This window comes from Podarcis liolepis, assembly GCF_965112155.1.
Source record: "Podarcis liolepis genome assembly, chromosome: 2".
Classification (NCBI taxonomy): Eukaryota; Metazoa; Chordata; class Lepidosauria; order Squamata; family Lacertidae; genus Podarcis; species Podarcis liolepis.
The window spans coordinates 116,459,160-116,973,270 of record NC_139555.1 but is presented as its reverse complement, the minus strand read 5'-3'; the positions used below and the strand labels follow the sequence as shown (position 1 = coordinate 116,973,270).

Here is a 514,111-nt window from a genome sequence, read left to right as displayed (position 1 = left end):
AGAGTCTCTGGGGGTGGGGCTGCGGGGAGGCAATCCTGGACTGACCAGGTCTGCTAATGTTGCAAAACGTTATGAAATGACTTTACTTTAATAATAATAATAAAAAGTGGACCAGCATCATAAACACACTTTAATATGTCACCACTTCCTTTTTCTCCAAGGCTATAATGAATCATTTTTGCTGGTTTTAGATGTTTTGCCTCCACAGGTTTTCAACTTTTGATATTATTGAAGCCTACTGTTATCATCATCATCATCACCACTGAGCTGTCTTGGAATGCAGGAGATAAATAACCATATTTATCAGATACATATAAATAAATAAAGGACACAAGAAAGTGAGATGGCACGGCAGTCCCCAAAAACACAGGTAAGAATTCGGGGGGTGGGATATGTGTCCAGAGCGCTGCTGGATCCAACCCAAAACCTCTTGATTCCTGCACCCTGCTTCTCACCACAGCCAACCAGACTCCTCCTCAAAGTCCTCTGCATTCAACTGTCAGAGGCACTAATTCTTCTGAATGCAAAGTGCTGGAAACTGCAGGAGAGAAGGCCCTTGTGCTCAGGCAGGTCCAGCTTGCTGGTTTCCCACAGTCATACTGTTGGCCACCATGAGAACAGGAAGCCCACCTGGCTGGGCTTCCCCAGCCATTCTGGGCGGCTTCCAACAAAATATTAAAATACAGTAATCCATCAAACATTAAAAGCTTCCCTACACAGGGCTGCCTTCAGATGTCTTCTAAAAGTCTGGTAGCAGTTCTCTTTGACATCTGGTGGGAGGGCGTTCCACAGGGTGGGTGCCACTACCGAGAAGGCCCTCTGTCTGGTTCCCTGTAACTTGGCTTCTCACAATGAGGGAACCACCAGAAGGCCCTCGGTGCTGGACCTCAGTGTCCGGGTAGAATGATGGGGGTGGAGATGCTCCTTCAGGTATACTGGACCGAGGCCATTTAGGGCTTTAAAAATCAGCACCAACACTTTAAATTGTGCTCGGAAATGTACTGGGAGCCAATGTATGTCTTTCAGGAGCGGTGTTATATGGTCTTGACGGCCACTGCCAGTCACCAGTCTAGTTGCCGCATTCTGGATTAGTTGTAGTGAGGCATCTAATCATAGCCTGCATTTTTATCAAGGCTTATAGTTTGATTAGGGTCTGTATTTTAAAATGAGCTTAAAGATTCTCAAATGTTTTATGCCAGGCAGAAGACCAGCTGCCTAAGTACTTTGGCAAGATGTTTATCCTCCTGGACAAGGGGGCCCCCTGATTTATAGCAGAAAACAATTCTCAAAGTCGTAAAAAGGGAATTACATGCTGAGAGCAAGGTTACACAGACCCTACATAATTAAGAGTTTGGTAAATAGTAAAATAAAACCATGTGCCTCCATTAAACTTGAAGCATATCTTCCTGAGGTTAAAAGGCCAAGAGCAAATGGAAAAGAAAGCAACTGGCTGGAGAAGGGCTTTTTTCCCATTTTATTTTGAGGCTGTAAACTCTTCCTTCCTATTACTTTGAGAAGGCTTATTCTTCTAAAAAGCTATCTATGATAATGTATGAAATATACTGCCTTAAATGTAATTATGCAAAGGATCTAGAAAGAAAGAAATGTTAAATTCTTATTTCATAGAGTCATATTGCTGTAGGAGACCAGAGGGACAAAAGAGCCCAGCCCCCTGCCAGACAGGAGACGCCATCCAAGCAGTCCTGATATATGGTTGTCAGGCCATTGTTTAAAGACCTCCAAAAAGGAGATCTTTCATGATGATGCATGAGAATGTGAACCCAAGATCCCTGACATCTGTCTAAGATAAAAATTTAAAACTATTAACCATCTGTTTTGAAGGGCAATAGGGCAAGGAGGGCAAGAGGTGAGCTGGTAATTAAGGTTCCTTGTTGAGACAAATGTAAGATATATGACTACTTATTTGTCATTTATAGATAGAAGAATATATAGCTTTTTGTATCCCATAAAAGGCAATAGGAAATGGGTGTATCTTTTAGGATTGGTTATAGCAATCAGCCAATAGGAAATTCAACCAGGCTGATTGGACAGAGGCAGCCAAAGGAGGAGCAAGGGGCCTGGGCTGAGGGAATATAAGTGCTGGCCATAATGACAGGAGACCAGGCCAGAGCTTGGTAACCATATACCACTGTGCCTCTCATTTATTTGTCTGACAAATAAATAATTATTTTAATTTCTCTATTGCTGCGTTGAATATTTCATTCCAGCTAAGCGTTAACCACAAGCAGGGTGCTACAGTAGTTTCTGGGTCACCTTCAAAGGTAGCCCTACATAGAGTACATTGCAGTAGTCCAAGCGAGAGATAACCAGAGCATGCGCCACTCTGATGAGACAGTCCGCAGGCAGATAGGGTCTTAGTCTGCATATCAGATGGAGCTGGTACACAGCTGCCCTGGACACGGATTTAACCTGTGCCTCCATGGACAGCTGTGAGTCCAGAATGACTCCCAGGCTGCGCACCTGGTCCTTCATAAACAATATGAACAATAATAAACTGTAAAAAAATAATTCTGAAATGAAACAAAGCCTACAGTAAGATGGAGGATAATGTTTATTTTTGCATACTTCCGCTTTATATTTATTTTTTATTATTGTATATATAATATGATTTTTTTTCCATTTGTTGCAAGAGCCTTCTTTGTGGAACCTGGTTCAGCAGCATCATATGGCCCATGGTAAATCCAGCAATGGAAAATTTCTGTAATGCCTCTCTAACCTTGATGCCCCAAGCATGGCCTTATTTTGCTTAATGGTTAATCCAGCCCTGGCTGGGGCGAGGACCAGCCCTAACTTCCCCTCAGCGGGCTTGGCACTTCCTTTTTCTCCTTGCCCTCTTCTTTCTGGGAGGAGCCCTTTTTCTTTATAAATGTTTGTTCATGTATTTCCTTACCATCTCTTTACACCAGCCTTGGACACTCAAAATGTGTTTTTCCCTACTCCTGTGATTGCAATCTGTTTTGACTGTTTTTCAGAATTTTAAATTGTTGTAACCTACCCTTGGTCCTGCTGGTGAAGAGCAAGTAATAAATGACCGGTAATAATAGTATTACGATACAGATAGGTAGCCGTGTTGGTCTGCCATAGTCAAAATAAAAAAAATTCCTTCCAGTAGCACCTTAAAGACCAACTAAGTTAGCTCTTGGTATGAGCTTTCGTGTGCATGCACGTATCTGAAGAAGTGTGCATGCACACGAAAGCTCATACCAAGAACTAACTTAGTTGGTCTTTAAGGTGCTACTGGAAGGAATTTTTTTATTTTGAGTATTACGATATTCACTAACTTTCCAGACCAGTCAGAATCGATGGTGCCAATTTCGCCTTCCATGCTTTAGCAATTATTCTTTTTGCTGCTTTCAGCAAATATGAAACCAGAGCCAGATCCATCTCCACTACTAACCCTTGTAAATAGATCAATAATAATATTTTTGGATCATTTGGTAATAAATACCCGGTCATTCTAAGATAACATTTTGGACAGTAAAGCAATAAGTTTGAATTACCAATGTGTGTGTCTGAGAAAGTCAATAAAGAATCAGATACTGTTGATATTGCATACTGTATTGATATATATGTATATTCCTTCCAATCTACAGATATAATTTGTGGTGGTCTCCTAGCCCAGATCCATTTGTAGCCTTCCAAAGCTAGTCCCTGCTGAATATCTCTCATTTTCACACAAATATTTCAGTTTTAAGGTCTATAATTTCATCATTATAGAACATACAGTTGTACCTTGGATCCCAAATGCCTTGGTACTCGGACGTTTTGGCTCCCGAATGCCACAAACCCGGAAGTGAGTCTTCCGGTTTGCGAACATTCTTTGGAACCCGAACATCCAACGGGGCTTTCGATTGGCTGCAGGAAGTTCCTGCAGCCAATCAGAAGCCGTGCTTTGGTTTCCAAACGATTTGGAAGTCGAACGGTCTTCTGGAATGGATTCCGTTCAACTTCCAAATACGACTGTATTTTATTATGATTATGCTCTGTATTTCAATTACCTCCCTTTTGAGTACACAATTCCTTAATTGACCCTTGCTTATTAAGTGCTTCCTGAATGATCTTATTGCTCTTAGAAAATTAACTGTGCCATATAAGCTACTTTGAGGCTGATGAGAGATTGAAACTTTTTTCCCATTAGGAAAATGAATACGAATTGCTTTGCTCTGTGTGCATTCACTTGTGAGGAATACAACTATAGCAATCATGGACTAACCCAACGCCTGCTCCAGGGGATTTCTATTTTTTTAAAATAAAATATTTATTAAAGTTTCAAAAAAAGGAATTACATAAAAACAAGAAATACAAAGGTAAAAGACAAAAATAAAAATACAAGAAAAATACAGAATAAAAAAGTAAGTACACTTACAGAAAAAAGGAAAAAAGGAAAAATAAAAAAATCAATCTTTCCATATCTTACATTCATATCCTTGTTTCCCTGACCTCCTCATACCTCCCTTTTTTGTGTTCCAATTCAATTAATTAATACGAATTGCTTTGCTCTGTGTGCATTCACTTGTGAGGAATACAACTATAGCAATCATGGACTAACCCAACGCCTGCTCCAGGGGATTTCTACGGCTTCTTCACTGAATGGGCTGCCATATGTTTGAAAAGGTTCGTTTTACGAGTGAAACACTGACCGCAGTCCAGGCACTTGTATGGTTTTTCTCCTGTGTGAGTCAACTGGTGCCGAGCAAGTTTTGAGCGTATACCAAAACATTTCCCACATTCAGAACACAGAAATGGTTTCTCCCCTGTGTGCATTTGCTGGTGGCGGATCACAAGGTAACTAAGGCTAAAACATTTGCCGCAGTCGGTACATTTATATGGTTTCTCCCCTGTGTGGATCCTCACATGGACAATGAGGTCTCCTTTCTGGCTAAAGCTTTTCCCGCACTCAGAGCACTTGTACGGCTTCTCTCCTGTGTGCATTCTCCGATGTTTAGTAAGCTCGGAGTTTGTATTAAAGGCCTTATCGCAGTCTGAACACCGATAGGGCTTTTCTCCGCTGTGATTTCTCATATGGATAATGAGATTTTGCTTGTAATTGTAGCTTCTGCCACAGTGCAAGCATCCATAGGGTTTCTCATACGTCTGCGATTGCTCCCCTGAATGGATGATTATATGTTTGAGAAGGCCATCTTTCCGGCTAAAGCTTTTCTTACAGTCTGAGCATTCATATGGTTTCTCGCCCGTGTGGGTTCTCTGATGTCTAAGGAGATCGGAGTTCATAACAAAGGATTTGCCACAATCCAAACATTCATATGGTTTCTTCTCTGAGTGGAACTGTAGGTGTGCTGTGAGTCTCCCTTTTCGGATGAAGCTTCTGCCGCAGTCCGGACATTCATATGGAGCCTCTCCTGCATGGAGTCTCTGATGTGCAGCAAGTTTGTAGTTTGCTTGGAACGATTTGCCACATTCCAAGCATTTATATGGTTTCTCTTCCGTGTGGATTCTCTCGTGAAGAGCGAGGTTTCCTTTCCGAGTAAATTTCTGCCCACAGCCCGAGCATTCGTACGGCTTCTCCCCAGTGTGGATTCTCCTATGTGCGGCTAAATGCGATTCCTGCCTGAACCTCTTGCCGCAGTTCCAGCAGTCGTAAGGTTTGTTTTCTGAGTGGGTTCTGTAATGTTTAAAGACTTCCGAGTTTGTAGAGAAAGATTTCTCGCACTCTGAGCATTTGTAGGGTTTCTCCCCGGTATGGGTCCTGGCATGTGCAACCAGGTTACATTTCTTATTGAAGCTTTTGCCGCACTCTGAGCATTCATGTTGCTTCTCTCCCGTGTGGGTTCTGAAATGTATAATAAAGTCAGAATTCATGCTGAAGCTTCTCCCGCACACGGAGCACTGATACGGTTTCTCCCCTGTATGGTTGCGCTGGTGTCGAAGGAGGTCGGCGTTCTTACAGAAGGATTTCCCACAATGCAAACACTTGAACGGCTTCTCTTCTGCATGGATTCTCTCATGCATAGCAAGATTTCCTTTCTGAGAGAAGCTTTTCCCGCATACGGTGCATCCATAGGGTTTCTCCCCTGTGTGGGTTCTATAATGTCTAATAAGGTTAGCATTCCTACAGAAGGTTTTCCCACAGTCTGAGCACTTATAAGGCCTCTCTTCTGCAACGGAGGAGCTGTTCTCACATTCTGTTGAGGTTACTTGTCCCTCATCCTTCCCTTTTGCCTCCTCGGCTGAGATTTCATCCAGGTCTTTGCTGCTTTCTGAACATCTAATCGTCTTATTTAATATCCCGCCTGGATTTCCCACCCGTTGTCTCAAAACAGCTTCCACCTTCACAACGCACGGGGTATCTTGCTCTTTGGCTGTCTGCGCTGCTGCCTGGAGTGGCTCCCTCGGCTCAGAGCTCTTCAGCTCTGGGATCTTGTTCGCTTCCTCATTCATAGACTCCATATCTGAAGGAAAGAGAGATTCACCTGTGAGTCGACACCCTACATCCAGAGGTCATGAAACAATTGCCAAAGAGAGACAGAGACTGAATACGCACCATACATTTAAAGCACATTTTCCTCTCCAAAAAATCCCGGGAACTTCAGTTTGCCTCTCACAGAGCTACAATTCCTATCAGCCTGGGATTCTTTGGGGTGTGTAGGACCCTGTGCTTTAAATGATGTGCCCGCAGCCTTGGCCTAGCGACCATGAAGCCTGAGGCAAAGTGAGACAGTCAAGCTACTCTGAAGGGACTATTGCTGAGTGGTATTTATTATTTATTTGTTTTTAAGAACTTTTTATACCAGCTTTCAGGGATAAAACACCACTGTCATGGAGATTCACAATACTATTAAGTATTATTATAGATATTATATCCACACTAAGGGAGCTGCAGTGACTGTCCATCAGCTACCAGGCCACATTCAAGGTCTTTTGTGACACACACATAAAAGCCCTGAATAATTTGGAGGCCGGGTTACCTGAAAGACTGCCTACCCCTGAAGAGACACTGTAATAAGACATCAACAATCAGAGGAAATTTTAACTCGTGACACTGCACTCTACAGAGTATCACACGGCAGTGATCCAAAAACGTACATTTTCTAACTTTGCCCCTGCACTGTGGAAGACCCTTCCCCCCCCACACACACATAATTCTGACATTTTATTACCGTATTTTTCGCTCTATAACACGCACCCGACCATAACATGCACATAGTTTTTAGAGGAGGAAAATCCATAGGCATGCCACCCGTAGGCATTTCCTCCATAACACGCACAGACATTTCCCCTTACTTTCTAGGAGGAAAAAAGTGAGTGTTATGGTGCAAAAAATACGGTATTTTTTATATTTTGCTGGAAGCCACCTAGTGTGCCTGGGGAAACCAAGAAAGATGTGGTAACAACAACAACAACAACAACAACAACAACTATGAGTAACTTCTGCCACTTTGTTTATTGAGACAATTTATATAAGACTTCATTATCTCTAAGCAGCTGCAATCTTGCAAATATGTATCTTTTCGCCCAGACTTTCCTTGACCCATAAGATCAGTCCCTACCATTCCTCTTTCAGTATTGTTGATTTGCTGTTCTCATAAAGCTATTTTATTGTTTTTGTGTTATTTTATTATGCCAGTTAGGGACTTACTTATTTTTAAAGTTAAGTGATCCATCTAGTCTAGCACCCTGTTCTCACAGTGATCACCAGATGTGATTCCCAACAAGTGGTGTTCAAAGGCAGAAGTGGTGCTTCCTACTGTGGCTAGATGGGACGTGTTTGCAGAGCTATTTCTATATCTATTTGATAGATTGTGTGTCTGTGTGTGTGAGACAGAAAGAGAGAGAGAAGGAGCAAGGGAGGTTTCTAGCTGGAAGTAACTGAAAGTGAGATTGCAGCCTTGGAGCATGATTCTGCCACAGCTGTTTCTTTTGGAAGTTCCTTATAGGCATAACCCTTTAGTAGGATTCTGCTTTAAATAAAGCCAATGGTACGAAGATGCCTAAAGGCTACAGACACACCATACATTTACCGTAAATCACATGGTTTCCCCCCAAGAATCGCAGAAACTGTAATTTCCCCATCACAGAGCTACAATTCCCAGCACCCTTCACAAACTACAATTCCCAGACTTCTTTGGAGGGAGTCATGTGCCTTAAAGGTGCTTTAAATGTATGGTGTGTATGTAGCCTGTCTTCAGGGCTCTCTAACGGGCATTTATTGCATATGGCTGTGTATACACTAAACAGGAGAGACATGTTCTTTCCTTCCCAAGAATTTTTTTTTAATAAATTTTTATTGAAGGTTTCAAAAGTTTTTTTTTATCACAACAAAAAGAAAACAAAACTATACAATAAACAAAACAAACATAAAAACATAAAAACACATATAATTTCGACCCTTAATTTCTTGTATCTTACTTTCTCGACTTCCTCATACCTCCCCTTTCTGTATTCCAATTTCTAATTAATTGTTCAGCAAATCCTTACTTATTTTTGACTTAATTTCAATCTTACTATTTCTCTTTAACATATCCATTACCGCTTATAACCATATATTTTCAAATCCAGCGTCATTTTAACATTCATTGATTTTGCAATATTTCTTTAAATAGTCCTTAAATTTTTTCCCAATCTTCTTCCGCTGTTTCTCTTCCCTGGTTTTGGATTCTGCTCATCATCTCTGCCAAGCCCATATAGTCTACCACCTTCATCTGCCATTCTTTCAAGGTGGGTAATTCTTGAGTCTTCCAGTACTTTGCGATGAGTATTCTTGCCGCTGTTGTCGCATACATAAAAAACGTTCTGTCCTTCTTTAACACCCCTTGGCCAACAGTACCCAAGAGAAAGGCCTCTGGTTTCTCCTTCCCAAGAATTCTGGGCATTGCAGTTTCCCACCCCACAGTTACAATTATCAGCAACCCTTAACAAACTACAGTGCCCAGAATTCATTGAGGGAAAGACTGTGCTTTAAAGGTGTAGCATTCACACAGCCCTAGTCTCTTGAACAGCATCTCTTAACAGCTATAAATATTGTGGCATCAAAAAATGTTTGAGAAATAGCTGTGGGTTCTCCCTGTTCCCTTACCTGCACAGACTGGGGGTCAGGGGACATGAGATCGTCCTCACAGCAAGAGTCTGTCCACCCTCACAGCCTCAGACCTCAAGGAAACCTGGCTCCTTTTTCATGGTTCTCCATTTTGACCTCTTTCATGTTGGGTCTTAACCTGCTGAGTTGAAGAATTTATTTATTTTATTTTTTTGCTTTATTAAATTTATACCCCTATCCCTCTTCCCAAAGGAGCCCAGGGCAGCAAACAACAAGTCCAGCAAAATCCAATCCAGTGGCAGACTGGGAAAGATATTCAGCAGATGCCGAAAAGACAACAGAAGCAACACCTTTATAATAATCAAGAAGAAGGCATTCCAAACAGCAGGTGCCACAACACTAAAGGCCCAATTCCTTCATTATTCCTCCTCTTTTACTGCTGCATTTTAATCCCACCTTTCCCCAAGAAGTTCAAGGGGATGTGACCTGTGAGATAATTTAGGCTGAGAGATTGTGACTGAGCCCAAGCTCACCCAGTGAGTATCATGGCTGAGTGGTCTCCAAGGTCTTAGTCCAGCTCTCCATCAACTGCATCACCACCACAGGAGTGGACTTCCAGATAAGACGGCATCTGGAGAAGGCCGTTCCTTGGGAATAAGTGTTTCTCGTTAAACCACCCTGAGAATTTTAGCTCTGTGGGGAGAATAGGAGGTACTCTAACAACCCTTGGCACCTTTAACAAAATGCAGTTCCAATTATCTTTTGAGGGACGCCATGACTGTTTAAAGTGGTATCCTACTGATATAAATGTATAGTGCAGATGGGGCTTGAGTGACCTTCATTCGGTCACGGTCTCTCATTCTGGCCTTCCTCTAGCAGCTTTTCTCAACCTGTGGGTCCCCAGATGTTGTTGAACTACAACTCCCATCACCCCTAGCTAGCAAGGACAGAGCTCAGAGATGATGGGAGTTGTAGTGCAACATCTGGGGACTCACAGGTTGAGTACCGCTGCAAGGGTTGTTGTGAAGATAAAACAGAGGGGGTGGCTATTGGGTTGTTGTTTTCATTTTTATTATGTATTTTGTGGTTTTATATCTTGATTTCATTCTGTGAACCGCCCTGAGACCCCCGGGGAAAGGTTGGTATATCAATTCAATTAAATAAATAAAAATAAATGAACACTCCACCACTAGTTCCTTGGAGGAAAAGGCCAAATATAAATGAGGAAAACAATCCAATCCAAAATATGCCCCCTACCTCTAACTGTAAGCATCTTAACAGGGCAATCCTAGATAACGGTAAACAGAGAAAGTTTTTGTAATAGATATATACCGTATTTTTCGCCCTATAGGACACACTTTTTCCCCTCCAAAAATGAAGGGGAAATGTGTGTGCGTCCTATGGGGCGAATGCAGGCTTTCGCTGAAGCCTGGAGAGCGAGAGTCGTCGGTGCGCAGCGACCCCTCTCGCTCTCCAGGCTTCAGGAAGCTATCCACAAGCCTTGCGCGCCCGGTGGGAGTTCCCCCCGGGCGCGCAAGGCTTGCGGGCGGCAGCCTGCAGGGCGGAGCACGGGGCGCCCTCCGGAGGACGCCCCGTGCTTCGCGCAGGTGTCCTCAAGGCTTGCGGGCGGCAGCCTGCAGTGCGGAGCACGGGGCGCCCTCTGGAGGTTGCCCCGTGCTTCGTGCAGGTGTCCGCAAGCCTGCAGCGCCCGGGGGAACTCCCCCCGGGCGCTCAAGGCTTGCAGGCGGCAGCCTGCAGCGCGGAGCACGGGGCGCCCTCCGGAGGACGCCCCGTACTTTGCGCAGGTGTCCGCAAGCCTTGCATGCCCGGCGGGAGTTGCCGCCGGGCTCACAAGGCTTGCAGCAGCCTGTTCTGGGGGCTGGGGTCGGGAAAATAATTTTTTGTTATTCATTTCCCCCCCAAAAAATGAGGTGCGTCCTATGGGCCAGTGCGCCCTATAGGGCGAAAAATACGGTAATGCTGTGAAAAGGTATGAGTAAAAACAAACACTGTGGAAGTGGGGGTGGGAAGTCAATTTATGAAATAATATAATTATTGATATGAAGACAATTGTGAAACTGTTTGAAATTTTTTATATACAGTATTGCAAAAAAAACCCCAAAACAAAACAGGACAGACCTATACGTGTCCATGCAGAAGGAAGCCCCACTGAGTTCAGCAGCATTTACTTCTGGACTTTCAAACAATGGATATCAAGACCCTGGATTTCTTTTCTTTTCTTTTTAAGCTGCCTGGGAACCAAAGTAAATATAATGTACTCACTCAGCAGGACTTGGAATGCAAAAGAATAGGAAGGAGGAAAACCCACTGCCAGCACCTGTGTTCCAGAAGATCACCCACCTTCACTCCCTTTCTAAGTTTGTCCCCTCTGGGCACCCTTCCCCCTTCCGTTCCCTTCCCTTCCCCTCTTGCTCTGCTTTCCCTAAATAGACTCCTGCTGTGCAACTCACCTCCTCCAGCAGCTGTTCAAAATTTGCCTGGACCAAGGAGGCGGGGCCAGGAAGAGGCTCTTTTCCCATTCCGCATTCCAAAGCCTCTCTAGGAACAAGCCTCTGTCACTTTAACTCTTTTCAGGGTCTCAAAGGCCCCCATCTGCACTATACATTTAAAGCAGAATTATTACACTTTTAATCAGTCATGGCTTCCCCCAAACAATCCAAGTTTTTGTTAAGGGTGCTGAGGGACCCCATACCTCTCACCGAGCTATCACAGTGGGATTTGGTTTAGGAGTCTTTGTTGGAAGTCAAGATTTAATTTAGGAGATGATTTATTTTTGATGTGCTTGGTATTTTTATTGCTTTGTATTTTTATTGTTACACCTAATTTGGAATTACACAAGGATTCATTTTACTGTACATTTATTGATACATTTTCATTTATTACGCACGGCTTCTTAAATTTTGTTACGTTTTTGTGAGTGTGAATTGTGTTATTTTTTCCCTGACGCTGCAAGCTATCGAGCGAAAAATTGAGCATTTTGTTGATGTTGCAAGAAAGGTGGCAGACAAATAAAGAATTAAGTATGACAAATGGCAACTGCTGATATTATTCCGCATCATAGTCTTCTTCTTCACCCCACTCCCATAAGGCAGGAATATGCACAGGAGGCATTCCGGAGAAGGTGACTCAAGACAAATGAAGATGATGAAATGGAAATTAGGATAGCTCAATGAAAATGTCAACCCAGTGTATGGCTGATTTCCATGTTAGGGATCATTAGGAAAGATTTTGAAAATAAAACTGCTAGCATCACAACGCCATCATACAAATAATAATAATAATAATAATAATAATAATAATAATAATAATAATAATTTATTATTTATACCCCGCCCATCTGGCTGGGTTTCCCCAGCCACTCTGGGCGGCTTCCAAAAGAATATTAAAATACTATGATACATCAAACATTAAAAGCTTCCCTAAACAGGGCTGCCTTCAGATGTCTTCTAAAAGTCTGGTAGTTGTTGTTCTCTTTGACATCTGGTGGGAGGGCGTTCCACAGGGAGGGCGCCACTACCAAGAAGGCCCTCTGCCTGGTTCCCTGTAACTTGGCTTCTCGCAGTGAGGGAACCGCCAGAAGGCCCTCGGTGCTGGACTTCAGTGTCCGGGTAGAACGATGGAGGTGGAGACTTTCCTTCAGGTATACTGGACCGAGGCCGTTTAGGGCTTTAAAGGTGAGCAACAACACTTTGAATTGTGCTCGGAAACGTACTGGGAGCCAATGTAGGTCTTTCAAGACCGGTGTTATATGGTCTCGGCGGCCGTTCCCAGTCACCAGTCTGGCTGCTGAATTCTGGATTAGTTGTAGTTTCCGGGTCACCTTCAAAGGTAGCCCCACGTAGAGCGCATTGCAGTAGTCCAAGCGGGAGATAACCAGAGCATGCACCACTCTGGCGAGGCAGTCCGCGGGCAGATAGGGTCTCAGCCTACGTACCAGATGGAGCTGGTACACAGCTGCCCTGGACACGGATTTAACCTGTGCCTCCATGGACAGCTGTGAGTCCAAAATGACTCCCAGGCTGCGCACCTGGTCCTTCAGGGGCACGGTTACCCCATTCAGGACCAGGGAATCCCCCACACCTGCCCGCCTCCTGTCCCCCAGAAACAGTACTTCTGTCTTGTCAGGATTCAATCTCAATCTGTTTGCCGCCATCCATCCTCCAACCGCCTCCAGACACTCACACAGGACTGTCACCGCCTTCACTGGTTCTGATTTGAAAGAAAGGTAGAGCTGGGTATCATCTGCATACTGATGAACACCCAGCCCAAACCCCCTGATGATCTCTCCCAGCGGCTGCATGTAGATGTTGAAAAGCATGGGGGAGAGGACAGAACCCTGAGGCACCCCACAAGTGAGAGCCCAGGGGTCTGAACACTCATCCCCCACCACCACTTTCTGAACACGGCCCAGGAGGAAGGAGCGGAACCACTGTATGACAGTGCCCCCAGCTCCCAGCCCCTGTGGTGTGACTGCATTTGGAGTACTGCATACAGTTCTGGTTGCCTCACCGGAAAAAAAGCTATAGCAGAGGTGGAAGAGGTTTAGAAAATGACAATCAAAAGGGTCAAGAGGCCAGAGCAAAAGGTGCAAGGATTTCTGCTTCATTTAGAAAAAAAGGCATGGTGTGGAGAAATTTGGCTAGGGATAATTTTTTCTCCCTCTCTCATCACACTGAAAACTGGGGGCATCCAATAAAGCAGAAGGGAAGGAGATTCCAGACAGACAAAGGGAATCATATCTTCACAAAGAGCATAGTTAAACTATGGAACTCACTGCCACAGGAGGCAGTGATGGAGGCCAAGCCCTTTTCCTAGACAGGTGGCGCATCATAGGTCCCCTCAACCTTCCCCACTCCGTCAATTTCTGATGGAACCAGCCCTGATTCTGCTGTTAAAACATTTCAAGACGAGGGATGACAATACAGGATAGATCCACTCACAAAAACATCTGGCACATTATTACAGAAATGTGTTCTACATAAGCCATAAAGCAGCTTACTTTAAAAAAAAAGGAAAAAAAGATTAAAGCATGTCTGCATTTACTTTATTAAAGGGTTTTGGCTGTTTGGCTGCAATCCTCTACCCACTTCCTTGAGAGTAAGCCCCATTGTGCCCAGCAGGGCTCATTTCTCAGTAGACATGCCTAGGACAGCAGTTTCAATGTGTATTATTTGCTTTATCAAGGATCAAGAACCCACCAGATATTGATAGACATCTACAGTTCCCATCATCTCTGGTTAATGGATGAGACAGATGGGAGTTGGAGGCCAACCATATCTGGAGGGCTATCAGTTTCCAATCCCTGCACCATATAAACCACCGGTAGAACTCCATTAGGACTCAAAGGTGGGAGGCAAATTATATTACTTGATTTTATCATTAACCAAGGAAATATATGCATACACATGTTTATACGACTGTGTTCATGGAGCACTAACAACAACAACAACAATAATAATAATTTTATTATTTGTACATTGCCCATCTGACTGGGTTCCCCATCCACTCTGGGCAGTTTCCAACAGAATATAAAAACACAGTTAAACATCAAACAGTAAAGGCATCCCCTATATAAGGCTGCCTTCAGGTGCCTTCTGAATGTCATATAGCTGTGTATTTCATTGACATCTGATGGGAGGGCGGTCCAATCACTACAAAAAAAGGCCCTTTGCCTGGTTCCCTGTAACTTTACTTCTCACAGAGAGGGAACCACCAGAAGACCCTCCGTGCTGGACCTCAGTTTACAGGCTGGATAATGGGGATGGAATATTCCTTCAGGTATACAGGGCAGAAGCTGCTTAGGACTTGGAAGGTCAACACCAACACTTTAAACTGTGCTCAGAAACATACTGGGAGACCACGTAGAGCCAGTGTGGTGTAGTGGTTAAGAGCGGTAGTCTCGTAATCTGGGGAACCGGGTTCGATTCCCTGCTCCTCCACATGCAGCTGCTGGGTGACCTTGGGCTAGTCACACTTCTCTGAAGTCTCTCAGCCCCACTCACCTCACAGAGTGTTTGTTGTGGGGGAGGAAGGGAAAGGAGACTGTTAGCCGCTTTGAGACTCCTTCCGGTAGTGATAAAGCGGGATATCAAGTCCAAACTCTAATTCTTCTTTAGAACCAGTGCTATATGTTCCCAGTGGCTGCTCCCAGACACCAGTCCACATTCTGGATTACCTGTAGTTTCTGAGTCACCTTCAAAAGTAGCCCCACGTACAGTACATTGCAGTAGTCCAAGTGGAAGATAATCAAAGCACATACCACTTTGGCAAGACAGTTGGCGAGCAGCCAGGGTACCAGATGGAGCTGGTAGACAGCTGCCCTGAACACAGACTTTACCTGTGCCTCCATGAGCAGTTTTGAGACCAAATGACCCCCAGGCTGCGCACCTGGTCCTTTAGGGGCAGAGTTACCCCATTCAGGACCAGGGTGTCTGTCACATCTGCCTGCTCCCTGGCCCCCAGAAACAGTACTTCTATCTCGCTGGGATTCAGCCTCAACCCATCAACCACCATCCCTCCTCCAGACACTCACGCAGGACATTCACCACCCTCACTGGTTCCGATTTCACACTTCCTAACGGCCTTCTTGAGTCTAAGCATCTCCTACAGTATAATTTCTCTAATATGCAGTAAAAGATCATGCACGTTTCAACAGAGTATCTTCTCCCAATAGGAAGATTCCTCCAAGGTTGTCTCTGTGTGGATTCTTCTGTGCTTAATAAGAACAAGGAGATCAGTGAAACTTTCCCCACATTCTGGGCACTCCTGCGGTTTCTCCCCTGCATGCATTCCCATATGCTCGACAAGATTATTTTTGTGAGGGAAACTTTTCCCACAGCCTGGGCATTTGTGGAGCTTCTCTGACGTGTGGCTTCTCAAATGTACCACAAGGTTTCTCTTGCGAGTGAAACTCTGCCCACATTCCAAGCATTTATACGGTTTCTCTCCTGAGTGGATTTGCTGGTGCTGAATGAGGTGATAACTTACCCCAAAACTTTTCCCACATTCTGAGCAGTTATATGGTTTTTCTTCTTGGTGGCTGGCAGCGTGTTTGACAAGGTTCCTTTTGTGAGTAAAGCACTGTCCGCAGTCTGGGCACTGATAGGGTTTCTCCCCTGTGTGGATTTGCTGGTGTCTAATCAGGCAAGAGCTCAGACTAAAACATTTCCCACAAACGGCGCATTTGTACGGCTTCTCTCCCGTGTGGGTCCTCTTGTGGGCAACCAGGCCTCCCCTCTGGGCGAAGCTTTTCCCACAATCGGAGCACTTGTACGGCTTCTCCCCCGTGTGCATTCTCCGATGTTTGGTAAGTTCAGAGTTGGTGTTGAAGGTTTTACCGCAGTCTGTGCATTTAAATCTCTTTTCTCCAGTGTGAGTTCTCCTGTGCACAATGAGGTTCTGTTTGTAATTGTAACTCCTGCCGCAGTGCAAGCATTCGTATGGCTTTTCCTGAATGTGCAATTCTGTCCCAGAATGGATCACCAGGTGCTTGAGCAGGCCGTCTTTCCGACTAAAGCTTTTCTCACAATCTGAGCACTTGTACGGTTTCTCTCCTGTGTGAGTTCTCTGGTGTCTAAGGAGATCAGAGTTCATAATGAAGGATTTCCCACAAATGGAGCATTCATACGGCTTCTTCCCGGAATGGAAGTGCATGTGGGCAAGGAGGCTCCCTTTCCGGCTGAAGCTTTTACCGCAGTCTGAGCAATCATAGGGCGTCTCCCCGGTGTGAAGCCTCTGATGCTCTGTGAGCTTAGATTTTGCACGGAAGGATTTCTCACAGTCCAAGCATTTATACGGCTTCTCTTCCATGTGGGTCCTCTGATGAAGAATGAGGTTCCCTTTCTGGGCAAAGCTTTGCCGACAGTCTGGGCATTTGTAGGGCTTCTCCCCAGTGTGGATTCTCAGGTGTGCCACGAGGTGGGCTTCCTGACTAAAGGTTTTGCCACAGTCCCAGCAGTCGTATGGTTTGTTTCCTGGGTGAGTTCTCTGATGTCTGAACATTTCAGAGTGTGTCCTGAAGAATTTCCCACACTCTGGGCATTTGAATGGCTTTTCCCCTGTGTGTATTCTGTGATGTCTAATAAGGTCTGCATTCACACTGAAGGACTTCTCGCAATCCAAGCACTTGTATGGTTTCTCCCCAGTATGGCTTCTCTCATGAACCACAAGGTTCCCCTTCTGAGCAAAGCTTTTCCCACAGTCCAAACACTTAAAAGGTTTCTCCCCAGTATGGATTCTCACATGCGTCACTAGCTTAAATTTCTTATCAAAAGTCTTGCCACAGTCTGGGCATTTATGTGGTTTCCCTCCCGTGTGGGTTCTGTGATGTTTACGAAAGTCAGAGTTCAGAGTGAAGGATCTTCCACAGTCCAAACATTTATATGGTTCCTCCCCTTTCTGGGGTTGGGGACGTCCAAATTCAGTGTTGTTGGGGCAGGATTTACTGCATTCTGAGCACATAAACATTTTGTCTTCTGTGTGGATTCTCTCATTAGTAGAGAGGTCTCTGTTCTGAGAGAAGCTCTTCCCACAGATGGTGCATCTAAGTGGGTTTCCCCCTGTGTGCATCTTCATATGCGCAAGCAACTGGCTTTTTGTTTCACAGCTCTTCCCACAGTCCGAGCACTGAAACGTTTTGTCTCCTGTGTGGGTTCCACAATGCTTGATAAAGCCAGCATCCATGCCAAAGGAGTCCCCAAAGTCCAAAGATGTGTATATTTCCTCCCTTGCAGTATGATCCCATTGATTTTCAGAGGTCATACAGGAGGAGTTTCCACCGTCTGAGCATCCATACAATTTCACTGCCGTAAGGTTCCTCCCACAAGTAATGAGGTTTGCATTCTTCTCTTCTTCTAAAATTACTAGTCCCTTGTCTTTTTCCATCTCTCCCTGGGCCGAGATTTCGCTTTGGTCCTTGAAGCTTTCCTCACCCAGGGTGGACTCATCCACTCCCAACCCCATGGGCTTCCCCTGTTGGCTTGACAATCCATGTTGGTGTTCAGCAGCTTCTGCCTTGACATGGCACTGAGACACGTTCTCGTCCGGTGGTTTCACCAATATCTCAATCTGTTTCTGTTGTTCAGACATTTCTGCCTTGAGATTATTCTTCACATCTCCATTATCTGATGGAAGGAAGAGAGGAGACAGTGTGAATCATGCCTGAAACATGATGCTTGATGATAATGTTAACTGAGCTACAAAATGAAGCATGTAATGAAGCAAATATGAGACTCTGTTCCCTGCTCACTTAACTTGTCCGCCAACCATCCTCACCAAAGCCACTCTCTTCTTTCACTCCTCACCAAAGCAACAAATTAATACAATACAATACAAATAGCATACTATATTGTACAAAATATATAAAGTAAGCACAAGATTCACAATCATAATAAAAAAGAAAGGAAATCCTATCATTATAGCTCTTTGGTTACTACGATGCACAATCCTGATTATAAGGTTAGTAATTAGACTCCTATTTTGCTCTTCTCTCTCAGCTGTGCCAAGGGAGCTAGTTATGGGAGCCCTGAAGCTGGATTTTATAAGTTCCAAGTTTTAAAAGCTGCCAGATATGGGGAGATTACTGCACATTTGTCTGGTTTGTGTGTGAAATAAAAAAATTCTGTAAACCACTTATTTAGCTCTCTCTAATATCCTCTTGTTCAATGGGATTCACATCTGAAGAGACATGCATAGGATTGTGGCACATACTCCCAAGTTAGTCTGTACATAATGGCAGTCATAGCCAGGCCTATGTCAAAACATACTGGGAAGAGAAATTGTTCACATTTAATCCTCCTCATTATCAGCGATATATAATGTCAAGCCATTAAAATCAACGCCCTAAATAAATCAATTGTTTTCAACTCTAACTAACATTACCTATCACCCATATATAAATATTCTGGATTGCAATGTTTTGATGCTGTTTTTCAGTGCTGTGCAAAAAAACAACAACAAATGATCTTAAATAGTTCAAACCCACAATTGTTCAATAGGGGGAGCCTCCCTTCTCTGACTTCCTACCCCACTGCACCCCCCCCCGAAAAAAGCCCAAGACACTTCACATGCTGAAATTCCTTCTGTACAACTATTAAAGAAGCCAGAAGCCTGTTCTCCTTAGCATTTGGTCACCCTGATTATAATTGTTGTTGTTGTTTAGTCGTTTAGTCATGTCCGACTCTTCGTGACCCCCTGGACCAGAGCACGCCAGGCACTCCTGTCTTCCACTGCCTCCCGCAGTTTGGTCAAACTCATGTTCGCAGCTTTGAGAACACTGTCCAACCATCTTGTCCTCTGCCGTCCCCTTCTCCTTGTGCCCTCAATCTTTCCCAATTGTAATAAAGTGTGCCAATAAACTGTACAGTGGTACCTCACAAGACGAATGCCTCGCAAGACAAAAAAACTCGCTAGACGAAAGGGTTTTTTGTTTTTTGAGCTGCTTCGCAAGACGATTTTCCCTATGGGCTTGCTTCGCAAGACGGAAACGTCTTGCAAGTTTGTTTCCTTTTTCTTAACACCGTTAATACAGTTGCGACTTGACTTCGAGGAGCAACTCATAGAACGCGATGTGGTAGCCTTTTTAAAGGTTTTTAAAGACTTTGGTGTTTTTTGAAGCTTTTCCAAAAATTCCGGACACCGTGCTTTGCAAGACGAAAAAAATCACAAGGCGACAAAACTCGCGGAACGAATTAATTTCGTCTTGCGAGGCACCACTGTACTGATCTCATTCACCAGAGAGCTCAGTTGGTTACAGCGTGGTGCTGATGACACGGAGGTTGCAGGCTCGATCCCCACAAGGGACAGCTGTATATTCCTGCACTGCAGGGGGCTGGACTAGATGATCCTCAAAGGTCCCTTCCAACTCTACTAATTCTATGGTTCTATCTGTGTTTACTTGGAAGTCAAGCCCCCACCGAGTTGTGGGACTGATCCTGAATAAATACGCGAGACTGCAAGATTATACACCTTCACATGGAAATGCACCCTACTTAATTAAGTGGGCTTACTTCTCAGTAAAATGCACAGGGGGTTGTTCCCTCCCACCGAAAACCACAGGCATACCTGCTTTGAAATGAAGCCCGCTGGGTTCAAGTGGGATTACTCTTCGGTAAAATGCGCAGGGACTTGCTCTGCCTGACACTCCCAACCCCTGCACACGTGCCCAGTCGCGTGTGCAAGCGGCATTATCCAGCCGTGTACATAAAGGGGACGCTGCTCTGCTACGGGAGATCCGCAGGCACCTTTGGGCTCCTCGGACTTACCTCTCCCGCAGCCACGGGGTGGGAAAGGGTCGGGCGCAGACAAAAGGAGCTTCCCCTTTAAACAGCAGAGGAGGACGAGAAAGAGACCAGGCCGCTCTAGGAACAGGTGCTCGGTCGATTTAACTCGTAGGAGGCGGGCTCAGTTCAGTTCTGCGCGCGGCTCCTTGGCTGCCTGAGCTGAGCTGAATTTTAAAGCTGGGGTTTCTCGTTTGCTCGTCTGTTTATTAATCTGTGACTGTAGCTGCCCTTTAATTTTTGTATGGCTTCTAAGCTGGGTCACAGATGCGTGCATTATTAATTTAAAAAGTAAATAAAAACATAAGAGTCATAGAATTGTACAGTCGGGAGGGATCCCGAGGCCATCTAGTCCAACCCCCTGCAATGCAGGAATCTCAACTGAAGCATCCATGGCAGATGGACAGCCAAAAAACCCCTCTTCCCAGCAGAACTAGAAGAAAATCCTCCTTCAGATTTCCCACCATTCCGTGTTTATTTACAAGCCAGATGGACAATAAAGACTTGTTTGTTTCAAGCTGCGTTTCCTGATAACTGCCGTATTTTTATTATATTTAGTAAATATTATATTTATTATATTTAATAAATAAATGCATTTCTAAATACAACTAGCATTAGTGTCCATTCTACCTTTTTCTGTGTTTATGGTGTGCCCCTTCGCCCTGGAATCAGTTCACACAAAGGGTGAGCTATAAATATTTTTAATAATAAAAAAATGACTACTGAGGTGCCCTCACAATTGTGAAGACCGAATGTTGGGTGGTTTCTTTCATTTGAAGGATTTTTATCCAGACTCTCAACCGCTACCAAGACATTTGAAAGGGACTACAGGACTCAGACATAGCCTGGTTGAGTTGGTATCAAGCAGGTTTCTTTATTAGACAGGAGCATATTAAGCAGCAAGCTCTGCAAGATCTCACACCACTTGAGCTGTTGTTTCTTATCTCTGAGGGCAAGTAGGGGGCTTGGTGTCTTGTATTTATATTTTACTTCCTTGTGTTGACATGGGCTCTGCAGAGGGCCTGAAATGAATGTGGAAGTTAGATCGGAATATTTTGATTGAAGAAAAATTGCTGGAATCCTACATGGTTAAAGTTGCAATTTAAATCAGTATCATCTACTATGAGAGAACAAGCATTAAAAATAGCAATGATATTATATAAGACCCCTATAAGATTGTTTCAAATGAAGATATTTGAGACTATGTTAGAGATGTAAGGAATCAGGTTCATTCCAATTTATGTGGTGGATAGTGGAAAAGTGTCCCAGTTTTGGACTCTGGTCTTTGCAGGAATTACTAAAATGACTGGACAGCAATTACTGAAACCTCCAGAATTAGCCCTGCAAAACCTTTTTGGAAACAACGGGTTGTCATTTCAAACCTCTAATTTGTTATCTTCTTGCAGCTAGTTGTTGGTCAATATTGGAAGGACCTCTGAGGCTGTCTGGGGCAAGCCACTGTCCACCTACCCTACAGCTGATGTCATACAGGTAAGGGTGGGTCTTGACCCAAACCTGCCTGGTGCAGCGCTCAAAGCACCTGAGGACCAGCTGGTGGAGCCTTTGAAGCATTGTGCAGAGCAGAAACCCAGCACTATGCAGGATGGCTTTCCCCTCTTATCAGCTGATGCAAAGGGAGAAGGATGTTGCTCAATGCTGGGCTCGGGTGCATGAGAGAGCTTTCTGCAGGGAGAATCTATATACACTGGTAGAATACCTAATATTTGATTTGCAGTATCTCATTCACATGGTTGCCCTCGGATGTTGCAGTCAACAAGGGACTCCATGTGCCCATGTGAATATATGAGCATACAAGCAACTTTTTATTGTGTTAGTATTTGGAAGATCTGGCGGGCTTCATTAGGCATTAATCTAACCAGGGTTTACTTTCTGCTACACTGTAGTCTATGTATTAAGTCCGGGTTCTCCAGGGGAAGATGATCTAAGTCTTCGCGGGGCTTTTCGGCTTGCCGGACTATAGTGGTGCAGTCATGATGCGGGGTGCCATCGTCGGGAAGGGGTAGTAGGGTAGCGGGGTTTAGCGAGTTAACACGTTTAATGGTGACATTGGTTGGGGTTAGTAGGAGGGCTTCATACCGGTTGAGGCGGGAGTTCGAGAAATGGTGACATCCTTTTAAGGTTAGGAGGGTTGAGACTGAGTGGGGAACGTGAAGGGTGATTTCGTGGCCCAGGACCGTCTCTTGGGCTTTCTCGAGGAGGACGGCAGCGGCTGCGATGGCTCTGAGGCAACTGACAGCCCCTTTAGCAGTGTTGTCAAGTTGTAGACTATAATATGCTACTGGCCTCTCTTGATCGCGGAAGGGTTGGGTTAGGACACCGGAGGCTACCCCCATTTGCTCGTGGATGAACAGGTTGAAAGGGATTCGGTAGTCGGGTAGCCCCAGGGCAGGAGCGGATCTGAGTTCCCGTTTTAGTCGTTGAAAAGAGCTGTAAGCTTTTTCTTCCCAGACCAATGTGTCTGGGTGGTCCTGACGCGTCATGATAGTTAAGGGCTTCGTTATTTCACTGTAACCAGCGATCCATGCCCGGCAGAAGCCGGCCATGCCAAGGAAGCCGCGCAGCTGTCGCTTTGTTTTTGGGAGAGGGATTTTAGTGACTGCCTCAATCCTGTCAGTGGCCAGACTTCTGGTCCCTACTCCCAGGATGTGTCCCAGATACTTAACTTCTTGTTTACAATACTGGAGTTTCTTTGGAGATACCTTATGTCCTTTCCTTGCTAGTTCTGATAGGAGGTGTTTGGTATCTATCTTACACGCTTCCTCGCTGGTAGAACATAATAAAATATCATCCACGTAAAGAAGTAAGGTGGAGCTAGCTGGTAGGTGGATGTCCTCTAAGTCCTGGTGCAATACGGCCGAAAAAATTGCGGGTGACTCTACGTAGCCTTGGGGCAGTCTGGTCCACGTTAGTTGGCCAGGCCCCCAGGTAAATGCAAAAAGGAACTGACTAGCCGGATCCAGGGGTATACTGAAGAAGGCAGAGCACAGATCCGCAGCGGAGTACCAGGTCGTCCCTGCTGGAATGGCGTTTAGGAGGGAGTTCGGGTTGCCAACTACCGGGTGTCGGGGTATCACGAATTGGTTCACTAATCTCAAGTCCTGCACAAAACGGTACCGTACAGGTGTCCCCTCCTTAGCGGGCTTCTTGACCGGGAGAACTGGGGTATTACAGGGTGAAGCGCATGAGACTAGGATCCCCTTTTCGAGGAAGTCCTCAATCATGGGTGTTAGACCGTCTATGGCTTCTTTGGGCAGAGGGTATTGCTTGGTGCACGGGAAGGGTAGGTCACTTCGGTAAGTGATCTTGACCGGAGTAGCGGAGAGTAAGAGCCCGACTGAGGTTGATTCAGTGCCCCATAGGGAGGGGGGCAATTCCTTTTCCAGGTCTAGAGGGAGCTCGGGAAACTGTCGATCCGCTTTAGATTCCTGAACGATACCTTGGAACATGGGGATAGAGTTCCCTGGCATATGTAGGTAAATGCCATCCGGGGAGCATTTTATAGTGGCGTTAAGTTTGCAGAGTAGGTCTCTGCCGAGGAGATTGACAGGGCTGCTTGTTAAAAGGAAAGTGTGTTCCGCTAGTAATGGTCCGAGGGTGACCTTGGCCGGTCGCGAGAGTGGGCAAGTGCGGGGTATCCCATCCAGTCCCATCACTTTCTTGGTCACTGTCCCTGGTTCCAGATGACTGTCGGTTAGGGTGGAATAGGTAGCCCCTGTGTCCAGTAGGCATTGATAGGGGTGGCCGTCTATTTCGATAGTACAGACCGGGTCCTCAGGTGACAATGTAAGGACAGGGCAGATGGTTTGGGTCTGACTGGGATCCCCTTCTAATTGTCAATAGGTGTCCTGATCATCGGGAGGTGGTTGGTTTGGAGGGTGCAAGGGGGGAGCAGTAGCATTCGCCCAAGGGTGGGCGGGCTGGTCTATGGCCGGCATTTGGGTCCGGGGTCCCGGTTGTGGTCGGGTTTGAGGTATCGGGTTTGAGGCCGTCTGCGGGGTATAAGCCGCTGGGTTGTGGTTGCTGTAGCCTGGAGTTACGTTGGCTTGCGGGGAGAAAGGGGGGTGGGGATTCCGACCAGGGAAAGGCTTTGCCTCTGGTCCCCCGTAGGGTGTCGCATTTAGGTAGGGGCAGAATCTTTTTATGTGTCCCTCTTCTTGGCAGTAGTAGCATCCTCCCGTCCCCGGTCCCCATTGCCTATAGGGATTTGGGGGTCCTCCTCCACGGATCCCTTTTCCTCGGGGGAGTCCCCTGCCTCGATTAGGACCATAGGCAGTGTCCATGCTTAAGGCTAGTATTTGTTCAACTTCGGGTTTTGTTTCCTTCTTCTTTCTTTCATCCCGAGAGTTGTAGACAGATTTTGCGATGGACAAGATTTCACTTACGCTCTTTCCATCGTATCCAATTTGGAGATTCAGAGCTTTTCTGATATCTGGGCATGCCTGATCTTTGAAGAACCCTTTAACGATTACTTCATGCTGTGGGTTTTCGGGGTCTATCCCCCCCCATGTTTTAATGGCAGAGACCAATCTAGTGTAGTAATCGGACGGGTGTTCGTTTGGTCCCTGCATGACCGACTGGACTTTGGTCCAATTAACGGTGCGTCGTCCGGCGGCCTTTACACCGTCTAAAATGGCCTTTTTAAATAGGTTTAAGCACCAAATACCCTCGGTGGTGTTATAGTCCCATTCCGGTTCCACTCTAAGACATTGTGCTGTGAGCGCTTGCAATCCCTGAGGCCGTCCCCTTTGGTAGTCGGGTAGTTCTATGGCTTCCCCGGCTTTAGTTAGGATGTCCGCTTTCTCCGCCTCGTTGAAGAGGGCATTCAGAAGGACGTGGACATCTGGCCAGGTGGGATTGTGTGTGGAGAAGATAGCGCTGACCTGGCGGTGGCATTTGTCCGGGTCGTCCCTCAGTGAGGGCATCTGATTTGACCAGGTTACCAGGTCTGAGGTATAGAAGGGTTGATGCGTGTAAACCATCCGTGGGGGCCCATCAGGTTGGAGAGGAGGGATGGGCAGGGCCCTTAAGGGCATCTGGACAGCAGTAGAAGTCACGGTGGAGCTTACTTGGTCAGAAGTCCCCGGAGTCTCTTTATCACAGCCCAGGGTCCCCGTTGCAGAGCCATGAGGTTCCGTGGGAGTAGGCTTATTCACGACTTGGGTAGAGTTCTCAATGGTGTTGTGGGGAGTAGAAGAGGGGGTTTTAGTCCTAGCTTGTCCGGGGTTTTTAACTTGTTTGACGCCCCCTTTGTCCTTTCTCGCTTGTAGTCGTGTGACCCTCCTATTGTCAGTGTCTTGTGTCTCATCCTCCCCCGTTTCCTCCCCACTACTAGAGCTGCTGTCACTGGATGTTGGGGCTCGCGGTGGTGGTCCTTGATAGTAGAAGGGGACCAGGGTCTGTCGTATATCGTCATCCTCGTAAGGGGGGGGCATTGGCTGTCGCCCGGGATTTAATATAGGCAGTTGGTAGGAGGTCGTTCCCTTTGGGGCTTGGAGCATTCTCCTTACTGTCTCAAAGGTGGCCAGATATTCTAACTGGCGGGGTTTTTCTTCTATCAGGGCTTTCCTTAGGTGGTTCAAGCGTTCTTCATTAAATGAACCCCCCGGTGGCCACCGCAATTCGGGTTTGGCGGAGGCGGTACTGGCGGGCCATGTTTCGGAGCAGAGGTCTTCTAATTTTTCTTTAGATAACAATTTGTGGCCAGGAATCGACTTCCAACACGCAATGACGAATTGGAGAGGAGAGTCGGGATCTCTCTGGGAACGGGATGGCTTCCGGGAAGCCTTCCTCCCAGAGTGAGTCCGCTCATGTTTGGAAGCCTGGGTACCCATAGTATATTTCACGCGTGTCTAGATAGGAAAGAGGAGAGAGGAGAGGGCCGATAAGGATTTGTGGGTCTAGGGCTGTCCGACAAAGGACTTGAAACAAAGAAAGGGAAAGGTCTTTAGTCGCTTGGCAACTTCCTAGGGAGGTTTTAAAGAGCTCTAGCTATCCGGTATTCCTTTCTTCCCTTTTCCTTAACCATTTACCTGGGGTCCCTTTTTCCACTCTGCCGATCCCGCCCAATTCCTCATGGGCTATTCCCTCCTGGCAACCTCCTACCTATCGTCAAACTTCTCAGGAAAAGGGGCCCTACTGAACGCCCGCGCCGTGCGGTGCCAGATCGGGTGATCCCTGGACAGAATTTCGGGTCGAAAATCCCCCTTGCTTTCGGAAGCGGGCTTACGATACACGTGGCACGTAGCCCGACCGGTGCGGCTGGGATTGGGATAGAAAGCAAGACCACTTCCTGCCCCCTAGAAAGGACGCTCGGGAAGATCGGAAAGAGAGCTCCAACCCCTTGCTTTCAACTGGGATACCCGTTTGCGGAGAGTCGGCTATCTTTCAAGTCGGATCTCTCCGTCTTACCCTTCGGGCTCCCAATTGGTGCGGCTGGCTAGAGAGTTTAGATAAAGAGATAGAGCTCAGAACCCCCCTTTCGGGTCGAGCAGCGGTCCACGATCTCTCTCACCGACTGGACCAAGAGAAAGACAAGAAGGCACGATAGAGAGGAGGGCAGAGAATTCGGTTGCCAGGAGACTTCCACCCCTTCCCACCAGTGCACTGGATTTTCCTATACTCACGCGTCTTCTACGTCGATCCGATCCCGGGATCGATGAATAAGCCGGCTGGATCCCTTTTGCTCCCCGGCTGAACTCCTGGGGCTGTTGATTACCGCCCGGGAGATGGTCGGAGGTCCAAAAGGGTCTTCTCGGGCAAATTGGCCCGCAGCCGGCTGAAGAATTCGGGGCCCCCGGTCAGCAACCCGGGAGAACCGCTCAGCCCCACGTTGGGCGCCAAGCTGTTACGGAAAATCTGGGTGCGTATTTACCCTGCCACCCAGCCAATCGGACCAAGTCCGTGGATTCTAGCGGAAGAAAAGGAAGCTCAGCCGGACGCAGGAGCAAAATGCGAAGATCCGAGTTTATTGCGCAACAGGTTCAAAGTGGAATTGAACCCCGAGCATGGGGCGACATAAACTTTTAAAAGTTCCCTCCAAGTCCCAGAATACAGTGCAACAAAACGTCATGAATACATTAAAAGAAGGCTGGGTTTTCCAGGTTACATCATGAATACATTACAGGAAGGTGGGATTACATGGATTAACATTTCAGGAAGGGAGGGGGAAATATGCAGAGTAAGAGATATGCACAGATAAACACAGATAAGCGTTTCCTGAGTACAGGTGATGGGAAGACAATGGCGGAGATATGCATCGTCTGCCACCTGGCATCGCCCGGAGGAAGGGTATGGCAGAACGATCTGACAGGATTAAGGTCTTCCTGAGTACGTGACCTGTCGCTCAGGGGATCATGGAGGTAGGGGCAGCATCATGGAGTCCATAGGGAGCCGAGTTGAATGACACCAAAAGGAAAGAAATCGGAGTTACGGTTGATTTTATATCAATTTCTAAAGGTTTCCTAAGGTTTCCTATGCTGTCTGACCTATTCCGTATCGGTGATTGAAAGTGGAAACAAAATGGATACATTGTAGCAAGAATGGATACATTTTGACAGCTTTATGAGGCCCTTGGTTTCGGATCCATTGTTCTCGCCGTGGGGGGCCGTCAGCAGCTTGTCAGTAGGCTCAACGAGGCGTGCAAGGGCTCCGTGAGCTAGCTCGTGCAGGATAAATGCATGGCTGTGATTGGCTAAGGCGCAGCCATAGGAATTAGCGGAGAAGCTGGAACGCCAGGTCTACCCGTTCTAAGAATGGAGCGCGAATAGCCATAGGAAGAAATAGGAGGACATGTTCATATATTTGAGCTTATTTCGCTCCAGAAAGAAAGAAGGAAAAGGGGGGTGACGGGAGACGTGTGGTGCTTGTGTAACGGTGAGGGGGCTGAGGGTGGGTGTATTGTGGGCACCCTCGAGGTCATCGCCTCGGTTGTTCAAAGGAGAAGGGGGAAGGAGGTACCCCCCCCCCTTTCCCGGTCCGTATCATCTATAGAGTCACATTTCCTGCTCTGACCTCACTCTTGCGCTACAGCTACTAGCTGCAGTTGGACAAACATTTATCAGTACTGTATGTGCTTTCTAAAACTGGCTGGAGCGTCTGGGGAAATTGACTGTTTGTAAAATTGACTGGGCCATTTTGGCCAAACAATTTAACATCCTTTGCATCCTGTGGGAGGTGCAGAGAGCGGCTGCATTTAGGATGAGAGCAAACAGCAGTTGGGGGTGGGCTAAAACATTTAACCTGTTCATTGTTTCAGGGCTGGAACACAAATAATTTTCTGCAGCAAGGCTCCATCCTCTAATCTGCATAGTTATGGCACTGCTGGTGAAATAGGGATAATACCATGGCAGCAATAAGGCAAAGAATCAAAAGAACTCATGAATCACCCATTAAATATTCACATGAATTTATTATAATTCATATATCACTACCAATTTATTATAATTCATATATCACTACCAATGGAAAAAAGGAAGCTGCCTTGTACTGAGTCAGACCAGGCATCCATTTAGCTCAGTATTGTCAACACTGACTGATTCAGACATATTCCCAACCCTACCTAGAGATGCCAGGGTGTCATGAACCATTTGGATACAGAGGAATGGTGGGAAGAACCAGCTGGGGACCCTCCAAGGAAAAAAAGCTCAGAGGGAGTAGTAATGGGACAACAATGCGTGGTCAGAGAGAGAAGACTGGGTAGGTGTTGGGAGCCAAAGGGGTAACAGGGCTTAGTGAGCTGGTGGAGTTTGTGGCAGAGAGAAGTCCAGAATCAGAAGCAGAAGTTGAAGCAAGAGAGGAGGGAGACCAAGAGGCAGAGATGAGTCAGGCTGGGGAAGAGTCAGGGGTGCCTCTGTTAGGATGTGTCTGTTATGTACTGAAGTTCTCACCCTGGACCAGCAGGGGGATACTGTAAATAGTTATGCAAATGAAGGATCAAAAGTGACGTTCAGTGATTGGATAGTTTTAGAAAGTTGTTACAGTAACGTGGTACTGGAGCTCTATATAAGCAGGCTGACTGAGCCCTTCAGTTCAGTTCTGTTCCAGCTTACAAATAAAGAGCTGCTTTGGAAGAATCGCTGTGTCGTCTGATATGTTCACCCACAACTTAACAGCGTCCAAGGGAACGGGGGCAATTGGCAGGCCCCCAGCTGGCTCCAGCCCACCGGCCGGCAGCTGGGCAAACTCCGGTCCTTGGAACAGCATGTAACTGCGACTCAAGCTTCAGAAACCCTCAGAAGCTGAGCACGCAAGCCAGCAGATAAGAACTCTTCGCAACAGAAGGGCAGATTAGAGGCTGTGTAAAGCATATTTACAGGCATTTTATTCAGCATCAGGACAAAGGAAAAACATGTCTGCTCCCCTTCGTGTCCAAGCAAACAGCATAAGCAAAAGCTATACACATAACAGAAGTCCCAGCAAGCTGTGCTGTGCTGGAGTGTAAACAGACATGTGATACACAACAGCCTGTTCCTCTTAAGGTGGAACGGAATATCTTAACAGCCTCACACCCCCCCAGGGGGTCTCCTGCCCTGACCCCCTTGTCTCCCAGAACCAGAAGAGGCATGAAAAGGTTGGTAACATGCAGACTCCGTCTCCAATTGCTTGGATAAAAACCCTAGAGAGGAGGGAACTTAGGCAGCTGTCGGGGACTGGGCAGAGGAGGAGTGGTGGAGACCGCGTCCCCATCCTGACCCTTCCAGGGAGGAGGAAGAGGAAGACAGTACAGATTTACAACGGGGGGTTTGAGGGAGGTAGCAGCTCAGAGGCAGATGAGGGGGAAAGCGGGGAAATCATGGGATAGCTGGAACAACACCCAGCCAACATGTCATTAGAAAGCATTCCAGACCCGCCATCTCCCAGAACCCGGCGAGCCTTAAAAGTAGGAGAGCAAAGAACTCAAAGGCAGAGGGTACTTAGTGGCACCTGTAGAGGAGACAATGAGAATGACAAATGAGAACATGGGAGAGACTGGGGGGCAGATTTGCTCAGGACAACGCCATTATCACAGAGGCTGGGTTCTATAGCCTCTCTCTGTAAGGATTGAAATAAAAAAGGATGTTGAGAAACTTTCCCTTGTCTTTATACTTTCCTGGGCAACAGGCCAGGAGCCGCTGACAGCATCCTGACAGCAGCTGTGGGGAGGTGGGGACCTTCAATCTCAGCAAGTACTTCATGGAGGCTAGACCAACCAGAGATGAATTAATGTGCCCATTGGGCCTGACACTCCTGTGCAGATCGTGTTTTTGCCAATAAAGAGTTAACTCCAACTTGCACAGTGTGATTTACTGCTGGCTCACGTCTGACACAGGGACTGAACCTGGAACCTTCTGTGTGCAAAAGAGATGCTCTGCCACTGAGCTGTGCCCCTTCTATGCAAAGCAAATTACAGAGCAATGTAAGCAGGGTATATGCATATGTGTCATGGGCAGGGCAGGGGGGAGGAGGAAAGATCTGTGCCCTGAGGAGCTTACAAACTAAACACTGAGAATGTAGGACAGAAGAGAAGAAAGGGGATCAGGAAAGCAGGAAAAGAGTAGCAAGGGATACATGAAGGAAAGTTGCTGCACTTTCATTTCAGTGGCAAATGAAAAACACACAGTAGTATCACAACAAAGGGAGAATAATTTCTCTCCATCTACTTTCTTCACATCATGCACAAGTTTATAAACCTTTACCATATTCCCCACTTATTGGACTCCCCCCACCCACCGTGTCCTAAACTGCCACCTTGCTATGGGGGAAAAGCAGTCTATAAATGTAAGAAGATGAATAAATAAAGAAGAATGAAAAGGCCTCAGTAAAAGGCAATTTCCTATCCTCAAAGTTCATTTCACTGACTTTACACATTAGCCTAGGTCCAGGCCACAGCGATTTCCATCAATACATTAGAATACTTTTCGAGTTTACTTAATACACAATATGGATAACCCTTTTTTTTAAAAATAAAGGATCCAAGTACATCCCAAAGGATGAATACTGTTCAAAGAGCCAAACAAAAAACCTTAAAATAATTAAAATATCTTCATGCACCACAGAATTAAAGGCTTGCCCCAGCCTACCTTTGCCTATCTGACCAATTTATTAAGAGCATAAGAAGTGTCATCCGAGTACAGTGGTGCCTCGCAAGATGAAATTAATTCGTTCCGCAAGTTTTTTCTTCTTGCGAGTTTTTCGTCTTGCGAAGCATGGTTTCCCATAGGAATGCATTGAAAATCAATCAATGCGTTCCTATGGAGACCGTCCGGGGACAGAGGGGAAGCGCCGCACGCCTTCCCCTCTGTCCCCGGACCTGTTTAAAGCAAGGGGCGGCGGGGAGAAGATTGCTTCTCCCCGTTGCCTGCCCCGCAATCTCTGGGGACCGCAATCTCTGCCCCTGGACCTGTTTTAAAGCAAGGGAAGGGGCAGTGGGGAGAAGATCGCTTCTCCCCGTTGCCGCCCCTTGCTTCAAAAGAGGTCCGGGAACAGCGGGGAAGACGCGCTGCGCTTCCCCGCTATCCCCGGAGCTTGCGGGGCAAGCTTCGTTTTGCAAAGCAAGCCCATAGGGAAATGCGTCTTGCGAAGCGGCTAAGAAAACAAAAAACTCCTTCGTCTAGCGAGTTTTTCGTCTTCCGAGGCGTTCGTCTTGCGGGGCACCACTGTAAATGCCTTTCTGGTCCAGTCCTTTGACCAGAGTGCGATGTTGCCATACAGGTTGAACATTCCCAACCTGATCCCCCTCAGGCCCACTTTCAAGGCCTGCTGTGAATGGGATTTCTGACACCTTAATGGATTCTCAACTGTTTAGTAGGCTCAAAGCCCACCTTACGTATTTTTTAATTGTGTCCCTTCCATGTGGATTCTTTGATGTTTAATAAGGGTCGATCTGAGGCTGAATTCTTTCCCACAACCTGGGCATTTACCGTATACGGTTTCTCTCCTGAGTGATTTCTCTGGTGTCTCACAAGGTGGTGGTTGTAAATAAAGCCTTTCCCACACAGTGAACACCGGTATGGTTTCTCTCCAGTGTGGATTCTCTCATGTCCCTTAAGTTGCGAAGGTCTGTTGAAGCTTTTCCCACACTCTAAACATTTATATGGTTCCTCCCCTTTGTGGGTTCTCTCGTGATTATGAAGACTTGACGTCTGGTTGAAGCTCTTCCCACACTCAGAGCATTTATATGGCTTCTCACCGGTGTGGATTCTCAAGTGGACAACAAGATTCGATTTCAGGCAGAAGCTTTTCCCACAGTCCGAGCATTCAAAGGGCTTCTCTCCAGTGTGGATTCTCTGGTGTCTGCTGAGGCTCGCTTTCTCACCAAAACCTTTCCCACAATCAGAGCATTTATATGGTTTCTCTTCCACACGCATCCCTTCATCTGCAAGGTGGGTTTGATGGTGCTTAATAAAGTAAGATATTTGCCTGAAGCTTTTCCCACAGTTTGGGCATTTATATGGCTTCTCTCCAGTGTGGGTTCTCTCGTGTTCTTTAAGGTTCCCAGCCTGGCTGAACCTTTTCCCGCAATCTGAGCATTTATAAGGTTTCTCTCCTGTGTGGGTCCTCTGATGGGCAATGAGATTGGAGCTTGTGCTGAAGGATCTCTCACAGCCCAAGCATTTGTACGGCTTCTCTCCTGTATGGAACCTGCGGTGGGTTGTGAGCTCAGATATTTTTCTGAAGCTCCTCCCACAGTCTAAGCAGGCATATGGTCTTTCTCCTGTGTGAGTCTTCTTGTGCTCTTTCAGGGACCCTAAACGGCTGAAGCATTTCCCGCAATCAGGGCATTTGTAGGGTTTCTCCCCAGTGTGGATTCTCACATGCAAAACAAGACTGCCTTTGTGGCTGAAGCTTTTCCCACAATCGGAGCATACATACGGCTTTTCTCCTGTGTGGATCCTCGCGTGAGCAATAAGGTTTCCTTTCTGATCAAAACTCTTGCCGCAATCCAAGCACTTGTATGGTTTCTCTCCCGTGTGGATTCTGTGATGTCTAACAAGTTTGAAGTGTGCGTTGAAGGATTTCCCACAGTATAAGCACCGGTATATCTTCTCTTCTTGGGTTCTGCCTGAGCTGTTCCCCAATTCAGTCAGTGTCTCTTGACCCTGACCTTCACAGCTTCCCTCGTGGTCTCCGATCCCATTTTGCCAAGATTTACCTCTGCTCTTCTCCAAACAGTTTTCCTGTTGCCTCCACGGTCCTTGGGGACTTTCAACAGCTTCTGGAGTTTCGGAAACATTCCCTTCAGGGATTTTCTCGGCTGCACAGAGTTCCCCTTGTTCAGAGGCTTGCCGTGGATGATCTATACTCTCAGTTGTGCTCCCCTCACCTGATGGGAGAAGAAAGAGACTACAAAGTGAACACACTTTGTATACAGTCTAGCCACTGGTCTAGGTTAGATTACTCCAATGTGTTCTATGTGGGGCTGCTTTTAAAGACAGTTTGTGAGTTATTTGTGGTCGTAGCCAGTACGTTAGTTGGTGATCAGCAGAAGGAATGGAATGTGACCTGGTAATATCCAGACAAGCACTGCAAAGACTGAACAATGGAAGATAGTAAATGAACTCTCCCAGCACACTGGGTCTGAAACAACAATGCGTATGAAGGACTACACACGTGAAATGGATTTTATAATTATACGATGTAACAGAGGTGCTGTTTTTTAAGGGGGGGAGTCATCAGCTGCAAGAATGAACTAGCAATGTGAAGTGAAGGATCAATTGGACACTAAATAAAAGATGATGCGGATACAGGAGGAAATGATTGACATATGTTTGCAAAGGAGCGGGAAACCTGATAGTTTAAGAAATTGTATTAAATTAAAGAAATTTGATTTGTAATACTCTGGAAAATGAATAAAAAATAAAAAAATAATTTGAAAAATAAAGACAGTTTGGAAACTACAGCTAGTGCAGCCAGATTAATGACAGGGACCTGAAGGACTGAACGTATTGCACAGATTCTGGCCCGACTGGCTTTCCAATAGTTTCTGGGTTCAATTCAAAGTGCTGGTTTTGAACTATAAAGCCATAAACCCCTCCCAATATGAACCAGCCTGTATCAGAGACCCTTCTCTGTGAGCTCTAGCCATGGAGCTACCAATTGCCACCATGAGACCATCAGAAGGCTGGGAAGCAGCAGGTCTGAAGAGCCTGTGTGGTGTTAGTGGTTATAGTGTTAGACTAGGACCTTGGAGACCAGGGTTTAAATCCTTACTTGGCCGTGAAACTCACTGGGTGACCCTGGCTCAGACTCTCTCAGCCTAAGCTCTACCTCATGGGGATTAACTGAAGAAAGGGAGAACCACCTTAAACTTGGAGGGAAAGGTGGGATATGCAATAAATAAATAATGCCTGGTTCATGTCCTGTTAAGAACCCACTCTGAACAGCATATTTTCTTTCCACACTATTATAATTGCTATTTGCAATGGGTTTCAATGCTGTTAGATTTCTGGCTGAAAAGAAGAAGATGCAATAAATACTTCCTGAAGGGCCAAAGGTTTGAAAACCATCGGTTCCCTAAATTTAAGTGGCAACTGTGGGATTTCTCTTACCTTGCTCCTCTTGCGTTTGGCCAAAGTTCGAGAGCTTGCCCTCGTTTTTAAGCGCTGCAGGGTCAAAGAGACCATCCACTTCTCCAGCGTGGGTTTTCCGTGTATGTTCCTGTAGACTCATCCCTGAGGTCTGCCCGTTCCCACAGGTTGTAGGCCTCAAGGAAACTTTGCCCTGGACCCTTTGGGGAAAGCACACAAGCTCACAATCTCCTTCATCAGGGTGGGGGAAAGGAGCAGGGCAGGGATGTCGCCTCTATGATCTTATACGCAGTGCTGTCACCTTGTGAGTGGCAAGACAGAAGACGGCATTACTAATGAGATAATATGGCACTATCTGTGCTATCAATGTCTACCAGGGCCAGGTGATACAGTTGTACCTTGGAACACAAATGATTTGGCTCCCAAACACTGCAAACCTGGAAATGAGTTTGGTTTGCAAATGTTCTTTGGAACCTGAAAGTTCAACACTGCTTATGCATATTCCAATTGAGTGCAGGAAGCACTTGCAGCCAATCAGAAGCCATGCTTTGGTTTTCGAACATTTTCAGAAGTCAAATAGACTTCCGGAATGGATTCTATTCGAGAACCAAGGTACGACTGTATATTGATATATTGTCTAAAACCAGTTTGAAGTCCATATTGTGGTTTTGGTTTCATAATTTTTGACCTGGCAATATATTGTGAATCACAATATGTGTGCTCGTGTGCTATGCAAAGATCACAACATGGGGAAACCGTGAAGCCAGCCAATGCCTCTACATATCTCCATCCTTATTTCAGACATTGCAATATCACAATGTTTAGCCAGTGAAGATCATGGCCACTGGTTCCATCACCTCCTGGCAAAGAGAAGGGGAAGAAATGGAGGCAGTGAGAGATTTTACTTTCTTGGGCTCCATGATCTTCATCTCCATGTCACTGCAGATGGTGACAGCAGCCACGAAATTAAAAGACGCCTGCTTCTTGGGAGGAAAGCAATGACAAACCTAGACAGCATCTTAAAAAGCAGAGACATCACCTTGCCAACAAAGGTCCGTATAGTTAAAGCTATGGTTTTCCCAGTAGTGATGTATGGAAGTGAGACCATAAAGAAGGCTGATCGGACACGACTAAACAACAACATATCACAATATTGAAAGCCAGTTATCACCCAGCACTAATACCTACTAGCCTCTTTTCTGCCTCCACCGTTGAGGGCTGCAAATGCTTCTGAATACTGTTAGAAGTGGGTCTTGAGACCCTCAAATTAATATCTGAACAAAATTGGTGAAGCAGCGAAGATTTATTGATTACAAAACGTTCTTGCAAGGGCGGGGGTCCAAAGTAGGCACACCTGGTTTTGGCAAATCATTAGCTTATATTCCCTATACCCAAAGCGCAGGTTCCCTCCCTTGTCTCCCCACTGGCTGGGTACTACAAGTTTTACAGCCTATCACGACTGCCTAATGACCCTACCAACATTCCCACCCATGTTTAAATCTCCCATTACTATTGATCTCGACGCCCACCCCCCATATTTAACCTGATTCCTATGCATTTACCTATTGATGCAAGCGACAGAGCCACATCCTGACCACTAGTTGTCCCAGTTACAGGTGTGAGCGAGTTCTATACTGTACCTGCTGAAGCCTACAAATAAACCATATTCCAGCCGCAAGCTGCCTTATTTACAAGCATCCTAACCAGCGGCAGAGCTAGCCGCTTGGACACCTGGGGGTGGGGCGATCCAGCTGGGGGGCCGAATGGCGTGGCGGCGATCTGCCCGGGGGGATTTTGTTACAGTCAAAACATATACCATCATGTGAAAGACAATAATCCCCTGACTGCAATCATGGAGCAGGAATTCTAAGAGTCTCCCCATTGGCTGGGTACTGTTGGTTTCTGCTTCCTCACTGAGCAGCGAATGCATGTCACAAGACATTGTTTTGCATTCCACAGTCAGAGTTACTGTTGGGTTCCCACGGGATGGGAGACTGGATGTGATGTACACTGGTTTCCTGTTTTTCAGTGTTCTCTCGATTTCTTTGTTGGAGACGGGAGTTGCTTCTCTGCCCTCACAGAGGCAGGATGTATGTTTGTATGCTCTCAGCATAGCCTGTAAATAAACTTCATCATGTAGCACATTACCTCCTTATCCTTTTGCTGCGTGACTACGCTCTGCTTGGGCTCAAGATAAGACGAGCCTGTATCAACTCCAGATGGGCAGGAGCTGATCAAAATCTCACAGGTACTACAAGGTTTACAGTCTATCCCGACTGCCTAATTACCCTACTAACATTCCCACCCATGTTTAAAGCTCCCATTACAGTGGTACCTCAGGTTACAGACTCCGCTAACCCAGACATAGTACCTCGGGTTAAGAACTTTGCTTCAGGATGAGAACAAACATCGCACGGCACAGTGCGGTGGCAGCGGCAGGCCCCATTAGCTAAAGTGGTACCTCAGGTTAAGAACAGTTTCAGGTTAAGAACAGGCCTCCAGAACGAATTAAGTTCTTAACCCGAGGTACCACTGTACTCTTGATCTCGACACCCACCCCCCATATTTACCTGATTCCTATGCGTTTACCCATTGACACAAGCAACAGAGCCACATCCTGACCACTAGTTGTCCCAGTTACAGGTGTGAGCGAGTTCTATACCTGCTGAAGCCTACGAATAAACCATATTCCAGCCGCAAGCTGCCTTATTTACAAGCATCCTAACCAGCGGCGGAGCTAGCCGTTCGGGCACCCAGAGCGGCACACATGCCGTGCACCCAGGGGTGGGGCGATCTGCCTGGGGGGCCGATTGGCGCAGCGGTGATCTGCCCAGGGGGGATTTTGTCACCCCCCCGGATGACACCCGGGGCGGACCACCACCACCGCCCCCTCTTCCTACGCCCCTAATCCTAACCATAAGCTGTTCTAATGATGAGTGTGAGCAAGTCTGGGCTATCTGTAGTTGCAGCATTGTGGCTTCTGTGAAAAAGCAACATTATCATTTCTCACCAATTCCAGTTGCTGGAAGCCACAGGACGGAAGCATAGGCTTGCTCTCGGCTCCTACTTGCCAGTTTCCCCACAAATGCATCAGGTCACCCAATGTGAGAACAGGATTCAGGCCTCATCCAGGAAGCTCTTCTTATTTTCTTAATGGGACACGGAAGGAAAAAGTGACCCTCTGGCTATTCTTATACTCCAAATGCCTACCAGCCACGCCTGACACCGTCTCCTGTGCTGGCTAGGGATGAAAGGAGCCCCGGAAAAACTCTGGACAGCCGCAGGTTTCCCACAGCCGCCTTAAAAGACTTGCCCTCCTGCCGCTGCTTGCAATTCAGATTGTAAACACAGCTTGGCCAGCTTCTGGACCAGTCTGCCTAGCTGCCCCTTTAACCAATCGCTTGCATTATACAGGACAAGGCAATCACGTTTAATCTTCAAACGCCAAACAGTAACAGGGACAGGTGGTTATAAAATTTAACAATGGTTTTATATAAATATAGCCACAGGGACAGGTGGTTGGTTCTTGCTAGCTGGCAATGCGGAGGAGGAATGATAAAAGACACTGGTGCCTTGCGCTTAAGTAATTTTTGCTTTTTGGGGGGTGGGGGGAGAGAAAGACCTTGAGTTACACTCCCCCCCCCTCACTTTTTCTACCGTGGGCTCCCTTCCAGTCAGCAACTTCCAGCATTCCTGTGGACTCCATTTTCCCATTGTTCAAAGACTCCTTGGCAACTCACCTATTTTTTCTCCCTGCAGGAATGCAAGAGCCAGCTCTCCTCCGTCTCTCTAACAGAGAGAGAGAGACACAGAGAGTAAGAAAGGTCAGGAAGATACAGGAACGACACTCTTTCCTTCCCCCCCTTTCTCACATTCTTTTGTCTCTCTAGGAGAAAGTACTTTATCTATTTAACTCTTAGGTATTTGGACTGATTTTGTTTCTAACGAAAGGCACAATTGCACATGCTCTCCAGCTTTTAATACAGTGGTGCCTCGCAAGACGAAATTAATTCGTTCCGCAATTCTCTTCGTCTTGCGGTTTTTTCGTCTTGCGATGCACGGTTTCCCATAGGAATGCATTGAAAATCAATTAATGCGTTCCTAGGGAAACCACCTTCAGGCCAGGTCCGGGGACAGTCTGTCCCCGGACCTCTTCTGAAGGCTGGGGGGACGGGACAAGGGCTTTTCTTCCCACCCCCAGCATTTTAAAAAACCCTGGGACAGCGGAGGACTTCTCCGCTGTGCGGGGCTATCTTAAAATGCTGGCGGGCGGCATTTTAAAATCGCTCCGGACAGCGGAGGACTTCTCCGCTGTCCGGGGTGATTTAAAAGCCCCTGGGAAGGCAGGCAGGGGGGGACAAAGACTTTCGCCCCCTGCCCGCCTTCAGAAGGTGTTCCCGCCCCCCGCCCCACTTCGGAACAGCTTTCCGAAGTGGGGCGGCGGGGCCAGGTGTCCCCGCCCCCCCCGCCCCACTTCGGAACAGCTTTCCGAAGTGGGGCGGCGGGGCCAGGTGTCCCCGCCCCCCGCCCCACTTCGGAACAGCTTTCCGAAGTGGGGCGGCGGGGCCAGGTGTCCCCGCCCCCCCCGCCCCACTTCGGAACAGCTTTCCGAAGTGGGGCGGCGGGGCCAGGTGTCCCCGCCCCCCGCCCCACTTCGGAACAGCTTTCTGAAGTGGGGCGGCGGGGCCAGGTGTTCCCGCCCCCCCGCCCCACTTCGGAACAGCTTTCCGAAGTGGGGCGGCGGGGCCAGGTGTTCCCCTGAGCGCTTCTAAAGGCGGGCGGCTGGGAGGGAATCCCTTGGCCCCCCGCTGGACTTCCCGAAGCTCTTTTGAAGTCCAGCGGGGGGCCAAGGGATTCCTTCCCAGCCGCCCGCATTTAGAAGCGCTCGGGGAAAGCAGCGCACTTCGCAGCTTTCCCCGAGTGCTTTTAAATGCGGGCGGCTGGGAGGGAATCCCTTGGCCCCCCGCTGGACTTCAAAAGAGCTTCGGGAAGTCCAGCGGGGGGCCAAGGGATTCCCTCCCAGCCGCCCGCATTTAAAAGCACTCCGGGCAAAGCAGCGCACTTCGCTGCTTTCCCCGGAGTGCTTTTAAACGTGGGCGGCTGGGAAGGAATCCCTTGCCCCCCCGCTGGACTTCAAAAGAGCTTCGGGAAGTCCAGCGGGGGGCCAAGGGATTCCCTCCCAGCCGCCCGCCTTTAGAAGCGCTCGGGGCAAAGCAGCGAAGTGCGCTGCTTTCCCCGGAGTGCCTTTAAACGTGGGCGGCTGGGAAGGAATCCCTTGGACCCCCGCCGGACTTCAAAAGAGCTTCGGGAAGTCCAGCGGGGGGCCAAGGGATTCCCTCCCAGCCGCCCGCATTTAAAAGCACTCTGGGCAAAGCAGCGAAGTGCGCTGCTTTCCCGAGCGCTTCTAAATGCGCTGCGCTTCCCCGCTGTCCTGGAGATTTCCCTATGGGCTTTCGTCTTGCGAAGCAAGCCCATAGGGAAATTCGTTTTGCGAAGCGCCTCCAAAGCGGAAAACCCTTTCGTCTAGCGGGTTTTCCGTCTTGCGAGGCGTTCGTCTTGCGGGGTACCACTGTATATGAAAGTTAAATTTAAATAAGAGCATCCTATAGAAGCATCCCCTCCAACATTTTTCCGATGAAAAGTTTATTTTTATTGTTGCTTTTTTTCTAAAAAAAAATGTTTAGGGGTACAGTGGTACCTCGGGTTAAGAACTTAATTCGTTCTGGAGGGCCGTTCTTAACCTGAAATTGTTCTTAACCTGAAGCACCACTTTAGCTAATGGGGCCTCCCGCTGCCGCCGTGCAATTTCTGTTCTCATCCTGAAGCAAAGTTCTTAACCCGAGGTACTATTTCTGGGTTAGCGGAGTCTGTAACCTGAAGCATCTGTAACCTGAAGCGTCTGTAACCCGAGGTACCACTGTACTAACATTTTGACTCAAGAAAATCACCATTTCAAATGAGGGTAAATAAATACAGTAGAAGAACAAAAGTACAAAGATTCACAAAATGTTTAGGGGTATGTGTATCCCTGCGTCCCCCTAGAAAAAAGCACTGATGATGATGATTAACACTATGCCCATCTGAATGGGTTGCCGCAGCCACTTCTGGGCAGCTTCCAACCAATAAAAACATAATAAATCATTAAGCATTAAACAGATTCCCCATACAAGGCTGCCTTCAGATGTCTTTTAAAGGGTGGCTATTTACTGTATTTTTCCATCTATAAAACACCCCCATGTATAAGATGCCCCCTATTTTGGGGGACTCCGGTTTAAGAAAATGGGGGGAGATTGTATCTGTGTATAAGATGATCCATAATTTTGAACATAATTTTTAAATAAAAAACATAGCCTTATACATGGAAAAGTACAGTACTTATCTCCTTGACTTGGGAGTGACATAACACCATACCCTTTTAACATTTCTCCAATGAAAATAGGGACGTCCTAGGGAAAAGTGGGACATTCTGTGATCAAATCAGAAACCAGGATGGCTTCTGTAAATCCAGGACTGTCCCTGGAAAATAGGGGCACTTGGAGGGTCTGTAGAACTAGGGCCACCCTTACAATATCCCCTCTTTCTCCATGAGCATTACTATTTGACACCCCCTCTCTTTAGACTGTAGCAGGAACCCCCCCCATCATTCAGTTTGTACAAACTTCACACACACTCACACACTACATACGCTACGCTTCTGTTATAAATTCATAGAAAATCAACCATACATCGGATTTGCACTGTTCCACTTTTATTTTACTCCATGAAGGAAGGACTACAGAATGGGGAAGGTTTGATACAGGCCAGCCATAATCCATTGAGCATCCCAGCACATCCACAGGAGCCCTGCCCAGTTGCTATGCCAACCCTGATGGTCCCAGACAGAAGACAATCAAGATCACAAAGAACTTGCATATGGGAGTGGATTCTGCATGGACTGGAACAAAGGACAATGATCAGATCTTCCCTCAGGGGGCAGGAAACTGCGACTACCTTTTGTCTTCAGAAAATGACTCATGGGGAGGGGTAGAGGGGAACCAGCCAGGTGACAGGACACTCAGGTTACCACCACAACTCCTCCCTCAACCCCTCCTTTCTGTAATGTATGCATGATGTTTCTGGGGGTGGGCTTGATCTACAGGGTGGGAATTTCAAAAGTTTTTATAAGGTCTTGCACACCATTTTCTGTGTCTTTTCCTCTCTCCTGCAAGTGAGGGGAACACCCTGTTGCAACAGTTCAATAAAGGCCAAGCCTACAGGCTGCTGATTTGCTCCAATTTACTCTGGTTGGTGTCTTTACTTTTTGTCCAAGGGAGCCCTCGGATTTTTCCGGTAACAAGACTACATCTGCACTACACATTTACACATCTTATTCATTAATTGCATTTATATCCCACCTTTTTTCTTCAAGTAAGAACCCCCGCCTCCACAACAACCCTGCGAAGTAGTCAAAATAAAAAAATTCCTTCCAGTAGCACCTTAAAGACCAACTAAGTTAGTTCTTGGTATGAGCTTTCGTGTATCTGAAGAAGTGTGCATGCACACGAAAGCTCATACCAAGAACTAACTTAGTTGGTCTTTAAGGTGCTACTGGAATGAATTTTTTTATTTTGACTATGGCAGACCAACACGGCTACCTATCTACCCCTGCGAAGTAGGTTAGGCCAAGAGGCAGTGACTGGCCCAACTCATGGTTGAGTGAGAATTTGAACCCTGATCTCCCAGGTCTGACCCCAACACTACACTCCAGCCACCACACATTTAAAGCACTACTGCACTACTTTCAACAATGATGGCTTCCCTAGAGAATCCTGGGAGCAGTAGTTTGTTGAGTGTGCAGATGGGAGAAAGCTCCACTTGAGGTCTGGTGCACAGCCAAGTCTCTTTATCACCCACCGGCCGCAGCGAGTGACACCTGAGAATTCTCTAACAAGCAATTGCTCGAGCCAGAAAGGTTGTACGGGAATCTTAGGTTCCCTCACCCCCTCCAACATTCCTGATGAAAATAGGGATATTTCTCTCCCCCCTGCAACTGACCCTACTCAACCCCCCAAATTTATCTAATCTTATTCTTTGGTAGATTTACAAAAAGAAAAACACACACCAAGAAATAGTTTTTTGAAAGGGGCAAGATTAGATGCGGGTGCACATAGCATTTTGGTTAAAAATCAAGACTCCTTGCATTCCACTCTGCTCCCCCTTTCTTCCTGCCCTCGGTGTCGCTGCCCTATGCCTGCACCTCGGAGCCCTTTTTATAGGGTTTACACACAAAGAAATCCTATAAATTCTAGTCAGAGGCTCCTAAGCATCTGCAGAGTGTAGCTGGCAGAAACCCATTGGATACAACTCTTTGTGATGCCCAGCCTGCACCTTGATGTGTCAAGCCCCCTCGCTTCTTACTCAAGTTCTGAAGCCTACATAGATTAAAAAACTGAAAACCTACATATCAGGGGGGAGTAGTAGCCTGATTTACGCTTACATAGACAAGGGGCGAGTTGCTCTTGACTCAGCTGGACTTCTAAAGGCTTACTCTCAAATACGCCCTTATCTCCCATGCCTCCAGCGACTATGGCAACTATGGCGTTGTGGCACTCATCTTGCTTTCAGGCCGAGGGAGACGGCGTTTGTCCACAGACAGCTTTCTGGGTCATGTGGCCAGCATCATTAAACGGCTTCTGGCATAACAGAACACCGTGAAGGAAACCAGAGCACACACATTTACATATGGCTTCATAAGATCATTAAACCCACTCCTTCATTATGCTAGTCATAAAGCATCATTTGAGGGACAGGAACTAATTAGCAGTTCACATCTTTTGACATGTGCATTTCATTCCCTTTGCTGCAACCCTATTTTACACCGTCAGCTACGCCAAAGTGCTTAATCTGCAATTCCCCTTGAAGCTTTTACAGCATGATTTGTAGGCATTCCCCATCACTTCTGATCTGTAACACAGCTTGCTTCTTACCTTCATGTATGGCCTCCTTTTCTTTCCGTCTAGCAGTATCTCTTCAAGACAACTTAACTAAAAGGTTTTAACCACTTCAATCCCTGCACTTACCCTTCTGGTACTCAACTGAGCATCATATGATGCTAACTTCACCCCTAACTCTTTACCTCTCCTTTTCTCTTACCCCCACACTTCCATTTTCAACTATCTTAACCATTCAAAAAGCAGCCAATTCATGGGACTTGGGGAAATCCACTTTCTTTTGCAGAATTTAATTAAGCAAAAATGAACGGAAATATTAAAAACAAAAGCACTACAAGACCTTTCAACCACTTCTGCCAATCTGGGAAGAGAGTGGCATCACCCATTCCCACCACATTGGGGGTTATGAGCCCAGAGACTCCTCAAACTCTTTTAGGACTTGAAATATGAGATCAATATGCTCATCTATTCCTTGCTGTTATCAAGAAACACTGCTTCCAGCCCCAGACTGTGAGTGCCCAGTGTGCTGCACCATGACTTCATGATGTTGTTACGTGACGTCAAATCAACCTTATGATGTCATGGTGGCGATGCGGCAGCAACTGGGTCCAGGCTTGCGCCTCTGTCACGGGACCTGTTTTATTCTTTGTAAAATACACAATTTAATACATATACCAACAGGCAGAGGGCCTTCTCCGTAGTGGCGACCACCCTGTGGCACACCCTTGCATCAGATGTCAAGGAAATAAACAACTATCTAACTTTTAGAAGACATCTGAAGGCAGCCCTGTTTAGGGAAGTTTTTAATATTCTGTTGGGAGCCGCCCAGAGTGGCTGGGGAAACCCAAGCAGATGGGCAGGGTATAAATATAAATTATTGTTGCTGTTGTTGTTGTTGTTGTTGTTGTTGTTGTTGTTGTCCCCCTGTTTTTGGCATCTGCCTCAAGAGACAATGCAGTGAACCACTGGAGAATCACAGTACCTGCTTTGGCTGCAGAGACTGGTACTGCTGCCTCCTGTGTTGTTTTTGCTGCGTTAGCAGAACCAAAGTGACCTCTCTGTGGGCAAGCCTGGGCAGTGTGTATGGAGGTCCTAGGCTGCCCAGGTGACAAGACCCCTGTCTCAGCCTCACTGATATGGTCCAAAGGAAAGCAGAGCAATACATCTGGCACCAGCTTGGTTGCCGGAGTTGCCGGGAGGAGGCGTACATGATGCCATCCAACTGTCTAAGCATAGGTAATTAAAAGGAGGATTTATTGCAAAAACAAACAAATACCGTATTTTTTGCTCTATAGGGTGCACCAGACCATAAGGCGCACCTAGTTTTTAGAGGAGGAAAACACGAAAAAAAATATTCTGAATCAAATGTTGTACTAAACTATTTAAAGCAGCAAAGTGGGCAGCTCCTGTCTGCTTTGCTGCTTTAAAGCGAGCCTCAGAGGAGGGTAGGAAGGGGAACCATGGCTTATCTAAGTCCAGTTAATAATGCTGAACCTGACTTTATATGCATCTCAAAGCCCTTGACATATATACATTATACAGTGGTACCCCGCAAGACGAACGCCTCGCAAGACGAAAAACTCGCAAAACGAAAGGTTTTTTCGTTTTCGAGTTGCCTTGCAAGACGAATTTCCCTATGGGCTTGCTTCGCAAAACGAAGCTTGCCCCGGGGACAGCGGGTCTTCTCTTTTGAAGCAAGGGGCGGCGGGGAGAAGCGATCTTCTCCCCGCAGCCCCAGGTCCGGGGACAGCGGGAAGCGCTTCCCGCTGTCCCCGGACCTCTTTTGAAGCAAGGGGCTGCGGGGAGATCGCTTCTCCCGGTGCTCCGAAGCCGGGCGGGGGGGGGGGAGGGAACACCTGCCCCCGGGGCCCCGCTTCGGAACGCTGCTCCGAAGCGGGGCGGGGGGGCGGGAACACCTGCCCCCGGGGCCCCGCTTCGGAACGCTGCTCCGAAGCGGGGCGGGGGGCGGGAACACCTTCTGAAGGCGGGCAGGGGGCAAAAGTCTTTGTCCCCCCTGCCTGCCTTCCCAGGGGCTTTTAAATCACCCTGGACAGCGGAGAAGTCCTCCGCTGTCCTGGGGCGATTTTAAAATGCCGCCCGCCAGCATTTTAAGATCGCCCGGACAGCGGAGAAGTCCTCTGCTGTCCCGGGGTTTTTTAAAATGCTGGGGGTGGGAAGAAAAGCCCTTGCCCCCCCCCAGCCTTCAGAAGAGGTCCGGGGCAGACTGTCCCCGGACCTGGTCTGAAGGCGGTTTCCCTAGGAACGCATTAATTGATTTTCAATGCATTCCTATGGGAAACCGTGCATCGCAAGACGAAAAAACCGCAAGATGAAGAGACTTGCGGAACGAATTAATTTCGTCTTGCGAGGCACCACTGTAATGACAAGCCGAGATAGGCCTCCTGCAGAGGAGGAGGGGAGGAGAAGGGATGGAGCCATTATAGCTCAATGGGGAGAGCATGGAGAAGATCCCAAGTTCAGTCCTTGAAAGCTTCTCCGGGTAGGGCTGAGGGTGTGTCTCCTGAAACCCTGGTGAACCTCTGCCTATCAATGAAGACAAAACTGAGCTCAATGAGCTCAGGAGTCCTGACGTGGTACAGGGAAGGTCCCTCTGTTCCTGTTTAAATTAGCCCTTTCTTCAGAACCATGAGGACTACAATCTTTGTTTTTAAAGGGAACAGCTATAACCTCAGTGGCTTTGCATGCAGAACACCACACATTCAATCCCCGGCTTCTCCAGGCCTGAAACTCTGGCAAACTGCTGCCAGTCAGTGTTGACATTACTAAGCTAGATGGAGTAGTAGGTCTGACTCCTTATAAGGCAGCTGCCTAGGTTCCCATTTATGCTTCAGATCTGAGTGTGAGGCTTGCTGTCACGTTTAGTGTCAAGCGGGTGATTCTTTGCACATCTGGAAGATGACTGTGTCACCTCCCATCACCCTCTTGAAGGTGCTTTTACAGCTCAGGGGAAAGGGCAGGCAGCCACAGAATCTGTAGACTGTAGCATCCTGAATTAAGGGAGGGAGGGATTCCCGTTGCAGCCAAAGGATTGTTTGAGGCCACCACAAAAGAGCTGATCTTAAGCTTGAAACCAGGACTTGCTCATTCACCATGCGGCTCCTCCAGTTGCCAATGCCATCCATGTAACCTGTGTGAATATCAAGCGTGGGTTGTGTCCAGGAACCTGGGAGGATTTCTTTCACATGTGTGCATGTTTTCGTCTTTAAATAAATAGCCCATGCAAGTTTCCAGCTCTTATGGCCATCAAGATTAGCCTGGCCGTCTCAGTGGAAATCTGGGGAGGCTGAGGTGGACTTTCCAGTGGTCAAAGTGTGGCTGTGTCTTCCTGCCCGGCATCTATTTCCTCCCCTCTTTCCTCCCTGCACCCCCGCACCCTGCTTCGAGGGAAGGAAGCGGAGCCATGGATCCTCTGCTCGCAACTGCAGCAGAGTCCTTCCACTTTGAAGCAGGAAAGTGGGAGAGGAGCTGCTTGCACGCGTGTAAGCTGCTCCCCTCCCACTTTGCTGCTTCAAAGGGAGCCCGGGAGGAGAGAATCCGCTGCAGCCCCAAGCAGTGGAGGATCCATGGTCCCCTTCCTTCCCTCCTCCGTGGTTGCTTTGAAGCAGGAAAGTGGGAGAGGAGCTGCTTACACGTCTCCAACATATTGGGGGAGAAATTCCCCAAGAAGGAAGGACAACCTGGAATAGTTTTGGAATTAATATTTAGTGCTTACTGAAGACCAGGGGACCTACGCAATTTTACTCGCCAATAAATAACCTTAATATTCTTCGACATTTTGGATGTACATATCTGAAGCCTAAAGACTGGAAGATTTGGATTACAACATAGTGAAGAACAGTCCATTTGGATTTATATTTTGGATTTATACTTTGGATTACAAATATAAAGTTGGACTAACTCTCATTTGTCACCACCTTTTATAAAAACTATTGAAGAGAAGTATACTTCTTTTATATTAACTTTATATTAACAGTTTGTGCCGGTTCGTCTTGGGGAACTGTCCTGTTTGATATATGACATGTAATTTGGATCTAGTTGGGAGGTAAGGGGCCTGGGAGTGAAAATAGTCATCTTTTGTTTTTTACAGGTTTTATTGGGTTTTTTATGCTTTTTCCTTTGTCTGTTCTCTTTTGGCTCTGTTTTGCAAGGATTTTACAGTTTTACTAACTTAAGTTCCATCGGTAGGAGGGGAGGGAACGATTAAATGGTAAAGGGAAAATTTACGGTTCAGCTTGGGAGTGGGAAAATACTTTCACTTCTGGGATGAACTAAGAAACGCAGGTGTGACCTTGAACAGATCAAAATAAAATCATTTAGTGGCTGGAAAACTTTCTGGGTCAGAAATGGCAGGTAAACAGGATGCAGGAGCCATAACAAGGAAATCTGCAATGGACAGGAGACGGGCAAGCATACAAGAAGAGATGGAAAGAGCAGGGAAAACAGAATACCACTGATTTTCCCACACAGCAACTTATGGAATTTAGACAGGAGATGGTGTAGTCAGTGAAAAGTTTTGCTGAACAAGTGCATTTGGATACGGAAAAATCGAATAAATTATTGACAGAACAATTTGGAAAATTAGGTGCGAAGGTTAACAAATTAGAAACTAAAGTTGATAAGCTAGAAAAAACTAGTGAGGGAGCTGAGGGGAAATGCGGCGCGGCGAGAGGCCGGCATGAGGATTTTCAGGCGATTAAACAGCTTGCCTGCTAGCCTCCTGAAAGTGAAATATTTTGGAACAACTGCCTCAAATACATCATTTCCAGCAGTCTGGACGTTTTGCGGTCAGCCTCTTAATCGGCTGCCTGGACATCTTGCAGCCGCTCGTAGAAATAGTTTGTGCACTATGCCGGAGGTACCTGAACAAAAATTTGACCGTGACCTGCATTTGCCACATCCCAGGGTCCGTGGAATGACCACCCTTGACCGAGCTGCTTTCAAAAGGAATGTTGTCATCCCAGCTCTGAAAGTTAACAAAGACCTGAGCAAGCTGGAGAAGCCTCTCAAACGAGTGCTGTTGAAGCGCCCAGGTCTCAAAAGAGTTGTTGAAGACCCAGAAGATGAAAGCAGAAAGTTTCTTTTGTTAGATCCTCATGCCATATCCGACAGCTGTTCCCTGGGCGAATCTGAGCAACAGATCCTGAAGAGCTTTAACATTAGCCCTGAGATTGTCAAGTATAACCAGGAACTGACATACGACCATTTCAAGGTGGACGAAATTCTGCAAGCAGTGCTTCCTGAAGGTCAGGAAGTGACCACTGCATTCAGCAGAATTGGCCCCATCATTCACTTGAATCTGAGGGACCATCAGCTGCCCTACAAACACATAATTGGTCAAGTTATCCTTGACAAGAATCCAGGAATCACCTGCGCTGTAAATAAAACCAATACCATAGATAATGCTTATAGGAATTTTCAAATGGAGGTATTAGCTGGAGAGGAGGCCAATATGATCACAAAGGTTAAGGAGCACCATATCATGTACGAATTTGATTTCCCCAAAGTCTACTGGAACCCCCGCCTCTGCACAGAACACATGCGCATCGTCAGCCTCCTCAAGCCAGGCAACCTTCTCTTTGATGTCTTCGCCGGGGTGGGGCCTTTTGCAATTCCTGCAGCGAAGAAGGGCTGCATTGTGTTTGCAAACGACCTCAACCCTGACTCGTACAAGTGGCTGCAGCACAACTGTAAGCTAAACAAAGTGGACAGAAAAGTCAAGGTCTTCAACATGGATGGCAGGCAGTTCCTGGAGGAGCCGGTGAAGGAAGAACTGACCAGACAGCTTTCTTTGAAGGAGCGGAACAGCTGCCTGCACATCGTCATGAACTTGCCAGCCATGGCAGTTGAATTCTTGGATGTCTTCAGGCACCTCTTGGATGGAGAGCCGGGCAGCACCAGTCTTCCCACCGTGCACTGCTACTGCTTTTCCAAGCACGACAACCCTGCGCAAGGTGTTCAGGAGAGAGTCGAAGCCTGCTTGGGAATCTCCTTAGAGGGCCTTTGCTCTGTGGAGCTGGTGAGGAACGTAGCGCCCAATAAGGACATGATGTGCATCAGCTTCAGCCTCCCATCCAAGGTGTTGTACAAGCCGCTGTCTTCTCTGAAAGGTGCAGATAATCCCCAGGAACCAGCATCTAAACGCCTGCGTCCAAATGAAGAGCCCCTTGAAGAAAAAAATAACCTGATGGTCTAGGAGACTTCGTGGGTACCATTCCAGAAATGATGTCTATGCAGAACTTTTAACTCCCATCTTTCAAGGGAGGCAAGCATATTGCATTTGTTCATCAGAACTTGTAAGGACAGCCTCTGAAAAATGGTATTAACAGTTGCTGTGCTGATTATGCCCTGAAATTTTTTATAAATTAAAAAAAAAAAACTAGTGAGGAGTTAGGACATTTGAAGGAAGAACAGAAAGCTGTTATAGGGATGGTGGGAGGTCTACAAGAGAAACAAAATTATTTGGAAGATAAAATCCTCCTCTTTCAGTTGAGAAGGGGAAAAACAGTGAGAATAAGAGGCCTACCAGAATCAGAACAGAACTTAGAAACATATGTTACAAAGACAATTGCAGAATGGATGGGGGAGAGGCAAGAGTGGGTGACAGAAATGACGGAGAGCTGTTTTCGGATACGCACGATAGAAAGTCGGCAGAGAAAGCAGCCAGGAGATGTCATATTAACATTTGTAACAAAAAAAAATGAAGGATGCAAAACTTCAGAAAAGTTTTGTGGACAATCTTGTGGTTGCTGGACAGAAGGTCAATATTTTTCGGGAGATTCCATTTAAATTGAGACTCAGAAGACAAAAATACCGGTTCCTGACAACAGCGCTAAGAAAAGCAGACATTAAATATAAATGGGAATACCCAGAGGGGATCTTATTTACATTTATGAAAAAGAGATATAGGTTGACAACAGCGAATCATTTGAAAATCACCTATTGTCATGTCATACCAAATGCCCTAACTCGTATTCCTTAATTGGGGGAGATTTTAATGCTCGTATTGCCACTAATTGGGACCTACTAACCAAGTCCAAATGGTGGACTCCCCCATGTTTGGACAACTTTGACTTGGAACATACCAGAATTAGAACTTCAAAGGACAACAGAGTAAACAAAGCAGGAGTGACCCTTTACCAAATGGCCATTCGCTTGAATCTAGTATTCTTGAACGGCACCTTCCCCCCCGATATACCGGGGGAGTTCACTCACCTGGGACCAACATCTAACAGTGTTATCGATTACTGCTTGATCTCCGCAAATTTGGCCGTTAATGTACTTTCCTTCCAAGTTGAAAATCAACATTTCAGTGATCACCTTCCAGTAGTGACCACTTTGTCATTGTTCCGGCGCCAGAAGGACTATAAACACTCAGTCCTTCTGGAAACCTCATCATCGGTCCAAATAAGAGGGATCAAATGGTCGGAGGCTGTGGCCCAAAAATACCAGGATTTTTTCCATAGGGAAATCACTGCCTATCTACCTCAAATAACTACTGATTTACAAGATTCCAATTCGGTTTTGAAACTTTTTAACCTTCTTACAACAAACCTTACCACTTTTTTTACATCACCTCCTCAAAAGGCGAAAGTGGCGCATTGCAGTGCTGGGGCCCCTTGGTTTAACACCTCTTGCAAACAAGCAAGATCCCTTCTTCGCTCCATCTATAATGAATACAAAAACTCTAATGCCCAGGCTCTACCATCCTCCTATTTACAAGCCAAAAGAGCATACAAACAGACTTTAAAGCTCGCCAAACGCGAGTGGCATCAAAAGCGTTGGCGAGCCTTGATAGCGGCCTCTAGATCCCGCAGACCACAGGAATTTTGGGCTCTGATAAACATAAGAGGAAGGAAGTACCCACTGACGATTATCCCTGCGCCCACATGGGAAAAATTCTTGAGTAAATATTTCTCCTTGGCAGAGGAATCCAACTCATCCACGGAATTCCGAGCCGACCACCTACCTTTGTGGCCCTCTACCGACCCAGACCTGATAATGGACTTGATATTAGATCTGAAAACGGGCAAAGCCCCCGGGCTGGATCTAGTCCCTGCTGAGGCTATTGTTGCGCAACCGAGGTGGTGGGCTGAAATTCTGGCCAAAGTCTTTGACGCAATTAATTCTACGGGGCTTATCCCTAGGTCATGGAAGGAGGCCGTGATCGTGCCAGTCCATAAAAAGGGTCCCCCTGCTGACCCGGAGAACTATCGGAACATCAGCCTTTTGTCTATCATCGGGAAAATCTATGCAAAATTTTTGCTGTCTAAGCTGTCTCATTGGGCAAACGACTCAAATCTGATTGGCCATGAGCAAGCGGGCTTTAGGAACAATTACTCGACCTCTGACCATATGGTAATTATGTATCATCTTGCCAGAAAATATTCTGCCCCGAGGCGGGGGCGCCTATGCGTCGCTTTCATAGACCTAAAGGCCGCCTTCGACAGTATCCCAAGAAACTGTCTATGGAAGAAACTAGAGAGATGGGGCATAGATAGAAGACTGTTATGGCTTATAACCCAATTACACCACGGGTCGTCGGCTAGAGTGAGACTCACACCTGCGGGAAACCTATCCAACGAGGTCCCAATAAATAGAGGTGTGCGCCAAGGCTGCATTTTGGCTCCACTCCTCTTCAACCTGTTTATTAGTGATATGAAGCTCTTTCTGAATGAGTCTCAAGCCAACATTCATGCCCCCCGCCTAGCCGATTTTCGCTGCCCTTTGCTCCTATACGCCGATGATGCAGCGATCCTTTCCTACTCTAGAGTCGGTTTATGCAGAGCTCTAAAGATTTTTGCGGCTTATTGCAAACTCAACCATCTGACAATTAATCATGGGAAATCTAAAGTCCTGGTCTTTACCAGGTCTCGGAAAACTTACAGCTGGAAATTAGATGGAGTCCAATTAGAACAGGTTTTCAAATTTAAATACCTGGGAGTCTTTTTTCACTACAACCTAAGCTGGAAGCCACAGATACAGTATTTACTAAACAAAGGGAAAACAATACTTTATGCTCTACTCCAATTTTTTGCGGCTGACGGAGCCTCCCACATCCCCTCTGCATTGAAGGTATACCACGCAAAAGTGGTTTCCACCCTCTGCTATGCTGCCCCCGCTCTGGGCCCCTGGGTCCAATTTAACATCGCTGGAGACATTGCAGAATCAGTTTCTCCGTCGCCTCCTGAAACTCCCCATGTGTGTGAGCAACGCAGCCATACGTCTGGAGTTAAGGATTGCAACATTGGAGACTGTCATCTGGAAGCGAGTCTTTGGCTATTGGCTGTCCAGCTGGCATAGGCTTCCCGACCATTACCTTTTTCAGTGCCTCTGGCGGGACGAATTTGTTAATCCGTGGGTAGGAAAAATCCATGCCAAACTTCTGAGCATCGGAATTTCCCCAGCGGACTCCCTAAAGATGAACTTACGCTCAGCTAAAAGCCTCATTGAGCAAAGATTAGCAGACATTGAAAATCAACACAACCTTGCCAGAGGTGGGGGTGTCTGCTCCCCCAGGTATCACGGAATAACCCCACCACTTGACCTTCCATCATACATGTCATCTCTTTCATCAGTACCACACCGACTTGCATTTATTCGTGCAAGGTTCAATGTCCTTCCATCGAACCTGCTGAGCCACAGATTTTCCAAGGGTTTGGTGTCTCCGCTATGCGTGTGTGATGGGAAAACTGTTGAATCTCTTCCACATATAATGTTCAACTGTCCCCTACATACCATAGCCAGGACTAAATTCCTGGGCCCTGCTTTACTGCGCTTGGTTAGCAGGCCTGTTGAGTCACACGCCGCACTGCTTTTGCAGGATACAGATCCTTCTGTTACTCTGCAGGTGGCGAGATTCCTGAATGTGGTTATCTCACACGCAAAAACCACCAAAAAACAACAACAACATCAAAATCTAATCGGACAGTTATGATGAGAGTGCATGTCGGATCTCGTCTTCAGTTTTCCTTTTCTGTGAACCGTCCCTTGGAGCTCTCCGGGCCACATCCTGTTACTTGGCTCTGCCCAATGACCCACCCTTGCATCGCAGTGCTCACCTTCTGTTGTCAGATATTTTGGTTCTTAAGCCTTTGTGCTTTTTTATGTTTGTACATATTTTATGGGCTAATAGCCGTAAATAAATAAATGAAAAATGACAACAGAATACCAGGCCAAATAATTTTTTGAAAAACATAGGAGAGACCTAAACTCTGGACATGAAGACCCAGTAGCAGAACAAAGAGCTGCTTTGGAGCGGCTATCACTGGAAGGAGCAACAGGTGGAAAAACAGATATTGTAAGTGACTCTGACAATGGCCAATCTTAAAATATTAAGTTGGAATGTTAATGGTTTGAATAACAAAGCTAAACGTAACAGGATTCAACATGTAATTTTAAAACAAAAGTTGGATATAATTTGTTTTCAGGAAGCACATATTGCAAGATAGCATAAAAGAGTATTAATTAATAAAAAATTAGGATGGGATTTCATCTCAGCAGATAATGCAAAAAAGAGAGGAGTAGTTTGTTATATTAATCCTGCACTAGAACCCAAATTGATTCAAAAAGATGAGAAAGGCAGAATCTTAATAATACAAATAAAAAATCCAAGGAGAGAAGGTGATGTTGGTGGGAATTTATGCCCCCAATGAGAAAAAAATCATATATTTTTTAAAATTGGAAACAGAATTACTTGAATTTGCAGACCAAAAAATGATTCTAATGAGGGTGTGGGAGAGATACAAAGACTTAATAGAACAAAAAACACCCCAGTGGGGATCACCAATTGAAGCTTTGTTACTCAAACCGCTTGGCAAAAAAAGGAAGTGGCCTACATATAGAGAATTGTTGAAGGATCAAGAAGGGAAATGGAAGCTAAAAGACTATGAGGAAATTAAAGACCATTTTCAGAGTTGGTTACACTACAGACAATTACATGAGATGTACAAGGAAGATAATAAGAAGGGGTTTCGTTATACAATTTATATATTTCAATAGGAAGTTATAGAAGAAGGGAAGCTGCTGAAGAAAGCATATAGTATTTTGCTAGCATGGGAAACAAAAGATGAGGAAGTCAAATCAGTTATGTTCAAATGGGCACAGGATATAGGACATAATATACAATAATATACAATTTGAGGAAAAACTTGGGAAAAACTGTGGAAAGTAAACTTGAAATTTACAGATTGTTCTCTCTTGAAATAAAATTATATGAAAATGATGTATATATGGTATATTATACCAGTACAGATTACAAAAATGTATAAAACCGACTCAAATATATGTTAGAAATGTAAAGAAAAAGAAGGGACTTTTTATCATATATGTGGTGGGAATGTAGAGAAATTTAAAAAATTTGGGAAATGATATATAATCAATTGAAAAAAATGTTTAAAATGACATTTGTAAAAAAAAAACCAGAAGCATTTTTGTTAGGGATTGCAGGACAAGACCTGCCAAGAAAAACAAAGAATTCATTTATGTATGCTACAAAAGCGGCAAAAGTCTTGATAGCAGAAGGATGGAAGAATGAGGAAATCCCAACGAAAGAACAGAGGCAAGAAAAACTGATGAGCTATGCAGAGCTGGCTAAATTGACATACAAATTGTAGGACAAGGACAACTATGACTTTAAGGAAGAACGGAAGCTTTTTACAAATTATCTAAAAAGACAACAAAATGAACTGGACTCCTTGGCAGGTTTTGAATAAACATACACAAATTTATTGGTTGATAACATGTTAGATAGATAATGTAAGGGTATGTACAACTTTATAACATGCAGAGAATAATATGTGCTGAGAAATCAGAGAGAGGAGCTGAGGGAAGTCCTTGGTGGGGGGGGGGGGAAGGATGGAAGGGAGGGAGGGAGGGAGGGGGGAAAGGGGGAAAATTAATGTCAGCGACTATATGGTTTGATAATTTGTTATGTTGAAACTGCTAATAAAAATATTTTTTAAAAAAGGAAGAGCCAAAGTCTGCAGCTGCCGGTTCTCCCCTGTATGACTAGCATCTAAGCCTCTCAGTTCCTGGCTGCTTTCTGCAGTTGGCTGCAAATCTTCGCTTGGAGCTGGCTTATTACTAACACCACCCCGCCCCAAAAGAACGCTTCCTATTACTGGCTGGGCTAGTGGAGGGTGGCTGCACTGTGTACCTCTTGCCAGTGCTGTTTCTCCTCTGGGTGGCAGCCAGGCTAAAGAAAGCAGTTCTGAAGTGGGCCAGTGACGTCTGTGTTGTCTGCTCAGCATCGTCCAAACCAGCCAAATACAGGCCCAATTAACACTCAAATTGGAGGGACGAGAAGCACATGCGGGGTGCATGTGTGGAAGGAGGTGGACAACTGGACGCGGGAAGGGGAGTTTAAGGGGGGGGGGACAGAGGCAAAAGTTCTTTTTCTGAGGAGCCAGTCATAGCACGCTGGGCTTCTCCCTCCCTCTCTCTCCCTAAACTAGCTCCTCTCTCTGAGGAGCCAGTCAGCGCAAGCTGCCTGGGCTCTTTTGTCTCTTGAGACAGACGGGTGCCCACAACAAAATCAACATTTCCGTGGGGAACATTTGTTTTACAGTAACTGACGGCAGGTGTAAAGCAAACTGAGTTTTAATGTGCTTGGTAGAAATTGCCATTGTGATACACTCTGCTACTCTCTTCCAAACTTCTCTCCAACATTGGTTTATAAGTCCTAGGCTGTGCCTAGATTATTGAGAAAAACCTTTTCGCCTTTTGAGATTTGAGTCGTTTGTTTTTGAAGCTAGCTAGCTTGTTGGGGGCTCTTGGGTGAGATACCCATGCAGTGAAAGTTGCTTGAGGTACCAGTCACCACACAGAAGCTGAAAAACATTCTGATGGTTTACTGCTGCAGAAGATAAAGATGAGTAAAACAGTTCTGGACATAGGGTTTATGTGGTGATACATACCAGTACAGAGTACCGTATTTTTCGCCCTATAGGACGCACTATTTCCCCTCCAAAAATGAAAGGGAAATGTGGGTGCGTCCTATGGGGCGAATGCAGGCTTTCACTGAAGCCTGGAGAGCGAGAGGGGGTTGGTGCACACCGACCCCTCTCGCTCTCCAGGCTTCAGGAGAGCCCCAGCGCCAGCCCCACAGGGTCGGGGGACAGAGGGAGGCGGAACGCCGCCATCCCGCTGTCTCCCGAAGTGGTTTGGAAGCTGGCGGCGGGGAGAAGAGCGCTTCTCCCCGCTGCCTGCCCCACTACTACGGGGACAACAGGGAGACGCAGCGCGTCTCCAGGCTGCCCCCGGACCTGATCTCAAGGTGGGCAGCGGGGAGAAGAGCGCTTCTCCCCGCTGCCAGCCCCACCATTCCGGGGATAGCAGGGAGACGCAGCATGTCTCCAGGCTGTCCCCAGACCTGATCTGAAGGTGGGAGACGGGGAGAAGAGCGCTTCTCCCCGCTGCCTGCCCCACAAGCGCTTGGGGGGGAAATAATTTTTTTTTCTTTATTTCCCCCCCAAAAAACTTGATGCGTCCTATGGGCCGGTGCGTCCTATGGGGCGAAAAATACGGTATCTCCGTTGCTCTTACGTTCAGCAATTCAAGATGAAACAGCAGACACTACTGAGCTGACATACATTAATCACTTTATACAGCCAGGGCCCTGGCCTGTTACCATAGCAACTGACTTGACTGTTCTTGTGCCTCTGATTCTTATCCACGGAGTGATTTATGCCCATGAAGGAAATTAACCCCTTCCCATGTCCAGTTACTCCAACATAGCTCAGGTTTGAAAACACCAATCTTTTGTGGTTTGGGAAACAGTTGGATCATACCACTGAGTTCCTCGCATGCCTGACCTGTATATAATCTGGGTAAACAAAGATCAAACTTCAACCTCTGACCAGTTTCCTTGATTTCTTGCAGTACGTTTTCCTGATTGAGCAAGAAATAAAACATTGATTGTTAGAGAATTTTCAGGTGTAGAGATGAAAAATTTCCGGGAATTTTGATGCCATGAGAAACAAACACCCCCCCCCCTGCATTTTTCCGGAAAAAATGGAAATTTTGGAAAAATTGAAAAAAAGTTTAGTGTAGAGTAGTTTTACAAACTGCGTGAAACACAGTGTAGATAAAAGTACAGTGGTACCTCTGGTTGCAAACAGGATCTGTTCCGTAGGCCCGTTCACAACATGAAAAGAACGCAACCCGCAGCGCCACGTCTGTGCATGTGCAGGTTGCGACTCGTCGCTTCTGCGCATGCGTGTGATGTCATTTTGCGTGCATGCGCGAGCAGCGAAACCCGGAAGTAACACTTTCCGGTACCTCCGGGTTGCTGTGGAATGTAACCTGAAAGAACATAACATGAAGTGGACGTAACATGAGGTATGACTGTATTATGCTTGCAATAAAACAGGTAACCACCCCCTTTCCCTGAAAAGCAACAACAAAAAAAGCAAGAAACCATCAACATAAAAAATAATCAGATTTGCCCCTTAGCACCAACAGCAAATAAAGTTAAGGTCCATCTCAATATTTAAGCTCCATAGAAGGTCTACCCTTTGAGTAGTGTTTTTTTAAACAACAACAACAACAAACCCAGAAGACACAACATATACATGCAGTTTATTCTATCTCATTTTCTGAACTATTGCTATCATTTTCAATTTCTTCTTGCTCTTCCTCTTTGTCATTTTTCCTCAAGAACTTGTAAAAAATGGCTTTGGGGGGAAAGGGGGCGAGGGGGGACCTGTTTTCCCCCCACTCCCCCCCCCAGGCCTTTCCATCTCTACTTGAGGACAGCCAGGGCAAAGCATAAGACAATTTTTTTGCATGCCAGGCTCAGAAGTAACCAACATCCAGTTATAGTAATACCTCAGGTTACAGACACCTCAGGTTGCGTTTTTTCAGGTTACGGACCTGCCAAAACCAGGAAGTACTGGAAGAGGTTACTTCTGGGTTTTGGGGGTTGCGCATGCGCAGAAGAGCCAAATTGCAACCCGTGCGTGTGCAGATGTGCCGTTGCGGGTTGCGAATGTGCATCCCACACGGATCCCGTTTGCATCCTGAGCATCCACTGTACTGAATAGTATGTTGCACTAAGACTCAAAGTCTGAAAGGAAAATGTCAGGGAACTGACATTGGAGCCAGAGGCGGAGGCTAGGCTCTCAAGCGATGCTGGAGAAGGGCCCAGCAGGGGGAGAAGCGGCTCACCGGCTGGGGAAGGAAATCAACGTAACACCAGGGACAAAGGGGGACAGATGGGGAAATCGGCGAGGGGGCTCCAGGACTCCTCGCCGGAGATCAGCGAGGAGAGCACGGGTCCTCCGCTACCCACGCCCTCCCTGCGCAGAAGACTTCCGCGCAGGGAGAGTAGGAGGAGACTTGGAGTCAAACAACTTTTATGCTGGAAAAGATTTAAGAAACGCCCACTGACGGATTCTGCTAGCGACTGAACAGCCACGAAGTGTAGGGCTGTCCAGACAGAAAAGGTTTAACAAGGCAACCTAGCCAGGAGTGGCACCAACTTGCGCACGAGCAACCCCTACATTTATGACAGCAATCCGTCAGTCCTTGACGTTGCTTGTGCGCAGCGACAGGCAGGCAGCAGAATGAGCCAAACCGGAGAAGCCGGCGCCACGGAGGAAGCAGTTGGAGTGCAAAATCTGGTGGAGAGGAACCGAGATTTGGAACAGCATGTGGCTCTTCTCACGGCGCGGTTGGAAGAAAGGTGGGCTCATGGTGAACAGGTCAGACCCACCCCCGTAGCAAGGAAGGTACCGGGACTGGTACACAAGTTTGGGGGGAAGCCCCAGGACTACAACGTGTTCCGAATGGAAATAGAATACGCTTTGGAACTGCAGCATAAGGATTTTGCGGACGATGGGGAGAGGGTGGCCTACATTGTTGGGCATCTGCAGGATGGGGCCAGGGAATGGATCAGGCCCCTAATGGCAACGCAAAATGCCGCCTTGAAAGACCTGAGGAAATTCTTCCAGGCGATGGATGCGATGTATTCCAGTAATGTGCAGCAAAGTGTGACTCGGCAGGAACTGATGGGTTGTAAACAGGGGAACCAGTCAGTTAGAGACTACTGGTTGCGCTTTGCCATGTTAGTCCACCGGCTCGGGTGGGAATTGGACTCGGAACCCATTCAGATGTTGTTTGAGGAGGGGTTGTCCCCAACGGTGAAGGATGAGCTTTCCCGCACGCCCCGCCCGCAGTCGATGGATCAGCTGACCAAGGCTGTGCTTGCGATTGGCGTAAGACAGGAAGCGCGGGCTCAGGAGAAGCGCGAAGGGAGAGGGGAACGTTGCCATGACTACCGCATTCCTGAAATACCGAGGCAGCCTTCCCCGCCGGCGGAACCAATGGAAATTGATGGCGTGCGCGCGCGGGAGGTTTCAAACTCCAGTGAAAGTCGCAAAAGGGAGGGAAAGGATTGGAAAACTAATAAGAAGTGTTTCCTCTGCCAGCGGCCAGGACATTTTGCCAGGGTCTGCCCTCAAAGAAAGGCCTGGCAAGGAATGGTGGGAGCTGCTGGAGGTGAGGAGGAGGGGGGAAAGGGGCAGGAGCAGGGAAACGCCAACGCTTGGCTGCCACTCAGCGGGTACAGCAGCCAGGCCAGCAACCAATAGAAGTGCCCCAGCCAGACCCCCCCAGAGCGGCCATAGCCATAGAAGTGATGCTAGAAATCCCGAATGGGCACCCAGTCAAGGTGAAGGGGTTGTTGGATTCAGGCAGTTCCTGCAATTTCTTCAGCAAGGACTTCGCCCTAGAGCACCAGCTCCACCTGCTGCCCCTGGATTTTCCCTTGCAAGTGACCACCATTGATGGCAGGGAGCTTCTGGGAGGGGAAGTGACGCACCAGACCCCACCAATGAGAATGAGGGTTTCCAGGCACACGGAGACCATTGCCTTTCACGCAGCCACACTGGCAGGACCCCCAATAATATTAGGGATGAGCTGGCTGGCACTACATGATCCAGTAGTGGCATGGCATCAGCGGACGGTCACCTTTGGGTCAGCCTACTGCTTGGAACACTGTCTAAGGGGGGAAACCCCAAGGATGACCGTGGCCAGGGTGGCTGGGATAGCTGTGGAGCCGAAAGGGGAGGTGCCACCACAATATGCTGACCTGCAAGAGGTCTTCAGCGAGATGGAGGCAGATAGACTACCCCCCCATAGGCCCTTTGACTGCCAAATCAACTTGCTCCCAGAGGCGCAGCTGCCGGTGGGTAAACTGTATGCCATGTCGGACAGGGAGATGAAGGAGTTGCAGGAATTTATTGACAAGAACCTGAAAAGAGGTTTCATAAGAGAATCAAAGGCAGTGGGGGGCAGTCCGGTGTTCTTTGTGGACAAAAAAAAGTACTAATCAACCCAAGCTTGTTGTGGACTTCAGGGCCGTCAATTTGGTGTCAGAACCCGTGACCTTCCCAATGCCCAGGATTGACGACATTTTAACACGGGTGAGGCAGGGAAAAATGTTTACTAAGCTAGACCTCAGGGGAGCATACAACTTGATTAGGATGAGGGAGGGGGACGAATGGAAGACCACAATGTTCACACCCCTGGGGGCCTTTGAGTACTTAGTTATGCCTTTTGGATTACAGTCGGGCTCCGCCTGTTTTCAAGCTTTCATGCATCACGTGTTGGGGTCCCTGCTGTACAAGAACTGCGTAGCCTTCTTGGACGACGTCTTAATCTATTCGGACAATGAGAAGCAACATGTCAGCGACGTCCGGGAAGTGCTAAAGAGACTGCAGAAGCACCAGTTGTGGGTCAAGCTAGAAAAATGTCAGTTTCACGCCAGAGAAGTCGAGTTCCTGGGGTACAAGTTGTCAGACAAAGGCCTAGCAATGGACCCAAGCAAGGTGCAAGCGGTGCTGGAATGGAAGGCCCCCAAAACCCGGAAGGACGTGCAGAGGTTCCTAGGGTTCAGTAACTTCTACAGGAAGTTCATCAAGAACTTCGCCAACTTGACAGCGCCCATCACAGATTGTCTGAGTAGCAAAAAGAAGTTTGTCTGGACAGAAAGTGCCCAGCAATCCTTTGAAAGACTAAAGAAGGCGTTCGCTTCAGAAGAGCAGCTCCTGCACGTTGATCTGGAGAAACCCATGAGGCTAGAGACCGACGTGTCCGACAGAGCCATTGGGGCGGTTCATTTTGCAGCCAGGGAGGAGCAAGCAGGAATGGAAGCCGTGTGCCTTTTTCTCGAGGAAGCTGAGCAAGTCGGAGCAAAACTATACGGTATACGACCGCGAACTGCTTGCGATCTATGCGGCGTTTCACCGATGGAGACATCTGCTGATAGGGGCACGGCACAAGATCCAGGTTTGTACTGATCACCAGAACTTGGAGTACTGGAGGACCACACGAGTACTCAACCAGAGACAGATTCGATGGGCACAGGAGTTCTCCAAGTTTTCCTTCAAAATCCGATACGTGCCAGGAGAGGAAAACGTAAGAGCAGATGCTCTCTCCCAGAAGCCGGAGTACATGGAAGGAGAGGGACCACTGGAGATACGACACGTGATCCCCGAGGACCGATGGGTGTGTGTGGGAGCCTTGGTTGGGAAACGAGAACTGGCCGGGCTTACTAGAAATGACGTATTCGCTCAAACCAAAATCCGGGAACTCCGAGATGGCAGAGAAAACCAAGGGGGTTTTGAGGAAAAGGAAGGGGTGCTGTACTATAAGGGGGCGCTGTATGTACCAGGGGAGACCCTGAGAGGAAAGGTACTCAAACAACTCCACGACAACCCCACAGCTGGACACTTTGGACAGCACAAAACCATGATGCTCGTCACCAGGCAGTTCTGGTGGCCAAGGGTGAGGGAGGATGTACGGGAATATGTACGGGGGTGCGACTGCTGCCAAAGGGCAAAGGGGGAGAGGGCTGCCCCCGCAGGGTTACTGGAACCCGTACCCACGCCGGGAAGACCCTGGGAGGTGGTGTCCATTGATTTTATGACCGATTTGCCCAAGTCCCTGGGGAAGACAGCAGTCATGGTAGTAGTCGATCTATTGACAAAGATGTGCCATTTCATAGCTTGTTCACATGCGGTGACCGCAGAGGAGACAGCCAAGTTGTTTGTGGATCACATCTTCAGGTTGCATGGGGCTCCCTCGAGGGTAATTTCGGATCGCGGGAAACAATTTACTTCCCGGTTCTGGAGGAAGCTCATGAGCTTGCTGCAGGTAGAGGTGAGCTTCTCGACGGCGAGACATCCGGAAACCAACGGGCAAGCAGAAAGAGCGAACAGTGTACTCCAGCAATACCTACGCTGCTACGTCAGCGAGAGGCAGAACGATTGGGTAGAGAAACTAGCGCTGGCTGAATTTGCGTACAATAATGCTGAACATGTGTCCACGGGAATGAGCCCGTTCATGGCCAATTATGGGTGTCACCCCAGGGCCTTTCCGGGGAGTGGGGAGGAAGGGTGGAGCGTACCTGCGGCAGAGCAGTTTGTGGAAGAAATGGAGGCCCTGCACCAGCAACTTAAGATGAAATTAGAACGAGCCAAGGAAATTTACAAGAGGCAGGCAGACAAGCACCGTAGGGAAGGGGAGACCATACGGGTGGGGGACCGGGTGTGGTTGTCAACCCAAGGGTTACCCTTTAAGAGGGGGTGCAAGAAGTTGCAGCCAAGGCGGGGCCGTTTGAGGTAACACAGCAGGTGAACCCCGTGGCATTCAAGCTCAAGTTGCCTGACAGCATGAAGATACACCCGGTGTTCCATACGTCACTACTCTCACCGTACAGGGAGGGGCGGGGAGTCCCGGGGCAGGAAGGGGAAGTCACCACACACCTGCAGATAGAGGAGAGGGAACACCACAACCGGGCCACGGAAATACTCGATTCAAGGTGGCGAGGGCGCCAGGTGGAGTACCTGGTAGCTTGGGAGGGAGAACCCGGTTGGGAAAACACGTGGGTTCCTGTGGAGGCAATCAGTGACGGGTATCTTGTGGAGGAATTCCACAGCCTGTTCCCGGACAAGCCCAAACCACTAGCGAGATTCTGGGAGGAGCAATTTGGAACCACAGACGATGAGGAGGATTTTGTGGGTTTTTCTGCCTCCGAGGTGGAGGAAGGAGAGGCTTCGGAGGAAGAAGAATCAGACTGGGAGGCCCACCCCGCGGGGAGAGATCGGAGCAGGTGGGAAGCGGGTTTTGAATCCTCAGAGGATGGCGACAGCTCCGTCCGGGGATTCCCCGCATCGTCGGCCGAGGAAAGGGACGAAGTTGGATCAAAAGGTCGGGCCGGGGGTGAAGGGGGTCCTGGGGGAGAGGTGGATGTCAGGGAACTGACATCGGAGCCAGAGGTGGAGGCTAGGCTCTCAAGCGATGCTGGAGAAGGGCCCAGCAGGGGGAGAGACGGCTCACCAGCTGGGGAAGGAAATCAGCGTAACACCAGGGATAAAGGGGGGCAGATGGGGGAATCGGCAAGGGGGCTCCAGGACTCCTCGCCAGAGATCAGCGAGGAGAGCACGGGTCCTCCGCTACCCATGCCCTCCCTGCGCAGAAGACTTCTGCGCAGGGAGAGTAGGAGGAGACTTGGAGTCAAACAACTTTTATGCTGGAAAAGGTTTAAGAAACGCCCACTGACGGATTCTGCTAGCGACTGAACAGCCACGAAGTGTAGGGCTGTCCAGACAGAAAAGGTTTAACAAGGCAACCTAGCCAGGAGTGGGACCAACTTGCGCACGAGCAACCCCTACATTTATGACAGAAAAGGAGTGTGTGTTTTTTTTAATTGAATTTGTTATTATATATTATAAACTGCATGATGGTAAGAGAGCTTTCTCAACAGTTTACAAAAATATACAACAGAATATTAAAATGATTGATGAAACACAGTTAAAAGCAGGTATTTAAAAGTCAGCAGTGGTTAAAAAGATGTAAATCGCATGCAGCTTCTACATGTTCAGATGGGCTGGCCCTAACAAAAATGTTTCGAGCAGTTGCCAGAAAGAGTACACTGAGAGCACCTGCCTGGTGTCAGTCTGCAAGGAGCTCCAAAGTGTGTGTGTGCAAAAAATGGAAAAATGGGGGGGCGCGCGCGGACGTTTCCCCCCAGTTTTTTTCTAAAGCCATGTTTTTAAGGAAAAATTGAGGGGGGAAATAGTGTGTGGAACGTTCAAACTATATCAAACTATATCAAACTATTCCCCCCCCCCATTTTTCAGGAAAATCAGCTTTGGGGGGAAAATGGAAATAGCCTGGTTCCCCCCCCCCAATTTCTCCGGGGTTTTTTCCAGGCCTTGCCATCTCTAGCTGGGTGTCGTAAAGGGACTTGTTGCTGGTGCGTAAAGGGACTTGGCTATGAATGGACCCCAATCTCTGAGTGGTTATAGATCCTAGGGTTTCCAGGAACATACCTAGCCAGGGGGCAGTGAACACTGTGGTTTCTTTGTGATCTATGGTTTTTGGTGGAGGAGCTCATAGTATGAACACCCCAGAAGGTCTTGCTTCTCCTATAATCAAAGCCTTGGCATCAAACACATTATTATTATTATTTATATATTGCCCTATACCTGGAGGTCTCAGGGCGGCTCTCAGAACAAAATCAAAACTTCAGAATATATACCGTATTTTTCGCTCTATAGGACGCACTTTTTCCCTCCTAAAAAGCAAGGGAAAATGTGTGTGCGTCCTATGGAGTGAATGCAGGGGGGAGGCAGGCGGGAAAAGCCCCCAAGAGCCTTTTCCCCGGGAGGGAGAAGGCACTGACTGGCTGCATCAGTCCTTTCCCCCACCTCCTAGAAAAGCCAGCAGAAGCCGCGCAGCTCCTTTAAAGAGCGCGCGACTTCTGCAGGCTTCTGTGGGAGGTGGGGGAATTCCCCCACCTCATAGAAAAGTCTGCAGGAGCCGCGCACCCTTTAAAGAGCGCACCGCTCTTGGGGGCTTTTCCCCAAGGAGGGACAAGGGACTGACTGGCCGTGTCAGTCCCTTCTCCCTCCTCGCAGAAAAGCCCGCAGGAGCCGTGCGCTCCTTAAAGGGTGCGTGGCTCCTGTGGGCTTTTTGCAGGAGATGGGGAAATTCCCCCACCTCCCGCAAAAGCAGGGAGAAGGTCTGGGAGAAGCGCACAGGCTGTCTGCAGTCTGTCCGCTGCTCCCAGAGCTGGGGGGGGGGGGGGGAATCATATTTTTTTCCTTGATTTCCCCCTCTGAAAACTAGATGCGCCCTGTGGTCAGGTGCACCCTATGGAGTGAAAAATACAGTAATCAAAATAAAAACAAAAACCCAATACCCCCCAAACCCCACATTTTAGAATGTTATGGGATGAAGCATAGATCTCAATATCAGGCTTCTGCCTGCTTCTAGCCCAGCTGTCGCACTCAGCTCTGGCCTTTGTCTTTTGCACCATCAACCAGGTAAGGGAGCAGACCACACCCGTTTGCAATCTAGCACAGAGCCATTTCCTTTGTTACCTTAAAGGCCCATGTTTAGAGGGCCATTACCTCACCGGGAAACTAGCCTGGCTATTCCAGGAATTGAATCCATGGTGGACCCAGGATTTAAAAGGGGCCTCAGGCGTGCAGCCCACCCCTAAAAAATGCGTAATGTTACTGTTAAATTTTATGGGAAGCAATGCATAGGTAAATCAATCACTTTTTGTTGTTGTTGTTTAGTCGTTTAGTTGTGTCCGACTCTTTGTGACCCCATGGACCAGAGCACTCCAGGCACTCCTGTCTTCCACTGCCTCCCGCAGTTTGGTCAGACTCATGCTGGTAGCTTCGAGAACACTATCCAACCATCTCGTCCTCTGTTGTCCCCTTCTCCTTGTGCCCTCCATCTTTCCCAACATCAGGGTCTTTTCCAGGGAGTCTTCTCTTCTCATGTGAAGACTTTTATTTTTACTACAATCACTTTTACAGTCATACCTCAGGTTGAATTTGCTTTGAGATGAGCGCGTTCGAGTTGCACTCCGTGGCAACCCGGAAGTAACGGAGCACGTTACTTCCTGGTTTCGCCGTTTGCGCATGCACAGACACTCAAAATGACATCACACACATGCGCAGAAGCGCCGAAATGTGACCCGTGCACGCACAGACGCATGGACACAGGTTATGTTTGCTTTTAGATGCAAACGGGGCTCCAGAATGGATCCCATTCGCATCTAGAGGTACCACTGTACTACGTTATAAAATCCTCAAGGGCTTACGATCACAGATCCTCTGAAGAGCCCTCTCCCTTCCTGCTGTTTCCAGCTGGTATAATAATAATAATAATATTCAGAAGCATCACTGCCTCCAACAGCAGAGGCGGAGCATAGCCACCATGGCTGGTAGCCACTGATAGCCTTTTACCTCAGTGAATTTGTCTAAGCTTTTAAAGCTGTCCAAGTTGGGGGGCTTCCCTCAATGCGCTGTGGCGAAGAAGTAATGTAACATTAATGTTAAAAATCACCAACAAAAATGAAAAGATGCAGATAATAACCCAGAGTTCAGATCATAACCATCTCCAGCAACACCAGCAAAGGCACTGCATAATTAATATGTTCGAATAGATGTTGAAATGTCATCCCTGTTGAAGTCTGCCTGAGCTCAGAGGGAATTCTATAAGAAGAAGACCACCACCACCACCATAAAGTGGGAAGAGAGGAATTGCTGGCAAATCTGACAAACCTTGCCTTCTTTTGCAACATTCCTATCTTTTCTATGGAGCTCCCGATATTATCACCATACTCCCAATTTTATAACACTTCTCATCATTTTCTATCAAGAATCTTCCCAGCCTAAAAGTGTGTCTTTGGGATATTGCGGTGGGTGGGTGGCTTTCCGTTTATTGCTGAGTCAGTCCACCCTAGCCCAATATGAACCATTACCCCACACAGTTACTTCCACCAACGGCTTTCTATTATACTGGAAGCACTTGTGTTCTGCTTTGAAATAAATCTGGAATATGGCTTAATTCATATTTGCCAAATGCTGTTTTATTTAAACAAACACAAACAGCCATGTGTTTGTGTACTTGCGCATAAATAAAATATTAAAAGAGCATGGTTTCCACATGGTTTCGATTTCTGTACCTGTTCAGCAGATGTCACTAGATTGCGGTCCCTTTCAGCACTCCAATTCTATGATTCTGTCACCTCCTTGTCCTTGGGCTCCGGAAGTTTGGCCCCTTCGCCGTCCCGTAGTTGGCTCTGGACGGCACTACAATTCCCAACATGCTCCGGGCGAAGCAAGACCGGCGTGCCTGGGAACGTCGCCAAGTCCTTTGCATATTATGTATTTCGAGATCCAAGATGGGAGGGTCTTTTTAATTCCTGCTAGCTAGACGAGAAGTCGGTTTTTTTCCCCTCTATAAAGACGCGAGTTTGCAAGACGCCGTTGGGCTAGAAACCTGGTGAAATCGCGAGCCTGGGAATCTCCTCCGGAGGCGACCAAGTAAGACTTTTTATGGGTCTTTTTTTTAGGCGGGCTGCGGGGAAACGGCTGGGGAGACTAAACAATGCAAGACTCGAGCGGCTTCAGCCTGGTTTCATGGAGCATTTGCCCCTCTTTATTTTGCGCGGCCTTTATTTAAAATAAAATAAAATACTATTTTAAAAAAATAAAAATAGATTTAACAGGGCGCTACCCCTCCCGGAAAAATGCAAGATCGCCAGTAGTTTTGAGATGCGAGGAAGGAGGGAGGGAGGTTGGGCCAAACGGGCTTTAGCATCCCATCGATTTTAACGCGAAAACGATTTGAAGGCGCTCAGATCTTTGCCGCTGAAACCGACAGGCCTTTTTCCTTTTTATGTGGCTGAATCGGTCCCCTTGTTTCTTTGTGTGTCTCTCGGAGAAGGCGCGAGCAGCGCGGGAGGGCGGGTAAAAATAGGACTTTATTTTGCTTTGGTTTTTTTCCTTTGCGGAAAAACCCCAGAGGATTTTCCTTTGCGGAAAGAAAGGCGCTCACTTGCCATACTAATTTGTTTCTCGCGATTTCCCTTTTAGAAACGGCTGCGCTAAAGGAGTAGAAAGCTTTGGGAGCACATAAAATGGCGCGCGCGGGGTAGGAAAGAAGGAAGGAAGGCGAAGGCTGACCTAATTCTCTGGAACCTTCCCTATGCTGTAATTCATATTTGCTGTAAGCCGCCCTGGGACTATCTGGCGAAGAGCAGGTAATAAACATCATTATTACTACTACAACTTGTATTAGTAGCGAACATCATATTATACACTTGAATAGGAACTTGAAGGCTGTTCTTTGCAAGCTTGCATCTGAGGGGCTCGGTTATGTGAGGGATCAAACTTGCAAATGGCGTCATCAACATCATGCTCTAACCAACCGAGGTTCCTCCTAAATATCAGGAGCTTGAGAACCAAGTTGCTGGACTAGGTGAGCCAGGGCTCTTAAGACTTACTTCTGAGTAAACAAGTAAAAGATGGCAATTCATATCCATAGCTAAGTTTGCAATCCTAAGCATACCCACAGGAGAATGTTCAACATACTGTATTTATATCCCGCTTTTACCCGCACCCCGGGACTCGAGGAGACATAACATGAATTAAAACGGCACAGATAAAATACAGAAAGCTAAAAACTCGTAAAAGATCATCGGTATACAATAAATATGGGACGCAGGTGGCGCTGTGGGTAAAAGCCTCAGCGCCTAGGGCTTGCCGATCGAAAGGTCGGCGGTTCGAATCCCTGCGGCGGGGTGCGCTCCCGTCGTTCGGTCCCAGCGCCTGCCAACCTAGCAGTTCGAAAGCACCTCCGGGTGCAAGTAGATAAATAGGGACCGCTTACCAGCGGGAAGGTAAACGGCGTTTCCGTGTGCGGCTCTGGTTCGCCAGAGCAGCGATGTCACGCTGGCCACGTGACCCGGAAGTGTCTTCGGACAGCGCTGGCCCACGGCCTCTTGAGTGAGATGGGCGCACAACCCTAGAGTCCGGCAAGACTGGCCCGTACGGGCAGGGGTACCTTTACCTTTTATACAATAATTGCACAGATAAAAGGAAAAAGCTAAAAACTCGTAAAAGATCATCGCAATTATAATACGATGATAGTAGTAATAATAATACCTTTAGTGTCAGTGTACAACCAGTGTACAGTGGTACCTCTGGATATGAACGGGATCCATTCCGGAGCCCCGTTCACATCCAGAAGCAAACACAACCCGTGTCTGCGGGTCGTGATTTGCTGCTTCTGCACATGCGTGTGACGTCATTTTGGCGTTCTGTGCATGTGTGAGCGGCAAAACCCAGAAGTAACACGTTCTGTTACTTTCGGGTCGCCGCAGAGCGCAACCCGAAGCACATTTAACCCGAGGTATGACTGTACAATGGGACGTGGGTTAAACCACAGAGTCTCAGACTTGCCGATCAGAAGGTCGGCGGTTCGAATCCCCGCAATGGGGTGAGCTCCCATGGCTCTGTCCCAGCTCCTGCCCACCTAGCAGTTCGAAAGCACGTCAGAGTGCAAGTAGATAAATAGGTACCGCTCCGGCGGGAAGGTACGGTGTTTCCATGCGCTGCTCTGGTTCGCCAGAAGTGACTTAGTCATGTTGGCCACATGACCTGGAAGCTGTACGCTGGCTCCCTCAGCCAATAAAGCGAGATGAGCGCCACAACTCCAGAGTCAGTCACGACTGAACCTAATAGTCAGGGGTCCCTTTACCTTATACAATACTTGCACAGATTTTTAAAAAAGCTAAAAACTCGTAAAAGATCATAGGTAAAAAGTAACTACAGTCATGGGTAAAGGGGACCCCTGACCATTAGGTGCAGCCGTGACTGACTCTGGAGTTGCAGCGCTCATCTCGCTTTATTGGCCGAGGGAGCTGGCGTACAGCTTCCGAGTCATGTGGCCTACAGTCATACCTCGGGATAAATACACTTCAGGACAAGTATTTACGGGTTGCGCTCCGCAGCGACCCGGAAGTAACGGAGCGCGTTACTTCCGGGTTTCGCTGCTCGCGCATGCACAGACGGTCAAAATGATGTCATGCGCGGAAGCGGGCGAAATGCGCCGTCGCGTCTTCCGTTCAGTATGCGAACGGGGCTCCAGAACGGATCCCGTTCGCATCCCAAGGTACCACTGTAAATCATGATCTTTTACGAGTTTTAGCTTTTTGTCTTTTATCTGTGCCGTTTTAATTTGGGCTAAGTCTCTTATGGAATCAAAAGAGTACAGTAGACAATCGGGTTGCGAACGTGATCCGTACGGGATGCACGCTCGCAACCCGTGTCCGCGCATACGCGGGTTGCGGTTCTGCGCTTCTGCGCATGTGCAAAGCGCGATTTTGCGATTCAGCGTATGCGTGACTGCCGAAACCCAGAAGTAACTCGTTCCGGTACTTCCGGGTTTCGGCAGTCCGCACCCCAAAAAAACGCAACCTGAAGCGGACGCAACATGAGGTATGGCTTTATTAAAAACGAATCTAGCAACATAAAGATACTAAAAACAGCACAGCACTATTAAAAGCCCTTTCCTTAAAAAAACAGTTCATTCCTAACGGCTTGTTGGAATAAAACAGTCCTCGCTTGCGGGCAGAAGGACAAAAAGGAGGGAGCCAGTCTACCTTCTCCAAAGTCTGAAAGCATCCTGTGTCCCCACAAAATGTGCCGTTGAGCAGAGCTCACCCGTTCATGAGACGAGGTCAAGTGCCCACCCCAGGCAGCACATGGGCTGCCGAGAGGGAGGTGTTCCAGCGCGCAGCGTTGCTCCCCACCCCCCGGCGGAGAAGCTGAGCGACACAGATGAGTGCTCTGGCTCCTGCCAAGTTCAGTGAGAGCTGGGGTGCAGCGGTGGGGCAAGCGAAGGAGATGGCAATTCCCGTTTCACCACAAGTGGCAAAATGGATCTGGCCGCCCCTGTCTGTAAGGGTGGTGGAACTGGGAGAAGGGCGTCCTGAGTTTCCACAGGTTTATAAGGGAGAATACGGTCTTTCAGATAGCACTGCCCAGCTGAGGATGGGGGTGGAAGTAGTACCGTGATTCTCCTCCTTTCCGCCTCTCGGGTCAGATCTGGATCTGACCCAGGACCGGAGCTGCTGCGGGTGGGTGCGAGTTGCGCGCTGGAACCAGGCCCAGTGAAGGAGCCTGGGGTGCGTGCCTGGATTTGCCCCCTCTAAAAAATGTGCCCAGGGCTGCGCAGCCCCCCCCATGCTATGCCGCTGTTTTGTTTTTTAGGGAATATAGCTAAGCATGTGCTATAAAAGGCAAGTTTAGTCCTTTTGAATTAACTGGTTGTTGTTTAAGCAATGTGGTTAGCATTGAACTGCCTGCAAAATTGAAGGTTTTTCTAAATCAAAGGCCATTCAGTGGTAGAGTAGACACTTTGCATGTAGAAACTCCAAAATTCAATCCCTATCAAACTCTATATAATATTTTTTTTCTCCTGATGTTTCACTGGAGCATTTGTTTTCAGTGTTATATTTACTTAAAATGTTTATTCTAAAACATTTGTAGCTTGCAGTTCAAACCCCTGAGGATTTGGTAGCTTTGATGAAAGCTTGTTGCGTTCTGTATGCAGATAGCTAGAGGCTCATAAGGCTTCAGAACATAATTGTGCCTTGATTAGTGAGCGGCCATTTTGCAACTGACTTAGTGAGCGGCCATTTTGTGACTGGCTGACTCAGAGCAAGTTGCTTTCTGGCAAGCTCCTGCCTTTCGGCTCTTGGCAAGGAATACAAGAGATAACTCTGATTAAGGAAAAAGAAAACTAGGTGGGGAATAACGTTGCTGCCTTTTGTGGACTTTTGTAATCCCTCTTATCTCAAGTATTCAGCTGTACGCCAGGCTGATTAATAGGCAGAGCACACTGGAATTTAATTTGTTTTTCCTATCCACTTACAAATCAGGTTTAAGATCATTTTGTTTTTTCAGTGTTTGGCACAATCTTGGCTCTTGTTTCAGGGATAGCAGATCCTTTCTTCAAAGATTTTGGGTTCTGGACGGTTAATACATATCTTGAAAAGCTGCTTGCTTTTATAGAGTAAGCATTTCCTGGCTGGCCTTTGAAGCTGATCTTCATTCCTCATGTACTGCTGTAGCATCTCCAGAAGTTGTTTCAAGCTTGTGGTTCAAAGCACTCAGCTACAACAGGGATGGGCAGGCTCTAGACCCATTGATGTGGGCTCCCCCCCTCCCCCCTGCATACACATAATTGCCTAAAATGGGGAGTTGCCTGTATTGGCTCATCTGATGGAAGGGGAATCTTCCTTGTGTGAGACAGTCCCAGAGGGTCTCCTTGCTGTATTGATTGGTGGCTTTCTCAGAGCATTTGGATCAGGCAAATATCATTGTCATGTTTGGGCTGTGATTCCTAGACATCTTGATTACTGGTGTTGGTTTTGTGTACAGTGGTTCCCCCGGTTACGAACGGAATCTGTAACCGAGGTGCCTGTTCTGCGCATGTGCAAGTGGCAAACACATCCGGTTTTGCCGCATTCACAACCCAAAGTTTATGTTACCCGAAGGTAACGTAACCCGAGGGTCCACTATAGTTTTTTCTCTGTGCGTCTATATGCTGCTCTTACTTCGCTTGGGTGGCTTTTTCCAGGAGTAGACTGGTTGGTTTGTGGACTTCGCCTGTGGCGCAGTGGCTGCATCACGTATGGTAGTCAAGTGAGAGACAGGCAAACAAACATACCAACCGACAAGCAAGACACATAAAGGAATCAACAGGTAATCATACATGACACAGACGGGGTGGGACCAGAGAGGGTGGCGGGAGCAAATTACACACGCACAAAATAACATCAATAACAATAATTTATACCCTGGTCATCTGGCTGGGTTTCCCTAGCCACTCTGGGCGGCTCCCAGCAGAATACCGTCATACCTTGGGTTACAGGCACTTCAGGTTGCGTTTTTTTTGGGGTTATGGACCCGCCGAAACCCGAAAGTACCAGAACGGGTTACTTCTGGGTTTCGGCGGTTGCACGTGCGCAGAAACACAAAAATGCCGAATCGCAACCCGTGCGTGCACAGACGCGGTGCTGCGGGTTGCGAACGTGCATCCCGCACGGATCACGTTTGCAACCTGAGCGTCCACTGTATTAATAATAATTAAAAAATGATAAAACACTATATAGATATATGGGGGAAAGGGGGGTGCACGTATGCATGTGTAAAAAAGTTAAAATATTTTTTTGAAAAATATTTTTTTTTAGAGGACCTGGACCTCTATTGGGGCTGGGCAGTGGGGCCAAGGACATGATTTTCACCCAAATCAGCTGTCGCCTCAGCTGGTCTGGGGGCCAAGGAGCCTGTCAGTGGTGGTTGCTACTCTTGCACTTCATTGAGGGGAGAGATGGCAAGTGGGCTGATTAGCTGGTCACAGCATTTCTTGACCTGCGAACCCAGCCCTCTTGGGTTTAGAAAAAAGAAATGGGAAACGGGGAAAGGAAATTGGGGTGGGGGAGAGGAAAACCAAAGAAAGCAATAGACTGAGGGGAATAAGACTCACGCGAACAGCATGTGGCTCATCCCTGCCTATAGATCCAGCCTTCCTGGCGGGGCAGCCGCCACCAACCTCTCTGGCGCTCTCCCCCCCCCGCAGGTTGGGGGAGGGAAAGAAGGGAAGAAAGAAAAGGATGTATAAAACTGGTCCATTGGCACACGGTCCTCCGCCGCTCTGGCTCCTCTGGCGGGGCGACTGCCACAGACCATTCCACACACACCCTTCTGCAAGGCATACCAGGCCAGAGGGCAGTGTGTTTCGGGGTCAAAGAGAATATGGGTGTGGGACAGAGGTCGTTCCCAATGTCCAGCCTCATGGGAGTCGGAACCCCAAGCTGTTGTGTGACTTCACTCCCCTAGCGTTTGTGGGTGCTCGTAAGTCCCATTTGTACCAAGGGATGGATTGGGTTTCACCCCTTTTACCTCTCGTTTGATTTGTGGTTTTGGGCGCGGTTTTACACCTGGGATGTTGGGTGGTGCAGGAAAATCTGGCAACTTCTCTTCAGTCTTTCCCAAGGTAAAAAGAATAAGTTCCAGTTTTCAGGCTAGTTCAGACACAAATACATTGGGATACATAGAGACGTGGGTGGTGCTGTGTTCTAAAGCACTGAATCTCTGGGGCTTGCCAATCAGAAGGTTAGTGGTTCAAATCCCCGCGATGGGGTGAGCTCCCGTTCTATCCCAGTTCCTGCCAACCTAGCAGTTTGAAAATACTCCAGTGCAAGTACATAAATAGGTACCGCTGTGGTGGGAAGGTAAACGACGTTTCCATGAGCTCTGGCTTCCGTCATGGTGTTCCATTGCGCCAGAAGCGGTTTAGTCATGCTGGCCATATGACCCGGAAATCTGTCTACAGACCAATGCTGGCTCCCTTGACCCGAAAACGAGATGAGTGCTGGAACCCCATAGTTGGATTTGACTGCACTTAACCATCCAGGGGTCCTTTGCTGTTATCTTTTTACAGAGGGATCAGCGATGACTCACACCCCGGCCATCACCTCTTTAATCTTATACCCTCAAGCAGGAGATATAGAAGTATAATCAGCTGTACCAACAAGCTAAAAAATGGCTCCTATTGGGCTGTTAGGCTGTTGAATGGAAAATAACATAGCGCAACTGACTTCTGAGGTGGTGTGTTGTGCAACAAGCACCCAGAGTGCAATGAGATGGAGTGTTTGTGGGAGGGGGAAGGCTCGTTTAATTTCATTGTACAGTCGTAAAGGTAAAGGGACCCCTGACCATTAGGTCCAGTCGTTACCGACTCTGGGGTTGCGGTGCTCATCTCGCTTTATTGGCCGAGGGAGCCAGCGTACAGCTTCTGGGTATTGTGGTCAGCATGACTAAACCGCTTTTGGCGAACCAGAGCAATGCACGGAAATGCCGTTTACCTTCCCACCAAAGCGGTGCCTATTTATCTACTTGCACTTTGACGTGCTTTCAAACCGCCGACCTTCTGATCAGCAAATCCTAGGCTCTGTGGTTTAACCCACAGTGCCACCCGCATCCCATTGTACATTCATACCTTGGGTTAAATGTGCTTCAGGTTGAGTGCTTTCGGGTTGCGCTTGGCGACGACCCGGAAGTAACGGAATGTGTTCCGTTACTTCCGGGTTTTGCCACTTGCACATGCACAAAATGATGTCACACGCGGAAGCGGCGAATCATGACCCACAGAGGCGGGTTGCGTTTGCTTCTGGATGTGAAGCTGTCAGCTTCTTTGGTGATTACTCATAGCCGAGTAAGATTGTCTTCCATGAACACGGTCCGTAAGTGACTGTGGAGGCCAGTTCTGGATTCACACATCCTTCCACAGTGGGGACATGAGTTTCTGGGCTGGAGTTGGTCTTTTTTTTAAAAAAAAAAAAATTATTGAATTTCCAGTTAACAAACCAATCATATCACATTAATTCCAAATTACACCAATACATAATAAACTCCAAATATTTAACCAAATTTTAAATTTTTGTTTGGGGTTCCCATGCTTCGAGTTCAGAAAGGATCCAATCATCTCATATTTCTGCTGCTTTGATGTTCACAAGTCCCATCTTTCTATCTCTTTATTGTTATCCTTTACAAATCCCGTCATCCAATCCTCTTGTTATCATTTCTTCTTAGTAATCTCTGAGTTATCTCCACAAGCGAGTTGAAGCAAACATTATTATAGTCCTGTGTGGGTTTTCACGCTGATCCAAAAGTCCTATTTAAACAGCATGCGGCACCATTTCAACAGTTCCCATAAATTACAGTCTAAGCATCTGCTCATTAACTTTCCCAGACCAGTTGCTCCATAAATCAGCCTTTCCAGGGGAGTTGTAGCCAATTCAGCCGTGGAATTCAGATATGATAACAAAAACCGTAGCATTTCTCCCCCTTTGACTGTAAATCTTGCAACCAAGTCTGTCTCATAATGGCGGTTCCCAATTAGAACTGCGTTACACCAAAAGCCTTTCATCTCCTTTCCAGATCTTCTGCAAAACAAAGCCTTTGGTTAATAATTTTGTTTCCACACAGTTTATTTCCCCATCTCACTTGCTATCAATCATGTGGTGGTTCTTCTTGGGGGGGGGGGATTGTTAGGTAAATCATATTGAAAAAAAGAAAAGTCCCCCCCTTTCCGATCTGTTTCAACGTACCGACATAGCTGTGCTTCTTTGATGTAGGCTTCTGTTCGGTCCAACCCGTCACTCAGCTTCTCAGTGGTCGATTTAATTAGCAATCAGTACAGCCTTTCCTTCACTCGAAACATGTGCATTTACTCTTCTCCAATTATTTATCTTGAGCAATGCAACTAGGATCGCACTTAGAAGTAGTGTCCGGGAGATCCAAAAACTCGAGGGCTTTCCGTCCAGTGCCCCCCTCCTTATTTCGAACTCGGGGGTGATTTATTGGCAACCGCGGACGAGGCAGCATTTTCCCATCCCCTGGGAAAATTCGGGAGGCTAATTTACTCCCATCATTAGCTTCTTAATTACCTCGTGTGAGCCGGAGAGATGGTATTGTCAGCTGTCTTCCAAAGTGCCCCTAGCAGCCCCCCCTTCCGGGCTGGAGTTGGTCATGGTGAGGGTTTGCTAAGTGTGCCTTTCTCTTAGCATGTTTCTCCCTTTTGTCCTGAATTCAAGTAACTGACACCTTTGCTAAAAGGCTCTTCTACAATTGAAGCGCTCGCAGGCCAGTGTTTCCAAGTTGTTGGTCTTTATACTGCATTTTTAAAGATTGGCCTTGAAATAGTCTTTAAACCTCTTGTTTTTACCACCAGCATTTCGCTTTCCATTTTTGAGTTGGGAATAGAGTAGTTTTGGAAGACGATAATCAGGCATCCACACAACATGACCAGTCCAACAAAGGTGATGTGGAAGAATCATTGCTTCGACACTGGTGATCTTTGCTTCTTCCAATACAGTGGTACCTCTGGATGCAAACGGGATCCGTTCCGGAGCCCCGTTCGCATCCTGAAGCGAACACAACCCGTGTCTGCGGGTTGCGATTCACCGCTTCCGCATGCGCGTGACGTTATTTTGAGTGGATGCACGAGCGCCACAACCTGGAAGTAACGCGCTCCGTTACTTCCAGGTTGCCTGGGAGTGCAACCTGAAAATGCTTAACCTGAAGCTACTTCAACCTGAGGTATGACTGTACACTGGCATTAGTTCGCTTGTCTTTCAAAGTGATGTGTAAAATTTTTCGGCGACACCACTGATGGAATCTTTTCAGGAGTTGGAGATGGTGTTTATAACTGGTCCATGTTTCACAAGCATACAGTACGGTTGGTACAGTGGTACCTTGGTTCTTAAACAAAATCCATTCCGGAAGCCCGTTCGGCTTCCGAAAAGTTTGAAAACTGAGGTGCGGCTTCCCATTTGGGAACCAAAATTTACAACAATGGAGCCGTTCGGGAACCAAGGTTCTGCTGTAGTACAGTGGTACCCTGGCTCTCAAACTTAATCTGTTCTGGAAGTCTGTTCCAAAACCAAAGCGTTCCAAAACCAAGGCGCACTTTGCCATATAAAGTAACGCAAAATGGATTAATCCGTTATAGGCAATTAAAAACAACCCCTAAAATAGCAATTTAACATGAATCTTGCTATCTAATGAGACCATTGATCCATAAAATGAAAGCAGTAGACCAGACTTCAATCTGCTACTCAATATAAAAAAATGGGAGTGATTTCCCTATTGCCATTGGAGGGATGAGTGAGCGGGGTGTGTGAAGGGGGAGTTCAAATGGGAAAGGAAAGGGAGACAAGTTCTCTGAGGAGCCAGTTGGTTTCTCTCCCCGCCCCCCAGACCAGCCTTTCTGGATCCCTCCCCCCCCAGCCCCTTCTTCAGGGCTGGCCGTCCCGCGCCCTGTGAGGGGATACTGTGGTATTCACTTCTGGGGCCGAGTTGCTTGGCGTTGCTCTGGGGCCTGGAGTGGCGGCTGCGGGCGACACCTGGTACCAGAGGAGGGGGTGGTTGCTGCAGTGGCAAGGCCTTCCCTCGCTCAGCGCCGGCCACTGATGACACCTAGAAGCAAAGAAAGGGGTTCTGGATGCTGCAGCCACGGTGCGGCAGAGGGACCCAGTGCCAGGGAGTGGCAGCTTGGCACAGCCTTTCTTCGCTAAGCTCCAGCCACGGCAGCGGAATCTGTCAGCGGAGAAGGGGGTCTTGGATGCTGCAGTCACGGCGGCAGCAGAGGGACCCAGCACCAGGGTGTGGCAACTTGGCACAGCCTTCCCTCGCTTAGAGCCAGCCACGGCAGCGGAGAAAGGGGATTTTCTGCTGTGGCTGGCGCTGAGCGAGGGAAGGCTGTGCTGAGCAGACAAGGGATGTCACTGCTGCTCCCCGGCGCTGGGTCCCTCTGCTGCCACCGTGGCTGTAGCATCCACAAACCCTTTCTCTGCTGACAGATTTCACTGCTACGGCTGGCGCTGAGCGAAGAAAGGCCGTGCCGAGATGCAGCATCCACGACCCCCTTCTCTGCTTCCGGGTGTTGCCAGTGGCCAGCGCTGAGTAAGACAAGTAGTTCGTGAACTAAGCTGTTCAAAAACTGAGGTACCACTGTACAATAGCTTTGTAAAAGGCATTTTGGTTTCCCTGTGAATGTCCTGGTTCTAAAACACTCTGCACTTCAGTTGGGAGAAAGCTGCACTCACAGAGCTCGAGCTGGTTTTCTGCTGTCGAGCACTTAAAATCATGTCCACTGTCCCCCTAGAACGGGTCAGCAAACCTTTTCAGGAGGGGCGTCCTGAAAGCATCCCCCCTCCTGAAAGCCTCCCCGCCTATGCCACTCACGCCGCTGATGCTGCCTCGTCTTTGGCAGCGTTGGCATCCTCTGTCTTGGCGGGGCACAGAGCCCATGCCGCTGGCCTGGGTAGTGTAGGCAGCCTCCACACTGCAGCGGCTTCCTTCCCGCTTGGCCGCTTCCTCCTGCTTGGCCACCTTAGCGGGAAGGAAGGGGTCGTACCCAGATGCCACTGGTCTGGGTGGCGGAAGCAGCCTCCGCGCCGCTGCCGCTTCCTTCCTGCTCGGCCACCTCAGCGGGAAGGAAGGGGTGGCACCCAGGTGCCGCTGGCCTGGGCAGCCTCCACACTGCCACCGCTTTCTTCTGCTCGGCTTCTTCAGTGGGAAGGAAGGAGTGGCGCCCAGAGGCACCCATGGCTTCTGATTGGCTGCAGGAGCTTCCTGCAGCCAATCAGAAGCCGTGCCAGTGGCGCTGCCCGCCCAGAGGCATCCGTGGCTTTTGACTGGCTGCAAGAGCTTCCTGCAGCCAATCAGAAGTTGTGCCGTGCTGCGTCACGGAAGTCAGTCTCAATGTGGCAAGGCCTCTGCGCTGTGCCTGTTTAGCGCAGGGACTGACTGAGCGGGCGGCAGGGTCCGCAAGGTTCGCGAGCTGAATGAATGAGCCCGATGGGCCATATCCAGCTCGCGGGCCTTAGTTTGACGACCTCTGCCTTAGAAGGTCAAAAAGCATTTTGGAAGTTAGGAAGGGTCACCTCGGATATTGTTAAGCTCCCCAGCTGAGAGTAATTTTTTTCTGTAATGTCTTTTATCAGTATCCAGTGTTGGTGCATAAGCTCTTAGAATAGTAGCCTGTTGGTTTTCAGCGAGTTTTATTCGAAGGGTTAAAACTCGCTCAGGTTACAGACTCTGCTAACCCAGAAATAGTACCTCGGGTTAAGAACTTTGCTTCAGGATGAGAACAGAAATTGTGCTCTGGCGGCGCGGCAGCAGCAGGAGGCCCCATTAGCTAAAGTGATACTTCAGGTTAAGAACAGTTTCAGGTTAAGAATGGATGTGCGGAACGAATTAAGTACTTAACCTGAGGTACCACTATATAGAGATCCTTGTAAATACCGTATTTTTTGCTCTATAACACGCACCTGATCATAACACACACATCGTTTTTAGAGGAGGAAAACAAGGGAAAAAACATTCTGAATGAAACAGTGGATGTATCATTTTTGTGCTTCATGCTGTGGCCACAGACATGTGATCTGATGGTGAATTTGGGGTGACCCAATGCAAAAATCCTGAGGATCCATGTGGATCCATGCTTTTTAACCACATTTTTGCACCATTGCAGCCCCAGGCAACAGTGGTTGTGTGATTTTTGGGGGGCAGGCTGTAGCCATGGACATGCTATGTGCTCTGATGGTGAATTTGGGGTGACCCAATGCAAAGATCCTGAGGATCCATGTGGATCCGTGCTTTGTAACCACATTTTAAGTGGGGAGGGAAGGAAAAACACAGAAGGGACAAGGAGCCCGAGAGGGGTGTGCAGAGAAGCAGCTGGCTAAGAATGCAGGAGAGGGCTATAACGGGAGGGAGGAAAGGAAGACAAAAGTTTCGCCCCACCCAAGCACCCAAGCCAGCCAGCTCTCTCTCTCTCTCTCTCCCACCTGCATGTTTTCAGCAGCACCGGAGCACAGAGAGGAACGACACTCTGCTTTCCCCTCTGCTTGCCTGGAGGGGAGGGGCTTTCCCTGCTCTTTGTTCTGTTTGAGCAAACACAGCAACGAAACAGAAAAGGGTGGGCAGTAAGACCCTGAGGCAGAATGCAGGAAAGCAGCAGTTTCCTCTTTTCAGGTTTCCCTTCTCCGTGACTGCGCGATTTGATTTTTGCCTGATTTTTCGGCTCCAGGGACCACACATTCGCTCAATAACACGCACAGACATTTCCCCTTCCTTTTTAGGAGAAAAAATCTGCGTGTTATAGAGAGAAAAATACGGTAACTCAGTTTTTGAAGACCATTCCAATCTTTTGACCTACAACTAACCTCTGGGCCCATAACCTGTTGGGAATCTGGTATCCCACACACAGAGCGAGAGCGCAGTAGTGTGGATCTTGGTCTTGCTCTTGCATGCAGCAAAAAACTACACAGAAAGCAGGGTCAGTAAGGTCCATATGCTTTTACAGCTGATGAAGTAACAGATACAGTGGTACCTTGGGATGCGAACGGGATCCATTCTGGAGCCCCGTTTGTATCTGGAATGGAACGCAGGATGCGTCTGTTCGTGCGCGGGTCGCGTTTCTCCACTACAGTGTGTGCGTGTGATGTCATTTTGAGCGTCTGCGCATGCACGAGCGGCGGAACCCAGAAGTAATGTGCTCCTCGAACGCGCAACTCGAACGTGCTCAACCCGAAGCGCATTCAGCTCGAGGTATGACTGTACAGCAAACAACTCTGGACAAAGTTGTACAATGTAAAAACAATAAGTTCCAGCTTTCAGTCTAGTTCAGACACATCTACATAGAGAGTTTCCCCATTGCTCTAATTCCAAGACTCCAAAAGCACAACTGACACACATTAATCACACAAATGTAGCTTGAGTTCTGTGACATTACCACAGAAACCGGCTCATTTGTCCTTGCACTGGTGATTTCCTCGCTCATTGGGAAATTAGCTCCTTTTCATGCTCATCTATTCCAATATGTTGGGTGTTGGGTGTGAGCACCACAAAAGCTCAGTGGTTAAATTCTCCACAGGAAACAGCTGTTTAGCAGAGTTGCTTTTATTAGGCCAAGACCAACACACTATAGATCTTGCAAGTCATATTCTTTCTCTGAGCCCAGAGCAGGTTCCTTGCTTCAAAGTCCTTGCCCTGACAGAGTCCACAAGTCCTGAGATCAGCTGCTTTCAAAGCTGCTTTCCTGCAACTCTTTACAAAGTCTTCAGTTTTCCACACTACTCCATACTCTGTGCTATCCCATACGGAATGCTGTAACTTGAGCTCCTTATCTACATGCCAGTTCTTCCCGGCAATACTGATAAGGCAGTCACAAGAAGCCTGCAGCGACATTGTTGGGAATGATTCATCTGATTACTTTTTTTAAAAAATCCCATGACATTTCCCCCCATTACATTTTTTCTTTTTTCTTTACTTCCCCCCTTTTATGCCCACTTGTGCTCTAAACATCTTGGAACCTTAAAGCAAGTGTTCCATGAGGAAACACTTCGGATTTTCCTGACAGATTTTTTCTGGAAAGTACAGATAGCGATAGCGAGTGCGTGTCTCATCTTGACAGGAATCCTGTTCCACAGAACAGGCCTCCCTTTCCCAGACTTTGACTGTGAAATAGATTTACCTCACACAATTCACAAACACCGCTTCATTTTTTTAATTAAAAGGGGGGTTGTGGGCTTGTTTTTAAGAAAGGAACTAGGACTGTTTCCAAGTGTTTTGTTGTTGTTGTTGTTTTTTTTTTTTGCTGATAACTGACAGGAAAATGTGGAATAAACAGATTTCCAAATGTTTCCTGTTGTGTTCATATGTGTCACTTAAAATTGTTACCTGGGAGCATTTGGATTTCAAACCTTTTCAGGCTATGGTGTATTAACAGGCTTGGAAATACAGTGGTGCCCCGCAAGACGAATGCCTCGCAAGACGGAAAACCCGCTAGACGAAAGGGTTTTCTGTTTTTGAGCTGCTTCGCAAGACGATTTTCCCTATGGGCTTGCTTCGCAAGACGAAAACGTCTTGCGAGTGTTCCGATTTTCCCCGCTTCCCCCCTTTTTCTAAGCCGCTAATAGCCTTTTAGCCGCTAATCCGCTAAGCCTTTAATAGCCGCTAAACCGCTAATAGCCGCTAAGCCTTTAATAGCCGCTAAACCGCTAATAGCGCTAATCCACTAAGCCGCTAATAGGGTTGCTTCGCAAGACGAAAAAACCGCTAGATGAAGAGACTCGCGGAACGGATTAATTTCGTCTTGCGAGGCACCACTGTAAATAGTTGTTGGAGATCTTGAAGTTGCAATAACTTCCATCTCAAAATGGAAATGGTGGCATTGAGGCCTGTTTTCCTAACTGACTTGTTTTCCTCAGCTCTGGTTCTCCATGACCCTCTTTCATTCTTGGCCAACAGCTGGCCCAACAGGAATAGTGTTTTGGGTAAAGCTTTTAATAGGATAGAGGTAAATTAGTGGAGGTGTACTACAAAAGGCATTGTGGTTTGGTGAGGGGGATAGCACCCTTCGTTGTTAGTGCAGAAGGAAACCTCGTGGCTAAGGTGGAATATTTTTGAAGAACCGGCTAAACTCCAAAGCAATACATCAACAAACGTGGAGTCCCTGCAGTGGCAAAACAAGCCTCCCTCAGATTCTCCCCATCTCACAGCACTGAGGCTGTTTTTTTTAATCAGTGACCCATTTCTTTGCCTTTTCCCTGGCAATGCAGAATGCCCTTAACTTTGCTGTATGTGAAACAGCAACTATCGGTTGCTTCAGATTACAGTGGTACCTCCGGTTTCGAACGGGATCCGTTCTGGAGGCCTGGCTGCATCCTGAAAACTTTGTAACTGGAGGTGCCCTTCTGTGCGCACGCACGACACGATTGAGTGCTTCTGCGCACGCATGTGTGGTGAAACCCGGAAATATACACTTCTGGGGTTGCTGCGTTCACAACCCGAGGATTATGAGGGTCCCCTGTACTTGCAAAGACATATCTTTTTGCTTAGGCTTTCCCTGACATATTACTGTATTTCTCTCTTCATCCTGCGTTTATTTGTTTCTAGAATGCTGTTTTTATGATTCTGGCTTTTTTGTACTTGGGTTTTAGGATTCTTTTTAATAAAAAAAAATACTAAGTGGCTTATAAATGTGTTTTAGATAAATAAGGTGAATTATTGAATCTGCTTTCAAAGCCGCTGAGGGTGCAAACATTCAGCAGCTGTGAAGGTTTCAGCCACTGGACGAAAAAGAAATGTGCAAAAAGCATCAGAGCAGAGCCAGTGAAAAAGAGAAAACAAAATGGCTGCTCTTGTCTTCCTACAATTGCCAGGGAAAGCCAAGAGCAAACAAAGAGGAATTGTGCAAGGGAAGCTTTTTCCTGGTGTGACGAATTGTTCTGTGCCTGTTTAAAAGGCAATAAATCTTCTCAGCCAAACAGACAGAAGGTTTTAAACTATTGACTGATTATCGCCTCCTACACATTACAGGAAGTCATCCATATTGCACATATAAGACAAAATGCAATCTATAAGTTCGCTAAATACCATTATATGTTAAATTTAACCTTATTCCAGCAGAGTCCTAATTTCTGTGAAAGCTTTGTACAAACTTCTATTTTTAGCGGTTTTGTCCATATGACTGCAGACACTTAATTCAGTAGCACAGTACACCAGTTCAATTTCACTTTGCTGAATCATATACACGTTTAAACTTAATGTCAATATGTTTTGTTCTCTTGTGCATCTCTGCAAAGCTAATACATGCCTAATTGTACACTTTTATAGCATTTTGCACTTGCATGCCTATGCCACGTAACAAGCTTTTAAAGCAAGTTACCACATGACACGCAGGGGACAGACTTATGCACTTGAGTGCTACAGATTTCTGCCAGATTCTGCTTCTTGCTAAACCAATCTATGATTGATTACACATGATCACTATGCCTGATGTGGACTTTTTGTCACTAAGATCAGACCCCCAATCTGCATCAGTGAAAACTTCCAGCTCATCAGAACCTTGTGTTGAGACTTTTAAATTGTGGTCGACTGTGCTGCTTGTGTATCTGATTTTTTTTTTTTTGACTGCACACCAGTCTTTTTCAGTAGGGCAATCTTTCTTCTAAATATTCCTACTGCACTGCTTATATCAGTTCTTGAAATATTACTCAAAGTGCACAGTGAACTAATTGTGCATCTGTACCTTTCAGGCTGTTGAAAAGCTTTGCTTTCAACATTTTTCTGAAAATCAGTTACCATAGGAGTTTTAACAATTTACAATATGCCACGTTCAGTGCTTCTAACGATTGGATCTTGCCTTTTAATTCAGACAAAAGCTTTCATTGCTTTCATCTTTACTTTTTCAGATTCAGCATTCTGATCGGCTTGTGAATAAAAACACAATGTCATCTACATAAAACAAAACCAGATGCCTGCAGCTGTACTATGGGAGGGGGAAACTATTTCTGCCAACTTGGGGAGAATTAATCCTTTTTTCACATTCCTTAGCAGGGAGAAGTACTTCAACAACATCCAGACAACACCATAACATGTGCTGCTGAAATAAATAATAAAAATAAAAAATTCTTTTTCTTTCATGCAGGTAGGAATTCCACTTCCAGAAACACTTCCTCCTCCCCTCTGGCCTCTTCTTTAGATGATGGTTTTGAAGAACAGACCAATTGTTGAGTACCCTGGAAGTTGCTATTGAAATATTGGCAGGACCAACCTTTTAATATCGTTTGCCAGGTGGGGCAGGCAGCCCAAGACCAGGACAATATCTCAAGCTGTCAGCAGGCACATAGCTGTGAGATTTGGGTTTCCTAAAAGTGAAGAGCAGATATGGAGAAAGCTTCGGACGGCTCGGGCAAAGTCCCCCAAATTGTACAGGTTATGTACTTTAAAGGGCCCCAAAGGCCTGCTTCTCAGCCGCCTGAAACTGGGCTGCCCCAGCAACAGGAAGCTCAGTGGCAAGAATTCCTGAATGCACTGCAGCCGCCTCATGCGGGAAGGGCAAATTCATTGCCCACAGAGCAGGTGCCATGGGACGACGCCAGGACATTCCTCTCCGCCTTTGAGCAAGTTGCCGAAGCCTGCCGGTGGCCGCGAGAAGAGTGGGTGGGCCGCCTCCTTCCGGCGCTGAGAGGTGGCGTGGAGCAGTTCTTTTGCCAGCTGGATCCCAGGGACAGGACTGACTTCCTGAAGGTGAAGATCGCCCTCCTTCGAGCAGACGCCATCCGCAGGGAGTCTAAGCGCCAGCACTTCCGACAGTGCCGCTACCAGGAGCTGGAAGGGCCGCGAAGAATTTACAACCAGCTGAAAGAACTCTGTCGCCAATGGTTGAAGCCGGACAAGTACACGAAGGATCAGATCCTGGAGCTGATAATCCAGGAACAGCTCCTGGCCATGTTGCCACCTGAAGTCCAGAGCTGGGTGAAGGAGTGTGGGCCAGAAGACTGTATTGAGATGGTGGCTTTGGCAGAGGATTTCCTGATGGGGCGCCGCTCTGCCAGGGCATGGGTCAGGCAGGTGAGAGATGAGTATTTAATATTCCTTGAGTGCCCAGCGGGTGGGGAGTGTCCAGAAGAACATGGCCTGTGCTGTGCTACTACACATTTGCCACTTGTTAACCCCCTGCCTGTCAATTTGCATATTATTTCAAGGTGACTTACAGGCAACACCAGAAGCCTCCCAATATGGCTGTTTGTGGTAGATGGTTGTGTGGGAGTGAGGAGACAGGCCAGCTGAAGCAGGCTTGGTGCTCCGGTACTTACATATATGTTTCAGACAGATTTTTAAACCTGCAATCAGAGCTTGCATAAAGAAATACTTGGTTTGATTTTGATTTGTATTAAGCAACTTGGAGGGAAATGGCTTCTTCTAGATCACTGGTCTTTGGCTTGCCCCTCTCTCACTCTCCTTGCACCTACCTTAAACGGCAGTGGGAAGTAGATACCACTGTTTTTGGGGGAGGGGCAGTAGCCAATGTGGCCGATGGCCAGGGGTGATAGGAGTGTAGCATCAGGAGGGTTCCCATGACATTCAGGCTGTGATACTCGTTTCAGGCTTTTTGAGCTGTCAATACATTGCGACTCCTCGGCCGCCACCAGCACAGCACACCTCGCCCTAGGGAATCACAATGCATTGCCAGCTCAAAATGGCCTTGATCAGCTGAGAGACAGGTTGTTTAAGGAAGCCTGCTTCACAGCTGATCAAGCCCCCTGTCTCCGCGAGCCGAAGGCAAGGGGCAGCTTGTTTAAACTACTCTGCTGAGGGGCACATGCGCAGCTGTCCGCACCTCAGCAGAACAGGTTAACGCGCCCCCCCCCCGGGCTTGATCAGCTATGGGGTGGGCAGGTGGCTACCCACCCCTCAGTTTTTCAAGCCCCTGTACCGCTCTAGCTCCCACAAGCAGAGCGCTATAGGGTAGGACTAGGCAGTTTCAGACATCGTGATATATCAGTACCTCACAATATTTAGCTGCTGATATATCACAATGTTGAAAACCACCTATTGCTCAGCCCTAATGGACAACCTGTAACCCACCAGATGTTGGGACTTCATCTCCCATCAGCCAGCACGGTAATGGGCTGGGGATGATGGGAGTTTGAGTCCAGCAACATTCAGAGACCCTCACAGGTTTCGCCATCCCCGTGGCAACACTTGTCTGGAGGACTAAGAAAGTAGAACCAGTGAAGTCAGTTGGCTCTACTGATACTATCCTCCTAAATTAAGTGGCAGAAGAACAAGGTCTTGCCTATGAGACTTATCCAGATCTTACTGCTGTTGGCCAACAATGTCCAAATTAAAAAAATAATGGAGGTGGAGGGAGGTGGCAGCTGAAAAGCTTAAGAAGGTGCTCCCTGGATAATTAGGCTTAGTGGGATACAGTGCTACATTTTAATATTGATACTGACAGAAACTTGATGGTGAGGATCCTCTTGTGGGGGCATGCTCCCTTTTCTCCCTTGCAGGAGGGAGAACCTGTTCTTATTTATTATTTAGTTCATGAAATTTATATTCTGCTCAGTTTTAAAGAAAAAGGACAGCCTCAAAGCTGTTTACAAACAGATCATCGTTAAGAAAAAAAAATAATTTATCTCATCAACTTTCTAAGTACCGTATTTTTTGTCCTATAGGACGCTCCGTCCCATAGGATGCACCTAGTTTTTTGGGGGGGAAATAAAGGGGGGGAAATTCCCTTTATTTCCCCCCCAAAAGCAGGTTGGGGAAACCGAACCAGGTCGAGGAACAGCGGGATGGCGGCGCTGCGCCTCCCTGCTGTCCCCCGAGCTTGTGGGGCTGGCCCGTGTCTGCCCGGTGCGAGGGGTGCTCTGCTTCAGGGCACCCCGCCCGCCGGGCAGCAGGCTGCTATCCGCAGCGTGGGGAGCCCTGCGGGGAACTCCTGCAGGGCTGCCCACGCTGCGGATGTCTGTCCGGTGTGTGGGGTGCTCTGCTTCAGGGTGCCCCGCCTGCCGGGCAGCAGGCTGCGATCCGCAGCGTGGGGAGCCCTCCGGGGAACTCCTGCAGGGCTCCCCACGCTGCAGATGTTTGCCCGGCACGCGGGGCGCTCTGCTTCAGGGCGCCCCGCTCGCCGGGCAGCAGGCTGCTATCCGCAGCGTGGGGGGCCCTGCGGGGGCCTCCCGCAGGACTGCCTAGGCTGCGGATGTGTTCCTGAAGCGCCGGGCACTCTGCTTTCAGGGCGCTCCAGGAAGCAGGCTACTATCTGCAGCCTAGACATCCCTGCGGGACCTCCCACAGGGCTGCCTAGGCTGCGGATATGTTCCCGAAGTGCTGGGCGCTCTGCTTTCAGGGCGCCCAGCGCTCCGGGAAGCAGGCTGCTATCCGCAGCCTAGACAGCCCTGCGGGAACTCCCGCAGGGTTGCCTAGGCTGCGGATGTGTTCCCGAAGCCTGGAGAGCGAGAGGGGTCGGTGCGCACCGACCCCTCTCGCTCTCCAAGCTTCAGCAAAAGCCTGCATTCGCCTCATAGGACGCACCCAGATTTCCCCTTCATTTTTGGAGGGGAAAAAGTGCGTCCTATAGGGTGAAAAATACGGTATATCCTGTCATCTGTGCACCGGTGATGCCCCAGACTTGACTTGCCGTAGTCAGTGTTTAGTAAACAAAAGCTACCTTTCTTTTGGAAAGAATCAAGACCGTGTTTAATATTTCCTGTTCATTCCTTTTTGAAGTAATAAGAGTAAGCCAAAATAGCCTGGTGGTGGTGGTGGTGGTAAAACAGCCCCACTAATTAAAACCAGGTGTTTATTAGTCTTTGGTGCACTAGTTAATAATTTGCAGATTTAAAATGTACAGTCCAGGTTAACTGAATTCAGGTTGAATCCAGACTCGAGTCATACTTGAAGAAGACCCACTGACTGCAGTAGTCACCTTCCCCGTTAATTTCAGTGGGTCTACTTGTGAGGATGAGCGACAAGGAGTAGACAAGGCAGCCACATAAATTAAAACGTTTTCCGTTTTGACGGGGGGGGGGATGCAAGAGGGCACCACCGTGGTGCCATTTATCTGTAGGCTTCCAATGACTCATCTTTGTTGCTTTGATCAGGTGCCAGGCACAAACTCCCTGGAGGCAGAGGTGGCTCTGCCAGATGCCGCTCAAAGACAGCTCTACGCGGGGGTCAGCCCGAATGTCATGTCTGCAATGGGTAAGGAGTTGGAGATGCTCTTCCTTTTCTGGCAGTATGGTATAGAATGTTCTGAATAATCCACCCCAACATGTTTCAGTTTGGAATAAATGGCAGTCCTTGAAACTATAGCAACTGGATTGTGCTTCAGGGGCCACGGGGACATGATAGAGGGGGAGGGGCCAAAAGGTTCTCCCCTCTATGTGTGAGGGTAACCACACCTGAAAAAGACAGGTGAATGAAGGGATAGAGGAAACCATTCCACCTGAAGGCCAGGTTTATCAAATGCATTAGAATAGGATGAGATTTGTTTAGAAATTTGTCCACACTACCCAGATGGCAGGAAGAAAATACGAGTTGATCTAACAATATTAATGCATTCTTTTTGTTGTGAAATGGGTGAGGGCAGTGAGAATACTGGGAAAACCATCGTTCTTCTTTCCATTACTATACCAGTTGGTTGTATTGATCATGTCTTGTTTGGGTGATTCCCATTGAGGCACCTGGTTGGCCACTGTGAGAGACGGGAGACTGTTCCGGATGGGCCTTGGATTTGATTCAGCCAAGCTGTTCTTAATTCTTCTTTGTTTTTGATGTCTTCCCCCGCTCCTGTGTTTTGCAGCCAATGAAATGGCATCCATGAGGAACTCTGCTATGGTAGCACCTCCTGTATTAACTCCTGACGGGCAGGGAATGACTGGTGTTAGGCCAACGGAGGTATGTGAAAGTTTGATAATGGTTTCATTCAAGGCCTCTTTTTTTTTTGGCAGGAACTCTCAGGAGCAGAGTTCTGGAACCTTTCCCCCCCTCAAAAAAATCCATTTTATTACAGTCGTACCTTTGTTTTCAAACAGAATGCATTATGGGAGTCCGTTCAACTCCTGGAACCATTCAAAAACCAAAGCATGGCTTCTGATTGGCTGCAGGAGCGTCCTGCAGCTAATCGGCAGCCATGCCGGACGTTCGGCTTCTGAAAATCATTCAAAAAACGGAACACTCCCTAGTTTTGATCATTCGGGAGCTGAGGCACAACTGTATTATTATTATTATTTAATCCTGATTGGCTGGCTCTCCACTCGGCCAATTGCAAGCGGGCAAGGGGGCGGCCCACTAGGGCCTAGCAGTCCTCATTTTCAACACGTGCATTTTCCTGAAGCAGTCCTAGTTTGTTTCCGCTGCCAGCTGACAATTGCTAAGGCTCCCATTTTGCACAGTAGAGCCTGCGATCCCAGATCAGGTGAGTGCGGTGATGAAAGAGTCTGAAACAGATCAGCCGCGTTGCATCAGCTGGACTTCTCGACCTGGAATGAAAAACAAGTTAGACATCACAACATTACAGCTTTTCATTTCCACAGTCCAGGTGCTATGCGCCTTCAAGGAATCTCCACTTGACTGGTGGATCAAATCCTTCTGTGGTGTACATGTGGTGAACCAGTTCCATCTTCCACAAAGGTGTGCCTCCACCTCAGAATCTAGCACAAAAGATTCTTGCACCTCTGCTCTGGAACACCTGGTCACCACCTCTGCGCTGAAGCTCTGCATCTCTGGCCTTGCTTCATGTTGCAAATGCTGCAAACTTTCCGGGCTTTTGGAATCTCGTCCAAACTTCTCACAGTACAAACTTTCCACTGCTTCGACCACAGCAGCGCCACCTGCTGGTTGCAGTGATGGTTCAGATGACGTCACAGTCAGTTCCCCTTCCATTCTGGAGAGTCCTCCCCCCCGAACAGGAAACAATGCAACTTCCCTCCAAAACGCCTCCAAACACGACTGGAGGAAAAACGCCCACCCGGGAGGGTTGCCAGCTTCCCAGGCACTCTGGGGCCATTCTCCAGTGGTCAGTCTCTGGCTGGAATTCTCCCTAGGTCCAGAGAGACTGTTAATAAGCGACTCCTCCCTTGTGAGAGAAGCACACTCACTTTCTCCTGGCACCGCATCACAGAAGAAAGAGAACAGTCCGTAGTCGACTGCTACTTTATTAAGACTGTACAAATCATGTCTGCTCGCCTGAGCAGTACAGCATAAGACTCTGCTGCTGCTTCTTTTTTTAAAAAATAATATTACAGAAAAAAAGAAAAAATAGGAAACAACACTACAATACATAAAAAAGAAGAAGAAAAGGGAACAAAGCATAAAAACCAATACAGCAATACAGCAAAAAAATTAAAAAAGAACAAAAAAAGACACAAATCCCATGTTACATATCTTTAACTTCCATTTGCTTGTTTCATTGACCTCCTCACACCTCCCCTTTTGTATTCTTGTTTAATTAGTTATTTAAGCAAATTCTTTCCATCTTTCTCAATTTTTATTGAATAATTTATCTTAACAATTTAACCTATTAATTAATTCAACAAATCCTTTCCATCTTTCCCCATATTCTGTTATTCAAATTACCTTAATTTATTTAACCTTATCTTACCGTAAAATACCTTAGAGCTTGAAACTTAATACTCAATTATACATAACTCCTTATATCATTTCTACTAAAGCCATATAGTTTCATTCCAACATTTCCCCTAATATTCATTAATTTTAGGCTAATTCCCTAAATAAAAAATTTTCTTTATAAATTTTCTTCCAATCTTCATCCAGCGTCTCTTCTTCCTGGTCTCGGGTCATGTCAGTCCTTACTGTCCATTCCATCTAGTCCATCAACCCGGTAATCTTGTATCCGAGGCTCTTAAGTCTCTTCCATGTCCCTTCTGCAGATCTTCTTGTTTATACCTGCACTTTTCCTTGTCATTTGTTGGTCTCTTTCTTAATTTCTTTCCTTTCTCATTGAGGAGTAGGTCTCTGGGAAGTTCCAGCCTAAGATTATCTCCATCTCCCTTCATCAAACCCGCCCATTCCCCACAGCCCCACTCCCCACAGTCATCAATGTAATCCAAAAAATATTTAAGAGCATATTTCAAAGTCCCTCCGAAGTTAAGAACCTCCTCAGCTCCAGACTCCCCCTGGCCCACTCCAACTTCAATCTTCAAAAACAGCGGCTTATGCTCCTGCGGGGCCTCGGATCTCTCCATTTGTATTATTTGAGGTGCAACCGCAACTTCCTCCATTATCTTCTGCACTTGCCCCATCAATACAGGTTCCTGAGTTGGTCCCTGAATGGTTTCTGTAGCAATATTCCCTGTTTGTCCACAGTTATTGACCACAACAGTCATCAAATCCGTTTTCTTATTCATCAGATCCATCTTCTCATGCATCTGTTCCAACAAAGCACTTGTCTTGCATAAAGCAAGCACCAAAACTTCCTCCCAGCTCATTTTTTCGAGGTCAAAAGGACTGGTCCCACGATCTTAATCTCACAGCTGTAGAGTCCTCAAGTAGACTGCAGCAACAATTTAACAAGCTCCCTCTAGAGGAGACAATTTCTATTTGTATCCATCTTTTTAAGGCAAGTCCAACAAAGGAAAATTACTTTCATTTTTCAGATATTTTGTTTCTTTAGAATGCAAAAGGCAACATTGGAATCAGTTTATTTCTCTTCTTTTGCTATCTGTCAAAGTATTCCATTCACAGTCAGTGAACCTCTCCAACAATTTCTGTCTCTGACCCCCCATTCCCAGGTTTGAGATGGTGGAAGCTTATCTTTCTTCGCTTCCTCTCCTGCAGGCTTAAACAAAGATTCCCCCCCCCCTTTTCTCCTGCTTCCAAGGGGGTTTTAGTAGTTATAAATGAAGGAAATTTAGACTTTTTTAACGACTTTCCAGACTTTAGCTTACAAGGTTTTTGCTTCAGTCTATGTACAAAAAGCGGAAGGCGGACTTCCTGTTTGAACCTTCCCGCTTCAGTGCCAAATTAGGGTATTTCTTGATCCAATTTTCCGTTTCTACTCACGGGTACTTGTTTTAAATCCAATTGTCCACAGGAAAAAGTCGGCGCTCTCCGGCAATGGCTGTGCGGCTTCACTCCGTGAAAGTAGCAATCAGTTCGCAGCACCGCGCCGCTTACCCCACTTCACTCCGGAACCCCGAAATGGGGTTTCCCGTGAGTAGGGGAGGCGCTCCTGGTGCCCTGCCGAACCCCACGTTCCCAGGCTTCCTCCGCCTGGGATTTCTAGCGGGTCCCGCCATTCGCCGCCATTCGCCGATGGCGCTAACCCGGAAGTCCGACTCTGCTTCTATCCAGAAGCGGAAGACCAACTCCCAGTAACTCCACCCGGTTACACAGAGAACACTGAGAACTGGCTGAGACTTCCTGTCTCACACTCAGGGACATCACATGATGTCAACAATGTAGCTGCTTGCTCGCAGCTGGTGGGAACTGAAATCCCAACACTTTGGGCCTCAGGAAACAATGCCTCCCAGATCATGTGGGCATCTGAGACAGCAAAGTCCAGCCGGCATCTTCGATAGTCCGTCGCCATCTTGGAACGTCCAAGTGTTTCGCAGATGAAATTCCTGCCGAGCACACACTCTAGCTGTTGGCATCAGACACAGCATCAAACTGCTTTTGCAGCTTCGGGAACAAAACCACTGCTCCTCCACATTCCCAAACAACACAGGGAATGCATCAGAAGATTCTATCTTCTCAAAGTTCATGCCTGCTACTTCAACGCAGCACCGGGGAAATTTCCCGCTCCCCCATAGCTGATGCTTCACATCCAGCTATTGTTTTGACAAAGCTTGCCGCTGCGCAAATCTGCTTCATAAGCATCGGGGTATTTCCTCCCTTCGTAGCACATAAATCAGGGCTACATTCTCGGCAAAGACCTGTCACGTCAGGCATGTAACTCAGGGACTTGGGATTCTACCCTTCCAAAAGGTCCATTTCGCAGCTTAGTCCAAGCTGAAACAACCTTTACTGTCCTTATCAGACGACTATAAATCAAGCCTTCTTCGTGCACGAGCTACTTTGGCAGCTGCACCAAACATTCCAGCCTGCCTACGTTACTTTAGTTTTCAGGCATAGGCTTTTTTACTCACTGTCTGTCTCCGAAGAGGCTTGCTTCATGCTGCCGGTTCCATAAACAGCCCCCGTTCTTCCTCTGCTGGCATTGAGTCTGTGGCCCCGATCCCTGGGCCCGTAACCGTTGTCAGGAGTTCAGCCTACACTTGAGTAGGACCCTGGCAGAGACACATGCCCTACTGGCATGTTCCCTCCCTCCTGGTCTTTTGGGAGCTTCAAAAGTTTTCTTCAGCCTGAACATCAGAGTACCCGATGCCAACCAACACTTAGGGATCTGCAGAGTTTGCGCATCTTGCGTGACAGACCCCAGCAACTCAGCATTTTGGCTAATCTACTTTATTTACACACACAGAGCACTGCAACATGGCTCCCCCTCTCTCTAGCATCAGACAGCAAAGAGAAAAAGAACAAAGGACAATAGTCCCACTTCACGGAACACAGGAACACAAACATCCTGTCTCCGTCACTTCCCACTCTGGAGTAAAAACACATACCATCATGTAAAAGACAGTAATCCTATGACTGCAAGCATGGAGCAGGAATTCTAACACCCCCCCCCCGAGAAAACCACTGGTTTCATTGGCTAGAGGCAGAGCTGTAGTCTTAATTTGAGGCTGGGGGCTTTTTTACTTGGTGACTTCTGAGATACAGACTCTACTCCCAGGAAAGTTTTTCTGGCACCTGCATTGTTAATGTTTTTTAAGGCGCCAGATTAAGACGCTTTTATTTTCTCAGGCATTTTAAAACAAACTTACTTTGTAGATCTAGTGGGAAAGGAACCAACATTTTCTAACACGGCAGCTGTCCTGTTCATTCTTCTGTCTGGTAAATAGCCAAACTCCCAAGTATATGTGGCAATACACTTCCCTTTGATAATTGGTGTTTTCTGTTAGTATTGCGGGAGTTTGGAAGAGAAGTTTTTTCATGCTTTCAGTGCCTTCGGGTTTTGTGTGCAACTGATGGCCCATCGCCAACTAATAAATATGTACTACTTGAGACCGGGCCTGAGGCCTGCGGGAGATCTGAGAAAAGTTTGCTTTCCTGTTTCAGGAGCCTGAGGATGTGAAGAATGTGCTACCTCTCCAGAATCCTCTGCACTTAGCAGCAATGCAAGCGAATGGCAATAACGCCAGTGTTTCTGGTGAGTCTCTACTCCAGGGGTCCTCAAACTTTTTTAACTGAGCCCGTTCACTGTCCCTTATACACTGTTGGGGGCCGGACTATAGTTTGGAAAAAATATGAATGAATTCCTATGCATACCACAAATTTTTTTGTAGTCCAAAAAAACACCAGGAAAAACAATACAATTTTAAAAATGAAGAATGATTTTAATCAACATCTCTTGCCCACCTCTCCGCCCTTCTGCTCGGGCCAGCTAGGCACTTCCGCACCGGCGGTCGGGGCACGAGAAAGAGGCGAAACACCACCAGGAACCCGAAGTTTAAGGTGTTTTCTCGCAGGAAAGATAACGGCGGGGCAGCGGCACGTGTGTTAGGAATAAGTTGTTGGAACCAAGGGATGGGAAGCCAACTGGACAGGCCCCAGCTGGAGCGTCTCCCTTCTCAGCCTTGCCGCTGCAGAGATCAATCAGTCATCCTCAGACATGTGCCTGCGACTCAAGCTGCTGGGTCTGAGCACACGTTACTCAGCAGAGTAAACGCACAACAGATCTGGCTCGAGGCGTGGATACTAGGCTACGTTTATCATACATAAATCAGGACATGGTTCTGGTTCACTAATTGGGGTTAGGGGCACGGAGAGGCTGTTCTTCTCGGAACAATCCCGCCATCCTGCATGGAAGAGTGAAAGGACCAGCTCTGCCCCCGCTCTGGGCCCGTCTACCCCACGGCCCCGGCTGCCTCCCAAAAAGGGTGCTGAAAACTCTCAGCACCAGGCTCAATATTGCCCAGGCACCTCCCCCCCAGATGGAGACGGCCGTGCATATCCTCGTTCCTCCTTCCTCCGAGCGGGGAAGAAACCCCCTCCGGCCACCGGTCTCTCTTCCCCTCAGACTCCACCTCTGCCTTCTTCTCCCTCTCCCTCTGTGATGCCTGCCAACCTTTACCTGGTTCCCGGCCCTGCTGCCCGGGTCCAAGTGGCTCTTCTGCTTCTAAGGCAGCGGTGACAGCAGCAGCAGCAGCAGCGCCACTGCCCCGGAGTCAGCCAGGAGAGAAGCAGCAGCAGCAGCAGCGGAGGAGGATGGGCAGAGGGGTGAGAATGCTCTCCCTCAGCCCGTCCTTCCTTCTTCCTCCCCTCTTCACACTCAGCCCATGTCCTCCCTTTCCTTCTCTTTCCCATGCCCACCTGCTGGCCTGCCTTTCTTTCTCCCCCCCCCCCCAGCAGAACTTGTGAGGCCTCCCCCCAGGCAGACATTTTTGGGCTTTGGGGACCTCAGCTCCGCCATGATCAAGTTTCCTGCTCTGTATCTCCGCGCGCAGCGGCGGCAGTGGCAACAGCAACCTCAGCAGCAGTGCTGCAAAGAGAGCAGTGGTGATTAGCCCTTCTCTGCCTGACGAGTACTGCCACCGCTGTCACTGCCGCCTTATTGAGGCCAGCGGCCCTCACTTTATCTCTGTGAGGTAAAGACCTGGAGCAGGGAGAAAGCGGGCGCTTCTCCAGTGGTCGGCCTCGTCTCCCTGCCAGGTCCTGCCCGCCTCTTCTCCCCTCAGCGAGCAAGGAAGCCAGAGCCAGGAAGCCCAGGTCGGCAGGCAGCCCTGGCTCTACTTCTTCCCATAGGCGTGCTTAAGGATCTGGTCTCAAGCCAGCTTCCTTGGGAGTAAGCACCACTCTGAGCAAAAAGGCAGGCCGAGTTTAGGAACCTCGTGGGCCGGATCCGGCCCTTGGGCTGTAGTTTGAGGACCCCCCTTCTACTCTTTTGGGGTATGGGGTGATCTGCAGAGTGGGTTAAGGCTCTGGTTAAGGGTTATAGGCCTTCAGGCCTTCATGAATTAACTAGGGCTCTATCCTCAGGACTGAAATTTGCACTCCACCCCAGCCCAAAGAGGTGAAAGTGGCAGAGTCGTCAATTATACTGCTTTATTACAAGAAAGTGTAGGCTTACAGTACAGCATGCAGAGTCTTGTTGCCTTTACAGACTTGTGATCAACACCAGAAAAGCAAGCATACGCCATGGCATGTCTACGAAACTTGGCATTCAAATACTCTTGCACAACACAATAAAAAATGTTATTCAATGAACGGAATACTGGAATACCTCCATGTCCGTGCACTGACAAAGTCAGTGTTTGATGCGAAATGAAGGGTCCAATATAGGTACAAATTTTCACTGTCCCCAGTGGGAACTGACGACAATTTAAGCCCCAAGTTCATGTGAGGTGTACAAACATATAGGCACAGGTATAGGTACAGCGAGAAAAGGAGCTTCAGGACCACCATTTGAAATTAGCCGGGTGCCAGGCATGTTTTGCAACAGGCAACCAGCCTTTTGCGAGGAAGTGAAGATGTCTGGTTGCCAGGCTGACAATTTACATCTCCATCTGGCTGGCTGGCTCTGCTGCGATGCCACAATGGTCAGCTGGTCTATGGGGCAGCGCTGCACCAAGTGAATGCCTCTTTTGGTGCTGTGCGAGCCAACTGATTCATGCAGCAGCGCAGCAGCAGAAAGATGCAGTGTGAGTCCCTGGGCTGGCTCTGAGGGTGTGGGAGGAGAAATGCCCAGCACCCAAGTTTGATTGCTGCGGGTCAGGGGAAGTGCTACTTCCCCCACTGCAGCATGAATCACCTGTGAAAAGGACAAAATGGCAAATAGATTTTCTGTTTTTGTACCCGTAACCCAAGTTCCAGCAGCCATGTGGCGAATAGCTTTTCTATCCTAGTTTCTAACACTGCCAAGGACCATCCGCAGTACAGTCATACCTTGGGTTAAATGTGCTTCAGGTTGAGCGTTTTCAGGTTACGCTCCGCGGCAACCCGGAAGTAACAAAGCACATTACTTCTGGGTTTCGCCGCATGCACAGACGCTCAAAATGACGTCACGTGCATGCGCGGAAGTGGCAAAATGCGACATTCTCTGTCGCGTGTTACATTCTACTCAGGATGTGACCGGGGCTTCGGAACGGATCCCGTTTGCATCCAGAGGTACCACTATATAGTTGTACCTTGGAAGTTGAAAGGAATCCGTTCCGAAAGTCCATTCAAGTTACAAAACGTTCGGAAAGCAAAGGGCGGCTTCCGAAAATAGTTTGGAAACCGGAACACTCACTTCTGGTTTTCTGGAAATGTATGATTTCCAAGGCGTTCGGCAACCAAGGTCCGACTGTATTTTTTAAAATTTAATTTTTATTAAGTTTCCAAATTTTAACAAATTGATCCAAATTATTAAATTTTATACAATTATATTTTATACAATTTTATACAATACAAACTCCTGCTGGCCTTAATCCCAGCGGGGGTTGCTCTCTTTTCCACTCCTGGTGCGGACCAGAAGAATGAGAGTGTGTGTGTGTGTGTGTGTGTGTGTGTGTGTGTGTGTGTGTGTATCAATTTGTTTGAGAGGGGAGGTGTAAAAAAGCATTGTAAAAACCCTTTACAGAGCATAAATAATTGACTCCCCTCTCTTCTCTCAATATCAGATAACATCATAATGCCTGCACATGGTTCTTTCATTTTGCAGGAGAGGTCAAGAAGAGAAAAGGCCATTTAAGAACCAAACAAACATTGGCTTGTCCCCCCCCCCCTTCCTTTCCAGCTGCTGTAGGGTTTTTCACACTTGTTAAAAATCATTCAATCATTTGGATACCTTCTTGGCTCAAATCCAGTCCTTTCGGCAGCTGATTAGTTGCAGCCCTTTATCATATGCTGTTTCAGGAACACCCCATAATTAATGCCAATATTCCAAATTCTTGATGAGCCCTGCACAAATCATGTTGCTGACAGAGGCTCATCCATGGTGGAGACACAAATTCCCAGGTTGCGCCTGCTCTGCCTTTCAGTTTGGCAGACGTGGGCATAAGCAGCACAGCGGGATGCCGTGAACTCCCCAGAGCCCCCTGAGGGTGGAGTATTGCCAGGAGTTTTACCTCATAAGTCCTGGCTTTCCCCTGCTTGAACCTCTCCTTTGCCCCGGAGGGCAGAGGAGAGCTAGCGCCATAAATCATGGGTGTGGTCGGAAACCCTACATTTTCTTCTAATAAAGCACGAGAACTGATCACACTGGCATTTTTGGCATCCTTTGGTATCAAACGTGCATCAGACCATTTCCACAGGCCCTCCTTTTTAGCCTGCGGATCAGGACAATGCACAAAATCCCTTTTATCTCCATATTGAGTAAACCACAAACTCATCACTGCTGTGTCACAGAAAAACCCAGAGGGTCAGTTTGGGGGCGTGGTCTTGTTATCCGCTTCTTGAATTCTCAAGTTCTGAAACCAGAAGTCAGCGAATGCCATGCAGATGAGTTAGAAAAAACCCAAGCGCTCCTGATTCCATATGCTTATTTTCTTTACGTGTTCTCTCTCTCTCTCTCTCCCTCTCCTTATCCAAGAGCGCCTGTTTCCCACACCTGAGATGAACCCTCTACCTCAACATCAGGAATCCATTTTCCCCCAGCAAATGGACTATGGAGACTCTATTCTGGAAAGTCTCTTGAGTAAGTGAGAGAGAACTATAGAATGGGAAGATAAGTCAGTGCAACAGGGCTAATGGGCACTGTAGTCCCATGATAGATTTCCCCTTCCTGAGGAATCATTCAGTTCTGCCTTAGCTGTGCTTGACTATTCCCAGCAAAGCAACCAAGACAGCAGGATTTAATCCTCCCTCATGCATCACCTCAAAGGAGTGAATCAAACAGTACTTGCAAGACTGCATGTTCGCCACGTCTGTTCTAAAAGGCTATAGGGCGGCAGGCTAGGAACACCTCCCTAGATTCTGGAAGGTCAGCACGTGTCTGAGTAGACATTATCCTGTTGGATGTGCCAGTGTTGTGCGAATTCTGGGGAAAAACTTTCAGTTGGAAAATTTCCCACTCCACTAAACCAACGCACATCTGATTTAGCAAGTTTATTTGACTATTTAAAGGGGGGAGCTGTGTTAATTGACATGTTAATTTTACATGTTGTATACACCTGAAACATTTTCCCAATAGCTAAAAATAGCTGAAATATTTGGAGGGTGCAGATTCAGATAACCTGCAGGTACAGTGGTTTAAATGTTCAAGCAGATTCAGACATAACCTGAGGACATAGATTCCCCTTTTAATTATTTTAAGGTTGGTGGGGGAGGCGAGACACTGAAAACAACTGTTAATATACACTATTTTTTGGTGTTGTTTGAAGAACTCTGCTACCGTACCTAGTTTGCTACCTCGTTGATGGTCACCTGAATTGCAGGAAATTAGAACCAGATCTAATTATAGCTTAGATTTGGCTCACTTGGAATCCACTGCAGTTGCTGACCTTGAAGTCTTCAGGACTTTTATGCCAACAGGCTTGCTCAGTTGGTTAAAATGTTCTTGAGTAGCCAGTCATTTTATCAATTGCTTTATGCTGCTTTAATCTGTTTAAAAGTAAAACCATTGCACGCTACCCTGATATTTTGTGAGAGGGTGGGTGTATAAGTACTTTTATAAACAATTTTTAAAAAGCTTCATTTATATCACATTAATTCATAACGTTCCCTGGTTGAAGTATGTTTGAAGGAGGCCCCCCATTCTTCCCGTTGTACAGATTGGGGTAATAAGGATAACAATAACAATAATTTTACTATTTATACTCCACCCATTTGGCTTGGTTTTATCAGACACTCCGGGTGCCATCAGTTTGCTTGGGGCCATCAAATTAGGTTGCTTCCCAGATCTAATTCAATTTCTTGTTCAAACTGAACTGAACTCCTACACTGTCTCATACCATAAAGTGAACCTTTGTATAGTCATACCTTGGTTTTCGAACAGAATGTTCAACTTTCGAAATGTTTGGAAACCAAGGCACGACGTCCAATTGGCTTCCAGTTGCAGAGGCACGCTGGAAACAATAACAGAAGCCGCATCAAATGTTCGGATTCCAAAGAAACATTCGAAAGCCAGAACACTCACTTCCAGGTTTCAGTCGTTTGGGAGCCAAAATGTACGAGTGCCCAAGGTGTTTGACAACCAAGGTGTGACTATATTTTCTCATCTTCTGTCCAGGCGATAGACTTCGGAACCAGATCAAAATGGAGAATCATTCTGATGATGATTTGGAGACGGAATTCAGCTTTGAGGGCTTACCAGACGAACCTGCAGAGGGTGATTCGAATACCGAGGTTTCTGACCCGAGTCCTGAGGGGAAACAAGATGAGCAGACGGGGAAAGGCGGTAAACGGAAGAGGAAATGTGTGAGGAGGAAAGGTAGATATTACCCCAGGGAGAAAAAGCACATTTGTCCTGAGTGTGGGCACATGGCCTATTACCTTTCGGATATGGTTAGACACATAAAAACCCACTTGATGAAAGGGGCCTACAAGTGCCTACAGTGTGGGATGACCTACAAAGAGAAGTCATCTCTGGAAGCTCACCAGCAAGTCCACATGGCCCAAGGTGATGCCAGCAGCAGCCAAAGTTATGGGGCAGCGACCTCAAGTGCCCCGATGCATAAAGAGCACATGTGCCCCACGTGTGGACAGGTCGAAGCTACACCAGAGTGTCTCTTTGAGCATATGATAGCCCACCTGGAGGCAAGGCCTTTCAAGTGTCCAGAATGTGAAAAAACCTTCCGGTATAAGTCGCACCTTGCTCTTCACCAGGAGACGCTACACTCGCAGCAAAAAAATATTACGGATTATCGCAGGATGCCCAGAGGTAGGTCAGTTATTTCAATCTGAGGCTTCCTGTGCCTGTTTTGATGTTGCTTGATCCTGTAAGTATTCTGCTGTTTTTCCTCTGCATTTTCATTGCTTTACAGCAGAGCTTTCCAAACTGTTGTGACACATTTGTTGGCTACAGTGTGTAGGTATGTCATGTGAATGCGCCCTGCGCTCCTCCCAGGGCTGGAAACGGTTTAGTTGAACCTCTAGTTTGCTAGTAAAACAAAATTACCGTATTTTTCGCTCTATAACACGCACCTGACCATAACACGCACATCGTTTTTAGAGGAGGAAAACAAGGGAAAAAATATTCTGAATGAAACAGTGGACGTATCATTTTTGTGCTTCATGCTGTGGCCACAGACATGTGATCTGATGGTGAATTTGGGGTGACCCAATGCAGAAATCCTGAGAATCCCTGTGGATCCATGCTTTGTAACCACGTTTTTGCACCATTGCAGCCCCAGGCAACAGTGGGTGCGTGATTTTTTTGGGGGGGGGGGACAGGCTGTAGCCATGGACATGCTATGTGCTCTGATGGTGAATTTTGGCTGACCCAATGCAAAGATCCTGAGGATCCATGTGGATCCATGCTTTGTAACCACGTTTTTGCACCATTGCAGCCCCAGGCAACAATGGGTGTGTGATTTTGGGGGGGCAGGCTGTAGCCATGGACATGCTGTGTGCTCTGCTGGTGAATTTGGGGTGACCCAATGCAAAGATCCTGAGGATCCATGTGGATCCATGCTTTGTAACCACATTTTAAGTGGGGAGGGAAGGAAAAACACAGAAGGCTAAGAATGCAGGAGAGGGCTATAACGTGAGGAAAGGAAGGCAAAAGTTTCCCCCCACCCACCCACCCAAGCCAGCCAGCGTGCGCTCTCTCTCTCCCTCCCACCAGCATGACAGAAGAAAGCATTTTATCTGCATTAAGAACTATTTAGCAGCGAAACCTAAGCTTTGCCATCCCTTAAGAGGTACAGACACTGTAATCTTCCAGATCGCATGAATTTACAGGCAAAACACTGTTTAAGGATTTCATCCTTTTAAATGGAAGAAAGCATATTTGAATGCTGTGTGTCTCCAAAAACAAAAAGTAGGAAGTCAAATCAGAATTTTAAGCCGAACCTGTAATCTCTCTTCCCTTTACAAACATTGTTCCCTCCGGAGCAGGGACAGGATAGAGCGACGCTCTGCTCTCCTCTCTACTTGCCTGGAGGGGAGGGGCTTTCCCTGCTCTTTGTTCGGACGCTCTGCTCTCCTCTCTACTTGCCTGGAGGGGAGGGGCTTTCCCTGCTCTTTGTTCCGTTTGAGCAAACACAGCAACGAAACAGAGCAGGGTGGGCAGTAAGACCCTGAGGCAGAATGAAGGAAAACTGCCACTTCCTGTCTCACGGAGCTCCCTTCTCCCTGAAGCGCGGTTTGATTTTTGCCTCATTTTTCGGCTCCAGGGAGCACACGTTCGCTCCATAACACGCACAGACATTTCCCCTTCCTTTTTAGGAGCAAAAATCTGCGTGTTATAGAGCGAAAAATACGGTACCTTATTTTTTGCTCTATAAGACTCACTTTTTCCCTCCTAAAAAGTAAGGGGAAATGTGTGTGCATCTTACGGAGCGAATGCAGGCTGCGCTCTATAACACGCACCCGACCATAACACGCACATAGTTTTTAGAGGAGGAAAACAAGGGAAAAAAATATTCTAAACGAAACAGTGGGTGTATGATTTTTGTGGTTCATGCTGTGGCCACCGACATGTGATCTGACAGTGAGTTTGGGGTAGCCCAATGCAAAAATCCTGAGGATCCACGTGGATCCATGTAAGCGGCTCCTCTCCTCTCCCGCTTTGCTCCTTTAAAGCAAGCAGGCTCTCTGTCCCTTTCTCCGCCCCACTCAGCGGCTCTTCTCCCGCTTTGCTGTTTCAAAGCGAGCCACGGAGGAGGGAAGGAAGGGGAACCATGGATCCTCTGCTCACGATTGCAGCAGATCCCCCCGCCATCCGTAGGCATTCGCTCCATAACACGCACAGACATTTCCCCTTACTTTCTAGGAGGAAAAAAGTGAGTGTTATGGTGCAAAAAATACGGTAGGTGCGTCTTGTGGTTTGGTGCATCTTATAGAGCGAAAAATACGGTGCTGTGCATGCTAAAACTGTTGGGATTTGAGTACCAACCAGCTGCGTGGTAGCAGCGTATTGTTTACATCATGTGATGTTTCTGATGTTTCTGAGCGTGAGACAGGATTTCCTACGCTGTTCCCAGGGTTGTGTTCTCAGTGTAACTTGAGACCTTCCTGTTGTTGCTGCAAAGGGGGAAGCAGTGAGTTGTACGGAGGCTGCTGAGAGAGCAGACATGTTTGTACTAGCTCCATGTACAGTCTTTACAGACTACTTTCAGACTGTTTCTTTCTTCTGCTGAGATGCAAGGGGAAAGTGAGTGTGCATCTCTCAAAAGGGAGGTGTCGCTTATCACCGGTCTCTCTGGCCTGAGGGAAGTTCAGCCAGAGGGTGACCACCGGAGAGAAGCCCCGGTGCCCGGGAAAAGGAGTCGGCCTTTCCTGGGGGGGGGGGGGCGATTTCCAACAAAAACTGTGTCACTGGCATGAAAAGTTTGGAAAGCTCTGTTCCACAGCAAAAGCGAGGAAGCTTTGTGACAGGGGCTGAAGTATCTCTGAGGGAAGCCTGTCAGACGGAGCGTGCCAGCACCCCTTTTCTGCCACCCTTTTCCCTCTCTCTTCCTCCTTGCCCAGCAGATTCCCAGGGTGGGGACAGATTGTGCTTTCCAGAGACACGAGCGGATTGCCTGCAAAAGGGCTTTTGAAACAGCTGTGAGGGCCTAAGCTTCTCACCCTGTGATACAGAAAGTTGGGCTACTAGCGGGGCCGACTTTCTAGTGTAGTTCATCCTTTGGCCTTGTGTGTGCGGTGCTCCCTGTGGTTATACAGTCTTCCGTGTTGTGATACCGTTTGTCTCCTCTCGCCGCCGCCTCCGTTCACATCTTCCAGGGGTAAGAGGTCCCCTCTCTTTCTTTTTGCAGTCGCCCCTGGGCCGAGCACGGCTGAAAACTCTCCTCTGCTGCTGCAGCCCCTGTCTACTGCTTTGACGAGTGCTGGCTCCCCTTCAAAGCTGCTCTTGAGCCAATCCGAAGGAGAGGGAGTGCCTCTTTCTCGCTATGGGACAAAAACAGTGAAGGTGGTGCTGACCAAGTTTGCCAAGCTCTGCAATGGGAGGAAGCACACCTGCCCTGAGTGTGGGTTTGTCTCTGAAAGCTTAGCGGGCATCATTCAACACAGGAGAGTCCACACGGGGGAGGTGCTCTACAAATGCAACAAATGTGGGAAATGCTTCGAGTCATCGTCACACCTCGAAAAACACTACAGCAGAAATACATGCCAGCAAAACAGCCTTACTCCGGGTGCCCCTCTTGAAGAAGGCCAGGTGTCATACGAAGGTGAGCATAATAATTTGGTTGATCCCCAATAATTTGCAAAATACAGGCATCCCCCCACTTGCTGTTATGTCCCCTGGCTCCACACATGTATGTGAAATTGCATAAAGTGGGGAGGGCGCTGTTGAGAGAGGGTGGCCATCCATCCATCCCACCTGCCTGCCTTCCTGCCTCCAGGGATTGGCAAGTTGAGCTTGGGGGTTCGTGGCAGGGTGGGTAGCTATTCTGCTGTGGGGCTACTTGGTGCTCTCTCTGTTAGTCTCGGATGTTTCTGGAGACAGTTTTCTTTTTATCTAGTCTCCCCTCCCCACCCCCTTTGCCTACTTGTGGGGCAATGAGGGAGAGCAGAGGGACTCAGATCCTGCCTAAGGAATAAAATTGGCACATGCAAGCGAGGAAGGGGTGAGCCAAGGCATGAAGCACCCCCAAACTGACAGCTCTACTGGCCAGGAAAAAAAAAATCAAGGACGGTTTGTGAGTGGGGGGAGGCAAGACACTCTGAACAGCTGTGCAAGCTGTCCCCACCCTCTCCAGCGTTCTCCTCTTTTCGTGCTGTTTTGGTGCCTTTTCCTGGTTTAAAACCTCTGTTTATGATATGTGTCTAGGTAAGTGGAATATGTTTAGGTGGTGTGGTGTAAGATCAGTTTCACAATAGCAGACAGAACTGCGAGCCTTCATGGAAGCATCGTTGCATGTGCACTTTCCTTTCTGTTTTTGTACACTTGTGAGCAAGATATCCGTTGTGTGGAGAGAGGCCCCATATACAGTGGTACCTTGGCTCTCAAACTTACTGTATTTTTTGCTCTGTAAGACTCACTTTTTCCCTCCTAAAAAGTAAGGGGAAATGTGTGTGCGTCTTATGGAGCGAATGCAGGCTGCGCAGCTATCACAGAAGCCAGAACGGCAAGAGGGATTGCTGCTTTCACTGTGCAGCGATCCCTCTTGTTGTTCTGGCTTCTGAGATTCAGAATATTTTTTTTCTTGTTTTCCTCCTCCAAAAACTAGGTGCTTCTTGTAGTCTGGCGCGTCTTATAGAGCGAAAAATATGGGTAATCTGTTCTTGAAGTCTGTTCAATTCCTAAAACGTTCGAAAACCAAGGTGAGGCTTCTGATTGACTGCAGTCAAGCAGAAGTCGTGTCGGACATTCGGCTTCCAAAAAGCGGCCGAAAACCAGAACAAGTTTTATCAGTATGTTGTAACAATGTGCGCCAAGCTGGCAGGGGCTTTCCTTCCCCAGCCAACCAGGCAGTCTGTTTCTATACAAAAAGTAAAAAAAGAAAATATAAGCAATCTGTGCGTGCCCCCCCCCCATTATATCAGGGATGGGTGGAATTAACTTACAAAAGGTCCACTTAGCAGGGAAGGTTTGAAAGCAACTTTAGGACTTATAGAAAAGCACCATGCAAGTTGCGTCTCACCACAGCTGGGAGGGGCTTCCTTTTTTATCCCGTCTCACACCAAATGGTTTCCAAATCAGTCCAAATTGTTCCAAATTTAAATCTTCTGATTAAATTTCGGCTTTTTATGTCCTGAAGAGTCTGCCGCTCAATCCACTCGGAGCCAGAAGCTTCACATAGCGGAGATAGTGGTGGATCCCAGCATTCGCACCTCAATCCCGTCTTTTCTTCTCCACTCCTTACAGAGCAATCCGGGAGATGGGAGAGATCACCCAGAGTGCAGCCAGATCACATGCACCCAAAATAAATCCTTTTGGGTTTTTTGAGATCCACAGCGCCTTTGTGTGGCCTCATATCCCCCTGCAAGGCTCAGATCTTCCCCGGAAGGCTAGATCTGTGCTCCATGGTGATCCATGACAAACCGGAAGTCCTTTTCCTTGTCTGTCTCTTGCCCGCCCCCCGGGTTTTTGCTGAAAGTTGTCATGCCTTGAGCAGAGCTGATATCCCAATGTTGTTCCAACAATTTCTCCCTCAGTCCCGTACAGTGGTATCTTGGTTCTTGAACAGCTTAGTTGTTGAATAAATCTGCTACTGAACGGCGAAAACCCAGGAGTAGCTGTTCCAGTTTTTGAATGTTTTTCAGAAGCCGAACATCTGGTGCGGCTTCCACACTTGAGTGCAGGAAGCTCCCTGCACCTTGGTTTTCAAATGGTTTTGGGAGTCAAACAGACTTCTGGAATAGATTAAGTTCAAGAACCAAGATAACCACTGCACTCTGTTTTTACCATTTTATCATTACTGGGCTACAAAATTCACTCTATCTGTGTAGCTGGATTTTAGCCGGTTTTTCCCCAGCCCCGGGAGGAGAGTGATCTGGCATTTTGCCAGTGTACTTGGCAAGCTTCCAGATTCTGTTCATCCCCCCTTTACACCAAAAATAAACTAGCCTTCCAGGTTACATACTCACGGTGTGATAAATTGCATAGTCCAATTAAGTCAAATTCCACATGCCTTCCAAATACCATTCTCACAAAGTGGTATTCAATGCAATCCAATTAGATTTCTCCCATGCTTAGTCCTGTGCTTCTTTGTTATGCATCTTTAACAATAGCTACATAAGTCACTCGATCTCCATCAATATCCTTTTCCACCATCTTTCCTCCCAACATAAGAAAAGTGGTCTATTATCCTGCCAGTGCATTTGGCAAGCTTCCAGGCTCTGTTCATTCCTCTATTTCACAGAAGATAAGAAGGCTTCTCTGTTCCATACTCCACTATGATAATTAGCAGTCACCCCTTTTTTTTGTTCACACAGTTCTATTTTATATTGTATTCCAGATCTGCATCTCTGCAATCCAGTTCCTTATTCTTCACTTCCTCATTAAAAATTGCTTTATCTTTCTAGAGAAGGTTGCCAAATCATAAATATAAAAGGAAAAAACTTTATTTCAAGAAACCGAAGGCTCCCCCACACCATCTTTTACACCGAATAAAGTCTTCTTTCAAGTTCAAACCTTAGCAACCTTGCAGCTGCTTCCGTTATGCAGTTTATTATCTCAACATTTCCAGCATGTGCCTGTACATTAGTCCCAATTAAACTCTAATTAACAGGAGAACCTCTGCTTCTTAATGGCGACGTAGGAGGGTTATCGGCAGATGAAGCACTTTTACGCTCAGTGTCTCTGCCTCTTGCATTCCATGTTGAAGTAAGAGCCAGATACCAAGACACCTGCGACTGAAGCTCCTCCCCCCGTCCCTGAAGGGAACTTGCAAGGATAATTACCCTCGATCATCCTTGGTTTTTCCTTTGTCGACAATCTCCCGCTGTCCTGGGAGCTGTCTCCATTAAGGCACTGGAACCAGAAGCCGTGTGACCTTGATCTCTGGTTGTGCAGGAGAGCTGAGGGCATTCCCTTTCTGCCTGCTCCCCTGGTAGCCTTTTGAAGTGCTAAACGAACTGCAAAGATGCTCATTCACCCTTGATCATTCTTGGTTTTTCCTTTGTCTACAATCTGCCGCTGTCATGGGAGCTGTCTCCATTAAGGCAATGGAACCAGAAGCCATGTGACCTTGATCTCTGGTTGTGCAGGAGAGCTGAGGGCATTCACTTTCTGCCTGCTCCCCGGTAGCCTTTTGAAGTGCTAAATGAACTGCAAAGATGCTCGTGCACACATTTAAATACCGTATTTTGCGCCCCATAGGACACTCCGGCCCATAGGACGCACCTAGTTTTTTGGGGGGGGAATAAAGAAAAAAAAATTTATTTCCCCCCCAGGTGTGGGGCTGGAAGAACCAGGTCGGGGAACAGTGGGAAGGCACGCTCTGCCTCCCCGCTGTCCCCCGAGCTTGTGGGGCTGGCGATGGGGAGAAGTGCGCTGATCCCGGGACTGCAGGCAGCTCTGCACTGCCATCGGGAGCGGGGCGGGACTTAGCGCCCCGCTCGGGATGGTGGCGCAGATCTGCCTGCAGTCCCGGCACAGCAAGCAGCTCTGCGCCGCCATCCGGAGCGGGGCGGGACTTAGCGCCCCGCTCGGGATGGCGGCGCAGATCTGCCTGCAGTCCCGGCACGGCAGGCAGCTCTGCGCCGCCATCCGGAGCGGGGCGACCTATCAACGTTTTATAATTCAAACTACAATTGGGTCGGAGGGGGGACTTTTATATTTCTACAGCATACTTGCCTTTATATACACCTATACCATGTCGTCTCTGATGGGTTGTTGTAACCCATCCTTGTAGGGTCACATTTCTCTAACGCCTTAATCAGACCCATATGCCCTGTCTTGTATTTATTTGCCTTCCCTGCAGGTGTTGAGGACCCTCTGCCCACAATTAAAACAGAGGAAGAAGAGTTTGAGATATCCCCAGAAGGTCTTACATTGAGTCACGAACCTGCTTCGAGTGAACACCCGGGAGGGGACAGTTTGTCCGCGTTAGCTGCCATGGCAAGTTCAGCTAACTTTCGGAAAAAGCAACACACTTGCCCACAATGTGGATACAAGGCTAGGAGTTTAACAGACCTTGTTTCCCATATGAGGAAACATACTGGAGAAAAGCCCTACATGTGCCCTCGGTGTGGAAAAACCTTTGCATGGAAAACGAGCCTTAGGAAACACATGGCATATATTTCCTGCTCAGCAAAGAAGCCTGTTCCTGGCACCTCTGTTTCCAATACCCCTTTGGTTCCCCAGATTCCTGTGGCGGAATGTGATGTAACACTTAGTGGTGAGTGCTCGTCTACGGTGAATTATTAAAATTCAAACCCATATTTATTTTTTAAAAAAACAGCAGAGTGGCCCAATGGTCACAGAAAATCATAAAAATGCAGAAAAAAACCACACAAGCTTCCAGATTCTTGCAAACCCCTCCCCAACTGTTCCCCCAGCCACCCACCACACAGAAATTCAAACCCAGATTTTTTTATTTAAACTGGATGAGGAGGTGAACTAGACCCTGTGATTAAAAAAAAAACCATGGGGTGGACTGGAGTGAAGCCTGTCAGCTCAGTCCAATCCGCCCCACAGGCAGAGTTGGCACTGCAGCCCATCTGCCATTGGACAAATAAGCAGCCAAGCCGCGATCCACTTTCTGGGCCTTCTTTGTTTCCACTGCCACCTTGTTTTTATCCAACAGCCCCAACTGTACCCAAGCCTACTCCCTTCCCCCACCCTGGATGATTCCAGAGTCCCCCAGGGTGTGGTGTTGCCCACTTTGGGAAACACTGATTTACACCCTTCTTTACAAATGGATTTTTAAAAGCAGATTAATATTTTAGGTGCAATCGAAAGTGCTATTACGTTGAAAACTTTTGATTGATTGGTGTCTGCATGCACTCCAGAACTTAAATGGGATTAAGCTCTCTAGTTTACTTCCATGGGGCAGGGAGAAAAGGACCCATACAGTCAAACCTTGGTTTTTGAACAGAATGTGTTCCGGAAGTCTGTTCGACTTCCAAAACGTTCAGAAACCAAGGCATGGCTTCCGGTTGCGCAGGCACAACGATAGCAATATTGGAAGCCGCATCGGATGTTCAGCCAAACAACCAGAGTATGAAACCATGTTTTCGAAGCTGGAGTTCTAAACTCTGCTTACACTGACAGTGGTCTTAATGTTGCACCCCAAAGCCACAACCCTAGCTCGTTCCTGGTTTGTTTTCATGCCTCACCCCAGAGGCCTGCCTGGCTACAGAAGTGCAAGGCAAGAGCAGGTGGAAAACAAGAGCAGCCGTTTGCCGAAAGATGCTCCGGTTACTGTGCTTGTCCATGGGACTGTCCTTCACAAAAACCAGGGAGAGTGTAGCATGTTTGTAGCTCTTGGCTTTTAAAATAAGGGGGCCAGGGGTTATATAGCCTCTCCCCCGACCCTTGGGGCAACAGCCCTATATCTCAATTATCTCTGTTTCCTGACAGATGAGGAGGAGTTAATTAACATCCTGGCGAAGAAAGCTCAGAAAAAAGGAGTGAAAGTGCAGGAACTCCCCAGAAAACCTTCAGGTGGCGGTTCTCTGGCTCAAGGTCAGCAAGAATCGACTCGCGACCAAGGGACCAGGGCTGCCAAGAGGAGCAGGTATCTAGGGATGGAAAAGAACTTCCAGTGTCCTGAATGTGGGCACAAATACTACTATATCTCCGACCTGATGAGACACCAGAAAAGCCACGGAGGCGAGAAGCCCTACAAGTGCCCTGAATGCTGGAGAGCTTTCTCTGACCCTTCTGCCTGCAGCAAACACTACAAGACAGTCCACCAGCCAGACAGTCGTTCTGGCGGCAGGAAGAAGCCCGCCAACAGAGCACGGAGCCTTCAGAAGGAGAAGAAGCACACGTGCGGCAAATGTGGGCACGAAACCTACAAATTGTCAACCCATCTTATCCATATGAAAAGCCACGTGGGTGACGGACCTTTTCCCTGTGACAAGTGCGGGCTAAACTTCACTTACAAATCGAATCTTTCCCGGCACAAAAAGTCCCACGAGGAAGATCTCTCCAATGTCAGAAAGAGCTCTCTCTCTGTACGCCAGCAAGTTGCTACAGGTGAGTGCCATATGATTTGAATCAGGAAGGGTTTTTAAAAATTAATTTAAAAAACACAAACTGCTAATTATCTCTGTTTATGTTTTAGTGGACTTAACAGAAGAAAGTACCCTAAGAAAAAGGAATCTCATAAAATCTGTTCCCATCCCATCCCCTGCCCAACCTTATCACCTTTACTCTTCAGTCTCAAAACCAGAGTATGGGGATATTACCAACTAAGTTCTTATCAGATTAAACTGATTAAAATTAACGAACCTCAACATATTAATGTCTGTTGACTTCAGTGGGTCTTCTCTGAGTAGGACTAACATTGTGTACAATGCACGATTCATGTGGCTAGTTTGGTTAATGGTAGCCTAACAAAATTCAACAAGTTCTGCCATGTATGGGTACCAATATGTTGTTTCATAGTAAAATGGAAATTTGATGGGAGTTGTCAAATGATGCTTTTCTCAGGAGGACCAGCGTATGAGTAGTCCCTTTGTCAGTAGTTCTGTTGCAAGCTGCCCAGAGAACCAGTGTTTCTGTGTGGCATGCTAGTTTTTGCAAATATGGCAATGTCTGTAAAAGCATCCTGGAGATAGTGTTACCTTGGTTCTCGAACTTAATCCATTCCAGAAGTCCATTCGACTCTTGAAACTGTTTGAAAACCAAGGTGTGGCTTCTGATTGGCTGCAGGACCTTCCTGCAGTCAAATGGAAGCCGTGTTGGATGTTCGGCTTCCGAAAAACATTCGCAAATGGGAACACTTAATTCTGGGTTTGCTGTGTTCAGGAGCCAAGCCGTTCGGGAACCAAGGTACCATTGTAATGGGATTCAAGTAATGTGCCCTGCTAAGTTAAGATCGCAAAAGCGTTCCTACTAGCGCAACAGGGCCTTTCCCCTTTGCTCCCAAAACTGGCTCAGTGGAAAATTCAACGACAGGATACCAGGGGATGAGAGGGCAAATGGTTCCATCTGCCCAATAATGTTTGCACTCACAGAACACCTGCTTCAGTGCTACGTTAAATTATTCCCTTTTTTGGGGAGGGGGGTAAATGCTTTTTATTAAGTTACTATCACAGCACATACAAACACGACATTTAGAAAACAAACTACAAAAGACTTATGTTATCCAATCTTTAGTTCTTATTCTATTCTAATTGACTCCCTTCCTTCTCACCGTGGGTCTTTTTTTAAACTTGATAAACTGTTTCCTTTTCATTTTGACATTTCTACCGTTCTCCATATGTTCTGTTTGTACAGTGGTGGCTCTAGTTGCGGACACAATCCATTCCGGGGTGCCATTCGCACCCCGAAAAGTATGCAACTAGAGCGGCGCTTCTTCACATGTGTGGAGCGCGCAGAGCGCCTCTGTACATGCATGCAGAACAAAACCCGGAAGTATTTACTTCCAGGTTTACCACGTTCGCAACCCGAAAAGCCGCAATGTGAAGCAAACGCAACAAGAGGTATGACTGTATTTTGTTTTGCAAAAATTATTTGAAGCAAGTTCAGATTTTAATTTGAGGGCACTGTTTTTTTTTTAAATCATCTCTGTACTTCCCCCACCCTTTTTGAAATTTTTGTTTAGACTGTCCCCTAATTGCACCCATCATTTTTGCCAACTCAGTGTAATCAAATAATATTTCTTGCTACTCTTTTTTGGTTGGTACTGTTTCACTTTTCCAGTTTTTTGCAATTAGTATTCTTGTTGCGGATCTTGCGTAAAGGCACATTATCTTATTTTCATTTGCGATTTCTGAATCTACTATGCCCAATAGAAATGCTGCTTCTTTTTTTTACAAAAGTTTGTTTAAATATTTTTTTCAACTCCTCATATGCCGTGTCCCAGAAGCTCTTAATTTTATTACAGTTCCACCACATATGAAGTAGCGTCCACTCTGATTGATTACACCTCCAGCACATTTTGTTTTATACATTTTGGTTATTTTAGGTGTTATATACAACGTATAAAAACATCTTGAGAAAATTTTCCTTTATCGAGTTGCAAATAATTGAATATTTTTGCCCTAGGTCCATTGCCCAAATTATTCCCTCCTTTCTTTCCTCTGCACTTCATTATTATCCCACCTTTTACATTTGCTCATGGCAAAGGCTGTAACAACACTCATGACTCCATAGTGGTATCTTCACCCCTGCAGTTGCCTTGGAGCGGCCCTGATGTGCCCAGACCATCTGACCATTTTAGGTCTCAAATGTCCAAAGTTACCCTGGCAACCTACAGTGAGGGAAGAGCATCATAAAATCCTCTTCCTCGGTCTCAAGATCGCTTTGAGGATAGTTGTTTACACTCTGGTGGTAAAACATCTTGCTGTGTTTGTACCACTTTCAAGTTGGGGCAGGCGGCTTTTGTTTTTATTTTTATTATATATTTTGATTTTGTCCTGTGAACTGCCCTGAGACCTCTGGGTATAGGGTGGCATAAAATTCAATAAATAAAATAAAATAGATAAGGAGAGATGGAATGCAGCGTAGGAGGGAGAGTTCCACAAAGGCAGAACACACGAAAATCACGCCTAATACATTCTAAAAGGTTAAATGCAATTAAACTGAAGCATTGAAACATTATTAAAATAATGAAAATATACACCTGGGGTCTCTTAATTCTTATATCAAAAGGATGCAGGGACCGCTGTCATCAAGGCCATGCTCTTCCTTATACGTCCCCATTTGCTGAAGCTCAGTGCAGCAGGGCTATAATTGAAAAGCATTGATGCCTGGGAGAGCTCTTTCCTCCTCTTCCACCGCTACCCTTCTTCCCTTGAAATGGGCTGGTCTCATGCCTGGATTGTTTCTCCCTCTGTCCCTGCAGGCAACATGGTGACAGTGGAACTGAAACCTCTGAAAGTGCCGGTACTGAGCCACATGAACGATGCCAAGCTGGCTGAGCTCCGGGGACGATGGGGCCGTTGTAAACAGGAAAAGGAAGAAAAAGCAGAAGAGCCTGTTGCCTCCGCCGAGGGTGCTTCCACTGCCGAGGGTGATTCCGCTGAGGGTGCTTCCACTGCCGAGGGTGATTCCGCTGAGGGTGCCTCCACTGAGGATGCAAAGAGTGACCCGGCCAAGGACGCTGAGGCTGAGGCTGCGGAACTTGAGCTAGCAGAGATTAAAGCGAAAGTCCGTGCGAGGCTGGAAAGGTTTGCGTATTCCAAAGGCGGGGAGACAAATCCCTGCCCGCCAGAGCCAGACACCAGCCAGACTGCCCCGGTGGAAGAGAAGCCACCACCTCCCGAAAGTTCTGCAAGCGAGAAATCCTCTGAGGGTGAGCCTGCCGCCTTAGCTGACCAACAGAGTACTGACACAGGGGATGGGCCCCACGAGGGCGAGGATTGTGGGGAGGCCAAGCTGCTCTGCGACCAGGCCACGCACACAGAGGCAAAACCGTACCTCTGCTCGGTGTGCGGGCAGGATTTCATGCGGAAAGATTCCTTGGAAGCCCACGAGAAGACTCACGGCTTTGAGTGCAGCAAGCGCTTTGAGGAAGCCTCATAGGGCAGGATTGGTAATCAAGGATGGTGCTGAATTGTTAGCTGAGGAGAGGAGATGGGAAATAGCGGCACAGCCGCAAAGACTTAGGACCCATCTCCGGCCCAGTTCAGTTATATAGACTTGCCCTGAGTTGTCCCACTGACTGTTGCAGCAAGTTTGGGGCAGTGGCCTTCCAGATGTTGAGGGACTTCCCAAACCCCTTGCCATTGACCATGTCAGCTGCATGGACTGATGAGAAATGGAGTTCAGCGACACCTGGAGGGCCACAGTTCCCCCACTTGTGAACTATCCTGTCTTAAAGAAGACTTAACTCGGAAGCAAGTTCCGCTGGGAGTTGGTCTCCTCCGTTGGTAAGTGTGTACTTAGGGTGCAGCCCTGTGCATGGTTCACGTTGTACTGCACTGGGCTTATCTCTTGGTCCGGAAGTCTTGGTCACACCGTCGCAAGCATTGAAGTCTGTTTTGCAGTTGTTACTCTTTCAAAGTCTGAAAAGGCAACGACACAGGAAACGGAAGGTGTCAACAACTTTATACAGCAACCCCACCCCTTTGCGGAACAGGCGTGGTGGTGATTGAGGCCAAAGGAGGCCACTAACTTTTTTTACTGGCCCCTGCTCCTCTGCCTTCAATGTCTGTTGATATTCTCAGGTTACAGATCTGACCTCTTCCATGCTGCTGGGTTGTTGTTGTTTTTTGGCACATGGTGGTGGCTTAACGGCCCAAGATCAAGCCAGGCTGTGTATGTTTTGACCAGTTTGCAACCTGAACTCAGACTTCTGCCCTTGTAATGAAATATACCTCCATCTCTTCCTACCGCTTTCAGAGTTTCCGAATCTTGCCTCATGATTTTTTATTATCATCTTTTAATTAATTTAAAAAAAAACAATTTAGGCAAGAGCCCTGGCTAGTTTGGATACTATAATTCAGTAGACTTTAGACATGAAAACATGAGCGTCCTTTTAACTTGGCATTCTGTTTCATGCACCAACCCACTGTTTTTAGAAAGCCCTTAAGCAGGGTGATTTCCCTCCGAGCATCTGTTATCCGGAGGTTTCCTGAGGTTCTATTTCACTTGCCTTGCTGACAAGTCCTGAATAAGGGTGTCTTAGAAATATTGAGTGGTGGTTGGGAAATAAGTGATGATTGGGAAGGGGAAGTTTTGTATAATTTTGTTTGTCTTGGTGCTGTTGGGAAGCAAAAGTGCACTGGAGATGAGAAAGTAACAACCTTAGAAGTATAACTTACCTGAGAAAAGTAATCTTTGTTCTAGAATGCAAAGTAAAAGTTGTAAAAATTTTTAGAGCTGTGGCATCACGTTGTTTGTATAAATTTGTGGCAGCTGCAGAGGAGTTTGTGGATATGAATTCTCATAATCAATAAAGAATTTTTCAATTTTAAATCCTTACAGAATCTTCCCCCTACTGTCAATGTTGGAATATTTTGGGAGCTTACCTTTATAAAGGCTTACGGCTACAATGCTATGATGAATTTTAAAAGTGTTAGATTAACACACACACTCATCAAAGTGGAGTCATAAAAATGGGGGAGGGGAAACTAATCCACAAAAACTGCAAGAGAGTTAAAGCCAGGTACTTTATGGTTATCATTGATTCATTTTCCAGATATATTTGTGTGTTCAATCTCAAGCAGAAATCAGAAGCGTTTCCTAGGTTCAAGGAATTCTGTGCTTGGTTGCAAAATGTGCATGATAAACAGGTGAAATGTTTGTTTACAGATCGAGGGGGAGAATTCACTTCTCAGCAGTTTAAAGCTTTCCTAAGGAATTCAACATGACCTTTCAAGTCCACGGTCTCCTTGGATGAATGGACTTAGTGAAAGGGCAAATCAAATATTGCTTCAAGGCTTGAAAACCTTGCTGCATGATGCCAATCTTCCAGAGAGTCATTGGGCAGAAGTGCTCAGCTGTTTTGTTTATACTTATAATCGCAGATTGTCATCACTGATTGGTTGTACCCCCTATGAAAAGATGTTTGGCAAGAAACCATACATCAAGCACATGAAAAATTTTGGTTCTGACGTGGATTCACACACCACAAAGCTCCAAGTTAGGCAAACGTTTGCATGGTATCTTTCTAGGATATCAGAAAGGTTCTTACAGAGTAATGATGACAGACACTAACACAGTTAGACTTACTAGACGTGTTGAGTACAATGCCAAGTGGGAGAATGTAGGAATTTTCCAATGTTATTCTGATGACAGTGAAGAGTCTGAGGATAAACAGCAGCAAAACCCCACACCCACTGATGAAGGTTCTGAATCTGAAACTGACTCAGATGGTTCAGAGGATTTAAAGAGTGCTAAGGTCTCTCTGCGACCCTCTGAAGGCTCTGATCGAGAATTGGAGGAACCACTGTTCACTATAGGCCACTTTTCTCTTAAGAAAGAAGAGGAAAGCGTTGAAGACTTATGTCTGATTCACAGGTTTGAAAGAGCCACAAGAGGTAAACCTCCAGAGAGATTTGCTGATGAATTTGCTAAAGTAGCTAAAGCTGTAACTGCTGTTAATAGCTCCAAGAAGGTATTTGAACCTTCAAACTTCCAAGAGATCCAGGCTTTGGACTCGAAAGATGCTGAGCCATGGTTAACCTGCCATGAAGGCTGAGCTTGACTACTTAGAGAGGAACAAAATATGGGAGCTTGTTCCAACAGTTTCCTGTTTACTGGTTTCCTGTTTCTTTGTACCGGTTGCCTCTCTGCTTTCACAGAAAGAGGATGTATATTTTCTTTTCTGTCTGCGTAGTTAGAAATAAAACGCTTAGCGCGTAGCTCATATTTCTCATCTCCTGCTGCTGCTTGGATACTCTGCGTAATGGGAACGTGCCTGGAGTCTCATCAAAGGCTCAGGTCGTTAATTACCGTCGGAGGACTCGACCGGAGGAGTAGCTCGGTTGAAAGCAAGTTCCGACAGTTTGACGGTTGCAGCTATTTACAGTTTACTTCCACCAGAGCCCAGGTGAAGTTTTCTCTTAAGGGTTTCCAGGCCTTGCTCTCTGCAAAGCCGCCTCTCCCCGCTCTATCTTCTTAGCATGGGAGATGGACACAGACTAAACACAATTTACAGTCACTGTAGGAACTGAGGAGGAGTAAAGAACAGTTCCCACAGAAATGTCCTCAAGTAGGAATAAACATCCAGCACTTAGCTGCTTCTGGAGTCTTCATGAACTTCTGGAAACAAGTGAGCACACTCACCCCAACACAGTAGGTGGGAGCAGTTGCAGCTGTAGATCAGCAACAGTTGGGATCCCACATGTTTCCTATCTCCTAGGAGGTGAAAGCATCCAAATTAATTATATCAATGCAGATATTGCATGAGAGAAGATGGTCTTTCAGATAGATGAAGCTGAATTTTTGAAAGTGTCACAATGTGTGCCTACCTAGCCTTTGGAGGAATGAGTTAATTTCTTTCATGGGGACAAATCACCCTATGTATGAGATAAGCAAACAGGTGCAAGATCAGCCAAGCCAGTTGCTATGGCAACAGCCCAGTGTCATTTATAGAATAAGGTTACCAGATTTTCTTCAGTGAATCCAGGGACACTTTTCAACTTCCTACTAAATAGATGGATTTTGTCGGGGGACTGATTTGTAAATCCGGGAAACGGGGACGTCTGGTAACCTTATTATAGAAGTGATTAGGTTATGACAGTTCATCAGTAGTTGAAAGTGCAGTCCATGTTACATCTTGAATTGCTGGAATAACAAATTATTTCTACTTGTATGTGTCTGTATCTGCAAAACCTACAAGCTTTATTTCTATATCAACATCTGGAAGAGTATTACTGAAGCCTGACCTTCTGCAGCAGTAAACTATTTTGGACCTTAAGCTGCTTCTGTTGGTGACTGGAACTGGGGGCAACTTCTGTTATGTGGGCATCTCACCTCAGATTCCCAACAGGTTATGGGTCCAGTTCTTCAGCTACCAGAGCCCAGTTATCAGCTACCAGATGTCAGAAGGCAGTAAATCTGGATAATACAAGCGGAGGAGGAGACAAGTTGAAGCAATAAATTTTCCTTGACATATTTCAGGGAGGCGGATGATGGTGCAGTGTCTCACAACCAGGCTGCTGTTGGAATAGTTGTTGGAAGGAATTATTCCTGTTGGAGCTTCATGGTGTAGATGCATAACTTTCTATTTGTATCTGTATCTACAAAGCTGACAAGCTGTGTGTATATATAAACATCTGGAGCTTTATTACTGAAGCCTAATCTACAGGAGTAAACCATTTTGGATCTCAACTGGAGCTGGGGGCAACTTCTGCTGTGTGGGTATCTCACCAAATATTCCCAACAGGTGGCCCCTGGATGTTATCCTGAGAGAAATGTAACCCTTGAGCTGCAAAGCTTCCCCACGCCTGTACCTACCTGTCGCTGCAGGTGCCAGAGATTGAAAATGGGACCTTATGCATGCAAGGCATATATCCTGTCACATAGGTGTGCTTCATCTCTGACCCACAGCTGAAATTAGACTCACAAGGCCTCCCCCCCAAGCCATGCACATATGTCCCATGGCTGATGGCTGCCAGTAGTTTCTGAGCTCAATTTAAAGTGCTCACAGTAGTCTCTAAAGACATCAGAAAGTCCGCTGCCTCCTGGGTTTTAAGATCAGCAGTGGAGCCACTCTTGGTGGTTCTGCATCCCTCAGAAGTTAAGGAAGGGTGGGGTGACAGTCTGGGAGAGGGTAATCTCTAAGTAGTGGAATTCCGGGGGGCCACTAGGGGGCGCATCGGAAGATGGCTGACAATAACATCTCTCCGACCCACACGAGGTGATTTGGAGGCTATGATGGGGGTAATTAGCCTCCTTAACCCCAAGATTGTGGGGGGCGGCCCTTGCCTGCTGTGCCCTATACCACCCCTGAATTTGTGGGGGTGGGGGCACTAGGCACAAAGCCCTCCTGTGGGATTTCAGCACTCCTCGACGCCGTCCCTGATTCGTGCCACTAGATGCAAGAACTTCAAAAGAAACAATTTGGATGAAAGGAATGCACATATTTCAAGAGAGAAGGGGGAGTAAAGACTGCTAACAGAAGAGATCTCTGGTAAAACAAGATAAGAATAAAACATGAGAAGATACGCCAAGACAAGGTACGGCAAATAACTGAGGGGGGAGGGGGGAAAACTCTCCCTACTTTTCTTATGTGATTAAACAAGAATCCCCTCCCCTCACGAGTCAGAAACGTCGTGTTAAGGACTTAAGCTGTGGATTTAAGGCTGTGTGGAGATAAACTTTCGAACCAAAGCACGTTTTAAGAAGAGCATGGAAAGTGTAAGAGCTTTGAAATGACGCAGTTAAAAATGCCGTCGCCATATTGGGAAGTTCTGTTGGAGGTCTTGAGTCTGGGAGGAGAGAGAAATAGAGTTGTTTATATATTGTGGGTTAAACTCCTCAGTGGGACTCAAGCGACAGTTTTACGAGACTATGGTGGATAGAGCGATGTTATCTATGAAGGAGATGATATATGGAAACCATCTCGATTTGAGGATTGGAAGAACGGAAAATTCACCCAGGACTATTATTACTATTGGTGTTTACCGGCTTAAGGAGACTATCAGAAAAGATCATAAAGAAAAAAGAGAAAATATATGAACAAGATGTGATGTGGAAACAGCAAGATAAGATGGGATAGAATTATGAACTCTGTTTGAACTGATTTGGACTGATTGGGACATTAACGCAGCAGCAAGAAGATGATCAGAATTCCCCTTCGGATCTTGAAATATGGGTCCCCCCAACAAAATTAAAAAATTGGCTTTGTAATTCGGAATTTATGTGATATGATTTAATTTGATGTGATTGGCCAGTTAATAAAAAATATTATTTTTTAAAAAAGTAGTGGAATTCCTTGCCAGTAGAGACAAGTCAAGACACCTTCACTATACAGCTGTTGGTAAGTGCTGAGATGTGCCTCTACCTGCCGTGGACTTGTTGGACGCAGAGGAATGGTGGGAGGAACCAGCTGGGTGGTGGGACGATGATGAGAGGTCAGAGGGAGAAGACTGGGAGGAGAAGGGGTCGGAAGCTGAAGAGGTAACAGGACTTCGTGAGCTGGGAGGGTGTGACAGAGAGGAGTCCAGAATTGAACAGAAGCTGAAGTGGAGGAGGAGGCAGGGAGGAGTCCGGCTGGTGTCTCCCCGTCTGGCTTGGACAAGCTGCCCTGCTACCTTTGTCTCTCCGAACCAGAAGGGGCAGGAAAAGGCTGGAGGAGAGACTGGCCGCACAACCTCTTCACTTGATTGGTAAAAGCCCTGGAAAGGAGGGGAGCTAGATGGCTGTGCAGAGGTGAGGATTTTCAGTCTCGGCAACTGATTTTTATGGAGTAACACCACTGGGAATATGCTACTCTGTTCATTAGGCCTAACACTCAACCAAGGTCATTATGTTTTTGCTAATAAAGACTTCAACTTTGAACTGTGTGGTTACTGACCAGCACATTCCTGAGATGTGGGTTTTAAGGACCCACCCTAATTACATGGAGGGATGGTGGTGTAATTTAAATATTCCTGATGTTCTGCTGTGTTGTTCTGTGTTACATTGTTGGTTATACCAGTAGGGGTGTCAAGAGTTTTTTCATCCAGAACTAAGTTCTGGCACCTCTCAGATGGACACCATTGTCATTATAAGAGAACAAGGGACGTGTTCATGTTGAGTTCTGGCATCTCTTTTTCTATAAAAATAGCACTAACGTGTGTGATCTTAAAATGCTATGGAGTTTCAACATAATGCTGAAATTTGCAGAGGTAATTTTTTAAATAAAAGGTACACACACACCCCAACCCAATCCAGTAAGGACTCCGTGGTCGCAGCATTTTGACCGAGAGAGAAAACCTTGCCAACTGCCTGGGAGCAGCTGGAGAAGCAAAGCAGAGGAAGATACAGCTATAAAAATGTGTCGGTATAAAAACCATGTCCTCTGCTGGATGGATCAACTCGAGTTTCACACTGCAAAGCCATTATGAAACGTTCCTGTGGACAGATCTGTGAGCTGTTCATAGAATTTTAGCTAGCTAGACCACAATCTGGAGGAGTGATGGGAAAGTGTGTGTCTGGATCGCCAGAGAAGCACCCCTCATCGCAACATTTTGTTGCAGGGCCCACTCACTAGCTGTAACGATGTGTTTCAACATTTAAAACCCAGCTGCTGCCCAGAGGGATTTAAAGACCAGGGTGAAGATGTATTGCATGATCAGTGACCACAGTTGCAAGTGAGGACCAGGAATCGGGCAGTCTGGATGACCTGGTGAGGAAAAGCGAGGTCCCCTGGCAATGGGGAAAGCCAGTGAGATTACCTCTCATGTAGCCTCTGAGCAAAACCGCATCAGCAACATCTAAAAGCAAGTTGGGAAACCTGTTTCTCTCAGATAAGGATCTGGCCATTTCCCTACCCATGCTCTTGACTCATGTCACAACAAATAACCAACCATTCTATCAACCAGCACCACCTGTTGAGAAGGGCGGGTGAACTTTTGCAAAAACTGCTGAAGTATACCAATGCTCCATAACAATAGCAGCCGCCCCCACGTCAGACATCTGAAGGCAGCCCTGTTTAGGGAAGTTTTTAGTGTTTTGTTGTGTTTTTAATATTCTGTTGGGAGCCACCCAGAGTGGCTGGGGAAACCTAGCCTGATGGGCAGGGTATAAATTATTATTATTTTATTATTTATTAATTAAGTTGACAGCTTGTTAGGTTGGGGCTAATGGGATTTGGCTTCTGGTAACATCACAGACTAATACTCTTCCTCTTTTAATATGTAACCAATTTCATTATTGTCATGATACTTTTGCAAATGCGAGGCCCGATGGTCCTCTGAATGTCAGAGTGGTGCCAGCACAATCAAAGGCACCCTAATCAATCCTAGAAAGGGTTAGAAGCCAGGCCAGTAACGTTTATTTATTTATTTATATTTTATATATACATATATAAATCTTAGGCAGCTCTTGTTTTATTTCGTTTTCAAAACCGCTCCAAGTTGCGTAGAAAATACTGTAAAAACCAGGAACAATTTAAAAACCTTTAAGTGAAAAGCCATAGAAGAAGGAAAACATACACATGCACTCTCGCACGATAATATTAGTAAATTGCCAAAAACAGGGAAGAAGAAAGAGGTAGGAGAAACCGATCAATCGTGAAGCAGCCTTTAGAATGTTTTCCTATGAAATGAAAAAATTCCTTCCAGTAGCACCTTAAAGACCAACTAGGTTAGTTCTTGGTATGAGCTTTCGTGTGCATGCACACTTCTTCAGATACACACATGCATGCACACGAAAGCTCATACCAAGAACTAACCTAGTTGGTCTTTAAGGTGCTACTGGAAGGAATTTTTTTATTTTGACTATGGCAGACCAACACGGCTACCTATCTGTAACTGTTCCTATGAAACGGTGTGGCATTGCTGTTGAAGTGAGTGACTTCAGGATTTCAACAGTGTTGTTGTGTGTGAGAGAGAGAGGTGGGGGGGGGGGAGAGAGAGAGAGACTGCAGCCTTCATGAATTAAAAGTTGTCATCTGCTGGAGAAAAAGATATAGCAATGAGCAGTGTTTGTGAAAACAGGTGTTTACTAGACCCCCCCCCCCAGTAATAATAATAATTGATCTTCCTAGAACTGTAGACTTGGAAGGGATACAAAGGGTCATTTAGTCCAACCCCCAGCAATGCAGGAATCGCAACTAAAGCATCCATGGCAGGTGGCCCTGCAACGTCTTCTTATAAACCTCCAAGCAAGGAGAGTCCACCACCTTCCGAAGAAAATAGTTCCACTGTCAAGCAGCTCTTTCTGCCACAAAGTTCTTCCTGGTGTTTAGTCACAATCTCCTTTCTTGTGAAGCCATTGGTTCTGGTCCTTCCCCCATGCAGAGCAGGAAAAAGCAAAGGGCTGCCATGCGGGAGATGGAGCAAGCTTGCTTTCTCCTGCTTCAGAGGGTAAGACCCAAACAAATGGCTTCAAGTTACAAGAAAGGAGAATCAAATGAAACATCTGGAAGAACTTTCTGGCAGTAAGAGCTGTTAGACAGTGGAAAGGCCTCCCTCGGGAGCTGGCGGACTCTCCTTCCTTGGAGGTTTTTAAGCAGAGGTTGGAGCCATCTGTCATGGATGCCGGCATTGCGGGAAGTTGGACTAAGTGACCCTTTGTATTACTTCCAAGTCTACAATTTTAAGATTCTATCATTAATGGCTTCTCCCAAAAGGGGCGTGGCCAGCAAGAGAATTCCCAGTTGGCCCTGCCCACGTCTTCTAGTACCCAATGAGGCGGCTCTTCTCTGAGGACATCCAGAATTCAGGAACTAGTGCCAGGCTCACAGCTATTGAGCTATTGCTCCGAATAGCTCTGAAAACATAGGCATTATCCGCAGCTTACAAAAAGGTCTGTGTCTGTCAAAACACACACACACACAAAATACACAAACGGCCAGCGCATCTTTGAGAGCCATATTAATTCTCAGAGTATTAACAAGGCCTTTTCCCCCAGATGGGTTTTCTCGTGTCTGTTCAGTATGGCTCTCTGGGTGAAGCTTTCCCCGCAGGCCTGGCACCCGTACGGCTTCTCTCCCGTGTGGATCCTCTGGTGCCTGAGCAGCACCTCTTTCTGGTTGAAGCTCTTCCCGCACTCGGGACACTCGTACGGCTTCTCCCCTGTGTGGATCTTCTGGTGCCTTACCAGCGAGTCCCTCCGGCAGAACTTCTTCTCGCACTCAGGACACTCGTACGGCTTCTTCCCCGTGTGGATCTTCTCGTGCCGGATCAGGCTCTCTCTCTGGCTGAAGCACTTCCCGCACTGAGGGCACTCGTGAGGCTTCTCCCCTGTGTGCGTCCCTCGGTGCCGGACGAATCCTTCTCGCCCGTTGAAGCTCTGCCCGCACTCGGAGCACTGGTACACCTTGGGCCTCGCGTGGATCCTCTGGTGTTTCGCCAGGTAATTCTTCTTCTGGAAACGCTTCCCGCACACGAGGCACTCGTAAGGCATGGCGGCGGAGTGGACACTCTGGTTTGCAACTGATTTGCATCGGTACCATTTCCCGCACTTCGAGTACAGAAATTTATTCACCCGTGCATGTCTCGAGGTTTCCTTCACTGCCCCGTGACTTTCTGCCACCTCGTTTAATTCACCCCATCCCTCCGCCGGCTTTCTCCCCCATCGCTCGTCAGATTTGCATCCTTGTTCGTGAATCTCGGCCACCAGAGAAGCCTTCCCTTGGGATATTTCCAGTGACATGCTGTATATTTCATCCGGCTCTCTGCCTCCTTGCGCAGGACTCTCCTTCTTGATTTGAAGTTCTTCATCATCTGCAAAGAGAGATAAAGCAGACAATAATTCTGTTCAAACTGACAGTCCTTAAAAAAACCCCAAAGCCTTTTTGCTAGGAATAATTTGGATGGAGATCCTGAGAAAGCTGACTAATTTATTTATGTACGTGACAACAGCAGCTAGAACTTCATATGCACAGGGGTGAAAAGAGGAAGGATTACCAACGAAGAAGGAATGGCTTACGAAACTGATGGGCTATGCTGAAATGGCAAAATTAACAGCCAGATTAGAAGGACATAATGATGAAGTGTTTAAGGAGGATAGGATTATCTATCAGAGTGTCACCCATACATAATCTCTGGCAGGATTTGAAATATAAGCAGTGGATTAATGAAAGAACTAGAATTGAGATAGTAAAAACACGTGTGTTGTAAACTGCTCAGAAAATGGAGTCAAAAACAAGCTTCAGGAAAGGGTGGGTGGGAAGTCAATTGGAAACTTTATGGGGGGGTTTGTACAATATTTTTGAATATTTTTGGAGATTTGATAAAAATTATATATAAAAAAGACTCAAGAATTCCTGTCATTAGCAACGTTCAGAGTGTAAGTACCATTCGTTATGCAGCTAAAATGCCACCATCCACACACAAGGGAGCAGAGACAGTATGATGTCACAGCTAACCTGTTTTTCCAAGCATGGTGTGCAGAAATCCCAATGATCAGCTCACTGTCTCCGCTTGCAAACTGTTATGAACAGGGCTTTTCAGATGTCCCCAATCAGCTTATTGGCAACGGATGCAACTCCTCTTTCCCCCCAGTTTGCATCATGAGCCAGTATGGCATAATGCTGGACTAGGACTTGGGAGATCAGGGTTTGAATCCCTACTCAGCCACGAAGCTCTCTGGGTGACCTTGGGCCAGCCAACATCTCTTAGCCTAAGCTACCTCACAGGGTTGTCGTAAGAATTAAATGAGGAAGCGGGAGGAAGCTGCTCAGAGGGGGGGGGAAGTTTGCCTATACATATAGTAAATGTAGTAAGTTTCGGATCCTTGCAAATACAGTGGTGCCCTGCAAGACGAATGCCTCACAAGACGGAAAACTTGCTAGACAAAAGAGTTTTCCATTTTGGAGGTGCTTCGCAAAACGAATTTCCTATGGGCTTGCTTCGCAAGACGACAATGTCTTGCGAGTTCCTGCTGGTTTGTTCCCCTTCCCCCCCTTTTTCTAAACCGCTAAGCCGCTTATCAGCTGATCCGATCAGCAGATAAGCCGCTAAAAGCCGCTAATAGCGCTAATCCGCTAATCCGTCAATGGGCTTGCTTCGCAGATTCTTTTCGTCTTGCGAGGCACCACTGTAGTAAACCAGCACAGCAGGCAAAGGAGGTATTTTTCCTCTTTGATGTGTTAGATTTCTTCCTGTAGGGAGGTGCTGGCTCACTCATTTTATACAGGGAAGTTTTTCGTGGTTTGATGTTTTATCGTGCTTTTACTATTCTGCTAGAAGCCAGCTAGAATGGCTGGGGAAACACAGCCAGATGTGTGGGGTATTATTCATAATAATAATAATAATAATAATAATAATTAATTACTACTACTACTACATGGGACCTTTAAAAAATCCCCATGCAGTCTGAAGTCTGTTCAACCACCTCAGAATTCTCCCACCTCATTCTGACATGTGGATTGGCTGAAGAAGCCATGTGGGTGTGGTCAACCGTGTGGAACTTTCCCAGCCAATCAGCACCCAGGACAAGAAAATCAGGAAGTGGCACATGGAAAAACAGGCACAATGAAAGCAATCCCAGGGTGTGCGATGCACCCCTCTGTAACCACCCCCTCCCAACTAAGCCCCGCCCTGCCTTTAATACCCCTCCCCTTTACCTGAGATGTTTTCTGCAAATACCTCGCCATCCTCAGAGTCCTCGATGAAACCCATGTCTCCTTTATCCATTTGGGATACAGCCTCTGGTTTGGGAATCACAAAGCCTCCTTAGAATAGGGAGAGAAACAGAGATAAAAGGAACATTGAGAGAAATAGTCATTGACTGAACGTTTGGCGGGGCAAAGAATATTTGTGGATTCAACCTAAAAAGTTTCAAAATAAGCTGGTTTATGAAACTGATGGACTCTGATGAAATGGTGAAATTAACTGCTGGGCTAAGAGGACATAATGACGAAGTGTTTAAAGAAGAATGGAGGCCATTGATGGATTATCTATCAAAATATCACCTATACGTGAAGTCGCAGGCAGGCTTTGAAATGTAAGCAGTGGGTTACTGAAATAACTAATGGTAGTGAAGTTTACATAGTAAAAGCAGATGTATTGCAAAACAGCTAATGAAAAGAAGCAAAAAACAAACATCAGGAAAGGAGCAGTGGGAACTCAAGAAGAAATTTACGTTGAAAAATTTTTTTTTGTATATGATGATAAATGGTTTGGAATATTGTTGGAGATTCAATAAAATACAGTTTTAAAATAAGCACAGAACACTTTCTACTTAGCCTGCTGGTTGGGCATTAAGCAGAAGCAGCCACAGAATGAGATCCTCAGTCAGCCAAACCCTGTTCTCCATTTCATTCATCCTCCAGTTTTCCTCCCTCACAAACAGCCACCCAGCATTCCATGACCAATGAACATGGTCAGTCTTCATTAGATTGGCTTTTTGGGGGGGCAGTCTCTTCCGAGGGGCTCCCCCACCCACAAAGAAGTTTCGTGCATTGCAAATCTTGGGGCATTACCCCAAGTTTACCGATGCTTCTCTCTTCTTTATGGATGGGGCTGTTTCAGTTGAATTAGGATCCCAACTCAAACAACGAGCTTGCCTTTAGGATATAGGATGAGGGCAGGGAGGAGGGTGCATCAGAGTCATAGCTGTCAACTTTCAGATTTGAAAATAAGAGATCAGCAGCCTCAAAAATAAGGGATCCGCAGCCTCACCTGTCCCGGGGACAGTCTACAGGATATCTAACAATCCGGGATAGCAGCAGGAAGCAGCGGGAAATGGTACTAGAATAAGGGAATTTCCCGCAAGAAAAGGGAAGGTTGACAGCTATGGTCAGAGTCTGCCAACCCAAGCCCAGTTCCAACAGCCTTGCGGGGCTCAAAACAACACCCTGTTCTTTGCATGGAGGGATCGTTTTATTGATTGTTGTGGAAACTGCTTTGTGACCATCTATAGTGAAAATTAGGGACGCGGGTGGCGCTGTGGGTTAAACCACAGAGCCTAGGACTTGCCGGTCAGAAGGCAGCGGTTTGAATCCCCGCGAAGGGGTGAGCTCCCATTGCTTGGTCCCTGCTCCTGCCAACCTAGCAGTTCGAAAGCATGCCAAAGTGCAAGTAGATAAATAGGTACCGCTCCGGCGGGAAGGTAAACGGCGTTTCCATGCGCTGCTCTGGTTTATCAGAAGCGGCTTAGTCAGGCTGGCCACATGACCCGGAAGCTAGACGCCAGCTCCCTCGGCCAATAAAGCAAGATGAGCAGGGGTCCCTTTACCTTTACCGTGAAAATCGGTCCGTAAAGAATTGGAAATAAATAAAACGTGTTTGTTCTCTCCCCCCCCCCACCTTTTTCATTATTATATTTTGATGCATTAAAAAAATAAATAACCTCAGATTTTCTCTTCTGCCACGTTCCATTAATACAGGGCGAGGACTTCCTTACCTAGAGAGCTGATGTCCTCAGAGTCCTCCTGCATGACTTCCCAATGCATGGTTCCTTGACTGGTGTTCAGCACTGCCCACTCAGCACTGCCCAATGCCACAGTCACCTCGTTCAAATTCACACTTCCCTGGAACGATAAAAGTATCCCCTCCATTCCTGCATTGTCTTGGGTTCGACCAGATGATGCTTAGTGTCCCTTCCAACTCTACCACTCTATGATTCTAATAGCTGTATAATTTTGGAGTCTGGCCCTTTCCTCCTCTCCATTATCTCTCCCCACTGTCAACACTGTAGGCTCATTGAGGTAACGGCCCACCTGGTTTGCCTTGTTCTGCCTCAAATTAGATCATGGCTGCAAAACAACAAGCTCAGGGGCCAAATGCACCTCCCAGGACATTATCTGGCCCTTGGATGTTTCCCCTCACCAGCCCTGCTTCATGCCTTCCTCAAGTGTTTTTGGTTTCTTGGAATGTGCCCTTGAACTCTTGCTTGCCTGGATGAAAAACGGTGTGTGTGCGCACGCAGGCACATAAGCATGTGTGAACATACAGATATAGTCCTACTCTCCAAATGGTAAAATTCACACTTGTTACTCCATTCACTTTTGCCTCTGGCCCTACTGCTGTGTGGCTCCTGGAAAGTTGCCCAGAAGGAAATGTCGCCCTCTGGTCAAAACTTATTTCCCACCCCAGAACCTCACATACCTCAGAAAGCTCAGTGTTGACTATTTCTTGTTCTTCGGGAGGAAGCACCGGACTGGGATGACTTGGCGACATTATTCCGCTGGCTGTAAACGAGGGGAATGTTTCAGATACCAATAATAGTGATCGAGTCAATTTCTTATCCGCCCTTCCCGATAAGGTCTTGGGCAGGTTGCAGCGATTAAAAACCCACTAGGAAAATAAATTTCAACAGGGCTTTTTTCAGCTGAAACTCACTGGAACGTTAATTGCCATTATAAGAGAACAAGGGAGGCGTTCATTGTGAGTTCCAGCACCGATTTTTCTTGAAAATCAGCACTGAGTTTAAAACAAATTACAGTCAGAAGCTATATAATAAAGGAGCCAGAAACAGCTCTGAGAGTAAGGAGTTCCACAATCTTGGGGATGCTAGAGAAGGCTCTCTCTTGGGCTACCCCACCCTGAACTTCTGGGATGAGCAGAACTACCAAGAAGCCCCCCTCTGCTTATCTTAACACCCGGGAGGGTCTGTAGGGAAAGAGGTCATCTCAGATATTTGAGGCCTAAGTCAAGTAGATATTTGAGGCCTAAGCTCCCTGAAACAAACTGGCAACCGGTGGATCTGCTTTACAAGGCAGACATTTTGTTCCTTAGAGTGGAGGCCACATGGTAGCTAGCCCCTCTTTGCTGCACTCTGAGCCCAGAAATAACCAGCACAGATGTCACAGGAGTGCCAAATGGAACCCCAGCCATCTTTGTTTGTCCCCTAAAATAGCCTTCTCCAACCTAGTGGGCCTCCAGAAGTTGCTGGACTCTAACTCCCATCATCCACAGCCAGCATGGCCAGCAGTGAGGGCTAATGGGACTCGTAGTCCTTCAATATTTGGGGGAAGCCACGACTGTCTTTCAGCCGTTGCTAGTTTTCTCATCGCGAGACCCTCTGAAAAGCCGCGGAGGGATCCCAGGAATCCAGTTTGAATAAATGCTGCGCTAGCCCAATGAATCCTCACCCAGCAAACAGAGGTCTTTTTCTGCTTTCTCATCGGCCTCTATGTAGATTTGCCTCTGAGGTGCCCCCTTGGCTCCTGAGGGGCTCGTGGGCACTTCCTCCGCCGGCATCTGAAAAACAACAACACAGATCCCACTCACGATGGGGAAGATGCAGGAGGGCTTGAGAGGAGGGCAGGAGGTGGACAAAGCGAATAACTGAAGGGGGCAGGGGAGCTTCTTACAAAAGGGGGGGGGGAATAAAGTAGGAAAAGCGCCTGGGCATTTTGTGTCACCTCTATCATCTGCTTGGCGCATATTGAAGGCCTTCCTTGTTCAACCATCCTTTCAAGTGCAGGTTTCTACCCCAGCCTATTGAGGATATTTCACCCCTCTCATTGCAAGAATCTGCTGACAATGTTTCAGAAAGGAGGGGGCGGATTTTGCTCATCACTTCTTCTGCTCCAGCCTGTGGGAGTCTGAGTGTTATCTGTATATAGATAAGGTCGCTGCTCAAGCAGCTGTAACACTCAATCAGTCCAGCGTCTCCAAGATTAGTCATTAGTTTATGCAGTAGCTGTAGAGAATAAAAGAAGTTATACTTCAGAGCTGTCGTTCGTGTGGTTCATGCTCTGCTGTGCTCCGCTGACTACTGGAAGTGAGTTTGGTGCTCACAGCTCTGAATTGTGAGTCCACAGCACTTAGACCTGCTCCCTGCAGTGGAAGTTCTCTGGAAGTGCTTTCCCAGCTCGCCTGGCCCAAATCCATATTGGATTTGAAATAGTTTTTTTATTCCTGCTGCTGGAAGACGATGGAAGAGTGTGCCTTGGTAGGTGAAGTCAAACTGATGGAGAGTTACAGCACCTACTGCAGTGTGGAATTGTGCTTAATTGCCTTCACACGTGGAATTGTTTTAAAATTATTTTTACCGTTGAGGTATTTTTTGGGAAAGCAATTCATAAATGGCATTAAAAAAGGAGCAAAAGATGAGCTTGCCAAAGCCTCTATGACACACTGGGTAATAGATATACTGTAGGACATAATATAGATTTTACTCTCTGGGAAAACCTTTGGAAAAGCGATTTGAAGTTCACAGCATGTTATTCTTTGAAGGAGAACTACTCGAAAATGATTTACAGATGGCGTTTAACTCTGAGTAGGCTAGTTAAGATGTATAAGACTGAATCAGATAAGTGCTGGAGATGCAAAGAGGTTGAGAGAATGTTCTTTCATATGTGGTGGACTTGTAAAAGGGTAAAAGAGCACTGGGAAATAATCCAAAATGAACTGAAAAAAATGTTTAAAAGTACTTTCCCCAAAAAACAGCAACAGAGTCCTTTTCGTTGGAGATAATTCAGACAGAAATCCCCAGGTGTCAAAAAAGATTATTTATGTATGCCACTACTGTGGCCTGTGTTTTGTTAGCCCAAAAATTGAAAACGAGCTAGGTCCCAACCAAAGAAGAATGGCAGCTTAAGTTGACAGATTATGTGCAGCTTGCAGACTTAGCATATAGAATAAAAGAACAAGACGAGAAGATTGGAAAAGGTTTACTGAACATATGGGGGGAAATTGTGTTCACTTGAAAATGTTGGCAGCATTAAGATATATTCAACAGTGTAAATAAGCTCTGATGGATGTAATAATGGAGTACTGAATGGTTTAATTTATATAAAATATTCAGGGATTTAGGGTATGCAAAATGAACCATGGAAAGAGAAGAAGAGAAGTCGTTGATAATTTAAGGATGTTTAAATGAGTATTCAAAACTGTGAAACAGAAAATTTAATAAAAAAAAATTATAGATAGATGGTTGAAAGCTGGGAATTATGGTTTGTTTTGGGGGCTGGAAGTGGCTGTTCTCCTCCCTGCTACTTCCCCCTCTCCTGTCATGGATGCCCCATGTGCCGGCTCAAGGTATTTTGCTGCCTGAGGTGAAAGACTAAAAGAGACTTCTGTATGCAAACCCGACTAGCCATTGAATTTTAGCTGAACACTAGCAATTGAATGTTACTGAAGCAGGAAAAGTTGTGAGAAGACCCCGCTATTCCCCTCACGCAGCTACAATTTCCAGGTGACTTTAACAGTCAGGCTCTCTTCCCATGGAATGCTGGGAAATGTGGCTCCGTGAGGGGAATAGAGTCAGCACCCTCAGCAAACAGTTCCCAAGGCTCACTGGGGGAAGAAGCCATGACGGCTTAAAATGATACAAAACTGCTTTAAAACTACAGGGCAGATGGGGCCTCATTCAATTACTTTAAAACCAAGTAGCACAGGGCTGGGGAGCCTGCGGTCCTTCAGCTGCCATTGGACTCCAACTCCCATCATGGCCAATGGCTGGGGACAATGGGAGTTGCACTTCGGACGCATCTAGAAGGCTGTTTCCCTACACCTGAATTAAACAGCGACATGCATTAAAACCTCACCTGCCATTTCCAAGCCTTGGCCTCTTGGGGACTCGTCAGGAACTCCTCTGCCGCCATCTGGGTGCTGGTCTCCGGGTCCCAGGCCCTGATCCTGCTCTGCATTTCCTGGGGCAAGATGGCCAGGAACTGCTCCAGGATCAGCAGCTCCAGGATCTGCTCCTTGCTGCGCCTCTCCGGCTTCAGCCACTGATGGCAGAGCTCCTGGAGCTGCCCATAGACCCTTCGTGGGTCCTCGACTTCTCGGTAGCGGAACTGCCGGAAGTGCTGCCGCAGCGCCTCCATTCTGCTGGCTTCCCCTCGCAAGATGGCCGCCTTCACCTTCCGGTAGTCCTCCCTCTCGGCAGCTTCTAGGCCGCTAAAGGCCTGCTGGGCTTCTCCGCTGAGAGCCGGCAGGAGACGCGCCGCCCACTCTTCTCGAGGCCATTGGCAGGCTTCAGCCACTTGCTCAAAGGAAGCCAGAAAGGCCTTGGCATCGTCCCAGGGCCCAAGCTTTGACCGTGGTGGGCTTCCCCATCCTAGGCGATGGGAGTCCAGGGCCTTCAGGAACTCCTGGCACTGGGTTGCCCATTCCTGGGGCAGCCCATCCTCAAGCTGCTGCTTGCCATTTTGCAGCGCTGCCTGGCCCGGCAACTCCTTCAGGCATGCCATCGTGACGCCATGCGGTGGTGCTTGGACTGCGGGTTCTAACCTCTCCTCCATCTTGGATCCTTGGTGTCCTCTCTCTGCTTCAGGGTGGGGGGGATTGGGACAAATATCCCACACTCGTAATGTCAAATTTTTGTTTTGGGTCTGTGGCTATACAGAACAGGTTCAGTTCAAGGAGGAGACCCTACAGCATTTTGCCGAGACTTTCTCTGACAGTATCCCCTGGGTGTCTTTCTGAACGGAAAGTGGGACCGGTCCCTGCAGAGAAGAAAAAGAACAAAACACCAAAGGGCATAATGAAAGAGCAAACTGTGGCCCTATAAGATTTAAAAAACCACAATTGTCATAGTGATTGAACTATCAATCCCTCTTTCCAGGGAACTCTAAGAATTGTAGGTCTGTGAGGGGAATTGGGGTCTCTCTGAACCGCTCCCAGCACCTTCAACGAACTACAGCTCCCATGATTCCCTGGGAGGGAAGCCATGACAGTTTAAAGTGATTATCATACTGCTTTGAATGTATAGTGCCATTTACAACATATGCTCAAGTCCCAGATGCTGGGGAAACAGAAGCCTGCTCAGTCTCAGACTCAAATTCCCCCTCCCTGATGTTGATGGACTATAACTCCCATCAATTTACACTGGTTATTCCAAGCACTTTTTCCCACAAACAGTGCCTGTTTTTGCCTTGCTCCCATCTCCTACAACCGGCATATGGCCCTCCGAAGGCTGCCTGGAAGGGAATGTGGCCCTCGGGCTGGGAAAAGGTTCCCCACTCCTGCTGTACACTCTTCCCCTGGGAGTAGCAGCGGTTAGAGTGTCGGACTAGGCAGATCAGGGTTCGAATCCCCACTCAGTCATGAAGCTCACTGGGCCAATCTCTCTTCCTAACCTACCTCACAACGTTGCTGTGGGCATGAAATGAAGAGGGAAGAACCATGTGCAGCACCTTGCACTCCTTGAAGGAAAAGGTGGGGCAGAAATGCTGGTGTGGCCTTTTGAACCCCAGAGAGAAGAGCCCCCACTTCAAGGATGATTTGGGGGTAACAGCTTCTAGATCAGAACACGGGGTTCCCACAGCAGACCTGGCCAGCCACTCTGCGCATGTTGTTGTTTCCAAACCTGCAAATCGACAAGCTCAAAAGGTGCGGGGTTGCAGCGTGGGCTTCCTACCCACCCACCCTCGAACCTAGTTGGAAGCCCAACTTTCCCAGTCGCTCCGCACGCAGCCCGGACAAGGAACACGTTTTTGCAACTCTTCCTTCCTCTGATCTGCACCAGCTCCCACCACATTTCGGCCAAATCTGCCCCTTTAAAACTCACCCTTCTCTCGCAGCCATTCAAAAGCAGGCATCCGACCCTCTCAACAAAGCAGGAAAGAGAAGGGGAGGGAGCAGGAGAGAAAGAGAGAGAGAATTATTACACCACTTCCAGTTCCACCCCCCTTCTCAAATTTCCCAGTTCCTCCAGGAATCTGAGTTTAACCCTTTCCAGCAATACTTTCTCTCTCTCTCCCTCCATCACTCTGAGACAGAAGGAGGTTGCAATCCGGATCAGGCCAAACCTTAGCGGGGGTGGTTGGCGTTTGCAAGCTTTACTTTCCCGGGAAAGCTGCATTTAAGGCCGGATCGGGCTGCCACGCTTTTTAAGGAGGAAGGAGGCAAGAGGCAGGGAGGCGGCTGCAACACACACGCGCTTCTTACTCTATTTCCGGTCCCCTTGTGAACGGAGGGAGAGGGGGAAATCGCGTTCCCTCCGCCGTTTCAGATGAAGCTGATCAAATGTCTGTGTCTTTTTGATTAAATTGCAAGATGGGAAGGTGACTTCATCCATTGGGCCCATGCAGCCCACTATTGCATGCACTGATTGGCAGCAGAGGTTCTCCAGAATTTTAGGCGAGAGTCTCCTTGACCTCCCTCTCCTGGAGATGCTAGGAACAGAAACAGAGACCTTCTGCATGCAAAACAGATGCTCTGACCACTGAACAACACAGCCCCATCCCAAATAGCAACTTGCATTTGATGATGTGGTCTACAGAAACTTCTGCTCTTAAAAATGAATTATTATTATTATTATTATTATTATTAAGCTGTTACGCCCTAAAGGCGCCACAAGACCCTTTGCTGTCTGCTCTTGCTTCATCAGAGACTGGTAAGGTCTGGAATACCCCTCTGATTTTTTTGCAATTTTAGGCTTGCAGGCAAGGGAAGTACTGTAAAGAGTTCCCCGCAGTTCCACCAGTAGTTTCTTATTTCGTAAAATTCATACACTGCTTGATTGTAAAACAAACAAGCAAACCTCTAAGCGGTTTGCAAAAAATATAAAATAATAAAACTCCCAATAAGAACAACAGTAATTTAAGACTTTGAGTAAGTTAAAATAACAATACACTAAAAACGGATTAAAGGTTTTCTAAATATTTTGGTAGGCTTGCCTAACAAATCTGTTTTTTATTAGGCACCGAAAGGAGCACAGCCTACTTGGTCTCAGCAGGCAGGGAATTCCAAAGTGTAGATGGAACAGGTCTTTTGTAGCACCTGGAAGTGCCCGTTCTGCTGATTGAAGTGGTAAGAGTGGGTGTATATTGGGTAAGGCGATCTTGTAGGTTAACCAGTCCCAAGGTAAGGGCTTTATATATTAACAGTGACACATTCAACTAGGCCCAGTAGCAAATTCCCAATCAGTGCAGATCTCTAAGTGCAGGTGCTTTATGCTGACAAGGCCTCGTTTCTGTCAGCAATTGTGCACTAAGTGCAGCTTCTGGATCGAGTGCAGCATAAGCCCTGCATGGAGTAATCCAGTCTTAAATTGCTTGTAGATAGCTCCCACTGCATAGGTGGAATCTTAGTCTCAGTGGCAAAATGCATCTCTCAAACCCTCTCTGTGTGGCCCCTCCCTGGTCTTACTGCCCCTCACAAGTGTCCTTGAACTCTGATAATGCCTCTAGAATCATAGAATCCTAGAGTTGGAAGAGACCACAAGGGCCATCGAGTCCAACCCCCTGCCAAGCAGGAAACACCATCAGAGCACTCCTGACATATGGTTGTCAAGCCTCTGCTTAAAGACCTCCAAAGTAGGAGACTCCACCACACTCCTTGGCAGCAAATTCCACTGTCGAACAGCTCTTACTGTCAGGAAGTTCTTCCTAATGTTTAGGTGGAATCTTCTTTCTTGTAGTTTGGATCCATTGCTCCGTGTCCGCTTCTCTGGAGCAGCAGAAAACAACCTTTCTCCCTCCTCTATGTGACATCCTTTTATATATTTGAACATGGCTATCATATCACCCCTTAACGTCCTCTTCTCCAGGCTAAACATGCCCAGCTCCCTTAGCCGTTCCTCATAAGGCATCGTTTCCAGGCCTTTGACCATTTTGGTTGCCCTCCTCTGGACACGTTCCAGTTTGTCAGTGTCCTTCTTGAATTGTGGTGCCCAGAACTGGACACAGTACTCCAGGTGAGGTCTGACCAGAGCAGAATACAGTGGCACTATTACTTCCCTTGATCTAGATGCTATACTCCTATTGATGCAGCCCAGAATTGCATTGGCTTTTTTAGCTGCCGCGTCACACTGTTGGCTCATGTCAAGTTTGTGGTCAACCAAGACTCCTAGATCCTTTTCACATGTACTGCTCTCAAGCCAGGTGTCCCCCATATTGTATTTGTGCCTCTCATTTTTTTTGCCCAAGTGCAATACTTTACATTTCTCCCTGTTAAAATTCATCTTGTTTGTTTATGCCCAGTTCTCTAATCTGTCAAGGTCGTTTTGAAGTGTGATCCTGTCCTCTAGCTTGTCTTAGAATGATAGAATTGTAGAGTTTGAAGGGGACCTGAGGGTCATCTAGTCCAACCCCCTGCAATGCAGGAGGGGATCTTACCTACCTTACAGAGGTAAAATTTACTTTTGTTGCTCTGCCCAGTTCAGCTCCTGGCTCCCTGCCCCCCACTAGCAGAGCTAATCCAAGATATTTTGCTGCCTAAGGTGGAGCAGCAATGGCATCCCGTTCCCCAAGTCCCAGGACTGCTTCATGCCAGGGTTGTTGTGTGAGACAAGAGGACAGGAGGGTCGCTCCCTCTGTTCTAAGACTCTTCTGAGGCTCCCATGTTCTCTTTGTAATAATTTTTAATTGAGTATTTATCAAAGTGATACAGAACAGTGCCAAAAACAAAAATTAAATAATGAAGAACAGTCCAACCAGATTGGATCAGCATGGGAACCAAGCTAGACCATATATTATATAAATTAATCACAACTTCTTTTCGGAGGGAAGGAAGCTGCATTGGGGAAAACCCCCAGTCAAGTCAATAAGGAAAGGCATTGCGATTCAAAAACTATATTTCAAATGACCAGCAGAACGGATGGAAGAGATTGCTGCAATTGTTCATTACTGACATGTGAGATGAAGTCCCAAAACAGAGCGGCAAAATGGTCTGGGTTTAGCTTTTCCAACCTAACGTGCCAAGTGATTTTTTTCCTCTCCCCTGAAGCACAATTTTACACACATTTTGCCACCAAATTGAGATAGTAATATTGGCTAATGTTTTCCCAGCCCAGCATTGGCATGTGGCCCACAAAACGTTGCCCAGGAGGTAATGCAGCCCTCAGGCTCAACAGCTTTCCCCACCCCTGGATTAAATAAACACCACAGCCAGGAACTGCTTTGGCCACTTGCTCGAATGAGGTCGGGAAGGCCTTGGCATCATCCCATAGCCTGGGTTCTTCCAGCAACTATGGTTGCCTGGTGTGACAGAGGCGATTCCACCGTCCTCAGGAACTCCTACCACTGCGTTTCCCAGTGCTGAAGCAGACCCTCGCATGGCTCCTTTTTGACCAGCTGCATTCTTGGAAGCACTTCTCCAATGCTCCCAGCCTGGAGGACATGAGTCTCTTGTCTATGGCCCAAGCATCCATCCCCTCGAAGCTTTCACACCTCCATTTTCATCCTCGCCAGATCCTGCAGTAATAATGTCTTGCGCCTTCAGATAAACAAGAAAAAACAAACAGGTGTTTGTGACTCCTTTTTTATTCTATGCATTTGCATAATTTCTTTTCTCTTCAGGTGGTCCTGGTAAGAGTTCTGTAACTGAGGCCCCATCTGTGCTGTACATCAAAAGCAGAATCGTACCACTTTAAACAGTCACGGCTTCCCCCAAAGGATCCTGGGAACTGTAGCTCAAGTGCTGAGAATTGTTAGCAGAGCCTTCCCCATTCCCTGCTAGAGCTACAGTTCCCAGAGTTCCCCAGGAAGAAAGACGGACTGTTAAGCCACTCTGGAAACTGTAGCCCTGTGAGGGGGGTAGGGGTCTCCTAACAACCCTCAGCAGCCTTACAAAACGACAGTTCCCAAAAATTTGTGGGGTTTAAAGAGGCACATTCTGCTTTAAATGCATAGCGTATAAAACCGTAGATGGGGCCTGAGAAGCAGTGCCTATGCTTACCGTATTTTTTGCATCATAACACTCACTTTTTTCCTCCTAGAAAGTAAGGGGAAATGTCTGAGCGTGTTATGGAGGAAATGCCTACGGGTGGCATGCCTACGGATTTTCCTCCTCTAAAAACTATGTGCGTGTTATGGTCGGGTGTGTGTTATAGAGCGAAAAATATGGTACTTACCCCCTCCCAATAAATTTTCCTTTTGTGTCATGTCTCTTCATTTATATTTGTAAGCTGTTGAGGAAACCTTTCTCTTCCCCCCTTTTTATTCTTGTTTAAAGTTTATTGCTTTATCAGCCTGTAGTTCAAGTTATTTTATGTATTCTAGCCAATTAGATATTTTCAATAAAAAAGTCACAAAATTAAGTTGAATGGTTTAATATAGCCGAGTTTCCATCCAATACAAACTAAATATTACATCAAATAATCAGGTATCTGACAAGCTAAGGTCACTGTTTTTCACTTGATTCAAATTTAGTTTCCAGAAATTAAGTGTATCATACATCTGTTGCCACTGCTGTTTTCCAAAGGTTCGATGTGTGCTGTAACTGACCACTACTTTTCTCTCTTTGATCAATTTTGCAATGCACCATCTTTGTCTTTACAGCATCAATAACAAATGCTTCAACATTATCAGCTCCAACCTGAAGTTCCTGCTGCACAGTGTCAAATGATATTTCCTTGTTTTCCACAGCCATTCCCATAAAGGTGAGCAGTCGCATTTTTGCCATGTTCTGTTCCTGCAATAAACCAAGAGATTTTACCTCTTTGCTCCACTCCAGATTGTTTTCTTATCCCTCTGCTCCTAATGCAAGGAATTTCACAGAGGAAGAGAAAAAGGTACACAGCCTCTACAGCCGGTATTCATCTGAAAGCAACAAAGACTTTTCTGTGGGCGCAATGTGGCATCGATTTGTTTCTTGGCAAGTCTGTGGTGACAACTTTGCATCTCACACAGGCGTTTTGTGAAAGTAACAGTATGTTTTTTTCCTGTCTCTGCATTATATACCCCTTGCATTGAAAGTTAGGGTGGAAATCCATTGAGTTGACTACCGGAAATATTGTAAGGACTGCATAGTAGCTCTAGTCCCTTTGGGGAACATCCCCGGCATAACAGGAAAGGAGGCTTCACTGTTTTGCATGCTTCCTCTCTGCAATCCTTGGTGGGCCTCTCTAGGAAACAACCTTCTCTGGGTTTAACTCTTTGAAGCTTTGCATAAAAACAAACAAACCACAACACCTTTTTGTTGTATAGTGGGAAAGATGGGCAACGGACACAGCTCTTTTAAGCAACAGCCCTTTATTATAGCAGTTAGCACTGCTCTAAGTCTCTCTGAACAACAGTGAAGCTGGCTGCCTTATATAATGCTCAATAACTTGTAACAGTAACAAATTCCAACTAACTACCCAATTGGTGAAAGCAACTCTCAATCCTTCATTTGCATACTGGTGGCCCAGAGTGAGAACTGCAGCCAGTCTGAATACATAACAAACCCTCCTGGTGAAAGCAATGAAGAGACATCATAGCATCATAGAGTGGGAAGGGAACCCCAAGGGTCATCTAGTCCAACCCCCTGCAATGCAGGAATCTGGTGAAAGCATCCATGACAGAGGGTCATCCAATCTCTGCTTAAAAACCTTCAAGGAAGGAAAGTCCACAACTTACCGTCAGAAAGTTCTTCCTGATGTTTACTCGGAATCTCCTTCCTTGTAACTTGAAGCCATTGGTTTGAGCTTTCCCTCCGCAGCAGGAGAAAACAAGTTCGCTCCATCTTCCATGTGACAGAACGCAGGGCTTAAGTGCCAGCCAACTCTTATTTCTAAATAAAGGTCTTTCAAAATACATCGAAATACATTCGGAGTTTCATTTGACAAGTATTTTTTTTAAAGAAACAGATCACTGTTGAGCTGCCCCTGCAGTTGTCAGGCCTTGGGAGGCTGCACTGTTGCACTTAAATACAGATAACTTGTGATGTCCAAAAGGACATGGTGGCTGAGGGAGGAGAGGCAGCCATAAGTAAGAGAAAGGAGGGGGAAAGCCCCTAAGACAAGGAGGCTGAGGAGAAGGTGGATCAGGGCCAGCTGGAGAAACTGCATCTGGCTTCAGGGTTGTTCTCTACTATTTTAGACACATAGTTTATATATTTAGATATGTGTGTGATATAAGTAAAAAACCCTGCTCCTTTTCCCTTATGGGGTACCCAAGAGACCATATAGAGTCCTTTTGTAGGTTCTCTATCGGTCGGAGAAAATAACAGAGGCCAACCAGAGAATATTGAGAAGCAAAGCGGCTAGTAAGCCTGTTCTTTATTAACTGTTGCAGCAGAGTGCTCCCTGCACACGTAGGAGAGAGGAGGAGAACCCCAGCCATTTTAAATTGCCCGCCCCTGGAGTCCAAGAGCACCCCCAGAAACATCATACATACATCACAGAAGGCGGCAACAGAAATCTGAGTGCATTGTTTTCACCCTGTCTGCCAAGTTACATGTTAATGGTCACCTGACTGGATTACCTGGGGAGCCTTGCTATTCTTTTGTAATGATAATACTTAATTCCTGAGCCAGGTCACAGGCTCACCCTATTCACACCTTAAATGTGCCCTTAAGGCACATTTGTGAGGACAGAGACAATGGGGAGGTATCTGCATTTCCTTCAACCTTGTTGAGAAATATTTGAGGTGACTGAAAGAGTCAAAATGGCTTTCGGACTTTTCCTGGGGGTTTTAGACATGTGGTTTATATATTTATATATGTGTTTGCTTGGTACACTTATGAACATTTATTATATATATAAGACCTAAACATTCTTATAACATGTGCATTTATGAATATTTATTCTATATTTGAGACCTTAGAATTCTTATAACAATAGTGCTTTATAGAAGGTGGTTGTTTTACTGGTTTGATAATTATTCTATAATTGTGATGTTCTATTATGTTATTTGCACTGGATTATGGAGAAAGCTAGAGAGTTCCAGAAAGACATCTACTTCTGCTTCATTGACTATGCAAAAGCCTTTGACTGTGTCGACCACAGCAAACTATGGCAAGTTCTTAAAGAAATGGGAGTGCCTGATCACCTCATCTGTGTCCTGAGAAATCTCTATGTGGGACAAGAGGCTACAGTTAGAGCTGGATATGGAACAACTGATTGGTTCAAAATTGGGAAAGGAGTATGACAAGGCTGCATATTGTCTCCCTGCTTATTTAACTTATATGCAGAATTCATCATGCGAAAGGCTGGGCTGGATGAATCCCTAGCCGGAATTAAGATTGCCGGAAGAAATATCAACAACCTCAGATATGCAGATGACACAACATTGATGGCAGAAACTGAGGAGGAATTAAAGAACCTTTTAATGAGGGTGAAAGAGGAGAGTGCAAAATATAGTTTGAAGCTCAACATCAAAAAAACGAAGATCATGGCCACTGGTCCCATCACCTCCTGGCAAATAGAAGGGGAAGAAATGGAGGCAGTGACAGATTTTACTTTCTTGGGCTCCATGATCACTGCAGATGGTGAGAGCAGCCACGAAATTAAAAGACGCCTGCTTCTTGGGAGAAAAGCAATGACAAACCTAGACAGCATCTTAAAAAGCAGAGACATCACCTTGCCAACAAAGGTCCGTATAGTTAAAGCTATGGTTTTCCCAGTAGTGATGTATGAAAGTGAGAGCTGGACCATAAAGAAGGCTGATTGCCGAAGAATGGATGCTTTTGAATTATGGTGCTGGAGGAGACTCTTGAGAGTCCCATGGACTGCAAGAAGATCAAACCTATCCATTCTGAAGGAAATCAGCCCTGAGTGCTCACTGGAAGGACAGATCCTGAAGCTGAGACTCCAATACTTTGGCCATCTCATGAGAAGAGAAGACTCCCAGGAAAAGACCCTGATGTATGGAGGGCACAAGGAGAAGGGGACAACAGAGGATGAGATGGTTGGACAGTGTTCTCGAAGCTACTAGCATAAGTTTGTCTAAACTGCTGGAGGCAGTGGAAGACAAAAGTGCCTGGCATGCTCTGGTCCATGGGGTCACGAAGAGTCGGACATGTCTAAACGACTAAACAACAACAACAAATTATGTTATTGCTTGTGAGTCACTTTGTGACTCGTGTGAGTGAAAAGTGGCCTAGGTATACAAAACATGAAATGAATGAAAATGGCTGAGGGGAAAGAGGCAGTTATTAATGGGAAGAATCCCAAAAGGCGGCAGCTCAGGAGAAGCAGAGGCATGGCTAACCAGAGACACAAAAGGGAAAACAGGGTTGGCTTCTTCCTGTCTACCTGAGTTGCCAACTTCTACTTCTCTCCAGGCTCCCAGGCTCTGACGTATATATGTAGCTGTCAAAAAAGTCACTACTGATTCTGTCACTGAGAATCCCAGCTCCTCCAATAAACAACTAAGGATCCCCAGAATTTGGAAAGCTGGGCAAGGTGCTTGCTTCATTGATAATATTTGGAAGAAAGACTCTCAGGGAAATGTGACTTGTGACCCTCAGTAATTTTCAGCCATCTCAAAAGGGGCCTGTGGGTTTAAAATCTGATAACCCCAGCTTTAAAACTATATCAGCAGCAACAGAAAGGCAGTGCAGCAGGGTTGGCGCGCGTGTGTGTGTGAGTCAATTTGCCAAAATCTTTCAGGAATAAACAGAACGACTTTCAAAGAGCACCACAGATCCCGGGGGCCAAAACAGAAAAGTTCCTGCTTGTTGCTGAGACCAGTCTGACTTATAGAAGTTGAAAAGGTCTCACTTGTTGTTTTGTAGAGATTGATTTGGCAGAGTTTCATATGGGCATCCTAACTAAGAGCTAGAACATTTTAAGGCTTAACTAGTAAAAACCGGCACCTGGGATTGCAAACCTAAGCATGTGTTTACTGAAAAATAAGTCACATTAAGATCAGTGGGGCTTAAGAATTAGCTTGTAAGTACTAGAGGTTAAGTAAAAGAAGTCACTCCACTGATTTTGAAACTTCAAAGCCATTTTTAATAGACAAAAAGTAATTCAACAATTCCTCCTTGCTCCCCAGCTGCCACATTTTAACAGGGCACACATAACTTTGCATATCTATCTGCACATGTATCAGAACAGGGTATATAGGGTCTCTCTATTGACTCTTCTGGGTGTGTAACAAGGTCTAATTTCCTACTTGGTTAGAGCAGGGGTAGCCAAAGTGGTGCCTTCCACTTTTTGCTGAACTGCAACTTTAATTATCCCTGCCCACTGGGCCATATTGGTTGGCTGTGGCTGATGACAGTTGCGGAGTCCCACACTATTTGAATTATGCCAGATTGACTATGCATAGATTCAAATGTCAATTACAGTACCATATGCATCTTGCTCACAATTAAATTGGAGGATTTCAGCCTTGTGCAGTTGAAATCCATCCAGTTGAAATTGAACAAATTAATTGCATGTGAAGAGAAGAGCTTAAAAGCTCATTTTGTGCTGGGCTTTCCTGGCATGAAGAAACTTTTAAGCGTTGTCTTGCTTACCAGGCTCTGGGAGGCTCTTGCAGGAACTCAGACAGACCCATGGGATCCCCAAGCTTACTCGCTGGGCTGGTAAGCAAGCTGGAGAGCTTAAAAGCTCTCTGCCCTACCTTGGAAGGTAAGGATGGTCTCACGGGGGCAGTTTCAAGAGGGTGGTTTGCATATGCGTGTTTTTGTATACATGCACCATCCCCAGAATGTAGCCCTTGTACAAGATGCAATCATACAGCATTAAGCTTTTTTTTACATCAGAACAATCAGCATTCTCCCTTGCTCTCTGGTGATTCACATGACTGTTCCTCTGGATTTCTGCATCAACAGTTCCAGGAAAGTTCTACAAAGCATTCTTCAAGGAAACAACCAGGAAGAAAGAAAATGGGCGAAAAGCAATATGTCTTCATATAGAAGTACAGATCGGGCTTTACAGATTACAAGCCTCCACACCCAAGCAACCCATCACTCTCACCATTGCAACAAGTGAAGTCAGATTCAGGTAGGGGGGAAATGACAGAGTGGTGTTGGGGAATCAAGTGGTGTTCTCTATCTCTCCTGCGCCCATCAAATTTTACAGTCAGAGGGTTAATATCTACAACTTCTCACTATAAGCTTTTTCCTCACTCAAAGCATCCATAGGCTTTCTTTCCTGGGTGGATTCTCTGATGGCCAATGAAAGACTCTCTAAAGCAGGAGTAGGGAGCCACCAGGCCACGGGCCAATTTAGGCCCATCAGACCTCCCTAATTTGGCTCACAGGGCCATTTTGGCACAGCCATGCCCATAGGCCCTTCACCCGATACCATGCATGATATCAGGTCAGACACTGGGGCAGGAAAAATGTGGCCAGGCCGAAAAGGGGTCACAGGCATCACCAAAGATAGTCAGTGCTTGCAGTGTCCTGTACCTTTGCCTGCATGGTCCAATTTCAAACTAAATCAAGCTTAGTTTAGAACAATTCCTTGTATGAGTCTCCCGGTGTGTTCTCAACCCGGTTTTCCAACGAAAGCTTCTACCACACTCCGTACATGTGAACGTTTTCTCCCCACTATGGATCCACAAATGTTTGAACACACAGTTTCTCCAGTGAAACTTTCCCCCACACTGTGGGCATCCATAAGGCATCTCCTATATGGAGCCTATGATGATCTTCAAGACAAACATTGTTCATTAAGGCTTTGCCACACGAGGGACATTGATAGAGTGCCTTCTCTGTAGGAGGAGTTTCCTGGATTACAAATCCTGGTGTGCACACATTCCCAGGCTGGGAGGAGTACGACAATTTTTTCACCCACACGTGTGCCACAGTTTCCTTTTGGGACTTGCGGCCTTCTAAGAGCTTGATGGGCTCCTTTTGTGTCTTCACCGTCTTCTTTCTCTGCTGCCCTTCAGGTTCCCATTCTGGTTCTTGAGCCAGTGTCATCTTACTTTGAGGAAATTCTGCTATCCTTCCATTAGATACACCCTCTCTCTCATTCCTTTCCTGCTGAGGAGTCTCCACCCTGAATTTACTTAGCCCCTCATTTCCTACAGGGATAGAGAGAAAGTTGAATTAACCCACACAATGTTTAATCAACCAATCAGTTTGATTAATTCTTTAACACAGAGAATGAAACTTACATAGAGATGTTGTGCTGGGTGGGGCAAATCCATTATTATAACTTCCTAGCAGGTGGATTGCTGTTGCTTACCAGGAGGGAGAGGGAAAAGGTCAGTGTGGTGCAAAGGCACTGGCAGGAGCACTGGTCTGGCTCTCTCTGCTGGTGTGTTTGCACCATGCCAACCTCCTCATCCATCTATCGCCTGGTAAGCAGCAGTAACCCACCTGCTGGGAAGCTGGCATAGCAACTCTGCCCCACCTACTGAGCCACTTCTGAAAGGGCATAATATGGGAAACATTTTACTGTTCCGTGTACTGTTTCATAAAATTAAAGAGTAACTTAACGAATGTATATAATACAAGGAAAACTGGGCAACTGGATTGGCCTCAGTGGTGGTCAAATCTGAAATCAAAGTTGCAATTAAGTCCCCAGCAGCTGTTATGAGGAAGCACTGTTTTGCCCTCGGCTCCTGTTGCTGGACTCCCCCCCCCCGCAAACCCCCCCCCCCAACAAAGCAGGTTTCCACAAGTCTATTTGTCTGATCATATCTGCAGCCTCAAAGTAATCTCTGACCTTTGGTGAGAGATGCCCTGGCAAGCAGTTGCTTCTTGCCTCTGGGCTCCATCTTGGTCTTGTGGATTCTCTGGTGGCCAGCAAGGGCGTGTATCCCACAGAAGGTTTTCTCGCACTCAAAGCACTGGTAAAGTCCTTCCCGCGTGTGAATCTGCCTGTGCTGAGCGAGGTTTGAGGAGCAAGTTCTGGACCCGCGACGGAGTTTTTTCTCTTGTGGTGGATCTGCGATTCCTTCTGCAAACTCCTGGCTCATACCATGCAGAGTCGGCTCTCCCTGCTTCATCCCTCGGTCACTCATTTGAGGCCACATCACTCCAGGACTCAGGGAAACACCAGGACTCAAGGGAACAGTGTCCTGGGGTTCTCCTGATCGTTTCACAGATGGGCCTTGTCGCTCAGGGCTTCCTTGCTGAGAATTTTCAGTTTCATTCCTGTTCATGCTCCTGCCTGTCGTGAAGGTGAGAAAACACAAGGGGGATCATTGCTATTTTATACAAGAGCCAATTCTGCATTGTAAAGAGAACTGAGGTTTGAGCAAACCCTGAACACCCGGCCTCAATATCTGCTGTCCAAAGAAAATAAGCCAGCGATAATCAGTTGCTCAGGTCCTGCTCATGGGATTCCCAGGGGCATCTGCTTGGCTGCTGCCAGAAAAATATACTGGACTAGATGGTTCTTAGGCCTAATCTAGCAGAACTGGTCATGATGGTAATGTCAATATCAGCCGCAGTCTTGCATCTGGGTATCAGTTGCTGGGAATCATATGAGCTGGTTTGCTCTTCTCGTGGTCCTGCTTGTAGTTTTCCAAGGGACATAGTAGGGGCAATAAGGTGCTGGGCTAGGGTGCAGGATTTGATCATGGAAGGCTCTCTTTCTTACATTCTTCTCCTGTAATATGGGAATAATAGGGACCACTATCCCCCTAACAAGATTACTGGAAGTACAAACACAGCCAATATCTCCATCTCAGTCTCTGCTCTCTCTAACCAATAAAGGATCTTGAGAAGCAGGGGGATGGGAAAGGACCTTCTCTGTGTTTTAGACGCTGAATTGCTGCTGCAAGTCAGAGCAGGTAGTATTGGATTAGATGGGGCAAGACGCTGATGTGGTTTCAGGCTGTTGCCTATGTACTCATCGCCACCAGGATGTAGCCATGGAGTCTCTGTGATAACCCTTACCTGAGAGAGTCTTACCTGGGAATGTATCTTTATGCTCAGAGTTTGGGACAAATACTAATTTTTCTTGTCCAACCAGGCTGGGGAAGACCACTGGTCCTCCTACAGGTTGGAGACACAATTGATGAATGGGGAGAAAAGAGGTGTTTGTCTCACAACTGGGAGAAATATGGATGCCAGACATATCCAATGCTTTTGGGGTGTGACAGCAGTGTACATATGCTTGAGACATTACCTGAGAAAGCAACGGTCTCATCCTCCTCCACCAAAACTTTCCAGTACACAGGGCTCTGAATGGGATTGAGCACAGCCTTCTCTGTTGTATCCGACAAGACAGTCGCACCCTTCAAATCAACTGTCCCCTGAAACGACAAGAGGGTTTCCTGCTCTGAATACAGAACTGTAGACAGGTCACATTCATGCCATACATTTAAAGCTAGTTTCTTCCCTCCAAAGAAACCTGGGTGCACTGTTGTTTGTTATGGGTGCTGGGAATTGTAACTGTATGAGGAATAAGCAGCAGTTCCAAGGATTCCTTGGCAGGTGCTTTTAAATGCATGATGTCAGGAAAGTGTCCCCCGCCCCGAGCACAGCAGAAGAGTCAGCCTCAGAAACTGAGCTAAAGGAACAAGGGGCCGACTTCAGATGAGAGCTGTTTGTCAGAGTTTAGAGAGGACAGCCCAGCCCCTCTCCTTCCCAAGGAAGAAGCTGTTAGCTCCCAAGGAGAGGAAGAGTTGGAAGTCAGCCAGAGCGTTGCCAGGCAACCATCAGATAAGCCAAAGTCTAAGTCTGTGTCTTCTGGGAGTGGGGAGGAGGCAGGCCAGCTGTTCAGTCCCCGTACTAGAAGATGGGAGAAGCTCAGAGAACAACGGAAGGGAAGGAGAATAATGGCTTGATTTTGGCATTTTTCCTGTTGGGGAAGGGACAGTGAGACAGGCTGAGCAACTACTGTTAATGAGAGCAGGCGGGAAGACTGGGCTCTGGATATGTTTCTTCATGTAAAGAAACTTACATAAAACTGACGGGGAGTCGTTGCTGCTTATTAGGCTGCTTGATTGCCAGAGATCGTTATATATGGCATGGATGTGACCTGGAAAATACCTTCTTAGCCAACCAGTCTAATTTCCTGCTCGATGCAGGAGATTCAGAGCTAGAGTTCTCCAGATTCAGATTGAAGATCTCCAGCAATTCTTACCATCAGAATGTTTCTCCTCATGTCCAACCAGAATCTCCCTTCCTGCCACTTAAATCTCTTAAATCTAGCCCCTTAGGTCCTTCACTATCACATATGCATCTGCTTCCTATAGAAACTAAGGTTTTTAGTGAAGTAGCACCAGTACTTTAAAACACAGTTTAGAGAAACAAACTGTTGCTTGTCCGGTTGTTTGCAGGACAACCGATGGTTTGTTGAACAACCCAGTGGTGGAGCTTCATGCTCCAGCACCAGGGGGCGGAGAGCAGGCAGGGGCGTGGCTGGTGCGCATCCCGGGGGCGTGGTGGGTGGTACACTCCCCCCGCCCCCCTCTACCTCCGCTAGTGGAACAACCTATGGGTTAGTGCAGCATTGGCAGACCTCAGCCCATGGGCTTCATTAGGCTGGACAGGCCTCCATGGTCATTTTGGGCAAATCAGTCAGGAATAGGAAAAACTAAAATGAAAAAGATGGCACCTTCTGAATTTGGCAGCAAGGTGACAGAAAAAAGCTGCCCAATTCAAAAAAACACAGACTTTTTGATGCAAAGAAAGATTCAGGAGCCCGCAGGAGGAGGGGAGACACCAGGACAGCTAACGCATGAACCCACCTCATCCAAGACACCTTCTGCCAGCTCTGATCCACCAGGGCAATGCAAGGGAGCAGAGACACTTGGGGATGGTGTTATGCTGGCTGTAAGAGACAAGAACAGGTTATGTTTTCAGAAGCAACATTTGTATTGTCATTTATTTCAGTCGTTTCCATGATCCATCCCTTCTCAAAACATAATCAAAGCGGCTTACAAGTATCAGAGAGTTTGGACACACACAGGAGGAGATCCACTTGTGGTAGCCACAGATCACAACAGCCATTCCACTTGTGGACACCCTGTTCTTAGCGGAACACAACAGCCAAATCCAATGGGCTGCTTGGACCGGGAGAGTTATTGTGTTAGCACTACCTATTTTGCCCTCCTCTGCACAACAAAAAGAGCTTGCTCAGCAACATCAAAAATTCCAGACCACCTGCCAACTCCCTGCCCCATTACCAATCTCCATCCCCTCACATTTCACCCCAAACTCCTCCCTCCCCTCCCAGTTTGCCCAGTCCCAAGATTCCCCCAATTGCTGCTCATGTTTCTCCCCTTCATCCCCCCTCCCTTTCTGTCCGCACACTTCCTTCTATCAGCAGTGGCAGCTGTCGGGGTCAAAGGGGGGGATGAGGGGTGGGCATAGAAAGGCCTGCCTCGGCCACCTGCCTGCCCCACTTGCTCGGCCGGCCTATGGCGAGTCACTTAACCCTTACATAGAAGCGTGGCACCACCTTCACCCTGCTGCTTTGCTTCCTTGCAGATCTCTCTCTCGGTGGAGTGGGCCGCCATCTCCTCTGCTCTCAAGAAACTCTGGGTCATCTTCTGCAACGGCTCCTGAAACAGCAAGGAAAATTCCACCCCATAAAGTGGATTGAAACAGAAACATTAGGGATGGAGGCCATACTCAATTTCTGAACTCCTGTTTCCTTGGGGACACCGCTCTGGAAGTGGCTTAATGTTATGGGGAGTGCAGTTCAGTGGGAGGACAGGTGTTCTGCATGCAGAAGATCCCAAGCTAAGTCCCCGTTTTAGTTTTGTTCTTTAAAAGGATCAGGTAGCGGGAAACGGCTGCTGATGGCCAGAGCAGGAGACAATAGCCTGACTCACTTGAAGTGAGCTGTACAGTGGTACCCCGCAAGACGAATGCCTCGCAAGACGGAAAACCCGCAAGACGAAAGGGTTTTCTGTTTTGGAGGCGCTTCGCAAGACGAATTTCCCCATGGGCTTGCTTCGCAAGACGAAACCCCATAGGGAAATCTCCGGGGACCTCTTTTAAATGCTGGTGGTGGGGAGCAAAGCCTTTCCCCCCCTCCGGCCTTCAGAAGAGGTCCAGGAAGGCCGGCGGGGGCCGAAAGGCTTTGCTCCCCACCGCCAGCATTTTAAAAGCAGTCCGGGATAGCAGGGAAGAGCTTCCCGCTATCGCGGACGGCTTTTGAAGGCAGGCGGGGGGGGGGAGCAAAGACTTTCGCCCCCCGCCCACCTTCAGAAGAGGTCCAGGACCTCTTCTGAAGGCGGGCGGGGGGCAAAAGTCTTTGTCCCCCCTGCCTGCCTTCCCAGGGGCTTTTACATCGCCCCGGACAGCGGAGAAGTCCTCCGCTGTCCCGGGCGATTTTAAAATGCCGCCCGCCAGCATTTTAAGATCGCCCCGGACAGCGGAGAAGTCCTCTGCTGTCCCGGGGTTTTTTAAAATGCTGGGGGTGGGAAGAAAAGCCCTTGTCCCCCCCCCCCAGCCTTCAGAAGAGGTCGGGGGACAGACTGTCCCCGGACCTGGTCTGAAGGCGGTTTCCCTAGGAACGCATTAATTGATTTTCAATGCATTCCTATGGGAAACCGTGCATCGCAAGACGAAAAACTCGCAAGAAGAAAAAACTTGCGGAACGAATTAATTTCGTCTTGCGAGGTACCACTGTATTTCACTTTTGAAACTTTATTTACTTTATTGTTTCCTTCAATTTAAATCCTGCCCTTCCTCCGAAAGGAGCCCAAAGGGGGAAACATATCAAGAGAAAACTATTTCAAAACCATCCTAAAAACAGTCAAAACATTTGTGGCACAATGGGTCAGTGTACCTGGCTGTTAACCAGAAGGCTGGTGGTTCAAGCCCACCCAGGGACAGCTTTGGGCAGGATTCCTGCTTTGCAGGGGGTTAGACTAGATGACCCTTGGGGTCCCTTCTACAACTCTACAATTCTATGAATCTACTATTTTAAAACAGTGATCTCAGGTGTGCCAGGAACAGTGGTTTTCACTCACCAAATACCTGGGTAAACAGACATACTTCGCAAGAAGGGAGGGCATTCCACAAACAGGAGACCCTATCATAGGCTTTCTCTGCACCAATTTAACAGCACCAACTTTACAGCCCCCAGTGGTGGTTCCACCAAAATGGCCTTGATCCACACCTTTTACTTATTTTGTTTAATTTCCAGCCTCCCCCGCCCCACAAAAGAAGTCAGCATTGGGCTATTTTGATATTTTTTCCCCTCCCTACCCCCCCCATTTCTTAAGATGTGGTTCCCTTCTACGATTGGATTAAAGACTTATACAAACTCGCAACATGTGAACAATCTGTATATAAAAGCAGACTTGCCATGGACAAATTCAATGATGTTTGGAATTCATTCTTACAGCTACTGTAATAGGTTAAGAATTTGTGAGGTGCAATAACCTTGCAAAATATACAATTTTGGGTTTCCCCCCCTCCCCACTTTTATTTTCCCTTCTACACAGGTTCTGTTTCTCTTTTTTGCTTTCTCTCTTTTATTTACATCTCACCATGTTTAGTGCACATATAATTATGTACTTTTTGAACTTTCAATAAAAATGTTTAATTGTTATTATTTTTAAAAACGTTTTGCATTCCCATGAGGTTTCTCCATTCCTATTGTGCCTGAACGAAGCTTGTGGAGACTGGTGGTCCATGGACCAGTTTGGGAACCTCTGCTGTAGATCAAGCCTATATTAATGGCACAAGAGCAAGGCGGGCCTCTTTTCTCAGCAGCTGGCAACCCATATCACCCCTCTGCGCTGGCTTCAAACAGACAGGCCATTAAGTTTTCACATCATGCAAATCTCACCTCCAGTCTCCACATCTTGGCCTCTTGATGGTTCCTCAGGAGGTCTTCTGCCAGGGCCACTGCCTGGGCGCAGGCTTTTGGGCTACATTTCTCCATCCTCTTCTGGGTTTCCTGGGGCAGGATGGCCAGGAACTGCTCCAGGACCACCAGATCCAGGATCTGCTCCTTGGTGTGTTTCTCTGGCTTCAACCACTGACGACAAAGCTCACGGAGCTGGCCATATGCCCTCTGCGGGTCTTCCACCTCCTGGAAGCGGAACTGCCTGAAGCACTGGCGCTGGACCTCCATTTTGATTGCATCCCCTTGCAAGATGGCAGCCTTCACTTTCCCATAGTCCTCTCTGTCGCCAGCAGCCAGCTTTCTAAAGGCTCTTGCTGCTTCTCCGCCAAGGGCCGGCACAAGTCGGGCTGCCCACTCTTCTCTCGGCCATTGACAAGCTTCGGCAACTTTCTCAAAGGAGACCAGGAACCTTTCAGGATCATCTTCCGACAGTATGAGCTGTGTCAATCCTGGATTCTCCAGAGTCAGCTTTGGAGGCTGGAGGTCCTTCAGGGATTCTTCAGGTTGGCTCACCCTCTGCTGTGGCGGCCGCTCCTGGGTTTGCTGGTTAACATTTTGTGGTGCTGCCCCTCTTGGAAACTCTTCAAAGTGGGCAATGCCTGGACCTTTTCCCAGGTCTTCACAGCTTATCTCCATTTTTGACCTTCAGTTTCCCTCCCCCCCTTATTCTCTTGGCAAAATCCTGTCAGTTACAACAAGTAGTTCTATGCGCATTTCTGAGGCCTTGAGCCTTTTCTTGAGAAAATTCCCCAAGAGGGTAGTCTTGGGTGGCGGGGATACTCCCTACAGGAAAGAGATAAGAGTAGAAAATAAGTACAGTGGTAGAAGAGTTTGGATTTGATATCCCGCCTTTCACTCCCCTTCAGGAGTCTCAAAGCGGCTCACATTCTCCTTTCCCTTCCTCCCCCACAACCAGGGGTCTGCAACCTTCAAGACAAAAAGAGCCACTTGGACCCGTTTCCGAAGAAAAAAAACTGGGAGCCGCAAAACCATTGCGACATTTAAAACAAATATAACACTGCATATATTGTTTCTTACCTTAATGTCCGATCTGACAGCGGGCGGGAAGGTAACGTCGGGACGGTGCGTGACTAACGCACACACCGCCCCCATGCGACGTCACAGCCAGTACAGCGCCCGCCACAGTGGGGAGTGTTGGGGCGCACAATGCGCCTCCTCCCCTCACTAGTATCTGCCCCGGAGCCGCAGCAAAGGTGTAAAAGAGCCACATGTGGCTCCGGAGCCGCGGGTTGCAGACCCCTGCCCACAACAAACACTCTGTGAGGTGAGTGGGGCTGAGAGACTTCAAAGAAGTGTGACTGGCCCAAGGTCACCCAGCAGCTGCATGCGGAGGAGCGGAGACGCAAACCCGGTTACCCAGATTACGAGACTACCGCTCTTAACCACTACACCACACTGGCTCTCACTGGTACCTCGGGTTAAGAACTTAATTCGTTCCGGAGGTCCGTTAACATACTACAGTTCCCAGAATTCTTTGGGAGAACCCATGACTGATTAAAGCAGTGTCACACCACTTTAATGTACAGTGGTACCTCAGGTTAAGTACTTAATTCATTCTGGAGGTCTGTTCTTAACCTGAAACTGTTCTTAACCTGAGGTGCCACTTTAGCTAATGGGGCCTCCTGCTGCTGCCGTGCCACCAGAGCACAATTTGTGTTCTCATCCTGAAGCAAAGTTCGTAACCCGAGGTACTATTATATCTGGGTTAGCGGAGTCTGTAACCTGGAAGCTTCTGTAACCCGAGGTACCACTGTACAGTATCTGTTTAGTTACATGATATATACTTGGGGGAGAAGCCAACTTTTGTTGTTCTTTATTTCTAGCAACTCCCCCCCCCCAATTGCCAAAAACAAGGGGCTTCTTTCTCTGGGATACAGAAACAATACAAAAGTGATGATAACGCTAAGGTTGCAGTTTCAATCCCTGTATGGGACAGCTGCATATTCCTGCATTGCAGGGGGTCGGACTATACTATAATAATAATAATAATAAATTTTTGTTTATACCCCGCCCTTCCCCTGTTCAGAAAACCGGGCTCAGGGCAGCTAACAACAAATTTAAAACACTTACTTGTAAAAGCAGCATAAGATACAGTATAAAAAAAATGAATAACAATAAAATTCAAAGTTCAGAAATCAATTTGGGGGGAAATCCATCTAATAAGCATTAGATAGTCACCAGATGATCGTCAGGATCCCTTCCAACTCTACAGTTCTAAGAAGTCTCAAGATTAATTAAACAGCAGGCAGATCATAAATAAGAATATACCATACCAAGCAAGCAATGTCTCCTTTCAGCTGCTGGGAGCCCCCACCGTAGCCTTGAATCCCAGGGGCCTTATAGGTTTCTTGAGGCTTGTTTGCTGAATGACTCCCCCGCCCCCCCCCTCCGAGAGAGCGAGAGAGCGCTAAATTGCTCACACCTGGGGTGGACCACATAATCTGGGCTGCAGCTGCCAAGAAAAAGCCTAACACCACTCCAAGGTCATTAATCATGGGATGGGATACTCCCAACGTAATATCTCTTGCAGGTATTAAACTGGCAGGTGGACAAATTACACAATCGAGCAAAATCATGCTAACTGCCAACCTAGGAGAGCGGTGAAGGACCATATAAATGTTTCCCATGCAGATGGATTTTTTTTAATAAAACACAACTTTCCTCCCAAGGCACTTTGAGATAACCTGTTTATTGCAGGTTGATTAGATGGCATCAGCTATTTAATGAACACACATTCATTGTTTGCATTGAGGAGAGATGCTGCTGCATCAGAACAAGTGCATTTTCCTGTCACTTTCCTTATTGAAAAAAGCCTGGTCTTTTAGAAAATCAGGTTTGTTGTTAAAGACACACACCCCTCAAAAAAACCTAGACTGACTACCCTCAGTCAACAGAGCATAGGGCAAATCCACAACATACATTTAAAGCAAATTCAATGCTTTATGGTAGTGGCGCCCACCCTGTGGAACACCCTCCCATCAGATGTCAAGGAGATAAATAGCTTAACAGATCTGTATAGGGAGGTCTTTAATGTTTGATGCTAAGCTTTTATATTTGTTGGAAGCTGCCCAGAGTGGCTGGGACAACCCAGTCAGATGGGTGGAGTACAAACAAAACAACAACAGGTACTACTATTGCACAGGGCTTGCCTCAAAGATTCCTAGAAATGGGAGCTTCACCCTCACAGAGCTACAATTCCCAGCGCCCTTAAACAACTTGTCCCATAATTCATGGGGGTAAGTCATGTGCTTTGAAAGTATAATGTGCATCTGCCATCAGTATTATTTTTTTCAGGTGTGAGGAAAGACTGACTCATTTTGTTGATGGGGACAATATATTCCACATAGAAAATAAGGATTCAGATGGAGATTGTTCTTCAGTCTTGGGTCCTTAGATGTCCAGGGACTTTCCCCCCCAAGGAGCTCAAAATCTGCCATACATAGTTCTCTTCTTTCTCATTTAATCTCCATAACAACCCTGTGAGGTAGGTTAAGCTGAGAGAAACAGGGACTGGCTCATGGCAGTTGATCCCAGCCAAACTGATGGGAGGGGTTGCTGGTGGAGATTGTTCTGGGAGGGGAGGAGCCAAAACACCAGATGGGGGATAGATGGGAGAGGCCTCACTGCCTCCGTCCCTCAAAGATTCCTGGGAACTCTGGTTTGTTAAGAGCGCTGCGCATTTTTAGGGGACTCCCTATTCCCTTCACAGGGACTCTGGTGGGGCTGTGGGTTAAACCACTGAGCCTAGGACTTGCTGATCAGAAGGTCGGCAGTTCGAATCCCTGCGACGGGGTAAGCTCCCGTTGCTCCCTGCTCCTGCCCACCTAGCAGTTCGAAAGCACATCAAAGTGCAAGTAGATAAATAGGTACCACTCTGGCGGGAAGGTAAACAGCGTTTCCATGCACTGCTCTGGTTCGCCAGAAGCGGCTTAGTCATGCTGGCCACATGACCCAGAAGCTGTACGCCCGGCTCCCTCGGCCAATAAAGCGAGATGAGCGCCGCAACCCCAGAGTCAGCCACAACTGGACCTAACGGTCAGGGGTCCCTTTACTTTTACCCCCTTCACAGAACCACAATATGCAGAGTGGTTTTTTAACCATTAGTCTGTCTTCCAAGGGAACTCTGGGAACTATAGTTCTCTGAAGGAAATAGGGAGTCTCCTATTAACTCTGAGCACTCATAACAAACTACAGTTCCCAGTACTCTCTTTTTGTGGCCATTCATTTTTCTCTTTGATGGAACAGGCACCTGTTTCAGAGGACTGGGTTCAGACCAAATGAATACAAAGGAGGATCTTCATCCGGCTTTCCTTGTGTGGACAGTGTCAGTCAGGCTCTCCAGGTACTTGACCACTGGCCATGCTGCCTGGCACTGATGGGAGTTGTAGTCCAAAAGTACACCAAGGGCACTACGTTAGGGAAAGCTGCTCACCACCTTAATGGAACTACACCAGGTGCAGGCAACTTTCAGCCCTCCGGACGCGCCAGGTTCTGCCCAATTTCGGTGGGGCAGGGGCAGCGTGCGTGCATGACGTTATGTGCATGGTGCGTGTGGGTTCGCTGCGGCCACAGGTAGGCCCTGAAAGGCCAGTTGCAGCTGCAGGAGAGCCCCTACTTGAACATTTTGGCGGGCCTTGCCCCCCCAATGGCACACCTGCTGAACTACAACTCCCATCAGCTCCACTTGGCATGGTTAGGGATCAGGGGTGGTGGGAGATGTAGTCCAACAATATGTAGGGGGGACAGGTACTCCACTTTTTATTTTCAAATATATATATATTTTTAAAAATTCTTGGCTAAAACTAAAATGGTATGGCCATTTGTTAGCAAAATAGATTTAAAGCAATGCAGCCCAATTTGCTGGGCGTAATCTAAGCCAGTCATAGTTCTTATTGCCCACGTTTTTCTCTCTCACTCTGATGTTGGACTCAGGCAGGGAATTTGTTGATGAATTACCTCTGAGCACGTGCAGAATGCTAGGTCCAGAGCCGCCTCAGTAAATCAGCCGCTTTCCATGAGTAAAGGATAAGGAGCAAAGCTCATGGCTGGTTGCCAGGCAGTCTGTTGCTAAGCGCCCAGAGGGAGAAGGCCTAAGCCAGCTATCTGAAATGTCTTCCTTCCCCATATTGGATCATTTCTAATATCTGTTTGCCTGTTGCAATTGTAAGGGCATGTAGTAAATTCATGTTTAAGTTTTTTTAAATGGTGAGGTGCAAAGTAATTGAATAAGTATTGCTGGGTGTAGGGGAACTTTATAACCTAATATTCTTTCCCAATAGGTTTTTATTCTTTCTCAATATCGCATTGTCTTTTTTTAAAAATAATAATAATATTTATTACTTTTAAACCTTACAAAAAGGAGAAAAGCAAAAACAAGAAAAAGAAGAAGAAGAAACAACATACAGTACAATATATATATCACATTGTCAACTTACCAGTACATTTCCACCACATGTGTAAAAAGTACCCCCCCCCCCAGTCATTTGGCTGAGGCGAGAGAATAATTTTAATTTTTATCAGGGTTATATATAACCATTATTACATAACAATTTTCTCTGATACCTGAGTCCAAAAGAGAACCTATTGTGCTGATGTTTAAAAATTCTCCTAGATCTCTATTGGAATATTTCCCCTCATATTTTATGCCCATTTTACCATGAAGTCTTGAACATAAGGAAGTAATAAATTTTACATGTTTGCCAGCCAGTGTTTATTTGTTTATTTTAAAAAAATATTTTATTTTTTACCAACCACCAAAACACAAACAGTGTTTATTTGTTTAATGTACTATCTCCCCCACCAAAAAAAAACAACATTCAGCCAATTCGCTAATTAGACCAGGGATTTGTAGAATATTCTTGTACATGGGATATCCATTTGAAAACATTGAAACTACAGTTATCAAATTGCCAGTATCATATTGCCATTGTACAGATCTGTGGCACAACCCACACTCTAGGTAATACCTTGACTCAAAAAGGATATTGTAGAGCAGGAAAAGGGCAACTAAAATGATCGAGGGGGTTGGAGCGACTCCGCTATGCAGAAGAGTTCCAAAGTTTGGGGCTTTTTAGTTTAGAGATAAGGCAAGTAAAAGGAGACATGCTAAGATGTACATAAGCAGGGCTATTTTTCTAGAAAAAGAGGTGATGGATCTCACGTTGAACACCTCCATTGTCCTCTTACATTGGCAATGGCGCCCACCTGATAGGTGCCGGAACAGAGTCCTGGCGAGTCCTGGCTGAAAAAAGCCCTGGATGGAATAATAGCCAACTCAGATGCCTTTAAAAGGGAATTAGACAAATTTATGGATAATAGGGCAATTAATGGCTACTAGGCATGAGAGCTGGACGCAGGTGGCGCTGTGGGTTAAACCACAGAGCCTAGGGCTTGCCAATCAGAAGGTCGGCGGTTCGAATCCCCGCAACAGGGTGAGCTCCCGTTGCTCGGTCCCTGCTCCTGCCAACCTAGCAGTTCAAAAGCACGTCAAAGTGCAAATAGATAAGTAGGTACCACTCTGGTGGGAAGGCAAACGGTGTTTCTGTGCCCTGCTCTGGTTCGCCAGAAGCGGCTTAGTCATGCAGGCCACATGACCCGGAAGCTGTACGCCGGCTCCCTCAGCCAATAAAGCGAGATGAGTGCCGCAACCCCAGAGTCGTCCGCGACTGGACCTAGTGGTCAGGGGTCCCTTTACCTTTACCTAGGCGTGAGAGCTGCTTGCTGCCCTCCAATGTCAGAGGCAGCATGCTCCTGTTTTTGGGTTTGCAAGCAGATGTTATGCTGCAGTGCTGCCCTCCAAGGTTGGCGTCTCAATCCCAGGAAGTAAAAGCTTTTTAGCAAAACACTTTTTCCCCCTTCAAATGCTTTTTATTGATTTTTTCACAAACATATATAAAACTTAATCTTTTACAATTATCATTTTGTGTCATCTTATTTACACTGCGTAAGTTCACGCCCAGACTTCCTTCCTTCCCTGCTTCGGTTTTTTAAATTTATATCTTCTCTTGCAGATTCTTATTCACCCTCTATACACAACACATGTTAACCCTGCTATAGTTTTTAGACTTCTACAGTTAATTCTTACGTATGCAACAAATTTACTCCACTCTTCTTCAAACTTTGTCCCTTTTTGGTCTTGAATTTTATAAGTCATTTTAGCCAGTTCTGTATACTCAAAAACTTTGGTCTGCCACTCCATTACCGTTAGCAAAACACTTAACCAAGACAGCAGGGTTCTAGGGACACCATACTCCCCACAAACGAAGCACGGGGAATCTGGAGAGCTGTGTTGTTTCCAGAAGGCGCAAGAGGGGTACCCTATATCCTGCTACCTCCCAGACCCCACCATGTACATCTGCAAGGCTTCATGTGACAACAGCTCCCCAGCACCAATCCACCCAAACACACCAGAAAAACAACTGAAATAAAAGCAATTTTTAAAAACCAACAACCAAATTTTATACACCATTTTTTAAAATAAAAAGACCCCTTTAAAACACTTAAAAGCAACCATCTAAACACTCTTTTCCTCTCGTCTCTCCCTCCCATGGATAACTTGTTAGGGGAAAGGATGAATTAGTATTTAATCATAGAATGCGTTAGTTTAAGCACAAGGGCACTGTTTGTGTAGCAATCCAGAGAGCACTTGTTTGTAACTCTCTGTTGACTCTACCCTTAAAAGCTAAACCATTTTTGTGTGTGTTATTCTTTCTCAACTTGTTGAATCAACATGTCTGATACTTCTACTCATCCTTTAAATAGTTCCTGCCTGAATAAACTCCAGAAACTGCAAATGATTATTCCAATCTATTTCATCCAAGCTGCAGGGTCTGCTAACGTAGCCCCTAGACCATAATGCTCTTAGGAGGCATGGGCCTGCTTTGGGTTTTTGTTCAAAAAGCACAATGGTACTGTTATAAGAATTTTAAGGTCTTATATATATATATAAAGTAGATGTTCATAAATGTACGAAGCATACAAATATGTAAACCACATGTCTGAAACCAACACAAAAGCCCTGAAACCATTTTCTCTCTCTCCCAAAATGACCTCAAATATTTCTCTGCAAGGTTGAAGGAAATGGGAAATTTCCCCATGTTCTCTTTCACAAATCCTGTCCTAAGGGCACATTTAAGATATGTATAGGGTGTGAGCCTGTGACCTGGATTCAGGAATTGAGTAACAAAAGAGTGGCCAGGATGCCCAGGTAATCCAATCAAGCAACCTAGCAGACAAGAGAAAAAAACAAGGCACTCAGATTTGTATTGTAGTCTGGGGCAGGTGGTCCTGGGATACACCCCTTCTGCGATGTATGTATGATGTTTCTGGGGGTGGTCTGGAATTTGAGGGTGGGCAATTTAAAAAGTCTATATATTCCACAGTTGGTATTTAACACCAGCTAAGTTGGCAAAGATATATAAATTGAAATCCAACATTTGTTGGAGATGTGGTAAAGAAATAGGAACAATAATACATATGTGGTGGAGGTGTGAGGAAATTAAGAAATTCTGGACAGTAATACATGAAGAATTAAAGAAGATGTTGAAAATATCAATAATAAAAAACCAGAGATACATCTCCTTGGATTGATAGGGGAAGAGATGGCGGGGGTGGGGGTCAATCTTCTTATATGCAAGTACAACAGCTAGAATAGTGATTACTGCTAAATGGAAATCACAAACTCTGCCCTCAAGGGAGGAATGGAATTGTAAATTAAATGAATACTTAACTTTGGCAAAAATAACAGCTATTATAAGAAATCAATCGAATCAAAAATTTAAAAAGTAGTGGAAAAATATTGCTCAAAAAAAGATATGCTAATATGCCTGGATTAAAATGTAAAGTATCTGAGGTAAATTAGTAAGGAAGGATAATAAGAATACATAGAAGGATTGAGAAGATTGTAGAATGCAAAGATAAATGTAATCTCAGAATGTAGAGGAAATTGAGTGGGGGGCGGAGGGAAGCGGGGGGAGGGACAAAATACTGCATTTGATTGATGATTTAAATGATAAATATATGTTGGGATGGCTTTGGTATATTTGCATTGTGATGTAATATAGAAAAAACCAATAAAAAATGGGGGGATAAAAAAAATAAAAAGTCTATATAAGGGCAGGCACACCTTTGTTCTGAGTCCCTCCCCCCCTCCTGCGTGTGGGGGGAGCACCCTGTTGCAACAGCTTTAATAAAGATCAGGTTTCCTGGCTGCTTTGCTTCTCAATATTCTCTGGTTGGTCTCTGTTATTTTCTCTTACCAATAGAGAACCTCTTGGGTCCCCCATAAGGAAAAAGGAGCAGTTTTTTCTCATAAAAGTACACAATAGCCAAAAGGGAAAAGATAATTGACAAAACCACATTCCCTCTCACTATTGATCAAGGAGTTGAAAAATTATTTCCTTGGGATGGAAGCATTTTCTGTTTTGTAAATATGAGTGGAATATGTTCGCTCTGTATAGGATTGGGAACAAGATTAATTAAAAAAAATTATTTGAGCATTAACTCTGGTCAATATCCAAGATGAATTGTCTGGTGTCTACGTAAATGCTCCTTAACCCCAAAGCTTTTGCCACACTCCGGACATTCATATGGTTTCTCCCCAGTATGAATTCTCTCGTGCCGAATCAACTTATCTTTCCGATAGAACTTTTTCCCACACTTGGGGCATTCGTGCACTTTCTCGCCTGTATGGATCTTCTGGTGTCTCAAAAGGCTTGTTCTCAGATTAAAGCTTTTCCCACACCTGAGGCATTCAAAGGGATTTATGAGAAATGTAGATCTTGTAGGGAAGCTTTTCCCACATTCAGAGCAGTTGTACAATTTTTCCCCAGGTTGGATTCCCTGGTGTGCCAGAAGGCATGATTTTTGCTGGGTGCTTTCCCCTGATGTGGGAGAGTGATAGTGTTTCTCTCCAGCATGTTTCATGACGCGTCCTAATCGGTAGTTGCGCTTTTGGCCGTACTTGGAGACTGAGAGCTTCTTAGGCGTCAAGTGCACCATGGAGGTTTCATTACCAGCAGCTGTAAGACCTTCTGGGAACTTGCTAACTTCATCCTCCTGCTCTGCTGGCTTCCTCCCCTGGTCCCTGTTGGACTCACATCTTTCCTCATCAATAGTTGCTGTCACCGGCATGTTCCATTGAGAAATTTCTGTTAATGTGTTATGCACCTCGTCCTGCTGAGAGTTCTCCATCTTGATCACGCTCCTCTTGACACCTGAAGGGACAGAGAGAGGAATTTTTCCAGGATCCAGTAACCTCTTATTTACAGTCCTGCAACTGCCTTCTTGTTGGCCTGCCCCAACTCAACCCATCCCATCCCATCCCATCCCTCCTCTTCCAGTTGATTCAGGATAACTCTGCTACATTCATCTCTCTCCTGTCTAATTATAGTTTCACCATCATCCTTAAGAAGACCCCTGAAGTTGGACCAGGCCCAAGGCAGCTACTAAGAGTGGCTGCAGAGACCACATACAGTAACACCAGTCCTGAAAGACCTAATTGACTCCCAGTACATTTCCGAGCACAATTCGAAGTGTTGGCGCTGACCTTTAAAGCCTTAAACGGCCTCAGCCCAGTATACCTGAAGGAGCGTCTCCATCCTCATCGTTAAGCCCAGACACTCAGGTCCAGCTCCGAGGGCCTTCTGGTGGTTCCCTGCGAGAAGCGAGGTTACAGAGAACCAGACAGAGGGCTTTCTCGATAGTGGCACCCTCCCTGTGGAACGCCCTCCCATCAGATGTCAAGGAAATAAACAACTATCTGACTTTTAGAATACATCTGAAGGCAGCCCTGTTTAGGGAAGTTTTTAATGACTGATGTTTTATTGTATTTTTCATAGAATCATAGAATCATAGAGTTGGAAGAGACCACAAGGGCCATCGAGTCCAACCCCCTGCCAAGCAGGAAACACCATCAGAGCACTCCTGACATATGGTTGTCAAGCCTCTGCTTAAAGACCTCCAAAGTAGGAGACTCCACCACACTCCTTGGCAGCAAATTCCACTGTCAAACAGCTCTTACTGTCAGGAAGTTCTTCCTAATGTTTAGGTGGAATCTTCTTTCTTGTAGTTTGGCTCCATTGCTCCGTGCCCGCTTCTCTGGAGCAGCAGAAAACAACCTTTCTCCCTCCTCTATGTGACATCCTTTTATATATTTGAACATGGCTATCATATTCAGAACATGGCTATCATATCATATTTTTAATATCCTGTTGGGAGCCGCCCAGAGTGGCTGGAAAAACCCAGCCAGATGGGCAGGGTATAAATAATTTATCATCATCATCTTTTCACAATGACTAATCAGATGCCTGTTATGAGTGGTGGTTGAGCTACAAAGTGGAAAACTGAATTCTGCAGAAACACAGCTGCTACTGTCCTTTCTTTGAGTCTTCTCCGTTCCCCTGCTCCCTGTTGAGAGTTTTCCATCTTGAGCTGATGTCTCTTCTTATCACCTGATGAGGTAGAGAAGGGAACCTGGTCCACACTCTGATCATATTTTCTCCATTTACTAGATTTCTTTTTTTTTTTTTAATAAAATTTTTATTGGTTTTACAAAGTTTTTTAAGAAAAACAAACAAACACTTTAAAAAAAAAAACATACACGTATAGTTTCAAGCATATTTTCATAAACCTCTTTTCTTTGACTTCCCCATACCCCCCCTCTCTGCATCCCTATGTCCATAATTCTACAAACAACTCCCAATTATTACTTTCCAATATCTGTCATCTTAGTCCTTTTTTGTATTCTAACCTTATATCCCTGTACCCCTTTGTTTCTGAAAACCACAACATTTTAACATTCATTAAGTTTATAGTAGTCCTTAAGATAACTTTTAAATTTTCTCCATTCTTCTTCCACCGTCTCTTTTCGTTGGTCACGGATTCTGCCTGTCATCTCGGCCAATGTCATATAGTCCATCACTTTCATCTGCCATTCTTCCAGAGTGGGTAAATCTTGTGTCTTCCAATACTTTGCGATAAGTATTCTTGCTGCTGTTGTAGCATACATGAAAAAAGTTCTATCCTTCTTTGTCACCAATTGGCCGACAATGCCCAAGAGGAAGGCCTCTGGTTTTTTAGGAAAGGTACATTTAAGTACCTTTTTCATTTCATTATAGATCGTTTCCCAGAAGGCCTTAATCTTCGGGCATGTCCACCAAAGGTGGTAGAAGGTACCTTCAGTCTCTTTACACTTCCAACATTTGTTATCGGGCAAATGATAAATTTTTGCCAGCTTGACTGGGGTCATGTACCACCTATAAACCATTTTCATAATGTTTTCCTTTAAGGCATTACATGCCGTAAACTTAATGCCGGTGTTCCATAACCATTCCCAGTCAGCTGACATAATGTTGTGTCCAACATCCTGTGCCCACTTAATCATAGCCGATTTAACTGTTTCATCCTGTGTATTCCATTTCAGCAACAAGTTATACATTCTAGATAAATTCTTAGTATTGGGTTCTAACAGTTCGGTTTCTAATTTTGATTTTTCCACCTGGAAACCAATTTTCCTGTCCTGTTTGAAAAATTCCACTATTTGACGATATTGAAACCAGTTTTGTACTTTATGTTTCAATTTCTCATGACTTTGTAGTTTGAACTTATCTCCATCCTGTTCTAAAATTTCCCAATACTTCGGCCATCCGACCTCCATATTGAGTTTCTTCACTGCTTTAGCCTCCACTGGTGACACCCATCTAGGGGTTTTATTTTCCAATAGATCTTTATATCTTATCCAAACGTTAAACAATGCTTTTCTGACAATGTGATTTTTAAAGGCACTGTTAACTTTGTCATACCAAAGATATGCATGCCAACCAAAAGCATTGTTAAAACCTTCCAGATCCAAAATGTCCGTGTTCTCGAGGAGCATCCATTCTTTCAGCCAGCAAAAAGCTGCTGCCTCATAGTACAATTTTAAGTCCGGCAGGGCAAAACCCCCTCTTTCTTTAGCATCTGTCAATACTTTAAATTTAATTCTGGGCTTTTTGCCCTGCCAGACAAATTTCGAGATATCCTTCTGCCACCTCTTAAAACATTCCATCTTATCAAGAATCTGCAAGGTCTGAAACAGAAATAACATTCTAGGCAATACATTCATTTTGATCACTGCGATTCGGCCTAACATTGACAATTTCAAATTTGACCATATTTCTAGATCTTTTTTAATTTCTGACCAGCATTTTTCATAGTTGTCCTTATACAAATTCACATTTTTAGATGTTAAGTAAACCCCTAGGTATTTCACCTTCTTGACCACTGTCAAACCTGCCTCCTCTTGAAATTTCTCCTTTTCCATATCTGTTAAGTTTTTCCCTAAAACTTTAGTTTTTTGTTTATTCAACTTAAATCCAGCTACCTGGCCAAACTGTTGTATTATTTCTAAAACCTTTTTCGTACTAGTGTTTGGCTCTTGCAAAGTCAATACTATATCATCTGCAAACGCTCTTAACTTATAATGTTTAGCTCCGACCTGCACACCTTTAACCTGCTGGTCATTTCTTATCATGTTCAGCAGCACCTCCAGAACTGAAATAAAAAGTAATGGGGAAATTGGGCACCCCTGTCGTGTTCCTTTTTCTATCTTAAGTTCCTCAGTCACAACATTGTTTACAATAAGTTTAGCTTTTTGTTCAGAATATATTGCAGCCATACCATTCTCAAAACCCTGGCCTACCCCCATCCCATGAAGATTCTTCCTCATAAAACTCCAAGAAATATTATCAAAGGCTTTCTCCGCATCCACAAAGATCAGTACTGCTTTAGTGTTTATATTCACCTCTAGCTTTTCCAGAATGTCTATTACATTCCTTACATTATCTGCTAGGTGTCTTTTAGGGAGAAAGCCTGCTTGGTCCTTATGAATCTTCTCCATCAACACTCTTTTAAATCTTTTTGCCAAAATGTCTGCAAAAATTTTGTAATCCACATTGAGCAATGATATTGGGCGGTAGTTCTTAAGTTGGGTCTTTTCAGTCTCTGACTTTGGTATGAGTGAAATATATGCTTCTTTCCACGATTCAGGTGCCCTTTTTCCCTCAAGAATCTCGTTACAAACTTCTCTTAATGGTTGAGTCAGCCATTCCTTCAGCGATTTGTAGTATCTGGAAGTCAGTCCATCTGGTCCTGGAGATTTGCCCAATTGCATATTCTGAATGGCAGCCTCTATCTCTTGTTCTGAGATTCTCTGGTTCAGATCCATCTTGCTTTGATGAGAGATATTTTGTAGTCCATATTTTCCAAGGAATTTGTCTATATCTTTTTCATTTTGCGGGCCTTGAGTGTAAAGTTTTTTAAAGTAGCTCAGAAAGCAGTTTCTAATTTCATTGGGTTTAGATATATTTTTTCCATCCACCTCTAGGCTTGTAACTGTATTTAATTTCTGCCTTTTCTTCAGTTGCCATGCCAAAAGTTTGCCACATTTATTTGCTGATTCAAAAGTCTTTTGCTTCATTTGCTTTATCTTCCATTCAATCTCTTGGTTCATCAATTCCATATATTGTGTTTGATATAACTTGATCTCTCTTAAAATGTCCTGAGACTTTGGTTTTGTTCTTAATTTTCTCTCTCCTTCCTTTATCATTTCCAAAATCTTTTCTTTTTTCTCATTTTGTTTTTTCCTCTTTATTGAATTTTGTTGAATCAAAAATCCTCTCATCACCGCTTTACTTGCATCCCAGATCACTCTTTTCTCCACATCAGTCCTCAGATTTATTTCAAAATAGCCTTTTAGAGTCTTTTGGGCCTTCGTGAGGATCTCCTTATCTCGAAAGAGGGTGTCATTCATTCTCCATCTAAATTGACCAGTTATTGTAAGTTTCATCTCCATCTTCACGGCGTTATGGTCGGAGCAAGTTTTTGGGCAGATTTCCACTTTCCTGATCTTTGGGGCCATACCACTAGTAATCCAAATTTGGTCGATTCTGGTCCAGGTCATCATTGCTTGGGAGAAAAAAGTTCCCTCTCTCTCCAGAGGGTTCCTTGTTCTCCATATGTCTATCAAGTCCATATTTTCTGTCATTTCAAAAAAAGTCTTAGGAAGTCTCCCTTCCTTACTAACTGTTAGTCTTTGTGCCTTGTCCATATTAGTGGAGACCACGCCATTCATGTCTCCCATGATTATCATATTGTAATCCAAATAGTCAGTCAGGGTTTCATGAAGTCTCTTAAAGAAGTCAGATTTGCCTTCATTTGGTGCATAAATTCCAACCACTAAAAATTTTTCTCCTTGTATTTGTATCTCCACTGCCAGGTATCTCCCTTGTTCGTCCTTAAATATCATTTTTGGGGCCCATTTCTCTTTCACATATATTACAACTCCTCTTTTCTTAACTTTATCTGATGAAATAAATTCTTGTCCTAGCCTTTTATTTATAAGTAGTCTCCTGTGGGCTCTAGTTATGTGAGTTTCTTGCAGGCATATCAGGTCCAATTGTTCTCTGTTCAATATATGAAATACTTGTCTTCTCTTCAAAGGCCCATTGAGTCCATTACAATTCCAGCTAAGGAATTGCAGAGCCATCTTATTATTTTTCTAGAACTCCTCCAACAGCTCCAAGTTGTTGCTCTTCTTCTGATGGTGGTGGTTTTTGTCCAGTCAAGAGATTCAAAATCTCTAGTGCTCTCCTCTGTTCTGCAAGTACATCCACAGTCCCCTTCTGCAGGTCCTCCTGATTTCTTGCCAAAAATTTGTCCTTATCTTGAATTGTCTTTATTTTCACCTTCTTTGCCTTATAGTCAAATGACAGTCCTTGTGGGAACTCCCACCTGAAGCGGATGGAATTTTTCTTTAACAAAAGGGCCAAATCCTTGTAGAAGTTTCTTAAATCCAAAATATATTTTGGAATGTCTTTAAAGATCTGTACAGCTGAATTTCCAATTTGCAAGGCCTTTTCAAAGTGTAGTCCTAATATTTTGTCTCTTTCTTCCTTGGATCTGAGTGTGATCAAGCAGTCTCTCGGGGTCTTTCTGTCTTGCTTTTTACCCAATCTAAAAGCTGTCGTGATTTTAAATTCCTCTTCCTCAAGGTCCCAACAATCCACAAACTCCCGTGTCAGATATTCCACAAGATTGTCTCTTTCATTCTCCGGAATCAGTCTTAATTTCAAATTTCTCTCTTTTCTCTGTAGGTCCCACAAGGCCAAAGTTGCATCATGCTCATAAACCTTCTTAGCAATCGGCTCCAATTTCTCTTGTGTCTCACCAGCAATAGCTTTAGCATCCTCAGCAATTTGACGTGTAGTAGCGTTTTCCTCCACCAATTTGTTTATAGACTCTGTGTTCTGGTTTAGTCTTGCTGATATTTCTGTTAATTTTTGTGTATTCTCCGAAGTCTGTTTTGTCAAAGACTCCAAAGTTTGGTTTATCTTGAGCAGAGCATCTGTCACAGCTTCCATAGAGGCAGCTGTTCCTTTTTCTTGTCCTGTTGTTCCTGCTGACCCGGCTGTTACGCCTGAAATTGAGCCTCTTTTCTTTGTCTGTTGCTGCTGCAGCTGTTGTTGTTGTTGTTGCTTGGTCTTGGCCCTTGTGACTATCTCTTCTTGTGAGCCACTCATGTCAAGGTCAGTTCCCACGGGATCTGTTCCCCGTTGGAAAATTCCACCGTCTTAGGCCGTGCCGGACTTTACTTTATCCTCTAGGGGGAGCAAATCAAAATGGCCATAGAACAGAATATCCAAATACGAAAACAAAGGAGAATGCCCAAAGATGTAAAAAAGGAGATTAGCACAGTCAAAGTCAATGTTGGTAGAAACTTATAACTTCAAATTGCCACAGTTGCCCAATTTATACTGTTTCTTCTTATAATGTACTGTAGCCAGGCACTGTGAAAACTTTGTATCACAGTATCACTTTGCAGGAAAAAGTCAGTTCAGTGTCTTAAAAAGAGGCAAGCCGTTTCATGCTTTCAATAGGTGAGACAGCAGAGGATTTTTACTTCAGTTCAATCGTGCAATTATTAATCTCATTCACCTCCCCTCTGCCTTGCTAGCTAGAGGGGAGATCAAAGGTCTAAATGTCCGGTTTAGCTGATCAAAGAGCGAGTTTCAACGGATGCAAGTTTAGAGTTCCATTGCTTTCACTTTCATGCAGTCGGGGGGAGGCAGACTTCCTTGATTTAAATCTCCCCGTTTTTAGCCCAATTTTCAAAATTTAAAAGGTCCCGATTATTTTCCAGCTCTTACTCACGGGAATTCAGTCCGAATTTTCTTTTCAGGAAGGAATCGGCGCTCTCCGCTTATGGCGACGCGGCTTCACTTCGCAGGCTGGGTAGCGACTCTCAGCACCGCGCTCACTCCCGATGTCGATCCGTAGCCTTTAAAAAGGCTCTTTCACGGTACCGGGGGGCGCAAAGGTGCCCACCGAGTCTCCTTGTTCTCAGGCTTCAGCGCCTGGGATTTTAGGGGTCCCCCGCTCGCCGTAGCGGGTAAGACCCGAACTTGCGAAGCAGTCCTTCTCCGGAGCTCGGAGGTAGGACCGCCATTAAGCGCTGGCACCGACCGGAAGTCTCTCCCATTTACTAGATTTCTATAGCCTTCATCTCACTGGCTTTCCCTTATTTCCTCAAGCTGATTCAGATTGTTTCTGCTAAACTCCATATTTATTTATTGTCCCCATTATCTTAGTACCCCTCTCCATACAGCCAGGGCCCGAGGTACCGTATTTTTCGCACCATAACACTCACTTTTTTCCTCCTAAAAAGTAAGGGGAAATGTCTGTGCGTGTTATGGAGGGAATGCCTACGGGTGGCATGCCTATGGATTTTCCTCCTCTAAAAACTACGTGCGTGTTATGGTCGGGTGCGTGTTATAGAGCGAAAAATACGGTATATGTCAAACTGAAGCGTGAAAAGCAAAATTCTGTAGCAAGGACAGTAACTAAAATTGCCTTAAATTTTGGAGGGACCTGGACAGAGAAGGAAAAACCAAGGCAATGTACCTATTTTTGCTTGTGGCACAGAACCACTGGCCTGCCACCTCCCCCCTCCATGTGGGAGCCTGCAAGGTGGTTCAAATTTTAATTTTGAGGATGTTTATGGTTCTTTGTTAAGCGCTGAATGGCTTGGGACCAGTTTACTTGCCTTATCCCTTATATATGTAAGGAATTCAGTCCTTATATATCCCATTGAGCGCTTTGATCAGTGGAACTGGCCCTGCTAACAGGTGTCACATAATACTCATTCCGCATTTGTACAAAGTCATTTTTTTATTGTAGCAGCACCTACATTTTGGAGCTCCCTGCCTACTGACATCAGGCAGGTGCTGTCGCCGTACTTTTTTCAGTGCCTGCTGGAATGCCACACATGGCTTCTCTGATGGTTGACCAGTGACCCGAGAGCCTCCTGCAACCTCCTTTCCAGCCACTCTCCACACAATGCATTAATTGATGCTTCACGTATAGACAGCAACTTAAAAAGCAGAGACATCACCTTGCCAACAAAGGTCCGTATAGTTAAAGCTATGGTTTTCGCAGTAGTGATGTATGGAAGTGAGAGCTGGACCATAAAGAAGGCTGATCGATGAAGAATTGATGCTTTTGAATTATGGTGCTGGAGGAGACTCTTGAGAGTCCCATGGACTGCAAGTAGATCAAACCTCTCCATTCTTCAGGAAATCAGCCCTGAGTGCTCACTGGAAGGACAGATCGTGAAGCTGAGGCTCCAATACTTTGGCCACCTCATGAGGAGAGAAGACTCCCTGGAAAAGACCCTGATGTTGGGAAAGATGGAGGGAACAAGGAGAAGGGGACGACAGAGGACAAGATGGTTGGATAGTGTTCTCGAAGCTACCAACATGAGTTTGACCAAACTGTGGGAGGCAGTGGAGGACAGGAGTGCCTGGCGTGCTCTGGTCCATGGGGTCACGAAGAGTCGGACACGACTAAACAACAAAACAACAACAACACTCAAGGATTACTGAAAAGTATGTGCTTTGAAGCGTCAAAGTATATGTTAAGGATAGACAATAAGTTAAGGAGTTTAACAATAAAGAGTACAGTGTTTTGAAAACTGAAGTATGGTATCAATATTTTTATTGTAAATGCCAAATTAAACACGTATTAACAATTTTTGTACAAGTAGTAGATAGGTAGCCGTGTTGGTCTGCCATAGTCAAAATAAAAAATTCCTTCCAGTAGCACCTTAAAGACCAACTAAGTTAGTTCTTGGTATGAGCTTTCGTGTGCATGCACACTTCTTCAGATACACTGAAATAGAAGTTGCCAGATCCTTCTATATAGTGAGAAGGTGGGGAGGGGTGTTACTCAGAAGGATGGTGGGAATGGGAGATAGGCAGATAGCTGGGAGAGCCTGTTGACGACTCTTAACGACTGTAATAGGTCTTACAGGAAAAGGCAAGGGGTGGTTGTTTCTGAGATTATTTATGGCTCTCCTTTCAGCATGGTTTAGATTTTGTTGTAAGTGATGGTGTTTTCTGGTCACATCTGTTTGGATTCTGTGGCGGAAGCAGTCAATGTACAAGTCCAGTGTGGTATTGCGTCCCTCAGGAGGGGTCCATGTGGAGTCCCTTTTTGTGTAACACTTTTTCGGTGGTAGTTGGTGGTCCGTGTTCTGTTGGGAGGGTGGTTGTTGTTCTCCAGTGGGTTGAGAGGCGTTGTGTTGTGAAGTTGAAAACCCCTTGCCTTTTCCTGTAAGACCTATTACAGTCGTTAAGAGTCGTCAACAGGCTCTCCCAGCTATCTGCCTATCTCCCATTCCCACCATCCTTCTGAGTAACACCCCTCCCCACCTTCTCACTATATAGAAGGATCTGGCAACTTCTATTTCAGTGTATCTGAAGAAGTGTGCATGCACACGAAAGCTCATACCAAGAACTAACTTACTTGGTCTTTAAGGTGCTACTGGAAGGAATTTTTGTACAAAAATGTGATATTAACAATGTGTCACTTATGCTTATCAAAAGAAGAAATAAAAAGTGTTGCCAACCCCCCAAATGGCGACTAGACATTTTGTTTTTGCACCCACAACCCAGGTCCCAGGATCCAGTTTGGCTCCTAGCTTTTGTATCCCAGTTTCTAACACTGTTCACGTGGTATGTAGCCAATGTGACTTCTCCCAGGATCAGTTAAACACTATCCAAGAGTGGTTTTTCACACACTAGGGGATTCTGTGAGGTTTCACTTCAGAATTAATTCTCTATCATCTTCAGGTTTTGGGGGGGAGAGGTGTGAGCTGTTGCTGGAAGTTCTCCCCCACATCACATGGTGTAAACTCGCCTTCTTTCATAGGTATTTATGATCACAGTTCCTGACATGTCATGGAATTTCCCGCCAGAAAACAAGTCTCTAAGAGCTGGAGCATATTTTGAGGGCATGTGGGGACAGAAGTCACATTGTCTGAGTGAAACTCCCCAGAATCGTGTTGGGATACTGCCTGGGAGACAAAGTCCATCATGGCCCCAAGCCGTCTGCCGGACGATCCATCATCTCCCGTAGGCACGCAGTATCAGCAATTAGTGACATGAGTTTCCTGAAATAGCTTGCCACATTCCAGAGCTCATGCACACTCTGTCAGCAGATAATTCACAGCAAAAGTCGCACTCAGGAGAGCATTATTTACAAGTTTTATTCAGTGTTGATCAGAACAAAGAAAGACATGACTGCCTGCGTCGGTGTCTCCAGACACAGAGAGAAAACGAAAGCAACAGAAAACCTAAACATCCTGTGAACAGGAAATACGCAGACTCTGTGACTCTCAAAGCCTGCTCCCTTTTAAGGTGGAACACATAATGTCTGTGTAATATTTCTTTAGCACAGAGCACAGGTGGGCCTGCCAACCAATTCCTAATATGACAAAGTTTGCTCCTGGAACTTTTTCCAACCCAACACTGAGTTCTCAGAGTACAGCCTCGGTTATGTGGGTCCTCTGATGCTTAACGAGAGTGCATCTTTGGTTAAAGCTTTTCTCACACTTGGCACATTTGAAAGGTTTCTCGCAGAGATGTTTCCTTTGGTGGTCTACCAAACTGTCACTCCGGGAAAAGCTCCTCCCACACTGGGGACACATGTGTGGCTTCTCTCCTGTGTGGATCCTCGGATGCCTCATCAAATGGGCTCTCTGACTGAAGAACTGGCCACACTGAGGGCATTCAAACGGTCGCTCCCCAGTATGGACCCTCTCATGCCTGATCAGTGTCCCTCTATTAGGGAAACATTTCCCACACTCGGGACATTCATAGCATCTCTTTCCTGCACGAACAAGTCTCTGTAAATTCTCTCTTGGGCGGAAAGCGAGCCCACCTTCAGAGCATTCATTCGATTTCTCTCCAGTGTGCAGTCTCTGGTGTATCTTCAGATTTTTTCCCTGCCTGAAGCACTTCCCACAATCAGGACACCTAAAAGGTTTCTCTCCTGTCTGGATTTTCTGGTGTTGGGAACAGAAAGCTTTTTGGTAGGTGTTTCCCTCCCACTTCAGATCGTCAGAGTGGTCTTCTCCATTATAAGCCGTAAGTCCTATGTTGTGGTGGTGGTACCTTCTCTGGTATTTGGAAACGAAGGAATTTTGTGCTCTGGAGTGTCGAACGGAGGGTTTGTTATGCGCATCTTCTAAAAGCTCCCTGGAGCCATTTTCTCCCCTCACTGGTTCCTCCCCCTCGCATCTCTGCTCATGAATTGCTCCAGCTCCAGGAATGGTCCATAGAGATAACTTCATTATCGTCCCTGTCTCTCCCTGCTGTGAGGGGTTCACCTTGATCAGACATCTCTTTTCATCACCTGAAGAGACAGAGAGAATTGTTTTTTTTTTGTTTTTTTTTTTAAATCTAGGTTCTTGACACTTTTCCTAGACTTCATGCCAACCTTCCCTCCTGTGCTCTCTCTCTCTCTCTCTTTCTCTTTCCTTCTCCAAAGTAGGGTGTCGTTGCTAAAACTCCTCTTTATTTCCTGTATCTATGATCATATCCCACAACAATCATGCCTTTACATTTAGAAGTCAATGGGCTTTAGGTGACCAGGATTTCTAGCGGTTGAGGTGAGGCTTCAAGGCCCGGCATAATTCCTCGCAGACCAAAACTTGAATAGATTTTACGGTAAATACTAAAAACAGCAGAACTAATTGTGCAAAAAAGCAACATTTCACAATGCTGTAGCACTGAACTTCAGGAGCTTCTTTCAGCACAGATTACAACAGTCCTTCTGTCGAGGGCCAGTAGCAATGGGATTAATAACTGAATATTTTAATGTCGAATGCTGTGTTCTCAAATGATGTTAATGCCTCCGTTGCAACAGTTAAGGATTTCTTAACCAGGAACAATGGTTCTCAGAGGCTTGATTTCTTTAACACTAATTTCTTTTATTTGAACTGACAAACCTTGCTAACAACAAAAAGAACCCTGCTTCTACAAAATGTAAAGGAAAGGAAGAAAAGAACAGGAAAGTGCACTTCTTTTTGCTTTTCATAAGACACAGTGGGAATGAAGGAAAAAACGAAAATACCTTTGTGTCACTCCCAAACCATTGCCCTTAAACGAACGCCACACTTTCTCAACATCTTCTATGGTCACATGACACACTTCTCTTTACTTCTCAGTGAAATAATGAAAACCAAACTTCTGCAGCAAGGTAGCAGCAAATTCCCCCGAATTGCAAATAACACGTGGCTCAGACAATTGGCAAGGGATGCGGGTGGCGCTGTGGGTTAAACTACAGAGCCTAGGGCTTGCTGATCAGAAGGTCGGTGGTTCGAATCCCCGCAACGGGGTGAGCTCCCATTGCTCGGTCCCTGCTCTTGCCAACCTAGCAGTTCGAAAGCACGCCAGCGCAAGTAGATAAATAGGTACCGCTCTGGCAGGAAGGTAAGCAGCGTTTCTGTGTGCTGCTCTGGTTCGCCAGAAGTGGCTTAGTCATGCTGGCCACATGACCCGGAAGCTGTACGCCGGCTCCCTCGGCCAATAAAGCGAGATGAGCGCCGCAACCCCAAAGTCGTCCGCGTCCAGGGGTCCCTTTACCTTTCACAAGCAATTGGCAGCATTCTCACAATAAAGCATTTTGGGCACCACAGAGGAATGCAGGAAGCTGCCTTATGCTTGATCAGACCACTGTCCCATCTTTCTCAGTATTTAGGGTTGCCATATTTCAAAGAGTGAAAATCCAGACACAAAAGTTGTTGAGGTTGTTGTTGTTGTTTGCAAAATCTCAAAAAAAGAAGTTTTTGAGCTGTTTTTCAAGAAATTCGCCAAAATCTACACTTCATGGGTTGCCATACATCCGGATTTTTATAGACATTTCAGCAATATTATCTACACTGATTTGCAGCGGCTCTCCAGGGTTTCAGGCAGGAATCCTTTCCCCAGCCCAGCCTGGGGAATGAAAACCTGGGACCCTCTATATGAAAAACAGGTGCTCTGGCTCTGAGCCACAGCCCTTCCCAAAGGCCTGATCCCTCCTCCTTCATGCCTTTCTTTGTGTGAGGGGGTAAGTGTTAGGGATTGATTAGCTGCTTGTGCGTAAAAACGTGCTCCCTCCGAGTTTGTGCGACCCCACAAACCTCCGTGTGTGACGGAGCTCCTCAGACATGTCTGCTCTAGTCACTAGTAGAGTCCGACAGTGGCTGTCTGCGGAAGCGTTTCCAGCAAAGGAGCTCCTTAACGGAAACGCGTCTCCTGGACTCACGGCGTGACAGTTTCCGGCGAGGTGTGGGTCTCCCTATGGGAGACTCAGATACCTCCCCACTGTTCTCGCTGGAAGCTTCCCTGAGCCCTCCCTCCTGCTCGCATTCCCTCAGAGACCCACTCCTCCCCCTGCTGGTCCCTGCTTCAGCTGTTGAGTCTCTTTCTTCCTCCCTGAGTCCCTCCACCACCTGATGCTCCGATGGCAGTTCCCTGACATCCACCTCCCCTCCAGGGCCCCCCTCACCCCCTCCCATTTCCTCTCCCCTGGGAGGTGAAGGGCTAAAACCCCGAAACGAATCTTCCTCATCTTCCGACGTCTCGAACAATTCCCTCCATCGATCGTCGTCCTGGCTCGCTGAATCCTCTTCCTCTTCAGAATCTGGGAACCCCTCCAACTCCTCTTCCTCGTCGGTGGTGGCAAAGTATTCCCTTCGGAACCTCGCTACAGGCTGAGGTTTACGTGGGAACCTCTGATGAAAAGTCTCTATTAAAACTTCGTCATTGACATCCTCTGCCCTAACCCAGGTGTTTTCCGACTCCGGTTCCCCTTCCCACATTACCAAATACTCTACTTGATCTCCCTTCCACCTGGAATCGAGGATCTCCGCTACATGGTAGCTGTGTTCCTTCTCCTCCATTGCTGGTCCCCTAGTGACCCTCCCTTCACTGTCTCCTCTATACGGTGACAGCAACGACCTGTGAAAAACTGGGTGCAGCTTCATGTGGTTCGGTAACCGGAGCCTGAAAGCCACTGGATTGACCTGCTGCATGACTTCAAACGGACCCAGCCTTTTGGGTCTTAATTTCTTACAACCTCCTTTGAACGGCAACCCTTGGGTTGACAGCCACACCTGGTCCCCCACCCTGATGCTTTCACCTTCCCTTCGGTTTTTGTCTGCCTGCCTCTTATATTCCTCCTTAGCCCTGTTTAAGTTGAGTTGGAGCTGGCGATGGATCGCTTCCATTTCTTCAACGAACTGTTCTGCAGCTGGAACGCTCCAGTTCTCCCCCTCCCCCCCTGGGAAGGCTCTGGGATGGCACCCGTGATTAGCCAAAAAGGGGCTCATCCCCGTGGACACGTTCTCTGCATTGTTGTAGGCAAATTCTGCCAACGCCAGCTTCTCCACCCAATCATTCTCTCTGTCATTAACATAACACCTCAAATATTGTTGGAGAACCCCATTTGCTCTTTCCGCCTGCCCGTTGGTTTCTGGATGACGGGCCGTTGAAAAATTAACCTCTACATGCAGTAAGCTCATGAGCTTCCTCCAGAACCTGGAAGTAAATTGTTTCCCTCGGTCTGAAACCACCCTCAAGGGGGCGCCATGCAACCGAAACACATTGTCTACAAACAATTTGGCTGTTTCTTCTGCTGTGACCGCATGTGAGCAGGCTATAAAGTGGGCCATTTTAGTTAACAGGTCTACTACAACCATGATGGCTGTTTTCCCTCTAGACCTTGGCAGATCAGTCATGAAATCTATTGCCACTGCTTCCCACGGTCTTTCAGGTGTGGGCAGTGGTTCTAATAAACCAGCCGGCGCCCGCCTCTCCCCCTTGGCTCTTTGGCATTGTTCACACCCTCTCACATACTCCCGCACATCTTCCCTGACCTTGGGCCACCAAAATTCCCTGGTAACCAGCCACATGGTCTTGTGTTGCCCAAAATGCCCTGCTGTGGGGCTATCGTGCAGCTGCTTGAGTACCTTCTCCCTCAATTCCCCTTCAGGTATATATAACGCTCCCTTATAATACAATGCCCCGTTTCTCTCCTCAAAACCACCGGATTTGTCTTCCTCCCTCCTGAGACCCCTGAGTTTGTCCTGGGCGTATGCATCCTGCACCGTACCCTCTACCAATTCCCTTTGCCCCACCAAAGTCGCCCCACACACCCAGCGGTCCTCTGGAATGATATGGGTTTCTTCGGGTGCTCCCTCCCCCTCCAAATATTCAGGTTTGCGTGAGAGAGCGTCCGCCCTAACATTCTCTGGGCCTGGCACGTAACAAATCTCAAAGTTAAATTTGGAGAACTCCTGGGCCCATCTCAACTGCCTTTGGTTGAGCACTCGCGCAGTTCTCCAATACTCTAGATTTTTATGGTCCGTGCACACTTGCACCTTATGTTGTGCACCAACTAGCAGATGCCTCCATCTCCGGAACGCCTCATGAATAGCAAGAAGTTCTCGGTCGTACACCGTGTAGTTCCTCTCGGATTTGTTCAGCTTTCGCGAAAAGAAGGCACACGGTCGCCACTCTGACTCCTCCTTCCCCGGCTGCAGAAGAAGCACCGCCCCTATGGCTCTGTCAGATGCGTCTGTTTCAACCCTTAGCTTCTTTCGTAAATCCACATGCAGAAGTTGTTCTTCAGAGGCGAAGGCCCTTTTCAGCTCCTCAAACGCTCGCTCCGCCTCCGCCGTCCATACAAACTTCTTTTTACTGCTGAGACAGTCAGTGATGGGCGCCGTCAGATGGGCGAAGTTGCGGATGAACTTACGATAAAAGTTTCCAAACCCTAGGAACCTCTGCACATCCTTCTTGGTTTTGGGTGTTTTCCATTCCAGCACTGCCTGTACCTTGCCGGGATCCATGGCCAATCCCTTGTCTGACAGGCGGTACCCCAGGAATTCCACCTCCTTGGTATGGAACCGACACTTCTCCAGTTTGACCCACAGCCTGTTGGCTTGCAGTCTGCTCAACACTTCTCTGACGTCTCTCACATGTTGCTCCTCATTCTCCGAATACACCAACACATCATCTAGGAAAGCAACGCAATTCTTGTAGAGCAAAGGGCCCAGTACGTGGTTCATAAAAGATTGAAAACACGCTGAGCCTGCTTGTAATCCAAATGGCATAACGAGGTATTCAAATGCCCCCAAAGGGGTAAACATGGTGGTTTTCCATTCATCCCCTTTCCTTATGCGTATCAGGTTGTACGCCCCCCTTAGATCCAGCTTTGTAAAAATCTTTCCCTTCCTCACCCTGGTCAAAATATCATCAATTCTGGGCATAGGGAAAGCCACCGGTTCAGTCACTGCATTTAACCTCCTAAAATCGCATACAAGTCTCGGCTTGTCCGCGTTTTTTTTGTCCACAAAGAACACTGGGCTACCCCCTGCTGCTTTGGACTCTCTGATGAAGCCTCTCTTCAGGTTCTTGTCAATAAACCCTCGCAACTCCTGCATTTCTCTGTCTGACATGGCATACAACTTGCCCACGGGAAGCTGTGCTCCAGGGAGTAAATTGATCTGGCAATCAAAGGGTCTATGAGGTGGTAGTTGGTCAGCTTCCTTCTCGCTGAACACGTCGCTGAGATCTGCATACTGTGGTGGTACCTTCACCTTCTCCATTACTTCAGTCCCTGCTAGGGTGGCTTGGGCCCCTGCTGAACCCTTTTCCCCTTTGCAGTGTTCTAAGCAATGTGCTGAACCAAAGGACACCACTCTTTGATGCCAGCCAACCAGCGGATCATGTAGAGCTAGCCAGCTCATTCCCAAAATAATGGGAGCGCTTCCCAGGGTGGCCACATTAAACGCTATCAGTTCTGTGTGCCTTGCCACCCTCATTATCATTGGGACAGTCTGCAAGCTGACTCCTCCTCCCAACAACTCCCTGCCATCAATCGTGGTCACCTGCAGGGGGTTGCTTAAAGGGATAGTCTGTATCTGGTGTTCAGCAGCAAACTCCTTGCTCATAAAATTGCAGGAGCTGCCTGAGTCCAATAGCGCCTTTATTTTTAGGGGGTGCCCATTTTGCAGCTCTAGCGACACTTCAATCACTAGAGCAGGTCGAGGAGCTTCTGGCACGGGCACTTTCACTGCTCTTTGGCCTGGCTGCAGTGCCCCGATTGTGGCAACCAGGCGTTGGCTTTTACCTGCTCCGTTCCCCCCTGTTCTCCCCCCTCAACAGCTCCCACCATCCCTTGCCATTCCTTCCTCTGGGGGCAGACTCTGGCAAAGTGGCCTGGCTGTTGGCAGAGATAGCATTTCCGGGGGCCCTTTCCCTCCTTCTTAGCCCCCACGCTGGTTTTTGAAAATGCGCGCGCGCGCGCTGTTCCGATTTCCATCGGCTCTGCCGGCGGGAAAGCTGGCTCAGGAATGTCTGGAATGCGGAACTCCTTCCAACGTTCCCCTCTCCCTTCCCGCCTCTCCAAGGCTCTTGCCTCCTGCCGCGCTCCTATGGTCAGCGCAGATTTGGTCAGCTGATCCATAGACTCCGCCCTGGGGCTCCGTGACAGCTCGTCTTTCACCGCCGAAGAAAGACCTTCTTCAAATAGCATTTGAATGGGTGCCGCCGATAAATCCCAACTCAGTCTGTGAATCAGCATGGTAAACTCAGTCCAGTACTCACGGACAGATCGACTTCCCTGCTTACAAGCCATTAGCTGTCTGCGCACCGCCCCTTCCTCAATATCGCTGGAAAACATGATATCCATTGCACGAAAGAACTTCCTCGTGTCCTTTAGTATGTCATTGTGCGTTGCCATTAGGGGTCGAACCCAGTCTCTCGCCCCTTTCTCAAGATGCCCAATTACGAAAGCAACTCGCGATTCCTCATCAGGGAACTCATCGAACTGCACATTAATGGCATATTGCATCTCTGTCCTAAAGGCATGGTAATCCTTGGGGTCCCCCCCAAATTTTTGCACCAATCCTGGTACCTTTCTGGGGAATTGAGTGGCTCTCCCCTTCTTGTCTGCATCCTGAGCCCTTCTCTCCTCCAGCCTCGCCGTCTGCAGCGCCAGTTGGACCTCCAACGCTCGGTATCTATCTTCCAAGCTTGGACCAGCTCCAGCCCCCGCTCCTCCGGTTCCGGTTGGTTCGCTCATGATGCTTTCTCTTGCACAGGCAGCGTACAGAGACTGTCGGACTGCTGTTAGGGATTGATTAGCTGCTTGTGCGTAAAAACGTGCTCCCTCCGAGTTTGTGCGACCCCACAAACCTCCGTGTGTGACGGAGCTCCTCAGACATGTCTGCTCTAGTCACTAGTAGAGTCCGACAGTGGCTGTCTGCGGAAGCGTTTCCAGCAAAGGAGCTCCTTAACGGAAACGCGTCTCCTGGACTCACGGCGTGACAGTTTCCGGCGAGGTGTGGGTCTCCCTATGGGAGACTCAGATACCTCCCCACTGTTCTCGCTGGAAGCTTCCCTGAGCCCTCCCTCCTGCTCGCATTCCCTCAGAGACCCACTCCTCCCCCTGCTGGTCCCTGCTTCAGCTGTTGAGTCTCTTTCTTCCTCCCTGAGTCCCTCCACCACCTGATGCTCCGATGGCAGTTCCCTGACAGTAAGTAAACAAGGAAGGGGGATATCTTAGCATTGTTCCAAACCCGAGATAATAGTTCATTTCTCCCCAACAAGCCAGTTTCGGTAAACAAGGCGGAATGTTTTGATAATCTTGCAAATCCTGGTTTGTTAGGGAGAATGCACCAGCATGCAAGTTGGGCACAGCATGGTTCTTTCAACCAAGGTTCTTTAGTTATCATTATGGGGTTCAACATCTGTATTTTAATTCGGGGAAAAGCAGCTTTGTAAAACAGGACGGCAGGTTGGTCCTCTTAGTTTTCCATGCAAATTCCAAAAGGAGTGGCTGTATCAGTCAGTCACAGCAAAGTCATAAAAAAGAAAGACTAGGCAGAAGGTAAACTGGGACCTGCTGGTTTGTCTATGGGCTTGCAATAGATTTAACTCCCAGTTGTTTCAGAGCAACAGCCACACAATGGTCAACTGCTGGAATGTAATGGAAGCTAGTCTGCTGACTTGCTCTTAAAATTAATTCGCTAATGAAGCAGTGTGTGTTTGTGAGATCACTGGCTGGGGTTGATGGGATTTGGGGGAGCAACATCTCAAATGTCATAGGTTCTTCCACTCCCAGTGCCACTACAGGTGCCATAAGGGATCAAATCTGGCCTCAAGTGGGGAAAAAAACAGTTGAGATCCAACCATAAAAGTGGGGGCAGTACCAGGGCTTTTTTTTCAGCCTTCTAGCAGGCAAAAAACAACATAAAATTAAAAAATGACAAAATGCTACAAAATGGTATTTATTGTGAACCGAACGCATTTTGGAAAAGGCTATTTCTCAAGCGCACTGAAATATAGAAAGCAGCTGAGACCAGCTGAGACTCTGCCAATGACCACCCACAAGACCAGCTTTCACAGCAGACAGCTTTCAACATGCTAAGCCAAACCATGGCTTGACTCGGCAAGGCAACAGGACCTCCCTGGGAACCAGCACACTCATTCATTCGTGCAAACCACAGATTGGCTTAGCATGACGTGTGACCCCAGGTCTATATGCTATTTATTCAGCACAGAGTACACGCGGGTTTGCCTAACAGTTATTAACATGGCATTTCCTATTTCTGTGCTGCTTGTTTTTCTACAGGTCACCAAGTACTCAACCATTTCTTATCAGTTTTTCTGGTGGCCTTTGTGGTGGAAAAAGCTGTCCTTCTGCTTAGGGAATCCAGAAGGTTTCTCATGGAAAAGGTTTCCTCTGATACTGATCAAAACCAGCAAGGGAAACTTCTCCTGCACTCAGGGCAATTGGTGGAGTCTCCCTCCTGTACAGGCTGCCTGACAGTTTCCTCAAATGGCAGTTCCCCAGTCTTAAAGCACTTTATACGAAGTGCTTTCTCATATGTATCGCCTGATGCCTCAACAGATGCCCACTCTGCCTGAAGCATTTCCTGCAATCGGGACATTTGTATGGTTTCTCTCCAGTATGTATCCTCTGATGCCTCCTCAAATTTCCTCTGCGAGTGAAGCTTTTCCCACACTCAGGACATTCATATCATTTCTCTCCTGTCTGGGTTCTCCGATATTTATCAAGACGGGACTTTTGCAGGAAGTTTCCCCTCCCCGTAGTACTCTCACGAGGGTCTTCCCTGGTAGGTTTCAAGAGACGTCCTGATCTGCAGAGGTGCTTTTTAGCATACTTGGATGACAAGGGTGCTCCTCTCCTTGTTTTCACTACAGAGGTTTGGTTAACAGCAGCTCTAAGACCTTCCACAGGTTCACAGCATTCGTTTTGGTCCTTCACAAATTTCGACTTGCATCTTTGCCCACAAACTGCAGTTCTCAGAGTGAGGTTCTTCTGGGATACTTCTGCAGGTGTCCGACGTGTTCTCTTTAAGCCCATTTCTGTCTGTTGAGAATCCTCATAGAATCATAGAGTTGGAAGAGACCACAAGGGCCATCGAGTCCAACCCCCTGCCAAGCAGGAAACACCATCAGAGCACTCCTGACATATGGTTGTCAAGCCTCTGCTTAAAGACCTCCAAAGTAGGAGACTCCACCACACTCCTTGGCAGCAAATTCCACTGTCAAACAGCTCTTACTGTCAGGAAGTTCTTCCTAATGTTTAGGTGGAATCTTCTTTCTTGTAGTTTGGATCCATTGCTCCGTGTCCGCTTCTCCGGAGCAGCAGAAAACAACCTTTCTCCCTCCTCTATGTGACATCCTTTTATATATTTGAACATGGCTATCATATCACCTCTTAACCTCCTCTTCTCCAGGCTAAACATGCCCAGCTCCCTTAGCCGTTCCTCATAAGGCATCGTTTCCAGGCCTTTGACCATTTTGGTTGCCCTCCTCTGGACACGTTCCAGTTTGTCAGTGTCCTTCTTGAATTGTGGTGCCCAGAACTGGACACAGTACTCCAGGTGTGGTCTGACCAGAGCAGAATACAGTGGCACTATTACTTCCCTTGATCTAGATGCTATACTCCTATTGATGCAGCCCAGAATTGCATTGGCTTTTTTAGCTGCCGCGTCACACTGTTGGCTCATGTCAAGTTTGTGGTCAACCAAGACTCCTAGATCCTTTTCACATGTACTGCTCTCAAGCCAGGTGTCACCCATCTTGTATTTGTGCCTCTCATTTTTTTTGCCCAAGTGCAATACTTTACATTTCTCCCTGTTAAAATTCATCTTGTTTATTTTTGCCCAGTTCTCTAATCTGTCAAGGTCGTTTTGAAGTGTGATCCTGTCCTCTGGGGTGTTAGCCACCCCTCCCAGTTTGGTGTCATCTGCAAATTTGATCAGGATGCCCTTGAGTCCATCATCCAAGTCGTTGATAAAGATGTTGAATAAGACCAGGCCCAAGACAGAACCCTGTGGCACCCCACTAGTCACTCTTCTCCAGGATGAAGAGGAACCATTGATGAGCACCCTTTGGGTTCGGTCAGTCAGCCAGTTACAAATCCACTGAGTGGTAGCATAGTCAAGACCGCATTTTACCAGCTTCTTTACAAGAATATCATGGGGCACCTTGTCAAATGCCTTGCTGAAATCAAGGTAGGCTACATCCACTGCGTTCCCTTCATCTACCAGGCTTGTAATTCTGTCAAAAAACGAGATCAGGTTAGTCTGACATGACTTATTTTTCAGAAATCCATGCTGACTATTGGTGATCACAGCATTCCTTTCTAGGTGCTCACAGACTGTTTGCTTAATGATCTGCTCCAGAATCTTCCCTGCTATTGATGTCAGACTGACTGGGCGGTAATTATTTGGGTCCTCTCTTTTCCCCTTTTTGAAAATAGGGACAACATTTGCCCTCCTCCAGTCTGCCGGGACTTCGCCTGTTCTCCAGGAATTCTCAAAGATGACTGCCAGTGGTTCTGAGATCACATCTGCCAGTTCTTTTAATACTCTTGGATGCAGGTCATCTGGCCCTGGAGACTTGAATACATCTAAACTAGCCAAATATTCTTGTACTATCTCCTTAGTTATTCTGGGCTGTGTTTCCTTTGCTGAATCATTTGCTCCAAATTCTTCAGGTCGGGCATTGTTTTCTTTATCGGAGAAGACTGAGGCAAAGAAGGCATTGAGTAGTTCAGCCCTTTCTGTGTCCCCTGTTTGCATTTCACCATCTTCTCCTCTGAGTGACCCCATTGTTTCTTTGTTCTTCCTTTTGCTACGAACATACCCATAGAAGCCTTTTTTGTTGCTTTTAACCTCTCTAGCAAGCCTGAGTTCATTCTGTGCTTTAGCTTTTCTGACTTTGTGTCTACACGTGCTGGCAATTTGATTGAATTCCTCTTTGGTGGTTTCCCCCCTTTTCCATTTTTTGTACACATCCTTTTTTAATCTTAATTCAGTTAAAAGTTCTTTAGATAGCCACCCTGGCTTCTTTAGGCACCTTCCATGTTTCCGTCTCATTGGTATTGCCTGACGTTGTGCTTTTAGTATCTCCTTCTTAACAAACTCCCAGCCATCATGAACTCCCTTTCCTTTTAGTATTGTTGTCCATGGGATCTCACCCAGCACTTCCCTAAGTTTTATGAAGTCGGCTTTCTTAAAGTCAAGAAATTGAGTCCTAGTATGCTTGGCTGCTCCTTTCCGCTGTATAGTAAACTTCAGAAGAGCATGATCACTCGCGCCTAATGATCCTTCCACTTCTACCCCACTAACCAGGTCATCAACATTGGTTAGGACCAGATCTAAAATGGCTGTTCCTCTTGTTGCTTCTCCCACTTTCTGGACAATGAAGTTGTCTGCAAGGCCAGTGAGGAATCTGTTTGACCTTATGCTCTTGGCTGAGTTTGACGTCCAACAAATATCCGGGTAATTGAAGTCCCCCATTACTACTATCTCCCTTCCTTTTGCATGCTTGGCCATCTGTTCCAGGAAGGCAACATCTATGTCCTCCGTTTGGCTTGGGGATCTATAGTAAACTCCCACAATGAGGTCTCTGTTATTCTTCTCTCCCTTAATTTTGACCCAAATGCTCTCACTTTGGCTTTGAGGATCTAAATCTTGGATCTCTTCACAGGTATACACATCCCTGACATATAACGCCACTCCTCCTCCTTTCTTGTCTGGTCTGTTTCTCTGAAATAGATTGTATCCCCCCATTATTACATTCCAATCGTGGGACTTATCCCACCAGGTTTCAGTGATGCCTATTATGTCATATTTAGTTTGCTGTACCAAGAGCTCAAGCTCATCTTGTTTATTTCCCATGCTTTGCGCATTAGTGTACAGACATTGAAGTCCATTAATCATTCCCCCGTGTCTCTTATTTAAGGATTTTTTCCTCCCACCACTAGGTCCGCGTGCTGTTTGCTCCATTTGGTCTATGACATTTGGATGATCATCTTCATTAATTGATAGACTCCTACCTTCAGGAGCACTGTCTCCCTCCCCCACATTAGTCAGTTTAAAGCCCTCCTGATGAGGTTTCTGAGATTTTTGGCAAAAACATTTCTCCCAACCGTTGTGAGGTGCAGCCCATCACTTGCCAGAAGTCCATCTTCAAGAAACTGCAGTCCGTGATCTAAGAATCCAAACCGTTCCTGTTTACACCATTTGCGAAGCCAGCTGTTCACTTCCACTATTTTTCCCTCTCTCCCTGGGCCACGTCGTTCAACTGGGAGGACAGATGTTTCTTGATGTTTCTTCCCTTCCTGTCTCCTGGAGAGAATAGAGAGAATTCTGTCCCTGTTCTAGTTCCCCTCAACAACAACAAAAAAAGGCACCTCAAGTCACACAACAAGGCCAATCGATGCCAAAGAAACCTGCCCACACTCCTCATCACAACACAAGGCAACCAGGCAAAATAATATGAAGCAAAGGTTTTGATTTATTATTTATTAAACCTTTTTAAAAAGGCTTTCCCACTTTTTCTATTGGAGGGTTTGGTATAAAGGTCAAGGTAAAGGGACCCCTGACCATTAGGTCCAGTCGTGACCGACTCTGGGTTTGCACCGCTCATCTCGCTTTATTGGCTGAGGGGGCCGGCATACAGCTTCCGGGTCATGTGGCCAGCATGACTAAGCCGCTTCTGGCGAACCAGAGCAGTGCACAGAAACACCGTTTACCTTCCCGCCGGAGTGGTACCTATTTATCTGCTTGCACTTTGACGTGCTTTCAAACTGCTAGGTTGGTAGGAGCAGGGACCAAGCAACGGGAGCTCACCCCATCGCAGGGATTCGAACCGCCAACCTTCTGATGGGCAAGCCCAAGAGGCTCAGTGGTTTAACCCACAGCGCCACCCGCGTCCCTTGGTATAAAGGTACACAGCAACAAATTCCAAAAATTGCAAGGAAATCTATTTCTATGTTAAAAAAAAGAAAAAGTGAAATGCAACAAAACTGAAGGGAATATTATATAAACAACCCAGCTCGTGGTACAAAAAAAGGAATATTAGAACTGTGCTGGCAAAGTGTGTAAGGTCCACCTTTGTCCTTGGATGGCTCCACAGAGGCCCTGTGAAACCTCCGATCCCATAGTTAGATGGCACCCTGTGAGCGTGGACATACAATTTGCAGGGTTGGGACTATTGAGTAAATAGGTTTTTGTGGAAGAAGGTTCAACATCCAAGCCTGGAGAAAAAGAAAGAGGGCAGAGTGAAGCAAGTCAGATTGCGCTAAAGGACACGAGTGGAACAGGTCTGTTAAAACAGGAGGATAAACTGTGCTGTTGTTGGGAGAGAACCACAACAGCCCCTCACCCTGTCCCACCTGGAGGGAAAGGTAGGGCCAAACATCTGAATGTGCGGAGACCAACTTTGTGGCATTTTTGTATGGGTTCTGTATGAATCAAAAATCAAACTAAAGAAATGTGAATGCTTAACTGGGATGAGCTGGGCGAGACGCTGATCCGACACAAACCTGAAAGTGCCGTTCCACTGGAGAAAGGAAGAACTTCACCCTCAGGTGCTCTTGAAGCTGACGGCCCCAAATTGTTCAGCTGAACCTGGGAAGGATTTGGTTGCCTGACTGGTGGCAGTGTTCCTCATCCTTTTCTGCCAGTGGTCAATGATGTCGGTAACGTGGCACTGCCAGGTCCTGCTTGACGTGTGGGAACTGGCTCAGCCATTTGAAAAAGAGTTGCATCTGCTACTCCCTGGTGGCTGTTCCCTTCCAGGAAGGCCTAGTCGCCCTTCCACAGGTGCCCTGCCTCTCGCCAGCACCGTAGCCAATTCCTCTCGTAGTCACGGGTCCTTGTCTCATCCGAGATCCATAGCAACTGGGAGACAGTCCAGTTGTTTGAAAAAAGTCACCCCCAGTTCTCAATAAAGGCACGGATTTCCCCATCTATCCCTAAGTTGGGGAAACGGTGAACACGAACAACAACAACAGGTAAAGGTAAAGGACCCCCGAATGGTTAAGTCCAGTCAAAGGCAACTATGGTGTTATAGTGCTCATCTCGCTTTCAGGCCGAGGGAGCCGGCATTTGTCCACAACAGACAACTTTCCGGGTCATGTAGCCAGCATGACTAAGCCGCTTCTGGCACAACAGAACACAGTGATGGAAGCCAGAGTGCATGGAAACACTGTTTACCTTCCCACCGCAGCAGTACCTATTTATCTACTTGCACCAGTGTGCTTTCGAAATGCTAGGTTGACAGGAGCTGGACAGAGGAATGGGAGCTCACCCAGTTGTGGGGATTTGAACCGCCAACCTTCCAATCGGCAAGGCCAAGAGGGTCATTGGTTTAGACCACAGTGCCACCCACCATATTTCAGTACGGCGCAATTATGTAGAAACCAGGATTTATGAGAGCGACGCAGGACGGGAGGGGAGGTGTGGTGCAGGGAAGCACAGTGGGATAAACTGTGACGCCAAAACAATACAGGTGCCAGAGGCATAAAACGGGACTCAGAGACAGTGGCAGAGCATAAACAGGAGCGAGCCGTAGAACAAATGTTAAGGGGAAATACAGGCATAGTAAGAACACGTATGAAGAAAACATTTATACCCGTGTTTGGCAAAAGACACACAGCTCTTTAATGTAAAACAGGGGTGGGAAATCTTTTTTCAGCTACAGGGCCACACTCCCTTCTGGGCAACTTTCCAGGGACTGCATGCCAGCGGTGGGAAGGGCAAGAAGCAAATGTTCAAGGTCACATTCCAGCTCAGACAAACGCCACTTGCGAAGGGCATCAACCAGAGCCATTAGAATGTATGGCTTGGGGAAAGCTGGACAGAAAGGCATGACTGAGGGGCTCCCCACCCCTGCCATAGGCACTAAGGAATACCACACAGGCCACACAAACACTTGCGTGCACACACACTCTCCATCCTCTGGCCAAGAAAGCAATAATGCATTTCAGCTCCGCAAAAATTCTCAAGAAGGGTGTGAAGCAAGGTATGGCCTGGGAAGAGTCTTGAGGGCCGCAGTGAAAGGTCCCAAGGGCCATTTTCCACCCCCAGGCCTGAACTTCCCCACTCCTACTGTAAAATGAAGTTTAGACCTCAGCAATGGAGCATGTGCCTTGTGGTCAGAGGACCCCATGTTCATTTTCAGAGAGCAGATCCAGGAGAGGCCTGCTGCCCATTAAGAACCATGTGGCTCTTATAAAGGCAGACAACGTCCTACGTTCTGAGATTTCATCAAGCATCATCCATACACATTCCAGCTTATTTTTGCATTCACAAATAAGAGACTTCTATTTAAAAATAAAATAAAACTACACCACTTTTTGCAAAACTGCATGGAAACAAAAAACAAAAAAGACCTCTTCAGATTTTTAGCCAAATACTTTCTGCTGCTTCTGCTAAGCCTGAGAACATTAGAAAAATCTCTGGGGAAACCATCCTGGGAGAGAGAAGACAGAGGCAAGGATGTTCTCCAGTCCTCTAAGGGAAACCCCAGAGTTCTTCAGAGGCAGTGTGGTGTAGCAGTTAGAGCATCTGACTAAGACGGAGGAAGACCCAAGTTCAAATCCAATTCAGCCATGAGACTTGCAAGGGCGATCTTGTCCCAAACAGCATCCCTCATCCCTAACCTACCTTGTGGATTAAGAAAGGAGTGGGCGACAAGCCATTTACACCACCAAGAGCACTTTGGCAGAAAGGCAACATTAAAACACAGGAATTTTTGTGTGTTGCAAGAGTTGCCATTTTGGGTTCTCTATCCCCTTACCTGAATCTTGACTTGGGAATCCTTCATTTTCCACAGGAAACTGGACAAAGATCTCTTCTTTTTCATGGTGAGAGGCAGGGTCAGGTTTAGGAATCAAGAGTCCCTCTTAAGTTTGAGAGAGAGAGACAGAAAAATAATAATTATTATTATTATTTCTGTCACAAAGAACATGCATTGATTCTTCCTGGCCGTTTTTGGCTTTAAAAAAAACAACAATTGACAATAAAAATGAACTATTGATAAGAAAAGCAATTTGAACTCAAAACAGTCTAACAAAAGCGCTGCCCGAGTCTTTTTAGAAACCAACAAATATTGTGGTTTGTATTGAATTGTATGTTTGGACCCGTCATGCAAAAAATCGATATATCAGGGCTTTAATGGAGCAGAGACTTACCCAAAGATTCTGTATCTCTATCGTCTTCCTGCTTGACTTGCCAAAACATGGTCCTCTGGCCTTGCTGGGCTGGGGTGGTCTGGTCCATGTGTGAAGTTTCCTCAAGATTCATTGGCCCCTGAGAATGAGAGATGGGCAAGATTGCTTATAGGGCGACATCAATATGCACGGACCTGGCAAGGGCTCCCTATCCAGAGGTGCGTCACAATTTAGGATTTGACAGAGAGGGAAAACATAATGATGTCTGGCTCTATTCTTAGGGATGGTTTTACATTAATAAATCACTTAGAAGTCATTCTGGCAAGTAACCTGCGTATACATAAATTAAATAGTTTAAATGACTGAGAAATAGACAACCTAGGTCTTGCTCCTTAAAAGTGAACATACCTTAGCCTGACCCGACATGGCCATTTCTGGTTTTTCAGGAGGAAGCAAGTTGCTGTGATCCCCTGGACCTTGGCTTCCACTGCCTGCGAAGGACAGAAGGGAGATTATTTCATCATCATCATCATCATTTTATTGCCTTTCATTTATGTTTCAATGGGATTTACAAATACACCAGAAGGACAGCCCAAAAAATAGAACAGAAAACAAACTGAAGACGGGTTTAAGAACAATGCAAAATGGACGCTAATAGCAGAGGGAAATTTACCCATCTGGGGCAGCTTGTTGGAACAAAAACACCTCCTGCTGCTTCCAAGTAGTGCAGACAGCGACAGGAATGCTATTCCATAGAACAGCAGCAGCCACACTGCAAGCTCTGCTCTGAGCAGATTTCTGACATTTTGGGGGACTGAAGGGGAAACCCTCCTGCAGAAGGCAGTTATCAGGTGCTGGCGTTGCTTCTTTCAAACACAGGGCCTTCAAAACTTTAATCTTCCTTCTGTCATCTCTCAGGTGGCACATCCCACTTTTCTGAATTTGCAGCTCCTTCTGCATATGCTTCTGTAGGGCAAACTCTGAAGAAGCATGTGTAAGGGGATCATAGCCATAGCTGTCAACTTTTCCCTTTTCATGCGAGGAATCCTATTCGGAATAAGGGAATTTCCCTTAAAAAAAGGGAAACGTTGACAGCTATGATCATAGCCTTAATGCCAAAGTGGAAGCCTTACCCAGCAAACAGAGACCGTTGCTACTGCTTTGCTCCTCTGTTTCCTCAGCCTCCAGGGAACCCTCCTGCAGTGGCTTCTGAGGAAAAAAGACAATCCAATTGGTGAAGAATTTAAAGACACCCTTATCCATAGGATTTGAAGATGCTCGTAAATGTAGAACATGGGTAGGCAAACTAAGACCTGGGGGCTGGATCCGGCCCAATCGTCTTCTAAATCCAGCCCACAGACGGTCCAGGAATCAGCTTGTTTTTACATGAGTAGAATGTGTCCTTTTCTTTCAAATGCATCTCTGGGTTATTTGTGGGGCCTGTCTGGTGTTTTTATATGAGTAGAATGTCTGCTTTTATTTAAAATGCATCTCTGGGTTATTTATGGGACATAGGGATTTGTTCATTTCCCCCCAAAAAAGATATAGTCCGGCCGCCACACAAGGTCTGAGCGACAGAGGACCAGCCCCCTGCTGAAAAGGTTTGCTGACCCCTGACGTAGAAGCTGCCCTTCTTGCATTTAAACTTATCTCTTATAATCATCAACTTTGTTTGAGTATCTCTTTCGGCATATGGACTGCTTATATTAATTCATGTGTCTAAGTCAGGACTGGTGGATTACTTTAACCCTTAACATGGGCAGATTGTGTTTCTCTTTTTTTCCCTTTTTGTTACATTTGCAAAACAAAAAGGCATCTAAAAAAGAAGATGACATTGGGCATTTGCAGTCATTTCAGCCTCTGAAAAGCAGGGCTGCCAGCTTTTCCATCAGCCTCATTCCTGGGCTTAGCAGCAGTTTGATTTCACTGACACTGGCAGGTAATTGCTGCTTTTCTCCCTCGGTGCTGTGCAGTGAAGGGTTACACCTATCCCTGCATTCAAGCAGCTGCTTAAAAGCACAAGAGCAGGGCAGAGCTGGTTAGCTGACAACCCTCTGTGTGTGTGTTCCCAATAGGGCTACTAATATATTACTAAGAGTTATCTCCTTGAATTGGACAACAGCTCTACGGCCACATTCACACTAAACAGTGGTACCTCGGGTTACATATGCTTCAGGTTACAGACTCCGCTAACCCAGAAATATTACCTTGGGTTAAGAACTTTGCTTCATGATGAGAACAGAAATCGTGCAGCGGCGGCACAGCAGAAGCAGGAGGCTAATTAGCTAAAGTGGCGCTTCAGGTTAAGAACAGTTTCAGGTTAAGAGCAACCCTCCAGAACAAATTAAGTACTTAACCTGAGGTACCACTGTACCTTAAAGTGGTGTGACACTGCTTTAATAAGTCATGGCTTCTCCCAAAAAATTCTGGGAACTGTAGTATGTTAAGCCCCAGGGAGCATGGCCAATGCTCAGGGATCATGTGAGTTGTAGTTTGAAACATCTGGAAGGAAACTACTTGGGAAAGGTAGCGCTATCCTCTTCAAGATTCTGGAAATTAAACCTCAAACCCTCACCTGCCACTCTGCAGCCTCGGCCAAGTCTTGCTGGCTGGCCATCAAGAACTCCTCTGCCAGGGCCACCGCCTGCGAACACGACTCCGGTCCTCCTGCTCGGATCCAGCTCTGCAGCTCTGGCGGGAGGCTGGCCAGGAACTGCTCCAGGACCAGCAGCTCCAGGATCTGCTCCTTGCTGCGTCTCTCTGGCTTCAGCCACCGGTGGCAGAGATCCTGCAGCTGCAGGTGGATCCTCCGGGGGTCTTCCACCTGCTGGCAGCAGAACTGCCGGAAGTGTTGGCGCTGCACCTCTATCTTGATAGCGTCGCCTCGCAAGATGGCCGCCTTCACCTTCCCATAGTCCTTCCTGTCTCTGGCTTCCAGGGAGACGAAGGCCTGTTTGGCTTCACCGCTCAGCGCAGGCAGGAGCCGGGCTGCCCATTCTTCCCTAGGCCACTGGCAAGCTCCGGCCACTTGCTCGAAGGAGGCCAGAAAGGCCTTGGCATCGTCCCATGGGGTGGCCTCCAGTGACAATGGGTTCTCTGTTGTGTGAGGAGACTGCAATGTTGTCAGGAACTCCTGCCACTGGGCCTCCCAGCGCTGTTGCATCCCGTTGCAGGGCTCCTGCTTGGTCTCTAGAGATGCTTTCCATCCTGGCTGCTCCCTCACACAGTCCGATTGAGCCACGCTGGAGGGCTTGTTATCCCCTCCCAGCCCTCCTTCTTGTTCTGGGCTCACAATTTGAGGCTCCATTTTCCCACCCAGTCTGCGAAGCCCTGAATCTGGAGTCAGGAGATGGAGGAGTGGGCTTGTTGGCAGACTAATCCCAGTAGAAGCCTCTTTCCGCACCACACTCAAATTTCTCTTCTCACAAGAGACTTCCTGAACTTTTGGCGGGTGTTATTGCTTGAGGCTGACCTTACAGTGTATAACAAAAGACCCGATGTAAAAAAATGAATTTGCGGCAAAAATTGACACACCAAGAGAGACCAATAAGGGTCGCAGGCAGATTGCTGGCGCCTTTTCACACTGTCTGGCAAAATTTTATTTCGTTTTGAAATCGACCTGACATAGATTATCCTCCATAAGCAGCAGTAAAAATAGGGATTTCTTAAGAAAGGTCTGTTGGTGGTTGTTTTCTTTAATTATGCCTTGTTGATGGCTTGTTGGTCTCTGACCCCACGTGGCACCTGAAAGATGAAAGTATTTTGATTGAAGAATGGAGAATGAAGTTAATAGACTATGCAGAATTAGACAAATTAACAGGAAGGATCCGAAACCGGTAGGACCAGAAATTTACCGAAGACTGGAGTAAATTTACGATCTATTTGAAAAGTATTTGTGATGACCAGACGATGTTTGTAGGTTTGCAAGAAGTTCTGTGAGGAGTATTATTGGAAGTATTGTAAAAATGGAGAAGGGGTGATGATACGTTAAGAGATGTAAAGACAATATAAAGTTAAGAAATGCATAAGAAGTGGTTAAGACGGAGGATCATCAGAGGTGCTGATGGAAGTCCAATAAGATTGTATTTGTAATAAACTGTGCGGTATGATTTATAATTTATATGTTAAAATTAATAAAATATATTTATAAAAAAAGGAAGAAATGTGAAAATATTTACCATTGACAACTGATGGCTGTTACAAACATCCAAGGTGATGATACTATTGGATTCATGAAATGGGTCCAAGGACCGCAGGGTTCAAACCTCTCCCCATTTGTTTATTAAAAAAACCCCACACATACATTGATTTGAGTGTTGCATCACCTTTGAATATAAATAAAACTTTTACAAGAAGATGAGAAAGAGCAGAATTCTGGTCAAGAGGCTTCTGCTCGGGGGAACAGCCGTCGCTCAGTGTTAGAGGAATCGCTTTGCAAGCAGAAATCACAGAAATCATAGAGTTGGATCATCATCCAACCTCCTGCGATGCAGGAATATGCAGCTGTCCCACACAAGGATCGAACCTGTGACCTTGGCATTATCAGCACCACGCTCTAACTGAGCTACCCAGGATGATCCCAGGTTTAATCCCTCAGCATCCACAGGTAGTAGGCCTTGGAGGCAAAGACCAGGATGCCTATGCTCTTTTGTTGGAGGCTTCACTCCAGGTTTTCGAACAAGTGCTTCCCACCAACAAGTGCATATCCTTGCCCTTAAAAAGGTAAAGGTACCCCTGCCCATACGGGCCAGTCTTGACAGACTCTAGGGTTGTGCGCCCATCTCACTCAAGAGGCCGGGGGCCAGCGCTGTCCGGAGACACTTCCGGGTCACGTGGCCAGCGTGACAAGCTGCATCTGGCGAGTCAGCGCAGCACACGGAAACGCCGTTTACCGTCCCGCTAGTAAGCGGTCCCTATTTATCTACTTGCACCCGGGGGTGCTTTCGAACTGCTAGGTTGGCAGGCGCTGGGACCGAGCAACGGGAGCTCACCCTGTCGCGGGGATTTGAACCGCCGACCATCTGATAGGCAAGCCCTAGGTGCTGAGGCTTCTACCCACAGCGCCACCCGTGTCCCTTCCTTGTCCTTAGGTACTGGCTAAAATTATAAAGGGGGTTAGGGCCCGTTTTAATACTTTCAGATTTCAAGGACGTGCTGAATCTTAACACCGGAGCAACGCCATCTTGGAATCAGGAAACGCTACAAGTTACTGAGAATTAATTACGGCCTTTCTTTGGACAATTCTGAGTTCCTTAGACTTTGAGGTGGGATCTTGCCTCATGAAATCTGCCATTTTGAAGCATTATTTTTGTGCTGGCCGCACGTCTAAGCTTGTCTGTCCAAAATTTGCCCCTTGGTATGCCAAGTTACCCATTCAGACGCCTCGCCCTCACTTATGTGATCAGCACCACCAGCAGCAAATGGAGAATTGCTTTTATGGCTCTGTGGCTCCAGTCTGTGCACCTGGCCACAGTTGAAGGATGCTATCGCCAGATCCCTTATACATGGGATCCACTTGCCCATGTGGAGGCAAGTATTATGATGATGATGATGATGATGATGATGATGATGATGCCCCACTGCTTCCTGGTTTGTCCAATCTACACAGACATTAAGAGAAGCTTTGTTCAAAGATTTAAATCTCCCAGTTGGGAGATCAATTGGGTATTTTATTAACTTTTTATAAGGTGGCAGGTCCCCCTACACTTCTGGAAAAAGTGGCCGGTTTTGCCTTTTGAGTGGCAATTTTGAGAAGAAAAGTTTATGGGGATGATGTAAAGTTCTTCAGGGGAGCAAACTGTCATCTCACAGAGTGTCTGCTTTTAATAATCATTTTAACCACGTAATAGATTTTATTCCATTTCTATTCTGTATTCTGTGTTCTATCTTTTGTAATGGCTTTGGCCAAACAAACAAACAAACAAACAAACAAACACCTCCCTCCTGGCTCTTAGCCCCCGATAGCCCTTATCCTCCAGGCACTTCGTATTTTAAAGCCATTTAATACCCAGGAAAGGAGTGAGCAGACCTCCCTCTTAAAAGCACAAGAGATACTACCCCTCCAAGCTTCCTTACCTACAACCAAAAATACCTTTTAACTCCAGCTGCACCTTCAGGGAAACAGGGGGAGCCTTTTCACAGCACGGAATTGTCGCTTTTTAAAAGAGCATCATTTTGAAGCACCCGCAGGCGACGAGGTTGAGCACTGGCAAGCGCAGCAGTTGTTGTTTTTTTATAACGATATATTCAAATATTGTACATTAAAACCAAGCCCCCTTGTCCTCATTTGAACCCACGGCTTCCCCAGTTTCTGTTTGTTCCCTGTGTGCAAAAGAGGGATCGAAGTTGGTCTGCAGTTGATGATGGAATGCAATTAAATGATGATGATCAAATGCAATAAAAGGGAAGGAGGCGGAGGGGACTTCGCACAGCAAGTGAGACTCACCTTTTTAGGGGGGAGGGAAGCGCGGCTCCCCGGGATTTTCCGGCGGGGAAAGGGGAGAGGAGGGCGGCTGCGAGGTTTCTGGAGCGATGGAGGCTGCTCTCGTTGCCGGTCTCGTTTCTTCCTCCTCCTCCTCGTCTAATGGCGACAGAGAGGGAGCCGAGGTTCCTGCACGCGAGCAATGCTGCCCCCGACTGGAAGGAGCTGCTCATGGCTCCTCCACCCACCCAAAATAATTTGAGTAATTAGTTCTTGTTTAATTATGATTACATTGCCCCTCGCCCCGAACTCAAAACGGCTTGCAAAAGCAAAGATTTGAGAAATAGATATTAAACACGAATGAAAGCAACCTACAACATGCACACCAATATGTAAAAGTTGTTTTGCTTAGTAGTTGTAACCCGCTCTGGGACCTTAGGTAATGCAAAGGTTGGATAGCCATTTTGCTTTTCATTGAGTTTCCTGCATTGCAGGGGGTTGGACTAGATGACCCTTGGGGTCCCTTCCTACTTGTTTGTATTTGTAGAGCGCCCTTCATCTAAGGTTCACAGGTGGTTTACTTTGCAGTATTTTATAGTCTGCAAGAAAAGGGACCCAACAACTCGCAGGGTCATCTAGCCCAACCCCCCGCATTGCAGGAATCTTAGCTAAAGCATCCGTGACAGATGGCCCTCCAACCTCTGCTTATAAACCTACAAGGAAGGAGAGTCCGCCACCTCCCGAGGGAGACCGTTCCACTGTCCAACAGCTCTTACCATCAGAAAGTTCTTCCTGATGTTTAGCTGGAATCACCTTTCTTGCAACTTGAAGCCCTTGGTTCACATGCTAAACTCCAGAGCTGTAGAAACAAGCTTGTTCCATCAACCAAGCACCAGCCCTTGAGATGTTTGAAAATGGCTTTTCCTTTCAGTCTCCTTTTCTGTGCTAAACATCCCCAGCTCCCTCAACCGCTCCTCATAAGGGTTGGTTTCCAGACCCTTGATCATCTTGGTTGCCCTCCTCTGCACACATTCCAGCTTGTCAACATCCTTCTTAAATTTTGGTACCCAGAACTGGACATAGTACCCCAGAACAGAGTGGGACTATGAATTCTGATCCGAACACTGTACAGTGGTACCTCGGGTTAAGAACTTAATTCGTTCTGGAGGTCCGTTCTTAACCTGAAACTGTTCTTAACCTGAGGTACCACTTTAGCTAATGGGGCCTCCCACTGCCACCCCACGATTTCTGTTCTCATCCTGAAGCAAAGTTCTTAACCCGAGGTACTATTTCTGGGTTAGCGGAGTCTGTAACCTGAAGTGTCTGTAACCTGAAGTGTCTGTAACCCGAGGTACCACTCTATCTCTGTTGATGTAGCTCAGAATAGCATTAGCTTTTTTCGCTGCTGCGTCACACTGTTGACTCATGTTAAGCTTGTGGTCTTCCCAGACCCCTAGATTCTTTTCACATGTACTGCTAGTAAGCCAGGTGTCTCCTTGCTTATATTTGTGCCCAGTTCAACTTAGTCAGAAAGCCCAAAAGGACAACTCTCCCTTATGTTTTGGAATGTCAAGACTTCTCATTGATTAAAAAAAAAAAGTATTGTCATCTTTTTAAAGATGTAGCTGTTGGCTTCTTAAACACTCTGCCATTTTATGCAAGAGACACTTCCTGTCATGGCCACCCCAGCCCTCCTCTCTAGAAAGGAAAAAGGAACAGGGGCACCATCTATGCAGGGCCGTGAGGGCCACCTCAAAAAAATAAAAGGGGCTGCCCCCCCCCAAGTTCTGTGGCGGCCACATGCATGCCGTGAAGTGAACTGATGCACACTTGGGAACAAACAAGTCCCCCACATTCAACTGGTCCAGCCTCCAGAAAATGTAAGACAATATGCCCCTGCCTCCATTTCAGAACTGGAGTCTTATTTTTCTGTAATCTCACAGTGAGCCTTTAACAAAACGACAGTGCCACACTCAGAGATTATTAATGAATTAATTTTTATTCATTTTCAAAACCTTAACGAATGCAACAAAACGTAACTTGGGAGTGTTTCCCTCCAAGAAAATAGGAGTCTTGTCAAAGGAGAAATAAAGGTCACAAAAGTGCAAACCAGAACAAGTCAAAATGGTTTTAACGCCGTAAACAACTCCATGCCTTTGAGGTGGCCTTCTCATAAGATCTTCTAGAGGCATCTATAGGACGAATGGGTGTCAAATATGCACAGGAGGATAATGGATCCAAGAATTTTTGGACCACAATGTTCCCCTGCTGTTCATTTGAGCACACAATCCCTAAACCAGTGGTCTTCAACCAGCGTGCCATGGCACCCTGGGGTGCCTTGATGATCAGGGGTGCCATGGGCAACACTGGCCTCTGTCCCTCTTTCTTTCCTTCCCTCCCTCCTCGGATGCCCTCTCATGTCTCTGCTTCCCAGGCCCCTGTGGGGCAGCGTGAGGAGGCACCTCTCCTTGGGGCTGAGCAGCTGCCCGGAGGACTCCCAAGGAGAGGGGAGAGAGAAGGCCAAGTCTCCCCATCACCTGTAGGGCAGCTGAGGGGGAGGGGGGGCGGACACAAGTCCCCCACTGCCATTTTGGGCAGCGCAGAGCCTGCAGGTGCCCAAGCCACTATGCCACTCCCAGGAGAGTTGCGGGGCTCAGGCGCACTACAGGTCCCGCAGTTAAGTGTGGCGGCCAGTGCGCACACACACACCCCCAGCTATGCCTCTGGAAACACTCCACAAGTGAGCAGAATTAAGCATTCAATGGCAAACCTTCCGAGGCCATAAGCTTTCTGTTCACCTGTGACACAATGTCTGGCTTTAAGAGGATGTGCGTAAGCTGGTTAAAGTGAAGCCATGACCGTGGGCTGATGAAAACTGGTGACAGAGGGAGGATCCTTGACCCATGCTGCGGGGCCTACAGTGTCGGCAGAGTTCTTATTGCCTCCCTGCTGCTAGATGTTCTGCTTTCAACAGCAGCTGCAGATATTCCTGCAGTGGGATATTACATGTTCTCAGTCCTGCTAAGCATTTTCTTTCCCTCTGGATTCTCTGATGTGCAACAAGCCAATGTGCCAAATCGGTGTGTTTTAGGTAGGCACAGAAAAATAAAATGAAGTCGGGATGAAATGCCTCCACGGAGAGGGTATTCCATAATGACTAGAACAGTGTGTTCCTAACAACGTCAGTCTTGCTGAATTCAACGGGGTTTATGTCCAGGATAAAGTGGGGTGGGTTAGCAGCCCAAGTTATGCGATTATAGCCACAACTACAGTATTCGGCTTACGCATGCTTCCTCACCACTGCATTTTCATGGGTAAGCTTTTAGTTTCAGCATGCATTATGTATATTGATGGGCGGGGTATAAATAATAAAATTGTTGATATTATTATACGTTTATGAGTAACTGGTGCCTTGTGACTAACATATTTGAGACTTGGAGTCTAACTGAAAGTGGACATAGTTATTCTACGGGCTTTCCGAGAGCTTTTTGAGCTCAATCCCATTTTGAGGCCTAATGCTGGCTACTCCCAATGGGAATATGGCCACTGGTACAGGTATGGCAGGGGCCTGCACAGCGAACATGCTGCCCCGATTTGAACTCTCCCCACCCTCAGAGGACGCAGGCCTCGGGAGCGTCCTGTGAGTTCTCTGGTGTCTTTTCAACGTATCTCTCTGGGAAAAGCCCTTTCCACATTCGGGGCATTGGAACAGTTCCCCAGTATGGATGCCCTGGTGCCTAACTAAGTGCGTTCTCTGCCGGAAGCTTCTCCCACACTGTGAACATCCGTATGGTTTCTCTCCCGTATGGATTCTATGATGTCTTGCTAACTCTGCTCTGAAGGTGAAGTTTTTCCCGCACACAGAACATTCGTGGGGTTTCCTTCCTGAATTCTTGTTCCGATGTCTATGTCTGAAGCGTTTCTCATCTTTGGGGCATTTGTGGGAGCTCTCTTCTGCGCGGCTCTCCTGGTGTCCAACGAATTCCTCTCTCCCACATAAATTTTCACCACATGCGGGCAAGGCATTTTGTTCCTTCCCCCTAAGTATTCCCTGTAGTTTCTCAAGGCAACATACCGACTGGCTGTCTCTCGCTGATGCGGGGCACTCAAAAGGGTTCTCTGACTTATATTTTCTCCTGCAGGGCTTTCCGCTGTCTGTGGCTTTGCTAACAGAGACTGCAATAACTCCTGAGAGGCATTGTGTTTCTCTCTTCACCGGCTGCTTCTCCTGTTGCCCTTTGGAATTATTTTTCTCCTCAGGATTTCCAGGTGTCACAGCTGAAATATCCCGACGGAATTCTCCCACTAACGCCCTGTGCATTTCTTTCGGCAAATTCTCTCCCAGCCGGGATTTCTCCATCTTCGTCCAGCACCTGTCTTGTTCACCTGAAGAGAAAGAGAGAGGAATTTTGTCCAAGCTCTGGTCACCTCTTTTCTAGACTCTTGCAACCTCCTCCCTCCTGGCTTTCTCTGTCCTGCCAGAGCTCCCTTTCTAGGCAATTCTGAATCTTCGCTACACTCAGCTTTTTCTCTCAACTTCTAGCCATGCATCACCACTCTCTCCACAAGTGAGGTTCTCCTCTTCACTCGGTTCTGCTCCTGGGAGAGGTGCCTTTTGTGACATCTCTAAATTAAGATGTTAAAGCCAAGTGCGCCTATTTGGGTCTGCTTGCACTAAATCAGTTTGTTGCAGAGGAAAGTCATCTTCCACGCTGTAAATGAGACTGTCCTCAACCATTCTGTCAGCCATTATCTCTCATCACGGCTTTAAAGGTAAAGGTACCCCTGACCATTAGGTCCAATCGCGGACGACTCTGGGGTTATGCACTCATCTCGCTTTATTGGCCGAGGGAGCCGGCGTACAGCTTCCGGGTCATGTGGCCAGCATGACTAAGCCACTTCTGGCGAAGCAGAGCAGCGCACAGAAATGCCATTTACCTTCCCGCCAGAGTGGTACCAACTTATCTACTTGCACTTGACGTGCTTTCGAGCTGCTAGGTTGGCAGGAGCTGGGACTGAGCAACGGAAGCTCACCCCGTCGCGGGGATTCGAACCGCCGACCTTCTGATTGGCAGGCCCTAGGCTCTGTGGTTTAGACCACAGCGCCACCCATGTCCCCATCACGGCTTTATGAAGGGGCAAAAACATAAATTCCAGGAGTTTTGCTTTCTGAAGGAAATAAGATACCTCTGGTTCCTCAGTAGGTTTCAGCGCCCTCAGAAAAAGCAATTCCTGGGGTACATTGGGGGTAAATGAGGAAAACAACAATGTATTATAGTTTGTTCTAAAGGCTGGTATCAAAAGCCTGTAATTTTAATTAAGTCCACAATGCCAGGTAGCAGACTTTTTTTTAGGATTGCAGTCTAAACCTGTCTACTTCTCCCTAATAGCTAAAGTACTTTATGGATAAATGGTTATGTTCATAGGGGCCAGCAACAGCAGTTTCATTGGCTAAATCAGCCGTGGGGAACATTTGACCCTCCAGATGTTGCTGAACTCCAACTCCCATCATCCCTGGCTATGTTCAGCAACATCTGGAGGGTCAAATGTTCCCCACACTTGGACTAACCCCCACTCCCAAGTGTTCCGTCTAATACAAAACCAGTTTCAACTAATCACAAAGAAGATATATTTGGGGCACTGAAGACCCTGATCACCTGCCCCCTTTCCATACTATCAGCCATGTCTCCATATTATGGCTTCCCTGTTGAAGTGAGAAGGGGACAACTCAGAGTCAGACTCTGGGAATTGTACATCAAGAGGTCAGTACAGGCCTCTGGGCTACCAAACTCCAGTTCCCAATGCTCCTTGAGGAAAAGCAATGGCAAATAGAATGGTTTAATCCCAAGCAGTTTGACACATGAGATATTCCACTAACTATGTCCCAGTATGCAGTTTTTAAGACTGCAGCCACTAAAGGTAAAGGTAAAGGGACCCCTGACCATTAGGTCCAGTCGTGACCGACTCTGGGGTTGTGGTGCTCATCTTGCTTTATTGGCTGAGGGAGCTGGTGTACAACTTCCAGGTCATGTGGCCAGCATGACTAAGCCGCTTCTGGCGAACCAGAGCAGCGCACGGAAACGCCGTTTACTTTCCCGCTGGAGTGGTACCTATTTATCTACTTGCACTATGACCTGCTTTCGAACTGCTAGGTTGGCAGGAGCAGGGACTGAGCAACAGGAGCTCACCCCGTCACGGGGATTCAACTCGCCGACCTTCTGATCGGCAAGCCCTAGGCTCAGTGGTTTAACCCACAGTGCCACCTGCGTCCCATACTGCAGCCACTATTGGCAAGATAAAAAATGGTTTCTGGAACTTCCTTCACTAGGAGAGCATGCCCCTGAGGAGCTGTGGGCAAAAGTAGTTCATAGCGGCCACCCACTTGCTATCGAGAGTATAGAGAAAGTGGAATCTGTGGTGATAGGATCTGATGGCAGACAATATTAAAGGTGCTCTGGTGCTTAAGCAATCTTTCCTGGCTTTTCCTTGTGGCATTTGTAAGGTCTCTTGTGAGTGCTCTGATGAACCTGAAGCAGTTACTCTCTGCTATGGGTCCTCTGATGGCCCATCAGGTGCTGTCGCCGCCTGAAGCGCTTATCGCACTCGGGACATTGGTACGGTTTCTCTCCGGTATGGATCCTCTGATGAACCTTCAAGTCCCCTCTCTGACCGAAGCATTTCCTGCAGTGAGAGCATTTGTACGGTTTCTCTCTAGTGTGGACCCTCCGGTGTCTGCACAGGTGTTCTCCCCGGCTGAAGCTTTTCCCACACTCAGGGCACCTGTAGGGTTTCTCTCCAGTATGAATCCTCTGGTGCCTTGTTAAACCTGCTCTGGAAGTGAAGCTTTTCCTGCATGTGGAACATTCATGCTTCTTCCTTCCTGAAGGAACGTCCTGATGATTCTGCAGCCTGCATCTGAAACTTTGGCCACCCTCAAGACTTTCCTTGGGTTCCTCTTCTGTGCAAATATTCTGGTGGCCAACAAAAGAGTTTCTTCCACACTCGGCAGGTGCATGTTGTTTCCCTCCTGTAAGCATCCCCTGAGGTTTACAGAAGCAACGCTTTGTCTGGCTTTCTTTGCCCCACGGAGGACGTTCACTGGGGTCCTCCCCAGGGTGACTCACAACAAGCCCTGACTTGTCATTGTGTTTCCTCCCGTACCCAGAAAATGGAAGCTTCTCCCCCTCTATGGGCCCTGAGGAGGTCAGGATAACAACACCTGGAATAACTTCTGTGCGCTCGCTGCGTTCTCCCTCTCTCTCCACTGGCTTCTTCTGTCGCCCTTTCCCCTCACATGGCTGCTCGTGAGTTTCAGACGTCAGAGGAAAATCCCACTGAGGTACTTCTGCGCATGCCCTGTGTATGTCCTCTGGCAAAGTCTCTCCCCGCTGAGATGTTTCCCTCTTGATGCAGCATCTCTTCTGTTCACCTGAAGAGACAGAGAGAGGAGTTTTGTCCATGCTCTGGTCTTTCCTAGAAGCCTGCAGCCTCCTTCCTCTCCTCACTGTTTGCCCTTCCGCATCATCAAAATATATCTGCTAGGCTCAAGCTTTATTTCTCTCTCTCCCTACCTCCAGCCAGATATCAACCCCTCTCCAGACATCCCAGGGTGTGCGGATTGTTCGCTTAACCCAGGCTGGTTTGTGGCCTCTCTAAATAAAGGGAATAAATACGGCTATTTTATTCTATGTGTGCAGAAACTGCGTCAGCTAATCCTGCACGGAAGGAATTTGGGGCACTGAATGCTATTGGGCATATCTCACACGTTGGCTCCTGCTTTGAAGGGGCAAAAGGGACATCTCACACTCAGGTCCCGGGAATTGTGCTATCTGAAGCAAACCAAGGCCTCTGGTTTCCCAAGAGTTTTCAACACCCACAGAAAAAGCAATTCTTAGTCATCCAAGGAAAGACCTACATTGGCTCCCAGTACGTTTCCGACCACAATTCAAAGTGTTGGTGCTGACCTTTAAAGCCCTAAATGGCGTTGGCCCAGTATACCTGAAGGAGCGTCTCCACCCCCATCGTTCTGCCCGGACACTGAGGTCCAGTGCTGAGGGCCTTCTGGCGGTTCCCTCATTGTGAGAAGCAAAGCTACAGGGAACCAAGCAGAGGGCTTTCTCGGTAGTGGTGCCCGCCCTGTGGAAGCCCTCCCATCAGATGTCAAGGAGATAAACAACTACCTGACATTTAGAAGATATCTGAAGGCAGCCCTGTTCAGGGAAGTTTTTAATGTGTGACATTTTAATGTATTTTTAATCTTTGTTGGAAGCCGCCCAGAGTGGCTGGAGAAACCCAGGCAGATGGGTGGGGTAAAAATAAAAAATTATTATTATTATTATTATTATTATTATTATTATTATCCAGCCTCTGCTAAAAAAAGCTCCAAGGAAGGAGAGTCCACCACCTCCCAAGAGAGACTGTTCCACTGTCAAACAGCTCTTACTGTTATTCCTAATGTTTTTGTATTTATGACTTGTACTGCAGTACACAGAATTGGGGAAAAGGCTCTTTCTTCCTCTTTCGAATTCCAAAAACAGCAAGTTGTTTACTGGACTTCAGCGACCCTTACCAAAAGACAGGACATTTCCATTGTCCTCTGGTAGGACTTGCCAGAATATAGTCTGTTGGCCTGACTGCGTTGGAGTCCTTTCAAACATGTGCAAAGGCACGCCGGTCTCCTTGGAATTTGGCAGTCCCTGGAAACATAAAACACCCAAACACCACCATCAGATGCTGTTGCATAAGAAACAATGCAAATGCACAGAATGATGCTAATGTCCTTTCCCCCCACAAACAAACAAACAAACCCCAGACCCGTTAAATAAGAGTTTCAGCTCTCAATCCAGTTGTAAAAATACAAAATTAAATACTGAGGAAAAGCTACACTCTGCAATGTGACTTAGAACACAGAAAAGGATGATGAATACATACTGGGAACATAAATAGCCATGGAGAACAAACACCATCCGCAGGTGGACAAGGCAAGGCAATGTCAAAAACTGGGAGTTTATTCTTTGCTTCTTAAAATGAAACCAGCATGCTATAAACAACTTACAACAGACAGGTTACTCTTTTTTGTGTGTGGACAGTTTGCTCAGTTGCTGCTGCTTCTTTAACTGGGCTCTAAAATTAGCTCTACTACGGCGGAAATAACCTGAGCCAGAACAAGAGAAAAAGCAGCAAACTGGGGTAAAAGCGAGACTTTTACCTCCTCTACTAGCACACTGAGACTCCGGCCCCGGGAAGCAATGCTGTGGTCTCCAAAGGTCACCTCGCTCAGGACTACTTCAGCCATCTCCTGTCCTTCAGGAGGAAGCAACAAACCGGAATTACTTGAGCTTTTGATGTCGCCACCTGCAAAGGATGGAAAGGACAATTTCAGAAGGGAAACCTGGCCACCCCTTCCCTTGGAGGTTTTTAGGCAGAGGTTGGCTGGCCACCCGTCATGGATGTTTTAGTTGAGATTCCTGCATTGCAGGGGGTTGGACTAGATGACCCCTGGGTCCCTTCCAACTGTACAACTCTATAACCGGATGCCAGCAGTTCACATCATGCCTAGCTAGAGCATCCTACAGAGGATCTGTCCTCCAAATTCTAGTACTAGATCAAGTCACAATCAAAGGAAAATTGACTAGAAAATCTGGAAAACCTGGGCCAGACTTGAATATGCAGTTATTTGGTACTTTGTGGTTGCTTCGCCTGAGCATACAACAAATTATTTTGGCGAGAGGCTAGTTTTGGCACCTCTGAAGCGACCTTGTGCTGTTGTGTAGACTAGGGAAATTCAACGGGTGCAGTGCTTCATCATCCCCTGCGTGACAAATCTCACTTGCCAAAATCTCATCACCAGACAGCTTAAAGGCACAAGAGACTTCCGTTACACCTAGTTGTCCAAATTACACCACTCATACAAAAGGTGCAAAACTCTTAGGTCCCCATCTCTTCCTTGGAGTAACCCCTGACTTACTTCTGAGCAGACACGGTTAGGACTGCGATGTTAGTCGCTCTTGTGTATCCTTACCTAGCAAACTGATCTCCCCATCTCTGTCTTTGTAGATCCGTCCTTGAGCAACGTCCGATGGCACCTCCTCTGCATCCACGGAATCCACGCACGCATCCTGCAACGGTTCCTGAATCAGTGAGGGTGGTCATACTCGGAACAGAGCGAAACAACTACAAAGAGCAAGTGGCAGGCAAAAGAGACACACTCTGCACCCCTTACTCCTATTCCATTCCAGGTTTAATTCAGCTAGCAGTGGTTTGGGGGGAGCAAATAAAGCTCATTGGCTCTCATGAGATTGTTCCAAGGCTAAGCAAGCAATATAATTGTGAATACTGCATAGGGTTGGCAAAACTGCACACACACACACACACACACACACACACACACACACACATCATGGCTTCTGGACCTTTAACAGCCACATGACAGGAAGAAGAAGAATCTTGAAGCGGCCCTGGAAAGGGGCTGGGATTAGCTTTGGATGCAACCCACAGATCACCTACAGGTGCGGGGTCACATCCAGCGCTAGTCCTACTCAGAGGAGACACCTTGAACTTAATGAGCATAGCTGACTTCATTGGGTGGAATTCAATCACATTCAACCTGGAGAAGATCTACTCAAATTCATGAACATGACTAAGGTCCACTTATTTCAGAGGCTCTGCTCTGAGTAAACCCGAGTTTATCGCCCCACATGAGAGATCTGCCTGCGCAAGGACTTCTGCTTGGGCAGCGGGGCTTCCCCGGCCCTCTCTGTGCCCCTCCACAATTGGTTCTGGAGCGGGGAACCCAGAACAGCACATGTGGGGTGGGAGACATGGGGCAGATCCTTCCGCCTGGCAAGCTGAAATGCTTGAGCCGATGGAAAGATCAGAAGGGGACGACAATGAAGACCTCCATGCTGTGATGCCATGCTGGGAAAAGCGACAAATGTGGCCTTTCTGTCCTGCGCTGCAACTGCTAAAGGCACAGTTGCCCGGCCAGAAAGAAAATGTGGCAACCTTGCATTTACGTTCCAGGGTTAATGTAAGGCTAACACTGCAATTCTAAACTAGAACTCTGTGGGGTTTACTTGGGCTTACAGCCCAAACCAAAATAAAAAAGTTCCTTCCAGTAGCACCAGGTGCTACTGGAAGGAACTTTTTTATTTTGACTATGGCAGACCAACACGGCTACCTATCTACTACTGGAGCCCAAACCAACACTTTTAAAAATTACAAAACAAAGGTTCAGGACCTGCTCTCAGACAGGAATGATCAATTTACTTTAATAGTGGCTGAATTTTTGAGTGCTGTCCATGTAGAAAGACTGGGCCATTATAAAGAGATTTAATGGTTCTTAATTGATCAGGGATTCAGTAGTGCTGTACTGTATTATTTATGCAAATTGATTTTCTCTGGAGTTAAAGATCTGACTAGGAAAACCTTGTTGTGTTGAGCTCTCATTTTATACAAATTGTAAACGGTGTCTGTTTGATAATGTGTGGTTTGCTATGCCTAATAAAGGTTATTATTATTGTTATTGTTATTAATTACAAAACAAAAATGCTGTTCTTTTTTTCTCTGCCTGTCTTGGCAAAACCCCACAGGAATGTTCCCCAAATTTCTTGGTTGGAGTCATGAAAATTTAAGGCTCTCTTTCAGAGGGGATACATGTAAACACTTAGCACATGCCTAAGACACATTCCATGTCTAGTTAAATGCATTATTCTCTCACCTGCCACTCTGCAGCCTCGGCCAAGTCTTGCTGGCTGGCCATCAGGAACTCCTCTGCCAGGGCCACCGCCTGCGAACACGACTCCGGTCCTCCTGCTCGGATCCAGCTCTGCAGCTCTGGCGGGAGGCTGGCCAGGAACTGCTCCAGGACCAGCAGCTCCAGGATCTGCTCCTTGCTGCGTCTCTCCGGCTTCAGCCACCGGTGGCAGAGATCCTGCAGCTGCAGGTGGATCCTCCGGGGGTCTTCCACCTGCTGGCAGCAGAACTGCCGGAAGTGTTGGCGCTCGGCCTCCGTCCTCAGGGCGGCCCCTCGCAAGATGGCCGCCTTCACCTTCCCATAATCCTCTCTGTCTCTGGCTTCCAGGCTCTGGAAGGCCTCGTCTGCTTCTCCGCTCAGCGCAGGCAGGAGCCGGGCCGCCCACTCTCCTCTGGGCCAGCGGCAGGCTTTGGCCACTTGCTCAAAGGAGGCCAGGAAGGCCTGGGCGTCTTCCCAGGGGGCAGACTCGGGCGTCTCTGGGGGGCTTCCCCCTTCTGGGTGAAGGGGCTGCAGGGTCTTCAGGAACTGCTGCCACTGGGCTTCCCATCGCTCTTGCCTCCCCTTGCCAGGTCCCCCTTTGCCGTCTTCAGACGCTCCACATCCTGACTGCTTGGTCGTATATTCAGAATAAACTGCTCTGATAGGCTTTGTTGCTCCTTCTGATCCCCCTTTAGGTTCAGTGCCTGCATATTTTTGCTCTATCATCTTCATTCCAACTCTTGAGCTAAAAAGCTAGCGATAAACCTTTTTGCTGGTTGGTTCTAGGGGGAAGGAAGACCCTTACCAGTTCTTGATATTGATGGAAACAGAGAGATGTTCAGTCCAAGGAGATCTCAGATAAAAAGGTTCAGGTCTGATGAAATTTGCTTGGTGGCAAAAGAGCTGCAATTGGCCGAGGACCCCAGTAGTCTGAAGACCCTGGGGTCTTCCTGAGTTGAAAGGGGCGTTTCTACCTGAGCTAAAGAAACACACAAACACACACACAATGGAGTCAAGGAAAACAAAAGCCAAAAAGTGGTTAGCAATCAGGGTGGTGGGGCACATTCAGTGTTAGAAACTGAGATATGAAAGCTAGGAGCTAAATGGCAGCTTAAACCTAGGTTATGGGCGCAACAAGGGAATGTCTAGGCACTTCTTTTTAATAACAAGAATACAAAGCTGAAAATGAATGAACTGCAGCAAAATATTATGTTCATTTTCCACCTTGTCCAGTCCTTCCCCTGTCGTCGTCTCCACCGTAATATTCTTAAGAGTGTCTCTTCAGGGAGTAGATGGAAGTGGCGAGGCAGAAAAATGTCCTCCTTTCCTTCCACTCTGCAGTTTTAATCTGAAATCCTAGGCACAGTACTGCGCCCAGAGCTCAGAAACTGCTCACGCTAATGAAATTCTGTGTTGTATAATGCACCTATGGGAGTTTCGAGCACGGGGCACATTCTCTAGTAAAAGTGGACTATCAACCCCCATATCAATAGAGAATCATAGACCAATGGTCAGGGGTGATGGGAACTGTGGTCCAAAAACAGCTGGAGGCCCAATTTTGGGAAACGCTGCCTTAAGGGAAGTGGTTGGCCACTGTGAGAACAGGATGCTGGATTGTACGGGTTGCTGGCCTGATCCTGCAAGCTCTTCTTAAGTTCTTTCTTAGTGGGAGTATTAACAGCCAGTGTGGCTAACACACTAGATCTATGAGGAAGGTTATGCCCACTTTTCAGACCAAAATGAAGACTAGCAGCTTAAGCAGGCTTTTAATGTATTTGGGGGATTTCATCGACATATTGCAATTTGAGGCGGCTGAGGAACAACCCTGCTATGTAATGCAGCAATATTATTCCCACATCTGGTTGGGTTTCCCTAGCCACCCTGGGCAGCTCACAGCAAATATCAGAACATAAAACATCAAACATTAAAAACGTCCCAATACATGGCTGCCTTCAGATGTCTTCTAATAGTCAGATACAGTGGTACCTTGGTTGTTGAACGGAATCCGTGCCGGAAGTCCATTCGACTTCTGAAAATGTTCGACAACCAAGGTGCAGCTTCCGATTGGCTGCAGGAGCTTCCTGCACTCAATCAGAAGCCGCGTTGGACATTTGGGTTCCAAAGAACATTCTCAAACCGGAACACTCACTTCTGGGTTTGCAGCATTCGGGAGCCAAAACGTTTGGGTCAGCAAGGCGTTTGAGATCCAAGGTACAACTGTAGTTGTTTATTTCTTTAACATCTGATGGGAGGGCATTCCTCAGGGAGGGCGCCACTACAGAGAAGGCCCTCTGCCCGGTTCCCTATAACTTTGATTCTCGCAGTGAGGGAACCGCCAGAAGACCCTTGGAAGAGAACCTCAGTGTCCAGGCTGAACAATGGGGGCAGAGATGCTCCTTCAGTTATACAGGGTCTAAGCCATTTAGGTCAGCACCAACACTCTGAATTGTGTTTAGAAACGTAGTGGGAGCCAATGTAGGCCTTTCAGGACCAGTGTTATATGGTCCCAGCGGCCACTCCCAGTCACCAGTCTAGCTGTCGCATTCTGGATTAGTTGTAGTTTCCAGGTCACCTTCAAAGGAAGACCCACATAGAGGGCATTGCATTTTGAGAGGAGCAGCAGCAGCAGCAGCAGAAGAGAGCAGTTTGCAGGAACATGATAATAAAAATCTGGTGTTAATATCCCACCATTGCTTATGTGGGGGGGGGGGCTAATCTGAACAACAGCAGCTTTAAATTATAGGCTTCTCCCATAATCTCGGGTCAAGGGCAGGCTGAGAGTAACTGGCAACAACATGGGGGACCTGTGTTCAAATCCCTCCACTTGGCCAGGAAGCTCACCAATCACTGCCTGCGCTCAACCTAATCTGTGTTTTTATATGGTAAACCGCCCTGTGATCCTCGGATAGAGGGAGGCATACTAATAATGCTAATAATGACCTACCTCTTGGGGTTGTTGTTGTTGTTGTGGGGGCCAAACGAGGAGGTGGGTGGGGGACGTGCGCGCCACCTTGAGCTTCTGGGAGAGAAGAGGCGGGGCGGGACTGCAGCAAAGAAACCCTGCGACCTATTTGTTATTATTGCTTCCCATACTACATACGCGGAGAACTGAGGCGGGGCGACTTAAAAGGGGCAGCCGGCGGCCACGTGGCACGTGGGGCTTCTGCGATTAACCGCGGGGCTTCGCACGCGCACCTTTGCACCGTCCCGGAAGCGACAAGGAGACACGTGTGTATGTGTGAGAGCGCGCGCGCGCGCCTGGTGCAACTCACTTCTCCAATCGATCCGCTTTGCTGCTGCTGTTGCGCCTATGACGCTTCCCCGGACCCCAAAATCTTCCTTCCCCGCTGCCAGCCCCCCTTTTCCTCCACCCCCACCCCTACCTAAAATGCTCCCTTCGCCTCTTCTTCCTCCTCCTCGGTGTTTTAATGGCGGAGCTGCAGAGGCAGAAAGACGCTCCTCCGACCGCCCCCTGTTGAAGGACTGGGTGGCTACCGGAGAAATATTTCTTTAAAAAACGAAAAAACAGTCCCTATGCATATTTGCCCCTATGCCCTATGCATATTTGCTTATTCCCTGCATCTAAATATGCACATTTGCTTATTCGTTGCATTGCTGCGTTTTATACTGTAAAGCGCCCTGTTCTCCTCGGGTGAAGGGCTGCGTTAGGGATTTAATAAACAACAACAATAATAATAATTGCCCAGCTTTTTCAGGAGCTGAAGGTGGCACTCGTGGTTCTCTTACCCGGCTTCGTTTAATCCCCAACAACAACCCTGTGAGGCAGGTTAGACACGCGAGTAGTTGACCCAATGCCACCCAATGAGCTTCATGGTCACGTTGGGATTTGAATCCGGGTCTCCCAGGTCTGACTGAAGGAAGGTGAGGACAGGTGACCTCACCTAGGCCCGAAGTCACCCCCAACCAAAGCAGGCTCAAAGCTTTTCAAAATCATTTTCTCAGCAGTTAAGCATCAGAAACATTACGCTTGCTGTAACTAAAAAGATTGCAACAAGGTAGAGAACAGAGCCCATTGTCTTCTCAGGCCTTTCTCAGAACCACATTGCAACTTGCTTTCTCTCCGGGAACTGAAAACCCCCTCACCCCCTTTCCTGCCAAGAGTCCACAATAGTCCCAAGACAGCTTTCTGTACATGCTCAGGAACCTCAACATGGGGCAGGACTCCTGAGGGAGGAGAAAGGAGGAGGGAACTGCTTGTGCACATGACTGTGAACTTCGTGCATGCTTTTTGTGACTTATCACACTTGCTCCTTCTACCAGTTCATGGATGGTAGAAATAAAAGCCTTTTCTCCGAAACTATTCCTTGAGTGTCTGTTGACTCCCACTTCCCTTTCCCAGGCGCAATATTTTTCCCACCCGAGGGCAAAGCCTCGTAAGGCTACATGACCACTCTACCACCTTGGACTAGGAGGCAAGTATTGTTGAATCCAGGGTTGTAGTGAGTGAACCTGAGCGGGATCTGGCAGTCCAGGAGTAAAGACACATTAACCTTTAGAGGACCTAAGCACTGAAAATATTGATATGGGGGGTTGGACTAGATGCCCCTTGGGAATCCCTTCTATGATAGGAGAATGTCCCCCCTTCCCCAGTTTAGGTGGGGATTCATTCACTCATTCATAATTTTATTTGTATGCCGCCTTTCCATCGTTAAAACTATGCGCAAGGCGGCTTGCAATACGAAAAAAACGTACGTAATTACAAACGTAACAGGAAAAGTCGTAAAATTTCCCACAAAAATCCAAAAATATGCCAAACATAAAGGTACAAAAAAATATTATTAATAGAATATTATCGACAGAAACAACTCATTTCCCAACGAAACCTCAGAAAGTAATAAAAAGAAGTGTGCATGCACACGAAAGCTCATACCAAGAACTAACTTAGTTGGTCTTTAAGGTGCTACTGGAAGGAACTTTTTTTATTTTTAATAAAAAGAAGAAGAAGAAGAGGAGTTTGGATTTGATATCCCGCCTTTCACTACCTTTAAGGAGTCTCAAAGCGGCTAACATTCTCCTTTCCCTTCCTCCCCCACAACAAACACTCTGTGAGGTGAGTGGGGCTGAGAGACTTCAAAGAAGTGTGACTGGCCCAAGGTCACCCAGCAGCTGCATGTGGAGGAGCGGAGACGCGAACCCAGTTCACCAGATTACGAGACTACCACTCTTAACCACTACACCACACTGTCTCTCAGGACCTCATGGTCACAACACCAGACTCCATAAACATAGCAACATCCCTAATCAGAGAACTCAGCACATTTGCAATGGTGTCGGGCCTCCATCTTTGCAAAGTCTGAGGCTATGTGCTTCAGCATGCCCCCTCACACCCAATATCATAATGAAAACTTCACAGAAATGCAGAAATGTAAATCAGGCAAAGTTCAGAACTCAGGTTTCTGTAGACAAGCCTATCACTCAGATTTTAACAATGCAAGCTAATTGTTTTCCTGGGCTTGCCAGAGCATCTTATTGAAATGCTGAATAGACAGGTACTGAATCAATTGACTAAGGATTGGTCCCATTCCAACCAAAGATGTTTATGTATTAGCAGGGCTTGAGACATTTGCAAATGTAAAGACTGCTGGCTGTGAAGGGTTGATTTTAGCAAGAACTTCCTTCTGAATGTTTGGAAGGGGCTCTTCAACTGGAGGCTAAAGTTGGTCTTGCTTTTGCTCTGTGAACTGTCTGATAGACTCAAAAGATGCTTGTGGTTTTGTGGGTTGGTGGCCGGCTGGGAAATTGCCCGTTTCTGTGTCGCCATTTCCTCATGAAAATCAATACAATACATTTTTTTAAAAAGGAAAGCTTGGGGTGAACAAAAGGCTAACGGGGAGACGTAAAGGAACTGGCAGTGTTACAGGTTCCACGTTAATACTTGTTCGCCATTTGTAAGAAATCAGTCTTTCAGAGCGGCAGAAACTCCCTGCCTGTTGTTGACATCATGCAGGTGCCTTCACTACTCTTTTTGGCTCCTGCTAAAAATATTTAGGCCTTAAATGGCTCAGGACCACAATACCTCAAGGACCGCCCTTTTCCATATGAACCTACCTGGAGCCTGCAATCATCATCCGAGGCCCTCCTTCATGTGCCTCCTCCATGAAAGCTCTGGAGGGTGGCAATACAAGAATGGGTCTTTTCTGTGGTGGCTCCCCGTTTGTGGAATGTTCTCCCCAGGGAGCTTCAGCTGGCACCTTCATTATACACCTTTAGAGCCAGGTAAAAACATTCCTCTTTAACCAGGCCTTTGGCTGATTGACATCCAATGCCCTTTTAAAATGGGGGGATGAGATGGGGGTTAATTAGGTAGTTTTTGTTTTGTATTTTGTGATTTTATATTGTGATTTTATGTTGTAACTGTCCTGAGACCTGTGGGTATAGGGCGGTATAAAAATTTAATAAAAGCCTGCAAGCTTTTAGATTGTTGTGAGTGTGTGCGCGCGCGCTAGGCTCTTTGCCTGAGTCCTTTTCTAATTCAGCAAGGATTCAATTGATTGAAAAGTCCTCCAGCTTCTTGGTGAGATAATGGCCCCCTAAGTACAGTGGTGCCCCGCAAGACGAAATTAATTTGTTCCGCAAGTTTTGTCGTCTAGCGAATTTTTCGTCTTGCGAATCACGAAATCCCATAGGAATGCATTGAAAATCAATTAATGCGTTCCTATGGTCAAAAAAAGTCCAAACAAAGCCAAATTTGGTACAACAACAGTTTATTAACTGCTCTTTAAAGTCACACATACTGTAAAGAGCAGTTCAAAAATTGAAGGGAAAATAAATTAACTTTATAAACAAAACATGTCTTTGTTTTTAGACAAAGGAAACAAAGTCGTGAGACGTTTTCGTCTTGCGAAGCAAGCCCATAGGGAAATTCGTCTTGCGAGGCAAATCGAAAACGGAAAAACCTTTCGTCTAGCGAGTTTTTTGTCTTGCGAGGCATTCGTCTTGCAAGGTACCACTGTATGGGACATTAAGGTAACAACAACAACACTTTTATTGTCAATAAAGAGCCAGTGTGGTGTAGTGGTTAAGAGCGGTAGTCTTGTAATCTGGGGAACCGTGTTCTCGTCTCCGCTCCTCCACATGCAGCTGCTGGGTGACCTTGGGCCAGTCACACTTCTTTGAAGTCTCTCAGCCCCACTCACCTCACAGAGTGTTTGTTGTGGAGGAGGAAGGGAAAGGAGATTGTTAGCCGCTTTGAGACTCCTGAAGGGGAGTGAAAGGCGGGATATCAAATCCAAACTCTTCTTCTTCTTCTTCAATGTACAACCTGTGTACAATGAAATTAACAAAGGAAGTGGCTTTGTGCCAGGGGGCAATTGGGTGTGTCCATCAGCTGGTAGTTAGGACAAAATCCAGGGCTGAGTCAGTGGCGTAGCGTGGGGGGTGCCAGGGGTGCCAGCCGCACCGGGCGCAACATTTTGGGGGGCGCGTTTGGCCGGCCCCCCTCAAGGAAGCGGGAACCTCTCCAAGGCACAGCGTGCCGTCGGTAGAGGAAAAAAGCCGAGCAGCAGCAGCAGCAAAGTCGGGAGGAGGAGGAGGTGGAGCGAGCCTGCTAATTCCTTGCAAAGTCGGGAGGAGGAGGAGGTGGAGCGAGCCTGCTAAGAATTCCTCGCAGCTGGCCATCCAACCTCCAGCGAAGGAGGGCCCCGCTCCACCTTCCGAGGGAGCCTGCTAGGACCCCCGGCTCCCTGCAGGTGGCTCACAACCCCCGCTAGCCCGGCCGGGGCTCGGGGAGGATGGGAGCCGCCTGCTGGGCTGGCACAGCTGCGTGTGAAGGCGCGGAGGGAGGCGCTCCCAGGGCTGCCGGCGGCCTTTCCCCGCACGCGAAGGAGCAAGGGCGGCGGCGGCGGCGAGGCTGCGCAACAGCCGCTGCGTGAGAACGAGCCCTTGCCCAGCCCGGGGGACGATCCGGAGGCCCTCTCCGAGCGCGTCGCGTGTAGCCAGCCTGCCAGCCTGCCTGCCAGGGTGGAGCAAAGCGGCGGAGTGGGGAGAGGTTGCCCTTCTTCGCACGCAACCCCCCCCGCGTCACGCCTTAAATCCACCCTCCCACAAACTAGGAGCGAGCAGCTGAGAGGGAACAGCTGAGAGCCACGAGCAGCTTTTTCTGAAAATGCCCTTTTAAAAAAAAAAATCCTAAAATTTATAAACCGCTTGACAGCTACAAAAGCGGTTTGCCAAGAGAATAAAACTGCCAGGAAGCAGTGGCGTAGCGTGGGGGGTGCAGGGGGGCCGGCCGCACCGGGCGCAACATCTGGGGGTTAGGGTTAGGGGGCGCAAATTACTTGCCTTGCCCCGGGTGCTGACAAGCCACGCTACGCCACTGGGCTGAGTCCTGTGTGTCTGTGTGTGTGAGAGAGGGAGAACACTCTAGAAGCAGGCTGAAAGTAGAAGGGGGAGAGAGGGCCATGCCTGACTTCTGCTGGAATTCAAGGCTATGGGGGAAGCAAGACTTTCTTGAGAGCGTTAGTGCTGTAAGACCCTCCATCATGGGCTCAGGTTGTCTATACAGTGGTACCTCGGGTTAAGTACTTAATTCATTCCGGAGGTCCGTACTTAACCTGAAACTGTTCTTAACCTGAAGCACCACTTTAGCTAATGGGGCCTCCTGCTGCCACCGTGCTGCCGGAGCCCGGTTTCTGTTTTTATCCTGAAGCAAAGTTCTTAACCTGAAACACTATATCTAGGTTAGCGGAGTGTGTAACCTGAAGCGTATGTAACCTGAGGTACCACTGTATGTGTAAATAAACCATCTATCCTAAAGACACCAGTCTCTGCTGTGTCTTATCCAGAGGTTTGAGGCTAGAAAGGCCACTGTACAAAATTTACATTAATTGCTCCACCCATGCTTACCTCTGGCCCCGCCCACCACAGCATCTCCTAAGGTCTTTTTCTTTAGGACGGGTGCATAACTTTCACTTCAATTATGTATTAAATTATTTTCACATGTATTACTTCTTTTAGCTAGGCCCCGTAAGCACTGAGTACTTAAAGCAGTCTTGCACCACTTTAAGCAATCATGGTTTCCCCCAAAGGAACCTGGGAGCTGTAGGCTCCGGCCGGGTATAAATAAAATTTATAATTATTACTACAGTATTATATTTTGTTAAAGATGCTGAGAGTTGCTAGAAAACCCCTATTGCCCTCATGAAGCTATGATTCACAAGAGTTCCTTGGGACAAGGGATTCTTAAACCAGTCTGGGAACTGTAGCACTATGAGGGGAATAAGGTAAAGGGACCCCTGACCGTTAGGTCCAATCGTGACCGACTCTGGGGTTGCAGCGCTCATCTTGCTTTATTGGCCGAGGGAGCCGGCATACAGCTTCCGGGTCATGTGGCCAGCAGGACTAAGCTACCTCTGGTGAACCAGAGCAGCGCACGGAAACGCCGTTTACCTTTCCGCTGGAAGGTAAATAGGTACCCGCTGGTACCTATTTATCTACTTGCACTTTGACATGTTTTCAAACTGCTAGGTTGGCAGGAGCAGGGACTGAGCACCTTCTGATCGGCTGCCCTAGGCTCTGTGGTTTAACCCACAGCACCACCCGCGTCCCATGAGGGGAATAGGGGCCTCCTAAAAACTCTCAGCACCTGTAACAGACTACAGTTCCCGTAATCCTTTGGGTGAAGCTGTGACTGTTTAAAGCGACTTAAACAGATGGAACCCCTGTCTCTCATTGTCACTCTTCTGCATTGTTATAACTTATAATCATTTAATGCAAGCGAGTAACAACCAGCATACATGTAAAGCACTCTAAGAATAATAATTTATATTCCACCCAAATGGCTGGGTTTCCCCAGCCACTCTGGGCGGCTCCCAACAGAATATTAAAAACATGATAAAACATCAAACATTAAAAACTTCCCTAAACAGGGCTGCCTTCAGATGTCTTCTAAAGGTTAGATAGTTGCTTATTTCCTTGACATCTGATGGGATGCCCTCTGCCTGGTTTCTTACGCCACTTTAAGCCATCATGGCTTCCCACATGAGTTTTAATCCTTAATGTTCATAGCACTGAGGCAAGCAAGACTCAGCCAAGATTAATGGAGACAGTAAACACCCAGCCGGAATTCCTTTTATTATTGTACTCCTTCAGAGCTTTGCAAACACGGATTCTGAAGAAACAGGCCTGCTCACGAAACACCACGAGATGCATGTGCTTTCTTGTACTGCACAGGCCACAGAGGAAATTTCCACCTGGAGGCTTGGCCTCTCCTTTTATTTACAGTGGTACCTCGGTTTTTGAATGTCTCCGTTGAGAAACATTTCAGTTTTTGAACGCCGTAAACCTGGAAATAAATGCTTCGGTTTTTGAACACACCTCAGAAGTCAAACATGCCACGCAGCTTCCACATTGAGTTTTAGGTTTTCAAACGTTTGGAACTCGAACAGTCTTCCGGAACGGATTATGTTCAAAAACTGAGGTACCACCGTATTTATTTCTCTGTGGCAATGCAACCTGCTTAAAACCTGCTTTCAGGGATGGGAGCTCGAGCCCCTGCTTCCCTCCTGACTGTGGAAAATGTGTTGCCGTCTACTGAGCGGAAGAGTCTCTCAGCACCCTTCTTGGAGGCCCTGGTGTTTCACCAGCGCTGCTCTCTGATCGAAACTCTTCCCGCCCTCCAGGTGCGAATAAGGCCTTTGCCCTCTGTGGATTCTCTGGTGCCTGATCAGCTTATCCCTCCGAGAGAAGTTCCTCCCGCACTCGGGGCATTTGAACGGCTTCTCTCCCGTGTGGGTTTTCTGGTGGCACATCAGGTGCACCCTCTGCCTGAAACACTTTCCACACTGAGGGCATTCGTACGGCTTCTCTCCCGTGTGGATCCTCTGATGTCTCAGTAACGGCTCCCGAGAGGTGAACCCTTTCCCACACGCGGGGCACTCGTGCAGTTTCTCTCCCGTGTGAATTTTCTGGTGCTTAGTCAGCGTCTGCCTGTGCCTGAAGAACTTCCCGCACTGCGTACATTGGTATCGCCTCCCCTCTGTCTGAATCCCTTGGTCCCGCTTTAACGCCTTTCTGTTCCCAAAGCTTTTCCGATCCTCGGGACATTCGTAGGGATCCGCTTGCGTGCGACTGTTCTGGTACCCGGTCAAACCGTCCCCACGGCGGACGTTTTTTCTGCCCTCAGATTGCACATGTTGCCTCTCACCTGCAGAGATTCCTGGATGGTTATCCAAGAAACATTTCAGCTGGACATTTTCTTCCAGCGTGGGACTTTTATAGGCGTTCTCCCTATTAGGGATCATAAGAAGTCCCGATTTGTAGCGGGATTTTCTGACCTGCTTGGAGAAGAGCTTTCCCCCCTGTGTCTGCACAGTGCTAACAGCAGGTGGGAGAATTTGCACGACCTCCGTGTATTCATTCTTTTTCTCCATCAGCAGCTGCTTCTCCTGATGGTCTTTGGATTCCCATCGGTCCTCATAAATTTCAGATGCCCCAGGGAAATCCCATCGGGACGTTTCTGCTAACGTCCTATGTGCTTCTGCCAGCAAAGTTTCTCCTAGCTGAGATTTCTCCATCTTGATCCAATGTCTTTTCCCATCACCTAAAGAGAGAAGAAGAGAGGGTTTTTGTCTATGTTCTGGTCACCTCTTGTCAAGAGAATCCTTCTCGCTGCTCTCCCTGCCTGTTGCATATTCTAATTCAGTGGTTCCCAAAACTCTCCTCCCCTCACCCCACGGACCACTTGAAAAAGGCCAGACTTGTCAAACCACTTAATGTCGCCCCTGCAATGTGCTAGATGCTGTATGATTTTTAATTGTATTTCTACTGCTCCTCCTTTTCTTGTGCTTCGCAGCATGACAATTTACGTTCCGTAGAATTCAAATTGCAGCACAACAGAGGAAATAAAAAAAGCAATAGAAATACAATTAAAAATCAATTTGGACATTTAATGCAGACATGCCATGAACCGCTTGAAGGAAGCTTGGCCACATTTTTGGAACACCTGTTCTAATTCATCACATCATTGCTAAGCTCATGCCCCCCACCCCAGTCTCAAAGATCACCCTCTCCGTAAAATAATAAATGTCAACGTTCCCAGATTCTGCTCTTGGGAAAGATGGATGTTGTCGCTTGTGTTGTTGTTATTTTATACCCCGCCCATCTGGCTGGGTTTCCCCAGCCACTCTGGGCGGCTCCCAATAAAATATTAAAAATACGATAAATACATCAAACATTTAAAACTTCCCTAAACAGTTAAATTAGTTAAGCCAGTCAAGGCAAATGGGTTTATTTCCCCCTCATTTTGCAAAATAAGCTATTATGTATTTTACATGTTTTCTCTGTTGAAGCGGAAAGGGGACAACACAGAGACTCAAACCCAAATTATGGGTTGCATCCAACTTTAGCCATACTCATAATAGACCCATTGAAAATAATGAATGTGCCCATAAATTCCAACAGGTGTACTCTGAGCAGAACTCATTTTCTGAGGTAGGTCAATGAGCATCCAAAAGATTCCAGTAACCTCCCAAAAATGTGTTCCTGAGGTGTCACAACAACAGCCACATTTCTGTGTTCAGGATCCCAGCCTATTTCCCTCTCCCAAGCTGACACTTGACAGGGGAATTTTGTGTGGAATAGGACTCTTGCAGAATATGCTAGGGGTCAGCAATAAATGGACCCACCTCAGATATACCCTCAAACAGACACAGCTCCTGATCAGGGGATTTCAGCCCTGTCACTGCCCTACATGGAGGTTCTAACATAGTCGTTCCCAAACATCCTCAGGGACTTGAAAATGGACCTTGCTTAATGTTGTTTCTGCCTCTCATAGCAATTGGAATGTGTGGTGTTAGATGCTGTAGGGCAGGGGTGCCCAAACTTTTTTCAAAGAGAGCCAGATTTGAGGAAGTGAACATGCGTGAGGGCCAACCAAAGTTGCTGAGCTTTTTTTAGGATTGAAGTTGTTGAGCTTTTTTTACAATTTTACCCCAGCACATATACTGCCACGGGGGCCGGATGAAATCAACCGGCGGCGCCTGAAACAGACTTTGGGCATGCCTGCAGTGTAAGGTTTTTAGTTGTGCTTCTATTGCTCCTTTTATTACTTACACATTTTATTTCATCGCACAAGTTAATTCACATTCCACAGAATTCAAACGGGAACATTGCAAGATACAACATAAGAAATAAAAGTCTGAATAAAAATACAGCCGAAAATATGAACACTGACTGCAGACATGCTGCAGACCACCTGAATGAAGCTAGTAGCAGATTCTTGGTAGCCCACGAGTCAGAGAGTCTGGGATCTTCTTTAGCTCTCCAACCGAAACTTGGGGTTAACTGCTGGCAATCTGGTACACAGTAGTGGACCAGACAACCAATGGCCTCACTCTGTACAACTCAGTCCCGTATCTCGAATTCCCTCTGACCCCTTGGAGAAAACCTATGATAAGGCCAAAGGTTTATTTTTTCTGTTTCTCACAAAAGGTCTCTCTCAGATCATCAATTCTTGTTTATGTCACAAAATGACAGAATCATCAAGTTGGAAGGGTCTCCAAGGGTCCTCTAGGGGCAATGCGGGAACCTCAACTAAAGCATCCATCCAACCTCTGCTTAAAAACCTCCCGTGAAAGAGAGTCTATGGATTCTTTGATGGAGGAGCTCTGAGCGTCTGGACCCAAAGTTCTCCCCTTCTTGGGACCTGCTACGCTTCTCTGTTTGTGAGTTCTTCAATGTCTGATCAGCTCGGATTTCCGGGAAACTATTCTCCCACACTGAAGTCATTTGTGATGATTCCCTCCCGTGTGGATTCTCAAATGTCTCCTCAGATGTTCCTTCCGTACAAAGCTTTTCCCACACACGAGGCAACTGTGAGGTTTCTCTCCTGTATGAGTCTTTCGGTGCCTTGTCAAATCCGATCGCCAAAAGAATTTTCTCCCACATTCCTGACAAACGCAAAGTTTCCTCGCTGTGTGGCACTGCTGATGTTTAAGGAACTTAGTTCTCTCATGGAAGATTTCCCCGCATCTGGGACACTTGTAAAATATTTCGCTGGTACGTTGCCTTCTCTGATCGCCTAGATGCTGCCGGACGATTCCCACCGGCACAAGACAGTCAGATGAATCTTCCCCAGCTTGTTTCATAACAAGTCCTGGTTTGTGCCGGGAGCTTTTATCACACTTGGAGAGCAAAGGCCTTTCTTCCCTGGTGCACACTGTGTGTTTTTCACTCCAAGACTCCTCAAAACCTTCTGAGAGGCTACCGGATTCATTCTGAGCTGTCAGTGGCTTCTTCTCCAGTCCACTGTTGAACTCAGATCTTTCCTCGTGGATCTTGGCTGCCACTGACACATTTCTTGGGTCTATCTGTGGAAGAGACCTAGGTGATTCCTCCAGTTCATTTCCTCCATAGTGAGAACACCCCATCTTGATCCAGTTTCTCTTGCTGTCACCTGAAGAGACAAGAGAGAGGAATTTTGCTGGTCTTCCTTCCATTGTACGGCATAACAGGCTCCGTTAAACATCTCTTCTCCCGCAACCCCTTGTATCTAGAATGTAAGAATAACCTGCTAGATCCAGCCACCGGCCCATCTAGTCCAGCACCCTGTTCTCACAGTGGCCACCAGATGCCCCACTGAGAAGTCCACAAGCAGGATCTGAGCACAACAGCACAGGACTCTCCCAACTTGCGATTTGCAGCAGCAGCAGGCATCGGGAGGAATGCAGCCTCAGGCAGTGGTGGCAGAACATAGCACAACGTAGCACTCGAACCCACAACCCTGAGATAATAATAATAATAATAATAAATTTATTATTTATACCCTGCCCATCTGGCTGGGTTTCCCCAGCCACTCTGGGCAAAAGCTTCCCTAAACAGGGCTGCCTTCAGATGTCTTCTAAAAGTTTGGTAGTTGTTTTTCTCTTTGACATCTGGTGGGAGGGCGTTTCACAGGGCGGGTGCCACTACCGAGAAGGCCCTCTGTCTGGTTCCCTGTAACTTGGCTTCTCGCAGTTAGGGAACCGCCAGAAGGCCCTTGGCGCTGGACCTCAGTGTCCAGGCAGAACGATGGGGGTGGAGATGCTGCTTCAGATATACCGTATTTTTCGCTCTATAACACGCACCTGACCATAACATGCACGTAGTTTTTAGAGGAGGAAAACAAGAAAAAAATATTCTAAATGAAACAGTGGATGTATGATTTTTGTGGTTCATGCTGTGGCCACAGATGTGATCTGACGGTGAGTTTGGGGTAGCCCAATGCAAAAATCCTGAGGATCCATCTGGATCCATGCTTTGTAACCATGTTTTTGCGTCATTGCAGCCCCATGAAACAGTGGGTACGTGTGTGTTTTTTGGTGCAGGCTGTAGCCATGGATATGCTATGCGATCTGATGGTGAACTTGGGGTGACCCAGTGCAAAAATCCTGAGGATCCATCTGGATCCATGTTTTGTAACCATGTTTTAAGTGGGGAGGGAAGGAAAAGCATTCAAGGGACAAGGAGCACGCATGGGGTGTGTGGAGAAGGATGCTGCTAATAATGCAGGCGAGGGGTTTAAGGGGAGAAGGAGCTCGCGTGGGGTGTGTGGAAAAGGAGCTTTTCGGCGAGCTGAGCGGGGAGGGGGGAGGGAAAGAGTACTGTTGCTTTAAAGGAGCCAACCGGACAGCAGCCACTTACAGCAGTGTAAGCAGCTCCTTTCCTCTCCCGCTTTGCTCCTTCTCTCCCTCTTTGCTGCTTTACACAGCTAATGGCCCAAGTCCTGCTCAGCGGATCAGCTGAGACGCTGGAGAATCATAATTTCCCCCTCTCCCTCATCCCGTGCCCTCCTGTCCCCAGCAGCCTTTTTAAAAACTTTTTTACTGGTTTTCACTGCGCTCGTAGCTCAGAGCCCTCCTGTGCCCTGCCGTCCCTCTGCAGCCTCATTGCTCCGTATAGAGAGCGTACGGACCTTTGCTAGCTGAGGCTGCAGCAGCTGTTGCTGGCTACGCGGCGCTTTTTCCAGCTCGCTATGGCTCCCGTCTGTCCCTCCTCGTGTGTAAGCGGCTGCTGGCCGCTTTGCTGCCATGGCTCTCCTTCCCTCCCTCCTCCTCAGCTCCTCCCCCTCCTCCTGGCTGTAAAGCAAGCAAAGCTAGAGCCGTGCAAAGCCCTGCAAGCGGCCCCCGCTTTGCTTGACTGGCAGCCATGGCTCTGGTCGCGTGCATTCGCTCCGTAACACGCACAGGCATTTCCCCTTACTTTCTAGGAGCAAAAAAGTGCGTGTTTTGGAGCGAAAATTACAGTACTGGACCGAGATTAAGGGTCTCACGCTCTATCAACTGAGCTATCCCTGTCAGCAGCCTTAGGGAAGGCCTGAAATCTGAAGAAGCATGAGACAAACCTTTAGAAGAAACGTAAAAGAGGAAAGGGGAACAGCTCAATGAGGACTGCCCCAGTGTACACACCACACATTTAATTTTTTAAATATATATATATATATTTATAAATTTTCACAAATAAAATACAATTAATCAAACATTTTCCAGTATACGTTCACTTTAAAAGTCGACTTCCCTCTGACCCCTCCATGTCTTTCTCATTATTATCTTTTGATGCTGCACATTGCATCTAATCTATATCTTCTTTTCTCAGCTTTTTTCTCAAAATAACTTTTACTGCTGAACTTACTTCACACCTGCTAGCGTGCTGGCATATTTACAACATTTAAAAAATAATAATCTGCAAACGTTTTCCATTCCTCCTTGAAAACTGTTCCACTTTGTTCTCGGATTTTACCAGTTCAACTTGCTAATTCTGCACATTCCATCAAATTCAACTGCCACCCCCCTTTCATGGGTACTGCCTCCTCATGCCATTTTTGGCCACATAAAACTTTCACAGCAGGAGCTGCGTACATAAACTAATTCCTTTGGCTCTTTGGTGCTTTAACTGTGCAGACATTGGCAGAGGGTTGGACTAGATGACCCTTGTGGTCCCTTCAAGTTCTATGATTCTACGACAGCACCATCGACACAGTGGTACCTCAGGTTACAGGCGCTTCAGGTTACAGACTCTGCTAACCCAGAAATATTACCTCAGGTTAAGAACTTTGCTTCAGGATGAGAACAGAAATTGTGCTCTGACAGCGCAGCAGAAGCGGGAGGCCCCATTAGCTAAAGTGGTACCTCAGGTTAAGAACAGTTTCAGGTTAAGAACGGACCTCCAGAATGAATTAAGTTCTTACCCTGAGGTACCACTGTATTTTGGCAACGTCACCCGGTGCGAAGACCAGAGAGGGAATGGTTGCTTAAAACCTGTTCAGAGAAACTTAAAAGGCGAGTAAGAAGTCTATAAAACGGCATGGAGAAAGGGAACGCAGGAAAATTTTCCTTCGTCTCTCAGAACACCAGACCTTGTAGACACCCAAGGTAGCTGAATGCTGGGAGATTCGGGACGGATTTAAGGAAGTAGTTCTTCACGCAGTTAAACTACGGAACTCCCTCCCACAAGAGGCAGTGATGGCCACCAACCTGGATGGCTTTAAACTATGTTCAGACAAATTCATAGTGGATTAAGCTTTGAACGGCTGCCTGCCACAATGGCTGTGCTTTGCCTCCACAGTTGCTGGAAACCATGGAAGGGGAGAGGACTCTTGTTCTCAAATCCTGCCTTCAGGTTTCCCACTAGAGCATCTGGTTGGCCACTGTGATAACAGAATACTGGACTGGATGGGCCACTGGCCTGATCCAGACAGCTCTTCCTTTGCAGTTTCTGCAGGCCCACTAGAAACACGTTCACTCATAACTCCGGCTAGAATTAGCTCCGCTGGTGCCCTTCACGGGTTCTCGGCTGGCCGGTCAGTGCCCCTTGGGACTCACAGGCCTCCCTGCACTCAGGGCGCACTGTCAAGCGCTCTGACACTTGAGAGTCCTCTGATGCCGGAGCAGCTGATCCTTCCGAGCAAAGCTACTTTTGCAACGGGGGCACCTGTGCGGTCTTTCTCCGGTGTGGACTTTCCGATGTCTCGTCAGGTTTATCCCCTGAGGAAAGCAGATCCCGCACTCGGGGCATTTGTGAGGCTTCTCTCCGGTATGAGTTCGCAGGTGGTGCTTCAGATGCGACCCCCGAGAGAACTTCCTCCCGCACTCGGGGCAGCTGAGGGATTTCCCCCTCGCTCGGCTGCTCTGTTGTCCAAGAAGGTCCTTTCTCGGATGAGAGCGTTGCCTGCTTTCCGAGCAATGGTATAATTTGCCCCCCGCATGCCTTCGCTGATGGTCTGGATTCTGCAGGGAGCGATCCACCGCCGCGGGACGTTCGGAACGGTCCTCTCTGGCACATTTCGCAACATGTTTTGGTTTAGAGTGGTTCAGTCTACCATACATTGAGAACGAGAGCGTCTCCTCCCTTGTATCTACAGAGCCATTTCCTCTACCTACAAGACCTTCTGAGAACTTGTTGGATTCAGTCTCAGTTTCTAGAGCCTTCTTCCCCTGCTCCCTGTCGGACTCACATCTTTCCTCACACAGCTCAGCTGCCACTGGTCCATTCCCTTGGCCCATATCTGGTTGTGGCTCAGGCTCATTTCCTCCATACTGCGAATCCTCCACCTTGAGCTCACTTCGCTTCCCATCACCTACAGAGACAAAAAGAGAACATTTGGGACTTTTTTTCCAGATTCCTGCCCCCTCATTGCTTCTGCCTCATATCACCACCCTCAGAAATTTATATCCTGCCGGGTCATTCCACACCAAATCACCTGGTTTTAATACTCAACCGTGCGCTCACGTCTCAGATTTTGTTCAATTTTTGTGTGTGTACATACCTATGAGACACCCTCAAATTATTTTTTTCAGATTTTTTGGTCCAAAGTTGGACTCAAGAGATTTTTTTTTTTAAATTTCAATTTTTGTGCGATTTAGGTTAATGCAATTTCTGTGTCAGTTTAGAAAAAACCTGTTCCACTTATTTTTCAACATATTGGGCTTATTTTGGTATCAAAATAAAGCTAATTTTTGCCTCTTTCAAAATAAGGTATAAAAGTGGTATTAAGTGCCAAAAATTCGGAACAAAATCTGAGACGTGAGAGCACATAGCACCAGGTGATTTGGTGTGCAATGATCCTGCCCTGTTTCCCAAACCCACAAATGATAAAGCACTGAAAGCACCCGAAAACATATTTAAAACAATTCCAACACAGAAATAAGACTGGGAAATTATCTCAGCTTAAAAGGTTTGTGGGAAGAAAAAGGTACCAAAAATACCACAGAGTTAGTGCCTGTCTAAGGGCCCACTAAATATTTCCTAGGCGTTCCCTTTACCCTGTGGGGCATTTTTGGGGGGGAGGGTGGGCATGGGCAAGAGGACAGAGAAAAGGGAGGTTCTGTTGCAAAAGTGCAAGACCTTGTAGGCTTCTTTGGACACAATGCATCGTAGTTAAACTTGATTTAAATCTTAAGTGGAAAGGAGCTCACTGACATTTCCAGAAGTTTTCTGCACTTTCAGGAAAATAGAGAATGCATGAGGAGTCAGTCCTGTTCTGCATAATTTTTTTGGTTCATCCACTAGTCATCAGGAATGCTGATGAACCTGTGTAGAATGACCGTTGGGGAGAGGGAAAAAAGAAAGAAAAAAGAGTGGCCTTCAGCTCTGCATGGCAACCCCAGTGTCCTTCTCCAAGGGCAAACACTGCCAACCCCTTACCCATAGCTTGGTCCGAGGGTCGTTCACATTGCACCGAGAACTGGTGGAACATCTCATCCTCCTTTTTGGGGTGGGAGGGGAAATCAGGTTTGGGCGCCAAAAATCCCTCTTGAGTGGAAAAGAGGAACAGAGAGAGAATGATGTCTAGCTCAGTTCAAAACCCAATAACCATGCTTTTCAAAGCTCCCGCAGCCAATCAGAAGCCGTGCCTTGGTTTTTGAACAGTTTCGGGAGTCGAACCGACTCCTGGAACGGATTAAGTTCGGGAACCAAGGTACCACTGTATATATAAAAAATTCACACCAACTTTTTATTACAGAAGAATATGTGTTATATGCTTTGAATCAAATAATAATAGTGGGGAAATGCTCTTTTTTGGAAAGGTATGTATCAGACAAAATTAAGTTTCTTCAGAAGCTTCACCTTTTGCTATGTGCTATCAATTCTATCCATTTTAAGCTGAACAAAGCCACGTTTTGGTTTCCGAAAGTTTTAGAAGTTGAATGGACTTCCGGAACGGATTCCGTTCGACTTCCAAGGTATGACTATTCAATAAAAGGAGCCAACTAATCTAGAAAAGAAAGAAACTAAAGAAAGAAGGAAAAGAAACAGAAACTACAAGATCCTCCCTCATCAATATAGCTTAACAGAGAAAGGTGTGCCCTCTCAGCTGTCACCTGGGCTCATGTTTTACTTCTCAAAGCTGGTTATATCTCCCCTTGCCCATCTCTCACACGGGGTCCTCAAACTGTCATTCCCCTTCATGTGTGTACAGTTCTTGCTGGCCACATGACCCAGAAGGTTTACGCCAGCTCCCTCGGCCAATAAAGCGAGATGAGCGCTGCAACCCCAGAGTTGGTCACGACTGGACCTAATGGTCAGGGGTCCCTTTACCTTTACTTTATGAAATAAAATCTTGACTCAGAAGACCTGGGCAGCCATTCTGATTCCCCAAAACAAAAGATGAACACACCATAGTCCCTTCCTTCTACCTTAATAATAAACTACCAAGGGAGATAATAGTTAAGAGAGAGAAAATGGAAAGAAATGGAACTCCATCTGTCAGTTGTGTATGCAGTATTTATTCAAAGGAGTCAAATACTCAATCTAGTTATTCCGCCCTCCTTCTATAGATTCCAAAGAGGGCAATTGGTTATGCCGGCATCTACAGCAGCTCCCGGGGCCTGAGAATGACAAAGCCTTACCCAAGGATTCGGTGCTCCCATCTTCCTCCTGCAAGACTTGCCAGAACATCGTCTGTTGGCCTGGTTGGATCAGAGTCGGCTCCACTAGGTGCAAGGAGACACCTGCCTCCTTGAGACTCACCAGCCCCTGGAAAAAAGTGAAAGGAACCACCACTGATTTCCCAGTCAGGTCTCGTTGCACAATAAATAGCATTTAGAGCCATTCATTACACATGGAATAACTTCCATGAGCACAACAAAACATCCCCTCCTACTCCTCCAAATCGGCTCCAGAGGCCTGGAGGAAATTGGGGGAGGCATGCAGGGGGAGGACATCTTGTTGCGCTCATGAAAGTTGATCCCTGCACGCATTTATTTTGTTGGATTCCACCATCTTTGATCCACTTGTAAAGCATAAGGGAGGGGGGGAACCACTTTTCTTGCTCTCTTTACAGTGCTATTCAAGCCCCACTGCCCAATATGCAGGTAAATGTGTGCAGGGTTCCAGCCTCACAGGTCAATCTACTACAGTGCAACCTCGGAAGCCAAATGCCTTTGAACTCGAAAGTTTCGGCTCCCAAACGATCAAAACCTGAATGCCTCGTGCGGCTTCCGATTGGCTGCAGGAGCCACACCTTGGTTTCCGAACTGTTCCGGGAGTCAAACGGACTTCCGGAATGTATTAAATTTGAAAACCAAGGTACGACTGTATAAACAATGAGGACTAGGAACTCAGGTAACTCCAGTGCACATGTGCACTAGAAAAATGATTTCGCTTTTTGGCCAACTTGTTTTTAACTTCTGACCTTCATCAAAGACTTTAACGTACATTTTACACTTTATGTGAACTGCTTACAGGTTTTTAATGATTTGTTAGTACCCAAAGTCTGTTAAATAAAGACTCCTTCCCTCTAAATGAGCCAAAAAAAACCAAAAAACCCCCCAAACCCAACAGTTTACCAGGACAGGTATTAGAAAACCAGGAAAGAGGACTCATCGCAGCATCCATTGTTAGCCTGGCTCCTCTATAGTCTTAACACACCACACTAGAAAAGCTGGCCCACCCAGACTTCTCGTACCTCATTCAGACCTGAGTCGGCCATCCTCTGTCCTTCCGCAGGAGACAAGGAATTAGAGTGACCTGAGCACTTGATTCCGCCGCCTGCAAAGGGCAAGGGGAAATTTAGAAATGGGGAGTAAGTTAATCCCATCACCTTTAGGGTGTCTGGGTACAGCAGAGTAAGTTTCCTGTTCTGTTAAGAGTTGCATAAAGGAGAGAAGGGGCAGGTTTTCATGCAGTGACGGGGAAAGAGACCCATGTCACCAATTCCCTTTTGGTACAGCTGCTAAAAAATTGCACAGACAGCGTCTTGCTTTTGCTCAGCTTTCTCCTGCAGCAAGACTTCTGCTGTTAAGAGATGAAGAAGAAGAAGAAGAAGAAGAAGAAGAAGAAGAAGAAGAAGAAGAAGAAGAAGCAGCCAGATTTCACAATACTGCACAAAAATATAGATATATTGTGCTTGGGCTATCGCTCTCTCATGCACACGTATTTATAAGGTTAAAACGATTGCTGCCTATGAACAATTGCATATCCAAAAAATTAAAAACCCTTACATATATAAAAGTGGATTTCAAATCCAACACAGGCATAGACTGGGATAATGATGATGATTTTGACAATGATAATGATAATAATAACTTCACTGTTTATACCTGGCCCATCTGGCTGGGTTGCCCCAGCCACTCTGGGTGGCTTCCAACACATAAAAAACATAATAAAACATCAAACGTTAAAAATTTCTGATTGCAAGTATTCAGCAAGAAATTGAAAAGGGGAGGGGGGGAGAAGAAAGAATCAGGTTTCTAAACCCCTCACATGTGGGTGGGATTTATTCATTTCTATGAAATAAAATGGGACGCAGGTGGCGCTGTGGGTTAAACCACAGATCCTAGGACTTGCCGATCAGAAGGTCGACGGTTCGAATCCCCGTGATGGGGTGAGCTCCCGTGGCTCGGTTCCTGCTCCTGCCATCTAGCAGTTCGAAAGCACGTCAAAGTGCAAGTAGATAAATAGGTACCGCTCCGGCGGGAAGGTAAACGGCGTTTCCGTGCGCTGCTCTGGTTCGCCAGAAGCGGATTACTCATGCTGGCCACGTGAAGCTGCCTGCAGACAAACGCCGGCTCCTCGGCCTATAGAGCGAGATGAGCGCCACAACCCCAGAGTTGGTCACGACTGGACCTAATGGTCAGGGGTCCCTTTACCTTTACTTTATGAAATAAAATCTTGACTTAGAAGACCTGGGCAGCCATTCTGATTCCCCAAAACAAAAGATGAACACACCGTAGTCCCTTCCTTCTACAAGACTAAGGCAGCCCAAATTTCATCCCTTTCATAATCCCTGAAACTAGAACGACATGAAACACTAATTCGGTGACTTCTTACCCAGCAACCTGATCTCCCCATCGCTTTCCTGCTTCCCTTCGTAGCAGACCTGCCCCTCGGCGGCATCTGAGGGCTCCTCAACTGCATCCAGAGAACCCAGTGGCCCCTGAAACAGGCACAGAAAACCCCTCTCAGAACAGAGGCACAGGAATGATAAGGGCTTTCCGCTCCTAAACCTCCTTCCCCTTCGAGTATTAACTCAAGGAGCTATTCGGACCAAATAAAGCTTGCCTATCAAAAGTCCTGCTGGATCAAACCAAAGCCCCGTCTTCTCCAGCATTCTGTTCCCACAGTGGCCAACCAGAAGCCTTTAGGAATTGGGCAAGCACGATCCAAGAGCAAAATTTGTCCTGGTGGCTGCCAATTCAAGGTTAGACCAGAATTCTACTTGAAATTTGGATTTCTTAGCAGTAATTGGTGTTTTATAATTTCACCTGAGTGACATATGGTGGGAGGGTGTTCCACAGGGCGGGGGCCACTACCGAGAAGGCCCTCTGCCTGGTTCCCTGTAACTTGGCTTCTCGCAGCAAGGGAACTGCCAGAAGGCCCTCGCCGCTGGACCTCAGTGTCCAGGCAGAATGATTGGGGGTGAAGACGCTCCTTCAGGTATACAGGACCGAGTCCTCAGGGTCCCTTCCAACTCTACAATTCTATGATACTACAATTCTGTGCTGCTGCGCTCTAAGGAATAGCACAATGAAAGTTATTCTATTCTACTGACAAAACTTCTTACACTTTGTAAGAAATTAATCCACCTTTTCATTTAGTTTGACATTCATTTCAACCATCCCCTGTGCCAGTAGCAATAATACCAGTCATAAAATGTCAACAAAAACAAAAATGTCAACTGACTTTCTAAACACAATGCTTTTTTGTTTAATAGGAATATTTTATAATGGTAATGGAGAAGTTGTGAACATTTCATATGGCTGCATGTATGAAACTTCTTGCCAACTGAAGAACAATGCAAACATCTTACAAAAAGCTTTCAGAGATGCCCTAATGATTTTCAGCGGATTGTATTAAGCTAAGAGTGTTCTCAGCTTTGGCTATGTTGTGGGGAAACATCCAAATGTATACATTTAAGATGTAAGTGCAGAAAAATAATGCATCAAAATGCTATTGGGGTTGGAGGGATTTTGTAAAAATAAGCCAAGAGGCCTTTTGAATTATGAGGCCTTCTTCCACCTGCCTTGCCCCACCCTCCAGTCTCTGCTTTTCAATTTGTATTGTATTCTTTTATGCACTGTGACTTGCCAAAGTAGTTTTTATTGATGATAGTTTAGAAAATATTTATTATACTTGTTAATAATAATATAATAATAATTTATTATTTATACCCCGCCCATCTGGCTGGGTTTCCCCAGCCACTGTTAAGAGTGGATTTCTGTTTAATTTTTATATGCTGATATTTAATATTTTTCTTTACTGTTCTAATGGACTGTTGAATATTACTTTATTTGATATAAGTTGCTTATTTTAAAGTTATGTTTTATTATCACATTTTTGTATTGGAGTAGATGCTTATAAGGGCTACATTCTTTGTTTCTCCAGCTTGTAAACCGCCATGGGTATTGTAAAATAGAAAAAATAAAAAAATTCCTTCCAGTAGCACCTTAAAGACCAACTAAGTTAGTTCTTGGTACGTATGAGCTTTCGTGTGCATGCACACTTCTTCAGATACACACTGAAGAAGTGTATCTGAAGAAGTGTGCATGCACACGAAAGCTCATACCAAGAACTAACTTAGTTGGTCTTTAAGGTGCTACTGGAAGGATTTTTTTTATTTTGACTATGGCAGACCAACACGGCTACCTATCTGTAAAATAGAAAGACGGTATACAAATTAAAAGTGAAATGAAATGCAGAAAAGAGAGAAGGAATTTGTTGACGAGGCCTGTATGACCCCACTGAAGCCAGAAAGGTCACTTTCCTGTGTCTGGTAAAAAGTGTTGCACGGGAAACCAAAAGCTTCCATTTTTACGGCTGCATATGACCTAGAGATGCATGCCTTCTGCTGAGATACATAACTGGGTAACTTCTAAAAGTTAACCTGATGCTTTGGAATTCTTAATTCCCTCAGTGCTAATAACCAATAAAGGCTATTGATTAGCTCAACAGCCATAGTGTGGTTAATTGAAGAAAATTCGCCGCAGCTCCCTGCTAAAAATCCCACCCATTGCTAACTGAACAACTGCAGATAACGCCAATAATCCAGGCCACCGCCTGTTGCTTGAGAGGGACTCCAGGGATGAAAACCGCACCTGCCATTTGTCTGTTTTGCCCACCTGCTGGTTGGCCATCAGGAACTCCTCTGCCAGGGCCACCGCCTGCGAACACGACTCCGGTCCTCCTGCTCGGATCCAGCTGTGCAGCTCTGGCGGGAGGCTGGCCAGGAACTGCTCCAGGACCAGCAGCTCCAGGATCTGCTCCTTGCTGCGTCTCTCCGGCTTCAACCACCGGTGGCAGAGATCCTGCAGCTGCAGGTGGATCCTCCGGGGGTCTTCCACCTGCTGGCAGCAGAACTGCCGGAAGTGTTGGCGCTCGGCCTCCGTCCTGAGGGCGAATCCTCGCAAGATGGCCGCCTTCACCTTCCCATAATCCTCTCTGTCTCCGGCTTCCATGCTCTGGAAGGCCTCGTCTGCTTCTCCGCTCAGCGCAGGGAGGAGCCGGGCCGCCCACTCTCCTCTGGGCCAGCGGCAGGCTTTGGCCACTTGCTCAAAGGAGGCCAGGAAGGCCTGGGCGTCTTCCCAGGGGGCAGACTCGGGCGTCTCTGGGGGGCTTCCCCCTTCTGGGTGAAGGGGCTGCAGGGTCTTCAGGAACTGCTGCCACTGGGCTTCCCATCGCTCTTGCCTCCCCTTGCCAGGTCCCCCTTTGCCGTCTTCAGACGCTCCATATCCTGGTCGCTCGATCGTAATTCCAGGCAGGAGTACCCTGCTTGCTTTTCCTGCTGGGTCTGGTCTGAGTTCCGGTTCCGGACCTGTAGATTTTTGCTTCTTCATCGCTTCCAAAGTTCACTGGGGCAATCTAGAAGCCGGTTGATTGACAGGAAACTATCTTGGCTCTCAATCCCTGAAAGTCTGGCCAGGAACACGAAAGAAGGAACAGCTAATTTCTTGGTTGATCTTCTAGTCCTTTAAAGGATTGGATTGTGGTCGATGGGGTTCAACCGTCATATACACCACCTGCCCTTGACCATTCCCTGGCAGTGATGCTCAGTGGTTAGGCGATAGTCTTCCTGAGTGAGAAACAATGGAATTAGTTTATTAACGAACAACAGCCCCAAGGACAAAAGGAATATATTTTTTATATAACCGCAGCCGCAAAAATACTTATGGCAAAATATTGGAAAACAGAAAAAGTACCACAAATGACAGAATGGCAAGTTAAGATTTGTTATTATTATTTCTTATTGGTAGAAGGCAATGTTAATTTACGCTTCTTCGTTTTGCTGTCTGTATAATTTTCTTAAGTCAATAAAATAAAAATAATAGTTCAGCATCTTTAAGGATTTCATTAATTTCCTTGATTGCATTATTTTCTTTATTGAATTTATACACTGCCTTTCATCAAACAATCTCAGGGTGGTTACACAAGATACACACCAGGTAAAATTGCAAATAAATACTTAAAACAGAAACAACAAAGCCATAATACACGCACAAACACATTTAAAAGGCTGTAGAGTATTAATCAGCCAAAGGCCTGGTTGAAAAAGAATGTTTTTGCCTGGCACCTAAAGATATACAAGGCAGGTGCCAGGCTAATCTCCCTGAGGAGAGCATTCCACAAATGGGGAGCCACCACAGAAAAGGCCCTGTTCTCGTGTTGCCACCCTCACATGGAAGAGGCACACATTTATAGCCCACTTTCATTTCCAAGGAACTGAAGCCCATGGCTCTCCACTTCATTTAATCGCCACAACAGCCTTGCAAGGTAGGTTAGGTGGAGAGGCAGTGACTGGCACGAGGCCACCCAGTGAAAGCTTCGCAGCCAAGTGGGGACATGAACCCTGTCCTCCCATGTAATGTAAGTACGATATGAATAAACAGTGTTTCGTATGCTCAAGTCCCCAGGGTGTGAAGCCGGGCATCTCCAGGTGAGGCTGGGGCTGCCGGCCAGTGCAGACAGTCTTGGGCTGCATGAACCACTGGTCTGGCTTGGAATAAGCTTCCTATGTCAGTAGGATATAAATAAACAAGATTTTGCATGCAGGTACGATCCAGGTGAGGCTGGGACCGTCCGTCCCCCCGCCTGAAACCCTGGCGAGCCGCTGCCAGCCTGTGCAAGACAGTATTGGGCTGCAGGCAGGCGCTAATGCAGGCGGCTCCTCCAGCTCCCGACGGGACTTCCCTCTCGCAGGGTTGCGAGAGAAGCTGCCACAGCGACAAAGCCGGAGCGAACCCGGTTCCTACCGCGATCGGTGGCGATCCCGGTTCCTACCGGCGCTACTCCCCGCTCGCTCCGCTCCGTTTCGGCGCCCGCGAACTACAGTTCCCTGGCGCCGTCCCCGGCTGGAAGTGGGGCGTCGGAGGCTGCAGGCGGTCTCTGCAACGGCCCCGATCTCTCGCTTTAAGGCTGCAGCTGTCGCCTCCTCCGCTTGCTCGGTGGTTTAATGGCGGAATCGCAAGAGGCAAAACCCGGAAGATTCACACGATCGCCCCCTTCTGAACGCCGGGATGCGTGCAACTCTCCCACGCCAGCTCCGCCCCGAAGCACGCGAGGAAGAGGAGCGCGCCTTAAGAGGGACAGAGAGGAGGCGAGGCTGGGATCCGCCGGTGCGGCATCGTTCTCCGCAGGGATCGGGGTCCCCTCGCCCGCCAGCCTCCCGGACGGAGCCTTTTTTTGCAGCCATTCGGAGGGAGCCGAGCAGCCGAGAGAGTTGCAGCAGCCTCTTCGCCGTTTCAGGTATGGCTCTATGGGAAACGTCTAGTTGGAGGGGGATCCAAGGGTCGTCTAGTCTAACCCCACGCAATTCTGGAATCTCAACGAAAGCAAGGCCATGCAACCACCCGAGGGAGCTCGTTCCACTGCTGGACAGCTCTGTATTTTATTTGTTTTATGATTTTCAGTTAAATACATTTCAGTAGTTTTACAACAACAATTAATATGGGCGGCTTCTAACAAAATATTAAAATACAATACTCTGTTAAACATTAAAAGCTTCCCGGTTTTGTGTGTGTGTGTGTGTGTGTTTTGCTGTTTTAATTTAACTCATTCCTTTATCCAGCTACTTTAAATACAGGTAAAAGGTAAAGGTACTTTAAATATATACTCCTATGAAACTGCAGGTTATTGCAATAATCCTGCTCATTTCCTTATCTGTTTACAGTTTATTTGTAAATATTCAATTTCCATTCTTTTATAAAAAGTTTGTTATCTTGATTACTTTCCCCCCCACCATTTCTGCATACTCCACCAGTTTTTGTATCCATACTTATAGATGACCCTACAATTCTATGAGTCTGTGACCTGCCCACTTCATCCTAAGGTCCACAATTTTGGGGCTGCTACAAAAAATGCCCAGGAGGTCAGCTCCTCCTGCCAGGGAGAAGGTGGAGGAACTACCAAGAGGGCATTCTCTGCCAATCTCAGCACCTGAGGGCCCTGTTTAAATGAGATGCTTATCTGGTGCTTTCTGAATTCTGCAGAAATAAAGAGGATAAGGATGATAGTCTTAAGCACATATCCTCTTAAAATCCTTGGTGCATGTGTTGACTCCTCCCTTCCTTTCCTCTGTTTCATCACCATCCCAATATATGCCACTTTTAAATAAATTTATCCTTCCCAGCTTCTACAATAGCAGGCTGATCTCTCCTCTTTTTTTCTTCCCTCGTGGTATTTTACACTTCCATTCTCTCTCTTTCATTCAGGTAGAAACTTCTCTTGGGCTGCTATGGTTCTCTAGAAAATTACAGCTCTGTTGTTGCCTCTCAAATTTCATCAAGCCTGAGTCATCTGCTGTTGGAGTGCCAGCAAGATTTCAAAAGTTTGAGTGACAGCAAATTTTGGGGGTTTTCATTTTTGGCCAGAAATCAACTTCCTGGAAGGGTCGTCACTTGCTCTCTAGATTTGAGTAGAGATAAAAGAGAAAGGCATGAAGGAGCCAAAATCTGCAGGTCCAGAACTGGAACTCAGACCAAACAAAGCAAATGGCAGCCACAAGGTTGACTATGCCACCGAGCGACCAGAATGTGGAGCGTCTCTCTAATGGGGGCCCCCCAGCAAAAGATATTCAGTGCCCATTCTGCTTCTCATCACCTGATTTTCACATAACCTTCATGTTTCATTGGCATCATGCACAGAGAGAGAAATAACTGGAAAAGCCTGGCAAAAGGATGTTTCAGGCATCCTGAAAAGAGGTCTCTAGAAGCAGTGTTTCCCAACCTTTTTTGGGCAAAGGCACACTTGTTTCATGAAAAAAATCTCGAGGCACACCACCATTACAGCCCCGTGATGTCAGCGCGCAGCGTCACGCCGGGAGGGACATGAATTGCTAGCAAATTACATAATCACCTCCTTGAGGGCTGGCTCATCTTCTCCGAAGGCAGAACCCCATTAATGAACAGGACAGACTCACACCATAGCCAAGACGAGGGGGGGAAACCACAGTCATGCACTTGTGGGGGCTAAATGAGGACGAAGACCGGGCAGAGAGCAGGGTTCAAATCACCCCACCTGGCCAGGAGAATCCCTGGGTGCTCCCTTGGGCCACTCGCCTGACCCACCTCGCAGGGCTGTTGTTGCGAGGATAACACGGGGAGAACCACACGCGCCCCCGGGAGCTCCTTGGAGGAGAAAGCGGGCGATGAATGCAATGCACAAAATATATGAGAGGCGACCAGGTTTTGCAGGTGAGGGGCCCCCGCCAGCCTCCGCTTCCAATACCCGGCGCAACGACGCCAAAGTTTCCCCCCGGGCTCGGCTCGGGGAGCAGCGCTGCTCCCCCCCGGCTCCCCTTCGCCCTCCCGGCTCTCTCTGCCGCCCACTGGGGACCCCCCTCACCTGCCAAGTCCGGAGCGCCGGTGGAAGTTGCATGCATGCATGCAGGGCGCCGCGTTGCCATTGCATTGCACTGCACTCCATGCAACGCCTGCACGCATGCATTGCCTTGCACGCCCGCCAAGGGGTCTCCCCGCGGTCTGATGCATCCCCTCCGGCGCGGATGCAGCATTGCAAAAATAAACCCCCCCCCCGACGCAGCCCTACCTGGGGGGCAGCCTCCGCCACTCCGCCTCCGCAGGGATCCCCGGGCTCCATCCTGCCGCCCGATCTCCGCGGGGGCGCAGGCAGGCTGCGCGGGGTCTGCGCGGAAGAGCCCCTGCCCGCCCGGCCGCCGCCGCTGCGCTCATTCCATGGCCGGGAGAAGAGCGCTTCAAACAAAACGCCCGGCCCGCCAGGCCACGCTGGGAAACATAGTTTGCGTACCCCGCGCGGGCGCGGAGCCCAAGGGCGAGGGGACTACGGATCCCGGCAGCCCCCGCGCCGGGGACGGAGGGGGAGAGGCCGGGTGCAGGGATGAAGGGACGGGTGGGCGAGCGAGTGAGTGGCAGCCGCCAAGCCTTGGCCGAGAGCCAGGAAGGGCCTCCCCGGAGGAGGAGGGAGGCGCAGAGCGGGAGGGAGGGAGGGAACCCCAGGGGTCATCTAGTGACGGCGCCCCAATCGAAAATTTGACTTTAAAAAAAAATCTTTCGAATTTTTTAATTTTTCCCGCGGCACACCAGGAAACATCTCGCGGCACACTAGTGTGCCGCGGAACAGTGGTTGGGAAACACTGGTTTAGTCGTTTAGTCATGTCCGACTCTTCGTGACCCCATGGACCAGAGCACGCCAGGCATTCCTATCTTCCACTGCCTCCCACAGTTTAGTCAAACTCATGCTGGTAGCCTCAAGAACACTATCCAACCATCTCGTCCTCTGTTGTCCCCTTCTCCTTGTGTCCTCCATCTTTCCCAACATCAGGGTCTTTTCCAGGGAGTCTTCTCTTCTCATGAGGTGGCCAAAGTCTTGGAGCCTCAGCTTCAGGATCTGTCTTTCCAGTGAGCACTCAGGGCTGATTTCCTTAAGAATGGAGAGGTTTGAACTTCTTGCAGTCCATGGGACTCTCAAGAGTCTCCTCCAGCACCAGAATTCCAAAGCATCAATTCTTCAGCGATCAGCCTTCTTTATGGTCCAGCTCTCACTTCCATACATCACAACTGGGAAAACCATAGCTTTAACTATATGGACCTTTGTTGGCAAGGTGATGTCTCTGCTTTTTAAGATGCTGTCTAGGTTTGTCACTGCTTTTCTCCCAAGAAGCAGTCGTCTTTTAATTTTGTGGCTGCTCTCACCATCTGCAGTGATCATGCAGCCCAAGAAAGTAAAATCTCTCACTGCCTCCATTTCCCCCCCTTCTATTTGCCAGGAGGTGATGGGACCAGTGGCCATGATCTTCGTTTTTTTGATGTTGAGCTTCAGACCATATTTTGCACTCTCCTCTTTCACCCTCATTAAAAGGTTCTTTAATTCCGCCACACTTTCTGCCATCAATGTTTTGTCATCTGCATTGTGTCATCTGCATGGGAGTTGTAGTCTTAGGCAAACAGAGGACACCAGGTTGGCAATGCTGAAAGCGTCTGTTTCAGTCTGAAGTTCTTTGCCAGCATGCTAAAAACAGATTAAGTTAAAATTAACAACCAGACTTTTCTTCATGGAATCAAATCCCGCTTGCTAAATCAAAACTCCCATCAATTTATGGCAGCAGCAGATTTTCTCCAATTCAAAAATTACAAGAAAGCCTACAAATGAAAATGTTAGTATGAATATCCCAAATTACTAGGTACGTGTGTGTTTGTGTGTAATCAAAAGCATGGGAAGCAATCCAGAAGCATTCGCTGCTCCTTGAGGAAACATTCAGCAGCTGCAAAGACCTGGGGACATTTAAAAAGAAAAAAAGGTCACGTGGTCACTGAGTCATTTCCAGGAAAGGAAGCTCCTGGTGACTAAAAACGGAGAAAGTGAAACTTAACTCAAGTCTTTGGCGTGAGGGAGCCATGGCTGCTGCTGGGCAACAGAATCTGGTCCAGAATCTTTGTGATGTAGCCACTTGCTGCATCTGCCTGGAATATTTTAAGGATCCAGTGATCATCCCAGAGTGTGGGCACAACTTCTGCCGGTCTTGCTTGATTCAGCGCTGGGAGGAATCGGAGGCAGAGGCTTCCTGCCCTCAGTGCAGAGAAACAGTCCAGCAAAATAATCTCATCCCCAACGGGCAACTGGCAAACTTCTTGCAATTAATCAAGAATCTCAGCGTTTTAGGAAGGAAAGAAGAAGAAAGAAAAGGAGGCGTCTGCGAGGAGCATCAGGAGCCCCTCAAGCTCTTCTGCAAAGTCCATGAAGCCCCCATCTGTGTGGTGTGTGACAGATCCAGGATACATGAAAATCACAAGGTGATTCCTCTGAAGGAGGCTTTGGAGGAATACAAGGTAGGAGATCCCTGGATCTTGAGGGGGAGAAATAGCTTTGGACTCTTCTTTTTAATTCTCAAATCCAAATTAGGCATGGCATTAATTAGTCATTGTTTATTGAGTTAGAAGCAGCCAAGGAGAAGAGTTTTTGGGTTTGATATCCCGCTTTATCACTACCCGAAGGAGTCTCAAAGCGGCTAACATTCTCCTTTCCCTTCTTCCTCCCCCACAACAAACACTCTATGAGGTGAGTGGGGCTGAGAGACTTCAGAGAAGTGTGACTGGCCCAAGGTCACCCAGTAGCTGCATGTGGAGGAGCGGGGAATCGAACCCGGTTCACCAGATTAAAAGTCCACCGCTCTTAACCACTACACCACACTGGCTGAGGGCTGAGGGCTCCTGGGATGGCTGGGAGGAGGAGGTTGAAGTCTTTCTGCTGGGTGTGACAAAGGGATCTTTCCTTGAAATAATCACAGCATCTTCAAAGATTTGAACTGGGACCATGGTGGGGAGAGAAAGGGTTAACCTCATCCACATCCCCCAGCGAGGTTGCTTTGTACTTATTAAGAACACTACAAGTGTAAATTGCACATACACAACTAAGTACATGTATCCTTTGGCTAGCAGGATCCATCCTCAGTGCTAGAGAGCAGCAAGGGATCAGCTGGGGGGGAGGGGGGGCTGAGGGCCAGGAATTGACCAGATAGTGCAGGATCCCCTCCCCAAGTATCTGTTGGAAGCAGATTTAGGAAGGGGGGTGGAAGCACCTACTGGTGGGGAGCATGCTTATTCTGGGGGTGCTGTGGGGCCTGTGCAATGAGGTTTCAGCCGGGGGGGGGGGTCTGGTGAGGATCTCCTCCCATCCCAAATGGCAAAGGACTCAATGGTTTAGAGTAGCATCTGCAAACACAAATATATATAATGCCTTTTAATCCCTTTTTAAAAATCACTTGTTCTACTACAGTGGTTCAAAAATGCTCCTGTGCCATGCAATGCAAATAATGTCAACTCTGCAAGCAACGGGTGACCTAACTGGGTCACTGAGCCCCACAGGGGTGCCGCAGAAAAGAAGGTCGTTGGTCCAGAAAGGTTGAAAACCTATGGGCCTTTATTTCCTTCAGTATACTACTTCGCAAGGCCACTGGGCGCAAGAGGCCAGTGTAACATTCATCAACTCTCTGTCTCAATCAAACCTGAGTTTTTCATTTTCTCTTTAGGGAGAGATGTGTAGCCGCCTGGAAATTCTGAGGAAAGAGAGAGAGGAAATTCTGGCCTATCAAGCAGCTCTGGACAAGGAAAGCAAAGACCTCCTTGTAAGTGTCTTTATTGTTACTAGACAGCAAACAAGCTTTTGAAAAATCAAGTCAGGACTGAGGAGTGATGGGGAAATTTGCCCATTTCAGCTTCTCTGCATTTCTCATTTTTCCATTTTGTCTGCTTATTCATTATTCTGAAAACGAATCAGATGTTAGGGTAGCTACCTCCTTGTATAAATATTTTAATACGTACTTTACCCTAATAAAGACATTTTTTGGTGAACATTACTTGGCTGGGACAACCTTGAAAAATTCAGAGGTGTGAATTTCAAAGGATTGCTCTGTTTCGGTCTCCATATTTTTCCAGCAATCACAAATTAGGTAAGTTCACCTTTTAATGCAGCTTGTTTAGTCGTTTAGTCATGTCTGACTCTTCATGACCCCATGGACCAGAGCACACCAGGCACTCCTGTCTTCCACTGCCTCCGGCACTTTGGTCAAACTCATGCTGGTAGCTTCGAGAACACTGTCCAACCATCTCTTCCTCTTTCGTCCCCCTCTCCTTGTGCCCTCAATCTTACCCAACATCAGGGTCTTTTCTAGGGAGTCTTCTCTTCTCTTCTCTTCAAAGTATTGGAGCCTCAGCTTCAGGATCTGTCCTTCCAGTGAGCACTCAGGGCTGATTTCCTTAAGAATGGATAGGTTTGATCTTCTTGCAGTCCATGGGACTCTCAAGAGTCTCCTCCAGCACCATAATTCAAAAGCATAAATTTTTCGGCGATCAGCCTTCTTTATGGTCCAGCTCTCACTTCCATACATCACGACTGGGAAAACCGGCAAGGTGATGTCTCTGCTTTTTAAGATGCTGTCTAGGTTTGTCATTGCTTTTCTCCCAAGAAGCAGACGTCTTTTAATTTCGTGACTGCTGTCACCATCTGCAGTTATCTCTCACTGCCTCCATTTCTTCTCCTTCTATTTGCCAGGAGGTGATGGGACCAGTGGCCATGATGTTAGTTTTTTTGACATTGAGCTTCAGACCATATTTTGCGCTCTCCTCTTTCACCCTCATTAAGAGGTTATTTAATTCCTCCTCACTTTCTGCCATCAAAGTTGTGTCATCTGCATATCTGAGATTGTTGATCTTAATTCCGTTTTGGGATTCATCCAGTCCAGCCTTTCGCATGATGAATTCTGCATATAAGTTAAATAAGCAGGGAGACAATATACAGTCTTGCCGTACTCCTTTCCCAATTTTGAACCAACCAATTGTTCATATCCAGTTCTAACTGTAGCTTCTTGTCCCACATGGAGATTTCTCAGGAGACAGATGAGGTGATCAGGCACTCCCATTTCTTTAAGAACTTGCCATAGTTTGCTGTGGTCGACACAGTCAAAGGCTTTTGCACAGTTTTCCAAACTTGCTGGCATATTGAATTAATGCAGCTAGATTGAGTTTATTCCCCATTTTCATTTATTATGTGAATAGCAGTCAAGGAGGAGCCTGAGAACTTGTGAGATGAGAGTGTGGAAGCAGTTCAATCCAAATCCTGATTTACCATAAATATTACTAAGGAATTGTCTTTCTAAATGTGTGCTCTCCTTCATCTTTAGGAAACTCAGGCCATTTTGAACCTTTACAGAAAAGTGGAGAGCTATGGGGATGAATTCTGCACTTTGTCCTCCTCCTCCTCCTCCTCCTCCGTTTCTGTTGCCTTCCTACACCTAAATAGCACCAGACTAAACTGAGTTTTATGTCCAAGGATGTTCTCTGAACATTTTAAAACTCTGGTTATGCCATGCCCCAAAACATGCAGGGAACATCCGTGGCTAAAAAAAATGCTCCTTTCTTTAGGCTGTAGCCCTCTGCAAAACAGAAGTCAATAGAAATAGCAATGGAGAGGGCCTCCCCTCAAAATAAACATTTACTTCTTTAGCCACTGGAGGTTGTTTTCATGTCTCTGAAAAATCAGAAGTGCCCTTCCTGTGGAATTCTCATAATTCTCTTTCTGCTGTTTTGAAAACTGACCATCTTCCACACCCAGACCTCCTCTTTTCTTGCAGAAATTAACAGAAACGGAGAGTCTGAAGATTGTGGAGAAGTTCAGACAACTGCACCGGTTTCTGGAAGAACACGAAAAACATCTGCTGACTCATGTGGAAGAGGTGGAGAAGGAGATTGCAGGGAGAAGGGATGAGCAGCTGGCCAGACTCTCCAGGAAACTCTCCTCTCTTGAGAGGATCATCCAGGAGATGGAGGAGAAGCGTCAGCAGCCAGCGAGTGAACTCCTGCAGGTAAGACGGTGGCAGGAGCAGCCCAAGGTTGGGCTCCAGGAAAAGGCTGCCCCTTTCATGTATGCAAGGAATGCAGGGGCTCAGATGATGGAGCCTCTAGTCAGGTTTGTAATGGACAGGAAGACCCAAGAGAACTGGGATGCTTAACTAACCTGAATGCAGACTAGAGATTTTTCTGTGTTCTTGATGGAACGGGAGCTGCTCTTCCGCTCTTTGCTGGTTATTTGTCTCTGAATACCTTTCAGCTTTCAATCTGGGACGCGGGTGGCGCTGTGGGTAAAACCTCAGTGCCTAGGGCTTGCCGATCGCATGGTCGGCGGTTCGAATCCCCGCGGCGGGGTGAGCTCCCGTCTTTCGGTCCCAGCTCCTGCCAACCTAGCGGTTCGAAAGCACTCTTAAGTGCAAGTAGATAAATAGGTACCGCTTTATAGCGGGAAGGTAAACAGCGTTTCCGTGTGCTGTGCTGGTGCTGGCTCGCCAGAGCAGCTTCATCACGCTGGCCACGTGACCCGGAAGTGTCTCCGGACAGCGCTGGCCCCAGGCCTCTTAAGTGAGATGGGTGCACAACCCTAGAGTCGGACACGACTGGCACGTACGGGCAGGGGTACCTTTACCTTTACCTTTCAGCTGGGGGGGGGGGTTCGTGTAGGATGCGTTCAGGCCTCCTTCCGACATGAGCCAGTCTCTTGACCAAGTTTCTCTTCCCGTTCCCTCCATGATTTCTGGGTTGATCCCCTTCCCCGTGGATACAGATGGGCCCAAAATGGTGCTCAGTCAGTGTGACCAAAGAGCAAGACAGAGGGACTCATCCAGACTGCTGCTTGTCCCAACCCTTTCCTCCAGGAAAACCCACTGTTTACTGCTGAATTAGAGCATACCTCAGCAAGGTTTTCTCTGGATTGACGTTTGCTTTGATGTTGCACTAAGGAGCAGGTTTTTCCTGAGGGAAAGCGGCAGGGCAAAGACAAAACCACTTGGACTTGTGTTTTCTGGGCACAGGAAAAGCAGAAGAGTCGATGAGCCCAAAGAAACACTGAGTTGTTTTATTACCCCTTTGGAGACATTTTATGCTGCAGGTGCTTTTTTAGTTTCCAGGTGGAAAACAGAATTTGAAATTTGGGGACTGGGACAGTGCCCTGGCAGGATTATCCTGTAGGCTTACGTATGTCTGAATAGCACAATGCAAACAGGATCAAAGTTATTAAAATATGGAAATGTGGAGAACTTGAAATCGGAACAATTAATAATTTCAGATTGGAAAAATAAAAGCTGTGAGAAACCAAAACTGGCTGATTCCGCCATCCCTACCCAAAACCTTGGCATGTGCCCAGCAGACTGACATCCGAGGGGCAGGGTCTGAGGGGGTCTTCCTAGTGTGGCCTGTGGTGTGCAGTGAATTCCCTTCTCTTTTCCCCTCTAGGATGTGAGAAGGACCTTGCAGAGGTAAGTGGATCTGGCTCATTTCCATTAGCATCACTCTTTGAAGCTGAGATGCAAGAACCTCAGACATGGCCCTCCAGGGGCTGCAGGGGGGAGACTGGAGGACTCACTCCCTGAGGCATCTCACAGGTAAAAGTAGAGCCCCCTCTTCTGAACTTGTAGCCCCCCAACTCTCCCTCCAAGGATCAAGGTCAACTGCCTCCTCCCTCCCTCCCCACATCACTTCACAAAGGGATGGGGGCTCTTTTCTTTCTCTTGCACTTTCTGTTCATGGACTTTGTGGTAATTTCAAACATCTAGAAGAGAAAGTGCCAAAGATGCTTGGGAAGAGCTTAGGATGTACCAACAGATTTCATTGTCCAAGTAGCAGCCACCCAACTCTGGGCAGCTTTGGACATCTATCCTCTGGAGAAGCTCAGGGAGGGAGGGATTGCAGGCATTCCACCTCAGGGGTTTGGTTCTTAAGTCCTGGGACCTTCCCAGAAAGTTGTTAGGGGGCAGCACTGTTTGAAGCCATGGGAGCCCTCCGGTGGTGTCGCTTGGGGTTACATCTTGTCCCTTGTGCTGTTTAGCATCCTTATGAGGCCACTGACCAGGGCTTGGAGGTGGGTGTCAAGAGATGAAGCTGAATCCTGAAAATTACCTGTTGGGAAATGAACTTCAACTTTGTTCACGTTACTGAGATGTCCTGCAATAATCAGGGAGATGGGGCCACAATGGGGCCATTCATTGTTTTTCTTTTCACCAGGTATGAGGAAAGAGAGAGTCCAGAGAAGCCACTGGCTTTCCCTCCAGAGCTGAGGAACAGGATCTTGGAATCCTGTGATCTAAATCACCTTGTGGAGGATACAGTGAGACAATGGGAAGGTAATGAAAAATGGCTGCCAGGATTTCACACTGGGAATTCTGTTACTTCTTCAGAACTGGACATGCCAGGCTCTTATTGCATGGAATTGAGTAACCCCAGGATACCTTCCTTCTTGGTGCTCCAGCCGTCATTTCCTGTCCCCCAGAATGGCCCATGTATATTGTGACGCTGGATCCTGTAAAGAAAGCCTGAACCAGAGTGTAGAGCAAAGTCAGGATTTTTTCCTCCCATGTGCATCTGTTTACAGTTATACAGAACCTCCTTTTCCTTGTGGTTCCCTGTCTGCACAATCTGGGGTTGTCCTTTTGGAGGTTCTCCTGCTCTGAATGGGGTCAAAGGGCATTAAGAAGCCCCCCGTTCCCCCTCTGCCTCCTGCTCAGGCTTCTTTCTCAGCCGTGGAGCCAAGGCCTGAGCCGTCTCCTCCTCAGACGTCCCCCTGCAGCTGCCATATCTAGGGCTTCAGCCTTCAAGATCTCCTGAGAGTTCCCCCATTGAGAGTGGAAGCAAGAGCACATGAGCCCCAAAGGGCACAATTATGCTTGTGAAGAACCTTAAAGATTTGTAGAAGGTTTGTGAGGAAGGGTTTCCTTTTGCCTGAGAGCTCTGCCAGTCCTTCTACAGCAACCTTTGCTTCTACTTTATGGTTCACAATTTTGCCCCCCCCCCCACTTTACTTGGGGAAGATGTGAAGGCTGCCTCCATCTCCCCTCTGCATCCTTTTACGGGATTCCTATTGCTCTGCCTCTCCTCCAGTCCTCCAATGTAGAGCCCAATTTCAGGGACAAAGTTCAGAGACCAGCAGGATTCATGCTGAATATTTTTATTCTCTTATTTGTAAGCTTGCTTTATGATTGCTGAGTTTTAAAGCTTTGGTTATTTTCGTAGATTCTTCCTATGATTTTCTTGTTTTTAATTATTTTTTGTACAATTTAATTAATATTTAATAATTGTACTTGAATTTAAGAATGTCAAGGAGTTGGGAAATAGAGAATTGCAGCTGTAATTAATAAGTTAAAGAAGAATCTAAAAGAAATTGAATTGAATAATTAGTTAACTGAGGAGTTGCTGAAGAAATATAAAATAAGGATGCAGAAAAGGGGAGGTATGGGGAAGTCCGGGAAGTAAGGTGTATGAAAGTATGGTTATGAAATTATATATGTTTATATGTGTGTATGTCTATGTATTGTGTATTGTTTGTGTTTACTTTGTGTTTGGAAAACCAATAAAAATTTATTTTAAAAAAATGAATTTAAGGATGCCACGTTATGAAGTGTTACTTTTGTATGGAGATTTATTTCTGGTGGAAGAGTGTTGCCCTTACACTTTATATCTTTTTTCTTCCTCAGATGCTCTGCTATTCAGTGAACAGATTCAGAAAGGTAAATTTACAGGGGAGGAACAATTTCCCCCTGGGGGGGGATAGGGACTGATATTTCATGGGTGTTGAACCATCTGTTCTGCAGACTTTGGGACCCCCATCAATGGTGTTACTCTGGGAAACAGTCCTCTAGTGGTGTTTGGGTTCTTTGTCTGTCCCGTGAATGAACTGGGAGGGAGTTTGAAGGCTTGGACTGGGGGCAGAGCTTGTCCCTGAGAAGAACCTGCACACCAGTCTGGGTTCCTTTCTTGCCTATAGACTATTATTCTGGTTTCCTGGTTAATTTTATAGATTTTGCTTTCTTTCATAAAATTTATATACTGCTTGATTGTGGGGGAAAGCCTCAGAGCCTTACAATATCTTACAAAAGCCCTTAAGGAAGATCCTACAGGGTCAGTCCAATGTCCATTTTGTGAAGTTCTCATGTATAAGGAATCTCCCTTGCATTTTGTTTTCCCTCCACACAATCTGGAGTGGTTCTTTTGGGGCTTCTTGAGATTTGCTTGGATTTCCCCCTCGTGAAGTGTGTTAAAAGGGGCACCCGCAAGCACCCAGTCCCTCCTCCACCTCCTGCCAGGCTGGTCTCCCAGCAGCAGAGCAAGGCCTGAGCCGCCTCTTCGTCAGAGTTTTAACCTCACCAGCCATTTCTCGTGCTTCAGCCATCCCCATCTCCTCAGAGTTCCCACACTTCTTATGAGATCAGCCCCATTCCATGTGGGAGGATTTCCCATTGCACGAGACCCTTAGAATTACATGACAAAGCTCTGCAGCTTCTTCCACTGCAATTTGGTTTGTCAGCGTACTTGGAAATTCCAGTTTCAACAGCTTTTCCCCACCAGTTTATTTGGGGCAGATGTTAAACCTTTCTTCATCCATCCAGTTCAGATCCCCATTTCATTTGTGGATTTTGAATGATTGTATTCTGCCATTTTCTACTATGGTTTACTATTTCTGATTTTCCCATGAAATCATGGAATAGCAGAGTTTGAAAGGATCATCTAGTCCAGCCCCCTGCAATGCAGGAATTACAACTAAACACATTAATTGTTTTAATTCCTTAGGCTTAGTGATATTATATTCTCAAGAATAATCTTTTGGAGAATATTTAACATCACTACTTAGACCTACAGCTGTCGTCTTTGCAATTATTTGTTCTAAGATTTAATCTTTTGCTTGAAATAAGGAAACAACAGATGCTATGTTATGGTGATGTTTTGTAAAAAAAGATTTAATTTATTTAGCTATTGCATTGTAGCCTGTTAAGCCTGTTTTTTTGCTTCACCAGATGTTCAGTCATTCAGAAATCTTCAGAGAGGTAAATTTCACATGGAGACCCCAATTCACAGGGGGAGGGAACTAGTATTTCATGGGGGTCAAGAGTCTCTTCTGTACAGCTTGACTCTAGCCCTGCTGTTTGTACCACAAAGGCAGAGAGGGTGGACTTGAAGGTGCAGAAGGGGGAGAGAGAAACTGCCCAGAAGGATCATATAAAAGAGGGAAGAGTTTCATTCCTGCCTACAGAGAGTTGGGTTGCTTTTCCATGTGACCTTTTTCAGGACTGGTTGCCACATGTCCTCTTTTTCTCAGACATGTCATCTACTTTCATGATTAAAATTCTCCCCTGGGTGGATTTAAAAAAATTTTATATTTGGCAAAATGTTTCAGGTTGTTTGGTTTGGTTTACAGTAACCCATTAAAAAAATTCTAGTGCATTAGACTCAGATCTAAGGTACCCAGCTATGCTAGCCTAGAGCAAAGAATCGCAACAGAGCAGCATCTTAAGCTAGCCCCATCCTGTATAAAAGCCTTCTCTTGTGGCTGAACTAAAAGGACACTGGCTCAGCTACAAGATCTTGAGGAAGGAGTCTGGGAGGGCAAGAGTTAACACCCCCCTGCCCTTAAGGAGAGTCCATAAGTACATGTTTAACAGTTTAATAAATTGTTCTGTGCACACTTGCGTTCACAAAGATGTGAACATGAGCCCAAATACTTTCATGTGGCAAGCGAGGGAGCAATATGTATTATTATTATTATTATTGTTGTTGTTGTTGTTGTTGTTGTTGAAAGTTAAGAACATTGCTACTAGCAGTATATCACAGCTTCAAAAGCCTACATAGAGTAGGGGTATTTAAAATGAATGTCGTCTTAGCGATCCATGGTTAAGAGTAGAAGTTGGCAAATGTGTCCTCTTTTTTGCTCTTCAAAATATGACAACTCTACACTTGCCTATCATGACTGTCTCAGCCCCTGATTGGTAACCTTTTGAGTTATTCTCCCTTCCCCCAGGGAACTAGTCTTATGGTATATATTAATTCCAAAAGAAAAGCATGGATTAATAAGTCCTTTTTAAAATTGCCCTGCCACCTGACTCCTCTTCCCTGGCGGCAAGCCCCAAACTTCCAAGATGGTGGGGAGGAAGGCAAGGAGAGACCAAGTGGGTGAGAGAGATGGAGAGCAGGAATAAACAGGCTCCCCACGTAACACAATTTTCACTTGTGGGGGGCACGAGGGCCCAGAACGTGGCCCCCGCAAATGTGAGGGGAGGCCCATATGTGGTTTTATGTTGTATTTTTATGCTGTGAACCACCCTGAGACCTATGGATGAAGGGCAGTATGCCATTATTATTATTATTATTATTATTATTATTATTATTATTATTTTATTACAGGGGGGTCCTCATCTCCCAGCCCAGCCCAGAGGTCCCCAAAGGCCATTTCCCACAGAGATTGTCAGAGGAAAGCAGCTTCTCTCCTCTCCTGCCTCCTCCAGTTCTCCTCTCTTTCCCCTTAGATAACACAGAAGAGCTGAGTAAAAGGTTTCCTGGGTGGTTTTTCCTTTTAGAAAATGTCTGGGTTTAGACAAGGGCAGGAACAATATACATTGAATATAAGAAAGTGAAGGAAACCGATTTAAAAGCCAACAAGGAAGATATTTATTCTGATGAAAGGCTGCAAGGAGGAGTCTCAGTCTTGCATGTGATCCAAATAAATCCCATTCATCTGAAATGGAATCTGGGTTTTTTGGGGTTTATTATTATTATCAAGATGTCCATTTCTGTCTCTCCGCTGACTCTGCCTAATCTTCTCTCTCCCTCATCTTCTCCCCAACAGCAAATGTCACTCTGGATCCAGAAACAGCCCATCCCCAACTCATCCTGTCCAAGGATCAGAAAAGCGTGAGAAGGGGAGACAAACCTCAAGCCCTGCCTGATAATCCTGAGAGATTCAGTGACCGGCCTTGTGTGTTGGGACGTGAGGGATTCACAGCAGGCAGACATTTCTGGGAAGTCACTGTGGAAAGTGGGGAATGGTGGGCTTTGGGGGTTGCCAGGAAGTCTGTGGAGAGAAAGGGCAGCTTCTTCTTATTCCCTGAGAGAGGGATCTGGGCTGTGGGGGATCTGGGAGGGAAGTACTGGGCCTTCTCATCCCCTGGTTGCTTTCCTCTGTCCCTGAGTGAGGAGCCCAGGAGGATCCGGGTGATTCTGGACTATGAAGGGGGACGTGTGTCTCTTTCTGACGCTGACTCAGGAGCCGAACTCTACACGTTCTCAGGAGCCTGGTTCTCTGGAGAGACCCTCCTCCCTTTCTTTCGCCTGTGGGGAAATGAAACCCACCTGAAGATCTCCTGAGGAGACTAAATCTGCCTCTCAGGCCCAGCAGGAGTTTCTCTCCAGACCAGAGTGACTGACATAAAAACCATTTACCCGCCAAGAGCAGGTTGGGCAGTTTTCCAAGGGCCCTTTGAGAGGATTCATTCCAGTCAAAATCATCAGAAATAACCAAACAAAAATGGGTTGCTCTTGCTTTGCATTTTCCTTCCTTTTCCCAGAATTCCCTTTGCAGCTTACTTCTTAGAGAGACAGTCACACTTTAAGGAGTCCTAATAAATTTTCTCACCTTCAATCTTGTTTTCTATTTGAGATGTCTGATTTGGCAGAGGACGAGACTCTTAATCCCAGGGTTGTGGGTCTGAGCCCCACGTTGGACAAATGTTTCCTGCACTGCAGGGGGTGGGACTAGATGACCCTCAGGACCCCTTGCAACTCCGTAATTCTAGGAAACCTTCCTCTCCCCACAAGACCTTATGCAGCTGTGAAAATGCATGCATCATTGGATTAATAGATGACTAAAAAATGAACCCCTTCACCCACATCAGGCAGGATAGCTCCTTGCGCTGGAGACCTCAGACGGGATGAGAAAGAAATTGAACAGGGCATCATCTTCAAATGCCCTCTGTAGAAACAGCCTTGCCATCTCCACACGTTGTCAGAAATATTGAGTGGGGCTTCTGCTCAGTTAAATGTGTTTGAGTGGATGCATTAACATTCCTTATTTACAGGCTGGATTCTGTACATTGGGGGCATCAAATGGGGTGTCCTCTTTATAATGCTTTATAATGCTGGACTCCAACTCCCCTCCAACCCATCCAGCATGGCCAGGGGACAGAGAGCTTCCGGAAGGGGCCCCATGGCCTGTACTGCCCTATACATTACGCAGGGCACCTTCTCTGTGTTCGTCAGCTCCACCCCAAATAAACAGTGCTCCCCCAAGGAGTGTCATTTCAGCACCAGCTACATCTGATTTCTCTCCTTTGATTCTAAAAGCTGGAACAACACATGCCTGTGGAATTGACAACTCACAAATATCAGGGACGACTCACTCTGACTCCACTATCAGGGCCACTGACTACTGACCAGTGCAGCCTGCTCTCCTTTCCCTGCGTTTTCCACGGGGTGGTGGCACATGATGGAATAAAGACACTTCCCTCCCCCACCTGCCTGAGCACCACCTCCCCTTCCACCATCCCCTACATGATGTTGGCCTCGTTTGTTTCTCATCGTATGTTTCCCTGTGAGCCTCCACTCACCTGTGGAAAGACACAAAAGTGGCCCATTTCGTCCAGAGCCCAAGAGGGGCCACCCAGACCCCTGTGGAAAACCTGCAAGGAGGACCAGAGAGCAAAAGCAGCCTTGCCCACCCCCCTCCTGCAGCCGCCAGCAAACAAACTTTACAAGCATGGGCGCCAACTTGAATAAAAATATTATTGGCGGGGGGAGCAGATAAGCCCTAATCCCCTCCACCTTCTCCTTGGTTTTATCCCTCGGTCACCTCCTGCACCTTCCCCTGCTCCTTGGCGGTGGCACGCACCCCTTGCTCCGGGCACCCTGAGCTAGGGGTCTGGCCCAATGCCCACCCCCACTGCTGACAGGCAACACCACGCAGCCCCTTCCACACCATCCTTGGTCAAAAAAGCAGTCCTCGTTACAAATGGGAGGGGCCAAAGGCCACATTGGGAACCCCAGGGAGAAGCTGACTGGAGTGGCCATTTTGACTAGAATGGACAAATATTGGCTGTGTCCCTAACACATTTCGCTTGCATTGGCAGTCAGAATGCAGAAAAACAATGGGAGCAATAAGCATCTTCAAGAATGCTGTTTGAAGGCGCACAACACAGTGTGACTATAAATGACACAATGGATGAAACATCAGGGCTTAGACTGAACCATTTTTAAAGTAGGCCATGCTGGAAATAGGCATACATAGAACTGAGCAAATGCCAATATTGCATGAGGTTGCAGAGCAGAGAGAGAAAGAAAGAGAGAAACCAATAAGGGTTATTCCACTGCTACCGCTACTGTCACCTAGTAACAGTCACTCATAGAATCATAGAGTTGGAAGAGACCACAAGGGCCATCGAGTCCAACCCCCTGCCAAGCAGGAAACACCATCAGAGCACTCCTGACATATGGTTGTCAAGCCTCTGCTTAAAGACCTCCAAAGTAGGAGACTCCACCACACTCCTTGGCAGCAAATTCCACTGTCGAACAGCTCTTACTGTCAGGAAGTTCTTCCTAATGTTTAGGTGGAATCTTCTTTCTTGTAGTTTGGATCCATTGCTCCGTGTCCGCTTCTCTGGAGCAGCAGAAAACAACCTTTCTCCCTCCTCTATGTGACATCCTTTTATATATTTGAACATGGCTATCATATCACCCCTTAACCTCCTCTTCTCCAGGCTAAACATGCCCAGCTCCCTTAGCCGTTCCTCATAAGGCATCGTTTCCAGGCCTTTGACCATTTTGGTTGCCCTCCTCTGGACACGTTCCAGTTTGTCCATCACTGTTTCTACCCCAACTGGTCATTATAACTTTAAGAACTAGTACCTGAGCTTGTTCCTTTCCTCCTCCTTCCCCATTCCCCTTTCCCTTTATGTCACTTTTAGCTTCTTTTTCATTGATTTGTGAAACTGCATTCTTATTGCACCGCAAACACATGCTTATGTTCAAAGAAAGTGGTTTGAGAAGCACAAATCAAGCATTGCTGCAACCAGCAAGTTTTCAAACCATAGTGATGGGTGGAGCAGAGAAACAAACTGCTAGGACTGTCGGAAACGCAGCTGAAATTATGGCAAGGTGTTGTGAGCAGGTGCTAGCAACATGGGGACCTAGTGCTGGTTAAATCATTTATTCCCCCCTCACACTGCTTTTTATCCCCAAAACAGCTCTGTGAGGCTGACTGGTATCAGGAACAGCAACTGGTCCAGGGGATTCTGAATTCCTAAAGCTAAAAAGGGACTTGAACCCAACTCTCCCCAAGCCCAAGTTTCTAGGCATCTGGTTGTCTCCACCATCTCTGCTGCCCAAAGTCAACAAGGACAGGCTGAAAAGTTACGCATTTACCTGCTGGGGAATATGGTTAGGTAAAGGTAAAGGGACCCCTGACTCTTAAGTCCAGTCGTGGCTGACTTTGGGGTTCTGGCGCTCATCTTGCTTTATTGGCTGAGGGAGCTGGCATACAGCTTCCAGGTCATGTGGCCAGCATGACTAAGCCGCTTCTGGCGAACCAGAGCAGCACACGGAAACGCCGTTTACCTTTCTGCCGGAGCGGTACCTATTTTATCTACTTGTACTTTGACGTGCTTTTGAACAGCTAGATTGGCAGGAGCAGGGACAGAGCAACGGGAGCTCACCCTGTCACGGGGATTTGAACTGCTGACCTTCTGATCAGCAAGTCCTAGGCTGTGTAGTTTAACCCACAGCACCACCCGCGTCCGCTATGCAAGACCTTAGCCAGGGCCATTAATCTCTTAGCAGGCAGGCAGAGCAGTAAATTCACAGGCAGCACTTAACTGGATTACAAGCAGTTTACATTCCTTTACATGATATAAGGCAGGTACTACAATATTCTTAATACACAGCTATTTCAGAAACATTTCGCAAGCATTAATGAAGAAGAAAATATAGCATTATAAAGAAAATTAAAAAGACACTTTTGCATTACTTTTTGAAACCTCACAGTATTGTAGATGATAAAAATTAAAATTATTGTTTTCCTTACCTGCACTAATGATAGTCATTGTTTGGATGGGGGGCTTTTATCCATTTCCGCAGTCACACAATCAATCAATCATAAAACGAAAAACAAGCCACAGTCACAAAAATGAAGCAACACAAACAAAAATGCGAAAAAATAGCAAAAGCACCAAATACCACCTCAGAACACTGCAATCAGAAACGGAAGACTTTGATTACGATGGGGGGCGGGGGACGACTTAAATTAGCTGTGCAAGGGTCAAAACGGGAGGAAAAAAGGCTTAATTACGATGGGGGGAACTTAAATTAGCTGCACAAGGGTGAAATGGAAACTCAGGAGCACATTTGGCTTCTGAGGCAAAGTTCGAAAACCGGAACACCTACTTCCAGATTTGCAGTGTTCGAGTTCTGAGTTGTTTGGGAACTAAGCTATTCGAAAATCAAGGTACCACTTTATAACCATCCAAAGTCTCCGTGAATTTTATCCTCTGTTAAAGCCCTCCAGGTTTTTCAGCCATTGCAAGGGACCACACTTTATTAGGAATATAAGGAGACTTCACACTATGTAGTAATATGGATTAATAATAATAGCCAAGTCATAACAGGCATTCATATCTAGAGAAGGAGCTCCATAACTGGGGGGCCACCATGCAGATGGTACCTTCTGAAAGGCCAGCCCATTGCTCCATGGAGGTCAGTACTGCCTCCACTGACTGGCAGCAGCTCTGCAGGGTCTTCAGTCAGGGGGGCTTCCCAACCATACCTGGAGATGTCCTGGCCAGGGATGATGGGAGTTGTAGTCTTCAGCAAAGAGAGGGCACCAGGTTGGCAATGCTGAAAGCGTCTGTTTCAATCTGAAGATTTTTGCCAGCTTGCTATGAACGGATTAAGTTAAAATTAGCAACCAGACTTTTAGGAGTTCTCATCACGGAATCAAGTCCCACTTGCTAAATCAGAACTCCCGTCCATTTAGGGCAGCAGCAAAATTTATCCAATTCAAAAATGACAAGGAAGCCTACCAATGAAAATGTTACAGTGTGAATACCCCAACTTAGTAGGTACCTGTGTGTTTGTGTGTAATCAAAAGCATGGGAAGCGATCCAGAAGCATTCGCTGCTCCTTGAGAAAACATTCAGCAGCTGCAAAGGTCTGGGGACATTTAAAAAAGAAAAAAAAGATCACGTGGTCACTGAGTTTCTGAGTTATTTCCAGGAAGGGAAACTCCTGGTGACTAAAAACGGAGAAAGTGAAACTTAACTCGGGTCTTTGGCGCGAGGGAGCCATGGCTGCTGCTGGGCAGCAGAATCTGGTCCAGAATCTTTGGGATGTAGCCACTTGCTCCATCTGCCTGGAATATTTTAAGGATCCAGTGATCATCCCAGAGTGTGGGCACAACTTCTGCCGGTCTTGCTTGATCCAGCGCTGGGAGGAATCGGAGGCAGATGCTTCCTGCCCTCAGTGCAGAAAAACAGTCCAGCAAAATAATCTCATCCCCAACCGGCAACTGGCAAACTTCTTACAATTAATCAAGAATCTCAGCGTTTTAGGAAGGGAAGAAGAAGAAAGAAAAGGAGGCGTCTGCGAGGAGCATCAGGAGCCCCTCAAGCTCTTCTGCAAAGTCCATGAAGCCCCCATCTGTGTGGTGTGTGACAGATCCAGGATACATGAAAATCACAAGGTGATTCCTCTGAAGGAGGCTTTGGAGGAATACAAGGTAGGAGATCCCTGGATCTTGAGGGGGAGAAATAGCTTTGGACTCTTCTTTTTAATTCTCAGATCCAAATTAGGCATGGCATTAATTGTTTGTTGTGTAAAAAGCAGCCAAGGGGAAGCCTGAGGGCTCCTGGGATGGCTGGGAGGAGGGAGTTGAAGTCTTTCTCTCTGCTGGGTGTGACAAAGGGATCTTTCCTTGAAATAATCACAGCAACTTCAAAGATTTGAACTGGGACCATGGTGGGGAGAGAAAGGGTTAACCTCGTCCACATCCCCCAGCAAGGTTGCTTTGTACTTATTAAGAACACTACAAGTGTAAATTGCACATACACAACTAAGTACATGTATCCTTTGGCTAGCAGGATCCATCCTCAGTGCTAGAGAGCAGCAAGGGATCAGCTGGGGGGGAGGGGGGGCTGAGGGCCAGGAATTGACCAGATAGTGCAGGATCCCCTCCCCAAGTATCTGTTGGAAGCAGATTTAGGAAGGGGGGTGGAAGCACCTACTGGTGGGGAGCACGCTTATTCTGGGGGTGCTGTGGGGCCTGTGCAATGAGGTTTCAGCGGGGGGGGGGTGTCTGCTGAGGATCTCCTCCCATCCCAAATGGCAAAGGACTCAATGGTTTAGAGTAGCATCTGCAAACACAAATATATATAATGCCTTTTAATCCCTTTTTAAAAATCACTTGTTCTACTACAGTGGTTCAAAAATGCTCCTGTGCCATGCAACGCAAATAATGTCAACTCTGCAAGCAAGGGGTGACCTAACTGGGTCCCTGAGCCCCACAGGGGTGCTGCAGAAAAGAAGGTCGTTGGTCCAGAAAGGTTGAAAACCTATGGACTTTTATTTCCTTCAGTATACTACTTCGCAAGGCCACTGGGCGCAAGAGGCCAGTGTAACATTCATCAACTATCTGTCTGTCTCAATCAAACCTGAGTTTTTCATTTTCTCTTTAGGGAGAGATCTGTAGCAGCCTGGAAATTCTGAGGAAAGAGAGAGGGGAAATTCTGGCCTATCAAGCAGCCCTGGACAAGGAAAGCAAAGACCTCCTTGTAAGTGTCTTTATTGTTACTAGACAGCAAACAAGCTTTTGAAAAATCAAGTCAGGACTGAGGAGGGATGGGGAAATTTGCCCATTTCAGCTTCTCTGCATTTCTCATTTTTCCATTTTGTCTGCTTATTCATTTATTATTCTGAAAACGAATCAGATGTTAGGGTAGCTACCTCCTTGTATAAATATTTTAATACGTACTTTACCCTAATAAAGACATTTTTTGGTGAACATTACTTGGCTGGGACAACCTTGAAAAATTCAGAGGTGTGAATTTCAAAGGATTGCTCTGTTTCGGTCTCCATATTTTTCCAGCAATCACAAATTAGGTAAGTTCACCTTTTAATGCAGCTTGTTTAGTCGTTTAGTCATGTCTGACTCTTCATGACCCCATGGACCAGAGCACACCAGGCACTCCTGTCTTCCACTGCCTCCGGCACTTTGGTCAAACTCATGCTGGTAGCTTCGAGAACACTGTCCAACCATCTCTTCCTCTTTCGTCCCCCTCTCCTTGTGCCCTCAATCTTACCCAACATCAGGGTCTTTTCTAGGGAGTCTTCTCTTCTCTTCTCTTCAAAGTATTGGAGCCTCAGCTTCAGGATCTGTCCTTCCAGTGAGCACTCAGGGCTGATTTCCTTAAGAATGGATAGGTTTGATCTTCTTGCAGTCCATGGGACTCTCAAGAGTCTCCTCCAGCACCATAATTCAAAAGCATAAATTTTTCGGCGATCAGCCTTCTTTATGGTCCAGCTCTCACTTCCATACATCACGACTGGGAAAACCGGCAAGGTGATGTCTCTGCTTTTTAAGATGCTGTCTAGGTTTGTCATTGCTTTTCTCCCAAGAAGCAGACGTCTTTTAATTTCGTGACTGCTGTCACCATCTGCAGTTATCTCTCACTGCCTCCATTTCTTCTCCTTCTATTTGCCAGGAGGTGATGGGACCAGTGGCCATGATGTTAGTTTTTTTGACATTGAGCTTCAGACCATATTTTGCGCTCTCCTCTTTCACCCTCATTAAGAGGTTATTTAATTCCTCCTCACTTTCTGCCATCAAAGTTGTGTCATCTGCATATCTGAGGTTGTTGATATTTCTTCTGGCAATCTTAATTCTGGCTTGGGATTCATCCAGTCCAGCCTTTCGCATGATGAATTCTGCATATAAGTTAAATAAGCAGGGAGACAATATACAGCCTTGCCGTACTCCTTTCCCAATTTTGAACCAATCAATTGTTCATATGCAGTTCTAACTGTAGCTTCTTGTCCCACATAGAGATTTCTCAGGAGACAGATGAGGTGATCAGGCACTCCCATTTCTTTAAGAACTTGCCATAGTTTGCTGTGGTCGACACAGTCAAAGGCTTTTGCACAGTCAATGAAGCAGAAGTTTTCCAAACTTGCTGGCATATTGAATTAATGCAGCTAGATTGAGTTTATTCCCCATTTTCATTTATTATGTGAATAGCAGTCAAGGAGGAGCCTGAGGACTTGTGAGCTGAGAGGGTGGAAGCAGTTCAATCCAAATCCTGATTTACCATAAATATTACTAAGGAATTGTCTTTCTAAATGTGTGCTCTCCTTCATCTTTAGGAAACTCAGGCCATTTTGAACCTTTACAGAAAAGTGGGGAGCTATGGGGATGAATTCTGCACTTTGTCCTCCTCCTCCTCCCCTGTTTCTGTTGCCTTCCTACACCTAAACAGCACCAGACTAAACTGAGGTGTTTTATGTCCAAGGATGTTCTCTGAACATTTTAAAACTCTGGTTATGCCATGCCCCAAAACATGCAGGGAACATCCGTGGCTAAAAAAAATGCTCCTTTCTTTAGGCTGTAGCCCTCTGCAAAACAGAAGTCAATAGAAATAGCAATGGAGAGGGCCTCCCCTCAAAATAAACATTTACTTCTTTAGCCACTGGAGGTTGTTTTCATGTCTCTGAAAAATCAGAAGTGACCTCCCTGTGGAATTCTCATAATTCTCTTTCTGCTGTTTTGAAAACTGACCATCTTCCACAGCCAGACCTCCTCTTTTCTTGCAGAAATTAACAGAAACGGAGCGGCTGAAGATTGTGGAGAAGTTCAGACAACTGCACCGGTTTCTGGAAGAACACGAAAAACATCTGCTGACTCATGTGGAAGAGGTGGAGAAGGAGATTGCAGGGAGAAGGGATGAGCAGCTGGCCAAACTCTCCAGGAAACTCTCCTCTCTTGAGAGGATCATCCAGGAGATGGAGGAGAAGCGTCAGCAGCCAGTGAGTGAACTCCTGCAGGTAAGACGGTGGCAGGAACAGTCCAGGGCTCTGCTCCAGGAAAAGGCTGCCCCTTTCATGTATGCAAGGAGTGCAGGGGCTCAGATGATGGAGCCTCTAGTCAGGTTTGTAATGGACAGGAAGACCCAAGAGAACTGGGATGCTTAACTAACCTGAATGCAGACTAGAGATTTTTCTGTGTTCTTGATGGAACGGGAGCTGATCTTCCGCTCTTTGCTGGTTATTTGTCTCTGAATACCTTTCAGCTGGGGGGGGGGGGTTTCGTGTAGGATGCGTTCAGGCCTCCTTACGACATGAGCCAGTCTCTTGACCAAGTTTCTCTTCCCGTTCCCTCCATGATTTCTGGGTTGATCCCCTTCCCCATGGATACAGATGGGCCCAAAATGGTGCTCAGTCACAGTGACCAAAGAGCAAGACAGAGGGACTCATCCAGACTGCTGCTTGTCCCACCTCTTTCCTCCAGGAAAACCCACTGTTTACTGCTGAATTAGAGCAAACCTCAGCCAGGTTTTCTCCAGACTGACGTTTGCTTTGATGTTGCACCAAGGAGCAGGTTTTTCCTGAGGGAAAGCGGCAGGGCAAAGACAAAACCACTTGGACTCATGTTTTCTGGGCACAGGAAAAGCAGAAGAGTCGATGAGCCCAAAGAAACACTGAGTTGTTTTATTACCCCTTTGGAGACATTTTATGCTGCAGGTGCTTTTTTAGTTTCCAGGTGGAAAACAGAATTTGAAATTTGGGGACTGGGACAGTGCCCTGGCAGGATTATCCTGTAGGCTTACGTATGTCTGAATAGCACAATGCAAACAGGATTAAAGTTATTAAAATATGGAAATGTGGAGAACTTGAAATCAGAACAATTAATAATTTCAGATTTGAAAAATAAAAGCTATGAGAAACCAAAACTGGCTGATTCCGCCATCCCTACCCAAAACCTTGGCATGTGCCAGGCAGACTGACATCCGAGGGCCAGGGTCTGAGGGGTCTTCCTAGTGTGGCCTGTGGTGTGCAGTGAATTCCCTTCTCTTTTCCCCTCTAGGATGTGAGGAGGACCTTGCAAAGGTAAGTGGATCTGGCTCATTTCCATTAGCATCACTCCATGAGGCCGGGATGCAAGAACCTCAGACATGGCCCTCCAGGGGCTGCAGGGGGGAAACTGTAGGAGTCACTCCCTGCAGCACCTCACAGGTAAAAGTAGAGCCCCCTCTTCTGAACTTGTAGCCCCCGATTCTCCCTCCAAGGTTCAAGGTCAGCTGCCTCCTCCCTCCCTCCCCACATCACTTCACACAGGGATGGGGGCTCTTTTCTTTCTCTTGCACTTTCTGTCCATGGACTTTTTGGTAATTTCAAACATCTAGAAGAGAAAGTGCCAAAGATGCTTGGGAAGAGCTTAGGATGTACCAACAGATTTCAATGTCCAAGTAGCATCTTGTCCAAGTAGCAGCCACCCAACTCTGGGCAGCTTTGGACATCACTCCCATCCTCTGGAGAAGCTCAGGGAGGGAGGGGTTGCAGGCATTCCCCTCAGGGGTTTGGTTCTTAAGTCCTGGGACCTTCCCAGAAAGTTGTTAGGGGGCAGCACTGTTTGAAGCCATGGGAGCCCTCCGGTGGTGTCGCTTGGGGTTACATCTTGTCCCTTGTGCTGTTTAGCATCCTTATGAGGCCACTGACCAGGGCTTGGAGGTGGGTGTCAACAGATGAAGCTGAATCCTGAAAATTACCTGTTGGGAAATGAACTTCAACTTTGTTCATGTTATTAAGATCTCCTGCAATAATTAGGGAGAAGGGGCCACAATAGGGCCATTCGTTGTTTTTCTTTTCACCAGGTATGAGGAAAGAGAGAGTCCAGAGAAGCCACTGGCTTTCCCTCCAGAGCTGAGGAACAGGATCTTGGAATCCTGTGATCTAAATCACCTTGTGGAGGATACAATGAGACAATGGGAAGGTAATGAAAAATGGCTGCCAGGATTTCACACTGGGAATTCTGTTACTTCTTCAGAACTGGACATGCCAGGCTCTTATTGCATGGAATTGAGTAACCCCAGGATACCTTCCTTCTTGGTGCTCCAGCCTTCATTTCCTGTCCCCCAGAATGGCCCATGTATATTGTGACGCTGGATCCTGTAAAGAAAGCCTGAACCAGAGTGTAGAGCAAAGTCAGGATTTTTTCCTTCCATGTGCATCTGTTTACAGTTATACGAAACCTCCTTTGCCATGTGGTTCCCTATCTGCACAATCTGGGGTTGTCCTTTTGGAGGTTCTCCTGCTCTGAATGGAGTCAAAGGGCATTAAGAAGCCCCCAGTTCCCCCTCTGCCTCCTGCTCAGGCTTGTTTCTCAACCGTGGAGCCAGGGCCTGAGCCGTCTCCTCCTCAGACGTCCCCCTGCAGCTGCCATATCTAGGGCTTCAGCCTTCAAGATCTCCTGAGAGTTCCCCCATTGAGAGTGGAAGCAAGAGCACATGAGCCCCAAAGGGCACAATTATGCTTGTGAAGAACCTTAAAGATTTGTAGAAGGTTTGTGAGGAAGGGTTTCCTTTTGCCTGAGAGCTCTGCCAATCCTTCTACAGCAACCTTTGCTTCTACTTTATGGTTCACAATTTTGCCCCCCCCCCACTTTACTTGGGGAAGATGTGAAGGCTGCCTCCATCTCCCCTCTGCATCCTTTTACGGGATTCCTATTGCTCTGCCTCTCCTCCAGTCCTCCAGTGTAGAGCCCAATTTCAGGGACAAAGTTCAGAGACCAGCAGGATTCATGCTGAATATTTTTATTCTCTTATTTGTAAGCTTGCTTTATGATTGCTGAGTTTTAAAGCTTTGGTTATTTTCGTAGATTCTTCCTATGATTTTCTTGTTTTTAATTATTTTTTGTACAATTTAATTAATATTTAATAATTGTACTTGAATTTAAGAATGTCAAGGAGTTGGGAAATAGAGAATTGCAGCTGTAATTAATAAGTTAAAGAAGAATCTAAAAGAAATTGAATTGAATAATTAGTTAACTGAGGAGTTGCTGAAGAAATATAAAATAAGGATGCAGAAAAGGGGAGGTATGGGGAAGTCCGGGAAGTAAGGTGTATGAAAGTATGGTTATGAAATTATATATGTTTATATGTGTGTATGTCTATGTATTGTGTATTGTTTGTGTTTACTTTGTGTTTGGAAAACCAATAAAAATTTATTTTTAAAAAAATGAATTTAAGGATGCCACGTTATGAAGTGTTACTTTTGTATGGAGATTTATTTCTGGTGGAAGAGTGTTGCCCTTACACTTTATATCTTTTTTCTTCCTCAGATGCTCTGCTATTCAGTGAACAGATTCAGAAAGGTAAATTTACAGGGGAGGAACAATTCCCCCTCCCGGGGGGGGATAGGGACTGATATTTCATGGGTGTTGAACCATCTGTTCTGCAGACTTTGGGACCCCCATCAATGGTGTTACTCTGGGAAACAGTCCTCTACTGGCGTTTGGGTTCTTTGTCTGTCCCATGAATGAACTGGGAGGGAGTTTGAAGGCTTGGACTGGGGGCAGAGCTTGTCCCTGAGAAGAACCTGCACACCAGTCTGGGTTCCTTTCTTGCCTATAGACTATTATTCTGGTTCCCTGGTTAATTTTATAGATTTTGCTTTCTTTCATAAAATTTATATACTGCTTGATTGTGGGGAAAAGCCTCAGAGCCTTACAATATCTTACAAAAGCCCTTAAGGAAGATCCTACAGGGTCAGTCCAATGTCCATTTTGTGAAGTTCTCATGTATAAGGAATCTCCCTTGCATTTTGTTTTCCCTCCACACAATCTGGAGTGGTTCTTTTGGGGCTTCTTGAGATTTGCTTGGATTTCCCCCTTGTGAAGTGTGTTAAAAAGGGGCACCCGCAAGCACCCAGTCCCTTCTCCACCTCCTGCCAGGCTGGTCTCCCAGTAGCAGAGCAAGGCCTGAGCCGCCTCTTCGTCAGAGTTTCAACCTCACCAGCCATTTCTCGTGCTTCAGCCATCCCCATCTCCTCAGAGTTCCCACAATTCTTATGAGATCAGCCCCATTCCATGAGGGAGGACTTCCCATTGCACGGGACTCTTGGAAGTACAGTGCAAAGCTCTGCCAATTTTCTCTCTGCAATTTGGTTTGTCAGCATACTTGGAAATTCCAGTTTCAACAGCTTTTCCCCACCAGTTTATTTGGGGCAGATGTTAAACCTTTCTTCATCCATCCAGTTCAGATCCCCATTTCATTTGTGGATTTTGAATGATTGTATTCTGCCATTTTCTACTATGGTTTACTATTTCTGATTTTCCCATGAAATCATGGAATAGCAGAGTTTGAAAGGATCATCTAGTTCAGCCCCCTGCAATGCAGGAATTACAACTAAACACATTAATTGTGTTAATTCCTTAGGCTTAGTGATATTATATTCTCAAGAATAATCTTTTGGAGAATATTTAACATCACTACTTAGACCTACAGCTGTCGTCTTTGCAATTATTTGTTCTAAGATTTAATCTTTTGCTGGAAATAAGGAAACAACAGATGCTATGTTATGGTGATGTTTTGTAAAAAAAGATTTAATTTATTTAGCTGTTGCATTGTAGCCTGTTAAGCCTGTTTTTTTGCTTCACCAGATGTTCAGTCATTCAGAAATCTTCAGAGAGGTAAATTTCACATGGAGACCCCAATTCACAGGAGGGGGGGGACTAGTATTTCATGGGGGTCAAGAGTCTCTTCTGTACAGCTTGACTCTGGCCCTGCTGTTTGTACCACAAAGGAAGAGAGGGTGGACTTGAAGGTGCAGAGGGGGGGGGAGAGAAACTGCCCAGAAGGATCATATAAAAGAGGGAAGAGTTTCATTCCTGCCTAGAGAGAGTTGGGTTGCTTTTCCATGTGACCTTTTTCAGGACTGGTTGCCACATGTCCTCTTTTTCTCAGACAGGTCATCTACTTTCATGATTAAAATTCTCCCCTGGGTGGATTAAAAATTTTTTTATATTTGGCAAAATGTTTCAGTTTGTTTGGTTTGGTTTACAGTAACCCATTAAAAAAATTCTAGTGCATTAGACTCAGATCTAAGGTACCCAGCTATGCTAGCCTAGAGCAGAGAATCGCAACAGAGCAGCATCTTCAGCTAGCCACATCCTGCATAAAACCCTTCTCTTGTGGCTGAACTAAAAGGACACTGGCTCAGCTACAAGATCTTGAGGAAGGAGTCTGGGAGGGCAAGAGTTAACACCCCCCTGCCCTTAAGGAGAGTCCATATGTACATGTTTAACAGTTTAATAAAGTGTTCTGTGCACACTTGCGTTCACAAAGATGTGAACATGAGCCCAAATACTTTCATGTGGCAAGTGAGGGAGCAATATGTATTATTGTTGTTGTTGTTGTTGTTGTTGTTGTTGTTGAAAGTTAAGAACATTGCTACTAGCAGTATATCACAGCTTCAAAAGCCTACATAGAGTAGGGGTATTTAAAATGAATGTCGTCTTAGCGATCCATGGTTAAGAGTAGAAGTTGGCAAATGTGTCCTCTTTTTTGCTCTTCAAAATATGACAACTCTACACTTGCCTATCATGACTGTCTCAGCCCCTGATTGGTAACCTTTTGAGTTATTCTCCCTTCCCCCAGGGAACTAGTCTTATGGTATATATTAATTCCAAAAGAAAAGCATGGATTAATAAGTCCTTTTTAAAATTGCCCTGCCACCTGACTCCTCTTCCCTGGCGGGAAGCCCCAAACTTCCAAGATGTTGGGGAGGAAGGCAAGGAGAGACCAAGTGGGTGAGAGAGATGGAGAGCAGGAATAAATAGGCTCCCCACGTAACACAATTTTCACTTGTGGGGGGCACGAGGGCCCAGAACGTGACCCCCGCAAATGTGAGGGGAGGCCCATATGTGGTTTTATGTTGTATTTTTATGCTGTGAACCACCCTGAGACCTATGGATGAAGGGCAGTATGCCATTATTATTATTATTATTATTATTATTATTATTATTATTATTATTATTATTATTTTATTACAGGGGGGTCCTCATCTCCCAGCCCAGCCCAGAGGTCCCCAAAGGCCATTTCCCACAGAGATTGTCAGAGGAAAGCAGCTTCTCTCCTCTCCTGCCTCCTCCAGTTCTCCTCTCTTTCCCCTTAGATAACACAGAAGAGCTGAGTAAAAGGTTTCCTGGGTGGTTTTTCCTTTTAGAAAATGCCTGGGTTGAGAGGAGGGCAGGCACAATACCCATTGAATATAAGAAAGTGAAGGAAACCGATTTAAAAACCAACAAGGAAGATATTTATTCTGATGAAAGGCTGCAAGGAGGAGTCTCAGTCTTGCATGTGATCCAAATAAATCCCATTCATCTGAAATGGAATCTGGGTTTTTCGGGGTTTATTATTATTATCAAGATGTCCGTTTCTGTCTCTCTGCCTAATCTTCTCTTTCCCTCATCTTTTCACCAACAGCAAATGTCACTCTGGATCCAGACACAGCCCATCCCAAACTCATCCTGTCCGAGGATCAGAAAAGCCTGAGATGGGGAGACAAACCTCAAGCCCTGCCTGATAATCCTGAGAGATTCAGTGACCGGCTTTATGTGTTGGGACGTGAGGGATTCACAGCAGGCAGACATTTCTGGGAAGTCACTGTGGGAAGTGGGGAATGGTGGGCTTTGGGGGTTGCCAGGAAGTCTGTGGAGAGAAATGGAAGCTTCTCCTTAAAGCCTGAGAGAGGGATCTGGGCTGTGGGGAAGTGGGGACACCACTACTTTGCCTGGACATCCCCTGATCTCTCTCTTCTGTCCCTGAGGGAGAAGCCCAGGAGGATCCGGGTGACTCTGGACTATGAAGGGGGATGTGTGTCTCTTTCTGACGCTGACTCAGGAGCCGAACTCTACACGTTCTCAGGAGCCTTGTTCTCTGGAGAGACCCTCCTCCCTTTTTTTCATCTGTGGGGAAATGAAGCCCACCTCAAGATCTCCTGAGGAGACTAAATCTGCCTCTCAGGCCCAGCAGGAGTTTCTCTCCAGACCAGAGTGACTGACATAAAAAAACATTTACCCGCCAAGAGCAGGTTGGGCAGTTTTCCAAGGGCCCTTTGAGAGGATTCATTCCAGTCAAAATCAGCAGAAATAACCAAACAAAAATGGATTGCTCTTGCTTTGCATTTTCCTTCCTTTTCCCAGAATTCCCTCTGCAGCTTACTTCTTAGAGAGACAGTCACACTTTAAGGAGTCCTAATAAATTTTCTCACCTTCAATCTTGTTTTCTATTTGAGATGTCTGATTTGGCAGAGGACGAGACTCTTAATCCCAGGGTTGTGGGTCTGAGCCCCACGTTGGACAAATGTTTCCTGCACTGCATGGGGTGAGACTAGATGACCCTCAGGGCCCCTCGCAACTTTGCAATTCTAGGAAACCTTCCTCTCCCCACAAGACCTTATGCAGCTGTGAAAATGCATGCATCATTGGATTAATAGATGACTAAAAAACGAACCCCTTCACCCACATCAGGCAGGATAGCTCCTTGCGCTGGAGACCTCAGACGGGATGAGAAAGAAATTGAACAGGGCATCATCTTCAAATGCCCTCTGTAGAAACAGCCTTGCCATCTCCCCACGTTGTCAGAAGTATTGAGTGGGGCTTCTGCTCAGTTAAATGTGTTTGAGTGGATGCATTAACATTCCTTATTTACAGGCTGGATTCTGTACATTGGGGGCATCAAATGGGGTGTCCTCTTTATAATGCTGGACTCCAACTCCCCTCTGACCCATCCAGCATGGCCAGGGGTCAGAGAGGGTGGGAGCTGCAGTCTGGCAGCTTCCGGAAGGGGCCCCATGGCCTGTACTGCCCTATACATTTCGCAAGGCACCTTCCCTGTGTTTCTCAGCCCCACCCCAAATAAACAGTGCTCCCCCAAGGAGTGTCATTTCAGCACCAGCTACATCTGATTTCTCTCCTTTGATTCTAAAAGCTGGAACAACACATGCCTGTGGAATTGACAACTCACAAATATCAGGCACGACTCACTCTGGCTCCACTATCAGGGCCACTGACTACTGACCAGTGCAGCCTGCTCTCCTTTCCCTGCGTTTTCCACGGGGTGGTGACACATGATGGAATAAAGACACTTCCCTCCCCCACCTGCCTGAGCGCCACCTCCCCTTCCACCATCCCCTATATGATGTTGGCCTCATTTGTGTGTCATCATACGTTTCCCTGTGAGCCTCCACTCACCCTGTGGAAGGAAGGACACAAAAGTGTGCCATTTGGTCCAGACGCCTGTGCAAAACCTGCAAGGAGGACCAGAGAGCAAAAGCAGCCTTGCCCCCCCCCCCCGCAGCCTCCAGCAACCGATCTTTACAAGCATGGGCGCCAACTTGAATAAAAATATTATATTATTGGGGGGGGGCAGATAAGCCCTAATCCCCTCCACCTTCGCCTTGGTTTTATCCCTCGGTCACCTCCTGCACCTTCCCCTGCTCCTTGGCAGTGGCACGCACCCCTTGCCCCGGGCACCCTGAGCTGGGGGTCTGGCCCGATGCCCACCCCCACTGCTGACAGGCAACACCACGCAGCCCCTTCCACACCATCCTTGGTCCAAAAAGCAGCCCTCATTACAAATGGGAGGGGCCAAAGGCCACATTGGGAACGCCAGGTAGAAACTGACTGGAGTGGACACTTTGCCTAGAATGGACAATGCCCCCCCAAAACACACTCGCACACACACAAATGTTGGCTGTGTCACTAACACATTTCTCTTGCATTGGCAGGCAGAATGCAGAAAAACAATGGGAGCAATAAGCATGTTCAAGAATGATGTTTGAAGGTGCACAACACAGTGTGACTATAAATGACACAATGGATGAAACATCAGGGCTTAGACTGAACCATTTTTAAAGTAGGCCATGCTGGAAATAGACATACATAGAACTGAGCAAATGCCAATATTGCATGAGGTTGCAGAGCAGAGAGAGAAAGAGAGAAACCAATAAGGGTTATTCCACTGCTATGGCTCAGAGCTGCATTGGGCTCTTCCACAACTGTCCCCTACTAACAGTCACTCCATCACTGTTTCTACCCCAACTGGTCATTATAACTTGAAGAACTAGTACCTGAGCTTGTTCCTTTCCTCCTCCTTCCCCATTCCCCTTTCCTTTTATGTCACTTTTAGCTTCTTTTTCATTGATTTGTGAAACTGCATTCTTATTGCACCGCAAACACATGCTTATGTTCAAAGAAAGTGGTTTGAGAAGCACAAATCAAGCATTGCTGCAACCAGCAAGTTTTCAAACCATAGTGATGGGTGGAGCAGAGAAACAAACTGCTAGGACTGTCGGAAACGCAGCTGAAATTATGGCAAGGTGTTGTGAGCAGGTGCTAGCAACATGGGGACCTAGTGCTAGTTAAATCATTTATTCCCCCCTCACACTGCTTTTTATCCCCAAAACAGCTCTGTGAGGCTGACTGGTATCAGGAACAGCAACGGGTCCAGGGGATTCTGAATTCCTAAAGCTAAAAAGGGACTTGAACCCAACTCTCCCCAAGCCCAAGTTTCTAGGCATCTGGTTGTCTCCCCCGTCTCTGCCGCCCAAAGTCAACAAGGGCAGGCTGAAAAGTTACGCATTTACCTGCTGGGGAATATGGTTAGGTAAAGGTAAAGGGACCCCTGACTATTAAGTCCAGTCGTGGCTGACTTTGGGGTTGCGGCGCTCATCTTGCTTTATTGGCTGAGGGAGCTGGCATACAGCTTCCAGGTCATGTGGCCAGCATGACTAAGCCGCTTCTGCAAACCAGAGCAGCGCACGGAAACGCCGTTTACCTTCCCGCCGGAGTGGTACCTATTTATCTACTTGCACTTTGATGTGCTTTTGAACTGCTAGGTTGGCAGGAGCAGGGGGAGCTCACCCTGTCACGGGGATTTGAACTGCCAACCTTTTGATCGGCAAGTCCTAGGCTGTGTAGTTTAACCCACAGCGCCACCCGCGTCCGCTATGCAAGACCTTAGCCAGGGCCATTAATCTCTTAGCAGGCAGGCAGAGCAGTAAATTCACAGGCAGCACTTAACTGGATTACAAGCAGTTTACATTCCTTTACATGATATAAGGCAGGTACTACAATATTCTTAATACACAGCTATTTCAGAAACATTTCGCAAGCATTAATTAAGAAGAAAATATAGCATTATAAAGAAAATTTAAAAGACACTTTTGCATTACTTTTTGAAACCTCACAGTATTGTAGATGATAAAAATTAAAATTATTGTTTTCCTTACCTGCACTAATGATAGTCATTGTTTGGATGGGGGGCTTTTATCCATTTCTGCAGTCACACAATCAATCAATCATAAAACGAAAAACAAGCCACAGTCACAAACAACACAAAGCAACACAAACAAAAATGCAAAAAAATAGCAAAAGCACCAAATACCACCTCAGAACACTGCAATCAGAAACGGAAGACTTTGATTACGATGGGGGGCGGGGGACGACTTAAATTAGCTGTGCAAGGGTCAAAACGGGAGGAAAAAAGGCTTAATTACGATGGGGGGAACTTAAATTAGCTGCACAAGGGTGAAATGGAAACTCAGGAGCACATTTGGCTTCTGAGGCAAAGTTCGAAAACCGGAACACCTACTTCCAGATTTGCAGTGTTCGAGTTCTGAGTTGTTTGGGAACTAAGCTATTCGAAAATCAAGGTACCACTTTATAACCATCCAAAGTCTCCGTGAATTTTATCCTCTGTTAAAGCCCTCCAGGTTTTTCAGCCATTGCAAGGGACCACACTTTATTAGGAATATAAGGAGACTTCACACTATGTAGTAATATGGATTAATAATAATAGCCAAGTCATAACAGGCATTCATATCTAGAGAAGGAGCTCCATAACTGGGGGGCCACCATGCAGATGGTACCTTCTGAAAGGCCAGCCCATTGCTCCATTGAGGTCAGTACTGCCTCCACTGACTGGCAGCAGCTCTGCAGGGGCTTCAGTCAGGGGGGCTTCCCAACCATACCTGGAGATGTCCTGGCCAGGGATGATGGGAGTTGTAGTCTTCAGCAAAGAGAGGGCACTAGGTTGGCAATGCTGAAAGCGTCTGTTTCAATCTGAAGATTTTTGCCAGCTTGCTATGAACGGATTAAGTTAAAATTAGCAACCAGACTTTTAGGAGTTTTCATCACGGAATCAAGTCCCACTTGCTAAATCAGAACTCCCGTCCATTTAGGGCAGCAGCAAAATTTATCCAATTCAAAAATGACAAGGAAGCCTACCAATGGAAATGTTATAGTGTGAATACTACAACTTACTAAGTATGTGTGTGTTTGTGTGTAATCAAAAGCATGGGAAGCGATCCAGAAGCATTCGCTGCTCCTTGAGGAAACATTTCACAGCTGCAAAGACCTGGGAACATTTAAAGAAAAAGAAAAGTTCACGTGGTCACTGAGTCATTTCCAGGAAAGGAAGCTCCCGGGGGCTGAAAACAGAGAAAGTGAAACTTAACTCGGGTCTTTGGCGTGAGGGAGCCATGGCTGCTGCTGGGTATTCCGACCGGAATCTTTGTGATGTAGCCACTTGCTCCATCTGCCTGGAATATTTTAAGGATCCAGTGATCATCCCAGAGTGTGGGCACAACTTCTGCCGGTCTTGCTTGATCCAGCGCTGGGGGGAATCGGAGGCAGAGGCTTCCTGCCCTCAGTGCAGAGAAACAGTCCAGCAAAATAATCTCATCCCCAACGGGCAACTGGCAAACTTCTTGCAATTAATCAAGAATCTCAGCGTTTTAGGAAGGGAAGAAGAAGAAAGAAAAGGAGGCGTCTGCGAGGAGCACCAGGAGCCCCTGAAGCTCTTCTGCAAAGTCCATGAAGCCCCCATCTGTGTGGTGTGTGACAGATCCAGGATACATGAAAATCACAAGGTGATTCCTCTGAAGGAGGCTTTGGAGGAATACAAGGTAGGAGATCCCTGGATCTTGAGGGGGAGAAATAGCTGTGGATTCTTCTTTTTAATTCTCAGATCCAAATTAGGCATGGCATTAATTAGTCATTGTTTATTGTGTTAGAAGCAGCCAAGGGGAAGCCTGAGGGCTCCTGGGATGGCTGGGAGGAGGAGGTTGAAGTCTTTCTCTCTGCTGGGTGTGACAAAGGGATCTTTCCTTGAAATAATCACAGCATCTTCAAAGATTTGAACTGGGACCATGGTGGGGAGAGAAAGGGTTAACCTCGTCCACATCCCCCAGCAAGGTTGCTTTGTACTTATTAAGAACACTACAAGTGTAAATTGCACATACACAACTAAGTACATGTATCCTTTGGCTAGCAGGATCCATCCTCAGTGCTAGAGAGCAGCAAGGGATCAGCTGGGGGGGAGGGGGGGCTGAGGGCCAGGAATTGACCAGATAGTGCAGGATCCCCTCCCCAAGTATCTGTTGGAAGCAGATTTAGGAAGGGGGGTGGAAGCACCTACTGGTGGGGAGCACGCTTATTCTGGGGGTGCTGTGGGGCCTGTGCAATGAGGTTTCAGCGGGGGGGGGGTGTGTCTGCTGAGGATCTCCTCCCATCCCAAATGGCAAAGGACTCAATGGTTTAGAGTAGCATCTGCAAACACAAATATATATAATGCCTTTTAATCCCTTTTTAAAAATCACTTGTTCTACTACAGTGGTTCAAAAATGCTCCTGTGCCATGCAATGCAAATAATGTCAACTCTGCAAGCAACGGGTGACCTAACTGGGTCCCTGAGCCCCACAGGGGTGCTGCAGAAAAGAAGGTCGTTGGTCCAGAAAGGTTGAAAACCTATGGGCCTTTATTTCCTTCAGTATACTACTTCGGAAGGCCACTGGGCGCAAGAGGCCAGTGTAACATTCATCAACTCTCTGTTTGTCTCAATCAAACCTGAGTTTTTCATTTTCTCTTTAGGGAGAGATCTGTAGCAGCCTGGAAATTCTGAGGAAAGAGAGAGGGGAAATTCTGGCCTATCAAGCAGCCCTGGACAAGGAAAGCAAAGACCTCCTTGTAAGTGTCTTTATTGTTACTAGACAGCAAACAAGCTTTTGAAAAATCAAGTCAGGACTGAGGAGGGATGGGGAAATTTGCCCATTTCAGCTTCTCTGCATTTCTCATTTTTCCATTTTGTCTGCTTATTCATTTATTATTCTGAAAACGAATCAGATGTTAGGGTAGCTACCTCCTTGTATAAATATTTTAATACGTACTTTACCCTAATAAAGACATTTTTTGGTGAACATTACTTGGCTGGGACAACCTTGAAAAATTCAGAGGTGTGAATTTCAAAGGATTGCTCTGTTTCGGTCTCCATATTTTTCCAGCAATCACAAATTAGGTAAGTTCACCTTTTAATGCAGCTTGTTTAGTCGTTTAGTCATGTCTGACTCTTCATGACCCCATGGACCAGAGCACACCAGGCACTCCTGTCTTCCACTGCCTCCGGCACTTTGGTCAAACTCATGCTGGTAGCTTCGAGAACACTGTCCAACCATCTCTTCCTCTTTCGTCCCCCTCTCCTTGTGCCCTCAATCTTACCCAACATCAGGGTCTTTTCTAGGGAGTCTTCTCTTCTCTTCTCTTCAAAGTATTGGAGCCTCAGCTTCAGGATCTGTCCTTCCAGTGAGCACTCAGGGCTGATTTCCTTAATGGATAGGTTTGTTCTTCTTGCAGTCCATGGGACTCTCAAGAGTCTCCTCCAGCACCATAATTCAAAAGCATCAATTTTTCGGCGATCAGCCTTCTTTATGGTCCAGCTCTCACTTCCATACATCACGACTGGGAAAACCGGCAAGGTGATGTCTCTGCTTTTTAAGATGCTGTCTAGGTTTGTCATTGCTTTTCTCCCAAGAAGCAGACGTCTTTTAATTTCGTGACTGCTGTCACCATCTGCAGTTATCTCTCACTGCCTCCATTTCTTCTCCTTCTATTTGCCAGGAGGTGATGGGACCAGTGGCCATGATGTTAGTTTTTTTGACATTGAGCTTCAGACCATATTTTGCGCTCTCCTCTTTCACCCTCATTAAAAGGTTCTTTAATTCCTCCTCACATTCTGCCATCAAAGTTGTGTCATCTGCAAATCTGAGGTTGTTGATATTTCTTCTGGCGATCTTAATTCTGGCTTGGGATTCATTCAGTCCAGCCTTTCGCATGATGAATTCTGCATATAAGTTAAATAAGCAGGGAGACAATATACAGCCTTGCCGTACTCCTTTCCCAATTTTGAACCAACCAATTGTTCATATCCAGTTCTAACTGTAGCTTCTTGTCCCACATAGAGATTTCTCAGGAGACAGATGAGGTGATCAGGCACTCCCATTTCTTTAAGAACTTGCCATAGTTTGCTGTGGTCGACACAGTCAAAGGCTTTTGCACAGTCAATGAAGCAGAAGTTTTCCAAACTTGCTGGCATATTGAATTAATGCAGCTAGATTGAGTTTATTCCCCATTTTCATTTATTATGTGAATAGCAGTCAAGGTGGAGCCTGAGAACTTGTGAGATGAGAGGGTGGAAGCAGTTCAATCCAAATCCTGATTTACCATAAATATTACTAAGGAATTGTTTTTCTAAATGTGTGCTCTCCTTCATCTATAGGAAACTCAGGCCATTTTGAACCTTTACAGAAAAGTGGAGAGCTATGGGGATGAATTCTGCACTTTGTCCTCCTCCTCCTCCTCCTCCTCCGTTTCTGTTGCCTTCCTACACCTAAATAGCACCAGACTAAACTGAGAGGTGTTTTATGTCCAAGGATGTTCTCTGAACAATTTAAAACTCTGGTTATGCCATGCCCCAAAACATGCAGGGAACATCCGTGTCTAAAAAAAATGCTCCTTTCTTTAGGCTGTAGCCCTCTGCAAAACAGAAGTCAATAGAAATAACAATGGAGAGGGCCTCCCCTCAAAATAAACATTTACTTCTTTAGCCACTGGAGGTTGTTTTCATGTCTCTGAAAAATCAGAAGTGCCCTCCCTGTGGAATTCTCATAATTCTCCTTCTGATGTTTTGAAAACTGACCATCTTCCACACCCAGACCTCCTCTTTTCTTGCAGAAATTAACAGAAACGGAGAGGCTGAAGACTGTGGAGAAGTTCAGAGAACTGCACCAGTTCCTGGAAGCACAAGAAAAACGTCTGCTGACTCACGTGGAAGAGGTGGAGAAGGAGATTGCAGGGAGAAGGGATGAGCAGCTGGCCAGACTCTCCAGGAAACTCTCCTCTCTTGAGAGGATCATCCAGGAGGTGGAGGAGAAGAGTCAGCAGCCAGCGAGTGAACTCCTGCAGGTAAGATGGTGGCAGGAACAGCCCAAGGCTGGGCTCCAGGAAAAGGCTGCTTCCCATCATTTATGTGCCCCTTTCATGTATACAAGGAGTGCAGGGGATCAGATGATGGAGCATCAGGTTTGTAATGGACAGGAAGACCCAAGAGACCTGGGATGGTTAACTCACCTGAATGCAGACTAGAGATTCTTTTGTGCTCTTGATGGAACGGGAGGTGCTTTTCTGCCCTTTGCTGATGATTTGTCTCTGAATGCCTTCCAGCTTGGCAATGCTACCTTCCTGCCCTGTGCTGCGCTTCATCTAGGATGCGTTCAGGCCTCCTTCCGACATGAGTCGGTCTCTTGACCAAGCTTCTCTTCCCATTCCCTCCACAACTTCTGGGTTGATCCCCTTCCCCATGGATACAGATCGGCCCAAAATGGTGCTCAGTCACAGTGACCAAAGAGCAAGACAGAGGGACTCATCCAGACTGCTGCTTGTCCCACCCCTTTCCTCCAGGAAAACCGAATGTTTACTGCTGAATTAGAGCAAACATCAGCCAGGTTTTCTCCGGATTGACGTTTGCTTAGATGTTGAACTAAGGATAAGGTTTTTCCTGAGGGAAAGCGGCAGGGCAAAGAGAAAACCACTTGGACTCGTGTTTTCTGGGCACAGGAAAAGCAGAAGTGTGGGTGAGCCCAAAGAAACACTGAACTGTTTTATTACCCCTTTGGAGGCATCTTATACTGCAGGTGCTTTTTTAAATTTTCAGATGGAAAATAGAATTTGAAATTTGGAGACTTCTATGGAAGACAATTTGGGACAATGTCCTGGTAGGATTATCCTTTGGGCTTACTTATGTCTGAATTGCACAATGCAAACTGGATTAAATTAATAAATTATAATCTAAGACAAGAGATGGGGTATAATATAACCCACAAACGTGAAATTTCCCTAAAATGCTGGTGGATTTTCAAAAGGATTCAAAAAATTAATTGCAAACTGATGTAGAAATGTGGAGAACTTGATATCGGCAAAATTCATAATTTCAGATTGGAACAATAAAAACTGAGAGAAACAAAAACTGGCTGATTCTGCCATCCTTACCCAAAAGCTTGCCATGTGCCAGGCAGACTGACATCTGAGGGCCAGAGTGTTCAGGGTCTGAGGAGGTCTTCCTAGTGTGACCTGTGGTGTGCAGTGAATTCCCTTCTCTTTTCCCCTCCAGGATATGAGAAGCACCTTGGAGAGGTAAGTGGATCTGGCTCATTTCCATTAGCATCACTCCATGAGGCTGGGATGCGAGAACCTTAAACATGGCCCTCCAGGGGCTGCGGGGGGAGATTGTAGGCCTCACTGCCTGCAGCACCTCGCAGGTAAAAGCAGGGGACCCTATTTTGGACTTGTAGCCCCCCAGTTCTCCCACCAAGGATCAAGGCCAGAGCACTGCCTCCTCCCTCCCCACATCACTTCACAAAGGGATGGGGGCTCTTTTATTTCTCTTGCACTTTCTATTCATGGAGTTTGTGGTAATTTCAATCATCTGAGGAGTCCGTAGTGAGGAAGAATCTCCCCACTCACTGCCTGCCTGTCCCTCTGGGCTTCCTCCAGTCGGCTTCCTCCTCTCAATTCCTTTCTTTTTCTTTACCAGAAATTGTGGATTTGAATGGACTGATATTGTTTTTCTTTTCACCAGATATGAGAAAAGAGAGAACAGAGGAGAGCCACTGGCTTTCCCTCCAGAACTGAGGAACAGGATCTTGGAATCCTGTGATGTAAATCACTTTGTGGAAGATGCAATGAAACAATGGAAAGGTAATGAAAAGTGGCTGCAGGGATTTCACACTGGGAATTGTATCAATGTCCTGATTCACATGGAACCTCACTTGTTTCCCTCCACACAATCTGGAGAGGTTGTTTGGGGCTTCTTCAGAGTTGCTTAGATTTCCCCCTCGTGAAGTGTTTTAAAAAGGGCACCCGCAAGCGCCCAGTCCCTCCTCCACCTCCTGCCAGGCTGGTCTCCCAGCAGCAGAGCCAAGGCCTGAACTGCCTCTTCCTCAGAGTTTCAACCTCACCAGCCATTTCTCGTGCTTCAGCCATCCCAATCTCCTCAGAGTTTCCACACTTCTTATTAGATCAGCCCCATTCCAGGAGGGAAGACTTCCCATTGCACGAGACCCTTGGAATTACAGGGTAAAGCTCTGCTGATTCTTCCTCTGCAATTTGGTTTGTCACCATGCTTGGAAATGCCAGTTTCAACAGCTTTGCGCCCCCAGTTTACTTGGGGCAGATGTTAACCTTCCTCCAGCCCTCCAGTACAGATCCTCGTTTTATTTGTAGATTTTGAATGATTGTATTCTGCCATTTTCTAGTATGGTTTAGCATTTCAGATTTTCCCATGGAATCATGGAATAGTACAGTTTGAAAGGATCCCAAGGATCATCTACTCCAACCCCCTGCAATGCAGGAATCACAGCTAAACATGCTAGTTGTTTTAATTCCTTAGGCCTACAGTTGTTGTCTTTGCAATTCTTTGTTCTGTCATTTAATCTTTTGTGTGAAATAAGGAAGCAACAGATGCTATGTTATGGTGATGTTTTGTAAAAAGATTTTTTTGGGAGCTGTTGCGGTGTAGCCCATTAAGCCTGTCTTTTTGCTTCCTCAGATGTTCAGTCATTCAGAAATCTTCAGAGAGGTAAATTTCACATGCAGACCCCAAATCACAGGAGGGGGGACTAGTGTTTCATGGGGGTCAAGAGTCTCTTCTGTACAGCCTGACTCTAGCCCTGATGTTTGTACCACAAAGGCAGAGAGGGTGGACTTGAAGGTGCAGAAGGGGGGGGAGAGAAACTGCCCAGAAGGATCAGATAAAAGAGGGAAGAGTTTCATTCCTGCCTAGAGGGAGTTGGGTTGCTTTTCCATGTGACCTTTTTCAGGACTGGTTGCCACATGTCCTCTTTTTCTCAGACAGGTCGTCTATTTCATGATAAAAATTTCTCCCCTGGCAGATCTTTAAAATTTGGCAAAATGTCTCAAGTTTTTTTGTTTGGTTTTTTGGTTTACAGTAACCCATGAAATTTTTTCTCATGCATTAAACTCACATCTAAGGCACCCGGCTAAGCTAGTTTGCGATTTTCACTTGTGGGCACGAGGGCCCAGAACGTGACCCCCGCGAAAGTGAGGGGACGCCTGTATATGTTTTTATGTTGTATTTTTATGCTGTGAACCACCCTGTGACCTATGGGTGACAGGCAGTAGGCAAATGTAATATATGATGATGATGATGATGATGATGATGATGGAGGAGCCCTCATCTCCCATCCCAACCCAAAGGCCAATTCCCACAGAGATGGTCAGAGGAAAGCAGCTTCTCTACTCTCCTGCCTCCTCCAATTCTCCTCTCTTTCCCCTTCACTAGCACAGATGAGTTGGTTTTACTAGTTGGTTTTTCTCTTAGAAAATGCCTGGGTTGAGAGGAGGGCAGGCACAATACACATTGAATATAAGAAAGTGGAGAAGACTGATTTAAAAACCAAAAAGTAAGATATTCTGATGAGAGTCTGCAAGGAGGAGTCTTAGTCATGCATGCGATGGAAAGAAATCCCATTGACCTGAAAGGGAATATGGTTTTTGGGGGGGTTTCTTCTTCTTCTTATTATTATCAGGATGTCCATTTCTGTTTCTCAGCTGACTCTGCCTATTCTTCTCTTTCTGTCATTTCTCCTCAACAGCAAATGTCACTCTGGATCCAGACACAGCCCATCCCAGCCTCATCCTGTCTGAAGATCAGAAAAGCGTAAGATGGGGAGACAAAGAGCAAGACCTGCCTGACAATCCTGAGAGATTCAGCAGCTGGCCTTGTGTGTTGGGACGTGAAGGTTTCACAGCAGGCAGACATTGCTGGGAAGTCAATGTGGGAAGTGAGGAAGAGTGGGCTTTGGGGGTCACTAGAAAGTCTGTGAGGAGAAAGGGCCTATTCTCCTTCAGTCCTGGGGGAGGGATCTGGGCTTTGGAGAATTGGGAAAGCGAGTACTGGGCCTTCACCTCTCCTGATTACTCTCCTCTGTCCCTGAGGGAGAAGCCCAGGAGGATCCGAGTGACTCTGGACTATGAAGGGGGACGTGTGTCTTTTTCTGACGCTGACTCAGGAGCCGAACTCTACACATTCTCAGGAGCCTCGTTCTCTGGAGAGACCCTCCTCCCTATCTTTTTTCTGTGGGGATACGAAACGTACCTCAGTATCTCCTGAGGAGACTAAAACTGCCTCTCAGGCCCAGCAGGAGTTTCTCTCCAGACCAAAATGACTGATATAAAAACATTTACCTGCCAAGAGCACTTTCGGCAGTTTTTCCAGTCAAAATCAGCAGAAATAACGGGGGGGGAGGGGGGTTGTTGTTGCTTTGCATTTTCCTTCCTTTTTCCAGAATTCCATCTGCAGTTTCTTCAAGAGATAGTCACACATTTAACAGTCCCAATAAACAATATTTTCCTCAAATGAGCTCCCTCACCTTCAATCTTGTTTTCCATTTGAGGTGTCTGATTTGGCAGAGGACGAGACTCTTAATCCCAGGGTTGTGGGTTTGAGCCCCACATGGGGGAAATGTTTCCTGCACTGCAGGGGGTGGGACTAGATGACCCTCAGGGCCTCTCGCAACTTCGCAATTCTAGGAAACCTTCCTCTCCCCACAAGACATTATACAGCTGTGAAAATGCCTACATTATTGGATTAATAGATGATGAAAAAAATGAACCCCTTCACCTACATCAGGCAGGATAGCTGCTTTTTGGAGACCTCAGAAGGGAAGAAATTGAAATTGAACAGGGCGTCAGCTTCAAATACTGTCTGCAAATACAGCCTCACTGTTAAGTTGTGGGCGAACATATCAGACGACACAGCGATTCTTCCAAAGCAGCTCTTTATTTGTAAGCTGGAAACAGAACTGAACAGCAAACAGCTCAGCCGGCCTGCTTTTATAGGTAGCCGGCTGTCAACATAGTAGCAACAACAACCCAGGGTTTCCCGCCTAAAATAACTGACGTGGACCTGAGTGAAGACTACATACACAATACTCCTGGTGGCCAGGGTGAGAACTTCAATACATAACACCCCTCCCCACCAAGATAAGGCGTTAGTTACAATTGTAATGGTTTCCTTATATACAGCACTACGCGTAATGGTTCAATTAGGCACAAAGCATATCAGTTACATTTCACATACTTCCATTAGACCAACACTGTTACATGTCCAACAACATAGTCCTTTAAATACGGTCTACTGGCCTTGTGGATTTCCTGGGCGGAGAGTTCAACAGCTTCTGAGGCCACGGCCTCCTCAGTGGCTTTCTGCAGCGTGAGGTCTGGCTTGGTGAGGAGATGCCATTGCAGACGGATGTCCCGGACCCCGCAGACGATTTGATCCATCAGGGCATCGTCTTAAGTATCGGAACTCGCAGTGCATTGCAGCCTGTCGGAGGGCGGTGGTGTAGTTGTTGATTGACTCCCCCTCTGCCTGGTTCCGGTGGTAGAACGTATGGCGGGCAGCAATCTTGGACGGCTTTGGGGCGTAGTGGTTGCGGAGCTTCTCTTGAATCGTGTCCCAAGGTGCTGCCTGGACTGCTAGAGGCACAACCAATGCTCGGGCCGTCGCCAACACTTCGGGGCCACAAAGGCTGAGGAAGAGGCCCCGCTTCTGCTCTACAGACCCTTTTGTCAGCTCATTTGCTTGGAGGTAGCAGTCAAACCGAGCGAGGTAGGAGTCCCATGATTCAGAGGCTGGGGCAAACGGCGGTAGAGGCACGAGTGAAGCCATGGTTCCGATGCCGACGTGGAGGCGATGGATGGGACACTCTGCTCTAGCCAGAACGGTCAGCTCTGAATTGGTTTTGCTCCGTGATTTCACTCAGTGTTTCAGCTCCGTGATTCAGCTCATCTCAGAGGGTGGCTGCATCTGGCTGTGCTCTGTTGTCCATCGATCCCATCCTCGTCGCCAGTGTTAAGTTGTGGGCGAACATATCAGACGACACAGCGATTCTTCCAAAGCAGCTCTTTATTTGTAAGCTGGAAACAGAACTGAACAGCAAACAGCTCAGCCGGCCTGCTTTTATAGGTAGCCGGCTGTCAACATTGTAGCAACAACAACCCAGGGTTTCCCGCCTAAAATAACTGACGTGGACCTGAGTGAAAACTACATACACAATACTCCTGGTGGCCAGGGTGAGAACTTCAATACATAACACTCACCATCTTCACACTGTGTCAGAAATAAACCTTAATGCATTGAATGGGGCTTCTGCTCAGTTATATGTGTTTAGGGTTGATGCATTAACATTCCTTATTTACAGGCTAGATTCTGTATATTGGGGGCATCAGATGGGGTGTCCTCTGGATAGTGCTGGACTCCAACACCCCTCTGACCCATCCAGCATGGCCAGGGGTCAGAGAGGATGGGAATTGCAGTCCAGCAGCTTCCGGAAGGGGCCCCATGGGCTGTGCTGCCCCATACATTTCACAGGGCACCTTCCCTGCGTTCCTCAGCCCCACCCCAATTACACAGTGCTCCCCCAAGGAGCGTCTTTTCAGCACCAGCTGCATCTGATTTTTCTCCTGGGATACTAATAACTAGAACAACAAATGCCTATCGAATTGACCACTCTCAAATATCAGGCAGGACTCACTCTGGCTCCACTATCAGCATCGCTGACTACTGACCACTGCAGCCTGCTCTCTTCCTGAAATACACCTTTCCCCACCTCCCTGAGGGCCACTTCCCCTTTCTCCCTCTCCTATATGATGTTGGCTATGTTTGTGTGTGATCATAAGTTTCCCTGTGAGCCTCCACTCACCTTGTTGAAGGACACAAAAGTGGCCCACTTGGTCCAGCGACCAAGAGGGGCCACCCAGACGCTTGTGGAAAACCTGCAAGGAGGACCAGAGAGCAAAACCAGCCTCCCCCCCCCCCCCATTGCAGCTTCCAGCCACTGAGATTTAGAAGCCTGCTGCCTCTGGACCGGGGAGGCAGAGCAGAGCCATTGTGCTTAAGAGCCATTAACAGCCTAGTGCTCCGTGAATTTGTCCCCTTGTCTTCTCCCCAGCTCGGTGGGTGGAGCACAGTCGTCTTAATCTAAGGGTCACCGGCTTGAGCACCACGTTGGGCAAAAGATTCCTCCATTGCAGAGATCTGGACTAGGTGACCCTTGTGGTCCCTTCCAACTTTGCAATTTCGTGATTTTACGTTGGTTGCCATCTCTGCCTCCAGTGGCAGAGAGTTCCATAGTTTAATTATGTGCTGCACAATGCAATGCTTTGATCTGTCCTGGATCTCCCAACATTCAGCTTTGTTTGGGGGCTACGAGTTCTAGTGCTATGAGAATTATCTGTGGAGATAATGTGCCTCTGCCCGCCTGCCTCCATCATGGGCACCAGAGCAGGGGGTGGGCAGATTGTTTGTCCCCTCCTGGGACAGGAAGCCCCAACAGAGAACTTTCTTGAATTAACAACAATAACTGGTTTCTTGAGGCAGCAGGAAAACAATTTGGGAAGCGGCAGGCCTCTCAAACACAACACAACATCTCTCAGCTCCAGCCTCCCTGAACTGGGGGAACAGAAAGTCAGTTTTGGAGATGCCATGCACTGGTCTGTGTGTGTGTGTGTGTGTGTGTGTGTAATCGTGCTGGCTTGGTGCTTTAGATGCAGGGACATCTTGCTCTGCAGTGTCTACACTGCGTGGCTGTGCCTCTCCTGGATTTCAGACTGACACCTTTCCCAGTCCGAAATGGGAGATGCAAGGGATTGAACCTGGAAACTTTTCCATGCCAAGCAGACGCTGTTCCCCTGAGCTGCAGCTCTTCTGCATTTTTGAAGTAATGCTCATGACCTTCTTGATACTATTCATTTAACTTCATCAAATCTGGCCCTCTTCAACCACCTGCAATGTGGGAACACACAACTGTCCCATATACAGGGGAATCGAACCTGCAACCTTGGCGTAATCAGCACCACAGTCTAGCCAACTGATATGTCCAGGCTGTCCTTGATTTACTTATTTTATTTAACAACATTTGTGTACTGCTTGACTGATGGTAATAAAATCTCTAAGCATTTTACCCAAAACAAATTTAATTCACCTCTAGTTCCACCAACGTTTATGGGAGGTACTTTCTGGTGCAGTTCACAGACGGTGTTGGAAATATTTCAAGGAACTTTGTTCACCCAAACTAGTTGATTCCAAGCAGGGGAGAAAGGGCAGCCCCGCCCCTGAAAAATCTCTGCCCAACCCCACCAGATCCCAGGGGATCAAGATGTCCAATCCAGGAGGTGGGGGAGGGATCTCGGACTGCTACAAAGCCCCGCCCTCCGGATGGTGGATTTTCTTGAAGCGGAGGCTGCTGTTGCTGCACGATGCCAAGGATTTCCTTTATTTCCTTTATTTATAAAAGTACGCACACAATGCCTTCTCAGGACAATGCACCGCCGTGCATATACTGCATAAGAAATGCAAAGCGAGGAGGAAACGAGCAAGAATAAATCACGTGGGCAATAAACTCCGGAGTCATTTGCAGAAAAACCCAGGAAGTGAGATCGGAGGAAGTGGCATTGAACTCTTACATTGGCGCGAGGGAGCCATGGCTGCTGCTGCTGCTGCTGGGAGTCCCGTCCAGGATCTCCGTGATGAAGCCACTTGCTCCATCTGCCGGGATTACTTCAAGGATCCAGTGACCATCCCAGAGTGCGGGCACAACTTTTGCCGGTCTTGCTTGGTCCAGTGCTGGGGGGAATCGGAGGCAGAGGCTTCCTGCCCTCAGTGCAGAAAAACAGTCCCGCGAAATAATCTCATCCCCAACCGGCAGCTGGTAAACTTTGTGGAATTAATCAAGAAGCTCAGCCTCCAAGAGGGAAAGGAGGAAGGAGGGAAAGGGAAAGTCTGCAAGGAGCACCGGAAGCCTCTGAAGCTCTTCTGCAAGGAGGACGAAGCCCCCATCTGTGTGGTGTGTGGCAAGTCCAAGGCACATGGAAACCACAAGGTGATTCCTCTGGAGGAGGCTTACGAAGAGTGCAAGGTAGGAAACCACGCGGGATCTTGAGCGGGGGAGGGAATAGCTGTGGATACTTCTATGTGGTTTTCTGTGGCTCACACGTCTGAACAAGGCATGACATGAATTGTCTGGATGCAGCTTGCATGCTGGTTGTTCAGTGGAGCTTGCTCCTGAGTAAGGATGGAATAGTACCCTTAAACACATAAATTGATTCCCTTCTTTTTAAGGGTTTGAAAATTTTATCAACACACATTGCAGCACCTATAGTAAGCTTTTGAAGTCCTGGGACTTTCTCATTGTTGTTTTCTGCCTAATAATAATAATAATAATTTATAATTTATTCCCTGGCCACTCTGGGCGGCTTCCAACAGAACACTAAAACACAATAACCTATTAAACATTAAAACTAGTGCAACACTGCTACCCCTTTGGGATAATAAAATGATAGCAACGATGATGCTGATAAGACTTATCTACGAGGATGGTTGCATCACATAGTAGCCAAAAATTGCATGCTGCGGTAAATCTACAAATCTTACCTGCGCTTCTTGCATTGCAGGGTAGGACTAGATGACCCTTGGGGTCCTTTCCAACTCCCAGGGCTGCATCTCCACTGTGGGGTGGGGGGAGCTGGCAGATGGTGACAGGTTTGCACCAAGGTGGAACACTTTTGATGTCTGGTCACCCAGCCCCCCCCCCCCCATTATTGTTTTTTTGTAAGGAGGGGGACAACGCAGCTCCCCTCGCTCAGACACCCTGGGAAGTTGGAGGAGAGCCATAAAGTAGCCACATTTGGGGATGGCACTCAGCATCACTGTCTGCCAAAATCTCCGAGGCTTCAAAGGGCTCAAAAAGGGCCTCTCTACATCCCAGCTAGGCAAATACAGTACTTGCTTTTTGTATGAGTGAAACATGGTGAGGGGTACTATTTTTAATGGTTACCCTCAGGCAATGAAATGTATTGGGCCAGCCCTGGCAGCTTTCATTTTTCTACATAGTCTATTGTTTATGCGGAAGATATAACCACTATGTTTTGTGACTTTGAATATTTTTGGTCGTTTGTATTTTTTATTTTACACTAATATAAATTAACAAAATAGTAATAATTTATTATTCTTATTTCCCTAGCCACTCTGGGTGACTCCCAACAGTCTTCAGACAAAAACATCTTGGAGGTCCTGGGCCACAGGGAGGTTAGGCTGGCCTTGACCAGAGCCAGGGCATTTCCAGCTGTGCCTCCGCTCTGGTGGAACACTCTGTCACAAGAGACTAGGGCCCTGCAGGACTTGACATCTTTCCGCAGGGCCTGCAAGATACAGCTCTTCCACCAGGCCTTTGGCCAAGGCACAGCCTGACCCCCTCCTTTGGTAATCCTCATAGAACTCTAGCCCAATGGTTGCCATTAATTTGATTTGAACTGATTTTATAATGAATTGATTTTAGAATGCTGTATTATTTTACTGTTGTTAGCCGCTCTGAGCCTGGCTTCGGCTGGGGAGGGCAGGATATAAATTATTATTATTATTATTATTATTATTATTATTATTATTAGCACATTAAAACATTGAACATTTAAAAGTTCCCTAAACAAAACTTCTGGAGGGTAGCAAGATTGGCAAAGCCTGCTAAAAATATCCCCACCTCAGTAAATCTTTTATGGTTTTTCTCCAAACTTTTGCAGTTTATCTATAATCATTTAATTAAAACATAAAAAATACAAGCATTAACTGATGCATATTAAATCTGCTCAATTAAAAGTATTAATGAAACGGAAGAGGGAGAGAAACTATTAAGAGCAGGGCCACTGCATAGTAGATGTCAGGGTAATAGTCAATTTATCGCTCCACCTCTCTCTGTCTATCCCAAGTTTTTTCTTTCCTCTTTAGGGACTGATCAACAGCCGCCTGCAGATCCTGAGGAAAGAGAGAGAGAAAATTCTGGCCTATCAAGCAGCCCTGGACAAGGAATGCAAAGACCTCCTTGTAAGTATCACTGTGATTATTAGGGAGGGAACAACTACTTGAAGAATCAAGTCAGGACTGAGGAGGGATGGGAAATCTGCCCATTTCATCCTCTCCCTGTTTCTCATTTTTCCACATCATGACAAGGCTCTTGCTTTATGCTGTGGCCATAAACAAAATGGAAGGCAATAGAAATGGCAGTGGAGAGGGTAGAGAGCGTGTGTTCATCCCTTCAACCTCCTGCCACCCTCCAATTTTTACTTTAATGTCTGAAGAAGAGGCCTTCTTTAGCTGCTAGGGGTTGGTTTTATGTCTATGAAAAATCAAACATGGCCTCCCTGTGGAATTCTCTCGTCTCTCCTTCTGATGTTGTAAATACACATTCCAGACTCCTCTTTTCCTATTTCTTCCTGCTTCTTGCAGAAATTGACAGAAACGGAGAGACAGAAAACAGTGGAGAAGCTCAGGCAACTGCGCCAGTTCCTGGAGGAACAAGAAAAGCACCTGTTGAATGAGATAGAAGACGTAGAGGAGCAGATTGCAAGGGAAAGGGATGAGCAGCTGGCCAGGTTCTCCAGCGAACTCTCCTCTCTTGAAAGGAGCATCCAGGAGTTGGAGGAGAAGCGCCAGAAGCCAGCGAGTGAACTCCTGCAGGTAAGATGGTGGCAGGAGCAGCACAAGGCTTCACGCCTGGAAAAGGGTGCTGGCAAACTTTTATGTGCCTCATTCATCTATACAAATAGTATGGGGCTCAGTATATGGAGGCTCTAGTCAGGAGAGCTGGGATGATTTTCTCACCTGAATGCAGACTAGAGATTCTTCTGTGGTGGATGGAACTGGATGCGGTTTTCTGCTCTTTCCAGAAAATACTGGTCTCCTAATGGCTTCTAGCATGGCCATGTTGCCTTCATGGCCTCTGTTGGGCTTCCCAAAGGCTGCTTTGGCTGCCTTGGATCAAAGGGAAAAATAAAATTGAGCAAAAGAGAAGTGAGCTTTAGCATTAAGCGCAGTTTCTTTATTTGACCCCCCCAGGTTTTAGGCCTTGAGATTGTGCCTTTCCTCTCACCCCACCCTCTCTCACCCAGAGGCAGACAAGCGACAACGGCCATTGTTTTAGGGACTCATGTGAGATGCCTAGAGTAGAGAGATGCTCACAAAGGCCACTCAGCACTACTGCAGTGGTACCTTGGGTTACAGACGCTTCAGGTTACAGATTCCGCTAACCCAGAGATAGTACCTCGGGTTAAGAACTTTGCTTCAGGAGGAGAACAGAAATTGAGCAGCAGCAGCAAGAGGCCCCATTGGCTAAAGTGGTACCTCAGGTTAAGAACAGTTTCAGGTTAAGAACGGACCTCCGGAACGAATTAAGTTCTTAACCCAAGGTACCACTGTACTCATATGAAGTAACAAATCTTGCAGCGCCTTCATGCTGGTATGTTGTCTTGACTCAACTAAGGCCTTGTCATCATGTCTATTTATCTCACCTCCGGGAGGAAAAAAACCCCATTTCTGTCCTCAAGAACTTAAGACTGGGTAACTTAAGAACTTAACATTGGAAAAATGAAAACTGAGAAAAGGAAAATTGGCTGATCCCTACTCAAAATTTTGTCATGTGCCAGGCAGACTGACATCTGAGGGCCAGGCTGTTCCTCCACTCCAGGGTCTGAGGGGGTCTTCCTAGTGTGGCCTGTGGTGTTCAGTGAATTCCTTTCTCTTTCCCCCTCTAGGATATGAGAACCACCTTGGAGAGGTAAGTGGATCTGACTCATTTCCATTAGTATCACTCCATGAGGCCGGGATGCAAGAACCTCAGACATGGCCCTCCAGGGGCTGCAGGGGGGAGACTGTAGGACTCACTCCCTGTAGCATCTCACAGGTAAAAGCAGGGCCCCCTCTTTTGAACTTGTAGCCCCCAATTCTCATTGCAAGAATCAGGGCCAGAGCTCTGCCTTCTCCTCCCCCCCATTACCTCACGCAGGTCTGGAGGCTCTTCTCTGCCTCCTGCACATTATATTCATTCATTGTTCTTTGAATAGACATCAGTGGGGAGACTCAGAGGCCTGGGGTGCTGTTCTGGCCTTATGATGTCTGGCTGTGGAGTTTATAGCGAGGAATAATCTTTCCCCTCTGTGCCTTCCTGTCCCTCTGAGCTTTCTGCAATTCTCTTCCTCGATTCCATCTTTTTCATGTACTAGGAATTGTGGATTTGAACAGGCTAACAGTGTTTTTCTTTTCACCAGGTATGGGAAAAGGGAGAGTCAAGAGAATCCACTGGCTTTCTTTCCAGAGCTAAAGAAGAGGATCTCGGAATTTTGTGATATAAATATCCTTGTGGAGGATGTCATGGAACAATTTGAAGGTAATGAAAACTGCCTGCAAGGATTTTATACCGGGCGTTATATTAGTTCAGAACTAATGCCAGGCTCTTGTTGTGTTGAATTTCATTCCTGCTGCAGACAGGGTACCACCAGGATAGTTTCCTTCTTGGTGCTCCAGCCATCATTTCCTTTCCCTCATGTATATTTCCTGTAAGGAAAGCCTGAAAAATAGCAAAGTCATGATTTTTTCCTCCAATGTGCATCTGTTTACAATTATACGGAACCTCCTTTTCCTTTTGGTTACCCGTCTACACAATCTGGGGTTGTCCTTTTGGAGATTCTCCTGCTCTGAATGGAGTCAAAGGGCATTAAGAAGCCCCCAGTTCCCCCTCTGCCTCCTGCTCAGGCTTCTTTCTCAGCCGTGGAGCCAAGGCCTGAGCTGTCTCCTCCTCAGACGTCCCCCTGCAGCTGCCATATCTAGGGCTTCAGCCTTCAAGATCTCCTGAGAGTTCCCCCATTGAGAGTGGAAGCAAGAGCACATGAGCCCCAAAGGGAACAATTATGCTTGTGAAGAACCTTAAAGATTTGTAGAAGGTTTGTGAGGAAGGGCTTCCTTTTGCCTGAGAGCTCTGCCAATCCTTCCTCATCAAACTTCGCTTCTCCTTATGTTTCAGAATTTTAGTTTTAATGATTCCCCCCACCACTTTACTTGGGGAAGATGTTAAGGCTGCCTCCATCTCCCCTCTGCCTCCTTTTACGGGATTCCTATTGTCCTGCCTCCTCTCTAGCCCTCCACTGTAGACACCAATTTTAGTGACAAAACTCAGAGAATATCAGGATTTATGCTGAATATTTTTATTCTGATATTTGTAAGCTTGCTTTGCGATTATGGAGTTTTAAAGCTTTCGTGGTTTTCATAGATTCTTCCTATGATTTTCTTGTTTATAATTATTTTTTCTACTTCTTAATCTTTTTCTTGAATTTGAAGATGCTACGTTATGAAGCGTTACTTTTGTATGGAGATTTATTTCAGGTGGAAGAGTGTTGCCCTTACACTTTATATCTTTGTTTCCTCAGATGCTCTGTTACTCAAAGAACAGCTTCAGGAAGGTAAATTTCATGGGGAGAACAGTTTCACAGGAGGGATGGGAACTGATATTTTATGGCTGTTGAACTGTCTGTTCTGCAGACTTTGGGACCCCCATCAATGGCGTCACTCTGGGTAACAGTCCTCTAGTGGTGTTTGGGTTCTTTTTATGTCTCGTGAATGAGGTTGAAGGCTTGGATTGGGGGCAGAGCTTGTCCCTGTGAAGAATCTGCACATCAGTCTGGGACTATAACGGAAGAGTTCTATTCCTGCCTGTCATTTCACTGGTTTTCTTTTCTAATTGATTTTTTACTTTTATTTTTATCTATTTCATAAAATTTATATATCACTTGATTGTGGGGGGTGGGACTTCAAAGACTTACAGTACCTTTCAAGAGTCTTAAAGGACTCACACTTCTTATGAGATCGACCCCATTCTATGAAGGAGGACTTCCCATTGCATGAAACCCCTGGAATTACATTTTAAAGCTCTGCCAATTCTTCCTCTGGAATTTGGTTTGTCATCATGCTTGAAAATTCGGGCTTCAGTAGCTGTTTCCCTCCTGTTTATACTTGGGGCAGATCTTAACCTTACTTTGGCTTTTTGGGGGGATCTTTTTAAAAGATGGAAATGGCACTTCTGGCCTTCCAGTCTTCCAGTATAGATCTCTATTTCATTCATGAATTCAAATTGATTTTATTTTGTGATTTTTCTAGTATGGAGTACCATTTCTGGTTTTCACATAGAAGCATAGAGTATTAGAGTTTTAAAGGTTTCCAAGGGTCATCTAGTTCATCATGTTAGTGTCTTTAATTTCTTTAGTCATACCGTTTCTTGTTTGCAGTTATTTGTTCTCTGATTTAATCTTCTGCTTGAAATAAGGAAACAACAGGTGCTAGGATATGATGTAATCCTTTCGTAACAAGATTAAACATCATACCTTTTTGCTTCCTCAGATGATCCATTACTCAGAAACCTTCAGAGAGGTAAGTTTCACATGGAGGCCTAAATTCACAGAAGGGGTTAGGGCTGGTCTTTCATGGGGTCTGTGCTGCAGAGTTAAGAACCATCCATAGTTTGACTCTGGCCCTGCTGTTTGGGTTTACCCTATGTACAACAAAGGCAGAGAGGCTGGGATTGAAGGTGTAGACAGGATGGGGAGAGGGCTTCCCCTCCAAAGAAACTGCCCAGATGTATATGACTAAGTTCTCTTCCTGCCTAGAGATAGTTTGTTTGCTTTATGTGACCAAAGCACTTCACAGCTGTGTCAGACCAAGAGTCCATCTCATCCAAAATCCTCTTTCCAGCAGGAGCCAAACCGATGCCACCAGGAAGGCAGTGGCTCTCTCCAGTTTCTGGCTTCCATCACCTGAGAATCGGAGGCAGCCTTGTCAGTAGCCCCCACCTAGCAAATTTAGCCCACAAGGAGATCTGTTTTGCTGGCCAGACCCAGCACTGTCCGCACCCCCGGCCTTGTTAAGGGACCAAGTGGGGCTTCATCTTCTGGAAGTTTAAAAAGTAGTTCCAAGAAGACAGATGCTAATGGCTGATTTGGGAGGGAGAAATCTGTGGTCTGAAATGGCTCAGCAAGGTCAGGTCAGGGAGGAGGAGTTGGTCTTAGTGGGAAGGGGCCAGAAAGAAACAGCCCCCACCCTAAGCATCCTTCTGCTTCCAGAGCAACTTTGGGAAGAGATGCTTCACTTGTGGAGGCACAGTGCTCTCTTTCATTTTTTTGCCTCATATTTTTTTAAAGAAAAAAATATTCCAGCCGTGGGGATTGTGAGTGGGAGGCATGCACATGATGGTATTAGCTCTAGTTGGGAGGCATGCACATGATGGTATTAGTTCTAGTTCAATAGGTGTCCCACCGTAGCCAACTTTCCCCCAATGTCCTGATTTAAATATACAAATGCAGGTGTGTTTTCAGGACAATGAATCAGCTTTACAATGAAAACTGCAAAAGACAATACATTATTTAAAGAGCTTTTAGCAGGCACCAGGAAAACAAAATTGCATGTTAGTGGTACAATGCTTCTACGAAAAGTTTTGCAGTGCAAGGGTATCTGCTAGGTTGCCCAACTTTGTTTTCCTCAATGAAATGTTACCCCTGAAGCAGCATTAGTCTTAACTCCAGCTGAGCTAAAATTGGCTGATCATTCTGCACTGACGTTCTTCCCAACTATAAATGAGGTTATTAAGGGGTCAATAGCTGTTCTCTGCAGATCTGAACTGGGGTGCCCTCATTCAACACCCCATGGGAGCTCCAGATGGCTAATTCACCCAGAGAGTGTCAAAGGAGGGCAATTCCCGTCTACTGGCCGCTATCCCCTTCACTAACATAGAAGAGCTGAATATTCTTATTCTTATTATTTATTGACTGTATATACTGCCCTCCACCCAAGGGTCTCAGGGCGGTTCACAGAATAATATAAAGATATAAAACCACAAAATACATAATAATAATAACAGCAACAACAACAACAACAACAATTATACAACCCAATAGCCTCCCCCCCCCAAAAAAAAAAACATTTTAAAGGGGCATAGGACAGGCTTCCTCAGCCTTGGCCCTCCAGGTGTTTTGAGGCTACAATTCCCATCATCCCTGACCACTGGTCCTACTAGCTAGGGATCATGGGAGTTGACGACTGCTGGTGCTGCTGCTTGCGTGAGTGTTGGGAGGACCGCTCCCTTTCTGCCAATTCCATCCGGCCTAGGGGGGCGGGGCCTGCACTCATCGCCACAGCATAAGAGACCAGAGAGAGGCCTCCGGGACACGACTGCTGTTGCTGTTTCGTGAGTGCTGGGAAGACCGCTCCCTCTCCTGCCAACTCCATCCGGCCTAGGGGACGGGGCCTGCACTACCATCACGGTTTAGAGGACAGAGCAGCCACCGGCAGCAATGGACAAAATAGTTTTAAATGTTTTAATTGCTTTTAATTTGCAGCACCTTAAATGGGGGTTGTTGTTTTTTATAATATTATATTATTTCATTATCTGCTGCAAATGTTAAAGATGTTTATATATATTTTAAGGTGTTTTAAAGGTGCTTTTATTGTTTACTTTGTTGTACCACCGTGAATGGTGGTTTTTATTTATGGATTTTTGTTTGTTCCATTTTGTTTTGTTTTTGGGGTTGGACACTGAGTGTGGCGGGGATTGGTTTTGTTTGGGCATAATTGTTTTGGTTGTTTTGTTTTCTATTTGTAAATGGAGGTTAGTATGAGGCTTGGGATTGCGACCGTGGAGGGGCAAGGGAGGTATGGCGGTGGGGGCAGATGTTATAGGCGAAGGGGATCGAGATATGGATATGCTCGTACCCCTTCCAATCTGCGCCCCATCCCGAGAGACGAGGGTAGGGTGAGCAAGGATTACTCACCTCCTTCACTGGTGTTGTGCAACGCCAGGTCTATAGGCAACAAAACTGCTACCCTGCGAGATTTCTTTATCTCGCAGGGAGTTGACCTGGCTTGTGTGACGGAGACCTGGGTGCGCGAAGGGGTAACTGTTACCTTACGAGAGATGGCGCCCCTGGGTTTCTCCGTCCTCCACCAGTCACGGACTGTGGGCCGGGGGGGGAGGGGTGACAGTATTAATCCGGGAAGATTGTTCTTTCAGGGCTCTACCATCGCCATCGATCCCCGGCATTGAATGTGTTGGCCTAGTGTGGGGCTCCGAGGAGAGCTTGGCTGTCTGGCTGGTGTACCGGCCACCTAGCGCACCAGCAGCCACCCTGTCAGGCCTGCTGGAGGCGGTGGCCGGCTGGGCCTTGGAGTTCCCTAACCTATTGGTATTGGGAGACTTCAACTTCCACGCTGATGCCACTCCCTCCACACAGGCTCTGGACCTGGTGTCTTCCATGGCGACACTAGGGCTCTCCCAGTTTGTTTCGGGCCCCACACATCAAGCAGGCCACACGCTGGATTTGATCTTTGGCGCCGGTATAGATGTGATCATGTCTCCTTCGATGAAGGTGCCATGGTCTGATCACTACGCTCTGAAAGCCAGGATTGACTTTCCACCCCCACCCTGCTTAGGTGGCGAGCCGATTTGGGCTCGCCCGCGGAGGCTGATGGACCCGGATAGATTCCGTCAAGCCTTGCGGGACCTTGCTCCCCCTGGCGACTCATTGACTGAGCTTGTTGAGGGCTGGAATACCCAGCTCCTGGCAGCCATCGATGAGATCGCACCTAAGCGCCCTCTGCGACCCCGCAGAAACCGGGCTCCCTGGTTTACCGAGGAGCTTCGGAAAATGAAGCGGGACCTCAGACGGCTAGAGCGAGTATGGCGGGGTGCCCGTGACGGAGCCTCAAGAACATCTTATAGGGTTTTTATGAAAACCTATGAGATGGCAGTGAAGGCTGCTAAGAAGTCTTACTTCTCGGCCTCCATTGCATCCGCTAGCTCTCGCCCGGCACAATTATTTAGTATAATTCGGTCTTTAACGTCCCTTGAAGGACAGCCAAATTTAAATAACAATCTGACACACAGCTGTGAGGCATTTGCGAGCTTTTTTGCGGAGAAGGTCCTGTTGCTCCGCCATGACCTCCCTGCCAATTTGGATACAATAAAGGAACTGGAGGCCCCTCGACTGTCCTCGGGTCCAGTATTAGACCACTTTGACCGGATATCTCCAGCCGATGTGGACAGATTCCTCCAAGCTGGAAAGCCCACCACCTGTCCTCTTGACCCGTGCCCGTCATGGCTGATTAGAGCGTGTCCAGACGAGGTGCGGGGCCCCCTGGGGGATATCATCAATTTGTCCCTTGGCACCGGGATATTCCCAGGGGAACTGAAGGAGGCGGTGGTGCGTCCGCTCTTAAAGAAAACATCATTAGATCCCTCAGATCTATCCAATTACCGCCCGGTCTCGAATCTTCCATTCCTGGGTAAGGTGATTGAGAGAGCGGTTGCTGAACAGCTTGGTAGGTTTCTGGATGAAATATCTGCTCTGGACCCATTCCAGTCCGGCTTCCGCGCTGGTCATGGGACCGAGACGGCTCTGGTCGCCCTAACAGATGATCTCCGCAGGCAGCTGGATCGAGGCGGGTCAGGGCTGCTGATTCTTCTAGACCTGTCAGCAGCCTTCGACATGGTCGATCACGAACTCCTGGACCACCGCCTTGCCGACGTGGGGATCCAGGGCAAAGTCCTTCAATGGCTGCGCTCGTTTCTCTCTGGTCGGGGACAGAGGGTGGCGCTTGGGGGGGAATTGTCATCACGCCACTCCTTGGTGTGTGGAGTGCCTCAGGGTGCAATTCTCTCCCCGATGCTTTTTAACATCTTTATGCGCCCCCTCGCCCAGCTTGTCCGGAGTTTTGGGCTGGGTTGCCATCAGTATGCTGATGACACCCAACTCTATCTGTTGATGGATGGGCATCCTGACTCGGCCCCAGACACACTGACCAGATGTCTGGAAGCTGTGGCTGGATGGTTACGTGGGAGCCGGTTGAAGTTAAATCCTTCGAAGACAGAGGTCCTCTGGCTGGGGCGGGAAGATATGGGATCAGGGGGGCAACTCCCATCTCTTGCGGGGGTGCAATTAGTGCCAGCACCGTCCGTTAAGAGTTTGGGTGTAATCTTCGATACCTCCCTTTCTATGGAGTCGCAGATTACAGCTATAACAAAGGCGGCATTTTTTCATCTCCGCCAAGCTAAGCAGTTGGCCCCTTATCTCTCTCGTCCTGACCTAGCCACTGTGATCCATGCGACGGTCACCTCCAGACTGGATTATTGTAACTCGCTCTACGTGGGGCTGCCCTTGAGACTGACCCAGAAACTCCAGCGGGTGCAGAATGCCGCGGCGAGACTCCTTATGGGGTCTTCGCTGCGAGAGCACATTCATCCGGTATTATACCAACTGCACTGGCTCCCGGTGGAGTACAGGATCAGGTTTAAGGTGCTGGTTTTAACCTTTAAAGCCCTATACGGCCTAGGACCCTCGTACCTACGGGACCGCCTCTCCTGGTATGCCCCACAGAGAAACCTACGGTCTGCAAATAATAACATCCTCAAGGTCCCAGGCCTCAGAGAGGTTAGGCTGGCCTCAACCAGAGCCAGGGTCTTCTCGGCTGCAGTTCCAAACTGGTGGAATGCTCTGTCAAAAGAGACTAGGGCCCTGCGGGACCTGCCATCTTTCCGCAGGGCCTGCAAGACAGAGTTGTTCCGCCAGGCCTTTGGTCAGGGCACAGCCTGACTCCCTCCTCTGGCAACCTGCACATAATTCTGCATAATTGGTTGCCATCAATTTGATTTAATTAATTTTATAATGGAATTTTTAGATTGTGTGATTATTTGACTGATTATTTTATTGTTGTTAGCCGCCCTGAGCCCGGCTTTGGCTGGGGAGGGCGGGATATAAATAAAATTTATTATTATTATTATTATTATTATTATTATTATTATTAGGCCAAAAACATCTGGAGGGCCAAGGCTGAGGAAGCCTGGCATAGGATAATGTTTCCTGGGTGATTTTGCTTCTTTGAAGATACATAGATTGAAAGGAGGGGAACAATATAAATACATTGACTATAAAAAGAGGAACAAAACTGATTCAGAATCCAAAAGGAATGTATTTATTCTGGAAGACTCCTAATCTTAGATGTGAGGCAAAGAACTCCCATTTTTTTTAGAGGGAATCTGGTACCTGGGGTGTTTTTTGGATCAGGATGTCTCTCTCCGACTCTCGGCTGATTCTGCCTCTCTTCTCTTTCCCTCATCCTCCCCCAACAACAGCAAATGTCACTCTGGATCCAGACACAGCCCATCCCAGGCTCATCCTGTCCGAGGATCGGAAAAGCGTGAGATATGGAGACAAAGAGCAAGACCTGCCCGATAATCCTGAGAGATTCAACAACCGTACTTCTGTGTTGGGACATGAAGGATTCACAGCAGGCTGCCATTTTTGGGAAGTCACTGTGGAAAGTGAGGGGAAGTGGGTCTATTGGACTGTGGGGGTCACTAGGAAGTCTGCAGAGAGGAAGGGTGACTTTGCCTTAAGTTCTGAGGGAGGGATCTGGGCTGTGGGGAAGTCGGGAGGTGAGTACATGGCGTTTGACCCCCCTGATTACCTTCCTCTGTCCCTGCTTTGGGAGCCCAAGAGGATCCGAGTGACTCTGGACTATGAAGGGGAGGAGGTGTCTTTTTCTGATGCTGACTCAGGAACCGAACTCTACACATTCTCAAGAGCCTTATTCTCTGGAGATACCATCCTTCCTTTCTTTCACCTGTCAGGAGATAAAACCCACTTCAGTATCTCCTGACGAGATTGAATCCGCCTCACAGACCCAGCAAGAGTTTCTCTCTGGACCAGAATGACTCAGATTAAAACAACAACAGTATTTGCCTCTCAAGGGCACTTTGGGAAGGATTCGTTCCAGTCGAAATAAGCAGAAATAACAAAATAGTCAATAAATTGTTGTTGCTTGTTGTGTTTTCCCTTTCCAGAATTTATTCTGCAGGTGAGTTCTTAAGGAAACAGTAACACTTGGCCAGTCTGAATAAAAATCTTTTCTTCAAAAAGGTTCAGCCTCCATCACCTTCAATCCTGGTTTCGTTTCTCCACTTCCTCTCCTCACAAGACCTTCCGCAGCTATTCAGATGTGCACATTATTGAATTAATAGATTTCCAGAAATTAACCCCTTCACCCACGTCAGGCAGGAAAGCTCCTTGCTCTGGAGAACTCAGACAGGAAGAAAATGCAAATAACTTGAATCGGCCACAAACTTCAAACCCCCCTCTGCAAATACAGCTTTTCTATCTTGACACTTGTTTAATTCAGTGGGGCTTTTGCCCAGTTAAATGTGTTTAGGGTTGCTGCATTAACATTCCTTATTTAACAAGTCGGGCTCTGTCTGTTGGGGTAGCAAACATGGCGTCCTCTGGATGATGCCGGACTCCCAACTCCCATCTGCCCCATCCAGCATGGCCAGGGATCAGGGTTGATGAGAGCTGCAGTCCAGTTTCCGGAAGGCTGTGACTGCCCTATATATTTCTCATGGGACTTTGTGTTCCTCAGCCCCACCCCAAATACATTATGATCCACCAAATAGGGTCTTTTCAGCATCAGGTAGGTTTATTTTTTCTCCCGGGCTGCTAGTACCTATCGTTTTAATTCTCGCAACTATTTGGGAATGGGTGATTGGCTGATCGGTGTGGTAAACCTGTTGACGACTGTTAACAACTGCAATTGGTCTTACAGGAAAAAGCAAGGGATGAGATGGCTAAAAATAGCTTTATCATGTATAACGAGATAAAAATCTCTACTCAGACCAGGTTTCTCCATGGTTTTAAGTTTGGTAATAAGTTGCAATTCAGCAACTTCTCTTTCCAGTCTATTTCTGAAGTTCTTTTGTAATAAGACAGCTACTTTGAGATCTTGTATAGAATGGCCCATGTGAGCAAAGTACAACAGATCAGCATCCCACCGTCCCAGGCTCAAAGGAGAGCTCCCTTTTTCTGAAGTTTTCCACATAGCAAGGGGAGCGTCCTTTGGTGTAATGCCCATCAAAGGGAGTGAATGGACTATGCAAAAGGAATGCAGCCCGTAAAGCTTTGCCAAAGCCTGGGGTTGAACCAGGGACCTTTAGATCTTCAGTCTAACGCTCTCCCAGCTGAGCTACTTTGGCTGCCCAGGGCAAAAAGCAAGCACCATTCTAGTTTCTCCCAGAAACAAGACTCCCAAGTTGCAAGAGGAGGTGGCTGGACCTTTTCCTCAGTGGCCAGGCGCCCTGGCATCGAAACCCCTCTCCAAGGGGCGAAAAAGAGAGGAAGACATGCACAAATCCAGGTCACAGGACTGGCGACTTCATATGATACCCCATCACTACTCGCACAGCTAGTGAGGAGGTAATTTTCTTTCCAAAGAAGTACTGCATTGTTTGCTGGACACAGAACAGTTAGTTGCCATTAATGTGTGCTGTCATCATGCGAAAGGCTGGGCTGGATGAGTCCCTAGCCGGAATTAAGATTGCCAGAAGAAATTTCAACAACTTCAGATATCCAGATGACACAACATTGATGGCAGAAAGTGAGGAGGCGTGCTCTGGTCCATGGGGTCACAAAGAGTCGGACACGACTAAACAACTAAACAACAACAAGCTGTCTCGCCGGGCGCCAATGGAAGCCTAGGTGAGCCCTTGAATTTAGATAACAGGCCCATCAAGAAGTGGAACAGCAACACCCTGGTCCAGACCTGGCTGGTCTAGTGATTTGGCAAGTCTCACCACACTGGCAGGGGATAGATTTCCAAACAGGGAGCATAAAAACATAAGGGGAACCCTCCTGGATCAGGCCCATGACCCACCTAGTCTAGCATCCTCTTCTCACAATGGTCTACTAGCCTTCGATAGTCCACCCTGAATAATTCTAATCCTTCTTTAAAGCTATCCAGTTCAGTGGCCATCACTGCTTCCTGCGGGAATGAGTTCCATTGTTTTAAATGTGGTGCGTGAAGAAATACTTTTCTTTCTTGCCCTGAATCTTTCAAATTTCAGCTTCACTGCATGCTCACGAGTTCTGGGGTTATGAGAGAACTTTTCTCCCTCCACTTTCTCCATGCCATGCATAATTTTATAATCTAGCATGCCACCTCTCTGACCAGCCTCTTCTGTGCGTTGTAAAGTCCCCAAATGCGGCAAGGGGAAGTGTTTCCTCTCCCCTCATGGAGGTGATGCTCTTGCAGAGGTTTTGTCTTGTGGCCATACCTGATATGGGTTTCTGTTGAAAATGTGCTCAGGCGTATTTCTGTGCAGCCTTCTTAGCGCAGTAGGCAGCGCGTCAGTCTCATAATCTGAAGGTCCTGAGTTCGAGCCTCAGAGAAGGCAGCTTGCAGATCTCTTTGTTTTTGCAAAGGGTGTGTGCCCCCTCTGTTTTCTGAGCATAGCTCTCAACGTTTCCCTTTTTTTAAGGGAAATTCCCTTATTCCGAATAGGATTCCTTGCAAGAAAAGGGAAAAGTTGATGGCTATGTTTCTGAGCAAGAGCTCCGAGTGTTTTATCTTGTGAATTCAAGCACAGGGGTGATGCTTTGGGTGGGAGAGGATGTGTGTTGGTGTCTCAGATAAGCCCATGTGCTTGGACAGAGCAAAACTGTCTTTAAAACAAATAAACAAACAAAGCCCATTGAGTGAAGGAATGAAAAGTCAGGGAGGTGGTGCTAGTTTCATCTGTCCCTGATGGTCTAGTGGTCAGGATTTGGCGCTTTCACCGCCACGGCCCGGGTTCAATTCCCGGTCAGGGAATCCTTTTGCCAGGAAGAAGGAGCACTAGCCGGACTCTGGCTCCTTTTCAATAGGTCACAGAATCATAGAATTGTAGAGTTGGAAGGTACCCCAAGGGTCATCTAGTCCAACCCCTGCAATGCACATTGGTCACACTGAGTGATGCGCTAAGGAAGAAACCTGTCTGCAGACACCTCCATCCTGTCGTACTACCTGGTGGTTTAGTGGTTAGGATTTGGCACTCTCATCACCACCCCAAACTGGGTTTGATTCCCAGTCGGAGGATCCTTTCTTTTTTTAGTTTAAATATTTTTTATCAGTTATTTAAAACAGAGAAATAGCACTAACTAAAACCCTCAACCCATGCTCACTTTCCACAAATCACCTTACCTGTTTATCAGCATTCTGAATAATTTTTAAACCTTGTATTGGGGAATCCGAGTTTGGGTGCAGGCAAAGATGCTCAGCTGAGAAAGCAGAAAGGGAGCTGAATTTGATGCAAGGATGCCTTGACTTGCACACCTAAAGTCCTCTGCTTTACCAGCCAAGCTATCAAAGGCCACTGAGATATGGGCAAGCTGGCATGGGGGAGCCTTTGCCCTTGGGTTTCTGTAGTGTCGTGGCTATCACATTTGCCTAACACGCAAAAGGTCCCCGGATCGAAACCGGGCAGAAACATGCCTTTTATTTTCCAGCAGCCAGACTGAAAACAAAACCCCAGCCAATGAAATGAACAAGAAATCAGTTGTGTATTTAATCACTGTTTGTGATCGATACGTACTGCAGATAAAAATACATGCAAAAATGAGATATGGACAAAGAAAGTTTCTATACCAGGGAAAGTTAGAAAATGAAGAGAGGAAGAAAATACAATTCATAACAGTTTAAACAAATTTCGATTGCCCTTCGAATAATTGAGCAATTTGCACACACATAACCCCCACCATAGAGCTACAATTCTCAGAGTCCCCTGGGAAGAGGAATAAACTGTTAAACCCAGTGCTTTTTTTCTAAAAAATGTTTAGAGGTACTCTCATTTTCCTACTCATATTGAAATACTGTCCCTCAATGAGGCCAAACTTAGATTCACAAAATGTTTAGGGTATGCATCCCCCCCCCCCCAGAAAAATGCACTGGTTAAACCACTCTGCAAATTGTAGCTCTGTGAGAAGGACAGGAGTCCCTGAAGAACTCTCTGCACCCTTAGCACAGGGGCGAAACTAGGCTTTATTTCACCCGAGCCAAAGGCCCAGTTTGGTATAAAAAAAACCATGTGCATTTGCACACAAAGAGGCTGGGAGCATCAATGGCACCCCTCTGGAGTCTTCACTGGGGGAAAAACAAAAACAAGCCAGCCTGCCCCTTGTTACAGCTCTGTTTAGCAAACCACAGTTTCCAGGAAAGCCACGACTGTTTAAAATGGTATGTTGCTGCTTTAAATGTATAGTGCAGATGGAGGCCTAGGAAATGAAGTTAGCAGCCTCCCATAATGCCTCTGCACTTATACGGTTGTTCACAAGGGCCTTTTTCTTCTGTGGAAGCAGCAGGCATAGGTCACATTGACCTGACTGCTCACTGCTTACAAAGCAGAAGCAGCATACCCTCCAACATTTCTCTGATGTGAATAGGGACGTCCCATTCCATAATGATAATTTTACTATTTATACCCCACACATGTGACTGGGTTGCCCCAGCCAGTCCGGGCAGCTTCCAACATAAATAAAAACATAAAACTTTTTTAAAAAAACAAACTTCTCTATACAGGATTGCCTTTAGACAACTCAGGGGTTAGATAACTCCATACCCTCCAACATTTCTCCAGTGAAAATAGGAACATCCTAAGGAAAACCAGGACATTCTCTAAATCAGGGACATCCCTGGAAAATAGGGAAGAGATGGAGGGTCTGAAGCAATACTGGCTCATCATTTCTCACTGACAAGTTAAAAGCACCTGCTGGAGGTGGGAGGCTATTTCAGATGGCTCAGTGTCATTTCCCAGCTCTGTCTTATGAACACCTCCATCCACAAAACCTCAGATGAAAGGAGGAAAGCTGCCCAGGTCTCTGTGGCGCAATGGGTTAGCGCGTCTGGCTGTTAACCAGAAGGATGGTGGTTCGAGCCCACCCAGGGACGGCTGCGGGCAGGATTCATAGACGAGGTGGCCGAGTGGTGAAGGCGATGGACTGCTAATCCATTGTGCTCTGCACGCGTGGGTTCGAATCCCACCCTCGTCGGCCCTTTTCCCCCTGGGATGCAATATTTCAGGATGGAAACTTTTACTTAGTTCTGCTGTCTTGACCCCTGGAAAAAGTAAGAGTCAGAATAAAGTGTAGAACTTGAAGACAAGATTGGCAACCTCACAAAATGCCTCTGTACCATTGGCACACTAAATGGGGGTCTTTTCATTCTGTCGCAAGGATACTGCATGGAGTTGCTCCAACGAGGCACGGCAGAGGCTGAGGATTTGGCCTCTTGAAGGAAAAGACTTATCTGCTGGCCGCCTTCCACAGAACCATCACTGTCTGGAGGGAAGGTAGTTAGCTCTAAGTCTGTTGCTGGAAGAGAACAGAGGACTGCAGAATCTGGAATCTGTTTAACACAAAGCATTCCAGCCAGTAGCAGGAAGCAAATGCCTCTCACCGTTTTCTTTTGTGTGCTGTCTAATGCAGGGATCAGCAACCTTTTTCAGCTGTGGGCTGGTCCACTGTCCCTCAGACCATGTGGTGGGCTGGACTATATTTCGGGGGGGGGGGATGAACGAATTCTTATGCCCCGCAAATAACCCAGAAATGCATTTTAAATAAAAGCACACATTCTACTCATGTAAAAACACCAGGCAGGCACCACAAATAACCCAGAGATGCATTTTAAATAAACACATTCTACTTATGTAAAAACACGCTGATTCCCAGGCCATCTGTGGGCCAGATTGAGAAGGCGATTGGGCCGTATTTGGCCCACGGGCCTTAGGTTGCCTACCCCTGGTCTAACGGAAAAGCAAAATGCCATTGGCACCTAGCAGAGGATGGTTTCGATCCATCGACCTCTGGGTTATGGGCCCAGCACGCTCCCGCTGCGCCACTCTGCTGGATGGCAGGAAAGTGGCCTGGCGCTTTTCATCTATTCAGCTCCGGCAGATAAACTTCAGGTCAAGGGAGGCTGATGGTGGTGGTGGGGAACCACTCAGCTCTCTGCGGCACAATCAGTTAGCATGTCTGGTTCTTAACCAGAAATAAGGTGGTCTGAGCCTACCCAGGTCAGGGGTTTGCATGGTGAAGGCGATGAGCAGCTAATCCATGGTTCCTTGCACATGTGGATTTGAATCTCGCCTTCATCAACACTTCCCCCACTGGATGGAGGATCTGCAGCATCAACCTTCAGCTAGCTATGCTGTCTTTGCTACTTGGGAGGTAAAAGGCAGAGGAAGGCATCTGCCAGCCTGGACTCAAACCAAATACATCCTCCAAGGAATGCATTGCCTGCTGCCAGAGGCGAAGCAACCTGCTCCAGTACCTGGAGCGGCACACGTCTGAGGGGGCGTGGCGTGCATCCCGGGGAGTGTGGCGAGCACCCTGGAAGGTGCCGCCGATCGGGGGTTGGCCTTTTTTTCCACCCCTCTTTTGGAATGGCACCCAGGGTGGACTGCCCCTCTGCCGCTGCCTCAGAACACCCCTGCCTGCTACTGCTGCTGCTGCCGCCGCCACAGTAGCAGTGATGGCTTCAGCCCACTTCGTGGTGCTGCTGGTCTCCTCTCACCCTAGGGAGGAAATAGCAGGGGCTGTCCTATGGGGTCTCCTGGGCTCTGCACCTTCCCAGCATGATTGAGAGTAACACCCCACCCCCCACTCCCAGTGCCAGCCTTTGATTCCCTCTTCAGCTGTTGGGTAAAGATTCCCACTTTGTTCCTGATGTAGATCTTTATTCCCCGCTTGTTTCTGATATAGATCCTCACTCACCTCCCCGCCTCCTTTTCTGGCAGCGGAGGCACCATTTTGTGGTTTGCCTCAAGCGCTGAAATGTATTGGGCTTCTACATCACTGGCTGGTGGGAGTGGGGCTGGTCACCATGCCACCATTTTGTGGTTCTGTCCCTTTTTCTGCTCTTTTAGATGGGGCAGCCATTTTGTGTTGTGTCCTGTGGTCGCAGTAACCATCTTGCAACTGGTGCCCACAATACTTTCTCCAAATTCCAAATAGGACAACCAGCTCAGAAAAGTTGGCCTGCAGGAGCAGCCAATCAGACTCCTGGATGAAGTGAATCAGCAACCTGATTGGCCTGCAGGGGCAGCCAATCAGGCTTCTGGAGGAGGTGAATCCACAACCTGATTGGCCTACAGGAGCAGCCTGGAATTAGCCAATCACGCAGGGCCCATTGTGTAAATAATGTATATTTGGCTAGACGTTTTGGGGAAAGATTCATTCATTGCCACTATGAGCTGAATAAAGAGCATGAAATTCACACTTGACTCCAAGTATATTTCACAATTTAAAGTATAAATGCAAATGTGCACCCACCCCCCCGAGACCACTCCATCGGAACCTCTCAAAATTTCAACACCTCTTGTGATGGTTTGACCCCTTTCCCTTTTAACAGCACAAATTCAACTAATACCTTCCGTATCTCCTCAGAATCATTCCTCCTTCATATTCCCTGTCTTATCTTGATAGCATTCATGATTAATTTATCATTAATAGCTATATCACACACCTCTTTATACTAAGGTTACCAGAGTTTTTCAATGAATCCGGGACACTCTAAATAAATAAATAAATAAATAAATTGTATGTGTGTGTGTGTGTGTGTGAAGTTATTTTAAAAAATTAGGAAGTAATATCTTCTCTTCTGTGGTCTCCTCTGTTGTGTGGCCTTCCTTTGGGTCCTGGTCTGCTTTCTTGGAGCGCTAGCCATGCTTCCACTCCCTCCCTCTCACTCCTTGCACTGTGATCCCCTACAGGCTTACTCAGGAGTAAGCATTAGCAGAAACCCCTTCCTCCTGCTGCTGCCCTGCCCACCTGTGGGTGTCTCCTGTGCAGGCATCAGTGGAGTTTGAGAATATGACTGTGGGATGATCACAGAATCACAGATTTGGAAAGGACTTCTGAGGGGCATCTAGGCCAATCCCCTGCAATGGAGGTACCTCAACAAAAGCAGCCACAACTTAAAAGAACATAAGGCTTCCCTGCTCCATTTGCACCTATTGTGACACAGAAGGTACTCCCCCCAAGCCCCATCCCATCAGTTTCTCCCTTTTTATCAAAGGGGAGGGGAGGGAGGCAATCAAGCAGAGGTAGCCTCTTAAAAAAAATATGTAAGTTTCATTTTAAAAAAATTTAAGGAAACAGGAAAGCTGTTTTGGGGGAACCAACATAAACACCCCCAAAACAAACATAAAACATTCCTCCCCTTTTATTTTTTGCTAGTGGGGGTGGGTGCAAAGGAAGAAAAATGAAGCAGCAGCACATAATGATGTATAAGGTTGGGGAACCAAATGTGTGAAAAGACAAAGAGAGAACTGGGAAGAGTTTATGGGTAAGGAGGAAAAAATGGAGAGACAGACAATAACACAGAGAGGAGGGAGGGAGGGAAGGCAGTCCAGTTGTAGCTCACAAACATGCAGAATGGAGCAAAAGAGGCAAGACAATCCCCCCCCCCCTTAACTTTGAAGCAACAGCCTCTGTCTGGGAGAGCGAAGGGAAGGCTCGAGGCAGCATCCTGCTTTCTGCCTGCTTGGTAGCTTGCTGCCGCCACACCGCTGGAGCACGATTTCTGTTCTCATGCTGAAGCAAAGTTCTTAACCCGAGGTACTATTTCTGGGTTAGCGGAGTCTGTAACCTGAAGCATATGTAAGCTGAGGTACCACTGTACCATTTTTCCATCTGATATTCACCTTGCCCCTTCCACTTCTTAGCTATAATAACTCATGCAGCTTTCCACTTCATAGCCTGCATGCCTTCCACCCTGTCATAAATTGATAACAATGCTACCTCTGGACTTTCGATCAGCTTCAGTCCTGTGATTTCTGTTATCTCCTTAAACACCTTTGGCCAAAAAATTGTATGTATTTGCCCCCCCCCCCATGTGAGCATAGGTCTCTGTTTCCTGGCATCCCCTCCAACGTAACACTGAATATTTCTTGTTTATTTGATTTAATCTTGCTGGTGTTAGATACCATCTCTGTATGGACGTAGAGTTCAGGTTTTGAAGAACAGATCTTGCTGAGTGAAAATCAGGCTAATCCATAACCCAGAGGTTGATGGATTGAACCTATACTAGGCAGCTGCTCCCATTTGCTGTTGCATCGGATAGAACTTGTAAATGTGCAAATCCATATTTTTCGTTTGCAAAAGTCCTAAAGCTAGAAGACTGCTCCACAACGCACTTGATCTAGGCCAGGATCTCTTCTCTGAAAGGAAAAGGCTCCAATTAGCTGCACCCATCCATGGTGTAGCCATAATAATAATAATAATAATAATAATAAATTATTATTTATACCCCGCCCATCTGGCTGAGTTTCCCCAGCCACTCTGAGCGGATTCCAATCAAATGTTAAAAACAATACAGCATTAAATATTAAAAACTTCCCTAAACAGCGCTGCCTTCAGATGTCTTTTACTTATTTACTTATTTCCTTCACATCTGATGGGAGGGCGTTCCACAGGGCGGGCGCCACTACCAAAAAGGCCCTCTGTCTGGTTCCCTGTAACCTCACCTCACAATGAGGGAACCGCCAGAAGGCCCTCGGCGCTGGATCTCAGTGTCCTGGTTGAACAATGGGGGTGGAGTTGCTCCTTCAGGTATACAGGACTGAGGCCGTTTAGGGCTTTAAAGGTCAGCACCAACACTGTGAATTGTGCTCAGAAACGTACTGGGAGCCAATGCAGATCTCTCAGGACCAGTGTTATGTGGTCCCGGTGGCCACTCCCAGTCACCAGTCTAGCTGCCGCATTCTGGATTAATTGCAGTTTCCGGGTCACCTTCAAAGGTAGCCCCATGTAGAGCACATTGCAGTAGTCCAAGCGGGAGATAACCAGAGCATGCACCACTCTGGCGAGACAGTCCGCGGGCAGGTAGGGTCTCAGCCTGCGTACCAGGTGGAGCTGGTAAAAGCTGCCCTGGACACAGAATTGACCTGCGCCTCCATGGACAGCTGTGAGTCCAAAATGACTCCCAGGCTGCACACCTGGTCCTTCAGGGGCACAGTTACCCCATTCAGGACCAGGGAGTCCCCCACACCCGCCCACACCCTGTCCCCCAAAAACAGTACTTCCGTCTTGTCAGGATTCAACCTCAATCTGTTGGCCGCCATCCATCCTCCAACCGCCTCCATGCACTCACACAGAACCTTCACCACCTTCACTGGTTCTGATTTGAAAGAGAGGTAGAGCTGGGTATCATCTGCATACTGATGAACACCCAACCCAAACCCCTTGGTGATCTCTCCCAGTGGCTGCATATAGATGTTGAAAAGCATGGGAGAGAAGACAGAACCCTGAGGCACCCCACAAGTGAGAGCCCAGGGGTCTGAACACTCATCCCCCAACACCACTTTCTGGACACGGCCCAGGAGGAAGGAGCGGAAGCACTGTATAACAGTGCCCCCAGCTCTCAATCTTATGATCAAGTCCAAGCGGGTACATTCCTTCCTCTGCCTTTTCCCCTTTTTGAGAGGAAAGGACAGCACAGCCAGCCAAAAGTTTACTCTACAGAGCCTCCAGTCAGCAGGAGAAAGAGCCGAGGACGGTGGAAAGTCATGTGCACAAAGAGAACCACAAATTAACATTCCACCACTTGGCTACCTCCTCATGGGCAGAGTGCACACAACTGTCCCTGGGTGGGCTCAAACCACCATCCTTCTGGTTAACAGCCAGATGCACTAACCCATTGCGCCACAGAGACCCAGGCAGAGATACCCTTCAGACACCTATTGTGCTTCATTAGATGTCATGTGAAACAAAAGAGGCCTCTGTCCAAAATTTTTGCCAAAAAAATTGTGATGGCCCAGCCTCATGTTCTCCAGCAAGAGACTTGAAGCAGCAACCTTCTGCTCTGTCCTTTGTCCTCCAGTCCTCAGCCGTTCAGTTTCTGGAGAGGGAGGGGGTGGGCCCAGTGTAGATTGAAAAGGGGAACACATCTTGCCAAAATAACTGCAGGACCTATTGGGAAGACCCAGTTTTCTGAGTGCATGTTCTGGAAGTTGGGCAATAGGGGCAGTGCAGGATTCCTTTTGGTGTACCGACCTCCCCGCTGCACCAAGGATTCCCTGCCCGAGCTGCTTCAGGTCGTGGCGGATGTTCTCCTGGAGACACCTAGCTTGGTCGTCCTAGGGGATCTTAACATCCATGCCGACATGACCTTACAAGGGGCCGCTCGGGACTTCGTGGAAAGCATGGCCTCCATGGGGCTGTCCCTGAATAAGTTTGGCCCAACCCATAGCCGCGGACATGCCTTGGACCTGGTGTTTACCTCTATGGATGTTGGTGATCTGACACTAAGTAAAAGCGAAACGAAAGAAGTGCCATGGTCAGATCACTTCCTGGTGCAACTGGACTTCTCTGCGACCCATCCCCTCTGCAGGGAGGTGGGACCAATTCGGATGGTCCGCCCCCGCCACTTAATGGATCCAAATGGTTTCCAGAGAGTGGTAGGGGATGCTTTATCCCATGTTGATGGCCTTTCAGCTGATTCCCTGGTGGCCCGCTGGAATGTGGAGTTAACCAGGGCTATTGACTGTTTGGCTCCGAAGCGCCCTCTCCGATTGCATGGAGCCCGGACAGCCCCGTGGTTTTCCACGGATCTGAGGGCAATGAAACAATCGTTGAGACGGCTAGAGCGCCGGTGGCGGATAACTCATTCAGAATCTGACCGGACACAGGTTAGAGCTCAACGTCGAGCCTACCAAGTGGCGATAGCGACGGCGAAGAAGAATTTCTTCACCGCCTCTATTGCATCTGCAGAAAACAGCAGCAGGAGACTTTTTCAGGTGGTTCACAATTTAGCGGAACCACCTGCAACATCGGGGCCCAGTACGGGCCACATGTTCTCCTGCAATGATTTTGCAAAGTTTTTTGCAGATAAAATCGCTCAGATTCGGGAAGAAGTAGACTCCACCGTGGGAGCAGGGCCGGGGCGGGAGAGTACCAGAGTTCTGTCTAGTCAAGTTGAGTGGGATCAATTCCAATCTGTTACCTCCGAGGATGTGGACAGGCTGCTTGGACGAGTGAAACCAACCACCTGTCTCCTGGATCCTTGCCCATCCTGGCTTATAAAAGCTAGCCGGGAAGGGCTGGGCGATGGGCTTTGTGGGGTGATGAATGCTTCCCTCCGTGAGGGAGCCTTCCCAGACCCGCTGAAAGAGGCGGTTATTAAACCGCTTCTTAAAAAAACATCTTTAGATGCGGCCACGATGGCCAACTATCGCCCAGTCTCAAATCTTCCATTCCTGGGCAAGGTGATTGAGCGAGCGGTTGCCGAACAACTCCAGGCACGCCTGGAAGAAGCGGACCATTTGGATCCCTTCCATTCGGGATTCAGGCCTCATCATGGGACTGAAACTGCCTTGGTCGCACTGGTTGATGATCTCCGGCGGGCTAGGGACAAAGGTGAGAGCTGTTTCCTAGTTCTGCTGGATCTCTCAGCGGCCTTTGACACCATCGACCATAACATCCTTCTGGACCGTCTAGAGGGGCTGGGAGCTGGGGGCACTGTCATACAGTGGTTCCGCTCCTTCCTCCTGGGCCGTGTACTGTTTTTGGGTGGACAGGAGGCGGGCAGGTGTGGAGGATTCCCTGGTCCTGAATGGGGTAACTGTGCCCCTGAAGGACCAGGTGCGCAGCCTGGGAGTCATTTTGGACTCACAGCTGTCTATGGAGGCACAGGTCAAATCTGTGTCCAGGGCAGCTGTTTACCAGCTCCATCTGGTACGTAGGCTGAGACCCTATCTGCCTGCGGACTGTCTCGCCAGAGTGGTGCATGCTCTGGTTATCTTCCGCTTGGACTACTGCAATGCGCTCTACGTGGGGCTACCTTTGAAGGTGACTCGGAAACTACAACTAATCCAGAATGCGGCAGCTAGACTGGTGACTGGGGGCGGCCGCCGGGACCATATAACACCGGTCTTGAAAGACCTACATTGGCTCCCAGTACGTTTCTGAGCACAATTCAAAGTGTTGGTGCTGACCTTTAAAGCCCTAAACGGCCTCGGTCCAGTATACCTGAAGGAGCGTCTCCACCCCCATCATTCTGCCCGGACGCTGAGGTCCAGCGCCGAGGGCCTTCTGGCGGTTCCCTCATTGCGAGAAGCAAAGCTACAGGGAACCAGGCAGAGGGCCTTCTCGGTAGTGGCGCCCGCCCTGTGGAACGCCCTTCCAGCAGATGTCAAAGCGATAAACAACTACCTGACATTCAGAAGACATCTTAAGGCAGCCCTGTTCAGGGAAGTTTTTAACATGTGATATTTTACTGTATTTTTGGTTTTTATAGAAGCCGCCTAGAGTGGCTGGGGAGGCCCAGCCAGATGGGCGGGGTATAAATAATAAATTATTATTATTATTATTGTCTTTGCAAATGGGGGAGAAGAAGAGAAACATCATCAGCTGACAACAACAATAAAAGTATTCCATTGAACCTCACTTAAATGTATAAATCAATATAGACAGTCCGTAGAAGACTGCCAATATAGCCTGCCCCCAAAAGAAAACTCCCTTTGCTGTGTGAAACTATGGACCCTTCTGAATCTTGTGTCAGGGAATCCTAGTTTGTGTGTAGGCAAAGCTGCTCACTTGGAAGACTTAAAGATTCAAAGGTCCCTCATCCAAAACCAGAATAAATGGGTTCCTTTCTCATGCCCCGGGGAGACAGCGTCTCTACTAGCAACTCTGGTGTCTTGTTTTTTGGGGGAACTAGAATGCTGCTTGCTTCTGTCCTGGGCAACCAAAGTAGCTCAGCTGGGAGAGTGTTAGACTGAAGATCTAAAGGTCCCTGGTTCAATCCCGGGCTTTGGCAAAGGTTAAATGCCATGTTCCTTTTGCAAAGTCTGTAGATTCCCTTTGATGGGCACTGCCCAAAAGAATGCTCCCGTTACTGTGCAGAACTTTTGCCACCAGAAGCCTTGGCAAAGCAGGAGCTCTCTGGAGTTGACCTAAGGTTGCCTTGAATGGTAGATTCCGGTTCTCTGTTCTACCAGCTGAGCTATCATAGGGCACTGAGACCTTTGAGCTTTTTTGGGCGTGTGTGGAATCTATGGCTGCCTCTTCCCCCTGGACTCTGATACCTGGCAAGGGATATGGGCAAGCTGGCATGGGGAGCCTTTGCCCTTGGGTTTCTGTAGCGTAGCAGCTATCATGTTGCCTAACAAACAAAAGGCCCCTGGATCGAAAAAGGGCAGAAACATGCCTTTTTTCCAGCAGCCAGAAGAAAAGCAAAACCAGTCAACTAGGACTTTGCCACGAGGGAGCCACTCTTTGTGGTGAAGTCACTTGTTCCATCTCTCTCGAGTATTCCAAGGATCCAGTGATCATCCCAGAGTGTGGGCACAACTTCTGCAATCCTGTTTGATCTAGGGTTGCCATATTTCAAAAAGTAGAATTCCTGACAACCACAAAGTTGACGAAAATTTAACTCTTTCATTGACACGAGGGAGCCATGGCTGCTGCTGAGAGACCCGTAAAGGATCTCTGTGATGAAGCCACTTGCTCCATCTGCCTGGAGTATTTCAAGGATCCAGTGACCATCTCAGAGTGTGGGCACAACTTCTGCCGATCCTGCTTAGTCCAGTGCTGGGAGAAATTGGAGGCAGAGGCTTCCTGCCCTCAGTGCAGAGAAAGAGTCCAGAGAAGGAGCCTCATCTCCAACCGTCACCTGGCCAACGTGGTAGAAATAGCCAAGAAGCTGTGTCTTCACCTTGGGAAAGGGAAGGTCTGTGAGAAGCACCAGGAGACCCTGAAGCTCTTCTGCAAAGTCCACGAAACCCCTATCTGTGTGGTATGTGACAGATCCAAGGAACATGAAAATCACAAGGTGATTCCTCTGGAGGAGGCTGCCGAAGAGTACAAGGTAGGAAATAAAAGTGGATCTTCATGAAGGGGAGAGCTGTGGATTTTTCTTGGGCCATTTTCTCTTAAGTCCGAACTCCATATGACATTAATTGCCTAAACAGCAATCTAAATGCTGGTTGCTTATTATGTAAAGTGAGTTGGTGGGATGAGACAGTGGATAGTGGTCAATTGTTTTTCCAAAAAAATATTTATCTATTAAGTTTTCACCTAGTCCATCTTAAAAACAGCACAAATTGCCATCTTTGTTTTTCTTTGACTTCCCATGTCGCCTGATAAGACCTTGTAACTCAATACTCTTTACTGCCTCTTTGTGACTAACAACACATAAAATATAAACATAAAAGTCAGCTGGAGGGACTTACTGGCAGCCAGGATCTGACCCCTTAAATGGCAGCTGGCAATGTCTTATTCAGCAGTGGAGGAGCAGCTACGTAGGAGGCAGCACACTTGTTTTGGTTGCTGCTGTGGGAAGGAGTGCAGTGGGGTCCCAGGCAGGGTTGAGGCCCTGGGGATCTCCCCCATCTGAAATTGCAAATGACTTCCTGAATGAAAGTAGCACCTGCAAAATGTACGGGGGAAGCAAACTTCTCCATGAGAACTCAGAATTGGGTCTCCTTTCCTCTGGGCTCTTATTTTATTACTTTTACTATTTTTGAATAAATAGAAAAAATAAAGGTCCCATCCAAGCCTCCCCACAGCTTGCCTCTTTGAACTTGTGGGAAGACCAGAGAGCAATATTCCTATTGAAGGAGTTTTTTAGGTGGATTCTGACTGCAGCAAGAACATCTTTTCTCCAGAAATGGAAAACATTGAAGAGTTAATTTTGGCACATGAATAGGTGGACTCTGGCCACTGCAATGAAAAATCTCTCATAGAAGAGTGGAAACCTTTTTCAGATTACTTAAGTAAATATTTTAATTCCATTACAATATGAGATAGAGATATATACTATGAGCAACATAAAAATAAGGACTTGTTATTTTTATGTTCATATTTTATGCATTGTTAGAAACAAATGGGCAGTAATGAGATTTGAGATACGACGTTTTATTGAGTGATATGGGAAGCCGAAGAAAAATAAATATGATAATTTGTGATTTTTAAAAATAGATTATGTGAAAATCACACACACACACACACACACACACACACACACACAGAGAGAGAGAGAGAGAGAGAGAGAGAGAGAGAGAGAGAGAGAGAGAGTGGTACCTTTGTTCTCAAACGCATTGGTTTCCAAAAACCAGTAGTGTTCTGGTAACCACGCCTTGGTTTTCAAACATTTCGGAAATCAAACGGCAACTCTGTTTAGGGAAGCTTTTAATGTTTGATGTATTATAGTATTTTAATATTTTTTTGGGAAGCCACCCAGAGTGGCTGGGGAAACCCAGCCAGATGGGTGGGGTATAAATAATAAATTATTATTATTATTATTATTATTATTATTATTCTGGAACAGATTAAGTTCGAAAACCAAGGTACCACTGTATTTGGTGCTTTTGTTTTTGTTAGTTATTTTGCGTTTTTGAGGCTTTTTCAGTTACAGTGGTACCTCGGGTTAAGAACTTAATTCATTCTGGAGGTCTGTTCTTAACCTGAAACTGTTCTTAACCTGAGGTACCACTTTAGCTAATGGGGCCTCCCGCTGCCGCCGCGCCGCCGCTGCACGATTTCTGTTCTCATCCTGAAGCAAAGTTCTTAACCCGAGGTTCTATTTCTGGGTTAGTGGAGTCTGTAACGTGAAGCGTCTGTAACCTGAGGTACCACTGTAATTTGTTTTTGTGGCTGTGTTGAACCCAGTTCAGCTACTGATTGACTGATTGATTGATTGATTGTGTGAATGCGGAAATGAATAAAAGCCCCCCATCCAAACAATGACTATCGTCAATGCAGGTAAGAATTTTAATTTTTATCATCTGCAATACTGTCTTATTTATTTTATAGTACAGTACACTGATTGTTACTTTCATTTTATGGATCAATGGCCTCGTTAGATAGTAAAATCATGTTAACTTGCTGTTTTAGGGTTCGTCTTGAATGGATTAATCCATTTTGCATTACTTTCTGTGGAAAGTTCACCTTGGTTTTGGAACACTTTGGTTTTGGAACAGACTTCCAGAATGGATTAAGTTAGTTTATTTATTTTTTCAAATTCTTTTTATTTTATTTCTAGCATAAAATACACCAAAAAAAAGAAAACCACAAACAGTCCAAAAAGGATAAAAAAACCCAGCAAAATACATAAGCATAAATAAACCACATAAAAAAACCTTAATTCATACTGTATTGTTAATCTGACTTCCCTCCACCACGGTTTGAGTTATATCCCAATGTTATCTTCTGCAGTGTCTTTTTACCATCTTTACCTCTTCATCGCAGGTTTTATATTACACCTACTGTGATTTTGATATTTCCTAAATTTGTTTCCATGTATGAAATAAATTTGTTCCAATCATTAATGAATTTTGTATTTTTCTGATACCTGATCTTCTGTGTCATTTTTGCTAACTCTATATACTCAAATAACTTAATTTGCCATTCTCTGATAGTTGGGATGTTAGGTGTTTTCCAGTTTTGCGCTAGCAATATCCTGGCTGCTACCGTTGCATATTGAAACAAGGTTTGATCTTCCTTCTTAATCTCATCTCCGACCATTCCTAAAAGAAAGGCTTTGGGGTTTTTTAGGGAATGTATATTTCAAGACCTTTTTTAATTCATCGCAAATGAGGCCCCAGAACCTTTTCACTTCTTCACACGTCCACCACATATGGTGGAAATCACCCTCCTTTTTTTTACATTTCCAGCAGGTTTTGTCCCCGGTCCTATACATCTTTTCCAGTTTCACTGGAGTGATGTACCTGTCAGTGTTTGTAGAAAAGCAAAAAAAAAGAACGAAAGGGTTCTGACCTCCCTTTATCTTCTCAGTCTCCTTGTCGGTACAAAAAGAGTCCACGGGAATATCCTTGCAGAGTTTTATTAAAAGTCTTTGTGCAAAACACAACTGAATACCACGACTGAAACACACCAGCACCAACCAACCCAAACACCAGCCAACACCCCAAACCAACATCTCTCACATATATATACAGCCTGCTGCAAGCCGCTGAGTCATGCTGACCCAGCTTTATTCACATTAAAGAAACAGCGGCCATTTTAGCCGTGACACCCCTTCTGTTTCTTAAATGCGAAAAACCCCAACAGAAACAATACATTACAACAATACAACAATACATTATATACATAAACCCAGTTTTGTCATCAGTTCATTATGGCATGTTGCTGGCAAAGGCTTGGTAAACAAATCAGCAATATTATCTTGTGATTGACAATACTCCAGTTTGATTACCCCATTCTGTACACAATCTCTCACATTCGCATGACGGATAGCAATATGTTTTGATGCGGATTTCATTATTTCCGAGCCTGCTAATGCAATGCACGATTGGCTATCTTCATACACTTGGATAGGCAAATCTACTTTACAATCTAGATCTTTTAGTATCTGTATAAACCACATGATTTCATTGCATGCTAGCGACAGGCTCCCATATTCTGCCTCACATGATGAGGTTGCAACAAATCCTTGTTTCTTTGACCTCCATCCAATTATGGAATTGGCAAACATCATAACCATTCCACTTGTAGATTTTCTAGTAGCTACACAGCTTCCCCAGTCCGCATCAACAAATACTTCTAGTTTTTCATCTTGTGTACTAGATATCTTTAAACATACATTTAATGTCCCCTTTAGATATCTGATAAGCCTTTTCAAAGCACACCAATCGGCAGTACTGGGTTTAGATACACGTTGGCTCAGAACATTTGTAGCACATGCAATGTCTGGCCTTGACCACTGGCTTAAATACAACAGGGATCCTATTTTTGAGTGATACAACTCAGGCTGATCAAATTCATCATCACACACTGTCTTTGGGAAATCTGGTGTCATGGGAGTCTGAACTGGCTTGCAGTTTTCCATGCCAAACTGCTCTATTAAATGAAGAATTTTCTCTTTCTGGCTCAATAGGAAGCTTCCATCAGCTTCCTGCCTTACTTCTACTCCCAAGTAATTGCTTACAGGCCCTAAGGCTTTAAGCTTAAACCTCTTTTCCAGTTGACGTGTGAGCTTCTGGATCTCATCTGTGGAACTCCCTGCCACAAGCAAGTCATCAACAAAGACTAAGAGCATTAGATATTTGTTGCCTGTCCCCTTGGTGTACAGGCATGGATCAGCCACACTCCTTTTAAAACCAAGTTTTACAAGGGCTTCATTTAAACACTGGTTCCAACACCTTCCACTTTGTTTGAGACCGTAAACAGCCTTTCTCAAACGCCAGACTGCACCATTCCCCTCTTCAAACCCAGGGGGTTGTCTCATTAACACTTCATGGTCTAAATTTGCATGCAGATATGCAGCATCAACATCAAAATGGTGCACTGCTAGTTGTCTTACAGCAGCAATGGAAAGCATTAAACGAAAAGTTTCACTCTTTACCGTGGGAGAAAACACTTCATCATAACTCTCCCCTTTAATCTGAGTGAACCCTCTGGCTACTAATCTGGCTCGAAAACGTGGTTCCCCAGATGCAAGGGTTTTCCTTTTGTAAACCCACTTGCATGACACCACTCTGCCACCAGGTGGCGGCATTATGACCTCAAACACTTTGTTACGTTTAAAAGAGTCCATTTCTTCTTTCATAGCTTGTTCCCACAAAGCACGTTCCCCAGGGGGTAAGTCTAAGACTTCATTATAACTTTGTGGTTCCACACAACTCACATTGCATACTCTCACTCCTCCTAGGGTCAAACGCTGAGGAGGTACACCCTTGTTTGAACGCTGGGAGCGCCTAGGCACAACTACTTCTTCTTCCCCCCTTATCTCTGGCTCTTCTTCCTCTTCCTCTAGAGAAGTATTATCTATTGCCACGTCTTTTGGGGAAATCTGTGCCTCCTCCTCATTCTGCTCCTGTGTTGCCAATGGCTGAGAAGAAGCCTCTTCTCTTACTTGCAGGGGCAGTAGGCAATCAGGGTTGGCATGGATCGCAGTCCATCTGTCCTGGTCAGCGAAGTCTGCACTTCGTGACAGAACCACGCGTCCTGGGCGTAAATTGAAACGCCACCCTTTGCCATAGGACTGGTATCCCACAAACCGCAGTTTCTGCGCTCTAGTGCCCCCTTTCTGGCGCTGAGCTTTGGGAATGTTTACATGTGCCCAAGAACCCCAATTATGGAGCATTGTCCACTCTGGTTCTTTCCCAAACAACACACAATATGGAATATCTTTTATAGAGCTAGACCAGGTTCTATTAATCAAAAAGTTCGCGGTCAGAAAAGCCTCGCCCCACAGCCTATGGTTGTGGCCCAATCCTGCATCCACTAGCAGGCAGTCCTTTACTGACTGTATCACAGCCCCACGTCTTTCACACAGACCATTTTCAGCAGGGCTATAAGGGTTAGTCAAGCGATGAGTGATCCCCTTACGTCGCAACCATGTCCCAAATTGTTTGTTCAGAAATTCTCCGCCCCTATCTGTTTGCAACTGCACAACAGGCCGAGCGAAGAGCTTTTCAGCTTGGGCAACCCATTCTCTGAATGTGGGGAAACACTCAGATTTCTGCTTTAACAAAAACAGCCAACTAAAACGTGATTTGTCATCTATTACCAGAAAAGCATATCTGGCGCCCCCTTCAGTCTTCTGTGGAAAAGGGCCTATCACGTCACAATGGACAAGTTCTAAAACCTCTTTAGATACTCTGTCGCTTTTAGAAGCCACAGGCTTCCTCTTAGATTTGGCCATTTTACATACATTGCAATCTAGGAAACAGTTACAGCTATTTACTTTTAGGTTCTTGCACACCTTTTGCATCTCTGAAAGCACACGGAAATTGCCGTGACCCAGTTTTCTGTGCAGTTGATGTACACACCCCTTATGAACTGGCAAATTATCCTGAACCACCTGGGCTGCTTTAACAGGCTTGTCCTGCATTACATATAACCCATTTTCCAACTTTGCATGGCCACATACCTGAGTTCCATTCTTTATCAGACAGCCATCCTGCGTGAACTTAACACTATACCCTGCATTAATCAAACAGCTTACAGACAGTAAACAGTAGTCCAAACTGCTGACAAACAGAGTCTCTGGTAGAGTAGTGTTCAAGCACTGCAGGAAACATGTTCCTTGGCCATCAATCTTGCTTCTACGACCATCAGCAAGATAGATTGAGTCTTTTCCATCAGCTGGCTTCTCCAGGGTCTTAAAGTCCTCCCGACTATTGCAGATAATCCTGCTGCTGCCAGAGTCCAGCAACCATGTTCCTCGAGGTATCTTTCTCTCCTCTCGAGAAAACGCAGACACAAACTGAGCAGAACGCGTGTTCTTCTTCCCTGAAGAGAACCCCTTCTGCTTACGTTTCTGTGTTGATTGCTGTCTCTGCTCCCTGTCGCCTCCTGGAAGTCTTGCCCTGCATTGACGTTGGAGATGCCCGGGTTGGTTGCATCTATAGCATCTCCTCACTGCCATGGCCAAGTCCAAACCTTGGTGTTGCTCCATTGGCAGATTCTGCTGCTGGCCCCCTCGGCTGTAACTCCTCTGCTCTTGGAGTTCAGCCTGTCTATCTGACCTTCTTTCTGCTTCTTCGGTCAATCTGCCAACCACATACTCAAGGGTCAGATCTCGGGGACGCATACTCTCCATGCTGTTAATCACAGGCAACCAGCTTTCAGGCAAACTTGAAAGGATAATGTAGGTTTGGTCAGTTTCATCATAACGCTTACCTCTCTGCTGTAGTTGAAGAAACAGAGATTTCAGCGTTTGAAGATGAGTTGCCAAACTCTCACCTTCCTTCATAACAGTCCTGAACAGCCTTCTGGTCAGAGAAATGATAGTTCCAGCAGTTTCTCTGATATGCATTGCCCTTAATAAATTCCAGCACTCAAACGCTGTGCTGGCATTTGCTACATGCAATAACTGAGAGTTGCTCAAACACAGCATAATTTGGGCACGAGCCCTTTCATCTAGCCGTTTTTTCTCAGCAGAGTCCTGTCTCAAAACCTCAGTTTCAACACAGTCCCATAGTCCATCTCTCCTTAACAACTGCTGCATTTTAATTGACCAACTCAGCCAGTTGCTCTCTGAGAGAAGTTCAAAAGGGATGCCTCCCCCAATAGTTACAACTTGGGAAGACTGGAAATCTGCCATCTCTGCTGGTGCTTGCTGAGCCCCTTCTTTAGGGCCTCCAGCAATCTCTCCTGACTCTCTCTTTAGAGTCCAACTGGATGGTCCTGGCTGGCACTCACCGGCTTCTAGCTGCTGCCTCTGTTGACCCTCAGGTCCCGCCTGGCTCTGCAACTGGTGTAGCCGCTCTGTGAGTTGCCTACTGTGGTCCTCTAGCAGTTCAAACTGTTCCAGTAGCCGACGCTGAGTGCTTTCCTGATCCTCAGATCCTAGCTGCTCCAGCGTCGCTGCAGACAGTTACAGCTTGCCACCAACTGCTCCAATACACAGCCACTGGCTCCGTACACCACCAGGACTCACCAGCTCCCTGCTGAAATGCTGTTAGTTGTTTTGCACTCTGCACATGCTCAGAAACACTGGGCCCATAACCTGTCAGTGTTTGTAGAAAAGCAAAAAAAAAGAACGAAAGGGTTCTGACCTCCCTTTATCTTCTCAGTCTCCTTGTCGGTACAAAAAGAGTCCACGGGAATATCCTTGCAGAGTTTTATTAAAAGTCTTTGTGCAAAACACAACTGAATACCACGACTGAAACACACCAGCACCAACCAACCCAAACACCAGCCAACACCCCAAACCAACATCTCTCACATATATATACAGCCTGCTGCAAGCCGCTGAGTCATGCTGACCCAGCTTTATTCACATTAAAGAAACAGCGGCCATTTTAGCCGTGACAGTACCAACGGTACATCATCTTTTCCATATTCTCTCGGAGTCCAACACAAGCTGTGAATTTCATATCTTTGTTCCAAAGTTTCTCCCACCTATTGTAATCCAAATTATATCCCAAATCTATGGCCCATTTAATCATAACCTCTTTCACCTCTTCATCCTTGGTATCCCACTCTAGTAATTGATTATACATTTTGGATAGAAGTTTGGTATTTCCTTCTATTATTTCTACCTGGTATTTAGATTTTTTTTCATTCATCCCTACTTTTTTATGTTCATTCCAGAGGGCATTAATTTGATGGTACTGAAGCCACCCGAACGGATTAAGTTTATATATATAAAATCACTGTTAAATTATGAATTTCTGAGAGCGAGAAATATCAGGGATATTTCGGTGTTGTTTGGTAGGATTTAATTTCTTTTGTGCCAAATTGAGATATACAAAATACTCTTTCCCACAAGTTTCAACTAATCTCAAATAAAATGAACAAATGAAATTGAAAAAAAGAAAGCAAATTAAATAGTCCCAGACCACTAATATCAGGGCACTGGAAGTCAACCTCTCTCTCTCTCTCTCTCTCTCTCTCTCTCTCTCTCTCTTTATTATTAAAGATTTTCTTGATTTACAAAAGTGTGTGCAATGTCTCTCTCTTGTATATTTTCCCCCCATGTAACATTTTTACAAGTCAGTTTCATTTGTTGAGACATTGGGAAGAAAAGGGGGAGGGAGGGGGGAAAGATGAGTGGGGGTGGGGTTGGGTGGCGATGTTTCTATTTTACTCTTTTACTTACTATATGTGGGGTTTGGTGTCAGCGTTGCTTGTGCAGGTTCTTTGCTGTTCACTTGTGTTCCTTTGGTGGTGAGAGAGGTTGGGGTTGGCCTAGGGTGTGGTTGTTCATTTGTGATTGGCTGTGTTGAACTTTGTTTTCGTGTGTGAATGGGGTGTGTGTGTGTTTTGGATCAGCTCTTTCTCAATCTCAATCAAACCTGAGATTTTATTTCCTCTTTAGGGAGAGATCTGCAGCCGCCTGGAGATTCTGAGGAAAGAGAGAGGGGAAATTCTGGCCTGTCAAGCAGCCCTGGACAAGGAAAGCAAAGACCTCCTTGTAAGTGCCACTCTTATTACTAGGGAGGGAGAAAGTATTTGAAGAATCAAGTCAGGACTGAGGAGGGATGGGGAAATGTATCACCTTCTTTCCATTTCTCTTTCTTCTACATCAGCATGTGATTTTAATTTTTAAAAAGTACTTCTGAAAATTCACCAGCATTTAAGTATGAATTTTCCCTTCTATCAAGATTTTTAATATTATTTTCCCCAATATGCGTATTTTTGCAAAGCACTCTTCTGTACCTTTTCCATTCATTTTTCACCATTATTTGCACTCATAAACATATTTTATGCATACTTTACCCTAGATTATGCGTGTTTTTGCACACATCACCTGACTATGCTAATCCTGGAAAGTTCATAGGAGTGTGTATTTCAAAGGATTGTTGTGTTTTGGTCTGCATATTTTTTTCTGAAAGTAGTTATGAGGTAATTTCACCTTTCAATGCAAACTGAATTGAATTTATTTGACCTGAGGCAGCCCAACTCTTTTGAATATGAATTAGTAGGGACGTCCTGATTTACCATAAATATTGTTAATTAAGGGTCTTTCTAAATGTGCACTCTTGTTAACCTTCAGAAAACTCAAGCCATCATGAACACTGGTGATGAGTTTTTAATGTCCATGGAGGCTCTCTGAATATTTTAGAGGTTGCCAGGTTCAAAAATGTGCACAGAACCTCCATGGCAAAAAAAAGGCTCCTTGCTTTAGCCAAATTGCAAATCAGCAGGCATGGCAGTGGAGAGGGAAGAGGAATTGTGTTCCTGACTCAAGGCTCTGCTTTCCCTCTTTCTTCCTTCCTCTTGCAGAATTTAACAGAATCTGAGAAGCAGAGGACAGTGGAGAAGTTCAGACAACTGCACCAGTTTCTGGAAGAACAAGAAAAAAATCTGCTGCATGAAATGGAAGAGGTAGAGAAGGAGATTGCAAGAAGAAGGGATGAGCAGCTGGCCAGACTCTCCAGGAAACTCTCCTCTCTTGAGAAAATCATCCAGGAGATGGAGAAGAAGAGTCAGCAGCCAGTGAGTGAACTCCTGCAGGTAAGACGGTGGTAGGAACAGCACAAGGTTGTTCTCAAAGACAGTGTTGACTCCAAACCTTTGTGTGCCTTCTCTATCAATTCAAGGTTCAAAAGGTTAATGGCACCTCTAGCCAGGTCTCATGTACAGGAGCAACCAAGAGAACTGAGATGGTTTATTCCCCTTAATGCAGATTGTGGATGCTTATTCAGTGTTAAAAGAGCACTTCATGCCCTGTGGTGGGCTTCCCAGAGACCTTTATCGCCACCTTAGAGCTAAGCAAAAATGAAGGAAAGGAAAAGTGAGCTTTAGCACTGAGCACGATCCCATTTTTTGATCCAAACTGACATCCCCAACACCTCTGCATTCAGACTGTCCTTTCCACTGCTGCCCTCCAAATATCTCTTCCATTCCACCCCTCAGCTTCTGGGCTGATCACCTTCAGCAGCCATGGAGATTTGTCCAAAATGGTGCTCTGTTATCAAATAATGCAATACATTGATTACAACTCAGAACAATTGTTACTGGTAAGTGCAGGAATAGGCAAGCTTCGGCCCTCCAGATGTTTTGGCCAACAACTCCCATGATCCCTAGCTAACAGGACCAGTGGTCAGGGATGATGGGAATTGTAGTCTAAAACATCTGAAGGGCCGAAGGTTGCCTATGCCTGGGTTAGTGGGTGTACTTCTAAGCCCAGTAAGAAACCAGTCCTTGGTTAGTGAAATATCCCCAAACAACATTATATGGTTTCTACCAACCGCCTGACACTTCCTTCACCTTTTCCAGGCCATTTCTCTGAAAGAAACAATGAGGTGTTTTACTTCCCTGATCCGCTAACATTGCTGGGGTTAGAAACTCACCTGAACACCAATTTCTTTGGAATTTTGGAGGCATCAGGCTGTTGCCTGTTGGTGGCAATTTTGGAGGCATCAGGCTGTTGCCTGTTGGTGGCAACAGGCTGAAATCTGGGACTGTCCTACAGATCACTATTTGGGACAATGTCCTAGAGAAGGACTCTCCTGTAGGACTCCTGATGTCTGAATTGCATGATGAAAAGTGCACCGAGAGGGAGTTTTTTCACAGAAAACTGGATGCAGGCTGAGAAGTTAAACCTGAAAACTAGGGTTGGAAGGATTCCTCTGAAACTACATTTAAAGATGAAACTGCCTCATTTTCCTTTGTGATCAATATGCAAGCTGGCCACTGACATATGCACATCTGGATTTTCCACTGCAGTTCTCCAACTAAGTAATCTTTACTTGCATACAAAATTGTATACAAAAATGTATTTTGGCATAAATTCACAATAAAATCCTGATGAATTTCTATTTTAAAAATTGCAAACTGATGTGGAAATGTAGAGAACTGACAATTGGAAAATCAAAAGCTGACTCAAACCAAAATTGAATGCTTCAGATATTCCTGCTCAAAACTTTGGCATGTGGCAGACAGACTAGTGTCAGAGGGCCAGAGGGCATCCATTTCAGGGTCTAAAGGGTCTTCCTACAGTGGCTTGTGGTGTGCAATGATTTCTGTTCTCTTTTCCCTCTAGGATGTGAGAAGCACCTTGCAGAGGTAAGTGAATTCTACTCATTTCTTTTGGCAACAGTCTGTAAGGCTGAGAAAAGTCCAGACTCTGTGCCAGGACAGACCCTCCCAGACAAAGGTGGTCTGCTTCATCCTCTGAGAGCATCTCATTCTAGAGCAGAGCTTATCTTACTTACTAAAAGCAGGACACTCCCAAGTTCAAGAAACAAATATTTTTAGCTTACTCAAGTGTCACTGTGACAAAGCTGTTGTACTCGCACAACAAGAGAAAGTGACTTCCTTGGGAGGAACAAGTGCCTAAGTTGCTTCCCTCAAGATTTGCTTCTCTACAGCATCCACTGTTGACACCCCCCCCCCCGGTCCTTGAACACCCCTTTCCCATGGAGCTCTTGTGGGGGGGGGGAGTTCTCACGAGGCGGCAGGAGCTTGGGAAGTGCATCAAGGTGTCACACAGAATAGAGATTGTAAGGAACGTTTCACATTTGCTGATATCAGCAACCATTCTTTTCTTTTCTGCACCTTCTCTGGAAACTCTAGAGTAGGGAATGTCAGCAGTGCTGTCAACGCCCTCAGATAGTTCCTGCTCTTGTCAGGAAAGGCGATTAAGTGAAATTGTAGCAGAGAAACTCTGAGCATGACGATATTACATAATGGTGTTTCTCTTTTGAGTAGACATCAGTGGGGAGACTCAGAGGCCTGGGGTTGCTGCTTTGGCCCTCAGATGTCTGGCTGTGGAGTCTGTAGTGAGGAAGAATTGAACCCCTCTGTGCCTGCCTGTTTCTCAAGGCTTTCTGCCACTCTCTTCCTCCTCTCAGTTCATTTTTCTTCATGCACTAGGAATTATGGGTTTGAATGGGCTAACATTGTTTTTCTTTTCACTAGGTATGAGAAAAGAGAGCGTTTAGAGACTCCATGGGCATTCCCTCCACAGCTGAAGGGGAAGGCCTCCAGATTCTGTGACATAAATCGTATAATTGGGAATGCGATGAAGCAATTCAAAAGTAATGAAAATTACAGCAAGGATTTTATCCTGGGCGTTATATTAGTCCAGAACTGGGCGTTCCAGTCTCTTAATGTATTGCATTAATGTATTGTATTTTGTTCCTGTTGCAGACAGGGGTATCCTCACAATGCCTTCCTTCTTGGTGCCGCAGCCATCATTTCATTTCCCCCAGAATGCCCCATAAATATTGTCACTCTGGTGCATAGAAGAGAATGGTGGCTGCCACAAAGAGAGACAGCGTGAACCAAAGTGCATAGCAAAGCCAGGATTTCCTCCCTAATGTGTATCTGTTCACAATTATGCTGAACTTACTTTTTGTTACCCATCTCCCTACTCCAGACTGGCCCTTTTGGAGGTTCTCAAACTCTGAAGGGCAGTGTGAAAGGGCATTTTGAAACACCCTGTTCCTCTCTTTGCCTCCTGCTCAGGCTTGTCTCCCAGCAGTGGATAAAAGGCCTGATCTGTCTCCTCAGATGTCCATCCACAGCTGCCCTATCTAGAGCTGCAACCAACACAATCTCCTGAGAGTTCCCAAGCTAACCCTGAAATAAACCACACGTGAGCCTCAAAGGACACGTTTCTTAATAGCCTGGAACATGGACATAGCCAAGCCCCCCCCCCCCGAAATATTTAACTAACTAACCAATCATGTCAACTAACCCAAGTCCCCCATGATATTCTCACAAGGAAGCTGGTAAAATGTGGGTTGAATGAGGTAACTGTTAGGTGGATTTGTAGCTGGTTGACTGACCGAACCCAAAGAGTGCTCACTAATGGTTCCTTGTCATCCTGGAAAATAAGTGGGGTGCCACAGGGTTCTGTCCTGGGCCCATTGTTGTTCAACGTCTTTATAAATGACTTGAATGAGGGAATGAGGGGGTGCTCATCAAATTTGCAGATGACACCAAACTGGGAGGGGTAGCCAAAGCCACAGAAGACAGAATCAGAATTGAAAATGAGTAGTAATTAAGCTTCATATCTTTTTGCTTCCTCAGACTCTCTTTTATTCAGACAACTGCTTCAAGAAGGTAAATTTTTGATTGAGCCCAAATTCGCAGGAGGGATGTGGACGGATATATAATTGAGGTTAAATAAAAGAAATGGCAGACTTTGCAACCATCATCAATACCTTAATGCTGGTTAATAGCTGCTTACTTGCCTTTCCATGTGACTAAAGCATTTCGGAAGAGCGAAGCTGGGACATCCCAAGAGCCAATCTAGTCCATCCTCCTCTTTGCAACAGGAGCCAAACTGAAGCCTGCAGGAAGTCCACAAGCAGGAATTCAGAGGCGGCCTTGTAAGAGTCATGGAATTATTAGAGTTGGAAGGGAATCATTTAGGCCAACCCCCTGCAATGCAGGAATCTCAGCTAAAGCATCTATGATAGATACCAATCCAACCTTCGTCATGGATGCTTTAGTTGAGATTTATGCATTGCAGGAGGTTGGACTAGATGACCCCTGGGGTCCCTTCCAACTCTACAGTTCTATGATTCCATGATTCTTACATGTTAGGGTGAAATTATGTATTACGTTTTATACATATATAAAAAAACCTCTCAGGGGATTGGGAGGAGGTATGTTGGAGATGGTGTTGGCACTAACCAATAGGTCCCTACCACAGCCAAACTTGCATTGAATTTTTATTTATGTTTTTAAGTTACATTTTTAGTTTCATTTGTTGAGACATTAGTGTTACATTAGGAAGAAAAAGGGGAAAGAGGTGGAAGGGGGAATGGTGAGTGGGGGTGGGGGTGGGTACCAATGTTTCTATTTTACTTAATGTATATGTAGAGGGTTTTGTGTCAGCATCGCTTGTGCAGGTTCTCTTTGCTATTTGCTTGTGTCCCTTTAGTGGTGAGAGAAGTTAGGGTTGGTCTAGGGTATCATTGCTCATTTGTGATTGGCTGTGGTTAACTTTGTTTTCATGTGTGAGTGGGGTGGGTGGCTGTTTTGGGTCAGGTTAACCATATTGATTCGTATGCTGTTGGTGGATTCTTGTCGTTGTCTTGTTGGGCTGTGTATGTGATAAAGGGGAACCATACCGGGGTGAAGGCGTCTTCTATTTGTCCCCATGTCAGTTTCAGTTTATTGGTTAATTTTTCTAGTAAGGCTGTTTCCCATACTATTTGGTACCATTGGTCCATGCTTAATCCTGACAGGTCTCTCCAGTGTCTGGTTATGATGTTTCTGGCTGCTGAGAGTAGATGGGTTATGAGTTCTTTGTGATGTGAGTGGGCATTATTGTCTTGGAAGATGTTTAGTAGGGCCAGTTCCGGGGTTATTTCTAATACCTGCATAGTTATTTTGCATATTTCTTTTATGGCTGTTGTCCAGAATAGTTGGATTTGGGGGAATTCCCACCACATGTGTAAGCATGTGCCTGTGGAGGTGCACCCTCTCCAGCATTTTGGTGAGGTTCCTGGGTGTATTAGCGCTAATTTCCTTGGTGTTAGGTACCACCTGTAGGTGAGTTTTAGAGTGAGTTCTTTCCTTTTCGATGATATGGATTTAAAGGGGGGTTTAGACCACATTCTAGTCCACTGAGTGGGGTTAATCTCATAGCCTATGTCATCCTCCCACTGTTTTTTGATTATGTCTAGGGGGTTAGAATGCTACACTCACGCTCCATGATCATTTCTGCTATACTCTGCTGATAGTGTGTGCACATGTCTTTAGATATGTGTCACTGGTGTGCACTGACTGATTTGTGAATGTCCCAGGCTGCGCTTCATCAGGAAGACACTTGGAGAGGTCTGTCTCATTCCAGGGGCTGCGTGTCCCCCCCAGGTCTGTTCCAACAATGGTTATGGGCCCAGAGTGGAGCTGTGACATCGGTACCGAAGCCCAGAGTGGAGCAGCGTATCAGTTCTGAGTCCAGAGTGTGCTGCTGTCCTGAGTCCGGAGAAAGCTGCATTTACCGGAGGACAGTATCCGTGATTTATTGAGCAATATATACAGGACAAAGCAACCATGGCCTCCTCTCACTTCTCCTCCAAGAGAGGGGGAGAGAGAGAGAGGAAGGGAGGGAGGGAGGGAGGGAGGGAGGGAGGGAGGGAGAGAAACAGTACAAAAGTACAGTACAGCAGAAGAGATAAGACTGACTTCTGTTCTCAAACTTTCCAAGTCTAGAAAGTAAACACAGACATGTGATGTAACAATCACACATCCAGCAATGAAGGATTGAAATGCTAACATGGAGGTCAGGTCACTGAACACTTTCAGTAGTTCTGTTAGTCTCGTTTTCATTTCCTTCAGTTCTCGTTTTGTTGCTGGGTTGTTGTCACCTTGGGGGGGGGTGTGTGTGTGTGTTGTGTTCTCAGTGCTGTTCACCATCTCCCTGGTTGGTGTCATCCCAGTCTCCCTGATTATTTTGGTTTGGGATCTGCTTGGTGTCCTCTTGGAGAAGGGCGTGTTGTGGTTAGGAGTTGTGGCAGCGGTGGTTCCTGGGTGTTGCTGAGCTGTTGAGCTGAACAGGCGTTGTTGACTGGTGGCTTTTACAGAGTGTCTGGATTAGGTGGTCCTTTGTGTCCTGTCTGGGCTGTGTTTTAAGGACTTCTCTGGTGTTCCCATTGCCGGAGCGGGTGGCAGACAAGCAGACAGGCCAGTAGATCAACAGACAGACAGTTCACATAAAGGGGTTAGCAGGCAAATGTACAAGAGACCGATGGGGTGGGGCCAGAGGGAGGGTGTGTGATTGAGGGGGGGTTATTCGTGAGTGCACCCATGTGTACATGCCTGCGCACTCATACACAGAAAAGGGATATTGGGGTCTAGTTAGGGGTGGAGGGAGGGGTTAGGGATTTGTAGAAAAGAGTTAAAAATTTAAGACTGGCAAGGGTGTGCTCAGAGACAGAACCAAACAAAACAATATAGAGGCAAAAGATGGAAAAGAAGAGGAAGAAAGGGAATAGGAGAAGGGAAGGAGGAAGGGAATTAGAGCAAAAATAAAAAGGAGAGGGAGGGAGAGAGGGAGAAAGGAAAGTGATAACAATGATAATAAATTGCAGTGGTAATTTTAGCTGTAGTGTGGGGTAAGGGATCACCTGGAGGGGGAGTTGCTAATGGAAGTGGGTGGGGAGGCGTATGTATGTAGATTTAAGAGTTAAGAAGGAGAGAGGGAGCAAGAAACAGACAAATCAAAAAAGGAAAGGATTAAAAAGGGAAAGAAATTTAAAAAGGAAAAGAGAAATCTGGAGATGGTGAGGTGGTGACAATAATATCTATATATTAGATGCTAAAAGTAAAAAATAAAGTAAAATAAAAACATGTAGAAAACTCTTTGAGAGGGACAAAACAAAACACAATCAATAAAACACCATAAAAAGAAGAAAATAACTGATTTAAAAAATAACAAGGTAGATACTTACTGTGGAGGAAGTCTGGAAGAAGGAGAGGAGGGTACTAATCATGTAAAGAAATCCCCTTTATTTTAGAGAGAATCTGGTTCTTCTGAGTGTTTTTTGGATCAGGATGTCCATTTCTGTCTCTCAGCTGACTCTGCCTAATCTTCTATTTTCCTCATCTTCTCCCCAACAGCAAATGTCACTCTGGATCCAGACACAGCCCATCCCAGCCTCATCCTGTCCAAGGATCGGAAAAGTGTGAGAAGGGGAGACAAACATCAAGACCTGCCCAACAATCCTGAGAGATTCAGCGACCGAATTTGTATTTTGGGATGTGAGGGATTCAGAGCAGGCAGACATTTCTGGGAAGTCAACGTGGAAAGTGGGGAATGGTGGGCTATGGGGGTTGCCAGGAAATCTGTGAGGAGAAAGAGCTTCTTCCCCTTAAGCCCAGAGGAAGGGATCTGGGCTGTGGAGAAATGGAGAAGAAAGTACTGGGGCTTCCCCTCGCCTGATTCCTCTCCTCTGTCCCTGAGTGAGGAACCCAGGAGGATCCGGGTGACTCTGGACTATGAAGGGGGACGTGTGTCTTTTTCTGACGCTGACTCAGGAGCCGAACTCTACACGTTCTCAGGAGCCTCATTCTCTGGAGAGACCCTCCTCCCATTCTTTTGTCTGAAGGGAAATCAAATCCACCTCAAGATCTCCTGAGGAGACTAAATCTGCCTCTCGGGCCCAGCAGGAGTTTCTCTCCAGACCAGAGTGATTGAGAGAAAAACAAGCCCCACCAAGAGCCATTTGGACAGTTTTTCAGTAGCCCTTTGAGAAGATTCATTCCAGTCACAATCAGCAGAAATAACAAAACAGACAAGATACAGGTTTTCCTTGCCTTTCCTCCCCGGAACTCCCTCTACAATTTAGTTCTTCAAGAGACATTAATTGTTTCCGGTTCCTGCATTAACATTCCTTATTAAACTTGCTTTGGATTGGGCTGTCGGTGTTAACTATTCCTGAAGGTTGCATTTCTGAAGGTACTCACCAGGTGTGATGCATTGTCACTATGTGTCAATATCAATGAATTGTGAGTTGTGCATCTTTGCAAGGAAGGTGGATGGAGTGAGGGAAAACATTATCTGCACCTCCTATAACCACCTGGCTCTGCCTCTTGAGACCAGACCTGCCATGAGCTGCCCTACCCACCATCCCAAATGGGGAGGAGATGCCACTCTCTGCCCCCTTCTTAGCGTATGAAGCAGCAGGTCAGCCTCATAATCTGAAGGTCCTGAGTTGGAGCCTCTGAGAAGGCAACTTCCTCCTCTCTCTTCCTTTTTGCCAAGGGGTGTGTTCAGCTGCGCTTTCTAAGAAGGGAAAAGGGAAGACTCTGGGTGATGAGTTTGGGATCTTGATTGCTGTTATTTATCTATATTAAGCATATGCAAGTAATAAGTAAATAGAAAAAAATATTCCTTGACCAGGAATTGAATGCAGACTGCATCAATGAGAGAACCAAATTTTTAGATCCATGAGTAGATTTTGATTGGTGTTATTTTTCTGTGTTAAACAACTTAAGAAGGTTTAAATTTGACCTTGTGATAACTGTACAAGATGCTATGGCTGGCATACTGAGGGTCTTGGAACAGATTCTCAAGTTTGGAGAAGTAGCAGGTTTTAAATTAAATTAAAGTAAAATGAAAGTATTGGTAAAAAATGTGACAGAGCAATATAAAATAGACAACGATTAATGGAATTTACGATTGAGAAGAAAGTTTAATATTTAGGAGTATGGATAACAGCTAAGAATATACATATTTTTAAGGATAACTATATAAGAACCTGAAGAGAAATAAAGAAAAACTTAGAGGTGTGGGGAAGGATAAATTTATCATTATTGGGAAGGATAGCAGTAATTAAAATGAATGTATGGCCAAAAATGTTATTTTTATTTCAAACAATACCTTTGATCTGCAATGCAAGATACTTCAAAGAATGGCAAAAAGATATTACTAGATTTAGTGGGCCAGGGAAAGAAGCCAAGAATAAAATATTAACTGTTGATAGATGCTAAAGACAGAGGCGGATTCTCCCTGATGTTTTAGACTTTGAAGGTCATGATAACAGGTATAGTTGGCATGCATATTTGTGCTGTGAAAAGGTTAAAGTACATAGAGCTTTCTTAAATCATGTCATAAGAAAATTGGTGTACAGGGTATGGGAAAAATATAAAAATTTACTAGAACAAAAAACACAATGGTGGCTCTCTCCACTGGAAGCAATATCCTTAAAAAAAACCTGAATATGAAAAATGATTGGGCAACATATAAAGAGCTGTTAATGGAAAATAACCACCATATACAAGTAATACTCCATTTGTTAACAAAAAAATAAACTTAATTTTATATTTCTACTATCTCTTGTTTTCTTTTCTATTTATTAACCTAGATTTTTTCTAAAAACCCAGAAAACAAAAACAAAACATAATTGTACTTCCTATCATTTCCCAATGTGTATTCTCCTTCTGATGGTGAATATACCTAACATTAGTAGCTTATCCTTTGTTTCCTTTCTAATACATTCTTAGAACAGTTCTTAACCTTTGACTTACTGTATTTCATTTATATTTCATTCCATCTTGACTATATCATTTAGTTGATGGCATTGTAACCAGTCAGTTAGTAATTCTCTTTTGTCCTCAAACCTCTTCACTTTCAGTTGGTGTTCTATTTGTCTATAAGGTTTATACTCATGTCTAGTATTTTCTTTCAGAAAAACTGAGAGGTAAGGCCAGGGAATAGGCTGTGTTTGGGGAAAATATCTACTTTCAAAGATGGTATGGTATAGTGGTGAGTGTGTGGGCTAGGACCAGGATGACCAGGATTCAAATTCCCACTCGTCATGAAATTGACTGGGCTACCCTCGGCCAGTCGCTGTCTCACAGTCTAACATTCCTCACAGGACTGTTGTGAGGATGAAATGTTTTTGATCACAGTATGAGTTTTTGATCTGCTAATGTATTATCTTGGAATATTGTCGTATTGCCTCTTTTGCACAAGTTTCTTTCATTATTTTTCGTTATATCTTTTGTCTCTTTATCTTACCTGTGCACATATTCAATTGTTTTCTTCCTTTGTTGAATTGCTGGAATACTTTGCTAGTTGTATTCTACAAAAAGTATCTATTTAGGGCAGTGCTGTCCAAACTTTTTTCAAAGAGGGCCAGATTTGATGAAGTGAAGGGCTGTGATTGAAGTTTTAGGATTGATGTTGTTGAGCTCTTTTTAGGGTTGACGTTGTTGAGGTTTTTTAAGGATTTTACCCGAGGAAATAAACTGCCACAGGGGCTGGATTCAACCGACAGGTGGGCAGGATTAGGCCCCCGAAACGGACTGTGGCTGCTTTGCACTCTTTGTGGGAAGCACTGAAAATAAATAAACAAACTAAACCTTGGTATGATCTAGCAAGATGATTCTTACATTCTTACAGAAGACATCTTCCCCCCCCCCCAACAAGAAAAACAACAACCTTGTACAACCTACAGTTAAGATTTATTCATCCAATTCTCCTGTGGCCACCTAGAACACTCAACAATATTATCTTTAATGCATAGTTAAAGGAAATGAAAGATTCTTAAAAAGACACGGCTTCAGCTTGGCTTCCTTTCCACGTGCAGCTTCTGATGCCGAAGAAGGCCGCTGCGCCGCGTGAAACATTTCTGACACTCGGAGCATTCGTAGGGCTTCACCCCCGTGTGGGTTCTCTCGTGCTGAATGAGGTACGACCTGCGGCTGAAGGTCTGCCCACAGTCCGAGCACTCGTAGGGCTTCTCCCCTGTGTGGATTCTCTCGTGTTCTGTAAGGACCGAGCTGTAGCTGAAGCTCTTCCCACACTCCGAACATGTATACGGTTTCTCTCCTGTGTGCATGCGCTGGTGTATGAGGAGGTGGGATTGCCTGCTGAAGGTCCTCCCGCACTCCGAACATACGTGTTGGTTCGCTCTTGTCTGGATTTCCCGGGGCTGAGGAGCATCGTAAGGCTGAGGGAACCTTTTCCCAAAGTCCGACCAGATGGAGGGTTTCCCTCCCATGCGTTTCCTCTCAGGCATATTGAGGTGCAGCCGCAACTTGAGGCTCTTGCCCCATTCTGAGGATTTGTATGCCTTTTCTGCCGTCGACAGTCTCTGCTTCTTGAGGACATCAGAGCTCGGGAACAAGTTCTTCCCGCCATCCACACCCGCCTTCTTTCTTTTACGCCGGAGCAGTCCGTCCTGGAAGGCCCTCTTGTGTGAGCCTGTGTGAGTACCCTCATGGAGAAAGGATAGCTCTGCTGTCTTCCATGGTTGGTTTTCTATGTGATTTTCTTGAACCTGCAAACCTCTGGGCATCAGTTCCATTTCAGGATCCTGAGGACTTTTCCCTTTGGTGTTTTCCCATGATCCTGTGGGGACATCTCCTTTCTTGGGTCCTTGTGGCAGAAGAGTCTCTTCGTCCTTGGGCTCCTCTTTCACCTTCACTTGCCAGTCAACAGCTGGAAGTAAACAAGACACCTGTTAAATCGGTCACACGAAGGACACAAAGTGGAGTAAGAACTGATCTATGCATCACAATTAACAGGACAAGTTGACCCCTCATTTAAACAAGAACATAGATGTCAACAAAAATCACAAACAATCCTATATATTTCATCAGGGGTGTTAGATAATTCCATCTAAAATGGAAAAGGGAGTGGAAGTTTCTGTAATCTGGATATTTATCTGAGGCCAGGGACAAAAATTGTGCAGACAAATATGAGTGGTATTCACTATGATCAGTGCTATTTTTCTAGAAAAAGAGGTGCTGAAACTCATCATTAGTGTCTCCTTGTTCTCTTATAATGGCAATGGCACCCAACTGAGGAGGTGTAAGAACTGAGTACCAACTGAAAAAAAGCCCTAACTATAATACGTATAGGGAGGTAAATATGGAAGAAAGCCTTCTTGCAAATATTTGGATCCCAGAACATTTAGGGCAGGCTTCCTCAACCTCGGCCCTTCAGATGTTTTGAGGCTACAATTCCCATCATCCCTGACCACTGGTCCTGCAAGCTAGGGATCATGGGAGTTGTAGGCCAAAAACATCCGGAGGGCCGAAGTTGAGGAAGCCTGATTTATATAAATATAAATAACTATAAATAAAATTTATTATTATTATTATTATTATTATTATTATTATTATTATTATTATTATTATTATTATTGAAGGGGGCCTGGAAAATAACTAGGAAGCAGTATAGCTGTTTTAAGACTTGGTTAGGAAGAAAAGTGTTTAAAAACAGGATTCCACATCAACAACTCTGAAGTGGTATAGCCTTTCTACTGCCTCATTCAGGTCCAACCGAGGAAAACATATTTTTTAAGGGGGAGGCGGGAATCTTGACATCATACCCTATGTCAGTTTCCAAAGCAGGAGTGTGGATTTTAGGTGCACTCTGAACTTCACATAGGAAGAAGAAGAGAAGAAGAGTTTGGATTTGATATCCCACTTTATCACTACCCGAAGGAGTCTCAAAGCGGCTAACAACCTCCTTTCCCTTCCTCCCCAAAATAAACACTCTGTGAGGTGAGTGGGGCTGAGAGACTTCAGAGCAGTGTGACTGGCCCAAGGTCACCCAGCAGCTGCATGTGGAGGAGCGGAGACACAAACCTGGTTCACCAGATTACAAGTCTACCGCTCTTAACCACTACACCACACTGGCTCTCACACTAGGAGGAATGTGGAGCCCCTGCTACACCGCAAACACCTCGGACGCTCAGTAAATACTTGCCTGGGACCGCGGTCTCTCCATCGCCTTCTTCTACAGCCTCCATGGAAAGCTTCAACGTGACAGTCTCTGACAGATGCTGCCCACATGGTGTCTGAAATGAAGGCCAGTGAATAATATATTTTCATTTTTTTATTTACTTATTTCATACACTGCTTGATTTTGTCTCTCTCTTTAAGCAAAAAACCTCAAAGCAGTTTACCAAAAACAAAAAGGAACAATAAAATTATTAGTAAAAACAATTAAAATGTTCCAAAAATGAAAAACCAGCAATAAACTTGAAACACATATGCTTTCCTAGATATATAGGAAGGCTTGTCTAAACAAAAATGTTTCTAGTAGGTGCAGAACATGATAAAACAAAGGTGTCTGCTGGATAGCAATAGTTCCAATGTGTAGGTGCCACCACACTAAAAGACTGATTTTTACACAGACACAAATGCAGATTGTATCGCTTTTTTGTTAAGGGCTAATTTCTGAGAAGGGACGCGGGTGGCGCTGTGGGTAAAACCTCAGTGCCTAGGACTTGCCGATCGTATGGTCGGCGGTTCGAATCCCCGCAGCGGGGTGAGTTTCCGTCTTTCAGTCCCAGCTCCTGCCCACCTAGCAGTTCGAAAGCACCCCTAAGTGCAAGTAGGTAAATAGGTACCGCTTTATAGCGGGAAGGTAAATGGCGTTTCTGTGTGCTGCGCTGGTGCTGGCTCGCCAGAGCAGCTTCATCACGCTGGCCACGTGACTTGGAAGTGTCTCCGGACAGCGCTGGCTCCTGGCCTCTTAAGTGAGATGAGCGCACAACCCTAGAGTCGGACACGACTGGCCCGTACAGGCAGGGGTCCCTTTACCTTTTTAATTTCTGAGAAAGTTGTGACCCTCAGGATGAAACAGTTTGCTCACCTGCTCTTTGTGGTTCTCAGACCACTTCAACCTCAGGAGGAAATCCTCTGCAAGAGCCACCGCTTGCTTGCCAGTCTCTGGCCCGCGTTCCTTGACCCAGCTCCGCATTTCCTCTGGGAGGATCATCAGGAACTGCTCCAGGATCACCATCTCCAGGATCTGCTCCTTGGTGCATCTCTCCGGCTCCAGCCACTGACAGCAAAGTTCCCGGAGATGTCCAAGTGCCTCTTGGGGCCCCTCAGCCTCCCAATAGGAGAACCGCCGGAAACGCAAGCGCTGGGCCTCCAAGCCAGCTGTAATGCCCTCCTCTGCTAGGTGCCCAGAAAGATCCTGGCTCCGGTCAACCTCATGGGTTTCTCCATTAACACCCGGCAACGTATGAACCCTCCACTCTTCACGAGTCCACCATTTGGCGTCTGCAAATTCCTTTATGGAATATTTAAAATCCTTAGGGGTCTTCCCCAGGTGAGGCCGTGGTGGCAGCGGATTTTCCCATCCTGGCCAAGCGGCGACCACATCCTTTGGGAACTTACCCCGCAGAGCTCCCCAGCACTGTTGCAGCCCTCCATCTGGCTCCTGCTTAATTCTGTGTGCGGCTGCTTCCCCAGAAAGCTCTCCATGGGTCTCCACCTGGATGATGTGAAGGTCCCTCTGCAGGGACTCCCCTGGTCCGAACTCTGCTGGATCCTCCTTTTCTGTTTTTATTCCAGGCATGCTTCCTTGCTTTGCAGACGAAACTGGAAAACATCCAGAGCAATGTCAGTAAGTGTGCAATTTATTAAAAAACAAACGCAAACCAGGTCTAACCCGGTTTCTCAATTTTAGATTCTAATTTCCCAAATCTTAAATTCATTTCTCCACATGATTTGTTCTTTGATTTCTGCAAATTCCTCTTTATATGCATATCCCCACCACCACAATTTCCCCCAACGTTTTTGCAAAGCAATCACAAAAATATGCATTACTCTGACCAGTTTGCCCCAGTACATGCAATTTTGTACACATTATCTGGCTGGAGAACAGCACTGAAAATTTAGGATAAATGTGATTTTTTGGCGGGTGGGGATGTTTTTCGGTTCTTTATTTCTTTTGCTAATTAAGTAGATTCCCCTTTAAATGTGAACAGAACTGATTCCCCACCCCACCCCTAGATCTGAGAAATCTGTGGCCTTCAGATGCTGCTGGACTACAACTCCCATCATCCCTGGCTTATAAATAGTTCAAATAAACATTTTTTATATATAGCTAGCTACAAGGGCAAAACTGTTTGGGGGTATAAAATCATTGGTTTATTCCAAATGACCCACAGGAATATTCTGCTTTTCCAAATAACCAGGAAACACACTAGCTTCTTTCTTCCAAATGGTCATTTGAATACAAATAGGCAGAGAAACACATGAGACCAAAAGATCAGTTGCTTTCACTGTTCAGTTTTTAGGGACCATCACCAAATGGACAATATACACCCCTTGCTGTTATAAGACAGATAAACCTTCTGAGCAGCTGCTGAAGATTTGCAGGATTGATTTGCTTAAAAAATGACACCAGTTATTAGTATTTGCAGAGTTTTTTTAGGAACAACAGAAAAGCCCTGTTGGGTCTGGTCCTCTGGTCCAGCATCTCTTGCAGTGGCGAACCGGATCCCCCAATGCGAAATCTACAAGCGGGATCCGAGCGCAACAGTGCTGTCCCCACTTCTGATTCCCCATAAAGTGGTATTCAGAGACCCATTGCTTCAGATGCTGGACATAATTTTCAATGGAAGGTAGAACAAAATGATAGGAAAACACAGAGTATGTGAGGCTGGCCGAGGGGTAAAAAAACCTGCCCTACTCTTGTGCTATTAACAGCTGCATGAATCTGCAAAGGTGAGGAGTAGTAAGTAGTAGTAGTAGTAGTAGTAGTAGTAGTAGTAGTAGTAATAATAATAATAATAATAATAATAATAATAATAATAATAATAATGTATACCCAGCCCATCTGGCTGGGTTTCCCCAGACACTCTTGGCAGCTTCCAACAAAATATTAAAATACAATAGTCTGTTAAACATTAAAAGCTTCCCTAAGCAGGGATGCAAGTGATGGATGCAAGCCATGGCACAGAGCTATCAACAGCTCAGGTCTACCACTCAAAGGCTGCGGTCAAAAAGGCACAGGCGAGAGGCTGTAAGTTGCCAACCCCAGCGCAGACTCTCGGTTTTTCTGCTTGCAACAGAGCTGCTTCCCTCTCTCCTGCTCTCCTGGTTCTCCTGCTCTTCCTCTGGATCCGGGCCTTGCCTGAAACTCACCCTCTCCTGGGGGTTTTTGCATCACAGCTGCTGCTGATGTCTTGGGGGCTTCCCAGATCTTCATAAAGCGGGGTGCGCGCGCGTGCACCCCAAAAGCCAGTCTCCCAAGCAAGGAGGAGAAGGGACACAAAGTGGCTGCCTTCTTCACATCTGCCCGTCTCAAATTCATGCGCCTCTCTGCCAAGGAGAACTCGGTTCATTTAACCCTTTCCTTGTCTTTCATTTTGCTGTTGGTTTTTGGAAATGGCAACTTGCGTGTTATATATAAAAGTGGACAGATTAAAAGCCGAAGGACATCAGGGGAGCCTGCTGGGTCAGGCCAACGGCCCATCTAGGCCAGCATCCTGTTCTCAGAAGGTCTGTCCAGATCATGGGCATAGCCAAGGGATGGCAGGGAGGGGCAGCTGCCCTCCTAAATCAATCAAAATCAATCAAAATACATAGCAAACTGAGGTTCTGCCCCCCCAACAAAAGGCCTGCCCTCCCTAACAAAAATCCTGGATACACCCATGATCCAGATCTCTGTGGAAACCCACCCACCACCCCCCAAGCAGGATCGCAGCACAAAAGCCTTCTCCCCTCCTATGGCTCTTAGTAACTGATTTTCAGAAATATTTACTGCCTCGGACTGTGCATAGCCATCATGACTAGTAGCCAGCCTTGCCCTCTGTGAATTTGTCTAATCCTCTTTTCAAGCCATCCCAGTTGGTGGTTGTCATGGCCTCCTGTGGCAGGGAGTTCCACAGGTGCTGCTTGAAGTATTTTCTTCCCTGGATAACCTTCAAGTTCTAGTATTAGGAGAGAGGGAGGAAAACTTTTCTCTATCCACTTTCTGCTTGTCAGATTCATGCAGGCAGGTATCTCACATACCAGTACATAGGAAGCTGCTGTATTATTCAAAGTCTATCAATTGGTCTATCTAGCTCAGTATTGTCTAGCCACTGAGCTGCAGCCCATCTGCACATACGGTGGTACCTTGGGTTAAGTACTTAATTCGTTCTGGAGGTCTGTTCTTAACTTGAAACTGTTCTTAACCTGAAGCACCACTTAAGCTAATGGGGCCTCCCGCTGCTGCCGCACCGCCGGAGCACGGTTTCTGTTCTTAGCCTGAAGCAAAGTTCTTAACCCGAGGTACTATTTCTGGGTTAGCGGAGTCTGTAACCTGAAGCGTATGTAACCTGAAGCGTATATAACCCCAGGTACCACTGTACTGTAACTTGGTCCCACGTTGTTTAGGGCACCATATACACAAATAACATAAACTATAACCTGGCTTAGTCACAAGCTGGCAGCCTGTGCAGTTATTTCAGATCACGCATTGTATGTGCCTGCCAGATCATTCCCCTTTACCACCTAACTGCCACTTTTGAAGAAGACTAAGAGTCAGCCCCACACAGAACTCATTAGTCAAGTAAGCTCTTTGGAGGTGGCCCCGATAGATGTGTTGCAACCTGCAGAATTCCATCTTGCGGCAACATGGAAACAGGCCTTCTTCAAGACTGGCACCTGCTCTTTGCAATGATCTCCCCTCTGCAATGCAGGTGCAAAGGCAATACAGCCAGACCCACTGCAGACTTGTCTTTGAGCTTGTTTCCTCTCTTCTCCCTCCCAGTTCTTCTTCCTTTTGTGCCATGCCTTTTCAGGTGGCAAGTACTGATTTTTGCAAGCTGCTCTTGAAGAGCCTTTGTGTTGCCAAAATAAATGCTGTAAACAAATAATACAACAGGCAGAACACCAGCAAACTTGACACAAATAAAACACATTAAAAAAACAATAGGCCCGACCTCCCGTCTCTTCCTTATTTCAATTTCATATTAGTTATTGCCAATACCCACTTTTATCAGCATTTAGCTTTTTCTTAATATAGCTTAACTCTTATGTCTAACTTGCAGCTATTACTGAAGTTCCTCGAATGCTGCAACAGAGTTTAAACTACTATATTTATATTTCAAATATTCTTTGAAAACCTCCCATTTTGAGACAAATTCCTGTTTTGATTTATTCTTTATTTTTTCTGATAAGACTGTCTAATTCGGCATATTCTGTCAGCTTTTGGATCCATTCATGTATAGAGGGAATTTCAATACTCTTCCATTTTGCTGCGATAAGAACTCTTGCTGCCGCTGTGGTGTATAAAAAGATACCCTTCATTTTTTGCGGAATATCCAAATCTGTAACTCCCAGGAGATAGGCCTCTGGTTTTTTATTAAAAGAGATCTTTAGCTTTTTTTGCAGTTCTGAGTGAATACTCCCCCAGAATACCTGTATTTTCTTACATAACCACCACATGTGGTAGAAAGTTCCTGGATTATCTCTGTATCTCCAGCAATTACTTGGCACATTTTTGTACATTTTCGAAAGTTTCCAGGGTGTTAACAAACAATACAACACTGATGGTACTTAAGAAAAAAACAACAGGCACTATTCACTCCCTGAAATAACAGGCAACTCCCTCCCAAACCAAGCAACCTCCCCTCCGCCAACCCTGTGTATTACTTGTTATGTAGTGTAGTTTCACCCTGGGCCAACAGGGGGATACTGTATATAGTTTTCACTCAGGTCTGTAGATAGTTTTCACTCAGGTCCGCGTCCGTTATTTTAGGCGGGAACTCTGAGCTGTGGTGGTTACAATGTTGACAGCCGGCTGACTATAAATACAGGCCGGCTGAGCTGTTCGCTGTCAGTTTATTTCCAGCTTACCAGAATAAAAGAGCTACTTGAAGAAATCGCTGTGCCGGCTGCTATGTCAACCCACAACTTAACACTGGCGACGAAGGTGGGATCGATGGACATCAGAGCACAGCCAGATGCGGCCAGCCTCTGAAATGAGCTGAATCACTGAGCTGAATCACAGAGCGAAATCACTGAGCGAAATCACTGGGCAGAACCAATTCAGAGCTGACTGTTCTGGCTGGAGCACTGTGTCCATCCATCGCCCTTCACGCCGGCATCGGAATCATGGCTTCACTTGTGCCTCTACCGCCGTTTGCGCCAGCATCTGAATCATGGGACTCCTACCTCGCTCGGTTCGACTGCTACCTCCAAGCCAACGAGCTGACAGCAGTATCAAAGGATCGGAAGCGGGGCCTATTCCTCAGCCTCTGTGGGCCTGAGGTGTTTGAGACGGCCCGAGCATTGGTTGCGCCTGAAGCAGTCCAGGAAACACCATGGGACACGATCCAAGAGAAGCTCCGCAGCCACTACGCACCAAAGCCGTCCAAGATTGCTGCCCGCCATGCGTTCTACCACCGGAACCAGGCAGAGGGGGAGTCAATCAACAACTACACCACCGCCCTGCGACAGGCTGCAATGCACTGTGAGTTCCGAGACTTAGACGATGCCCTGATGGATCGAATCGTCTGCGGGGTCCGGGACATCCATCTGCAACGGCGTCTCCTAGCCAAGCCAGACCTCACGCTGCAGAAAGCCATTGAGGAGGCTGTGGCCTCAGAAGCTGCTGAACGCTCTGCTCAGGAGATCCGCAAGTCCAGCAGCCCGCGTCTTGCTAGGGAGCCAGTTCCGGTGCATCATGAAGAGGCCAGCAGTGATGAGGCATCCTCCAGTGAAGACGATGATGTGCACCAGACAAAGCGGGAGCGCAGGAAGTTCCAACAGAACTCCAAGGGCCAACCGGAATGTGCTGGCTGCGGAGGCAACCATTCCCGTGCCAAGTGTCGATTCAGAGACGCCATCTGTAGGAAGTGTTCCAGAAGGGGCCACATCGCTAAGGTCTGCCGATCGGCTCCGTCTGACACCCCCCCTTCATCGACTCGCAAGTCCAAGTCTTCACTCCAGTCTGCCAAGGAAAGTTGTTTCGCACTCACCCACTGCCGCTGCCCGTCTGGAACCACGATTGGCCAAACCGACTCGTCGACGCGACGCAAGCTGAACGTCACGGTGCTCATTGAAGGAGCTCCATGTGACATGGAGATCGACACCGGGTCTGCCCTGTCCATCATGTCATGGAGCACCCTCAAAAGACTGGTACCCAGAGTGTCCAAAAGGCAACTCGACTCTCACCGCGTACACCTGAGAGACTACCAGGGAAACGACATTCCCGTGGTAGGCGTTGGCCGGTTCCGGATCGCCTTCAAGGATTTTTCGGGCCTGCTCCGGTTGGTGGTGGTCGAAGGTCAGCGGCCAAGCCTCCTAGGGCTAGACTGGTTTGATGCCCTCGGCCTGGAAATCACCGGCATCAACTGCATCTCTAACGCAGAGACTGAGGGTCTGGTCAAGGACTTTGCCGAGGTTTTTGACGGCACCTTGGGGCAATATACAGGTACGCCCATCTCCTTTAGCCTTGATCCACAAGTCGCCCCCATCAAGCTAAAGCCACGCTGGGTTCCCTTTGCTCTCAAGGCTAAGGTGGACGAACAACTGGACAAACTGATCGCCCAAGGAGTTTTGGAGCCGGTTGACCACGCAAAGTGGGAAACCCCCATCGTCACGCCTGTCAAGCCAGATGGGTCGGTGAGAATCTGCGCTGACTACAAGTGCACGATTAACAAGGCACTTCAGCAGCACGCTTATCCGGTTCCTGTTGTCCACCACCTGCTGCATTCCCTGGGTGAGGGTAAGGTCTTCGCTAAGCTGGACCTTGCCCAAGCCTATCAACAACTGCCTGTCGATGATGCCACTGCTGAGGCCCAGACGATCGTCACCCACCGGGGGGCATTCCGTTGCCGCCGGTTGCAGTTCGGGGTGAGTGTGGCTCCTGGCATCTTCCAAAGCCTTATGGAGCGTCTCCTGCAAGGGCTTCCGGGCGTGGTACCATATTTTGATGACGTCTTGGTGTCTGCAGACTCACACCAGCAGCTGTTCGAGCGCCTCCGTGCCGTGCTGACCAGGTTCCAGGAGGCCGGGCTCAAGGTAAAGAGGGAGAAGTGCCAGATTGCCGTTTCACAGGTAGAGTTCCTGGGCTATCTTATCGATGCCTCCGGCCTTCGTCCAACCACATCCAAGATCCGCGCTATCCAGCAGGCCCCCACCCCAAAGAACAAAACGGAGTTGCAGGCATTCCTGGGGCTGCTGAACTTTTATAACATGTTCCTGCCCCACAAAGCCACAGTGGCTGAGCCTCTTCACCGACTCCTTAGCACTAAGACACCTTGGGCCTGGGGTCATCGGGAGACGGCGGCCTTCAACGCGGTCAAGGCTCTCCTTTCTTCAGACAGTGTGCTGGTACAGTACAGTGAATCCAGGCCGCTGGTCCTTGCCTGCGACGCCTCACCTTTTGGCATCGGTGCTGTCCTTAGTCACCGTTTTCCAGATGGAAGAGAAGCACCGCTCGCCTACTTTTCCAGGACACTATCTCCGACGGAACGGAATTACAGCCAGCTCGACAAGGAGGCATTGGCACTTGTGGCTGGGGTGAAGAGGTTCCATGAATACCTCTATGGCAGGACTTTTGACCTCATCACTGACCACAAGCCACTCCTGGGCCTCCTCGCCGGTGATCGTCCAACTCCACCGGTCCTCTCACCACGCATGCTACGATGGACTGTTTTCCTGGCTGCCTACCACTACCGGCTCATCCATCGCCCGGGGAAATCGATGGGCCATGCCGACGCCCTCAGCCGTTGCCCTCTTCCAGCATTTGTGGAAGACCCGGCTCCAGCTTCATCGCTCCTTCTGATTGAGGATCTTCCGACAGCGCCTGTATCGGCTGCCACTGTGGCCTCCGCGTCTGCCCAGGATTGCACCATCAGCCGGGTGCTCAACTGGGTGTGGAGGGGGTGGCCACAAGGGCCTTTTGCATCGGAGTTCCAGCCCTTCGCAACCAGACAACATGAACTCTCAGCTCATCGCGGCTGTCTGCTGTGGGGAGACCGCGTCGTGATTCCCCAGGGACTCCGTCAGCGCGTCCTGGAGGCTCTGCACGTTGGCCACCCAGGAATTGTCAAAATGAAGGCGTTGGCTCGGTGTTACGTCTGGTGGCCTAATATGGACGATGCCATCACTGCCTGGGTGTCCGCCTGCCAAGCGTGCCAAGAGTCGAGGCCTGCACCACCGGCAGCTAAGGGACACACCTGGGAGACGCCAAAGACACCCTGGTCGAGGGTGCACATCGATCTGGCTGGCCCCTTTCACGGCCGGACCTTTATGGTAGTGGTGGACGCCTATTCCAAATGGCTGGAGGTCGCCCTGATGCCCTCCACCACTACCGAAGCTGTCATCCGGGTGCTGCGAGGCCTGTTTGCAACGCATGGGTGTCCTGATGTCCTGGTCTCTGACAACGGACCGCAGTTCACGTCAGGCACGTTTGAGCGGTATCTTTTGGGACTGGGCATCCGCCATGCCCTAACGGCACCTTTTCATCCATCCAGCAACGGGCAAGCAGAAAGAATGGTGCGCTCGACAAAAGAGGCACTGGCGCGCCTGGACCGGGGAGACTGGCATGAGCGGGTCGCCGAATACTTGTTCGTGCAACACATCACCCCTCATGCGGCCACAGGGAGGAGCCCTGCTGAACTGCTTATGGGCCGCCGCCTCAGGTCACCGCTCGACCGGCTACACCCAGACTTTGCTGTGGCTGAACCCCCAGGCTGTGCCAACGCACCACGGTCATTTGTCCCAGGGAATCAGGTCTTTGCCCGGAACTATGTGGGGGACATCCCTTGGGTGCCAGCCACAGTAGTGGGAGTCACTGGACCTCGCTCATACCAGGTGGCACTCGAAGACGGACGCTTGTGGCGACGGCACATAGACCAGCTTAGGCGCAGGGTTGGGGACTTGGACACTACCGAGGTGCCCCCAACTGCGCTTGCGGCTCCAGAAGAGACACGTACAGATGGCGAGGCCCCACCTACACCTCCCTCGCAAACTGCCAGCGTGGAGCCGAACCAAGCCGTTTCAGAACAGACTCAGACCACTCCACTTGCGGAGGCTCCACCCACAGCAGCGGATCCAGGGGAGTTGGTTCCAATGCCACCTAGGGTCGCACCACAGCCTCAGCGAGAACTGTGTGGCCCTCCGGACTTGGCTACCAGTCCCCGGCGGTCTGGCAGAGTTTCCAAGCGCCCAACTTATTTAAAGGACTATGTTGTTGGACAGGTATCACTGTTGGTCTAAGTAGGGGAAATGTAACCGATATGCTTTTGTGCCTAATTGAACCATTACGCGTAGTGCTGTATATAAGGAAACCATTACGATTGTAACTAACGCCTTATCTCGGTGGGGAGGGGTGTTATGTAGTGTAGTTTCACCCTGGGCCAACAGGGGGATACTGTATATAGTTTTCACTCAGGTCTGTAGATAGTTTTCACTCAGGTCCGCGTCCGTTATTTTAGGCGGGAACTCTGAGCTGTGGTGGTTACAATGTTGACAGCCGGCTGACTATAAATACAGGCCGGCTGAGCTGTTCGCTGTCAGTTTATTTCCAGCTTACCAGAATAAAAGAGCTACTTGAAGAAATCGCTGTGCCGGCTGCTATGTCAACCCACAACTTAACATTACTGATTATTTTTTAAAGCAAAACACCAAAGCACAGAGGGGCAGGCGGCTTTGGTAGGAAGCAGGTGTGTGTGAGGACTCCATATTAGGGCTCTAACTATTATACTGCACTGGGTTCAAGTTGCATTCACTGCAATGCAATACAATACAGGCAGGCTGTTCTCTTGCTGAGACACAAACACCCCGAGTTGAAGTTTGGGGACCTGGTGCCCTCAAGGTTGCAGGACTTCACTTCCCGACATCCATGTCCATTGGGGCTAGCTGAGGCTGATGGGAAATGCAGACCAACCACAACTAGAAGACAACACAGCAGCTTCTCTGTTCCTCACATGGCAGGACCAGATGCCCCTCAGGTTTCAGTGCCCTGAAGAATCCTGGGGTCTGTAGTTTGTTAAGGGTGCTGGGAATTATAGCTCTGTGATTGGTAATCTACAGGTCCTAGGTTGTTTTTTTTTGGGGGGGGGGAGAACCATGTGCGTAAAATGTGCTTTAAATATACGGTGTGGAAGCAACCTTAAGATTTTTCTGTATTTTCTACGGATTTTGCGTTTTCATGTAACCAGTTTACTATTATTTCCACGAGTCCATAGCCTGAGATATGGAAGTAAATAAAGGAAAAGAAAAACACAAAAAATTGTATGCTTTATAGGAGAGACAGCAAGAAAACGAAGGAGGGGGTAAAGGGTTTCTGATGTTTTCTTACAGGGGAGCTACACCACCATCACAGCATGATTTTTGACTGGTCGACACAGCTCTTTGCCCAAAGCTTTGGTTGTGTGGAGCTCCTTTCCTTCTGCACAGCTTTCCTCTCCTGCTTTGCCCTCAGATAACCATCTATTCAAAGTGGTTAGCATTACAGCACGCTAATAAATTTCTATATTTGGGGATGCTGAGTCCCACCTTTTCTCTGGAGCTGACCAAGGAATCAGAGCCCTGGCTCCAGCTGGGAGGGCAAGAAATGGAAGTGAGCTGCTCCACATCTTGTATTCACTCCTGGGGGAAATCCTTAGGAGAAACTTACCGTATTTTTTGCCCTATAGGACGCACTTTTTCCCCTCCAAAAATGAAGGGGAAATCTGGGTGCGTCCTATGGGGCGAATGCAGGCTTTCGCTGAAGCCTGGAGAGCGAGAGGGGTCGGTGCGCAGAGACCGGCTCCAAGGGTTGCGCAGAGCTGCCTGCAGTCCCCGGCTCAGCACAGCTCTGCGCGGCCATCCGGAGCGGGGCGCTAAGTCCCCCCGCTCCGGATGGCGGCGCAGAGCTGCCTGCAATCCCGGGATCAGCGGCACTTCTCCCCATCGCCAGCCCCACAAGCTCGGGGGACAGCGGGGAGGCAGAGCGTGCCTTCCCACTGTTCCCCGACCTGGTTCTTCCAGCCCCGCACCTGGGGGGGAAATAAAATTTTTTTTCTTTATTCCCCCCCCCCCAAAAACAAAACTAGGTGCGTCCTATGGGCCGGAGCGTCCTATGGGGCGCAAAATACGGTAGGTTGTGATCCCATGTAGGGAACACTGGGACTTCTGAGTAAACCTGCAGAGAATCATGCTGTTAATGTGAACACAAAAATAAATAAATGTGGTTGCAATATATTTGTGTTTGTGTGTGTTTTATGATGGTAGAAAAATTTGAAATTTTGTAATGTTGTTAAGATTGCTTCAGACTTCTATGTATATTTTAAGTATGTACCTTTTGTGGGGGAGTGGTATGTACACATTCTATTACCTCAGGGTGTGTTCTCCCTTGGTAACATAACCTAGGTATGAGGAACATCTGAGCAAATCCAGTTCTCAGATTTAGCAACCTCCTTTCTGCCCCATCTCCAAATTCAGGAACTACATGTTCAGCAGCAAAAGCAGGGCTGCCAACCCCACCTGCCTCTTTCCCTCCACAACACTGTCCAATCAGGTGTGGGACACCTTTGGCCTTCCAGGTGTTGTTGAACTACAACTCCCATCAGCCCCGGCAAGTGCGGCCAATGGCCAAGGACAATGGCAACTGTAGTTCAGCAACATCCAGGGGGCGAAAGGTTCCCCACACCTGCTCAAACACCACCTCACCCAGGGTGTTGCTAGGTGGGCTTGCTGGTAAAGTGGGGGGAAACAGGAAATGGTCCCTTAGAAAAGTGGTGGTGGTGGTAGGGAAAGGGATTAAGCACTCTTGCTTTTTAACCGCTACTTCTCTCGTACAAATAGCCCTCTCCCCCACTGCTTCATTACACACTGGCAGATAATGGAGCTGGAAATCCTTAAAAAAATGTTCTTACTGTTTATTTTAAAAAATACTTATAAACTGCCATTCCCCAAAGTTTCACAGCAGGGAACGACCATAAAAATGACTGCAATAAAAACAAAAACAGGGCAAGAGTAGTGACTTGCATAAAATTCATAGCTTTGCCAACTGAGACACAAAAAGTGAAAGTGTTTTTTGTGGTGACCACAGACATGGAGTTCCACTTCACCATATATATAGGCTGTGTTATGAGGTAATTTTATCTCAGGACCTGATTAGAAACATCACACGGTGTAGGGGCAAAAGTCACCTCACAACAAGGTTTCGGAAGACGGTTTACTGGAGCTTTCTGTGGTAGATCCCCAGCTTCTTGGAACAAAGATTGTTTTGAATTAAACTGAAGTGTGCATTTCGAAACTTTTCTGTTTTTCTTTCATCCAAGGGCTCCATGAGGAGTTAGGAATTGCTCATGAAGTAGCTTGCCAGAGCTTCCCTCACCAGGCTCCCATCCCGTGCATCCTCTGGGGACGTTGGGAGCCTCAAGTGTCCCTCAGGGACTTGGTCCCACACGCCGTCTTGGGCCCAAGGCCCGTCCACCAAAGCATGTCCACGATTCTCGCAAATATTGTGGAGCACGACGGACCCCACCACCACGGGGATAATGTTCTCTTCGGCCACCTCCAAGCGGGTGGCCAGGCACCTCCACCGTCCCTTCAGCCGCCCAAAGGCCTCTTCGGCCACCTTCCTGCAGTCACTTAGGCGGGAGTTGAAATGTTCTTGGCGGGGGCTGAGGTTACCAGTGAAGGGCTTCATGAGCCACTTCTTCAAGGGGTAGGACGCGTCGGCCAAGATGAGCGGGGGGATCTCCACGTTGCCAATGGTCATTGAATGAGTCCCTGGTACGAACGACCCTTGGTCCATCGCCTCACACAGGGCTAGGTTTCGGAAGAAGGAGGCGTCCTTATCTTTACCGCACCAGCTGAGTTCGATGTCAATGAAGCGGCCCTTGTGGTCCACCGTGCCTTGCATTGACATAGGGAAGAACCCCTTTTGGCTGATGTTGGTCCCCTTTCGGACAGTGCAGATGATGGGGATGTGGGTCCTGTCCATGACTCCCACACAGCTGGGAAACCCCATTTCCTCAAATCCTGCCATGACCTTTCAAAACAAAAAGATGGAAGAATTAGAAAGCCGATCAACCCATCATCATCATCCAGGCCAGGCTTCCTGAAACAGGTGCTAGCCAGGTGTTTTGTACTACATCAGCCCCGGTCAGAACTTGGAATGATGGGACTTGGAGTCTTAAACATCTAGTGGGCATCAGGTTGCTTTGGGAGTCGTCTGAATGAAAACTGGCATAGAAATATAATCAATCAATCAGTCCCAGAAAAGGAACACGTAGTAGATAAAAGGTACCCTCTTTTCCTTTTACATTTTCAGCACAGATTTGAGCTGGTTCTATACAGCTCAGTGGTGGTCCTGTGGGGTGGTAAAAGCTTTCTAGGAAATGATATACCGTATTTTTTGCCCCATAGGACGCACCGCCCCATAGGACACACCTAATTTTTTTTGGGGGGGGGGAATAAAGAAAAAAATTTTTCCCCTCCCCAGGCACGGGGGCAGGCGCGGGGGAGGCCCAAGCTTCCCCCGACCCCAGAACAGCCTGCTATCTGCAAGCCTAGGGAGCTGCACCGGTCTCCCTCACGGAGAGGTGCGCGAAGCCCGGGGGCGCTCTTTAGCACGCACCAGGCTTCAGAATGCAGGCAGCTCTGCGCTACCCTCCGGAGCCCCGCGTGGCTTCGCGCCAGGATCCAGAGGGTGGCGCATAGCTGCAGGAAGCCCTGGAGCGCAGGCAGCTCTGTGCCACCTTCCAGAGCCCTGCGCGGCTTCGCGCCAGGATCCAGAGGGTGGCGCAGAGCTGCAGGAAGCCCTGGAGCGCAGGCAGCTCCGCGCCACCCTCCAGAGCCCCGCGCGGCTTCGCGCCGGGATCCGGAGGGTGGCGCGGAGCTGCAAGAAGCCCTGGAGCGCAGGCAGCTCCGCGCCACCCTCCAGAGCCCCCCGCGGCTTCACGCCGGGATCCGGAGGGTGGCGCGGAGCTGCAGGAAGCCCTGGAGCGCAGGCAGCTCCGCGCCACCCTCCAGAGCCCCCCGCGGCTTCGCGCCGGGATCCGGAGGGTGGCGCAGAGCTGCAGGAAGCCCGGGAAAGCCTGCATTCGCCCCATAGGATGCACACACATTTCCGCTTCATTTTTGGAGGGGGAAAAGTGCGTCCTATAGGGCGAAAAATACGGTATAATGAGTTAAAGAAAATGTTTAACAAAAGTTATGTTAAAAAACCAGAGGCTTTTCTCTTATGTATGATAGGTGAGGAACTACCAAAATAAAAGACTATTTATGTATGCAACAACGGCAGCAATAATGCTTCTAGCCCAGAGATGGAAAGAAAGAAGTACTGACCAGAGAAGAGTGCGAACCAAGCCGATGGAATATGCAGAAATGGCAAGTCTGGCGGGAAAGATCAGAAACCAGGAAGACCAAGTATTCTTAAAAGATTGGAGTAACTTTTTAATATACTTGAAAGACAACTGTAGACAGTTGAAATCATTGGCAGGAATACAATGACACTTGTAAAGTGAAATGAACTTTGGTTACTGTGATTATATAATAGATAGATAATGGTAAAAGATGCAGGAAAAAAGAAAAAGAAAAAAATCTTTAGAATGGAACCCATGGAAGGAGGGAAGGAGGTTGGAAGATTCGAAAGAACCTTCGAATCTTTTTGTTTTGGAATGGTTATCGTTGTTGTGAATAACTTTATGTAAAACTAATAAAAATCTTTATAAAACAGAAAAGAAAAGGAATAGGAGAGAGAGAGAGAAAGAAAGAAATGTCAACACAACAATATATAAACAAATAGAACAAGAAGAACCTATGTTTAAAGAAGACTGGAAAGCGTTTATTGAATAGATGGGAAATAATTGTGTGCAGCTAAAAAGGCTGGCAGCATTAAGATATATTCAACAGTAAATAAGTTTTGATAGGTGCAATAATGGAATACTGAATGGTATAGTTTTTGTAAAACATGCAGGGGTTTATGATATCTAAAGTGAACCATGGAAAGAGAAGAAAGGAAGTCATTGAATACCATAAGGGTGTAACATGAGTATTTTAAATTGTAAAACAGAAAATTTAATAAAAAATTCACACACACACAATAAACAAACAAACAAAGTAGTAGTAGTAGTAGTAACAAAGGGAGGGGGAAATTCAAGTACCGTATTTTTCGCCCCATAGGACGCTCCGTCCCATAGGACGCACCTAGTTTTTTGGGGGGGAAATAAAGGGGAAAAAATTCCCTTTATTTCCCCCCCAAAAGCAGGTCGGGGAAACAGAACCAGGTCGAGGAACAGCGGGATGGCGGCGCTGCGCCTCCCTGCTGTCCCCCGAGCTTGTGGGGCTGGCCGATGTCTGCCCCACGCGAGGGGCGCTCTGCATCAGGGCGCCCCCCCCTGCCGGGCCGGCAGGCTGCTATCTGCAGCGTGGGGAGCCTTGCCGGGAACTCCGGCAAGGCTCCCCACGCTGCGGATGTCTGCCTGGCGAGGGGGGCGCTCTGCTTCAGGGCGCCACGCCCGCCGGGCGGCAGGCTGCTATCCGCAGCGTGGGGAGCCTTGCCGGGAACTCCGGCAAGGCTCCCCACACTGCGGATGTCTGCCTGGCGAGGGGGGCGCTCTGCTTCAGGCCGCCCCTCGCGCCGGGCAGCAGGCTGCTATCTGCAGCGTGGGAAGCCTTGCCGGGAACTCCGGCAAGGCTCCCCACGCTGCGGATAGCAGCCTGGCGCGGGCGGAGCTCTGCTTCAGGGCGCCTCGCCCGCCGGGCGGCAGGCTGCGATCCGCAGCCTAGACATCCCTGCCGGACCTCCCGTAGGGCTGCCTAGGCTGCGGATATGTTCCTGAAGCCTGGAGAGCGAGAGGGATCGGTGCGACCAACCCCTCTCGCTCTCCAAGCTTCAGCAAAAGCCTGCATTCGCCCCATAGGACGCACCCAGATTTCCCCTTCATTTTTGGAGGGGAAAAAGTGCGTCCTATAGGGCGAAAAATACGGTACATAAATAAAAATAAAAATACCATCACCTCTTTGGGGTCCTCGAGGGCCACCACCTTCCTGAAGAGCAGCTTCTCGATGGCCAGGCACACCTCGATGAAGACCTCCCCGACGGTGGAGCGCCCCACCCCGAAGTGCGCGGCCACGGAGCGGTAGCATTCGGTGGTGGCCAGCTTCCAGAGGGCGATGCCCACGCGCTTCTCCACGCTCAGCGGCGCCCGCATCGTAGTGGTCTGGCGCTGCAGCTCCGGCCGCAGCTCCTCGCACAGCGCCAGGAAGGTGTCCTTGGTCATGCGGAAGCCCTGCAGCCACTGGCTGGGCTGCCACGTCTCCAGCACCACGCGCTCCCACCAGTCCTGGCTCACCTGGCGCGACCAGAAGCGGTGCGGCCCGGCGTGGAGCTCCTCGGCCACCAGGCGCGCCTCGCTGTCCGGACACGCGTCGGGCAGCAGCTGGTGCAGCAGCGAGACGTGGTTGGCCATCACGCGGCGCATCGTCCGCCGGGCGCGGGCAGCCACGCCGCCCCGGTGCAGGTGGAGGCGCACCAGGTTGTGCGTGGCCAGGATCACCAGCACGATGGCCTCCAGGTTCTCCATACGCACGAGAATTCGCGCAATCGTTTATTTGGATGGTGATGACGGAATCGAGGGCAGCTGCGCTGGGTACCTCGGTCAGCAGAGCAGGACGCTCTTGATCTCAGGGTTGTGGGTTCAAGCCCCACGGTGGGCAAAAGATGCCTGCATTGCCAGGGGTTGGACTGGATGACCCTAGGAGGTCCCTTCCAGAATTACAATTCAGTGATTCCCCTTCCCGTCTTTAGGGACGACTTGCACAAGCTTCTCCAAAACGGCTCAAAATGGCCCAAAGCGCTTCGAAGCAAGCATCGCGGGCAGGGGCAGGCAGAAAGCCTGCAGAAATGTTGATATAAGAATAAGCGGGTTGTTTTGCACCCTGCCGGAATGGCTGCAAGCGGCCTACGAGTAGATTTAAAAACACGACTAAAAAAAGAGAGAGAACTCGAAGAAGAAGAAAAGGGTCGTAAAATGCCGCGGCGAAGTCAATCCATGCCGAATTCTGGAATTTTTGGCATTTTGCAATTCGAAAAGTCAAACTTCCAAGGCGGAAAAGCAGCAATGAAAAGGCCGGAGGTTTCGGCTGCAGCGCGATGTCAGCCCTCGCCGTAGATCGTGGAAACCAACGTTGCAAACTGATTTTTCTCCAAGGGGAAAAAAGAATATAAATAAAGCGGGGTGCAATCCAAGCATTTCTGTAAAATCCTAAGATCGAGGCGCTGCAACGAAGCTCGTCTTCTTTGCCTCCCTCCCCGCTTCCCGCGAGCCTTTCTCCCGCTTCTGTCTCTGGGCGTGCTTCCCCTTCTTCTCCCCCGGTTGCCAATGTCTAGCTAAAGGCTATTGAGAGCCTAAAGGGTTAAAGCGACAGAGCTCTCCCCTCCGACACTAGACGGTGCCCACGATTCAAGGGGAAAGCGCGTCTCCATGGCAGGTGCCTGTGCGCGTGCGCGTGCGTATTGGAATGCCATTCGCCTAGGTTCCACTAGGGGGGTCGCCTTCTGCAAAGAGTCCCTGTGGGCTGTGAAGGCGGATATCCCAGAAAGTGGGAGAGGAGTCACATCAACCCCAGGAGGGATTGAAGATGGTGGAAGAGCCCCCACCTCAAAGTATTGGTTTATTTTATTGAGTTTAGATCCCACCACCCTTCCATTTTAGGGATACACAAACACAGACACGCGTACGTAAAGGTTAAAACCACCGAGTTCCTTTCCGATTCCTGGAGAGACCACGATACAGAGTCGCGGGAATGTAGTTTAAAACACCAAGGGCTACAGTTTTCATGTTTTTCAGGTGGCAATTCCGATTGTATAGGAACCCGTGCGAAGAACGTGCCGCTGCAGCGCTTTAGCTCTGCAATCATCTCGCTCTCTAAACACACGCAAAATAAAATCAAGTTTCTAGCAATTGTGGAACCTGAGATACGAGGCAAAATGTACGGGCACTGTCCTCATTTTGTGGGATGAGAAATTGGCCGGCTTCCCCTTTTCAGTACTGCCTCCACCCCCCAAAATCCCTGCAGATGCCCATTGAGCACCCGCTGCTTCTTCACCCGAAGCTGTTTCCAGACTGCGAATATTTTGCAGTGTGTGGAGGGGGAAATTCAGTTACATACCTGCAAATTCAGGGTGCACAATTAAATTTGGATTTGGCGCTGTTCAGCAACAATCCTACTCACCCCCCGGCAGATATTTTTACAATAAGGAAATTGAGTGCAAAACACACTGGGATGTGTGGGGATAACGCGTTGACCCGGCGGCGAATGACAGACAGAAATTCAACCGGTGCCACCCCTTTTAGCCACCCTCAAATGGAGGGCTCTGCTTGGGAACCTGAAATGAAGATTGGGTGGAACTCTTGGGTTTCCCCCAGTGCATTTTTTTTGCAGTGAATAGATTACAGTATCTGAGAATTCACTTCCTGCCCAACCACCCACATCACTCAACCCCCACTTGACACCCCCCGCCCCCGCTGGTGGCAAACTGCCTTTTGAATTACTTCTCTTTTTAAAGCTTGGAGGAAGACACAGGGGAGCTGCAAGGAGCAGATTTCTTCAGCCAGGAGGATAAGTGCAGCTGTCAAGTCTGCAGGGAAAGGTGAATTTAAAGGGGGACATTGTTGTTAAGAAGGAGCGAGGCAGTGGCAGCAAGATCAGGGAGGGAATAAAACTGCAGGAGGGGCAGGGTGGACCGAGGCAGGGCTGAGGAAACCCAGTATTGTCTACTCTCCAGAGGGGGTGGGTCTCCAGAGGGTCTCCAGAGGTGGGTCTCCAGAGGTTCAGAGAGCAGCTTTCTCTGCCCTGCCTGGAGACTCCCGGGATTGAACCTGGGATTGCTCTACCGTTGAGCTACAGCCTGCTCTTAGAAACGTTGGTCCATCTACCTTTGTGTTGTCCACACTGACTGGCAGCATCTGTCCATGCTCTCAGGCAGGCCTACCTGGGGATGTCAGAGGTTGTACTTGGGACCTTATGCATGTAAGCTGATCCCCACACCACCAAGCTGAAGAACACAGGGCTCTGCATTTTATAGAGTCAGAAAATTGCCCATACTATCTCAGTATAGTCCACACTGACTGGCAGCAGTTCTCCAGGGTTTCAGACAAAAGACCTCTGCCAGCAGTACCTGGGGACGGAACCTGGGACCTTCTGCATATACCATTGAGCTGCCCTGCACTTCCCAGTTTATCTCCCCTTCCAAATCTTATATAATAATAATAAGAATAATTTTATTATTTATACCCCGCCCATCTGGCTGGGCCTCCCCAGCCACTCTGGGCGGCTTCCAAAAAAAAAATTAAAATACTATAATACATCAAACAGTACTATAATACATCAAACAACTATAATACATCAAAACAAATCTTAAAGCAAACATGCCCAAAGGGGTGATTGCGGAAAAGTGAAGAGGTGACACAGTTATATACTTTGGGAGGTTGCTATACAGCAGGGATGGATTAGCTTGAGGCTTATGAGACCTCCTTTGTTTCCCCCCACTAGATCCCCCAAGACCCACTCACTGGAGCCAAGTGTGAAAAAGACCTATGCTTCAAATCAAAGAATTCTGAGCCTATCCATCACCACACAAAAAGACTCACTGCTGGCGATTCCCTGGAATTTGCAATTCTAGAAACCAGGAACGTCTGGACTGTGGCTGCATTAAAATTGATTGTTCTGAGTGAGGTGGAAAGCTCATTTCTGAACATTATTATAATTAACAATTAGTCGCTGTTCTCAGAAAGGTGAATGCAAGGCAACTTGCAAAAAGGATATTCTCTTGTGCATCTATTTCTCTCTTCCTCCTACTTCCCTCAAAACCCCCTTTAGCAGAAACACCTGTTTGCAACACCTTCAGTTTCTATGCTTTCCTGGAGGACTCATTTACAGAGAGATTCATGGACCTTGAGGAGTGACTTTAGATGAAGAAAGCCCACCAGAGGCTGGGAACGCCTCCTCACATCTGAACAGTTCAATGGAGACCTTGAGAGTGGAGGTGAACATGTCTGTGGATGAAGGGGCAGCAAAGGCCCCAGGATTGCAGAAGGGAGAGCAAAACACCCCCAACGTCAAATTGTGGACAGATCTGGGGGGAACAAAAGCCCCACACCTTGTATGCATCAAGGGGATTGGAGAATCACAAGCTACGGTCTATCCACGGCAGGTGAAACGTGAACCAGAAGAGGAGCTTCAGGAACGCTGGGAAGCCCAGTGGCAGGAGTTCCTCAAGACGTTGCAGGCCCCTCACTCAGGATGGGGGAATCATCAGGTATCAGAGGGGCTCTCCCCATGGGAGGATGCTAAGGCCTTCCTGGCCTCCTTTGAGCAAGTAGCCTCAGCCTGCCGGTGGCCTCTGGACAAGTGGGTGACCCTGCTCTTGCCAGCCCTCAGTGGAGAGGCCCAGCAGGCCTTCAACAGCCTCAGTTCCCAGGACAGGGGAGACTACGGGAAGGTGAAGGCGGCCATCTTGCAAGGGGAGTCCACTTTGAGGGAGAAGCAGCGCCAGCACTTCAGGCAGTTCTGCTACCAGGAAGTGGAGGGGCCCAGAGGCGTTTACGGCCGGCTGAGGGAACTTTGCCGCCAGTGGCTGAGAGCGGAGAGACACACCAAGGAAGAGATCTTGGAGCTGCTGATCCTGGAGCAGTTCCTGACCGTCCTGCCCCAGGAAATGCAGAGCTGGGTGAGGGAAAAGGGCCCAGAGACCTGCGCCCAGGCGGTGGTTCTGGCAGAGAATTTCCTGCTGCAGCAGAACACAGTGAAACAGGAAGGAGAGGTGAGGGGAGTTCGATGAGGGTCATACTGCTGGTCCTGGAATGTGGATTCAGGAGAGAGCTGATACTTTAACATTTGTAATTTTTGATGGACAACAATTCTGTCGCCCCCTGTTGTCTGTAGTGTATCACTGTCCCAGAAAAGACACCCATCCTCTCTGACTTTAGTGGCTTAGCAAAAGAGGGCAGGAGAGAGATTATTGTGACAAGAGCTAAGAGCAGCACCAGCTTCTTCTGCTTTGTGCCACAGTGTCCCACCTAGGAGAGGGATGAATCCCAGGCCAGCCCACCTGGCTGTGCCCCTGCAGGGGTGTCCATGTCTCCTGCCTGGGGTCCAGAAATCTAGAGCTGAGGAGGAGATGGGAAGTACTAGCATGTCTGGGAGCATCTTCTCCTGTCCTGAATGGCTTTTCTGATTGCTGTTTCAGGGGCTGTGGCCCTTGGGTGTGGGACTGGCTGTGAATCCCTCGGAGGCAGGCTTGGTTCCACCACCAGAGGCCTGGGAAAGGCAGTCATTCCAGGAGCTCAAGCAGGAGCAAGATGAAGAGGCAAGCTTGTTTGGTAAGGATTCAGTGTAATCTAATTGTTGAATGTTAACACGCTGGGGGTGAAGACTCATTCCTATTTCTGTAGCAGAGTCCCTGTCTCCAGCATTCCAGAGCTACCTGATGAGCATAAAAGGGGAGCTTTTTAACGACTGACCAGAATTTGATGGCTTTGTTAATCTGGGCCATGACTCAGTGGCAGAATTTCTGCTTTACATCAGAAGTTCTCAGGTTCGGTTCCCAGCATTGCTACATACCACAAGCTAGCTATGCAAGTGTTTGGATTTTGTTCAGATTAAGGTCTTTTCTGAAATAAAAATTGATTCAATTTAGACTATACAGTCATACCTTGGGTTACAGACGCTTCAGGTTGCATGTTTTCAGGTTGCACACCGCGCCGAACCTGGAAGTACTGGAACAGGTTACTTCTGGGTTTTGGCGCTCACACATGCGCAGAAGCGTCAAATTGCGACCTGCGCGTGTGCAGATGTGGCGCTGTGGGTTGTGAACGCTGTGGGTTGCGAATGTGCCTCCCGCATGGATTACGTTTGCAACCCGAGCGTCCACTGTAGAACCCTTTGTTATAATAGTCCATACATCCTTCCCTTCTTAGTATGTTTTGTTATTGACTCAGTAAATCACATACTTTTTTACTGGCAACTGTGACAACTTACAATTTTTAAATCAATTTTTATTCCATTTATTTCCCTGTAACCTGTTGTCATGATTATTATTTCGATTTATATACTCCCCGTTATCAAAAGATCCTAGGGCTTTAAGAACACATTTTACAGAGCATCAATAATAAAAGCATTATAAAAACACAATAAAAAGCATAGCAATAGACAGCATAATACTAAAATAAACATAATAGCAGTCCCCCCCCTCCCCCTGGTTTAACAGGCCACAGATTATTTAAAGGCAAGGTACCTGGGTAAAGATGAATGGGTGTTCCTGGTGCCTAAAGACAAATAACGATGTTGCCAGGTGAGCCTTTCTGGAGAGAGCATTCCACAGTCAGGGAGTCATTATTAAAATGCAATAAACAATTACTTATACAAGACATGTGACTCTGTTTATTCCTGCAGGTGATGGGCAGGTACATGAGAACCAACTTGATAATCTTCAGCAGGGTGATTCTGAGGTACCAGCAGACGCATCACTGCAAGGAGATGACAACTTCCATTATTGCAAAGAGGGAAGAAGCCTTGGGAGTCAGGAGGGACTGGAGAGCAAGTGGAGAACGAAACCTGAGAAGTGCTCAGATGAAGCCGTTCCTGTCCATGAAGGTAACTTAGATCAGGAGGAAACTGGAGCCCACCCCAAAATCCACCGCTGTCACTGTGGAAAAAGTTTCCATTGGAGCTCAAATTTCAGGGTCCACGAGAGAATCCACACTGGAGAGAAGCCGTATAAGTGTGCCGAATGCAGGATGAGTTTCCGTAAATCTGCACAGCTCAAGGCCCATGAGGGAATCCACACTGGGGAGGTGCCCTTCCGGTGTTCCATGTGCCAGAAGAGTTTTACAAGTGGCTCAAACCTCGTTGCCCACGAGAGGATTCACACTGGAGAGAAACCGTACAGGTGTACGCACTGCGGGAAAAGTTTCCGCCAGAAAGGCACCCTCACGACACACGAGAAAATCCACATTGGAGAGAAACCTTTCAAATGCTCAATCTGCGGGAAGAATTTCCGTCAGAAGGGCACATTGACAACGCACGAAAAGATCCACCTGGGACAGAAGCCATATAAGTGCTCCGAGTGCGGGAAGAACTTCCGGACCTCTGCGGACCTGAGAGTCCATGAAAGGATCCACACTGGAGTGAAACCATATCAGTGTGCCGTGTGCCAGAAGAGTTTCACCGACGGCTCAAACCTCATTACCCACGAGCGAATCCACACGGGAGTGAAACCATATCAGTGTGGGCGCTGTGGGAAGAGCTTCTGTCAGAAGTCAGGCCTTATGACACACGAACGAGTTCACACCGGGGTCCTCCCTTACAAGCGCCCGGTTTGTCAGAAGGGTTTGGCTGGTGGCACAAGTGGAAGCTCGTGTCAGGAAATGAATCCCGGAGACAAATTGCATATGAGTGCTGATTGTGGGGAGGGCTTCAGTGACATAGGACATGTGAGAAGAGAAGAGCCAAACATCAGAGAACAGCCGTATGGGCTATTGGAAAAGAGTTCGGATGGAGCATCGTCCTTCTGACACTAGAGAGAATCCAGAACGCAGGGAAGCCATTTGTGTCGAGACAATGGTGGGGAGCCTTTGGCCCTGCAGATACTGCTGAACTACAAATCCCATCATCCATGCCAACTGGGTGTGGTGGGAGTTGGAGTCCTGCAACATCCAAAGGACCACAGGTTCCTCACTACTATGTTAAGGCTTTGTTAAAGGGTTAGGTCAGCCTTCCCAACCCAGCACCTTGTAGATTAAACTCCATTCAGACCCAGCAACCATGGGCAAGAGTTGGGGATGATGGGAGTTGTGATCCAAGAACTTCCAGAGGGCACCAGGCTGTGGAAGCCTGGCCAGTAAGGCAGGGTTGGGAAACTTGTGGCCTTTTAGATGGTGTTAGACTACAGACTTCCCTCTGCCCCAGCCAATAGTCAGAGGTGGCCTGGAGAGCCCACAGGTTAACGCCTTCCTGCCACAAGTATTTGGAGCTTGGCTATGAGATAAGTTGCATGAGTGCTCTGACTTTGGAAGAAGCCCCCAATGGACAGCTGATGCTGAGGAAGCCTGAAGATGAGTATCTGATCTTCATAAAACTCACAGTGAATCCCCAAAGATTTGGAGCCCTTAAACCCACACAGAGTGGGTCTGCTTTAGTCAGACTACGGAATTTTCTGAATGTTTACACAAGAGAGGAACTTTTATATTAAAAAAAGTGACTAAAGTTCAGTGAGAGGCTTGCATCCTAGTGATAGGACAATGTACGTTTGGTAGGACTGGGAAGAAGTGTTGACTGTGACTAACATTTTCAAGTTTCCAATTCATGTATTATTGTCTCAATAGGGAATTGTGTGCAATTAACTTCCTTATGGCTGTCTTGGCTTGGGGTGGGTGGGAAAGGATCCCTTCCACTAGGAGCCCATGCAAGTGGTAGGAGCCGGAGAGCACTTACATCCACCCAGCCACAGACTGGACCTGAATTGGGAATGGTACCCACGGAGCCTGGCCAGTTAAGGCAAATGGGGCCCACCAGCCTCAGTTTGCCCTCAACCAGCCATCACCAACCCACCTTCCTTATTACAGCTCGTCCAGTGGATAGCCCTGGCTGCCAGCTCCCTCCTCCTTAGTTTCCGTGTTGTGAATATAGAACTCAGCAAGGAGGAGGACAAAGCAAAGCTAGAATTAATTGGCTGGGCCAGTCATTGTCTCTGGTGCACCTAATGTTGGGCTCCCTGCTTCCTGCCCCACCAGTCCCAATGAATGCCAGCCACTACCGACGAGTATTTATAAACTTTTTTCCATAACCTATTAGGATTTAGGGGTGAGCACGGAGGTGGCAAATTTCACTGATGACACCAAATTGTTTAAAAGGTAAAGGTAAAGGGACCCCTGACCATTAGGTCCAGTCGCGGCTGACTCGGGCTGCAGCGCTCATCTTGTTTTATTGGCCGAGGGAGCCGGCGTACAGCTTCCGGGTCATGTGGCCAGCATGACTAAGCCGCTTCTGGCGAACCAGAGCAGCGCACGGAAACGCCGTTTACCTTCCTGCACTTTGACGTGCTTTCAAACTGCTAGGTTGGCAGGAGCAGGGAATGAGCAACGGGAGCTCACCCCGTCGCAGGGATTCGAACTGCCAACCTTCTGATTGGCAAGTCTTAGGCTCTGTGGTTGAACCCACAGCGCCACCCGCGTCCCTACCAAATTGTTTACAGGTGATTAAAAACAGAAAGGGACTGTGAAGAGCTTGAAAATTATTGATCCAAACTGGGATCAATTTACACTGATGGGATCTGAGCTGTCGATGACTGGCAAGGAATGGGACCTTGAGGTCGTGGTGGAAAGTGCAACGAAAATGCCAACCTAGAGTGGAAAAAAGGCAAATTCTATGCTAGGAATCATTAGGAAAGGAATTGGAAATAAAACTGCCAATGTTGTTATACAAATCTGTGATGGAAAAGGTTCAGAAAAGCGAAACCAAAGTGATCAAGGGGGTGGAGCAAGTCCCTTATGAGGATAGGTTATGATGTTTGGGTCTTTTTCGTTTAGAAAAAAAAGGCCCTGGGGGGAGCGCAGTAGAGGTGTATAAAATTATGCACATTGTGGATAGAGAGAATTTATCTCCCTCTCTCATAATATGAGAACTCATAGTCATCCAAAGAAGCTGAATGTTGGAAGATTAAGGAGTAGCAAAAGGGTTAAGTTCTTCACCAACTTGGACTGTTTTAAAAAAGTTGAATTCATGGAGGATAAGCCTGTCGGTGGCTTAGCCAGTCATGATGGCTCTTTGGTACCTCTATAGAATCTGAGGTAGTATATGTCAGTGAATAGCTGTTGCCGAGGGAACAAGAGTGAGAGGCGCCTGATTGGCCACTGTGGGAAATAGAATGTTGGGCTATATTGAGCTAGCAAAGGCTCTTCTTATGTTCTTAACCCATTCAATCCTTACCCAGCCCTGAATTTCTGGCAACAATGGTGCATTCCGTATGCTGTATATGGAAATGATGTGTGTTATTCCTTGTGTTTAAAACTTTAAAAAATAAATATGGCCCATTCTCAAGCTGAATTTTCTTTTCTAGAAAATTTACTGAAGCACTCTTGTTGCCTCTGATTTTTAAGGACAACCTGACAGAGGCAAACAAAGTGTCCCTCAGGGCTTGTTCTTACAGGGCAAACCTGTGTCACTTCGTTTATTTTTGAAACTTCTATACTACCCTTCATCAAAAGACCATTGGATAGTGTTTTGGGTTTATACCTACACCTGCACACCACACATTCCTAAAATTATTTGTAAGTCATATGAAATTACAATAAGAGCTATGAAAATATAAATAAATACTGGTTGGTGAAAATTGCAATTCTTTGTCTCAATAACACTGCTTCTAGGAGATGTCTAAGAGAAGACAACATGATTCCTGCTGAACCTCTACTTAGCAGGGAATTCCACAGGGCAAGGCCTGCCACACTGAAGGCTCAGTAGAGGCATCCATCCATCTTGGGAGCCGATGAAGGAGTACTCCTTTGAGGGTGAGGTCAAGCTGTTGGAAGGTCACAGCTCCTGTTGTGGCTCTAGAGATGATATGGGAGAGACATGTTTTGTTGCAGCTGGGGAAGATGAAGACGTCCAGTTGTGCTGTTGCAGATGCACCCATAGTATTTCTTTCCACTCCTCCCAGCCGTCATTTCTCCTCTGATTATTGCTATGGATACACAACTTGACTGTCTGTCTCCAGGCACTGCAGTCTTCTGCAAGCGATTCCCACAGCGGGGCAAAAGGGAGCATATACGCCATATATATGACAACCATTGTCAGAAACTCAGATATATAAGATAGGTGCCAAATGACTCCTTAAACCAAGGTTACAGTCACCAGAACAGAATGTCTGCTTGCCATTTTTTCAAATGATGGACCGACACTGGTTGATTCTCAGATAAACATCTGACTAGTTCAGATGACAACTTTGAGCTAGGTTAAGAACACTGAGAATTTAAAGAAGAAAAGTTACTTGATCCAGGGACAGTCCACGTATATATTTGCCTATTCCTACCTCTTTTTCTTAATGGTGACACGGACCATTCATAACATGAGAATATTCTTCACAACTGTGGGCAGGGCAGTGGGGTGGGGTAAATGAAGACAAGCTACAACAATTAACTATAATATTGTTTACTGCTCCTGTGCAGGCTGCACGGGGTGGGGGGTGGGGAATCAATCTTATTGTTCAGATAGAATTTATCTGATAGAATTCTACAGGATGTGGTATTAGTGTGTGAAAACTGAGGATCCAATGATCTCTAGATGATGCAGATGTCAGGCAAATAGCCAGGTGCGAAATGTGCCTGTTGCCTGGCTAAATTCTTATCAACACACACACACACACACACACACACACACACACACAGAGAGAGAGAGAGAGAGAGAGAGAGAGAGAGAGAGAGAGAGAGTTTCATGAGTTTGTGTGTGAGTAGGCAGAGATCCAAAGGAAATGAAATACAGGAAAGTGCACAGATTGTTAGGCCATTCACAGCAGCAGCTCAAAAACAAAAACAAACCAGTTCCAAGTTCACATATCTAAGATGCAGCTGCAACATGTGCTTTTTGAAACAACCGATAGGGATGGGGGAGGCTTCCAAAAAACAAGATACATTCAGCCCAGCCTCTCCACCCAGAAGGCAGCTGAAGGGTTAAATCCTTAGAATTCCACTCAGATTCCTAGCAAGGCCTGGAAACCTGAGAAATCTGATGCACTGAAAACCCCAAAGGGCTGCAGTTTTTATGGTTCTCCAGCAACATTTCTGACTCACAGTTGCAGTTGGTAGAAAAGCAGGAGGAAATTACCTAGGAATTAAGGTGTTCTTTTCTATAAAGGTCTAACAGAGCAGACAGTTTGAAATGAGCAGAGAAAAGAAAAAAGTACAACACAAACTTGGCAAGGCTGATTCTACCCTCCAAACTTCTCTTATTTCTGGCATATTATTTGGAGCAAAGAGTTATATAAGAAACCCCCGTAGGGAAAAGCTCTGTCAGATTTGACATTTTCTTATTCATTTTTCTTTTGAATAAATTTTTTATTTAAAAAAAGGACATTTTCTGCTCGTTCTTCCCATGCTCAACAGGAATCGGGGGGGGGTTTAAAAATAATTTGGTGTATGCGTAAGAAAAATCCTGGTTGGATCAGCAGGACATAGGCCACCATAGTCCAGCACCCTGTTCTCACGGTGGCCAGATAGATGTTGCACTGGGAAGCCTGGACATGAGCCCAACAACCAAACTCTCTCCCCCCCCCCCTGTGATTTCCAGCAACTGATATTCAGAGGCAGAACAGAGCCCTCCCAAGCTAGTAGCCATTGCAATAGTGGCTGGTGCTCCCTGGGGAAGAAGGCAGGGAGCCAAAACAGCAGCCAAAGCCACTGACAGGCAGAGGCAACTAGTTCTAGTTTTGTCCCTGGCCCTCTGGTAAATTGCACAAGTTCAACACTGACACTGAGACTGAACGGCAGGGCCAACCCCTGGACTGGTTATGAATTCAGAAGGCAGGCAGGTGAGGACTGGCAGACCGAGACCATTATCCCCAATGGATTTTATTTATTTATATTTACTGCATTGATGATATCCTGTTGGGTTGAAATAAATGACAGACGAATGACAAGTGTCATATGGGAGCCTTCCCATCAATATCCCACCTTTTTCTCCAAGGAGCTCAAGGAGAGGGGGCACCACACGGTTCTCCCCCTTCTCATTTAATCCCCACAACAACCCTGTGAGGTACGATCGGCTGAGAGAAGGCTGTGGCTGGCCAAAGGTCTCTCAGTCAGCTTCATGGTTCAGTGGGGATTTGAACCCAGGTCTCCGAAGGTCCTAGTTTGACGCTCTAACCACTACGCAACACTGGCTCTCTGATATCGCTATTTCATATTTCAAAAAGATAATGAGGTGGATTGCAACAAAGACACACAATGAAAAAATGAAAGCAGTAATCAATTACAGTGGTACCTCGGGTTAAGTACTTAATTCGTTCTGGAGGTCCGTTCTTAACCTGAAACTGTTCTTAACCTGAGGTACTACTTTAGCTAATGGTGCCTCCTGCTGCTGGAGCACGATTTCTGTTCTCATCCTGAAGCAAAGTTCTTAACCCAAGGTAATATTTCTGGGTTAGCAGAGTCTGTAACCTGAAGCGTATGTAACCTGAAGCGTCTGTAACTCGAGGTACCACTGTAATCATTGTGCAAAGATGCATTCTTATTTGCCTGCACAGGCCTGGCGGAGTAGAAAAATTTTCAGCAACGCATTTAAAAGCTGAAACTTTTGAAGTTGTCTCAGCGCTCTGTGATTCTATATGCTTTAGTGGAGATCCCTGCATTGCGGGGGGTTGGACTAGATGACCCCTAGGGAACCCCTTCCAACTCCGTGTTTCTCTCATCCCTTTTGGAGCTGTCCAAGTTGGTGGCTGTGACCACATGGCGTGGGTGCGAATGACACTGTGCTGTGCAATGAGGTTGTTTCTTCAGCCTGTCCCGAAAGAGACTTTTTCACCCTTCCTGCCTGATTTATTTTGAAATAAGAACAAGAACTGCAGCCAAGGATGCCCTGCACTTTTCCTCAGATGAAGAAGTCCACGGAGAACCGGAAATGAAGGCTCTTGCTTTGGGTTTTTTGTTTTTTTTTTTAAATACTTGTTTCCTTTCAAGCACCTATCTCTTTGTGGTAAACAAAGGGCGTCCACTTCCTGCTCCCTCCCCTCTTGCTCCCCTCTGGAGGGAAACTGGCTTTTGAATATCTTCTTGCTGCAGAGAACAGGCTGCCAAGCCAGGAGAGAAGTGTGCAGAAGTGCCAAGGCTGCGAGGGAGAGGTGAGTGAAAATGGGGGGTGGGCGGGAGAGACCTTAAAAGGGGAGGGGGCAGGAGGAAGCTGCAGTTGGATAGAGAATGCAAAATTGCAGGGAAAACAATGAAACTACTGCTGCAATCCCAGATCCTGGGAGAACAATGGGGCAGCAGCAAGAAGATTCAACCTCTCTCCTAATAATAATAATAATAATAATAATAATAATAATAATAATAATTTATTTATACCCTGCCCATCTGGCTGTGTTTCCCCAGCCACTCTGGGCGGCTTCCAACAAAGTATTAAAATACAGTGGTCTGTTAAACATTAAAAGCTTCCCAAATCAAACCAATTCCAAACAGCCTGCTAAAGAGCGATGTGGGGGAAGCTGTGGTCCTCCAGATGTTGTTGGACTACAACGCCCATCATTCCTGACTATTGGTTGTGCTGGCTGGGGCTGATGGGAGTTGGAGTCCTAATAGCATTTGGCTGGCCCCAGGGGTTTCCCGCCCCCAAATCCCTGCTGCAAAGTGCATGCTAGTGCAGAAGTGGAAAGATGTCACAAGTGTACACACTAAATCATAGAATCACAGAATTCTTGAGCAGGAAGGGATCCCGAGGGTCATCTAGTCCGACCCCCTGCAATGCAGTAATTCTGTGCACAGTTGTCCCTGGGTGGGCTCAAACCAGCATCTTTCTAGAAGCTACTTAAGGTTGCTAGGCGTTGCACAGATTTTGTTGCTGTGTCTAGGAGCAGCAGCTTCAGCCTCAACTGTTAGCGCATGGCAGTACCACACCACTTAAACTACACAGGAGCAGATTGTTGTTTTTTCTTCCACTGGTCAGTTGGCAAGCCTGAGTTGCCGCCTTTTCTTCAGCTTTCCTGATTGGGCTCCTCTGCTTGCCGCCAACCTTAGCTAGACATTAGAGTGAAGTTTTGCACTGAAAGAGAAATCTATTATTTGAGGGAATGCCTGTTTCTTCCTTGAGAGGTGGTGTGTTCCCCTTAACAGGAGGTATTTAATAGCAACCGCCTGTTGTGGAAACTGTGCTGTAGCTGCATTTTATGTCTTTCACTAATCAGGGAGTTAGTCTAGATGAGAGGAAGAAACCTTCCGTCTCTGTGGCTCCATTCACATCATACATTTTAAAATAGGATTATATCACTTTAAACTATCATTTTTTTCTGCCAAAGAATCCTGGGAACTGTAGTTTCTAGTCTGACCCCCTGCTGAGAGTGCTGAGAGTTGCCCCCTATTCCTCTCACAGAGCTACAATTCCATATTAGTATAAACAGCCCCTTTTCTTGGGAAACTCTGGGAGTTGTAACTCTGTCAGGGAATTGAATTGTGTTATCTGCAGTTAATACCGTTACCAGTGATGTGTTTATTTTGCATTGTTTAAAAATAAATAATCCATGTTAGAGTTTATTTCCTCTGAAACACAGCCATACCTCAAATTTATATTTAACCTCTGCAAGTTGCTCATACCATAACATATAATGGAAAGTGTGCCACAGTTCCATTGATTTATTTGCCCATCCTTCATCCTTCTCCATCAGTTCTGGGGCTGTTTATATTGGCCTGTCTTTCCGGACAGTTGTAGGGATTCCTGAAATAATGGATAAAAATCATTTTGAAATTCTGTCAATCTCAGTTTTAGAGTTTGGATTTGATATCCCGCTTTATCACTACCTGAAGGAGTCTCAAAGCGGCTAACATTCTCCTTTCCCTTCCTCCCCCACAACAAACACTCTGTGAGGTGAGTGAGGCTGAGAGACTTCAGAGAAGTGTGACTAGCCCAAGATCACCCAGCAGCTGCATGTGGAGGAGTGGGGATTCAAACCCAGTTCACCAGATTATGAGTCCACCGCTCTTAACCACTACACCACACTGGCACTCTCTCTTTTATTTCAGATGTGTGGAACACACTTTTCCAACAATAGTGTTGAGCTCGACACACCTTGCAACAGTAATATTGCATTTGAAAATGATGGGTAAATAACATTATAAGAAAGAAGCTGTTTCTTAGGACAGTAGTGTTTAGTCTGTTCTAAGCTCCTTGCACCCAGAGAGCTAGTTTATCAGGAAGGTCCAGACACTTTGTGAGGGCAGGAATATCAGTTGCTTTGCCTGTGGTTCCCAACTAAATATTCACATAAATATTGTTCCCTTTCAGGTGAAGCCTGCAGCACTTCATCGGAGAGACCACAACACCCTGCAACTTATAGTTTCCTAGAAGACTGTAATATAGCAAGAGATTCATGGACTGACTGTGAGGAGTGAGAGAAAGCCCACCAGAGGCTGGGAACTCCTCCTTACATCTGAACAGTTCAATGGAGACCTTGAGAGTGCAGGTGAACATGTCTGTGGATGAAGGGGCAGCAAAGGCCCCAGGATTGCAGAAGGGAGAGCAAAACACCCCCAATGTCAAATTGTGGACAGATCTGGGGGGGACAAAAGCCCCACACCTTGTATGCATCAAGGGGATTGGAGAATCACAAGCTATGGTCTATCCACAGAAGGTGAAACGTGAACCGGAAGAGGAGCTTCAGGAACGCTGGGAAGCCCAGTGGCAGGAGTTTCTGAGGATGCTGCAGGCTCCCAACTCAGGATGCAGGAACCTACAGATATCTGAGGAGCCCTCCCCATGGGAGGATGCTAAGGCCTTCCTGGCCTCCTTTGAGCAAGTAGCCTCAGCCTGCCGGTGGCCTCTGGACAAGTGGGTGACTCTGCTCTTGCCAGCCCTCAGCAGAGAGGCTCAGCAGGCCTTCAACAGCCTCAGTGCCCAGGACAGGGGAGACTACGGGAAGGTGAAGGCGGCCATCTTGCAAGGAGAGTCCACTTTGAGGGAGAAGCAGCGCCAGCACTTCAGGCAGTTCTGCTACCAGGAAGTGGAGGGACCCAGAGGCGTTTACGGCCGGCTGAGGGAACTTTGCCGCCAGTGGCTGAGAGCGGAGAGACACACCAAGGAAGAGATCTTGGAGCTGCTGATCCTGGAGCAGTTCCTGACCGTCCTGCCCCAGGATATGGAGAGCTGGGTCAGGGAAGGCAGGCCTGAAACCTGCGCCCAGGCGGTGGCCTTGGCAGAGAATTTCCTGTTGCAGCAGCAAAACACAGTGAAACAGGAAGGAGAGGTGAGGGGTGTTCAATGCTGGTCATTCTGGTGGTCCTGGAAGGTGGATTCAGAAGAGATTGGCTGCCCCGATTTTTGCATTACTTGATTGGTGCCAATCCAGTTACAGCTCGGATGGTTAGATAAATGGCATTGGAACTGAAGAGATACTGTTTCCACTAGCATTTTAGATCAGATTTTTGCAGTTAGCTTTCTGGGGTTATTGTAGAGTCAGCTGGGATAAAGTTCCTCTATGGAAACAGGAATATACCAAGTCAGGCTCAGTACTGCTGACAAATGACTGGCAGCAGCTGTAGAGAGGACTCTCCTGCACGTTATATACCACTTTAAACAGCCATGGCTTCCCCCCCCCCCCCAAGAATCCTGGGAAGTGTAGTTTGTTAAGGATGGTGAAAGTTGTTAGGAGACCCTATTCCCCTACAATTCCCAGAGTTCCCTGGGAAGAGGGACTGGTAGTTAAACCCTCTGGGAATGGATTAATTCTGTGAAGGAAACAGGGCGTCTCCTAACAACATTCTGCATTACCTGTAGTTTCTCGACCAAGGGCAAGGGAACCCCGTACTGAGTGGATTTTTGGAGGAGAAACCAAATATTTGCCTCTCTTGGAGCACAAATGCCTTGATTTTTCTTTAATTGCAGCTTCAGATGTCTCGATCTCAGGGTATCATAACGGCTGTGGATTCCTCTGAGGCCAGCCAGGTCTTGCCCTTGGACACTTGGCAGAGGCAGGTTTGCCAGGCCACTGAACAGGCGACAAAAGGAGGTAAGGACACAAGTGGTAAGACTTAGGTTGCATCAGAATGATGGAAATTTGATTGGGTTGTTGTATCTAAGGAAGTCATACTGTTGGCGCAAGGACTTCCACCTGTGCCATGGGACTTCATCTGCTCTCTAGAGATGAGAAGGCCTGGGGGAGGGATAGAAAAATGGGGGGACCCAGTTTTTCTTTAATTTTAAATGTGACGGGCACCACATTCTGCTTATTCTTGTAGTTGATGGGCAAATGTGCGAGAACAAGATGAAGGAGGCTTATCATGGATGTTCTGTGCAGGTGGCACCAGAAAAGCGCTCCTTAGGAAGAGGCGACATATTCCAGTATCACAACGAGGCCACAAGTCTTCAGATTTTGCGAGAGTCACAAAAGGAGGAGGGAAAGGATACAACAAAGAGTTTTGCCGAAACCCTTTCTTGTTCGGAAGAGGGCTCTCAGAGGCAAGTGGCCATAGCCCAGAATAACACCCTGCATGGCAAGGGAGAACAGGCCCAGAGTGACCGCAGAGGAGACTCCAGGTGGAGCTCAGACATTCGCATAATCCACCTGGTTGAGAAACCAGGGCAATTGCAGTACCGAGTGGAAACCTTTGGTGAAAGCTCAACCCTTGTGGCAAGCGAGAGAAGCCCCCAGGGAGAGAAGACGCATAAGTGCACCTACTGTGGGAGGAGCTTCCATCATAGGGCAAGTCTCGCAGCACACGAGAGAATCCACACAGGTGAGAAAATGGGTCTGTGTCAGGCTGAAAGCTGCATTTGCTGGGCAGGAGAACTCCATGGGTGCCTGAGCAGATCAGGGGCTGAATTGAAGGAAGTCCCCATTGCCATCCCTGGCAGATCCAGTTAAAAGGATCTGGGGGTTTTCCCTGTCCCTGGAACCCATCCTTAACTGCACGGCCACAGGAATAGTTAATACAGGGCTAAGGTAGACTGTTAGTCTCACTTGGTATAAAGTGGCTTAGCAGGTGTAAATCAATGGCTGGGTACACACTGACCCATTTGCAACACAAAAATGAAGTTTTTCTCATTCCATAGTCATTCATGCTTTTCCTCAGCATGCAGATGGAACAGGTGATTGGTATACATCCATGGCTGCTATTTTTTAATTATTATTTAAATTTATTGGTTGCTTTGTTAACCTAGGTAACTCAAAGTGTATTACAATATATAAAAAGGCAAACACGTACATTGAAATGAGCACAAAAGAAAAAACAAAACAAAGACAATCTTAAAGACAATCCTGTTTTTAAAAGACAGGATTAAAACATTCCACCCGCTTAGGTTGGCCACAGATAATTAAGAACCAAAGGCCTGGCAAAAAAAAGACGTGGTTTTGCCTGGTGCCTAAAGCTATGTAATGATGGTGCCAGGCAAGCCTCCCCGGGGAGAGCATTCCACAAGTGGGGAGCCACCACCGAAAAGGCCCATTCTCATGTTGCCACCCTCCAGATCTCCTGAGGAGGGGCACACAAAGGTCACGGTGAATCTTTTTCTTGCTCTGTTGTTGCTTTTCTTGTCTTGTGAGACCCTTTGGGCACATTTCTGTGGAAAAGCAGCATGCAAATTTAATGGGTCTCCTCTCAGTGGATGCAACATGATGTCTTCTTGTCTTGATGGCTACCTCAGGGTAGGACTAGAACTAGATACAAACTAATAATTAAAATAATGTGGAAAACGGGCGAAGATACAGATTTTTCCTTCTTTGGGGTGGAGAACCTTTTTGCTTTAGTTGAGATTCCTGCATTGCAGGGGGTTGGACTAGATGACACGTGGGGTTCCTTCCAATTCTACAATTCTGTGATTCCATGTTTAAATTCGAGGAACAGGACAGAGATGTGCAGCTGTTGGGAACTCTTAGCCAGAGCAAGGATTTCACATCAAGGTTCTTTTTTAATATATACACATCCAGGAGCACTTGAAACCGCGGGACATCGCCTTCAGCAGGAAAGCTCAGAACAACTGGAGCTAAGAGAGTTGAGAAGAGGCAAGGTTTCGCGTCATGGCAAAGAGGGAGTGAGGCCTGCGGGTCAGCAGGGGATCAGGCCAGAGAGGAACGTGGATGGAGCTCTTCCCAGTAAAGGAGGCGACTTGGGGTGGGAAGAGGGCAACGGTCACCAGAGGCTCCACCACTGCCATTGCGGAAGGAGCTTCAAGCACCGCTGCAACCTGAAAGCCCACGAGCGGACCCACACGGGAGAAAGGCCCCACAAGTGTTTGGACTGTGGGAGGAGCTTCGGCAAGGGTTCCACGCTCCGGGCTCACGTGAGGACTCACACCGGGGAGAAGCCGTACATGTGCTCCACCTGCGGGAAAAGGTTCACGACCAGGTCGGGCCTCCTGACCCACGAGAGAATCCACACAGGGGAGAGGCCCTATAAGTGTTCGGACTGCGGGAGGAGCTTCATCCAGAAGTCCTGCCTTCTGGCCCATGAGATAAGCCACAAAGGAGAGAAGTCGTACAGCTGCTCCGATTGCGGGAAGAACTTTGGGCACAGCTCAGGCCTTCGCGTGCATCGGAGAATTCACTTGGGAGGGAGAACCACGGAGAAGCTCTAACTGCGGTGGAACAAATGGACAGACAAACCATGGTTAAAGCAAATCACGGCTGAGTGTTAAATGTGCTAATGCGGTGTCTCTCTGGAGCTACAAATTTGTGTTGTTAAGGCAAAGGAGTCTTTCAGATATCAATAGGTGATGGGTGAGGACTGAGATCTGGCAGTTGTGGAGAACACAAAAAGCTTTGTTGAACCGGATTTACCCCCCTGATTCTCCCAGATAAAACCTCGTCGTTCTTATTTCAGCAGTAAACTGGTGTCTTGAGCTGTACCATTTCTGACGGTAGTAGGGAGCTCAATATGTTCAAATACTTCACTATTAGAAAGAAGCAAACACCCTGCATCTAGAAAGCTAGTGTGCCAATGAGAATCATTTAAGCCCAGGCACACTAGTTTTCTATATGCAGGGTTGTTGTTTTTATGCATTCAGGAACATGAGTCCTCCCCCTGCAATCTGAAATGGTACTTCCCAGAGGCAGATTTACCCCCTTGAGGTGAACCAGACCATAGCTGGAATTGTATCTCTTTTGACAATTTTTCACATTGTATGGATGCTTTTTATTTATTTGCCCCTGAAGAAATCGGACACAAGAACTTCAACCCCGCCTGCAAATATGAATGTAGAGGCAGAGCACTCAGCCTTCTTTGAATTGCTGTCGTAGATAAAATTTTATATGTATTTATTTTTAGTGAGTTGCTGTTCCAATTTGTATTATACAAACTGATCATTTTATTTTTCATGTTTTAAAAGCAAGGTCTTTGCACTTTGGGCCAAACAAACCCCAACACTAAGAGAGTTAGCAATGCCAGTAACTAGCTAGCGACAAGACCTTGAGGTTGTGGTGGATAGTTTTGATGAAGACATCTATCTACCTAGTATATGCCACAGCTGTGAAAAAGGCAAATTCCACCCTGGGAATTGTTAAGAAAGGAATTGAAAATAAAACTGCTGATATAATGCTGTTCTACAAATCTATTGTGGTAAGAAAAATACTACTCCCTTTCACTTATGGGGTGTCTAAGAGCCCGTATAAAGTCCTTATGTAGCTTCTCTATCAGTAGGAGAAAATAACTGAGGCCAAACAGAGAGTATTGAGAAGCAAAGCAGCTAGTAAGCCTGATCTTTATTAAACTGTTGCAACAGGGTCCCTCACTCCCCCATGCAGGGAGGGTGGAGAGGAACCCAGAACATTGGTGTGCAAGCTGTTATATAGACATTTGAAATTGCCTACCCTGTAGCTCAAGACCACCCCCCAAAACATCACACATACATCACAGAAAGAGGTGGTCCCCAGCAGAAATTTGAGTGTGTTGCTTCTACCTGATATCTGATTGCCTTTTCTGGGTTGCCTGGTCATTCCTTTGAGATGGTAAATACTTAGTTCCTGAATCTCTTACATATATAGATAGTGTGCTCAGCTTAACAGATACTTGCCAGACTGTATTTACAGGGAGGTGTAAGCCCCTACAGTCCAAAGACAATTGGAAAGCTTTTCCCATTTCCTTCCTCCTTGCAGAGAAATACTTGAGGTCAATTTGGGAGAGTCAAAATGGCTTCAGAATTGCCCTCTGGCCAATAAAGTGAGATGAGCGCCGCAACCCCAGAGTCGGCCACGGCTGGACCTAATGGTCAGGGGTCCCTTTACCTTTACTGTTTCAGACACTATACTTATGCATGTGTATTTGCCCTGTACATTATGAACATTTATTCTATATATATGACCTTAGAATTCCTATAACACTATGATGAGACTGCATTTGGAATACCGTATACGTACAGCTCTGATCATCTCGCTTCACAGAAGGATATTGCAGAGCTGGAAAAGTTTATTTTTACATTTCTACTCCACCTTGAGCTACCCTAAGCTTACACGCATGGTGTGTCCCCCCCCCCCACCTCTCCATTTTATCTTCACAACAGCCCTGTGAGGTATATTAGGCCCAGGCTGACTATTCCAATCTCACCCTGTAGGTGGCAGAGTGGGGAATTTGAACCCTGGGCTCCCAAGTCCTAGTCCAGCCTTTAAGCACTTTACCATGCAGGATCTTTTTTGTGTTCAACACACTCAGGTTCCCCAGTCACAATTTATCTTGCACAACCAACTTGCTTCGCCATCAGACTTCACTGCAATAAGAAAAAGCGCCAGGAAACAAGTCGGATTATCGACCAGAGAAGAGTGTCTGCAAGGTTATTCATTATTCAAATGGTTAAATCCACCGAGTTTAGCTCCAGTTCCTAAGAAAGGCCAGAGAGAGAGTGGAGGAGGCAGAGGAGGAGGAAAGATGACGATTGAATAGGAAAACTACTTCCTTGCCAGACCTTTTCCCATCGCGCCCCCTGGAGGTGGGTGGCGGAGTTGGTTTGTTCTATGACCTTTGCAGAAAAGGGGGTTCGCGTTGGAGCCTTTTAACAGATCTCCCCACCCCCAGCTGCAGTTAGCAGGGTTTGCATTGCAGAAGGCTGCAAGGAGAGGTGAGCGTGGAGGGAAAGGGGGTTTAAAGGGGAGCCTAGTAAGTTCCAGAGAATGGACAGCAGCAGCCCAAGAGCTGGTTGCGCAAGAAGGGAGAGAGACTGAAGAAGAGGAAGAAAAAAGATCCGTTGTGTGTTCAGATACTCTGGTTTCGTCGATTATCTGGCCTTTCACCCTGGTAAATCCACATGTGTGTGTGTGTTTTGGGAAGGGGTGCCTTCATCATTATGATTGTAAAATAGTAATACCGGTACATTTCTGGTCAAAGCGTTTCTGCTCATGCAAGCCTACCCAAGATGCCTAGATTGCTTTAGTCGGCCTTTAACTACTTATTTTAATAAACAGCTTGAATTTTTTTAATCTGTTTTTGTTGTTGTTGACAGTTATCATCATCATTATTTGCAAACTCTTTAGAGGTTTTGGGTGCAATCCAGCAGTATGCAATATAGTTATTACTCATATCTTTATTTACTATCCCAGCTTCCTAACAGCTTGTGGTACCAGCTGCTTCCTGGTTGGCCACACAGAGAACAGAATGCTGAACTAGAGGGGACACTGGCCTGAAAGAGCAGGGCTCTTTTTGGTTGTTGTTGTGGCCCTCAGGCTGAAAAAGTGCCCCATCTCTGCTGCAAAGGGGTGCCGCCACCGAGACATAGAATCATAGAATCATAGAATCATAGAGTTGGAAGAGACCACAAGGGCCATCGAGTCCAACCCCCTGCCAAGCAGGAAACACCATCAGAGCACTCCTGACATATGGTTGTCAAGCCTCTGCTTAAAGACCTCCAAAGAAGGAGAATCCACCACACTCCTTGGCAGCAAATTCCACTGTCGAACAGCTCTTACTGTCACCATCCGCCTCATTTCCTAGGGCAGGTGTCCGAGAGCAGAATCCCAGGTGACGATTTTAATATTTATTTATGGCACCATTTATATGCCGTTCCCAGGGAGTTCTCTGGCAGCCTACGATAAAGAGGTTCAAAGGCAGTCCTAACCTTGGATTTGATATCCCGCCTTTCACTCCCCTTCAGGAGTCTCAAAGCGGCTCACATTCTCCTTTCCCTTCCTCCCCCACAACAAACACTCTGTGAGGTGAGGCTGAGAGACTTCAGAAAAGTGTGACTAGCCCAAGGTCACCCAGCAGCTCCATGTGGAGGAGCGGAGGCGCGAACCTGGTTCCCCAGATTACGAGACTACAGCTCTTAACCACTACACCACACTGGCTCTCCAAGCATACAAATGTATCCTTAAGCATAGAAATGCAGCATAGCATTAAGCAACGTGGAAAAAACACGTTGAAAACTAAAGAATTCTCAAGCAGCCCCAGCAGAACTCAAAACCCTTAGAGTTCCAAGTCTTGCAATCCCTTAAAGACTTTGAAACTTTATTTTAAAAAAAGCTGGGATGCTATATATCTTCACCCAACTCTGACTTGTGCTGTGTTCACATTACTGTCTTAGAACAAAATGAAGCAGTCTTCCCTCTGGCCCACATGATATGAATATCATGCAAATAGCCCTAAAGAGAGGTTTCAAATCTCAGAATAGTTGTGCTCTTTGTGCCTCTAGGCAAAAGTGCTGTTTTCAAATGCTGCAAAAGAGGAAAGGACAAAAAATGCATCTATCCAGCCATACAGAAACACCTCTCTTTTCCTTTCATGCAACGAAAGGCTTTATAACAATTCAAGTCAGGCAAAAGCACTCAAGGAAGGAAAGGCCTCTGCGAGGGGTTGTGACTTAGTGGTCCTGAGGGCCAAATGGAGAGGTTTGAAGGGTCACTTTTGTTCCTGAGCCTGAGGTTCCTTACCCCAGCCTTAGGGCATTGTCTTGTTGCTCACCTGGTGCTGAGCTGCCTGGCTTTCTGCAGTCAGACAAGTCCTTCTCTTTGCCCAATCAGGCTTTTTAGATCCTAGCCTTTCATCTTCTGTGTCACTACAGTGGTGCCCCGCAAGACGAATGCCTCGCAAGACGGAAAACTCGCTAGACGAAAGAGTTTTCCGTTTTGGAGGTGCTTCGCAAAACGAATTTCCTATGGGCTTGCTTCGCAAGACGACAATGTCTTGCAAGTTCCTGCTGGTTTTTTTTCCTTTTGCCCCCCCTTTTCTAAGCCGCTAAGCCGCTTATCATCTGATCCGATCAGCAGATAAGCCGCTAAAAGCCGCTAATAGCGCTAATCCGCTAATCTGTCAATGGGCTTGCTTCGCAAGACGAAAAAATCGCTAGACGAAGAGAATCACAGAACAGATTCTTTTCGTCTTGCGAGGCACCACTGTACTGCCTTTTTGCTGTTCTCATAGTGTGGTGAGCCATTTTAAAAGCCTGACGTGTGGGGTAATATTTATTCATAAGAAATAAGCATCCAGAGCAGGATGTGACTCATATTATGATTCTCCCTTTCGTCCTGGGCAGGTTATGGACGGGTGCGTGAGAATATGACGGAAGAAGCTTCAGGAACAAGTGGATCTGGGAAAGATTTGAGTGAAGCTGCTCCCAGAGGATTGTTTGGATGTGAAGAAAGTGAAAGATCATGATTATGGTGCCCTAAAGCCATGTGCTGATGTCAAAGGCAGCTTCCAACAGAGCTGAAATCATAAACACCAAATAATGCATACAGGAGAGGATAAATATAAGTGTTCAGAATGTGGGAAAACCTTCCGCCAGAGCACCAACCTTCTTGTACATGAAAGAACCCATACCGGAGAGAAACCATACGAGTGCTCCAACTGTGGGAGAAGCTTCACCCACAGCTCAAATCTTAGGGCACATGAAAAAATCCACACGAGAGAAAAGCCGTACGCATGCACAGACTGTGGCCAGACCTTCTATCACAGCTCGAGCCTTACAGCGCATGAGAGAATCCATACAGGGGAGAATGTACACAGGTGCCCACACTGTGAGAAGGTCTTCACTCGTGGCTCAGTTTTTAGGAAACACATGAGAATCCATACAGGTGAGAAACCATTCAAGTGCTCAGACTGTGGGAAAAGTTTCTCTCAGAGGTGCAATCTAATTATCCACGGGAAGACCCACACAGGAGAGAGACCCTTTAAGTGCTCCGATTGCGGGAGAAACTTCAGTCGGAAATGTGACCTCATCGCACACGAGAGAATCCACACGGAAGAGGACCCATACAAGTGTCCGCACTGCGGGAAAAGCTTCTCTCAGAAGTCCAACCTTGTCATACATGAGAGGATCCATACAGATGAGAATCCATATCCATGTCTGCACTGTGGGAAACGCTTCCGTCAGAAAGGGAACCTCATGACGCACGTGCGGATCCACACAGGAGAGAAGCCGTACCAGTGTCTGGATTGTGGGAGGAGATTCAGTCAGAAGGGCAGCCTCACATCACATGAGAAAACCCATTCAAGAGAGAAAAGGACATCTTGCATGCAGGAAGTGAGGACTTGATATTTTTCAGCCTCAGGTGGAAGTACCTGATTTAGTTTTTTGGCTTGGGAGAGCCCTGGTAGTTCCTCAAAACCTTACTAAGGGATCTCTCAGTGCAAAGATCAATAGGGGCAAACATGCTTCCCTGAAAGATGGATTGCCCACTACTATTGATCGTCCTCAACACATAGCTATCGATCTACCAGGCTTGTCTTGTGTTCTTGTGCACCACAAACCCTGCCCCTAAAAAGATGAAACCCTAGTTATTGTGGCTGGAGAAATACAGGACTGTGAAACCAGCTAGGAACAGTTAGAAGTAGTAACATTACTCAGCAGCACTCAAGCTTTAATACATCTGTCATGAGTTTTAAAAAGAAAAGGCATTGGGGGGATTACTTAAAATACTTTGTGTTTGCTGCTCTTGGGGGTTCTTAAAATGATATGTTGTATGTGTATATTTTAGCTCTGGTGTTGGAATTTGCTCTGCAGAGGGCCTCAAATGGTAGGAAATGGTTTAAGAGAAGGGCAGGTTCATAACCGCCTCTTCCTGGTATTTCATTTAACAGAGTCCTGCCGCCTCAGTTTCATAACGGAGTGGGTCAATTGCTCCTTCTTCATAGTTATCCCGTATTTGCACTTGGGAATTGATCACTTTCGCCTGCCTACAGCGGAGTTGTCAAGGATTGTTGGGGAAATTAACGCGAAACACTGAACACTAAAAAGATAATTCTACTACAAATTAGATTTGTAATGAAACGCAGCAGTCTGTAGGGTGCTCATGGTTATCTTGCTGTCTTCTAGGATACTTCTCTCTCTCTCTCTCTCTCTCTCTCTCTCTCTCTCTCTCTCACACACACACACACACACACACACACTTTTCCTGTCTCATCAGAGAATCAGCTTTTCAAGGCCACTAGAAATGTGTGTTCCTCTTTGGCCTGTTTTCGGAAGGTTTTCTAAAGTTGCTGGGGTTCCTCTATGCCTGCTGATCCTTTGTGCATGGATGTTGCCATTTTGGCGGACCAGCACTTGAAGAACCCAGTAGCCATGTGATTGCCTCCTTTTTTTGTTTTTGTTTTTAAATAAAAGTGATTCCTTTTTCTCCTTCCCACCCGTTTTTATATGTAAGTGCACAACACTGAACATTTCACTGCCAACCCTCCATGGCTCAGTTTACAATTCACAACAACCCATAAAATAAAAGAAAGGGAAAGACAGAGCAAGAAAGGAGGAGACTCACTTGAATGAAACCTCCACTGTACAAAAGCAGTCCCTGCATATAGAAATCTAGCAAGTCAGGGGAAAGAATGTTAGGGCCAAATTAATGCTACTGCTTGTGGGCGTCTTCCCACAGGCTTCTGGTTGGCCACGGTGAGAACTGCATGGGCCATTGGCCTAATCCAGCAGGCTCTCCTTGAGTTCTTATGCCCAGCTTCCATAATTCAGTTTGGGCTAAAGTGTTGATGAAGGTGAGATTCAAACCCACATGCATGAGAAGCAATGGATGAGCCAGTCATCACCTTCACCTTGTGATCATGAGGGTAGGGGACCCAAACCTGTACCTGGATGGACTCGAACCACCATTCTTCTGGTTAACAACCAGACACACTAACCAACGGAGCCACAGAGAGCTGAATGGTTTCCCCCCTCAGCCTCTGGGCTGAGGTTTTGTTGCTGGAGCTGAATAGATGACAAACAGACTGATGGTTCGAGAGGCCGAGCAATTTAATGTCTGAGCAAACTTGGTCACTACATTTTCACCCTGAAGCCCACATCATTTCTGAACAGAGAATTCGTTCTTTTTTAATTTAAACATTCTTCTTAGTTTAACATAGAAAAATATTACCGATTAAAATCTACTTGTGGTTCTAAAAATTTGTTTCATCTCTGACCAGATGCTGGACAAGGCAGATGGGATTTGGAGTCCAGCCTCATCCAAAGGACCACATTGGCTGTAATCCTAAACACATCTAAACAGCCAAAAGCCCCACTGAAGTCAGTGCATTCCTATTCAGGAACATAATATTTACTGGGACTGTTAAAGTGATATTGTCTCTAAGAAATAACCTGCAGAGGGAATTCCGGGAAAGGGAAGGAAAAAGCAAATAAAACAAAATAAAACAAAATTTAAAAAACTAGCCCCATTTTTTGTCTGTTTTCTTCTGCTGATTGTGACTAGAGTGAGTCATCTCAAAAGGCCTTTGCAAAGCTGTCAAAAGAGCTCTTGAGGTGTTTGGTTTTATATCTGTCATTTTCATTTGGAGAGAAACTCCAAATGTTCCTGTGAGGCAGATTTAGCCTCCTTAGGAGATCCTGAGGTGGATTTTATCTCCCCTCAGATAAAAGAAAGGGAGGAAGGTCTCTCCAGAGAACGAGGCTCCTGAGAACGTGTAGAGTTCAGTTCCTGTGTCAGCACCAGAAAAAGACATCTCCCCTGCTTCACAGTCCAGAGTCACCCGGATCCTCCTGGGCTCCTCACTTAGGGACAAAGGAGAGGAATCAGGGGAGGTGCAGGCTCTGTACTTACCTCTCAATTTCCCCACAGCCCAGATCCCCTCCTCATAACTTAACTCACAGAAGGTATTAATTATTCTCATGAGAAAGTCATCCTTTCTCCTCAGAGACTTCCTGGCAACCCCTACAGCCCATTCTCCCTCACTTCCCACAGTGACTTCCCAGAAATGTCTGCCTGCTGTGAATCCCTCACGTCCCAACACACAAGGCCAGTCACTGAATCTCTCCGGATTGTCAGGCAGGGCTTGAGGTTTGTCTCCCCATCTCACGCTTTTCCGATCCTCGGACAGGATGAGCCTGGGATGGGCTGTGTCTGGATCCAGAGTGACATTTGCTGTTGGAAAAAGAAGAGAGGCAGAATCAGCTGAGAGTCAGAGATGGACATCCTGATCCAAGAAACACCCCAGGAACCAGATTCCCTCTCAAAGAAATGGGATTTCTTTGTATTGCATACAGAACTGGGATACTTCTCTCTTTCTTCCATACTTTCCCCACAATAAATACCTTCCTTGTTGGTTTTAAATCTTTTTTTTTATTGCTCATAATGATATCTTTACATCATAACTTTACATCATAAAAATATCTATCCAAAAAATGTTTGTGATTATTGTTGTTGTCCATTTTAGATCATCAAACATTACATGTATACAAAAAAGAAAAGAGATGTAATTCAAATCATAGTATTCTTCATAAATAAATGACTTCCCATCTCTTCCATTTTATTATAATAAACTTGTTGCCTGTATCTATTTTCTTTTTCTTTGAAGTACTATTATTTCTATCTATCTTCATTTTAATATTGGTTATCTACAGACATTACTCAAAGGCCATTAGCGTTTTCAGATTGCAGCCCTTGTTGGTTTTTAATCAGTTGTTTTCTTCTTTCTGTATTCAATGTACCAGTATTTACAATGAAACAAAACCACCTAGTGAACCTTTACTCAGCTCTTCTGTGTTTGTGAATGAGAGGGGGGAGTAGGAGAGAAGGGGACTTGCCCTCCTTAGGCATCTCTGTATGATATGGCCATTTGGGGCTCTCAGTGGGTGGGTGATGAGGGCCCCCCAGTTCAGATAAGCAGAGAACAGGCATTCACTCTTAGATGCCCTCATTATGCTTAGAGTTGGGGAGAGTGTCAGTGCAGAGACCCATCAACCTATTCTACCCAGAAGTGGATCTGCAATAAACTAAGGAAAATTAAGCTTCAGGGCCCAAAACCCCATAAAGTCCCCAGAGGTAACTTGATTCATGCATGTATGTAACGTTTCTCTAATTTTCACCCCCCCCCAAACTTGAAAACTATAAGACATAGGAAATATTTATTCACACGAGTGACACTGACCTGAGATAATCCAGTACAGCAGTTTTAAGCAAAATCTGAGATGTAGTAGCTAATAATAATTTGAAAAATTGTGGTGATCTGTCATGGAACGACCCCACTGAAGAATATAACAGTGGTTACTCAGACCTTTGTGGTTGTCAGGTTGAATTTTACTTTTTGAAATATGGCAATCCTAGATCAAGCAGGATTGCAGAAGTTGTGCCCACACTCTGGGATGATCACTGGATCCTTGGAATACTCCAGGCAGATGGAGCAAGTGGCTTCAGCACAAAGAATGGCTTCCTCACTCCAGAGAATTAGTTACCGTATTTTGCGCCCCATAGGACGCTCCGGCCCATAGGATGCACCTAGTTTTTTGGGGGGGGGGGAAATAAAGGGGAAAAATTTATTTCCCCCCCAGGTGCGGGGCTGGAAGAACCAGGTCAGGGAACAGTGGCGCAGAGCTGCCTGCAGTCCCGGGATCAGCGCAGCTCTGCGCGGCCACCGGGAGTGGGGCGCTAAGTCCCGCTCCGGATGGCGGCGCAGAGCTGCCTGCAGTCCTAGGATCAGCGCACTTCTCTCCATCGCCAGCCCCACAAGCTCGGGGGACAGCGGGGAGGCAAAAAATTCAAAAATTTGGGGAAGTGGCAGGATCTAAATTAAATAGAAACAAAACTAAGTTATTAGTAAAAAATTTCTTTCACACTGTGAACTGAATGATTGTGAGTAAACTACTTTTATATAGATTTTAATAAGACTGTTGCGTCTATTATTTTTAAGAGGGACAAGGGATCTTACCAGGAATCTTATACTGAGAGGCTCAGATGAGCCTGCAACAAGCATACCTCTGTGCGTTTAAAGGGGAATGCTACTCTGATAAGATATAGAACTTGCTAACGCAAGTTAGGAAGGATATCATCAAACAATATATCCTCTCCTGCATCCCTGAACATTCCCACATTTTTTACCAGTCTTCTCAATCTATTTCCTGTCAGGGGGAGGCAGTGTAACAGCAATCCTGTAAAAGGATGCACAGGGGAGATAGAGGCAGCCTTGATAACTCCCCCAAGTAAAGTGATGAGGGATTTTGTTTAAGCCAGAATCATTAAATCTTATGAGAAACTCAGCTTGTAGAGGAAGGAATGGCGGAGCTTTCGTGCAAAAGGAATTCCTCCCCTCAAACCCTTTAAAAATCTTCCATGCTATTAAGAAACATAATTGTGCCCTTTGGGGCTCATGTGCACTTGATTTCATAATTAATTTGTGAACTCTCAGGAGATTGTGTTTGTGGCAGCCCTAGATAGGGCAGCTGTGGGTGGATGTCTGAGGACACAGATCAGGGCTTTACTTCACTGCTGGGAGACAAGCCTAAGGAGGAGGAGGCAAAGAGGGGAACAGGGTGGTTCAAAATGCCCTTTCACACTGCCCTTCAGAGTTTGAGAACCTCCAAAACCTCCAGCCCAGATGTACATTGAGGGGGAAAATCTTGACTTTGCTCTGAACTCTGGTTCAGGCTCTTTCTCTTTGTGGCAGCCACCATTTCTTTCCTCTAACCCCCCATGCACCAGAGTGACAATGTATATAGGGCATTCTGAGGAAAATAAGATGATGGCTGGACCACCAAGAAGGAAGGTATTATGGGAACATCCCTGTCTGCAGCAAAAACTAAAAAGAAGACAATGCAATACATTAAGAGACTGGCATACCCAGTTTTGGACTAATAAAATGCCCAGAATAAAATCCTCGCAGCCATTTCTCATTACTTTTGAATTGCTTCATCACATCCTCGAGCATACTATTTATATCACAGAGTTTGGAGAGCCTCTCATTCAGCTGTGGAGGGAAAGCACATGGAGCCTCCAATCTCTCTCTTTTCTCATACCTGGTGAGAAGAAAAATAATGTTAGCCCATTCAAAACCACAATTCCTAGCATAGTAAAAGAAAGGAAATGAGAAAGAGAGCTGAAAAAAGCCTATAGGGACAGGCAGGCACAGAGGGGCTCAATTCTTCCTCACTACAGGCTCCACAGTCAGATATCTGAGGGCCAAAGCAGCAACGCCAGGCCTCTGAGTTTGCCCGCTGATGCAAAATCACAACAATCCCACCTCTGAGGGGGAAAAAACAGTCAACTTATTCCAGATTCACTAACCTCCCCTCCAAAAATACCTAAGAGAGAGAGAGTTAACAGAGGTGGGCACCTTTCTGTTGCTCACCATAGTTTGAGGAAAAACTAGTTGGACATTGAAACATGTTTGTAGGTACTGAGCTCTTCACAAGCATCTTTGAGCCACTTTCTTTTATACGTTTGACACTATGTATTGCAGAGTCAGTGAATGCAACGTGCAAGAGGCAGAGAAGAGTCTCCAGCCCTATGTGACGGGGAAGGAGGAGGTCGTGCTCTGGTCTTGATCTTTGGAAGAAGAATTAGATTGCTACAATAGCAAAGGAGAGGGCCCTATTTTTATGTGTGAGATGCTGTAGGGCATGGATAGGCAAACTAAGGCCCAGGGGCCGGATCCAGCCCAATCGCCTTCTAAATCTGGCCCGCAGACAGTCCGGGAATCAGCATGTTTTTACATGAGTAGAATATGTCCTTTTATTTAAAATGCATCTCTGGGTTATTTGTGGGGCATAGGAATTCATTCTTTGTTTCCCTTCCAAAATATAGTCTGGCCCCCCACAAGGTCTGAGGGACTGTGGACTGGCCCCCTGCTGAAAAAGTTCGCTGACCCCTGCTGTAGAGTGTGGAGTCCTACTGTCTCTCCCCCAGGAGCCCCTTCTGTACCAGGTTTTATGTGTTGGGGTCCTGGACCCTTCCTGACCTCAGAGAGATGCTAATGGAAATGAGCAGGAGCCACTTACTTCTGCAAGGTGCTTCTCACATCCTAGAGGGGAAAAGATAACAGCAATCACTGCCTATAAAAGGCCACACTTTGAAGGCACTTCAGACCCTGGAATGGATGCAGCCTGGACCTCTAATCTCAGTCTGCCTGGCACACATCAAAGATTTGAGCAAAAATGGCTAAATCTTTTTTTTTAAATGATATTTATTAAGAGTTTAAAAATTACAGAAAAAAGAAAAAATATATAACAATAAAAAAGAAAAGAAAAAACAATAACAAAACATATAAAACATATAAAAGCAATACAATAATACATCAAAAAAGAAAAACAAAGAACAAACTAAAACAAGCATCCAATATTCCATATCTTTACCTTTCCTTTACTTGTTTCATCGACCTCCTCACACCTCCCTTTTTTTGTATTCTAGTTCAATTCACTATTTCAGCAAGTTCTTCCCATCTTTCTCAATTTTTATTCTATAATTTATCTTAACGATCTAACCTTGATTTTTTTTTCATTTTAACCCATTATCAACCAGCTTTTACTTAATTCTTTGTTACATTTCTACTAAAACCATGTAACTTCATTCCAGCATCCTTCTAACACGAGAATGGCTAAATCAGCCAATATTGGTTTCAGTCAGTTTCTAATTTTACAATCTGAAGTTCAGTTCTCCACAATTCCACATCAGCATTTTAGTGCGAATTTCTCCCCAAAGACACCTTTGTAGCCAATTTTGTATGCAAGTTCAGATTACTTGGCTTGAGAATTTCACTAGAAAATCTAGAGAATTGCAAATGCTGGTGGATGGCTATGATTCAGTTAGCATATTGCATAAACGGCAAACAAAGCAGGTCTGAGGCAGTTTTAACTTATCAACCTGCATTTAATTTTGTGTGCAAAAAAATCCCTCCCAACACACTTCTCATTGTGCAATTTAGACATCAGGAGGCCTACAGTTTAGTCCTTCTAGAACATTTCCCCCCAAAGCCATTTGTAGGACATCGCCAAATTTCAGCCAGCCAGCTAAAACCACCTGCAGTATAAGATGCAATGAATTTTTGTGTTCTGCTGAGTTTCTTACCCCAGCAAATGTCGGTGGATTGGGGCATTACAACCCCTCATTGTTTCTTTCACAGAAAAATGTTCAGGAAAAGGTCAAGGAATTGTGAGGTGGTTGGTAGAGACCATATAATGATGGGCGATATTTCTCAAACCAATGACAGGTTTCTCAGTGGGCTTACATAAACACCCCAACCACCACAGACCATTTACATTTGTGCTGAGTTGTAAAGCTATTGCATTTTCTGATGACACTTTCATAACATTTATCATGACTGAAGTTGGCCTCAATGTCTGTCTGGAGGGCAGAAATTGAAAATCTGAATGCAGAAAGGTGGGAGTGTCAATTTGGATTAAAAAATGTGATTGTGCTCAATGTTAAGGCTCACTTCTCCTTTGCTTAATTTTAATTTTGCTTAGCTCTAAGGCAGCCAGAGCAGCCTCTGGGAAGCCCACAAGAGGACATGAAGGCAGCACTGCAAAAATAGAAGGCATTAGGAGAAAATATTTCATAGAATCAAAGAATCATAGAGTTGGAAGAGACCACAAGGGCCATCGAGTCCAACCCCCTGCCAAGCAGGAAACACCATCAGAGCACTCCTGACATATGGTTGTCAAGCCTCTGCTTAAAGACCTCCAAAGGAGGAGACTCCACCACACTCCTTGGCAGCAAATTCCACTGTCAAACAGCTCTTACTGTCAGGAAGTTCTTCCTAATGTTTAGGTGGAATCTTCTTTCTTGTAGTTTGGATCCATTGCTCCGTGTCCGCTTCTCTGGAGCAGCAGAAAACAACCTTTCTCCCTCCTCTATGTGACATCCTTTTATATATTTGAACATGGCTATCATATCACCCCTTAACCTCCTCTTCTCCAGGCTAAACATGCCCAGCTCCCTTAGCCGTTCCTCATAAGGCATCGTTTCCAGGCCTTTGACCATTTTGGTTGCCCTCCTCTGGACACGTTCCAGTTTGTCAGTGTCCTTCTTGAATTGTGGTGCCCAGAACTGGACACAGTACTCCAGGTGAGGTCTGACCAGAGCAGAATACAGTGGCACTATTACTTCCCTTGATCTAGATGCTATATTCCTATTGATGAGGCCCAGAATTGCATTGGCTTTTTTAGCTGCCGCGTCACACTGTTGGCTCATGTTTTGGCTAAGTACAGAACACCACATTCTATTAACACTGAGTAAGCATCTCCAGTCTGCATTAAGGGGAATAATAAACCACACCAGTTTTCTTGGCAGCTCCTGTGAAAAAGCTGAGTTCCTTTACTGCTTGTATAGAGGCACAAAAAGATTTGGAGGAAGCCCTTCTCCTGGAGTGGAGCCTTGTGCTGTTCCTCCTGCCATCTTACCTGCAGGAGTTCACTTGCTGGCTTCTGTCGTTTCTCTTCCATCTCCTGAATGATCCTCTCAAGAGAGGAGAGTTCCCTGGAGAGTCTGGCCAGCTGCTCATCCCTTCTTCTTGCAACCTCCAGCTCCACCTCTTCTATCTCCTGCAGCAGATGTTTTTCTTTCTCTTCCAGAAACTGGCGCAGTTGCCTAAACTTCTCCTCTGTCCCCTGCTTCTCAGTTTTTGTTAATTTCTGCAAGAAGCAGGTAGAAGTAAGAAACATGGAGCCCTGACTCAGGAACACACCTGCTCTGCCCTCTCCACTGCTATTCCTGCCTGCTGCCTTCCAGTTTGCCTAAAGCAATGAGCTTTTTTTCCCCTAGCCACGGAGGTTCCTTGCACATATTTGGACCTGGCATAATCACAGTTCTAAAATATTCAGGGAGCCTCCACGGACATTAAATGCTGCTCACTTTAGACTGAACACTTCCATAAATAGGAAGGCAACAGAAACAGAGGAAGAGGGCATAGCTAGCCTGCTCATCCCCAGAGCACCCCTGTTTACTTTAAGGCTTCAGGATGGCCTGACTTTGCTAAAGATTAACAACAGAGTGCACATTTCAAAAGACCTTTCATTAACCACTTTTATGGTCCTTCAGGATATCCCAAGTACTTTATATTCCATAGAGCTGGGCTGCCTCAGGGGGAAGAAATTCAATCCAGTTTGCATTCAAAGGTGAACTTAGCTGATAGTCACTCTCCAAAAAAATACGGAAAAACAGCATTCATTTCAAATTTAACACTCCTCTGAATTTTACTCTGGTCAGATAATGTGCACAAAAATGCACATTTGAGGGTAAAGTAGGCATTAAAATTGTTTATGAATGCAAATAACACAGAAAGGACTTTCTAAAATTCAAAATCGCATGCTGATGTGGAAAAACGGGGGGAAGCTGGTATGGGACAGATTTGCCAGTGCTTTTTCAGTCCTGACTTGATTACAGTGGTACCTCGGGTTACATATGCTTCAGGTTACAGACGCTTCAGGTTACAGACTCTACTAACCCAGAAATAGCACCTCGGGTTAAGAACTTTGCTTCAGGATGAGAACAGAAATCGTGCTCCGGCGGCGCAGCAGCAGCGGGAGGCCCCATTAGCCAAAGTGGTGCTTCAGGTTAAGAACAGTTTCAGGTTAAGAACGGACCTCCGGAATGAATTAAGTACTTAACCCGAGGTACCAGTGTATTCAAATGCTTGTTCCCATCCTAGTAACAACAGGGACACCTACAAGGAGGTCTTGACTTTGCTTTTCCAGGTCTTCTTGATAGGCCAGCATTTTCTCTCTCTCTCTCCTCACAGTCTCCAGGCGGCTGCAGATCAGTCTCTAAAGAGGAAACAAAATCCCAGGTTTGATTAAGACCAAGAAAAAGAGCTGGAGGAAGGGAGGGAGGGAGAGAGAGAGAAAGAGAGAGAGGGAGAGAGAGAGAGAGAGAGAGAGAGAGAGAGAGAGGAGTCCACTTTAGAAGGCATCTGAAAGCAGCCCTGTATTGGGGTGGGGATTACCGTATTTTTCGCACCATAGGACGCACCGGACAATAGGACGCACTTTGTTTTAGAGGGGGGAGAACAAGAAAAAAATTCTCCCCCTCTCTGCCCAGCGCCCCTTCAGTGAAGCGGCAGGAGGCGATGCACAGAGAGGGGGAGAACTTTCCCCCTCTTGTTTTCCCGCTCTAAAACAAGGTGCGGTTTAAGGTGCGTTCAGGCGGCTACCTTGGAAGCCTGGAGAGCGAGAGGGGTCGGTGTGCACTGACCCCTCTCGCTCTCCAGGCTTCAGGTTCCTTTCGACCTGCTCTTTGGGGCTGGCGGGGGGAAGCCCACCACCAGCCCCAAAGAGCAGGTCAGGGAGCAGAGGAAAGGGGCAGCGGAGAGGCCTGCCATAGCTGCGGGTCACCTCCCCAGCCGGGAGAGCGCGCGCGAGGCTAAAGCAGCTGGGGAGGTGACGCGGGGCTGTAGAGGCTCCTGCCATCACCTCCCCAGCCGGGAGAGGGTCGCGGGGGGCTGCTTTAGCCTCGCGCGCGCTCTCCCAGCTGGGGAGGTGACGTGGGGCTGTAGAGCAGTGTTTCCCAACCTTTTTTGGGCAAAGGCACACTTGTTTCATGAAAAAAATCTCGAGGCACACCACCATTAGAAAATGTTTAAAAAATTAACTCTGTGCCTATATTGACTATATATAAAGTAATTCTCTTTAATAGGAATCAAATAAACACAAAGAAAGTATTTTACATTGTCTGGTTTTGTTTTTAACAGAAATGATTGTGCGTGTTTTTGGTACTCAGAGTTGTATGTAAGTGAGCTGGGCTAGAAGCAGAATGGAAGCTGGAGACCTAGAGACATGCTTGTTCTGGGCTGGATCCAAAGCTTTGATTACTGTCTTTCATTTTGCAGTTGTCTGATTGGTGCTCATACATAACGGAGAAGGAAGATCGGTTAATTCTGTGAGCCCCTCCATCTTATGCTCAGGTTGCATAGAGGTGTAAATAAAACCATATGTTCTAAAGACACCACAGTCTCCACTGACCTTCATTCTGGGGAAACGAAACCTGCGCAAGCACTTGGAACCCCTGGATTCTCTCATCACTTGTAGATTGGGGTGGCCTGCAACAGTTTGCATTGAAAAACCTTTGCAGGATCCTGCCTGGGGCCGAGTCTTGCTTTGGAAATGCCAGCTTTGGTGTCCCTGTTACCGTAAGTAGCAGTGGACACTGGAAGAAAGCAAGAATATACACTGGGGAAGTATTTCTAAAGTTTTGGGGATCTTTCCCCCAACCTACCTCCACTCTCCTCACCCCGAAGAAGAAGAAAGAAAGCCAAAAGGTTGGATTTGCAGACAATACTTCTTGCCATAGCCCAGTAGTAAAAGCGTTTCAATGCCATATAAACAAAAGTGGTGAGATTTTAAACAAGTGATCCATTCAAAATGTTTAAAAAGTGTGAAAACAGGGTCCCTTGAGAGTTTCAGATTCAAGTGAGAGATCTGATAAACATGGTCTCTCTCTCTCTCTCTCTCTCTCTCTCTCTCACACACACACACACACACACACACACACTTCTGAATGCCTTAAGGCCAACGCCAAGAATTTCCCGGAGGTTGCTGTCTTTCCCACAGTTGTTTCCCTTGCCATCCGCTCAATAGCAGCCAGCTCAGGAAAAGATGGGTGGCTGGCGCTGTGTCTTCTCCCCCCCCCCCAACCCATGGGCAAACCACATTCTTCCCCTTTTGAGGGAGACGTTCCCCTTTGAGCAATGCCCCATTTGAGTGAGACTCCTCCCGACTGGTGGGCAACTGCCTTTGTCCTTCTGGGCCTCCGGATCCCATTGCTCCCTCCAGCGCAGCAATAAATCTCTGAAAGAAAGGCGGGGGGAGGGAACCTGCTGCGCTGCCTTCCTTAGTCATTGCAGATGACTAGCCGCAGGCAGACGGCGAGAGCCCCGCGCTGGGCGGCCTCTCCTCGCCGCCGCCGCCCCGCCTCTCTCCCACGGCACACCAGGCAACGTCTCGCGGCACACTAGTGTGCCGCGGAACACCGGTTGGGAAACACTGCTGTAGAGGCTCCTGCCATAACTTCCCCGGTCGGGAGAGGGTCGCGGGGGGCTGCATTAGCCTCGCGCGCGCGCGCTCTCCCAGCTGGGGAGGTGACGCGGGGCTGTAGAGGCTCCTGCCATAGCCCCGCGTCACCTCCCCAGCTGGGAGAGCGCGCGCGGGGCTATGGCGTCTTCGCTCCATAGGACGCACACACATTTCCCCTTCATTTTTGAAGGGGAAAAAGTGCGTCCTATAGAGCGAAAAATACGGTATGTTAAATGTTTTATTATGTTTTTATGTGTATTGAATGCTGGGTGGGGCATAAATATCATTATTATGATGATGGAATAGGATGACCCTATTTTCATCATAGAAATCTTGGAGGGTATGCAAGCTCCCTTTGGAACCTACCCCCACACTGCTCAGGTTTCTCCTTTGCTGCCTTTTACATAATAAACAATTGATGTTTGGGCAATTGATTTAATGCAGTTTGGACTAAAGTGCTACGGAAAGCGGCCCAGGAAGAATCCACCACTCTTCCCCTCATCAAGATCCACAGTGATTTCCTACCTTGTACTCTTCAGAGGCCTCCTCCAGAGGAATCACCTTGTGGTTTTCATGTTCCTTGGATCTGTCACAAACCACACAGATGGGGGCTTCATGGACTTTGCAGAAGAGTTTCAGGGTCTCCTGGTGCTTCTCACAGACCTTCCCTTCCTGAAGGGGAAGGCTGAGCTTCTTGGCTATTTCTACCACGTTGGCCAGTTGCCGGTTGGAGATGAGGCTCCTTGGCTGGACAGTTATTCTGCACTGTGGGCAGGAAGCCTCTGCCTCCAGTTTTCCCCAGCACTGGACCGAGCAAGATCGGCAGAAGTTGTGCCCACACTCTGGGATGGTCACTGGATCCTTGAAATATTCCAGGCAGATGGAGCAAGTAGCTTCATCGCACAGACTCTGGACGGGACCACCAGAAACAGCCATACCTGCCAAAGTCCCAGTTAAGTTTTACTTTCTCAGTTTTCAGTCACTGGCTGTTCCCCTTGCTGTAAATGATTCATGAACTCAAGGCTGATGGGGCCTTCTTTTTAAAAAGACAGACAGGCCTCTGCAATTGCTTAACATTTTGTTGAGAAGCCTTGGTTGTCCTTTCATTGCTTTGGATCGCTTTTTAATTGTGTGTTTGTTGTTGTGCAGTGGTACCTCGGGTTACATACGCTTCAGGTTACAGACTCCGCTAACCCAGAAATAGTGCTTCAGGTTAAGAACTTTGCTTCAGGATGAGAACAGAAATCGTTCTCCAGCAGTGCGGCAGCAGCGGGAGGCCCCATTAGCCAAAGTGGTGCTTCAGGTTAAGAACAGTTTCAGGTTAAGTACGGACCTCCAGAACGAATTAAGTCCTTAACCCGAGGTACCACTGTACATTGCACTGAGAAGGCTTCCTGAACTCAGCTAAATCCTTGGCATTGTGGCGGTGCAGTCTTTGCTTCAAAAAAAATCCAAGGGTAGAGCTTTGTAGCAGTTGGAGCTGCCCTGGGCTCCCTACTTGGTCCTCTTTGCCAGCTGCTCAATTCCAGGGAATGGTCTGGTGGTGCTGGGCCTTCAGGTGAGGGCTGCATTTTATCCAGCGCTTGGCATCAATTAGTTTGAATAAATTTTAATGAATTTATTCAAATCCTGGGCTCGTCCACACTTCCGCTTGTCTAATTGGTTTTCTGCTTGACCTGCAGTTTCTATCCACACATCCAAATAGTTTCTGGAAAACCTGCTCCTTATTTTTAAATAGGAGCAAATGTCAATCTGGAGGAAACCCACATTGCCATTTGCTCCGATTGAGAGCTAAAGAGCAGTTTTCCCCAGGAGAAACCAGCAGGATAACAGGCAGTGTGGGTAAGGCCATCATCTCTGAACTGTACCTGAAAGTAGCCCCCCATAACTGAGGGTGAATTAATTTTGTCTTGAATGATTTCTAGTTTGCCATCAAGTTCATTCTCTTCCATGTGTTTTTCACTCATTGGGACTTTTAAGTGTAAAGATAATACCGTACTTTTCGCACCATAGGACGCACTTTTCCCGTCTTAAAAACTAAGGGGAAAAGTCTGTGCGTCCTATGGAGCGAATGCAGGGAGGAGGCAGGCAGGAAAAGCCCTCAAGAGCCCCACACAAGCGTCGCACGGCTCTTGCGGGCTTTTCCCCAAGAGGGAGAAGGGACTGACTCCGCCAGTCAGTCCCTTCTCCCTCCTCTAGAAAAGCCTTGCACAACCTCTCCAGCCGGGGGGAGGCTGTGCAAGGCTAAAGAGGAAGCCAAGGCAGCGAGCGCGATCCATCCCGTTCCCTGCCCTGGCTTCCCCTTTAGACTTGCGCGCCTCTCCGGGGGGGGGGGGGAGGCTTCGCAAGGCTAAAGAGGAAGCCAGGGCAGCGAACGGGATGGATCACGCTCGCTGCCCTGGCTTCCTCTTTAGACTTGCGCGCCTCTCCAGCCGCAAGAGATCTACCAGAGGTAGATCTTAACCCTTGCCTCACCTGGGAGCTTCTCTGGGCAGGAATTCCCTCAGCTTAAGTGGGGTGGGGGAAGTGTGGCAGGTAGGGGGGTACCTACCTAGACACTGAAGCCACATGTCTCTCAGATGAAAATTGGGAGTGGGCATTGTGTGAAGTGGTCTGATGGTGTTTCCTGCTTGGCAGGGGGTTGGACTCGATGGCCCTTGTGGTCTATTCCAACTCTATGATTCTATGGTGCTAAGTGGCTGTGGATCTCCTGCTGCAGAACTATAGGACTGTATAAAGTTGGGAGGGCCACCTGAGGGTCATCTAGCCCAGCCCCCTCACAATGTAGGAATCACAGCTAAAGAGCGCCAGGCAGATGGTCCCCCAACCGCTGCTTAAAAGCCTCCAGTGGTGGAGATCCCAAACACCTTCCGAGGTCATAGAATTGCAGGGTTGGAAGGGAACCCCAGGTGTCATCTAGTCCAGCCCCGGTGGACAGCGGGCGCAATCCATTCCGTTGCGCAAGACTAAAGATGCTGTGCAAGGCTAAAGAGGAAGCCAGGGCAGTGAGTGCCTGCCCTGGACTGCCTTGTCTTCTTCTTTAGCCGCGCTGGGGAGGTTTAGCTCCTGGCTGGAGAGGTTGCGCGGCTATGGATCCCGTGCGCGGTCTTGGCTTCTTTGCTCTTTGGGGCTGGTGGGGGAACCCGGGCTTCCCCCGCACCCCCGAGAAGCTCTGGGAGAAGCAGACAGGCTGCGCGCAGCCTGTCCGTTGCTCTTTGGGGCTGGGGGGAGGGATAATATTTTTTTCCTTGATTTCCCCCTCTAAAAACTAGGTGCGTCCTGTGGTCCGGTGCGTCCAATAGAGCGAAAAATACGGTAATTGTTTGCGGAAATAAAGTGCTTTATAAAATGCTTTGATCTGTGAAACTGTCACTGTTACGAGTGCCAAATAGCAGAACTTCTGCACTTGGAAGCAATGAACATCTGAACTGTAGAACTCCCTTCCTGTTGATATCAGGTAGTGCCCTCTTTTTTTTGTTTTTGTTTAGGCAATTCTAACCTGACACGTAGAAATTGGAATTAGGCTATCGCTGGATTTAATTATCATTTGAATGTTTTTGAATTCCTGTTTTCACAAATAATTTCTTTAGTACAGTGGTGCCTCACAAGACGAAAATAATCCGTTCTGTGATTCTCTTCATCTAGCGGTTTTTTCGTCTTGCGAAGCAAGCCCATTGAAGGATTAGCGGATTAGCGCTATTAGCAGCTTATCTGCTGATCGGATCAGCTGATAAGCGGCTTAGAAAAAGGGGGGGAAAGGAAAAAAAAACCAGCAGGAACTCGCAAGACATTGTCGTCTTGCGAAGCAAGCCCATAGAAAATTCGTTTTGCGAAGCACCTCCAAAACGGAAAGCTCTTTCGTCTAGCGAGTTTTCCGTCTTGCGGGGCACCACTGTATTTTAATGTTTATATTTGGGCTGTGGGTGCATGTAAACGGATTAGTTTTGTTATAATCAATCAAGCAGTACATAAAGCTTGTAAAATCAAATGAATCATATGGACAATTCCCTTTCCCCTGTGTGTGTTTCGCTTTACTGTATATGTTTTATTGGGGCTGGATTGCACAAAGTAGGATACTGGTAGGGTTGCCATATTCCAAAGCGCAAAATCGGGGACACATTTGGGGCACCTCCCCCATCCCGCATCTCCATGGTTCACCCCCTTCCTGTTCGTTCGCTCCCTCCTTCCCTCCCCTTTGCTGTCCTTGGCCTCCTGCTCACGAGATGCTGCGTCTCTGGACAATGGGAAGCAAGAAGCCCGTGCAAGGCCTGGTGGCCAGTGGAAATGCCACCAGACCTAGTGCGGCCAATAATAATAAAAGTAAACTAAACCCAAACCCGGACACTTCATGTAAACTGCAAAAATCTGCCCAGAGGGGAATGCTGCCCCCCCCCCCAGCAGAGGACATGTCCTGGAAAACCCAGACATATGGCAACCCCAGATACTGGAAGAGAGGCAGTGCCATGAGTCTCACTAGCATAACAGGACTTCAGCACCTTTTCTCCCCACTGAGAGAACCAACCCCCCCCCAAGGGATGGTGAGGCGCATCTGTTTTGCAGGCTTTCCTTTGGCAGGCCAAATCCTCAGCTGCTGGGAAGGTGGAAGAATGAAAGTAGGATTGAAGGTGATGGAAGCTGAACCCTTTTGAGGAATATGTTATTTATTGGGAAAGTTAAAGTGTTACTGTCTCTTTAAAAAATAAGCTGCAGGGGGAATTCTGGGAAAGGGAAGAAAAACAATACAAAGCCTTATTTTTGTTTTATTATTTATGCTGATTGTGACTGGAATGAATCCTCCCAAAGGACCCCTCAAAAGCTGCCCAAAGGGCTCTTGAGAGAGATGTGTGTGTGTGAACCACCCCGAGACCCCCAAGTATAGGGCGATATATAAATTCAATTACACGTGTGTGTTGTGTGTGTCATTCTGGTGAGGCAGATTTAGTCTCCTCAGCAGATCTCAAGGTGGGTAGAAACTGTATCCACCCGAAAGAAAGGGAGAAGGGTCTCTCCATAGAACCAGGCTTCTGAGAAAGTGTAGAGTTTGGTTCCCAAGTCAGCATTATAAAAAGACACACATCCGCCTTCATAGTCCAGAGTCACCCGGATCCTCTTGAGCTTTCCATTCAGGGACAGACGAAGGGGATTAAAGGAACTGCAGGTCTTGTGCTGACTACCTTTCAATTGTACAGCCCAGATCCCTCCCTCGGGACTTAGGGGAAATCCATTCCTGCTCACAGACTTCACAGCAACCCCTACAACCCATTCCCCTCCATTTTCCACATTGACTTCCCAGAAATGTTTGCCTGCTGTGAATCCCTCACGTCCTAACACAGGAAGATAGTGGCCGCCGTATGTGTCACGAGGTTTTTCTCTCAGTCTCACACTTTTCCGATCCTCAGACAGGATGTAGCTGATTTCGGCTGTGTCTGGATCCAGAGTGACATTTGCTGTTGGGGAGATGATGAGGGAAAGAGAAGAGAGGCAGAGTCAGATGAGAGTTGGAGATGAATATCCTGATCCAACAAGTGCCCAGACTAGATCCCCTCTCAAATAATTGGGAGTTCTTTGCATTGCATTCAGGATTAGGACCCTCCTCCCCTCAACCAAGCACGTACATAGATATATATAAACCACATGTCTGAAATCCCACAGAAAAAGTCCTGAAACCATTTTGTCCCTCCCAAATTGACCTCAAACATTTCTTTGCAAGGTCGAAGGAAATTGGAAAAGCCTCTCCATTGTCTTCTCCATCACAAATCCTGTCAGAAGGATATGTCTGTGTATGAATAGGGTGAGCCTGTGAACTGGCTCAGGAACTAAGTATTTATCATTACAAAAGACTGGCCAGGCTCCCCAGGTAATTCAATCAAGTAACCATCAACAGGTAACCTGCCAGACAGGAGATAAACAACGCACTCAGATTTCTGTTGTAGACCGCCTTTTCTATGATGTAGGTATGATGTATCTGGGGTGGTGGTCTTGGGCTACACCCCTTCTGTGATGTAAGTATGATGTTTCTGGGAGTGGTCTTGGACTGTAGGGCGGGCAATTTAAAATATCTATATAAGGGCAGGCACACCTTGGTTCTGGGTCCCCCTCCTTCTCCTGCATGTGAAGGGGGCAACAGTTCAATAAAGATCAGGCTTACGAGCTGCTTTGCTTCTTAATATTCTCTGGTTGGCCTCTGTTATTTTCTCCGACCGATGGAGAACCTACAAAGGACTCTATAAGGGCTCTTGTGTCCCCCATAAGGGAGTAAGGGCAGAGTAGACATGTTTAAATTAATAAACCCAAGTTACGCATTTTCACTCTGTCTATACTTTGCAGCAACATAAACGAGTTCTCTCCCTCAACTGTTCCTCCTTATTGCAATTGTGCTCTTCCACAACAGGAATCTTTTTTTTAAAGATAATTAATGGCTCTTCCTCCCTTTGCTGTCCTATTTCAGACTGAAGATTTCTCCCTGACCAGCTAATTGACAAACTCTGATGACCAGCTAATTGGCAGCATTTGCAAAGCTAAGATAAGGCCTGCATATTCATGTAGTTTTGGAATGGAGTCTTTGTTTAATGCTTCTCTCTTGGATTTAATCTACTCAATAAGGCTAGTTGCCTGGGGAAAACAGGAGACAATAAAAATGTAGCCAGTTACAGGCTGAGTGTGTCAAGATAACTACAGTGGTACCTCGGGGTTAAGAACTTAATTCATTCTGGAGGTCCGTTCTTAACCTGCAACTGTTCTTAACCTGAAGCACCACTTTAGCTAATGGGGTCTCCTGCCGCCGCGGCGCAATTTCTATTCTCATCCTGAAGCAAAGTTTTTAACCCGAGGTACTATTTCTGGGTTAGCAGAGTCTGTAACCTGAAGCGTCTGTAACCCGAGGTACCACTGTAACTGAAGCCTCTGTGCTCAGAGGGAGTCTCTCTCAAAGCAGGAACAGAAGTCTGTAAAGGTTGTATTTAGTAGCCAGCAGACTTCACATATCTCCCTCCGTGATTTGCTTCGTAAAAGAAAACTGAATTAACCATTCTAAGGTTTTTGAGTCCTGATATCTGGAGGAGATTGTTAATGGAAGTTACAGTCATATCTCATGTTACGTCCGCTTCATGTTACGTTTTTTCAGGTTACATCCTGCGGTGACCCGGAAGTACTGGAAAGGGTTACTTCCGGGTTTCGCAGCTCGTGCATATGCAAATTGATGTCACGCGCATGCGCAGAAGCGGCGAATCACAACCCGTGTGTGTGCAGACGCGTCACTGCGGGTTGCACTCTTTTCATGTTGTGAACGGGCCTCTGGAACAGATCCCATTCGCAACCAGAGGTACCACTGTATAACAAAAAAGTATGGCTACTCGCAAGCCTGTCCCTGAATCTCAGGTGAAGGGAGCCCGAAAGTGGCGGGAGACATTGCCTTCCTGCCATGAATGTGGGATCCCTGGAGGCATCAGACAAGCTCTAGGCAGGAACAGAATTCCTCCATCATTAGTCTCACTTTTGGGTAGTTCCTTTGTAAGTGGAGGCACTCTTCAAACACCCAGTTCTGCACTCTCAAGCCCACCACCCTCTGTTTTACATGAGGAACCCAAACAGCAAGACTAAACCTATTGATGGTTCCCAACTCTGCAGAACAGACTACTTAACTCCAATGAAACACCAGACCCCTCCCGTGAAGGTGGGCCTCCAATGGAAATTTACCTTTCTGAAACTGTTGTCCGAATGACCAATTATCTGAGGAAGAAAAAGATATAAAGTTTAAGGGCTATATCTCACAAAATTGTAGTTACAAATAATCACTTCATAAAAAAGCATACGTTGTTTCTTCATTTCACATCAAAGATTAAGTCGTAGAACAAGTAACTGGAAACAAGAAAGTTGTAGTCAGGTGAAATTAAAGTAACTAAGAGGTAAAAATCAGACATTGTAAACCATACTAGACAACAACAGAATAAAGTCATTCCAAATCCATCAATGAAATGGGGATCCATAGCAGAGGATGGGATGGCCGGCACTGCGGTAACAGTATTTTTAAAGGATCCAGAGGAGAGCTGGAGGCAGGTTCAAAGCTGCCCCAAGTAAACAGGTGGGGGAAAGCTATTGAAACCAGAATTGTTAAAAATACTGACAGAGCAAATTTGCAGAGGAAGAATTGGCAGAAATTTGAAATCTAATTCCAAGGGTCTTGTGCAACAGGAAGTCCTGCCTCATTAAACTTCTAAAATTCTTTCAGAATGTTAACAAAATTTTTGGTAGAGGCTTTCTGGAAAAGTGTCCTTAGCTTCCCATGTGGGGCTGATCTAATAAGAATTGCAGGATTGTGTGATGGTTGAAGCACTACAGTGGTGCCTTGCAAGACGAATGCCTCGCAAGATGAAAAACGCGCAAGACGAATTTCCCTATGGGCATGCTTCGCAAGATGAAATGTCTTGCGAGTTTGTTTCCTTTTTCTTAAAGCCGCTAATAGCCGTGCTTCGCAAGACGAAAAATCCGCAAGACGAAGAGACTCACGGAACGGATTAATTTCGTCTTGCGAGGCACCACTGTATGCACGGCAGCTGTGGGTGGATGTCTGAGAAGACGGCTCAGGCCTTTATTCCACTGCTGGACCAGCCTGGGCAAGACACTGTTGGCTATTGGCCCACTCGGGAAAGGCTGACTCCTCTTCCCAAGCACTGGGGCCTGCTGCCGGTGATCTGCCCCTGGCTGGTCTTCGGTCAGTCCAGGGAGATCAATAATAAGCGACACCTCCCTCTCGAGAGATGCACACTCCCTTTTCCCTTGCATCTCAGCAGAAGAAAGATGACAGTCTGAAAGTAGTTTGACTCATCCTACTTTATTCCCGGACTGTACACTGTAGACGAGCTAGTACAAAACATGTCTGCTCTCTCAGAAACCTCCGTACAACTCACTCACTCCTCCTTTGCAGCAACAACAGGAAGGTCTCAAGTTACACTTGGTACACAGCCCTGAGAATAGAGTTGAATATCCTGTCTCACGCTCAGTCACATCATAAGAATCACATGATGTAAACAATGAGCTGCTGGTTCGCAGCTGGTTCGCACTCATATCCCAACATCCTCCCCCATATGAGGAGAATCAACAGACACTGGGTGCTTGCTGATGCCCTTTTTAATGACCTTCAGGACATTGAAACCCAAGGAAAGGCTGGGAACCTCCAAAAGGACCTCCAGATTGTGTAGATGGGAAACAAAACGTAAGGAAGGTTCCATGTAAATGAAAACTGGATGTTAGGGCTGACCCAGTGGGATTTCGTAAGGGGAAAAGTCAATGAAATAGTTTATAGGTAGGAACCAAACTCCTAAGTCATTGGTCCCAGAATGGCATGCAGGTTCTTCGCAGGGATGCCAGCACCCCCACAAAAATCTACCCCACACCTGTACCTTCAAACCCATCCTCTGGTCATTCATTGTACATATAAAGAAACTAAATGCCACTATAGACCCAGAGCTAAGCTATTGAATGTGCTTCCAAAGTCTGCAGAACTGACTGTTTAACCACAAAGAAGTACCTGTCCCCCACCCCTCCTGTGAATTGGGGTTCCTCATTGGAAATTACCTTGCTGAAGCTGTTCTCTGAATGAAAGGGAGTCTAGAGAAGAAAAAAAGATAAGTGTAAGTACCACATTCTTTCATTTCAAATATGTGTTCTTGCCAAATAACACTTTATACTGCAGCATCTATCTAACCCGTGATCTTTTCTCCGCCATGGTTTCTTCCTAAAACGGGTGCAGCCAACCAGCTAAAGAGACAGATTGTCCTGATCTCTCTCCCCTCACCCTCCCTCCATGGCCTCTGCCCGAAAATGGCACCAAAGCACAAACGAGTAAAGAAGTGGGCAAACTTCAGCTGTTCAGACATCTAAATCAGGTGTGTGTGCAGCGAGATTTGACTATAATTCTTTGTGTTTGGATAACTGAGTGTTCATGTAACAAGCAGACAGATAACGGGACTTGTGTGTACAATATAATATGAGCCTGGTGTGCTCACTTTTTGACTTACATAATGCCCAGAATAAAATCATTGTAGTCATTATTTTATTACCTTGGAATTTCTTCATGGCAGAATCCAGAAGTTGGTCTATATCACAGAATCTGGAGGTCTTTCTCTTCAGCTCTGGAGGGAAAGTTGGCGGATTCTCCAATTTCTGTCTTTTGTCATACCTGGTGAAAGGAAACAAAATATTAGTCCGGTCAATTCCACAATTCCTGGTAAAGGAAAGAAAGCTGAGAGGAGGAAGAGAATGGTAGAGAGCCTAGAGGGACAGGCAGACACAGAGGGGGGAGATACTTCCTCGCGATGGGGTCCAAAACAGCCAAACCCCAAGCCTCCAGAAGGTGGCCAGGCCAGACAGAGAGGTAGCCTAACTCAAGAAGGAAGAAGCCTTGCCACTGCTGAGGTGTTTGTTCAGGAAGATGGTAGCCACCTATTCTGGCTGAGGCAACCAACACCCTCTTTGTTCCATAGCTTAGTGCAAAATCCATATTTGCCGTGTGTATATGTGTGTGTGTGTGTGTGTACTCTTTTGTTGACCACCAGCATTACGCTTTCCAATATATAACTACCTCTGTCATAAAGGTATATATGAAAGTATTGAAAAGGTAATTTCAAAGCCTGGAAATATGAAAACCTTTCGGCCTGCCATCAAAACGTTATTGTTATTATTAAGGGAAGTGCTCAGCGGCTCCATGTGGATGTTAAAAAGCAATGGGGACAAGATGGAACCCCGTGGGACAACCCTGGAATGCTCCCATGGCCCTGAAATATGTCCCCCATAGAAATTCTCTTTCAGATGTTTGAAACTATTGCAGAGTGAGTAGGATGTGCAGAAGGCAGAGAAGAGCTTCCAGACCTGTTTGATAGTGGGGAGTTAGGTGCTGCTCTAAGCCTGATTCTTGGAGGGAGAACTGGGGCACAACAAGGTCAAAAAAGAGGGCCCTGGTTTTACTTGTGAAATGCTGTAGGTCTAGTCTCTCCCACAGGAGGCAGATCTTACATACTCTCCTCTTTAATCCCTCCCGGCATGCTAACAGAAATGAGCAGGATCCACTTACCTCTGCAAGGTGCTCCTCACATCCTAGAGGGGAAAAGAGAAGGGAAATCACTGCACACCACAGGCCACACTATGAAGACCCCTCAGACCTTGGAATGGAGGAACACTCCTGCCCTTTGATGTCAGTCTCATAGCACACACACCAAAGTTTTGGGTAGGGATGGCTGAATAGTCCAATTTTCAGCAGTTGGGTAAATTGTACACTTTGCTTGGTTGGAGAACTGCCTTAGAAAGTCCAGAGAACTGCAAACGCTGACGGGCGTTTGTAATTCAGTTTGCATATCGATTTATAAAGTGCAAATGAGGAATGATCCATCCCACGTCTATTGGATGCACAAGAGACCTGGCTTGAGGCTCCACCAATTGAGCCCCTTTATGTGCCTACTTCATGGGTAGGCAAACTAAGGCCTGGGGGCCGGATCCAGCCCAATCGCCTTCTCAATATGGCCCGGGACAGTCCGGGAATCAGCGTGTTTTTACATGAGTAGAATGTGTGCTTTTATTTAAAATGCATCTCTGGATTATTTGCGGGGCATAGGAATTTGTTCATTATTTTCTTTCAAAATATAGTCCGGCCCACCACAAAGTCTGAGGGACAGTGGACCGGCCCCCTGCTGAAAAAGTTTGCTGACCCCTGGCCTGCTTCATCTATACAAGCAGCAAAGGTCTGCAGCCATCTTTTTCCAGACGTGGAGCCTTGTGCTCTTCCTGCCACTGTCTTACCTGCAGGAATTCACCCTCTGGCTGCTGGCGCTTCTCCTGCATCTCCTGGATGAGCCTTTTCACATAGGAGAGTTCCCTGGAGAGCCTGGCCAGGTGCTCTTCCCTTTTCCTTGCAATCTCCTTCTCCACCTTTTCTATCTCATTCAGCAGACATTTTTCTTGTTCTTCAATAAACTGGTGCAGTTGTCTGAACTTCTCCGCTGTCTTCTGCCTCTCAGCTTCTGTTAATTTCTGCAAGGTGCGGGAAGAGAAGAAAAGCAGAGCCCTAAGTGGGGAATATGGGAACTCACGAAAACAGACGTGAGACTTCCACTTCTGACTTTTCACGGTCACAACTTCCTGCTGGTGAAGAAGCTCCCTTCAGGCATTAAAGGAAACATGGTGCTTTAGACTGGCACCTTAAACAAGTAGGAACAGGAGGAGGGCAGAGGTGGCATGTGTATCCCCAGCACTCCCCATTTACTTTAAAGCTCCAAGATGGCTTGAGTTTCCTAAAAATTAGTAATGTGTCCATTTTTGTGGAGCGTTAGGTCAGCTGTCAGCTCAGAACTAGCAGGACAGATGGTAGAGAGGTAACTTCAGGAGGCAGAAAATGCCAGTACAGGCCTGGAAAGTGCCCAGCTTCTCCTATACCAGTGAATGAGAGCTCATGCTCATCTCAAGCCTGGTGAATTTGCCAAATAGCTCTACCTGAAAAAAATATGCAGTGAAATACAGTAATCTTCTGAAATTCACACGTCTCCAAATTTAGCCAGGTTACCCCAGTACATAACATTTACAAGAATAAGGGTGAAGTATGATTACAGATGAATTTATCGTTCCAAAATAAATTTATTGATATGCATTGATTAAGCTCGTAAAGTTAAGAATAAACATCGTAAGATTGTTCATGGGGTAAAAGTAACTAATATATATATTAGTTTTAAGTTATAAACACAGTTTATAAGTTATAAAAAAAACACAGTTTTAAGTTATAAAAAAGAACAAAGGACGTCAAGCTGTGGTGGAGGGAAGTCACAATAGTAGAAACAAGGAAAGTAGATATGTATACACATGCTTAGTAATGAAATAGATATAACATAGAACGTACTGTTAAAAATGGAAACTTATAATTGATTGTAATATTTCATACTTTATATTCTGTATATTCTAAAATAAAAAATAGCATTAAGTTCTAAACAAAAGTTATAAGAATTCTAATGTCTCAAATACAGAATATTCATAAATGCATACATATCTAAATATATAAACCATGTGTCTGAAATAGTACAGGAGAGCAGTCCTGAAGCCATTTTGACTCTCCCAATGACCTCAAATATTCCTCTGCCCTAAGGGAGGCAAATGGAGAAAGCCTTCCCATTGTCCTTTCGCTTATAAATCCTGTCTTAGGAGCATATTTGTACATGAATAGGGTGAGCCTTTGACCTGGATTCAGGAGCTAAAGTATTAACCATCACAAAAGAATGGCCAGGCTGCCCACATAACGCAAACCGCAACCATTATCAGGTATCCTGGCAGACAGGATTTCTGCTGTAGACCGCCTCCTATGATGTATGTATGATTTTGGGGTGGTCTTTGGCTAAGGGGGTTGGGCAACGTCAAAAGTCTTTAAAGGTTCCTGCACACTTTTGTTCAGGGTCTCTCCGTCCATGGAAAGAGGGGAGGGAACTCTCTTGCAATAAATAAATAAAATATCTGCCTTGCTTTCCCTTGGATCCTGCCTCCATCCATTCTCTGACTGATCAAAAGCCAAACCCCAATTTTTACATCACTAGTAACAACAGTGACACTTACAAGGAGGTCCTCACATTCCTTTTTCACGTCTTCTTGATAGGCCAGAATTCTTTCTCTCTCTCTCCTCAGAATCTCCAGGCGTCTACACATCAGTCCCTAAAAACAAACAAACCCAAAAGCTCAGGTTTGAATCAGAGAAGCAGAAGTGTTGATTGTTTATTTATTTTATTTATCACACTTATATACCATTATCTTCCAAGAATCTCAAGGTGGTATCCATGGTTCTCTTCCGCCCCATTTCATCCGCACAACAACCCTGTTGTGGCTAAGAGATGGTGACTGGCCAAGGTCACCCAGCGAACTCCATGGCTGAGTGGGGATTTGAACCCTGTCCTCCCAGGCCAGGCGTAGGCGAACTCGGCCCTCCAGATGTTTGGGGACTACAATTCCCATCATCCCAGACCACCGGTCCTGTTAGCAAGGGATCATGGGAGTTGTAGTCCCAAAACATCTGGAGGGCCGAATTTGCCTATGCCTGTCCCAGGCTCTAGTGTAACACTAACCATTACGCCACACAGTTAAGCTGACCTCTTGGTGGCCTTGCTATTAAGCTCTTTATCACATAAAGTGCTCTGGAACATTCTAGATTTTTTTCGAATTTAATTCATTTTATTGAGAATAAGCAGTGGTTAATGATTTTTAAAATTTATTTTTGATATATTATTATAGAAATGGTGTAGAAACTTGCATAAAATCAGTATTTATTCAGGGGGATGGACAGCTCCGTGTTTTTATAAGCAAAAATAATAATCAACGTTACAAAAGGTAGGAGCAGTGTGGAAGTTGTATTTTCCAACTAAGCTGAGAGAAGGTGATGGAGAAAAATAAAAGCAGCAAAACACATATTGAAAGCCAAATTTTGCAATTGGGAGGGGGGAGAGTTTTGTATATCTGAATTTCACACAAAATTGAAGTCCCTCCATCCCGTGTAACCTAAGAGTTACAGAAAAGCTCCCAAGAAGAATCCAAAAAACCCAAAATTGAGAATGATTTCTTACCTTGTACTCCTTGGAAGCCTCTTTCAGAGGAATCGTCTCGTGACACACGTGCTCTTTGGATCTGTCGCACACAAGACAAATGGGGGCTCCGTCCTCCTTGCAGAAGAGTTTCAGGGGCTCCTGGTGCTTCTCACAAACCTTTTCTTTTCCTCCTTCCTCCTTCCCCTCTTGAAGACTGAGCTTCTTGGCTATTTCTACAAAGTTTTCCAACGGCCAGTTTGGGATGAGGCGCCTTTCCTGAACCGTTTCTCTGCAGTGAGGGCAGAAAGCCTCTGCCTCCGACTCCCCCCAGGACTGGATCAAGCAGGACCGGCAGAAGTTGTGCCCACATTCTGGGATCATCACCGGATCCTTGAAATAGTCCAGGCAGATGGAGCAAGTGGCTTCATCGCAAAGACTCTGCATGGGACCCCCTCCTCCTGCAGCAGCAGCAGCAGCCATGGCTCCCTCGCGCCAAAAAGGAAGCAAACTTCCACTTTCGCGGTTTTCAGCCAATGGGCGTTTCTCTTCCTGCAGGATCTCGGTGCCGATGGGACTTTTTTTAAAAGAAGCAGCAGACCCGCCTCTGCAGCTGCTTAATGTTTTCTCAAATAGCCTTAATTGCTTCATCATTGCCGTGATTGCTTCTCTCTCCCTCCCCCCCCCTTCATCAGAACTATATAGACACATAGATTTATACATATCGTTGTGCATTGTCCTGAAATAATAAATGCTTTTATAAATAACTAAACTAAACTAAATCCTTGTCATTGTGGAGAAACAGCCTCTGCTTCAAGGCAATCCACTTTCCCGAGGGCAGAGCTGTGTAGCAGTCAGTCCAGCCAGTCCAGGAATCTCTCTCTATCTTTTTTAATTTTTATTTATGCTTTTCAAATTTCTACATTAATTTTACAATCATTTTAATTAACATTTCCCAATTTGACTTCCTTCGCCCTTTCTGTGGTTCCATATCTTTCTTTTTAATATCTTCTGCATATCCAAATTCACTTAATTTACTCCTTTTAAAAATATCTACTTTAAATATATACTCTTATAAAACTGCAGGCCATTACAATCAACCTGCCAATGTTTTTACTGTTTACAATTCTATCTGTACATACTCCACAAACCATTTCCATTCTTTTATAAAAAGCTTGTTGCCTTGATTTTTTATTCTCCTGGTAAGTTTTGCCATTTCTGCATATTCCATAAGTTTTTGTATCCATTCTTCTTTCGCTGGGACTACTTCCATTTTTGGGCCAGTAACATTCTTGCAGATGTAGTAGCATACATTAATAAGTTTTATGTACTGTTTAGGTAGTTTGTACTGATGTTAGGTAACCCAACATCATGTGATGTTTTCAAGCTAACAGCTCGCAGCTGCATTACCCAAGAGAAAAGCTTCTGGTTCCCCCCCGCAGGTATTTTAAACATCTTTTTCAATTCATTATATATCATTTCCCAGTAAGCTTTATCCTTACTACAAGACATATGATAAAAGGAAACTTATTTCTCTTTACATTTCCACAGTCCAGGAACCTCTCTCAGCCAGCAGGGCATCTCTCTGAAGCCCACAGGTTTTCTCTTCTAGACCAGGCAGAGATCCATGTTGCTTTCCCTCAGATCTCATAGTGAGTGACACAAGGAGAGCCAGCCCAACTCAAGCACCAAAGACAACCTTGGGAGCAGTGGAAAGGAAATGGGGGAGGAGAGAAACAGTGTTCAAAATCGAAACTATTTTGCAAAAAACAAAAACAGAAAAGGGGAAGCATCACTTCCTCTCATTTGCAACGAATTCATGGTGGATGCTGTTGCTCTGCAGTCCAAGGTCAGTACATTTCTAGATTAAATTGTGGGAAATGGCTTCATCCAACTTAACATGTTCGGAGTGGGCCTGCTCTGAATCACACCAGCCAGGACCAGACCCCAGGAAACCCCTCCTCATTTCCTGTCTTGGGTTGGGAGGAAATCAGCAGCCTCTCCTGTTCACTGAGAGGCCGCTGCAGAGGAGGCACTGGGATGGGGGGGGGCTGTCGAGGAGGTACCAGATCCGACCTCCAAGGATGTACCGCAATCATGCATTCCTTGGAGGCCAGATTTGCTGCCCCGTGGATCCTGCTACCAGAGGCAGTCACTTCACCTAATATAGATCTATTAACAGAGACTTTCTGTCTCATTTCTCCTTACTGACAAAGAGAAGCTTTCACCAAAGCTGGGCTTTGTAAAATTTGACGATGTGCTTTGAAAAAGAGAAAAAGGGAAGCATGAAGTGTGTTTGCATTCTCACCCACCCTGTCAGACCTGCAGCTGAAAGGGCAGAGAGGAAATGGGTGTTACACTTGCAGGACGCACCATCCTGCGGGGTGACTGTTGGCGTTTATGGCGTGAAGTCTGCCATAAACAGATTTGCCTGGCACACTTCCGACCAGATTTTGAGCAGAGGTGAAATACAGTTTGCAGCTAAGAGTGAGGTAATCGGACCTGAGTCTGGATTGATGACACAGTTGTCTAAGCAGATTGCTTTATTGCCTGTCATTTTGCTTAATGGTTGCTATTTACAGAGACTGCTGTGGATCCCCACAGCGGAAGATCCGCTTGTATCCTCTCAGCAGATCAAAACCAAAACTCTCTCTTACTCGCACTCACATAAAGCGCTGCGAACGTCCATGACTTTGCTGTCTGATCTTTGCACCTGTGTGAAGAATCCAGCTTCACAGCCGGAGTGTCATCTTGCATGAAGAAACTCAGGAAGACAGTTTTCTGAAAATGAATGACCCCGACAGTGACGGAAATCAAGCTCATCCAGGAGCGGAGTGTAAACTCTAGTTGTGGTTACATCTGTAACATAAAATAACCTGTGTCCCCTCAGAAATAAAGTGCGTGGGAACAGAAAGAAGTGACCAGGAGGAAGCAAAAACTTCAGAACCATCAGCACAGATCCTTGCTCACAAGAGACGGCTAGTTGAGGGGTGAGTATGACGCTGTGGGTTAAACCACAGAGCCTAGGGCTTGCCAATCAGAAGGTTGGCGGATCGAATCCCCGCGACGGGGTGAGCTCCTGTTGCTCAATCCCTGCTCCTGCCAACCTAGCAGTTCGAAAGCACGTCAAAGTGCAAGTAGATAAATAGGTACCGCTCCGGTGGGAAGGTAAAACGGCGTTTCCATGTGCTGCTCTGGTTTGCCAGAAGCGGCTTAGTCATGCTGGCCACATGACCCGGAAGCTGTACGCCGGCTCCCTCGGCCAGTAAAGTGAGATGAGCGCTGCAACCCCAGAGTCGGCCACAACTGGACCTAATGGTCAGGGGCCCATTTACCTTTACCTATTTTACAATTGGACCCCAGTCTCTGTTTGACACAAAGGGCCAGGTTAGACGGGATGCTAAAAATGTCTCATGCTAGGAAATACAGTACTAGTCAGGGTTGGTGTAATGTTCGCTGGGACCAACCCTTTCCTTTCCTTCTCCAGCAGTCTTGATGAAAATCACTTCCTCCACAGATGCTGCCAGCCCCCTGGGAGTTTTCTGAGAGATTTGCGTGGTGCGTATATTAGTGCCATTTGAGTGTCAGGCAAAGGGTGGTTTTGGGCTACACCCCTTCTGTGATGTATGTATGATGTTTCTGGGGGTGGTCTTGAGCTACAGGGTAGGCAATTTCAAAGTCTATATAAGGGCTTGCACACCTTTGTCCTGGGTCCTCCTCCTCTCTTCTGCGTGTGGGGGAGCACCCTGTTGCAACAGCTTTAATAAAGATCAGGCTTATAGCCGTTTGCTTTTGTATATCTTGGTCTGGTCTCTGTTCATTTTCCAGCCAGTTTGAGCCTTAAAGGTACGCTCTCTCCGAAGGTCCAGTCTTCCTTTAGAAGCTGAACCCCTTGAAGGGACCTCTCAATATTCTTATTTCAGCCACAGTGAGCCACACTCACTCCCACAAGAGAGATTTGGAAATCTTTATTGCCCAGTGGTTTTTGCAGGTTTCTGCCCTGCTCAAGCTGCTTCTCTTTACTTTGTCATATTACAGCTTCCCTTTCTATCAACAAAGCTGCAAACTCTTCACCCACTATGGCCTCAGCACCACCATCCGTGGACATGGACCAGGACGCCTTGTGTCCCATCTGCAAGGACTACCTCACAGATCCAGTGACTTTGGACTGTGGACACAACTATTGTCAGGGCTGTGTCACCAATTATTGCAAGATACGGGAAGAACAGGCTATGGGGTACTTGGAGTGTCCCATCTGCAGAGCCCAAATGCAGAGAGGGAGTTTCCGCCCCAATTGGCAGCTGGCAAGTATAGTAGAAAAAATTAAACTCCTGCAGTTAAATAAAGGGGGAAAGGATATGTGTGTGAAACACAAGAAGTACCTTGAACTGTTCTGCAAAGAAGATGAAAAATTGGTTTGTGTGTCTTGTGAACGATCCCCAGAACACAAATCGCACACTGTGGTGCTTGAGGAAGAGGCTGTCCAGGAATACAAGGTAGGAAATTATCTTGATACTTAGTAATGCAATCCTTTCAATTTTTTGTGAAATATTGCAATGTGGCTGGAAAGCAATTCCCGTGGCAATTAGATATGTTATTGTGTACAGTTAAACAGCCTGGAAACACACAGAACAACTGTAAGTTTTAAGGAGAACCCCACCACCAATAAAATATAAAATGTGGTAAATTATTAAAATCCTTAATCCTGAGCTAGGTTGAAGTGATGGACATGAGGCAGGTGAGCTGCGCACAGGTGAGCTGCATGCAAGCTGCTGGCCAGCCCTGTGGAGCCTCCTTTTATTGAGACAAATATGCAAACCAGGCAGATACATTTTGGGCTGTGACCTTTACACATCTGCCGGTCCCGAGATCGTGGGGTGGTACAAAGTTATTTTGGCACCTGTTTCCACCGCGTCATTTTCCCCTTGCACAGTGTATGACGAAGGAGACAAAAGGTCTCAGAGACAAAGGTTACAGACAGGACACCGCAGACTACTGAGACCACAAAAGGTTAGACAGTGGCAACGATGTTCAGACAGTCATGGCTTTGTCTGTGAGGGGTGTGTGCTCTGCACCCCAAGGTCACGCGTGCAGCCAGGCTGAGGCTGCCTGCGGGTGGGGAGTGTGCTCCCTCCGGACCCCACTCCCCACTCCGCGATCATCCCTACACTAGGTGACAATGTTTTTAAAAAGAAAGAAAGAAAAATATGCTACTAAAGAGTCAGATACCAGGCACCAGCTGGCGCGGAGAGAAGACAGTACTCAAATTTCTTAAAAATACAAAACTATATGCTGGATGCAGATGTGTTAGTAAACAATCTCATTATGATTAGCAGTGAGGCCATTGGCATTTAATCCAGGACTTTCCAAAAGCTAACACATGCTGGATGAAACCTCTGAAACCTCAAGTTTCATATCCTTCCAGATAAAGCACCATAATATAAGGAGAGCCAGGCTGGGTCAGGTCAAAGGCCCATCTAGACCAGCATCCTCTTATCACAGTGGTCAGACAGCCAGGTAACCCTTCTGGGAAGCCATTAGGTGGGACCTGAGCACAACAGCACTGCCCCTCCTGAGGTTTCCAGTATTCAGAAGCAAATACTCTACCACACTGGAGAGTCACTGGCAGGGGCGCCGACTTATAAAAAATATTGGGGGGGCCCATACCGGGGTCCATACTGGCGGCAGGATGGCAGTGGTGCTTTTGCATGCAAGAACCGGCCTGCCCTTCCCAGGCTTCGCGCCGGGAGGCGGCCACCCCCTCCTACCAACGTCACCTTAGCCGAACCCAGAAAAAAATCCCCGCTCCAGCGGCGGGAACTCCCGTCCCCTCCATTCTCCCCTCACCCCGGTCCCTCGCCGGCGACGAATACGCCGTTCCTCGGCCCCGCGGCTCCATTCCTTTCTAAAGTCCCGCCGCTGGGGGTCTTCCTCTGACTGACCGACCTGCCCGCCCCTTCTCAGGAGCTCCCGGTCACTTTGGGAGGCGCACGCCGGAGTCCCCTGCGCGGTTTTTGGCAAGGTGCCTAATAATTTTCTTAAATTATTGGGGGGGCAGAGCCCCCCCCAAACAAATTTTTGAGGGGGCTCGGGCCCCCTCAGGCCCCATGGAGTCGGCGCCTATGGTCACTGGTGTATTTACTTTTGACCCTTCAAATGAAAACCTTTTCTCCACAACATAGCTGCAACTGGGGATCAGGGGTTAGATCAGGGTGAGGAGACACAGTTCTTAGTTCTCATTAAAAAGTGTGCTTTTATGTTGCTGGAGGAGACTCTTGAGAGTCCCATGGAATGCAAGAAGATCAAACCTCTCCATTCTTAAGGAAATCAGCCCTGAGTGCTCACTGGAAGGACAGATCATGAAGCTGAGGCTCCAATACTTTGGCCACCTCATGAGAAGAGAAGACTCCCTGGAAAAGACCCTGATGTTGGGAAAGATGGAGGGCACAAAGAGAAGGGGACAACAGAGGACGAGATGGTTGGACAGTGTTGTCGAAGCTACCAGCATGAGTTTAACCATACTGTGGGAGGCAGTGGAAGACAGGAGGGCCTGGCGTGCTCTGGTCCAGGGGGTCACGAAGAGTCGGACACGACTAAACAACTAAACAACAACAACAGCCTTTGCAGATGCTACTCTCAGTCGCAATCACAATCTGAGCTTTCGTTTCCTCTTTAGGGACTGATCTGCAGCCATCTGGAGATTCTGAGGAAAGAGAGAGAAACAATTCTGGCCTATCAAGCTGACACGGAAAAAGAAAGCCAAGATCTCCTTGTAAGTGTCACTAGGAGTAGTTATTATTTTTTTAAAGTCCTCATGAGAATCAATCAGCATCATAGTGCAATTTCTGCTAACATGTTTTAAACAACTATATATAGTTATAATTATATAACTTTTTGTAGACATCTGAAGGCAGCTTTTCATGTTTGATGTGGTCTCCGCCCGCCCCCTGTATTTTTGCTGGAAGCCACACAGAGTGTCAGTCAGATGGGTGGGGTATAAGAAAATAGCAGTAGTAGTAGTATGCAATTTTGCCTAGTATACACATTTTTTGCAAAGCAATTTCCCATAATATTATTCCTTTTTTCTATGCCTTAATAAATGCATTTTAATGCACACTTTACCTTAGTATGTGCATTTCTGTAGTTATTACTTGGCTGAAGAACTGCATTTCAAAATTCAAAGAAATGTGAATTTCAAAAGATTGTGGAGTTTCTCTCTGCATGTTTTTCCCCAGAAACTGCTAATGAGGTAATTTTGCATTTGAAGCCAAGCTGAACTGAATCTCTTCCCCATGCTCAGATCCACAGAACATAAATTAGTTGCAACCTTCTGATTAGCCTTATTGATTCTAAAAGAAATGTCTTTCTAAATGTGCACTATCTTTAATCAAGACTTTAAAGTAAGCAGAGCAGTGCTGGGGATGTGCAGGCTAGATCCGCCCCGCTTCTCCTCTGTTTCTAGTAATTTACTAGTCATGAAAGAAAGGTAAAGGTAAAGGACCCCTGGACAGTTAAGTCCAGTCAAAGGCGACTATCGGGTTTCAGCACTCATCTCACTTTCAGGCCGAGGGAGCTGGCGTTTGTCCACAGATAGTTTTCCGGGTCATGTGGCCAGCATGACTAAACCGTTTCTGATGCAATGGGACACCGTGATGGAAACCAGAGCGCACGAAAATGCCGTTTACCTTCGTGCCGCAGTGGTACCTATTTATCTACTTGCACTGGTGTGCTTTTGAACTGCTAGGTTGGCAGGAGCTGGGACAGAGCAAGGGAGCTCACCCTGTTGCACGGAACTTCTGATTGGCAATCCCAAGAGGCTTAGTAGCCAGTGTGAAGTGAGGGCTGTTTTATGTCTATGGAAACTCTCTGAACAATGTAGAAACCAAATTATGCCAAGTTCAGAACTGTACCAGGAACCTCCATAGATAGAAAAAAGCTCATTGCTTCCACAAGGTGGATGGCAACAGAAAGAAAGATAGATAAACTTTATTCGCATTAGCCAACGGCCATAGCAACATAAAACAAGCAATATATACAATTAAAAATACAACAATGGGTAAAAAGGACAATCATATGGCCAAGATTATCGTTCAGATAGTTGCTCTTAATCTCATTGCACCCTTGATAAACCTAGCAACCTTTGCTGTTGTCTGATCATTTTGATCTGATAAAAGAAAGAACAATGTGGCCGCAGATGGGTGGCCTGGGATGGTAAGTAAGAGTGGGGTGATGATCTCATTCCTCAGATCTTTATAAAGGGGACAGGACAGGAGAACACAAGCCCCTGTTTCCAGATTGTCATCTCCACAGGGGCAGAGTCGTTTCTCAGTTGGAATCTTTTGGTGTCTGCCCTCAAGTACGGCAGAGGGCATCACATCCAATCTGGCCAGTGTGAAGGCAAGTCTGTATTTTGGGGTAGTTAATTGATACAAATATGGTGCCAGGAAATCAAACTGAGAAAGGGGGGGAGGAGGCATACTAGGGACAGAGTTTCTTTATAATGGCCAGATTGCTCTGTTGTTCTAAGTCCTTCAGACGCTGTCCAATTAGCCTTTTTGCTTTAAAAAAGCCCATCGTGAGAAGCTGGTGTGGGTGGAGTCCGCAGGAGAGGAATTTTTGGCGCACAATTTTAGACCACACACTTTTATGGCAACAGAAATGGCAAGGAATAGGGCAGAGCCAATGTGTTTATGCCTGCTGCCTCCCCACTGTGTTTACTTTAAAACCTGAAGAAGAAGGCTTCCTTAGCAACTGAGAGCTCGTTCACACTTCCACTTGTCCTGAGCCTAGAAAGCACGAGTCCAAGCAGTTTCCCCCTTGCCCCATACCTTTCCCAGTGAAAACAGCTGCTTGCTTCTAAATTCAAGCGAATGTCCAGAGAAAACCCAAATTTTAGAGGAAATGTGGATAAGCCCTTAGCATTGGTTTCATGTCTTTGGAAAAAAAGCAAGTGTCCTCCAAGTGGAATTTTCATAACTCTCCTCCTGATGTTGTAAAGACTGAGACCATATTCCAGACTCTTGTTGTCTTTCTTCCTGCTTCTTGCAGAAATTAACAGAAACTGAGAGGCAGAAGATAGTGGAGAAGTTCAGAAAACTGTACCGGTTTCTTGAAGAACAAGAAGTACACCTGCTGAATCAGATTGAAGAAGTGGAGAAGGAGATTGCAGGGAGAAGGGATGAGCAGCTGGCCAGACTCTCCAGGGAACTCTCCTCTCTTGAGAGGATCATCCAGGAGATGGAGGACAAGAGTCAGCAGGCAGCGAGTGAACTCCTGCAGGTAAGATGGTGGCATGAACAGCACAAGGCTCAACTTGGGGACGAGGCTTTCTCCAAACCTTTATGTCCCTCTTGCATCTATACAAGTAGTAAAGGGACTCAGCTGATGGAGGCAGATGCACCTCCCTAGGGAGGGCCTTCCACAACTAGGGAACCAGCACTAAAAAGACCCTGTCACAGGGCAGTGCCAACGGAGCATGCCAAGTACTAAGGGGGAAATGAAACTTATACCCATGAAGCTTTAACATTTTGTAATACATTCCTCGCCCCCCCCCATTCAGCCAGAATCATATACATCACTTTCTGTCCTTTGTGTTGCCAGGCTCATTTTGCTTTGCAAAGTACATCAACAGCTTTAATTATGCTTTCTCATATCCAGTTGTAACCCGTATTCTCCATTCTAGAGTCTTATCCACAGGTCTGGGGTGAGAACAGAGTAGTCCCTGGGGAACCTTTGCAATAACACAGCTCTGTCCTTTCCCTTTAATCAAACAACTTTGCAAGTGCATTCGTTGTCAGCCACCAGCTTCGGCATGAAAGGGCTTCTGCAGCTCCTTTACATTGTAAGGGTCAAAGGGGCTCACTCACCCCCTCCCCAACCACAAACATTTGTGTGTGCTAAGCAGACTGATACCAGAGGGCCAGAGTCCATCCATCCCAGGGCTGAAGGGGTTTCATAATGTGGCCTGTGGTGTGCAGTGAATTCCTTTCTCTTTCCCCCTCTAGGATGTGAGAAGCACCTTGCAGAGGTGAGTGGATCCTGCTCATTTCCGTTAGGAGGGAGGAGGGAAGCCCCACCTCTAGTGGGGAGGAGATGCAGGGTTCGGAGGATGCAAGAGAGAGCGGGGAGGGGGAGGCAGGTCCCCCTTTACCCTTTACCCACGCCCTCTCTGCGCAGTAGGTTTACGTGCAGAGGGGGAGGCGTCGAATGGGGGTCAAGAGACTACTCTGCTGGGGAAAATTTAAGGACCGCCCATGCTCAGATTCTGCTAGTGACTGAGCAAGACATGGAATTGAGACATTCTGCACTGTAAATGTTTTTGCACCAATAATAAAGCCTTTGAAAAGACCAGTGGGGATCTTGCCTGTTCGCTCTTGAGGAACCACACGAGTAGGCATAACAGTAAGGCTAGGGAAAGTCTAGAAGGACGAAAAACTTGGCCCTCTGGGCTTCCAACAAAGAGACAGTAGGACTCCACCCTCTGTATCATTTCACTGGCGCACATAGGGGCCTCTCTTTCGAACTTGTAGCACTCCTATTCTCAACCTAAGAATAAGGACCAAAACACTGCTTCCTCCCTCCCCCAACCACACATTGCTGGAGGCTCCTGTTGGATGTTGTATTCATTGCCTTGCTCTTCAAAAGCCATAAGGAAGGCAAAGTTGGATTTTGTTTTGAGCAATGGAAGAAAGGCCTCAGGCAGCAGGTGCTGGAGTGAGTGGTTCCCATCTTCCTGAGCCAGCACCTCAGCAGTGGGAAGGCTTAATTCTGGTTGGCCTGGGCTGCCTGCCTGTCTCACGTTGTCACCTTCTCCTCACCTGCAATGTGTCATAACCAAGGACACTGGGAACGGCCACTGACTGAAGGAATAGGCACCTCAGAGGCATACCCTTGACCACGCCAGGCATGGAGAAGGCCCATGAACTGCTCTGCTTCCATGACAGACCCTGACTACCACTGCCACGGTGTGGCAGCATTTGCCTGAGAGGGCAGGAAGCCGTTTCTCATGAGGGCCTTTTCACCTGCTATACTTAAAACTCTTTCACTGAAGACTCTTGCGGGAGAGATAGAACAAGGCTTGCAGACACACCAGGGTCTCTGTGGGTGAGGGTCCTGGAGGATGCCCCTCAGTTTCTCCTCTGTTACCCCTTGCACAGAGCTCCTTGGAATTCCTTCCCTACTGGAAAATCTGATTTGGTTGTACATCTGTGGAAGAACTACCTCAGCCTCTGAGACCATCTGGTGCTAGAGCAAAAGTAATCTAAGTTGTCCAACCATGATACCAGCAACCTCAATAAACAAATATTTTAACCTTGTTCAAGTCTTGCTAAGAAAGTGGCTACTCTATACTTCCATACAACAGGAGAAAGTTACATTCTTTGGAGCAACCAGTGTTTTAGTTGTTCCCCTCAAGATATACCAGTTCAGTCACACTCCAGCAAACCCCCATGTACCACTCAAGTTCAGATTAAAGGTCACAGCAGCCATCTTTTTCTTCTCCACACCTTCACTGGTGACATCTAGAGAAAGGAAATGTGTGTCGTGATGTCATCGCACCCAGGATATTTCGTTCCGCTTTCTTGTAGAAATCAATGAAGTGAAGTTGGGGCAGAGAAACTGAGTATTACAATATTACCTGATGGTGTTAAATAGATGTATGTGGCCTGGGGTAGCTATTCTGGCCCTCCAGTGTTTGGCTATGAAGTCTGTAGTGACCAGAAATCTCTTCCTCTGTGCCTGCCTGCCCCTCTAGGCTTTCTACCATTTTCTTCCTCCTCTTTTTTCTTTTCCTTTACTAGGAATTATGGCTTTGAAAGTTTAACATTCTTTTTCATCAGATATGAGAGAAGAGAGAGACTGCAGAATCTACTGGCTTTCCCTCTAAAGCTAAAATGGAAGGCCTCCAGATTTTGTGATGTGAATCTCCATCTGGAGGACGTGATAAAGCAGTTCAAAGGTATTGAAGAATGGTTGAAAGGAGTTTATGCTCAGCATTATATTAGACTAACACAGAGCTTGCCAGGCGCTTACTGTATTGTATTTTGCTCTTGCTGTAGACAAGGGTAGGACCATCATACTCGTGGTCAGGCATCCCCAAACTCGGCCCTCCAGATGTTTTGGGACTACAACTCCGATCATCCCTGACCACTGGTCCTGTTAGCTAGGGATGATGGGAGTTGTAGTCCCAAAACATCTGAAGGGCCAAGTTTGGGGGTGCCTGCTCTTGGTGGTCCAGCCATCATTGGATTTTCCTCAGAAAAAAATTATGGGGTATAAGAAATTGTGACTGCCACAAATAAAGAAAACCCACACTAGGCTGTATATTAAGGCAGGATTTCCCCCTTCTATTGTGCATCTGTTTACAATTCCTTTGGAATGAGAGCTCTGCCAGTCCTTCCTCAGCAAGCTTAGTTTCTCATGGTGTTTAACAATTCTGGCTTTAATAATTTCCCCTACCACTAAGACTGCCTCCATCTCCCCCCTGCATCCTGTTATAGGATTGCTATTGCTTGGGCTACCCTCTGCTACGGACCCCAATTTCAGGGAGAACATTCATAGACAATCAGATTTAATGTGGGATTTTTTTATTCTGCTGTTTTGAAGTCTCGTTTACCATTGCTGAGTTTTACAGTTTTCTTCTTAAGTTGTTAATTCTTTGTTCTACCACTTGAAATAAGGATACGACAGATTCTGTGTTGCTTTTCTATCAATACTTTATTGAGGTATAGCAGTGCAGTGTTTAAACTTGATATATTTCTTCTTCTTCTTCAGATGCTGTGTTATTCAAACTACAGTTTCAGAAAGGTAAATTTCCAATGGCGACCCAAATGCAAAGGAGGGAGGGGCACTGGTATTTCTTTGGGGGTTAGATCATCTTTTCTTTAGACTTTGGAACCATCAATAGGTTAATAGCCTTATAGCAGCATTTGAGTTCTTCATATGTACATTGAATGACCAGAGGGTGGGTTTATTTTATTTTATTTATTTCATTTCATTTCACTTCATAAAATTTATACACTGCTTGTTTGTAAAACAAAAAACCGTCTGAAACCTAGCGTGGAAATTGCCTTTTTCTGCACACTGGGTCAACATCTTCATCAAGCTATCTTACTATGAGCCCAAGGTTTCATGCCTCACTTTCACTGAATTTCATTTGCCATTTTACCGCCCATTCACTCAGTTTCTGGAGCTCTTCAGTGTCTCTTTTTTGGTTCAATACAGTCATCATAACTAAAATCAGGGAGCAGCAGCATCTAAAATGACAATCATCATAATAAAATGTCTTGAGCTCCTTTTTGTAATCTCTTTGCAGTCACAACTTTGCATTCTGTCCCTGTGCACAGTTTCATTCAGGATGACATTTTGCTGGGTGCTCCACCTCTACCCTGTATGCAAATATGCTATGCACTGAGAGCAAAATCATCCATTTGCTTTTATACATATATGTTCACGGTTTACCAATTATGATTATTATTTATGCAAATATTGAAGAATAGTTTTCCAACTGCTCTGGAGATGGGAGGAGGAGGAGGATATGTGTGTGATGATACTGGCACTAGCCAATAGGCACCCACCACAGCCAAGTTTCACTAGATAAGCTACAAACTGGCAGATCCAGTTTAGGCACATCTTGTTTCAAGGCATGCGGAAATACAAATGCAGGTGTGCTTTCAGTACAATATCTGAGCTTTAAAACAACAACTGTCAAACCCAGGGAGACTTTGGCAGGCTTCAGGATAGCAAATGTGCACATACTGGTATTATGTTTGTAAGAAAACAACATGGAAGGAAAGTTCAGAAGTTCACAAGGCAAGAAAATCTTCTTGGTTGCTTAATTTTGCTTCTTTCCCAGATTGAAATGTGACCCTTGAGCCAGAATTAGTCCTACCTCCAACTGAAGCAGAAATAGGTACAGTGGCACCTTGGTTCTTGAACGGCTTAGTTGCTGAACAAATTGGCTCCTGAAAACTACAAACTCGGAAGTAAGTGTTCCAGTTTGCGAACATTTTTTGGAAGCTGGACATCCGATGCAGCTTCCGCTTGACTGCAGGAAGCTCCTGCAGCCAATCAGAAGCCGCGCCTTGGTTTTCAAATGGTTTCGGGAGTCAAATGGACTCCCAGAATGGATTAAGTTCGAGAACCGAAGTACCACTGTAATGGGTTTGCCCTGACACACTCCCCAACTGTAACCTTAGTGAGGGCAGTAAAGATTTTGTGGTTGTTCTCTCCTTACCTGAACTGGGGGGCTCTCACCCCTCACATCCCTGAAGCCCCAAATGACCAATTCACACAGAGATTGTCAGATGAGGGCAAATTCCTTCCTCCCCTGCCCCTTCCAATCCCTTTCTCCTTCTCCTTCACTTAGAGATGAATAAAGGTTTACTGGGTTATTTTGCTTCTTGGAAGATGCCTGGATTGACAGCAGGGGCCCAATCCTGATTTAAAAGCCAACTTAGGTTACATACGCTTCAGGTTACATACGCTTCAGGTTACAGAAGAAGAAGAAGAAGAAGAGTTTGGATTTGATATCCCGCCTTTCACTCCCCTTCAGGAGTCTCAAAGCGGCTAACAATCTCCTTTCCCTTCCTCCCCCACAACAAACACTCTGTGAGGTGAGTGGGGCTGAGAGACTTCACAGAAGTGTGACTGGCCCAAGGTCACCCAGCAGCTGCATGTGGAGGAGTGGAGACACGAACCCGGTTCCCCAGATTATGAGTCCACCGCTCTTAACCACTACACCACACTGGCTTACAGACTCTGCTAACCCACAAATAGTACCTCGGGTTAAGAACTTTGCTTCAGGATGAGAACAGAAATCGTGCTCTAGTGGCGCGGCAGCAGCGGGAGGCCCCATTAGCTAAAGTGGTGCTTCAGGTTAGGAACAGTTTCAGGGTAAGAACGGACCTCTGGAACGAATTAAGTACTTAACCTGAGGTACCACTGTATATTTATTCTGATAAGAGTCTGGAAGAAGGGGGGGGGTCTCAATCCTGCATGTGATGCAAAGAGGTCCCGTTTCTTTGAGAGGGGTTTATTAAATCAGGATGCCCATCTCTGACTCTCGGCTGATTCTGCCTCTCTTCTCTTTTCCTTATCTTCCCTCAACAGCAAATGTCACTCTGGATCCAGACACAGCCCATGCCAGGCTCATCCTGTCCGAGGATGGGAAAAGCGTGAGGAGGAGAGACAAAAAGCCACGCCTGCCTAACAATCCTGAGAGGTTCAGCAACGGGCCTTGTGTGTTGGGACGTGAGGGATTCACAGCAGGCAGACATTTCTGGGAAGTCACTGTGGGAAGCGAGGGAGAATGGGTTGTGGGGGTCGCTAGGGAGTCTGTGAGGAGAAAGGACAACTTTGCCTTTTGTCCTGAGGGAGGGATCTGGGCTGTGGAGAAGTGGGGAGGGAAGTACTTGGCCTGCACCTCCCCTGTTTCCCATCTCTCCCTGAGTGAGGAGCCCAGGAGGATCCGGGTAACTCTTGACTATGAAGGGGAACGTGTGTCTTTTTTTGACGCTGCCTCAGGAGCTGAACTCTACACATTTGTAGGAGGCTCTTTTTCCGGAGAAACCCTCCTTCCTTTCTTTTATCTGTGGGGAAATAAAACCCACCTCAGGATCTCCTGAAGAAACTAAATCTGCCTCACAGGCCCAGTTGAAGTTGGGGGTGATAGGAGTTGAAGTCCACCATCATCCCAAGAGCCACAGACCTCTCTCCCCTCTCTAACAAAGGGAGATACCTGAGCAAAGAAACGACCTTCTTTCCCCACTGTATGTATGAATGGAAAACCTAATTGTTATGTACTGAAGTTCTCACCCTGGGCCAGCAGGGGGATACTGTAGATAGTTTTCACTCAGGTCCACGTCAGTTATTTTAGGCGGGAAACCCTGGGTTGTTGTTGCTACAATGTTGACAGCCGGCTGCCTATAAAAGCAGGCCGGCTGAGCTGTTTGCTGCTCAGTTCTGTTCCAGCTTACAAAATAAAGAGCTGCTTTGGAGAAATCGCTGTGTCGTCTGCTATGTCAACCCACAACTTAACACTAATGAGAACTTATTTAATTGGTCCCCCCGCAAAAAATACACACCAGCAGCATTTTGTTTAATGATAACAACAAATTATTGAGCGCTTACCCTTATCACTTCAAATTTCTCACATCACCCCAAAGAAAAAGCCCACATCTTCCTAGTGCTTAATTTAGAAATGTGGAAGCCTTGAACCCAAGCAGCAACCCTGAAATGAAAAAGCAGCTACGTTCGTGGGGGGGGGGGGGTGGCACCATGGCTTTTGTTGAGATGCCTGCCCTGTTCATGATCTGAGCTCCAGCCTCCAAGGCTTTGCTATTTCTTTAAAAATAAAACAAAATAATCATAGTGTTTTTCTTTCTTCACTCAACACACTGCTTCATGAACCTTTCTAGAAAGGAGAGCATCCCTAGGATGTAATTCCTAGTGTGGGTTTTTTTTGTTTTTGGATGCTTACCAAAAGGAATGCAGAAGAGGGAAATCTATTTTCATAGGTTTGACCTTGGAAACTTTAGCTTAGGCACCTAGTGCACTTTACCGCTTCAGACTGCAGCAAGGAAAATCCGTTTTTTGAAACATTCCTTTATGTTAAAAAAGGCCCTGCACATAGAAACCTAGTACAATAGAGAGCAAGCTTGTAATGCATTAAGAGAGAATATAATGAAAATGATCTATAGGTGGTATATGACCCCAGTCAAACTTGCAAAAATTTATCATCTGCCCAGTAACAAATGTTGGAAATGTAATGAGACTGAAGGTACCTTCTATCACCTTTGGTGGACCTGCCCGAAGGTAAAGGCCTACTGGGAAATGATCTATAATGAAATTAAAAAGGTCCTTAAATGGACATTTTTGAAAAAGCCAGAGGCCTTTCTTCTAGGTATGGTAGGCCAATTGGTGCCAAGGAAGGACAAAACTTTTTTTATGTATGCTACCACAGCGGCAAGAATTCTTCTGGCAAAGTATTGGAAGACGCAGCAGCTACCTACTCTGGAAGAATGGCAAGCGAAGGTGATCGAGTACATGCGTATGGCAGAGATGACCGGCAGAATCCGTGACCAGGGGAGAGAGACGGTGGAAGAAGACTGGAAGAAATTTAAAAAATATCTTAAAGACTGTTGTAAAATTGATGATGGCTGAGATGTTACGGTTATAAGAAATAGAGAATTGCAGCTGTAAATCATAACTTTAAAGAATGCATAACGAAAATGAGCGAATTATCTGAAAAGAAAGGTTGCTGAGAAAGGGTTAACATAAGGATGCAGAAAAAGGGAGGTACGGGGAAGTCCGGGAAAGAAGGTTTATGAAAATAAGTTTAAGAAATTATACATGTTTATTTGTTTGTATGTCTTGTATGGTTTTGTTTTGTTATTTGTTTTATTATATGTTTGGAAAATTAATAAAAATTATTATTAAAAAAAAAAAAAGCTTGGCCAGAATCATTCTTCCTGATGTGCTAGATTTTTACTTGCATGGAGGGTTCTCATCTAAAATAAATTGAAACCGAAGAATCAAAAAGGGCATGCCCTACCTTCAATTTGCCCAGGACATGGGTAGCGCTGTGGTCTAAACCACTGAACCTCTTGGGCTTGCCAACTGTAAGGTTGGCAGTTTGAGTCTTTTCACTGAGGGCATCCTTCCCATCCATGATAACTTCAACCTGGACCAATTTTTGAAATCTTTCTTTCTTTTTCAGGATAATCTTTATTGGTTTTTCTGTTACATACTACACATCCACATATTGTATTACATTTTACATTTATACTTGTTCCTAGGAGCTGACTTCCCTCCTTCCTCCTTTTGGCTTTTTTATATCGCCTCTAAATGTTTCGCATTGTCTTTATCCATTTTGTATATTGTTGTTCTTCTTCCACATTTGTCCATAAAGTGTCTGTAAACAAATAAATCCTTCTAGATATACAATTATCATTGTTGTCTGTCTATATTCATTTACAACTACTATTAGTTACATTGGTCACATTATACGTTTTACTTCAGCCCACTCCAACAGACCCTTGAGCAGAGTAAGAGACTAGACATCCTGGCCAGGAGGACAGGGGAAGCCCCTTTTACACGGCTCTTCCTTCAGGGAGGTGCGTTTCCTTTAAACTGGGTGTATTCCTGCACAATGACAGTATTTTATTTGTTTATCACAGTATTTATAGTACTGCCAGCATTAAGAAAAATTCTTGAGTCATTTCTAGGTAGGGAAACACCCAGTGACTGAAAACTGAGAAAGTGAAACTTAGCTCGGTTCTTTGGCCCAAGGGAGCCATGGCTGCTGCTGAGAGACCCGTAAAGGATCTCTGCGATGAATCCACTTGCTCCATCTGCCTGGATTACTTCAAGGATCCAGTGACCATCCCAGAGTGTGGGCACAACTTCTGCCGAGGCTGCCTGATCCAGTGCTGGGGGGAATCGGAGGCAGAGGCTTCCTGCCCTCAGTGCAGAAGAGCAGTCCAGCAAAATAATCTCATCCCCAACCGGCAACTGGCTAACTTTGTGGAAATAACCAAGAAGTTCAGTCTCCAAAGCGGGGAGGAGGAACAAGGAAAGGGGAGAGTTTGTCAGAAGCACCAGGAGCCCCTGAAGCTTTTTTGTAAGGAGGAAGAAACCCCCATCTGCGTGGTGTGTGACAGGTCCAAGGAGCACAGACATCATGAGGTGATCCCTCTGGAGGAGGCTTCTCAAGAGTACAAGGTAGGAAATCACTCGGGATCTTGATGGGGTAAAGAGCTGTGGGTTTTCTCGGGAGGTTTACTGTAATTCTTAGGTTCAACTAGACGTGACATTAACACACCCTCCAACTGTCCCTATTTTCTAGGGACAGTCCCGGATTTACAGAAGCCATCCCAGTATCTGATTTGATCCTGGAGTGTCCTTTTTTCCTTACGACATCCCTATTTTCATTAGAAAATGGATTTTTCTGCTTTGTCCTGGATCTTAGGCAAGTGAGAAAGGAAAACGCTCAACAACCTTTTGGATGTCCTAGTTTTTTAAATATGGCATTCCTACTGGAGGGTATGCAAAAATTTCCTGAAAGCTTGTTTAAATAGCCATTGAGAAGCTTGGGGTCTCATGGGAGGTGGGTGGCACAAGTGTAATTCTTTTCTCTGTGTGCCAAAGGGGGCTTCACTTGAAATCCATATGAGGGTGCCAAAATACCAAAGATTACCAGAGTCCGTCCCTGATGCCATCCACTATTACAAAAGCAGTCCCAAGTCTTGTGAAGTTTTGCCTGACTGCCCCCACACTTGCAATGAAGACTCCTGAGGCAAAGTGATGGTAGAAAAAGATTTATATTTCTTAACAAGTCAAAAATCTGCAAACCAAATTTAGAATTTGCATGCAGGCCTAAAACTACGCACACATTTGTGGTTTAAAATGCAGTGACGTCACTTCAAATCACATTTGCACCTTGGTAGGCTCAGCTGGTGGAACTAGTAACCAGAGTAGGACCTGACTGCATGGGTGTAGCAGGCTAGAGAGGGAAGAAGTACACTTTTTAATGAGAACCCTTCTCTGTGCTATTATGAATAAAAACAAAATTCTGATTTTGTTTCAGGAGCATCTTTTTAAAAGGCCTTTTACTTTCTTAAAAAAAACACACCCACTACACTTGTTTTTCTACACTAGCGCAAATATGCTCTTGTGCAATGTAATAATAACAATTCAAAGTAAAAGTAATAATAATGAAATGAAACTTCTCATAACAGCCTTGCTTTTAAAAATGTCTATCTAGAAACCTGAGGAGAAAACCCAGTTTTGGGGAGGGGGGAGCCGCTAAACCTTAAGACTCTTAATTTCAGGGTCGTGGGCTCAAGCCCCATGTTTGGCAAAAGATTCCTGCTTTTCAGGGGATTGGGCTAAATAATGATGATGATGTTGATGATTATTTACACCCTGCCCATCTGGCTGGGTTTCCCCACACACTCTGGGTGGCTTAAAGGTAAAGGTAAAGGACCCCTGACAGTTAAGTCCAGTCGCGAATGACTCTGGGGTTGTGGCACTCATCTCGCTTTATTGGCGGAGGGAGCCGACGTTTGTCCGCAGACAGTTTTTCCGGGTCATGTGGCCAGCATGACTAAGCTGCTTCTGGCGAACCAGAGCAGCACACAGAAATGGCATTTACCTTCCCGCCGGAGCAGTACCTATTTATCTACTTGCACTTTGACGTGCTTTCGAACTCCTAGGTTGTGAGAAGCTAGGACCAAGCAACGGGAGCTCACCCTGTTGCAGGGATTCGAACCGCCAACCTTCCAATTGATAAGCCCTAGGTTCAGTAGTTTAGACCACAGCACCACCTACATCCCTATATAAAAGCATAGTAAAACATCAAACTTTAAAAACTTCCCGATACAGGGCTGTCCTCAGATGTCTTCTTTATCTCCTTGACATCTGACGGGAGGGTGTTCCATAGGGAGAGTGGAACCAGGAGAAGACCCTCAGAGGAGGACCTCAGTCTGGGCTGAATGATGGGGTTGGAGATGCTCTTTCAGGTGTACTGGGCTGAGGCCATTTAGGGCTTTAAAGGTCAGAACCAACACTAAATTGTGCTTGGAAATGTACTGGGAGCCACTGAAGATCCTTTAGGATCTTACATGGTCTCGGCGGCCACTCCCAGTCATCAGTCTAGCTGGATTAGTTGTAGTTTTCGAGTCACCTTCAAAGGTAGCCCCAAGTAGTGTGCATTGCAGTAGTCTAAGTGGGAGATAACCAGGGTATGCACCACTCTGGCAAGACAGTGCACAGGCAGGTATTGTCTCAGCTGGTGTACCACATGGAGCTGATAGACAGCTGCCCTGGACACAGAATTGACCTGTGTCTCCATGGACAGCAGTGAGTCCAAAATTACTCCCAGGCTGTGCACCTGGCCCTTCAGGGGCACTGTTACCCCACACCCACCTGTCCCCCCAAAACAGTACTTCTTAATCCTTGTGGTCTCTTCCAACTACAGTTCTATGATTCTATGAATCTCCCAGAGCAAGTGTCAGAAACTAAAATGTACCAGAGAGATTATCAGTTAAAAAGCTAAGAGCAGAGCCACTGGGCAATAGAATGGAGCATAGTGCTTGACTTCTCTTTATCTCTCTTTATTGGTCTTAGTCACAATCTGAGATTTTGTTTTCTTTTTAGGGAATAATAGGTAACTGCCTGGAGATTCTGAGGAAAGAGAAAGAAACAATTCTGAAATATGACGCAGACCTGGAGAAGGAAAGCCAAGACCTCCTTGTAAGTGTCACTATTGTTAGTAGGAAGGGAACAACTACTTGACGAATCAAGTAGGGTCTGAGGAGGGATGGGGAAATCTACTTTTGTTTCTCTCAGTTTCATATATTTCTGTCTTAAATTCACTTCTCCACATCTCCACTTCACTTATTATTTTTTTAAGTCCTCATGAAAATCCATCAGTATTTTAGTACCATTTTCTGCTAATATACATATTTTTACGTGAGGTTCTGCCCAGTATACACATATTTTGCAAAGCAGTATCCCCTAATTTCTTTTTCTATGCCATTACCTTAATAAATACATTTTCATGCACACTTTAACCTTAGTATCTGCATTTTTGTAGGCATTACCTGGCTGAAGAACTCAGAAAAAGTGCATTTCAAAAGATTGCTGAGTTTCTCTCTGCGTGGTTGTTGTAGTTGTTTTGTTTTGTTTTTTTGAAAGTGCTAATGAGGTAATTTTGCATGTGAAACCAAGCTGAACTGAATATTTCCCCATGTGGCAGCCTATATCCACAGAACAGTTGCAACATCCTGATTTGCCATAAGGGTTCTTGAAGAAATGTCTCTAAATGTGCCCTATTTTAAATTTCTAGGCAACTCGAGCTGACTCAAGGCTTTAAAGTCAACAGAGGGATGCACAGGCTAGCTCTGTCCCCCTTCTCCTGTTTCTCTTGGCTTCCTACTCACAGAAGTGGCCCCTGTGGACTGCTTCTTGTCCATGGAGGATCTCTGAATATCTTAGAAACTGAATTTTGCCAGGTCCAAAATGTACCGGGAACCTCCACAAATAGAAAAAAGCTCATTGCTTTAGGCTGTCACCTTCCACAAGATGGAAGACAACAGAAATGACAACAGATAAGGCAGAGTCAGTGTGTTCATCCCTGCTCCCTCCCCACCATGTTTAATTTAAAGCCTGAAGAAGAGAGCTTCCTTAAGCACCGAGGGCTCGTCCACACTTCCACTTCTCCGAGCAGTTTTACCCTTTACCTGCTCCTTTGCCAGGGAAAACCCACTGTTTAGTTCTCAGTTAGAATGAACATCAATCCAGAGAAAACCCATATTGCTGTTTGCTCCAATTGAGTGCTAAGGAGCATTTTTCCCTGGGTGAAAACAGCAGAATAAGAAGAAGTGGGGCTAAGCCCTGAGTGTTGGTTTCATGCTTTTGAAAAAATGGAAATGCCCCCTCTCTCATAACTCTCTGCCTGATGTTGTAAAGACTGGACATATTCCAGATTCCGGCCTCCTTTTTTCTTCTTTCTATCTGCTTCTTGCAGAAATTAACAGAAACTGAGAGGCAGAAGGCAGTGGAGAAATTCAGACAACTGCGCCAAATTATGGAAAAACAAGAAAAATGTCTGCTGGATGAGATAGAAGAGATGGAGAAGGAGATTGCAATGAGATGGGATGAGCACCTGGCCACACTCTTTGGAAATCTCTCCTCTCTTGAAAGTATCATCGAGGAAATGGAGGAGAAGCGCCAGAAGCCAGCGAGTGAACTCCTGCAGGTAGGATGGTGGCAGGAACAGCACAAGGCTGGAAAAGGGTGCCTGCAAACTTTTATGTGCCTCAAGTGGTAGAGAGGCTGTTTACTGAGCCTCTAGCTAGGTCTGTTCTGTACAGGAGCATCTCAGAGAACAGGGATGGTTTATTTACTGGAGATTTTTGTTCAGTGGCTGATTAATTAATTAATTAATTAATTATATAATATTATATTATTTATTGAATTGATATCATACCCTTCCTCCCCAAGACAGAGGCGTAGGAACGTCAGGTGGTACCCGGTGCGGAAAATTTTTTGTCACACCTCCCCCCTTTGTCACCCCCCCCACTGCTCCACTGAATTGAATTTTCAGCCTTCACAACATAGGAAAACGGCCAAGTAAACAGCTATTTTCGTGGAGGAGGGTCAAGATATTAACTGATATGCATGAAATTTAATATATAGCTATATAATCCCTAGTGTAGTAAGATAACACCTTTGGAGCAAGCATTTTCAAAAAAAAGTTTTTATGAACCAACCACCCTAGTAGGGCAGTAATTGTTTCTTGATAATTTGTCACCCCCCCCATGATGGCACCTGGGGTTACCCACCCCCGCCCCCTTCCTACGCCCCTGCCCCAAGGGGCCTCTGGCAGCAGATTACAATACAAAATCGAAAACAAAGCAAAAAGCATTTAAAAAACCATTTCAATTAAAAGCATTGAGAACAACTGCAGTTAAAGGCATTCTAAAAGCAATTACAATTTTAAAACTGACTTCCATCTCATGATGTCGAGGTTGCCAGGAGCAGTGTTCTTCAGCTATCAGATGCCTGGCATATTCACATTCCTCCTGTAAGTTTTCATGCTACGAGTTTTCCCCCCATAGAATTGTAGAGTTGGAAGGGAACCCAAGGGTCATCTAGCCAACCCCCTGCAATGCAGAAATCTCAACTAAACCATCCAAACTTCTGCTTAAAAACCTCCAATGAAGGAGAGTCCACCACTGTCAGAGGGAGTCCATTCCACTGTCGAACTGCTCTTACTGTCAGAAAGTTCTTCTTGATGTTTAGTCTGAATCTCCTTTCTTCTAACTTGAAGCTATTGGTTTGAGTTCAGCCCTCCTGAGCAGAGGAAAACAAGCTTGCTCCATCTTCCATGGCATAGCCCTTTAGATATTTGAAGATGGCTACCATATCTCCTCTCAGTCACCTTGCTTTTCTTTTTTAAATGTTTCCAGAATCAAAATGGTAAGCAGTAACTGGCTGAGATGTGAGGTTGCTGTAGGGGTATTTATGACAATATCCCAGAAAGACTACACCATGTTGGCTTATGTGTCTACTGTACAATGAAAATTATACCGGAAAAGGGTGGGACGCCACCATTTTTTGGTGAATAAAATCAGATGAATGTTCAGAAGTTAAAACCCAAAACTAGCAATGGCAAATAAATTCCATTGGCTTTGCACTTAAAGGTGAAACCACCAAATGGGTAAGAAATAGTTACAAAAATTCATACAGTATCATAAAGTGAAAATAACATAGGAGAAAAAAATTAAATTGCAGAAAATTGCTTTGCAAAATGAGTGTTTGAGGCAAAACTGCACATAAAAATATGTATATGTACTAAGAGAACTTAACACTAAAGTGCCAATAACTTTTCAGAAGGGACTTTTATAAATTTCAAACTGATGTGGAAATGTGAGGAGCTAAAGACTAGAAAATTAAATTCTGAGAGATAACAACATTGGCTGGTTGAACTATTCCTATCTAAAAAATTGGTGTGTTCTGGGCAGACTGACATCCGAGGGCCAGGGTCTGAGGGGGTCTTCCTAGTGTGGCCTGTGGTGTGTAGTGAATTCCTTTCTCTTTTCCCCTCTAGGATGTGAGAAGCACCTTGCAGAGGTGAGTGGATCCTGCTCATTTATGTTAGCATCACTCTGTAAGGTTGGGAAAAGACCAGAAGGACACTACATAAAGCCTGGCCCTCCAAGCTCCTGATGGAGAGACTGTCGGACAAACTCCATCATTTCACTGGCACAGATAGGGGCCTCTCTTTTGAACTTGTAGCACCCCTATTCTCAACCCAAGGATCAGGCCCAAAACACTCCCTCCCCTCATCACACATGGCTGGAGGTTCTTCTCTGCCTGCCTGAAGTTCTGTTCATTGACTCTGGAAACATTTCAAACAAATGATTAAAAAGCCGTAATAAAGGCAAGGCTGGATTTTCTACTGAGTGACGGAACAGAGAGGGCAGGCATGGCCCTGCCTATGGGCAGAGTGTGACTGTCGCCTCAGGCAGCAAGTGCTGCAGTGGGTGGTTCCCATTTTCCTGAGACAGCACCTCAGCAGCAGGAGGGCTTAACTTTTATTGGCCTGGGCTACCTGTTCATCTCACATAGTCACCTTCTCATCATCTACAATGCGTCACAGCCAAGGACACTGGGAAAGGGCCCTGACTGAGGGAGCAGGCAGAGAAGCAGTCACCTCAGGCTCACACCCTTGACCGCACCAGGCATGGTGAGGGCCCATGCACTGCTCTGCTCCCATGACAGACCCTGACTACCACCATGGCAGCATCAGCTTGAGATGGCAGGAAGCCTCTTCTCATGAGGGCTTTTACACCTGCTATACTATATTTTGCTGAAGACTATTGTGGGGGAGATAGAACAAGGCTTGGAGACACACCAGGGGTCTATGTGGGTGAGGGTCCTGGAGGATCAGTTTCTTCTCTGTTGTCCCTTGCACAGAGCTCCTTGGATAACTTGAACTGGTTGTACACCTGTAAAAGATCTGCCTCTTTCTCTGAGAGCATGTGGTTCTACAGCAGAGGTTATCTAAATTGTCCAAGCAGGATACCAGCAGATATTATGTTGCTTGGGGAAAGTTGCAATAATTCCACGCAACCAGTGCCTTAGTTGATCCCATCAAAAACTGCCAGTCAGCAGCAAATGCTAATGTACCACTCAGGTTCAGATTAGAAGTTACAGCAGCAACCATCTTGTTTTTCTCTACACCTTCTCTGGAGACATCTAGAGAAGGGAAATGTGTGTTGTGCTATCATTGCACTCAGGATAATTCGTGGCCCTCACCTGTGGAAGGCAATAAAGTGAAGTTGGAGGAGAGACATCTTGAGCATTAAGATAGTACATTGTTATGTACTGAAGTTTTCACCCTGGGCCAAAAGGGGGATACTGTAGATAGTTTTCACTCATGTCCACATATGCAGATAAGGGATTGAAAGTGACGTTCAGTGATTGGACAGTTACAGAAAATGGTTACTGTTGAGTTGTAGTAGAGCTCTATATAAGCAGGCTGGCTGAACCCTTCAGTTCAGTTCTGTTCTGGCCTGTGAATAAACAAGAGCTGTTTGAAGAATCGCTGTGTCATCTGATATGTTCACCCACAACTTAACATACATAATGTTTCTTATTTGAATAGAAATAAGTGGGGAGACTCAGGGATCTGCAGTTGCCTTTCTGGTCCTCAGGTGTCTGGCTGTGAAGTCTATAGTGAGGGGAAATCTCTGCCTCTGTGCCTGCCTGTCTCTCTAGAGTCTAGACATTCTACCATTTTCTCTCTCCTCTTACTTTTAAAATTTAAAATTTTAAAATTTTGCTTTTACTAGGAATTCTGGAATTGGGGGGTTAACATTCTTTTCCCCATCAGGTATGAGAGAAGAGAGAGACTGGCGAATGCACTTTCTTTCCCTCTAAAGCTAAAATGGAAGACCTGCAGATTCTGTGATACAAATCTCCTTCTGGAGGACATCGTGAAGGAATTCAAAGGTAATGAAGAATGGCGGCAAGAATTTTGTGCTGGGCATTATATTAGTCCAACACAGAGCATGCCAGGCTCTTAGGCATTGTATTTTGCTTTTGCTGTGGACATGGGGTGGCACTATCGTACCTTCCCTCTTGGTGCTCCAGCCACCATTGTATTTTCTCCAAAATGCCTCATATGCATTGGCACCCTGGGGCATGAGAAATTGTGTCTGTCACATGTAAAGAAAGCCTGCACCAGACTGTACAGTAAAGTCAGGATTTTTTCCTCCAATGTGCATCTGTTTACAATTACCTTTGGATGAGAGGTCTGCCTTCCTCAGCAAGCTTAGTTTCTCATTATGTTTAATCATTCTGACTTTAATTATTTCCCACACCATTTTACTTGGGGCAGATGTTAAGGCTGGGTCCATCTCCCCCCTGCATCCTGTTCCATGATTGCTATTGCTTTGGCTACTCTCTGTGCCTCCATTATGGACCCCAGTTTCAGGGAGAACATTCAGATTCAATGCTGAATATTTTTATTCTGCTATTTTTAAGTCCCATTTACCAATGTGGAGTTTTAGTTTTCTTTAATCGGTTCATCTTACATTTTTAATAATTTGTTACACAAACTCATATTTTACCTGAAATAAGGATACAACAGATGGCATGTTAATAAATAATATTATTCTAACTATGTTTATTTGAGGTACAGCAATCTTGTGCTTAAACATATTATCTTTTATCTTCCTCAGATGCTATGTTATTCAAACTACAGTTTCAGAAAGGTAAATTTTTTATGGAGACCCATATTCACAGGAGGGCTGGAGAATAGTTTTCAAACTGCTCTGGGGATGGGAGGAGGAGATGTGTGTGTGGTGGTATTGGCACTAGTCAATAGGCACCCACCACAGCCAAGTTTCACTAGATACCGTATTTTTCGCTCCATAGGGCGCACCGGACCATAGGGCGCACCTAGTTTTTAGGAGGGGGGGAATAAAGGGGGAAAATTTTATTCCCCCCCCCCCCAGCCCCAAAGAGCAAAGCAGCCAAGGCAGCCAGCGGAATCCATCCCACTGGCTGTCTTGGCTTCCTCTTTAGCCACACGCAACCTCTCCAGCCGGGAGAGGCTGCGCGCGGCTTCGTTTTTAGCCGTGGGAGCTGGGGCAGGGGAAGCTCGAGCTTCCACCGACCCCAGCCCCCAGAACAGGCAGCTATCAGCAAGCCTTCCGAGCACAGCGGGAGTTCCCACCGGGCTCCAAAGGGTTGCGGATAGCTGCCTGAAGCCTGGAGAGCGAGAGGGGCCGGTGCGCATCGACCCCTCTCGCTCTCCAGGCTTCAGCGAAAGCCTGCATTCGCCCCATAGGACGCACACACAGTTCCCCTTCATTTTTGGAGGGGAAAAAGTACGTCCTATAGAGCGAAAAATACGGTAAGCTATAAACTGGCAGATCCAGTTTAGGCACAACTTGTGAATATACAAATGCAGGTGTGTATAAAAAGGAGAAAATAACTGATTTAAAAACCAACAAGGAAGGTATTCACTGCAGGGAAAGTCTGGAAGAAAGAGAGCAGTGTCCCAAGCCTAAATGTAAGACAAGGAACCCCATTTATTTGAGAGGGAATCTGGTTCTTCTGGGTATTTCTTGGATTAGGATGTCCGTCTCTGACTCTCAGCTGATTCTACATCTTTTCCCCAACAGCAAATGTCACTCTGGATCCAGACACAGCCCATCCCAGCCTCATCCTGTCCAAGGATCGGAAAAATGTGACATTGGGAGGCAAAAAGCAAAAGCTTCCTGACAATCCTGAGAGATTCAATACCTTTCAATCTGTGTTGGGACATGAGGGATTCACAGAAGGCAGACATTTCTGGGAAGTCACTGTGGAAAGTGGTGATTGGTGGGATGTCGGGGTCACCAGGAAGTCTGTGAGGCGAAAGAGTTGCTTCTCCTTAAGCCCTGAGGGGTGGTTCTGGGCTTTGGGGAATTGGGGAGGCGAGTACTGGACCCGTACCTCCCTTGATTCTTCTCCTCTGTCCCTGAGTGAGAAGCCCAGGAGGATCCGAGTGACTCTGGACTATGAAGGGAGGGAGGTGTCTTTTTATGATGCTGACTCAGGAGCCGAACTCTATGTGTTCTCAGGAGCCTCGTTCTCTGGAGAGACCCTCCTCCCTCTCTTTTGTCTGTTGCATAATAAAACCCACCTCAGGATCTCCTGAGGAGACTAAATCTCCCTCACAGGCCCAGTTGGAGTTTGTCTCCAGACTGGACTGACTGATATAAAAATAAGCATTTACCTCTCAAGAGTAGTTTTGGCAGCAGAAATAACAAAACTGACAAAAACCTCCATTTCCCAGGATCCCCTCTGCAGCTGAAAGAGACAGAAACACTTTCAAGAGTCTCAGTAAATAATCTTTTCCTCAAAAGGATAGCTTCCATCACCGTCAATCCTGGTTTAATTTTCTACCCTCTTTATCCCCACAAGAAATCCAGCAGCTGTTAAAATACAAACATTGATAGATGACTAGAAATTAACCCCTTTACCCACATCTGGAGAGAAAGCACCTTGTTGTTTAGACCTCAGGAGGAAGAAAACGTTAATAATGTGTGTGAGGCAATAACTTCCAGCCCCATCTGCAAATGCAGCCTCTCCATCTCCACACTTTATCAGAGATGAATCTCACAGAATTCAGTGGGGCTTTTGGACAATTCAATATGTTTAGGGTTGCTGCATTAATCTTTTCTATATAAATGTTGGATTCCGTATATTGGGACAGCTAATGAAATGTCCTTTGGACGATGTCGAGCTATAACTCCCATCCAGCAAGGCCAACAAGTCAGAGATGATGGGAGTTGTAGTCCAGCAACTTTTGAAAGGCACCAGCTTGTCTCTGCCTGCCCTATATAATTCCCATTCAGATTTCCCTCTGATCCTAAACCCCATCCTGGTTATGGGGTGCTCCCCCAAAGAGGGTCCTTTCACTACCAGGCGGATGCTACTTTTCTCTTTTTAAAAAAAATAATATTTATTGAAGATTTTAAAATTACAAAAAGACAAAGAGAAAAATAGACCCAAAAAAGAGAAATTAAACAATACAAGTCAATAAAAACAGAAATCAAAAAGAAAAACAAATCACTCAAATACATCAAAAGCAAAAAGCAAAAATAAACAAAAAATTTAAAAACGAATCCAATATTCCCAAATCTTTATCTTTCGTTAACTTATTTCATGGAGCTCCTCACACCTCCCTTTTTTGTATTCTTAGTTATTGATTATCACAGCAAATCCTTCCCTTTTTTCATAATATTCTGTCATTAAATTACCTTAATCTATTTTAACCTTATCTTATTACAAAAAACCTTAGAACTTAAAGCTTGAGTCTTATCTATACCAATCTCTCATATCCATGACATATTCTTGCATAGTTCTTTTTAACATTTCTGCTAAAGCCAAATAAATTCGTTCCAACATCTTTTTTAATACTCATTAATTTTAGAAAACATTCCTAAATAGAATTTTTGAAACTTTCTCCAATCTTCATCCAACGTCTCTTCCTCCTGGTCACGGGTTTTGTCAGTCCTTTCTATCCCATCCATCTAGATCAGTGTTTCCCAACCTTTTTTGGGCAAAGGCACACTTGTTTCATGAAAAAAATCTCGAGGCACACCACCATGCCAGATGGGGAAAGGTCACTTTTTACTTATGTAAAAAAAAATAAAAAAATAGTAACAGCATAGAAGGTAATGGTTAGGCTAGCATCCCTCTTCCAAATATGCTAGGTTTTTATTTGCAGGGACTGTTCTACATGGGAAAGCATTCAGCACTGTCATTCTCCCATCTGCCATCTGAATTGGTACTATTCTGGGTCAACTTACTCTGCTGCATGTGTAGATGAGGCCTTATTAACATTTAAGCTGAGAAAAGTATGGCATTTCAGTAGACAGTCTGCAAAATGGCACCAAGTGTGGGGGAGGGGGCAGAACAGGTTTCAGATACAGGATATTAAGCATACACGTACCTCAGATTGAACTGGTTGCTTGCTTTGCAAGTTTTCATTTCCCAAATGACTGCCTTGGCAAGCGCAATACCTGCCAGGCTCAACGCCGGTCTCGCGCTGCCGCTTCCCACGCTCTCAAGGCCCCGGGAGGAGGAAGGCGTGAAGGGAATCCCGAAGGCGCGAAAACCTCGCGCATGCGCAGGCCTTCCGCCTGCAACAGCCCAGTAGGCCGGCCTAGCCTAGCCGTGCGGCAAGAGCGGCAAGAGCTAGCGTGCGGCAAGAGCAGTCAAGAGCTAGCGTGCGGCAGAGCGGCGATGGGATGTGGGAGGGAGCTCGCTCCTCGCCGCCGCCGCCCTGCCTCTCACCGCCCGCCTCGCCCGCCTCCCTCCCACGGCACACCAGGCAACGTCTCGCGGCACACTAGTGTGCCGCGGAACACCGGTTGGGAAACACTGATCTAGATCATTAACCTGGTAACCTTATGTCCGAGGCCCTTAAGTCTCTTCCATGTCCCTTCCGCAGATCTTCTTCATATTTATACCCGTACTTTACTTTGTCTTCTGCACCTTTCACACGTGGAGACTCCAGCTTAACAGTATTTTTATCCCTTCTCGACAGATCAGCCCCTTTTCCATAGTCCACACTAAACTCCATGTGGTATTTTAAAACATTTTTCAAAATCCCTCCAAAATTGAGGACCCCCACAACTCCAAACTCCGCCCGACCCAACGCCAGCCTTGAAAAGTCAAAGCATCCCTGCATGGGGGGGGGTCTATCCAGCCCCCCATCTCCAAACCAAACAAGGCTCTATCTCTCCAAGTCTGGCTTTTTCCAAGTTCATTTGTCAAATCCCACAACTCATGTTCCTGCTGGGCCACAACTCCCTCCATCTCTGCCACCCGAGGTCCAACAACGCTCTCCTCCTTCAACTGATCTGTCAGAACACATTCCTGATTTGATTCCTGAGTGGGTCCACTGCCTGTCCAAAATTTATGATCGCAACAGTCATCAAGTCCCCGTCTTCTCATATAACTGTTCTAATAGGGCACTTGTTTTACAAAAAGAGCCTCTGAGCACATTGTTATACAAGGTCAGAAGTCTATTCCCACGATCTTAATCTGTTGCAGCTGCTCCCCAGTTCAAGTTTAGTAACAGTTTCACAAGCTCCCTCTAGGGGAAAAATTTCTCTTTGTATCCAACTCTTTTCTTTTCTTTTTCTTTTTTCTAACAGCAGATCTAACAACAAAGTTTCCTTTTTCAGATATTTTGTCAATATTTGTTCCTTTAAATTGCGAAAGAGCACAATGGAATCACTATGTTTCTCTTCTTTTAACTGTCTGTCAAAACCCTTTATCTCTAGTCAATGAACTTTCCCAAAAACGTCTGTCCCAGGTTCAAGACGGTGGAAAATTACTTTTTCTTACACTCTCTTCTGCAGGTTTAAGCAATCCAAAAATAATCCCCCCCTCTTCTCCTGTTTCCAAAGGGGGTTCAGTAGTTTTAGATGGTGAAAGTTGATCCTTTACAAACAATTTTCTGAACTCTAGTTTGCCATGTCTTTGCTTTAATCTATCTACAAGAAACGGAAGGCTGACTTCCTGTTTAGACCTTCCCGCTTCAGTGCCAAATTAAAAAGAATTTCTAATCCAATTTTCCCTTCTACTCACAGATCGTTGTTTAAAGTCCAATTGTCCAAATTTGATCTGCTCACGGGTAGTTGTTTTTGTAGCCAAATTGTCCCAGGAAAAAGGTAGCGCTCTCCGGCAATGGCTGTGCGGCTTCGCTCCACGGAAGAAGCAGCTGACTCTCAGCACCGCGCCACTAGCCCCTCTTCGCTCCGGAGCCCGTAGTTGGGCTCCTTTATGGATTGGGGGGCGCAAAAGGTGCCCGCCGAGTCCCATGGTCACAGGCTTCCTCCGCCTGTGATTTTTGAAGGGTCCCCGCTTCGCCGTAGCGGAACAGACCCGTTTTCCGTGGAGCCAGTCCCTCCAGATCAGAGGGAATCCGCCATTACCAATGGCGCCACCCCGGAAGTCCGGGTGTTACTTTTCTCGCAGGCTTTTAATAGCTATCATTTAATGCAGTTTAATTCTTATAACTATTTTGTTTCTACTCTTTCTTGTTTTTAGTGCTGCATTTATTGGTCATGATATTACGCTGTCTTTTAGGGTTCAGTGCCAGGGTTACACTAATTTTTTTGTGCCGATACAGATTTCCTGCTGATTTGCTTTTAATGAATTGCATTTGTATTTTAATTTGTGAACTGATCAGAGTATGTGGCTAGTTAAAAGGCATAGAAATGCCAAGAAATAAAGTAAAATAAAAGCTCTATAACTCCTTAGCCTGTCAAGGGCCTCCTTCTGGACTGCTGCTGTTTTGCAGGAATATTCTGCAAGATGCCATCGATGCAATAATACTGCATTAAAAAAAGGTAAAGGACCCCTGACAGAAGTCCAGTCACGAACGACTCTGGGGTTGCAGTGTTCATCTCGCTTTACTGGCCGAGGGAGCTGACGTTTGTCCACAGACAGTTTTTCCGGGTCATGTGGCCAGCATGACTAAGCCACTTCTGGCGAAACCAGAGCAGCACACAGAAACACCATTTACCTTCCTGCCAGAGCATTACCTATTTATCTACTTGCACTTTGATGTGCTTTCAAACTGCTAGGTTGGCAGGAGCTGGGACAGAGCAACAGGAGCTCACCCCGTCACGGGGATATGAACTGCCGACCTTCCAATTGGCAAGCCCAAGAGGCTCAGTGGTTTACCACAGCGCCACCCACATCCCTAATACTGCATTAGTAGCAGATTTATAAGGGACCATTCTGCTTTGGGGGTTATTCTGCAATGCTTCCCCAATAATAATGAATTGTTGCCATCGGTGGGGGGGGGGCTCCCATTTCCTACAATGTAACAAATATCGTACTGTCCATCTGGCTGGGTTTCTCCAGCACTCTGGGCAGCTCCCAACAGAATATTAAAAACACGATAAAACATCAAACATTAAAAACTTCTCTAAACAGGGCTGAGATTAGTGGGGCAGAGCACCAGTCTCCCTAACAGACCGGCCCCAGTGCAGTCTGCATGGATTTCCTGATGGAGCAAGAAGGGAAGAGCAGTGATGGGCACCAGCTCCCCGACAGTCAGTGTTCATATACAGTGGTACCTTGGTTGTTGAACTTAATCCGTTCTGGGAGTCCGTTCGACTCCTGGAACCGTTCGAAAACCAAGGCACGGCTTCTGAATCGTTGCAGGAGCTTCCTGCACTCAATCGGAAGCTGCACCAGACGTCTGGCTTCCAAAGAATGTTCGAAAACCAGAACACTTTGGGGGTTTCAGTGTTCAAGAGCCAAAACCTATGAGTACCAAGGCGTTTGAGAAGCAAGGTACGGCTATACTTCCAATGCTAAACAAAATGGGGGTTCTGTGGCTGGAGGTTTTCCTGCAGCCTGAGCATTGGGTAGGTTCTGTCCCCTTCTTCCACCACCTTTGCCATCCTTGCACAAGAACCCACCCTGAAGCTGGCCCTACTCTCAAGAGTGTTGCTCTCACTGGGTCTCACCTAGCTGAGAACTGTCTTGCTTCTCTCCCAAGCTTGATTGGATGACAGAACCGTTTCTCAGAATGGGAGCATTTGTAGATTGGCTCATCCTCATCTTTATTTGTATGCCACCTTTCCATAGCTGAAACCGTGCTCAAGGTGGCTTACACCAGGAAAACATTTACATAATTACAAACTCAAAAACAGTAATCATAAACAATAGATTTGTTGTTGTTTAGTCATTTAGTTGTCTCCAACTCTTCGTGACCCCATGGACCAGAGCATGCCAAGTACTCCTGTCTTTAAAACAATAGATAAGACACATTAAAAAGCACAATCAAATTTGAACAGTTTTCACATAGATCATAATAAGACCTGAAAATAAAGATATAAAAGACTGATATCCATAACAGCAGCAAAAACCTTTCAGCACTTTGTTTGTGGTTCTTTCAGTTGGATGTGACTTTGTAAGACTTGACACAAGTCACAGTCTCCTGCTAGAGACAGACAGAATGAAATCATCAGGATAATGGAGGAATCTTGTTTCTGTGATGTTGAACCCTCCACATCTCTGCCCGTCCAGCATCCCAACAAGCACCTCTCTTATTTCCCTGCTGCAGGAATCATTTCTACAATCACAATTTCACAGTGAAGGAGGGAAATCTGCACATCACTTCCTATGTAGCCACTCGCTTTCATTATACCAAGACCAAATTGGATGCATTTTTTTTCCAGCTGACCAGCAGATGTCAGAGTTTCTCTTAAAACAAATGTCTGCCCATCCATCTGTATTACCTGAAGAGGAATGAGGCAAAGGTCACCATTTATTGGGGGGGGGGGACAAGTTCAGGGCATTATCAGAAAAGCCACATGGCGGTGTGAGCTAATCTCTTTGCACACCTATGGTGTCTCCATAAAAGCTATAGGGCTACAATTCTAATCATTTATGACCACCGGTCATGATATCTTGAGCTGATAGGAATTGCACTCTAGCAACACCTGGAGGGCACCAGGTTGGCTGACCCTGGATTAATCCCTATCTGCTGTGACCATGTAAATAGGGACATTTTCATCTGAGGGATGCTGGAGGGAATGGAAGCAACTCCTATTTTCCTCTTCACATGCAGCATCCAAAAAGGGGCAAATGGTGTTGGTGTTGGTGTTGGTGGTAGGAATAAGACAAGGACTCCTAGATTAAAATCCTCTCGTGGTCAGAGGAATTAATGGACTGGCAACTTATCTTGTTCTTCGTTGCTTCTTCTGAACAACTCTCTGCAATAGGTGTCAATAATCACAACTGTTAGGCTTGCATAACAATCTGCCTCTGGCGTTACAAAGGTTGAGAGATAAAAACTTTAGATTTATTGCTAGGTCCTTCTTGGAAGGGACTTTAATCACACGGATGTTCTACAAACAGCATTAATGATTCCTATAAATGCCAGGTGGTTTTTTTCAGCAGATGAAACTGAAACAGCTACTCTATTTACAGGATGAATAAACAGCTGATTACCCAATTGGCCACAATACTTTTCCTTTCTTATATTTTTTGATAACTTCACATACCTCTCAAATAGTTATAGCAGGGGTCGGCAACGTGCGGCCCATGGGCCAGATGTGGCCCACGAGGACCGTTTTACTGGCCCCCAAGCTGCCCCTGAACCGAACCACCCGCTTGGTGAGTCCCCCACGCGCTGCACTAAACCAGCGCAGCGTGGCGCGGGGACTTGCCAAGCGGCGCCAGAAATCGCGTCTGTGCACGCACAGATACTGGAAATCATGTCTGTGCATGTCCAGACGCCGAAAATCGCTTCTGCGAAGGCACAATTTTCGGAGTCTGGGCATGCGCAGACGCAATTTCTGGCATCGCGCTGCAGCAGTCCAGTCCATGGACAATCTCCGTGGGAATGATCTGGCCCATGGCCGGTAAACCTTGCTGACCCCTGAGTTATAGGGCCATTCGTAATTTGTCTTTGATAAGAATCTGAAATGTTTGGTAGATGTCTTTGCACAAGATCTATTTTTTTTCAGAAGACAAATGGTTTTACTGTCTTCAGTCCCTCTCCCTCCAAGATGGCAATATCACCTTCAGTGACCTCGAGAAGGTCTGCAAAAAGCTCAATTTCACAAGCAGACTGAACATGGATGAGCTGTATGATGAGAACACTACTGTACAGCCAACAGCCTTTTGAAGCATCTTCAGAAAGATGATCAATGGAAGCTGCAAGGTGGGTGGCTGAATTTACAGCATCTGATCTACCAAATAAGCTGACAGTCATCTCCTACACTGTGAGCTTTCCAGCCTCAACAGGGTATGTGGAGAGCATCTTCTCCACAATGGAAAGCAATTGGACCAATGTCTGGAACCAGTGCTCTGTGAAACTGATAAAAAGTGAGCTCCTGATTTCACTCAACTGTCACCTGCTGACTTCCACTCAATTATTTTGAAGGACAAGCCACAAGGAGTGACAGAAAGTACTTGTGAGAAGGTTGAGTAGAGAGAGAGAAATATTGTTGGCTCAACACAGAGTGACTTGCTGAAGCTTTCAACAGCAACAAAGATTTCTATTATTATTATTATTATTATTATTATTATTATTATTATTATTATTATTATTAATTTCCTTTCAGTATTGTTGGAATGTTTGCAGTTACCAGTAGTTACCATCTGATTGGGATAGACACCATGTTATCATAATGTTTGGCATTACAAAGCCAAGCTATGATGTGATATTATTATTTCCTTTCAGTATTGTTGGAATGTTTGCAGTTACCAATAGTTACCATCTGATTGGGATAGACACCATGTTATCATAATTACAATGTTATCACATTACAAAGCCAAGCTATAATGTGATGTGCAATATTTTTCTTACACTTGTAAATTATAATGCTTTTGTTATTTTTTTAATTGAAGAAAGTCTTGTAAACCATGTATGTCATTGTAATTGATTGCTTTGAACTCATTTCAGCACCGGGCAAAAAACAATTTCAGTCCCCAATCCCACCCTCCATCCTGTCCTGTATTTTGCCAGAACAAAGGTGGTAACCCTGTGGCCAGATCAGGAGAACAGGGAAGCTCTTACTCCAGGGAGGAAGGTTTTCTTCAAGAAGGGTTGTTCCTCCACAATGTCAACATTTTATTTGTTTATAACAGTATTTGCACATTGATTTCTCAGGGCAGCGTTGAGGCAAACAAGAAAGGCGTGTCAGCATAAAATATATGCATTTCAGCACTGAGATCCTTAACCATTTACAGGATGAGAAACACCCAGGATATATAAACAAAGAAAGTGAAATTGACTGTGTCTTTGGTGTGAGGGAGCCATGGCTGCTTCTAGGGGTCCCGTAAACAAGAAAATCCGTCTCCAAAGCAGGGAGGGAGGAGGAATGGGGAGATATTGTGAGAAGCACCAGGAGTCCCTAAAACTCTTCTGTATGGAGGATGAAACTGTAGTCTGCCTGGTGTGTGACAAATCCAGGAAGCACAGAGATCATGAGGTGATTCCTGTGGATGAGGCTTCTGAGGACTACAAGGTAGGAAATCATTCTAGCCCTTGATGGGGAGCAGGGAAGTCTTCTTAATTCTTCTTGGGAGGTTTTCTGTAATTCTTAGGTTCAAACTAGGCATGGCATTAATTGCCAGAATGCAATTTAAATGCTTGTTGATTAAATAGCCAAGGAGAAGCCTGAGGTTTTTTTGGAGGTGGGTGGCATGAGTCTAATTCTTTCTCTCTCTGCCAGAATGCCAAAGGGGCTTCCCTTGAAATGCAAGCAGCAAGTTCAGCAACTGTTGGGACCATGACAGCGAAAGAAATTATTAAATCTTGGGGACCCGTGGTCTCCAAGCTATGTACATAATAAAAATGTTAATTTCACTTACACAATCTCCTGTCTAGTTTTTTTAAATGATTTTCAATTTTATACATTTCAATAATTTTACAATCATTTTAACATTTCTATACTTGACTTCCCCCTTTTTCTGCGTTTCTTTAAATTTATTTTTAAATATTTTCTGTATATCCAAATTAACTTAATTTGCTCATTCATTCATCTACTTTAAATATATACTCTTATAAAGCTGCAGGTTATTACAATAATCATGCCAATGCTCTTATCTGTTTACAGTTTATTTGTAAATATTCAATAAACCATTTCCATTCTGTAAAAAGTTTGTTATCTTGATTTATTTTTCCAGTAAGTTATGCCATTTCTGCATGTCCCATAAGTTTTTGTATCCATTCCTTCTTTACTGGGACTTCTTCTTTCCTGTCTTGTTTGGGCTTAGGCTGTGTACAGACTCTTTTTTTTTAAAAAAAATGATATTTATTAAAAGTTTAAAAATTACAGAAAAAAAGAAAAAAGACAACAATAAGAAAGAAAAAAACACATAGAAAAGCAATACAACAAAAAGAAACAAAGAAAAAACTAAAACACATATCCAATATTCCATATCTTTACCTTTCCTTTACTTGTTTCATCGACCTCCTCACACCTCCCTTTTTTGTATTCTAGTTCAATTCACTATTTCAGCAAATTCTTCCCATCTTTCTCAATTTTTATTCTATAATTTATCTTAACGGTCTAACCTTAAATTTTTTCATTTTAACCCGTTATCAATCAGCTTTTACTTAATTCTTTGTTGTATTTCTACTAAAACCATATAGCTTCATTCCAGCATCCTTCTAACACTCATTAATTTTACAATGTTTCTGTAAGTATACTTTAATTTTTTTCCAATCTTCTTCCACCGACTCTTCTCCCTGGTCTCAGATTCTGCCAGTCATTTCTGCCAGTTCCGTGTAGTCCATCAGCTTCATCTGCCATTCTTCCCTGGTGGGTAGATCTTGTGTCTTCCAATGCTTTGCAATAAGTATTCTTGCTGCTGTTGTAGCGTACATAAAGAAAGTTCTAGCCTTCTTTGGCACCAATTGGCCAACCATGCCCAGGAGAAAGGCCTCTGGTTTCTTCAGGAAGGTATAAATACCTTTTTCATTTCATTATAGATCATCTCCCAGAATGCCCTAATCTTTGGGCATGTCCACCAAAGGTGAAAGAATATACCTTCAGTTTCATTACATTTCCAACATTTGTTATCGGGCAGATGGTAGATTTTTGCAAGCTTGACTGGTGTTATGTACCACCTATAAATCATTTTCATTAAATTCTCTTTTAAGGCATTACATGCCGTAAACTTCATACCAGTGGTCCATAACTGTTCCCAGTCGGCCATCATAATATTATGTCCAACATCTTGTGCCCATTTAATCATAGCAGATTTCAACATTTCATCTTGAGTATTCCATTTCAACAGCAAGTTGTACATTCTTGACAAATTCTTAACTTTAGGGTCTAACAATTCTGTTTCCAACTTTGATTTTTCTACCTGGAAGCCTAGTTTTTTATCCAAGTTATATGCCTCCATTATTTGATAATAATGGAGCCACTCTCGTACTCTGTTTTTTAATTTTTCAAAGCTCTGCAGTTTTAATCTGTCACCCTCTTGTTCCAAAATTTCCCAATACTTCGGCCATTTGGCCTCCATATTGAGTTTTTTCTGAGCCTTTGCTTCCATTGGTGACAACCATCTTGGGGTTTTATTTTCTAACAAATCCTTATATCTTATCCAGGCATTAAACAGTGCTTTTCTTACAATATGGTTTTTGAACGCTTTGTGTGCTTTAACCTTATCATACCACAAATATGCATGCCGGCTGTGTACAGACTCTTGTTTACTCAGCACCCAGTGTGCTTCCACCATTGGTTTGGGAAGCTGTGCACACATGACATTAGCCCCAACCCATTGGGACCATGACACAGAAATAATGGGTTAACGGTAACCCTTGGGGACCTTCTCCTCACCCCTCAAGGCTGCTGTAATTGCTGGCCTCCAGGACAAAGTCATACTGCCAGAGAGCCACAGTGCCTCCTGTGGCTGCAGAAAGCTGTAACTCATAACTGCTGCCTGTTGTTTTTGCTGTGTTAGCAGCACTGAAGTGACCTCTCCAGAACACAAGTATGGGTCTTGTTTGTGTGGAGGTCCTGGGCTGCCCAGATAACAAGACCCCACCCCTCGGCCTCATGGATGTGGTCCAAAGGAAGGCAGTACAATACTTTTGGCACCAGCTGGGCTGCAGGAATTGCTGGAAAGAGGGTGTAGAAGGCGCCATCTAATCGCCTTAAGGGACTCCTGTTATGTACTGAACTTCTCACCCTGGGCCAGCAGGGGGATACTGTAGATAGTTCAGGTCCACATATGCAAATAAGGGATTGAAAGTGATGTTCAGTGATTGGATAGTTACAGAAAATGGTTACTGTTGCGTTCTAGTGGAGCTCTATATAAGCAGGCTGCCTGGACCCTTCAGTTCAGTTCTGTTCTGGCCTGTGAATAAACAAGAGCTGTTTGAAGAATCGCTTTGTCGTCTGATATGTTCACCCACAACTTAACAACTGCAGATTTTATTTAGGGTTTACGCCTTAGCCTTTTCTTTTCCTGAATACATCCCACAAGGTGGCGGGTACGGATTTTTGCTCAGGGTCTACCCCCAAAGGCTTTCTCACAAATGAGTATAGCTGCAAAGCAGTGGAGGTTTAGGATCAGAGTTTTCCTTCTCCTGGATGGGCTATTTTCCCTGGTTGATAAGGAAGGCTGCTGTGTAAATAATAAAAAATACTATACACATTAATTCCATGTAAACAACCTCATGTCTACTTTGGGCTTGGCTGTGTACAGACGCCTCCACTGCTGCTTTGGCAAGATATCCTGTATTTACCTTGTATCTATCATGCTGTGTTAAACATGTCACTGCAAGAGGGAGAGGCAATACGCTTCTGCCCTCCGTATTGTTAATCTTGGCCCCATACAGACCACACCCAGAAGTTTGGATAGTTTTTATGTGCACAGTAGAGCAGCCATGATGGATCAAAGTGGATTACACTATGACATGTCAATAGAAGCTCCTTGGACTTTTGTTCACATTGCTCATGGAGACCTTGTCAATGTGATAAGAGCAGCCATGAAGCCAAAACAAAAATGAAAGGATTACATTTTTTACTAACTAGCACTGGAATTTACAAAGTTCCATTGGGTCGGGCACCAGTGACACATTTGGGATCAAAGCTGTTCATCACCCCACCCCGATATAGTCATTCAGAGTCTACATTTTATGTGGGTCCACCAAAAGAACAGTAAAATTAAAGGAAAACTCAATGAAAAGGTGCAGCCCCCAGATCCTGTTCAATCAATCAATCAATCAATCAATCAATCAATCAATATTGCTATGAGTTTATGGGTGCCAGATTCCCCTAAATTCCTGGATTCTGATGTGTTAAGAACCTGGGGTGATGAGTCATTAAGAAAACAAAGGAAAGGTGATGGAGTTTTAAGAAAGCAAAAGAGAGGGGGCTCTGTGCCAGACAGCAAACATTTCTCCCACATACTTGCAATGAAGGCTCATGAAGCAAAGTGGTGGTAGAAAAGGGGCTATATTTCTTAAGTGAAAAAATGTGCGAACCAAATTCATAACATACAGGTAGGCAAAAGGCTATGCACACATTTGTGGCGTAAAACACAGTGAAGTTGTTTTGAATCACATTTGCACATTTCTGGGCTCAGCTGGTAGCAACCAGGGTCTGATCTGACTACAGGGGGTGTGTGGGTCCATCCCCCCCCCCATACAATAAGGCAGGAGGCAGTGGGAAAAACACACATGGCCTGGTTGTGGGGTGGGGGCTTGCACAATAAGGTGGCAGGGTGGTGGCCCAGGTGATCTCCCCCCAGAGGCTAGGGTGGAGGTACACACTTTTAAAAGAGAACTAAGTTCTGACTCTCCTCTCCTCTGTGCTATTATGATTAAAGCAAAATCCTGATTCAGCTTCCAGATAATTTTTTTTAATGCTTCTAAATTTCTTTTTAAAAAACAAAAATTAGCACAAAGAAGCTCCTATGCAATTTAATAATAATGAAAAGTAAAATAAATAATAATGAAATGAAACTCTTCATTAAAGCCTTGATTTTAAAATTTTGAGCTAAAAGCCTAGAAATTTATAGAGCATATTTCAAAAACTAGCAATTATCAGGTAAAACACTTAAGAGCAGCGACGCACCAGGAAGTAGAAGGGAGCATAACAGCCAACCAAATTCTCCCTTTCTATGTCTGTCTCAGTCACTATCTGAACTTTTATTTTCTCTTTAGGAAAAGATCAATAGCTACCTGGAGAACCTTAGGAAAGAAAGAAAGAAAATTCTGGCCTATGAAGCAGAACTGGAAAAGGAAAGCCAAGACCTCCTTGTACGTGTCACTAGTGTTCACTGGAAGGGAACAAGTGCTTGATGAATCACATCAGGACTGAATAGAAATGGGGAAATCTGTCGATTTCTGTTCATCTCAGTTTCATACATTTCCATCTTAAAGTCATTTCTCCCAGTTTTGCCTTTGAATCCAAACTGAACTGAATCTTCTTCCCATGTGGCAGCTCAGATGCACAGAAGATAAGATAGTTGCAACATTCTGATTTGCTATACAGACTGTTGAAGAAATATCTCTCTAGATGTGCACTATTTTATATCTATAGGAAATTCAAGTTGACTCAGTGTATTAAAGTAAACAGAGGACTGTTGGGGATGAGCAGGCCAGCTCTGCCCTGCTTCTCTGTTTCTGTTGATTTCCTACTCATGGAAGTGTGAGGTGAGGACTCTTTTATGTCCATGGAGGCTTTCTGAACATCTTAGAAACTAAATTATGCTGGGTTCAAAAATGTACAGGCAACCTCCATGGATAGAAAAAAAATCTCCTGGCTTTAGGTTGCCACCTTCCACAAGATGGAAACAGAGCTCTTTTTTTGCAGCTGGAACTTGCCAGATCTCAGTTCCAGCACCTCTCAGGCAGGTGCCATTGCCGTTGTAATAGTAATAGTAATAACAGTAATAGTAATTAGAACAAGGGATGTATTCATGGTGAGTTCCGGCACCTCTTTTTCTAGAAAAATAACACTAGGTACGGAAGGCAGGAGAAATGGCAACAGAGAAGGCAGAGCCACTGTGTTCATGCCTGCTGCCTCCCTGCCATGTTTACTTTAAATTCTGAAGAAGAGGGTCTTCCTTAGCCACTGAGGGCTTGTCCACACCTCCGCTTGTTCTGAGCCTAGAAATCATGGGTCAAAGCAGTTTCCCTTTGCCCCGCTCCTTTCCCAGGGAAAACCCACTGTTTAGTTCTCAGTCAGAACCAATGTCAATCCAGAGAAAACCCGAATTTCCTGTGCAATTTCCACAACTCTCCTCCTGGTGTTGTAAAGACTGCCCACACTCCAGACTCCGGTCTCCTCGTTTCCTCTTTCTATCTACTGCTTGCAGAAATGTACAGCAACTGAGATGCAGAAGGCAGAGGAGAAGTTCAGAGAACTGCACCAATTTCTGCTGAATCAGATCAAAGAGGTGGAGAAAGAGATTGCAGGGAGAAGGGATGAGCACCGGGCTAGACTCTCCAGGAAACTCTCCTCTCTTGAAAGGATCATCCAGGAGATGGAGGAAAAGAGTCAGCAGCCAGCAAGTGAACTCCTGCAGGTAAGATGGTGGCAGGAATAGCCCAAGGCTCCACTCCAGGAAGATGCTGCCTTGAAATCTGAAGTGCAAGTTGTGTGAGAAGGAAAATGATAAATGGTTACTGGCTTATACAGATGCTTCAGGTTACAGACTCCACTAACCCAGAAATAGTACCTCGGGTTAAGAACTTTGATTCAGGATGAGAACAGAAATTGTGCTCTGGTGGCGCGGCAGCAGCGGGAGGCCCCATTAGCTAAAGTGATGCTTCAGGTTAAGAACAGTTTCAGGTTAAGAACAGACCTCTGGAACAAATTATGTTCCTAACCCAAGATACCACTGTACTTGGGCCTGTGTTAGGGGTGAGTATGTATGAAAATATCCTAGAAAAACTACCCAATAGTTCAACTTACGTGCACAATGACAAGTGCGCCGGGAAGGGATGGGATACCACAAAAAAAAAATTGTGCAGCAAATTGGATGAAATTTAAGAAGTTATGGCCCAAAACTATCAATGGTGGGAAAATTCCTTAACTTTGCACTTAAAGGTGAATCCACCAAATGGGCACTTTATAAATCAATATGCAAACAGAATCACAGACATCTGTCAACATTTGCACTTCTCTGAAATTTCCAAACAGTTCTCCAATAATGCTTACAAAAAATTCATACAAGTTCATAAAGTGAAACTAACATAAAAAATCATTATATTACAGAAAATTGCTTTGCAAAATGTGTGTTTCAGGCAAAATTGGATATAAAAATATCTATATTAGGAGCAAGCCACACTAAAAGGCTGGTGAATTTTCAGAAGGACTTTTAAAAAATTGCAGACTGATGTGGAAATGTGGAGAGCTGAAGAGGGGAAAATAAAAAACCTGAAAGATTCCAAAACTGCCTGGCTAGGCCCTCCCTACCAAGAATATTTGTGCGTGTTGGGCAAACTGACACCAGACAGCCAGAGTCCCTCCATTTCAGGGTCTGAAGGGGCTTCTTACTGTGGCCTGTTGTGCATTGAATTCCATTCTCTTTTTCCCTCTAGGATGTGGGAAGCACCTTGCAGAGGTGAGTGGATCCAGCTTATTTCCATTAGCATCAGTACTTAAAACCTGGCCCTCCAAGCTCCTGATGGAAAGACTTTAGGACTCCACACTCTGTAATTTCACCCACAAAGATTGGGACCTTCCTTTTGAACTTGTGGCACCCCTATTCTCCTTCCAAGGATGATTTTACTTTTGTTCCTTTTCCTTTACTAGGAATTAGTGATTTGAAAGGTTAACCTTTTTCCTCCTCAGGTGTGAGAGAACAGAGAGATCGGAGAATCAACTGGCTTTTCCTCCAGAGCTGAAGGAGGAGGCCTCCAGATTCTGTGATATGAATCTCCGTCTGGAGGAAGTCATGAAGGAATTCAAAGGTAATGACGAAAGGCTGCAAGGATTTTATGCTGGGCATTACATTAGTCTAACACAGAACATGTTAGGCTCTTACTGTATTTTGCTCTTGCTGCAGACAGGAGTGGCACCATCATACCGCCCCCCCCCCCCGGTGGTCCAGCCGTCAACTAATTCCCCCCAGAATGTCCCATGTACATTGGCACGCTGCAGCATTAGAAATGGTGGCTGCCACAAATAAAGAAAGTCTACACCAGACTCTATCGTAAAGTCTGGGTTTTTCCTCCAATTTTATTCGGGGGGGGGGTATTGTTTTGCTGTTTTGTTTTACTTATTTTCATGTTTTTATCCTGTATCTTACTCTGTGTACCACCCTGAGGTCTTATGAAGAGCAATATATACATCTAAGAAATAAATAATAAAATAATGTGCATCTGTTTACAATTCCCTTTGCATGAGAGCTCTGGAATCCTCCTTCAGCAAGCTCAGTTTCTCATTTTGTTTAACCATTCTGGCTTTAATTATTTTCCCCACCACTTTATTTGGTGCAGATGTTAAGGTTGCATCCATCCGATTTAATGTTGAATATTTTTATTCTGCTTTTTAAAAGTCTTGTTTACCATTGCTGAGTTTTACAGTTTTCTTTAACTGGTTTTTTTCCCCTAAGTTCTTAATCATTTGTTCTACTGATTAATCTTTTACTTGAAATAAAGATAGAACAGGTGCTGTGTTACTAAGTGATATTTTTCTAACAAAATTAATTTCAGGTAGAGGAGCGTAGTGCTTAAACTTGTTATCTTTTTTCTTTCTCAGATGCTATGATATTCAGACAACAGTTTCAGAAAGGTAAATTTCCAATGGTGACCCAAATTCACAGGAGGGATGGGGACCGGCATTTAATTGGGGTTGTACAATCTTTTCTGAAGATTTTGGAACCCTTAATACAGTGGTACCTCGGGTGACATATGCTTCAGGTTACATACGCTTCAGGTTACAGACTCCACTAACCCAGAAATAGTGCTTCAGGTTAAGAACTTTGCTTCAGGATGAGAACAGAAGTCGTGCTCTGGCGGCCCCATTAGCTAAAGTGGTGCTTCAGGTTAAGAACAGTTTCAGGTTAAGCATGGACCTCCGGAACGAATTAAGAACTTAACTTGAGGTACCACTGTAAGTTATTAGCCCTAAAATGGCATTTATGTTCTTCATATGTATTGTCAAATCCCCGTTTTTTCGGGCGTCGTGTTCCAGGTTAAAATACACATAAACCTGCCCCATTACATGTCAGTTTCTGTCTCTCAGCTGATTTTGCCGCTCTTTTCTTCATCTTCCCCCAATAGCAAATGTCACTCTGGATCCAGACACAGCCCATTCCTGCCTCATCTTGTCCAAGGATCGGAAAAGCGTGAGATTGGCAGACAGAAAGCGAGATGTGCCCAATAATCTTGAGAGATTCAACAACTGGCATTGTGTGCTGGGATGTGAGGAATTCACAGCAGGCAGACATTTCTGGGAGGTCACTGTGGGAAGTGAGGGAGAATGGGCTGTGGGGGTCGCCAGGAAGTCTATAGGGAGAAAGGGCCGCTTTCCCTTCAGTCCTGAGGGAGGGCTCTGGGCTCTGGAAAAGATGGGAAATGGGTACTGGGCCTGGAACCCCCCTCATAACACTCCTCTGTCCCTGAGGGAGAAGCCCAGGAGGATCCGGGTGACTCTGGACTATGAAGGGGGACGTGTGTCTTTTTCTGACGCTGACTCAGGATCCGAACTCTACACGTTCTCAGGGGCCTCGTTCTCTGGAGAGACCCTCCTCCCTTTCTTTCGCCTGTGGGGAAATGAAACCCACCTCAGGATCTCCTGAGGAGACTAAATCTGCCTCTCAGGCCCAGCAGGAGTTTCTCTCCAGAAAAGAAGGGCTGAGATAAAACCCAACATTTTACCTCAGTTGCACTTTGGGCAGCTTTTTAGGGGCCGTGTGAGAAGATTACTCTACAATCAGCAGAAATAACAAAACAGACAAAAATGGTTGCCTTTCCCTGCTTTTTATTTCCCCTTTCCAGAATTCTCTCTGCAGATTATTTCTTAAGGAGACGGTAACACTTTTAACACTCCCAATATATGATGAGTTCCTCAAAAGGGCTCGGCCTCCATCATCTGGTTTCATTTTGCCACCTTCCTTTCCCCACATGACCCCCAGCAGCTGTTAAAATACAAACATTCACGGATTACTAGAAATTAACTCCTTTATCCACCTCAGGAGGGAAAGCTCCTTGCTGTGTAGACCTCAGACCGGAAGAAAACACAAATAATGTCTGTGCAGCACCAACTTCAAGCCTCATCATGTCCCCTGTTCCTCAGAGATTAATCTTCCTGGATTCAGTGGGGCTTCCGGACAATTAAATTTATTTACAGTTGCTGCATTAATCTTCTATAAATGTTGGATTCTGTATATCAGAGGCAGCCAACACAATGTCCTCTGGATGGTGTTGGGCTCCCATCAGCCCCATCCAGCAAGGCCAACTATTTTTTTTTAAAAAAATGATATTTATTGAAAATTTAAAATTACAGAAAGAGAAAGGAAAAAACAAGTAAAAAGAAAAGGAAAAAAGGTAGACAAAAAAGACATTAAACAATATAAGTCAATAAAAAACAAAAGTCCAAAAAACCCCACAAAAAACACAATACATCAGAATCAAAAAACAAAAATAAACAAAAAATTTAAAAGCAAATCCAATATTCCCAAATCTTTATCTTTCATTAACTTGTTTCATTGACCTCCTCACACCTCCCTTTTTTGTATTCTAGTTATTAATTATCTCAGCAAATTCTTTCCATCTTTCACAATATTCTGTCATTAAATTACCTTAATCTATTTTAACCTTATCTTACCATAAAAAACCCTAAAGCTTAAAACTTAAATCTTATTTATACCTAATCCTTTTTAACAAATCATATTTATACATAATTCTTTTTAACATTTCTACTAAAGCCAAATAGTTTCATTCCAACATTTTTCTAATACTCATTAATTTTACAATAATTTTCTAAATAAATTTTTAAAACTTTCTTCCAATCTTCATCCATCGTCTCTTCTTCCTGGTCTCGGGTTTTGTCAGTCCTTTCTGTCCCATCCATCTAGTCCATCAACCTGGTGACTTTCTATCCGAGGCTCTTAAGTCTTTTCCATGTCCCTTCTGCAGGTCTTCTTCAAGTTTATACCTGCACTTTACTTTATCTTCTGCTGATCTTATTCTTAATTTCCTTCCTTTCTCTCCAGCAAGGCCAACTAGTCAGAGATGGTGGGAGTTGTAGTCCAGTGATTTTTGGAAGGAACCAGCTTGGCTCTGTCTGCCCTATATAATTCCCACTGAGCTTTCCCTCTGATCCCAAGCCCCACCCTGGTTATGGGATGTTTCCCCAAAGAGGGCCTTTTCACTAGCAGGTAGATCTTCGTTTTCAAGGCTATCATTCAATGCTGTTTAATTCTTAGAACTATTTTGTTTCCACTGTTGCCATTTTTAGTGCTGCATTTGTGGTTCAAGATCTTATGCTGATTTTTATGGTTTTTGTGCCGATACAGATTTTATGCTGATTGCTTTTAATGAATTGCATTTGTTTTTAAATCTGTGAACTGACCAGATCATGTGGTTAATTAGGAGGTATAGGAATGAAGTGAAATAAAAATAAAGTGAAATAAAAGCTCCAAAACTCCCTCCCAGGCTGTCAAGGGTCTCCCTCGATTGCTGCTGTTTTGCAGGAGTATTCAGCAAGATGTCATTGACGCAATAATAGTGCATTAGTGCTGTGTTTATATGGGACAATCTACATATCATTCTGCTTTAGGGGTTATTCTGCGATTCTTCCCCAATGTTAATGGTTCATTGCCATATGAAGGGGCTCCCATGTCTTTTTTGTGAACCGCCCTGAGACCTCTGGGTATAGGGCGGTATATAAATTCAAATAATAAGAATAAGAATAAGAATGGAACAAAAGCAGACACTCTGCTCTAATATTCCTGACACAGAAAGCTCTGCAACTTCTGCCTTGGACTGATAAGAAATGAAGAAATTATGAGTGTTGCACCAACAACCAGATCCCCTCTTGTGCCGCTAGACCTCTGGCCCAGAGAGCCCTAGTAAAGAAAACCACATAGAGCCGGAAGCCAAACTGTCGCCTTCAGTCAGGCACACGACCGAGAAAGGGAACTCGATTTGAGGATGGCAGGATGTGGGGAGCAGGGCTTGAATAGAAATAGTGTCAGTACTTAATACCCTAACCTAACCTCTGGTTTGACAGTCAAAGTAAAGAAAGCAGGCTATGTACTGGTTGTAGGTGAAAGGCTACAATTGGATCACATCTCTCACTCTCCCTGACCACTGGGGGTGATGGAGTCCAGCAATGTCTGGAGTGCCACCGATTTCCCATCCCTGACCTAACAGGACAAAAGAAAGGAAAGTGGAGGTTGTTTGTCTGGAGCTCACTCATACACTCCATACTCCAAAACACCGCTTGAGGTTGGGGCGAAATGGGAGTTTTATGTCTTGGAAAGAAGGGCTTTAGGGCTCATTTTTAAGTCAGACTTGCAGTTCCTCACAGGCTGCTACTCATTTCTGAGGAGGAATTGTGTGTGGAATTGACAAGAACCAAGTGGATGGTACACATCTTGAAACACTGAGTGAGAGAAGAAGAAAAAGCCAAGAAATCGCAAGCATGCATTATATACAAAATTTATTACTCATTCACACTCCCAGCTAATTTCACCCATCAGCTCTTAGTAAGTTTTAAAAAATAAATGAATTTTATTAGTATTTTCCACACAACAACAACACGAAAGATATCAAAAAATAACAATACACAACACACAAAAATCAACATTCGAAAACAAAAACAAACAAACAAAACAACAAAAACAAACAAATCCATACCTTACAAGTTAATATTATAAACACTAAAATAACAAGACATTGACTTCCACCAATCCCACAGCACCTCCTTTATCTCTCATTGTGTCCTCCTGTTTTCTTTATCCTCTCTATCCTAACATCTAGATATAAATCCTTCTTTCATATCCTTTCACTTCACAAGGTTATTCCAGACTCAGCCAGGTTTCTGCCCTCGAACCTTGACTTTTGAGGTATTCATTTAGGCACTTCCATTCTTCACTTTTTGGTTTTTGTCTTATTATATCTGTCAATTTGGCTAATTCTAGGTATTCTGAGAGCTTACACAGCCACTCTCCCCTAGTGGGTAACTGATTCCCTTTCCAGTACTTAGCCACCAGGATTCTTGCTGCAGACGTTGCGTATAAGAAAAAAATAGTTTTGTATTTTGGAATATCGTCATTTAAAATTCCTAAAAGGAATGCCTCTGGCCTTTTACTATATGATATTCTTAATATTTTATTCATTTCTTCGTGGATCATGCTCCGAAATTTCCCAATTTCGGGGCATGTCCACCACATATGGTAGAAGGTTTCTTCTTCTTCACTTATTATTGTATGTTTTATTCATTTTTGCAAGCCTTTCTGGTGCCAGGTACCACCTGTGATACATTTTCATATAGTTCTCTCTTATTAGGTAACATGCTGTAAAATTTATATTTTTTGTCCATAGTCTTTCCCATTCATTATATTCAATTGGGTGGCCCTGATCTTGTTCCCATTTTTTAATAGCGTCTCCTTTTTCCTCCTTTTCTACTTTCCCATTTTGTAACAGTTTATATATTTTTGAAAGAGTCTGTTGGTTGTTATATAAAATTTCTTTTTCCCATACCGAGATTTTTTTTTTTATCAAACCCCTTAAGCTTACTATCCTTCTCAAATATTGTTTTTAATTGGAAATATTCTAACCAATTCACCCCCTCTCTTTTAATTCTTCAAATTTCTTTACTGTTGGGCAATCTTTTATCTCTTCTACGAATTCCCTATGTGTTTGCCAGCTATCTTTCATATTGCTTCTATGCAAGGCTGATGACTCTATAGGTGATAGCCACCAGGGAGTTTCGGCTGTTACTATTGTTTTATTTTTCCCCCAGACTTCGAATAGGGCCTTTCTTATACCAAATGATTAGTGAATCCTCTATGTGTTTTTATTTTATCGTGACCCAGGTAGCCATGCCACCCGAAAACTTTATACTGTACAGTCGTACTTCTGCTTACGTATCCCTCTGGATACATAAACTTCGGGATGCGAACGGAGCAAACCCAGAAGTATTTTTCCGGGTTCCGCTGCGCATGCATGCGCAAAAGCACTCTACATGCCCTGCACATGCACAGAAGCAATCCTCTGGTTGCGAATTCCTCGGGATGTGGCCAGACCCTTGGAACACATCCCATTCATGACCGGAGGTACCACTGTACAGGCTTTTTATGCAGTATATTCAAAATTATTATTTTTTTAAGTACAGAAGAAGCACTTGTACTCCCCCTTCTTGGAAAATAATGGAGATCTTGCTAAAGGAGGGATACAGAACCTGTGGTTCTCCAGGTGCTGCTGAACTACAACTCCCATCATCCCTGACCATTAGCCATCGTGGCTGGGGGTGATGGGAGTTGAAGTCCAGCAACATCTTGAGCACCACAGACTTCTCTCTCCTGCCTAACCAAAGGGCTACACACAATGGGATACCCAAACGAAGAAATGAGCTTTCTTTCCCTGCCATATGTATTGATAGAAAACCTAATGAAAACTTAATTAATGGAGAGGAGTTTTTCAAATTCTCATACAGTGGTACCTTGGAAGTCGAATGGAATACGTTCCGGAAGTCCGTTCGACTTCCAAAATGTTCGGGAACCAAGGCACGGCTTCTGATTGGCTGCAGGCGGAATCTGCGGAAGCCGCATTGGACGTTCGGGTTCCAAAGAACGTTCGAAAACCGGAACAATCACTTCCAGTTTTCAATCATCGGGAGCCAAAACGTTCGACTCCCAAGGCGTTTGAAAACCAAGGTATGACTGTACATTGGCAGCATTGTTCTAAATGAGAACAAATTCTTGAGCATCTACCCTTATGTTTTCTTTTCAAATTTCACACATCACCCCAAAACAAAAGCCCACGTGGCACTATCTTCCTAGTGCAGAGTTTATAAAGGTGAAAAAGCCTTGAGCCAAGTAACAACCCTTATGGAAAACTGCACCAGATTCTCTGGGGAACTAGTGTGCTAGAGGAGTCTTGGAAGGCCTATCCACATTCACACTGTCTCATAAGAGCAGCAGGGGTACGGAATGTGTGGCCCCTCCAACTCCCATTAGCCCCAGCCAGCCAGGATAACTAATGGTCAAGGATGATAGGAGCTGGTCGTCTGACTGTATCTAGAAGGCAAAGAGGGTCCCAATCCCTGCTCCAATACTTCTGATAGAAGCTATGATCGTGGGAGGGGCTGCAACACAACTTTTGTTGAGATGCCTGCCCTGTTCATAATCTGCACTCTAGTCTCCAAGATCTTGCTACTTCTTTAAAAATGAAATAATAATAGTAGTGTTTTCCTCCCTTCGCTCGACACCCTGCACTCCCTGAAGCCTTCTAGAAAGGAGAGCATCCCTACAATATTATTCCAAGTGTGGTGCAGAAGAGGGAAATCCATTTTCATAAGCCTAAACTCTGAAACTTTAGTTTGGGTACCTGGCCTTATATATAGGCAACTCCCCATTTGTGTGTGATCGGCACATGTGTGACCACTGACAGTTTTCAGCACTGAAAAGGGGATGGAATGGGGGCAGAGCAGACTTACACACATCCCACTGATGCACATGGGGACCAGGAACACAACTCCCACACAAACGGAGAGTTGCTTGTATACAATCATATTGAAGGAATGGCTTTCCCAAACCCAAAACTGACTGTGAAGGCAGTTTGAAACTGCACCAAAATCCCTATTTTCCCTTAGCTAAAATCCATTAACTTGAGCTCTGAGTCAATGTATAAACAGAAACCCGGCTGTGCTCAGAGCCCTCTCCTTTATCAGCTTGTGACGGCAGGGATGACCCTGACTGCACCAGTAGAACAGAAAAGACACATTTGTACCTTATCTTATGTGCTGACCACAAAAGACGCACAGACCTAAGTCCGGAACAAGGCCAAAGCGTGTTCTCGGAGATGACAACCTCTTCCTCCCCGATAAGAGTAGGAAGAGGAAGATCCTTTTATGGTCAGAAGTACAGGAAGGAATTCCCTTTTACGGTTAAGAATACCAGAGCAAGAACATATGTGATGTCAACCTGCGTACATAGGCTGACGTGGTTGGATTCATATGGGAAGGAGGGAGAGGGTGCCTGGAGGATATATATACTGCATGAAACTTGTCATTTCTTTGGACTTGCTGTGGACTTGATCACGCAAGTGCCTTCTGCTATCCGGAGAGCAGAATAAACTCTTTCTTTGAACCAACCTCGGTGTCATTTGACTTCCTTCCTCCTGTCCCGGAGCAACAGAGACCCAATTGATGAACTCCAATAAGGCTACAATATAAGGTGGCAGAGTCTATAGGCAGCATAGAGTGCATTGTACTGCTGCCGACTGTAGCAAGAAAAAACTATTTATCAAAATGTTCCTCCATGTTAAAAAGGCCCTGCACACAGAAACCTAGTGCATCAGGGAGCAAGCTGGGCTAGAACCATTCTTCCGCATGTGCTAGATTTTTACTTGCCCAGAGTGTTCTCATTTTAAAAAATTAAAAATGAATCTGGGAAATTAAAAATGGCAGGTCCTGCACCTTCAGTTTGAAAAGGTGCAGGCCAGTCTTTCACCACACCCAGCCACGTGCATAAGGCAGGCTATGCGCTCAGGACCACTTACCACTGCTCCTCTGCTGCGTATGTGGTTTTTAAAAACGCTGCCCAGAAAATCTTCCCATCCACGAAAAATGTTCAGCGATTCGTCAACCCATGTGGAATCCAGAAGACGCTTGCCACAGTTGTGAACCACTTCCGTATTTTCTCTCTCTATCGGCGGTGGCTTGTTTCCACTGGCAATAATGGGGCGGAAGGCGGGGAACCCAACAGTAGGTGGTGCCAGAGAGTCAATGACAGGCAGATCCAATTAGAATGCTAGTTCTCCCCTCTTCCTTCCTGCTGAACTCTACAAGGGACATCCTAAGACGATGGAGGCAGCCTACTGGCTGGGCCACTCCCCAGATTGGTGGCAAGTTGAGGGCAGGTGAGGTAGGGGCTGGCTGAGGGCAAACCAAAGTTGAGTCACCTCTTCTGCCAACTCTTACACCAGGAGAACCCACACTGAAGCTGGCTCTATGCTCGGAGCACTGCTGTCGCAGGGTCTCTCCCCACCATGAACCTTCTTGTGTCTATTCAGGGCGGTATTACGCGTGTAGCTTTTCCCGCACTCAGCGCAGTGATAGGGCTTCTCTCCCGTGTGGGTCCTCCGGTGCCTGATGAGGTTGGACTTCCAGCTGAAGCTCTCCCCACACACGGAGCACCGGCAGGCTTTCTCCCCGGAGTGGGCAATCTGGTGCCCCATCAGGAAAGCTCGCTGCTCGAAGCACTTCAAGCAGTCTGAATCACACCGGTGCGGGTTCTCTCCCTTGTGGTTCTTCTTGTGCGTCAGGAGGTCGATCCGGTGAGAGAACCGTTTCTCGCATTGCGGACACTTGTAGATCTTCTCGCCAATGTGGGTCCTCTCGTGGGCAACCAAGTCCAAACTATCGCCAAAAGACTTCCCACAATAGGAGCACTTATACACTTTCTCTGCTTCCGGTGGCATTATCCGGTCTTCCGGGAGGCTGATCCCATTCTCTTGGCCTCCCTTCCTCCCCTCAGTGCTCAGGAGGTTCTCAGGAAAGGTCCTCCTGGGTGCATTTTTAGCATCTTCCCCACAAAGCAGAGCTAGGTTAGGCTTGCTCTCTTGGAAGCTGTCAACCTGCTGCCGAGTCTCAGGAGCCTCCTCTACTTTGGGACCCCAAAAACACTCCCCCATGGCGATTTCCAGGGATGTCCTCCTGTGACTCATTCGCTTAGGTGTTCCTTGCCAAAAGGTCTCCTCAGAATTGAGCGCTCCGTTGCCGTTTCCTGAAACAAACAAGAGAAATGACATGAGAAGGAGAGAATGGGAGGGAGCCTGCACTTTTTGAAAAATAATAATAATTTAAAATAGTGTTCAGCTGATCAGTTGGTAAGATCAGGGGTAAGGAAACTGTGGTCCTTGTGGTAAGGTTAAAAAGCTCACTGGGAAATGATATATAATGAATTGAAAAGGATGTTTAAAATAATGTTTGTAAAAAAACAAACAACCAGAAGCTTTTCTTTTGGGAATTATAGGGACAGAACTACCTAAATTGTATAGAAACTTATTCATGTATGCTACTACAGTGGCAAGAATGTTACTCGCCTCGAAATGGAAAGAAGCAGAAGTCCCAGCAAAGGAAGAGATCCCTGGCCTCTTAATTTTCCCACAATTCCCTGGAATGGGAATTGCCTCCCCTCTTGTACAGGAGTGGTCTTCTTCTCTCCTGCCCCACAATGGTAGGCGAAACTAGAGCCAATAGATGCTCGCTTGGCCTCCTTCTTGTCTCCCACTGAGTTACAATGGCTCCTCCCCAATGTGGTTTGTATTAAGTTTCAGTAACATAGGAGAAAAACTATTTAAACAAAACAACAATAACATATTTTTTTTTAAAAAAAAAAACCCTACCAGAGTACATATCAGTTATTATGGGCATTACAAGAAAGATCTATTATGATATTTATGGTATCTGAAGAAGTGTGCATGCACACGAAAGCTTATACCCAGAACAAACTTAGTTGGTCTCTAAGGTGCTAATGGACAATTTTTAAATTTATTTTATCTATTATGAGCAAACCATGGGTTGTTTATGGGAATCATTTCCTCCCCGTAACAATTCCTTGACTGCCCGTTAGGAAGAGGGTGCGCTTGGTACATATCCTCTCCACAGATGGCAGGGTATTGGTCTTCTGGCTATGCGTGGACTCTTATTCAGAAAACGAGTTCACTATTAATATTTATAGAATACAAATAGCATTCCAGCAACCAATTTGTGGAATTTGCTGTCAGAAGATGTGGCAATAGCAATCAGTTTAATGACTTTAAAGGCGATCAGATAGATTAATGGAGGGAAGGACGGTTACCAAAAACCGCTATATGGAGCCTCCATGTTCAGGGACAGTGTAGCAGCAGGTGGGGGAGCAACAACAGGGAAGGACTATGGACCTGGTGCCTCAAGATAGGCCTCTGGTTGGCCACTCTGGGAAACAGGATGCCAGGCTTGGACTATGGACCTGGTGCCTCAAGATAGGCCTCTGGTTGGCCACTCTGGGAAACAGGATGCCAGGCTTAGATAAGGTTTGGATCCAGCAAGGCTTTTCCAATACTCTTAAAACTTAGCATAAAGGTATGGTTTTTCGTTTTGAAAAAGGAACTGCTTCAAATAACAGCCTGGTAGCATCCCTGGAGTCACCCCTGACAACACTTACCCAAGAGATCGTCCTCTCGCATCTTCACCGAGTCCGTCAGATCCTGCTCCAACAAGGAGGCATTATTGTCTCCCATAGGCCTCAATGCCTAAAAGAGAAAGAGTGCAACTCAGTACGAAGCATAGCACCTAAAAGAGGGTCTTCTCCAACATCAATCATCTCTGACACTAAGAGTGGCAGGTGAAGCCTTGGTGGGGGTATCACCAAACACCACTGGGGGGTTTCTGGTTGGCCCATGACAGGGCCTTTATAGTGGTGGTTCCCTATTTGTGGACCTAGCGAGGTGCATTTGTCTCCTTCGTTATTGACTTTCGGGGGGGGGGATTAAAAACACTGATATTTAACCATGCCTTCGGTGGCTGAAATGGCACACAATGAGATCTACGTTTTTTTGAATGTTTTAAATTGCTTTTAGAATCTTTTTTCTCCCCGTTATAATTGATGTGTTTTCCATCCTGGGTGTCTTCAGGAGGAAGCGTGGGATAGAGAATGAAATAATTATATTAGTAATTTCGTGTGGTGTGTGCCACAAGACAAGGGAAGACCTGTTCTCTGCCATTACCCCCCCCCCCCAATCCACACAAAGCCCTTGACTGCCCTTCACATGATCGCACCACCAGTGTAAGCAGGAGGACCTGGAATTGGGTTCTCTCTCCATCCTTCTTTAATATACAAACAGAGTGGAAGAGTAAAGAATGATTAGAAATGTAGTTCAGCAATATCCAGAGGACCACAGATTCTCCTCATCTCTGCTCAGACAAAACAGGAGTTTAGAGATCATCTCACTTTTTCTTCCGGCCTCCCTTGCATCTCCACACCAGCACTCTCCTCCTCAGACAAAACCTCTTCTTTCACCTTCACAAAATACTTCGGGCTTCCTGGAGTTTCACAGCCAAGGCCTGGCAGGGTGTGATCAACGCCTTCTCCACTATGTCCATGGCTGTGGTTCATGATCCCCTTCAAAGAAGCCTGGGATTCCCTTATATCAGACACCAACGAGGACTGGGGGCAGGGAAGCCCAGAGGGAGAGGATGCTGCTGTCTTCAGGAAGTTCAGGAACTGGTCTTCCCATTCCAGCTGGGACCTAGAAGCGGGAGTCTGTTTGGCCTGCGGCAGACTTGCCCCACACAGAAACTGTCTCTCAGTCCCAAGTTGGACAGCAGGAGTCTCATTTTCTCCTCTTTCCATTCTCTCCCCGGGTTCATGGGCTGCTGCCAACTCCCATGCTTCCACATTCATTCCTGGCTGCAGCTCCTGGACTGGAAAAAAAAGAGAGTGTAAGAGCCTGGCATCTGGATCAGGCCAATGGCCCATCCAGTTCCAACATTCTGTTCTCACAACAACCTTCTGAGTGCAATATTGCTGTCCTCACTTATGACTGCCAGCAACTGGCATTCAGAGGCATCCTGCCTCTAACCGTGGCAGACACTGGGGTCTCAAATTTCAGTGGAGGCCTGTGCAACACCCAAAATCGGTGGCACCCTAGCCTTCCATTCTACATCATAGCTGCAGCGCCCCTAAATCCACCTTTCCAGTAGAGGTGGAACGTAGCCAGCCTAGCTGGCAGATATTGATAGCCTTGTCTTACATGACTTTGTCTAAGCAACTTTTAAAGAAATCTAAGCTCCTTTTGCCTCTCCTGAACCTTCCAACATTTGGCTTCCATTGGATGGTTCACTAATTTGGGCAATACTACCCTCCCCACCCATCATAGTATAACTTCACTGAGGAAAGTGAGCCCAGACTCTTGAGGGCTTGTACAGTCGTACCTTGGAAGTCGAATGAAATACGTTCCAGAAGTCCATTTGACTTCCAAAGTGTTCGGAAACCAAAGCGCGGCTTCTGATTGGCTGCAGGAAGCTCCTGCAGCCAATCTGAAGCTGCAGAAGCCACATTGGACGTTTGGCTTCCAAAAGAATGTTCGAAAACCAAAACAATCACTTCTGGGTTTGAATAGTTCGGGAGCTGATTTGTTCAGGAGTCAAGACGTTCAACTTCCAAGGTACAACTGCACACACACACAGCTACACACTCTTAGCCCAATATATCCCTGTCTCTCACTCTCTATGGCTCATGTCTGACCACTCTGTTTTTTCCCATTTTCCCAGTGTGGTTTTACAGTCAATTCTTCTTCCCAGGAAACTCTCAGAATTGTAGCTGTGAAAGGAACAGGTGTCTCCTAACAATTCTCAGAACCCTTCAAAATCACATTTCTTGGGGACTCTGTGGAGAAAACCATGACTGTTTCAAGTGGCAGGATACTGTACTGTATAGTGCATATGGGGCCAGACAGAAGGGATGGCACAGAGCCTTCTGCAGTCCTGCAACTCTGCCCACCGTTGGCTGTGCCCCACACTGGCTTTTCCTATGGTGAACAAACTTTCATAGGAAAAAGATTGCCCCACCCTAGCACAGATGCATACATTTTCATTTATCTTACTCAGGTTAGGAGGGAAAGCTTGAGGGCTGAGAGGGTAGTCCACTAATCAGATCTATCAGGCTTCTTTGGTCAGGTGCGACAGATGCCCACCTTGCATTTGGCCACTGAACAGAGAATTAAAGTCTCCAAGAACAGCCCAAGAAAAGCCATTCTGATGAACAAGTGACAAGAATCAATATAATGGGAATGGCTGGAGAATGCTAAGGCTGAGTGTTATCTTGACACTTGATATGGAAAACCACAAGCTCAACCTGGCCTTGTTGACATCCTTGAGTTCCTGGCTGAGATGCAAAAGTACAGAGTGGCCCATCTAGTCTAGCATCCTGTTCTCACAGCGGCCAACAGATGCCCATGGGAAGCCTGCAAGCAAGACCTAAGTGTAGCTGCACTCTTCCCTCCTGCAGTTTCCAGCAGCTGGAATACAGAAGTAAGACAATGTAGTCTTATCCTCCAGGAACTGATCTCATCCTCTTTTAAAGTCACACAAGTTCATGGCTATTACTGCCTCTTGCAAGCTCCACAGTTTGTGTACAGAAGTATTGGTTTGAGGTGTGTACTTAGGATGTGACATGGAAGGAAGCTGGAGATCCTAGGAATGGGAACCAGCTAGAGGGGGTCTTATGCAATAGGAACATTAGGGTTAGCACACCTTCAAAGATACTTACCCAGGGAGGCTACCATCCCATAGTTCTCTGCCATGACTTCCCAGTAGAGCGCCCTTTGGCCTGGATCTAGCAGAACCCATTCCTCCTCGGTGAAACACACGGCCACCTCTTTGAAAATCATAAGCCCCTGTTAAGAAGAAGGGCATGGAGGAAGATTCTCATTCCTCTGAAGCCGCCTTCTATCACATCACATCAATGACATGATTGAAATTATACATGGTACGGAGAGAGAAAAAGTTTCCCTCCCTCTCTCATAGCACAAAAAATCCTGGGCAGTACCCAGGGGGGTATGGGGTGCTAGGGAAAGGGTAGCACCTCTGGTGGGGGATACATTGTGCTCCCTGTACCTAGTTCTCAAACATGACTCCTAGAAGCTGTCAGCACAAGACAGTCACTACTCCCTGGGAATGGCTTCAACTGGTCAGCTAATCCAGGTGAGGGTAGCCAATGGGTCTCAAACCCTTGGTAAGGGACTTCCCCTGCATGCGAAGACAGGCTCTGACAGGTTGAATGGATGAGACCAATAGTGAGTCCAATGGTCAAGAGGGGGTTTCCATACGTGCTGTAGAGAGAAATGAGAGTGAGATGAGGCTTGTCAACCTGGGAAGGGAGCCCATGTAGGAGAAGGAAATCTCTGGTCCTAAACCTCCACTGCCTTGTGGGTTATCTTCAGAAGAAAAGGCTAAAGAGAAAATCCAGAGTGGAGTCTCTAAGGAGGTTGCATGGCACCTTTTATGCCTCCTTCTGGGCAACTCCCGCAGCCAAGCTGGTGCCAAACGTATTGTTCTGATTTCCCTTGGACCATACCAGCAAGGTTGAGAATGGAGTCTTGTCCTAAGGGCAGCCAAGGCCTTCACACACACACGGCCCACACTTGCACTCTGGAGATGTCACAACAAGGGAGATAGCAGCCAGGAGCTCCTTCGGTGCTGCTAACGCGGTAGTTTCGAATTCACCCCCGGAGGCACACTCCATTGTCTCGCTCATGACAGCCAGATGCCAACAACAACCCCGCCCACCTAACTGCGTTGCCCCAGCCACTCTGGGCGGCTTCCAACAGGCTATAAAAACCCAGCATAGCACAGAGAACTTTGCGCTGCAGGTCTGTCTGCCTTCAACTTAGGGCGATTTGGGTGGGGGGGACAAAGGGGAAGCGGGATGAGGATCTCCCACTCCTCTGAACTCCTTGGAGGAAAGAAGAATTAACAGCGCGAGAGATGCAGGACCAACCCCAACCCCGCAACCCTCACCAACCTCGCAGGGCTGCAAGGAGCAAGAGCCAAACAATGCGCGCCCAGCCAGCAGCCCAACCCGGAGACCCTTGCTCCTCGTGCTAAGCCTCTGGGGAGCTTCCCGAGCAGCCCGTTCTCCTGACCTGCCTTTGGCTCTCCATCTCCAGCAGCCAGACGTCATCCTCTGCCCTGGGGGGTGGGGGGTGGGATTCACAATCCCAGCTCTGCAGCAAACCGGAAGGAAGAGACCGGCTCTCGTCGACGCTTCCGGCCATAAACCGCCCACCAGCTAAAGCAGAGCCCACCATAGAGGCTGCTCTGGGTAGAGCGACGTCCCCATCAGGGTTGCCATGGTGAGCCGCTCTACCCTCGTTCTATCTTTATGGGTGGTTATTAAAGATACTTCCGGCTTTCCGCTCCTCCGATGCAAAATGCCGGGGGGGGGGAAAGCGGCTTCACCAGAGAGATGCCATGGCCTAGAGCGATTTGATTTTACGTCACGTGCTGTTGTGTTTCCAGGTCAGGAGGAGTCGGAGCTGGGCGGGGTGAGGAGAGAGCGAGATGCTTTTATACGACACTGGAGGACCTTATGGTGGCCGAGTGGGGAAAGCTCCTGGAGTTGAAGAAGTGGGCATTTTAGCAAGTGTGGCGTGGAAGACACGCTGTCCCTATTGCAATTTTCTTTTCTGTACAGTTACTAAAGGTGGAGGAGCCTTTGGCAATCAGCTTTATTTTGCCTGTTTATGAATGCATATCATTGTTTTTCGCTTTTGTTTGTTTCAGCGTTATTGTTGGTTTTAATTTTCGTTGTGAGTTTGCCGGTTTGTTTTGAAAAGCGACTCATAAGTCCTAATAATATTAAAAAGTCCTGTCTTTCAACAGTGGTCAACAAGATGCCTATGAGAACCCACAAATCAAGAAACTCAGTAACAACAGCACTGTTCTTTCTACCTTTGTGTTCATAGGGAACTCGTATTCAGAGGCATACTGAGCCCCACAAACTCCCAAAATCTGCCCCAAAGGGTATGTGGGGTAAACACAGGACAGGTTTAGGGGAGTACATGGAGGGAGAAGGGCACGTTCTGTTGCACTAGTATAAATCCTTCCACTAATGTAATGAGAGACTATGCTGGATATACAAGCCATAACATTTATTGAATGTGTTTCTGTTTAGAGGCAGCAAAGGGGCTAGAACTGTTTGGAAGAAAAGTGTGGCAGTGAACTGGGCAAAACGTTTCTTTGCATGAGAGGAAAAGGACACATTCAGATTCAGATTTTTGTAGGGAGGCAGAGAGGAAATGGTCCTAATTTGAGAAGGGAGCAACTTGGTTCTTTATTTGCATACAATTATTCAGGCTTGTTGGAAATAATGGGATTTGAATTAATCACAGCTAAATTGCCCCACTAATTTCATTTGGATGCATCTCAATACAAGTTGGATTTGAGCTGATGTACTGTGGTTGAAGGCAGCTGATTCAGGCTTCAGAATGGAAAAGCTTGGAATTAACCTTCATTTTTACGAACTTAAATATTTAATTATTAAAATTTAATTTCTTTGTTCTTAAGTGTACAGTTATGAATACTTCATGACGTTTATAGTAGATATGTCTCCAGCTCTTATTAATGGAAATTGTTATGTAAGTAGATGTATGAATTTTACTTTTTTTGTCTTCAAGTGACTTTTGGTGTTCTGAATTATATGTTTAATAAGCTGGGTTTAACTTGCTTGCATTCAGTTTTATTTTAACCATTTGGAAATAAAAATTGTGTGGTGCAGCTGTAAGCATTTTTACTTCAAAGCAAACTGTCCTGAGATTAATGGGATACAGGCCTAGCAGCATGCTCTGCTATTCTCACTCTGAAACAGTTTCAGAGATCACTTTAGCTCTGCTGCTGACTTCTGGACTTTAAAAAAAGATAGGTAAATTTAGAACCAGAGGACAGGTGAGACCCTCACTTCTGCCCCTAGTCTTCTACTACATCCATCCATGAATTCACGTTTGTACCTAAGTAGGGTGCTGCTCATTTGAGCAACTTGAACACTGCAAGCTTCAGAGAAAGGCAGAGATGGGGAACCTGTGGCTTTTCAGGTGCTGTTGGATTCCCAGCTCTCCTCAACCCCAGCCAGCATCCCAATGGTCAGGGATGGTGGGAGTCATACACCTAGAGTGCCACAGGTTCCCTTGCTCTGGGTGTTGGGGACACAACTTCATAAAAGCTGCAGCAAGGAGAGCTCGGGGCATTTCCAGACTGTCACTATTTGAATGGGATTCAATTACACTGGGAGTTATTCTGCAACAAACATGCTTCCCCCCCACAAAAGACCAGACTTTTTGCAGTAAGGAAAGTGACAGGGAAATGCACTGGAAAGTGTGGGATAACATTTGCTGTGGTGCAGCATTGACGAGCCGATCCACATTGCACATTTAAAGCCAGCCAAAGCTCATTACTTCCCTCAAAAAAATATTGGGAATGGTAGTTTCCATTCACAGATATGCAATTTCCAGCACCCTTAACCAACTATGGTTCCTGGGATTCTTTTGGGGAAGTGATGTGCTTTAGTTAAGATTCCTGCACCACACGCGGTTGGACTAGATGACCCTCAGGGTCCCTTCCAACTCTACAATTCTATGAAAAGCACATGGGACACCTTAAATGTGTGGTGCTGATGTGCACATTATCCAATCTCCCACAAACAAATCAGGATGAATGCTCAATAAACAGGCTGTCTCGAAGTGCCCTTGATTTAGCCCCTCACATTTTTAACTTAAAACTGTCTGGTTACAACAGTTATTTTATGCAAGCATTTCATTAGCCCAGACGTTCTTCTGGCTGACACTATTGTTTCATCTTGGTTTTTTTGTTTTGTTTTTTAAACCCACTGCACCGCTGCCTGTGTTTATGTTTGTTTTTATTGCATTGTTTTATATGCTGTGAGCCGGCTCTGAGCGCTGTGTTTTGTGGGGGAAGGGCGGGATATGCATTTCCCTCCTAAATAAATAAAATGAATAAAAGCCTCTCCCGCTCGGTCTGCTGTAGTCATTTCTGCTGCAACAGCTTCTCCCCCAGAGATTTAAAAGCCGAGAGGGTGTTTCCTCCCCCCTCCTCCTTTGGGCTTCAGACCTACTAGGAAACTATAATGGTCTGCAATATGTAATCAATAGTAAAAAAGAAATGTTCCTTAGCAGCTGCAGTCTCTGAAATGGCAGCCTCTGCACAGTGATTAACAAAAGATGTTGCTGAGCTGGAAAGGACATGGAAAAGGGCAATCAAAATTATCAAACCACTAGAGCAACTTCCCTATGAGGAAAGGTTAACTGTGTGTGTGTGTGTGTGTGTGTGTGTGTGTGTGTGTGTATATATATATATATATATATATATATATATATATATATATATGACAATTTTCTCCAAATTTCCCCTGCTTCAGATTGCTGGAAATTATTGAGGCCCACCAGTCACAAAATGGAGGCAACATTTGACATAATAATCTGGCAATTACTGTCCTTTTTTTTTTACTGAAATCTAATCCATCTTTGAAAATGGTTGAATTCTATGCTGCACTATTTTCCTTGTGGCAAGGCGTTCCAGAGCTCACCTTTCCTCAAGTTCAGTGCAGCTGCTGGAAGTGGTAAGAGAGGATGGGTGTTCTTGCAGTTGGGGCCTGCTTGTCAGCCTCCCAGAGGCATCAAGCTGGCCACTATCTGGGTGCTGAAATGCACTTAGGCAGGGAGAACCAGCTGCACAAATATAAAATGGGGGGCACCTGGCTTGGCAGAAGTACATATGAAAAGGACCTAGGAGTCTTGGTGGACCACAACTGTGATGTAGCAGCAAAAATGCTGCCGCTATTCTAGGCTGTATAAGTAACAGGACTGCACTAGTGGACGTTCGGGTTGCAAATGTGATCCGTGCGGGATTCATGTTCGCAACCTGCAGCATTCGCAACCCACAGTGGTGCATCTGCGCGGGTTGCGATTCGGTGCTTCTGCGCATGTGCGACCACCGAAACCTGGAAGTAACCCATTCCAGTACTTCCGGGTTTCAGTGGTCTGTAACCCAAAAAAAACACAACCTGAAGTGGATGTAACCTGAGGTATGGCTGAATTACGCCTTGGTCAGACCCCACCTGGAGTCCTGTGTCCAGTTCTGAGCATCATGATTTAAGGATATTGACAAGCTGGAACATGTGGTTAACTAAGATAATCAGGGACGTGGGTGGCGCTGTGGGTTAAACCACAGAGCCTAGGACTTGCCGATCAGAAGGTCGGCGGTTCGAATCCCCACGACAGGGTGAGCTCCCGTTGCTTGGTCCCAGTTCCTGCCCACCTAGCAGTTCGAAAGCACATCAAAGTGCAAGTAAATAGGTACCGCTCTGGCGGGAAGGTAAACAGCATTTCCATGCGCTGCTCTGGTTTGCCAGAAGCAGCTTAGTCACATGACCTGGAAGCTGTACGCCGGCTCCCTCAGCCAATAAAGCGAGATGAGCGCCGCAAGCCCAGAGTCGTTCACGACTGGACCTAATGGTCAGGGGTCCCTTTACCTTAAGATAATCAAGGGTCTGGAAATCAATTCTTATGAAGAATGGTTCAGGTGGTTGGATATGTTTAACCTGGTAAAGAGGAGACTGAAAGGAGATATAATAGCCATCTTCAAATCTCTAAAGGCTTATCAGCACATGGGAGATGGAGCAAGTTTGTTTTCTCCTGCTCTGGAGGGTAGGACCCAAACCAATTGCTTCAGGGAAGGAGATTTCGACCCTGCATTGTGGAGGACAACCCCAACACAAGTTTTAGCTAAGCCATCTTAGTCTGCAAATTCATGTTTAACAACTGTGTTTCGTTACACTTTTTTTTTAAAAGGATCAACCTCCAGCCATTTCACAGAACAAGAATGCTAGAGAAAAGAACAGTCCTAGGCAGAATTTCAGAGGCGGCCAAAAGAGAAACAGAAAATAAAACCCGTAATTCACCTTACAACTTGTAACTGGAGCTTCTTCTCAATATGGAACAAGTCATCTTGAGATATAAAAAATAAATGGCAAAAAAGGAGGGGGAGAATTTAATGTAAAATCTACAAGTAATGCATATCCCTAATAAATTGAATTTAAGGGTTTTTTTAATGCATTTTTACAACTACAGATTCACAAACATTCATAGGAAGGAAGCAGTGTTCACCTCTCCCCGTGCCTCTTCATGTGAACAGCAAACATGCAGACACGTCGAGGGATATAAACGGACGTGAAAGGTGGATTTAAGAATAAGTGAGGTCAAGGGAAGCTGGAGGAGGGCGGTGGGCTGATAATTTCAAGAGAGACGGTGCAGCTCAATTTCTCCCAGCAGTACAGGCAGATTCCAAGAAAGGCGTCCATTTCATGATGCCCCATCTTTGAGAAAGGCGTCCATTTTCTGACCCCTCTTACTTCTTGTAGAAAGATGGAAGTGCGGCCATTTTCTTCTTGTGGAGGCTTGGGCAAGACCTTGTTCTGAAGTCCTAGAGAGGATGGTACAGTCCCCATGCCCTTCCAGGCATTGTGTCCCCTGTTGTCACGGTACAGCAAAGCCAGGGGAGCCAGGTTCAAATGTCCCCTCATCCATGAAAGAGAAACTAATTGTGATGGAGCGCCATGTTTGTTTATTTCTTTAACTGGTTTGTGTATAGAAATAGGTGGGAGGGAGGGAGAGGACCCCCAGTAAGTGTCTGAGCTGATAGTGAGTGTCTCGGGTTCAGAAAGGTTGGAGGCTACTTTTCCACAAAAAAGGGTGTTTGCAAGGGAGAGGAGCAAAATGCTGCCCCCTTCCTTGTCATTGTATTTCAAGCATTTTTCCCTCAAACCCAGCTCACTGCTAGTGAGGAAACTGCTTCAAGACAATGAGCAAGGAAAGGGGAGCTGGGGAGGGTTCAAGGTTCGTCCCCCACACCCTCCAAACACACTCCACGTCGTGGAATGAACAACCTCTCCCTCTACCATCACAATCTTTATTCCCCTGCTTAAAAAAAAAAAGAAATCAGGATTGAATAAACTATACAATCAACTTCTCCCACCCCACATCTAGTTTCACTCTTACTGAGCGTCATATGGGAAGTCCCTCCTCTCCAGCCTTGTCTCCCTAACAGGGTTATCGTTAGGGCAAAAAAGGATTTCCACTCCTGCCTGCCCCCTTTTCCATTTGTATCTGGCCCTGAGCTCCTTGAAGAAGTTGCAAATTATGGGGCAGATGCTGTCGTCGTTACCTTAGCACAGGGGGACAGAACCACTGGCCCGCCAGATGTGGTTGGACTACAAGTGTGCAGGTATTCCTTATCATGTTGTTCCCAATTTATACTGAGTGCCCATAGCACTCTTCACCAACCAGGTGACCTCCAGGTGATGTTGTGCTACAACTCCCACCTGCCCCAGCCAGCATAGCTAATGGGAGTTGTAGTTTAACACCATCTGGGGAACAGCCTGCCATAACCGGCCAGTCCTAGATATATGAAGAGGAGAGAAAACACAGAGCAAGCTAAAAAAGCCCTACTAGTTAAAGGGGGGGGAGAGGGGAGCAAAAAGACTACCATTATCTCTCTATCCTTCAAAATATTTATTATAAAATCCCTTCCTTTACTCCTTTCTAGATCCCAAGTGCTGTCCCTGAACTTCCAGGTTGTCATTATTTGCAAGGAGGATCACAATGTGAGCAAAATCAGGGTTGTGCAATGATAGTTGATAGTTCATCTGGAGGTCTTGCACAACAAACCTACAGCGGTACCTCGCAAGACGAAAAACGCACAAGACGAAAGAGTTTTCCATTTTTTGAGTCGTTCCACAAGATGAATTTCCCTATGGGTTTGCTTTGCAAGACGAAACGTCTTGCGAGTTCTTGCGAGTTTGTTTCCTTTTTCTTAAAGCCGCTAAGCCGTTAATAGCCGCTAATAGCCGTGCTTTGCAAGACGAAAAAACCGCAAGACGAAGAGACTCGCGGAACGGATTAATTTCGTCTTGCGAGGCACCACTGTACTTCCTTACAATAAGCAAAGGGATGGGGAAATGCTCAGGAAAGTGCGGGAAAACACTTGCCTCGATGTTACGCCATCTAGCCTCCTCGCGAACAAATCAGAATGTTGTTCTAATCTCCCTGCAAAGCAGGACGAAGGCTCAACAAACAGCTCACCTGGCAGCACCCACAAAACTTTCCCTTTCTGCCAGTGTGGTGTAGTGGTTAAGAGCGGTAGTCACGTAATCTGGGAAACCGGGTTCGCGTCTCCGCTCCTCCACATGCAGCTGCTGGGTGACCTTGGGCTAGTCACACTTCTCTGAAGTCTCTCAGCCCCACTCACCTCACAGAGTGTTTGTTGTGGGGGAGGAAGGGAAAGGAGAATGTTAGCCGCTTTGAGACTCCTGAAGGGGAGTGAAAGGCGGGATATCAAATCCAAACTCTTCTTCTTCTTCTTTGTAAGAAGACATGTCCACCTTTTGGGTGGGTGAGATCTAAATTAATTTCTCTGCTCCCAGTATGCTGCCCTGTTCTGACTCTCCTACACAAACTCGCTTTTCTTCATCTTGTATACACCTATAGGGCTTTTTTCAGCTAGAACTCTCCAGAACTCAGTTTTGGCACCTCTCAGGGGGCCGCCATTGCCATTACAGTCAAACTTCGGCTCCTGAACAGCCCCATTTACGAATGATTCAGCTCCCGAACACCAAAAATCTGGAAGGAAATGTTCCAGTTTTCGAATGTTTTTTGGAAGCTGAACATCCAACGTAGCTTCCGCTTGAGTGCAGGAAGCTTGTGCAACCAATCGGAAGCCACGCCTTGGTTGTCAAATGTTTCAGAAGCTAAACAGGCTTCCAGAATGGATTACGTTTGACAACCGAGGTTTGACTGTATAAGAGGTGTTCACGGTGAGTTCCAGCACCTCTTTTTCTGGAAAAAACAACACTGTATACCACAGTGAACACTAAAAGCTGGGCGGGAGAATCTGTAGTCTTCCAGATGTTGGCGGACTTCAAGACCCATCAGCTCCAGTCAGCATAGCCAATAGTCAGGCATGATGGGAGTTGTAGTCCAATTTTACCTGGAGGACCACGGTTTCCCACCCCAGCATTATGTAATTTCCCCATAAAGCTCCGTTCCCTTCATCCTGGAGGGGGACAGTTAAGCAGTCTCCTTCCTTCCCTCCCCATCCCAGTTATTCCTGGGAGCACCACTTTATCCAGGACACGCCAACTGTCCACTTTGGGGCAGGCCAACATGTCTGCTCATTGATGGACAGCTGTAGGCAGGCTTCAAGTGATGTGACGTGTGGTCGAATCAAGAAGACAGCGAAGAGTTTGCACTTCTCCTCACATTCACCTCAAACTGGACCTTTGCAAGAGAGACGTGTTTAGTTGCTAGTGTACAGTACATGCACGTCTGAACCAGGGCAGAGAATCACCCTTTCTCCAAGAAAAAAATGCACATGCACCTAACCTGCTTTTATAATTTTCTCACTCACAAGCACTTTATGCAATTTGCTCTCCACTCCTTAGTCCTCCTCTTCTTCCAGTACCCCCATACTAAGGTCGCATCCACACTAGGCATGGACAAATATGTCAAGTACAGTTTCTCATTTTCCCCCAATCTTAAATTCATTTCTCTGCTTTTCCACATCAGTTTGCAATTTTCTCCTCTAAAAAAAAAAGTCCTCATGAAAATTCATCAGCATCTTAGTGTGAATTTCTCCTAATATATACATTTTTTGCATGTAATTTTGCCTAAAACGCACATTTCCCCAAAGCAATTTCCTCTAATATAATTCATTTTATTGGTATTTTCGCTAACATGTGCATTTATATGCACACCTTACCCTAGCATATGCATTTTGTACACATTGTTTGCCTGCACGACCGCATGGCAAAATTCAGAGAAGTGCAAAGTTCAAAGGATGGCTGTGTTTTGGATTGCGCATTGTTTCAGAAGACGCAAATTAGGCAAGTTCGCCTTTAAATGCAAAATGAATCCAACCTCTCCCCCATCCCTAACCCACACAGTGCATTCAGGGCACTCTTACACCACTTTAGCAGTCCTAGAGAATCCTGGGGACCGTAGTTTGTTAAGGGTGTGGGAACTGTTCCATGAGGACAACAGCAGCCTTGACAAACTATGGTTTTCAGGACTCGAATGGTTTCTCAGCCCTGCTTCCACATTTGCTGTGTATCAGAGATGGGGAACCTGCAGCCCTCCAGAGGTTGCTGAGACTTAAACTCCCATGATGCCTGTTCACTGGCCATGCTAGCTGGGGCTGCTGGGAGTCGGAGTCCAGAACCATCTGCAGAGTCATGTTAACCCCTCCCCCCCAAAAAAAATCAATTCTTTAACATAACAGGGTGCTCCTAAACGCATGCTAAGCCTAGCATGTTTCCAGTACCAGAACTGAACTGAGCTTACAGCCCTTCTATACCACAGTCCTTCACTACTTAAGTTTTTTTCCATTTTGGCAACCCAGGAGGTTTCTTGGGAGTTGGGTATGCTTAGCTGTTGCTACTGTAAAACAACCAGGAGTCCGAATCTACTTGTCAACCTGCTGCAACTATCACCACAATCCCAATCGACCTTCTGCCTCTATAGGAAACTTTCTCAGCCAGAGGCCACAGTCCCTCGTGGGCAGCCTCCCAGGAACTTCAAACTAGTGGCAAAGGGGTCTGGAGGGCCGCATTCTGGACCCCAGTGGCTGAGGTTCCCCACCATTGCTCTACGAAACTATAGATTCCCTTGGCTGATTAATACGACGAGTCTGGAAAGAGGCTTGAATTAGTCGGGCCAAGCAAGTGAGCAGCAGGAGCTCAACATTCCTGCATTGCAGGGGGTTGGACTAGATGACCCTTGGGGTCCCTTCCAACTCTACAATTCCATGATTCTGTGTTAAGACTAGGGGCAGGCACTTCTGCTGTGACCTTGAAAGCAGTTAAAGGTTGATCCGCCTAGCGCTTTACGTCGTATTTCTGGGTGGGGAGAGGACCATTTGCGGTGCTCTACCAGCAACGTGGCCTTGACTATTTGGTCAGGCCCTCCTCAGAGGAGGTCAGTGCAGCATGCATGCAAATATCCCCACCCACCCAGGCAGAAAAATGAAGGGCAGAGGTGAGCTTGCCCTAGATTCATTTGGGGCAGGGGGACAAAAATAGGGCCACACGTCACAGGCTAGAGGTGGTCAAACACAGTGGGACTCGATGAATTTGTTCTCAGCCAGGTGCAGCATGGGATCGTTTGCCTGCAAGAAACTTGTGGCGCAGTGGTTGTGTGGCAGAGGAGAATAACAGTTATACAGGTCTCCTGCCATCCCATAAAATACTTTTGCTTCTACAAATCTACACCCTGCCAGCTTTCCAATGACAAGGGAAGGAGGACAGAGTTACCAGAAGTGTTTTCAAACTACATCTTGAGGTGTGAATGGGAATGCTTGGCAATTTCTCAGAAGAGAAGGAAGGAAATGGAGGAGAAGCTGTCCTCTGAAAGGAAAGCGAGGCCACCACAATGCAACCAATATTCTCAAAACCAATGAAATGCTCATCTATAAGAGTGGGTTGGGTGTGCTGAAAGACACCGTCGGGCTTCAAGGCGGTGACAAATTTAGAGGCCCAAGAGGCCCAGGCAGGTGTTTCCATGCAAACTATGTGTGGGTGGGTGTATGTCATAATAAATTTCCCAAAATCCTCTGCAACATGTTCCCATTTTGTGGCGGCGACCGCTTCAGCGGATGAGTTGCTCTGGACAGGTTTCCATAATGGAAAGCTGCCTTGAGAGACACTGCCTTGGAAGAGCTGAATTGTTCATCTCTGTGCAGAGTCCTGCCCACCCTCCACCTTGACCATTCTCTGCGGCAGGGATAGGGAACTTCCAGATATTGTTGACTCCCAACTCCTATTGGCCCTGGCTGACATCAGCACCAGACAGAAGGCCCCGTCCCTAACCCAAAGAGAGTCACCAGAACACAGGAAGTTACCTTATATGGTCAACCTGCAGGTCCCTCTGGCTCAGAAGCTTCTACACTGATAGTGAGCAGCTCTCTATGGTTCCAGGCACAGGATTCTCCCAGCCCTAGCTGGAGGCTGTGGGGACGGAGTCTGGAACCTTGCACATGCATAGCTTGTGTACTACCAGTGAGCCACGGTCCTTCCCTTGACCTCAGGGATGGTCCGCAGAGTTTGCTAGCTGGGAATCACAGGCAGGCGGCAGGCACCATAAGAACAAACCTGCCTCTGTGCCAAGTCAGACCACAGGTCCGTCTAGCCAAATGTGCGCATCTCCCCTTATGCATGGGGGATGGAGGTGGGGAATGCAGCATGCACATGTGCCACACTTGCGGACTCCTCCTGCACAAACCACAGGCCTAGCCATGTTGATGCCCATCACACCAGCAAGCCTTAACAGCCAGGATGAATGACCAGCCTTTGGAGGAAACTTATACCTATGGAGAGAAAAAATATATGTGTCTTCTTTCTAAATTGTAAGAGAGATTCCGCGCCTTAATGTTATGTGTAGAGAATAAAAACGGCCCTCGAGATTACAGAAGCTAAGGCCATCCCTGATTTACAAGATTCCTGGCCGGGGCGATGGGTGAAGTGGCCCCATCAGGAGGGCCGGCCTAGTGACCAAAGCCTCTCCCCGCTCTTACGCGCATTTATATGGCTCCTCTCCCGTGTGGACCCTCTTGTGACTTAGGAGGTGGGAGCTGGAAATGAAGCACTTCCCACACTCCAAGCACTCGTAGGGCTTCTCCCCCGTGTGTACCCGCTTATGGCTGACGAGGCGAGAGCTCGAGATGAAGCTCTTGCCGCACTCGGAGCACTCAAAAGGCTTCTCTCCCGTGTGGGTTCTCTTGTGTGTGATGAGGGAGGCTTTCTGCCGGAAGCTCTTGCCGCACCCTGAGCATATATATGGCTTCTCTCCCGTGTGGATCCGGCTGTGCGCCGTCAGGTTGGAGCTCCGGCTGAAGTTCTTGCCGCAGTCGGGGCACTTGTACGGCTTCTCGCCCGTGTGGGTCCTCTTGTGGTCGGTGAGGTGGGAGCTGCTCCCGAAGCGCTTCCCGCACTCCAAGCACTCGTAGGGCTTCTCTCCGGTGTGCACCCGAATGTGGTTGATGATCTGCGAGCAAGCGCTGAAGCTCTTCCCGCACAGCGTGCACTCGTAGGGCTTCTCTCCCGTGTGGGTCCGCTTGTGGGTGATGAGGGAGGCTTTCTGGTTAAAGTTCTTGCCGCAGTACGAGCAGCTGTAGGGCTTCTCTCCTGTGTGGACCCTCTTGTGCGTGATGAGCTGGGAGCTGGTGCTGAAGCTCTTCCCGCACTCGGAGCACTCGTACGGCTTCTCGCCCGTGTGGGTCCTCTCGTGGGTGATCAGGGAGGCTTTCTGGTTGAAGCTCTTCCCGCAGACCGCGCACTTGTGAGGCTTCTCAGGCATGTGGGTCTCCTCGTGCCTCATGAGCTCAGAGGGGTGCGAGAACCAGGTTTCGCACACCGAGCACTTGTAGGGCTTCTCCCCAGTGTGGATCCTCTCGTGGATCACCAGGTGGGTTCTCTCGTAGAAGCTTGCCCCGCAAAAGGAGCATTTGTGGGGCTTTTCAATTGGTTGCATTTCCTGATGGCCAAAGCTCTGGCAGGAGCTTTCCCCCGAGTCAGCGTGCCTGTGGGTTCCCTCCTGGGAGGAACCTTCACGTAAGCCCCTCTCGCCTTCCTCAGAAAGCTTGGCGGCCTTCCCAGGAGGGCTTTCCAGGTGACCTTCAGGCCCCTGGCGACTTTCAGTCTTCCCGTCCATCTCAAGGCCCTGGAAACCTTTCGCTTTGCCTCTTTCCAGAGATGCCCCACCAATACCCACTTGATCAGGCCGGTCAGCCTGAAAGGTTGACTCCTCCTCGTCGTCATCTTGCACTTGCTCATTGCCTGTTGGAACACAAATACAGTGGTACCTCGGGTTACATACGCTTCAGGTTACAGATTCCACTAACCCAGAAATAGTACCGCGGGTTAAGAACTTTGCTTCAGGATGAGTACAGAAATCGTGCTCCGGAAGCAGCGGGAGGCCCCATTAGCTAATGTGGTGCTTCAGGTTAAGAACAGTTTCAGGTTAAGAACAGACTGCTGGAATAAATTAAGTTCTTAACCCAAGGTACCACTGTAAAAGATACAGCCCTGCTGTATCCCCCCAGAGGCCAGCTTCCTCTTTCCCACAGTAGCCAACCAGGTACCCCTCTAGCAAGCCCACAAACAGGATGTGTGGGCAACAGCCTTATTTCCTCTTTGACCTCCCAACAAACCATGAGATTCCATTTAGCTAACACTGACAAGCTAATTCCATGACGGAATACTGTACTGCATCATTTTATTTATTCCAGCGATCACCACCCTTACTCAAAAATGAGCTCAAGGTGGCGTTTCTCCAAGAAGTTGAAGGTGGTGTACATGTTTCTCCCCCTCCTCAGTTAATCTCCACAACAACCCTGTGAGGTAGGATAGGCTGAGAGGCAGTTAACTGGCCCAAGATCACCCAGTGAGTTGTATGGCTGAAGGGGGATTTGAGTCGTGGTCTCCCAGGTTCTAGTTTGGCACTCTAACTACTCTGCTACACTGGCAAGCCCGCGAGGTGGTTTAGACTGAGAAAGAGTGATCAAGGAGACAGCAGGGGACTTCAAGTCTGATCATACCTGAGCACTGGACATATTGGCTGGGGCTGGTGAGAGTTGGAGTCCCTCACCCCTGATGTAGCAGGAATACTTACCAGACAAGGTGGCCTCCCAGTCATCCTCCTGCTTTTCCTCCAAGGGGAGCTGCATTTTCAGGACAGCCGCTGGCGAATGATCTGACATGGGAGAGTTAAATGGCTTCTCCAAGGAGCCTGACAGCTAATTTTTTTTTTTAAAAAAAGAGAGAGATGCATAATGGTTAGACAAGTATAAAAAACATGAACGCTGCAGGTACAGTTACCACCAACCCCAAACCCTTAATCCAAAACAATTGCCTTATGTTTGGGTTCCTCGGACTCTTGCAGGTACCGCTCTGCCAGGGCTACGGCTCGGGTGCAAGTCTCGGGGCCCTGGTCCCTGACCCAGCTCTGCATTTCCGGAGGCAGGACCGTCAGAAACTGCTCCAAGATCAGGAATTCCAGGATCTGCTCCTTGCTGTGAGTCTCCGGCCGCAGCCACTGGTGGCAAAGTTCCCAGAGCTTGTTGCAAACCTCTCGGGGCCCCTCGGCCTCCTCGTAGCAGAAGAGGCGGAAGCGCTGCCGCCTCATCTCGACGTTGACCAGATCCTCATCCAGAACCTCCTCCTTCACTTTCACTGGTGACTCTCGGCTGCTCTCGTAGGCCTTGCTGGTGTCTCCACCGAGGCCTGGTGGGCTCTGGTCCATGCACTCGACCTTAGGCCACCGGCCACCTTCAGCCCCTCCCTTGAAGGAGGTCTGGAAATACTTGGTGTCTTCTCCTAGTGAGTACTGAGGTGGTTGGGGGTTCCTCCATCCCGAACGGGAGGGCTGCATCGCCTTCAAGAAGTCCTGCAACTGGGACTCCCAACAATGGTCTTCTGGCTCCCGTTTAAACTGCTGAGGCGTGGCCCCTTCCATCAACTCCCCGGTGGCCCCGACCTGAACGACATGAAGGTCTCGGGCTCCCCCCTCCAAAGTCTCCCGTGGTTCGGGTCCTGCAGGTTCCTGTTCCTCCATTTTGGTTTCCGAATCCAGCTCCTGAATGGGAAAGAGGGAAAAGTAAATTTTGTTATGTACCCCAAAAATGGGGCGGGGGGCGACCAATGAGAGCTTATGCTGAATTAAGAGCAGAAGAACAACCTTGTGTCTCAAACCCCATGGAGATGTCTTGGAGAGGGTGATGAGCAGGAATGGAAGAAAATTTGGGAGCTGGAGCAAACTGGGGGATGAGAATATGGGACCTCAGGAGGAGGACCCTGAGCTTCATGTCAGTGGCCTGCAGTGTGTATGTGGATTTGTGGTTGAAGACAAGAGATAGCCCATCCATCTCATTAAATATTCATTGATTTTTAATTGCAGGTCAGTTGCTTGTTTTATTTCTTATATATTCTTGGGTTTCATTACATCACAGCTCTAATTCCATATATTTCAGCGCATTACGACTGCTGCAACAAGGAGAAACACCAATTTCAAGCAGCAGCTCCCTATATTCCTAGCTCAGTGGTCAAGCATCTGCTTCCCAGGCCAAAAGTTCTGGGTTCAATACCGGGTATATCCAGGTAGAGCTAAGAGAAAGACCCCTAGAGAGCCTCTGCTGGTCAATGTGGACAATACTAAGCTGGATGGGCCAAGATAAGGCCACTTCCTATGTTCCTAGCTCTGTTCCATTTCAGACTTAAGTTGGGGTAGGAAGGTAGGAATTTCACATCCAAACTCTCCTTTAAGATGTCCTACGATGAACAACCCACCTCTCCCTATATCACTGGTTCCATTTGGACAATGGATCCCCATGTACCTATGGGGGGCAAGCCACTCTTTACCCTGCAGATCTTTGAACTGCCCTTGGGAATGGATTGATAACCCATAAGAACATTAAAAAATATATTAGAATTGTAGAGTTGGAAGGGGCCCCAACAGACATCTGGTCCAACCCAGGAATCTCAACACATGGTCCCCCATCCAATCTGAAACCATAGCAGACCCTGCTTAGCTTTGTGAACGTGCTAGCAGTTTTATTGCTGCACCACCAGATGTGCTTAAGAAGAGCCCTGCTAGATCAAGCCATTGGCCCATCTTAGTCCTATTTCTTTCTTTCCTGTTTATTTATTTAAAAAAAAAATTATATACCACTGTATCACAGGGGTATAGAAAGCCATAAAACCATACAGTAAAATAATGATAAAAAGCAAGTTAAAAGTTCTCATGATAACCAACCACACGCCTATGGGAAGCCTGGAAGCAGAACCCGAACAGAAGAGCCCTCTCCCCTTCTGAGGTTTCCAGCAACTGCTATTCAGAAGCACTGCTTCCTCCGACTGCAGAAGTAGAACATAGTCATTCAAGTTTCTTCCAACGCTGGCAATGAGGCTCCATCCATGCCGTCCAAAGGCATTTCCACACAGCAGTTCAGTGCGAGCTCAGTGCTGCGAATGCGTGCAAGTTTTGTGCAGCATCCACACACAACATGGGATCGTCAAGATGCCAGCCCATATTATTTCCACATTTAATCTGATTTTACTGTCTCTGTCGAAAATCCACTAAGTAAAAAAACACAGAAACAGGAAATCCAGATTAAATGGTGAGAGTGGACAAGCAAAATGTGGCACAGCGTTTCGATAACGACGTCATGTTATGTACCAGCAGCTCCAAGACCACAATAAACTGCTCTGTATAAAAACATAGCCTCTTTCAGCAGTTCCCCCTGCACTACAGGGGGTTGGACTAGATGATCCTTGTGGTCTCCTCCAACTCCACAATTCTATGATTCTCCCCCCACCCCACCCCAACCACTTGAAAACTGCTGAGAGTCTTGGCAGACCAGTTAATGGGTTTTTTCTGTCCGTTGTAGCAATTGTAATGCACTGTGCTAGATGCTGCAGGATTTTTAACTGTATTTTTATTGCTTCTTTCATTATTTAAATTGTATTTTATTTTTTGACATAGACTGCAATAGAAGGTACAATAATACATTAAAAAATACAATACAAAAGCAGCAATAAAAATACAATTAGAACTCAACATGAATATTTAACGCACTGCACCCACTGTTCACAGTTGCTGCACCCGCTGTTCTACACACACACCGCAGAGCACCGGATTGAAGTCCACAGGCCACAGTCTGGTCTGGTCCTAGTCTATTCAGGGACACAGAACATAGGAACTGCCTTATAATGAATCAGATCAGTGGTCCATTTAGCTCAGGGATCAGCAACCTTTTTTAGCTGTGGGCCAGTCCACTGTCCCTCAGACCTTGTGGGGGGCCGGACTATATTTTGGGGGGAGAAATGAATGAATTCCTATGCCCCACAAATAACCCAGAGATGCATTTTAAATAAAAGGACACATTCTGCTCATGTAAAAACACCAGGTAGGCTCCACAAATAACCCAGAGATGCATTTTAAATAAAAGGACACATTCTACTCATGTAAAAACACGCTGGTCCGCGGGCCGGATTGAGAAGGCAATTGGGCCGGATCCAGCCCCTGGGCCTTAGTTTGCCTACCCATGATTTAGCTCAATACTGTCCACACTGACTGGCAGCAGCTCTCCAGGGTTCCAGGCGGGAGAGTCTCTCCCAACCCTGCCTGAAGATGCTGGGGACTGAATCTGGGACTCATGGCCACACACCAGAACCTCTTTTATTGGTTACAACAAAATGCATCTTCCATGCCTAATTTAAGTAGGGGGAAGGGGATCTAGCAAGCACCAATTAAGGCCTCTGCAGAAACCTGTGTGCTCTTGGGTGCCACGTTGTCGACCCTTGAATAACAAAGCAACAGTGGGTAAGACAATTGGAGGGACTGCTAACAGAACTTCAGCAAAGATCTAAGAACATCAAGTTGCTAGTTTGTGTGTTTTTGTTTTAAAGAAAATTAATAAAGAATAAAGAACCTTCGGCTCCACACACACAATACATTTAAAGCACATCCATTACTGCCTCTCAAAGAATAACGGGAACTGTAGTTTATCTCTCACACAGCTGCAATTCCCAGCACCCTTACAGACTGTTCCCAGGGTTTTGGGGGGCATGTCATGTGCTTTAAACGTATGGAGTGTATACAGCCTTAGCACCAACCGAAAGGCAGAAAGAAAGGCCAGGTGAATTTTTCGTGGGAAGGGCATTCCACAATTGTGGGGCCACCACCAACAAAGGCCGCCTCTGTCATCATTGCCCATCTAATTTCACACATGGAAAAGGGCAGAGCACAGGACCTCCGAAGCTGATCCTCAGTGCCCACTGGTTCACATGGGTGAAAGCGATTACTGAGGTAACCTGGCCCCAAGCCATTCCAGGTCCTTAACAACTAATAGCAGCCATTCGTAAAATAAAGCTCCAAAACAAAAGCAGACAACCATTGCAGATGGAGCCACAAAACTTCAAATTTTAGGCGCCAGATCTCAAGCCTGTCAGCAACATTTTGCATCAATTGGAAGTTTATGAGGCATTGGTTTTGTCTGTTTTTTAAAGCAGCTTCACATGAATAGCATTGCTGTAATCCAGCCTGGAAGTAACCAGGACACCGATAACTGATGCCAAGGTCCATCTTAAAAGATGAAATAAATGTGTATTAAATAACTTGCTGGCTCACTTTGGCGTTGTGAGACTGACTCCCTTCCCCCTATCCTCTCCCAGGCCCCATCTGCGCTATGTATTTAAAGCAGTATTATATCACTTTAAACAGTCATGGCTTCCCCCACTGAATCCTGGGAACTGTAGTTTGTTCAGGGTGCTGAGAATTGTTAGGAGACTCCTATTCAACTCACAGAGCTATAATCCCTGGAGTGGTTTAACACTCAGTTCCCCTTCCCAGGGAACTCTGGGACTTGTAAGGGGAATATGCGTCCCCCGACAACTTCCAAAGGGCCAGTGACCAACACAGACTAGCACTTTTCATCTCATCTAGCTGGCTATGTGGTCCATGGAACTCCCCACAAGAGGATTCGAAGAGTGGGATGCTCTGTTCAGCTCATGCACTGTGCTGGCCAGCTCATGCACTGTGCTTGGGCCTCGCCATCCCATCCTCTTTGAGTGCACCTGAGACATACTGCCCCACCTGCCTGGGGGGAAGATCAGTGGCAACAGGAAGCTGGTCCCCCCCACCTCCTCCCCAGCCCGCTGCCCCAGGAAGCTGGTCCGCCATTACTGATCCTCTCGCGGAGCTCAGCTTCAGAGGGACTCCAGGATTCCCCGGGGCACAGTTTGGAAAGCCTCCGATTTAGGCCCTGCCTCTCGGGGTGACAGCCTGCCGCTCTCTCAGTTCTTCTGCAATAACAGTTCCTGGCAACCGTGCGAATCCAGACCGCATTAAAGCACCCATGTCAAACCACATGGCATCTGGACACACAAGTGCTCCGAGTCGAATTTTGCACACTTTTAAGTTTCTCCGAGGACCCCCTGCTCCTTCCCTCCGGCATTAGTTCCCCATCTCTCTCGTCTCTCCCACTCAGCCCCCTCCCTCTGCCACTACTTTGTACCTTGCATCCGGGTGTTCCCCCCCTTCCTTCCTTCCTTCCTTCCTTGAACTCACCCGCGCCTTGCAGCCTTTGTGTCTGCCGCAGCCCTTCGATTGCTCCCAGGTTGGGAAGCGAGATGCAAGAGGCCGTTTCTCATGTCAGACTGGAGGCGGGAGGCGGGACGAGAAGGGAAAGGGAGCCTTCCTCTCCCCCCCCCTTCCTCTCTCTCTCTCTCTCTCTCTCTCTCTCTCTCTCTCTCCAGCTCTCATCTCAAATTTCCACACGCCTTTCTAGGAACCAGAGCTTCATAGGTTTAACCCTCTGAACCACTCCAAGTAAGAAAAACAACAACATCAACAGAGGAGAACAATTGCAGAGGGATAGTGGCCATGTTAATCTGTTGCAGTCAAGAGGACTTGACTTGCAGTCTTTTAAAGGCCAGAAAGTGAACAGTGGCTGGAGCTTTTCTTGGACTACAAAATGCGCCACACACACACACACACACAATGTTGCTTTTCTAGCCCTAGCGAAGCCCCTCTCAAATGGCCCCCCCCCCATGTAAACATCAAGGAACGAAAATTAAAACTAAAGCCTTAAAAATAAAAAGGGAACAGAGTTCGCACTCCTCCAAAAGTCCTTTTTATTGTGCATGGCTAATGTTTCGTGCCCATGATGCTATTGGGGTGTCCACACACTATTCCACTTTCAATACTGTTTACATCTTCAAAGGTTTGGAGGCAAAAACACTGCTTTATTTCTAGTCACTGCAAGTCTTGTGGCTTACTGCTGAAATCCTTTAACTTTTCATACCACCAATGTTCTGGAGTATTATTATTATTTTTGTCGCACTCTGGATGTGCTATAGCCCCTTAGGACAGCAATAATGTGGTAGCATTGGAGAAACATTATTTAACAAATGTTGTATTTCAAATTGCTGTAACCTGCCCGTGGGCCTTACAGTGAAGCGTTGAATAACAACAACTAATAAAGTAGAATAAATCCACCATCAACAAATAAAGCAGAAAAAAAATCATAGCCGATACACCCTGATCAGTCACATCTGCACAATAGATTTAACACACATTTACACCACTGAATCCTAGGAAGTGTAGTTTACCCAACTCAGAGCTACAATTCCAAGCTCTTTAAAAGCTACAGGTTTCTTTGATGGGAAGCCATGGCTGCTTAAAATGGTATAAGAATGCTTTAAATATATTATTATTTCATTTCATTATTATTTATTAACTTTGTATACTGCCCTAGGACTTGCTGATCAGAAGGCTGGCGGTTCGAATTCCCGCGACGGGGTGAGCTTCCGTTGCTCGGTCCCTGCTCCTGCCAACCTAGCAGTTCGAAAGCACGTCAAAGTGCAAGTAGATAAATAGGTACCACTCTGGCGGGAAGGTAAACGGCGTTTCCATGCACTGCTCTGGTTCGCCAGAAGCGGCTTAGTCATGCTGGCCACATGATCCAGAAGCTGTACACCAGCTCCCTCGGCCAGTAAAGCGAGATGAGCGCCGCAACCTCAGAGTCGGTCACGACTAGACCTAATGGTCAGGGTCCCTTTACCTTTATACTGCCCTTCATCCGAAGATCTCAGGGAGGCTCACAGCATCAAAATAAAAGATAAAAACACAAAATACATAATAAAAACAGGAAGAAAAACAAAACAAAACAATAACACCCCCTTTCCCTCGCCTCCAAATATATGGTGCAGAAGTGACCTCTGGGTCAAGAGCATGGTGTAGAATACACCCACAATAAAATACCAGCCCTACATTAAAAGCTATGTGGAATGTCTTCCTTGCCTGCCTGAACACCACCAGGGATATGGTGAGGACCAGGGTGTTACTGCAGAAAAGTCCTTGCTCATGTTTTTTTTCCAAACTGCGACATGCAAGAGGGACTTGGAAGATTATCCTAATTTATAGGGAGGTTCATATAGGACAGGGAAGTGGTACCCTCCAGATGTTCCTGGGCTAAATCTCCTATCATCCAATGGCCAGGGATTATGGGAGTTGAAGGGTCATAGGTTCCCAATCCCTGATATTGGAGAAACCCACAAATCTATTGCCAATCCATGAAGTGTTGTTTGGGGGTGGGGTATTACATCTTAGGGATGGGAGATTCTGGCAAAATCAGCTTTTCTCATTTTCTAATTTCCCAGACTTATATTCCATTCTCCACATTTTCACATCTGTTTGTGGTGTGTATGTATAGCCCTCATGAACATTCATCAACATTTTTACTTCTCCTAATATATGTATCTTGGTATGGTGATTTTCCTAATACACACATTTTTATATAGCAATTCCCCCCCGCAATACAATGCCTTTTTTGTATACTATTTTAACTGATATATGCATTTTACTGCGCACTTTAGTCCAGTAAGTATGAATTTTTGTAGAAGTCACTTGGCTAGAGAACTGTGCTTCAAAATTAAGAGAAGTACAAATTTCAGAGTACAAATTTCAAAGGACAGCTGTGTTTCCATTTTCGTATTGTGTTAGTGTGAATTAGGTAGCTTAATATTTAAATGTGAACTGAATCAAAGACCTCCCCTTCCCTGATTACATACCCAGACTGGTACAAGGAGAAACACTGCAAACATAGACTGCATAATTACGTCCAAGCAGCAAATCTCTGAGAGGAAACACTGATTAGTCAGTTTCATGAAACAAAGTGTCTTGGTGGCCCAAGCAAACAGATTTGTTAGGAATACAGGAAATTGACATTATTACAAGGTGCACATACCAATGGTGGGCGGGGCCAGACGCAAAAGTGGGAGGAGCAACAGATACTTATTTTTTATTATTAAATTTATATACTTCCTTCATCAAAAAATCTCAGTGCAGTAAAAATACGAGATGAAAGCTAAAACATTTAAAACAAAAACAACAAAACTATAACCCCTCTACCCACCCAGAAACACATTTAAGAGGCTGTAGAATATTAATCAGCCAAATGATTTTTTTTATCTTTCTACCGTAGGCTACATTCCAGCCATGTAAAGCAATGCACATTTCTCCATCTAGGGGCATTCTCACACTTCAAGGACACCTTCCAGCTGCACAAAAACATTAAAGGAGGGCATGTATGCTTTCTATACATAAAATTTAAGAGCCTAAGAAGAGTCCTGCTGCATCAGACCAATGGCCCAATCTAGTCCAGTATCCTGTTCTTACATTGGCTGACCAGGTGCCTGTGGGAAACCTACAAGGAGGACCTGAGGGGAACAGCACTGCCTTCTCCACTTGTGATTCCCAGCAACTGGCATTCAGAGGCATAGATCGCCTCTGACAGTCGAGGATATAGGCATCGTGTCTAGTAGCTATTAAGAGCTTTCTCCTCTGCAATATTTGTCTAATCCTGTTTTAAAATGAATCCAAGCTGAGAGAGCAAGTTCCAGAGTTTTAACAATGTACACATCAATCAGAAATTTGTATCACAGCTTTACTAAAACGACATTAAAATAAAAAAGAGAGATGTCAAAATGCATGTATACCGTCATGCATGAGGTAAAAAAGTAAAAGGTAAAGGACTCCGTTAAGTGACTATTGTGTGGCGCAGCTCATCTTGCTTTCAGGCCGAGGGAGCAGGCGTTTGTCCACAGACAGCTTTCCGGGTCATGTGGCCAGCATTACTAAACAACCTCTGGCACAACAGGACACCCTGACGGAAGCCAGAGCACAAGGAAATGCTGCTTACTTTCCTGCCGCAGCAGTACCTATTTATCTACTTGCACTGGTGTGCTTTCGAACTGATAGGTTGGCAGAAGCTTAACCAGAACAACAGGAGCTCACCACGTCGCAGGGATTCGAACCGCTGACCTTCTGCTCAGCAAGCCCATCGGATATGCGCCCTCATGCATATCCAGTGTTAGTCATGCCCAGAGCAGACACAACTAACGAAGGTCCATTAATTTCAGTTGGTCTACTCAGTAAAACCCAGGAACTCCACCACAGTTGTTTTGCAATGGATTCCAAATAACTTTAGTGCAAGAGAGGCTGCCTTCCTTGCAACAGAAAGCTTAATTTCCATTCATTTTCTGATTCTTCATGTTATTTTAGTAAGGGCATGAGATCTCTGATCCCTGTACTCTGCAGGAGAGGACCTTCTGTAGTTATTACCACATCACAATATAGGAATCGGGCCTTTAGCATGTTGGTACCTGCCCTCAGAAGCCCCTTCCCCATTACAGATCAGACAAGCAAAATCTCCATTGCCTATCGAAGACCTTCCTTTTTCAAAGAGCCTTTTAAGTGGAGATATTTATCCCATTTTCTATCGGCGTCGGATTTGAAATTGATTTTACATACAAAAGTGGTTTTTAATTGCTTTTACATATGAAAGCGTTTCTAGTTGTTGTTGTTCTCCCTTACGTTGTTGTTTTTCATTTTAATATATAGGTCACTCTGCAATTGCTTTTATTGCTGCTGGTTTTCATTGTGAAATTGCTTCGAGGCATTTTCTGGGAAGCAATTATTAAATGGAATTTAAATAAATAATAGCAAGCGTTCTCCAACGCTACAAGCATAAAGTTGATGTTCATGAATATGGCGATGCACAGCAAAACTGACTCCATCACCTACAGGGCTGGCTTGAGGCCTTTCCCTGCCCGAGGTGGAAGGACAAGATGGCGCCTTTCCTCATTTAATGCAACTAAAGTGGGAATGACTGGGGGTCACACCACATGTTTATAACACTCTTATACCAGTTTTAACATTCATTGTGTGTCCTCCCACCCACCCACCCCTGCCAAATGTGAAAACTGTAGTTTTTTTAAGCCTGCTGTGGACTGTAGCTCTGTGAGGGGGTTCTCCTAACAACCGTCAGGACCCTGAACATAGTTCCCAAGATTCTTTGGGGGAAGCCATGACTATTGAAAGTGGGCTTAAGAGTGCTCAAATTGTATGGTGTGGATGTGACCTGGCAGTGTCCTCCACTGCACTTGAGGGCCCAGCCGCACGTACCTCCCTAGGGCATGAATAAAAGGTCTCAGCAAATATCCCGCTGAGTCCATGATGCATGAGGGACTGTTTACTTTGGCTCAGCGTCCCCTACACTGTGCACACACATTCCCATGCCCACATTTTTACCGGACGCCAGAACTGAACCCCTTCTCTCCCTCCTACAGTGGTACAGTGGTGCCTCGCAAGACGAAAAGAATCCGTTCTGTGATTCTCTTCGTCTAGCGGTTTTTTCGTCTTGCGAAGCAAGCCCATTGACGGATTAGCGGATTAGCGCTATTAGCGGCTTTTAGCGGCTTATCTGCTGATCGGATCAGCTGATAAGCAGCTTAGCGGCTTAGAAAGGGGGGAGGAAGGAAAAAAATACAGCAGGAACTCGCAAAACATTGTCGTCTTGCGAAGCAAGCCCATAGGAAATTCGTTTTGCGAAGCACCTCCAAAACAGAAAACTCCTTCGTCTAGCGAGTTTTCCGTCTTGCGAGGCATTCGTCTTGCGGGGCACCACTGTACCTCGCAAGACGAATGCCTTGCAAGACGAAAAACTTGCAAGACGAAAGAGTTTTTGGTTTTTTGAGTTGCTTCGCAAGACGAATTTCCCAATGGGCTTGCTTCGCAAGACGAAAACGTCTTGCAAGTTTGTTTCCTTTTTCTTAAAACCGCATTCCTATGGGAAACCGTGCTTCGCAAGACGAAAAATTCGCAAGACGAAAAAACTCGCAGAACGAATTAATTTCATCTCGCGAGGCACCACTGTATTCTGAACAGAAGAGAGGTGCAAAGAGCTTTGCTCAGTGAGCGACCACAGCGGTGGCTGGTTTAGACCCCTTTCCTCATTTGACGGGGTGCCAGATTTGAGGATGGGGCACATATCCGCTCCATTTTGTGTTCCTGTCTCTCTTCCTTCTCTTTCAGCTGTGGCAGCCATTTTGTCTCACGCCACGTTCCCATGGCAGCCATCTTGTGACTGGTGCCCATGGTGATTTCTCAAAATTCCCAGTGTGCCCACCAGTCCCAAAAGGTTGGTGGTTCCAGATGGCACTGTGCACACCGCATACTCTCTTCTCAGCAGAGGAGGTCCTGCTCCATGATCACCTACTTTCTGAAGCCTCACACCAAGGAGAGTAGCCCTGGTTTATTATTCCTCACCAATTAAAAGCTTTTGGCAGCAGCTCCGAGTAGCTTTGCAATGCTGCCACCCCCCTCACACACACCCCCCACAATTTTGTTACCATTTTACAGACCGATTTTATTTTGCTGGCCTCTGTTACTTTTGCGATCTGCTTCAGTTCTGCTGCTTTTATTGTTTTTAATGATGGATGGCTTTAATCTGTTGATTCCCTGGTGCGGCTGCTTTGGTTTTATTTTACAAGAAAAGCAGGGCGCCAAACCATTAAATGAGATAAATAAATAATAATCTTAAAGAGTCCCTGCCAGTTATGCACACCTCTTAAAAAGTCAGACACAGAACCTCTGCCAGGAAGAAAAGAAGCAAACCTGATACAATTCTTTTAAGCTTATTTTTTTTTAAAAAAAAAAAGAGTAGGGGAGGCTTGCTTAAGGCCTCCTAATAAGCTTGCATCTGAGCGGATATTTACTAAGGCACATTCCCAATTCCTAGCTTAATTTTGTGGCTGCTGTGATACACACTTGTGTGGTTCTACACTGACATTTGCCACACTTTATTCTGCAAGAAGAACAAAGAGCCTTGTGGCACCTCAAAGACTTAATACTTTTATTATGGCACAAGCTTTTGTGAACTACAGTGTGCTTCATCGCTCTCCTGTGCTTTGGATGAAGAGTGAAATGCAGAGGGCAACATCCGCGACTCAGTGAAAAGGCTGTGTGTCTGTGCACACGTGTGATGACTATGATCAGGCTCTCTACCGAAACCAGATATATTACACAAACTTTAGCCCAAGAATGGGGAATCTGTGGCCCTCCAGATGTTGCTGGATTGCAACTCCCATTATTCTGATCATTGGCCACGGTGGCTGGGGCTGCTGGGAGTGGGAGTCCTATATCTGGGTGGCCCCAGGCTCCCCACCCTGCTTCAGCGATTGGAGGTGGTGGCCCAGGAAGAGCCCTGTGGAAGCACAAAGCTTGCTTCCACAGCAATACAGTTGGGTCATGGAGGCCACATTCACTTCATATGTCTCATGCACTATATGATACCACTTTAAACAGCCATGGCTTAAGAATTCTAGGTGCTTAGAGTTGTTAGGAAACTCCCTTTTCCCATCACAATGGTATAACCATCAGGGAACTCTGAGAAGTGTAACTCCCAGCACCCTTCACAAACCACAGCTCCCAGAATTATTTGGGAGAAGCCAGCACTGTTGACAGCAGTATCATAGTAATTTAAATCTATGGTTTGAACCTTTAGTAAAAGCATTAAAAACTTGAACCCAAAACCATAGAGATAGACAAATCAGTTCATTTCAGTTCTATGCTTCTTGTTTTTCTCACCTCCAGTTCTTCACATTTCTGTAGAAATCTGCCAGATTTTGTGGGGGGTGGAAATCCTAATGAAAAAGCTCATTTTCAATGCAATTTTTCACATACTCAAATATTCACAGAGCTACCATTCCCAGAGGGGTTTTGCAATCAATCCCTCTTCCCAGGGAACTCTGGGAATTGTAGCTCCGGGAGCAGAATAGGGTGTCTCCTTAGAACTCCCAGCACCCTTAACAAATGACACCTCCCAGAATTCTTTGGGGGAAGCCATGACTGCTTAAAGTGTGAGCAGGGAGTCTTTCCCAGCCCTACCTGGAGCTGCCAGGGATTGAACCTGGGGACCTCCTGCACACCCAGCAGATACTATGAGTTAATTACCCTTCCTTCCCTCCCTCCCTCTCTCTGCTTGTGTAATTATTTTGAGAGCTCTGCCTTGCCACATTGGCTGCTGCAGTGGTAAATCCAGCTTTCCTCCACCAGCACTTTACTGCTGTTATAATTTGTACCCTGCTATTCGGGTCATAAAATGCAGGCTGGGATTTAAAAAAAATAAAAATAAAATAGGCATAGATCTTGCTGAAAGAGGCGTATGTCTCAGGGTGTGGTGGGGAGTCTACATAGCTGGTCCAAGGAGAGGCCCTTCGCCATCCAGAATAGGGATGCAAGGGGCGGGAGCGCAGTGTATCCTATCCTGTTTTATTTTGGGTGGGGGTTAAGAGGGAGGCATGCGCTCTGATGCATCTGGGGCCTGCTGCTTCTTTATTGGTGCGCTTAGCCTAGAGCCAGAGACTGCCTTGCTTTTTATTAATCTAATAAAAGGATTTGACAGAGCACTTCTAATATGCAGAGTGCTCCCCCCCCCATTGCTCGTCATCCCAACAAACAGCAGCTTTTATGGGTCAAAAAGCAGAAACGGGAAAAAGGCAGTCTCTCTCTCTGGCCACCTTCCCCCAGAACCAAATCCAGTTTTGGCAGCCATTAGCCACAGCTGCAAGATTAAACCTGTGGAGTCAGAGGCAATGTACTTTTGAATAAAGGTAAAGGTAAAGGGACCCCTGACCGTTAGGTCCAGTCATGACTGACTCTAGAGTTGCGGCGCTCATCTCGCTTTATTGGCCAAGGGAGCCGGCGTACAGCTTCCGGGTCATGTGGCCAGCATGACTAAGCCGCTTCTGGCGAACCAGGGCAGCGCACGGAAACGCCGTTTACCTTCCTGTCAGAGCGGTACCTATTTATCTACTTGCACTTTGACGTCCTTTCGAACTGCTAGGTAGACAGGAGCAGGGACCGAGCAACGGGAGCTCACCCCATTGTGGGGATTCGAACCGCCGACCTTCTGATCTGCAAGTCCTAGGCTCTGCGGTTTAACCCACAGCGCCACCCGCGTCCCAATTTTTTTGAAATTTTTTGGGGGTACTTTTGAATACCAGGCAACAGATGAAGGAGAGGGAAGTCGGAAGCTGCACTCTTCAGAGCTGGACCTCTGGTCCATGTAGTTTGTGAGGTTATAACAAGAGCCCTGTCCTCATGGTGTCCAAGCAGGTGCCTCAAAGCAAAACCTCTGTGCAACAGGGTTACCTGGCATACAGAGGCCTAGTGACCCTAGTGACAGAACACAGCCATCATAGCAAGTACCCTCCATGAATCTGCCTAATCCTCTTTTGTAGCCACCATTGCACCTTGTGGGAGCAAAGTCCAGTTTTAACTGCGGGTTGTGTGAAGGAGGACTTTCTTTTGTCTGTCCTGAAATCTTCCAACATTCCACTTTATGGGGTGTCCCTGAGTTCTAGCATTATGAGTGGCAGCAGCTCTCCAGGGTTCCTGGGGTTGGACTAGAGGACCCTAGGGGTCCCTTCCAACTCTACAGTTCTATGATTCTATGACATTTCCAGCCCTGCTGCAATGTGTTATATGTAAGGCTGCCTCTGAAGGTGATTCAGAAGCTTCAGATGGTGCAGAATTCGGCAGACAGTTTGCTCACTGGGACAAGACAGTTTGAGCGTATCACACCAATCCTGGACTGACTGCACCAGCTGCCAATTATCTTCTAGGCCCAACTGAAAGTGCTGGTTTTGACCTATAAAGCCTTAAACAGCTCAGTACTGCAATACCTCAAGGATCACCTCTCTCCACATAAAGCAACCCAGACTCTGCGTTCATCCGAGACCCTTCTTCATGTGCCTCCTTTGTGCGAGATCTGGAGGGTGGCAACACAAGAACAGGCCTTCTCTGTGGTGACTCCCCATTTGTGGAATGTTCTCCCCAGGAAGATTTGCCTGGTGCCTTCATTATATATTTTTAGGTGCCAGGCAAAAACGTTCCTCTTCAACCAGGCCTTTGGCTGATTAATATTCTACAGCCTTTTAAATGTGTCTGCAGGAAGGGGGGGTATTGTTTTGCTGTAAATGTTTACTTGTGTTTTTATCCTGTATTTTATTTTGTAAACCACCCTGAGATCTTATGATGAAAGGTGGTAAATCAATCTCAGAAACAACAATAAATACCTGGAGATGTGGGGGATCGAACCTGGGACCTTTTGCATGGGACGCATGTGATCTGCTACTGTACAACCCTTCCCAGTTACTTGAGAGCCAGTATGGTGTAGTGGTTAAGAGCGGTAGTCTCCTTATCTGGGGAACCGGGTTCGTGTCTCCGCTCCTCCACATGCAGCTGCTGGGTGACCTTGGGCCAGTCGCACTTCTGTGAAGTCTCTCAGCCCCACTCACCTCACAGAGTGTTTGTTGTGGGGGAGGAAGGGAAAGGAGAATGTTAGCCGCTTTGAGACTCCTTAAAGGGAGTGAAAGGTGGGATATCAAATCCAAACTCTCTCTTCCCCAAATATCCTTGCAAATAATTATTGGGGGCTGGCAGTCACTGATTCACAGACCCACCCTTATGATTGTGCTGCAACTCTGGCTTATTCCTGCCCCTCCTCAATTTCTCCACTGGCTACTTCTGAGGAAGAAAAGAGGCCACAGCAGGTTGCCAGCCTGTAACACCTTGTCTGCAGTATTTGCAGTGGCTGCCAATCTGATACCTGCTGAGTTCGAGGTGTTGGTACTAACACATAACAGATAAGCTCAGAGATGAGGCTACCTGTGAGGCACCTGAGAGGTAACAGCAATGGCAGGAGAGCTTCTCCTGCAAGCAGAGGCAGCCTGTCCTGTTTCGCCGCCTGAGGCAAAATGGGAAGGTGCCACTTTGCATTCATGCCATGGACCCCGCTTGCCGCCCTCACCAAAGCCCCACTTACACGGCTGCAGCTTCTGCGTTCTGGCGAGATCATGAGAAAGCACTGCAGGAGCCTCCCCGTGTGATCTTGCAGGACTCTTGTGAGAGCTCCCTAAAACCCAGAAGCCACTAGATCAGCTTCTCCTCACTTCTCTAGCATCATAGGAGCCAACTCTTAGGGGCCAAGGTCCTGTCCCCCCCAATAAAATATTTGAGGGCATCACCCCCCAAGTTTGATGGTAATTGCTATTCAAATGTTGTCTGTGTACTGCGTCTTGCAATCGATTACGTGGGGTGAAGCTTACGTGCCCCCCAAAGTGCTTTTTTTTAAGGAAAAAGGTTCCAGTATTCACCATGAACTTGTTACAGTAAGTTACACTTTTAACATTTGTGGGGGAAAGATGTCGGTACTGCATACCCTTGAATACCCAGAAAAAAGAACTGCCCCCAAATATCTGGCAGTGGGGGGGCATGCCCAAGGAGGCGCCCCTTGGATTCTGCTACTAATTAATACTACTAGTACTACTACCACCAATAATAGTCAGTGCCTTTTTTCTAAAAAAATGTTTAGGGGTACTCTCATTTTGACTCAAGAAAATCACCATTTTATAGTTCAAATTGGGAAAAATAAATGCAGAAAATGGACAAAAGTACAAAGATTCACAAAATGTTTAGGCATACCCCTGTGTCCCCCCCAAAAAAACACACAGTGATAATAAAGTGTTAGTCCCTAAATTGCTACAAGGCTGTGTTGTTTGGCTAGGAGTCAGCTAAAGGGAAGAACAAGTAGCAGGTGATAGGAATAGCCAGGGGTGTTATTAGGGCACAGCCCAAGGGGCAGTGAGCCCCAGGTATTTTACACTGGGGGCCGAATCTCCTGTTCCTTGTCTCCTTTATTATTTAACCATATGGGAGCACTGGAGATGGGCAATTTTTTCTTTAAGTCTTTCATTGTCCAATCTTAAGTTCTCTTTGCCAGTTTGTAATTTTCTTTTAAAGCCTTCATGAAAATTCCACAGCATTTTAGTGCAAATGTCTCTTAACATACACCCTTTTTGTGTGCAAGTTTGCCAAATATACCAAAGCTATTTCCCCTGGCATAATGCAGTTGTGTGCATCATTTTTGCCAGCATATGCATGTATATGAACGCTTTATCCCAGTGCATGCATTTCTGCACACACTACTTGACAAAAAAACTGCTCTGCAAAATTCAGCAAAGTGTGGGTTTCAAACAACAGCCGTGTATTTCAGTTCATGCATTCTTTCGGAAAGTGAAAAATTGTTTCAGAAACATAAAATGGTAAAGTCTGAAGGGACCCTGGGGGTGATCTAGTCCAATGCTCTGCCATGCAGAAATCCCAACACCCATGATAGATTCCCATCCAACCTCTGCTTAAAAACCTCCAAGAAAGGAGAGTCACAGCTCTCAACATCAGAAAGTTCTTCTTGATGGTTAGTTGGAATCTCCTTTCTTGTAACTTGAAGCCAATGGTTTGAATCCTACCTCCTGAGCAGGAGAAAACAAGATTGCTCCATCTTCCACATGACAGCCCTTTATAGATACTTGAACATGGCTATCCGTCTCGTCTTTCCCAGGCTAAACATACCCAACTTCCTCAACCGTTCCTCATAAGGCTTGGTTTCCAGACCCTTGATCATCTTGGTCACCCTCCTCTGCACATGTTCCAACCTGTCAGTATTCTTCTTAAATTATGGCGCCCAGAATTTGGAAACAGTACTCCAAATGTGGTCTGACCAAGGTAGAGTAGAATGGTACTATGACTTCCCTTGATCGGGACGCTATACTTCTATAGATGCAGCCTGGAATAGTGTTAGCTTTTTTTGCTACTGCATCACAATGTGGACTCATGTTAAGCTGGTGGTCTACTCAGACCCCTAGATCCTTTTCACATGTACTACTGTTAGGCCAAGTGTCCTCTATATTTATATTTGTGAATCTGGTTCTTCCTGCCCAAGTGCAGAACTTTGTCCCTATGGAAATTCATTTTGTTAGTTTGGACCCAGTTCTGTAATCTGTTATAGTCAGACCAGAATCCAGGCCACAGCTCTCTCCCAGTTCTACCTAGACATGCCTGGAAACATCTGCATGCAAGGGAAATGCTCCACCACTGAGCTACATCCCTTCCTCAAGTTTTTAAGGTACCCAGAAACGCCCCTGGGATGAGCCACTGCCGATGTAGAATTTTCTGGCCCACACAGACCACTAGTCTGACCTGATATTAAGGTAATTCTTAATTTTCACGGCAGTGAGATGTGCCACTCCTGCTGAATTCAGCTCTCTCCTACCGCAGAAGTAATAAAAGATTAAAGAGCAACATGGAAAGAATTCACAAACATCCCACATCTAGAACACCCACGTAAGATGCTGCAGGGCCAATTCGACAGAGGTTGTTCCCAGCTTAGTCCCAATCCCCAGGGGGAAAGGATCTCTCTTGAAATGCAGATATATAAGTTCAGGCATCCCTTCTCTCAGCTTCTGAGCCCAAGAGGCACTGATTGTGTTTATTTCCCTCTTTCTTGTTACCAGACCGTGCCAGGGAGAGATTTCCTGCCTCTTTAGTTATTTATGGGATTTTTCCACAGCACTTTTCGACTTGCCTGCCCAAATCCGCTTTTCCTGCCCCCAATCTGCCTTTTCCTCCCCATCGTTTTTTTCTCCTCCTCCTCCTCTCCACCCATCATCCCGGGTACCTTCAATTCACTGCTCTGAGACATCTTTCTCCAGCCGCTTGTAAAGATAATTCAAAATCCCAGTTGGCAAAGGCAGCAGACAGGAAGTGGCATTCATGAATGCAATCCCATTCTTCCCTCCCTTCCCTCCCAAACCTCCTCCCTCTCTAGCAATTGCAGCTCAGTGGATTTAACCCTCAAAGAGCTGAAGAAGAGCACCTCTAGTCTGGGAATCTGGAAGACAAGTTCTGAACATCTTCCCAGGGAATTCTTATTGGGCTTTAACTATTGCTCATCCGACTGAAAGCAGACCCAGGGAAATTGAAATGCCAAACCAGCTCAGTCCCATTAATTGCAATGGGACTTGGTTAGATGCTGCCCATCGATTAATTGGAATGTACTTCCTGATCTTCCTCCCAAAGGTGGCAAAATCATCAGTGATAAAGCAATGCAATTAAAAAATGAGAGAAGAACGTAGATAAAACATTGAAAACCAAATTAATAAAATATAAACAGTGTCACCTCCTCACGTGGCTACTCGTGGCAAAGGCAAGCACATCAGAAAGGCTGTTCACCGTCCAGAAGAGGTGGGTGAACTTTTTCGATCTGAGGGCTGCAATCCCTTCTGGGGAAGGAAGGGTCACACAGAATCACAAAATTGTAGAGTTGGGAGGACCTACAAGGGCCATCTAGTCCAACCCCCTGCAATGCAGGTATCTTTTTGCCCAACGTGGGGCTTGAACCCACAACTCTGAGATTAGGTCTCCTGCTCTAAGGACAGAGCTATCCAAGCCAGAGGCCAAAAAATAATAATTCCCCACCCCCTCCATGCAGGGAAGATGACCTGTCCCTTTGATCATGTCAGCTGCATGGTTGCATTCTGATATCGCATTCCCAACATTTCCCCTATTTTCTCTCCATCAAGAACCTCCATAAACTTCCTCCTGGAGCCCAGACAAATTACACCCAGAGCACAAAGAGATTTGTGTGCATATGTTGGGGTGCAAGCATAAATGAAATTTACAGTATGTAATGAGAGAGGATGAGGAACAGAAGCTCAAAGACAGAAGAGAAGAAGAAGAGTTTGGATTTGATATCCCGCCTTTCACTCCCCTTCAGGAGTCTCAAAGCGGCTAACATTCTCCTTTCCCTTCCTCCCCCACAACAAACACTCTGTGAGGTGAGTGGGGCTGAGAGACTTCACAGAAGTGTGACTGGCCCAAGGTCACCCAGCAGCTGCATGTGGAGGAGCGGAGACACGAACCAGGTTTCCCAGATTACGTGACTACCGCTCTTAACCACTACACCACCAGACAAGCAAATATGAATTCTTAAAGCAGATTTGGGAACAGCTGGTGCCAGCCAAACCTGCTGGCTTTAACGAGAAACCCACAACGGAAGCAGCAGCAAAGCCATAGGTTCTGGGAGTCAGATATTTGGCTGAGAAGTTTGAAGGAGAAAGCATTGAAAGTGGGTTTTGTGATGCTTTAACTGTCCTATTAAGCCAGGAGGTGGATATCTTAAATGAGTAGCATTTCGTGAATGGTCAATCATATATGAACGTTCAAATAGTGTTTGCAGTGCTCTAAATGTCATATTTTGTAAAGTTGAAAGAATAAAATTTATCACTCCCCCCTTGCAAAAGAACAGCAACGCCCATTTCTTTCAGATGCAGTTTCGGGACGGAGCCTCAGTCCAAGAACATAAAAAGAGCATTGCTGGAGGAGGCCCATGGCCCATCTAGGCCAGTATCCTGTTCTCACAGTTGCCAAACAGATGCATCAAAGGGAAGCCGACAGTTCGAGATGGAAACCTCCTTTTCTGTGGTCTCCATCACCTGGTATATATTGCCTTCAACAGCAGAGGTAAAGCATAACCATCGTGACTCATGGGCGTAGCCATAATTTATGTTTGGGGGACAGGACTTTGGGGGGGGGCAGAACCAAGCTGTGATGCAATTGGTCAGTTTGTTAAGTATTTTTATTTATTTACTGGAGGAGCAGCTGACCCCCTCCCCGCTAGGCCCATGCTGTGGCAGGCCAGCGGCTATGGAAAGTAGAAAGCCTTATCCCCCATGAATTTATCTAATCGTTTACACCAGTACAGGTTGGTGATCATCCACAAGAGCTCAGGGGAGCGAATTCTGTAGTTAAACTCTGCGCTGAGTGAAAAAGTACTTTCATCTGCCTAAACCTTCCAGCATTCAGCTTTGTTGGATGTGCCGGAGTTCTAGGACTGAGAGGGAGAAAATATTCTCTCTGCATAACTTTATACACCTCCATCCTGCACCTCCCTTTCCCTTTTCTCTAAATTAAAAACTTCCCAGCAGTGTTCCAGCTCGTCTCTGCTTACGTTCTGCTGGAGATGCAATAGGGATAATGCTTCTTTAAAACATGGAACAAGAGGGGGATAAACTGAAATTGCAGAGTTTTGAGAAATTAAAAGACAAAGTGCGAGACTGGCTCCATTATTACCAAATAATGGAGGTTTATAAGTTGGACAGGAAAATTGGCTTCCAGGTGGAAAAATCAAAATTAGAAACAGAACTGATAGAACCCAATACTAAGAACTTGTCAAGAATGTATAACTTGCTGTTGAAATGGAATACACAAGATGAAACAGTGAAATCAGCTATGATAAAGTGGGCACAAGATATTGGTCATAACATTATGTTTGCTGACTGGGAACAGTTGTGGACCACCGGTATGAAATTTATGGCATGTAATGCCTTAAAGGAAAATATTATGAAAATGATTTATAGGTGGTACATGACCCCAGTCAAGCTTGCAAAAATTTACCACTTGCCTGATAATAAATGTTGGAAATGTAAAGAAACTGAAGGTACTTTTTTTCATCTTTGGTGGACGTGCCCAAAGATTAAAGCTCTCTGGGAAATGATATATAATGAAATGAAAAAGGTATTTAAATATACCTTCCTTAAGAAACCAGTGGCCTTTCTCCTGGGCATTGTCGGCCAATTGGTGCCAAAGAAAGACAGAACATTCTTTATGTATGCTACAACAGCAGCAAGAATACTCATCGCAAAGTATTGGAAGACACAAGATCTACCCACTCTGGAAGAATGGCAGATGAAGGTGATAGACTATATGGGACTAGCAGAAATGACTGGCAGAATCCGAGACCAGGGAAAAGAAACAGCGGAAGAAGATTGGAAGAAATTTAAGAACTATCTTAAGAAACATTGTAAAATTAATGAGTGCTAGAATGATGTGGTGTGAGAAATTAAATGGAGTACAGCTGTAAAGATTAAGTTAAAAGAAAAGAAAGGTTGACAATTAGATAAAATTAAGGGTGAGGATTTGCTGAACTAAATATTTGAAATGGGAATGCAGATAGGGGAGGTACGAGGAGGTCGGTGAAGTAAGTTTTAAGAAAATAAGGTTTTGAAATTATACTTGTTCTTTTTTGTTTTTGTTTGTGTGTATTAATTTGTCTGATATAATTTGTAAAATCTTAATAAATATTTTATAAAAAAAATGCTTCTTTAAAACGTATGTTTTTTCATTGTCCTATATTGAAATAATTTTGGCAGAAGGTAACTGAAACAATCAACAGAACTGTACGGAACAACCTTACATTTACAGAGCAAAATATGTTCTTGAATTATATACCCAGCACATGGAACCTTACAAAAGGACAATAGGAGTGCCCTTACCACAGCAAAAAGACTGAAACAGTGGTACCTTGTGTTACAGACGGGATCTGTTCCGGAGGCCCGTCTGTAACATGAAATGCCTGCAACTCAAAGTGCACGCCGTGATTTGGCGCTTCTGCGCATAGCACAATTTAGCACTTCGTCACATGCGAGAGCGGCGAAACTCAGAAGTAACGCGAAAAGATGCAACATGAAGCGGACGCAACATGAGGTATGACTACTGGTGAATTGGAAAAATAAAAATGCAGCTCCCTTCTACAATTGGACTGAAGACTTATACACAAACTCACAACATATGAACAACTTGCATATAAACGAAGACATGCCATGGACAAATTCCGTCTGTTCTTACAAATACTGTAATAGGTTAAGATCTGGTGAAGAACAATAACAACCTTGCAAAAATATATAGTATTGGATTTCCCCCCTCCCCCCTTTATTTTCCCTTCTACGTGGGTTGTTTCTCTTTCTCCTTTTCTCTTCTTTATTTACGTCTCATCATGTTTAGTGCACATATAATTATGTACTTTTTGAACTTTCAATAAAGGTGTTTTTTTAAAAAAAGAAAACACAACACACACACAACTAAAAACTTCCCAGCTGTGTTTCAGCTCATCTCGGCTTACGTTCTGAAGCTTGCAGGCGAAAGATTAAAGCAACACCCCTATCCTGATTTTTTTGGGTTGTTGCTGTTCTTTCCTCCCCGCTCCGCACAGCATCTGGCCTACAGGGGTACACTGCACCTGTAGGTGGAGGTTCTGTTTTCCGCAAGAGCACGCGGTGGGGTGTGTGGCCCAGCGATGATCAGCTAACAAGCTCTCCCTTTGATTTGGCAGGCGTGGGAAAGGAAGGCGGGGAGACCCGTGTACATCTTGTTTACTCCTTGCTTCGGATTCCCCTCCATCCGCCGCTTCGCCTCCGATCGCCCCCTTCTCCCAAAGCCCCGACTTAACTTACCGCTCCCAAAAGGCGCTGACTCCTTTTACAGCCGCTGCAAAATCGCAAAAAATAATAATAATTCCAAACTTCGGAGCGACCCAAAAGGATACTCAACCGAGGGGGCGGGACAGGAAGAGGAATTCTATGGAAGTTTTTAAAAAACAATAGTAACAACAATAATATTAATAATGTCTCCGCTTTGGCTGCGCCTTCTCTAGGCAGGAGAGCTCGGTGCTTTTAACCCATTAAGCCTGATTTTGGGAAAGTAAGCGGCAGGGCTTCCGGGTGTCCTTTTTATTGTGCGTTCATTTTTACGCTGTGAGCACAACAAACATTTCAAGCGCGTTCCACGCCCCCTCCCCGCCGCCGGAATCCTGGGAGTTGTAGTTTGTTAAGGGTGCTGGGAGTTGTAGTTCTGTGAGGTTCGAAATGCAGTTCCCAGGATTTTTTTGGGGGGGAGGTGCTTTAAATGTATGGGTTCTCAGTGCAGGGTGCTTTTCAATGAAGTGATAAATAAAATTTATCAGAAATAAAATAGCAAAATAAATACACGGTGTATACGCAGCCTTGGGCTCATGGTGGTATCAGAGTGGGTATGCATCATCCTGCCTTCAATACTGTTTGCACCGGCAAATACTAGTCTTGTAAAGTTGGAAGGGACACCAAAGGGTCATCTAGTCCAACCCCCTGCACCGCAGGAATCCTTTTGTCCAATATGGGGCTTGAACCCGCAACCCTGAGATTAAGAGTCTCATGCTCTGCCAACTGAGCTATCCCACTCATGTTAATAAAAACATTGTTAAGCTGTTGTGCCAGGTCCAAATGATCACATTAAGCAAATTATAAAGAATGTTTTGCGAACCATGGTTTTGCATTACATATGAATCAGGCCACCTTCACAGATGGACAGAAAAGTCCAGCGGTTTTTCGCCCCCCACTTTGAGGTTACAGAACTGCTGGGAAATGTCCATTTCCTTGCCACTGTGAGGTCAATAGTTCCAAATCTGTCTCAGCAGCTGCAGCCCGTCGAAAAGCAGCCTGGGCCTTATTGTGCATGCACATGCATGAGCATGAATGCGCTGTTAAGAGAGACAAGAATGAACCATTCCCCTTCTCCCTGAGATTTAACTATTAAAGTCCCAGAGAAAGGGCTAAACCTCGCAATTCTAGCAATTCCACGTTGACATTTTAAGTAGGCAGCCTGCAACAGGACAAAACGCAGGGCATCAAATTGCCAGAGCGGGGAGAGGTCACCCAGGGACTCATGTGCAACTTCTGCTCCCATTCATGTTTTAGGATGCCTGACTGTTTTGTGTGCCTTTGCCCTGAAGGAGTTAAACACAGAGAGCTGTGCCGGCTAGAGGAGCATGCAAACTTGTGACCTGAGCTGAGGCACCTTCCTGATCCACTACCTTCCTTCTTCCCTCCAGGGGTTTTTGCCTATTGGATGGAGCCAGTGGAGGCTGCAGATCTCTTCCCAGAGGTTGCAACAATGACCAAGGTTCAAGGAGTGGGTGAGTTAACCCCCCCAGAGGCGCTGGACAGAAAGAAGGAGAAAAAACAATTAAGAGGGAGATGCCAGAGAAATCAGGAGCCGTGGGGGAAAGCTGCAGAGGGCGATGTTCCCAGATTTCCCTTTTACCGTTGCCAGCATGCCTTCTGCCTTCTGCCAGGGGCTCGGTATGCAGCAATCAGCTTGCAACTGCATTTATCTCCCTTGCTGCAGAAAGCTGATTATTGGATGGCAGGCTGCTGTTAAAGGCACAGGAGCAGGCCAAGCTGGTTTCCCACAGGTCAGTTGGCAGCCAGGGTTGCCAACTTATCCAGAGGGGAACCAAGTCAGGCCTGCTCCTCTGCCTTTGACAGCAATGTAACGTGGCAGAAATCAAAACAGCATGGAGGCGCAGGCGAGCATCATTGCCTGCCATTTAAAAGCACAGGAGCGGAGGTGCCTGGAAAGTTGGCAACCTTAAACGTAGCAGTAACTGCACATTGTGATAGCATGTTTTGAGTGCACAAAGTACTTTGCGCACACGTTACCTTGATGATCCTTGCACCTTGGAAGATGGCTGTTTCACGCACACCCATTTTGGGTGTTAAAATAAGGTTCTCTCCACTGCATTCCCACTTCACACATGAATGGGACAGGATTGCGCGGAAACACCAGCGTCAGTTCTGGGGTTGCTGACTGTCTTGCGTTGGCAACTCTTCTGTGGTTATTGCACAGTATTAAAAAGAATCATAGAGTTGGAAGGGACCTTTAGGATCATCTAGTCCAACCCCTCAATGCAGGAATGAAGAACCTTTACCACTGAGCTACGACCTTGGTAGAGCATGAGACTCTCAGTCTCAGAGTCGTGGGTTTGAGCCCCATGTTGGGTGAAAGATCCCTGCATTGCATGACCCTCACATGACCCTTGTGGTTCCTTCCAACTCTACTTGTGATTCCATGACCCTTTCCACTAGACCAGGCATGTCCAAAGTCCGTTTCGGGGGCCTAATCCTGCCTGCCGGTCGGTTTAATCCAGTGCCCGTGGCAATTTATTTCCTGGGGTAAAATCCTTAAAAAAAGTCAACAACTTTGGTTGGCTCTTTGGTTGGCCCTCATGGCCCTTCACTTCATCAAATCTGGCCCTCTTTGAAAAAAGTTTGGACACAGCTGCCCTAGACTGTCAGAGTAAAGAAGTGAATCTTTACAAGCGAGACAGCCTTACAGATAATAGGAGCCTGAATGAGGCTTACTTCTGAACAGAACTTCAATTTCTCTATTTATTAGTTATATCCCATGGCTTCCTCCTGAAGTGCTCAGGGTGGAAAACACATCAGTACCAAAACTATACAATCAAAACTTCTAGAAACAGTTAAAAGCAGCCTTTAAATAAAGTTAAGAACTAAAAGCAATCTCCAACTCTCAAAACTAATATTTTCAGCCATCCCATCAAATGACTGGCTAAAGAGGAACACTTTTCACCTAAAAGTTAATAATGAAGGAGAATGGTGCACCTCACTAGGGAGGACATTCCACAAACGGGAAGCCACCGCTAAGAAGGCCCTGTCACCTGAGTCACCGCCAACTAGACAGTTCCCAGTGGTCTCCCCTGCAGATCATAGGGAGATGTGAAGGAGTGTGTTGCGGTGATTGCAACCTTCCTCCCTGGAAGATTCAGGATGGAGGAAAGCACTTTTTCCTGCAGTGCTTAATTAAACTATTGCACTTGCTCCCACAGGAGGCAGTGATGGGCACCCACCTAGATGGCATTAAAAGAAAATAATCTTGAATTAGCTAAATTAACTGAGATAATTAGGAGAGAGCCAACCCAAAGGTATAAAAATGAATGGGGCATTTATAAAGAATATTTAATTAAACATTGTCCACAAGTGAAAACCTGGATATGTTTTGACTAAACTCCGCAAGCTGCAAGTTAGATTAAGGATACATGAGACAAAATAAAAGAAAGAAAGGAGATAAAGAATACTGAAGCAGTGATAATAATAAGAAGAGAAAGGATGGATCCTCAATGAGGAGGTTGGAAGTCATATGGACAAATTAAGGATTTGTGAATTAAGAAAAAAACTTAAACAATAGAAGTCTCTTTTAGGAATTTAAGGATTTGTATATATTGGTTTCATAGGTGCCGACTCCATGGGGCTTGAGGGGGCCCGAGCCCCCTCAAAAATTCGTTTTGGGGGGGCTCCGCCCCCCCAATAATCTCCGGCGCCCCTCCAGCAGAGCGCCACCGCCGCCCCTCCCCCAGCCCAAAATGCACAGGGAGGGTCGGGCTGCATGCCTCCTGCCCTCCCTCCCGAGCAAAAGCTCCACCCAATTTCCTTCGGAGCTGTATAATAGGCACAGCACGCTCTCCCCTATTCGCTCACGAGGAGGCGGCGCCACTTTATTTGCATATTCATGAGCTTATTTGTTATTCATGAGCTTTCCCGCCCCCCCCCCCAAATATTTTTTATAAGTCCACGTCCCTGATTGGTTTATTTGGAAATTTGTTGTTTCTTTTGTGTTTTATTTGGAATGTATAATTTTTGCTGTGTGGGAAAATAAATAAAAAGCATAAAAAAGAGGATTAGTCAAATTCCCAGAGGAAAGGGCTCAATAATAATAATAATAATAATAATAATAATATATTAGGGCAGAGGGCTCTTGGGCTCAAATCCTGCTTGTATGGGGGAACAGGATGCTGGACTAGAGGGGCCACTGGCCGGATCCAGCCGACTCTTCTTATGTTCTTAATGGTTTGCCCTTTATCAAGAACTGAATTTCCTTTTCAGCCCAGGAACTCCAGCCAGAAATAAAAATGGAGCAGCAGGATCCAACAGAACCAGGATCCCGGGAGAAACTGGAGACAGGCGAAAGGGAGCCTCTGGTTGTCCAAGTTGGGACCATCAAGGAGTTCCTGGCCAGCAAAGGCCCAGCACAAGTGAAGCAGGAGCCAGAGGAAGGTTTGCAGGAGCGTTGGGAAAACCAGCAGCAGGAGTTCCTGAAGACGGTGGAATCCCCTTGCTCAGGATGGAAGCACCTCAGGCTACCTGAGCCCATCTCAGAGGCAGACACGAAGGAGTTCCAGGCCTCCTTCAAGGAAATAGCTGGGGCCAGCCAGTGGCCGAAAGCAGACTGGGTAACAGCAACCGTGCTGGGCCTCCGGGGAGCTCAGAAACCCAGCAGAGGGCCGGATACTTCAGGGAAAGGGAAGGACGAGACAGTGAGCAAAGACGCCGCCGACTCAGAGACGCAACGCCAGTGCTTCCGGCGCTTCTGCTATGAGGAGGCTGAGGGGCCCCGGGACGTTTGCAAGCAGCTGTGGAAGCTTTGCCACCAATGGCTGAAACCAGAGAAACGCTCCAAGGACCAGATCCTGGAAGTGCTGATTCTGGAGCAGTTCCTGAGCATCTTGCCTCTGGAAATGCAGAGCTGGGTCGGCGAACAAGGCCCGGAGACCTGCAGCGAGGCAGTCGTCCTGGCAGAAGATTTCCTCCTGAAGTCGGAAGGGTGGGAAGGAAAGGTGAGTGTCTTAGGGTTTGGGAAATCCTGACAGAACCCAGAAAATAGGGCAGGGATGCCATCTATTGGCGTGAGGGGCAGAGAAATGGATGCGGCAATTCCTCAAGCTCTGGGTTTTTAAAAAATAAAATAATCTAGTTTGGTCCCAAGATAGATGGGATGGCCACATGTGTTTGCTTACGTCCAGTGTGAGGAACCTTCGGCCCTCCAGATGTGGATGAACTACAGCTGCCATTGTCCCTGTACATGTGCGAGAGAATATACATAGAAGCCTGAAACAACCTTAATAACATTGCAAAATAAATTCCAAATCTGTCACTGTAAATTATCATTCTTTTACTTTTCTGCACCACAATGCCCTACCAATATCCTTGTCATTAAGCCATCTGCACCGATACTGTTAACCTCATTATCATTTGTTATCGTCCACTTTTTTTTTCAGGAGTCAGGGTTGTCAATAAGCTCATTTGTCAGCAGTCCTAATTCAGAACAGGACTCCTGGGCCCCCGGGAAGATGCAGCTCTCCATGGAAGCCAAGCAGGAGGGTGATGGAGAATCCCATTTCTTCGGTAAGAATTCACAAGACTTTTAATTGCTAGTTGTTAAAACACAAATAAAAATGCTGTGTCCTCCAATGGGGTTAGAACAAAACCATCATAGAATTGTAGGGTTGGAAGGGGCTCAAAGGGTCATCTTTGAGAGGTGCTTTTTTGCAGTCAATAATAGTAATAAATATAATAATAATAATAATAATAATAATAATAATAATAATAATAATACATCTATACCCCACCCATCTGGCTGGGTTGCTCAAGCCGCTCTTGGCAGCTTCCAAGACATAAAAACAAAATAAAACATCAAACATTAATTGTAAAAATCTGATCCAATATAAAAGTCACAATAACTTTAAAACAAGCAACTTATATCAAACAAAGCAACATTCAGCAATCCATCAGAATCTAATATAGTGGTACCTCTGATTATGGACGCTTCTGGGTTATGCATTGGGTTATGAGCTCCGCTAACCCAGACATAGTTCTCCTGGTTGCGCCCTTTGCCCTGGGATGTGAGCGGAAATCGTGTGCCAGAGGCGTGTGTGCAGCAGGAAGCACCATTAGTGAAAGCGCGTCTCAGGTTAAGAATGGTTTTGGGTTATGAACGGACCTCCGGAATGGATTCAGTTCGTAACCGGAGGTACCGCTGTAGCAAACAGTAAAATTAAACTTCAGCAAATAATAATTAAACAGTTCAACCACAGGTCAAGTGGTGTATAAATTTTATGAAATAAATATGAAATGAATAAACAAATATGGTTGAATCCCCTGCAATGCAGGAATCATTTTAAACCTCTGTTTTAAAACCTCAAACAAAGGTGAGTCCACCCTCTTCCATTGCTGAACAGCTCTTACTCTCAGAAAGTTCTTCCCGGTGTTTAGTCAGAATCTCCTTTCCTGTGACTTGAAGCCATTGGTTCTGGTCCTTCCCTCCAGAGCAGAAGGAAACAAGCCTCCTCCCTCTTCCATATGACAGCCCTTGAGATATCTGAAGATGGCTATCTTATCTCCTCTCAGCCTCCTCTTCTCCAGTCTAAAAATACCCAGCTTCTTTAACTGTCCCGTTTAATGTTTGTTTCCAGACTCTTGATCATCTTGGTTGCCCTCCTCTGCACAAAAGAGACTACAGTTCTGAGCACCCTTAACAAACTATGTTCCCCAGGATTCTTGGGGGGGGGGGTGCCTCTAAAAACAGAGGGACAGAAAGTAATGGAACAGGGATTGGGAATTTCTACAAGCCTCTACAGTGGTACCTCTGGATACGAATGGGATCCGTTCTGGAGTCCCGTTCGCATCCTAAAGCGAACGCAACCCGCATCTGTGAGTGCGCCGATCACGATTCACTGCTTCCATGCAAGGACGTGACATCATTTTGACCGTCTGCGCATGCCGAGTGGCAAAACCCGGAAGTAACGTGTTCCGTTACTTCCAGGTCACCGCGGAGCGCAAAGCGAAAGCGCTCAACCTGAAGCAAATTCAACCCGAGGTATGACTGTACTTATTGTGCCATGATTTTCCTCTCCTCCCCCCCCCCCCCTTTGAAGGTGATGGGCAAGAACAGGAGAATGAAGAGGAGACATTCCAGCTGGAAAGACCTGAGCAGACAGACCTCTGTGGAATATCCCTGGAAAGAGCCAAAGGGGATTTCTTCCAGGGGCTTGATATGGGGCTGATGCCAGGAAGTCCCCCGGCGCCAGGAGGTCCTTGGGAAAACCATCCTGGGAAGGCAGCCAAACAGGCTTATCATTACGATGAAGTGGGCGCCGGGTTAGATGAAAATCCCTTCCAGGAGGAGATCGTCAAGTTGAAGATAAAGACAGAGCAATCCGAGGACAGGAGCTTCAGCCAGGCCGAGAAGCCATACAAATGCTTGTATTGCGGGAAGACTTCTAACTGCAAGGCCAACCTGGTCGTGCACGAGAGGACCCACACTGGAGAAAAGCCGTACACGTGCCTGGACTGTGGCAAGAGCTTCAACCGGAAGTCCACGCTGGTGAGGCACAAGAGAATGCACACGGGCGAGAAGCCCTACGAGTGTGCACAGTGCGGGAGGCGCTTCAGTATCCGGTGCAACCTCATCAATCACGAGAGAATCCACACAGGCGAAAAGCCGTACAGCTGCTCCGACTGCGGGCAGAGCTTCAGCCGGAGACTGCAGCTCGTCATCCACCGGAGGACCCACACGGGCGAGACCCCCTATAGGTGCGCTCAGTGTGGGAAGTGCTTTACTCGGCGCTCATCCCTCCTGACACACGAGAGGATCCACACAGGAGAGAAACCAAACACGTGCGCGGATTGCGGGAAAAGCTTCATTCAGAAAGGGTACCTTCTGATACACAGGAGAATCCACACAGGAGAGAGACCCTATAAATGTTCGTCGTGTGAGCAGAGGTTTCTTAATCGAAGTGATCTGCGTAGACATGAGAAAATCCACGTGGGAGCCAATCCCCCTGAATGTTAAGAGTTGTCAGAGAGGATGAGGCATTCAGCTGCCGAAAGGCAATATGATTCCCTCAAAGTACAAATGCAGAATTTAATTTTTTTAAAGAATGTTTCCCTTACAAATAAAGAAAACCATAGAACTGTCATGTAAAAATTAGCAACGAAGGTGTGGTCATCTTTAACGGGATGTTGGAAATGGTTGATGTACGAAACCTGAAACTTCACATTATAAAAGGTTCCTTGCGAGGGCGGGGAAGCGTCTTCATCCCGAGGGCCGCATTCCATTGTGCACAACCTTCCAAGGGCCGCATGTCCATGGTGGGCAGGGTCAGAAGCAATGGATGTAATTCTTACCTTTGTGCTGTAGGCCAGTGGTTTTCAACCAGGGTGCTGGGGTGCCTTGAATGATGGTCAGGGGTGCCACAGGCAACACTGGCCTCTGTCCCTCTCTTCTTTCCCTCCCTCCTCTGATGCCCTCTCTTGTCTCTGCTTCCCAAAGGCTTGCACAGCTGTTTATTGCAACAGCCCTGGCTATAATTGAAATTGAAATACTTTATTGTCACTTGTACAACTTGTATACAGTGAGATTACATAAGCACCCCCCACTCAGCTCTCTTAGTCTTAATTCCCCTTGTTTACTGACGCACATCCACCAAACCCGAAAGTCAGTTGCCCTGTTGTTATCTTTTCATTCAGCAGCCTAACAGCCCACGGATAGAAGCTGTTCTTTACCCTGTTGGTGTGACTAATCATGCTTCTATATATTATGCCCAAGGGCAGGAGATCAAGAAAGTGCCAGGGTGTGAATCATCCTGAGAATTTTCCTCACTCTCCTGAGGCAACGTTCTTCCGCAGTGTCATCCAGTGGATTCACAGGACAGCTCCACAAGTTCCATAAGTTCCACCAAGGGAATGGTGTCTCTGAGAGACACCTCTCTTTGGGGCAGGGGAGAAGATCAGCGACCAGGGACAGCAGCAGCAGCAGCTTCCCAGAGGACTTCCAAGGAGAGGAGAGGAGGCTGAGGGAACAATCCACAAGGGAGGGTGTTCAAAAAAGGGTGAGAAGCTGCCAGCTCTGCAGACAAGGGGTGACATAACTGGGCTCCTGAGCCCCACATATGTTGTTGGCACCCTCCCAAATCTCATTTGGCTCAGCCAGTATGGCCATTGGCCAGGGATGATGTCATTTGTAGTCCAGCAACACCTGGAAAGCTACAGGCTCCCCATCCTTGTCACAGAGTCAGAGGTTACAAACATACCATACAGTCAAAGTACTATGATCCCACTTGAAACAATCATCTCTTCCC

General features: G+C 46.5%; 24 protein-coding genes and 4 long non-coding RNA genes across 66 annotated transcripts; 12 read left to right on the top strand and 16 right to left on the bottom strand.

Moving 5' to 3' along the window:
• Positions 1-4,491: 4,491 nt before the first annotated feature.
• LOC310701425 (uncharacterized protein) lies at positions 4,492-11,427 on the bottom strand. The gene is made up of 2 exons (XM_083492240.1): positions 11,300-11,427; positions 4,492-6,431 (listed from the first exon to the last, which is right to left on the bottom strand). The coding sequence occupies exon 2, from the start codon at positions 6,427-6,429 to the stop codon at positions 4,594-4,596; it is 1,836 nt and encodes a 611-aa protein (XP_083348366.1). The 5' UTR covers positions 6,430-6,431; positions 11,300-11,427; the 3' UTR covers positions 4,492-4,593.
• A 3,057-nt stretch (positions 11,428-14,484) lies between these two features.
• LOC310701154 (uncharacterized protein) lies at positions 14,485-67,848 on the bottom strand. Of its 5 annotated transcripts, none has more exons than XM_083491525.1 (3): positions 67,779-67,848; positions 34,860-35,139; positions 14,485-18,159 (listed from the first exon to the last, which is right to left on the bottom strand). In XM_083491525.1, exons 2-3 carry the CDS (start codon positions 34,978-34,980, stop codon positions 15,686-15,688), a joined length of 2,595 nt encoding a protein of 864 aa, XP_083347651.1. In that variant the 5' UTR covers positions 34,981-35,139; positions 67,779-67,848; the 3' UTR covers positions 14,485-15,685. The 5 variants fall into 5 exon arrangements, with proteins under 5 accessions (XP_083347651.1, XP_083347653.1, XP_083347650.1 ...); XM_083491527.1 differs by having other exon boundaries at positions 34,860-35,038; positions 67,779-67,821; XM_083491524.1 differs by lacking the exon at positions 67,779-67,848 and adding an exon at positions 38,579-38,808.
• LOC310701576 (tRNA (guanine(37)-N(1))-methyltransferase-like) lies at positions 48,412-50,132 on the top strand. The gene has a single exon (XM_083492695.1). The coding sequence runs from the start codon at positions 48,465-48,467 to the stop codon at positions 49,980-49,982; it is 1,518 nt and encodes a 505-aa protein (XP_083348821.1). The 5' UTR covers positions 48,412-48,464; the 3' UTR covers positions 49,983-50,132.
• Positions 67,849-67,909: 61 nt separating the features above from the next.
• LOC310701062 (uncharacterized protein) lies at positions 67,910-117,184 on the top strand. 3 transcript variants are annotated; one of them, XM_083491187.1, is made up of 11 exons: positions 67,910-68,139; positions 85,670-86,595; positions 89,634-89,733; positions 90,335-90,429; positions 95,677-95,767; positions 100,130-100,234; positions 101,768-102,418; positions 105,459-105,872; positions 110,073-110,489; positions 111,674-112,294; positions 115,110-117,184. In XM_083491187.1, exons 2-11 carry the CDS (start codon positions 85,909-85,911, stop codon positions 115,787-115,789), a joined length of 3,861 nt encoding a protein of 1,286 aa, XP_083347313.1. In that variant the 5' UTR covers positions 67,910-68,139; positions 85,670-85,908; the 3' UTR covers positions 115,790-117,184. The 3 variants fall into 3 exon arrangements, with proteins under 3 accessions (XP_083347313.1, XP_083347315.1, XP_083347314.1); XM_083491188.1 differs by lacking the exon at positions 67,910-68,139 and adding an exon at positions 82,934-82,982 and having other exon boundaries at positions 83,356-86,595; XM_083491189.1 differs by lacking the exon at positions 100,130-100,234 and having other exon boundaries at positions 67,950-68,139.
• On the bottom strand, positions 89,564-94,673 carry LOC310702262. The gene is made up of 2 exons (XR_014523414.1): positions 93,819-94,673; positions 89,564-91,744 (listed from the first exon to the last, which is right to left on the bottom strand). It is a non-coding gene; the product is annotated as an uncharacterized lncRNA (long non-coding RNA).
• Positions 117,185-125,218: 8,034 nt separating the features above from the next.
• On the bottom strand, positions 125,219-136,587 carry LOC310701345 (zinc finger protein 496-like). 3 transcript variants are annotated; one of them, XM_083492101.1, is made up of 8 exons: positions 136,153-136,587; positions 135,773-135,811; positions 133,806-134,708; positions 131,403-131,511; positions 130,417-130,499; positions 129,713-129,839; positions 127,932-128,039; positions 125,219-126,087 (listed from the first exon to the last, which is right to left on the bottom strand). In XM_083492101.1, the coding sequence occupies exons 3-8, from the start codon at positions 134,502-134,504 to the stop codon at positions 125,243-125,245; spliced, it is 1,971 nt and encodes a 656-aa protein (XP_083348227.1). In that variant the 5' UTR covers positions 134,505-134,708; positions 135,773-135,811; positions 136,153-136,587; the 3' UTR covers positions 125,219-125,242. The 3 variants fall into 3 exon arrangements, with proteins under 3 accessions (XP_083348227.1, XP_083348225.1, XP_083348226.1); XM_083492099.1 differs by lacking the exon at positions 136,153-136,587 and adding an exon at positions 135,346-135,571 and having other exon boundaries at positions 135,773-136,142; XM_083492100.1 differs by lacking the exon at positions 136,153-136,587 and adding an exon at positions 135,950-136,142.
• An 8,255-nt stretch (positions 136,588-144,842) lies between these two features.
• Positions 144,843-158,902, bottom strand: LOC310701295 (uncharacterized protein). Of its 6 annotated transcripts, none has more exons than XM_083491978.1 (8): positions 158,612-158,902; positions 153,575-154,417; positions 151,211-151,331; positions 150,516-150,598; positions 148,949-149,096; positions 148,732-148,815; positions 147,539-147,985; positions 144,843-146,891 (listed from the first exon to the last, which is right to left on the bottom strand). In XM_083491978.1, exons 2-8 carry the CDS (start codon positions 154,268-154,270, stop codon positions 146,413-146,415), a joined length of 2,058 nt encoding a protein of 685 aa, XP_083348104.1. In that variant the 5' UTR covers positions 154,271-154,417; positions 158,612-158,902; the 3' UTR covers positions 144,843-146,412. The 6 variants fall into 6 exon arrangements, with proteins under 6 accessions (XP_083348104.1, XP_083348102.1, XP_083348103.1 ...); XM_083491976.1 differs by lacking the exon at positions 158,612-158,902 and adding an exon at positions 157,526-157,606; XM_083491977.1 differs by lacking the exon at positions 158,612-158,902 and adding an exon at positions 156,968-157,164.
• A 15,495-nt stretch (positions 158,903-174,397) lies between these two features.
• On the bottom strand, positions 174,398-198,215 carry LOC310701336 (uncharacterized protein). The gene is made up of 7 exons (XM_083492086.1): positions 197,964-198,215; positions 194,094-195,262; positions 192,652-192,727; positions 191,927-192,009; positions 191,540-191,657; positions 191,146-191,250; positions 174,398-175,384 (listed from the first exon to the last, which is right to left on the bottom strand). The coding sequence occupies exons 2-7, from the start codon at positions 194,823-194,825 to the stop codon at positions 174,507-174,509; spliced, it is 1,992 nt and encodes a 663-aa protein (XP_083348212.1). The 5' UTR covers positions 194,826-195,262; positions 197,964-198,215; the 3' UTR covers positions 174,398-174,506.
• Positions 198,216-199,917: 1,702 nt separating this feature from the next.
• LOC310701218 (zinc finger protein 496-like) lies at positions 199,918-215,760 on the bottom strand. Of its 15 annotated transcripts, none has more exons than XR_014522945.1 (7): positions 213,057-213,165; positions 209,659-210,652; positions 207,961-208,057; positions 207,211-207,293; positions 206,509-206,635; positions 204,225-205,368; positions 199,918-202,374 (listed from the first exon to the last, which is right to left on the bottom strand). XR_014522945.1 is itself a non-coding variant. In XM_083491755.1 (7 exons), exons 2-7 carry the CDS (start codon positions 210,403-210,405, stop codon positions 201,406-201,408), a joined length of 2,259 nt encoding a protein of 752 aa, XP_083347881.1. In that variant the 5' UTR covers positions 210,406-210,652; positions 215,743-215,760; the 3' UTR covers positions 199,918-201,405. The 15 variants fall into 15 exon arrangements, 14 of the variants coding, with proteins under 14 accessions (XP_083347881.1, XP_083347878.1, XP_083347873.1 ...); XM_083491755.1 differs by lacking the exon at positions 213,057-213,165 and adding an exon at positions 215,743-215,760 and having other exon boundaries at positions 199,918-202,325; positions 205,159-205,368; positions 207,148-207,293; positions 207,961-208,069; XM_083491752.1 differs by having other exon boundaries at positions 199,918-202,325; positions 205,159-205,368; positions 207,148-207,293; positions 207,961-208,069; positions 213,057-213,164.
• Positions 215,761-219,749: 3,989 nt separating this feature from the next.
• Positions 219,750-237,638, bottom strand: LOC310701193 (uncharacterized protein). Of its 7 annotated transcripts, none has more exons than XM_083491668.1 (8): positions 237,354-237,638; positions 235,203-236,176; positions 232,939-233,044; positions 231,575-231,657; positions 230,517-230,643; positions 229,312-229,419; positions 228,044-228,244; positions 219,750-221,233 (listed from the first exon to the last, which is right to left on the bottom strand). In XM_083491668.1, the coding sequence occupies exons 2-8, from the start codon at positions 235,938-235,940 to the stop codon at positions 220,242-220,244; spliced, it is 2,355 nt and encodes a 784-aa protein (XP_083347794.1). In that variant the 5' UTR covers positions 235,941-236,176; positions 237,354-237,638; the 3' UTR covers positions 219,750-220,241. The 7 variants fall into 7 exon arrangements, with proteins under 7 accessions (XP_083347794.1, XP_083347798.1, XP_083347797.1 ...); XM_083491672.1 differs by having other exon boundaries at positions 228,122-228,244; XM_083491671.1 differs by having other exon boundaries at positions 235,227-236,176.
• Positions 237,639-241,791: 4,153 nt separating this feature from the next.
• On the top strand, positions 241,792-268,917 carry LOC310699274 (uncharacterized protein; the record flags this gene model as incomplete). The annotated part of the gene is given in 17 exon segments (XM_083486896.1): positions 241,792-242,405; positions 243,605-243,700; positions 245,705-245,935; positions 247,356-247,378; positions 248,124-248,242; positions 249,590-249,622; positions 250,907-250,936; positions 252,733-253,248; positions 258,019-258,185; positions 258,187-258,645; positions 259,601-259,696; positions 261,732-261,962; positions 263,002-263,024; positions 263,789-263,907; positions 265,255-265,287; positions 266,575-266,604; positions 268,400-268,917. Coding segments are annotated over 17 exon segments (3,156 nt in total). The 5' UTR covers positions 241,792-241,973.
• A 4,067-nt stretch (positions 268,918-272,984) lies between these two features.
• On the top strand, positions 272,985-281,565 carry LOC310701631 (zinc finger protein RFP-like). Of its 2 annotated transcripts, XM_083492812.1 has the most exons (7): positions 272,986-273,884; positions 274,849-274,944; positions 276,985-277,215; positions 278,420-278,442; positions 278,888-279,006; positions 279,857-279,886; positions 280,923-281,565. In XM_083492812.1, exons 1-7 carry the CDS (start codon positions 273,459-273,461, stop codon positions 281,438-281,440), a joined length of 1,443 nt encoding a protein of 480 aa, XP_083348938.1. In that variant the 5' UTR covers positions 272,986-273,458; the 3' UTR covers positions 281,441-281,565. The 2 variants fall into 2 exon arrangements, with proteins under 2 accessions (XP_083348939.1, XP_083348938.1); XM_083492813.1 differs by lacking the exon at positions 279,857-279,886 and having other exon boundaries at positions 272,985-273,884.
• Positions 281,566-285,516: 3,951 nt separating this feature from the next.
• Positions 285,517-331,511, top strand: LOC310699273 (uncharacterized protein). Its single transcript, XM_083486895.1, has 15 exons — positions 285,517-286,247; positions 288,110-288,205; positions 288,608-288,838; positions 289,912-289,934; positions 290,425-290,543; positions 291,580-291,612; positions 292,547-292,576; positions 298,326-298,841; positions 299,037-299,050; positions 313,445-313,861; positions 322,784-322,879; positions 323,692-323,922; positions 325,454-325,476; positions 326,332-326,450; positions 330,961-331,511. Exons 1-15 carry the CDS (start codon positions 285,813-285,815, stop codon positions 331,506-331,508), a joined length of 2,931 nt encoding a protein of 976 aa, XP_083343021.1. The 5' UTR covers positions 285,517-285,812; the 3' UTR covers positions 331,509-331,511.
• Positions 331,512-334,316: 2,805 nt separating this feature from the next.
• LOC310701400 (uncharacterized protein) lies at positions 334,317-340,243 on the bottom strand. Its single transcript, XM_083492200.1, has 4 exons — positions 339,772-340,243; positions 337,484-338,220; positions 336,593-336,683; positions 334,317-335,317 (listed from the first exon to the last, which is right to left on the bottom strand). Exons 1-4 carry the CDS (start codon positions 339,938-339,940, stop codon positions 334,437-334,439), a joined length of 1,878 nt encoding a protein of 625 aa, XP_083348326.1. The 5' UTR covers positions 339,941-340,243; the 3' UTR covers positions 334,317-334,436.
• A 9,228-nt stretch (positions 340,244-349,471) lies between these two features.
• Positions 349,472-355,198, bottom strand: LOC310701697 (uncharacterized protein). The gene is made up of 2 exons (XM_083492976.1): positions 353,580-355,198; positions 349,472-350,608 (listed from the first exon to the last, which is right to left on the bottom strand). The coding sequence occupies exons 1-2, from the start codon at positions 354,144-354,146 to the stop codon at positions 349,907-349,909; spliced, it is 1,269 nt and encodes a 422-aa protein (XP_083349102.1). The 5' UTR covers positions 354,147-355,198; the 3' UTR covers positions 349,472-349,906.
• Positions 355,199-356,000: 802 nt separating this feature from the next.
• On the top strand, positions 356,001-361,967 carry LOC310701301 (uncharacterized protein). The gene is made up of 4 exons (XM_083491992.1): positions 356,001-356,215; positions 357,118-358,387; positions 358,814-358,946; positions 360,019-361,967. Exons 2-4 carry the CDS (start codon positions 357,590-357,592, stop codon positions 361,137-361,139), a joined length of 2,052 nt encoding a protein of 683 aa, XP_083348118.1. The 5' UTR covers positions 356,001-356,215; positions 357,118-357,589; the 3' UTR covers positions 361,140-361,967.
• Positions 361,968-366,597: 4,630 nt separating this feature from the next.
• Positions 366,598-374,578, top strand: LOC310701288 (uncharacterized protein). Of its 2 annotated transcripts, none has more exons than XM_083491956.1 (5): positions 366,598-367,453; positions 369,607-370,564; positions 371,203-371,326; positions 371,556-372,053; positions 373,244-374,578. In XM_083491956.1, the coding sequence occupies exons 2-5, from the start codon at positions 369,764-369,766 to the stop codon at positions 373,888-373,890; spliced, it is 2,070 nt and encodes a 689-aa protein (XP_083348082.1). In that variant the 5' UTR covers positions 366,598-367,453; positions 369,607-369,763; the 3' UTR covers positions 373,891-374,578. The 2 variants fall into 2 exon arrangements, with proteins under 2 accessions (XP_083348082.1, XP_083348081.1); XM_083491955.1 differs by having other exon boundaries at positions 366,598-367,457; positions 369,633-370,564.
• A 6,880-nt stretch (positions 374,579-381,458) lies between these two features.
• Positions 381,459-393,414, bottom strand: LOC310701595 (E3 ubiquitin-protein ligase TRIM11-like). Its single transcript, XM_083492737.1, has 6 exons — positions 392,977-393,414; positions 390,112-390,207; positions 388,846-389,076; positions 386,446-386,468; positions 385,289-385,464; positions 381,459-382,597 (listed from the first exon to the last, which is right to left on the bottom strand). The coding sequence occupies exons 1-6, from the start codon at positions 393,385-393,387 to the stop codon at positions 382,053-382,055; spliced, it is 1,482 nt and encodes a 493-aa protein (XP_083348863.1). The 5' UTR covers positions 393,388-393,414; the 3' UTR covers positions 381,459-382,052.
• On the top strand, positions 383,607-395,990 carry LOC310702247. Its single transcript, XR_014523399.1, has 3 exons — positions 383,607-383,908; positions 393,410-394,430; positions 395,756-395,990. It is a non-coding gene; the product is annotated as an uncharacterized lncRNA (long non-coding RNA).
• Positions 395,991-397,197: 1,207 nt separating this feature from the next.
• Positions 397,198-407,535, bottom strand: LOC310701472 (zinc finger protein RFP-like). Its single transcript, XM_083492398.1, has 8 exons — positions 407,034-407,535; positions 406,036-406,131; positions 404,242-404,472; positions 403,520-403,542; positions 402,510-402,628; positions 402,025-402,057; positions 400,147-400,179; positions 397,198-397,898 (listed from the first exon to the last, which is right to left on the bottom strand). The coding sequence occupies exons 1-8, from the start codon at positions 407,472-407,474 to the stop codon at positions 397,399-397,401; spliced, it is 1,476 nt and encodes a 491-aa protein (XP_083348524.1). The 5' UTR covers positions 407,475-407,535; the 3' UTR covers positions 397,198-397,398.
• Positions 407,536-408,512: 977 nt separating this feature from the next.
• LOC310701639 (tripartite motif-containing protein 10-like) lies at positions 408,513-422,990 on the top strand. Its single transcript, XM_083492857.1, has 9 exons — positions 408,513-408,840; positions 409,882-409,981; positions 411,030-411,487; positions 413,668-413,763; positions 416,040-416,270; positions 416,996-417,018; positions 418,829-418,947; positions 419,763-419,795; positions 422,100-422,990. Exons 3-9 carry the CDS (start codon positions 411,071-411,073, stop codon positions 422,612-422,614), a joined length of 1,434 nt encoding a protein of 477 aa, XP_083348983.1. The 5' UTR covers positions 408,513-408,840; positions 409,882-409,981; positions 411,030-411,070; the 3' UTR covers positions 422,615-422,990.
• A 2,023-nt stretch (positions 422,991-425,013) lies between these two features.
• On the top strand, positions 425,014-455,660 carry LOC310699272 (zinc finger protein RFP-like). Its single transcript, XM_083486894.1, has 16 exons — positions 425,014-425,711; positions 428,148-428,243; positions 429,520-429,750; positions 431,605-431,627; positions 433,393-433,511; positions 434,243-434,275; positions 435,191-435,700; positions 442,603-442,703; positions 444,338-444,562; positions 449,221-449,316; positions 450,378-450,587; positions 451,606-451,628; positions 451,859-451,977; positions 452,768-452,800; positions 453,292-454,463; positions 455,230-455,660. Exons 1-15 carry the CDS (start codon positions 425,286-425,288, stop codon positions 453,807-453,809), a joined length of 2,763 nt encoding a protein of 920 aa, XP_083343020.1. The 5' UTR covers positions 425,014-425,285; the 3' UTR covers positions 453,810-454,463; positions 455,230-455,660.
• Positions 455,661-456,659: 999 nt separating this feature from the next.
• On the bottom strand, positions 456,660-468,144 carry LOC310701510 (uncharacterized protein). Of its 2 annotated transcripts, none has more exons than XM_083492513.1 (5): positions 467,869-468,144; positions 466,494-466,620; positions 464,175-464,647; positions 463,389-463,476; positions 456,660-461,966 (listed from the first exon to the last, which is right to left on the bottom strand). In XM_083492513.1, exons 1-5 carry the CDS (start codon positions 468,031-468,033, stop codon positions 461,158-461,160), a joined length of 1,662 nt encoding a protein of 553 aa, XP_083348639.1. In that variant the 5' UTR covers positions 468,034-468,144; the 3' UTR covers positions 456,660-461,157. The 2 variants fall into 2 exon arrangements, with proteins under 2 accessions (XP_083348639.1, XP_083348640.1); XM_083492514.1 differs by having other exon boundaries at positions 467,873-468,141.
• A 106-nt stretch (positions 468,145-468,250) lies between these two features.
• On the top strand, positions 468,251-470,747 carry LOC310702147. The gene is made up of 2 exons (XR_014523294.1): positions 468,251-468,748; positions 468,900-470,747. It is a non-coding gene; the product is annotated as an uncharacterized lncRNA (long non-coding RNA).
• A 2,078-nt stretch (positions 470,748-472,825) lies between these two features.
• LOC310702116 lies at positions 472,826-474,847 on the bottom strand. Its single transcript, XR_014523258.1, has 2 exons — positions 474,732-474,847; positions 472,826-474,474 (listed from the first exon to the last, which is right to left on the bottom strand). It is a non-coding gene; the product is annotated as an uncharacterized lncRNA (long non-coding RNA).
• Positions 474,848-476,421: 1,574 nt separating this feature from the next.
• Positions 476,422-481,606, bottom strand: LOC310701661 (uncharacterized protein). Its single transcript, XM_083492895.1, has 2 exons — positions 481,456-481,606; positions 476,422-480,620 (listed from the first exon to the last, which is right to left on the bottom strand). Exons 1-2 carry the CDS (start codon positions 481,541-481,543, stop codon positions 479,356-479,358), a joined length of 1,353 nt encoding a protein of 450 aa, XP_083349021.1. The 5' UTR covers positions 481,544-481,606; the 3' UTR covers positions 476,422-479,355.
• Positions 481,607-481,662: 56 nt separating this feature from the next.
• On the bottom strand, positions 481,663-505,096 carry LOC310701905 (uncharacterized protein). 3 transcript variants are annotated; one of them, XM_083493413.1, is made up of 2 exons: positions 504,816-505,096; positions 481,663-482,418 (listed from the first exon to the last, which is right to left on the bottom strand). In XM_083493413.1, exon 2 carries the CDS (start codon positions 482,395-482,397, stop codon positions 481,678-481,680), a length of 720 nt encoding a protein of 239 aa, XP_083349539.1. In that variant the 5' UTR covers positions 482,398-482,418; positions 504,816-505,096; the 3' UTR covers positions 481,663-481,677. The 3 variants fall into 3 exon arrangements, with proteins under 3 accessions (XP_083349539.1, XP_083349537.1, XP_083349538.1); XM_083493411.1 differs by lacking the exon at positions 504,816-505,096 and adding an exon at positions 500,204-500,341; XM_083493412.1 differs by lacking the exon at positions 504,816-505,096 and adding an exon at positions 486,910-487,056.
• Positions 505,097-506,178: 1,082 nt separating this feature from the next.
• On the top strand, positions 506,179-512,961 carry LOC310701422 (uncharacterized protein). The gene is made up of 4 exons (XM_083492236.1): positions 506,179-506,311; positions 509,079-509,809; positions 510,251-510,377; positions 511,907-512,961. The coding sequence occupies exons 1-4, from the start codon at positions 506,245-506,247 to the stop codon at positions 512,821-512,823; spliced, it is 1,842 nt and encodes a 613-aa protein (XP_083348362.1). The 5' UTR covers positions 506,179-506,244; the 3' UTR covers positions 512,824-512,961.
• The last annotated feature ends 1,150 nt before the right edge of the window (positions 512,962-514,111 follow it).

What these genes read in the sequence shown, in the direction of transcription:
- LOC310701905 (XM_083493411.1), bottom strand. Translation starts at nt 500,227, where the DNA reads ATGTCTCAGAGCAGTGAATTGAAG. An exon ending in CTCAGAGCAGTGAATTGAAG is followed by an intron (nt 482,419 to 500,203) that starts GTACCCGGGATG and finishes TTTCCCATTCAG; the next exon opens with GAGCTGGATTCGGAAACCAA.
- LOC310701639 (XM_083492857.1), top strand. Translation starts at nt 411,071, where the DNA reads ATGGCCTCAGCACCACCATCCGTGGACATGGACCAGGACGCCTTGTGT. An exon ending in AGGCTGTCCAGGAATACAAG is followed by an intron (nt 411,488 to 413,667) that starts GTAGGAAATTAT and finishes TTTCCTCTTTAG; the next exon opens with GGACTGATCTGCAGCCATCT. An exon ending in GTGAGAAGCACCTTGCAGAG is followed by an intron (nt 417,019 to 418,828) that starts GTGAGTGGATCC and finishes CTTTTTCATCAG; the next exon opens with ATATGAGAGAAGAGAGAGAC.
- LOC310701336 (XM_083492086.1), bottom strand. Translation starts at nt 194,825, where the DNA reads ATGGAGCCTCAAATTGTGAGCCCAGAACAAGAAGGAGGGCTGGGAGGG. An exon ending in CAACGGTCTCTGTTTGCTGG is followed by an intron (nt 192,010 to 192,651) that starts GTAAGGCTTCCA and finishes TGTCCTTCGCAG; the next exon opens with GCAGTGGAAGCCAAGGTCCA. An exon ending in TAGAGATACAGAATCTTTGG is followed by an intron (nt 191,251 to 191,539) that starts GTAAGTCTCTGC and finishes CTCAAACTTAAG; the next exon opens with AGGGACTCTTGATTCCTAAA.
- LOC310701425 (XM_083492240.1), bottom strand. Translation starts at nt 6,429, where the DNA reads ATGGAGTCTATGAATGAGGAAGCGAACAAGATCCCAGAGCTGAAGAGC.
- LOC310701510 (XM_083492513.1), bottom strand. Translation starts at nt 468,033, where the DNA reads ATGGTGGGCTCTGCTTTAGCTGGTGGGCGGTTTATGGCCGGAAGCGTC. An exon ending in AGATGGAGAGCCAAAGGCAG is followed by an intron (nt 466,621 to 467,868) that starts GTCAGGAGAACG and finishes TCTTCTTAACAG; the next exon opens with GGGCTTATGATTTTCAAAGA. An exon ending in TGGGATGGTAGCCTCCCTGG is followed by an intron (nt 464,648 to 466,493) that starts GTAAGTATCTTT and finishes TTTTTTTTCCAG; the next exon opens with TCCAGGAGCTGCAGCCAGGA.
- LOC310701062 (XM_083491187.1), top strand. Translation starts at nt 85,909, where the DNA reads ATGGAGAAAGCTTCGGACGGCTCGGGCAAAGTCCCCCAAATTGTACAG. An exon ending in CAATAACGCCAGTGTTTCTG is followed by an intron (nt 95,768 to 100,129) that starts GTGAGTCTCTAC and finishes TCCTTATCCAAG; the next exon opens with AGCGCCTGTTTCCCACACCT. An exon ending in TATTCTGGAAAGTCTCTTGA is followed by an intron (nt 100,235 to 101,767) that starts GTAAGTGAGAGA and finishes TCTTCTGTCCAG; the next exon opens with GCGATAGACTTCGGAACCAG.
- LOC310701631 (XM_083492812.1), top strand. Translation starts at nt 273,459, where the DNA reads ATGGCTGCTGCTGGGTATTCCGACCGGAATCTTTGTGATGTAGCCACT. An exon ending in CAGCGAGTGAACTCCTGCAG is followed by an intron (nt 277,216 to 278,419) that starts GTAAGATGGTGG and finishes TTTCCCCTCCAG; the next exon opens with GATATGAGAAGCACCTTGGA. An exon ending in ATGAGAAGCACCTTGGAGAG is followed by an intron (nt 278,443 to 278,887) that starts GTAAGTGGATCT and finishes TCTTTTCACCAG; the next exon opens with ATATGAGAAAAGAGAGAACA.
- LOC310701218 (XM_083491755.1), bottom strand. Translation starts at nt 210,405, where the DNA reads ATGAAGATGATAGAGCAAAAATATGCAGGCACTGAACCTAAAGGGGGA. An exon ending in TCAGTGTGCTAGTAGAGGAG is followed by an intron (nt 206,636 to 207,147) that starts GTAAAAGTCTCG and finishes TTATGTTTCCAG; the next exon opens with GGACTGCCAAATTCCAAGGA. An exon ending in TGGAAATGTCCTGTCTTTTG is followed by an intron (nt 205,369 to 206,508) that starts GTAAGGGTCGCT and finishes CTGTCTCTTCAG; the next exon opens with GTGAACAGAAGAGATGCTGC.
- LOC310701345 (XM_083492101.1), bottom strand. Translation starts at nt 134,504, where the DNA reads ATGGAGGAGAGGTTAGAACCCGCAGTCCAAGCACCACCGCATGGCGTC. An exon ending in AAAAGACCTCTGTTTGCTGG is followed by an intron (nt 130,500 to 131,402) that starts GTGAGGATTCAT and finishes CCTCGTTTACAG; the next exon opens with CCAGCGGAATAATGTCGCCA. An exon ending in TCAACACTGAGCTTTCTGAG is followed by an intron (nt 129,840 to 130,416) that starts GTATGTGAGGTT and finishes TTATCGTTCCAG; the next exon opens with GGAAGTGTGAATTTGAACGA.
- LOC310701154 (XM_083491525.1), bottom strand. Translation starts at nt 34,980, where the DNA reads ATGAGTCTACAGGAACATACACGGAAAACCCACGCTGGAGAAGTGGAT. An exon ending in CCAAACGCAAGAGGAGCAAG is followed by an intron (nt 18,160 to 34,859) that starts GTAAGAGAAATC and finishes TCCTTCCATCAG; the next exon opens with ATAATGGAGATGTGAAGAAT.
- LOC310699272 (XM_083486894.1), top strand. Translation starts at nt 425,286, where the DNA reads ATGGCTGCTGCTGAGAGACCCGTAAAGGATCTCTGCGATGAATCCACT. An exon ending in AGGAAAGCCAAGACCTCCTT is followed by an intron (nt 449,317 to 450,377) that starts GTACGTGTCACT and finishes TACTGCTTGCAG; the next exon opens with AAATGTACAGCAACTGAGAT. An exon ending in AGTCATGAAGGAATTCAAAG is followed by an intron (nt 451,978 to 452,767) that starts GTAATGACGAAA and finishes TTTCTTTCTCAG; the next exon opens with ATGCTATGATATTCAGACAA.
- LOC310701422 (XM_083492236.1), top strand. Translation starts at nt 506,245, where the DNA reads ATGGAGCCAGTGGAGGCTGCAGATCTCTTCCCAGAGGTTGCAACAATG. An exon ending in CGGAAGGGTGGGAAGGAAAG is followed by an intron (nt 509,810 to 510,250) that starts GTGAGTGTCTTA and finishes TTTTTTTTTCAG; the next exon opens with GAGTCAGGGTTGTCAATAAG. An exon ending in TGGAGAATCCCATTTCTTCG is followed by an intron (nt 510,378 to 511,906) that starts GTAAGAATTCAC and finishes CCCCCTTTGAAG; the next exon opens with GTGATGGGCAAGAACAGGAG.
- LOC310699273 (XM_083486895.1), top strand. Translation starts at nt 285,813, where the DNA reads ATGGCTGCTGCTGCTGCTGCTGGGAGTCCCGTCCAGGATCTCCGTGAT. An exon ending in ACTCAGAAACCTTCAGAGAG is followed by an intron (nt 292,577 to 298,325) that starts GTAAGTTTCACA and finishes CCCCAACAACAG; the next exon opens with CAAATGTCACTCTGGATCCA. An exon ending in CAGTGAGTGAACTCCTGCAG is followed by an intron (nt 323,923 to 325,453) that starts GTAAGACGGTGG and finishes TTTTCCCTCTAG; the next exon opens with GATGTGAGAAGCACCTTGCA.
- LOC310701301 (XM_083491992.1), top strand. Translation starts at nt 357,590, where the DNA reads ATGGAGACCTTGAGAGTGGAGGTGAACATGTCTGTGGATGAAGGGGCA. An exon ending in CAGTGAAACAGGAAGGAGAG is followed by an intron (nt 358,388 to 358,813) that starts GTGAGGGGAGTT and finishes TTGCTGTTTCAG; the next exon opens with GGGCTGTGGCCCTTGGGTGT. An exon ending in TGAAGAGGCAAGCTTGTTTG is followed by an intron (nt 358,947 to 360,018) that starts GTAAGGATTCAG and finishes TTATTCCTGCAG; the next exon opens with GTGATGGGCAGGTACATGAG.
- LOC310701576 (XM_083492695.1), top strand. Translation starts at nt 48,465, where the DNA reads ATGAGGATTTTCAGGCGATTAAACAGCTTGCCTGCTAGCCTCCTGAAA.
- LOC310701288 (XM_083491956.1), top strand. Translation starts at nt 369,764, where the DNA reads ATGGAGACCTTGAGAGTGCAGGTGAACATGTCTGTGGATGAAGGGGCA. An exon ending in TGAACAGGCGACAAAAGGAG is followed by an intron (nt 371,327 to 371,555) that starts GTAAGGACACAA and finishes TTATTCTTGTAG; the next exon opens with TTGATGGGCAAATGTGCGAG. An exon ending in ACACGAGAGAATCCACACAG is followed by an intron (nt 372,054 to 373,243) that starts GTGAGAAAATGG and finishes ATACACATCCAG; the next exon opens with GAGCACTTGAAACCGCGGGA.
- LOC310701595 (XM_083492737.1), bottom strand. Translation starts at nt 393,387, where the DNA reads ATGGCTGTTTCTGGTGGTCCCGTCCAGAGTCTGTGCGATGAAGCTACT. An exon ending in CAGCAAGTGAACTCCTGCAG is followed by an intron (nt 386,469 to 388,845) that starts GTAAGATGGCAG and finishes TTTCCCCTCTAG; the next exon opens with GATGTGAGAAGCACCTTGCA. An exon ending in GTGAGAAGCACCTTGCAGAA is followed by an intron (nt 385,465 to 386,445) that starts GTAAGTGGCTCC and finishes TCTTCTCACCAG; the next exon opens with GTATGAGAAAAGAGAGAGAT.
- LOC310701400 (XM_083492200.1), bottom strand. Translation starts at nt 339,940, where the DNA reads ATGAATTTGAGACGGGCAGATGTGAAGAAGGCAGCCACTTTGTGTCCC. An exon ending in GCAAAAACCCCCAGGAGAGG is followed by an intron (nt 338,221 to 339,771) that starts GTGAGTTTCAGG and finishes GATGTTTTCCAG; the next exon opens with TTTCGTCTGCAAAGCAAGGA. An exon ending in TGGAGAGACCGCGGTCCCAG is followed by an intron (nt 335,318 to 336,592) that starts GCAAGTATTTAC and finishes GTTTACTTCCAG; the next exon opens with CTGTTGACTGGCAAGTGAAG.
- LOC310701697 (XM_083492976.1), bottom strand. Translation starts at nt 354,146, where the DNA reads ATGGAGAACCTGGAGGCCATCGTGCTGGTGATCCTGGCCACGCACAAC. An exon ending in CCCTCGAGGACCCCAAAGAG is followed by an intron (nt 350,609 to 353,579) that starts GTGATGGTATTT and finishes TTGTTTTGAAAG; the next exon opens with GTCATGGCAGGATTTGAGGA.
- LOC310701661 (XM_083492895.1), bottom strand. Translation starts at nt 481,543, where the DNA reads ATGTCAGATCATTCGCCAGCGGCTGTCCTGAAAATGCAGCTCCCCTTG. An exon ending in CTGGGAGGCCACCTTGTCTG is followed by an intron (nt 480,621 to 481,455) that starts GTAAGTATTCCT and finishes GTGTTCCAACAG; the next exon opens with GCAATGAGCAAGTGCAAGAT.
- LOC310701193 (XM_083491668.1), bottom strand. Translation starts at nt 235,940, where the DNA reads ATGAAGAAGCAAAAATCTACAGGTCCGGAACCGGAACTCAGACCAGAC. An exon ending in ACCCTCGGACCAAGCTATGG is followed by an intron (nt 228,245 to 229,311) that starts GTAAGGGGTTGG and finishes TTGTCTCTGTAG; the next exon opens with GTGATGGGAAGCGAAGTGAG. An exon ending in GTTCTCAGAAGGTCTTGTAG is followed by an intron (nt 221,234 to 228,043) that starts GTAGAGGAAATG and finishes TTCTCTCTTTAG; the next exon opens with GTGATGGGAAAAGACATTGG.
- LOC310701295 (XM_083491978.1), bottom strand. Translation starts at nt 154,270, where the DNA reads ATGGAGATAAGCTGTGAAGACCTGGGAAAAGGTCCAGGCATTGCCCAC. An exon ending in AGGTGGTGCCACGCTTCTAT is followed by an intron (nt 150,599 to 151,210) that starts GTAAGGGTTAAG and finishes TGTCTCTTACAG; the next exon opens with CCAGCATAACACCATCCCCA. An exon ending in GCATAAAGATACATTCCCAG is followed by an intron (nt 147,986 to 148,731) that starts GTAAGACTCTCT and finishes CCTTCACGACAG; the next exon opens with GCAGGAGCATGAACAGGAAT.
- LOC310701472 (XM_083492398.1), bottom strand. Translation starts at nt 407,474, where the DNA reads ATGGCTGCTGCTGCTGCTGCAGGAGGAGGGGGTCCCATGCAGAGTCTT. An exon ending in CAGAGGGTGAATTCCTGCAG is followed by an intron (nt 403,543 to 404,241) that starts GTAAGACAGTGG and finishes TTTCCCCTCTAG; the next exon opens with GATGTGAGGAGCACCTTGCA. An exon ending in TGCCATGAAGAAATTCCAAG is followed by an intron (nt 402,058 to 402,509) that starts GTAATAAAATAA and finishes TTTCTTCTCTAG; the next exon opens with ACTCCCTTTCATTCAGAGAA.